Source organism: Lipophrys pholis, assembly GCF_963383615.2.
Source record: "Lipophrys pholis genome assembly, chromosome: 22".
Classification (NCBI taxonomy): Eukaryota; Metazoa; Chordata; class Actinopteri; order Blenniiformes; family Blenniidae; genus Lipophrys; species Lipophrys pholis.
In genome coordinates, this window is record NC_137644.1 from 9,626,280 (window position 1) to 10,189,014 (window position 562,735).

At 44.3% G+C, this 562,735-nt stretch overlaps 41 protein-coding genes across 68 annotated transcripts in view; 16 read left to right on the forward strand and 25 right to left on the reverse strand.

The window, feature by feature from the left end:
- Positions 1–5,917, forward strand: part of grip1 (glutamate receptor interacting protein 1) — a gene marked incomplete at its 5' end in the record, with an annotated part of 16,746 nt that extends 10,829 nt beyond the window's left edge. The window contains 11 exons of the mRNA XM_080491518.1: positions 224–369; positions 1,150–1,294; positions 2,110–2,249; positions 2,330–2,533; positions 2,630–2,783; positions 2,975–3,013; positions 3,358–3,469; positions 4,950–5,060; positions 5,174–5,290; positions 5,374–5,520; positions 5,609–5,917. Of these exons, the coding sequence (XP_080347644.1) occupies positions 224–369; positions 1,150–1,294; positions 2,110–2,249; positions 2,330–2,533; positions 2,630–2,783; positions 2,975–3,013; positions 3,358–3,469; positions 4,950–5,060; positions 5,174–5,290; positions 5,374–5,520; positions 5,609–5,914 (1,621 nt within the window). The 3' untranslated portion in view covers positions 5,915–5,917. The remainder of the gene's footprint in view (positions 1–223; positions 370–1,149; positions 1,295–2,109; positions 2,250–2,329; positions 2,534–2,629; positions 2,784–2,974; positions 3,014–3,357; positions 3,470–4,949; positions 5,061–5,173; positions 5,291–5,373; positions 5,521–5,608) is intronic.
- Positions 5,918–11,597: 5,680 nt separating this feature from the next.
- lsm8 (LSM8 homolog, U6 small nuclear RNA associated) lies at positions 11,598–13,904 on the forward strand. The gene is made up of 4 exons (XM_080492394.1): positions 11,598–11,808; positions 12,703–12,743; positions 12,833–12,960; positions 13,591–13,904. The coding sequence occupies exons 1-4, from the start codon at positions 11,778–11,780 to the stop codon at positions 13,679–13,681; spliced, it is 291 nt and encodes a 96-aa protein (XP_080348520.1). The 5' UTR covers positions 11,598–11,777; the 3' UTR covers positions 13,682–13,904.
- Positions 13,861–20,773, reverse strand: LOC308127372 (thymidine phosphorylase-like). Of its 3 annotated transcripts, none has more exons than XM_080492389.1 (10): positions 19,046–19,199; positions 17,590–17,713; positions 17,042–17,244; positions 16,759–16,857; positions 16,539–16,668; positions 16,284–16,402; positions 15,313–15,475; positions 14,990–15,217; positions 14,772–14,912; positions 13,861–14,218 (listed from the first exon to the last, which is right to left on the reverse strand). In XM_080492389.1, the coding sequence occupies exons 1-10, from the start codon at positions 19,130–19,132 to the stop codon at positions 14,064–14,066; spliced, it is 1,449 nt and encodes a 482-aa protein (XP_080348515.1). In that variant the 5' UTR covers positions 19,133–19,199; the 3' UTR covers positions 13,861–14,063. The 3 variants fall into 3 exon arrangements, with proteins under 3 accessions (XP_080348515.1, XP_080348516.1, XP_080348517.1); XM_080492390.1 differs by lacking the exon at positions 19,046–19,199 and adding an exon at positions 18,863–18,949 and having other exon boundaries at positions 13,862–14,218; XM_080492391.1 differs by lacking the exon at positions 19,046–19,199 and adding an exon at positions 20,630–20,773 and having other exon boundaries at positions 13,942–14,218.
- Positions 20,774–24,741: 3,968 nt separating this feature from the next.
- On the reverse strand, positions 24,742–31,425 carry LOC308127373 (thymidine phosphorylase-like). Of its 2 annotated transcripts, none has more exons than XM_080492392.1 (10): positions 30,646–30,710; positions 28,521–28,644; positions 27,973–28,175; positions 27,690–27,788; positions 27,470–27,599; positions 27,223–27,341; positions 26,252–26,414; positions 25,929–26,156; positions 25,711–25,851; positions 24,742–25,155 (listed from the first exon to the last, which is right to left on the reverse strand). In XM_080492392.1, the coding sequence occupies exons 1-10, from the start codon at positions 30,649–30,651 to the stop codon at positions 25,001–25,003; spliced, it is 1,368 nt and encodes a 455-aa protein (XP_080348518.1). In that variant the 5' UTR covers positions 30,652–30,710; the 3' UTR covers positions 24,742–25,000. The 2 variants fall into 2 exon arrangements, with proteins under 2 accessions (XP_080348518.1, XP_080348519.1); XM_080492393.1 differs by lacking the exon at positions 30,646–30,710 and adding an exon at positions 31,170–31,425 and having other exon boundaries at positions 24,879–25,155.
- Positions 31,426–39,172: 7,747 nt separating this feature from the next.
- shank3b (SH3 and multiple ankyrin repeat domains 3b) lies at positions 39,173–67,502 on the reverse strand (the record flags this gene model as incomplete). Its single annotated transcript, XM_080491798.1, has 27 exons — positions 67,367–67,502; positions 57,051–57,222; positions 56,658–56,861; positions 54,685–54,756; positions 54,315–54,423; positions 53,592–53,743; positions 53,221–53,350; positions 52,689–52,726; positions 52,257–52,373; positions 52,093–52,170; positions 51,344–51,410; positions 50,974–51,193; positions 49,965–50,140; positions 49,758–49,871; positions 49,605–49,680; positions 48,652–48,734; positions 47,623–47,747; positions 46,916–47,048; positions 46,594–46,674; positions 46,471–46,488; positions 45,369–45,499; positions 44,588–44,681; positions 43,202–43,813; positions 42,824–43,117; positions 40,633–41,917; positions 40,440–40,466; positions 39,173–39,767 (listed from the first exon to the last, which is right to left on the reverse strand). Exons 2-27 carry the CDS (start codon positions 57,216–57,218, stop codon positions 39,173–39,175), a joined length of 5,199 nt encoding a protein of 1,732 aa, XP_080347924.1. The 5' UTR covers positions 57,219–57,222; positions 67,367–67,502.
- An 11,455-nt stretch (positions 67,503–78,957) lies between these two features.
- Positions 78,958–81,142, reverse strand: LOC308126958 (uncharacterized protein). The gene is made up of 6 exons (XM_080491673.1): positions 81,037–81,142; positions 79,917–80,108; positions 79,718–79,819; positions 79,469–79,594; positions 79,322–79,363; positions 78,958–79,215 (listed from the first exon to the last, which is right to left on the reverse strand). Exons 2-6 carry the CDS (start codon positions 80,070–80,072, stop codon positions 79,117–79,119), a joined length of 525 nt encoding a protein of 174 aa, XP_080347799.1. The 5' UTR covers positions 80,073–80,108; positions 81,037–81,142; the 3' UTR covers positions 78,958–79,116.
- Positions 81,143–83,520: 2,378 nt separating this feature from the next.
- LOC308127368 (bestrophin-3-like) lies at positions 83,521–91,515 on the forward strand. Of its 2 annotated transcripts, none has more exons than XM_080492383.1 (13): positions 83,521–84,222; positions 85,026–85,120; positions 85,692–85,779; positions 85,961–86,106; positions 86,264–86,418; positions 87,539–87,616; positions 87,787–87,939; positions 88,455–88,535; positions 88,626–88,777; positions 89,035–89,125; positions 89,886–90,010; positions 90,095–90,370; positions 90,627–91,515. In XM_080492383.1, exons 2-13 carry the CDS (start codon positions 85,072–85,074, stop codon positions 91,006–91,008), a joined length of 1,776 nt encoding a protein of 591 aa, XP_080348509.1. In that variant the 5' UTR covers positions 83,521–84,222; positions 85,026–85,071; the 3' UTR covers positions 91,009–91,515. The 2 variants fall into 2 exon arrangements, with proteins under 2 accessions (XP_080348509.1, XP_080348510.1); XM_080492384.1 differs by lacking the exon at positions 83,521–84,222 and adding an exon at positions 84,316–84,518 and having other exon boundaries at positions 90,627–91,513.
- Positions 91,516–91,764: 249 nt separating this feature from the next.
- nots (nothepsin) lies at positions 91,765–95,869 on the reverse strand (the record flags this gene model as incomplete). The annotated part of the gene is made up of 9 exons (XM_080491577.1): positions 91,765–91,941; positions 92,054–92,152; positions 92,248–92,392; positions 92,622–92,747; positions 92,889–93,088; positions 94,094–94,212; positions 94,501–94,618; positions 95,441–95,621; positions 95,811–95,869. 9 exons carry the CDS (start codon positions 95,867–95,869, stop codon positions 91,765–91,767), a joined length of 1,224 nt encoding a protein of 407 aa, XP_080347703.1.
- A 2,112-nt stretch (positions 95,870–97,981) lies between these two features.
- Positions 97,982–104,418, reverse strand: cct2 (chaperonin containing TCP1, subunit 2 (beta)). The gene is made up of 16 exons (XM_080491800.1): positions 104,357–104,418; positions 102,983–103,057; positions 102,799–102,864; positions 102,607–102,718; positions 101,919–101,995; positions 101,733–101,845; positions 101,439–101,641; positions 101,246–101,346; positions 100,557–100,684; positions 100,195–100,298; positions 99,931–100,050; positions 99,717–99,845; positions 99,535–99,638; positions 99,349–99,448; positions 98,383–98,524; positions 97,982–98,299 (listed from the first exon to the last, which is right to left on the reverse strand). The coding sequence occupies exons 1-16, from the start codon at positions 104,357–104,359 to the stop codon at positions 98,269–98,271; spliced, it is 1,608 nt and encodes a 535-aa protein (XP_080347926.1). The 5' UTR covers positions 104,360–104,418; the 3' UTR covers positions 97,982–98,268.
- A 1,189-nt stretch (positions 104,419–105,607) lies between these two features.
- calua (calumenin a) lies at positions 105,608–112,354 on the forward strand. Its single transcript, XM_080492047.1, has 7 exons — positions 105,608–105,688; positions 108,401–108,625; positions 108,793–108,974; positions 109,648–109,805; positions 109,884–109,944; positions 110,805–111,001; positions 111,098–112,354. The coding sequence occupies exons 2-7, from the start codon at positions 108,411–108,413 to the stop codon at positions 111,197–111,199; spliced, it is 915 nt and encodes a 304-aa protein (XP_080348173.1). The 5' UTR covers positions 105,608–105,688; positions 108,401–108,410; the 3' UTR covers positions 111,200–112,354.
- opn1sw1 (opsin 1 (cone pigments), short-wave-sensitive 1) lies at positions 112,308–113,722 on the reverse strand (the record flags this gene model as incomplete). Its single annotated transcript, XM_080492046.1, has 5 exons — positions 112,308–112,409; positions 112,546–112,785; positions 112,871–113,036; positions 113,114–113,282; positions 113,383–113,722. The coding sequence occupies 5 exons, from the start codon at positions 113,720–113,722 to the stop codon at positions 112,308–112,310; spliced, it is 1,017 nt and encodes a 338-aa protein (XP_080348172.1).
- Positions 113,723–118,539: 4,817 nt separating this feature from the next.
- Positions 118,540–135,738, forward strand: tnpo3 (transportin 3). Of its 2 annotated transcripts, none has more exons than XM_080492132.1 (23): positions 118,540–118,792; positions 120,771–120,971; positions 121,179–121,252; positions 121,353–121,509; positions 121,664–121,807; positions 121,902–122,077; positions 122,159–122,297; positions 122,967–123,113; positions 124,650–124,757; positions 124,840–124,931; positions 125,011–125,150; positions 125,240–125,431; positions 125,943–126,034; positions 126,117–126,193; positions 126,277–126,337; positions 126,422–126,562; positions 126,671–126,787; positions 128,832–128,926; positions 129,835–129,991; positions 130,089–130,256; positions 131,214–131,326; positions 131,696–131,779; positions 134,394–135,738. In XM_080492132.1, exons 1-22 carry the CDS (start codon positions 118,676–118,678, stop codon positions 131,754–131,756), a joined length of 2,769 nt encoding a protein of 922 aa, XP_080348258.1. In that variant the 5' UTR covers positions 118,540–118,675; the 3' UTR covers positions 131,757–131,779; positions 134,394–135,738. The 2 variants fall into 2 exon arrangements, with proteins under 2 accessions (XP_080348258.1, XP_080348259.1); XM_080492133.1 differs by lacking the exon at positions 134,394–135,738 and adding an exon at positions 131,961–131,988.
- Positions 135,739–136,473: 735 nt separating this feature from the next.
- irf5 (interferon regulatory factor 5) lies at positions 136,474–145,079 on the reverse strand. Its single transcript, XM_080492134.1, has 9 exons — positions 144,876–145,079; positions 144,521–144,765; positions 141,993–142,179; positions 141,885–141,910; positions 141,774–141,801; positions 141,298–141,693; positions 139,716–140,105; positions 139,516–139,634; positions 136,474–138,248 (listed from the first exon to the last, which is right to left on the reverse strand). Exons 2-9 carry the CDS (start codon positions 144,692–144,694, stop codon positions 138,060–138,062), a joined length of 1,509 nt encoding a protein of 502 aa, XP_080348260.1. The 5' UTR covers positions 144,695–144,765; positions 144,876–145,079; the 3' UTR covers positions 136,474–138,059.
- Positions 145,080–146,023: 944 nt separating this feature from the next.
- Positions 146,024–156,611, reverse strand: cdhr5-rs (cadherin-related family member 5, related sequence). Of its 6 annotated transcripts, none has more exons than XM_080492570.1 (16): positions 155,871–156,335; positions 155,279–155,326; positions 153,099–153,175; positions 152,767–152,975; positions 152,482–152,538; positions 152,311–152,403; positions 152,149–152,235; positions 151,931–152,041; positions 151,653–151,817; positions 151,299–151,389; positions 151,018–151,124; positions 150,713–150,913; positions 150,512–150,634; positions 149,393–149,471; positions 148,705–148,892; positions 146,024–147,196 (listed from the first exon to the last, which is right to left on the reverse strand). In XM_080492570.1, the coding sequence occupies exons 3-16, from the start codon at positions 153,163–153,165 to the stop codon at positions 146,585–146,587; spliced, it is 2,190 nt and encodes a 729-aa protein (XP_080348696.1). In that variant the 5' UTR covers positions 153,166–153,175; positions 155,279–155,326; positions 155,871–156,335; the 3' UTR covers positions 146,024–146,584. The 6 variants fall into 6 exon arrangements, with proteins under 6 accessions (XP_080348696.1, XP_080348698.1, XP_080348697.1 ...); XM_080492572.1 differs by lacking the exon at positions 155,871–156,335 and adding an exon at positions 156,468–156,611 and having other exon boundaries at positions 146,029–147,216; XM_080492571.1 differs by lacking the exon at positions 155,871–156,335 and adding an exon at positions 156,361–156,595 and having other exon boundaries at positions 146,029–147,216.
- Positions 156,612–161,182: 4,571 nt separating this feature from the next.
- Positions 161,183–171,650, reverse strand: drd4-rs (dopamine receptor D4 related sequence). The gene is made up of 6 exons (XM_080491954.1): positions 171,448–171,650; positions 166,826–166,952; positions 166,464–166,744; positions 165,944–166,056; positions 164,012–164,688; positions 161,183–161,888 (listed from the first exon to the last, which is right to left on the reverse strand). The coding sequence occupies exons 3-6, from the start codon at positions 166,701–166,703 to the stop codon at positions 161,686–161,688; spliced, it is 1,233 nt and encodes a 410-aa protein (XP_080348080.1). The 5' UTR covers positions 166,704–166,744; positions 166,826–166,952; positions 171,448–171,650; the 3' UTR covers positions 161,183–161,685.
- Positions 171,651–181,397: 9,747 nt separating this feature from the next.
- Positions 181,398–183,611, reverse strand: LOC308127093 (uncharacterized protein). Its single transcript, XM_080491871.1, has 4 exons — positions 183,487–183,611; positions 183,346–183,411; positions 182,844–183,212; positions 181,398–182,123 (listed from the first exon to the last, which is right to left on the reverse strand). Exons 1-4 carry the CDS (start codon positions 183,582–183,584, stop codon positions 181,994–181,996), a joined length of 663 nt encoding a protein of 220 aa, XP_080347997.1. The 5' UTR covers positions 183,585–183,611; the 3' UTR covers positions 181,398–181,993.
- A 1,197-nt stretch (positions 183,612–184,808) lies between these two features.
- atp6v1f (ATPase H+ transporting V1 subunit F) lies at positions 184,809–186,427 on the reverse strand. Its single transcript, XM_080492213.1, has 2 exons — positions 186,172–186,427; positions 184,809–185,215 (listed from the first exon to the last, which is right to left on the reverse strand). The coding sequence occupies exons 1-2, from the start codon at positions 186,327–186,329 to the stop codon at positions 185,014–185,016; spliced, it is 360 nt and encodes a 119-aa protein (XP_080348339.1). The 5' UTR covers positions 186,330–186,427; the 3' UTR covers positions 184,809–185,013.
- A 1,326-nt stretch (positions 186,428–187,753) lies between these two features.
- lamtor4 (late endosomal/lysosomal adaptor, MAPK and MTOR activator 4) lies at positions 187,754–189,242 on the forward strand. The gene is made up of 4 exons (XM_080492563.1): positions 187,754–187,848; positions 187,954–188,037; positions 188,366–188,483; positions 189,057–189,242. The coding sequence occupies exons 1-4, from the start codon at positions 187,846–187,848 to the stop codon at positions 189,152–189,154; spliced, it is 303 nt and encodes a 100-aa protein (XP_080348689.1). The 5' UTR covers positions 187,754–187,845; the 3' UTR covers positions 189,155–189,242.
- LOC308127484 (ADP-ribosylation factor 4) lies at positions 189,239–192,888 on the reverse strand. Its single transcript, XM_080492562.1, has 6 exons — positions 192,312–192,888; positions 191,045–191,125; positions 190,846–190,955; positions 190,691–190,762; positions 190,473–190,598; positions 189,239–189,911 (listed from the first exon to the last, which is right to left on the reverse strand). The coding sequence occupies exons 1-6, from the start codon at positions 192,625–192,627 to the stop codon at positions 189,825–189,827; spliced, it is 792 nt and encodes a 263-aa protein (XP_080348688.1). The 5' UTR covers positions 192,628–192,888; the 3' UTR covers positions 189,239–189,824.
- A 5-nt stretch (positions 192,889–192,893) lies between these two features.
- gcc1 (GRIP and coiled-coil domain containing 1) lies at positions 192,894–197,684 on the forward strand. Of its 3 annotated transcripts, XM_080492561.1 has the most exons (6): positions 192,894–193,016; positions 193,339–193,815; positions 194,559–195,215; positions 196,064–196,666; positions 196,736–197,304; positions 197,561–197,676. In XM_080492561.1, the coding sequence occupies exons 2-6, from the start codon at positions 193,453–193,455 to the stop codon at positions 197,604–197,606; spliced, it is 2,238 nt and encodes a 745-aa protein (XP_080348687.1). In that variant the 5' UTR covers positions 192,894–193,016; positions 193,339–193,452; the 3' UTR covers positions 197,607–197,676. The 3 variants fall into 3 exon arrangements, with proteins under 3 accessions (XP_080348687.1, XP_080348686.1, XP_080348685.1); XM_080492560.1 differs by having other exon boundaries at positions 193,312–193,815; positions 196,064–197,304; positions 197,561–197,684; XM_080492559.1 differs by having other exon boundaries at positions 196,064–197,304; positions 197,561–197,684.
- A 61-nt stretch (positions 197,685–197,745) lies between these two features.
- Positions 197,746–205,061, reverse strand: dennd6b (DENN/MADD domain containing 6B). 2 transcript variants are annotated; one of them, XM_080491805.1, is made up of 20 exons: positions 204,842–205,061; positions 203,566–203,604; positions 203,435–203,477; positions 203,252–203,361; positions 203,082–203,162; positions 202,860–202,965; positions 202,693–202,772; positions 202,552–202,614; positions 202,418–202,473; positions 202,170–202,292; positions 201,990–202,085; positions 201,716–201,810; positions 201,562–201,627; positions 201,411–201,475; positions 200,329–200,409; positions 199,946–199,999; positions 199,749–199,858; positions 199,570–199,672; positions 198,441–198,515; positions 197,746–198,310 (listed from the first exon to the last, which is right to left on the reverse strand). In XM_080491805.1, the coding sequence occupies exons 1-20, from the start codon at positions 205,037–205,039 to the stop codon at positions 198,188–198,190; spliced, it is 1,767 nt and encodes a 588-aa protein (XP_080347931.1). In that variant the 5' UTR covers positions 205,040–205,061; the 3' UTR covers positions 197,746–198,187. The 2 variants fall into 2 exon arrangements, with proteins under 2 accessions (XP_080347931.1, XP_080347930.1); XM_080491804.1 differs by having other exon boundaries at positions 200,329–200,418.
- A 925-nt stretch (positions 205,062–205,986) lies between these two features.
- On the forward strand, positions 205,987–211,309 carry lta4h (leukotriene A4 hydrolase). Its single transcript, XM_080491652.1, has 18 exons — positions 205,987–206,231; positions 207,101–207,231; positions 207,317–207,437; positions 207,731–207,799; positions 207,881–207,985; positions 208,081–208,133; positions 208,214–208,286; positions 208,382–208,522; positions 208,608–208,631; positions 209,117–209,187; positions 209,278–209,389; positions 209,465–209,609; positions 209,852–209,955; positions 210,069–210,139; positions 210,223–210,277; positions 210,358–210,453; positions 210,654–210,841; positions 210,926–211,309. Exons 1-18 carry the CDS (start codon positions 206,085–206,087, stop codon positions 211,062–211,064), a joined length of 1,845 nt encoding a protein of 614 aa, XP_080347778.1. The 5' UTR covers positions 205,987–206,084; the 3' UTR covers positions 211,065–211,309.
- A 6,669-nt stretch (positions 211,310–217,978) lies between these two features.
- On the reverse strand, positions 217,979–235,150 carry LOC308127336 (protein-methionine sulfoxide oxidase mical3a-like). Its single transcript, XM_080492321.1, has 24 exons — positions 235,105–235,150; positions 232,549–232,957; positions 231,630–231,837; positions 231,446–231,562; positions 230,295–230,396; positions 230,038–230,193; positions 229,757–229,857; positions 229,373–229,630; positions 229,180–229,295; positions 228,979–229,105; positions 228,818–228,911; positions 227,941–228,088; positions 227,481–227,677; positions 227,301–227,401; positions 227,135–227,212; positions 226,881–227,042; positions 226,610–226,684; positions 225,481–225,555; positions 224,497–224,656; positions 220,788–220,891; positions 219,770–219,830; positions 219,479–219,623; positions 218,539–218,708; positions 217,979–218,460 (listed from the first exon to the last, which is right to left on the reverse strand). Exons 2-24 carry the CDS (start codon positions 232,810–232,812, stop codon positions 218,336–218,338), a joined length of 3,144 nt encoding a protein of 1,047 aa, XP_080348447.1. The 5' UTR covers positions 232,813–232,957; positions 235,105–235,150; the 3' UTR covers positions 217,979–218,335.
- Positions 235,151–237,326: 2,176 nt separating this feature from the next.
- On the reverse strand, positions 237,327–244,997 carry svopl (SVOP-like). 6 transcript variants are annotated; one of them, XM_080492291.1, is made up of 17 exons: positions 244,907–244,983; positions 242,530–242,803; positions 242,299–242,427; positions 241,806–241,897; positions 241,597–241,695; positions 241,369–241,440; positions 240,935–241,059; positions 240,750–240,813; positions 239,962–240,087; positions 239,403–239,531; positions 239,246–239,319; positions 238,956–239,152; positions 238,703–238,814; positions 238,543–238,624; positions 238,376–238,465; positions 238,185–238,298; positions 237,404–238,087 (listed from the first exon to the last, which is right to left on the reverse strand). In XM_080492291.1, exons 3-17 carry the CDS (start codon positions 242,405–242,407, stop codon positions 238,073–238,075), a joined length of 1,500 nt encoding a protein of 499 aa, XP_080348417.1. In that variant the 5' UTR covers positions 242,408–242,427; positions 242,530–242,803; positions 244,907–244,983; the 3' UTR covers positions 237,404–238,072. The 6 variants fall into 6 exon arrangements, with proteins under 6 accessions (XP_080348415.1, XP_080348417.1, XP_080348414.1 ...); XM_080492288.1 differs by having other exon boundaries at positions 241,806–241,924; XM_080492290.1 differs by having other exon boundaries at positions 242,530–242,814.
- A 3,544-nt stretch (positions 244,998–248,541) lies between these two features.
- Positions 248,542–260,678, reverse strand: LOC308126887 (UPF0606 protein KIAA1549; the record flags this gene model as incomplete). Its single annotated transcript, XM_080491578.1, has 19 exons — positions 248,542–250,183; positions 250,561–250,715; positions 250,873–251,000; positions 251,082–251,134; positions 251,222–251,515; positions 251,802–251,937; positions 252,259–252,494; positions 252,574–252,776; positions 253,579–253,742; positions 254,341–254,546; positions 254,626–254,810; positions 255,033–255,210; positions 255,900–256,051; positions 256,207–256,266; positions 256,426–256,612; positions 256,692–256,991; positions 257,631–257,713; positions 257,796–259,121; positions 260,591–260,678. 19 exons carry the CDS (start codon positions 260,676–260,678, stop codon positions 249,959–249,961), a joined length of 4,359 nt encoding a protein of 1,452 aa, XP_080347704.1. The 3' UTR covers positions 248,542–249,958.
- Positions 260,679–263,659: 2,981 nt separating this feature from the next.
- parp12b (poly (ADP-ribose) polymerase family, member 12b) lies at positions 263,660–268,073 on the reverse strand. Its single transcript, XM_080492421.1, has 8 exons — positions 267,698–268,073; positions 266,946–267,081; positions 266,621–266,867; positions 266,424–266,516; positions 266,183–266,309; positions 265,937–266,105; positions 264,733–264,853; positions 263,660–264,640 (listed from the first exon to the last, which is right to left on the reverse strand). Exons 1-8 carry the CDS (start codon positions 268,042–268,044, stop codon positions 264,522–264,524), a joined length of 1,359 nt encoding a protein of 452 aa, XP_080348547.1. The 5' UTR covers positions 268,045–268,073; the 3' UTR covers positions 263,660–264,521.
- An 855-nt stretch (positions 268,074–268,928) lies between these two features.
- On the forward strand, positions 268,929–273,069 carry ovch1 (ovochymase 1; the record flags this gene model as incomplete). The annotated part of the gene is made up of 13 exons (XM_080491579.1): positions 268,929–269,094; positions 269,647–269,730; positions 269,825–270,008; positions 270,080–270,155; positions 270,670–270,859; positions 270,940–271,079; positions 271,269–271,419; positions 271,494–271,535; positions 271,636–271,858; positions 272,021–272,178; positions 272,256–272,354; positions 272,427–272,560; positions 272,856–273,069. 13 exons carry the CDS (start codon positions 268,929–268,931, stop codon positions 273,015–273,017), a joined length of 1,809 nt encoding a protein of 602 aa, XP_080347705.1. The 3' UTR covers positions 273,018–273,069.
- A 91-nt stretch (positions 273,070–273,160) lies between these two features.
- stab2 (stabilin 2) lies at positions 273,161–304,038 on the reverse strand (the record flags this gene model as incomplete). The annotated part of the gene is made up of 68 exons (XM_080491580.1): positions 273,161–273,617; positions 273,768–273,890; positions 274,321–274,452; positions 274,571–274,681; positions 275,471–275,617; positions 275,696–275,815; positions 276,154–276,260; positions 276,347–276,512; positions 276,594–276,727; positions 277,328–277,469; positions 277,558–277,751; positions 277,826–277,933; positions 278,223–278,324; positions 278,408–278,557; positions 278,662–278,785; positions 278,968–279,027; positions 279,237–279,383; positions 279,524–279,613; positions 280,135–280,311; positions 280,532–280,603; positions 280,713–280,841; positions 281,736–281,882; positions 282,202–282,282; positions 282,366–282,410; positions 282,592–282,711; positions 282,794–282,865; positions 282,948–283,021; positions 284,307–284,432; positions 284,518–284,591; positions 284,674–284,731; positions 284,933–285,028; positions 285,350–285,545; positions 285,621–285,719; positions 286,415–286,543; positions 286,631–286,762; positions 287,595–287,702; positions 287,791–287,880; positions 287,956–288,033; positions 288,152–288,254; positions 288,341–288,474; positions 288,853–288,900; positions 288,987–289,079; positions 289,344–289,439; positions 289,737–289,895; positions 290,038–290,131; positions 290,636–290,816; positions 291,204–291,315; positions 291,752–291,838; positions 291,941–292,042; positions 292,543–292,602; positions 292,921–293,073; positions 293,573–293,653; positions 293,750–293,803; positions 293,881–293,997; positions 294,214–294,276; positions 294,348–294,485; positions 294,634–294,783; positions 294,988–295,067; positions 296,025–296,158; positions 296,244–296,371; positions 296,471–296,667; positions 296,845–296,967; positions 297,691–297,786; positions 297,865–297,931; positions 298,417–298,502; positions 299,519–299,643; positions 300,707–300,831; positions 303,979–304,038. 68 exons carry the CDS (start codon positions 304,036–304,038, stop codon positions 273,558–273,560), a joined length of 7,566 nt encoding a protein of 2,521 aa, XP_080347706.1. The 3' UTR covers positions 273,161–273,557.
- wnt16 (wingless-type MMTV integration site family, member 16) lies at positions 303,617–307,536 on the reverse strand. Its single transcript, XM_080491684.1, has 3 exons — positions 307,254–307,536; positions 305,775–306,064; positions 303,617–305,230 (listed from the first exon to the last, which is right to left on the reverse strand). The coding sequence occupies exons 1-3, from the start codon at positions 307,399–307,401 to the stop codon at positions 304,766–304,768; spliced, it is 903 nt and encodes a 300-aa protein (XP_080347810.1). The 5' UTR covers positions 307,402–307,536; the 3' UTR covers positions 303,617–304,765.
- Positions 307,537–311,456: 3,920 nt separating this feature from the next.
- cped1 (cadherin-like and PC-esterase domain containing 1) lies at positions 311,457–329,571 on the reverse strand. Its single transcript, XM_080491581.1, has 22 exons — positions 329,355–329,571; positions 328,360–328,861; positions 325,582–325,738; positions 324,267–324,361; positions 324,015–324,099; positions 323,796–323,865; positions 323,218–323,377; positions 323,024–323,136; positions 322,835–322,907; positions 321,780–321,938; positions 321,188–321,292; positions 320,992–321,101; positions 320,854–320,921; positions 320,203–320,389; positions 319,956–320,127; positions 315,941–316,040; positions 315,706–315,842; positions 315,409–315,629; positions 315,223–315,324; positions 314,815–314,902; positions 314,581–314,727; positions 311,457–314,491 (listed from the first exon to the last, which is right to left on the reverse strand). Exons 2-22 carry the CDS (start codon positions 328,624–328,626, stop codon positions 314,279–314,281), a joined length of 2,829 nt encoding a protein of 942 aa, XP_080347707.1. The 5' UTR covers positions 328,627–328,861; positions 329,355–329,571; the 3' UTR covers positions 311,457–314,278.
- A 1,429-nt stretch (positions 329,572–331,000) lies between these two features.
- ing3 (inhibitor of growth family, member 3) lies at positions 331,001–336,071 on the reverse strand. Of its 2 annotated transcripts, none has more exons than XM_080491549.1 (12): positions 335,939–336,071; positions 335,723–335,794; positions 334,141–334,241; positions 333,842–333,907; positions 332,953–333,049; positions 332,799–332,870; positions 332,585–332,701; positions 332,348–332,511; positions 332,077–332,267; positions 331,785–331,980; positions 331,602–331,640; positions 331,001–331,393 (listed from the first exon to the last, which is right to left on the reverse strand). In XM_080491549.1, exons 1-12 carry the CDS (start codon positions 335,964–335,966, stop codon positions 331,277–331,279), a joined length of 1,260 nt encoding a protein of 419 aa, XP_080347675.1. In that variant the 5' UTR covers positions 335,967–336,071; the 3' UTR covers positions 331,001–331,276. The 2 variants fall into 2 exon arrangements, 1 of the variants encoding a protein (XP_080347675.1); XR_013936470.1 differs by having other exon boundaries at positions 331,011–331,393; positions 332,077–332,258; positions 332,451–332,511; positions 335,939–336,061.
- Positions 336,072–337,623: 1,552 nt separating this feature from the next.
- tspan12 (tetraspanin 12) lies at positions 337,624–343,863 on the forward strand. The gene is made up of 7 exons (XM_080492437.1): positions 337,624–338,580; positions 338,879–338,961; positions 339,148–339,283; positions 340,391–340,456; positions 341,914–342,021; positions 342,121–342,264; positions 342,479–343,863. The coding sequence occupies exons 1-7, from the start codon at positions 338,515–338,517 to the stop codon at positions 342,725–342,727; spliced, it is 852 nt and encodes a 283-aa protein (XP_080348563.1). The 5' UTR covers positions 337,624–338,514; the 3' UTR covers positions 342,728–343,863.
- Positions 343,864–345,563: 1,700 nt separating this feature from the next.
- On the reverse strand, positions 345,564–396,183 carry kcnd2 (potassium voltage-gated channel, Shal-related subfamily, member 2; the record flags this gene model as incomplete). Its single annotated transcript, XM_080491683.1, is given in 6 exon segments — positions 345,564–346,578; positions 348,215–348,402; positions 348,405–348,458; positions 348,582–348,677; positions 349,933–350,095; positions 395,072–396,183. Coding segments are annotated over 6 exon segments (1,791 nt in total). The 3' UTR covers positions 345,564–346,400.
- Positions 396,184–432,470: 36,287 nt separating this feature from the next.
- ncaph2 (non-SMC condensin II complex, subunit H2) lies at positions 432,471–438,651 on the forward strand. Its single transcript, XM_080492405.1, has 20 exons — positions 432,471–432,569; positions 433,617–433,744; positions 434,047–434,148; positions 434,224–434,285; positions 434,378–434,456; positions 434,567–434,623; positions 434,703–434,782; positions 434,858–435,027; positions 435,388–435,503; positions 435,583–435,666; positions 435,797–435,857; positions 435,927–436,025; positions 436,143–436,187; positions 436,817–436,887; positions 437,005–437,116; positions 437,208–437,300; positions 437,372–437,421; positions 437,540–437,641; positions 437,733–437,882; positions 438,195–438,651. The coding sequence occupies exons 2-20, from the start codon at positions 433,634–433,636 to the stop codon at positions 438,318–438,320; spliced, it is 1,770 nt and encodes a 589-aa protein (XP_080348531.1). The 5' UTR covers positions 432,471–432,569; positions 433,617–433,633; the 3' UTR covers positions 438,321–438,651.
- Positions 438,610–440,555, reverse strand: sco2 (synthesis of cytochrome C oxidase 2). Its single transcript, XM_080492406.1, has 2 exons — positions 440,484–440,555; positions 438,610–439,841 (listed from the first exon to the last, which is right to left on the reverse strand). Exon 2 carries the CDS (start codon positions 439,819–439,821, stop codon positions 439,015–439,017), a length of 807 nt encoding a protein of 268 aa, XP_080348532.1. The 5' UTR covers positions 439,822–439,841; positions 440,484–440,555; the 3' UTR covers positions 438,610–439,014.
- Positions 440,556–442,376: 1,821 nt separating this feature from the next.
- ccdc136b (coiled-coil domain containing 136b) lies at positions 442,377–454,518 on the forward strand. Its single transcript, XM_080492165.1, has 9 exons — positions 442,377–442,457; positions 443,791–444,023; positions 446,247–446,519; positions 446,617–446,691; positions 446,850–447,143; positions 447,328–447,445; positions 447,522–447,720; positions 448,028–448,162; positions 452,002–454,518. Exons 2-9 carry the CDS (start codon positions 443,972–443,974, stop codon positions 452,092–452,094), a joined length of 1,239 nt encoding a protein of 412 aa, XP_080348291.1. The 5' UTR covers positions 442,377–442,457; positions 443,791–443,971; the 3' UTR covers positions 452,095–454,518.
- A 5,159-nt stretch (positions 454,519–459,677) lies between these two features.
- On the forward strand, positions 459,678–500,122 carry flncb (filamin C, gamma b (actin binding protein 280); the record flags this gene model as incomplete). Of its 3 annotated transcripts, XM_080492214.1 has the most annotated exons (49): positions 459,678–460,062; positions 470,318–470,566; positions 470,760–470,857; positions 470,953–471,103; positions 471,444–471,562; positions 471,781–471,858; positions 472,613–472,775; positions 473,338–473,538; positions 474,599–474,727; positions 476,876–477,013; positions 477,287–477,413; positions 477,595–477,731; positions 478,601–478,794; positions 479,500–479,613; positions 479,691–479,834; positions 480,170–480,293; positions 480,452–480,612; positions 480,700–480,790; positions 481,003–481,172; positions 481,455–481,572; positions 482,426–482,688; positions 483,211–483,808; positions 484,172–484,345; positions 486,143–486,305; positions 486,470–486,630; positions 486,712–486,879; positions 487,253–487,376; positions 487,448–487,604; positions 489,026–489,215; positions 489,298–489,321; positions 489,484–489,731; positions 490,641–490,724; positions 491,490–491,589; positions 491,711–491,851; positions 491,954–492,082; positions 492,192–492,365; positions 492,444–492,605; positions 492,733–492,936; positions 493,023–493,175; positions 493,613–493,735; positions 493,891–494,145; positions 494,879–495,148; positions 495,373–495,510; positions 495,830–495,945; positions 496,431–496,563; positions 497,223–497,399; positions 497,488–497,706; positions 497,944–498,165; positions 498,251–500,116. In XM_080492214.1, 49 exons carry the CDS (start codon positions 459,678–459,680, stop codon positions 498,436–498,438), a joined length of 8,349 nt encoding a protein of 2,782 aa, XP_080348340.1. In that variant the 3' UTR covers positions 498,439–500,116. The 3 variants fall into 3 exon arrangements, with proteins under 3 accessions (XP_080348340.1, XP_080348342.1, XP_080348341.1); XM_080492216.1 differs by lacking the exon at positions 493,891–494,145 and having other exon boundaries at positions 498,251–500,122; XM_080492215.1 differs by lacking the exon at positions 490,641–490,724.
- Positions 500,123–501,639: 1,517 nt separating this feature from the next.
- On the forward strand, positions 501,640–506,897 carry socs2 (suppressor of cytokine signaling 2). The gene is made up of 3 exons (XM_080491559.1): positions 501,640–501,988; positions 505,370–505,603; positions 505,681–506,897. The coding sequence occupies exons 2-3, from the start codon at positions 505,477–505,479 to the stop codon at positions 506,157–506,159; spliced, it is 606 nt and encodes a 201-aa protein (XP_080347685.1). The 5' UTR covers positions 501,640–501,988; positions 505,370–505,476; the 3' UTR covers positions 506,160–506,897.
- A 3,082-nt stretch (positions 506,898–509,979) lies between these two features.
- cradd (CARD and death domain containing adaptor protein) lies at positions 509,980–512,402 on the forward strand. The gene is made up of 2 exons (XM_080491681.1): positions 509,980–510,356; positions 511,633–512,402. The coding sequence occupies exons 1-2, from the start codon at positions 510,056–510,058 to the stop codon at positions 511,947–511,949; spliced, it is 618 nt and encodes a 205-aa protein (XP_080347807.1). The 5' UTR covers positions 509,980–510,055; the 3' UTR covers positions 511,950–512,402.
- A 15,947-nt stretch (positions 512,403–528,349) lies between these two features.
- ptpro (protein tyrosine phosphatase receptor type O) lies at positions 528,350–541,423 on the forward strand. The gene is made up of 15 exons (XM_080492259.1): positions 528,350–528,644; positions 529,085–529,223; positions 529,449–529,569; positions 530,093–530,161; positions 533,121–533,204; positions 535,971–536,006; positions 536,931–537,012; positions 537,385–537,475; positions 537,925–538,001; positions 538,115–538,249; positions 538,375–538,497; positions 538,583–538,737; positions 538,870–539,005; positions 539,129–539,262; positions 539,417–541,423. Exons 2-14 carry the CDS (start codon positions 529,136–529,138, stop codon positions 539,231–539,233), a joined length of 1,302 nt encoding a protein of 433 aa, XP_080348385.1. The 5' UTR covers positions 528,350–528,644; positions 529,085–529,135; the 3' UTR covers positions 539,234–539,262; positions 539,417–541,423.
- A 3,869-nt stretch (positions 541,424–545,292) lies between these two features.
- On the reverse strand, positions 545,293–557,364 carry eps8a (EGFR pathway substrate 8a, signaling adaptor). 7 transcript variants are annotated; one of them, XM_080492253.1, is made up of 22 exons: positions 557,314–557,364; positions 557,079–557,146; positions 556,768–556,929; positions 555,743–555,892; positions 555,499–555,581; positions 555,283–555,419; positions 554,440–554,513; positions 554,057–554,183; positions 553,791–553,879; positions 553,451–553,525; positions 553,205–553,353; positions 552,848–553,028; positions 552,626–552,759; positions 551,053–551,149; positions 550,801–550,941; positions 550,682–550,717; positions 549,771–549,794; positions 549,380–549,671; positions 549,104–549,287; positions 548,895–549,027; positions 547,699–547,744; positions 545,380–545,455 (listed from the first exon to the last, which is right to left on the reverse strand). In XM_080492253.1, exons 1-21 carry the CDS (start codon positions 557,357–557,359, stop codon positions 547,733–547,735), a joined length of 2,394 nt encoding a protein of 797 aa, XP_080348379.1. In that variant the 5' UTR covers positions 557,360–557,364; the 3' UTR covers positions 545,380–545,455; positions 547,699–547,732. The 7 variants fall into 7 exon arrangements, with proteins under 7 accessions (XP_080348378.1, XP_080348382.1, XP_080348383.1 ...); XM_080492252.1 differs by lacking the exon at positions 547,699–547,744 and having other exon boundaries at positions 545,293–545,455; XM_080492256.1 differs by lacking the exons at positions 547,699–547,744; positions 557,314–557,364 and having other exon boundaries at positions 545,293–545,455; positions 552,725–552,759; positions 557,079–557,140.
- Positions 557,365–562,735: the final 5,371 nt, after the last annotated feature.

A 562,735-nucleotide genomic window follows, 5' to 3' on the forward strand; every position in this document is an offset into this window, starting at 1 on the left:
GCAGCCTCGACAGAGTCTGGACCGAATCCAAGAGTTGAAACGGCAGGATGAGCTCATTCAGAAGTAGCCCGAGAGGCATCAGTAACTTCAACGTGTCTTCAGGTTTCCCCCAAACTCACACTCATGGTTTAAAGACAGAGTTACAGGCGGAACGTACCAACAGTCCGGTGGTTCGCCCCCGGACGCCAAGTTTTAATGGGCCGACCCTGTGTCTCACGTCCAGGACCGGAACGTTGGAGTTGGGAGACAAGCTGCTGGCCATCGATAACATCCGCGTGGAGAACTGCTCCATGGAGGAGGCCGTTCAGATCCTCCAGCAGTGCGAGGAGCTCGTCAAGCTCAAGATCCGCAAAGACGAAGACAACTCGGGTAAATTCTCCAGATCTGTTCACCGCAACTTACCTGAGAAAGTAGACTCCGCTGAAGACGGGTGGGTGTGTAAATCTGCCCCGAACCTTTGAATATCTTCAAGGATGTACAGTCCACCCGTATTTGATTGTTTTGAAGTTGTCGCCACAAAAAGGACTTTGAAGGACCTTCAGGAGCGTCTTGATAATCGAAACCCTTCTCAGTATAATCTAAGATCCTTCAGTATCCACGAAATAATTCAACCGAGTCATTCCCTCTTTAAGTTCCTCGCTCTGTTTCCACTCTGGAAGTCTTTAAAAACCTTGACGACCTTCTCGACAATCGTATCTGAGAAACTCCTTAAACATTCGAAGTGTTTATTGGCGAAGGTCCTGAATTACTTAAATCTTCTGCTTCCAACTTATCGACTTTGTTAATGACCCATTTGGGAGCTTTTGATTTTGGTCCAGTTTTACTTTGTGGAGAGACGAGACGAGACGAGAACTTTCGATTGACGCTGAACTCTTTAAAAGTCCACACGTCAAAGCCGAAGCAGCGTTTTTTTTTTTTTTTTTTTCCTACAGTGGAATCTGTTTTAAAACAAACAAAACAGTCGTTCTGGTGTAAACAGGTCAGAAACCCTCTAGAAGTTCAAGGTCCGTCACTGCTGGAAGTTTTCAAGGGAATCCCTTCTGTCTGAGGTCTTGTCAGGGGTCATAAAGGACTTGTTGGCCTTCAGGAACCTTCGTATGGAGAGTCTAAACACCTCCGATCTTCCTGATTTGATCTTTTGGGTTTTAGACGAACAGGAAGTGTCCGGCAGCATCATCTACACGGTGGAGCTGCAGAGGTACGGAGGCCCGCTGGGAATCACCATCTCAGGCACCGAGGAGCCCTTCGACCCCATCATCATCTCCTCGCTGAGCAAAGGAGGGCTGGCCGAGAGGTACGAGGGCCAAAACCCACACTCATTAGCGAGGGATGAATTTATATTCAACCATTAAAGGAGACTTGAGGCTTTCTGTGTCCGAATGACGCCAACACTGTTGAGATGGAATCAATGAACTATGACGGGAAATTCATTATCCATATCAGGATTCAGATCCGGTGGAGAGTGGCGCCCTCTGCTGTCCATAACTAATGTTACATCTTAATCCAATTTCATATTTACAGAGCGAAATACAACACTGTCATTTCAAGGCACTTTTACAGAGAAAAACAATTAGACATGAGCAAGCAGAGGAGACAGCGGGAAGAAAAAAACTCCCTTTTAACAGGAAGAAATAGATATTTATCCTGAGAGGAGAAGTTATCAGGTGGCAGAGCCCCGAGTCCGGAATGTCTGTCATAACTATACTCTGCATAATTTTATAAACTTCCTGCCAAAAAGGCATCAATACTGTACAGGACCAGAATATGTGGAAATGATTTGCCTCTCGGCGTCTGCACTGTCTCCAACATGCAGATGAGCTGATGTAATGTTGTTTATTTCTTTGCTCCGATGTTATAAAGAATGTTATGAGGCTTTTCCAGAAAAACTCTCTCCATAGTGTTGGATTTGAAGTTCTCCATTGAATTCTACATTCTCCATGTTTTCAGTATCACTTTGAGTCAACACGTTCTTGGTTTTAGAGACATCACAAGGGGGAGAACGCAGTCCTGGAGACTGGTTCAATGTGGGAGTGGAAGGATCAGTCCTGGTTTTAGTGATTCTGGTTAATTTGACAGCTGTTTCTTTGGTTTTGTGGCGTGCGACTGCAGGACGGGCGCCATCCACGTGGGCGACCGCATCCTGGCCATCAACAGCAGCAGCCTGAAGGGGAAACCACTGAGTGAAGCCATCAGTCTGCTGCAGCAGGCCGGAGAGACGGTGACGCTCAAGATCAAGAAGCAGGGAGAGCGTACGTATGCTCGTCCAGAGTAACACACTCGGGTTCATATTTTGGTCACAGATAAAGTTCTGATAAACGTCCGTCCTCAGTGTCCAGCCCAAAGTCCTGTGTGATTGGTCCGGGCATTGGTTTGGGGGCGGAGTTTAACCCGGACAGCCAGGACGGAGAGGAGGAGCCAGTCATCATGGTGGCTCCGCCCACGAGTCAGCGAGCGTTCAGCACGCTGCCGTCTGTAGACAGTGCGGTGGAGTCGTGGGACGGCTCCAACATAGACAGCAGCTTCACCAGCCCCGGTACTGACCTCTGACCTCTAATGACCTCAGATGACCTCTAAGGACCTCCATGTCTGCTGCTAACGCCATCTTTCTTTGTTCTGTTGGTTTGCAAAGCTCCGCCTTTTCAATCATCACCGTACAGTTTCCATGAGTGGCGCAACGCCAAGACGGTCAACAGCCAATCATCTTCCTCCGCTCGCCAGAGAGCCAATCCACTGTCAGATCTGGGTCTCAGTGACGACGACTGGGACCGCCCGCCGCTCGGAGGGTAAGACGAAGCATGAATTACACCGAGAGGGAAAATCCTCCACATTTAACCACTTTTACGCTCAATAACAACGTGACCTAACGGGGCTTCCTCACTCAGCTCGCGGCTAACAGCTAGCATTCCTTATGCAAAGTAATGGGAGTGAGTAGCATCGAGCTACAGCGGTAACAGCAGTGTATCTCTGTCTGCAGAGGCTGCAATCTGCCCAGCGGTCTAATTTCTGACAGCAGGTACCGCAATGTGTGAACTTTGTCCTTTAACCTCCTCCCCCCACACAGCCCCTCACCTGGTGACCTTTGATCCCCTCACTTCCGTCCTCACTGACACATACGGCTGGCGGGCGCGTATGTGGTCGCTGCATATGTGACGTCCTGTGGAGCAAACTCACCAGCATGAACAGCCACCCCCACGTCTGTGTGTGTGTGTGTGTGTGTGTGTGTGTGTGTGTGTGTGTGTGTGTGTGTGTGTGTGTGTGTGTGTGTGTGTCTGTCTGTGTCTGTATGTGTCTGTATGTGTGAGCGCGCGTGTGTGTCTTCCTCTCTGATTGGCCGGCCTCTGACCTTCCCTCCTCCAGGTTCACGGTGGGACACGACGGGACCGAACCAGACCAGGAGGAGAACTTCTGGTCTCAGGCTCTGGAGGACCTGGAGACGTGTGGACAGAGCGGCATCCTGCGAGAACTGGAGGTGAGAGACGGCCTGTGCTGCAGCGCCCCCTGCTGGCGGTCCGATTACATAGAAGAGACAACATCGTCTCACCAGCAGGGGGCAGCATGCCAGTGCAGTTCATGGGTCTGCAACATTTTGAAACTTTACCTGGAGCTACAAAACACATTTTACTAATGTTATATTCAACTAATGAATATATTTAACATATTTAACATAGCGTAAAACCTTTGATATCATTTTGCTTAATTCACCAAAACTTTAAATGATGTTGTTTTGATGTAACTACTACAATGAAAGTACGACATGTTTTTGTGGTTAAAAAACAAAAAAGGGAAACGACTACTTTTCTTTCAGGAGTCTGGAAATGAGACGCAGCTCCTCGCTCTGGTATCCCCCCCCCCCACACCCCACTAACCATCAAAACTCCAGGAGTGTCAGACGTGTTCTCTGGTTTTCAGTGTGACTCTAACTGCACCTGTTGTGACATCACACGGCCTCTTGCCCAATCACGCGGCAGAGTCGCGTTGCACCACGCGCATGGCAGCGGAGAACGTTTGAGCTCGGGCATGTGCTGGGAGAGTTAATAGTTGGTGGTCATGAAGCAGATGTGTCCGTCATGCATGCGTCTGATGAGTCCTTGATTCTGATTGGCTGAAGCGAGCGGCTATGGAGTGACAACAGAAAGATTGCGCACTCAAACAACAAGTGTTGTCAGAAGTGGAATCAGAAATAGAAATGAGTAGAATCTAAGTGGAATGTGAACTCTTGGTAAAAACATTCAGCAGATTCTATGATGTAGTATAATGAAGTATAGTGTGGTACAGTGGCATGTAGTATAGTGTGGTATAGTATAGTGTGGTGTGGTGTAGTATAGTATAGTGTGGTCTAGTGTAATGTAGTATAATATAGTATGGTGTGGTACAGTTTCGTGTTGTATGGTATGTTGTGGTATAGTGTAGTATAGTATAGTATAGTGCAGGTCAAGGTCAAGTAACAATACACAGTCACATCCATCTGAATGTAAAAAACAGTAGTTTCCGGCAGCTTTTCCATTCCGTACACAGAACCCTAATGGCAGTAGAGAAAAGCAGATCCTCACAGTAAATTCATCATCAGAAGCAATAGATCCCGACCTGCCACTGCATCATGCCACGAGAAACAATAGATTCCATCCATAGTCACAAGTACACCCCTAAATAGACCCTGTATTTTAACTTGTTGCCAGCTGTGAAGAACCTGTGAGTACTCTGCCAGACAGAAGTCATCAGTTAATCCAGCTCATGGAAGAAAAAGTAGGTCTGGTTGCTAAACAACAATGGATTCTGCCGGAAGAGACAATAGAGATGTTAGTGAAGCCCATCAAGTAGAGACAATTGATCCTGTTAATAAAAGCAGCTTCCGTCCTGAATGGGTAGAAGAACGTGACCTTTTATATGCATGTTTCCTGAGTCATCTCAGGTCAGATCCTTACTGCTGTTCTCTGATTGGCTGTCTCCAGGCAACTATCATGTCGGGCTCCACCCTCAGTCTGAACCACGACCCAACCCCTCTGCGCAGCACGCTGGGACGCCAGGCCAGTTTCCAGGAACGCAGCAACTCCAGACCACAGGTACCCTGACCCTGAACAGAGCCAAATCGAAGCACTTCCTGTTTGAGTGGAATATGTTTCATTTTAACATTTTGAGTCTGAAAATATTATTTTTCAAATTTAAACTCCCGCAGGTAACGGCTCGATCAAACACATTGCCCTCAGACCCTCAGCGCCGAGCCTTTGCCATGAGGAAGATGAGGCAGGAAGTTAACGAAATCCTGAACCAGAACCCTGTGGAGCTCCACAAGGTGACCTTTGACCTCCGTGGCAGTGTGCTCCTCAGTTGCCTGACACAGCTGCAGTGGTTTTAACAGTGTCTTTGTGTTTGTAGCTCACTCTGGATAAGGCCTCAGACATGGAGGACTTTGGATTCAGTGTTTCTGACGGGATGTTGGACCGCGGCGTCTATGTCAACAACATCCGGCCAGGCGGTCCGGCAGAGCACGGCGGTCTCAAAGCCTTCGACCGAATACTACAGGTGCAAAGAAGTATCAAACGTTAACAGCCAAAACAACAAAAATACCTTCGGCTGAATGTTTAATCCTTGACTATTTCCAAACTTCTAGATCAACCATGTTCGGACCAGAGACTTTGACTGCTGCCTCGTCGTTCCTCTGATCGCGGAGTCTCCAAACCGCCTCGACCTCGTCATCAGTCGAAACCCCTCCTCTTCCTCGCCCCCCTCTTCCCTGCTGGCCAATCACACTGACGGCACTACCAACAACAGCCACTCCCCTCAGCCAATCAGCTGCGAGCTGGAGCCCTCGGAACTCTCCATCGGCCACGAAGACGACGGCGGCCCCATCAAGTGGAGTCAGCCCGGAGACGGCTTGAGGCTCGGAGTGGGGAAGGTCACTAATAGTTCCTTATAGCAGACGAGGACTGGATCAAACTGGGCTCAATCCGGTTCTGACCAGACTGAACTGAAGAGGTCAGTGAGGAGGGCAGAACTACAAAGTGGAATCAAAACCCGTTCAGACTGGTTCAGAGTTGTCCGTCGATGGTGCTACACACCTTCTGGATGATCGCTGACCTTTGACCTCTACAAGTTTGACCCCCGAACTGCTGAAGCAGCCTGAAAGCACACTGTTGGACTGGTGTAACTCCTCACCTGAACTAAGTCTGCACACTGGTACTTCTGGTAGCACTGGAACCAGATTCATTACCACTGATCCAGATCCAGATTCACAACTACTGTCTGATCATTACTGGTCCTACAGAACCAGAGCCATGGATTCGGGTTCTACTGAAGCAACAACCAATAGTCTTACTGGTCTATAAGCCTAGAACTGAGTCTTACTGGTCCTGCTGAATCTAGAGCCAATGGTCTCACTGCTCAAGGACCAATGGTTACTGGTTCTCAAAGTCTAGAACTGAGCCTCTGGTCCCACTGGAACTGTACCCACAACCTGTGGTCCTACCTGGTTCAGGGTACATGGGGTCAGGTCTTGGTCTTAACAGAATCACTGCTTCTGGTTCCACAAAAGCCAGAAACAGTGGTCTTACCTGACTCAAGACACTGTTCTGGTTCATGGTTTCAGGTTTACACAGCCATGGGTCCCGATCCTACAGAGGCCACAGTCACTCTGGTCTCACTGGTCAATAGTGGCAGTAGAACCATGGCTGCTGTTTGTCCTGAAGCCAGAGCCACAACTAATGGTGTTAGTGGTCCAAGGTGTGGTTCTTGTTTATGGTCTTAGTGGTCAGGGAACTATAGCTACAGATCCAGAGCCATGGAACGCTGTTCCTGGGATTCTGAAGCCTTGGTTCTAGGTCCTTAGTAGAATTATAACTGTGTTTTCTGGTCTGACAAGTCAAGAACCACAGCAGCACAAGACTGATGGGACTCGAGTCCAGAATCCAGAACCTGCTGATGGACAGAAAGCTTTGCCAAGGGCACTAGGGATGCTCCGATCGGGATTACCAGAACTTATATCGTTACTGATTACTGAAGTCTTCCTCTGGGTGTAGCTGGAGTCATTAGTTCAAAATGTTTGTCAGATCTGCTGCTATCAGCTTCAAAAGCTTGAAAAGTCCTCAACCAGCGAGGCGGTTTGAGCATTCAAAGGTGGAAACCAGGAAGAACCGAACCTCTGGAGGGTACAACTACTGAAGAGCACAAAAATAGAAAAGTAGTGATGGAGGACTGACGGTGTGAAGAGTCTGACCATTGCAAAACTACTGACGGTACCAAGAGTCCCAACAAACAAAACTAGTGGCGATCAAACTATTTCAAAATGTCTCCTTTAACGTCACAGAGCAGATTTTAGGTTTTGCCACAACAAACATGTTTTTTAGCTGCTTGGTTTCTGCTTCACACTAAAAGAGTTCTAGGAAAAAGGTTCCCAGCAGTGAAGTGAAGGACCTTTTGGATGTGGATGTTGGGTCCAGATATGAGATATCAGGTGGCTCTTAGAGGAAAATGAAAGTGTAGAGATGATAAGGTACAAGTATATTAAGATTTCACTTTACCCAATGAAATGTTGGTGGGGAAGATTTGAGGTGCGGTCGGGGTTGATGAATGAAGGTCATGAGCCAAAAGACAACATCAATAAATTTATTTTACAGGATAATGAAACTCTCACAGATCTACTTGATAATCGTTCAAGCATTCAGGAGGTAGAGACAATTCTAGATTGTAGAAACCCAAAGATGCTGATGTAAGAGTCAACTGGGGATCATATCAGAAGACGCTGAGTGAGAGTTAAATACGGAAACACCTCCAAGAAACATCATGAATTATCAAATACCTTATAAAGTCCAAGGAATTCAAAGCTTTGGACATTTAAAAAATAAAACTGTCCTCTAAGTATCTGATTTCTAACCTTTTCCCTGCAAACCGCTGTCCTATCTGTGACTCATTAAAGCCAAATATTGGTAGCAAGAATCTTCAATCACTGGCCCCAAGGGGGTCCTGGAACCTGTGTTGGAGGCCATCGATGTAAATAAGAGAAGTGGTGATACAGACAAAGAAGAAGAGTTAAATTATGAAATTTTAGCAAATGCATATATGTACAAAAAGGAAGATGAAGTTAAGAAAATATATTATTATTTCCATTATACAAGTTTTATGACTAAGCACTAAAAGTCTTTTCGGAACGTTTTCCCCCCCAGATGGTCTATACAACCCCCCAAAGTCAGCAACATGCAAACTGAAAGCACAAGCCAGTTTCCAGGAGATTACTCTATTGTCAACAGCATCCGAGTAGGAAATGCCTTGGAACCACTTGTGATCTCTGGCGCCCCCTATCAGGTTTATGTGACCCATTACATGGGTCACACCAAAACTAGTACATTGTAGGAGATAAATATAAACTGTGAAACAAATAGGTACGCTCTTTACGTCATCCAAACTAAGTATAGGTACAGTTTTTTTTTCACCAGCTACGTTATTACCAAATATTTTGAACACAAACTGGTACTTTCCTGTGATTTTGAGTCGCGAGCGATCGGAGCATCCCTACTGACTCGGACGGTTCGCTGTTCAGACTTTAGTTTTTTTTTGTGCCATGAATGAGCTGCAGACAGAGTAATAATAACCTGATGATGTTGATGATGATGATAATGATGATGATGACGACACTGAGCAGTTCAATAAGAATCTTTTTCTACTGTTTACACCTGTCCGACTGGCCACACTGTGTACGTATGTGTGCGTGTCTGTTGTGTGTGTATGTGCGCGTGTGTGTATTAACGTGAGTGTGCATTAAAACACGAGGCCAGTTAAGCTCCTCCCACCTCAGATCTTGAGTCTTGGCTTTGCCCCACCCGCCTCCTGTCCCCTCGACCAATCGGCAGCCAGGACACAATGAGGCACTCGGGCCCTGAGAGATTCAGCTGATTGGCTGGAACCAATCAGAGAGCCAACGTTTCCCCTACCGCCTGTCTGTGATTGGTTCTCCTCAACACACCCACACACAAAAGAACCAATCAACTCCCAGGAAGAAGCCAAGCATGACCCCTCCCCCTAACCGCCCCTGACCCCTCCCCCAATCCCCTCCAGTAACAGTGATCTATTATGCTAATCGATCGGTGTGTTTTTTGATTGACTGTTGTCAGTTTTGTTTGTTTGTTTGTATGTTTGTTTCCATGATGACTGAACCTGATTATCTGTAAAATAGGTTTAAAAAAATAATAATAATTACGTGGTTCAGTCCATCGCTGTTCACATCGAGAACCATCAGATCCCGAAAACATTCACGTCATAAACACGCAAACAAACGATGTTACACAAGAAAAAAAAAAAAAGAGTCCTGTCAGAACGGGTAACCTGTGACGCGCGTGTGTGTGTGTGCGTGCGTGTGTGTGTGTGCGTGCGTGTGTGTGTGTGTGTGTGTGTGTGCGTGTGTGTGTTTATTTTGGAGTGATGTCAACATCTTCCCGCTCTCACCTCAATCTGAACTCACTATTGAAAACTGGCCAATCAGGACCCTCCCTCAGCACCAACAACCATTAAAAACCCTAAACAGCTCAATAGGATGAGGTCTTTGGATTCAGAGAGCTCTGATTGGCTGTGACCGTACGGCAGCTGTGATTGGCTTCTCCAATTGGTGGCAATCTTCGATAACTGTGAAGTTTTGGGTTTTAAGCACAAGTTTGGAAGAGCTTGGCTATGGCGCTAACACGTAGCCATCTTATTGTTGTTAGCACACAGTTGACCTAAGCACATAGCCAGGTTAGCACAGACCTTGCACAAGGCTAACACGGGGATAACCCATTGATAATGGAGTTTGTCGGTCGGCATGTGGCGAGCACAACTCTTCAACTTTCCACATTCTGTTTGCATAAGGTTGATACCTAGGTAAACAACACTCAAGTTAGAAAATAAGTCACTCTGGGCTTTCCTCGGAAAGCTACAAGCTAATGCTCGTATGTCAGAGTGCTAATAATTTAGCACTTGGTTGGAGTTCACCATTAGGAAGATATTAGCATCGCTAGTATTTTATGCCAAGGCAAACAGTTTATAAATGAGCCACAAAGTTGAAGGGGGAGGGGCTTCGGGAGGTGTGACAGTGAGATCTTAAGCCATACACACTGTGTTTGTGCGTGTGTCATAAATGTGGGTGTGCGTGTGTGTGTGTGTGTGTGTGTGTGTGTGTGTGTGTGTGCGTGCGTGTGTGTGTAACATTGCAGGGATTTGCACTCTAGTGATTCACCTCAACAAACAAAACAAAATCCACCCACACATACACACCTACACGCACACACACACACACACACACACACACACACACACACACACACACACACCTACACACACACACACACATTGCACTGCCATTTGAAATAGTGGGTCAGATTAGTTTCCATGTAGCTTCACCAACCAACCAAACTGTATTTTTCTTTAAAGGAACAGGGATGTTGTAAAGTATTTTTGTACAAATTTAATACTTTGGTAGCATGACGTTCCTGCTGTATGTCCTGTCGGGCTCCACTGCTCTCCTCCCACACCCTCCTTTGTATGGACGACTACTGAGCAACAATAAAGATGAAGACCTGCTGGGAGGCTTCGGCTCAGCGTGTTGTCTTCACACAAACACTCACACACCTTTGCCTTTCGAAAGCACCTGCACCCTTCGTCGCCATGGCAACAGTAAAGTTAGTTATTGCTGTCATACTGTTTGGTCAAGTTTAGGAACACATCAATTTTGCATGTTATAATGAGGTAAATCTACAATTATTCAGTTTAATTTCATTCCATGAGCTTCAATAACAACAAAGATGACACAAGTTATCTATTTGTGGGAGCTTGGTTGGTAGATCAGTTGTTTCTCAATCAAAGGATTGCTCCACCTGTCCATGTGTCAAAGTGTCCTTGACCAAGACACTGAACCCCAACTTGCTCCCAATTGATGGATTAGATACCTTGCGTGGCAGCGGCCTCCATTGCAGTGAACGCGTGTGAATCGATTAATGTTATTAACAGCGTAAAGCATTAAAGAAAGAATTAGTTTCCAATCATATTTCTTTGTATATACACTACAACTACACTTAAATGTATATATTAAAATAAGATTGGAAAAAATAGGTCACCTCTGTTCAAAATAAAGACAAGGAACAAAATTTGGAACAAAAACGTTACACAATTAAAATAATTTAATCAATTACCTTCATTGGCTTTAAATAATTACATAGTTTAGAAATTTAGATAATAGTATGGGACTTATAACTAATGAAGTATCAAATGAAATTAACCATCTCACTCAAAAACCGCAAAGATTGTTCAGATTGTTTTGAAAAGATGATTATTTGAATTCTTGCTAGGTTTTTATTAAATAAAACAACAGTGAAGAGGAAGAGATACATTGAGTCATTTATAAACTCAGCTATAAATGTGATTTATTTTGATCATGCCTACGTCTTTCGACCGCCATCTTTATTTTGGTCACAATGTTTGGAATTTATGGAAAACGATTAAAATACTTTTAATTGGTCTATTATTTGTTTAAACGTATTCTTTAGAAATCACATTGAAGCTCCTACAAGAAGCCAAAATCTTAAGTAAATGTTCATGAAATATTCCCATAATAAATCGATTGACTCTGACCTCTCCGTGAGGTCACATCCGCCCTCAGTTTCGCTCTTCCGGTTACTCGGTACCTCTGCGTGTGGATTAGCTTAACCGGACTCTTGGTGGCATCTCTTACCGATTCCCTCCACTGAATCACCCGACCGGTGTGGACTTTTGCTGACTCCCTCCGTCGAATCGAGGAGCAACGAGCCCCGGGACGAAGCATGTCCACCGCGCTGGAGAGCTACATCAACCGTATCCTGCCGCCGCTATCCGGCTAACGTGCTAACGGACTCGTGTGAATGAATGGGGATGTGCTAGGTAGCTTAGCCTAGCTTAGCGACCAGTGATGTTTCGCTGTTTTAATAATTTACACGGTTTTAGTTATGAAATTGAAGTGATTTTGAGTCTTGAAAGTGTAAAAAAAAAAAAAACCTGAAAGACTTTTAATCTTAAGCGACGTCATAAATTTGCAGAATCTATATAACCTTTTAAACATATTGGACTGAATCACTTCAAAACTCAATAATCTTAATCACATTCATTCAAATTCTCTACACGTAGTTCAATTAATCATTTTATTAAGTTAAAGTAACTTCAGAAGAAATAATAAAAGCACATCACAGACAACAGGTAGATTTGGATGACGTTTAAGATCCACATTAATGTTGTGAAGCCGCTATTCGTTCAATGAAGGCTAAAAAGGGATTTTCTTTCAATGTGATTGTCTGAAGCTCCATTTGCACACAAACGTTTCAAAGTGAAAATGGAAAATTTTCGTTTCATTTTGGGTTTCTGTTTACACAACAATGACGCCTCATGTCACTAAAACCTCAACAAAGAGAAATGTCCACGAGTAAATGGACAATAACAACAATGGCGGCTTATGAGTGTCGTGACTCCCAGTCCATAGTCTCGTGGGACTTGGTAGTTGTATGATTGACTGTCACCGCTTTAACAATTCAACTTGGTCGTCTGCTCATACGGATATCCGTGTACACGCCATTGTTAATGATTGTTCTGTATTGTGTGCGTGCGTATGTGTGGTTTCATTACAAACAAAAACAACCAACAGCGGCGACCCGCGGACGGGCACGCCCACTCGCTCTGTCTCAGTGTTTGTGTGTTTCTTTAACGGTGTCGGTGCAGGTACGGTGGCCATCGTCACCTCGGACGGGAGGATGATCGTGGTGCGTTCAAAGTCTTCACCCACAGTGGAACGTGGATGTGTTTCGTCACTCGATTGTTTACGTTTTTGTTTGTTTGTTTGTGTGTTCAGGGCACTCTGAAGGGCTTTGATCAGACCATCAACCTGATCCTGGACGAGAGTCACGAGCGAGTGTTCAGCTCCAGCCAGGGGGTGGAGCAGGTGGTGCTCGGCCTCTATATCGTCCGAGGAGACAACGTGTAAGACTGTTTATCTGCTTGATTTTTAGAAGAAAAAACACCTCTACTGTTTATTTGTTTTCTTATTGACATATCTCTTTATGTGACTCTCCTTCACTGGTTCTCTATCACTTCCACTGTTGTTTGTTTTGTCGACCATCTTTGATATGTGTTTCAGGGTTCCATATTTGTTTTGTTTTTTTACAGTTTTGTCTATAATTTTTTCTTCTGTTGGTCTTTGTTGACATTTCTTTTATTCCATTGTTTTTTTCCCCCTGTTGTTCTGTTGACTCATTTGCTGTCTATTGTGTTTGTCAGACTCTGTTGTTGTCTACTCTTATTTTGTTTGTTGTTTACCCTCTATTTTGTTCCGTTGACTGTTGCTGGTTGACTCTGTTGTCTCTGTTAATTGTGTTTGTTGTTTACACTATTTGCTCTGTTGTTTACTCAGGTTGTATACTGGTGTTTGTTTTCCCTAACGGTTTCCTGTTGATTGTTTAATGATTATTTTGTTGTTTGTTCAGTTGTTTACTCTGTTTACCTAGTTTGTTGCTTTTATTTTATTTGTTGTTGACTGTTGGTGGTTGTTTTTATCTGATGTCTGTTGCTTGTGTACCATTTTGTTTATTTTTGCTCTTGTTGTTTACTCAGCGCTGTGATCGGGGAGATCGACGAGGAAACAGACTCCACTCTGGATTTAGGAAACATTCGAGCTGAACCGCTCAACTCCGTCGTCCACTGACCTCCGATCTCTGGGAACCCCCCCCCCCCCGTCTCCATGGCAACAGCAGAGTGACTGAGCGATGTTTTACTGAAGGTGTGAGTCATTGTTGAGCAGTGAAGCTCCGACAGTCCTGCTGTGTTTCTGTTCTTTGTATTTTTATAAATAAAGTTATACAAGTTTGAACGATTTGTCTTTTTGTCAACCGAACTGTTTAATAAAGTTAGTTCTTTTGTTGTACTCAGATCTTGTGTGTGTGTTTAAAAAAAAAATAAAAAATTGTGTGTATTAATACATTTTATTTTTTATTTTAGGAGTCTGATTAAAACAAACAATTTTTCAGAGTTAAAACTCTTGAGTCGGTCTCGGAGGTTAACGAGAGTGAAACTGTTCCATGAGCAGTTCAGGTGAAGCTGACTTTTCCCAGCAGCTCTCGGACCAGCGGGAGTCTCCCCTTCGTCTGAGCGGCAGGCCCTTGTCTCAGAGCGCTCTGCAGGCGACTCATCTGGTCTGGAGTCGGAGCCAGAGAATCGTAGTGCAGCCGCAACCAAGGGACGCCTGAAAGTCCAGGAGGAGACGTCAGGAGGAGGTCCCTGAACTCACCAGCTACACTTCTGTGTTTGATTGATTGATACTTCGTTAACCCCAAGGGCCCCATCATAATGACGCATCATCGTTATCTTCATCATCATCACCTTTATCATCATCGTTAAAAAATGAAGTGTCAGGCCCTAAAGAGTTACTATTTTAATGTTCTTTTCAGTTAATATATATATATACACACCACCTTCATCATCGCCTTTGTCATCATCTTCATTATCATGACAGCTACCACCATCTTCATCCTCACCTTTGTCATTACTGCCTTCATCATCACCATCATAACCTTTATCATTATCTTCGTCATGCTCATCTTTATCATTCTCATCTTTATCATTCTCATCTCCATCATTATCGTTGCTATTATCTCCTTCATCCTCATCATAATCATCACCATCTTCATTATTATCATCTTCATCATGACCGTCATCATTATCATCACTACCTTTGTCATCATCCCCATTACGACCATTGTCATAACCATCATCGTCATCCCCATCAAGACCGTCACCTTTTTTGACTCTCTGGCCAACCTCCACCAGAAGCTCCGCCCCCACAGAGTGATTGACAGGCTGTCCGGCCTGTGATCGTCCTGCTCCCAGTTGATGAAGAACTTCAGCTAAAGTCAACCCGTCGACGTCCTCGATGAATCCTGCAGAACGTGAGGAAATAAACGGTTTTAAGTCTTCAGTTTGTCCTTGAATGTATCTCAGTATTCGATCTTCTTACCGTCTTCAGGGGCCTCCAGTTCCAGCTGATGCTCAGATCTTCTCAGGACAGTGAAGTAATCCGTGTGGGCGGAGCAAAGGTGCCGAGCCGTCTCACTGGCCACGCCCTGAGCCTCCATCATGGCCTGGAACTTAGATAGGGCAGCTCCACCAATCACAGCGTCACGAATCTTCTTCTCTCCCTCTGATACGTCGGCGGCCAAACCAGTCATCATCAGCAGCATACCTCCTACACAGAGAACAGGAACAAGTTTGAATCGTTCCTTTTATTTCACTCGGATCTATTTTTGGAGGTTCGACTTTTGAAGAGTGTGATGTCATCACCCAGGGTGTTGACCAGCTCCATCAGGTCGGAGGGTCCCTTCCCTTTCAGGGTCTCCAGAGACTCGATCACCTCCAAACTGTTTCCCACACATCGACCAATCACAGAATCCATACAGCTGAGGACGGCTCCCGTACGGATCCCCAGCCCGTTACCGGTTTCCACCTGGAAGGAACGGAGCAATGAAAACTTTGTCAGGGCCTCACTCCGGGGTGGATATTGGTCATTCTTTCCTCTTCCCAGAAACACCGAAGACGATGTAGTTAGTGTCAAAGAAAAGTTCCACCTTGGGGGCCGCTTTGACAAAGTCACAGTTGCAGTGGCTACGAGCACCGTTGTCATAGAAACGGACACCCAAAACGCCACGGTTTCACTCATCACATGCGTGTCTTCAAGAAAATGTACTTCTTGAACTTTTTGCTATAGATTTTCTGCACGTGCGAATAAATCAACAATGGAGGAGTCATAGAGTTTGTGCTGCTCACTCTTTGGAATTTGCCAAGTTTACATTTACTAACGTTTACAGACATTTACTCATGTTTACTAACGTTTACAGACATTTACCAACATTTACCAACGTTTACTAACATCTACTAACGTTTACTAACATCTACTAACGTTTACTAACATTTACTAACGTTTACAGACATTTACCAACGTTTACTAACATCTACTAACGTTTACTAACATTTACGAACATTTACCAACGTTTACTAACATTTACTAACGTTTACTAAAGTTTACGAACATTTACCAACGTTTACTAACATTTACGAACATTTACCAACGTTTACGAACATTTACTAACGTTTAATATACCATCATCTGCATACAGGGAAAACATTTGACTGGATCTATACGATGAAGACGAGCAAATATTCGACAGCACCAACTAGTGGCCTGACATACAGTCTTCACTGTTTCTATGTGTTGTTATCAAAAGTTTCTGCAGTAAACGGAGTTTTGCGCTTACTAGCATCTCTGCTAACTCTTTAGCGCTCTCCAGGTCTTTGTAGAGAGCCGCTCGTCCAAACTTCACGTCCAGAACCAGAGCACACAACGACTCAGCTCCTTTCTTTGAGATGATGGAACCTGGAAAACAACACGCCGTAAACCCTGTGTGTGTGTGTGTGTGTGTGTGTGTGTGTGTGTGTGTGTGTGTGTGTGTGTGTGTGTGTGTGTGTGTGTGTGTGTGTGTGTGTGTGTGTGTGTGTGTGTGTGTTGGTACCAGTGATGAGTGGTAAGCTATCCACAGTGCTGGTGGCGTCCCGCACGGCGTACAGGACCCGGTCAGCAGGGACCAGCCGCTGCGTCTGACCCACAATGCAACAGCCCACCGAGGTCAGGATGTTCTTGATCTGCAGCCGAGAAATTTCCACATCAGACTCCGCCCACGTGTCACAATTTCAAATCTTTACGACACGGAGCTGTAAGAAGAGGCAAAGTACCTGGGCAGCTGATTGGTCGATGCTGAAGCCTCGGATCGATTCCAGTTTGTCCAGAGTTCCTCCGGTGTGAGCTAAGCCTCGCCCACTGATCATCGGTACCTGGCAGACACAACTCAGGTCACGACAACGTGCACTAGGAAATCGCAAGAATTAAAGCTTTCCGTTATCTCATTTTGATTTACACTAGAGGATTCCAGCAAGCGTCTATGATCCAGAGATCACAGGACGGGCAACATTTACAGGTTAAAAAAAAGTGTGATGTCACAGGTGGGCGTGTGTCTACCTTACAGCCGCAGGCGGCGAGCGCCGGCGCCAGCACCAGACTGACTTTATCTCCCACGCCCCCCGTGGAGTGTTTGTCCACCATCAGACCGTTCCACTCCTCTGGCCATGACAGCACATCGCCCGAAGCCATCATCTCTCTGGTCAGGGTCTGGGTCTCCGTGGCAACCATCCCCTTCAGCCAAATGGCCATCAGCATGGCGCCTGAACACAGAGATGGAGACGGAGTGGGGGTCCGTGTGACTTTGTGCTGCGCTCAGGGCGAAAAAGTTCCCACCTTCATTTGGTTTGGTTTGATTTCACGCTGCACTCTAGAGAGCGGACCAAAGCTCCTGGGCAACGTCACGCAATGACAACAGGTGCTGGTTTGGGGGCGCTATCGCCCCGAAACGAACACTGACCAGAGAAACCTGGATCACCGATTGGTCCAAAAAGTGGAAATCCCACCCCTTTAGCCGCCTAGTGCCTAGAATAATCCAGGCTTAAGACTCTATTTTACAAAGTTTAGAGAATCCAAGAGGTTGTGAAGGCGACTCGAGTGGTTTGTACCGATCTGGGAGTCCTGGATGGTTCCGGTAGAGACGGCCTTAACGAACTCCACAATCTCCTCATGGCTCAGAACTTTGCCGTCTCTCTTCTTTCTGATCAGATCCGGGATGGAAAACATGTCGACCTGAACGGGAGAAATACAAGAAACGTCACAGTTAATAATGAAGATCCACAATTTTCTCAATATTCTGTCATTGTATGGAGTTGGATCCGGGCCAACAGGTTTGTTCATTTAAAAAAAAAAAAAAAAAATGTGATTGAAAAATTTTTTTTGAAACTGAATGTTCAAGGTTTGATCCTGAATTTTGAAAAATTAAAAGCACTGTATTCAAAATAAAAAATTAAATTTTAAAAATTTTTTACTCTTAAAAAATTTATATTTTCTAATTTTAGGTGTTATTTTTTTTCAGTTGCAGGTTTAATGTTTTCAGATTCTGACCTCGTTTTTTTTTTTTCACATTCTCCCTGTCCTCTCCCTGTCACACTCTCTCCCTGTCCTATCCCATGTACTTCTCCCCCCAACCGGTCAAGGCGGATGGCCGTCCTTCCAGAGTCTAGGGTCCGCCCCACGGTTTCTTCCTGAAGAGGGAGTTCTTATGAACTTCTCTCCATGCGAGGGAGTTTTTCCTGGCCACTGTTGCTTGTTACACCTGCTTGCTTTGGAAGGGTTTAGTTGGGTCCTGTTGTACTCTATCATTGTAAGAGCGCTTTGAGATGTTTGTTGATGTGATTTAGCGCTTTACAAATAAAATTGAATTGAATTGAATTGAATTCAAATCCTGTTCTCAGATTTTACATTTTATTTTTTTTACCTTCAAAACTTTTCATTTTCAGATTGTTGTTTTTTTTTCAGGTTCAAACTTTTGGCCTGTTCTGGCTTCCTGAAGGCAATATTATTATATACGACCAAAAGTTTGAACTTAAAATAATACGATCTGAAGTGAAAACAAGTTTCGAAGGTGAACAAAAAAATAAATCTAAAGCCTGAAAAACAGGATTTGAATGTAAAAAATATAAGAACATTAAACCTACAACAGAAAAAATAAGACTTAAAATTGAGTCAAAAATATAAATAAATGATTTTATCAAAACAATTCCAGAGCTGAAATAAAATATATTATCTTTAAATTGAAAAACAACTATTCATACAATTCTTTTTTCTTTTGAATGCAGGGTTTTTAATTGATCAAAATTCAAGGTCAAACCTTGAAACCTTTTTCAGAATGAATAAAGAAACAGTGAAAACGGATCTTTCAGTCAAAACCCGGCAAACCTGCAGAAAAGAAGGACGACGAAACTCCTTAAAGGACGAACGCTGATTTGTAGTGCTGCCCAGCCCAAATAGAAAGGTGAAGTCCTTTCTGTCCTTACAGGATCAACCAGAATAGTTCTTAATAATCTGGGTGAGTCACAACCAAACCAGATTGACAACACTGTAAGAAGACCTGTCTCTCACCTCCATGGACTTTGCCGTAGACCCTGTGACCGACTGTATCGCGGTGGGGTTCTCAGGCTTACGCAAGCCAAACGTAACGATGGTCATTACGGCCAAACTTTAGCTTCATCAGACCACGGGACATTTCTCCAGAGGTGTAGGTTTTTTGTTCTCGTGTGTAGTTGGAAACTGGAATGCGGCTGTTTTATGTTTCATTTGGAGGAGCGGCTTCCTGCTCGCTGGGGAGCCTTTTCAGGAGACGTTTCACTCTTGATAGTGACCCGCCGTGTCAAACACAGACAAGGCCTTTAAAAAAACAACATAATAATAACATAAATAATAAATGTAATAGTATATGTTTTAATACATTTATTAATGATATGACAAAATGTGAATTGTTCGCACTTTACTGTTCGGTGTTTCGGTTTCACTGGTGCCCCTGTTATCTGGAGACTTCTGCCTGCAGCAGCTGATACGGAAATAATCGGTTGGTGAGCGTTCTGGTTGTGATCGCGGCGTGAATGAGCCGCCCTCTGACTCAGCGGCCTGCCGTCTGCCGACGTCACATTTTCTGCTCGCCTCAGCACACTTGGAACCATGAAAGTACCTGGTGGTGGGAACTATTCTATTCTATTCTATTCTATTCTATTCTATTCTATTCTCAAAGAAAGAAGTAAAACAAGCATGCAGGCTTTACAGTGTTGGGGCCTGAGGATTCCATGAACTCCTCCAGAGCTTCAGTGAGCTGTTTCTCCAACTTGCTCCCCCGAAGGAAAACACCACAACAATGGATAGGCCATAAAACAGCAGGGGAGCGAGCCAGACCCCGGAAGTGGCCAATGAGGACACTTGAATCACCACAGGGGTCCAGGCCCAAGTTGGTGACAGTCACGTTCTATCAAAGCTCTCAGCGATTCTCAACTAGCCATGGAGGGAGAGACATCTTTCTCCCTCATCAGAAGGGTAAAGAGAGCACCAAGCAGGAACAAAGAGACAGAACCAACGCCAGCCCGCTGGACGAGCAGGACCCAGTTTGGACTACATCTTCTGTTTTCCGCTATTTTTCCTGTTTTTGGGAGATTCTGGAGACCAGAGCCAGTGTCGTCTCCTCCCAAGATCATCCTCTCAGTTGCACTCCTGCAGCTGGAGCCAGGCCTCTGAATTTCAGGACGCTGAAATTAAGACCCGGTAACAACCAGTTACCCCGCCTCCCAGAACCAACAGCACCACGGACGGTGCTGCAAAGAACTATCAGGGTGAGAGCGTTTGTCTGGGCAGAGAATAGTTAGAATGATGTTCTGTTGAAAATGCAATGTGTTTCCATGTGCCGCTCAGAAGGCAGCAGCCTTTCATGTTGTTTGTGTATGCGCATTCACGCGCACTAAGTCCAGAACGCTGGTTTTCCACCTCAGAACCAGAGGTCCGAGTGAGCTCCAGGCCCACTGGGAACTCTGTGTGGAGGAACCAGGGTTCAGAACCGAGCCGCGCAGAATTCTCTGTCTTTCTCTTGTCTTCATCCTCTCTCATCTCTCCCTCTCCACTAACCCGGATCTCCTCGCAGCAATGCGCCCCCCTTACCTGATCAAGATAAGGTCTCACACATACCACTGCATGTAACACCTATCTGTTAGCTGCTGCAAGAGCAGATCTGCCGTGATCACAAGAGCCCTGACTGCCGGTCCCGACCTCCACTTAGGTGCTCAGAACCTGGCCAACGGAACCGCCCGTTCGTTACGCCCTCGGTAGACTAACTCGCTCCGAGACCGCCCTCGCGCACGCGCGCTCGACGGACGTCTTGTTTATCTGGCCGCTAAGCAACCGCCGCGTCCCCAGAAAGAGCGAGTCATCACACCCCCTAGTCACGCACGCACGCACGCGCACACACACACACACACACACACACACACACACACACACACACACACACACACACACACACACACACACACACACACACACACAACACACTCTTTGTACATAGTGTTTGCTGTTTAATAGATTAGATCTCCCTGTTAGATGTCGTTTGCTATTTGAATGTGTTGATTTATGAGATGATTTCCGAATTATTTATGAATTAATACATTTTTATTAATAAACGCCTGTTAGCTGAATTGTACGCTTCTTGGTGATTATTGTGTATTTATTGTTGACAATTCACTGGTTTGTAACAGTCTGTGCTCGGATCTCACACCTTCCCTTTTATTTAAGATTGTTATATTTTATGCAGAAATATTAACAAAATTAAATAAACTTTTTTCAAACGAGACTGATATTTTGGTATTAGCTATTTCCAGTTTATCTGGTGGTGCCCCGATTTATTATTAATACATAAATAAGAAATTTATGCAAATTAATAATTTTTTTATATTAAAAATTATTTTTGATAATTTTTCTTTTCTTTTTTTTTTTTAAAGTAATTATTCAATTACTTCAGGGGTTGTTAATGAGTAAATGACCGTTTACTTCCATTAATGATTTCAATTTTTCATAAATTACTTCCAGTGATTTATTACTTTTAGTAATCTATTACTTACAGTAATTATATGCTAATAACCAACCATAAACCCCAACATAATGGTGCCCCGTGTGAGGCGGACTCCCAGCCCCTGACCGCATGACTAGGCCGGATGCCCCTCCCCTCCGCACACAAAGTCCACTTTGTAAGGAGGAGGGGGAGGAGATCCAGGAAGTCAAAGAGGCCCCCAGAACCAACAGAGAGGCCCGCTTTGACATTCTTGGGAAATCTTTTGAGCGATGGCTATGCCAACCGCTTATACACCTCAGTAGTGGTAGGGGGCGTCGACACCCTCGCCCTGCTTGATTCTGGGTCAGAAATCACCGTCATGTGTTCAGCCACCTTCACACAGGTTGCTAGAACCATGCGTGACTTCGGAAAGCCACTTCAGGTGGAAGAGTGTAGCATGAACATCAGAAGCTTCACTCAGGACAAGTCATCCATCACTAAACGTGCCTGGGTTGACGTCGCTTTCCAGGACATGACAGTGACACATCCCATCTACATCACTGATCTGAACACAGAGGAACTGCTTATTGGTCAGGACCTCCTGAACCGACTGGCTGTGCTGATTGCCACCAACGGCGCCTTTGGTCTCAAGTCACCAGCCCGACTCCCTTTGGCCCAGAACCGGGCCACTCAGCTTCCAACAGCAGAGTCGCTGCCATCCAGTCCAGAGGTTCCCGACCAATACTTGGGTCTCTTCCAAAGTCCGACCCGCATCGATCCTCTTCAGGGCTCCCTGACAGCCAGCAACCGCTGCAGGTGATGAGCCAAGACCCGTTTCAAGCACACCACTCTTTACTCGTTTCACTGAAGGACGTGAGTTCTTCTTTGTACATGAGTAATTCTCTGCACGCCCACCACATCGTGGGGGGTGCACACACGAATGGAACCTCGGTTCCTGAGGCACCTCTGGAGCCCGGGTCAGAGAAATCTGTCACCAACGCCGACCTGCTCAAAGTTCCGAGCCACCGCTCACTTTCAGCAGAGTCACTGCAGACCTTAACCAAGGTCCCTGGTTCACGTGCCTCCTCGCCTCATAGTCCAGATCTCGACCAGATGATCTGTGACACATCTCTTCTTGAGCTGAACAATCGTTCAGCCAACCCGCGGGTCCGCTTAACATTTATGTCGACGACTTCCAGCTCCACCTTGACACAGCCACCACGGCTGCTGTCCTCCTTCTGAACCCAGCGTTCAGCCACTGGAGCCTCCCACCTTCCGTCGACTCAGACAGAAGCACACATGTCAACCCCAGTGTCATGGCTGCTCTGCACAACATTTTGGTAATGGAGACCAACCTCCATGTACCAAACCACTCCCAGTCATCTTCCCAGGTTGACCAAGTCAACCACAGCACCACCCACATACTCAGGTATGGCAACAGCAGTGGTACAGATGAAGAGGTGAACCTCCAACGGGTGCTGGTGACCATTCAGTCCACCGTGCACCACCCCACAGGTTTCACTCCCATCAAAAGAATGACTGGTAGAGAAATGACCTTTCACTGCACCTTCTGGACCAACCAGAAGAGGGCAGTGTTGTCACGGCCTGCACAGCAGAGCCACTCAATCCATTTACTCCCTCGGAGTAAGGTTAACTCCTCCCGTAGCGAGGGGGGAGAACCTCCACCCCAGGAGCAGAGGAGATTTTTTATCAGTAGGGTTTAGTGACAGCATGCTCAGATCCCATCAGGTGCATATACTAACCCTGCCACTATCAGAAATCTAACTCCGCCTCCTTAGACAACCTGAGCAGTTACAAAGCTTGAGTTGAACCGTTCAGGGAAATATAGTCACTGTAAACTCATATTCAGCTCTATTAACACCACTTAGCATGCTTTAGACTCTGTCGAGTATTGTTTAGGAGAAATAACCCCTGTGTGTAGTCAGAGATCTCGCAGGAGATCGTAGGGAAATGAGCTCCTCCGTTAGCAGCTTCAGTACAGGTAGAACCACCTTACTTAGCTCCACTAACCCGGGTTGAGCAATTTCTTAAGACAAACACCACCACGGTTATAAACCTTCACAGATACATCTGACGTTGTCTCTGCAGTGCTATTTTAACCTCTGTGAACCCACAGAGCCAAGAGTTGTGATTTCTTCAGAACTTAGCCATTATTGAAGTAATGTGTACAGTTGAAGTCTCTGTAGTGAAGGTTGGGTTTTTGAAGGGAACACACACGTACACCTCCACACACCACACTTCACTCTCTCACTCCTAGCCGGCGCAGGTGCACCAAGACCCCCCAGACGGCTGGTGGCTCTTGGACGCTTGCTCACTGGTGAACCATCGCCGATGTCGTTGCACACGCCAAGTGCAACCACCTCCACATTTTACAGATCAGACTCGATTCCCTGCATCCGGTACCTCCGCTTTTGTAAACTGGTCCACAAACATGTCGCGAGCTAATCCCTATCCTCCGGGAGGTGTGGGAGGAGCCTACTAACTATTTTCTAACCACCTGTCCCCCTTTCCCTTTCCTTTCTTCAACTCTGGTACTTCATTTTCATTCATGTTTGGCAAACTGTACGAAATGAGTATTGTGGTAGTAGGTAGTTAGAAAAGAAGTTAAAAGTCTGCCCAGACTAGTCTCTCTGTCTGCCCAGACATTAGCCTCGCACATGAACTGTATGAACTGTTGGACTGTTGTGGACATGATGTTTTCCAGGACATTCAGACGTTCACATGGACTCCACGATCATATGGACGATATGGCCCATGTTTGCTCCAAAGACTGCAATTAGCATCCCACTCTTTGGAACAAAGGGGGGATGTTGGGGCCTGAGGATTGTTCAGTTGTTTACTCTGTTTACCTAGTTAGTTGCTTTTATTTTATTTGTTGTTGACTGTTGGTGGTTGTTTTTATCTGATGTCTGTTGCTTGTGTACCATTTTGTTTATTTTTGCTCTTGTTGTTTACTCAGCGCTGTGATCGGGGAGATCGACGAGGAAACAGACTCCACTCTGGATTTAGGAAACATTCGAGCTGAACCGCTCAACTCCGTCGTCCACTGACCTCCGATCTCTGGGAACCCCCCCCCCCCCCCCGTCTCCATGGCAACAGCAGAGTGACTGAGCGATGTTTTACTGAAGGTGTGAGTCATTGTTGAGCAGTGAAGCTCCGACAGTCCTGCTGTGTTTCTGTTCTTTGTATTTTTATGAATAATGTTATACAAGTTTGAACGATTTGTCTTTTTGTCAACCGAACTGTTTAATAAAGTTAGTTCTTTTGTTGTACTCAGATCTTGTGTGTGTGTGTGTGTGTGTGTGTGTGTGTGTGTGTGTGTGTGTGTGTGTGTGTGTGTGTGTGTGTGTGTTTAAAAAAAACAAAATTGTGTGTATTAATACATTTTATTTTTTATTTTAGGAGTCTGATTAAAACAAACAATTTTTCAGAGTTAAAACTCTTGAGTCGGTCTCGGAGGTTAACGAGAGTGAAACTGTTCCATGAGCAGTTCAGGTGAAGCTGACTTTTCCCAGCAGCTCTCGGACCAGCGGGAGTCTCCCCTTCGTCTGAGCGGCAGGCCCTTGTCTCAGAGCTCTCTGCAGGCGACTCATCTGGTCTGGAGTCGGAGCCAGAGAATCGTAGTGCAGCCGCAACCAAGGGACGCCTGAAAGTCCAGGAGGAGACGTCAGGAGGAGGTCCCTGAACTCACCAGCTACACTTCTGTGTTTGATTGATTGATACTTCGTTAACCCCAAGGGCCCCATCATAATGACGCATCATCGTTATCTTCATCATCATCACCTTTATCATCATCGTTAAAAAATGAAGTGTCAGGCCCTAAAGAGTTACTATTTTAATGTTCTTTTCAGTTAATATATATATATACACACACCACCTTCATCATCGCCTTTGTCATCATCTTCATTATCATGACAGCTACCACCATCTTCATCCTCACCTTTGTCATTACTGCCTTCATCATCACCATCATAACCTTTATCATTATCTTCGTCATGCTCATCTTTATCATTCTCATCTTTATCATTCTCATCTCCATCATTATCGTTGCTATTATCTCCTTCATCCTCATCATAATCATCACCATCTTCATTATTATCATCTTCATCATGACCGTCATCATTATCATCACTACCTTTGTCATCATCCCCATTACGACCATTGTCATAACCATCATCGTCATCCCCATCAAGACCGTCACCTTTTTTGACTCTCTGGCCAACCTCCACCAGAAGCTCCGCCCCCACAGAGTGATTGACAGGCTGTCCGGCCTGTGATCGTCCTGCTCCCAGTTGATGAAGAACTTCAGCTAAAGTCAACCCGTCGACGTCCTCGATGAATCCTGCAGAACGTGAGGAAATAAACGGTTTTAAGTCTTCAGTTTGTCCTTGAATGTATCTCAGTATTCGATCTTCTTACCGTCTTCAGGGGCCTCCAGTTCCAGCTGATGCTCAGATCTTCTCAGGACAGTGAAGTAATCCGTGTGGGCGGAGCAAAGGCGCCGAGCCGTCTCACTGGCCACGCCCTGAGCCTCCATCATGGCCTGGAACTTAGATAGGGCAGCTCCACCAATCACAGCGTCACGAATCTTCTTCTCTCCCTCTGATACGTCGGCGGCCAAACCAGTCATCATCAGCAGCATACCTCCTACACAGAGAACAGGAACAAGTTTGAATCGTTCCTTTTATTTCACTCGGATCTATTTTTGGAGGTTCGACTTTTGAAGAGTGTGATGTCATCACCCAGGGTGTTGACCAGCTCCATCAGGTCGGAGGGTCCCTTCCCTTTCAGGGTCTCCAGAGACTCGATCACCTCCAAACTGTTTCCCACACATCGACCAATCACAGAATCCATACAGCTGAGGACGGCTCCCGTACGGATCCCCAGCCCGTTACCGGTTTCCACCTGGAAGGAACGGAGCAATGAAAACTTTGTCAGGGCCTCACTCCGGGGTGGATATTGGTCATTCTTTCCTCTTCCCAGAAACACCGAAGACGATGTAGTTAGTGTCAAAGAAAAGTTCCACCTTGGGGGCCGCTTTGACAAAGTCACAGTTGCAGTGGCTACGAGCACCGTTGTCATAGAAACGGACACCCAAAACGCCACGGTTTCACTCATCACATGCGTGTCTTCAAGAAAATGTACTTCTTGAACTTTTTGCTATAGATTTTCTGCACGTGCGAATAAATCAACAATGGAGGAGTCATAGAGTTTGTGCTGCTCACTCTTTGGAATTTGCCAAGTTTACATTTACTAACGTTTACAGACATTTACTCATGTTTACTAACGTTTACAGACATTTACCAACATTTACCAACGTTTACTAACATCTACTAACGTTTACTAACATCTACTAACGTTTACTAACATTTACTAACGTTTACAGACATTTACCAACGTTTACTAACATCTACTAACGTTTACTAACATTTACGAACATTTACCAACGTTTACTAACATTTACTAACGTTTACTAAAGTTTACGAACATTTACCAACGTTTACTAACATTTACGAACATTTACCAACGTTTACGAACATTTACTAACGTTTAATATACCATCATCTGCATACAGGGAAAACATTTGACTGGATCTATACGATGAAGACGAGCAAATATTCGACAGCACCAACTAGTGGCCTGACATACAGTCTTCACTGTTTCTATGTGTTGTTATCAAAAGTTTCTGCAGTAAACGGAGTTTTGCGCTTACTAGCATCTCTGCTAACTCTTTAGCGCTCTCCAGGTCTTTGTAGAGAGCCGCTCGTCCAAACTTCACGTCCAGAACCAGAGCACACAACGACTCAGCTCCTTTCTTTGAGATGATGGAACCTGGAAAACAACACGCCGTAAACCCTGTGTGTGTGTGTGTGTGTGTGTGTGTGTGTGTGTGTGTGTGTGTGTGTGTGTGTGTGTGTGTGTGTGTGTGTGTGTGTGTGTGTGTGTGTGTGTGTTGGTACCAGTGATGAGTGGTAAGCTATCCACAGTGCTGGTGGCGTCCCGCACGGCGTACAGGACCCGGTCAGCAGGGACCAGCCGCTGCGTCTGACCCACAATGCAACAGCCCACCGAGGTCAGGATGTTCTTGATCTGCAGCCGAGAAATTTCCACATCAGACTCCGCCCACGTGTCACAATTTCAAATCTTTACGACACGGAGCTGTAAGAAGAGGCAAAGTACCTGGGCAGCTGATTGGTCGATGCTGAAGCCTCGGATCGATTCCAGTTTGTCCAGAGTTCCTCCGGTGTGAGCTAAGCCTCGCCCACTGATCATCGGTACCTGGCAGACACAACTCAGGTCACGACAACGTGCACTAGGAAATCGCAAGAATTAAAGCTTTCCGTTATCTCATTTTGATTTACACTAGAGGATTCCAGCAAGCGTCTATGATCCAGAGATCACAGGACGGGCAACATTTACAGGTTAAAAAAAAGTGTGATGTCACAGGTGGGCGTGTGTCTACCTTACAGCCGCAGGCGGCGAGCGCCGGCGCCAGCACCAGACTGACTTTATCTCCCACGCCCCCCGTGGAGTGTTTGTCCACCATCAGACCGTTCCACTCCTCTGGCCATGACAGCACATCGCCCGAAGCCATCATCTCTCTGGTCAGGGTCTGGGTCTCCGTGGCAACCATCCCCTTCAGCCAAATGGCCATCAGCATGGCGCCTGAACACAGAGATGGAGACGGAGTGGGGGTCCGTGTGACTTTGTGCTGCGCTCAGGGCGAAAAAGTTCCCACCTTCATTTGGTTTGGTTTGATTTCACGCTGCACTCTAGAGAGCGGACCAAAGCTCCTGGGCAACGTCACGCAATGACAACAGGTGCTGGTTTGGGGGCGCTATCGCCCCGAAACGAACACTGACCAGAGAAACCTGGATCACCGATTGGTCCAAAAAGTGGAAATCCCACCCCTTTAGCCGCCTAGTGCCTAGAATAATCCAGGCTTAAGACTCTATTTTACAAAGTTTAGAGAATCCAAGAGGTTGTGAAGGCGACTCGAGTGGTTTGTACCGATCTGGGAGTCCTGGATGGTTCCGGTAGAGACGGCCTTAACGAACTCCACAATCTCCTCATGGCTCAGAACTTTGCCGTCTCTCTTCTTTCTGATCAGATCCGGGATGGAAAACATGTCGACCTGAACGGGAGAAATACAAGAAACGTCACAGTTAATAATGAAGATCCACAATTTTCTCAATATTCTGTCATTGTATGGAGTTGGATCCGGGCCAACAGGTTTGTTCATTTAAAAAAAAAAAAAAAAAAAAAAAATGTGATTGAAAAAATTTATTTGAAACTGAATGTTCAAGGTTTGATCCTGAATTTTGAAAAATTAAAAGCACTGTATTCAAAATAAAAAATTTAATTTTTAAAAATTTTTACTCTTAAAAAATTTATATTTTCTAATTTTAGGTGTTATTTTTTTTCAGTTGCAGGTTTAATGTTTTCAGATTCTGACCTCGTTTTTTTTTTTTCACATTCTCCCTGTCCTCTCCCTGTCACACTCTCTCCCTGTCCTATCCCATGTACTTCTCCCCCCAACCGGTCAAGGCGGATGGCCGTCCTTCCAGAGTCTAGGGTCCGCCCCACGGTTTCTTCCTGAAGAGGGAGTTCTTATGAACTTCTCTCCATGCGAGGGAGTTTTTCCTGGCCACTGTTGCTTGTTACACCTGCTTGCTTTGGAAGGGTTTAGTTGGGTCCTGTTGTACTCTATCATTGTAAGAGCGCTTTGAGATGTTTGTTGATGTGATTTAGCGCTTTACAAATAAAATTGAATTGAATTGAATTGAATTCAAATCCTGTTCTCAGATTTTACATTTTATTTTTTTTACCTTCAAAACGTTTCATTTTCAGATTGTTGTTTTTTTTTCAGGTTCAAACTTTTGGCCTGTTCTGGCTTCCTGAAGGCAATATTATTATATACGACCAAAAGTTTGAACTTAAAATAATACGATCTGAAGTGAAAACAAGTTTCGAAGGTGAACAAAAAAATAAATCTAAAGCCTGAAAAACAGGATTTGAATGTGAAAAATATAAGAACATTAAACCTACAACAGAAAAAATAAGACTTAAAATTGAGTCAAAAATATAAATAAATGATTTTATCAAAACAATTCCAGAGCTGAAATAAAATATATTATCTTTAAATTGAAAAACAACTATTCATACAATTCTTTTTTCTTTTGAATGCAGGGTTTTTAATTGATCAAAATTCAAGGTCAAACCTTGAACATTCAGTTTCAAATAAAAAATTTTTTTTCAGAATGAATAAAGCCAAACGTAACGATGGTCATTACGGCCAAACTTTAGCTTCATCAGACCACGGGACATTTCTCCAGAGGTGTAGGTTTTTTGTTCTCGTGTGTAGTTGGAAACTGGAATGCGGCTGTTTTATGTTTCATTTGGAGGAGCGGCTTCCTGCTCGCTGGGGAGCCTTTTCAGGAGACGTTTCACTCTTGATAGTGACCCGCCGTGTCAAACACAGACAAGGCCTTTAAAAAAACAACATAATAATAACATAAATAATAAATGTAATAGTATATGTTTTAATACATTTATTAATGATATGACAAAATGTGAATTGTTCGCGCTTTACTGTTCGGTGTTTCGGTTTCACTGGTGCCCCTGTTATCTGGAGACTTCTGCCTGCAGCAGCTGATACGGAAATAATCGGTTGGTGAGCGTTCTGGTTGTGATCGCGGCGTGAATGAGCCGCCCTCTGACTCAGCGGCCTGCCGTCTGCCGACGTCACATTTTCTGCTCGCCTCAGCACACTTGGAACCATGAAAGTACCTGGTGGTGGGAACTATTCTATTCTATTCTATTCTATTCTATTCTATTCTATTCTATTCTATTCTATTCTATTCTATTCTATTCTCGTGTCCACTTCTCAAAGAAAGAAGTAAAACAAGCATGCAGGCTTTACAGGGAGCGGACCGACTTTCACTTCCCTTCTGCGCCAACTTTTCCTTCACTACAACCGGCACCACCGACACCGTCATGTCACTAACCCACACCGTCATGTCACTAACCGCCGTGGTCATGTCACTAACCGCCATGGTCATGTCACTAACCGCCATGGTCATGTATGGACAGAGGGAATAATGTCAAAATCAAGACGTCATTCAAACCCACTTACCTTCATCCTGACCCTCTACTTCTTTCTCCCTTCTCCAGTTTCTCTTTTGGTTTCTTTATGACATTGGTCACATGGTGTCCCCCCACGTCACTCCACCCCTCTCACCGTCACATCAAACTCCACTGACCTCTCCAGTAAACATTAACTCCTATCCACACTCACTTTGTGGCTCCTCTCTCCGTCACTTCGCCATCGGAACGATCAGTCACGTCACAGAGTTGCGGGCCGTCATGTTTCATACAAGATTTGTTTTAGTCTTAAGTCTCCATTTAACAACAGAAACGTTTCCCATTTCGCCGTTGATCAACAATATTAAAGATCCGTCCTTCTTCCATTTTACTTTCTGACTCAACAAACATTCTGATGGCTGGATACTCCAACATCTGTCATGGACCCCCACAATGCACTGCTCCAGCTGGACTCATCAGAAATAATGTTTTGGTCCCAATATTGAACTGAGGTTTATTCAAAGAAACACACTCTCACACTTTCACACTCTTAATTTGGATTCCTCTCGTACTCACTCAGGGCAGCTCGTCCGGCGTCGGCGGCGCTTTGACCACAGCGACCTCACGTCCCCGCCGGGCCTCAGGTCAGCCGCGGCCGTCGACCAATGGGAGCGGAAAGGAGCGACGCGTCGGGCCAATCGGGCGTCGGCGCCGGCTCACTCGTCCACAAAAGAGAAGCTGTGTGTTCACCAGCTCAGAGGAGGTGAAGTTCATGTGCGCTCAGCGGAGTGTTTGTCTTTATCTGGCTGCAGGTCCACACTCCACATAGGTCGCGCCGAGCGCCGCTAACTCGCGACGCGCCTCGTTCAAACTGATCCAAAGTGTCTGAACGAGGAAAATCTGCCGTCAGGCATCATGGGAATTAAATAAATGAGTCTTTTTTTATTCAATTAGTCTGTATTTACCACCATTTACTTAAATTTTAATTTCTGCATTTTTCACTGAATTTGTTTCTTCGCCGTTTTTATCATCTGATCGTTATTCAAACTTTAAATTCACTCTTTTAATTCAGATAATTTACCAGCAAAGTAAACAAATCTGCTGGTGAGCAAAGCCCAAAGGTTCAGTTTGAATGAAACTTGTCACTCATTAACTCCACTTTAATCCGCACAGGTCGGAGGTCTGGCGACACATGCACCCGAAGCTCTTATTGTGAAAGAAGCAGACGGGAGAAAGCTGGAGTCTTACTTTGTAATAAATGAGCGTTTATTATAAAGGTTACAATCTGTAGTTACAGAGCTCATCAGTTGTCATCGTGTGCTCTTCAGTTCCTAGAAAAGGGAAGAAAAAAAATTACAAGAACACGCACGCCACTCTGTCCAGAAACTACACACATACTGTAAAAAGAGGAAGCTAGAGAGGAGGAGGAGGAGGAGGAGGAGGAGGAGGAGGAGGAGGAGGAGGAGGAGGAGGAGGAAGGGTTACCATCAAACCATCAAACTAGAACCAGGTGAGTATCGGGAGGTTTGACACAGGTGAGGAGTCAGGACTTTTTCAGCCAATCAGCAGGAAGCTGAGGATTCATCAGAGATCCGGCGGCGGCCATTTTGGCTCAACATTCAGTCAGTTTCCAAATTGGAACTCATTCCTTCATTACATTAAAGAAATGAAGCAGTTTTGTCTCCGGCTGTCGGTCGTTCACAACGAGGCGAAACTTTTCTCGGGAGTATTTTAAATTTTTTTTTAATGTAGCTGAAGTTAATTAGCTACATCATCATACGGAGAAGAAACTTCCATTTTATCTGAATTCAAACATGCGTCTCTGTGTATATTGAGCTAAATAGCTAGCCACAGTCAAATGAACTTGCAACACCAATTTGTTCCTCTAGGGGGCACAGTGAGTCACTCTAGAATCAAACAAGTGCCGAAGTGTTAATCAAAAGTGACTCAACTCTTTCTCCTAGAGCACAAAAATGGCAAGTACAGCTTGTCACATACTTTTATCTGAAGAAAAAAATTTTTATTCTAAAATGACTGAAAAATCAGAAGCTACCCAGGTAGCGTCAGCCTGGTTAGCCTTGTAATTCCACGTTTTACCAGCAGATGGTGCAGTGAGTCTCTCTCAAACCGAGGAGCTGGAGACTAAAAGGCGACACTTTGATTAAATCTATTTACAAAAAAAACCTAAATATTAAAAATCTGAGTCAATAATTCAGAAACAGACACAAACAGACAATCGTTCGGATCGTCTCAACGTCACTGGTCTCTGATGAAGGTTTTGTTTTTCTGTTTTCTGATTGGCTGAGCAGTCCGATGGTGGGCGTATCGGAGGGATCCCAGCAGGTGACCTGAGGTCCGAAGTTTTCCAACTACATCCAGCCTGATTTGTGCGCCTCGCCCTGCGGAGACTCTGTACAGCAGACTACACTCCGTCCTAATATATACTATACAGATATACACGATATAGAAATATAGATCTGAGGGCCGTGACGTTCACAGACGGTAAACGGACACACTGCAGGAATGTTTCTCCAACATGTTGGTCAGAAAAAGTCACTATAAAAGTTTACAAAACTTTTTTTCCTGAGTGGCTGCTTTCTGAGACTCTTAAGTTTCTCCTTCAAAATCAAAGCTGAATTAATAATTTCAAGAACCATCAAGGTAAAGACTCAGAAAGTTAGCTCACTTGAACATTCCAGTTTTAGTTCGTACATAATTTGTACAATTAAAAAAAAAATCATCAAAGAGGGAATCAAATAGTTTGTATATTTTAACAAAAACTTTCTCAATAAGGGCAACTTTGTCTTTATATTTTATTAAAACCGAGAAAAGTTTAATTCGCATTTTTTAAGGATAAAAACAAAGTAAATACGTAGCAACATAAAAAAATAAATAAATAATGGTTCAGGTTTTTCATGATCTAAAACATCGTATACGTTAATTTTGGTTTATTTACGTTGAAAAAAATCTAAATGGTGGAAATAATTATTTTCTTTGAACTTCACGGCAGAAAAGTGAAATGTTTTTGTAAATATAAATCTGATTTTTGAAATTAAGTTAAATTCTTTGAGACGATAGACAAAGTTTTATTTATTCGTCCAAATCAATTAAAAACGCAAAAAATTTCAAGAGCAAATTGGTTGGAATAACCAAATATTTTTACAGTTTTAAGAAAACAAATATCTGTTGTGGAAAACTTATTAAGAATAATAATTTTATGTGAAATATTGTGAAAAAGTGTTAAGAAAAGTTGTGAGCTTGTGATTCAATTTAGAAATACATATGTGAAATTTCAAAAACAATAACAAAAAAAGACGCTTAGAGAACTTAATCAAAAATGTTTTAGAAGTCACGTTCAACTATTTTATTATCCTTTTAAAAACTTCAAATATTTATAATTTAAATACGTTTGAAAAAAACATTTCTGGAGCAAAGTTTGAATTGTTGTGAATGAATAAAACTTTTCAGGCCACATTCTCGTAAAAATTTAATTTCAATAACCATTATTAAAATCTATGTATCTCAATCTCAAAAAAGAAAAGCAAATATAAATTAGCTATAAAAACAGTTTTATAGGATACTTCCAGTTATAAAGTTTTAATATGCAGAGAACAACATATTCCAGATGATTACGTGTTATTCTATGAAAGTTTCTACGAAAAAGAAACTCGTAAAATAATTAATCAAGTAAATTTGAATGAGACCTGAACTTTCAGTGCAGCTGTTTGCCGTCTATGAACATCACACGTGAATAAAGACTTCATATCAAAATATGACGGTATAAATGTTTGCGTCTACTTTACTATAAATATGTTACACTATAGCTACATAATTCTAACATAATATATATTAAACAGAGCCAATAGTCTACCGCAGTGTGCTGTACACAGACTTTACATCTGGTCATCAGATTATCAACTTTTTATTTAAAACTTTGGAAATCACGTTAGCGGCTCTGCAAAAGTCGCATAAAAACCGTTGTCATGGAAACAGGCACTGAAGCGTTGATTGTGCTTTGGAGGGAAGGGGTGGGGGAAAAGGGGAGCTTTCAAACAGGACGCTGAGAAAAGTTGCGGGAGAAAACTTTGTAAACGTCGTCAGTGTGGAATTCGTATCCCGATTTTTTTTTATCTCCCGTAAAAATCTGTTTAACTAAAATCTGATTGAACTGTCTCCAAGTGTGTCATACTGAACTGTACATTAGATATTTTTTTTTTAGATTGTTTTTTTTCTTCCAGCAATTAAATAAAACCTTAAAAGAAAAAAGAACGAACACATTTTTTGCCACCAAAGATTTCAGGATAATAGTTGACATTTTTAGAAGACAGAATTTTTTTTTTAATATCACTTAATATGTTACAATTAAAGTAAAAATTTGGGGAATGCAACTTTAATATGAGATTTATTTATTTATTTCTAATTTCAAGAATGAACTCAAAAAGAAATTCAATTCCGGGCCAATAATGAAAAAAATTTGTTCCTGTTTTCTTAATGTTAAAATCTTTGAAGCGTTTTTGCTAAATTCTTATTCACGTGTTTTTATATAAACAAGAATAATAATAAAAAAATTGAGCAGTGTTCTAGCAGTGAGCCTCAACACAAATTGGAGATTTTTCATGCTTTAACAAATATTTTTTGACGCTGAAAACTTCTCAAACTTTAGCTTTTTATATACTTTAGTGAATTATAAAATCTTATTTTAGGAGTCATTATCAATAATACAAGTTCCAGTTATTAAAGTGCATCAAAAACACTAAAAACTATTGAATTACAAAGCATTTTGCAGGGCTTAACTATATTTTTCGCTTCTGTACATTGAGTAAATAAAAAAAACTGAGTCATATCCGTAAAAACCTGCGTTTGCATTAGCATCATATCATTTGACAAATGCTAATAAATAACAAGCTTGTAATTTTCGCTTCAAATTTCTTACAACTAATAAGTATTCATAACCCTACACTATACCCTGTGAGAATTCATATTCATGTGTATATTTTTGGCATCCAAACGGTAAGTTGTCTTGTAAACGTGCACTACTCATTCACCCATGCACAGATTTTCCCGCTCGTTTTCCTAAGCTTTGATTTGACTCAACTGTGAATCTGGTTTAAAGTGAAAAAGTGCTATTGAAAAATGGCCGAAAACTTGTTTCTGGACCAAGAAGTTCATACTTTGTGTGAGATTTAATGACTTGGACGCAAGCCTCAGTTTAAAGGTACATTATGTAAGATTTTAGCAAATTCCACCTCTGTCCACTGGGAGCCAGTGTTGAGTCTGCCTGAAGAGATTTGGCAGATTGTTTTTAGTTAATATCAGCTGAAAGCTGAATTTTGTTGTTATGTTTTCTCTTTCATTCATAAGTTTTAGTGTTGGCGTCTCATCTACTTTGTCCTCATTTCAACAGGAAACAAAAACATTTTGTGAAAAAAAAAAAAATTACATCTTGTACCTTCAACTTCTGAAGAGTCGTTTGATTCCTGCTTTAAAGCTGGACGATGTGAACACACTTCAGACAAAAACCAGCGTTTACACTTGTTAATGACTGAAATGCATGCTGGGAAATGTCTGCATGCACCGATATTAATTGAACTTAAAGGAAACACATAAACGTGTCGGCAAAATTACAGTGAGAAGTTCGGTAAAGTGCAATGAAACATCTTTAAAAGGTTCTAATGTGTCCAATAATTAATAAAATTCAAATAGATCTGTCAGTTATATATATATAAATGGAGGAGTTAGCATTTTTGCACGTCTGGTTCATCTCCTGACAAATGCTTTTGTTTAATATTTCAGATTTTTAAAGATTTAAAGATTTAAATTTATTTTTCAATGAGGCCAACATGGAAACCACATCATCAGAATTCCAGACTGAGTAGAATTTTGTTTTTGGACTCGTTCTAATCCAGTATAGAAGCATTTTCTGGTTCTGGATTATTCTTTTTTTCTACAGTTTTGGCACAAATAATTACTTCAGTTTGGACTGTTTAACTTCAAAATTGTTTTTTGATGGTTTTGGACAAGGCATGAACATGTTCTGAATCTGATTTTAGAGCGTTTTAGTTTTAAAGGTTAACTTTTAGAGATTAGTTGTTTTTGACTGGTCTGAAGATTGTTTTTGGTCGAGATTTGGACGTTCTGGGTGTGAAGCTGGGTTTAGACTGGTAGTTGGACTGGTTCTGCACTAGTTTCAAACTGATCCTTCAAATCCTAATCTCTTCTTCAAACTTTGAAAATGGATCAGATTCTGGACCAGATCTGATTCTGGTTTGGTTCCTGGAGGAGATTTAAAAAAGAAAAAAAAAAGAAATAGTTGGAGCAACAAGTTGAAGCACTTCATTCGGTAACGTTGAAATGGATCTAGTTCTTTGAACTTAATATAATTCATTAACTTAAGTTCAATGAACTTGATTTATTGTTACCAAGTGAAGCAAATCCACTTAGTTGGTCCAACTATGATATTTATTCAGTGCAGATCAGTTTCTGGATCAATCTGGATCAGACCTAGAACCAGAATCTGGTTCCAAAAACAGCCTCTGGATCAGACTTGGATCGGATTCTGGATTAGAGCATGGATCTTAATCTGGATCAGTCTGAGGTTCAGATTGTGGGTCAGAACCTGAATCAGATCTTGGAACACACCTGGATCAGTTACTTTTAACCACTTCTGTCAGCGAGCCAATGAAGTCACGTGTGTTAGCTTAGCATTAGCTTCTTGCTGCTAATATTTACTTTCAGGCTCCAGAAATAGTGATCAGAACTCCGATTGTTTGTTTCTTCTTTTTTTTGTTTTGTTTTTTTAGGATCTGGAGGAAACTCCACGTATGGCGAGGAATAAAATCCCCATTATGGCAGAGAGGAAGCTCCACATATGGCCTGTTCCTGGTGCTGCAAACGCGTTTGGTCGGGTTGAACCGGGCTCATCACCCGGTTCCAGGTACGACGGGGAGGAAGATATATGTATATTTATATAGAAGCATATGTATATATGTATATATATGTGTGTGTATGATAGGAGGGGTGGGGGGTGGGGGGTGGGGGGTACATTGTCTGTACAGATGGCTTTAAACAGATAGCACCATGTACAGTAAGCCCTCGAGAAGCAGGTTAGAAACCAGAGAGGTTTACAGTTGGAGCTCTGCAGCAGCTCTCCCTGAAACACAGCACGACGTCACTGACAAATCATCATGAATTTCACCTCCAAACACACCGGAAATTCAACTCATTGTCAAATCATTTTCCAAAAAGAAACAACTTTTTTTTTTTTTTCCAGACATTTACGAACTCTGTAAGTCATCACCACCACGTTATTATTATCGTTATTATTATTACTCGTTATTATATAAACTCTAAATGATCGGCAGGTTAAGATTCGAAACTCAAAAGAGTTAACACAAATGGTGATATTTGGAGGAAAAGAAAAAGTCACCGGGAAAGGAGAGAAATTCCTCGGCGAGAATGTTCTGCGTGTCGTTGAGGCTCGCCGGAGCTCGGCGTCCCGGAGTCCGGCTGACACTCGAACCGAACCGCTTTACGGGTTATCGCGTAGAGGCCACGGCGAGGAAAACATGAGGAGGAATCTCCTCTTATTCTGCTCATTTAAAGTCTAAAATCAATTGAGATTAAATACAAAATGACGGAGGAAACGCTAAATGGATAAAAACATGCAAAAACTTTGTAAAAGTGGAAAAAGGTTAAAAAATAAAAAAAAGAAATCATGAAGGTGAAATGTCAACAAAAAAATTTCAACCTCTACAGTAAAGATGAACAAAAAAACCTTGTGCTGTTGAAGAAGTTAACGTTTTCTTGAATAAAAGAGAAATATTGGTGGAAATGAAAGTGAAATATAAACAAGATGCGACGTCTTCAACATGGCTGAACCATCACAAAAAGAACCTTTTTTTTTTTCTCCCCCAAAAGTTCAAATCTTAATATGAAACGTTAAAAAAAGTCGCATCACAATTTAATGTTAGGAGGAGTGAAGGATTGATGGAAATACAGGAGGAATGTCGTGGATGTGAAATCATAAAGAAACATGACATGACAAAAATAATGATTAAAAAAGTCTCCAGCACAACTAAAAACAGTGTTGGAAAAAAGATGAAACGTTGCTAAAAAGAGATTACAAATAATTATTTAGCAGAAATTAAAACTGCTTTAAAAAAAAAAAAAATTATTTTGAAAAACACAAATAATTTGTCAAAACTTTTAAGCTAAGGTCAAACAATCACATGTGATGATTCAAATTAAAATGTGAAAAATGAAAATAAAATGTTGTTAATTTTTCTCAGAATGTAACATAAATTCCTCCTCATGTTCGGCCATAAAAACGTCCAATCAGCTCTTCGATCATTTTGGCTTCTTTTTCTTTTTTTTTTTTCAAATCAATGTGGGATGTTAGATTGAGTTTTGGATCAAAGAGCTGCTGAGCGGCTCTGAAGAGATTTGGCCGACGGCGGCGAAGGTTTCGGTCGCCACGAAGGTTCTTGTGCTCAGAGTGACGGCCTGGAGTCGGAGGCGAGCCGGGAGGTCTGCAGGTCACAGTTCAGGGTATCTAGAGGTGAGAGGTCGGAGGTGGAGGGTCAAGTGGAGCCCTCCAGCAGCTGTCGGAGCGCCCTCTCGATGTTGATGCGGTGCCCCAGTCTGGTGACGCCCAGCTCCACGTAGTCCTCCTTGGTGAGGGCGGGCAGGTGCGAGCCTTCGATCTCGTGCTCCTGGAAACGCTGGCGGTGCTCGGCCAAGCCCACGCTCTCCAACCAGTCCCCCACGTCGTACTTGTTCCACAGGTTGAGGGGCCGTTGCCTCCACGGCCTCAGGGCCAGCAGGGGCCCGCTGAGGACGGGGGACGGGCAGGGGGAGGCGTGCGGGGACGGGGACGGGGAGCGCGAGCGGGTTCGGGCGCTGGCGCTGCGCATCACGAAGCGAACTTCCTTCGGCTCGGAGGGCAGGCTGAGGCTGGACGACTTCAGGATGGTGAGGCCGCGGCCCGAGCTCAGGTCGGGCCTCTCGGCGCAGGGCGAGGTGGAGGAGGTCATTCCCATGGAGCGCTCCGAGGGGGAAGGTGAGGGGGAGGGGCTCCGGCGGGTGACGGGGTAGCGGCTGCCATGTCGGACGGTGTAGCTGGAGCCGTACCCTCGCTGGGAGATGGTGTGGAGCTCGCCGAGACTGGAAAACAACCTGAAGGACAACGACAGCAGATTAATGAAAAAGGCAAACGTCTCAGATTGTCGTTAGCGGGGTTAGCGAGTTAGCACGTAACGGCGTTAGCTCTGAAGAACAGTGTTGTTAAAATGAAACAAACAGAAAAAGAACCCAACAAACCACCGCCTTTAGTTGTAAAATAAAGTACTTAAATTATTAGATTAGTAAAAAATGATGTAGTGATTTTATTTGAACCAAGAAGGTGTGATTTTTAAAAATTTATTTTAATTTGTAATAATCTTAGATTGAGGATAAATTTGTTATTTCGTTTAATTTGGTTTCGAATGAAGTCATGAAGTATTTAACTGAAACGTGAACTTTTATTTTGAAATTGTTGCTTGTATTGTGCAATCATTACAGGAAGTCAGACCTTATTTCTGTTTATTTTTCCCTCAATGTGTTTGATAAGTAACTTTATATATGAAATATTAATCGTCTCCATCAAAATTGTTGAATTCGATTTTTGATTTGCTGCTAAGTTTTGATGGATCAAATTCAGACGAGACGTTTCCACACAGTCTTTGAGTTTCAGAAGTCACACGAGGTTCAGGGTTTAGTCGTTAGCTTTTCATGAGGCGGATGCTCGTTAGTGGTCTGTTAGCTGATCTTAGCAATGACAAGAAGTGTTTACCAGAGAAAAAAAACTACGATTTACTGTCAGCACTGTCCACACATCTGCAACAACACAAACAGAGCCAGTTATCGCCCGCAAGGTGGGACGACGCACCGAAAGGGAGGGACGGCCCACAAAGAGGGACGGCCCACTGAGAGGGACGACCCACCGAGAGGGACGGCCCCACCAGCAGCAACATTCTTTACAGTGACTAGAAGTTCTAAGTACCTGGCGCCTCCTACAGGTGACCTCCGGCCAGGGTCCAGGGGGCTCGGCTCCTCCCCCAGAGAGTGACTGTCTTTGTTGAGCAGCTGCAGCCGATTGGCCAAGTCGATCCCAGACCCCGCCCTCCCGCTCAGCTCCAGTGCCGACGCCGACCGGCTGGTCAGATCCACGGCGGAACCGGACCCCTGACCTCCCAGCGCCGCCGGACGTCCCTCATCCGGGCTGAGACCCCGCCGGTCATCGTCCCCGCCGCCCCACAGCTTGGACCTCCTCTGGAACAGATACCGCGGCTGCCGCCCGCCGCCGCCTGTTGGGGAGGAGCAGAGTGGGGAGGAGGGGGAGGATGAAGACGCTGCGGAGGGGAGCAGCTCGCTGTCTGAAGACTGTTTCAGTAGCGGATCCCGGAGAGTCGAACGGCCGCGACCGATCGGTGAACGAAGGCGGGGCTTCAGGCCAGAGGGGGAGGTGGCAGCAGAGGTGGGAGATGGGTGGGTAGCAGTTGGAGAGGAGGGGGAGGTTGGAGCAGTAGGGGAGGCCAGGGTTATGGAGGGGGGGAGTGAGCTTGGGGAGGAGTTGTCGTGGAGTCGATCTTCACCTCCCTCTTCTTCGTCTCGTCTCCCCACTGAGTCGGGGCCACTCTCCCCACCCCCTCCCTCCCCTGTTCGGCGTGGCAGCAGACTGAGGGAGGTAGGTGGGAGAGGGGCGGTAGGACTGGCAAAGGCAGGGGGAGGAGTCACGAGACCAATCCTGCGTAACTCCTCCCTCGTTTCCTCGTCACTCGACGACAACAAAGCAGGTGGGAGTGTCACTGTATAAGCCCCGCCCTCTTCCTCTGAGCTGCCCACCGTGAGGCTCCTGCGCCTGTCAAGCAGGGCAGCATGGCTCTCGTTTGCTAGTGGTGGTAAAGGGGAAGGTCTCCACCTCTCAGGGGAGGGGACTGCGGGTGAAGTCACCCCTCCCTCTGTTTCTGGACGCTCCACCTGTCCGTCTGGGAAAAGGGGCGGGGTGATACGTTTATGCCTCAGCTCGGGGCTGGTCTGCGGAGTGGTGCGCTTGGTTCGCTGCTCGGGGCTGGTCTGGGGAGTGGTGCGCTTGGATCGTGGCTCCGGACTGCTCTGCGGGGTGGCGATGGGAGTACGCTTGTGTCGGCCTTCGGGGCTGGCGGCCGGAGTGGGGATGGGCGTGGTGGAAGCAGATGCGTGTTTGGTTCGAGGTTCGGGGCTCGGGGTGCGGGCAGTGAGCGCTCGTTCTCGTGCAGCAAGAGCCAGGGCGAGAGGAGACGATGGGTCTGGACACAGAAAAGAAAGCGGACATTTTTGTTGCAAGGAAAAAAATTGTTCCTTGCCCCTCTTTCAAGCTGGTGGACCTCAGTACTTCAGGGTTCTGTCCTAGGCCCTTGGTGGATTTTGAAAACTTTTGGAAAGAAACTAACATTAGACATTCTTCCTTTGGGAATTCCGTAAAGATTTTACTGAGTTTCCCACCATTATTGTGGACGACCTTATGTGTCCTTGCCTCATTGGTACGTCTGATTTTTGTGTTCAGTCCTTGTTTCCATTGAAGAAAGATTCAGGGATCAAGTTCACTCCTGTCTCAGTCAGGACCCTACCTTTTAGGGTGTTTTAGCCTTTTCCTCATTTCCTCTTAATACTTCAGAATACTCAATCTATCCTCATCTCTTTTTATGAGTACTTCAGAATTTTGTCCATGTCCTCTTTGAATAATTCTTTTGCCAGGCCTTCTGTCTTTTGAGGTTTCACCTCTATGTTCTCTGCTCTGGCCTTATTTTTGTCACAGAGTTACTTGAAATTAAAATCTTTAGTGGTTTCTGAGAAAGACTTAAAGCTACCTAATCTATTCCTTTCTCTTTTGCAGACTTTGTCACAGTTTTATTCCCAGGTACTCTTCTAGCTTGAGGAATCCTTTAAATGTTCTTTTCTGAACACCTGCCTTTGGTAGAAAACCCTAAGAAAACCCTTCTAGGATTTACCTTGTTTGTTCAAGAGTCTTGTTACTTTGCTCTCTTGTTCTTTCTGAGGTCTTTGGTGTCTGACCGAGGCTAAAGAAAATGTCCTAGACCATTTTTTTTGTAGTGAGTCAGAACTAGTCCAACAGGATCATGAAATGATCTGTCTTGATTCACTGCTGTGGTGAGTATACTGTCAACAAACCATGTCTCTGTGGTGATACTGACCTAAAGGTTTCCCAGTCAGCGGATGGAGGAAGGTGTGAGGCGTCGGTGACGGCGACAGGACCGGGGCTGGGGGAGGAAGCTCGCCGAGATCGTCCATCGAGTGGCTCTGAGTCAGCAGAGGCGTGGTCTGGTGGTCTGACCCCGCCCCTTCCACAGACAGGAAGAGAGAAGAGCGACGGCCCTGAACTCGAGCGCGCTCAGATAGAACCTGCTGCTGGTAAAGCTCCGCCCTGCTCGGGCTGCTGGGCCCGCTGCCGTCCATCTTGGACAAATCGTGATCTTTGATTCCCAAGCCTGGAGGAGAAACAAACGACTGCTGGGTGAGAAGGTGCGGAATCAAATCTGCTGAGGAAATAAGACGTGTAGATCAGTTCTCACCCTGCTCCTCAACCGGAAGCTGCTTCAGCAAAGGTGACTTCCTCCTCTGAGGTTTGGTGGGCGCAGCCTGATGCCCCACGTTTGCGTACGGGTTTTCAATCGGTCGTCCCCGGCGCCGTGACACCGGCGAGTGTCCGAGAGCGGGGCTGGTACTGTGGAGCGACAGTGTGGAGGTGTGCGTGGCGGTATGGAGCGTGTGCGTTGCTGTGTGCGTCGCCGTGTGCAGTGTGTGCGTGGTGGCGGCGACGTGTGTGTCGGCCTGCATTGTCGGCGGCGTGTCCTGCAGGATGATCATGGACCTGGCCTTCCGTTGCCGCTCGGCGTGTGCGTGGCTCCGCGTCGGCGAGTCGCAGAGCTCCTGCAGCCGAGGCTCCGCCCCCGGCTTGAAGCTGGAGCGCGTCAGCCCCTCCCCCCGTGCGGGGGGAGGAGGGGGGAGGAAGGAGGGAGGCGGGCCGGAGTCCAGGAGGATGAACGAGGAAGTGGAGGAGGCGGAGGGGGGAGGCGGCGGGGCCGTTTGAGGAGGAGGCGGGATGAAGCTGTCTGTCAGCGAGGAGCTCCGTGGAAACCGACTCTCATTGATCAGAGACGAGATCCTGTCGTCCTCTGGGGTACCTGCAGCGGTTCCCAGCAGATATTACAACAACAACAAAGTACACACAGAAAAATTTGCATTCAAAGGAGTCATCAGTCGGAAATCCTATTTTATCTTGTTAAAACATGTATATTGCTGGTGGATCTCAGTTGAAACTTCAAATCAGGAGTTTGAAAGTGGCTGAGTTTTTTTTTGTTCTGGCTCATTGTTCAAACCAGAATTGCCCACAAGGTGGCGCACTTCAAAACGGGAGATTTTGATTGTGGTCCTGTCTTGTTGTCAACCAGAAGAGGCTAATATCATAACCTCACCTCTGTTAGATTTAGAGGTTAGCCACTACCCGCTAGCCACTAGGCACTAACAGCTAGCCACTAACCGCGAACAGGACTAGAAGAACGTTGAACCCCATGTTATTTACAAATGACCCTGTATTTCATTTTAAATCTCCCGGTACGTTGCTCTGCGGTGTGGATGTTCGTAGACGACTCCATTATTGTTTTTTATTTTGCATTTTTCGTGTGAGCAAAGAACCACTATGCTATCGCTATGCTATCGCCATGATTGGCAGTTCCGGCGGCCAATCAACGTGCATCTAACATCCAGTCAAAATCTCGCATGTACTCTCTGATAAGTTTTAAGATTTGAGTTAAAGACAATTTAAAGGAGACTGGATACATGAGAATACCAGGTGATGGCTCCTTTAACAGTAAAAGTGGTACTCTCTCTAGTTATTAGCCAACATTTGACCCAAACACATTGAAGTTAAATGACTTTACGAGCTGCGAGTGTCTCACCAAAGCTTTTGGTTCTGGACATCCCTCTGGGTAACGCCATGGTGCTTTTCTCTGGAGCGGTTGGAGGCACCAGACCCTGACGCTCAAACAACGACTGCACACACAACCAACAGAAACAATTAGATGGACGATTTTTGTCTGTGTAAATATTTGCACATGATTCTCCGAGCTTTTGTCTTCACTTTCATTCTGATGCCTGTTCTTTGATTTCCTTGTTTTCACCTGCAGGTGGCGCCTTTACAGCAGATCATGAGTAGTTGATGTGAGGAGATAATGCTTCAGGTTCATGGCAGGTGAAGAACGGACATTTATAATCAGACATGAAGCTTCAATTTGCCTTTCAAGAACCAGTTTGGAGACTGAGTGACTTTCAAATATCACGATCCTGTACATCAGGGGTCTGCCACATGTGGCTCTTCAGCCCCCGTGTAGCAGCTCCCTGATATTTTCCGAACTGTTTTTGTAAATGAAGCTTTTTCTTACTTTTTTATTGTATTTGCATACCACGCCGATTTTCAATAATGGTCTTAACTCCGGTCTAAAAACAGCGAAATAAAGTAAAACAGCCAGAATAGCTGGAGTTGCCAAAAAAGTGGATAAAATCACTAAAACTACTCAAATACTACAGCGAGGCAGAGGTACTGACTGGCTTCCTGCTTTTTCAATGGGTTTTATGTCGAATCAGTGAGATTAAACTAACTAAATTAGACTGTTTGAATGGAGAACAAGGAAGCAGAATTTGCTTATAATAAAGTGTGGTGCGATCGGTCGGTGGTCTTACGTTGATCTCGGCCTGCGTGATGCGTCGGCTGATTGGCCGCTGTTTGACCGTCGCCGCCCTGAAGTCGTCGGTCGGGCGACCCCGCAGGACGACCTCCTGCTGACCTCCAGCCAGCATCTCGTCCAGCTTCTCTGGAGAGCGGGAGACAGGAGGGGGGGCAGCGTGAGCCGACTGCGTGACAAAAGTTCACCACCACGAGCACAGACGTCCCACCGTGTGACATCACCATAGCAACCATCAGGGCCACAGCGGGACTGTGAAACACCAAAACTAAACCCTCTGCAAAGGTTTCACACCAAAATACACGTTTCACTTTATTTCCTTTTCCCAAATGTTCAGTAGTAACCCTCCAAAAAATGAAGAGGTGTTTGTTGTCGCCAGCTGCAGCCCTCAAGCAATCACTAATATGAGGAGCCTTTCCACACAAACTTTAAGAAAACATCCCAAAAAACTACAATTAAACTAATATTGTGAGGTTTTTGTAGTTTTAATTCTTTCGGACCCACTTTTCATTTTGATTCACTTCAGCCTATGAATAAATAAACGAATGAACCAACAAACTAACGAATAAGTATATTATATGATTAAATAAAATAAAACGAATAAAATAGAAAAACCAACTAACTAACTAACTAACTAACTAACTAACTAACTAACTAACTAACTAACTATAAATAAATAAATAAATAAATAAATAAATAAATAAATAAGTTTATGATAAAATAAAAACACAAAACTAATTTAAAAAAAGTAAATACAGTTTAAATAAAATCATTATTCAGAATATATTCTACTGCTGGATCACTGTCCCCAAACTTTAAGAAATGACACCTAAAGAAGTGACGTAAATATGAATAATAATTTACGGATTAATAAATAAAATTAAAAAGATTGAATTGTAAGCCAATAAAAAAAAGTTTTATACAGTTATAAAAGTAAATTATTTGAAAATGAGTGGAATGTTTTTTTCTGCCATCACAGCGATCAATGATTTTAGCGTAAGTGGTGGAAATGCCCCTCATGACTCATCACCGTGACATCACTGTGACATCATGCCCACAGACTGAAAACCACATGGACACACACAGAGGGTCCGACTCACCAAAGCGCCTCCTCCTGGCTGCAGAGAGAACAACCGTCAGAGGCAAGCCAGCTCATAACACCGTGTGTGTGAGTGTGTGAGTGTGTGAGTGCGTGCGTGTGTGCATGTGTGTGTGTGTTTTACCTATCTCCTCCAGGTCGGCCGTCATGGACTTGGACCGGAGAGTCAAGGAGGTGCTGGGGGCTCGTTTTGGAGGAGGCGGGGCTAAAAGGAGAGCGGATCACTTTATTTACAAAAATACACAGTTTATTTACACAAACAAGTAACACACATACACACAGCTCAAACAGGTAGACAGTTAAAAAACTCCTCTGTGTCTCTGTGACTGTGTGCGTGTGTGTGTGTGTGTGTGCATGTGTGCGTGTGTGTGTGTGTGTGTGTGTGTGTGTGTGTGTGTGTGTGTGTGTGTGTGTCTGTGTGAGTGTGCGTGTGTGTGTGTGTATACCTTTCTTCCTGATCAGGTTCGATTCAGATTTCCGAGAAACGGACACGACTTTCATCAGCAAACGACTTCCTCCCTGTCGGATCAGAGAGACGACCTGCCGGTGACCCACCTTCACCACGTCGCTCCCGTTCACCTGCACAGCAACAATCACAGGACAGTCAGTCTGTATCACTGCAGGAAACGCAGCAACAATCACTGGACAGTGGTCTATATCACTGCAGGAAACACAGCAACAATCACTGGACAGTCAGTCTGTATCACTGCAGAAAACACAGCAACAATCACTGGACAGTCAGTCTGTATCACTGCAGGAAACGCAGCAACAATCACAGGACAGTCAGTCTGTATCACTGCAGGAAACGCAGCAACAATCACTGGACAGTCAGCCTGTATCACTGCAGGAAACACAGCAACAATCACAGGACAGTCAGTCTGTATCACTGCAGGAAACACAGCAACAATCACTGGACAGTCAGCCTGTATCACTGCAGGAAACACAGCAACAATCACAAGACAGTCAGCCTGTATCACTGCAGGAAACACAGCAACAATCACAGGACAGTCAGTCTGTATCACTGCAGGAAACACAGCAACAATCACTGGACAGTCAGTCTGTATCACTGCAGGAAACACAGCAACAATCAGTGGACAGTAGTCTATATCACTGCAGGAAACGCAGCAACAATCACTGGAACGACAGCCTTTACCTCTATGAGGAAGTCTCCTGTCCGTAGCCCCGCCCTCCAGGCCACGCCCCCCTGATCCACTGACTCCAGGTACTGGAGGGCAGGAAACGCCGGCGTCGGGGCAAATTCCTCGATGGGGGTTTCAGCTACAGACAGAAAGAGACGACGACAAATAAAGAGTGGCGATTAAAGGTTTGATGTTTGAACGTAGCTGCAGACAGACACAGAGAGACATTCGCTGTTTCTCAAGTCCAACTACACAAGAACGTACTTGCAAGTACCTTCTCGGAAATACGGACTATCTGAATTTCTAGCCAAATGCATATTGGGATAATGGCTTCCCAAGTTCACACAAATACGGTCTTGGTGCTTCTTCAATAGTGTGGGCAGAGTGAGAACACATCTGAGTATTTTATGTGTACTCGGCGAGATACTTTCTCTGAATCGGATCAGTACTTGGTCTCCTGCTGATGACATTTCACAAGTATGGTGGAAGTACGGACAAAGTATGCATATCAAGAAACGGCCATTGTTAATGTTTATATGTTGTTGTTCTCTACGAGCATCGGTGTGTGAAAACAAAGAACAGCACCCATTAGTGGCCCTGCATGAGAACTACATCATTTTCAAAACGTTGCTGTGTAAACACAAAACGTTTCATACAGGAAAATACAAATTGTGACGTTATTGTGGAAATGGGAACTTAGATTTGTATGTAAAAATAAAATCACTTTCTAGACTGTCTGCTTTTATTTTGAAGGCTCCTGATTTTGTATTTTGGTGGGAATTTGAAAGGTTTGAGAAGCACCGCTTTGGCATCCCATTTTTGAAATGTTTAGCCCCGCCCACTTTGTTTCGGCCCCAGTGGGGGCGTGGCCTGTCGCTCCCCTTCAGCTGTTATGAAACCAGCTTTTTTTTCGTCCTCTGAACTGCAAATCTCTCCCCCCCCCCCTCTCTCTCTCTCTCTCTCTCTCTCTCTCTCTCTCCCCCTCTCTCCTTTCTTCCTCCCACCACTCCTCCGCTCATCTTCTCCACTTCTTTTGCTTCTACCTTTAGCTCCTCTGAGGACGAAGCCGAATCCTTCGCTCTCTCTCTTCTGCAGCACCGCCGTCTTCTCCTCGATCACGTAGTCACTGAAAACCAAACAAATTAGCGACGTTAGGACCTCAAGAGCTAAAACACATTTCGGGAGGAAAAATGGCATTTTACAATTTTACTTCATTACTTCTTCATGATTCAATATTTTACGACACCTATGACCTTAAGACAACATTTAATTTGACTTTTTAAAAATTCTAACATAAAATTAAAATGCAACTTTTTGTCAAAAATGCAAGTGAATACTATCATTGTTTACAGCTATTTTGTATAAATATTGAAAAAATAATGTGCTGTGTAAATAGCAATAAAAACTGAATATGCACATACACTATATTACTTAGTGGGGAAAATATTATGTTATTGTGAATGTTTGCAATTTTGTAATTAAAACTATTTACGATATGAAATTGATTTTCAAAATTTTTATTTTATTTGTAATTTTCAACATAAATGAGATTTTTCAAAAAAATATATATATATGTTATGTATGATAAAAACAATATTGTGAATACATATTTTGCATTACGCGATTTGTTATATAATTTTGCATAAATATTTCAAATAAATATAAGAAGAGATATTCTTCATGGTCAATTTTAAAAATGATAAAATATGATACTGAGTAAACAGATATAATGAATAGTGATTTTTAAAAATTGACACTGATATTTTCATTAACATTTTGAAAATTGAAAGTGCATATGAATGTGTAAATGTAAATTGTATCTACATCTATCTATCTATCTATCTATCTATCTATCTATCCATCTATCTATCTATCTATCTATCTATCTATCTATCTATCTATCTATCTATCTATCTATCTATGTATGAATATATAAAACTATAGTTTGATGATAGTGTGCATGAGGAAGAGGAACGTTGCAGTGTGGCGGTCCGACCTGTAGGAGGTGTAGTTGTCGTACGATCCCACGGTGTAGTGTCTGAACAGCCTCTTGGTGCGGTCCTCCCTCGTCTCTGAAACATACGTGTCACGGGTCACATGTTTCACGTGTAGCCGAAGCGAGCGCGGCTCACGTGGGCGCGGTGTTTACCGAGTCTCGGGTCGTACTGTCTCATCTGCACCTCCTCCACGCAGTCAGCGGGAAACCAGCCGGTCCGGCCTTTCACGGTGCCTTCCCAGAATCCTCCCTCGCCGATCGACAGCACTGGAAACAACAACAACAACAACAACAACAACAACATCACATATGTGTGACTCACATGTTCATCAATGCTGCTGCCTCTTCTCCCTGCCTGACCTTTGACCCGCTCTCCTCGGTGCAGCTGGATCTCTCCAGGCCCTTGGGGGACATGTGACCGTGTGGCGATGAAGGTACGGCCCGGCACGGCGCTGTACAGCCTCCTCTTCCTCATCTGAGGGGTCATTGGTGGCGAGGACGGAGGGCTGGTTTCTACGTGAGCTCCACCGCTCGGACTGTGGTGGTCACACAGTCATCACAGGATTAATTACGATGTTCTCACTGTAACTAAATACAACTGTAATGTCACTCACTACACCTGCACTGTTACTAACTACACTTATAATGTCACTAACTACACCTGTGATGTCACTAACTACACCTGTAATGCCACTCACTACACCTGTGATGTTACTAACTCCACCTGTGATATTATTGACTACACCTGTAATGTCACTAACTACACCTGAACTATTGCTAACTACACCTGTAATGTTACTAACTACACATAACTACACCTGCACTATTACTAACTACACCGATAAGTCACTAACTTCACCTGCACTGTTACTAACTACACCTGTAATGTCACTAACTACACCTGAATTATTACTAACTACACCTGTGATGTTACTAACTACACATAACTTCACCTGCACTGTTACTAACTACACCGGTAATGTCACTAACTACACCTGTAATGTCACTAACTACACCTGAACTATTACTAACTACACCAGTAATGTCACTAACTACAAATAACTACACCTGCACTGTTACCAGCAACACCTGTAATGTTACTAACAACAGCTGAATTGTTAATAACTACACTTGTTATGTAACTAACTACACCTGTCATGTCAGTAATAACACCTGTAATGTTACTAACTACACATGACTACTCCTGTACTATTACTAACTACACCTGTAATGTTACCAACTACACCAATAGCATTATTAACTCCACTCATACCGGATAAACTCCACAGATACTGTATCCTAATAATTACTGTAAATAACTGTTGTAGTGTTTTTAGGTGTGTGTATTTCAGGGTGTAACTGTGGGTACCTGAGACGACGTGTGTGGCGTCGTAGTGAGTGTGTGTGTGTATCGTGGTGTGTCTCCAGACTCTGGAGGGAGGGGCCAGGTGAAGAGGCGGGGCTTTCCAGGGCGTTGTCGCTGGCCGAGCGAATCAGGGAGCGAGGAGACGACAGGCCGTTCCCCGCAGTCGAGCGCGTCAAGCCGGCTCGGCGCCGCTTCGTGTAGGAGGGAGTTTCTCTGAAGGGAACTACTTGGACACACATACGCATATATTTACAGACACACACACACACACACACGCACGCACGCACGCACACACACACACACAGAGTTAACATCAAGCTCCTGGACTGACAACACACACACACACGCAGAAGTTAAAAGTGTTAAAACTCACCAACGTCAGACATTTTATGGATCTTGATGATTTCGGCCAGATCAAAGTTTCCAGCGATGATCGCCACCTACACACACACACACACACACACACACACACACACACACACACACACACACAAACTAAATTTAATGTCCCAGATATTTGAGGTCTGCGCATAATTTTTTTTTTTTAATTTTACATAATTTTTTCTAAATGACCATTACTAGATTACACAGAGACGGAGTCAGAGTGTTTTCAAAATACCCGCGTTTTCCACCGTTTCCGCAGAGTCGGGGCATTTTGGAAAAGTTGCGTTTTCCCGCGTTTCCACGGGTGCAGAGTCGGAGCGTTTTTAAAAGCGACTACGCTGTTTCATGTAACCGCACTGTGTTTGCCCGATCATTTGTACAGCGTGGCGTTTTATGAGCCTGAAAACGGGTTTTTATCGAAAAACAGGTTCCAGAATGGAGGAATTTAGGAATGAACGGGCAAGACACGCATTTTCTGAAAATGATAATGTCATCATTGTGTCTTCTTCTATGTTTCTAGTGTTTTTCTGTGAAAGCGTTACAACGCCACGGACGGAAAGAAAAAAAGAGCACTGTTATCGTGTAAACGGACGCCCAAAACACAACTAAAGTTTTCCATTTTAGTTTGAAAATGTTGTGTAAGCGGGGCTTTTATTTAAATGTCATGAAAAAAGTATTTATCTATGTATTTATTTGTTTGTTAGTTCTGTGTGTACAGCAGGTTGCTTGTAGGTTCACCTGGAAGGCAGTCTGGTTGTTGTAGTTCTTGATGTCCTTGTTGGCTCCTCTGAACAGCAGCACGCGAGCACAACTGTCCTGCAAACAGTGGCAACAACACCGTCACCTCCACAGCAGTTGTTGTTGTTGTTGTTGTTGTTGTGTCCTTGACGTGTTGTCGTTACCTGATTGTACAGGGCACAGAGGTGCAGTGCAGTGTTCCCCGATGCATTCTGGGAACTCATGTCGGCGCCGTAGAACAGCAGGTGTTCCAAGTGCTGCACGTTGCCATAGCGACACGCCTGAAAAACACACACACACACACACACACACACACACACACACACACACACACACACACACACACACACACACACACACACACACACACACACACACACACAAACGCACAAACGCGCCCACACACAAAATCATAATTGTTCAGGGCTTGAACTCCTCATCAGTGCCGCTGATTTAACTGTGTGTGTGTGTGTGTGTGTGTGTGTGTGTGTGTGTGTGTGTGTGTGTGTGTGTGTGTGTGTGTGTGTGTGTGTGTGTGTGTGTGCGTGTGTGTGTGTGTGTGTGTGTGTGTGTGTGTGTGTGTGCGCATTTGTCACCTGGTGGATTTCCTGCCACCCGTTCTCATCAGTCATCCCTGTAACCATGACAACAAGAACTCGCTCAGAGCTGAAGTGGGTTTTCTTTTCCACAAACAAAAACAAAAATATTAATAAATTAAAACATCTGGAGGATTTTCTATTTTTTTTTTGTATCTTCAAGCAGCTGCCGGCTCGGACTGGTCTCCTCTTACTAACATATAAATTTTTTTTTTCTATCATGTTGCATTCATGAAGCTGGGAACTTAGAAATATATAGAACCATTTGGAAAATTCAAAATTCCCACCTGAAAATGTGCCAATAAATGAAAAATGTAGTCATTACCTTTACAAACCAATTTACGGGTGAAATGTTGCGTTTAAAGTCAAGACTATCGGAAACTATGACGATAAAGCTTCTTCTTGTAGTTACGTTTCCTATACAGGTTTTGACAGTGAAATTTGTCGTCTTACGGACCTGAGCTCTAAACGTTCTGGCATTTCTAAGGATTTGTTTTGACTGTAGGGTGAACTGTTATCTGAGGCGTGGTACCGATGGTGGCGTGGTCCTGCAGCAGCAGCTCGCAGCAGTAGGGGGCGCCGCCCACCATGGCGGAGTGATAGAGGGGCGTCAGGCCTCGGCTGTCTTTGTAGTCCGGGGACGCTCCGAGGTCCAGCAGCGTCTGAGGAGGAGGAAGAGTTACAGTATGTCATGAGTTAAAGCTCCTCTTTTCTTCAAATATTACAAAGGGCGTGCCGCAAGGCAGCATTCTGGGCCCAGCTTTGTTTACACTGCATGTTCATACTGAGGAAAGCTGAAATACATAAACTGTCACTGTCAATTCCTTGTGAAGACCAAACTAACAATGTGAATAAAAGCTGAGAATGAAAGCCGTGAAAGTGGGTGCAGTAGCGTGGTCTCACCGTGAGGGCGGCGCTGTTCCTGCAGAGCACAGCTCGGTGCAGAGCTGTGATGCCATCTCTGGTCCGGAAGTCCAGGTGAGCACCGCCGCTACGGAGCACCTTGATGAGCTCCTCGCTCTCCTCCAGCTGCACGGCCAGGGTCAGGGGACACTCTGTCACAAGCACACAAACAAACAAACAAACAAACAAACACACCAACAGGTTCGTCAGTCTGCAGAAGAAACTAGAAACACAACTCAAATACACTCACCAAGGAATAACTCCCATAACACAGAGGGAATTCTTTTTCAAATTTCAAATTTTCGAATATAATTACAGCTGCGAACACAAATCAATAATAAAACAAGTTAAAGATTAAACAATTACAACTTTATTTTATGTGTGAATATTTAGAATGTTTGATGTTTTTTTTTTGGGGGGGGGGGGTCTACTTGAAACCTTTTGTTATCTAATAATAATAATAATAAACACTGTCTTTATATGCATTATTTAACATTTATTGAAAGCACCTGTCTGATTTTGTTTTCTTAATATGATATTCAACAACAATATAATCAAAATACAACTTGTTTCCATAGATACATTTCCTGTTTTTGTCATTTTATTGGTTTCTTTTTGAAAGTTTTTAAGTGGGTTTTTTAACTAAAACTAAATTAGAAATCAGTGTTTCCTAGCAGATTCTGAGGGCTTTTCTTGCAGTTATTTTTTCTTTTTCTGTCTTACCTCCGCTGTCCGAGTCGTGGAAGTTCGGGTCGAGGCCTTTTTCCAGCCATTTGGAAACTTTTTCCACGTTCTTTTGGTGAACGTGTTCCATAAAACGCTTCAGGTTTGCCTGAAACAGAAACAGAAAATTCCTTTAAAAAAACGGTTCATATTTTCTTCTATATTCAGCTTCAGTACAATTCTCTACTATTACTAATATTGAATACCTCCATAATTAAATACTTCTAATCATATCTCGGTAACTTTTTGCATAATTGATTTATCATTTTTTTCTGAAGTTCATGATAAATTCTATATCATTTCCCATCATGCCTTGCAACAGCGGCAAACACAAATAAACCAGTGAAAGTGTGAAAATGTGGAGTTTCACCTTAGTGTGCAGCTTGGCCAGCTGCTTATCGTCTACGTAGCTTTGAGTGTAAACTCTTCGTTTATAACGAAACTGCAGAGAAGAAAAAACAAACAAAAACAGGGACAAGGTCAGTTTGACGGTAAACTGAAGCTTCGTGTGCTTCACGCTTTTATCATTTCGACGCGTTTTCACTCACTTCTTTGCAACATACTTTGCAGTATTCCCAAAACTTTATCAAGGTAACTAAATAAAAATAGTGACACAGGAATCAAATACTTTTGTGTTTTCACAATAATATTTGAAACAAATAATCTTCCATTCACAAAAAGTTTCCATTCAAATCATTCCACGAAGGGAATATTTTAAGATTATATCCTAATCGCATAGTAAATTTTCTGTGACTTTCATGACTATGAATTCACGGTCATCTCTCTCTGCAGCACCCCCTAGTGGATGTACATAGGATTTACACTCTGTGATTTATTTCGATTCAGACCAAAAATGTATACAACTTTTACCTTTTTGACAAAATATCCTGAACATTAACCTTCATTATCAACTAACACTTAAATAGATGTTTTTTTGTCCTGGTACATAGATACAGTTATTTGAGTTCAATTAATACATATTATTGATTGAATCATTGATCTTTTAAAGAATTGACATAGATAACTATTGCGATCACTTCCACAATTTTCATCTCAGAAAACTACCATTCGTTGAAATTTTAAATATTAAGTTGGAAAATATAACTTAGAAAATTTTGGGTGAAAAGAAAAAAAATAAAAGAAGAAAGAAAGAAAATAAGACTTGTTTGTGATGCTAACAAGCTAACCACAGCCTGATCAATGCTGTGATCTCACTTTGTACCAGCAGGTGGTGCAGTGGGTCACGACTGATACACGTTACCATTAATAATTCGAACCAGCAGCAACAGAGAGAGATTTCGAAAAGTTTTCCACACAAAAAAAAAAATGTTTGACAAACATAAAAAAATGGAAACACAAAAAAAACAAACAAATAAACAAAACAGTCACTGGCTGCTTATTCTCGGAAACGTGTTCACAAGCCTATTTCCCTTCCAGTGGCTACGTTTCCCCGACAGTTTTTGTCCCAATGCAAAACCAATAAAATATTATACTTTTTATAGTGTACATAGTCAAGTTTTGGCAGTTTTGGTGATGATTAGTTATATTCTGGTTTCACTCCTTGGTTACTTGTAATCTGTTAGATTGGCAATTTATTTTTTGTTTTGTTTCAGTGTTTCAGTATCTTTGTGGCATTTTATTTCAAAAAAATATTTAAGCATCTCTGTATAATTCTTACATATGATTTATGTTCTTTTTCAGATAATTCTTTAATGTTGTTTTGGTCCTTTTTGTCTTTTTTGGGTCCTGGTTCTGTGTCTATTTTTATAGAAGCCCATTTCTACCACTTAAAAAAAATAAAATAAAAGTTACACTTGAATAAAAAAGAAAACAATCCCGTGGAAAGTCATGATTTTGAGAAAGTAAGTCAAAAATAATTACATCGTAAATCGAAATTATGGGACAGTAAGTCATAATTATGAGACAGTATTTCAAAATAATGAGATAGTAAGTCATACCACCAAAGACCTGCTACTTTTGATTTGTGCAAAAAAAAGTCACAACATTTATTTAATTTACCATATTTATGTTATTATCTGACAATCATGACTTACTATCTCATAATTATGACTTACTATCTTGTAATTCTGACTTTCAGTAGGATTTTTTTTAATTGTTTTAGTGTAAGTTTTCTTTCCCTATTTTCAAGTGGTGATAATACTTTGGATTTCTACCTGTGTGGAAATGTTATCATTATCACTGTACAGTGCTGTTGGGGCGAGTGTTTGGCTTCACTGAAATGTTTTTTGGTGAATTAGCGAGGAGGCGGGGCTTGGGGGGGTGTGATTGGTCCGCTGGAGGGGCTCCAGGACAGAAAAGGTCCGGCTCTGGATGAAAATTTACCTCCAGGTAGGGGATAGGGGTGATGGGGGGCAGAGGGTATTCCTTCAGAAGGCGCTCCTCATCCAGAAACTTTCCGGCTCGGCCGTTGAACGCCGGCTGGAAGAGACCATAGTTCAAAACATCCGACAGAGACTGAGTCAACGTCACCAGAACCCTCTGCTTACTGGTCCAAACGGGTAACTCTGGGTCCAACCGCAAACACTTCTGAGAGCCAGAGACAGGAGCAGACAGAGGGACGGACAGAGACAGAGACACACGCGCACACACACACACACACACACACACACACGCACACACACACACACACACACGCACACAGGTTGGTGTTGCGCCTCAGTTTTATGCAGATGTTTATCAGCGTGGATACGAGCTGTGACCTCTAGCTGGTGTTACCGTCTGCTGCAGGTCCGGGATGCCGATCCGGACCACGATGCTGTTTCCAGGGGGCGTGTCGTCCACGTCGTCGTCCCTGGCAACAGCAGAGCCTGTCGGGTTGCCGTTAGTAACCGCCTGTTGCCTTGGGCGATCATGTTTGGTGTCAGCAGCCGGACTCAGAGGCATGTGTCTGGGGAGAGGGCCGGGTGAGAGAGTGAGTGGACCAATCGCAAAGCAGATAGAGAGTCAGGTGATCATCAGCATTAAATGCGACAAATGTGAGAATAAATGAGACCAAACGTGTGATGGTTTCAGTCAAACTACTTTTGTCTCCGTCTTGTTCTTTTTAAGTTATTAAAACTTGTTGGAGCGCCTCCTTCCTGCTCTGATCTGCTTTATAGGGGGATGTTAGCCCCGCCCCTTTATCCGTGTCTCGATGGCAACAAAACAGCACACCCGGAACGTCACCTAAAGGTCTCCGAAAATTCAGAACTACACATTGAAGTGACGTAAACCACAAGGGCTGTGATTGGTCCACTCTACTTTATCGTTTCCGGTACTCCCCCGTCCTTTGCCTTGACTCGTTCAAAAAACGTACAGACCGCCTCTTTCACACAACTTCTCTCTTGTCTATGACCATTTGTACGAAATGCGTTTGTTGTTCCGTATCGATCAAATTCCAACTCCAACAACATCTGACATTGTTCGCTGTGTGTGTTTCACGACAGATCCTTCAGAAACCCAACGCCATCCTCGAAGCAGAACTTCTAAATATCCACGATGTGTCGAGGCAACGGACAAGCATGAGACAGCATTAACAGTGACTCGGCACTTTTTCTGTCGAGTCACTGGATCTGACCGCAGTTGACTTGAATCGTTTTTTGTGTGAGAACAGTTTTGCATTCAGACGGAAACACAACTAGAAAAGCCAGAAACACTAAAGACTGTCAGGCCACTGATGGTGCTGTTGGTTATCAGTCCTTTATTGTGTATGTCCACTCAGTGTTTGTATGTAAGAAATGTTCCCCCTGTATGCAGATGAAGGTGTTGTAAACACCTATATTAGTGTTTTAGGTGATCAGTTGACTTTCTTTTATTTATTTATTCAGCTTTTTGTTATTTGTGTTGTTGAGTTTTCTGTCTCAAGTCGGGTTATACTTTACTACTTTACCAGTTTCATTTACAGAATTTGTCGCTACTGTAAGTCAGAGTGTAGCAGCAAACAGTGGGACTCCGGTTTGTTTTTTGTGTTATTTAGGCTATAAAGTGTCTAAACTGACTGGTCCCTGTGATAATGTGATATAATGAGCAGGGATGATTGTGAACGTGGCGCGTCTGTGGAGACTGAAGCGATGGTGCATCCTTCAGCCTCCCACAGCTTCTCCTTTAGAGAATATTTAGCATTTTCAGACTGAAGCAGCAAAGCGAGCGTGTTCGGGCGTCTGCTGGCTCGAATTAAAGGACGACCACGTCTCTCTCTATCTCTTTCTCAGGTCGGACCTCCACCTCCTCCCGCACTAATAACGTCCACAGGATGTGACGTCACGTCCTGTTTTTCACTCCTCCAATTGTTCTGCTCCTTTTTCTTTAAACGGTCCGTGAACGGAAAGAAATGGTGGAAGAGACGAGAAGGTCTCACCTCCTTCCTCCCACGGCCAAATAACTCGGGCCTCCAAAAACACCACGGTCTCAGGACACTAACACTTTAAACAGGGAGGAAACTGTTACTTCAGCATTAACTCTGAGCTGATGTATGAGAAAAAACTATCAAGTTATAACAGTCACAAAACACCACAAAGCAAAACTAAAGAAAAAGAAACGTCCAATATGTGACAAGTATGTGTAAAATATTCACAAAGAAACCAGACACACAATGAAAAACTACAGAAAAAGCCAAAATGTTGAAAAAGAAACAGAAATCTTGTGAAACAGCCCCAAAATAACCACAAAGATTAAAAAAGACCACAAAAATCTTTAAATAGAAAAAAATTCAATTTTTCTAAAATTTTCTCTTAAAAATTCACAAAAATTACAGAAAAAATGAATCACAAAAGAGAGAAATAAGATTAAAAAAAGTAGAATAGAAGAATAAAGAATAACGATGAAGAAAATATACAAAAATGATTCACCAAATGGTTTAAAGGGGCAAAAATTAAGAAAAAGAAAAAGAAAGTATGTAAAAAGCACAGATGCTGTAACACAAGACAGAATCTTAAATAGACACAACAAATGTGAAAAGGAGAAACAAAATCTAAAAATAAGAAATACAAATATATTAAAACGAATGCTGTCAACCAATTAAAATTTATAATTAGATTAATCACAGGATTGATGTGGATTAATTTCGATTAATCACAATTAACTATTAATTTGTAATCTATATTAATCGTGTTTCATTTGTCATGAGCAAACAAACTGAAGAAAGAAGGGAATATATATCTGCACTTAATATGTTTGCCGAACACCATGTTAACAAAAAACAAACATTTATCCACATTAATCTTCCCGATCCTCCTTTTTCAGCCTCCCAGAGACAAACTAACTTGTTGACATTGTTTGAGAGGAGAGCTGACCGCTACTTGCAGTGTCGCTGAAGCTGAGAACATTCAGCAGATTTCAAATGTTAATTTGGTATTTTAAGCTGAAAGTGCTTTGATTAAAAGAAAACTGCTTCCTGCAGAGTGTATATGACACTTTATGTCTTTCAACTGTTCCATCTTGGGGGTTTTCCATCCATCCATCCATCCATTTTCTCCCGCTTATCCGTTACTGGGTCGCGGGGGTGGCAGTCTGAGCACCGTCACCCAGATCACATTGCACGGATTAAGAACCTTTCCTGCGGGTGGTGAGCCCACGGGAAGGTGGTGCCCGGCGTGGGACATGAACCCACTACCTTTGAGATTGTGAGTCTGATGCTCATACCAGCTGAGCTTGCTGGGGACTCTTGGGGGTTTTTTGTACTCAAATTTCCCATTGAGGGGGTCAAATGCCCATGGCGGCATGCGCTGCGACGTGTGGCGGCATGCGTGGCGGCAGGAACTCTACTGGGACAAACTGTCCGAAATGTGTTTCCAGAGACGTTTCATTAATTTTCGGGTCATTCTGTACTGCAGGTGAGATAATTGCTTACATTTTTTTTAACAGATTAATCATGATGGATTGATCTGCACTGGCCTCTCAAATTTGACAGCCCAACTAAAAACTAAATAAAAGATGAATAATGTAAAAGACACAATTTTCATATATGAGACAAAAATGTGAAATGTGAAGACACACACAAATAAAACCCTCATCGAGGTCAAAATGTAAAATATTTGGAATAGAGATACAAACTGATGGCTGACACACACAATTGCACACACACACACACACACACACACACACACACACACACACACACACACACAGAGGTCACAAAGTTTAGTCCAGCTTAAACTGGTTTAAGCTGGACTAAACTTTGTGACATCTTCACCTCCTCTAACCACAGGGTGTATTTATTGTTGTCATGGTGACGAATGGCCACTGTCGTAGCTTTGATAGCAATTTCACTCACATCCGAAGACCTGGGGGGTGGGGGTGGGGGTGGGGGATTGCAGGTTGTCATGGAAACTGGAATAGTAGGGAATCCTGGGCTAATCTCACTGTGTCACTCTGTGTGTGTGTGTGTGCGTGCGTGCGTGCGTGCGTGCGTGCGTGCGTGCGTGCGTGCGTGCGTGCGTGCGTGCGTGCGTTAAAAAAATGTTAAAAAAAGACTGCCGATCTACATGGTCGCTGTTGCCATGGCAACGTGGCTCAGCAATTTTAACAGTGAGACTCTGCTGTCCTGCAGCCCCCACCAGCTCTGGCGGGGCCAGTAGGGGGCGTCAGTGGGTTTGTGTCAGTGGCCAGATGATCAGATGATGGACAGCTGGAGTTCAGAGACAGTTCACACACACTGAGACGTTTAAAGGAGCAGGACAGTTCTCTTTAACATTCATAAACAACCACTGCTGTGAATCATAGTTCATGAAGTGACACGCTACTAACGTGGTACTGACACACTTCCGACGCACTCGTAACCCGCTACTGACATGCTACTGACGTGTTATTGGCATCTTAGCGATACGCTACTGACATGCTACTGGCATCTTAGATGTTGAAATGCTACTGATATGTGCATGACATGTTATTGACATATTAGTGACATGCTACTAATGTGTTGCTCACATGATAGTGACATGCTACTGACATGTCACTAACACGCTACTGACATGCTACTGGCAAATTAGTGACATGTAACTGACATGCTAGTGACGTGTTAGTGACGTGTTAATGACATCTTAGTGACGTGCTACTGACATGCTACTGGCATCTTAATGATACGATACTGAAATGCTAATGACATGTCACTAACACGCTTTTGGGATGCTACTGAAATGCTACTGACATGCAATTGACATGTTATAGACATATTAGTGACATGCTACTGATGTCTCACTCACATGAAAGCGCCACGCTACTGACATTCTCCCGATGTGCTACTGTCATAATGTTGATACGCTACTGAAAAGTTACTACTAGCTATTGACGTCCATTAAAGTGCTACTGACATGTTACAGACATGTTACGGACATGCTACTGTTGCTATGTTTCCACACACAACCACTTAAACCATTAAAAAAGTCTGACTCGTTTACACTGTGAATCACTGGAAAGTAGCACCGAGGTGCAAGACTACAAAGATGGCCGACTTTTAGCATGACGTTGACAAGACTACAAAGATGGCCGACTTTTAGTATGACGTTGACGAAACTACAAAGATGGCAGTTTTATCGGACAACTCTCTACCAGAAGAAGGATATGTGCAACTCTGTTAGAACTAACAGTAGCAGCATACATATTTTTTTTGTTCGAAAGGTTCGTGATAATATCAGTTTTAGCTGCTTTCTGATGTGACGTGTTTGAGTGTTTGAGTGTGAGTGAATCAGTTGGAGCCCAGAAATCTTGAGTGGCAACAGCATCAGTCTCACTTCCTGAGAAACAAACAGTCAGTGAACGTCTCATTCATCTAAAATGCATCGTATTTCTGAGGACCAATCAAGAGTCTTTTTGATCTGATCGACTGCGTATTGAGGATTTCTCCACAGGGTGAGGCATTCCAGGAAAATATCCCCACAATTACCGGCTTTCATCTCCATAAACGAGAGGAAGCTGTTTGATTTCCCCCCACAGCATGCTGGGAAAATCCAACTTTTGATGGCAAACTTGTGCCTAAAACACCCAGGAGTGATTTAAGATCACCTGCGACCTCTGTGGTGCCTTCAAGGACACTTGGATGTTTGATATTACAAGGTTTGGAAGCAGGAAGCGATGCACAAAAAGCTCAAAGCTCTCGAGAAAACAGGATCTTCACCCACCGGAAACACTTCAGAGTGATGAGGCGTTCAGGTACTGCTGCATCGGAGGAGAGGAGGGAGAGTTCAAACTTCAGGTCTTAATATATATGTTTTCTGACTGATTTTGGACTTGGACTTTTCAGCAGACTTTTAAGCTTCATTGTGACTGGGTGTTCCAGTTTTTGGGGGGGAGGGAGGGGTGCTACACTAATTTTGGTTGTTTTTTTAATTGTTTAAAAAAAAATGAAGAAATGATATATATACGTATATAGACTGATTTTTCTAACTGCTCAGTGGACTACTTCCATGCTGGCGTCATGCTGAGTTGCTTTCTTGTAGGTTTCTGTGACTAGTTTTAAACTAGTTTTTCACTATTTTACACTTTTTTTTTCTCCAAAATGTTTGACTGCAATTCATCTCGACTCCGTCGGACCCGCGATGCTGGAATAAAACACCCGTCCAGACGCAGTGGGACAGCACTCTGTCACCGCACGACCAAATATCACGGGACAACAAAACCGAAGTGTTGGATTTTCACACAGAAACCAGACGTGCTGTTATGAAACTGCACTGTTCCTCTTACGACTCGACAAGTTCGCTCGGAAACAAGTGAAAGTGAAGTCAAAACTCGGGGAATAGTTCTCCTGACTCAGAGTTTAGTACGGATGCTGCTTTGCCCTAAATTTAGCTCTGAGTGTCGAAAACCTGAGTCACAACCTGAAGTATGTTTATAGCCAACAGATATTATTTTCCTCTGTCATTGTGCCCGGGGCTGTGGGTGTCCTACGCTCTGCTATGAACCTGAACGCCTCGTGTGCAGACACAGTCTGCAAAATGGCACACGCACACACACCGTGTGTGTGTGTGTGTGTGTGTGTGTGTTTGTGTGTGAGAGACACCTGTAGACCACACTGAGGACGGCGTAGAGACTGATTTGATCTTCCAGTCTTTGTCCTTGTAATATTCTATTTTGATACGGTTCAGTGACCTTTGACCTTTGACCTCTGACTGGAGGCTTTCAGAACACACTTTAAACAGAGTCCGCTTCCATGACAGAGACGAGCAGTTGCATCAGTGTTTCATCACCTGAAGTTTCTACTTTTTCGAGTTCCCTCCGTCTCCCCTCCTGTTGGGAATCACCATGGCAACCGGTGTCAGCAGGCGATTAGCTGATTTCATCCGCGGAGACATTCAAAGTGAACTCTGAACTGTTTCCTCCTCTGGGTTTATTCGGTTTCCCTCTTTTGTCTCAGTTTCTTTGGTGGGCAGATTCTCTCCGTTTTCATCCGTTCCAGTCGGATTGTTCTCGAAGTGCCGCTGACGTGTCTGCTTTGACAGATTCTCGCTGTAAACACGCCTCCAGCCTGAAAACACTCGCCATCACACGCACGTAGCGTCGATTAGCGGCTGGATTCATACTCTGATACAAGTTCCAACCAGCCGACAGGAAATGGCAGGAGGACACCGCAGAAATAAAACCGTGTGTGCCGGATTAACAGCTTCAGCAGCTCACTGACAGATGTTCAAACATGGAGCAGCTCCGATCTCATGTCTGATGTCAGCGGATTCTCTCCTACTGGGAAACACCCCAAAACTCCCAAACAAGATTACAGCCGCAAGTAATCCATTACAGTTACTACTTTTATGCTAATTTACAAAATCCCAGCAGATGCAAAGTCACACATGGCTGTAGAATTGAACTAGTACACTGCAATAAAGCCCAAATATAAGATGTAAACACTGAATATGGGAGGAGAATGACTTAAAAATAGTGAAATTATCTTTCAGTGGAGCAATTTTACTTGATATGTAATCTTAAAATAAGATCTTTTTAGATCTAGATTTGAGATTATACAGTAATATCAAGGATTAAAAATCAATAAGTGAATCAATCAATAAGCCAAATTATCTATCATGTCTAAAAATGAGATTTTAACATGTTAGTTAGACATGTTAGTTTAACTGTATCATCATCATCATCATCATCATCATCATCATCATCATCATCATCATCATCATCATCATTATTATTATCATTATCATTGTTATGACACGTATAGTGTTGTTAAAGCTAATTTAATCTCATATAAGCTTTACTTAATTTTGCAAACAAAATTTCAGCCCGACAAAAATCATCCGTCTGCAGGTTTGCTTCACATTCCTCTATTTTTTTTTCTTCTTGCTCTCGTCTTCTTCGTTCCCTCAGAGATTTAAATGTCTTCCCGTTGCAGAAGTGACAATGGTTTTGTGTTTTCTCAGGATATATCCCGGCCGCTCCTCCTTCTCCTGCTGCCTCCAGGTAGCTCTCAGTGGGTGTTCTCCTCCTTCTCTTCCTCCTCCTCCTCCTCTTCCTCTTCCTCTTCGCTGGATTCCGTAACGCCTCCTCCGTTTCCTGTCTGATCCGGAACGTTTCCGGAGAGAAAAGGTGGAGATCTGGTCTGAGCAGCCAGAGTCCCGAAATAACTCGGTGGTTCCATGTTTCCTCGTCTGTCTTCCCACACAAAAACATCTCGTCACACAAAATTTGTCAGCATTTTCAGACCCGAAACTCAAAAGTATGATCTCAAAAACCTAAAACAAATCAGCTCATTTCAGTCCAGTATCGCCCTCCAGTGGTCGCAATCATTATGACAGCAGCATCGTAGAAAGGCAGAATCCTCAGCCTTTCCACTGGAGGGCGATACTGGATTCCCGACACTAAGCAAAAATCAAACAATCATCACGAGAGTGATAAAAACATCACATGTTCATACATGTGCATGTTTAATTTCAACTTGTAGCGAAAACTCAACATCCCGTGACGCTCACATTTCTTTTTGTAATGATCTTGATAAGAAACAAACAGAAATAATAAACCAACCAACTTTTTTTTTTTTTTTTAATTGTGTTTGTGTTTGATGTTCATATCTGGTGGGAAACACACTTTTCTGAATGTGGGTGTAAAGAAAGGCAAAAATGACAAAAACACTGCAAAAAGAACCAAACACAGCTCAATAAAATAAATACACAACATGACAGCTGGTCAGAAAAAGACACAAAAGATTCCAAAGAAAATAAAGATAACAAAAAACAAAAAAAAACAACCACAAAAACATAAAGCGACACAAAAGAGACCAAAACAACCACAAAATAAAACAAAACAAATAGGTGAAGGTTGAAAACGGATCCAAAATGGAGGGAAAAAAAAACAAAATGATGATGAAGAATAAACTTTGTGAGTGTTAAAGAACAAAAAGCAGAGTTTAGAGTTTCCTGCTGAGGGTTTCTGAGTGATAAGAGTGAAGCAGGAAGTGGAGGCTGGACTTCCTCCTCCAGTGCTGACAGGAAGTGATGTCACAGGAAACAAATCAGAGTCAAAATCATCACCGTTTCATTAAGTGTTTTAAAGCGTAAAAATGAAAAGGAGTTGTCAGTGAGGGCTCACACACACACACACGCGCGCACACACACACACACACACACACACACACAATACACATGATAAAGTCGACGAGACGGAATAAGACGCAAAAACTGCTGAAAAAGAAGGAAAAACTACTCGGAAAAAGAGACCAAATTGCTATGAAACTGACCATAAAGCAATCCCAAAGGGACACAACCCTCAAAAAGCAACCACAAAAGGCTGAGAATATCCAAAACAACCAGACAATGATCATAAAATGTCCTCGGTGGATGAGTCACCGGTCATAATCAGAAATCTGGCACAAAGATTCGACAGTGATGCTACAAACTCTAGCTTCAGGTGCAAACCGGCAGGCTGATGGCCAACTACAATCAATCAGTCAACTTAATCAATCAATCAATTAACATGCCCCAATCGAGTGGATCAATCACAGCCCTCATGGTCTGCGTACTTCCCCATGTATAAATTAGCCTTACGTTAGACCAATATTTTTCTGCTAATTTGCTAATAATAATTAAAACTGTAAATAGATAGAAACACTGAGCTAAAAGCACCTGGAAGCTATCGCTATCTGTTCCTTATGTCTGTTAGCATGTTAGCATTTTAGCAGCCGATCTTGAGGTTTGTGGTTTATTAAAAAAACCTGCTGAGGACCTTCAGAGGCTGCTAATAACGCCACAATTTAGTCTAAAGAAGATAAAAACTGATTTCTTTGGAGTTTTTGTTGAACAAAACAAGATATTTCTTAAGTTAGCTAGGCTAATATTTTTTTAAATTTAATAGTTGTCATACTGAAGTCATACAAATGTAACAAATGGTCGACTCAGGCCCCGTCCACATGAATACACCATTACCTGTAACCACATGGTTTTTGGCCAATCATCCACACGGCGTGGCGGTCTAGGAGCCCCGAAAACGGGTTTATTGAAAACGGGTTCCGGAGAGGGAAAATTTGAAAACGCCGGCTGGGCTTTGACATGTGGACAGACAAGAGGCACATTTGCTGAAAACGAGGATGTCTTCGCCCCACCTCTTGACCTATAACCCCGCGACCCTCTCTGCACCGTCACTTAACAACAACAACAATGGCGGACTACACGCTCCACATCGTGCTACAGAAGCTACTGATGCTAGTTGGTTTAATACGGCGACATGTTTGATTTCTCAAAAAACAGGATTTTTCTTTTTTTTTCTCTTCTTCTTCTTCTCTGTTTTTTGGTATAATTCTGTTGTGGAGTTACACCGCCACCTAAAGGCCTGGCATATGTACTACATCGTTTTGAGCTGTTCACGGTGACGTGTGGACGGACATTTTTTTAAGAACAACGAGAAGAAAAAAGATGGTTTTGGCTCGTGTGGACGGGCCCTAAAAGTGACTGGATAAAACAGGAAACAGGCTTTTCTTGTAGTGGCAGCGCCACCTACTGTTTCTTCTCTCGCTAGTATCACACCAGAGAAGTAAAAAAGTACTTAAGTGAAATTTATTTTGTGAAAAGTTCCATTTTCCAGATGAAGCCGACACAGAGATACAGAGTCTAGAATGAGCGTCCACTCACCTGTCAGCTGCAGTCCCATCAAACTGATCTTTGGGCCTTCACTCGGCTCTCTGGTCCCGGTACCGGTCCTGGTTCTGGTTTGGGTTCAGGTTCTTTGTCTGGTTCTGGTTCAGGTTCTTTGTCTAGTTCTGGTTCTAGTCCAGAGGCGATTCAGATGAGATGCTGTAATCCCGTAGCGAGGAGGCGTGTGTGTGGTGGACGAGGAGGTCAGGGAGCCCAACTCCTGCTGCAGGTCGTGCAACTTCACAGGGAATGGCCCTGCCCATCCTGTTGGGGTAGGAGGAGGGGGGGGGGGGGGGGGGGGGGGGAGGCCAGGATGTGGAGCAGGAACAGGAAAAAAAAACTATGTGAGGGGATGAAGGAGCAGCTTCAATCAGACCAGAGTGAAAAGATACAGGATCTGATCACAGGCTGAAAATACAATAATCATTAAATCAACAAATACAAAACCAAAACAAGGCAGCCCCGTTAAATAACCACAAAGAGACATGAAACCTAAAAGGTTTGAGAGTTGGGAAAAAACCTGAAAAAGACAAAAAAAAAGACTACAGACTAAAAAAACACAAAAACAACACTGAGGAAGACAATGAAACTACAAAGAAATGTGAACAGACACTAAAACTACGATTAAAAGCAAAGGTGCAAATAATGAGCATCAACTGCTGAAAATAATCCAAAGAAAAGCCACAGAAAAATGGGAAAAACTACAAATCGCACGAAAAAATAGAGAAACACTCGTAAAAACTTTTACGTGGTTTCATGATGATATTTTTATAGCTGTATTTGTTGTTTTATAATGTTTTGTGTTGTTTTTATATGTTTGAATGTTAATTTATGTAGTGTTTTTAATATATTTTTATATTGTTTCATGTTAGTTTTGTGTTGTTTGTATAGTTTGTATAGTTTCATTGTTGTTTTAATGTTGTTTTATTTTGTTTTTATATGTTTGAATGTTGTTTTCTGTTGTTTTTATATTGGTTTGTATTGTTTCATGTTGCTTTTTATGCTGTTTTGTGTTCTTTTGAGTTGTTTTGTGCATCTCAGCTTACTGTAAGCCATCACATTTGTGATATTGTATATTTTTGGTGTTTTATTTCTGGCTTCACTCTTCTCTTTATGGTTTTGCTTCAGTTTACGTCCCATAGTTTCTCCCTGTCGGATTTGTTTCATGTTTCCAGGCCTCTCCACTTTACCACCATGCCGCCTGCAGTCCGTCACTGACCTGATCTTGACCCCTGCTGACGTCTCAGCTAAACAGAGCTTAACCTACTAACAGCTATTTAAAAGCCCCATTAATGTGTACGCACACACACAAAAATATGTTTCTATGGCAACACAGCCAGCAGGAAAACATATTGGAAACAATAAAACAACTTTTCGTAAAAGGATGAGGATTAGAAACACTTCCTCTGTTCAAACTTCCTGTTTCCTGTCTCAGTTTCCAAGGATGTTAGCAGGGAAACACAGGGAAGCTGGACAGCACTGATAACACACACACAGACACACACACACACGCACACACACACACACACACACACATTAAAAAATAAACTAAATCTTTTTTTCCCCTCCCCTCAGAGTCTTTTGTTCTTCTGCATTCTCACCACCAGTGGGCGCTCTGACTACATAAAATATACTGGGTGTACAGGCGCTGATCCCGTGGGTGCTCGGGTGCTCGAGCACCCATTGAATAGGTTGAGCACCCACTGGGGAAGGACAAAAAAAACAATAAAAAAACAAAGCTACACCTTAAAAATTTAACTAAACTCATTTGAGAGGGATTGTCCTGTGAAAATGACTCTGGGCGTGAACGTTGTCATGTTAGCCAATTACATCGCTACTGACTATCGCGTCATCATGTACACATCACAAAAATAGCTCAGTTTCTTATCAACAGTTAAAAATGTACACATTTTTTAACTACAAAACCAAAACAATCCGCATCTACCACCAATGTTCTCGCCATCAGCGGCGGCAGCGACTCGTACAGTAGATCAGTAGAGAATAAAGTATCAGGCGAGTTCCTATAAATCGCTTATGACGAGTCAAGAAACGAAGTGCTCTGTGAAGTATATTCAGCTGCTGACAAAATGCGGGCCCATTACCACGTACCATGGGTTCTTACAAGGCAGAGATACAAGATAGAGACAGCAGCTGCTTGTAGAGTCAAAGCTATAGCTAGCAGCCAGCTCTGGAGGAAGTAGCACTTTATGATGCTTTGGTGAATGTAAATGTCAGGTATGAAGTAGTACAGTGACAACTGCAGTATCTGCTAATTGGTAAAAAAAGAATGAACTGAGGTGCCGTTCACATGACAACTTTTTAACTGTCGTTTTTGCGTTTTTGTGTCAGAAAAGTTACGCGTTTCCACACAATGTTTTCATAATGGTACTAGTACGGTTACTCTCAACTAAATATGGACTGAGAGTCATGAAACTCTGGAGGAAACTTTCTTATCATTATCTATCTACTTGCGTATGCGCAAAATTGACTTTTTACTACGACCACGAATTACATGCAAAGCAACAGCATTTTAAAAAAGCTGCATTTTCCTCCATCCACTGGGAAAAGGAGACGGAGCATTTTTGAAAAGTTGCGTTTTCCCCCATTAACACAGAGCATTTTGAAAAACTTTCACCTTTGGAAGCCATTTTGAATAAGCTGTCACCTAAAATGCAACAAAAGTTTTCCTCTTTCTCTTGGAAATGTGGTCGTTTTCGAGACGGACAGCAATCTTTGCTAACGCTAAAGCGAAGCATGGGAATGGCGAGAGACATCAGCTTTAGCAACTGCGAAGCCTACTGACACATGAGTAACTGTTTCTAACACACTTTTATATTTACATTTAACACTCACTGCTAAAGTAGTGACATCAGAGTACTTGTAACTCCAACTATTTTGTCAAAGCTAACTAAGCGGGATGCTCTATCTTTAGAGACGCCATTGTTTCTTGCATGTGGTCGTTTCTGCTAAAAGACGTTTCGACCAATCGGCTGAGAGTTTGGAGAGTGTGACAACGTCTCTGAATTACACACCGACAGCAGGACTTTCAGAATAATCTGATGATAATTTCCGCTCTCTTCCGCCTGTCGCAGCGAGCGCCCGACTACATTAGCATGAATTATTAGTCTGTGTCGTCTGTAGTGCACACAAACGTCCAGCTTCCCTACTGCTGCGGTCACGTCGCAAACGTGCTCTTCATCGTGAGGTGTGAAAAAGGACCTCTGTGTGTGTGTGTGTGTGTGTGTGTGTGTGTGTGTGTGTGTGTGTGTGTGTGTGTGTGTGTGTGTGTGTGTGTGTGTGTGTGTGCGGGTGTGCGTGCGCGTGCACGGCTCCCCTGGCCATTGCCATGGTAACCAATGGCAGGAGCTGATAATACACACTGTCTTCTCTCCTTCTGACGTTCACTTTATCTCGTCAAGTTTCGCACCTCACTGAAATCTTGGAGGATCTGCAGCTCGCCTGCTCGCACGCAGAAAAGACTTAAGGGGGAAGAAAAACCCGGGAGTCACGGCCGCTCCTCATTCATGAGAACCTTTAATTCACGGTTTCCCTTGAGAGAAAATACCACTATGTGTGGTGAAACTTAATGACAGTTACTGGAAATAAGATCATATGGTTCAATCAGACTGAGTCACTGCTTTCCGTCAGGTGGTTATTTAGCTCCAGCCTCTGGTACTGGATGCCGTCTCCCTCTGATTCTAATTGACTCTGACCCTGAATGCTCTCGTGTCACCTCATGTAATAGAGTCAACTTCATATCTGCAACCAAAGAACATCTTTGGTATGGAAAGGGACTCCGCTGCCTCTGGTACTGGATGGTAGTGTTTGTGCTACAGGTTTATTAGCTGTCTCTGGTATCGGGGGGTTGCTCTAGGGCATTGCCAGGTAGGATAGGATGAATGGATGTTTGGCTGTGCTACTAAAGGTTGCGTCTAGTATAGAAATAATATTTCACTTCTTTTATACTTGAATATATGAGCTGCTTTATCGGGTTGTAGATTCTAATCTGTTCCTAAGGTAATTGACAGTATTTGCAGGTTAATTAGCTGCATTCTCTTATCACATGCTAATATACTGCTTCTGGTATTGTGATTACAATTAATCTTCATGTTCATCTGTGTTTAATTTATTTTGTGTAATGTTTTTGTGTGTATTTCCATCAGGAGGCCACTAGATGTCACTGTATGACAACAGAATCCTGCTACAGAATCACAGAGAAACCTCTATTACTACTGCATTTGCCTGACAGAGCAAGTAAAATCTCTCGAAATCCAAAAAAACTACACAGCAGAGAAAGTGGTACCGTGATGAAGAAAACAACGAAAGAATCGTAGGCTTAAAATGACAGGAACAAATTAACAGAAGGTTCTGGAACAAAAGCTGCTGGGCCAAGATTCTTAATGCTGCAGTTACATCGGGACACGGACATATAAATGTTCTTATACACCTGTGTGACTTCGATATGTTTATTTACTCTTTTTGACGCTTTTTCTTGACAGCTGTAACTTGTAGTCCATACCTCACGGTAACTCTCGTGCATTAACTACAGAATAATACCGTGTTGGGTGTTGCTTCTGGTACTGTGAGCTTTTACTGGAGACTCCATCTACTTCTGCACCCAAAGGCCTCCAATAGTACTGAAGCCAAATTCTGTCTCTGGTTCTGGTATCTGGTACCTCAGGTATTGGGGGCTGATTTGCTGATAATGAAGGATATTGTACTATCTCTGGTACTGAATACTTTCAAACCGGATCTGTTACTGGACGTTGTCTCTCATACTGAAAGCCTCTGCAATGCCTCAGGAATAAGAGAATAAGAGCCTTTACCTCTCTTGCCTGAAACTCTTATGTACTGAAGGCAAATATATTGGCTCTGTTGTCTTTGGTGCTCGTAACAGTTAGACCCGAGTCCCTTTGGTATTTTCTTACTTTTTGAGTACGGTACTGGACACTGATTTGCGTATTTAGTACTGGAGGCTACTTGACGTATTGGAAAATGTCTCTGGTAATGGAGCACACCGCTTTGATAGAAAAGGCTAATTTGCGTTCTTTAGTAATAGAGGCTAATATGTTGCCTTCTAAAAGAGATAATTGTCTTGTCTCTGGTACAAGAGGCTCATGTTCTGTTTTCATTCATGGAGGCTCTTGTGCTGCTTCTGGTATTAGAGGCTAACATGCTTAATCAGGGTAATTTGCTGTCTTGTATAGTGGACGCGAGTGTTGCAGTACTCAAAACCACTATTTTGGGTCTTAACTTGGTATTGGACACCTAAAAAATTGGTATTGTCTTGGTCTTGAGATACTCTGGTCTTTGTCTTGACTTGGTCTCGGCCTCTTAAAGTCTTGGTCTTGTCTTAGTCTTGGTATGGTCTGGTTTTGGCCTTAACTCTGTCTGGACCCTTTAAAGACTTGTGCCGTTTCTCAACATGCGTATTTGTCCGTATGTGTGTTCTGGCATACTTGTGAAAAGTCATCAGTCGGAGACCAAATACTGAGCCAATTAAAAGTACGCATCTCACAGAGTACACATGAAATACCCAGATGTGTTCTCGCTCTGCCCACATTATCGAGGACGCATCAAGACCAGACTTGTGTGGACTTGGGAAGCCAAATAATCCATAATGCTTTTGGCAAGAAATGGTCGAAGTGCGTTCTTGTATCTTGGAAGTCCATACCCCTGAGAACGTACTTGCAAGTATGTACTCGCCAAGTGTCCAAGTATGTACTTTGAATCGAGAAACGGGCCAAAGTCTTGGTCTTGTCTTGGTCTTAAGATGCTCTGGTCTTGGACTTGACTCCGTCTCGGGTTTGGTAGTCTTGACCACAACACCGGTGGATGCTTATTTGCTGCCTTTGGCACTGGAAGCTTATTTGTTCCAGTGGCGCAGTGGACGATGATGTTCCTTCCCTTGTACTGGGGGTTGGGAACGTCACGTTATAGAATAAGAACAGGAAACCCAAGTGTTATCGAGGTGTTTACATTGACACTCATGTTATTGATGCTGTTTAATAATCACATTTGACAGAACGTACAAATATCAAACCTTATTCTCGAATCAAACCTGAAGCTGTGAATCATCGCTTTTCTCGCAGATGTAAAATGGCAGCTGATGATCAGGGTTTTTTTTGTTGTTTTTTTATTTCCGTCCGAGTTAACACACCGAGCTGTCGCTAACACGCAGCAGTTTAACCTCCAACCATCGGCGGCCGGGGCAACTCCGATTCAGCCGCCAGGCTCAGTGTGTTGCCATGGCAACCACATGATGTTCAAATGTGTCAGAGAAGAAGAAGAAGAAAAAGAAGATTCGCTTCCTCATTCCGGTGTGATTTTTTTTTTTTTAAGACAGATCATCTTTAGAAAGTCGGTCTGAGACGACAGCCTACACACTCTGTGATTACATAACACACACACACACACACACACACACACACACACACACACACACACACACACACTGAGGGCCGCCAGAGGAAACTGAAACCGGAAACATAAAAATGAAAGAAGTGAAGAGATGAAAAGGAGAGGGGGAATTGAGGTGAAGATGGGGAGAAGGAAGAAAAAGAGGAGGAGAGAGGGGAATATGGGAAGGACAAGAAGGGCAAAGGAATGAGGAGAGAAGGAAAGGAAAGGGGGATGAGGAAAGGGAATAAAATAAGGCGTAAAAGGGAAAGAAAAGATGAGAGGAGACGTTAAAAAGGAATGTTTGATTATTAAGGAAAAAACAAGAGAATGGAAATGAGATGAAAAGAGAAAGTGAAGGGAAGATAAAGGGATAAGAGAAGGAAATGAAGGAGTAATGACAAACAAAATGGGGGGATGATGGAAAAAGTTGGACAAGAAAAAGATGGAGGGAGGGATGTAAGGTGGATGTGAAGGAGGACAACATAGATGAGAGGTAGAATGGAAGGATGGGAGGAGAAGGTCAAGGAGGGATGAAAGAAGGAAGAGCTGGAAGGATGAGAGGAAGAAAAGGGGGATGAGAAATGGAAGAGATGGAGGGATGAGAAGAGGACGTAAAGGAGGGATGAAGGGAAGCTAAGGAGGAGGGATGGGAGGAGGAAGTGGAGGAGGGATCGAAGAGGAAGTGAGTGAAGGCCGACAGAAGGAAGAGAAGGAAGTGATGGGATGTGAATGAGAAGGAAGGCTGAATGGAAGATAAGAAGGAAGGATGGGATGAGGAAATGAAGGAGGGATGACAGGAGGAAGTGATGGAGGAATGAGAAGAGGAAGTGAATTGAGGGATGAGAGAAAGAAAATAAGGGGGATGACAAGAGGATGTGAACGAGGAGATAAGAGGAGGAAGTGAAGGGTGAACAACAGAATGAAAGGTCGGGATGACAGGAGGAAGTGAAGGAATAAGGAGGAAGAAAATGAGGGATACGAGAGGGAAAAGAAGAAAGGATAAGAGGAGAAAAGGAGGGGTAAGAACAGGAAGAGAAGGACGGATCTGAAAAGGTGAAGGAGGGATAAAAGGGAGGAATGAGAGGAAGAAGTGAAGGAGGGATAAAAAGGTGGGATGAGAGGAGGAAGTGAAGGGATGAGGATGAATTGAAGGAGGGATAAAAATGAGGGATGAGAGCAGGACGTAAAGGGATGAGGATGAATTGAAGGAGGGATAAAAGGAGGGATGAGAGGAGGACGTGAAGGAGGGTTAAAGGAAGGATAAGGGGAGGAAGTGAAGGGGGTTAGAAAGGAAGGGATGAGAGGAAGAAGTTAAGGAGAGATAAATTGAAGGATTGAGAGGAGGAAGTGAAGGAAGGATAAAAAGGTGGGATGAAAGGAGGAAGTGAATGGATGAGGATGAATTGAAGGAGGGATAAAAAGGAGGGATGAGAGGAGGAAGTGAATGGATGAGGATGAATTGAAGGAGGGATAAAAAGGAGGGATGAGAGGAGGAAATGAATGGATGAGGATGAATTGAAGGAGGGATAAAAAGGAGGGATGAGAGGAGGAAGTGAAGGAGGGTTAAAGGAAGGATAAAGGGAGGAAGTGAAGGAGGGATAGAAAGGAAGGGATGAGAAGAAGCAGTTAAGGAGGGATAAATAGAAGGGTTGAGAGGAGGAAGTGAAGGAGGGATAAAGGGAGGATGAGAGGAAGCAGTTAAGGAGGGATAAATAGAAAGGTTGAGAGGAGGAAGTGAAGGAGGGATAAAGGAAGGATAAGAGGAGGGAGTGAAGGAGGGATCAAAAAGGGATGAAAGGTGGAATGAAGGGGAAAAGAGAGATGACAGGTGGAAATGAAGGAATGAGGAGGAAGTGAAGGAGGGATTAAAAAGGAGGGATGAGAGGAGTGAGGGAGAGGAGCGGCACCAGAGGACGACAGAAAAATTGCAGAAAAGGTAAAAGTGTGAAGAAAAATCTCGTCACGACTTTTAAAGTTACGGAGCCACACACACACACACACACACACACACACACACACACACACACACACACACACACACACACACACACACACACACACCCACACACACACACACACACACACACACACACACACACACACACACACACACACAGATGATCGCCCTGCAGAGAGACTCACCCAGAAGCTCAGCGACTCGTTTTCCATGATGATCAACTGAAGAGAAGAAGGATGGAGAGACCCGAAGGAGGAGGAGGAGGAGGAGGAAGAGGAAGAAGAAGAAGGGGCAAGAGAAGAAGAAGAAGAGGAAGAGGAGGAGGAAGGAGGAGAGGAGTGTATGGAGATGGGAAGAGAAGAAGAAGAGAGGGAGGGAGAGAAGGAGGGAGAGGCAGCAGGATGAGTGGAAGGCAGCTCGGCTCAGCCCACACACTGCTGAGCATCACACACACACACACACACACACACACACACACATACACACACAGCTCGACAGTGTGTGAGTGAGCGTGCACGTCTGCAGTGTGTGTGTGTGTGTGTATGTGTGTGTGTGTGTGTGTGTGTGTTTTAGCGGGCGTGCATGTGTGAGTGTGCGCGTTATCTCCCACTCTATTGCGTGGGTTAGAAAACACACCTCTCTCTCTCTCTCTCTCTCTGTCTCTCTCTCTCTCTATGAGTGAGTGAGTGAGGGGGGCAGGGGGGGTGAGCGGCGTGGGCGTGGAGGAGCGGCCGCGTCACCATGGAAACGACGCAATCGCATTGCATGGAGAAAAAAAAGAGGAAGAAGAGTGAAGAGGAATTCATCATCTGGGCATCATCATCATCATCATCATCATCAAAATATCAATCTTCATCACTCTTATAATTAATGTAATCTTCATCATCGTCCTCATCTTCATCGCTCTTATAATCATCTTCATCATCATCATCCTCATCAAAATACCCCTCTTGATCACTCTTATAATTACCATCGTCGTCTTCTTCTTCTTCATCTTCATCATCATTCTCATTTCATCACTCTTATAATTACCATCTTCATCCTCATCACTCCTATAGTTATCATTATCCTCATCAGAATACTCATCTTCATCACTCTGATAATTAACGTATTCATCATCACCACCATAATTTTCATCACTATAATAATGACCATCATCATCATCACCACTCTCATTATCATTATCCTCATCAGAATACTCATCGTCATGACTTTGATATTTAACGTATTCTTTATAATCATTATCAAAACCGGAGGAAGATGACCATGATGATGATGAATATGATAGTGATGATGATCATGTGTTTTATTTAATGATCATAGTGATGATGATGATGATGATGATGATAGTAGGTAGAGGTTCCTGTTAGTTCCTATGTGGGTTCCTGTCAATGGATCCTGACAGTGGTTTTTGTCTGTAGTTCCTGTCAGTAGTTCATGGTAGAGGTTCAGTGGCTCCTCAGTAATTCCTGTCAGTTGGAGCAGCTGGGTTTCCCTGGATGCAGAGACTCAGTGGCGCCGTCTGGTGGTTGCAAACAGAATGACAGCAGCTTTGTAGAAACGACGTGCTGCGACGATGTTTTTAGAACAGTTCTAAATACATTTGGTGTTTTAAAGAACCACCTTCATGTCCCATAAACACAGACCCTCCTCTTCCTCCTGCAGCCGGGCGGCCGGTGGTTGGAGTTGATCTAGGACAGGGGTGGGGAACCCTGGTCCTGCACGTTTTCAATGTGTCCTCGCATCAACACAGCTGACAGCAATTATTGGCTCGTTATCAAGCTTTCTGCAGGGTTCATCATGATAACTCAGGTGTGTTTGAGCAGGGAGACATGGAAAACAGGCAGGACTGCGGCTCTTGAGGACCAGGGTTCCCTACCCCTGATCTAGGAGAATCAATGAAACACACGGCCGTTGTAATCAGTGGCGGTTAGCTGAGGCCGATTCTTCTGTGCCGGAGGAAGCGAGTGAGTGTGTTCTGAATGAGCACCAGGAGAACAGATGGAGGCTGAATGTTCACAGATCCTCGGACATATGCTGGCAGAGAGTCGAGAAGCTTCTGCTGCTCTCAGTGAAGAATCAGAGCCCGAAACAGGCGAAGAAACAAAAATAACAACAAAGATGTCTTTTTTTTTAAAAATGAGGTTAGAAGAGGATGAAGTGGCCAGAAAGATCCAGGAAATCACTCCAGAGGTTCTAACACAACCACAGAGGCGCACAGGAGATGTGAAAACAAACTCGGGCAGAAAGAAAATTCACAAATACAAGAGAAAAAAAAGACCCCAGAGTAACGTTGAAGGGCTGTGGCGCCCTCTGCTGGACACAACCCAAATCAACACTCAGTCACTTCAGTGAAAATTACACTATTCTTCATCCAAATGTCTTTTACTGCAAATACAGAGTAATCATACAACGAGAGATTAAAATCTTCCAGTAAACTCATGAATACACGAGAACAGACACGAGAAAGCACATTTTCTTCAGATCAAACCAAATTACAAAGTATTAAATTCTGTTCTTAAGTCACTAATACTCTTATTTTGCAATCAAAATTCTGTAAGTGGTAAGTAGTATGTAGCTGTAGCTTTAAGAAATGTAAGTGCATTATGAGATGATGGCCTTTTATTTTGTTGATTATGAAGAAAATATAAATATTGTCACATGTTTGATCAGAATAAAGTTTCTTGAAAGTAAAAAAAAGAGCTGCACTGATTGTGTTCTTCTATTAAACTATATTTGCAATAAAACACATTTTGAGGTTATAATCGTGTATTTTACTGTTTGGACAATGAAGTCGCTGCAAAAGCTTTTAAAGCGTTTCGTTACGGCTAGAACACCAAAAGAATGAGAAGAAACATGGAATTAAGTTACGTGAAAGAGTGGAAAATGACAAAAAAAAGACTGGAAAAAAATTTCAAAAAAGTATCAAAAAGCAAAGAAATAAAGAAATAATATGGAAATTAAAAAAAAAATCCAACATTAGAGAGAAAAACCCAAAAACAAAACAAAAGTTTAAAGGAAATAAATGTAACAGAAAAAGAAAAAGCACAAAATTATATATTAAAACAACTAAAGACAGAAAAATGGAAATAAAATGATCAATAATAAGGAAGAAAAGACAATAAAACAAGTGAAAGCACAGAAAACATGAACACGAGGTTCAAACTAATGTTTCCGTCCCACAGAGGCGTTACCATGGCAACCAGCTCACAGCAAGCTTAAACTTAACTCCAGGGAAAACAAAACAGAATTTATTCCAGTTGCAGCCAGAAAACTTTTTTTTTTTTTTTTTTTTTTTTTAAAAAAGCATTTTTACATTGAAAACATTTCTCAGAAAGTACAGATGTTGGTGTAAAAGTAATCAGATTACAGTGTAACCGCCTTGGTATTACGGCTCTTTGTGTCCCTTCAGCAGCAGGTCCATGTACGCCCCTGTCACCAAACTCTGCTGAGAGACGCCGAGCTGCTGCATCAGGTCCTCCGCCACCTACACACACACGTAAATATTAACAGACAGACAGACAGACAGACAGACAGACAGACAGACAGACAGGATGTTCCTGTTGAAGTCCTGATAAACAGGTAAAACTCACCTGCTGCCCCTCCTCCACGCTCTGCTCCGGACGCATCACAACCTGAACACACACACCTGGTTTGACCTTTGTGTGCTCATAGCAGAACACAAACTTTGTGTGTGTGCGTGTGTGTGTGAGCGTGTGAGTGTGTGTGTGTGTGTTCACCTCCAGCTCCATGTAGTGTCCCAGCCCCTCCACCAAGTCCAGGTGAACTCTGGTCTGACCAATCAGGAAGAGCCGTCGTTCCTTCTTCACCTCACCTTTGATCCCGAGAGCATCTGCCAGCACAGCCTACACACACACACACACACACACACGCACGCACGCACGCACGCACGCACATGCACGCACATGCACACACTATTAGTGAGTTATTGGCACTTCGTGTCCTCAAGCGTGTGGTCAGAGCGCCACCTGGAGGCTCTGCGGGTCGTTGGTCGGACTGATGGAGTATCGCGACAGCTTTGGCCCGTCGGTGTCCGGACGCTCGTAGAAGATGAGCTGCCCCGACCCGTCCTGACAAACAAACAAAACCACAAAAATAACTTGAGTCTTCATCATCAACTTCATCATCATCAAAGTAACTAGAAGGAAGTAAAAATCCCGACGGTACCGTGAAGTCTCGCAGCTTCAGCCGCCCGCTGCTGCAGTGGAAGAAGGTGTCGTGCTGCCGGATGATGCAGCCATCCGATTGGCTGAGCTGGGCCGCCTTGCGGGCGAACTCCGCCACGTCGCTCACTCTGGCTTTGATCTCCACGTTGGACGGCATGGCGTTACTGGGCGCAAGCGTGCGGGTTTCAGCCTCCTGTTTAACAGCGTAGATCAGAGGTGTCAAACATGAGGTCCGTGGGCCAAAACCGGCCTGCAGGAGGCTCCGATCCGGCTCGATGAAACCACGAGTGAACTAGTGTCAATGTCGTGCTGTCAGGGGGAGTTTGAAAAAAGATGTTTAATGCAACAGTAATAGGAGAAATCTTCAGAAACATTTCACTGTATTTTGCACAAGAGGTTTTCATAAAAATTTACTTTCCGTTGTGATTGTAGTCAGTTTTCTGTTATTTTGTGAAAATAAAGACATTTTCATCATGTATACTCGAGTTCAGAGATTTAAGTGATCACAGCTTTACTACACGTATTATGAGCAGAAAAGCATCTTCGGGGTATGTTTGGGAAGAGTAGGAAAAATCACAGGTTACTGCTGTTATGCTCGTATGAAGGCGGATTATTTCTAGTGTTTATTACCAGAGATACATGGAGGCAAAAAGGGCATGTTGTTGTTTCATTCGGCTGCTTTTCATCCTGTCTGATGAAAGGATAAGAAGTGATATTTTTCTGTGGGTGCTTTATTCTCTCATCAATACTCTTAATGATCCAGATCTTATCAAACACTGAATACAAATTCTAAAACTGCCTGCAGCTTCTGTCCCAAAACAAAGATGGCGTACCCCGTTACTGGCAAGCACACTTCACCTAAAGCTCCTTTCTCTCACTCACTGGACTGAAGAATTGCAATTCGGATATTTAACAGAGTATTTCAGCAATCCGTGAAAACCCCAGGGCCACCGTATATGTTGTAAACATAACCTGTTCCACGACTAACCTCATAAAGTCCGTTTAAATATAGAAGTTGAAACTGAGGCTAAGCTGACCACAGCCGATGAGGCTTAGCACTCAGCTGGTAAGTGAAGGACTGAAAATGGAGGTATAAATAGGCAAGAAGATGCATTTCCAACCTGATTTCGTGTTGAAGCTGCTGTTTGAGGCTTAATTTTACCGCGAAAGCTTGTTTCCGGGGCGGAGCGGCGACGGGAAGAAGACTTCCGGAAAACTGGGCGTACTTCCGGTTCCTCTTTCGGCTCTTTTCGTGCATCTCCGGCTCCTCAACTTGTTATCTTCGTGTGTTTCCGCCTTTTGTCGAACCAACCGGATATAAACGAAGGCAGCCGAGTGAAAAGCAGAAGATTGACAAGCGATTATAAGTATCTTAAATCTTAAACTTTTGTTGTAATTCAAACAACATGTAAGACACTATTCAAAGCACGATCATATCTAAAACTAGTGCAGTAAAAAAGTTTGACAACAAACAGTGCACTTTTTATTGATATTGGTACTGGAATAGATGGCACAACAGCACACTGACAGGATAGAAGTAAATGGAAAAAACCTTTAGTTTGAGTTAATTTCCTACTTTGTTCTGATGAATGTGTCACTATTTTCTTTGAACCTTCTTGGGCATGATTTCAGTTCGACTGTTTTCATTGGTCAACGCCGGTCGCCATCGTGACATCATAGTGTTGCTGACAACGTTTCTCTTTATACACTTTACCTCCTCTGTTATACACACACACACACACACACACACACACACACACACACACACACACACACACACACACACACACACACACACACACACACACACACACACACACACACACACACACACAGTTGAAACATGACTACATTTGGATCAGCAGCTCATTACTCTGAACAGTGTGTCCCAATGTGTGTGTGTTTCTATTCTGCTGACTTTGTGAGTTCTGACACTTGAGATCACGCTGCACTTGGGGGTCCAACATACTTTGTGGGGACCCGACTACGTTTGACCTATTTTTCAGCCGTAGTTTTAGAACTGAGGTTTCAATGGAGTAAGAGGCAGGCAATGCATTACATCCTATTCTTGTTCTTCTGTACTAGTGGGGAGTCTTGTCTCTTCAAATTAAGTCCCTAGTTTTAAGTGACAACATGCCTTCAGGTTAAGTTCAGGGTCAGATAGCTTGTTAGTTTTGAGAAAGTCTTATCAATGTCTTTCTCCCCAAAAGGAACAAAAACAGAAGTGTGTGCATGTTGTTTTCCTCACATCCTCACAAGACATTGGACAATTATACGTGTAATCATTATGATGTTGTAGGAATAAAGATAGAGTGGAATGCTAAATAGCATTGTAATGGCTAGCAACTTTTCCTCAGCGCAAGAATATCTCATATCAAAACCATGTCAGGCTTTTATTTGTGGAGTTTGCATGTTCTCCCATGGGTTTTCTCCTGGTACCATATTTTATCCTGGCCACGTTTCTTTATCAGTGGTTTAGCTGGCCATGTGACCTTTATTAGGAATATACTTCTTTATACAGTATATTCGTGTTGGAACTTACATTTGGTTATTCGCAATAAATTATTGTAGGTAGTAGATGACTGAAAGTGATGAATCACTGGAAGTAATTTATGAAGAATTGAATTTATGAATTATAACTTACTCATTAATAATTACAGGAAGTAATAGATGAAATATTTGAGGTGAATAAATCATTGAAAATATGTTATTAATTACATTTATGAATTTAAATCTTTAATTGAAATACATTTGTCATTCATTAATTAATAATTGTGGGGCACCACCTGGACAAGGACTAATTACTAAATTCGAAGTCTCAGTTGAAAGAATTTAATTAATTTTATAAATATGTATTTACAAAATATAAGCTTAAACATAAATACCATAGAAGGTGTGAGATCCGTGCACTGTTACATAGACTACATCAAAACATATGGTACATACCATCTGGGACCACTAGATGTCAATGTACAACACAGCAGAATGCTGCAACAGTACCATAAAGAAACATCAACAAGCTCAAATGTGTGCTTTGTGGTATTGTATTTCCATCTTTGCAGGGACCAAACACTGGGAACCCAAAATACTCATGGGATCCACTATTTACATGCATTTGGCTATTAAGATGTGGCTTCAGGTCTCCAGTTGGGTTCAAGTTGGAGTTGGAGTCAAGATTTGTCAACTCAGATTTCATGGTTAGGATGGGAACAATAATATCTGATGTCAACATGTGGACGACAATGAATGTCCTTATTGGGGGAGTCTATGTGTTTTAAGGCCCAGACAGGTTTTAGGCTCAGACTATGGGTCAGGGTTGAATGTCAGGGTCAGGCAGGTGGTAATTAAGGCTGAATTTATAGGGTTATGGATCAGGGTTGTGAGGTTTACCCTGGTGTTCGCCCTTCACCCCTGAGGTAGGGATCAGGGGCTGGGAATGTATTACGTCAATGGAAAGGTCCCACAAATATAGTCCAACAGGTCTGTGTGTGAGTGTGTGTGCTGCCTGGCATTACTGGGCAACTGGCAGCATCATGCAACAGAGAGAGAGAGAGAGAGAGAGAGAGAGAGAGAAAGAGAGAGAGAGAGAGAGAGAGAGAGAGAGAGAGAGAGAGAGAGAGAGAGAGAGAGAGAGAGAGAGAGAGAGAGAGAGAGAGAGAGGGGTAATGAGGAAAGAAGAAGCCTGATCAAAGCAGAACAGCCGAGTCATGATCAACAGATTGGACCGTGTCTGGATCTGGGTTTATCCCTGATCCTGGTTAACTCAGTGGAACCAGGTTTCTTTGGGACAAGGGCTGATTCTGCGTGCATCCAGACGGCCTCCCTCTCTCATTCAGTTCAGACTCTGTGGACCAAAGCTGCTCTGTCACCCAAGCAGGACTCAGAAGATCCCGTTTGACTTCAGGCTTCTCTGGACACAGGAGGGATTTTGTGGATCCAGGTGTGACTAATTGGATCCAGGTTTCACTTTGATTCAGGTGGACTCTATTGTACGGAGGGGACTTGTGGATCAAAGAAGGATTTTCTGGAACCATGTTCTTTCTGATCCAGGTTAGAGTTGTGAATCCCTGTGTGGTAATGAATCCACATGAGAGTCTGTGGAATCACGTTTCTCTGTGATTCAGGTGGAATTCTACGTGGATCCAGTTTATTGTTCAGGAGGATCCTGGTTGACTCTGTGGCTCTGATTGACACATGATCCAAGGGGATTTTTAAGTCCAGGGGAGACAATCCAGTCTCTGTGGACACTTTTGGATTACGTGGCTCTAGATGAACTTTGTAAATGCAGTTAAACTCTACGGATCGTGGTGAGCGCTTTGGACCGGGTTGACTCTGTGTATCCAGGTGAACTTTGTAGATGTAGTTGGGCTCTATGGTCCAGGAAGACCGTATAGATTCAGGTAAACTCTGTGAAACCAGATGGACTCTTTGGATCCAGGTGGACCCTCATCATGACCGTGACGTACTCCAGCAAAGTAGCGAACGCCTCCTTCTTCAGTTTCCACCGGCTGCTGCTGCGCTGGAAAGGAAGCATCTACAAGCTTCTGTACCGAGAGTTCATCCTGTTTGTGCTGCTCTACACCGTCCTCAGTGTGGTCTACAGGCGTGTCTCACACTTACACAAACAATATATTCTGATTTTTTGTGGTTTATCATCCATGTGTAGTTAGTTTATTGTTCTTTCTGTATTTTTTACAGTTCTTTAAGGTAAGATAGGATCAGACTTTATTAATCCCACATGGGGAAATTTGGTTATTACATTTTTTGCATGTATTTGAGGCTATTTTTGTTAATCAGGTAAAAACTATTTTTTCAACATTAAAACTTACCAGCACTTAAAGAAATAGTCTGTAAAAATTACTTTGGCTTACCTGGTGCACCCTCTAGTGGCCATGAGAGTGGTAACAGCTTTAATTTGGCCATACAGGTCATGTAAACAAAGACAATTTATGCAGATTTCTTTGTGGTTGTCTGGAGGTTTTTCTTTCAGCTTCAATAATATTTACTCCGTGCGCCATGTAGTTGCTGCAGAACGAACTGCAGCCGCGAGCACCAATGGACCAGAAAGCTAAGAGATTGCCTTTATTTCTTTGAATTGTTTGTCTTTCAGATTCGTCCTCACAGAATACCAGAAGAGGTTGTTCGAGAAACTCTCCATGTACTGCGACAAATACGCTGAGCAGATCCCCGTCACCTTTGTACTCGGTACCTTTGCCTTGTCCTGTATTCACGGTTACAGCTAACACAGTGGTTTCATTCTAAAAAACTTGATGTGTTCTGGACTCTCACAAAAACATCTGGATTTTGACATAAACTTCTAGAAGCAGATATTCTTATTTTTTACTTTTTTTTTAATTTTTAATTTCCCTCTCAATACTTCCCTCTAAATACTTTGCAGGTCAGAGGATCGAATGACTCGGCCGAGTTGTGTTGTTATTAATAATCGCAGGTGGTGTGCAGCTAATATTAGTCCTGTGAGAACAGGGATAAGCTCCGTGTTGTGTTCGGATCCAGTAGGAGAGAAAACGCTTCTGCCTGAGCAGAGTGACGGACAGATGTGTGGAGGCGGGGTTGAGGTCCGCTTCCCTCATTAACTTGCTGCTAATGGAAACAGATCATTAAAGAGCGCAGGAAGCTAAAAGCTGGATGAGTGTTTGTGTGGTCAATGTGTAGCTGTGACCGGATTGCATCAATGTGTTCCTTGGAGAGTTTAATCAACCCTTAAAAGCAGTTTTCCTGTTTAAAAATGACAAATGAGCCTGTGTTTGTGTTCAAGGTTTCTACGTGACTCTTGTGGTGAATCGATGGTGGAACCAGTTTGTGAACTTGCCCTGGCCGGACCGACTCATGTTCCAGATCTCCAGGTACTTCCACGCTCCAGTCAGCCCTCTACAGGCAGAAATAAGAACTGTAGATTTACAGGAATATTTTTCGCACCTTTATAAAAGTCTATAGAAATAGAGCCAAGAAAGCGAGACTCACCGCCCTCTGAAGGCAGTGACAGGAAGTTCACGCCTTTATGTTTTCCTCTGCTGTCTCCTCCAGCTACGTTCAGGGTAAAGACGAACATGGCCGGCTGCTGCGTCGGACGTTGGTGCGTTACGTTAATCTGACCTCGCTCCTCATCTTCCGCTCGGTCAGCACGGCCGTCTGCAAACGCTTCCCCACCATGGACCACGTGGTGGAGGCAGGTGAGAGCCCGTGTGGTGGCTTGTTTTCATGAACATTCGGAGCCGGTCAGAGTTCACCTTATTAGCCAAGCAGAGTAGGACTGGAGGCTGTTGGACGCTACTTGAATGCAGCGCTGTACTGTAGTAAGATTTCGGTGATTTGCGGTTCCACTGGCAGGATTCATGACCCCCGAGGAGAGGAAGGTCTTCGAGAACATCCGATCTCCCCACCTGAAGTACTGGATCCCCGTCGTCTGGTTTTCCAACCTGGCGTCCAAAGCTCGACAGGAGGGACGGATCAAGGACAGCATCGACCTGCAGAGTATCCTCAATGTAAAGTGTTCAGTTCATGAGTGTGTGAGGACGAATAGTCTGGTTCAAGGCCACAAAACTGAAACTATCAGGAAAATGAAGTTTATCGTGTTTATCTAGTTTATCTATTTTTTTTTTATTTTTTATAGAAGTCTCTGTTTAGAGCACTCCTTTATATGTAAGAGGACGAAAGACCCAAATAGCATCTGGAGCCAGAAACTGAACCAGTATTACAGTGTTAATGAGAGATTTGGAGTTCCACAGGGCTCTATTCTAGATCCGTTTTACTTTTTATACCAACTGATCGTTTGCACCAATTAATCATAACTGTACCTGACTGGATAAACTGGATAAAATTCTATCACTGTAATTTAAGACTAAAAACCTGATTAGAATGTTATTAAATGGTCACTATTCATGTTATTGACAACAATATACTGAGAAAGCTGGGCAGACTCGGTTTATTACATTTTTCAGAGCAGATTCTATTTCTCAGTAGCTGATAATGAACATTTGGTGACACTTTCAATCTTCTCCAACTCACACTAGTACTTCACAGATCCATGGATACCCTCTATACTACTTCACACACTGTGTACGAGAGTATTCATGATAAACACTGATGTTTACTGTCTTGCTGTTGGCTCAGTATAGAATCTCTTCCTCCCTTTGAGAGCACTCCATCAATGACAATATTTGAAAATTGGGGAAAAGATTATTCTGAAAACTGAGCTGTTGCATAGAGCGCATAGAACTGCTACAAGTGACTGTATGACTATTTTCCAATATATAAGCCCAATTATAAATAGTCATATTACTAATATTTTTGCATTTATTACATTGTATGGCACAACAAAGATCCTGATGAGTTTGTAGACTATTTGAATAGTCATAGAGACATATTTCCTGTAGCTCACTTTTCCGAGAAATAAATAAATATTATTGAATTTTCAAGTGCTCCCACTGTAAGACTTGTTGGCTGGAGTTTAAAAAAAAAAGAACGTTTTATGCTCTCATAACAGCAGCTCAGATCCACTTTAATGTCCGTAATGTGACACCACTTTACCCACTGAGAGGTTTGGATGTTTGTTTTCCTGTGAATCATAGTTTTGATGAGTAACTGTTTGCTGTCTGTGTGCAGGAGATGAACCTGTTCAGGACCTGGTGTGCGACTCTTTTCGGTTACGACTGGGTGGGCATCCCGCTGGTCTACACTCAGGTCAGCCCCCCCCCCTTGGGGCACATCTGTCTCTGTTAGCATGTTTTCGGTCGGATGCAGCTGGTGATAATCACATCAGTGACCATCACAGTAACTGAATCAGAACTCCCACACAGGCAGGGACACTTAGGAACGCCCCCTCACATCCCCTCCCCTCCCTTTCTGTCTAGGTTGTAACTCTGGCCGTCTACACCTTTTTCTTCGCCTGTCTGATTGGCCGGCAGTTCCTAGACCCCGCCCAGGGTTACCAGGGTCATGACCTTGACCTGTACGTCCCCATCTTCACCCTGCTGCAGTTCTTCTTCTATGCTGGCTGGCTGAAGGTCCGATCACGTCTTCTTCTAGAGAAATCTGTATTCAAACAACTACATCAAATGACGGGCGATGTCCCGATGAGGCTGAGAGAGAACCAACTAAATCAGCCAATCAGCTGCTGACTCTGGTTGGTACAGTGATTCCAGAGAGGATTCACTGGATTTAGATTGTGCCTCGACTGGGTCCTGTGCTGTTTGAGTTCAGTTATAAAATTCTTTTTCGATTTGATTTGAGACATGTTTCAAACTGTGGTTTCTACTGCGTTTCAGACGGCTGACAATTAGTTACGAGCTCGGTTTTAGATGTGGGTTCAGACTTAGGCTATGTTCACACTGTAGGCAAATGCGATTTTAATTCTGGTTCACAAGTGACTCATTATCCAACACTTTATTATTTCCAAACCAGTAATCAGATTAAAGGTACTTGTCCAAGTCCCTGTGCGTTACTGTTGCAACGTCCAACAGGACAAGTTCATTCACATTTTAATTGTGCTTTTTGGCATGTCATCGTCTTGCGTTGTCAGGTTGCAGAACAACTCATCAACCCATTCGGAGAAGACGACGATGACTTTGAGGCTAACTGGATCATCGACAGAAACCTGCAGGTCTGCAGCCAGGGAGCTGAAAAAACTTTGAATTCATGTCTGATATTTCCAGCAGTACAAACCCGTTTTACAGGATGTTCCTGTCTGCAGGTGTCTCTGCTGGCGGTGGACGAGATGCACATGAACCTGCCTCACATGACCAAAGACATGTACTGGAACGACTGCGACGCTCGGCCCCCGTACACGCTAGCTGCTGCCGATTACTGCATCCCGTCTTTCCTGGGCTCCACCACTGACATGGGGTCAGTTTCCCTTTTTTAATCACACAACCAAGATCGTTTAGGGGTGAAATGGTCATTTTTCTGCTCAAACTCACTACAATGACATTGCTTTCACCTAAATTTGACATAATGTCCCTTTGAAGAGGAGAATAGGAGCTGACGGCTGCTATAATGCAGTAATGTTCCTTTAGATGGCTCTCCCGGTTCATTATCTTTTACACTGTTTTCTCAGTAAATTGTCCTAAAAGAAGTTTATAAATGAAAAGCGTCTCTTTCAGACTCTCAGATATCCTGCAGTTTGATGAGAGCGACGTCAATGACAGTCGACCACAACAACTCGACGCAGTCTTGACACGACGGCAAGAGTCGGTACGTGTTTTTAACTAAATTATTCTTATTTTGTTGTCTTGATCTGAGCCTGGCTGCTTGATAAAGACTGACACGTCATCACACATCAGATGATGCTCTGAAGAACAATCAGTCGAAACATGTCAGCAAGGTAAAACCATCCTTCACTACTTTGTCGGTGAAAAAGAAACTACAAGATTTTATCTTTTTAAATCAATAGTAATAATTAAGATGAAAAACTTACATATAAACCTGACATATTTCGATTTATTGGAGAAATCGACCAGAAAAATGTCCAGAAAATATCAGAGATTGATTGAAGTAGTACCCTGACTGTCCATTGGTAAAGAAACTAATTATGTATGGATGGAGGAATTTTTTGTTTTAATATCTGAACACATACATCTGATTTACAATCAATTCACACATGGGATTATAGATTCTGGTTGGTAGCATTTTGTGAAATATTAACACTCCAGTGCTAAAGCTATCCCGATGTTAGCTTTAGCACTAGCTACTTTCTTTCCCTGTTGTATTTACTGAGCTCACTATTAGCATTAGCATAAGTTTCTGCTCATCAAGCTCACGGTTAGCACTAATGCTAACCAAAACAGTTTTTTTTAACAGTTCCTATCACACTAAATAAATTTTAACTCAGGAGGAGTGTTTCATTTATCTAAGTAGCAAGTTACTTTTTAATTTACACTAGCTATTGGTCTAACATGATTTTTTTTTTTCTAACATGGTGCTAATGTCATTTGGTTGATGTACACGTCTCCAGGTTTTGGGTCGAGTCCGCCGGCTGCTCAGCGTCCAGGAGCCTCCTGAACTCCAGCCGCCTCGACCCGTCTTGAAGCGTCACAGCAGCGACGCCACCGGCAGCTTCTTCCCAGACTTCAAGTTTCGGTGTGATTTAAGAGAACGAGTGAAAGAAGAACGGTTTGAATGACGACAGCAAAAAGTGAGCCGCTGTGTTTGAAATCTGTCCAGGGTTAACCCAGGTCTGGATGACGAGGCTCCGCCCTCCTCCCTGGCTCTGCCGCCGCCGCCCCCCATGGACACCCTATCCACCCTGAAGGAGGTTAGCAGTAACCCGTCCTCACCTATCGGTCCGCCCTCCCCGGTGTTCCCGTGGTTCGTGGTCAGCCCGCCGCTGACTGGAGACGCCTGCCACAACATGGACTCTTCCGGGAAACAACTCAACGGTCTGGATCCGGCGTGCGCCCCCACGCCAACCGAGGAGGCTCCAGACCAAGAAACACCAAGGTGACCCTCACCTAACAGGAGCCCCCAAGTTACACCTCATATCACTCCGACTGTGTCCACCATTAAACCATTTCAGTTAAACAGAGGAAACAAAAATATCTGGGCTGTTTAACAGCGCTTTTGTCTTTCTGATTAGCAATTAGTAATAGCATTAGCATAATCTGAAACACCTTGCTCAAGTAAAGAACAACTCTGCTACTATCTGCATTAAAGCTTCTGATTTTAAAATCCATCCCGTTCGTCTTCATATTTCCAGGGCCAGATCTTCGGTTTGTTGCTCTCCAACTCAGCTGGGGCCCAAAGAGTTTCGGTGGACGACCCTCACCAACCAGTGTCGCCTGCCGCCTCGACCACGAGGACGTCAGTTCTCCCTGCAGTTCTCCAGGCAGACGTCCAAGTCATCCGTCCGCAGCCTGCCCAGTCCGAAGGGCCTTGGGCGGAGGAGGCGGGGCCTGGCTCGCTTCCAGTCCCGCCGGTCACCTGGACCCCCCGCCGACACCCTGCAGCTCCCCGAACCGGACTACGACCACGACTTCCAGGCAACCAGCCACGATGACGACGAGGAGAAGGCGGAAACCGACGGCGGCGGGGAAATCCAAAACAATAATGTTCAGTCGCAGAGTTCAGAAAAAAAGTGAGACGGTGGTGAACTCATCTGGCAAACGTGGAGAAACCATCAATACCACCCAATAGGAGGCAGCAGTTTCTTCATAACGTCAACTCAAAGTGACTTTGAACAAAAAAAGATTTGAAAAGCTGCACATGCAAAAATCTGAACGCATATTTCGAAAAACAGTCTGTGTTTAATTGGATTGTTTATTTATATATTATTTTTTTTTACTGGAAACAGGAAACAACTCGCAACCTTCATTTCAAGATAATCATACAACATTTTTTGATAAAAGAATGAAATCAACTCTTTTAGAGGAGATTTGGGGCATGACTGATGATATTGATAGCGTCTTCCTGAAAGCCATCTAGTGGTCATTTGTAGAAGTGCAACACTCAGCCTCAGGTTTTAAAATTGAGTTTCAAAACAAAATCTTTGTTATTTTTGTGATTACTGATTGTTTTTAAATATTTAATGTAAATGTTGGCAAAAATCCCCCAAAACTTCTCATTTTAATAAAAATGTTGACTGGTTTACTGGTTAGTTTAACCTTGATGTGAGGAGAAATGTCAAAAAGTATCATTTAGAGACAGATGAAGATTTCAAATTGATTGATAGTTGCAATGATGGGAGGATGTCTTGCTGGCCAATGTCATCAAACAGAAAAGTTTTTCCAGCGAGACTGAGGTAATCAAAGACAGACTGGACTCTACTATAGGGATTTGGTCAAAGTGACAGGATTCCTCTGAACTCAATTAACATCCAGTCGGTGCTGATGGACAGGTCACAGCTCGACCAGCTGCCTCACGTGAGCCAGCCCGACTCTATCCTGCCCCCTGTCGAACACGCTGTAGTACTGCCTCAGAAATACATCTCCAAGAATCCAGAGCGGACCCTCGGGTGTCACGATGTCGTTGGCCTGAAAGCCGCTGAAGCAGAATTCTTGGCCGTTGAAAAGCTCCTGGAGACGACAAGAAAACCAGATGTTTGTGCTGAATTAAGTTGTGATAGGTCGAAACATTTGATTCTACCTAATATCTATGAACACAAAGGAACAAATGAATGTTATCGACCTTTCTGACGTATTGCTGAGCGCTCAGTGTGTACTCCTTTCCGCCCAGAACGAAGGTCACGTGAGGCAAACTGGACAGCCGCGCACAGTCGATGAGAAACTGAAACACACCAAGCAGATCAAAGAGCCTTCAAAAATAACGGCGTGTAATTGTCCACATATTTCATTAGTGTACTGTGGCGAGAACTTTCGAACCTCTCCGATCTTGGTGGGCGTGGCTCCGATCAGCTGGTGGAGGGCGATCGTCTCATTGGTCGGTGCGGCGATGAGGGAGGTTCCGGTATCGACGATGGCCTGACAGCCGTGACGGCAGAACGAGTTCAAACCCTGAACCGACACGCTGAAAAGCCAACGCACACCTTCAGTTCCTCGGCTTCTCCGCCTCGTCTACGCCACAACAATTTCACGTGAAAACAGCAAACCTTTGTCGTGTCGACATTTTCGCTAACAATAGAGGCAGTCAGAGTATTTTTGCGGTTGCAGATCTACTCTTTTGTTTCTATAGTTTCACCGGTACGATGTATAATTGTAGCGGAGGATTGTAGTTTTTTTGGAAAGTGGCGGTAAACCTGTCCATCTTGATCTGCCAGTATCCTTTAGCAGTGAGAGGCAGCCAGTTGATCGGTTTGACGTACAGCAACTCGTCTGAACCACCAAGCAGCAGTTCTCCTGCTCGACTGGAGCTGTCTGCCGAACTGCAAGAAGAAGAAAAGTCCCATTTCAGTCAAACTCAAGAACCCTCACACACCTCTGACACTTTATCTTCGAGACTCCAACTGAATACTGACAAACTCTCCATCCATCCAAACTTCATGCAGTTCTCTACGTGGATTCACCTGCTGATGTAGAAAGAAAACACGGGTTCATCTAAGATCTTCTGCGCCATTAGGTTGTCAAAAACAGGGTTTCCAAGGATCTCTGCGAGTTTCGGGTAACCGAGGCCCAGAACGCCGTCAAACTTTGCCGTCACGAATGACGCACCGGGTTCGTACACCGACTCTCCAAACTCCTGGTTCAAGATGGTCAGACCCCCAATCTGGAGCAGATTTCAAACAAAAAAACCTTTTTTAAAGCAATTTTGACACTTTGATCATTCTTTACCACAATCAGTTTGGTCAGTATATCGAGAAAGTACATGAAAAACAAAAATTTACACCGAATTTGAATTTTTGTTTGGAACTATAACAAGTGAAAACTACTTTTAGTTTGAGTTCCGTGAGATAAGAACAAATTCAATGTTTTGTTACCTTCAAAAGCAAACCTGGATTGGTTTGATTGGTTCACTACACCAGTTCCTGCAGCTAAAAAGTAACTTGCTTTGTTGGTTCGATCATCAGTTCACTAGTTTATTGGTTTGTTGGCTCATTTGTTGGTTCGTTTGGTGGTTCGCTCGATGGTTTGGTGGTTCATTGTATCGTTCAGTTGTTCATTCGACGATTCATTTGATGGTTCTTGGTTTGTTCAGTGGTTAATTTGCTGGAACAGTAATTTACTTTACGTTGTTTGGTGGTTAGTTTGATAGTTCATCGGGTGGTTCATTTGATTGATAATTTGTTCGATGGTTCAGTGGTTCGTTTTGTGGTTCGTTCGGTGGTTTGGTGGTTCAGTTGATAGTTCGGTTGTTGGTTCGACGGTTCGGTGGTTTGTTGGTTGGTTTGGTGGTTCAGTCGATGGTTCATTGGTTTGTTTGTTGGTTCGTTCTATAATTCGTTTATTGCTTCATTGGGTCGTTTGTTCGTTCGGTGGCTCATTGGTTTGCTCGCTGGTCTGTGGTTTGTTGGTTAGTTTTTTGGTTGGCTTGTTGGTTTTTAAGCATAATAATGCTAAACACTGGATACAGGCTCATGTTCAGGCTCATAAGTATGTTCACTTATGGGAAACATCAAGTAACTGACATGTCAGTGACAAAAGTACCAGAGTTACAGTAATTATTTTAAACTCTTGTTTGTTAAAGTTTTGAGGTACATTTTGAAAGTGGTTGTTTGTGATCTGTGCACGCAGCTCAGTCAGCGTGTGTTCAGCTCTGACGGTGATTGTGGACCTTTAGCGTGTCTCTGGCCATGACTCCCAGAAGGTGTCCCGATCCATAGTGAATCCCGAACCTTCGCCCATCGTGATGAAATGTAGTCGACTCAAACGCTCTGAAGCGCTGATGCACCTCTGCAAAACACACAAAAACACCACATTGTTCTCTGAGTGAATATCAATTTCAACCTAAATTTCATTTTACTGCAGGAAAAGATTTGATCAGTTTGTGGATGTTTGTCCCCAAAAAGTGAGAAAAGTCACTTTGAATCTGAACTCAGTGGCCTTGAAGTTCTGATAGCAATGTGGAGCAACGCAACCGAGTCACGATGACCTGATGACCCCCACAAACACACTCAGATACATACAGTGTGTGTGTGTATGTGCGTGCGTGCCTGCACGCATGCATGTGTGCGTGCGTACCGCAGGCCTCGCTGACGCAGTACGTTGATGGAACCCACAGGTCGGCTGATCCGGTGTCCAGAATCACAGAGAAGTTCTGACCTGGAGTTCCCAGACTGATCTCCCCAAAGTACTGGGCCTGAAACACAGCCAGGCTCCAGTCAATGGGAAAAAGTGGCAAAAAATGAATGCAGTCAAATGTTAACCAAACTGCTAGGAAATCACACATTCATGCATTCACCATTGTTAGATAAACAACAAGTTTATGCTAATTATCACAAAAAAGTCCAATAAAGTAACATAACTCAGACTTTTAACATAAAAACCTTTGTGTAAATAAACTATATTCATTGTAAAATCTCTAAATGGCATCATTAGAAATACCTTCCTATGGCACCATCTGATGGTGAGATCAAAAATAACAACAAGTTGATTTTGCATTAAGATGCTGAGACACTCTGTGATTGATTAAATAATCTTTGACTTCATTCGACTGCTGCAAACACAATTAAACATGCTAAAACAACCAAGAAAGTTTTTCTTATAGCGTTAACATTCCACACAAAAGATTTTGACTATCATATCGATAAATTCTAAATGCTTGAATTGTCAAGATCAAAACGTTTGTACAGCTGCTCCATCTTGTTATTAGATTTGATGTAGTGATACATCATTTTTTTCATCAATAATCATCAATTTTCACCTAAATTTGGAGAAAACCTGCAAATTCAGATTCATTTTCTACTAACACGTAGCCCCGATTTCAGCAAAATTTGGACAAAATGTTCATTTTTGTTGTTGTTTTGGTTGGAATTTGTCACCATCTAGTGGTAAAATGAAGAATTGACGAACGTCTGCAATGAAATAAACCTCTGAATCTGCTTGGGTTTCCCCCCCCCCCACATGATTAGCGCAGATAACCAGTGCCCCCTGGTGGAAACAATAAATAAATAGATCTTACGTCCATATAGTTGTAGAGTCTCTCGCTGGAGCGTCCGAGCCGGAGCGACGTGGTGCCTTGAGGGAAACACTGAGCGTAGCGCCGGTTAAACATGTCGGGGCGATGATCCTTCAGGAAGTCCTCCAGCACGCCGGCGGCGCGCAGCTGTGTACGAATCGAACGCACCCGCTTGAGGGGAACCCTGAAGGGCAGCAGATATAAGATATAAAACAGAAAAGTACTTTTTTGGAACTAGACAAAAATATATTTGAACTGCAGTTTGAGGTTAGAGTACGCAGTTGCTGGTTGGTCGCAGCGCCTCCTGCTGGCTGGAGGTCAAACAGTGATCAGAGTTTTTACCTCAATAAAAGCAGTGTTTGTTTTTTCTCACCTGACGAGAGCGAAGCTGCTCCAAGTCCACAAGAGCAACAGCAACAGCAACTTCAGCATAGTGACACTCTGAGTGTTCGCCTGTTCTTCCTTCTGACTGTTCTTCAATCTGAAGGTTTTTCAGACTGTCCTTCTCTCCAACTGTTCCCCTGTTTATCTGTACCTGTGTTCAACTGTTCATCCGTTCCACCGTTCGTCTAGTCGCCTGTTCTCCACTCGTCGGATCAACAGCCGGCAGAGAGACTTTATCAGAGGAAACTTGCAGCTCTGATTGGATCAGAGAGAAGGAAAAAAAAAAAACCTGAACTCTACTCAGTATGAAAAACCTCATGAGAAAAAAAAAACCCTCCTGAACTCAGAGACACAAAATGATGCAGCAGAAAATCTTAAATATTTCATCAATGGAGGACTTTCAGGACTTTTGAAGATTTCACCGGATCTGAACGAAAGAAAATCAGAAGAAAATCTTTCATTTGAGCGGTTACCAAAATGAACTGGTTGCATTTTTTGTATACAACTAAATAATTCTCAACTTTTCAGTCAAACTTTATTACTTTGAATGATATGCTGTAAACTGAGATATTGAAGTAATTTTTTTAAGTTATTAGCATCTAAAAATGTTTTCTATAAATAAAAGAAAATTTTTAAAAGTATCACTTTTTATTGATGGGAAGGACTATTTTGTTTTGTTTGTTCAGTTTGTTTGTGTAACTTCTCTAATGTTGACTCTTTCAGGTCTCAGTGACTCTGACCAGATGGAGAGGGCAACCACGGCGGCTAGCATGTTAGCACACATAGCATGGACGTTAGCACCGTCTTATTGTCACTAAAACACATCACAAGATTATCTGTAATGTTTGTGATGTTGGTGAAATCAGCAAATGTTCGAAGGCGTTTGCAAACATTTACTCCACTGTCATCTGCATACAGGGAGAACATTACATCCAGCAGAGTGGACCTGTATAGAAACGAACATACTTTTCAGAAGCCTCACATTTATGTTGAAAAGATCCTTTTCTTTCTTCAATTGATCTTGTATAATATTCAAATTTTCTGAGGCAGTGAATTTCGGTTTTTCATTACCTGTGAGCCACAATAATCCGCATTTAAAGAAAATGGGTCGAAATATTCATTCTATTTGTAAATTTGTTTTCTTCGATCTTTTCAGTTCAGCCATCAGTTTAAAAGTGTCATTTTCAAAGTTGTTTGAAAATTTAGTCTCATCAGGACTGGGTTATTTTGTTTAAACAGAGCAATCTATCATTCGTGTTCATAATGGTTATGGTCATGTTATGCACAGAAGCTGCTTGAGAAAGAAAGAAAACATTTTTGAAAAGGGAGATTTAGTGTATTTAAGTAGAAACTGCACTACTCAGTGTAACCAGTAGGTGACATTGTGACTTAGTTATATAACCGACTTGTAGCCCAAAGAAGAAAATAAAAGTTGGTGGTTGACAGACTTCCAAGAATCCAGTTTATTACAGAATTTATATAATATTTGGGCTTCATTTTCTGGAATGGGTGACAAAAAACATTTCACTTTATAAATAAAAGTTTTTTTTAGATGTATCGGTAAAGGAGGTTTTGTTAGCATTGGTTTGACATCAATGAAATTGAAACGCACCATGTTATGACAAAACAGTTTGGGCCTTTTCATGACCTTTGACCCAAACGATGCCAAAATTTAATCCAAGTGGTCGTTAGATGACGACAAATCATACTTGAAAAGTTCATGCAAATCGGGTCTATAGTTTTTGCGAAAGGTTGGTGAAACATAAGCATACAAACCAATAAAGTCGGTAGAGCGCAGACCGTCGTCAACGTCACACATGGACGCCGACTGGCCTGTCAGGAAGCAACCTCACAGTGTGAAACACTGAGCGGGGGAACACAGATAAACCACTACCCGAGTCAATGCGCTCACACTTGTGTTTACTGGATACCTGCCGAACCCAGATCTTAGTTGTGAGCTCCGGAGCGTTTCCATGGCAACAGACTCCTCCCATCTGCTCTGTATGGGACATTTTTCACAGGTTTTCGGGATCTATTCGGATTATTTGGTTAGCCGTTCACGTCCTAAAATCTAATTAATGAATACATGCGGCAGGTTGTTATTGGTTTTTTATACTTATAAAAAAAAAAGAAAACAAAAAACCGAAACTGATGAGCTGATGAAGATTCATTTTTTATTTCAGTAAACAAAACAATCAACGTTGAAATGACCTTTTACGGGCGTCGTTGGACTGGCGTTAGCCTCCCGAGCTACCATCATCATCATCATCGTCTACCATCATCGCTGTATGCTAACAGCAGCTGCTAGTTTAGCGCCTGAACTGCTAGCATCAGCACAGAGAAAAAACAAAGCAAAACAGAGTGGAGCGTTTTTGTTTTACTACATAGAGGTGATAAATAACAAAACTGATCCCTCCCCACATCTTCATCATCAGCCTCCTCTTCCTCTAGCAGGGGTGGTGGTCAGGCACTCGCTTCCTGAACGGGAGAAGAAAGGAAACGGTTGTTAAAGCGAGACGAGCGTGCCGAGGCTAACCGCGGAATGTGTCGGTTCAACTGACCTCGGCGCGGCTTTGATGATGTTGTCGACTCTCAGGATCATCTCGGCGGCCTCGGAGGCGCTCAGCAGCATCTGACGCTTCACTTGGAAGGACTCGGTGACGCCGAGGTCCACCATGTTTCCCACGACGCCTTCGGACATGTCTGCAGGGCGGAGAGGCAACTCCGGGGTTAGCAACGTGAGCTGTGAGGTGATGGTTAGTTGCCGTTCAACGGGAAAAGTCGCGTAGCATTTTTGGGGGCCCGTTTACACAACAGTGCTCGGAGACACTGAAAATGCAACTTTTTGAAAGGCCTCAACTGCGCACCACGGACGTAGTAAACAGTTCTGCACATGCTCAGGAGAGGGACGATAACAGTAACAGCTGCCTCCACTTCATTGTCTGCCCGTGTACTCCCATTGTTAGTGTTTATAGCATGTTGTTATCTGCATGCATGTGTGGGTGATTTCAATACTAAAACAACCAACAGCACCAACTAGTGGCCTGGCATGCAAACTACATCATTTGTCGCTGATTCAGTGTGACCAGACATCGTTTTCAAAGCGTTGCCGTGTAAATACTAAACCTTTCTTAAGCGTAAGGTTCCAAGAGTAAACATTGTTGTGGTTTGCAACATTCGCAACTTTACAAACAAACAGCCGGGGTAGTCGTTGGTTAAATCAGCACATTAGCAGAATCACCTAAAATAAAAAGTTTCCTATTTTAATTCTGCAGGCAGCAAAGTTTCGGATGAGACGATTCAGATGAGACGGACGCGACAATTGCCGTAACATTAGCAGAGTGCGCTGAGAGAGGAGCAATTTCAAGCATTTCATTGTAAAATCAAGAGAATTGTACATTAGTAGCTTAACGTTTGGGTTGTGATATGTTGGTAAATAGGTAACGGTTTGGGTTTTGCGGTGGGCAGCGTCCAGGGTGTCCGTTCAGCCGCGAGGCGTTCAGGTGTCGTCAGGAGTTTTGACTCACTCAGTCCGAACGTGATCTTGTTGTCCTGATGTGCAGCCCTCAGCTGAGCCACCAGGTCGGCGCTGTCGTAGCCGGCGTTGTCTGCGATGATGGTTGGCAGCTGGACGGAGGGGGGGCGGTGTAAAACAAACGTCAGCGCTCTTCTTTTCACATACGAGCTTGGTAGAGAATAAAAACTTCGCTCACCATCCTCAGAGCTTTGGCGAACGACTCCATGGCGACCGCCTCCTTCCCTGGCGTCCTATTGGCCAGATCCGTCACCACTTTGGCCATCAGCATCTCGGAGCAGCCTGAGTATGAAGGCCGATTAGTGCCACGCACCAACAACCAGATGTGTGTTTATCAGAGGGTGGGTTTGTTTTCTTTACCTCCTCCGTAGATGGTGCGCGGCTCCTTCACCGTCTGAGACAACACGCAGAGCGCGTCGTGCAGCGAGCGCTCCGCCTCGTCCAGGATCTGCTGAGTCGCTCCGCGCAGCACCACGGTGCACGCCTCACCTGAGGGGGGCGGAGCCACAGGTGTGAATCCAGGCGTGTGTATGTGTGTGTGTGTGTTACAGGGAGTGTGTGTTAGTGTGCGTACCCATAGCGACTCCGGAGAAGTGGATGAGAGTGTCCTCGCCGATCATCACCTCCTCGATCAGTTTGCAGTGACCCAGTTTCACCAGCTCTGGATGGTCGAAGGTGGATGTGATCTCACCACCTGAGACACACACAGACACACTTTAGTGTGTGTTAAGTCCACACAGCAGAGGAGCCACGTTTCTCCGGCGAGCTGCGAATCTCCTCCTTAGATTTCTAGAAAAGCTGTGAACTCCTGAATCGGTGCGACTGAATGAATCCGTACCGGTGACAAGGGCGAGGCGCTCCACTCCGGCGAAGTCTGCGTGTTCGATGGCCATGACGCCGGCCCGAGCGAACAGCTGCTCCGGGTAATTATAGATCAACTGTCTGTGAGAGAAACACACGTTTTCATTTTTTGTTATTGTGCTCGACAAATATTTACCCTTTGATCTCAGCAGCCAGCCTCCCACACACACACGAATGAGTCTATACTTCTGATTGGACGCTGGTCAATAAGCCCCGCCCACTGAACCACAGCAGTTTGAAACAAATGTTTGTAACTGAAGCAGATCATCTGGTGGGATTGAAGCAATGTGTGTGTGTGTGACGTGGAGGACTCAGACGGGAAGTGTCTGTTGTTCAGACCTGTTGATGAAGCAGTTGATGCCGTGCTTCATGATGTGATCCACCTTCTCCTTCATCTTCTCTTTCTCTGCCATCTCGATCTCGGCTACCTTCGCCATGGAGTCCACCCGAACCCTGGAGCCGAACACCTGAAGGGCACACAGGGCATGAGGCCGCAGCAGGAAACCGTCTGACTTTGCTAAATACTGGTGAGCGGAAGAGGAGGCCACAACGTTCCACTGAGCTGTTCTACTGAAGTGAGGAGAGGAACAGAGTGTAAAGGTCTGAAGTCCTGTACTACGACTCTGGATTTATTCTTATAAAGAACTTCAAGGACTAACCCTGGGTTTTCTGTACTACGACGCTGGTTCAATTGTCACCGGGATAAATTGAATTTCAGAAACATGAATTTATGGAACGCAGAGCTACTCGTGCCAGCCAATCACAGGGGAGGAAACTCAGCCTCAAAACAATTGGATCATAGTTCAGGCCCCAGAACAGAAATCTGTTCATGTTGATGCTGCTTTGATTGTGTATAGGTGTGTTAGTGCGTGTAACCCCGACCCCGAACAGGATAAGCAGTGTAGAAGATGCATGGATGGATTAGTGTGTGTATTAGTGTATTTTGGTTAGTATATTAATGTGAGTGTATTACTGAATTAATACGTGCATTGGTGAGTGTAAGTGTATTTGTGTGTGTGTGTGTGTACCTTGATCTTGTCAGTGTCCATGCCCGTGTTGGCGATCAGGATGTTTGCGTTCTCGAGTCTCTTCGGTTGGTTCACTCCGATTCTTTTATCCAGCAGGAATCCTGAACGCAACACACACATATATATACAAGTGAGGGATCCGGCTTGGTGAAAGATCACAACTGGTGTGTGTGTGTTTGTGTGCGTGTCCCACCTTCGTCCAGGTAGGAGTCGGTGAGACTTCCTCCGAGCTTCTTGATGACGTGGATGGCCTCCAGGTTGCCGGAGCCTTTGAGCCGCATCACGGCCTGCACGGCCAGCTGGGAGAAATGGTCCTTGTGGTGCGTCAGCAGCTTGGAGGACAGCGTGGTGCGTGCGATGTTCAGCAGGTCCTCCTGGAAACGGGCTGGGTCGTCGCTACGGCAACCACGCGGGACCATGTCACACTTTCACCAACTTTTCATTCACCGTCTCGTCCAATTTTATAGTTTTTTTCTTTTCTTTCTACCTGTGGTCGACTGCCGCTTCCCTCAGAGCGTCCCTGGCCGTCTGCGTGGCCTTCCTCCAGCCGGAGATGATAGTCTGCGGGTGGATCTTCTTGGCGATCAGAAGCTCCGCCTCCTGAAACCCGGGATGGTGGTTAGCATCAGAAAGTACTTTAATCGCACGAGGTAGTCTGAGCAGTGGCGTTTACCCGCAGAAGCTCCGCGGCGAGCACGGTGACCGACGTGGTGCCGTCTCCGACCTCGTCGTCCTGGACCTTGGACATGTCTGGAACAGAGTTTGTACGTTAGCGGCTACAAGTCACGTTTGTAGATTCACGTTTTCCCTCCGTTTCCATGGAGACGAAGGGTTTACAAACAGTTGCAGGTTCAGTGACTCTGGGTCGTGGAAACAGGAACAAAAGACAAAACTTCGTCATTCCGTGAACATCAAGTATCTGAAGTGTGAGAATAAAATAAGAATGGATGAAGTTCAACTTCTTTGTGCAAACGGTGAGGAAAATGCAAATTTTTCAAACAAGGGGAAAACAGAGACGGAGAGTTTTCTAAAAAGCTGCGTTTCCCTTGTTTCCACGGTGACAATGTTCGCAAAAAGCTGCGTTTCCCTTGTTTCTACGGAGACAAAAGTTGCGTTTCCATGGACACAGTGTTCTCAAAGTTACCTTTTCCCTTCGTTACCACGAAAGACAGAGTGTTTTCAAACAGTTGTTTTTCCCCCGTTTCCACAGTGACGGAGTGTTTTCACAAAGTTAAGTATTTTATGAGCAAGAATAAAATAAAAATGAAGTTAAACTTCTTTGTTTTGATATATTCAATTTGGCGCCGATGAATTTCCCCCCAATATTTAAAAGCAACTTGACGTTATGCGTGTCCACTCACCGACGAGGACTTTTGCGGCCGGGTTGTCGACTCCGATGGATTTGAGGATCGTCGCTCCGTCGTTGGTGACGGTCACCGAGCCGCCCTTCGCGCCGCTCAGCAGAATCTTATCCTGAAACGTAGACACATGTTGAGAGAGAACCTCCACGTTTCACGCTCGTCTCACACACTCCGCTCACACACTCCGCTCACCATGCCCTTGGGTCCCAGAGTGCTTTTCACCAGGTCTCCGATGGCAATGGCGCCGATGAAAGACGACTGTGAATTTAAAAAAAACAACAACAACCAAACAACATAGTTTTAAACGGGAAACTTTTGAACAAATGTAAAAACAATAAAAAAATAAATAAAATTAAATGGAGTTCGCTGAACGCACCAGCCGGGCCGTCTCGGCTTTCTCTTCATCTGCTCCATGTTTGAAGATGTTGACCGGGGCCATCGATAAGGACGCCTACAGAGACAAAACAACCAGGAACAGTGTTTACACAAACAGCAATCAGAACGCAAATTAAAAACAAAGTGGGAAAGTTGAGAAGAAACTGGGAAAATCCAGAAATTATGTTGGAAACATTGATAATTTGGTGGGAAAAAGAACAAAGGAGGATATACGAGAACAAAGTAAGTAATGTTGATAATGGTAACAGGCCGGGAAAAAAGAGAACGAGATGGAAGAAAGTAGGAGCATCAAGACTAAAGTAGGAAAGTTGAGGCAAGTTGGAATCATTGATAACCACGTGAAAAAGATAAGAAAGTGGGAAAATCTTACAACCAAGTGGGAATGTTAAGAACAGATTGGGGGAAAAAAGTGGCACAAAGTAGGAAAGTTGAGAAGAGAGTGGGAAAATCCAGTACTACGCTGGACGCTGCGTAAAAGTGTCGGAAACATTGACAATTAGGTGAGAAAAAGTAGAATTAAATGGGAAATATGGGAACAATGTAAGTAAAGTTAACAATAAGGACAGATTGGGGGGAATGATATGTTACAAATATATCATGCCAAAAGACATCAACATTATTTATTGGGTTCTGATTGTAATATAAATCCTACTTCTTATATTTTACTGTTAAAATCTAATATTTTTTTCCTTTGCCGATTGAGAGACTGGGCGTGGATAGATGCCTTTATTCCAAGCACACTTGAACGCAGCAGCGGGTGGCCCCGCCCCTTTCATCCAAGAACCCACTAGAAGCTTTAAGACGATATATAACGGATAAGACAATAAAAACCCGTCAAAATTAGACCGGGTCCGCCACCAAGATGCAAAACTATTATGAAAAAAATCTGCTTTTAATCACACATTCAGGCAATTGCTGTATTTTTGGCTGAAAAAACCCCGCAGATTTGTTCCTGACAGCCACAAAGCCCCGGTGGTGACAGGCTAGTCTGGGTTAGCATGCTAACCGGCTAAATCAGGGAAGCGAGAGTGAACTTTATAAAACAAAATGACGCACAAACACGCATAATGCGTGAACGCTCCTGAGCTGCAGCTGCTGCGTCGGTTTCCACACAGCAAACGAAAGTTAAACGATGGAAGACTCTTGTTAGCTCAACTGCTAGCGAGTCCGCAACGCCCATGTGGTCATTCACCGGTTAGCACAGCGAGCTAACGAGGCAATATACGCCCATCGAAGAAACACAAAGAACAAACGAGCAGCGACATGGAGTCCTCGTATGTTTGGCTGTAGACAGCAAGAAGATATTTTCGTTTTAAACAAGTGAAAAAGGTAATAAATCTGAGTGAAACCTCACCATGATGACTGTTGTTTCAGAGCTGGAGCACGGCACGCACGCAGAAGGAGGAAGGACGACGTGATGACGTAGGACGTACAAGCAAACTGTTGCGTTCAGGGCCGATGATCGAAAATGGATAGATTTCGGGTTTTTTCAAACTCATTTTCTGTATTTCAGTGTTTTTGTTTAAGGCCAACATGATTTAAATTCAACATACACATCGGTAGCTTTTTTCCTTTCATCAAAACAAAACAACATGTGTTGTATGTTGTTTTAAATTGTGTCGATCGAAAAAGAAAATCTCAGAATACAAAGGGAAATTCATTTCTTTCACAATTTGATTTAGGCAGTGAATCCTCCGTATGTTTTATCTCATATAAACTTAATAAAAAAAAATCATTTTAGCTTATAAGCACTTTATTCAAGAAGATCAAGTGTTTCTTTTTAAACAACACCATCAACACTACGGGGAGGAGGTCCAGCATCTGTTCAGAGAACAACACGCTTCTTAATACCAGCAAAACCAAGGAGGTCATTGTGGACTTCAGGAGGTCCAGGAGGACCATTCCCCCCCCCCACCACTTCATGTAAATGAAGAGATGGTGAAAGTTGTGGAGAACATCAAATTCATGGGACTCCACATCACCAAGGACCTCTCTTGGTCAGTCAACACCTCCCACCTGGTGAAGAAGGCACATCACAGGCTCTTCTTCCTCAGGAAACTGAAGTGAGCTGGTGTCTCTACCCCCCCCCCCCCCCCCCCCCCCCCCCAGCTCATGGTGAACTTTTACAGGGGGGCTGTGGAGAGCATCCTCTGTCAGGGCATCACTGTCTGGTGTGCCAGCTGCACAGCACAGAACAGGAAATACTTGTCCCGGGTTGTGAAGATGGTTCAGATCATTGGAACTGAGCTTCTTTCTCTCTCTGCTCACAGTTTGATTTGGAATAACAAACATTGTGTGTTTGTTCAGGCTCGAAGGAATCCGCTTCAAGTGTTTATTTTTCACTAATTGATGCATTAATACTGTTTATGTCCGAGTGAAGAGACGTGGCAGCGCGAGGCGGGCCCCGCCTCGTCCCTCATTGGACCACGTCCGAGCGTCGACCAATCACGACGCGGTGCGACTCCCCGGGTGCGGTAACCCCGGCGGGGGAGCGCTCGCTGAAGTGGACCAATCGCGACGCGGTGCGACTCCCGGTGACGTCAGCCTCACCGAACTGGACCAATGAGAGCTGATTGGCTGCTGTATGGTACGAGGAAGTGAGCGCCTCTATTTCTACACGCAGACACGCAAATAAAAAGCACACAGGAACATACACACACACGTTGAACGAGCAGCGCGCGCCCAGGTAAGGATATACAAAGTTTTGTTTTTTTTTTTTTTGGTTATAATTTAACTTGTGTTTATGCTGATATTCTATTTTGTCAAATATGGTCAAGATGAGATGACGACATCATGTTTCACAGAATTGTTAAAACTACTGAGATGACAAGATAACTAACAAATGATGGAGAAACTATAAGGCAAAGTGAATTTATTCAAATATCAACATTCAGACACAATCAAGTCACATTTCAAGATCTTACTTTGTCATATGTACAGATAAATAGACGCTTACTTAGTGCAATGGGAAGCTGACTTTGCTGGTTCACAACTTATAATGAATGAAAAGATAAATGATAAACAAAACTATAAAACTAAAATATAAAAAAAGAAGAAGGAACGGAGTATGTAGGCTACAGAAGAAACAGAGTATGTACAGGTTAATGGTTTCGGATAAGTTTACAAAGAATAAAATAAATATGGATAAGGCACGTTATAAGGTGAGATAGTGGCAGCAGCAGCAACGAGTAGTTTGAAACTGGTTAAGAACCACGTGGTTAAGAAAAGGCATAATATAGGGAAGAAATCCAGTCACAAAAAACTCTTTTAAGATAAAGCTAATAAAATAAGTTGGGTTTTTTTTCTTGAAAGCCTGAGTGTTCTAATTCCTGATTCAAAAGAAGTGAACAGGTAGTTTGTTCCACAAATGAGCAGCGTATTAGGGACTAAAAGCTGCTTCAGACTCGGGGAACACCTAGTAAACCTCTTCCTGCAGACCTCAGAGGTCTGGATGTTTAAGATTGGATTGTAAATTTATGTCAAAGACTATTCAGAGTTTTATAAACAAGAGGTAAGATTTAGTAGTGGATCCTTTGACGCAAAAACCAGAATAATAGAAAACAGTAGCTTTATTTTTTATTTTGTTCAAAATTGATGGATTTTGTTTCTTCAGAAGTGGAAACAATTGTGATATTGGGCACTGAAGTAAAACTACTGTCACTCCGTTTCATGTGAAAATACAAAAAAGTATCATTGAGTTACTCATGATTTTGAAAGTAATGAAATAGATTAAATTATGTAAATTGTACTTATGTATGTGTAAAACTTACATACATATACTCGTGATGGTACGCATACCTACAATTTTATTTCATGTCTTTAACTCCTTAACAGTAACTTCGTGTTGTGAGTTGTAATTAAGTATTGCATATTGAGAAAAAGTACTTAAACATACAAGTGGGCAATTTTACTGTATAATTATAGTAATGTTTTTGTAATCATTTGTTCAACCCTGAATAACCCCAAAAGTAAAATAAAACATTACTTGAATGAATGAATGAATGAATGAATGAATGAATGAATGAATGAATCTGTAGTTCAAACATGTAAAAAAAAGAAACCAGTACTTTTACTGGTCTCCTAAAGTTGCATGTTTAAAAAACATCCTCAAGTATCTCAAAAAACTATGTAAATACGTTGACCACTGAAAGTCGATGACATGATGATATGAATTGTATCAGTAGAGTAGCAGGAAAAACCCCTCCGCCGAGTAGAAGTACTCAAAAAAACTACTTAATTATAGAAAAACATGGACAACTCCAACATGGACTCATTCATACAAACCTGTTTGATTCACCTGTTGTGTGTGTTTCAGTAATTGCAGCGATAATTAAATGAACCGTGTCATTAGAAAACAGACTTGTTGAACTCGTTTTTGGAAAACTCAGCTGAACTGACTTCACTGTTGCCTCATTTATAATTTGCTATTAAAGCCATACATTCTGATTGGAAACAGTGAGAGGTGCGGTCTGTAAATTTGAAGTAATATTGTTTTGGGCATGAGAGAGTCATTTGAATGCGTCAGGAAGGATCACCTTGTTGAGGAACAGTTGGTCTTACACTGAGTCACTTGATTCTTTTGGCCTCCCTGAAGATAAAAGCAACAACTCAGGACATGTTTACACGTCCCCGGGTATTTACAAAACAGTGATATTTCTCTGCGTTTGGACTTTACATTTCCATATAAACTAAAAGTCTACAGGCTTCGCTTGTTCATTGTAGCTCTGAACCAGGTGTATATGCGGGTGTGTGTAAATTTTAATTTTATTTTGTGAACATAGAGGGAGAAATCTTAGTTTTTGTAAAAACCCGGGTACGTGTAAACGTGGCCTCAGAGGAGGATAGCTCCATGGTATAATGAACAACTGCGAACATTAAAGAAATCAGCACAAAAACTGGAGAGGAAATTACATCTTACTTGATTAGAAGTATTTCGAAGCTCATGGAGGGATAGTTTGTTAATCTTTAAAAAAAATCCATCCACAAAACTGGAACAGTAGAAGAAAACGAAAACAACCCTAAATTTCTCTTCAGCGCTTTAGCCAGGCTGACAAAAAGCGACTGGTCTGTCGAACCTCATATCTCTTTAACTTCAAACATTAATAACTTTGTACAACTCTTCAATGGCAAAATTCTAATTCTGTCGTAGTCCGATCAGCCACATCTTCAGCTTCATCAGTAGAACCTGAATTACGGTTCACTGAAATGTCACAGTTATACATTAAAGACATTAGTGATTCACACTTTAATGGACAGACAAAGCCTTCAGCGTTTGCCGATGTTTACGTTGTTTAGTCGGTGAGAGATTTCAGCTCCTCAACACACCTGACACGTCACCTGTTTGATATAGTCCATTTTCTCAGCAAGTCCGTTTCACAATGTTCTCGCCTTGTTTCAGGCTTGTCACCATGATCCGTCCGCTGCTCATGTGTGTCGCCCTCTGCGCCGTCTCGGCGACCAGCAAACCCACCAAAAAGGACCGAGTTCATCACGAGGAGGCGCTCAGCAAGTTGGACCACAACGACCTGGAAAACTTCGACTTCGACCACGAGGCCTTCCTGGGAACCGAGCAGGCCGGGGCCTTCACCGAACTCCTGCCAGAGGAGAGCAAACGGAGGCTCGGGTGAGTTTGGAAAGAAAGAAGAAGAAACAGAGTTCAACTCAAACTCAATATCCAGAGCTTGTTGAACAAGTCCTCTTGTATGTTTGCACAGAGTTTATTTAAATACTGTTTGTGATGTAGTGACACAAACGAGCAGTGGAAAATCTTCTCTGACCGCCTCTTTGCAGCGTCATCGTGGATAAAATCGACTCGGATAAAAATGGTTTTGTCACCGAGGAGGAGCTGGAAGTTTGGATCACACATGTTCACAAGAAGCAGCTTTATAAAGACGAGGACCACGAGTGGGGTGACATCGACAAGAATAAAGACGGTTTCATCAGCTGGGCCGAGTACAAGGACTTCACTAACGGTAAAAACTCCACTTCAACTCTCTGGGATTTGTGCCAATGCTGGATTATTTCCCCATTTATTGCCAGATTATTTAAAAATTCTTTACCACATTATCAGATATTTCTAAATTTTTTTCTTCATTATTTACCCATTTAATACCAGATTATATCTTGAGTTTTACCTGATTAATTCCCCAATCTATCAGCAGATTCTTTTTTAATTTATTACCTGAATTTATTTTAGGGGGGCTAAATTATTTCTTGATTCAGTTCCAGGTTATTTCCTGATTAATTACCTGATTATTTCTTGATTTATTGCCTAATTAATTTCATTTTTTTTAAATCAGATTATTTACCAATTTTCTTGATGCATTACTTGTTTATTTGATTATATTTCGAACTGATTTATTTCCTGATTATTTCCTGATTTATTAGCAGAATATTTCCTCATGAATTATTAGTTTACTATGAGATTCTTTTTACAGATTATTTTCTTAATTATGGCAAGATTATTTCCTGATTTCTTAGATTAATTTCTTTTTACACCAAATTATTTTGTGATCAAGTATTCAAATATTTCCCTGACAACTTTTTGAGTTAGTACCTGTTTTCATCGTCATTAAAAACTTTCTCTTCTTGATTATGACTTTGCACTTCATTGTTTCCTGATCGGATCCTGATTGGTTCCCTCAGACGCCAATGCCGGCGACGACAACGACACTACGATTGCCAGAGACGAGAGACGCTTCAAATTCGCGGACAAAAACGGCGATATGCTCGCTGACAAAGAAGAGTATGCCGCTTTTTTACATCCTGAAGAGTTCGGACACATGAAGGACATCGTGGTGCAGGTGAGTCTGATGATGTCACCGTGATGTCACTGACGTCATGTGACAGTCAGACTCAACTTTTGACCTTTGTGCTCGCAGGAAGCCATGGATGACATGGACAAGGACAAAGACGGCTTCCTCAGCATGGAAGAGTACATTGGTAAAAATACTGCGACGGAAAAAATGAGTACTGCTGAGTAACTGAGTATCACACAGTAACTAAACACGTTTAGGTAACTGAGCACAGCAAGCCAAGTCCTGTATTGTAACTCATACAGTAACTTTGTGGAAGAGAGGAAATGAAGGCTGCACAGTAAATGGATACACTAAAGTAACTCAGTGCTGTACAGTAACTAAAATACTCACAGTAAATGAGTCCCGCACAGTAAGTAACTAAATAGTACAGCACTACATACTGCATAGTAGAAGAGTAAAAGACTTCTTTGAAAACTGCTCCCGAGGTGGAAGAGACTCCCTCTCTGCGTAGATGGAGGAAAACACAACTTTTTGAAAACATTTCCTCGAATCCAACTTCATATAAACATTGGAAAATGCAACTTTTCTGAAACGCTGCTGCTCCACATGCGCACCACAGCCGCAGTAAATACTTTCTCTGCACATGCTCAGTAGATGAAGCATAACAAACATGGCGGCCTCCTCCCAGTCCATATTCTCCTGGGACTTAGTTCTATAGTTGACAGTCTGTCTGTCCATATGAATATCTGTGTACTCCCACTGTTAATGTTAATCGCGTGTTGTTCTCTCCGCTCATATGTGTGTAGTTTCAGTACATAAATGGCCAACAGCGCCACCTTCAAAATGTTGCCATGTCAGTAGGGAGCTCTACTGAACACAAGGCGTAAAAATGCATTTTCACTTAAATTGTTGTTGCACAAACGGGGCTTTAATAGACGACAGTTGTTTACAGCATAGTAACTAAATCCTTCACAGTAACTACATCATATCAGAGAGTATCTGAGTACTGTATAGTTACTAAATTGTACAGCGGGCTGTGTGCAGCTGATATGTACACCCCGGAGGCCGGGGAGGAGGAGCCGGATTGGCTGGACGAGGAGCGGAAACACTTCACCGAGATCAGAGACCAAAACAAAGACGGGAAGCTGGACAGGAAGGAAGTTCTGGACTGGATGGTTCCCGATGAAGACCACTCCAAGATCGAGGCTCAACACCTGCTGCACGAGGCCGACGCCAACCACGTGAGGCCCGCCTTCACTCACCTGCGTGAGGCTACTCTCCAGCCCTTTGGTCTTTGACCCGTCTCATTCGCCGCTACTTTTCTTTTTTGCTTTCAGGACGGAAAACTCACCAAAGAAGAAATCCTGGCGAGTTACAGTGTGTTCGTCGGGAGCCAGGTGACAAATTACGGCGAGGCGCTTCATCACGACGAGTTCTGAACCGGGGATTTATTGGAAGATTAATTTATTTTCTGTTTGGGGCTTTAACTGTCTTTTCATTTTGAGCTTTTTATATTTTTCTACTTTGGTCCTGTGCGAAGTGTGTTTGGGTCTCTTGTTTTTGTTTGCTACATTAGTGTGTCACACTAGTTTACCTTTTTTTGTGTGTGTGGGAAGAAAACACGAAGGTGAGGAATGTGAAATATCCTCATGTTGTTTTATGGATTTGTGGGCAACTATGTACTACGTCAGCATTTCCCCCAATTCTTAGTTACTAATATAGAAGATGTTAATTCTTTATCAGTTCTTTATTTGAGTACATTTCCACCTCTCCATAGCAACGCTACTGCACATTGCGAGCCAATAACATGAGTTGTATAGTTGAGTCACCTGTACTAACGATCCATACGAATGTCCGCGTACTCCCGATGTCAACGTTGATATCATATTGCTCTCTGTGCGCGTGTGTGCTGTATTATTACAAACGCAACCAAGAGTGCCACTAGTGGCCTGGCATGGTAACGTCATCTTTTCCAGCATTTCTGCCGATTCCATGTGAATGGACCTGGTTTTCAAAGCGTTGCTGTGTAAGTGGGAAACCTCTCCCAAACGAAAATGTAACCCACTAATGTGATGGGAGTTGGTGAAATGAATGAACACACACACACACACACACACACAGACACACACGGTGAGTCCAGTTGGAGAGTTGCAGCCTTATACCACATCGACGTGTTCATAATAATGCACGTTAAAGGGATTCGAAAGCAGATGAAGGATGTGTTGCTGTCCGGGTTATTGTCCTCCACATGCACACAAACTGAAAAATAGGTTTTTTTTATTTTGGACCTTTAGCGGTTTGTTAATAAAAAAAACCCATTCAAACGGTTCCTTTTCCAGTTGTTATTCAGTGTAAAAGGTGACGGGAGAGTAAAAAAACCAGGACAAACCAGCAGCTTCTTTTACATTTTTATTTCTTTTTTTTATAGTTTTGTTGCGGTTTCCTCTAAACAAATGTGTTTCCTACTATAAAAGAAATCTTCTCAGCTCATGTTGGGCTGTTTTATACAAACTGTATTTACATGTTCGCCAGCAGTCAGTGACGACTTTAAGAAGCTGTAGAGACTGAAGACACCTCAGTCTTGGAGGAAACTGAAGATGATTCATCCATTGTCTTCCCAAACACCATTTCCATGATGCAGCCGTTAAACTGGGGAGAGAGAAAACAGCAAGGGGGGGAATGTGTGAGGCGCACACACACGTATATACACACACACACACACACACACACACACACACACACACACACACACACACACACACACACACACACACAGCCTCCTCACCTGTTTGTTGAGGAAGACGTAGATGAGTGGGTTGTAGACACAGGAGCTCTTGGAGAAGAAGGCGGGGATGGTGACTAGTCGGTAGTCTTTGTTCTCATCGCTGGAGTGGCCAAAGTAGAGAGCCGCCAGGGCGTAGGGGCCGTAGCAGACGATGAAGGATCCCACCATCACGATGATCATCCTGGACACCTCCTTCTCTGCCTTCTGGGTGGAGGCTGACTCCGCCTGCTGGGCGGCAACCTGCAGGACACAAACCGAAGCTGTGAAGCGGCACACGCTGCAGGCGACCGCTCTCACGCCTGCGAGGTAAAAACACCAGACTCACCGCTCTCAGGGCGCCCAGGAGCTGTGAGTAGGAGAAGATGATGATGCTGAGTGGGGCGACGAAGCAGGTCACCATCAGGAAGTAGGTGTAGCTGCTGCAGTTGTACTCCTCGCTGTTAGTGTACCAGTCGGGTCCGCAGGAGCAGCCCAGACCTTCGGGGATGTACCTGCAAAAAGAGAGAGACGCCGTCAAGACCTCGGCTCGCCGGCGTGCGACAGGCGCACCCTGACTGCTGTTCCCCACCTGCTCCAGCCAAAGAAAGGAGGGATGGCGCAGCCGATGCCCATGAACCAGGTGAAGGCGACGGCAGCCATGGCGTGAGAGTTTTCGAACTTGAAGGCTCCAAACGGTTTACAGATGACCAGGTACCTCTCGAAGGAAAGGACCGCCAGAGACCAGGCCGTCACCAGCCCTGAGGAGACAAAGAGGGACGGTCGTCAGCTGCAGCCACCGAACAGACCCAGAACACGCCGACCTGGTTCTACCTGCATCGACTTGCCGAGGAGTCTTACCTGCTATTGAGCCCATGGCAGACTCCATCGCGCACATCGTGAGACCCAGGAAGTAGTAGCCCCTCAAGGATGCCACGAACACCTGGCTGACGGAGAAGGTGACGAAGATGAACCCGGCGAAGGAGATGTTGACGAGGATGTAGTTCAGCGGGACCCGGAGCTTCTTGTATTTGGCCGTCGCGACAAGAACGACAAAGTTTAAGGGTGTGCCGGCGAACAGCACGAAGCCCATGAAGGCCGCCTGCAGGTAGAAGGCCCAGATGGGGGCCAGGTAATACTGCGGCCCCTCGAAGGGGCTCACCTTCGAGATGTTCTCGTACAAATGGAAGTACTTCCCCATGGTGACGACTCGGAGCTGTCTGCCACACTGGAGGACTTAAGCCCCTTTATATACACTCGTAAACCACTTACACTGAAGACTGAGCCGCCCAGCTTTTTCTAAACTTTTGGGGATTAAGGACGTTTACCTGCTGTCTGACGACAATTTGTGCTCAGCACTTTAATCGGCTCAGCAGCCGGGATTTACATTAAACTCACAGCTCATCTCTGAATCAGGAAACCAGGAAGAGGAGATCAGAGTTTGGAGGTGAAAATCACTATAATCACCTTCAGTTTCTCCCAATGTGTCTATAAAACATACAATCCTTCTTTTCAACAAGTGAAAAAAAAAAACGCCGAGCAGTATTTAGTATTTTGAGTATTTGTTGGTTTAGACCAGGGTTCTGCAACCTTTTGGCCGATTTCCACCAAAATAAAATGTGTCTGGAGCCGCAAAACACGCTAATGAGCTGCAAGGACAAAAAAACCCTTAAAAAAATAAATCAGGCTCCATTCCTGAAGTGTCACAGGTAAATATCGTTTATTGTATTTTCAGTCGGCGTTGACATTTTAAAAGAAATCATTTGATGGATTTTCCAGCTTTCGCCAGTTTAGACATCCTGGCTGTTTTAGCCTCTTTAGCTCTTTCTTGTTCTCCTTTTTCTTTTCTTTTTCCTTGTTTCCTTTCTTTTCCCTTCTCTTTTTTCGCTTTCTTTCTTTCTTTTAATTTTTCTTCTTTTACCTTTTTTTCTTTCTTATTCTCTTTTTTTACTCTTCCTTCCTTCACTTCCTTCACTTTTCTGTTTTCGTTTTGAATCTTTTCTTTTTTGATCTCTTTTTTTTTTCTTTCCTGTCATTTCTTTTCCGTCTTTTCTTCCTCTTTTTCATTTTCCTTAAAGCTGTTCCGGCTGTTTCCCCTGCTATAGCCATTTAATGAAAACCAGCGTGGAATTAAAATAAATGTTTATTGAGATTCCATCTTCTGAAAGCTTCTGGATGCTGCTGCAGAGGCGCTGCGGCATCACAGATCGCAGACGGCCGGCTTAGAGGTCAAACTGATTGATATTTATATTGATCGGTCTTTGTTGGTTGAGAGGGAATGAGCATGTGATTTCTGAGCCCGACATGACCCTAAGCCGTTGATCAATAATCAAAAGTTTCAGGATTAATCAGTTCAAACTGGATTAATCCGGAGTTTAAACAATTAAACTATTGGAACGCTGCCGCTCACCCACTTAAAAGCTTTAATTAAAGAAATGAAAGCTTCAGTTGACTGTGAAGTAAACACATGTGAGTCTGCGAGGATCGTCTCGGTTCGGGTTCCTCTTCTCACGTTTGATTTCTCCCTGAAGATATTTCACTCTAAATGAACTTTATTTTCTTATTTCATGAGACAATAAAGTGAACGTTGTTGTGCAGCGTCCAAAGAATCTTGCAGTGGGTTTCACGACTGTTCACGGACAATGGTTTTGGGGGAAATTCACAGTCGGTGGTTTAAGTGCTCACAGATGATGGGTTTCAGAAGTGACTCCCTGCACGGAATCAAGATTCTCTTAAATCATTTTTTTCACCGTCGGATTTCACAGCTCCACCCTGCGATGGAGGTCACTGGGACACTTTGCCCGTCTTACAGCTCGTAAGGAGACGGAAACCATCAGCTCATCCCTCGCAAATATCTCCCCTGAGATCAACCTCCTCCTCCTCCTCCTCCTCCTCCTCCTCCTCCTCCTCCTCCAGAGTTACAGCGATGAAGAGCAGCAGCAGCATGTGGTCTCAGGACCAAAATCCGCTAAGATCCTTTAGCATTTCATGTCTGTAAGTTCAACTGTAATCCGGATGTTTCAGATTTACCTGAGCAGGTTTCTCCAATCCCCCCCCCCCCCCCCCCCCCCCCCCCCCAAAATCCCTGCAACATCGTCACACAAACAGATTACACACATAAAGACTCCTCAAGCTGCACATAACTGGCCAGCCTGGTTCGGACTGGTCTGCTATGATGAAGAAGACCACCTTCCCTCACCTTCATCCCCTCTTTCACTCCTGCACGGAGCTGAAGGACGAGCCGACGCTGCCGGATGAAGACGGTTCGTATAAAGTCACAACTCTGTTGCTAGTTTCTCATTGATTTCAACTACATTTTTAAATTAATGTTTACTTTTTGTTTTCTTGTTTCTCAGCTGTTTAACATTTTTCGTCTCTTTAACATGTTCTTGTAAAATTCCTTCAATTTTTTGATTCATTTATTTCGTTTATTGAATTTTTATTTATGCTGTTTATTGATTTTTCTATGTTTTATTGATTGTGTTTGATAATATTTTTAACTCTTTTTGTATTTTTCTTTTGATTCAACAATTTTTTTTAAGGATTTAAGTTAAAACTGAGTTGCATGATGAAGAATAATGAACAGAGAGCATCATCATCTCTATTCTGAATCGCCATGACAACCGAATATATATATTTTTTTGCCAGCACAGTAATTAGAAACTAAAAAGTGGGCAAATGTTGTTGATATTGATTATTTGATTTAAACCCTCAATGCCACTAAAAAAAGTACATATAACAGATCAAACTCTCAAGTCTTTTGTTGGTTAATTTCAGGATAAAAAGAAACTTTTCTGGTTGTATATTTGTAAAAATAAAAGATACTGAGTAAAATCCAGACGCAACTCAACATAATGTTTCTCATGCTTCAAGTCTTTCTAAATATTTGATTTTCTTTGTTTACATCTATTCTTTCTGAAATTCTCATGTTTGCTTCTTGTTCATTAGATAATTCCATTTGTCACCTTGCTTATTTTTGAGGTTGATTTGTTGATTTATTCAGAATAAAGATAAAGAACTTGTTTTTTGGTGCATTTTTTTCTGGAAATTTATCGATTTTGCTTATCTTTGTGATTTTGTTATTTATACTTTTTAAAACGGGTTGATCATTTTTAATTATTGGTTGATTTCAGTAGTTTATCTGTTATTTTTATGGCTATTTGTTGATTCTTTTGGTTCATTTCTAATATTTTTAGCTTCATTTATTGATATAACCTGTTTATCACATATTCCTCATGCATAGTTTATTTATCTGGTTAGTTTTTAGACTTCTGTTATTTGTTGATTTGTCTTGTTTATTTATTTGTTGATGATTATTTGTAGATTTCTCTTGTTTACTTATTGATCCCTCCAGTTTTTTGATAGATTTCTCTGGGTTGTTTGTTATTTGTTGATTTCCTTCGTTTAATTGTCCTGTTTCTTTAAATATTGTCGAAAACTCTTGCTTATTTGTAGATTCTTCCTGTTTTTCTTCATTTCTGTGGTGTATTTGTGAGCCTCTATGTGCTGACATTAAATGAAACTCATGGGGGGTGTCACTCGTTTCACTTCTGTACATCTGTCTGCCTGAAAGTATTTCTGTCTGTCAGTCAGTTTTCAGTGTTGCGGCCACAGCAGGTGGACGGTGGCTCCTCTTTGCCCTTCAGATTGGGGCTGTATCATAACCAGGCTGTTGCTGTGTGAAGCATGGGTATGATACGACCTCAATCTGGAGGTGAATCTCCACAAACAACCTGAACTCAGGTTCATAACCTTCATTCATCCCTAAAGCTTGAAAATATTTCAATAAAAATAATTGTTTTCAACAGATCTATGTCACTGGTCTCTTTCTTTTGGACTCTGCGTTATCAATAAATATGTTTAGAGGATGTTTATATGCCATTATAACACAAAGGAAGTTCATATTTTAGTGTATTTTAACTTACTACTGGCACAACTCTTTCATATAGATTAGTGACTCACAACCTTTTCTATCATTTCTGATTGGTAAAACCATTTCAGTCAAGACAAACACTTCTGGACACGCCCACTTTCACCAACATAAAAAAACAAGTGTTTTATTGTGGCTTTCTTTGACTTGTGTAAATGCAATTTTAATTGAATCGGAGCAGACAAAACTTCAGACTTCGCCGTGATCTCTGCTGCCCCCTACAGGGGACCAGGACCATAGGTTGGGAAACTCTGATCGAGAAGATAGGACTGAAAAGCAGAGCTGATGGTTTGAAAGAAGACAAGATGAGCCGAGACACGACACAAAACAGCAAGACAAGTCATAATAAAATTTGTAGCTGTTTATTTAAAAAATACAATGTGTTATTTTTTTTTTTTGCGTGTGTGTGTGTGTGTGTGTGGGTGGGGGGGGGGGGGGGGGGGGGGGATTAATGTGGGATTATTTACTTTTGTAATGTCGTTTTGATTAAACTTTCAAGTTCCCAAAAGAAATTCGGGATTACTTTGATTATTTTACATCTGTTATTTAACTGATTTAACTCGTATTAAAGGTTGGATTCCTTTGATGATTGTTGTATATGTGATTACATGTAATAACTCAGATTAAATGTTGGATTATTTCAATTGTTTTTTGTTTTTGTTTCATGTGATTATTTGTATCAATGATGAATAAATCAGATTATTTTAACAGTTTTTTTGCTTATGCGATTATTTGTAATAACTCAGAATAAATGGGATTATTTAAGGAAAGCTTTTCTATGTGTTACTTTTGTAATGCAATCTTGATAAAGTGTCGTAGTTCTCAGATGAAATGTAGGAATACTTTGATTATTTGTGCGTGTGTTACTTGTAATAATGCATTAAATTCAGAAATATATTATCATATACATATTTTCATTTTATAACAACAACTGCAACAACAACAACGATAATAATAATAATAATAATAATAATAATAATAATAATAATAATAATAATAATAATAATAATGTATTTATTTATTTTATGTTGGGACTTGGTGTCGTCCACCTCTGTGACAGGGCGGAACCAATATTCCCGCCTGTGTTTCCCTTCGGGACAGACTCGGTGCTGCAGCGCAGAGCCTGTGAGATGGCGGTCGGCTCTCAGACCGAGTGAGACTCTTCTCGATCCACCTTGTTGGTCCACTTTCTGCCTTAGCGCGTCCCCCGCCTCCGAGCCCGACATGGAGTGCAAACCGAGCCTGGCGCTGGTCTACCAGGCGGTCCAGGCCCTGTACCACGACCCGGACCCGGCCGGGAAGGAGCGAGCCTCGCTGTGGCTCGGGGAGCTGCAGAGATCGGTAAGAAAATGGAAGAGGGGCCGTGGGGACCGGACGGAGTGCCGCGGCAGTCCGGGAGCGGGTTGCCGGGTTGTCTGTGGAGCCGCTTCACCGTCCCACCTGGACGGACCGGGACAGGTGATCCCGACTGCGCAGTCTCAGAGGAGCGGCTGCCGCTAGCAGCCGGGCTAAGCTAACCGAATGAATGGGCGGTTACGGAACCCGTTAGCAGTTAGCTTAGCTTCCGAGCTGCCCCGCACAAATTCTGACGGTGTGCGTGTCATGTTGGGACGTTTCAATCCGCATCTGACGTTTTTTCCGGGTTTTAATCTGCGACGCTGCCACACGGGCCGCCACGCTGATAGCGCTGTTAGCATGTTAGCATGTCCAGAGGGACCTCACGTGACTGACAGGTTTAACTAAACCCCATGAGTTTCCGGTAACTGACCGGCTCCGAAGTCCGTGCCGGTCGCCCTCACCGTGTGGGCACGTCGGGTTTACGGTCCCGGAAGTCCCGAGATGGCAGGGTAACGGTGATGTTTCAGACCTCAGATCAGGCGAGAGCTGCAGCTCAGATCAGGACCCAGAGTTTTAACTTAGACCAGGACCCAGAGATCGGATCAGGACCAAAAGCTGCAGCTCAGATCAAAACCAAGATATCATCAGATCAGGACGAAACGCTCCAGATCAAACCCTAACTCAGAACTCCAGCTCAGATCAGGACCAAGAGCAGCCAAACTAGAGCCGATTTAACCAATAATAAACATCACAACCAAATTGTAATCACTATTAAATAATGGAACCTGATTCAGTCACACTAAAGCTTCTGTCAACACATAGATTTGGCCCAGGTCAGGAAATCGAGGTGCTGCCAGAGGCAACGGAGTGTATCTCAGTACAAACATCAGTGTGGACAGGTATGACGGTATGACGGCATTCAGCAGGTATGACTGTGCGGAAACAAGGCCAGTGGTAGTTAACTCAGGTGTTACCAGATGCAGCCGATTAAATCTGAGCTGGTACGACATGTGTAAATGTGCACGTTCAAAGTGTTTAAAAGTGGTATAATCAGGTGTGGTAAGATTTAAATGGACTTGAGTGCATAGGAGCGTGAACAAAAGTCTATCAGTAGGTGTGTGTGTGACTTTGTGTGAGCATATTTTTATACAGAGGCCCATTTGCATGTGGACTGGTGTGTGTGTGTATACGTGGAGGCACAATAAACAAGCATGTTGTGGTGTAAATAGGCGCTTCTAAACAGGTATGTTCAGGTGTAAACATGCATATAAACTGGAGTATTTGGGTGTAAACAGACACATTTAAACAGGTTTGTTCAGGTGTAAACAGGTATGTTCAGTAAACAGACGTGTTTAAACAGGTCTGTCCAGGTGCAAGCCGGCATGTTAAAACGGGTGCCTTGAGTTGTAAATAAGCGCTTTTAAATAGGTGTGTTCAGTTGTAAACAAAAGGGATTAAACAGACATGTTCAGGTGTAAATTACCATGTATAAATAAGCCTGTTAGGGGGATTATAAAAAGTTGTTTTTAAGTTTGTTCAGGTGTAAACGTGTGCAATCAAGTATGTTCAGGTGCAAGCAGGCATGTTTAAACGGGTGTCTTGAGGTGTAAATAGGTGCTTAAAAACAGTTGTGTTCGGGTGTAAACAAATGCCTTTAAACGGGTGTGTTCAGGTGTAAACATGTGTATAAACAGGCATGTTCAGGAGTAAACAAGTGTATAAACAGGCATGTTCAGGTGTAAACACACGCGTATAAACAGGCATGTTCAGGTGTAAACACGTGTATAAACCGGCATGTTCAATTGTAAACACACGTGTATAAACAGGCATGTTCAGGCGTAAACACACGCGTAAAAACAGGCACGTTCAGGAGTAAACAAACGCGTTCAGGTGTGAACAGATGTGTACAAACAGGCGTGTTCAGGTGTAAACAGATACCTATGACACCTATAAATGGGCGCACTGCCGCTCCTGTCTGCAGATGTACGCATGGGAGATCTCGGACCAGCTGCTGCAGCTCAAACAGGACGTGGAGTCGTGCTACTTCGCCGCTCAGACCATGAAGATGAAGATCCAGACGTCGTTCTACGAGCTTCCTCCAGAGACCCACAATGCACTGCGCGACTCTCTGCTCACGCACATCCAGAACCTCAAAGACCTGTCCCCAATCATCGTCACACAGGTAGGCCTTGCATCTGCTCCACCTTAAAATCGAGGGTAAACTTCCTCTTCCTTTGAAATCTGATGTTTCTTTTCTGATCCGCCAAAATGGAGGAAATCGTACGGTTAAAAAAAAAAAAAAAGAAAAAGAAGAAGTCATCTTGTCAGGTACTTGTGAAAGTTTGTTTCTGAGGAAATGTTTATGTTTGAATCTCTCCGTGTGTCTCAGCTCGCTTTAGCAATCGCAGATCTGGCTCTTCAGATGGCCTCCTGGAAAGGATGCGTTCACACACTCATAGAAAAGTGAGAATTCCCCCCCGTCCCATGTCGATTTTAACACTGGACACGTGAAGACGAACTGGTTCAGGAGGCTCACCCGTTGTTTGACTCCACCCCCTCTCAGGTACAACAGTGACATCAGCTCGATGCCGTTCCTCATAGAGATCCTCACGGTGCTGCCGGAGGAGGTCCACAGTCGATCTCTACGAATAGGATCCAATCGGAGGACGGATATCATCGAAGACTTAGCGTTTTACTCCACCACTGTGGTCACGCTGCTGGTAAGGACACACAGTCTCCATCCATGTCGCCGTACGTCTTGAGTCCATCTTTTGTTTGTATTTGTTGATCATCAGGCTCTTTTGGCTCTGTTGTCCTGTATTTCCCTCCACGAGTCAATCTGAGTCGACTAACTGTGCTGTCGTTGCCCCTCAGACATCATGTGTGGAGAAGACTGGAAATGATGAGAAGATGCTGATCAAGGTGTTTCGGTGTCTGGGCAGCTGGTTCAACCTGGGAGTCCTGGACAGTAACTTCATGGCCAGCAACCAGCTGCTTATGGTTCTCTTCCAAGTCCTGGTGAGATCTCCATCAGAGGACGTAATGCTTAAAAACAGAGTCATTAAAATGTAACTGCAGGAAGTGACGCTCCGTTGATATCGTGTCTCCACAGCAGAGGGACGAAACCTCTACCAATCTACACGAAGCGGCGTCAGACTGCGTCTGCTCTTCGCTCTACGCCATAGAGAACGTGGAGACGAACATGGGGTTAGCGCTGCAGCTCTTCCAGGGCGTCCTGACGCTGGAGACGGCCTATCACATGGCCGTGGCTAGAGAAGACCTGGACAAGTGAGGACTCGAGAGCCTGGTTCCTGAAGGTTTCATCAGTCGGAGCGAAGTTCACATTGTCGTTTGGTTTCTGCCCTTAAGAGTCCTGAACTACTGCCGGATCTTCACCGAGCTCTGTGAGACGTTTCTAGAGACGACCGTCAGGAGTCCAGGTCAGGGGATGGGAGACCTGAGGACCCTGGAGCTGCTGCTGATCTGTGCGGGGCACCCACAGTATGAGGTACGAAAACAACCACAACACCCACAGGCCATGGTACCAAAAAAAAAAAAAACATGAGACCCACAATACAAGTTATGAAAATGGCTGTAACATCCATAGAACAATGTACTAAAACAATACCCGCAGAACCAGGTTCAGAAATAACCATAACACCCACAGAACGAGCTCAGGCATAACCACACCTCCCACAGTATACTGCACAAAACAGTGCTGTCAGCAAGATTAAGTAGAAAATGGACTAGAACACCTACTATTTAAGTCACAAAAACCACCACAACATTCACTGTACTTTGTACCAAAACCCAGTAGGACTTCTATAAAGCAGTCACACGTCCAACAATGTGAAATACAAAAACCGCCATAACACCTACAGTAGCAGCACAAAGTGACATTTCAACCCTCGATATGTTGTGTCGTCGAGCTTCAGGTTTTGTGATGTCTGGTTCTGTTTTGTTGACATTATAACGTGTGTGTGTGTGTGTGTGTGTGTGTGTGTGTGTGTGTGTGTGTGTGTGTGTGTGTGTGTGTGTGTGTGTGTGTGTGTGTGTGTGTGTGTGTGTGTGTGTGTGTGTGTGTGTGTGTGTGTGTGTGTGTGTGTGTGTGTGTGTGTGTGTGTGTGTGTGTGTGTGTGTGTGTGTGTGTGTGTGTGTGTGTGTGTGTGTGATCCAGGTTGTGGAGATTTCCTTTAACTTCTGGTACCGTCTGGGAGAACATCTGTATAAAATCAACGACGCGGCCCTTCATAACATCTTCAGACCGTACATCCAGAGACTTCTGCACTGTTTGGCACGACACTGTCAACTGGATCCAGACCACGTAAGGAACCGGACCAGGACTGAACAGTCCTGACTTTCCACCATCAATACTTTCGGTCTCCACCGGTCTCTGGGCGGAGGCCGATAGGACGGCTCTGGATAAACATACTCAGGATATCTCTCTCTTACCTGGGTTGGCTTGCTCAGACATGCCTTGATTCTGATAAGCGTTAACACGAAGCAGGCGAACAACTCGGTGGTTCAACCCGGAGTTTCTCTTCAGGATCAGTGCGCGCTCATGTGAAAGGGGCGGAGATTGCAGCATCTGACCAATCACACACACGGAGAAACCCTGCAGTGCAGCTGACTTTGCCATAGAGGAGCAGTTAGTCTGGTTTACGTGTTTGAATTCTTCATATTTTCAGAGAATAAGAGCAACACGTTGCCCTGTCCACGGCCAGAAAATTGCTGACTTGTTATTGGGTGACTCGGTTTCACTTCATTACAGCAGAATCTTTTTAGGCAGAACTTCCTCACTCCTCTTCTTTCATTTTATATTTTCCGTCCAGTTGTTTTGAGGCTGAGTTTCCTCCACGTGAGTTTTTTTTGTGTTGGAATATTAATTCATCACCGTGACGGCAGGAGTAGATGTGCGCTCCATAATTTCATGTTTCGGGTGTTCTGTCAGTGGGACCATTATTATTAACCTCATTATTCCAGATCAACCCTCGTGGAGCTAAACAGACCTGGAACAGGTCAAGAACAAAAACATTAAAAGCCTTGGTGACAAGCATTTATTTTATTTTGGCAAAAAGATTGCTCTAAAAACTCTTTCTCCGGAGGCGGAGCCGTTACTCACTGCGATCTTATGGAGAAGGTAACCTGCCCGGGAGCAGGTGAGACATTCAGACCAAGTTACCAGGGTGATTTATCCCGGTAAGAAGTGAACGAGTGTCGAAGTACGGAAAACTCGGGATTGATCTTGAAGCTACCTCGATAAGAGGAAATCCAGAGTCACATAGGCCCCCGGTTGGTCACATTCTGTGGATCATTTTAGGTTATTGACCTTCTCCAGGAGCTTCAGGTTCCCAGTGTTGTTGGTTAACAGGAGAACTGAAGAACTTGATGGATGGAGTTTGGTCAAAATTGTCACGCTACCAAATAAAGAACGGGTTTAGTTGCCGTTTATGCCACAATGTTGCACGTGGAAATGCAAATCTTGTGTTTTGGAGGACCGTTCACATGACAACAAAAAAGCGTCCCAAGGTGAAACTTTTCAAAAATGCTCCGTCTTTGTGGAAATGGGATGAACACAACTTTTCTGAAATGCTGCTACTGCAAATGCACACCACGGCCATAGTAAATACTTCTTATGCAGATGCGAGAGTCGATGGACAAAAACGTTTGTCCTCACGACTTAAAGTCCATATTCTCCTTCTACGCTTAAGAAAATTGTTTACAAAAATCAATGTTTTCTTGGAAATGTTTACTCCTCTGCTTGGTGGTTTGGCCAGATTGGGGATTCTTGCAGGCCCGTTTTGGCCCCCGGACCTCATATTTGACCCCCCTGTCGTAATGACTTCGGTTTTCTGTGTAGGAGGGGATCCCAGAAGACACAGACGACTTTGGGGAGTTCAGGATGAGAGTGTCCGACCTTGTTAAAGACGTCATTTTCCTGGTTGGGTCCATGGAGTGTTTCTCTCAGGTAAACTCCTCACGATCTCTGCCTTCTGTTGCAACGCGAAAGTCTCATCCCGTGTAGAAACCAGCCGTCTTTCTGTCCTCAGCTTTATTCGACATTAAAAGACGGGAACCCACCTTGGGAGGTGACAGAAGCCGTCCTCTTCATCATGGCCGCCATCGCTAAGAGCGTCGATCCGTAAGTGTCCTTGTTGAGGAAGACGAACCGACGTTCTGCGAGCCAGCGTGAATTAAAGCGGATTGTTTCTCGTCCACAGGGAGAACAACCCCACGCTGACCGAGGTGCTGCAGCAGGTGGTCTTACTGCCGGAGAGCGTCCACATGGCGGTACGGTACACCAGCATCGAGCTGGTGGGCGAGATGAGCGAGGTGGTGGACAGAAACCCTCGGTTCCTCGGTGAAGACTGACACCACACTGCAACTTCCACTTCAGTCTTTTCTTTTTGCGTTAGTCGGTTGGTTTGTAAGTTGGTCCGCTGTATGCAGACCCCGTTCTCAACTACCTGATGAAGGGACTGCGGGAGAAACCACTGGCGTCGGCGGCGGCGAAGGCAATCCACAACATCTGCTCGGTGTGCAGGGACCACATGGCGCAGCACTTCCAGGGCCTGCTGGACATCGCGCGCGCCCTCGACTCCTTCGCCCTGTCCACCGAGGCGGCGGTCGGTCTGCTCAAAGGTACGCTGGACGTTATAGGACTGCAAACAAGGATTATCTGGCTCATTGACAAATCTGTAGATTCGTTTTTAGAATTATTTGATTAAACAAGCGTTTAGTCTTTATTTACCCAGGTAAGTTATTTAGATCATATTTTCATGAAGAAAAACATAAACATGAGAGTTGTGCATTTTACTAAGAGAATAATTTCTGTGAAAAGGCTCAAGGCGAACACAACAAGCTTAATTAATGAGCAATAAATATAAGCTGCGGTCTCAACCTCGTCTCAGTTTGCAGCTCACGTGTCCTTTTTTGTGGATTTAGAGTGAAGTTCTCCCTCACTTTGGAAGACTTTTTCTGTTTTCTTTCCCGATTTATCTCTTTTCTCCCGTTTGTTAACGGGACCTTTCGCCAGCGGCCTCTGCCACCGATTACTAAATTAGTCGACAACTTAAATTAACAACTAATCTTTGTGCGACCCATCAACATAACATGGCTGAGGTGTGTGTCACTGTTTGCTTCACCTGCTCAGGTACGGCTCTGGTCCTGGCTCGTCTCCCTCTGGAGAAGATTGCAGAATGTCTCAGTGACCTGTGTGCGGTTCAGGTGATAGCTCTTAAAAAGGTCAGTCCACTTCCTCCTGTGTTCAGCGTGAGAGGTTACAGTGAGACACACAAACCGGTGAACTTGATGTGTGACGTTTCAGCTCCTGACCGAACAATCTTCAAACGGTAAAACAGCCGATCCCACCGTGTGGCTCGACAGGCTGGCTGTGATCTTCAGGTGAGTTCGCCTGTCCGCTCGCGCTCGCTCGCACTTTTCCTCAGCAGGCGGCGCTCATCAGGTGTGTTTTGTCTTTTCCCCAGACACACAAACCCCATTGTAGAGAATGGACAGACGCATCCCTGCCAGAAGGTCATCCAGGAGGTAAAACACGCCTCCACTTGCCTGCGCCCGATTCACTCGCCTGAAGGCTACTCATAGCGTTTTTTTGGCACGTGCTCTGTGCAGATCTGGCCCGTGCTGTCGGAGACGTTGAACACCCACCAGGCTGACAACCGGATTGTCGAGCGGTGCTGCCGCTGCCTCCGGTTCGCCGTGCGCTGCGTGGGCAAAGGCTCCGCCTCCCTGCTGCAGCCCCTCGTCACTCAGGTGAGAAAGGGTGACGGCTCTGCTCTGCGTGCGCCGCCGTGTCACACTGGCTCTGGTTGGCTGTCCGCTGCCGTGGAAACACTGATGTCAGTTGTGTTTGGTCCTCAGATGGTGAGCGTGTACCAGGTGTATCCACACTCCTGCTTCCTGTACCTGGGCAGCATCCTGGTGGACGAGTATGGCATGGAGGAGGGCTGCAGGCAGGGGCTGCTCGACATGCTGCAGGTAAACACTCTAAAACATTCTAAAATCCAAGGGCTCTGAGGGCAGACGTCCTCTCTTCAAAGTTATATTGACTGAACTAAAGACCACATATGTGTTGGAAGAGACGTCCTTTCATTTAAATGAACATAGTTGAGCTAATATAAAATATGTATGGACATAATAAAGGTTAGAAAAAGAAAAACTTAATACTAAATGTTTAAACAATGATATACACACATTTACACCTGAAAACAAGACAAAATTATACAACAGTTAAATCTGAAAAGGAAAAGAGACATTCAACAATTGTCTCAGTAATAATTAGTTATTAGTAAGTAATAAAGTCTTTTATTTGTCACAGACAGTTCTACTCAGTATAATGTGTCGTGTAAAGTTTTTAGTACTTGTTCTGGATCAAAATGACAATTTTAATAAGATTTATTATTATTAACATTAACTTATTTATTAATAATAAATATATCAGGCAGACAAGAGATAAATATCAAACTGTCAAATGTTATTGTACAAATGTCAGCCTGCGAATGAACAGTGTATGTGTTTGGTAATCTTCGTTTTTGCGCACAAAATTTTTTAAGAAATCTGAAATCCAAGATGGCGGCCACCGGGAAGACAGACACTGAAACTTTCGGCCGTTTTAGTGTCTACTCAGCTAGAAATTTGTCTGGAAAACTTGTCCGTCGTCTGTGTTTGTCCACCCAATTAGGCGTTTTAAACCTGTCCGCTCTTATGGGGGTCCCCTCGCCAGAGCTTCTGCTGTACATACATTGCCTTCCAAACGTTCTACACACCTTCTCCTACTGTGTCCTTAAACGGAAGAGAAATAGATGGATGCCGGTCAGATTTCCAATGTAAGCAACGTCTTGCCATCAGCGATGTGAAAGCGATCGTATCCTTTTTACAGAGAGGTTGGAGGAACAGCCATGTCAGGAATTCCAAAAATAGAGATCTGGTGGACAAGGTTTCAAGTTTTAAAAAGGGAGACGACACGGTGTGCTAGAGTACTCCTGGGTCCTCTGCCCCCGGATACATTTCAGACAGTCTCGTCTTGGGAATGTGTCACTTTTTAATATATTGATAGAAATGTATGGAATCACGAACTAAAATCAGCCCTAACTTCCTTAATTTTTCTTAAGTGTTCACAGATATTGTAGAGATATGAAGAGCAGAATGTCTTTTCACAGCACCTTTTGGTTAAACATGTACAAAACCTACTTTATCTTTTAAAATCAGGAAATATGTGCAGTTTCTCGAGCTTTTAGTTTATCGTGGATTACAGTGATTCGCCACCAGAGGGTGCCAAAGATTCATGGAGCCGTTGCGACGCCCTTTTCATAAGATGGGATATGCTTTTATTTATCTCACGGTGGTGAACTTCAGTGTTGTCAGTAGCTGAAGCAGCCCCAGTTCACCGAACACCCGGAGACGGAGTGTGAACCCAAAGAGTTTCTCCTCAAGATGAACTCCCCATTACAGAATATAAGAAAGAAACTGGATTTCACTTAGTTTCTGTCATTTCTGCTTGAATCTTCTCGGAATCTCACACATTTGTTGTGTCTCTTTGCGCAAGTTTCTCTTCCTTGCTTAAAGATACTGAAAAATCAAAAATATTTGATCGCATGCACTTTTTTTTATGATTTCTGAATTGACTGATTTCTGCAACAATTTAAAACTGATTTTATTCCGTTTGTGTTGCGCAGTCTATCAAAAATGTGTCACTATCAAGTTATCAGCATGTATGTAGAATATCGCAAAAGACTGAACTGTGTTGAATTAGGTTGCAGTTCTTTAATGCTCCATAAATTCCAAATCGTTTTTTTTTTTTTTTTGATATGAAGGTGTGATTTAATGAGATGAATTCACAAATTGTGAAAACAGTCTGAAATACAAAAGATCCAGCCTTCATTTTATAATTTATTTGCAATCTACATCAGAATTTTTTTTTATCACTTTTTGTCAAAAAGTTGTTGATCTGAGGATCACCACTGGTGTGTACAGTGATGATGATGATGATGATGATGATGAGGGCCCCCTCTTTCTCCTGCAGGCTCTGTGCATGCCCACCTTCCAGCTGTTGGAGCAGCCCAACGGTCTGAGGAATCACCCCGACACAGTGGACGACCTGTTCAGACTGGCCACCAGGTGAGACTGCGGCGCCGCCGAGCGTCATGGTGGAAGTGAAGGGAACCGAGAGGAGGGCTGCTGCTTTTCACCAGCACAGTCTGGTCATCTCAGTGTGGACAGAAGCTCTTAATGCACTAAATCATCAGAACTCCATGCAGGAGCCTGCTTATACTATTCACAGTCTACTTCTTAGGTCTACTTATATATGTCTAATGTGGCCATTCCACCGGCACCAACTCGGCTTACCTCAGTTTTTAAGCTTTTCCATTACGTGTCGGTACCTGATACCAGGTACTTTTCTAGTACCTACTTGACTGCAGTACAAGGCAGGCTGAGTTGAGCCATATGAGTCCATCTAGAGTCGACTTTATATGTCTATAATTGAACTTATACAAGTCTAGGATTTTACTTGTATATTTATGAGAGTCTGTTTGTATATTTTTATGATTCTACTTATTTATTTCTTTGATTCTACTTGAGTATCTCTATCTCGCAACTTTTATGTTATGGGATTCTAGACATATATAAGTAGAAATGTACGTGTGTGCATGTCTGTCTACTTATATATTGCTATAATTCTACCTGCATACGGTTGATTCTACTAAGATTTCCACAATTGTAATTATATTTACCTCTGATTTTACTAGTATATTTCTATGATTCTATTCAACTCTATGATTCTATAAGATTGCACACATAGAGCTCTACTTATGTTTGTCTATTCTACTTGTGATTTATAATTCTACTTATATGTGTTTATGATTGAACTTGTGTATTTCTATGATTCTCCTTCAAGCGTCCACTTATGCATACTTAAAGTTTACTGATAAATACACACAAGTAGACACATTGGTATACGTCCGTGTCTGTTTCTGTGTTTCTATGTGTTTGATGTCTATGTTAACAACTCGGTGTGGTGCGTTCAGGTTCGTGCAGCGGAGTCCGGTCACGCTACTGGGCAGCAGCATCATCGTCCACATCATCCAGTGCGCCATCGCCGCCACGTCGCTGGACCACCGGGACGCCAACTGCAGCGTGATGAAGTTCGTCCGGGACCTCATCCACACGGGGGTGTCCAACGACGTGAGTGACGCCCCGACCCCGCCCCGACCCCGCAGAGGACAGTGGGCGCAGGCTAATCTGTGTGTGTGTGTGTGTGTGTGTGTGTGTGTGTGTGCAGCACGAGGAGGACTTTGAGCTGCGGAAGCGTCTGATTGGCCAGGCCATGGAGCAGCACGGCCAGCAGCTGGTGACTCAGCTGATGCACTCGTGCTGCTTCTGTCTGCCGCCGTACACGCTGCCCGACGTGGCCGAGGTGCTGTGGGAGGTCATGGTGTTCGACCGGCCCGTGAGTACTCCCATTACTCTACACACTACCTAAAGTTACTCTTTAGTAAATGATCGCAGTAACTTTCTGCAAGATTTGAGATATTTCACTGGTTACTGATAGTAAGTAGTAATTGATTAATGACTGGTTACTGGGTCAAATTAATCTTGTGATGTTCAGTAATTGATTGCTAATTATGTTACAAAGTAAAGTTATCTCACTAGTTACTGTAGATAGAATAACAAGTTCCTAGGTAAAGTTAGTCTTGTGGCGTTTAGTTCAAAGTAATGGGGTTATTTCACTAGTTACTCCAGCTAATAAATAAGTAGCTATGAGTCAAAATTACTATTTACTTGATTAGTTACCAATTACTTTTCAAAAACACGTCACTAGGCAAAGTTACACTTGTGTTCTTTGTTAATTAATTACAGTTACTGGTTTCAAATTAAAAAAATTAGTATGTTTACGTTTACCTAGTTACTGTATGTCAACTGTAACTAGAAATCTTGTGTCGTTTAAAAATTGATTAATAGTAACTACTTTAAAATGTACTATAAGAATAGAGTAACTAGTTTCTAAATGAAGTTTGTCCTGTGGTCTTTAGTAACTTGTTACTTGCTCTAAATAAAGTAAAAAAGATATTTTACCTAGTTACTCTCTGCCTTGAGTAACTAATACAGTTACTATTTCATTAGTTACTTATCCCTCGCTGTAATGTATAGTTACTTTACTAGTTACTGCAGATTAAAAGTTTTTTTTTACTAGGTAAAATTACTGTTATGTTGATTATTACTTCTTTAGTTACTATTTACTTTTGTAGCTGGAGTTATGTTGGAGTAGGAGAGTAATTAGTACGAATCTCAAAATGAACTGAAGTAAAGAGTCTCCTTGAGACGTCAGTAACTGTAACCGAGTTAGTATTTTCTGGAATGTGGTGGGTAACCCCCCCGACGCTAACCACGGGCTCTGTGCTTGCAGACGTTCTGCCGCTGGCTGGAGAACGCCCTCAAAGGTTTACCGAAGGAGACGTCGGGCGGCGCCGTCACCGTCACACACAAACAACTCACAGACTTCCACAAACAGGTCACCAGGTGAGGTCGCACGCACAAGTAACGCTGAGGGACGGAAAGCTGCTATTGCTAATGTCATGAACGTTTGGTCGGCTCATCAACAACCTCAGCCTAGCAGAGTGTGAATGTGATGGCCGATGCCCGTCGGGGCGGCGTTCGCCGATTGGATGATTTCACTGGTTAGTTCGGCTGCAGAACTCTGGCGGCTCCGTGTCGGGACTCGTCCGCCTGACGGCGGAACGCGGGAGAACTGGAGTCCACAGCCAGCGAGTCAGGACGCGTCCCGGAAACCCCCGAGGAGCCTCACCTGAGCTCACCTGACTTAGCCGGAGCAGCTAACCAGACCGTAACCATGGTAACGGGGCTCCTTTTCCGTCTCCTTGTTTTCAGTGCCGAGGAGTGTAAACAGGTGTGCTGGGCCATCAGAGAGTTCACCAGACTGTTTCGATAGCTGCGACCTTCACACAACCACAGGTAACTAGTTACACTGCACAGTGACGCAGGTCACCAAATACACTGGGAACTAATACTGCACATAACTAATCTGACAAGTAACCACTTACTGGTAACTAATACTCCTCATAACCAACCACTGATAACCCCTCACCAAGTAACTAAGCGCAGTGGTGAGAGATGTTTATTGTTTGTCCATCAGGTGGTTCGTTTGTTTGTTTGTCCTTCAGGTGAGATGTTTGTTTGTTTGTTGTTGTTTTGTTTGTTGAATGTTTGTTTGTTTGTCCTTTAGATGAAGTGTTTGTTTGTTTGTTTGTCTCTCTGGTGAGGTGTTTGTTTGTCCCTCAGGTAAGATGTCTGTTTATTTATTTGTTTGTTGAATGTTGTTCTTTAGTTGAATGTTTGTCCTTCTTTTTTGTTTGTTGCTGTTCTTTTATTTGTTGAATGTTTATTTGTCCTTTAAGTGAGATGTTTGTTTGTTTGTTTGTTTGTTTGTTTGTTGAATGGTTGTCCCATCAGAGGCTTGGGGGATATTCCAGAAAGTGGGTTTTGTGAAAACACAGAGCATGTTAACCCTGAAATGAGGGAAACTCCAGTTTTCCATTGTAGAAAGAGAGCTGAATGAAGCTTGGGCTCAGTCACCATGGTGTGTGTGTGTGTGTGTGTGTGTGTGTGTGTGTGTGTGTGTGTGTGTGTGTGTGTGTGTGTGTGTGTGTGTGTGTGTGTGTGTGTGTGTGTGTGTGTGTGTGTGTGTGTGTGTGTGTGTGTGTGTGTGTGTGTGTGTGTGTGTGTGTGTGTGTGTGTGTGTGTGTGTGTGTGTGTGTGTGTGTGTGTGTGTGTGTGTGTGTGTGTGTGTGTGTGTGTGTGTGTGTGTGTGTGTGTGTACGTTGTCACATTTGAAATTTCTCCACTTTAATAAAAATGTCTAAACACGTTAATCTACTCAGGATATTAACAGACGACAAGTTCAAACAACATTTTGTTCCTGGTTTAAATTAATACTTGAAGTAGCAACTGAATAATTTTTTTAAAATCAATTTAAATAATAACATTTTAATCAAAATGAGGTACAATCAGACCACAGATACATATCAGCGTTTTCACTGTGAAAGATATATATATATATATATATATATATATCTTTATATTTCATCTTAAGCTGCTTCCAAGTTGCTTCGTCCTGTTGGATTGCACCAAAATGAAATTCAGATTTTACACTTATCATTTCTACCTGCCTGCTGCGATCTTAAGTTAAATGTTAAGTCAGTGGCGTAATGCGTTCAAACTTATGCGTTGACTCTGGCAGCAGTTTTGTCCCAGTCGCCTCTCTCCTCCGCTGCTGCAGCGCCGGGACTTTGGGTTGTCGGTCTTTTTGCCATAGTGACTCCTGGTATCGGGGCTCCATTGATGATGGCTTTTTATTGCGGTTGTGCACACGCGTGACTCAAGGATCACGTACTGAGAGTAGATTGGACTAATTCAGATCAGCTGTTCTAGAACCGGAAACTCTGAATTTCCCATCCCAGAGTCAGTCGACTCAGACTTCAGGGAGAAACTCCGAGACTGTTGAACCTCCTTCCTGGAATACCCCCCTGTACTACGACGCTGGATTTCCTCTTATCTCGATAACTTCAAGGATTAACCCTGGGTTTTCCGTACTACGACGGTCGCTCGCTTCTCACCGGGATTAATCAGCCCGGCAACTTGCGCTTGAATGTCTGGCCTGCTCCCGAGCAGGTTAAGTTCTCGATAAACGGTCAGAGCTCCGCCTCCTGACCAATCCGATCTCTTGGAAAATGTTCTGCCCATTCTTAAATGATCCTGATTGGTGGGCGGGTTCAGCGCTGAGCTGCAGCGGAGGGGAGAAAGTCATTCAGAGCGATCTTTTTGACATGATAAAATAACTCCTGGTCACTGAGGCTTTGAAGGGTGTTTTTGTTCTTGACTAGTTCCAAGTCCGTTTATCTCCACGAGGGTTGATCTGGAATAATGATGTCAATGATCAAACCTGACAGAACTACAGAAGCATGAATTTATGGAGCGAACATCTACTCCTCCCGTCCCGGTGATGAGTTAATATTCCAACACAAAAACACTCACATGGAGGAAACTGGATGGAAAATATAAAGTGAAAGAAGAGGAGTGAGGAAGTTCTGCCCGACACGTATCTGCTGTGAATGAAGTGAAACCGAGTGATCACACTGCCGTCCGTTTATATCGCCGATGACTTAATGATTAATTAATAATTAATCTTAAGAAGTCACACATTATCTAGTCAGGAATGTTCTGGCTTTGGCTGCAGCAGCAGCGTTGCTTTCAGCCTGGAGGATGTTTCAATTCTTCATAATCTCAGAGAATAATTTCTCTTTCAATAATCTGTAAACTGCGCTGCAGAGTGTGTGATTGGTCAGACGCTGCAAACTCCGCCCCTTTCACGTGAACGTGCACACGTAGGTCCGGGTTGAACTGGCGAGTTGATAAACTGATCAGGATCACGCGTGTCTGGATAAGTTAACCCAGGAAACAGATCCTGGATATGTTGATCACGGTTCGTAGTTCAGGCCTCAGGTGAGTTGATTGTTGAATGTTTGTTTTTGTCCCTCAGGTGAGATGTTTGTTTTTGTTTGTCCCCCAGGTGAGATGTTTGTGGGTCGCTATCGGCGACAGAACGCCTGCAGACGAGGATTGGAGGGACGAAGGTGACTTTGAATGTGAATCAGGACGAACGGACTCCCCCAAACCCGCCCCCCCCCTCGCCTCGGCCCACCCGGCCACCGGGGGGCCGGGGGCGGGCCCGGCAGGTGGGCGGGGTCAGGACTGGCTTGAGTGGCGGCGAATCGGAGGACTCGGAGGACGTGCCTGGTCAACAGTTTTTAAAAGAATCTTTATTTTTTTGATGTTTTTGTCCGTGCCATAAAAAGAGCCAAAAGAGTTCCAATGATGCTTTTGGCGGAGCGGCGGCCTGGACGATGCTGGAGGATTCGGCGTCACCTTTGACCTTTTTAACTTTGGCTGAATTTTAGTTGTTTATCCACAAAGTGAGACAGAGTGAACTCTGGGTAAAGAAGCAAAGACTGACACCGTGACATCATCAGTGATGTAGCCTTGTTGTAAACAATAAACGGCTGAAACAACAACGTGCCACTTCGGTGTTTACGTGGAGCTTACCGCTGCCACCAGGGGGGGGCAGCCAGGAGTCCGCACGCGTGTCGAGGGCTCAGAGGAGCTGCTCACACATGCAGCAGGTCAACGGTTCGATTCCCGTCTGAAAGTCTGTGATGTCTGTCGCGCCGCAAAAATCTACACCTAGCTTAATGTAAACATGATGTCAGTTAGCAGCTAATGCTAACATGTGAAGATAATCGGCAGCTCCGATGCAAAAATATTGGAGTGAGTTAGCTGTTGTAAAGCTAACGTGTAAATGGATGACTGCGTTAGCATTAATACTGATGTGAATGGATGACATTGCGTTAGCAGCTGTAATGCTAACTGCTAAAGTGTAAATGGGTGACAGTGAGTTAGCCGCATTAATGCTAACGTGTGTAAATAGATGAGTGAGTTAGCAGCTGTAATGCTAACGTGTAAATGGGTGACAGTGAGTTAGCTGCATTAATGCTAATGTGTGTGGATGACGGTGAGCCAGCATCATTTGAGAAAATGTAAAGACCGCCAGCATCTCAGACCTCACGAGGACTTGCCCACATAACTTAGGACACTCCAGCCTGGAAAAACTGTTTTAATGACTCAGAGATCATTTTGTTCAGACGGGAGACAAAATGTCAATTCTGAATGTTTGGTGTGTTTTCAGCAGAATCCAACTCAAGCTACTGGAACCATCAGTACGTTTTCTGAATGTTTGTTCAGACATCCACGATGTTTCCAGCCCAAATACGTCTTAAAACCTGTCTGAGATGATCTGCTGCTGAGATCACAGCTGCACCTTCCAGAAATAAAGAATATAAACCATCTGATCCAGAGATAAACACATTTTTCTAACTTGTTGAATTCAGATCTTCACGGACGTTGACGAGTCCGCAACTGTTTTAGTGTTTGTTTCTTGTTACGACAGCTGAAGGACTGAAATGTGTGAGGCTGCCCAAGTCCTTGTCGAGATGATTGGAAATGTGTGACTCCTCTGAACCAGCTGAGTGGCTTTCAGGTGTTTCCGCAATGCTGCCCTCTGGGTAACGGCGGGGGCGTTACGAGTGCAGCTCCCTTTTGTGTTGATGTTTACGTGCCGAGACCCCGTCAGCTGCCACAGTTCTGGTCCGACCGGTTCCCGATCGCTCCGAGCCGCTTAAAGACTCACCGGCACAAGCTGGAGGAACAGTCGAGGTTCATTCAGTGAAGGTAACTTTCATTTCTTACTCGTCCACTAGGGGGGGGGACAAAAAAACAAAACAAAAAAAAGTCTGGGACAGAAAGATCTGTCGTTAGCATTTTCATGAGCAGGAAATCCGTGCGAGGGCGAGTTCACCAAAACATGCAGCCAAAGAAATGAAATGTGCAGAATTTGTCCTGATGGTGGCGCTACAGGGAAGCAGTAAGTTTTAGACATTATAAAGTTTAGTTCTATAGATGCAAACCTGTTCGGAATGAACTTTTCACTCAAACTCACAGCGATCGGTCCCGTTTGAGACTCTGGACGGATGTATTTGTGGCCTGTTTTATGCCCCAGACGGCCCGTTTCAGGTTCCTGGGCTGAAGCGAGGCGTGTGTCAAGAAAACGCAGCAGCAGGTGAATACTGCAGCGGTCTTTATTGAAATCCTGAACAAACAGCTTCATCAGACGGTTTCTGTTAACAGGAGTTTATAAAGAAGGAAACTAATGACAACATGCTGGTCTTAATCTGCGATCCGCTTCAAGAAAAAGTGTCTAAACACAGGATTACCGTACTTTCCAGAGTATAATTTGTTTTAAATCATGTTTTGGTAACTCAGCTGTGCATGCAACGTATATATGAGGGTATATCTATACCATCTGGGACCACTAGATGTCACTGTATGACAACGGTTATTGTCCACAAAAAGACCATTCTTTTTGGCATTTCTTTTGACAGATGCAAATTATAGTCTGAAAATTACAGTAATTTATAAATCCTGTATGTCTGATACATTTTCAGAAGACGACAGACTCCAAGATGTCAGTTTTTGCAGCTGTCCTGCAGGACAGGAAGAACTTGGCTCCCTTACTCTGTGACTTTTTTTCCTGGTGCAAAAGTGTTTTGATCACAATCATAAAACAAATGATTTCAACCCTTGACTGTAGTTACTTGTTCACAGCTGTTCTTGAGGTAACTGTGGAGGGATTATCGAGGCTGCAATGTTACACTAAGCTGGATAAATCAGACCTTTTTAAAGAAGTTATCTTCTTCTCGGGAACTAAAGCCATTTGGCCTGCTGACACATTCAGGAAGTAAAACTCAGGATCCTGTAGTTTTTCATTTCTCAGTAAACTGAACATTTCCTGACTCCTTCCATCTCTTCCGTCACACTTTAGTCTGCACCGATCCCCGGTTATTCTACACGACAGCACGGGAGCCATGTTCCTGTAGTGACTCTGTGCTGCTCCTGCTGTCTGCAGAACAATTGGAGCCTCTTGATATTTCCTCCACCATTACTTAAAGAGAGTAAGACGTTTTCACTCTAAGTTAAACTGGAGCGCAGCACCCTCCCATCAGCCGCTCACTCTGTGCCGACCACACATTGGACTCAACAGAGTGCTACCACTCATGACCTGTGGGGGCAGTGTTGTGTGGTATAGCTAATATGTGATCAGAGGAAGGAACAAAGGAGACGACATAAATGTCAAATCCTTTCGAGGAAAGCCTGCATGAATACCTATATCTATCTGTATAACATGACCTCGTCTGGGCACCAGGACAAAGAATTATCTTCTATGTTACAAGACAATAAACTGCACTGCCCTCTACTGGATGTGTTTATCTGCCACACCAACGCAAGAGTCGCATCACAACGTTTAAAATACGCGACAGTTTTTAGACACTTAACCTCCGCCAGGACTGAACAACCAACATATGATCCAGTGTAGCCGCTGATCAACAATCGCCAGTGTAAAAAAAAAAACAAAGGCTGTGTATTTACAGGGTTCTTTAAATGTTACGGACAAGCAGGTTTGAAGCAGCGTCAACTTCAACTCATCAAGCTCTGCGAAGATTTCATTGAAAGGAGCATAGATTCCTGGTTCTGGAACCGTTGGAAAAAGAAAAAAAAAAAAAAAAAACCCAGTTAGAGTCCTGGTGTTCACGGGGCAAAGTCCAGAGCCCCTGTTTGTGTTTTTCTAGGAGACATGGGGGGTCCAGGGCCCCTGAATGTGTTGGCTCTGCAGGAGCCTCTGGAGCTCCTTGAACTGCTCCACCGTCTGGTCCTTCACGTCAGGATTTGAGATCTGCAGGCGGATGCTGTCTGTGGACCAGCTGAGTTCTCCGGAGAACATCTCCGTCAGGATCCGAGCCACGACAGGAACCACCTGGGAACATGAGGATAAGTTGTGTGAAACAGGAACCAGAGACAAAAGAGCTTGTTCTCCAGATCTCTTGAGACTGTCCACTGCTCCAACAAGTCCAAAGATGTGTCGTCATGTGGAAATTGTTGTGTGAATGATGGTATATGTAATTGTCATGTGATCGACTAATGCCGTTCCCTTGGTCTACCCAAACTTTAACCAAATTGAATCGCAAATTCAATAAAGTCCAGCATTTTCTCCAGAACTCTCCAGCAGACCGTTTCTACACACATTGTCCTGCCAGAGTTCAAGTCTCTGTGGCGTCAGAAAGAATCATTCCAAGTCATTTGGAGCTGAAATTGCAGCGCGAGTGACGCCCAATGTCCAACAAGTTGTTGTGTCCTCCTCCTGCTGTTGTTGAGTCTGATTTAATACTGCGCTGGAAGGGTACATCCGAATAGTTCCTCCTGTCTCCTCTCCTATCTACTTTTCCTTAACGCCATGGATGACGACACGGGGTTAAGGAAAGGTGTTAGGAGGCTTCCTGAAGGAGTGAGTGAAAGGCGATCATCATGTTGTGACCGTCGGAACGCACTTTCACTCGGTGACATCATAATAGTGACGTCTGCCGTGGTGAAAAAACTGCAAATTTCCTAAAATGGACTAGAAAAAGCTCATTTCTAACACTTTCCACTTCTAATCACTGATATAATCTCAAATATCACAAAGTTTGAATTGAAATCAAAGGTAAAGAGGAACTAAAGTGAAATGGCTGCCCGGTTAATAAACAACCAATCAAAGTGAGGCTGCACATAAACTTTACTGTGTTTGTTTTACAACATCCGCATAACATTCATAGTTGGGATCTGAGGGGTCAGTCCCGCAAGGAATTGTGGGGCAGTATGATCTCGTCTCCTTTGGTAAAGGATGAATCGGCGTTTCCTCCACTAAAGGACGTTCTAAAGGAAACATTGAGCCTCCCTTCCTTCGCTTATTGAGAATTCAAACGTTCCTTATCATGGCCGCCACTGAAACACTTCCGGGGGTTAAGGAAAAGTGGATAGGAAAGGAAACAGGAGGGACTATTTGGATGTACCCAAAGTGTGTTTGCGATGCACTGCCCCCTGCAGTTTGGTAGCGGAAGCCGCGTGTAGTATATAATCATGCTGATTCTGCAGGTCACGCCCGCGCCTCAAGCACAAAACAGCCTTAAGTCCCAATATGAGGTCAAATCAAACCAGAAGAATCAGTAAAGCCCTGAACGAGTGTAATGGGTGAACCGCCTGCTGACCTGGACAACGATGAGTTTCTTCTCTTTGGGCTTCTTGTCGGGCCAGTCTTCTCCGAAACAGAAGTAGATCTCAAAGGGTGGCGGCTTGGGAGCTTCGCCCCTCTGGAACAGAATCAACTCTGAGGACACGAGAGCTTTTGTTAGAGTTTCAAGCAGCTGGACGCGAAGGAAGCAAATCAACTCGTGCAGCAATAAAAGACCTTGTAGGAAGGCGTTCAGGCTAAACACTCTGATCTTCTTCTCCCTCTCCATGGGGTTCGGGGGTCCCTGTTCTGGCATGCCCGGACCGGACCAGAACACCTTACACTGGCAGAGGCGGACGGCGTAGATGTCCTGCTCCCAGATTTCCAGGATCAGACCTCGGTCCATCACGTCCAGCAGGGCCTCGGTGTAGAAGCGCTGCTTCTGGTTCTGGATGTTGGACGTCCCCGGGAACAGGACCTGCTGCAGGGTGACCGGACCGAACAGGTCCACCTGCTCCGGGGTCGGCTCCAGGTGTCCGAAGTACAGACGGCAGCCCTGCGGGTTACTGACGGTCAAGGAACCGACGGTCCGGCCGCGGTACTGGAACTTCAGGTCGAGATCTGTCACTACGGCAACAAGACGGAGAAGACAACAATGTTTTCTCAACTTCCTGCAACGCGACGTGAGTGACGGTAAAAAAAAAACACGCGGGTGAAAAAACACGCGGCTGAGACGCCACGCGTTCGGCGAGCAAATCGCTTCGCTCCGACCGGTTCCTGAACGGCGCCGCAAAGAATCGCGTTTAACCACAGAACCTGTTCCACGCTCCACCACACCCCACACCTCAGCCCGCAGCCCGGGGCGTGACGTCCGGAGAGACAACTGACGCTGAGTAATCAGAGTACACAGGATACTTAAGAGTATCACATAGTTCTCACAGTATCACAACGTATCAGCAAGAGTACAACAGAGTATCGAGAGTATCTGAGTCTAGTCAGAAGACCACAGTACATATTCTAGAGAATCACGCAGCCAGTGTACTTTGAGTACTCTGTGGTAGTCTGATTCAAGCATCGCTTAATACTCAGAACGTCGATATCACAGAGTGCAAAAGTATTCAAAGACTTGCATAGTATTGTGAATATCAATCAGTCTAATTAGAATAGCACAGTACTCAGATGGTCACAAAGTAATTAAAATATCCCTGCATTACTCACTAACACAGTAATAGGATTATTTGAATGTACTCAGTGTAATCAGAATAACACACAGTACTCACATTATCAAACAATAATTAGAATATCACAAAGAACTCAGTGTCACTACCTGAGAGTATCACACAGTACTGACCGTATCAGAGAATAATCTCAGTATTGGACAGTACTGAGTGTCCTATGGTACCACAAAGTACTCAGACTAAACAGAGTACCCACAGTATGACGCAGTACTCAAGTATTGAACGATGGTTAGAGTATGATAGATTACTCCGAGTACTGCAGCAAACTCAAGAGTATCAGTGGGTACTTGTCTGGTTCTGGACTTCAGACTAAAGAGTAGAAACCGGATCTGAGGAGGTGTTGACGTCCCACAGACCAGGACTGAAGGGTTCAGGACCAGAACCAAACCTGAACACAGCCTGACGCCTTCAGAACCACAAACCACATGTTGGTTAAGCTCCAGTCAGAATGTAGTTCCAGGACCAGAACCAGTACCTTAGGGATCTGGACCATCAAAGCATCCAGGTTCCTATTGGATCTCTCAAGTTTAGATTGGAACCGTGTTCAAGTCTACCTGGATCTACCCTCGGGTCAAACTTACGTGGGATGCTGCTCAGCAGGTCGTACTTCTGATGGTTCTGGGCGTCACCCTGGTCCTGGATCCCCCCCATGCTGCTGGCCTCCATGGAGTCCGACCCCAGGTGGGTGGAGGCAGCGGCGGGGGGCAAAGAGTTCAGGTCCTGGAGTCTGTCGGGGAGACCTGCAGGACGGCCGTAGCTTCCATGATCCACCATCTGACCCGGAGCGTGGTCAGAGGTCATGGGGATGTCGGAGGTCATCGGGAGGTCGGAGGTCATCGGAACGACTTTGTCCGGCAGCAGCGGCGATGAAATGACCTGTTGAGGTCCAAACGCTCCGTTCGAGGACAAAGCAAAGTGAGCGACGTCTGAACGAGGCTGGAAGGAGCCGAAGGAGGTCAAGTCACTGATCCTGGGGTCTGAGGAGACGATACATCACCAGGTGACGTCAACGGCTGCAGCGTTTCCATAGCGACATCGAAATAAGCGTCTGACTTACTGATGTTGAGGTCCACCAGGTTGGGCAACTGGAGGGAAGAAGATCGAATAGATCAATAAAAAGACAGAAGGAAGAGTCAACAAAACTGGTTCAGACCGAGTTCTTACTCACCTCCTCGTCATCGTCGTCGAATCCGTCTGAAACACAAATGAAAAGTCTTTCCGTGACTCCGTCCAAATGTTGGGATGCTGTGTGCCTCTAGGAAAGTTGTCACCTCACCTGCGTTCGCGGGCTGATCGCACACTTCGTAGATCTTGTACGGTTGGACCGGCGTCTCCTTGGTGCCGTCGTACTTCAGCTGGAACTCCCGGCTCTTGTTCAGAGCACAGCGGAGGTTCGCTTTCCACTTGGCCGGGTCGGGCTCGTCCACGCCCTCCTGATACTTGCCCGTCTCCAGAGCCCAGGCCTACGACACAGACGGACGTCAAGGTCACTTTATACCCGCTCGGCTCGCGCGGATAAGAACGAGTGTACCGGAGCGTTCCGGTTCGTCACAACGCTGTGAGTCCGGAAAGCAACATGGCCGCTCCCACTAAAGATGCTCTCGAGTTTCCTTGTTTCCCCGAGTGCAGATGTTTCATTGACCCTGTTTCAGAACTTAGTGTACAAATCATTGACGACGCCCAGGACTCGTGAAGTCGGGAGTCTAAAATGAGCTGACGTCGTCTCAGTGGAGGGTCACTTCAGTATGCCGAGCCGTTTAATCCTCTAAATGTCTTCTTTTATTTCAAATATTGTTCTTTCTGTGGCCAGTTAAACATCTCAATCAACAAAAACAAAACCTTCAAATAAATGCATGAGTTTGTCCATATTTTAGACATGAACCTGCATTAGTTTCTATCCCTGACATCAAGCTGCAGGCTGGTTAAGGAGTTCCAGTACTTTAAGTGTTTATACTGTGTTCAGACCGCCTGCGGTCAATTTGCTCAAATTCAAAAACCGTTAAAAAGACGTGGTCTGGAGAGTGGACTGTCTTATTGGTATTCCAGCAGCATGGCGAGAAGCCATACCTACTTATTAAGTCAGAAGCACTTTTTTTTTTTTTTTCAGTGGCATTAATCTTTTTTTTCCATAGAAGAACCAACAACAAACTGGACTGGCGTTTTGGTCAGGATGCAAACGCCATAAAAAAAACGACCAGGATACCTAATTAGAGGAAATTAAATACCAACTAATTACCATTGTTCAGGTACTAAACTGAACTGTCTTTAAAGACCAAGTCAGGGTGCTGAACTGATGAAACTGGACTGTGAAAAGGTCCGATTACCGAACTGGACTGCTTCCATAATGAAAATGTCTGGGTAATAAACTGGATCGGTTCCATTCTGGAGGAAACGGTAAATAGAACTAATATAGCAGTTTTGTGCTGCTTGAGCAAAGTGCTTTACGCTGTTAATCACACTCACACACACACCAATGGAGGCGGCTGCCATGTAATGGTCAATCCATCCATTGGGAGTAACTTGGGATTGAGCGTCTTGCTCAAGGACGCTTCAACCGTCAAGGTATGCTCTGCCGTCTCTGTCGCCTCTTGTCTAAACTGACTAAATACTACAGTTAAAGTGTCCAGGTACCAAAGGGAAATGTCTCCCCAGTAGAATCGTCTGGTTACTGAATTAGTCTTAATGTGTAATGAAATATTCTGAATAACTGAATTGGCTTTAATCCAAATGTGAGACCGGACTGATTTTATAATAGGCGGCCTGTATGAGTGCTGGTCCTACTCCAGTGTCAAACTGGCCGAGCATCGTGATGAAACACCAGAAAAAGTATCAAACAACCAGTGTTTAAACTCCATGATCAGAAGAAAAAAATCCCCCATGCCGTGTTTTCTGTTTCAACCTTCGACTTTACTCTCCGTCAGAAGCGAAAGAGGAAGTGCCGAAAGAGGAACAGGGCCATTCTGTCCAGAACGCTTCTCAAACTGTGAAATGAAACTTCACTGCAGGAGGAAGTCCAACTTCTTCTGTGACTGACTGGATTGCTTCACCTCCGTTCAGTCACAACCGAAGGACTCAATGAATTTTTCCTTTGCTCGCGACTCGCAACAGACGAGATTCTGTCGGGGAATCCACCGCATCGCCTCAGGAAGTCCTCCCAGTACCGTTTTCAGCCCTCCTGACAGCCACAATCTCTTAATGACACTTTGTAAAACCATTTTCTGTGAACAATTGAGAAAACAACTGTTGGCACGCTTGAAAACTGCACGTGTACATCTCTATAAAGCACTATTAGTATTATTTATAATCATCGTAAACATTCCTGAAAACCATCTGTGGACAAGTCTAAAAAAATCCCTGTTTGCGCGACAAAACACGGCTAATCTCTTTATCGCGATGAAAGAAAGTGTTTATGTCCGTTTTAGTTTCAACGCTTCAAGTGAAAATGCGTAAGTTTTGCATTTTCGTCCCACAGAAGTTTTGTGTTTACAGGGCGACGTTTTATAAACGATGTCTGTTTCCGCAGAAATAGCAGAAACGATGAAAGCGATGTAGTTGGCATGCCAGGCCACGAGTTGGCGCCGTTGGTTGTTTTTGCAATGAAACCGCGCAGAGAAGAATACGCTGTAAAAATAAACACCGGGAGTACACGGACATTCGTATTGACGGACGACGACGCTGGATTGTTATTAAAATAACTGTCAACTATAAAAACCGTCTACGGAAACACACTTCGTCCGCCCGCAGACGTCATTCTCCCACATCCTCCGCGACCTTGAACAGAGCCCCACCCAGCAGGGGTCAGACCTTGAAGATGGTGTTCTCCTCGTCGGAGGACGGCGTGTGGCGCGTGGCGTGTTTCCAGGGGATCTGGAAGAGGCGGTGGTCGGGGCTGAGCCACTGCAGGCCGGGATACCTGCTGCTGTTCACCTGAGCCAGCAGCCAGGGCTTCAGCCGGATCCTCCTGGGCTGGATGCTCATGGCCGAGGGAGGGGGGGCGGAGGGAAGGGCTGGAGGAACCCCGGGAGGAGAAGACTCACAGCCCTGGAGACCTGAGAGGAAGAAACATTCCACATGTCAAAAACATGGATTTATATACTCAGTAATATCAATGTTTTTATTCGTTTATTTATTCATGATGCAACGTCAATGACGGACTCACCTGATCCTGATCCAGATCCCGGTTCTGATCCAGAACGTGTCTCTTACCCCGTCCTACCTGACCCGGTAAACGGCCGCGTCTTCAAACCCGCGAAATGACGTCACCGACAAGCGAATAAAACCACATAAAACCCGTAAACAAAGCCGGAGCCGGGCGGACGCGGTGTCGGTGAGTCCGAGAAGTTCCCTCAAAGTTTCTCTGTATGAAGCGAAACAGAACGGAAACTACTTCCTGTCAAGGTTTTACCTGCTGACAAAATAAAAGCCGAACACGGCTTTTAGTTTTGTTCAAACTCAATTTTGAAACCAGAAAAAATAGGCTTTGTATAAATTCACAAATTAATGAATTAAATACGACAAAAAATTATTGAATATTTTCAAAAAATAATCTTATATTAATAATTTAGAAATTTCTTCAGGTGACTTCCGTTACGTTCTGGTATTTTACAGATGTTTGCGAGAACCTCCCTTCCTACTTCCGCCACACACACACGAACACACGCACACACGCACGCACACACGCACACACACACACACACTATTACTACTACTAATTATTATTATTATTGTTATTATTACTATTATTACTATTGTTATTATTATTTTCAATCCGTTTCAATTAACAGTTTTTTGTCTTTTCATTGTTTATATTGGATTTGATTTGACATATTCATTGTCCAGAAATTAAACAAAACTATTACATTTATTAACATAAACAATCTGTTATTGAAATTAAAGGATCAATGATAAAAACAAGTGGCTGGTCACACTTATAAAGTTCAATGTTTTTATCACAGTCACATAAATTTAATCTCATCAACAGGGACTGAGGTTATTCTATCAGGAAGACAAGTAATCATAATTGAAAAAAAAAAATCATGATTAATACATGTTACAATATCTATAAACATGTTGCATGTGTGAGAATAAACAAATGTCTTTGACTTCCAGGTTACACAATATGAAGACATCTAGTGGTTCGTTTCTGTCATTTCCTACATGTGTTTTTCTTTTTTCTTTCTTCTATGTCTGCGTGCAGGAATCTGTGTTTTAAAGCTTCTAAAAGGCTGAATGTTATTCATTGTCATTGTTTAATGTCAGGATGTCTTTTATCAGTTGGAACTCTGTTGAAAAAAACAACAACACTCTGAAATCCTGAAATATACACTTTAATTTATGGGTCTTTATCAGCATTTATTACACTCTTTTAGCTCCTTCAAACCACACAACAAAGAAACGGGTTGAATTTACATCAGAAAAATGGCTCAGTGAAACAGGCTGGTGTCAAATAACATCTCAGGCTTCTCTGGAAGGTGAGATTCTACTTTCTGATTGGCTGGTCCATCAGATTTGTGTCCTACTTTCTGATTGGCAGATTAATTGGACTTGAATCATGCTCTCTGATTTGCAGGTGTGTTACAGATGGGTCATACTCTCTGATTGGCTGTCAGCTATGGGTGTGTTGATTGGCTAATGGGTCACTTTGTCCTGTCTGACTGGCCGGTGTGTCAGCTATGGGACTTTCTCTTTGATTGGCTGGTCAGCTATGGGTCCTTTGTCTTAATTGGCTATTGGGTCAGTCTTTGTCTTTCTCTTTGATTGGCTGGCGGGTCAGCTATGGGACTTTCTCTCTGATTGGCTGGTTTGTCAAGCTCTCATCTTGCTCTCTGGCTGTCAGCTATGGGTCCTTTGTCTTAATTGGCTATTGGGTCAGTCTTTGTCCTTCTTTCTGACTGACTGGGGACTCAGATATGGGTCCTCTTCTTTGATTGGCTGGTGTGTCAGATATGAGTCCTGTTCTTCGATTGGCTGGTGTGTCAGATATGGTGCCTGTTCTTCGATTGGCTGGTGTGTCAGATATGGGTCCTGTTCTTTGATTGGCTGGTGTGTCACCCTCTCTCTAATTGGCTGAACATTAGGCAAACTCATAGTCCTGTTCGATCCTCTCGACTTGTGCAGCGTCTCCAGTGATTGGCTGGTTTTCATGGCTGTCTGAGATTTCCCGGTGGTCACTTCCATTAACTCACCAGGGGGTAAACCTGCAGACTCGCCTGTGGGTGTCAGATCATCCGACATCATGATCTCCCAGGCGTGGAGTCCACCTGGAGGTTTCTCTACGACGGCGAACAGGTCTGAGTGAAACCTGCAGCGGGCCCCCGGGTCGGCGAGGTCCAAGGACGAAGGCGGAAGACGATGGGACGGCCTCCGGGTGTAGAGTCCTTGGGCTCCTTGAAAGCAGTCGGCCTGCGACGTCTCGTACTGGCGGCTGAACGCTCGGCTGTACGCCGGCTCGTCCAGGAACATCTGAGGACTGGAGCTCACCTGAGAAACACAGAGGACGGCTCAAGATTTAGTCTGAATCGAAAGCAGAAGAAAACTGCTGGACGGAAACACAAAACATCAAATAAACACTAACAGCTGAGGAGTGGGGATGTTGTTTAAAATGAAAATAAATCCAGAATGTACTGGTGTTCAAATCTCTCAAAACCACTGTCTGTGGACAGTGTTGACAGCCTGGATTGGATGATGGTGATCATCTGGTCCCCAGGCCGCACTACAACAAATACATGATTGATCTGGAAACCACCGCATGGACATAGAACACATCTGAAACAATTCTGCAATCAATTGTAAAAACCATTGTCTGTGAACACCTCTGAAAACCATCATCCGCCATCAATTCTGTAAGACATCGTCTGTGATCACTTCTGAAAGCCATTGTCTGCGAACACTTCAGAAAGCGATCGCTTATAAATGTTTCGTCAAACCATCGCCTGCCAACACTTCTTATAACCTTTGAGATCCCTTCTGAAAACCATTGTCTCCTGACACTTTTCAAAACCAGCGACCGGTATTTTTGATCAAAACCACTGTCTGTGAACACTTCAGAAATCCAGCATCTGTGATCTATTCGGAAAGCCTTCATCTGCCATCAATTCTGAAAGCCATTGTCTGTGATCAACTCTAAAAAACCATTGTCTGTGCATACTTTTTAAAACCTTTGTGATCAATTGTGAAAACCATTGTATGTAAACGCTTCTGAAAACCACTCTCTGTGAACACTTCAGAAATCTAGCTTCTGGGAACACTTATGAAAACCAATGTCTGTGATTGGTCAAAAATCCATTGTCTGCAATCAATTCACACAACTATCGTCTGTGAAAACGTTTGAAAACTACTGTCTGTGAAAACTTCACCATCGACAAACACTTCGGAAAACCACTGTCTGCAATCAATTGTGAAAACCATTGTCAGTGAACACTTCAGAAAAACATAATCTGCCATCAACTCTAAAAACCACCATCTACGAATACTTCTTAAAATCTTTGTGATCCGTTGCGAAAACCATTGTCAATGTACAGTTCAGAAATTCAGAATCTGCGAACACTTCCGTATACCATTGTCTGAAATCATTTTGGAAAACCATCGTCTGCGAACACGTCTGCGAAAAATCATTGTATAAGAAAGCTCCATCAAATCATTGTCTGAGAGCAACATCGAGGATTGTCTGTTGAAGTAGATTTTTAGTTTTTCGTTTCACATTTTACACAACATCCCAACTTTAATGCGAACAAAGTTCTGTTCATTCGCCACGGTGAAGACAACACACAACGGCGACACACAACACAACACTGGTGCCACAACAGGGAACCCAAAATGACAGAGCGTCTTTGAACTCACCACCTGAGACCACAGTGACCTCTGCAGAAACAGAGACCGTCACTGTTCACTGCTCCGCTCAGGAAAAGAAAAGAGGTTTTCCTCGCTTAAAACAAGCCATTGTGAAATTCTGAAGTGAGAAGTGTCGTTGAAACTTTAGGTTTTCGTACCACACTCGACTGTTTTCCTCCTCCAGTGTCGACTTCAGGCTCCGGCAGTCGTCCCCTCCGGATGGTCCGGAGCAGCACAAACAGAACCGCCGACAGAAACATCAACAGTATCATCAGAGCGATTCCTCCGGCCAGTTGGCTGTCCACATGGCCGAACAGCTGCTGCTCAGTGAACGCACCACGAGGAACTAGAAACAGAAAGAACCTGTGTCAGTGAACACTTCACGAAGAGGTGGACACAAAAAGATGTCAGTGAACACACCACGAGGAATATAAAACACAATGAGTCTGTGTCAGTGAACGCACCACGAAGAGGTGGACACAAAAGGATGTCAGTGAACACACCACGAGGAATATAAAACACAATGAGTCTGTGTCAGTGAACGCACCACGAAGAGGTGGACACGAAAGGATGTCAGTGAACACACCACGAGGAATATAAAACACAATGAGTCTGTGTCAGTGAACGCACCACGAAGAGGTGGAAACAAAAGGATGTCAGTGAACGCACCACGAAGAATATAAAACACAATGAGTCTGTCAGTGAACGCACCACGAAGAGGTGGAAACAAAAGGATGTCAGTGAACACACCACGAGGAATATAAAACACAAAGAACCTGTGAGATTATGCGAGTTCATGTTCACACGTGTGAGATGAATTTGTCCTGATGGAGTCGTCCCTCTCACCTGCCTGTCCTCTCTGCAGGACTTCAATGTCCACTGAGGCGGAAGCTTCTTCTCCTGATTCTTTATCTCTGGCCACAACCTGCAAAAGGAAACAGCCAGAAAAAATAAAAATAAAAAGATTAAATGTTAAGCGTGTCTGACCTGAAGATCGATTAATTTTTTCAGGGGGATGTTTTCTCTTTATCTGTATATATGTTGATTAGTTGGTATAGTTGTTATTTTTGTTTGTACACTTTTTATTTTTATCAGACGGCTTGTTTGTTGTTTAGTTTTTTTCTTGAGATATTTGTTGATTGTTGATTTGTTTGTTCTCCTAGTTCATTTTTTCATTGGATTTCTTTATGTGCTTTTTTTGATAGTTGAATTTTTAAAATTACTACGTTGGATTTGAAACTGTTATTTTTTTTTAAATCAGTTTTTACTTTGTCCCTCTTCTATGTTTACATTTGATCTCTTCTTTTTCAAAGGGTGTTTTACTTTTACTTTATTTAGTTATTTCTTGCTGTCTTGTTTTTTATAATCCGTTTTTATTTTTAGTTTGTTTTTGTTGTTTGGAGTTGGGTGATTGTAATAGTCTTTAATTACGAGGTAAATGTTTGGGGTCTTTTTGTTCATGTTATTTTAGAATCTTTGTTTTGTGATTTGGTTTTGAGTGTTTAAGATGACATGTTTTTTTGTTTTGTTATGTTGCTTTTGTCATTTTAATGGTTTCTTTTGTTTATTGTATGGTTTGTCAGAGTTTTGCACATTTGTGTTATTTGTTGATTTGTAAATTATTTTGCATTGTTTCTTTAGTTTTTCGTTGTTAATGGGATTGTTTTTCTGGCTTGTTTATTCATTCCCTCGTAGTTCTCTCTCTTTCATTGTTTTGTCTGTTTGTTTGTCTTCTCGCGGTTTATCAACCCCTCAGCTCTCTGGTTGCTGAAGTGGTTTCACACTGTGAAGCTTTTAGTTTTCATCTGTTTTCTCTTCCTCCTGCTGTTTTGATGTCATTTCCACTTGAGTGACGGTGAGCAGAACGAATACACCTGAACGCATCATAGCTCATCCACGAGTAACCCCCCCATCCTCCCTCCCATGTTGTTGTTGTTGTTGTTTCAAGGTGGCGGTGAATCTCACCTGGAGAATGTGTCTGTCGAAGGCACGCAGTTGGTCCGTCCTGGCGATGAGAACCCCGTCTTGGGTGACTTGGTACAGTCCAGACAGGGGGTAGAGGGAGTAGTGAATGTTTGGATTGTGGCCCTGTGATTGGACAGCAGTGATGACTCAACAGGTGTGATGGAGGTGACACGTGCAGGTGTTGCAGGCGGCTGCGCTTACGTCGGAGAAATCGCGGTCTGACGCTTGGACCTGGAGCACCTGGTTCCCGTAGGTCGAGACGATGGAGGCGGGGCTTGAGCTCTGGATGATGAACCCTTTGAAGGTGGTCTGGTTGAAGGTTGGGGGGAACAGGTTCTCGTGCAGAACTCGAACAAGAACCGAGGCCACGCTGTACTTCAGCCGGTCGTCCACCTGGTACACCTGGACAGACAGACAGACAGACAGACAGACAGACAGACAGACAGACATGTCTGAAGGTTCAGAATCAGCGGAGGGTGGAGAAAGAAACAGGAAGTCATGGTTACCATGACGCTGAGGGTGAAGTTCCGAGTCTGTCGGAGGTCGTCGACGGCGCGGGTCAACCTGATGTCACCTGTCCTGTTGTTGATCACAAACCTCCCCCGGTCATCACCTGTTGACGCAAACACACACTGACTGTACGCACCTAGACACACCTATAAAAAACAATATATGCCTGTGCCCACCTGTATACTCCTGTGCTCACCTTTAGTCATATTTTGTTTATTAATTATTAATAATACACATATTCCACAGGTTTTTTTTACACTGAATTCAAAGTTTTGACCTGAAAGGATCGAGTAGATCAGAGGAGAATCGATCCCTCGGTCTCCGTCCTCTGCTCTGATTGACCCGGGAGAAAACTCCAAAACAATGTCCTGAAATAGAAAACAAAAATATATACACATCTGTAACTCTCAGGTGTTGTAACAGGTGTTTATTTACCTATTGTGTCCCATGTTCACCTGTTTTGACTGTTGTTTACCTGTAGTCTCCTGCTGCCCAAGATGTTTTGTCCCCTTGTGTCTTGTGTTTCTACCCGCTGTCATACAAGTTCCTGTTGTGTCTCACTTGTTTACCTGTTGTGTCTCATTTGTTTACCTGTTATCTCTGGTGTTTACCTGTTGTCTCGCTTGTGTACCTGGTGCTTCTGTGTGATGTTGGTGCTGTAGGTGGGGTTCATGCAGACGGGAACACCTGGTGACACGGGCGTGCAGGGCAGGAAGTGAGGGTAGTGATCGTCTCCGTCGTCCACGATGACGTCGAGAACCGCCGACGTTTTGAACTTCTCCACCGTGTTCGACTCCTGCCAGATTCACATGCTAATCCGTGTTAATCCACCACATCCCCGAAAGCTTCGTCTGAAATATTCGCCTGGTTTTCTGCTGCCTGATATGTGATCACCTGAGCGAGGCTTACCTGGGCCCACAAGACGAGCTGCAGGTGAGCTTTGGTCTCGTAGTCCAGCGGTTTGTTCAGAATCACGTTTCCTGTGTTGGGCAGGTCGATCCTGAAGTATTCTGCATCTGGCTGCAGGTGATAAATGGTTTAGTGGAAAGGTGACAGGTAGAAGGTGTCGAGCTGAATTCTTACAGATGTAAAGAGGAACGACGTAAGTCTGGACGGATTTGTCTTACCAATGACTTGTCAATAATGTAGCTGATCATGTCTCCGTCGGCATCGACAGCCTTCACAGTGAAAACCACAGAATTCACCGCCGTCACCTGCAAAACACAAACATCTGGAGTCGTCCTCGCCGCTTTCCAGCTGTGACACACCGAGCCTCCATGTTTTTTTACCTCGCTGATGGTGAACGGCAGAATGGTCTCCTGCAAGAACGCCGGCATGTTGTCGTTCACGTTCAGGATCTCCACCAGGACCCGGTAGCGACTCTGCAACAGGTGCACAGTCTGCTCAGCTCGCTCTGCAAGGGAACCGGGCGTGCCGACGGCCCGCATCAGGTGACCTACCTGGACCACGTCATCCTCAGAACAGGTCAGCTCCGCAACCAGGACTGAAGCCACCACCTGAAACAAAGATGTGTATCGTTCGTGTTTTGGTCATGTTACTGGTGTCTTTCTGTCATGTTTCACGTGTGTTTCAGTTGTATTTGAGTCATCCTTCTCAAGTGTATTTGGGTTATTACCCAGATGTGTTTTATTCATGTTTCAAGTATGTTTTGGTCTTTTGTTACATGCATGTCAGGTGTGTGATGATCTTGTCTCCAGTGTCTTTTGCCCATCTTTCAGCTCTACCTCTCGGTCAAGGACTCTGGACGCAGACGCGTTGAGTCTTATGGTCCGACCCTCCAAGTAGAACCAATCTGCGTTCTTCCCGGTCAGACACAGACGCACGGTGTTGGCTCCGGGATCTGCTCTGATGTGGATGTCAGAGATGAACTGGCCCATTAAGCTGTTTTCCGGGACCGAAGCAAAGATGTCCGACCCTCCGAGACACAGGCTGGCTGAGGAGGAAAACAACGAGGTCAGGAGCACATCAGGTTCTGTTCAATCGGGTTCAATCTGATCAACAAAAACACAAACTGTGAACATCTGATTCACAGCAGGAATTTCTGACTTTGTTTCACCTGTAACGATATGATAGGAAAGTCTGAGAGTCGCCTGCCAGAAGAGCAGCCTGCAGGGCCGTAACATCCTCCTCCACCTGTCCAGGACAGGCCGATGGGCCGAAGCCCAATGGTAAAACGAAACACACACAAAAACAAAAAAGAATATGACAAAGATCAATTACTTACAAGACTAACTCGAGACACTGGAAAGGCGGAAAAAAACATGTATAGAAACACAGAAGAATTGATAGATTATTAAAGAAAAACACAAGGACAACAAATAACTATGAATCCAACAAAATAAATACTAATAAAAACAAGAGGATTTCAATTAAAACAACTACAATGGTAACAAAACCACTATGAAAGCAAAGACATGACTATGAACATAACAAAAGAAGTACAAATAACAATATACGCAACAAAGTAGCTACAAATAAAAACAAAGGCGTGAATGAAACTACAAAAAATAAAAAACACAACTATGAATAACCATAAATGCGACAAAGTAACTGCGAATAATAACAAACACAAAAAAGTAACTACAAATGGCACAAAACAACCACAAACACGACAAAGTAACAACAAATAACAAAGACAACAAAGTCACAACAAACAAACACAACAAAGTTAGTATAAATAACAACAGACACAACAAAGTAACTACAAATGGCACAAAAGAACTCCAAATAACAACACTATGCCTGTAACTACGAACAAAGAAGCGACAAACATGACAAAGTAACGACGTACAAATAACAACAAACGCAACACATTAACTACAAATGGCACAAAAGATCGATGAAAGCAAACAAATCACTACAAATGTAAGTAAGGTGCGACAGACAGCAACAAACAAAGCTCCCAAAAACAAATCAATGCTACCAAAGAAACTGAAAAAAACTCAAAGAATTACAAATTCAAATTGCAAACCACAAACACATTTTGATAAACTGTGAACCTAACAATCAGAAACACACCAGAGTAAACTAAAAGGACAAACATCCTGCAATGCGTGTGGATTTTTCAATTTTTTTATTCTATTGTTTTCTCTGCTGTTGAACTCTGACCCGATCAGCTGTTGTCCTCAGTTCTACAGATTTTTGCAGCTAAATACTGAAATAACTCTTGAGGTCACTGGTGGTCATTGTTGTCCTGAAGGTGGGAAACAGGCCGAGGTCGGAGAGAGGTGACTTTAAAGCAACAAACAAACAAACAACCTGAGTCACAACCCTCTCAAAGTCCAAATGAGACCAAATGGAGCCTAAAGTCATCTGATGAGCTCCAGTCTGTTACCATGGCAACAGTTCATATCCAATTCAAAAAAGAAGAAATAAAAGGGGATTGTTTGTCATTAGAGTCCAGTAGATGGTACTAAAGTTCAGTCGCGCCACAAGACACAGACGTCTTGGTTCATAATTGTGACGGACGATCGGAGGAGAACAGGCAGAAATAATGGACTTCAGCTTTGCGCTCTCGTATTTCTTTATAAATTAATCCACTTAAAAAGTCACATACGTTCAGTAAATCCAACAAAGCCACCCACACGCAGAGAGAGTGTGCGTGGTAGTCATATGGAGAATATCCAGGGCTCAGTGCAGACTGAAGTGTGCTTCAAGAGATGGACAGAGTCTGGAGCTGCAGCGACTGGGAAATAAAAGCTGCAGAGCATCAGGTCACTACCAAGCTTCCGTTTGTTGCTTCTCAACATTAAGTAATCCAGAGGGAGTTAGCGTCAACGTTATGGTCCGTTAACTCAGAGGCCTAACGTGGATGTCATGTTGTAAGAGTCTGCAGCCGTGAAAGTAACAAGTAGAGAAAAGTACATGAATAAAACCTGTTGAAGTTACACGTAACCTGTAGCTCTGATGCTGACGCCATCTTGAAGGCTACGTCTTTTTTAGCTTCCTGATGAAGCAGTTCGTAATAAAAGGTCAAGTCACAAAGTTGTGACTTCTCTCTGAGGGACGTGCTTTACAAAAAAAACACAATGTTGAAGTGATTTTATGTTTTTGCTTCAGAAAAGTTCCAACCTGGGAGCCGTTTTCAAATAGCCGCAAAATTTGTCCGCGAGCGCCGTTGTCGCGTAAACGAACACCCGAAACACAACAAAGGTTTTCCGTTTGCCCTCCAGTTAGCTGCAGAACAGCCGTGAGCACCAAAATTCAGTCCAACGCAAAAGCAAAAACACATCTTACCTTGTGTTCCTCTCACAGCAGATTCACCTCTTCATATCTGGAGAAAATCTGTGAACCACATTCATTTGCAGATTATCAAATTGGGCTTTTCAAGGCTGCCAGTGAGCTGTGAAAACACTCAGTTACTGCTAAAAACATTTTAGCCTCTTGTTATTTTCCACCCTGTTAAATAAGATGTGAAGCAACAAACAACCACTTTTCATGTGCTGGAATTTCACCGCTTGGAGGAATAAAAACGTGACAGACACACAGGAATCATTGGTAAATCATAATACTGAATGTGTAAATACTGACAGAGGTAAATCTCGTGTGTCAAGACTGAAACTATGTTTACACATTTACAAAAGCTGATGTTTGCAGCTGTGCCTTTTAACAATAGGCAAAACACACATGTGACGCTCCTGTCACACACTGTGTCTTCAAACTCCATCTCCACCCGAGTGTCTTTACGCAAACGGAAAGATGGAAAGTTTTCCCACAATTTCCACTTTGGCCGGAGTTTTCAGATTAAAATAGTTTTCAACGATTTGCAGCTTTGTTTACATGTAAAAGTTAAAAGTTTTAAATGTTATTGGCAAGCAGAGTATTTCACCTTCACAATCTGCAACACTGATTTTGTGTCAAAAGGACCAAATGGAGCATATTCGCATTTAAAATGGTTCAGTTGTCTGTTTGGAATTATTCACAACGAGCCAAAAGGAGCCCCTAATCGCCCCGTTAAAGCGACGGCGCCCGGTAGCTTCTGGAGCGTGTAGTCCGCCATTGTTTTTGTTATAAGTGATGTCGCGGAGGGGGTGGTGGGGGGGCGATGACATCATTGTTTTTAGAAAATATCTTGTACGTCCACTCGACAAATCCGAGGCGGTGTTTTCAAATTTCTCCACCGAAGAACCCTTTTTCAAACCCCCCCCCCAGTTTTCAGGCTCCTGAAGCGCCGCCCCACGCCGTGCCGCCACACACCCGCCGCGCCGTGTGGATGATCGGTCAAAAACGATGCAGTCGCATTAAACGGTGTTGTCGTGTGGACAGAGCCTCTGATCTACTCTTCTGTCCTTTTACTAACAAATAATCTCCACACTCACCTGCTGAAGGAAACCTCACCCCCCTGACCCCTCCCTCCCTCCCTCCCCCCCTCTCTCTCTCTCTCTCTCTCTCTCCAGCTGGCCTATAGTTGGCCGGTGTCTCTCGCCTTCGAGTCGTCACACATTCACTTCATGTGTTCATTTTCCGCCGAGCTTCAGTTCATTGTTGCGTGGCCTCCTCCTCGGCGAACAGAGACCGCCCGCCGCCGCTCGCTGTGCGTTCGTGTGTTTGTGTGTGTGTGTTAACGGAGTGTGAGAGGGAGCATTAGAGGGCTTAGGCCCTTAATGAGCGGGATAAGTAGGCCAGCATGCTGCAGGACTTTAAACCAACAGGAGCTTGTTAGTTCCACCTGCTGCTGCTCGCTGTGCTCATTATCAGCCGCTGGAGGCTCCTTCCGAAGGAAAACAGCTCGGAGACAAAGTGAAAGCACGGCGAAACACGCCCACGTCTTCACCCGGAACAAACGCAGTAAATAGGAAACACGGGCACCACTCGCACACCATCCTCCCGTTTGTCATTTGGAGGAAGAAAGAAGGAGAATCTTCTCTCATCTGTCTCTTTAAATCATCTTGTCTGCTGATATTTCCTTTGCCGATGAAGGTTTCTTGGTTCAATGTCTTTGTTTTGCTCTCGGAGCAAAGAAGATTTATTTGTAAGCGCCTTTGATTTGGTTTGGGCCACAGTAAGGCTCTCAAAATGCGGGTCTCCGCTGAAATTAAAGGCCACATTTCTTAATCTACTGGAGGCCAAGACCAGTTTATTCAGAAAGAAGTCTATCTCTCGGGGAAAGGTCTGATGTTTGACCAGATGTCTGTAGTTTTGACTGAATTATAGCAATGAAAACTAATTCAAGTTTAAAACAAGCATTAGTGCACTTGTGACAGTCTACAAACATCCACGCGGCAGAGCAAAACGCACCCGAGATTTTAAATGAAACACAGGCTCATTTGTCAATAACATGAGATTCAATGTTTATACTAGTCCTGTTAGTGGCTAACAGCTAACCGCTAAATTTAACAGAGGTGGGTTCATGATAGACTCCTGTGTTGACGACAATCAAAACCTCCCGTTTTGGGGTGCGCCCCCTTGTGGCCGATTCTGGTTTGAACAAAGAGTCCAAAAAAAAACAAAAAACTCAGCCACTTTCAAAGTCCAGGTTTTCAGACAAGTTTCAACTGAGGTCCAACATCAGTATACATGTTTAAACAAGGAAACGTGAGTTCCAGGCTTGCATTTTGTTTCAGTAACTTCAGTATTTTCAGTCAGCTCTTTGGAATCACTAGACCCAGAGCACTTGAGGCTCTGGCACATGGGATGTTGTTTTTTGTGGCCAAAGATGTCTGATGGAGAGTTCTGTCTTCCAAAAAAAGAAATGTCCTTCTGGTGGAGACTTGTCCACTAGAGTGTCTATTGTCCTGGAGGGGGTCTGTCTAAATAAAAGGAGAAGTGCAGCAGTCTGTCCCACAGCAGAGCGACGTCCTGGTTCCTAGTCTGTAAGTCATGCAGAGGTTTGTCGTACAGATTAAATCTTAAAGTCCCCTGGGGAAGAGTCATGTAAAAGTCTGTGTTCAGCGTAGAAGTCTTTCTTTTGGAAGGCAGAACGGAGACATTCAAGGTCTTTCCTTGAGACGCTATCTTGTATTTCTCCCAAGTCCAGGTATGTTACTGCCTCTAACTAAGCTTTGCCTTTGACATAAAAATCTGTCCAGTGGGTGAAGGAGGACAAAGTTTGGGTCGAGGCCTTGTCTTCAGGCAAAACCCCGTCCTGTGGTTAGGGATCTATCATCCAAATATTTTGCACCCGTGTCTCACCGTCGAGCAGTTTGCCTTTGTCTTGGTGCTTTGTGGGTTTGCAGTATTATGGATGTCCTACTGTTTGATCCGGGGCTCACATTAATCTGATCACAGCAGCTTCAGGAATCACTAATGAGGATAAATCTGATCTCGATGCTTCTATTCTTCTACCCTGAACCAGCGTCAGTCTCCATTTCCTCCGCTTAGTATCAGGCAACATTTGGTCAGAATCACCTCATCAGCCCCTCGGCTACTTTTCTCGCTATTTAAATGGCCTTGAAATTCTTTTAGAATCATTTTCCTGTTAAACAGTTACTTGACTGTGAAATACCTCCAGCGCCATTTTAATCTCAATCCCTGCTGCTGTAAAATATTTTGCACAAAATTATATTTTCCACACTTACTTCTCCATTCATACTTCAGTCATTGGTTTAGTGTATGCAGTATTGGGTATAGGGTATAATGTATATTTTGATTATTTATTTTGCATTTTTGCTGCCGTAATAAGTAAATTTCCCCATTGTGGGATGAATAAACTAGAATCTAATAAAGTCCAATGTAATTATTCGTGGAGGATGTGGAACAGCTGCTTTCACTATTGTCTAAATCAGCTTCAAGGTGTTTATTATATTAAATGAATCGTTTAAGCTTCCCAGTTCCTGAGTGGAATGGACTGGTTCAGATCTTAATCAGCTCAGATTCATGTGTGTATCCGAGGTGAATCAAGGCTGGCTCTTTCTAGATCTGGAGCAGATCAGGTCCGGTTTCTGGTCTGGAAGGTCTGACAGGATCTGGTCTGGTCTAGATCAGGTCCAGAGGCAGGCCTGGTCTGTTTGTGGAGGACTTCGAGGGGGGCTGATGAGATGTAAATATGAGAATGTCTCTGTGGGGCTCCGACTGAGAAACAATCAGCTGTAATTAGCTGTTCCACCTGCACCACGTCTCTCATCTCACAGATGATATCACACACACACACACACGCACACACACACACACACACACACACACACACACACACACACACACACACACACACACACACACACACACACACGTGTGAGACGCTCGCAGTGAAGACAAAACGTTTGTTTCTCCCCGTCACCGAAAGCACAAATGTACCAAACACACCTCTGTTCTGCAGACGCGGTGGATCGTCATCAGAGTGGAAACGACCCGCTGAACACACTCAGGTGTGAATCCTGTCATCAAACCACCTTGTCCATCTGTCCACATCTAAACCCTCTGATAACCCCCCCCCCCCCCCCCCCCCCCCTGTGCTGTTGAAAGGTCCACCTGGTGTGTTCTCTGACCTTTCTGTGTCTCAGACTCGACTGCAGACTCGTGTCAGCAGGTTTTATAGTCACATCAGGACACCAGGGTCAGATATGATCGATCCTGGATTAGGTTGGGATTATAGATTAGGTCATGATCATAGTTTACCTGCACCTGAATCAGGGCTGGTTATCATTTAACTGTTGGCCACTTGGTGAACCTGGACTCATCCATCCATCGTCATTACCTTTGTCTGCATTTTGTCCGTTTGAAGAACAAAAAAGTGACTTTGTCTAGACCTAATTCTAGTTCTATCTCTGCCAAATCCAAGATAGAATCTCTGCAGCAGGTTCTTCAGAGTCTCCTTCCAGTGGGACGTGATTGGTAAACCTCCTTTGGATGACCACCAGGGGGCGTCCTGATCAGATGACGCTCCTCAGCTGACTCTTGTCTCACACTCTGAGCTATTCCAGTGAAGCTGGAGGTCCTCGTGTGACCCGGTTCTTTTCTTGTCTGTGTCGGTCCTGGAACAAGTCTGTTCATCTCTTGTGGATAAGATCTAGTTCAGGTCTTGATCGCACCTGATTATATCAATACACACTATTGACTGTGAATCCATATTATCTTATCTACACGGCAACGGTGATCAGAGCCACTGCAAAGGTCACTTTTTCTAATGCGGCTCCCAAGGTGGAACTTTTCTATTTATCACGGCGGTGGTGCGCCGTTCTTCTGCTCATGCGTGAGTAACAGACATGGCAGCCTTTAGAATGGGATGAGTCCCAGTCCATGTTCTAGTTTTATCGTCCATTTTATTAGTTTTATAGTTGGGATTCTCCCTTAATAGCACTGAATTCCCCCCTCTGTCCATAGGAATGTCGGGCACTCTCCATCGTGCTGACATTGATAGCGTATTGTTCCCTGCACGCATGTGTGTGGTTTCATTACGAAAACAACCAACAGCGCCACCTCGTGACCTGGAATGCTAATTACATCATTTTCAGTGTTTCTGCCGTTGCTGTTTAAATAGAGATATGCCAGAAACAAATTGTTACCGTGGTCCATTTAAAGTGAAGGGGTTATAATCTGAGAAGAAATCTGTTATAATTTATAATAATCTTACTTTACAGGGTTCACACAACAATGGAGAAGTGGTGGAACTTAAAAAAAACAACCTCTGTTCTTCCTTTTCTGTGATATTTATGAGATATTGGGGCCGTGAACTATGTAAAGTTCACTCACACACTCAATTACGTCATCCTCACTTGATGTTTGATTGTATCCGATGCTAAACTCAAACACAGACGAGGCGTTTCCATGACGATTACCCAAGAAACATGTGATCAGCCGACTCTCAGCAAGAAGCCCCCCCCCCAACCCAGATTTATAAAGATCTCACACTACTGTGCGAGAGTGTAACTATTTGTGGACTGATAATGACTGCGAGGAGGCGAGGTGGAGCAGCGTTGAGTTGGTGTCAGCAGGCGCGTGAAGATGTGAGAAGACGATGGTCTGAGAAACGAGTGGAGACACGCTTGGTTCATTGCGGGGAGGAAAGCAGAAGATACTGCTTCTGTGTACCGTGACAACCGCCGATTCCACCACATCCATTCTAAAAATATACATTTATACTGAAGACTCGGTGAACGCTGTCAGACAAAGTGACTTTCACACATGCTCAGTCGATGCACATTGTATCCTGAACACATTAATTAGAAGCTAAAAACTCGACATCCGCTAATGATTCGATTTTTTACGGAAACAGTCACTTTAACGTCTTTATTTTTGTAATTCTTGACACATATTGTTGATTCAGCTACAGTTCATCACCTTCACTTCACAGATAGAAACACTTCAAAAAAGAAAGTTCCGGAAACAGTCTTCATGCTGTCACAATAAAAGTCATCACCGTTTCATTAACGTGAAAACTCCACACGGATCTAAAAAGAAAAAAAAAAAGAAAAGAAAAGAAAAAAAAAACGTCACCACGGAAACACTTGGATACCGAAGAACATTTAGGATTCACTGATTTTATGCCTCTGGGCAGCGATATGGGCAGTAATCTGATTACTGCTCTGCTTAACAACCACCAGCACTTTCAAAGTAAGAGTCCACATATTTATAACTTTCAAAATAGGAGTCCACAGGTTGCAAACTTTTCAAAAAAAGACTGTTAGGTCCAGTTTGAGTCCAAAAATGTTTAGTTAGAGGTGAACAGTCTGCAGTGTCTGAATGAAGGTCTGACCGACCGACCGGCTTCACATCCGGCAGCAGAGCAGCTTGTGAAAGACGTTCCTGAACTCGGCGTTGAAGGCAGTGTAGATGATGGGGTTGACCGCGCTGTTGACGTAGCCGAGCCACGTCACGACGGAGATGAGGGTTGGGCCGATGTTGCAGGACTGACACGACACCTTGGTGACGTGCACGACGAAGAACGGCGTCCAACAGGCCAGAAACACACCTGAGACACAAAGAGAGCGTCTTTTACTGACAATCCATTAAACATAATCAGTTTGATGCTAAACTGAAGCATGCGAAAGTCACTTTAAATTCTGCCCACAGTCTTTTTATTGTGATATCATTTTCTCAGACTTCAGTAACTTTTTTTTTTTTCCACATTCTGCACAGGTTCGTGTTCATATTGAATCCTGATCAGTTCTGGTTTGAAATTCATATGAATCTAGTTTACAGATCAGATCAGGATCAGGTCTTACATTTGAATGCGCTCTGGAAAGAACAGCCTCTCCTCTGGATAAAACCTTATGAGGTCTGGTATTAGGACTGAACTGTGTCTAGATTGGGTTCATATCAGATCTGGATTGTCTCTGGATTATGTCTGAGGTCGGATGAGAGAGACTAGATCTAAATCACGACATGTTTTGAGCAAGTCCAGAGTAGAACTGGAACAAATCTGGATGAGGATTGGAAACGGCCCGAGACAGAAACAGAAGCAACGTTGGTTCAAGCTTCCAGGTAGAATAGAATCTAATACTATTTAAATAATGATTTAAAGCGCCGTGGTGCATTCAAGGACATGGCCTGTCCATTCTTAAATTATCGTCTAACATCTTAATATACTTTATTGTATTTTCTTTCTCCGGGCTTTGAACATAATGTGAAGGATTTGTAAAGAGTCATTATGAAATTTCCGGCACAACATTTCTTCAGACTGTTTCAGTTGGTTGAACGTGCCTGGTGTGAAGTAAAGTGGTTTCCACGGAGATGGATAGGAGCAGTTTCTATTTTTACAGAGATCCTCACAGCTTCACTCGACGGTACGGTAAAACAAGGAGAACCGTTGGTGGAGAGGAGAGACGACCAGCTGAGAGAAAAACTCCCAGAAACCTCCAGTTTAAAAGTAAAGAGTGGAGAGTTTTCTCCGAGGAAGAGGACAAAGAGAGGATCTCTTCCAGGATTTACCCCGGGAGTTCTTAACGCCTCTTTTGCTTCACCTTTAGTGTCTGGTTATAATCTTGATTGGATTGTTGGCTGACCTTAAAATCATCTTATCCTGCTTTGACTGACCGCATTCGTGTCTCTGCAGTTTTTCATTCATACTTTAAGCACACATGCAGACAGGATGGCAATAAGATGAGTGGAAAGGTCTGTGCTGTACTTCTTCTCCCTGGTCCATCCTTTGAGCCGTATCCCAGCTCGCTGTTTCTAGTAAACCTCCAAACCCGAAGGCAACCAAGACGCATCTCAATAACCCATAAACCCGTCATGCATGTGAAGGAATACGATGCGACACTTCCAACTGATGATGACGTGGAAGCACCCGGCTCCTCGCAATACAGAGTGACGGCTTTTAGCCGAAGTTCCAAACTCCTCAAACACGTTGTGAACTGAACAGTCTGGAATGCTGCCATGGGACCGTGGCAGGTGGAGGGTTTGACTGGGGCGGTACAAGATGTCAAGCGGTAAAAGCAGGTGTCCTAAGGCGAGCTCAGGGTGGACAGAAACCTTCCGTAGAGCAGAAAGGTAAAAGCTCGCTTGATCTTGATTTTCAGTGTGAGTACAGACCGTGAAGATTTGGCCTCGTGATGCTTCTGACTTTTTGGGTTTTAAGCAGGACGTGTCAGAAAAGTTAACACTGGGATAACTGTCTTTTGGTGGCTGTTTCTTCATAGCGACCTCGCTTTACCAACCTTCATTGTGGGTTCCTCCTATCATTGTGAAGCAGAATTCCCCGAGCGTTGGATTGTTCACCCACTAATATGAAACGTGAGCTGGAATTAGACCGGTTAGTTTTTAGTTGAACTCTTCAGTCTGTCATGGACTGTGAGGACTGCTACTCTGTGAAGAAAGATCTTGAATGCCTTGAACGCCCACCAGAAACTTCTCTAACCAAACTGATGGATTTCTGTTATTTAAACTGTTATTTCGTCCTTTGTGCTCCGTGTGTCTAAGTCAGGGTCATCTGGATGAGGAGTTTGATACAGTTTATATCCTGGATGGTCTGAATTCCCTCCAAATACTGACAGAATCACACGAATGCACCAGGAAATGCCACAGTGGCCGGAGTAGAACAGATTCAACAGACATTAAACCAAGTCCTACAATATTCCTGGTTCAGATACTCACCAACTACAACGGGCAAGACCTTCATGGCTTTTCTCTCGCGGCCACTGACCCGGCTGCTCTTGCTGTTCCGTCGTCCTCTTTTGGTAGCATTGCTCTTCAGGCCGTTCTGGTTTTGGCCCTCCCTCCTGTCTGTGACCTCACCGTCTGAGACGCTGTCCATTTGTGTCGTCATCGGGTCGCTCTCCGCCGCCACTGCCGTATCCAGGTGGTTCTCTGTCTCCGGTGTCGCTGTGGGCGTTGCCATTGAGAGGGTGGATGGCGACGTAGGGCTCAGTGCAACCGGTGTCGTGTACACGACTTTCTCTCGACTTCCGCCAGTCGTGGTTTTGGCACGCCGCAGAGCCGAGCTGAGACGTAAGGACAGAGCCCGGCGGCCGGTCCGGGCCGGCTGAGACCGGCTGCGGCCGCTCCACCGCCGCAGGCCCCGAAACATCCAGTAATACAGGAAGAGCATAACGGGACAAGGCACGAAGAAGGAGCACACTGAGGAATACACCACAAAGCGATCGTCCTCCAGTTTGCACACGGTGGGGTCTCGATCCGGGACCTGGTTGAGACCAAAGATCACCGGGCTCGCCACGCCCAGCGAGAGCACCCAGGTGGCGGTGATGAGAGCCAGCTGACGAATGCTGAACTGGTTCCGGTTGTACTTCAGCGGAACGACAACGGCAATGTACCTGGAAGACACAGGAAGTAAGGAGGCGTTCACATTCTCACTTTGCTCTGGTTTAATTTGTTCATCAAAAATACAAAAAGCCAAAGTATTGGGGAAAAAAGGGCATTGGGCAATTTCTCAAGTCTTCTCTTGATTCTACAAAGTGTCCTATTCTGATTTTATTTCACGTTTGGAGTTGTAATTTTAACAAACTCAGAGTAGACAAAAATTCTGACCATCCCTAAGATCTTCATTGCCTCTCCAAGTGATCCCAGACCCGAGTTTAGAAACAATTCTCAGACAAAAGGCCCGAAAGTCATCCGGAAAGCACCTGGAAGATTCCCAAAAGTTCCAACAATACCTAAATGACTCTCAAAAAGATGCCTTACAAGATGTCTGAAATGTAAAAAAAAAAAGACCTAGCGAGCAACCAAAACAACTAAATAACCGCCAAACTTATTATGATCGACAACTGATGGCTGAAAACCGTCAAACTGACATCGAGAAGATTTCCTGAAAAAACCCCAAAAGAACCCAAAAGATGCTGATTTCCAAAAATACAACAAATAGACTCATAAATGGATGGTAAAAAAAAAGATGCCTGGAAGACGGGCAAACTGATGCTCAAAAGATTTGTACTGGATAATGTGAAAAACTTCAGACAAGACACTCAAAGAGATGGCCAGAAGACATCCCGGAAATATCTGGGGAGAACTCATGTCGTCTGTGTCTTTTCTATGTTAACTGTGTTTGTGGACACACGTGGCAGCAATTAAAGGAAAAACCAGCAGACAGGCTCGGATCAATAACTCATTCGGATCCTGTTGATCTGCAGCTTCCTGCTGACATCTGATTATCTCTGGGGTTTGTTGGCGGCTCAGGAGTTTTATCAGCGATGCTCCGATGGCAGCAGTGTGTGGTCGTGAATGGAGGGATGATAAAAATACTTCCACCGCCTGCCGTCTCCGTCCTGTTTGACTCACTCAGCTGTTTCATCACATTCCCGCCACACTCTGAAAGCTGTCGCTCGGCTCCATTAGCAGCCGCCATCGACTGGCGCGTTATCTCTCGGCAGCAAGGTGCTAACGGAGCGGCGGCGTATCAAACACGCAGCAGATGAGCTTTTCTCAGCTTGGTGACCTCAGACAGAGATCACGATGTAAACGTGTTTAATGGGAGGAAGTTCCGCCCACAGAAGCATCGATATGCACTCTTTCTTTACGGGTAGTTAACAGTGATTATCACCCCCCACCTGCAGATTGAGGGTGAATGCTCACCTGTCCACACTGATGGCGCACAGGTTCAGGATGGAGGCGGTGCACAGCATCACGTCCATCGTCATCAACGCGTCGCACACGTATGTGCTCAACGTCCAGATCCCCCCGAGGAACTGAGCAGAGACAGAGCCCACAGGTAACAGGTCATACCAGGTAACTCGTTTCCGAAGATAACAGGTTCTGACAGGTAACAGGTCCCAACAGGTGGCGTGTTCCGACAGGTGCTAAGTCATGACAAGTGTCAGGTCATAACAGTTAACCAGTCCTGTCTAGTTGTGATAGTTAAAATCTCCAGTCAGGTAATGTGTCCTAAAAGATCTGGACACATTTTGTAAGATCGTGAAAGAAAGTTTAATACTTTGTCCTCTAGGGTTACTTATGCTGACAAGTAATATGCAGCAGCAGGTCCTGAAATGTGATGATTTCTAATCACTTGTCCCAACAAGTAATAGATCCAGAAAATGTCCTGCCGGGCAAAAGGTCACGTGTCCTGACCCGTTCTCATGGTTGTGTTTCTCACCTCAGAGTAAACAAACAGTGGCAGCACGAGCACGGCGAGCAGCAGGTCGGCCACCGCCAGGCTGATGATGAAGTAGTTGGTGGCGGTCTTCAGGGAGCGCTCGGTGAGCACGCTCAGACACACCAGGATGTTTCCCAGGATGATGACGAGGATCAGCGGGACGCCGAGGACCAGGGCCAGGTAGTTGTAGTCCCTCGGCTCCGGCTCACCTGGAGGGCCACCAGGTGTCACGTTGTCCATGATGGAGGCCCCGAACACAGCCGCCGGGCTCCGCTCAACATCTGGAACAGGCGCAGACGCGGCGATCAAAGTACTGGCAGAGTTTAGAAGTACTTGAGTATTTGAACGATCTAACGACCCACCTTGCTGTTACCTGTCCCAGGTGCTCTGTCGGGTGTGTGTCTCTACAGATGCAGTGTGTCGGCTTCAAGTTATTCTCCTCACACGTCATCTTCAGGTGAGCTGCTGGTTCTTAATGGTTTCTTCTCACTGTAAACAAACATGAATATCTTAGGTAAACACATTGGCTTCTGTGTTTTTGTTGGATCCGTTATATTTTTTATTCTTTCTTTCCTTAACTTTAAAACTCGCTATAAGCGCAGTTCTTATGTTAACCCACTAGGTGGAGCTTGGGTCAATGTAAGGAGGAAATAAAGCTCCAGGTGAAAGAGGCCAGGTGTGTGTGGTGGGAGAACGGAAAGTTTTTGACCATGTCAGTGTGGCAGAGGGTCCGATGAGACCTTTATTTTGTTATATTGGAGTATCGAAAGGGATTATTGTTTTGAAGACTGCGATAAAAGCATCAATGTGGAAAACGGAAACACAAAAAATGGATCGTCATATCCATGGACAAACAACGCTTTGGACATCGGTTTTATTTGTTTGCCTGAAACACACATTTGAAATAAGTTACCTGTCCGCTCCTGAGCCGCCTTTAATTTAATTTAATTAAATGCAGCGGCACGTTTTGTTTCAGAAATGTTTCCTATTTACACCGCAATGTTTTTGAAATGGCAAAAACGCTGATAATGATGTAGTCAGTATGCCAGGCCATGAGATGGCGCTGTTGGTTGTCATATAGACAGAAGTTGGGTTGCTACCACAAGTGTCTCTCAACTATAAAACCTACCAAGTCCCAGGAGAGGACTGGGAGTCATGACACTCTGGAAGCCGCTATTGTTGGTATTGTCCATCTACCTGCGCATGTGCAGAAGAACTATTTACTATGGTCACGGAGCGCATGGGCAGCAGCAGCATTCACAGTGGTGCCGAGCACCGTTGTCGTGTAAATGAACCCCCAAAACGGAATGAAAGTTTTCCTCTTTGGGTCCAGTCTTGTTGGCCAAGGTTCTGTCCCACCCCATGTTCAGTCTGCACAGCTGCAGATGCCCCGCCGACGAACGAGCCAATCAGCAGGATTGTGCGGCGGCTGAATGGCAGCCTGATGTCGTGCAGCCCGCCACTTAATAAACATTGCCCGTTATTGTTTGGTGAAGTGTTTCCTCCAGGACCGAATCACATCACGGAGCGGCTCTCATCCTACCACGCTTCGACGTTACCATGACGCCCGGGTCACATGTAAACACACAGAAAATCACACACCAACGCTCGGGTTTGAAGACAAAAGCAGCTCATTAACGGAGAGAAAGTGCTCGGGCCTGCGCACAAACTTATTGTTTCACCAGATCAACAGATCGATAAACTGCCATGAAACTGTTTCCGTTTTTGTTTTTTTTTGTATTGAGAAACATAAGCTGCAGAGTCATGGTCGAGATATTTTACTGGATCCTCTAAATGTGACTGTCAGTTATACTCTATTATTATAATGTGTGACTGTTTATGGTATGCTGCACAATTAATGCACTTTTTTCCCCTTTTGTTTCAGCAGACACTCACACTGTAAATGTGTGTGTGTGTGTGTGTGTGTGTGTGTGTGTGTGTGTGTGTGTGTGTGTGTGTGTGTGTGTGTGTGTGTGTGTGTGTGTGTGTGTGTGTGTGTGTGTGTGTGTGTGTGTGTGTTCACAACGAGCTGTGTTGCGATCAGCACTCACGAACACATCCACGGGAGCTGAATCTTGTTGCAGCTCATCCATCATCAGGCGGCAGCGTCCAGACAGCAGAGACGAAGCCGTCTGGACTCGTAAACGAAGAGAGATTTCACGTGACAAACCCGAGAGAGAGAGAGACAGAGAGAGAGAGACAGAGAGAGAGAGAGAGAGAGAGAGAGAGAGAGAGAGAGAGAGAGAGAGAGAGAGAGAGAGAGAGAGACGGCTTCACGTCCTGGAGCCTCATTCTGATGGCCAGTGTGTGACAGTTTGCTCGCTGCAAAGTAACTTTACTCAGTAACTAAACTTTTAAAAGCAAGCTATAATGAAATTAGTAACAGTTACTGACGTTTTTAGAGGGCTTATAACTTTTGTTGAAAACGGCGGCCAAGGTGGAACTTTGTGAAAACGCTCCCACTCTTCTGAAACGCTGCTACTGCACATGTGCACCACGCCTGTAGTAAGTAGGTCTTCTGCACATGCTCAGTAGATTTACAATAACAACAATGGCAGCCTGCAGGGTGTCATGACTCCCAGATATTATCCTGGGATTTGGTAGTTTTATAGTTGATAGTCGCAGTAAAAACAATCAAACTTGGTCGTCCGTCCATACGAATGTCCGTGTGCTCCCAATGTTGACGTTCACAGCTTATTGTTCTCTGCACGCATGTGTGTGTGTGTGTGGTTTCGTGACAAAAGCAAACAGTGTCAGCTCCTGGCCTGGCCTGCTAACTACATTACTGTCAGTGTTTTTAACATTTGTAGTGTAAACACGGCCTAAGCGGTTAGCTTTAGCATTAGCATGATTAAAAATCTGTTCTATCCAGTGAAGAGCAGCTATGTAGCTATGCAGCTAACTATTGGATTGAATTGTAGTTTACAGGAATAGAGCATCTTCCTCTACTCACTGATGTAAATTCAGTTAATATCCAGATTATACAGTAGAGCATCTGTCTGCAATACCAAGCAAAGTAACTCCAGTACTCCTTAAAGAAATACTTAATTTTCAGTGAGACCGTTAATCACCTTTCTCACTGTCTTTCTGCGGTGGCTCGCAGCACGTTGGCGATAATTCGGATTTGTTGACGTGAACTGGGACTCGTCACGAATCAGGTCTGAGCGGCAGCTTCCCGGTTCTTTGTCTCTAAAATAACAACCAAGAGGAGGCGGACAAGTTTCCCCGGCTGACGCCATGGAAACGGACCTGCAGACGACCACCTTCTCGAGGTCTGTACGAGTTAATCAGAGCGTGTCACTTTGGAGGACGACTTAAGCAGGTGAGGGGGTGGAGCCTCGCCCTAGCGGCGCCAGAGACCTGTCCGTCATGCTCGTGTGTGCAGCTGCAGGTTCCTGCTGTCGACAAGCAGGTGGCTTTCTTTCAATTCTCGGCCATAACATTAGGACCACCTCCCTCCCTGCACGCCACTACACCGGTGAGGTGTTTCTGTGGGATCATGTTGAGTCCTGCGAGTTTTGAAGTGGGAGTCTTTACGGAAGAGACTGCTTGGTCCTGCACACCGATGGCCCACATCTCAAACTGGATACGTTGTTCCACAAACTATTCCTGGAGCAGTTTAACTTTGTAACAAGACAAAACACGAGCCAGAAGCCAGTTTCCATTAATGTCCAAATCTAGTCTCAAATATGGACAAACCTGAGAAGTCAGTCCAAAATCCAGCAGAAATTAGTTAAAAGAGGTTGAAATCAACTTGAACCACCTTGTAGCCGATCTCAAAATCACAATCCCAGCCTCAGATCAAACTGAAGCCAAGTGGAACTCCATCTTAGACCAATTCAAAAGTCTGAAATCATCATGGAATCAAGCTGAAATCCACGCGAAAGCTCCATGAAATCACTTTAAAAGCACTCGTTCATCAACCTGAAATCATTACAGAATCAGGCTGAAATCCTCATGGAAGCATCCTTATGACAACATGGAACCAACCTTAAAATCATTGTGAAATCAGGTTGAAATAATTTGTGGAATCAACCTGACCTCAACATGGAATCAACTTGAAATCATCTGAACTCAACCTGAGATCAACATTTATTCAAGCCGAAGTAGTCGTGGAATCAACCTCGGGTGAACTCAGATTAAACATGAAACAACATGAAATTTCACTGAGATTAAGATTAAATCAATGTGAAGGCTTCCTGTAAATATCACATCAAAATCACTCTTTCATAAATCTAAAACACCATTAAATCGGGTTGAAATCATCATGGAATCAGCCTGAAATCATTATGGAATCAGGCTGAATGATTGTGGAACTAACCTGGGATCAACATGAAATCGCATTTTCATCAACCTCCAATCATCATGGACTCAACCTGAAAACCACTTGAAAGCTTTCTAATATGAAAATGACATCTATTCCAAAACACTGTGGCAATTGCTTGAAATCAAGAAAGAATCAACCTCAGTTCAACAAAAAACTAACATGGAATCAACAATAAAACACCCTAAATTCAGTAGCAGCCTGGAATCTCCCAGGAATCAGCCTGAAGTCAAGGTGAAAGACAATTTAAAAAAAAAAATTTAAACATCAACATAACTAAGTTTAGAACTCCGTTCCAAATGAAAATCGTAAGTCTTTTTAATTGGTATATATATTTGCATAAATTTACTGGCAGCACAAAAGAATGTTTTTGTTTTTTTTAAATCTTGATTATTATTGTGAATGAATCTGATGTGAATGCTGTTAATTAGATTTCAGAGGATTTTCAAGAAATGTTTAAATGTGTTAACAAAAAGGAAAATGAACATGCACAATGATTTACATAATGATTACATCTGTTTGGAGTAAAATGTTATTTTTAGGGGTTTTTGTTTTGCTTGGAAATGTTTTTTCCAAGTCGTCTTCATGGGAAACTGAACAAAACTGCAACATTTAAGTGAATAAATGGGAGAAAAAAATGAGTAAAAGGATGAAACTTACCATTCAGACAGGAAGAGTTGGTTTCTAGGGATTTTTCGCTCCTGTGGGTTTGGTTTCTTCTCAGTAAATCTCACAGGTTTCTGAGCGCCCTCCTTCCTCACAGCCTTTCCTCTCCCTCCTCCTCCTCTTTCCACCAGTTTCTCCTCCTCCTATTGTCCCTCCTTCTGTTGTTCCTCCTCCCGTGTCCTCGCTCTCCTCTGCTCGCAAACTTTTTTCTTCACCTCTATAAAAAGGTTCAACATCTAAATGCTGTCTTCTCCTCCTCCTCCTCCTCCTCCTCTTCCTCCCCCTCCTCCTCCTCCTCCTCCTCCTCCTCCTCAGTGCTGATTCCTGTTCTGTGATTGGCTGACAGCCTGCAGGGATGCAGAGCCTCGCCTCTCCTCTCTCTGTGATTGTGAACCTTTTCGAACACCTGCTGATTCCACCGTGCATCGCCCTCTGCTGGTCATGGTGATAGAATCAGCATTAGCAGAGTCGATGCCTCTCTCTGCTCTGCCTACTGATCTTACTGTTTACATTCTCCAACGGTATAGTCTCTTTCATTCTAATCATTTAAGCCACTGTTAGGCTTCTCCCAGGGTTCTGTCCTTCTCTGTTGTTCAACTCACTCATTATGGAGCATCTTCCTCCCGCTAACATTCAGATTGTAGAGCATCTTCCTCCACTAACCTCCAGATTGTCGAGCATCTTCCTCCCGCTAACATCCAGATTGTAGATCATCTTCCTCCCGCTAACGTCCAGATTGTAGAGCATCTTTCTCCCGCTAACATCCAGATTATAGAGCATCTTCCTCCCACTAACATCCAGATTGTAGAGCATCTTTCGCCCGCTAACATCCAGATTGTAGAGCATCTTCCTCCCGCTAACGTCCAGATTGTAGAGCATCTTCCTCCCGCTAACATCCAGATTATAGAGCATCTTCCTCCCACTAACATCCAGATTGTAGAGCATCTTCCTCCCACTAACATCCAGATTGTAGAGCATCTTCCTCCCGCTAACATCCAGATTGTAGAGCATCTTTCTCCCACTAACATCCAGATTGTAGAGCATCTTCCTCCCACAGACTGATGAAACTTTATTCAGTGAATCAGTCAGATTGGCCAATATAGTACTGATAGCTGAGGCAATGCTAATGCTAACACTACATTAAAACAGTTTTAGGAATGTAACGTTACCCTGTAACTCGTTCCACTACTTTATAACTGCGGTACCAGTAGAGATGACTGTGATGAAGCCGGGGTGTTCAGGAACGTGCTCCAGTTAGCCGGTGGCGTGGTGCAGGAGGTCGCGGTGGTCGGACGAGTCCACGGGGCAGTTCTGTGGTCTCTTGCGAGCGCTCAGGTTAACTCGTTGACTCATGTTCGTTTTTTAAAAAAAATATTTATTTCAGTGCACCTGTGACTCAGCACTCGAATCACTTCCCTCCTCATCACGCTGCTCATCCCTGCGGGACTCCCTGAGCGTGCGGAGGTTTAACGTCTCTGCTGGAAGTCAAGGTTCCCTCTCTCACTGATCCCGCCACATCAGAGTCTCGTCGGCGTCACAAAGTCGTCCTCCTGAATCTCAGGGGAGGTGAGGCTGCTCATTATTTCTGACGTGAAGAAAGCGCAGCGGTTGGCATGCCATGCACGCCGAAGCGAGTTATTGTGCGATCCTTCCAAATCCCCCACAAGCAGGTCAACCCACAGTTTGTATTTTAACGATTGACAAATGAAGAAAATCAACACACTTTGGTTCATTACATTCGCGTCATATTTGGGAACGTGTGCGGATGGAAAGGGGCTGAGCGTAAACCGGGTAGAGTGAGATTGAGCTTTTACCAAGCAGGGGCCAAAGTCTCCTTGTCCTCGCCACGATGCGCCTGCTGGCCTCGGCGCTCCCCAGAAACCGACCAGCCAAAACAAATTGTTTTCAGCCGTGGAAAGTTTTCATTTGTTGCTGCTTGGTATCGAAACTGAGACGGGCTTGAACCCAGTATCAAAGCCAATGCAGCGTTTTCTTTTGTGTTGCTGGTGGTTTTTGCCGCCGCCGCACATCTCAGACACCCGAGGCTTCGCTGAACGTGCGTTTCCATAACTGGGTAAAAGGCGAAAGAGTTGGAAACCTTCAAAGGAACATTACTCTTGCTACACTTTGGAGACGGAGTGTGGCAGGAGCAGTGGATGGACCGAGCACCTTGAATGGCGGCCGCCTCATTGGCGTGTGAATGTGTGTGTGTGTGAATGTTATTAGCAATGAAAAGCACTCTGGGAACTGCTCAAGCAGATACAAAGCGCTTAATAGGCAAAATCCATTTACCTTTTACTTCACAGACCAACTTCAAAAGAACAGGTATTCCATTGTTTCGCTTCACGTTGTTGTTCGATTTCTGACAGAAAACCAGCTGCTTTCATGAGGGGAAATAGCTTCTTTTGAAACATGTCGCTGTGTCGTCTTACTGGACGACACAGTTAAAAAGGATCCAGATTTGGCAGCTGTTGTGAAAACACACAATGGTGGGTGGACCCCTACTACACTCTGAGGGCAGAGGGAACCCGTGACCTCACAGGACATATCGATTGTCATCGGATTTGTAAATGAGTCATATGAGGTCACACGACGTCCGCTAACCATAGCAACCGCGGATAAGAGTGACGCACAGACATTCACGGAGGACGGGTTCAGCGGAATTCAATAGCGCCGGGCTTGCCATATCGAACATCCTTGGTGGAGTATTTGATGGAGCTGCTCTGACGTCTGGGAAACATGGTGGCATTGAGAAGCTGCGGTATGAAATGCTTGATTGTGACATACCGTTGGTGTGTACTCCGAATACATCAGAGGAAAATCGCACGCCGGCTGATAGTCGATGGCTAATAAGAAATTATTTTTTCCAGTAATTCTTGATACTTTTTAATGAAAGAGAGTTATTGTAACTTTGATATCAAAATGTTAAACGATGTCAGAAAAACAAAAAGCGGAATACTGTGAAACGTAAAATAAAGTATGCGAACGACGACTTAAAGTTTATTACATTCTGAACAGGATGTGAATAAAGGTGAAAAGGATTATATAAATCGAGAGCTCTTTCCTCAATCACCACATATTTCTAATCTACTGTGTCCATGTAACAGGACAAGGAAAACAAAGGGGCCATTGTTGAAAGCAGTCCTTCCAGAATATCCATTGTCTGAGGCAGCCCACCTTCAGAGGCAGTTTACTTTTCAAGACCACCCACTGCCTGGGGCAGTTATTTTCTCAAATAGTCTTCTCTCTCAAGTTGCCTGTGACAATCCACCGTCTGAAGCAGTCCACTTTGAGAGACATGTTACTTTGTCAGTGAGCCGACATAAAAAGAACTCTGAGGCAATTGACTGTATGATGCAGTCCATTGTCTGAGTCGCTATATTCTCCAAACTATTTGTCTAAATTATCTCGTTGCTCCTACTCTCTGGTAAGACCACTGTCTGAGGCAGCACATTGTCCGTATAACAGTCGGGTAGTTTATTGTCTGATGACGCTTAAAGGACCATTTCTGACCAGGTCCATTGTTCCATTGCTTAGGACATCCCACTGTTTGAGGCCACTCACTGTTATTGACTGTTAATTGATCTAATACAGCCCACTGTCTGAGTCAGTTGAATGTCTGGGACAGCTCTGAGGTCTGACATAACTCATTTTCTCGGATATTCCACTGTCTGAGACAATTTATTGTCCATTACATCCCACTGTTTGAAGCAACTAGTGTCCGAGGCAGTCAATTTTTTTTTAGGGGGGAAGCTTATTACCAGAGGGAGTCCATTGCTTAAGGCACAACCATTACCTTAGTACACTTTATGTCTGAGACAGTCCGTTGTCTTGGGCATCCCACTGTCTGAGGCAGTTCATTTTCTCGGGTAACCTAATGTCTGAGGGAGTTTATCGTTTTTAATAAAGTCTACCGCATGAATCCATTGTCTGAAGCAGTTTCTGGAGGCGGATCGTTGGGTTTGTAGCTGCGTGTTCCCGCCGGTGGAAGTGGCGGTGGTGAAAAGATGGTGTGCCCTCTGTTTGGCGTGACGCTGTCCAACATGTGGCTGCTGCGTGCGCGGAGCTTCATAATGACCCTGAGAGCAGTGCGAACGCCGGACATGTTAATGAGCCGCCCGCCATTAGCATTTGTGAGAGGGAGCAGCAGAAATGCTCTTTTATCTTCATTCATGCTGCTGCTGCCGCGCAACATATGTCGGCTGCATTATTCATGTCACATCTGCATGTGGGGAATTTAAATTAAACCCTCGCTACGCCGACTAATAGTTTAGTCAAAGTCCGACTGCTAAAGAAGAACGCGATGGGTCCGTTTTATTAATGGAATCTATAATTACACCGCAGACATGAACACATGTTAATGAGACGCACACAGACACACTCACACATTTCATTTGTTTTCTAATCGACCGCGAACTCAGCGATCAGCAGCTCATCTGCATGAATCACTTGAAATAAACCAGCACGCACAGCAGGGCCCACCAGAGCCAGACCACCGAGTCCACAGAGACCAACAGAGACCACAAAGACCACAGACCACTCTGGCCAGGCAGAGATCAGACTGAAGTGAGACCATCATCCAAGACCACTGAGTCCACCAAGACCACTCAAACCGACCAGGCCAAAACGATTAAAACCACAGAGAGTAAAAAGACCACCCAGACCACCAGCACCAAACAGACCACTCAGGCCATGGACACTAGAATCCACCAGGACCAAGTAGAGCAGAGCCCAATGAGAAACCATTGAGCCCAATGAGACAACCGAGTACACCAGGACCACGCAGTCCACAGAGGCCACCAAGATCACCAAAACACTCAATGAGATGATTTGTCATCATCCAAGGACCAATTGATTCGATTCTGAGACATTAATAGTTAATCGTTTCCAAATTAAAAAAAAAACAAAACTGCTATAAAATTTCCCATACAAAGCAGATGAGAGAGGCACCTCGTGGAGGAGATCAAATGAGATCAGAATCTGTTGCCATGGAGACGCTGCCGGCTCAGTGTTTCACACAGTGATGTTGCCACCTGACCTACCCAGTTAGCTTCGATACGAGCTAACGGCTGCTATGCTAGTGACGGTAACTCAGTTCTACAAACAGATGTGGTGTTGGCGAGTGTCACTGATTCATGTTACACTAGTGCACATGGTGAAACACATGACAATATACAGGAAACAATATAGGATAGCATGTAATACATGATATACGCTACACAAATCAGGGGTGTTCAACCTGTGGCTCTTTGGACCTTTTGTAGCAACTCCCTGACGCTTTCAATAAATTATACTGAAATAAACATTTGATCTTATTTTTTATTTTATTTACACGTCAGAGTCATTTTCACAAAAAAAAAAAAAAAAAAAAGACTTTAAAGAAAAGGCAAAATAACCAAAATGAGGGGAAAATTCTAAAATGACTAGAATTTATTAAATGGAAAACAGCTTTAAAATAAACAAGCAAAACTGGGTAGAAAAGAGATAAAATGGTCAAAATGGCTACGACGTCGTTCCTGTGGCCATAAGACTCTATAGCTCCTCCCTGTAAATAGTGTTTTTTGGTTAATTTCATCCAGTCTGTGCTTATATTTGTCACTGTTAAACCTTGTTCATATTAATATTTATTACTACTTATGTCTCATTTCTTATTTGATATTCAACTTTCTTTCTATTTATTCTGTGTGGAGCAATGCTTATAGGAATTTACCTCTAAGATTAATAAAGTATTCTATTCTATTCTATTCTATTCTATTCTATTCTGTCAATATTATCTGGATAATGCAGAAAAAGAAAGATGAAACTGCTAAAATCAGGTACAGAAACTGCTGAAAATGTAATGAAATGTTTGCCACCCTAAATTGTAATTGAAACTTCCTAAAAACGATTTGTACGTGCTTTAAAACTAAACTTGAGAAGCTGTGTCAGCCTCATTTTAAAGGTTAGATGTGTTTTGCGGCTCCAGGTAAATTTGATTTGGTGAAGAAGAAAATAAATCATAAAAACAATGTCTCTTTTGCTCATAAAGGAGTCCTGCAGTGGAATAATGCGAGATGTGTTAATGTACACAATACATTATAATATGTTCTATGATGACGATGTGATAGAATTAATCATATAGCAGGTGATAGAACATACAATAATATATAGTGAACAAAATTATGTTACAGACTGTGATACACATGAAATACATGATACTAAAATACATCTTGTGCTACAATGTGATCCAATACGATACGTTATTAAACACGTACACAGGATGATACCGTGTAAGACATTATGAAGGAACTATTTGATAGTATAAGAAGCAGGAAACGGTTTCAAGGTTTAAAGGTTCAGCTTGTGTCGGCTGTTCAAACTCTGACTATCCTCGTTTCTTTGTCTCTTTGAAGGATTCTGTGAGAGGCGGACGGACAGCGGAGACGAGGAAGCTGCTGTTTAAGCTCCCGCTTGTCTGATTTATGTATTAATTCGGCCGCGTGTTGGAGGAGGTGTGAGGACATTCGCGGATCACATGACTTTCCATTTATACTAAGACAGTGCGAGAACAAAGAGCAGCTTCAGCGAGAGGGAAAAGACGTCAGAGGAGACCGAACGAGACACCCAAACTCGTCTTCGTTATCATCTCTGCCGCTCTTCATCGCTCGAGCACGCCAGCCGCCTTCCTCCAGCTCCCGAAACCCATCGACTGACGGACGTTTCAGATTGAACAGTTTAAAGGGGCCTGCTGTTTGTGTGTCGATCTTCAGTCTCGTTTCAGCGTCGATTCGCTCTGAATGTCTCACTCTTCCCTCTCATTGCCTGAAAGTGGAGGAACCGGGAACTCAGAATGTTTCAGGAAACTTTAGTTTACAGGTAACAGCTGTACATCGGCTAGAAAAACGACTTTATTCTCATCAATATCAGCCGACACACGGCTGCCGGTACAGCTGCTGCCTTCAGGCAGAACCATCAACCGTCACCTAATGGAATGATCTTTGAATCCACTCCAGAAATACCATGAAACAAGTCAAACATCCAATCCAAGATGAGCCCAGGTAGTCAGGAATCTAGTGTGACTCTAATCTGAGGGAAATAAATAAATGAATAAAAACAAATGAATGTGAAGACTGAAGGTGTCTTTGATCCAGTTCACACTGGGATTAGGAAAGTCCAAAGACAAACTACAAATAGTCTAAAAGGACATCAATTCTGTGTCCTAAAAACCAGTTCTGATTCTGGTCCGAGCAGTCTGATATCAACTCCAAACTTTAGTACTATTCTGAAAAAAAAAAGACCAAGATTTGTATAAACTAGAATGAAGCTTCTTCTAAAATAAACGCCACATAAATAAAGTCCATATTTAACTGAAGCAGGAAATGTATTTCTTCACTTACATTTAGAGCTTCGTTCTGATCTCAAAACTCTTAACAACCCCAATTTATTTCTAAAATGCTTGAAAAAGTTGCAAGTCAGCGATGTTCAAAGTTACTAACACTCCTCAGACAGACGACTCGTCTCTGTTCTTGTCCCGACGATCTCGGTGCTGCGTTCGATGCTTTTGATCAGAACATCCTGCGACAGGGACGGGAACATTTCCTCAGGATTGAAGGTCCAGCACTCACCTGGTTTCGATCATATTGATCAGACACATCCCATTTTGCTCATGTTAATGACTCTGCAGATCAGAGTAAAAGTAAACATGGGGTTCCACAGGGTTCTGTTATAGGACCGCTGCCCTTCATATTATACATGCTTCCTGGAGGGAATATTATCAGGAAAGACTCCATTAGCTTCTGTTGCTATGCAGATGATTCACAAATCAATTTATCTACGAAACCAGTTGATTCTGATAAAACTTGTTAAAATAGAGACTTAATAAAAGCTTGGATGAGCCGTAATTTTCTACTTCTGAGCTCTGATAAAACAGAAGTTATTATATTTTGTTCAAAACAACTGAGAGAGAAATTATCTAAAGTTATAGTAACACTGAATGGCTTTTGTTTAGTTTTAACCAGGGGGTCTGGATAAAAGGGCCTCAGAAGCCTTCTACTCTGTCCTATTCTCTTTATTCTATCCTTTATTATTTCTATTTTTCCTATTCTACCATCTGTACGATGGAACTCCCCCCCCCACCCCCCCTACCATCAGCTTTTTCTATGACTATTTCAAGATACACATCAGGAATGCGCGGCTCCACCTTCACCCTTGATCTCATCCCATCTGGCCTCATTAAGGCCCGTCGGCCTTCCGTCTCTCCACTCATCACCACAATCATATATTCATCCCTCGGCTCTGGGTCAGTACCACAACCCCTCAAGCCTGCTGCCGTTTACAATTTTGTCGCTGCCCCAATCAAATCCCATCTCGCCTCCAATGCCCTGGTCGAACCATTTCAATCTGAGCTTCCTCTCACAACATAGTACTGTCACCAACAACGTCCTCATCATGCTTGCCCTCGCTGCAGCCTTCGACACAATCAACCACTCCACCCTCCTCTCCCGCCTGGAATCATCGCTCAATATCACCGGTGGCGCTCTCTCCTGGCTCAGGTCGAATCTCTCAGAAAGACGTCAATTCATCAACATCATTAACTTTACCTCCTGTCACTCCTCTGCTGCACCGAACCTCTGGCAGCAGAGGAGTGACGGAGGAGGTACATTTATTCATCAACATCAATAACTGTACCTCCTCCGTCACTCCTCTGCTGCTGGACATCCCCCAGGGTTCGCTGCTCGGCCCCCTCCTGTTCATCCTCTACATCCTCCCTTCTTGGCAATATCATACGTGAACACGGTCTCCACTTCCCCTGCCTCACTGACGAGGTACAGCTCTACATCTCAACCAAATCCCCCACCTCAACAACCTGCTCCACCCTGACCAACTGCCTCACTGAAATAGAAACAACTTTCTACAACTGAACTATGACAAATTAGATATAATAACCATCGGCCCCAAATCCCTCACAGAAAACACTGACAACTCCACCCGCTCGCCATCACCTCACATCCGTAGCCTCGTTGTCGACAGCAACCACCTTTGGAAAAACACATCAACCAGATCTTTCCCTCCTGCTCAGAAGCAAACACTGAACCTGGGGCGACAGAGCCTTCTCCATATATCTGCACCACCCATGGAACAGGAAGTACAATGTAAATAGACTGAACGTGATCAGATCGACTTCAAACTTCATACGCTGCATCACAGCCTGGCCCTCATCACAGCCATACAACCACGACCATCAGCCTTTCATTAGCACATGCACTCAATAGCGTACGTGTTGGCCTCGTGCTAATCAGCGTACAAGCAAACATTTGAATACACGCAAATAGCATACACGCTAATTGACATATATGTAGCATGAGAGTCCACATCTGATCGACACATTCCGACGAGCCTGGGTGTGCGAGGACCTATTTAACGCTGCTTTAATTTTCAATGTGTTTGCATGCCTGGCTCTTCTGGCTAAAATGGTTAAAGACAGCTAAAACTGCAAAAATCGCTATTAAAGTAGAAAAAGTAGTGTTAGGAGGAGGATTGGCTAAAATGTTTGAACCTATCAAACAAAAAGAGGTCAAAGGGATAAGATGGCTAAAATTTATTAACACGACTGAAACAAAATGGTCAAACGTCAAAATGGCTAAAACAACCAACCGATCAGGTAAAGTTGGCTAAAAATGCTAAAACCACTTGAAATGGCCCCAAAATGGCTTCAAAGGCTAAAGCAGCGAACTTAATTCTAAATGTCGTCTTAGAATGTCATGAATGTATGAAACACAGCAAACCTACAAAAATAAATTATATTTGGTGGAAAGAGACAAAAATTACACTTTTGATGGGAGAATGTGAATTAAGTGTTGTATCTGGTGCTACATGTATTAAATTGAAGTTTAGTGAAACAACGGGATTTGGAAAAATCAAGAACGGAAGTCAAGATCCGTATAAAAAGGAAATAAACCTCATAAACAGTAAAAAAAAAGAATCCAGTTTATTCATGACAAGTTCACTGTTTGCTTTCAGTCACTTTGCTGACCTCTGCTGGTCTATCAGTGTTATTACAGTTTTCATAATCACCTCCAAATTTAGTGTAAAAAAAGAAAGAAAGAAAGACAGAACGAAACTTCAAATGTGAACATAAAGTGTTCAGTTTGATCTCGAGAAGAAATGTATTCAACTTAATGTGGAAATTATAATTTTTTTTAAACAGCAGCCAAGGATTGTGGGTAATGCAGTTCACCTGTTACACCCATTGTGTCATTTGAAAAACAGTGAAATCACACCTTTACACCCATTACACGGCGGGACAGCGCCACCTGCTGTCAGACATCAGCATCAACAAGTGAAAACAATGTTAACGTTATTCTCAAAATACAAAATGTTTATTTTCTTTTTTGGCTTCTACACACAGCCACCGTGATGATGAGGATGGTGAGGATGGTGAGGATGGTGAGGATGATGAGGATGATGAGGATGATGGGGATGAGGATGACGAGGATGATGAGGATGACGAGGATGACGAGGATGACGAGGATGACGAGGATGACGAGGACCACTATCTATCTCACTTCTTTCCGACCCCAAACGGGTCTGTCGTGGCGCTGCCGGCCTTCTCGTCTCCTTTCTGCAGAGACGAGCCCAGATTGGCCGTCAGGCAGGTGGGCAGGACGCAGTGGACAATGACTCTGTAATTACTGAGAGGGAGACAGGTGAGACAGGAGAGACAGGTGAGACAGGTACAGGTCAAACAGGTGAGATGGGAATAGTTCCATTAGGCGAGGTGGGTGAGGGACAAATGTAGGTAGAATAGAGATTGATGGAGATGAGGTAAGCCGTTTTCTATCTTGTGATGAGATTATAAAGTTTTATTTTACTCTGCATTTATTTTGAACTGCCAGATAAAAACTTTTGTCTCAAATAATAACAAAATGTATTTATTCTTTTCTATTTTATGTAGCCCTGCGCAAAAAAAATACACTGATAAACTGAATAACTTCTGATCTGAATGGTGAGTGAATTCTTTGCTCCGCCCACTGCCTCCCTCAGTGACACCTACTCTTCAAAGGATTTCCTGAGAGAGTGAGAGAGAGAGAGAGAGAGAGAGAGAGAGAGAGAGAGAGAGAGAGAGAGAGAGAGAGAGAGAGAGGTGGTGTCAGATGAGTGTGAACTGGTAAACATCTGCTCAATATTGGCATGTAACAAATAAAAGTCTTACGTTGTTTCCACTGGCAAAACAAACCTGAAACACACACACACACACACACACACACACACACACACACACACACACACACACACACACACACACACACACACACACACACACACACACACACACACACACACACCAGTGTAAAGCTCATGACCACAGAGACTTCGACACCACAGAACACGCCACCACCTACTTTACTCACATGAAAGGAGTTCTGGCCGTCATGTTGCGGTCAGCCGTGGTGTCGTTCGACAGCTCCTTCCTTCTGTCGTACAGCGTGCCGTTTGCGGTGTCGAACATGGAGCCCTTTACTGTGTCGTTTCTCGTGTCGTTCGTGGCGTCGAACATCGTGTCGTCCGTGGCGTCGTACGTCTTTTTGTTAATGGTGACGTTTATCGTGTCCTTTGTGGCGTCCAAGGTCACGTTGTTTATCGGGACGTTTGTCGCTTCTTCCACGGTGTTGTTCGTCTTGTTCAGCGTGTCGTCCGTCTTGCTGTGCGTCGCCTTGGTTACCGTGTTGTTCGTGGCGTTGCTCTCCAACACGGCGTCACTGAGGATCACTGGTTCTGTTCTGGTAAAAAATTCGACAGAGAGTAAAACGTTAATATATCCCATCGTCTGGGGAACATCTGTTAAAACCACTACCTGTGGACAGTCTGTGTTCACAGCGGAACATAATGCGTTGAGCAGGACTCAGGACTCACCTCCTGGACGGGTTTTTGTCTTTGTCCGTCGGACGGTGGAACGTGGCCGCGCTCGTCTCGTTCCGTCTGCAGGAACAAACCAAAAACTTCAGAATGGGAACGAGGCACACCGACGAGTTCTGACTGAGGTCGTCGTCTCACCTGGAGCGAGGAAGAGGAGCAGCGGACACACAAACCACCACAATCATCGTCGTCGTCATCATCATCATCATCACGGCGACAGACAGTGCAGACTTCATCCTCTCCTCACTCGGGAGCGTCTCCGTGTGCCCGCTCCTCCACTGCCCTCCTGCTTTTTGTGCATCGGCGCATCCTCAGCCGAAGGTCGGCTGAAGGTCGCCGGAGGACTGATGAGCCTCCTCAGTGTCGAGTCAATATTTACTCACGGCGCCGACCTTGTCCCACGCTCGGCTGCCAGCCCCGAGCATCATGGGAAACAAGAGCAAGGTTCCAGCCAAACAAAACATCCAAAGTTCTCCTGATGGAAAACCCCGCGGGAATAGAATGGAGTGGAAATGCGCCGTTACCGTGACAACGCTCTGTTGTGACTCCATGTTGGACTCCTCATGAGGTGTTGTTTTTCACAGAGTCGGACTTCAGGAGTTCAATTCCACATCTAATTATCATGAAAATCCTTATTTCAGGACTTGTTTGGGAGCGTCTGAACGGACTCAGCGGTTCCCTGTTGCATATCGGATAACAGGATAACGTCGGATAACAGGACCTTGACTGGTGGCTGCTATGGCGTGTTGTCCACGGAGCTGGGCCGCGGGTTCAAAGGGTCGCGTGTCGGGCAAGGGAGTGACGGTATGGGACAGTGGCAAGCAGGGGTTCGGGATTCGGTTGGGGTCTAAGTTTGACAGGACTGGAGGTTTTTGTGGCGAACACGAATACATATAAGCATTGAAACAAACTTCATAGGGTTCCAGAGATCGAACAGGTTTCTGAATTTATTTACAAGCTGGTTCTACATTTGGATTTTTGACAGTTTCAGACTTTTCTGGGTGGTTCCTGTCTTCAGGTGTTTTATTCCTGACTGTCTGCGAGATAATTTTTTGATGTTTTCAGCTTCATTTTAAAGGAGTTTTCTTTTTGTTTTGGACCCCTTTTGTCTTGCGATTATATTTCCAACTGGTGTACCAATGGTTTTGGACGATTTTTCCAAGTTATGTATTTTTTTCCATTTCAGTCTAGTTTTGTTAGATTTGGTTGTTTTCAATTGGTTGTTTAGTCCGGTCTTTAGCGTCTCCAACTTTCTTTTGAGCGCTTATTTTTTCTCTGATTGGGTTCATGCTCCCTCGCTCACAGTACGCCGTGATCGGCTCCAGCACCCCGCGACCCTGAACAGGATAAGCGAGATAGAAGATGGATGGATGGTTTCATGTGATTGATTCCCGTGACTAAAGTTTGACTCAGGAACTGACCACAGTGACCTGGACCGAGACTCAAACGACAACAAATTTCACAACAACGTCAAGCCTTTTATTTAAGATAACATCTGATAAATTACAACATCTGAAACAAACACAACACAAAGGAATTGACAGCGTGTGGCATGTTGGAGCTGCGAGGAATGAAACCGCTTGTCTGCAGGTTTACGAAACAAACGCTCCATCTCGGGCCGGAGCGGGTAAACATGGAGGATCCCGACACTTGTTAAGCGGCGGTTTATCGGAAGTCTTCGGCGGAGAACATGCCCTTGGCGCGGCGCAGGATGGAGTCCTTGGAGGCGTCGTACGGATGTTCTTTGGACGGGATCTCCAACACCGCTGGGATGGACTCCATGTGGGCGTCGATGGCGTGGCGAATCATCTCCGCGATAAACTGGTTGATCAGGATGATGCCGATGTCGTTACGCGCCAGGAAGCTCCTGCAGAGATTGGAGAACGACTTTTTAAAATTGGTTTCCTGACACTCACCATCTCTTGCAGCACACTTTAGTCTGCACTGATCCCCGGATGCACTCCACACTACTACTGCACACACAGAAAACAGCTGTGTACATTCACATCCGAGTTTATTGTGTATTCTTGTATAAATTTCCTTTCCTTGGTTTTAACTGACTGGAAATGTTCTGTAAATAAACCGTGAAGACATTCAGATGCAGTCGGTGAGTCACGGAACATGTGAAGAACCGCAAATGTCACTTTGTTGTGAATTTTTTTTGCCACTGAACAGAAATAATTTGACATTTTATTCACATATTCACAGAACAAAGCTTCACAATATTTAAAATGTAGATTTAGTTTACTGATTTTGATTTACTTTTCCTGTAACATGAGCAATAATGTCTTGTCCCCGTTTAGTTGATCTTTAATAGTTTTCTCACCTGATTATTTGTTGTTTATTGTTCATTTACTTTATTTCCATGCATGTTTTTAAGCTGCTTGACATTTTGTACACTTAATGTGATTCAGAGCACTGAAAATCTTTACTAGTTTCTGTTAAATTGCTATTTTTCTATCAACAGCGACTCTTTCTTTTGATAAATAAAACATTTAAAAGGTGTCAAAACGTCCAAAAAACACGAAATAACCGAAAACACGATGTGACAGGGCCCAAACCCTCCTGACAAGACTCCATACACATTTGATGTAAAATAACACCCGGATGAATTGATACATATCACTGACTGCGTTGCTTACTGAATGATTATTTCATGTTGTTTTGTCGCTTTCTGTTCTTTTCGGCGCCGTTAATATTTTTATTCGGCGGTTCATATGAGAGTATTTGGGTGTTTTTCTAGTCGCAGGGTCGCAGAATGAAACGACGCCGGACTCGTTAAAGGGGCCGTTTTCTGAACAGACTCTGGCGGGCTGCTCTCACTTGAACGTCTCCTCGATCTCCGTGATGCTCGTGTCCTTCTCCACCACCAGGAAGTTCGGCTTCCGGTTCTTGTTCAGCTCGCCGATGCCGCCGAGCAAGAATCCGGTGCACGTGTCCTCGTCTCCGATCACGGCGATCAGTTTCCCGCGGCCCGCCATCACGCGTTCAGGTGTTGTTTACCGGAGAAATAAACGGGAGGCTTCTATCAGCTGACGATGACGGCTGCTGCAGAGACGGAGGGTCACGTGACGACGTCAGGTGACTGGCACTTCCGTTTCGATTTTGACGTGCGGCGTGTGCTCCGTTCAAGTGCTCGCTATGAATGGGAAAGTCAACTATCTATCTATCTATCTATCTATCTATCTATCTATCTATCTATCTATCTTAATACTAAAACTTTGTAAATAATCGTGATACAATCAACAAGTTAAATAAAAATCCCTGTAAGTTTTTTTTTTCATATAAAGCGATTCTGTAAGTCATTTGTTGCTGGATTGTAGTTTCAAATTTATGAAATAAATGCGGCCTTTTATGTAATACAGAATGATATAATGTAATTTATGAGGTTAGAAGGATTAGACTTATACAAAGAAACGTATATTATTTGTTTGGTTAAAAGCCAGCAACTCAACAGCAAAGTCAATAAAACCAAAATCTTGAACATTTTTTTTATTTATTTTTTTAATCAAATTTGAAGAACAGCCTGAACAGGTTCAAATTCTAGCTGTGCAGGTTCGATACCTGGGATGTATCACTCTGCATTGTGACGTGTGTATTATTGCATGACTCCAGGTGGTCGGCTATAATAAGACCTCCAAATTATGAAAATTAAAAAAAACTATGGATTTCGAATATAGATGATGGTAAACCCTCTGAATGGTAAAAATTGAAAACATTATTGCTCTTGATTAAAAATGATGGTAAGGCTATATGACCTCCAAATGATGAAAATGGTGAAAATTAATTTAAAAAAAATAAAATAAATGGTGGGTTTGATGAATAATGATGGTAAGACCTCCAAATGGTGAAAATGGTAACGTTTGAAAACAAATTTTGGATTTCAATTATAAACAATGCTAAGGGTATAGTAAAACCTTCAAATGGTAAAAAGAAATAAAAACAATTTTTTAATGGTGGTCTGACTTTTATTATAAGACCCCCAAATGATGAAAAATGTGAAAATGGTACATTTTGATAAAAAAAAAAAAATGGAGGTAAGGCTATAGTAAGGCTTCCAATTGTTGACGCACTCACTTCTTTTCCATCAGCACTTATAATACTTTCAGATTTTACCAACTGTTTCCCTTGTTTTCATGTATTTCCTTTATGTCCCTGTGAAACACTGAATTCTCTTGTGTGTGAATGGTGCTACAGAAAGAAACTTGCTTTACATTGTCTTCAATTGTTATGGTTTCTCGTGAACACTTTTCATTTTCCGCTGAAGCTGTTTTTATCATTTCAGCTTATTTGCATTTCACTCCAAACAAATTAAGTAAGTAAAATGTGTTTTTTCTTCCCCGGGAGTTTTCACTGGCCACTTAAGGTTTTGATATAATTTCCAAGGATCCTTAAAAGCATCATCAGTCACATGACAATGTAAAGCGGAAGTTGCTGCAGCTGGTGTTGAAAACTTCGGGAGATTAAAAACAGATTAGAAGAAGCGGGGGAGTCAGGATGGTGAGTGAGACTTTTACATTTTTTCTTTTTATGATTTCAGAGTTTAAATGCGCCGTGAGACATTCAGGTGACCCTCCTGTGACTGTGAGCTTGCTGTTGTTTCAGACCACCGCCGCGCTGACTGCGGGTCTGGACCGGATCCCGGACCAGCTCGGGTACCTGGTTATCAGTGAGGACGGAGTCTTGGCCGTGAGTGTCGCTCCACATTCCCGTCTCTTATATCATGTTTAAATATCTCGGATTTCTTAGTACATTTCTTCTGGGATTAAAACGCCTAATTTCTGAATGGAGTCTGGTGCTGTGATGTGTTTGTTATGAGACTCAGCCAAAGGCAGACAAACGCATGCACCAGACTCCATTCAAATTTCAGTTAATTTAACACTCATACACATATCACTTCACCTGTCTCCTCTCAAAATGAACTCTGAACGTATCCAAAAGCCGTGGCTCCTTTCTGCAACGTCCTCATGAACATTGGATGCCGTGGGGTTAACTGTGACCTTTGTCCTTTGTGCAGTCTGCAGGTGAGCTGGAGAACGATGAACACACAGCGAGCGTGATGATGCAGATGGTTCGAACAGCGAGTCGCTTCAGGTTGTCGGGATCGGCTGAGCCGCCGTTCAAACGCATGTCAGGTAAAAACACACACATACCTCAGGTCTAATTCTGGTTTGACAATTTATAACTTCTGGTTGTTTTGGATCAAACTTAACCTTAATGAAAATTCAGACTTGGATCTCTGCTTTAGGTTTAAGTTCAGATTTAAGGTTTAACTGGAGCTTAACAAAAAGTTTACCTTTTAAATTACATAGGGTTTAAATATAAAAATATATCCGGTTTAAGTCTGTTAACTTGACAATTGAATCAGATGCAAGTCTGGATTTAGGTTCAGGTTAACCATCAGGATTACTTTCTTTTTTCCCAGATTTTATTGCAAATTTTACAGAATTTCTTTTCAGATCTTTGTTTCAATCATTTAATTCATGAAAATCTGTTTAAAACATCAAATACATTAGATTGAATAAATGGATGTTTACAGATAACATTGCCATTATATATACACAAAATGCCTATTATAAAGTATTTTGCCATTATATCAGATTTAACTTTGGGATTTTTAATCCGTGAACCTGGTGGTGGGTTCAGGTAAACGTGTACAGGTTTTTAAATACTTCTGTATTGACCTGTGGTGCGTTCACTGCCCCCAGTGATCTTGGAGGACTTCGTGTACACAGTGACAGTATCCGGTCAGAAAGTATTTGTGGTCAAACGTCATCACAACCAACAGGAGCCGGTCAGTGTCTGAGGACACGACGATGAAGATGAAGAGCTGCAGTTCATCAGTTTGTGTTGCATTTGTTTTTAGAGTTGTGTAAAATAAATCAATTTAAAAACTGGTTGTTTCATCCTGGAAGGATCTGGTTTTTTCCGACTGCACTCAAATGTCTCATCTGAAGTGTGACCCGTTTTACCTGAATTACTCAAATCTGACCTCAAAAGCAACTCATACATTTGTAATGCTTTTCTAGTTGAACCAAGAAAGTGTAGAATAAATCTTACGGACATTGAGAAGAAAAAAAACCTTTATTGCATCATCAGTCGCCCCGATTCTTCTTCACATTACGAAGGAATGACGAAGCCTTCAATCTCGGTTGGAATGAGTCATCTCACAAACAGGAAACCCCTGCCTGTCATAAGCCCCGCCCCCTTCCCCAGGTGATGACTGTCGCTATAATCCCCGCCCTTCCTTAACTTGGTTAAAACATGCTGTTTAAAAAAAGGAAGAAAAAAAAGACAAAAGAGGATGATGAGAAATGAAGTTGAGCTCAGAGTCCATGACATCACTTCCTCCTAAACGACAAGTTTATAATTTAAAAAAAAAACAAAAAAAAAAACTGAAACAGTCCGTGTACTCCTCGTCTTCCTCGCCGACGTCTCTGCTGCTTCCTGGTTCTGCTCCGGGGGGGAGGGGGGGTCTATTGCTTGGACAACTCGTTGGACAGCCAGTCGAGACCCTCGTACAGACCCGTACCCTGAGTGGCACAGGTGGCCTGGACGTGCCACTGAAACACAAACGGTGAAGGGAGACGGTCAGATCAGACCAAAACCTGTCGCGGTGTTAAGGCCCTGTTGTTTCTATGTAAACAAATAAAGTTTCCAAAACATTGCTGTGTGAAGCAAAACTTGACTGAAACAAAAACGATGCGTTTTCACTTGAAATGTTGACGTAAACGGAGCCTCAGATTCTGCTCGAAGGAAAAGAGCTTCGACGTGTCGACGTGTCAGTATCGGAACACTTCAGACACCGTTTCATGTCGTCTGATCAAAGTCATTGCGAGTTTGAAAGAATCAGTAAAGTTACTAAATAAGGTCATTTGTCTGTTTAAGTGAAAAAGGTAACAGTTACAGGGACCAAACTTTCTTTTAAATACAGAAATCCGCAACTAAATGAAGCAAGTTTTCATTTGAGACGTTGTTGTGTAAACGGCCTAAAATTTCACTGACAGATCCGGGAGTTCATTTATTTATTCTTTCATTCAAAAGTGCAGTCAGACCACTGGAATTACTTTTCCCATCCTATTGGTGGTGGTGATGGAGGTCAAAGGTCACGATTAGGGACTCACAGTTCTGTTGCGCAGGTTGTGGAGACCCAGTTTGTCGGTGAGTTCGCTGACGTTCATGGCGTTCGGAAGATCCTGTTTGTTAGCAAACACCAGGAGAACCGCCTCCTTTAATTCGTCCTCTTGGATCTGCGGAGAGAGGACCGCCGACATCAGTTTCTACAAACCCGCGCCAACAAAGTCCAAGAACGACGGCAGTGACGATAAGGACGGCGACTCACCATCTTGAAAAGCTCTTCTGCCGACTCGGCGATTCTCTCTTTGTCGTTACTGTCCACCACGAAGATCAGACCCTGGGAAACACAGAACGTTACTGACCCGCCCTCAGCTCTGCACCTGAACGCCTCATCGCGCATTTCAGGTTGTGGGTCTGTACCTGAGTGTTCTGGAAGTAGTGTCTCCACAGAGGTCGGATCTTGTCCTGACCGCCCACGTCCCAAACTGTGAAGCAGATGTTCTTGTACTCGACCGTCTCGACGTTAAAACCTGTAACACATTTTTTTAGTTTTTCACATTTTTTTTTTTTTTTTATAAAAGTTGGAGGTCAAACCAGGAGTGACGCTCAGAGCACAGACCGATGGTGGGGATGGTGGTGACCACTTCTCCCAGCTTCAGCTTGTACAGAATTGTTGTTTTTCCAGCCGCGTCCAGACCAACTGGAACCAGAGTAGACCCGAGTTAGAAAAATACAATGACATGATAAACACCCCACAGTCGTACAAAAAAATATTTTATTTCAAGAGATAAATAAATGTCACAGAAAACAAAACATTAAGTTACTCTACCAGAATCCACACAGAAAAAATGAAAAATTAGGAACCAGTTTTAGTTGTTGACGTACATCTCTTAATACATTGTCAATACCTTTCTGAAGGAAATTCGCCATTACACCCACACAAACAGATTTCCAGTATTTATATTTTGAGATCGATCCCCGGGTCTGTTAACGTCTCAGCGTCACGGAAAAGCCCAAAAGATTCCCGAAGCAAGTACACACAATCTCGCGTCGCAATGGAAAACACGATCAACAATCATTTTCACAACATTTAAGACTATTCCCGTGGCCTGAACACTTTTTTCTTTGAGAAAGTCTGGCTTGTTTTGATATTTTTCGCTGGAGCCTCCGCAGGACCATCTTTCATATCCCAGAAACCCATCATCATCCAAACATGATGTCAGGTAGCAAAACCAAAACACAGTTTGTTTGTAAACATATTAACTTTGGTGTGATCGATTTGGGCAAGTTCAGCTTGGAATTTAGTGGAAATGAGGAGTAATGATCTTGCTTTCGTGTAATGGTTTATTCCCTGTGAAGAAATTATACATTTTATGGGAAATATATTTTAAAGATTTTTTAAATTTCTGGGAGAGTAACTTTAATATAAGTGAATTATTCAAACAGTTGACTGACGGACCGCTGACATATAAACACTTAACTGATTAAAATTCAAATAAAAAGTAAAGGTAATCTTTAAAAAAGAAACTGTTGACTGACAAACAGTTAACCGATTAAAATTCAAATCAAAATATAATAACTCATGATAATAAAATAAAAGTTAACAGACAAATATATAATAAATCATAGACGTATAAACAATCAACCAGCACAGAACCGTTATGTCGATCGTTAGCTTATGGGCTAACTCCGCTAGCTTTAGGTTTTCACACTCTCTCTTCCTACCGAGGATAAAACTGAACATTTTGATCACAGAACAGAGTTAAACTCGTCGGACCGGATCAGATATAATCGCCGCTGGGTGACCGGGGCAGTCTGCGGAGCCTGCCTCCGGGTCTCTCCCGGTCCGTTTCCCGTGAGCTCGGGGCTAGTTTAGCTTAGCTCACCCATCAGGATCCTCATCTGCTTCTTCCCGAACAGCTTAGAGAACAGAGACGAGATGGTCAGACCCATCTTCACTGACGGCGGAGGGTCAACACCAGGCGGAACGAAGAGGCGGTCAGCCCGGGAGCAATTGCGGGGTGGGAGCCGGTGGGAGAGGTGGAGTTTGGATGCCGGAGTGAAGCCGGGTGAAGAGGCGCAGCGAGCGGACTGAGGGCGCAGCTCCTCTCGGTGCCACGTCCAGGCCAACGCGGAATAAATGACGTCACGGCTTTGTAAAAACTTTATCAACAGAAATGTTGTGATGCCTTCCCGTTCCATGGGAATAGATTATTTCCTTTAATGTTTTTGTTTTCTTTTTTGTTAGAGGAGAGACAAGAGCATCATAGAGACCAGATCTACTGTGAATCCTAATAATATGTCTGATATAAACTACAGACAAAAAAGCAGATCATTGTCGCGAACAAGAACAGACCTATTGTAAGCATTTTGCTGTAGAGTTAGTTAGTGGAGTTAATAGAGTTTTCCTAAAGTCCCTGAACGCATCCTTCAACTCCCGCCTCCTATGTCCTGTTCATTTCCGCTTCGATCAAACATGGCCGCTGTTGATAAACTCCAAGGAGGATTTTAACCTCGGAGTTTATTTATCGACACGTCTTCACATTCCACACTTTAACTCCCTCGCTTTGGGCGGTTGTGAGGTTTATCAGGTAAGAACCGAATTAACTCCCCAGATTAGCGACACTTAATGGTGATGTCGAGTCCAGCTGTTACAATTAACAAGTGACGCTGCCTTACTTGAGACTGAGGCAGGCACAAGAATAAAATCACAATGAATGAAAGTTATTTTTTTTACATTTTTAATACACGATTTGTCTTATAAGTATTATATTTTGTATTTCAAGTCATGTCATTTTGATGTTATTAAAATAAAACTCATGTTTACCATTCTAAAACAGTTTTGTCCAAAACATTTCTGATTCAAAATGTTTTTATTTTTTTTAGTGAACATGAATAACTGTCTCCTTTCAGGACTGAACAGACCCTGCAGTCCTGCAGAGTCCAGTCCGGCTCACCTGGAGGTCCACGGGCACCAGTTCTAATCCTGTGGATGATGGATTTGTTTTGATCTTATCTCTTGAAATCATGGAGAAGTTTGGGATGAGTTTCGGAGGCGGTCCCAGCAGGAAGGAGCTGCTGGAGACCGTCGAGTCCCAGAAGAAGCAGATGATCCACTACCAGACCCGCTTCAAGGATGTGGTCCGGGCCTACAAGAGTCTCCTGAAGGAGAAGGAGGCCCTGGAGGCCAGCCTGAAAGTTCTGAGTGTGACTCAGGATCTGGACCTGCACCATCCTCGGGTTGGAGCCGCCTCTTTTGGCCCAGACCTGCCGGACGACCGCTGCTCACTGCACAGCGAGGACAGCGTGGACACGGCAGCATCCATGGACATACCTAGTGAGGCTGCTAGGGGGGACCAAAGCGAGGAGGACCAGGGCGAATCTGGAGGGGTACGTTCTCAAAGGCTACGGAACAAAGCGCCAAGAGTTCAGGAACTGTAATAATCAACGTGCTCCCACCATGGGGGGAGCACGTGAGACAGAGTACTGAAGAAGGTACGATGGTTTCTGGAGAATGGAATCCCAGGTGTGCCGTAGGGCAGGGGTGTCAAACTCAGATCCTCGTGGGCCACAGCCCTGCACGTTTTCAATGTCTCCCTCCCCTGAATGTCCTGATGGTTCATCACCACATTCAGCACAAAGCCAGATAACGAGCTGCTCATTGCAATCAGCTGTGTTGAAGCTGGGAGACATGCAAAACGTGCAGGGCTGCGGCCCTCGAGGCCTGGAGTTCGACACGTGTGCCGTAGGGTGTCCTCCAGAAACCATCGACAACAGAGGGCGTAGCCGACCGCCAAACAGGAAGTTATCGGTATCAGTGGGGCAAAAAGTTTTGTGCATTTCTGGTTAAAAAAAAAAGATCTTCTCGCATATAAAGTAGCGCTATTCTAAAGTAAGAAACAACAAAATTAACACGATTCATCAGATTTGATAACCCCTTATAACACCTCTTGAACTATACTGAGTAACATTACACCTGATACGTTTACATTTTCAGGAAGTGGTTCTGGCGCTCGACTGCCGCAGGTTATTTGCGTGCGAAATGATGTAAATGTAGCTAAAGGAGCAATTTTCAAGAAAAGAACAGATGTTAACTTCTCATGTTTATACCTTGTGATGTATATTTTTTTCAGTCAGTGAAGTCTGAGCCCGAAGCCTCAGACAGCAGTGGCGTGGGGGCGGAGCCATTTCAGGCCACACCCCCTCCCAATGCAGAGATGGACCGCCGCGTCGCTCAGCTGAAGAGCCAACTGAGCACGCTCACCGGCGCGCTGGCCACGGTGACGCAGGAGAAGTCCCGCATGGAGGCCAACTTCCAGGCCGACAAGCGGCAGCTCAAACAGGAAGTGGAGGAGCTCCAGGAGTGCCTGGCCGCCGCGGGGGCGCAGCAGGATGCGGAGCTGGCCGCCATGCAGCAGCAGCTGGCTGAGAGCCGCGCTCGCATCATCACGCAGCAGCACGAGCGCGAGCAGGAGCAGGGCGACCACGTGCAGCAGCTGCGGGAGCTGCAGCGTCTCCTGCAGCAGGAGCGGGACGTGCGGCAGGACGCAGAGCTGCGCCTGCAGGACACCGCCGCCGCCCTGCATGCCACCTCGCAGGCCGTGGACCGGGGGGCGGAGTCCGAGGCCCACCTGAGCCAGGTGAGGGAGGAGAGGGACGAGCTGAGGAGGAGGCTGCAGGCCGCCGAGGAGGACCAGAAGAGACCGGATCCACGACTGGACGAGCTGCAGCGCCAACTGAAGGAGCTGAAGAACGACTTCCAGCTGCAGATCCAGACCGAGACCCGCAAGGTGAGACCAGACCAGGACCGGGAAGTCCATAGAACCAGAACCACAAGCACACAGAAGCGGGTCTGGAACCAGGTTTAACAAAGATACGGTACCACGTCTAAATCGATCAACATTTTGCCAAAACTACAACTAAGATGACAAAAACCACTTCGAGCAGCAGATTTACACTACGGACCAGAAAGCAGAACCAGGAGTTAGTAAAAACAGAACCAGCATACAGCAGCGTTAGACTGGAACCTGAAATCTAAACCTTGATGAAATGTAGAACCAATCAAGAGAACTCAAAACTCACCCGATTCAAAACCATCAAACCAAACCCAGAGTCCACTAACCTCAAAAAACACTTTCAGTTCTCTAACAGAACCAACTGTAACCAAAGTAAGATGGACTTTGAAAAGCAGGTCTAGACTAGACCAGAACCTGGATTAACTAAAACTAGAATGAATTTATCCAAGGACGAGATCCAGGTCCAACCCCAGCTGGAATCCAGAACCCAGTCTTTTAAAAACCAGAACAAACTTGAACTAGATGCAGATTTAGACTGAGGTCAAGAACAGAACCAGGTAGAACCTGAATGCAGCATCATCTGAAACAAGAACCATTTCTAGATCCAGATTCAGATACCAGGAATGTGTGCCGATAACAGAACCGGGTCGAATTTAATCCAGAATCAAACAAAAACCAGGACCAGTGTGAACAGAACCGTCTTGAACTGAAACCAGATCTACGTCAATACAGGATTAATTGTAGAACCAGAACCTCTTCCAGCAGCAGATTTAGACATTGGCTCTGGATCAGGTGATCTCCTGAACTCGTCCTCCAGTCTCACGGCTCCGTTCCTTCCACAGGTGTCCGAGGCGGAGGAGCGCGCCCGTGAGCGCGCCCAGAGCGCGGAAGCCCGGGTGGCGGGTCTGGAGCAGCGAGTGTCGGAGCTGTCGGAGCTGCTGGGGACCAGCGAGAAGGCCAAGCAGCGGGACCAGCAGACGGCCCAGAGGCTCCGGGACCGCCTCCTGCAGCTGGATGCCGAGAACAAGACGCTGGCCCTCGCCGCCTCCAGCCGCGCCGCCGGCGACCTCGGCCTGGACGAGACGCAGCTGGACGTGGGCGTGCTGAAGGAGAAGCTGCAGAAGGTGAAGAAGCTGCTGCAGCTGGCGGCGCAGAGCAACCCGGACCTCAACATCCAGGAGGCGGAGGCCGGCGAGGACCAGGCCAAGGCGCTGGCGTGCCAGCAGGAGCTGCGGCAGCTCAAAGACGAGTTCGAGCGCTACAAGCTGCGGGCGCAGGTCGTGCTCAAGAACAAGAACACGAAGGACGGCTGCCAGGCGCGGGAGCTGGAGGAGGTGCGCGACCAGCTGTCGGAGCTGCGCGAGAAGTACATCAACCTGCGCATCCAGAGCGACGAGGCCGAGGAGCGCCACCGCCGGCAGCTGGAGGAGCGGCAGCAGCAGCAGGCGGCGCTGCAGCTCGCTCACCGCCAGGAGGCGGAGCGTGCCGAGGCCACGCACCGCGACGAGCTGCAGCGCCTGGAGGCGGAGCTTCACAAGCACCGTGAGAGGACCATGGCGCTGCTGGACGACAAGGACAAGGAGCTGGAGAGGCTTCGGGCCGCCGTGCTCAGCTGCACCGGCGTCGGCGCCATCGTTTCTACCACCGACACGACTGCCGACGCCGTTTCCGACAGCGATGACGACACCATCGGCCAGGCCCTGCGGCGGGCCAAGCCCACCGAATCCACGCTGCTGCTGTACGCCGAGCAGCTCGCGCGCAAGGAGGTGGAGACCGGCGGCCTGCGGCGGCAGAAGAATCGCCTGGAGGAAGACCTCCACCAGCTGCAGGCGCGCCTCATCGCCAACGGGGAGCGCTACGACGAGGAGGTGGCGCAGCTCCGCGAGCAGATCGACAAGCTGATCCGAGACCAGCGCCGCGAGGGCGCCAACGTGGAGTACCTGAAGAACGTCATCTACAGGTTCCTGACGTTGCAGGACGCCAGCGGGCGGCAGCAGACGCTCACCGCCATCCTCACCATCCTGCACTTCAGCCCGCAGGAGAAACACGACGTCCTCAAGCAGCAGGCGCCGGTATGGTGGAGGTGAGACGCCTCGACAACAAAAGCATTCCAAGTGATGGACTGTGAGACGTTCAGGGACTGTGGGAGTTCTCAGTTGGAAAACATTTGTAGCAGTTTCTATGGAAACGCCGCAGCGCATATCAAAGCATATCACAAATAAAAAAGATCAGTGTCGGAACGTGGCGTTATAAGAAAGATTTTATGTTAAAATATTAAGCCACGCTGTGTCTCGTCAAAATTATTTATCGCACAAAACTGATACACGTTTTTTTTCCAGGTTTCAGTTGGCGGACTCAGGACAACAAGCCAACATAAAAATATAGATGAATTGTGGGTAACGGTGTATATTTTTATTCCCTTCTTGAAATTAAACTATTTTGTGCGTCTTTACTCACGTTTCTAGTTTGTTTGGTTTTTTTTGACGCTTTGACGATCTGAAAGAAAAAGATCGGCACAACAACGCTGCGTTGAGGCGTATTTTATTTCCAAAACCAAAAATAAATCTTTACAGTTTGGGAGAAAGAAATAAAACGAGGTAAACTACGTCATTATTGATTATTCCGGTTACATTCACTCCGATTTCAGCTGCTGTAGGATAGAAAAATACTTATTTTCTGCTGCCGTCAAGTACGAATTCAGTTTGAAGAAAAACAAAAATAATTAATAAATCCAAATCTAATCAATTGGATACCTCAAATAGTTGAATATTAAAACAAAGTAAAATTAAACATCAAATAAAGCAGCAACATTCATTATTCACATTGGTAACAAATGCAGAGAAAACGAGTTGCCGTGTGTTTCACACCTAAATAATAATAAAAATGTAAATAAAGAAGGATTAGGTTGTTGGCACGTGTAAACAAAGAGGGTGTTTGTGTCGGCGATAACGCTGTGAATCACGAGTTCAGGGTGCGTTCAGGACGGCCTGCAGGTCTTCGGGTAGCGAGCTGATGACGGACTTTATAAAAGCATCCAGTTTGTCCAAAACGCCATCTTTTACCTGCAGCTGCTGCCTGCGAGCTCTCACCTGGAAGACACAACCCGGGGTGAATTGAGCTCACGGATCATAAACAGCAGCTGTTTACTTAAAAAAAAAATTATTTTTAAAATTATTACTTTTAAAAAGTAAAGCCACCCAGAGGTGAAAATGAACACACCAGCTTCTCTCTGAGCTTCAGAATCAGATCCACGATCTCCACCTCCGACTTGTCTCTGGTCCAGCCCAGCAGGTCCTGCAGAGGACACCACATCCAGTCTGACAGCGGCTGGAAACCACTTGGTCTAAACTGCACCGCTGCGGTTTCTCGGTGAGCCCGAAGCTCTTTCAGTTCCTGACACACCGATCGTACTGCAGCAGCGATGAAATGTTCAATGTGTGCCGGCTTGTTTACTGGTGGGACTTGACTCAACATGTACACAATTGGTTTGTACTGAATGAACCGCATGTGAAACAGTTTATAGCATCTCGCAAAATAAGGAACCTTTTTTTCAAATTTTTAATTGAATTTTATTTTATTTTTTTACATTTGTTGGATTGGTTTTAAACTAGTTTGAACATTAATTTAGACTACTTAAAAAAATAAAATAAAATTTCACTAGTTTGAATTAACTTTTTTAAACTAGTTTGAACTGTTTTTTTTACTAGTGCTGTCAAAGTTAACGTGTCAATTTTAACAAATTTACTCGTTTAAAAATATTCTGTAGTTTTGTTTACTTTGTTTTAGGGTTGTTTTTTTTAGTCCCTGAAATTAGCATCATACCGTGGAATGATGGGGGACGGAATATAAAGGCAGAAAGTTTCCTCTTCTTCTTTCTGCTAAACTTGGGGGAGAAGAAACCGTGTTCACCCAAAGCTGACAGAAAGTTATTTAAATGGTCTTTGAATTTAAATATACGTTCTGTGTGTTGAGTCGACATTAGTGCCACGGTTTTCCATAAATCTGCATTACGCACTTCAGTCTTTACTAGAAAAAAATGCGATTAAGTACAGAAAATAGTGCGATTAATTAGGTTTTAATTGATTGACAGCACTAGTTTTTTTCCACTAGTTTGAACTGGATTGAAACTAGTTTTTACATAGTTTATAAACCAATCTGGTTCAACACTGATTTAGACATCTTCTATATATTTCCATTGGTTTTAACGCAAATTCAAAGTGGTTTTACCATTAATATGAAATGGGTTGACACTAGTTTGCGCTCTACTTCTGATGTGGCGGAGCAGAGCGGACAGGGTGGAGGTCGTTCTCGCGTTTCTCCCCCGTCAGGTTTCATCTGTGTGACTCACGGCGTCACAGATGACCTCCAGGTGGAGACTCTCCAGCTTCTGCGTCATCTCTTTGTGTCGGTGTCGGTACCAGCCGTCAAAGTTTGGAGACCTGAAGAACTTCCTGCGGCGCAAAGGAGAAAAAAGGTTTAAGCCAATGAGACGCGCTCCTGCTGACGACGCCCACCTGTCAGACTCACCTGTACAGGCCCATCCAATCGCCTTTGAGCAACGAGGTCAGCTGAGGACCGGTGTGGTCCAGAGTCGACATGAACTCCTCCTGACTGAAGGGCCGAATCTGAGGAGGAGTCTGAAACGAACAGAAGGCACGTGAACGCATCGTTTCGGACAGGAAGTCACAGTGACCTCATCACCAGGCGGTAACATCATGGTTTACCTTCCAGGGAGTCACAGACCTCTGCAGCGGCATCAGGCCCGCCATATAACGCTCCTGTAAGACCAGACGGAGGGATTACTGAGGCCACTGCTCTGTGACTGGTCACATACTCAACCTCCGACAGGAGGAGTTGTTACTGCTGGTTATTGATCGTTCATACTGGTTACTACTAGTCATTAACTGTTACTGTTGTGAGACACAGACAGACATCGGATAGTTAAAGACTTTAAATACTGGCTACGTTGGTTAGTACTAATTACTGAGTGTTACTGCTGATTACCGACTAAATACGACAGGTCAACCTCATTGAGTTGTGTTGGTGAGACTTTATCAGTACTAAGATCAGTGACTGCCCCCCTGCGAGCTGATTGGCTGATCCTCACCAGTGGGATGATGAAGCTCTGCGTGAGCTCTAACAAATGTCTCCTGAGGATGGCGCTCTGAGCCTCCGATGGTCTCTTCCTCTGGATGCCCTGCGCGCGCACACACACACACACACACACACACACACACACACACACACACACACACACACACACACACACACACACACACACACACACACACACACACACACACACACACACACACACACTTTATGGCTCACTTTCATTCATGTGTATTTAGTCATAAAACATTTCTAAATTCTCACGTTTGTCAAAAATCAAACCTAATTTTCCTTCAAAAAAAGGAAAGACAGTTTGTCTGTGTGTTTATTTATTTATTGGTTTCTTTGCATATCATTTAGCAACTTTTCGCAAAAACTATTGACCCGAATCGCATGAAATCTTCAGGGACGATGCGTCTTCCTTTAAACTTTGAGAGCGGTTGGGTCAAAGGTCAAGGTCACGGAAGTATTCTCATCATAACACAGTCAGTTCTAATCCGATTAATGTCAAACCAACGACAAAATGTTCTATTTTCAATTCCCTATCCTGTCTATGGTGACAAATGTGGCAAAGGTATGCACTCTACTGTGTGACTGGTAGTTCATTAAGAATTTAAATGATACAAAATGTACTTTATACTACTTGATTTGGCAGCTTTTCATAGACGTTTTTAGCACAACAAATGTAAAGCTACAGTGTAAACTATTATGTGAACGATTTATTGTTGTTCTTTGTGTTTCTCACGACAATATTAACCTACTTTTGATTGAAGATGTCATCTTTATTGAAAAATGTTAATAAAGAGATTTGAAGAAAAAAAGAAGAAGAATTAAAAAGATATCTCTCTATAGCGTATTGTTTACTAAAGTAAATAGTTTAAGTTTAGCCAGTCTACTTTAGGTCCAATGGCTCCGACTGAATAATTCATATCTAATAAGTTGGGACTGGACTTCCCAGGAGGCAGTAAGTCAGGTAGAGATCAGCCGACATAAATAACCAACAGCATCTTTTTCCTCTCGGGGTTTCTGCTCATACATACAGAAGGTAAGACGCACGAAGGCGTTTGATTTGTTCACCTTCAACAGCCGCTTGATGAGGATCTTGTCTTTGTGTAGAAACGTCTTGTAGGCCGTGTACATCCCTGCACACACAATCAGTGTTCAAACACACACACACACACACACACATGCTGTGTGAGATTTTGTCTGTGACAAAACGCGATGTTACCTGGTTTGGTGTCGAGAGTCTTCAGCTTGGACAGTTTCTTCACCTTCACCTGTTTGGGTAAATCACCTGGAAGAAGCGGCGGCGACGAGGAGGAATCAGACGAAGCGTCGGAGAACAAAGTCAAAACATTTCAGAAGGAGAAGCAAGGAAGCACCTGCCATCCTGACCTCCCCCAGCCGGAGGATGTGAGGCCAGCTCTGAAAGGTCTTGATGAAGAACGGGTTGGTGACGCCCAGAACGACGTTGGGTCTGAAGAACACGCACACACACACACACACACACACACACCTGATGACACTTTTGGTCCACAAGCGCGTCTCCTAGGACAAACCTCACCGTGTACGGGTGTTTGCAGGTGCGTTACGATTGTTTCAGGGTATATCACTGGTGTGTCATGGTGGTGTGTGTTACAGGTGCGAGTCTCTCACGGTGCCTGTGTCCTGGTGGTGTACTCCCTGAACTCGCTGTCATGGATGGTGAAATAAGGACGGAAGTCGCAGCAGAACTTCAACGGGCTGATGGAGCTGAGGAGGACGCAGACGGCGTTACCATGGCAACCATCACTCTCCGATCGGCTCCAGAAAAAACCAAAAACACCTGAACGTTACCCGACGAGAGCCAGCACGGTCTCGGAGGAGACGGCGGGAGACGGGGCCATGATGACCAGCGGCTCCCCGAGCAGCGTGAGCTCCCAGAGCATCTGCAGGTGGATCAGGACGGACTGGAAACACCTGAGACAGCGAGGACGGGCGCGACGAAAACACAGCGTAAAACTGAGGGTACGCCTGAGGGTGAATGTAACGCTCACCTGAGAGACAGGCGAGACTAAAAGCGGACAGATTTCAAGTAAACGTACCTGAAGAGGTCCAGCTCGTGGATGGTCGGCAGCAGAGTCGGAGCGGGCAGCAGGTTCTAACAATTCAAAATTCAAACTTTAACGTCAGAAGGTTGAGGTAAATGACGAAGACAGAGACAGAGGACGACTCTGACCTCTTTAGCCGTCTGCCTCACTGGACTTCCTCCGGGTTTGTCCGATTTCGAAGGAATTCTCACCTGAAACATCACAAATAGACATAAGCTCATCCTCGCATCACGTGTGAACCATCTGTGAAACCCCGCCCACCGTCCCACCTGCAACACCACGCCCATCACGGGCAGGTTGACGGTCAGTCCGGGCTCCGGCGAAGGCCACTGGTCGATCTCATTGCACACTGCGAGGAAGAGCATAAAGCAACACGGTGAACACCCGCATTGTCACTGGCCATCGGCTGGTTATGATGCAGGCGTGACATCATCACCTGCTTCCAGACATGGCTCCAGTTTCTCAAAGAACTCCGGAGCGACGATCTGAAGCAGCGAGTGGAAGAGGTTAGTGTACGGCAACCTGGACACCAGCACCAGGGACTGAAACAGAGAAGCCCACGTCGTCGTCATCAACACGCCGATCTCCACGTGTCACAAGCTCTGTTTTGTACGAGCAAGCGTGTACCGCCGGAAACCAGTGTGTATCAGAGTCTGACCTTCTGGAAGTACCCTCTCTTCACGGAGACATCCTTCACTTGTCTGAAATAGACGTAACCGAAGAAATGAGACGTTTCACTCTGCAAAAAGAAATAAAAAAATGTTTGCATGTGAACTCCTGAGCTCAGGCGTATCAGCGTGAGGTCACATGACCAGCAGTAGGCCTCACCTGCAGGGTCACCGGAGCGTCTCGGTTGTAAACGTCGTCTCTGGACCTCGACGCTCTGCGGCCGACCGACTGACGCAGCCTGAAGCTGAACTGCGTGTCACCAAGGCATCCTGTGGAGTCAAACATCACGTGACCTTCTGACCCCTCCCCACAGCATCGTCACACTGTGTCACCGCGGTTTACCTGAGTATGAATCTGGGAACGACAGGTAGCAGATGCTGGTTTTCTGTGAACAAACGACAAGAAACAATAATGAATCAGGAGTAAATAAGAGGAATCTTAATTTGAAAATATCACGCTTTATAAAAATGTACCTCTTTTTCAGTCAGTTTCACATCCTGGGGATAAACCAGCTGCAAACACACACAGCAGGCAGTGAAAATTCCGCACCAAACTTCATATCTTTTTTTTTTTTTTTTTTTGTCACTTCACCTCAAGCAAACTTAAAGTTTTTCTTCTGCAAACTGCATTCACATTAAAAAAAATGAATTTGACAGTTTTTCCCGAACTAACCAGATAATTATCTCATAATTATGAGAAAAAGTTAATTATAAAACAAGTTTGACAGTTTTTCTGAATTCTTAATGGTTTTCTGAATTTTTTTCAAATCAACTGTTTTTCTAAATTAATGAGATTATGTTTTTTTTCTGAACCGCAGATTTACCCCCCCAGAAAATCATTATCTCACTAATTCAGAAAAAATAATGTAAATTATTTTTAATTATTAATTTTTTCTCATAACTGGGATAATTATCTCAAAAAAAGGGTCGATTGTTATTTTTTCATGTGAATGCGATACACATAGAACTGTACTTAAAGTTGTCTGGTATCAAACACCTGGCTAATAAAATGCTTACTTCAGTTCACAGATCACCTCAACACAACCTAGAATCAAAATAAATTATATTAAATCATGATCTGTTCAAATAACATGCCGCATTCTATAGCTCTGCATTTATCCAAGAAACACGTATAACATGTGAAGTTTTAAAACTAACCCACAGTGTTAGTGTAAATCTACCAATACCGCATTAGAAAGGAGACTGTTGTTGTGTTTTGTGTTTCTTAGGTTTTCATTTACAAGCTTCCACGTGTCTCCAGGAGTAAATAAATACCGAATTCAATGTTTCGTAAACGGAGTCTGGCGCACACTGACCAATGTTTCGGATGAACTGGACTCCCTGTTAATTGGTGACCTACTCTCCCTTTAGGGTCTTATCGTTGACACTAGTAACAGCTGTGCTGAAAATAAATTCACAAAAGGTACCAAACTTTGAGATAAAGCAGTTAAACTGTTTGTTTAGTTTTTTTTCAACAAGTGCTGTTACCAGCAGCGAAAAGGAGACGTCAGACTCCAGTTAACAGGGAGACCAGTAAATCCGAAACACCTGCAGATGTTTAAGGCTTTATAAAGTCTGATTTGGTTTGACACAGCCTGCACCTCATCCTCTCTCCCCTCCCTGCTCCTCCTCCGCCTGTTGTTCCTCTTCCACCTCCTCTCTCTCCTCCTGACTCCTTTTTTAAAAATACTCCGCATCCATCTGCTCCCGGTGCTGATGCTGCTGTGCTAACGATGCTAAGCTAACGCACCTCGATGGCTTGTCCGAGCTCCAGGTCGAACGTAACCACGCACACGCACTCCAGCCAGGCAGAGAAGCGCGTCCATGGCCCGCGGCTGTCCGCACCGTCCTCCGCTCGGGGAGAACCGGGACCGTCAAACGGGTTCATCGCGACCGGATCAGAGCGCCGACGCCTCCGCAGAACATCGCCCGGTTCTCCATCACACATTAAAGTCCCGTTGCGGGCCGAGACGGTCAGACGGAGGTCTCAGAGAGCCCCCTGCTGGACGTCCAGGGAACTGCAACACTTAATACAAATCTATAGAAGATATCTAAATATAATCACTCCAGTAAATATTCATGTTATATTGTATTTTATTCCCGTTATCAATTATCCACAATATTTATTATTTTGTTATTTTCATATCTATGTGCAATATGTATCCCCCCATATGAGATGAATAAAGTCATATCTCTTATCTATTGTCAGAATATTTCTGTTCTGCACATCACAACAGTTTTCATTTCTTTTTATGTAAAACGCATTCATTGGAAAACATATCAATTAATAACTTATGGTCAGGCATTACAGTTTTCCATTTTCTTTTTCAATTGTTTCTTTATATTTTACAGTGATGTTATCCTTCTGGCTCCGTCAGGACGTGAGGACCTCCAGCTTCACTGGAACAGTTCAGAGTGTGAAGCTCCGAGAACGAAGATCAGAGTCCATGGTTCTCTCGGGGAAAAGATGTCATGAACTCCTCAGGTGGAATTCAGTTTTCAGGGTCTTAGAAGTGATAGAGGAGAAGAAGGTTGATGCTGTTGTTGTTTGTCGCTGCCGTTTTTGTCTGTTGCTGTTGCTGCTGTTTCGTTGTTGTCGTTGCTGTTGTGGGTGTAGTTATTGCTGCTTATGTTGTGATCGATGTTGTTGATGATGTTGTTATTGTTGTGGATGTTTGCTGTTGGTGTTCATACTGTTGTTGATTGTTGCTGTTGTTATTGTTATAGTTTTTGTACATAATTCAGCTGTTGTTATTGTTGGAATGTTTGTGCTGTTGATATTGTTCTTGCTGTAGTTGTTGTGGTCGTGGTAATTTTAATAATATTTCACTGTAATTGTAGAATCTCTCGCTGTGACTTTTCGTCTTGTTGTGAAAGGGCCGGCCCGGAAGCTGCGGCAGCGTGCTTCCTGTTCCCTGGTGTGTGTTCCCGGGTGCTCTGCCTCTCTCCTCCTCAGTCTGTCGGCGACGTCTCTCCGGTCTGTCTGTGCCATCATGTCGGACCCGTGCTCCTCCTCCTCGCTCTCCAGGTGCGTCACGCGCCACCTCAACCTGCAGCTGCGCGTGGACTTCGAGCGGCACGTGCTCCGCGGGAAGGTCGCGCTCACGGTGGAGGCTCTGCAGGACCGACTCACCGAGCTGGTAACGTTTCCCACCGGAGCCCAGACATAACGGCGCGGAGACCCGCCGGAGGGTCCGAGTCCCGTCAGGGTGCCCAGCGGGACGATACAGCAGATAAGACGTTGTTATTGAACGTTCGAGAAATGAAGAGGAGTAATGTGACCCAGATAGTCTGGATCGGGTCTAAATCTTCCAGGGATCCTTCCGGTTTTGGGGTTCAAAGAATTCTAGTCAAGTGCAAAGATCTGTTTTAAAACATTAAAAACATTTTTGATAAAGGAATCCAGTTGTCTTACAGGTCTAAAGAACAACAGGTCTACTTTCAAGAGTCCAGACTGAGATTGATGAACGTTAATGAAACAGTCTGGATGTTTTTAAAGAATAAAGTAAATCCGAGTGGAGTGCAGATTACTAATCTTCTGTTTTAAAGAGTCCTGGTGAGGTTTGGAAGGTCCAGGTCCAGATCGCTATTATTAATGAGGATTTGTGATCCTGACACTTTGTCTTCCTTGTTTATCAGAATAAACCCGCTAATAAAACCCGTAACCTGGATAATAAACGGTGAGATAACCTTTATAACTGAGTGGACTCAGATTACAGGTGAATGTTGAAGGTAGAATATGAGCTCAGGTACGTGCACCTGCAGCAGGTGTTTCACTTTCTTATTTTAAAATAACCTTTGTGGAATGTTATTGTATCGGTTTCAGAGCGAACCTCCTCCCAGCTGAATAAACATCCGTATCTAAATGAGTCTGGTCACTATGCTCCGGAGATACCTAACTAGTACCATCAAATAAAACCTGGTACTAGTTAGGCCTCCGTTGTGGAGTGCAGGCAAGACGCCGCAGTCGGAATCGGAGTGATAACGTCGTGGCGTTTATCTGCCGCAGACTTTGGACACCAGAGACCTGACCATCGTCTCGGTGTCGGCCAACGGGCAGCCGGCCCGCTTCAGCCTCGGCCCCAAACACAGCTTCAAGGGGGCGCCGCTGGACATCACGCTGCCCTTCGACCTGTCCAGGTGACCGCCGTCTCTCCCCCCCCCCCCACTCTCGCCTCGCGGCTCTCACAATACAACCTACTGAGCTGTGTTTTCCACCAATCAGAGGGCAGCATGTGATCGTGGAGGTGACCTACGAGACGTCGCCGTCGGCGACGGCGCTGCAGTGGCTCACGCCCGAGCAGACCGCCGGGAAGAAGCAGCCGTATCTGTTCAGCCAATGTCAGGTGAGGTTTCCCCATCAGTTCCCCTGTCAGTCTGCACTCGGGGGCTCAGGACGATGTGTCCACTTCCTGTTTTCAAAATCAACCGTTGAGCCATAAAACTGTAAAGTCTTGGTCAGATTTTAGTTTCAACACAAAAAAGAAGAATCTTTCTGCAACTTCTTGTTTCTTTCTAAACTCTCAAACGACCTTTTTTTAATGTTTGGTCGGTTTAATTCGTACTCAGTCAGACTCAAGCAGATAGAACGTTGATAAACATTCCAGTGACAGATGTTTCCCTGTGTTTTGTCTGTCAGGCTCATCACTGCAGGAGTATGGTTCCCCTTCAGGACAGCCCGTCCATCAAACACACCTACTACGCTCAGGTAACACACAGCTGATGGTTGGTCTGTCTCTCTGTCTGTGTCTCTCTCTCTCTCTGAGGTGTGTGTCTGTCTCTCTCTCAGGTGTCTGTCCCAAAGGACCTGGTGGCGGTGATGAGCGCGATGAGGGACGGACAGGAGGCGGACCCTCAGGACAGCGGTCGTATCGTCTACAGGTTCAGGCAGCCGGTGGGCGGAGTCTCCTCATTATTCTTGTTTTTGTGATATTTTTATCATTTGTGACATCACCACCTGAGCTCCTCCGCTTTGACCTTTGACCCCAGGTGCCTATGCCATCCTACCTGATCGCCATCGTCGTGGGAGCTCTGGAAAGCAGGTATTGAGTCTCACCTGGCCTCTTGAGGACATCACGTGTCCCGCAGCAGGTGACTGTGTGTCTGTGGTCTGATTGGACAGGGAGATCGGTCCCCGGTCCAGAGTCTGGTCCGAGAAGGAGTACGTGGATAAAGCTGCGTTCGAGTTCTCCGAGGTGAGCCGGCGCAGAAACTTTCTGTTGGTTCATTCATTCATGTTCCTGGGCGGGCTTCCCCTCTTCGTGCCGTAAACGCCTTTTCGCGTTTCCAGACGGAGAACATGCTGAAGACGGCCGAAGACCTGGCCGGACCGTACGTCTGGGGTCAGTACGACATCCTGGTCCTGCCGCCGTCTTTCCCTTACGGAGGGATGGAGAACCCGTGTCTGACCTTCGCCACGCCCACGCTGCTGGTGAAACACACAACACAACGTCGGTGATGTCATGGATGAGGTCATCACTGCGTCGTGTTAATGTTTACTGTCGGTCTCTTTTCAGGCGGGAGACAAATCGCTGTCCAACGTGAGTAACGCATTATAGATGTACAGGATGTACTCGTTGATATGTTTTTTATATACATATATTACAAATGTATCAAACATACGACCTGCAACAAAGTTACTCTTTTGTTACACGGATGTTACACGGATGTTACACGGATGTTACACGTTACACGGTCGCTACTTAGAAGTTATTTAATTGTCGCTTGTCGGGGACGTGTCAGGCTTTAAGTTCATTTTGGCCATGTTAGGAATATTTGTAATAACATAGGTTTTTATCAGACACGTTACACAAATGTCACATGTGCATACATGAGTATTTCATGAGCGACATGTTACAAAAACTTTATCCAAACAGGTTTAATTCTACAAGGTTTGTGCGAGTCGGTTACAGCTCAGTAGCCGTCGCTGGTTTTATACACGCTACGTCTCACGTAACCAAGTTCCACACGTGGTCCTGCATGTGTGTTACACACATGTTGATAAGATCTTACACGTGTTGTTCAGGTGATCGCTCACGAGATCTCGCACAGCTGGACTGGGAACCTGGTGACCAACAAGACCTGGGAGCACTTCTGGTAAACGCTACAATCCGAGGACAAACTAAAGTTCACACACACACACACACACACACACACATACACACTGAGCTTTGTGTACCTGTTCAGGCTGAACGAGGGCCACACCGTGTACCTGGAGAGGATGATCGGCCGGCGTTTGGAGAGCGAGCAGTTCAGACAGTTCAAGGCCATGGGCGGCTGGAAGGACCTGCAGGACTCGGTGAGAACCTGAACCCGAGTAGACCTGGTCCATTCCTTCCGGGAGGATCTCACCTGGACGCGTGTCTTTGTCCAGGTGAACACGTTTGGAGCCAACAACCCTCTGACCAACCTGGTGCCCAGCCTGCAGGACGTCGACCCCGACGACGCCTTCTCCTCCGTGCCGTATGAGAAGGGATTTGCTTTGCTGTACCACTTGGAGGAGCTGCTGGGGGGACCCGGTAACACCTGTAGACACACCTGTCTATACACGCTTTTAGATATCTATTCATATCATCAGTACTTACTTGTATACACTAGTGTTGTAGTACTCTAGACCAGTCTTGGTCTCAAGACCAAATATACAAGGTTTCGATCTTGACAGTCTCAGATTAGGTGACAACAACACAGGTACACACCACACAGACACCTGTCCACATCTGGCTCTTGTCCTCCTGCTGACTCACCTGTCCGTCTTCGCCAGAGGTCTTCATGGGTTTCGTGAAGTCGTACATCCAGATGTTCGCCTACGGCAGCGCCACCACCGAGGAGTGGAAGAACTACCTGTTCACCTACTTCAAAGACAAGGTGAGGACACCTGGACGCTCGCGGGGGGGGGGGGGGGGGGGGGGGCGGAGTCCCGGCGTGTTGAAGTGTTCAGTCCGAGTCACTAGTCCAAACCGCGGCTCTCTCTCCCTCAGGTGGAAGTCCTGAACAAGGTGGACTGGAACGCCTGGATGTTCACGCCCGGAATGCCTCCCGTCAAGCCGCAGTAAGTCCACACACCTGGTCTCGGAGTCCTCGTGAGTCCAGACCCACCGGGTCTCGGAGACTAGACTGCTCTTTGGTTTGCAGGTACGACACCACGCTGGCAGATGCTTGCATCGCTCTGAGCCAGAGGTGGATCAAGGTGAGACCCGAACCCGGTCTAGAGCTGCTACAGTTGGTGTTGTGTTAAGATTCAAGCCCCCGTCTTCTTTCCCCCTATAGGCCAAGGACCAGGACCTGAAGGACTTTAAAAAGTCTGACGTGAAGACGCTGTCCTCCCACCAGCTCATCGAGTTCTTGTCCCTGCTGCTTCAGGAGGTACAGATCCAGTCCGCCTGATTAGTCCATTATGACTCGCCACAGTCCGCATCGGTTCAAATGGTCACCGATTGGTCGGATCTAGTCCAAGCTGACCCTCTACAGTCCACTATGAGCTCTGTGGGCACATTCTTCTCAAAGTCTGTCCATCCCAGTCCACTTCCTGCTGCCTGCCCACTGACTCCCTGCTCCTCCTCCAGGATCAGCTCCCTCTGACCCACGTGCAGAAGATGCAGGAGGTTTACGATCTGAACTCCTACATGAACTCGGAGGTTCGCTTCAGGTGGCTCCGTCTGTGTGTGCGGTCCAAGTGGGAGGTGGCGGTTCCCATGGCGATGAAGATGGCGACGGAGCAGGGCAGGATGAAGTTCACCCGCCCGCTCTTCAGGTTACTGCAGGACCGACCGAGTTTGTTTCGACCCTCATTCAGACGAACGCTTTTAACTTTGTCTCTGTTGCTTTATGTCCTCAGGGAAGTTTTTAACTTTGACAAATATCGAGACGAAGCCGTCCGAGTGTTTGTGGCGAATCGGGGCGCGATGCATCCGGTCACCTCCGGACTGGTGTCCAAAGACCTGAAGGTGGACGCCAGCAACACCAGCAGTCAGTAAAACCAGGATCCGCTGAAACCGTCTTCAAACTTATTCTGAAAAGCCAGTTTCCTTAACCAGTCAAGTTCCAGTCTGTCAAACCAGGAAGATGGTAGACTGTAAAACACAACGAGTTCCAGATCCAAAACATGAGAAGTTTTCTTTAAAACCAGTCTGTAAACCGACTCTGTACCTTCAGTATTACTATTCTCTTTTTGTCTGGTTTCTGTTTATTTCTTCTGATTAAAAGTCTGAGTGAACATTTGTTTACAAACTGAGTTTTTCCTCAAAGTGCTGTCCTTCTGTCCAGATCAGAGAGCACACGATTAGCTTCAGCATCATCCAGTGTTGTTGTCGCCAGGGTTACAATTTCACCAAAGTCCTGTTTACTGGAGGAGGAGCCCCAGTAAGGAATGCAAGTACTTTACCAAGTTTTTTTTAAACTTCAAACACTCTACATAGTAACTTGACTGCTGAGGTTTGAGCACAACACCAATGCTTCCAGTTATTTACTTCTAATGTGCAGTAAGTGGACCAAAATTAATGTGCTCAAGTTGTTATTTTCAGTAACTTGCACAACAGAGCCGTGTTACGTAATCTCGGGAGTGAAGACATGAACCAACCTCCAGATGTTTGCCGTTCCCCGTTTCTCGACCCGACTTGTGTTGACATACCGGATTACACTTACCCAAAAAATGTCCTGTTGAAAGAAGTTTGGAAACGAGATGAGATGACAAATCCAAATAAACCAATCAATTCTGCACATCTGAACATCAGGACGCTTTAGTGAACACAAGTTTTAAAAAAAAAGCTTTTGAAGCCTGTTTTCCTGTCATACAAACTCCATTTTTTCCCCCATGAAGTGGCAAAATGTTTCAAAGTATGATAAAACTGTTCGATTTTAAATGAAACATTAACAACATGCCGACTTTTTGGGAGCTGGAGTTGGATTATTAAACCTGGATGGAGAGACCTGCTGTCATTCATCCCCACTTTAATTGTTCATGAAATCTTAATACCTCGTGTGACCTGCAGGTGGCGCCTTCACACATTGTAGTAGGCGAGAACAACGAAAGCGTAAGAAACTGAGTGAAGCTGCTTTTATTGATTCAGAACACATTTATACAAACTTAATGACACTTTGAGCTGCACAAGAAACACAAACCCAGATGTGATGTGACATGAAGAGTTCCATTAAAACACACACACACACACACACACACACACACACACACACACACACACACACACACACACACACACACACACACACACACACACACACACACACACACACACACACACACACACACACACACACACACACACACACACACGAGAAGGCAGACAGGTGATCATTGGCACATCATTAGGTACACCTCCTCAGCTGGCCATTAACATAACTGCAAAACTACATCAGCCAATCAGAGGAAGCCTCAGGATGAAGAGAAGCGACAGGAAATCAAAAACTGAGGAGGTAAAAGCGATGTTTGTTTCCATGGAGACAACAGTAAAGCACTGTTCAGACTATAAATCACACTTGTGTTGTTTGGCTGCTGATGTGACTTAAATTAAGCGACTTATATATCAATACAATCTAGATGGCCACTAGATGTCACTGTATGACAACTGAATCCTGCTACAGTACCACAGAGCAACCTCCATTACTATTGTATTCAAGTAGTTCCCCATTTACACAACATTTCAAGAGAAAATGCATAGATTTTTTTGCGTTATCATTTCAGAAAGATTTTACGATCTCAGTAATGCTGAAAACGATGTATTTAGCAAAGTTAGCATGTTTGGCCATGAGTTGGCGCTGTTAGTTGTTTTTGTAATAAAACCACACACATGCACACAGAGAACAATAACTTTTAAACATTAACGATGGCGAGTACACGGACATTTGTACTGACAGACGACAAAGTTGGATTGCTGTCACGGTGACGGTCAACTGTAAAACTTCGAAGTACCAGGAGAATGTGGACGAGAGTCCACCATTGTTGTTGTTGTTGTCCATTTACTCTATGCACGTGGAAAAGAACGTTACTATGGACATGGTGCACACGCACAGCGTTTTCAAAGACCTGCGTTTCCACGGAGACAGAATCGTGTTTTCAAAAAGTTCCACCTTGGGAGCCACTTTTAGAACGTTGCGTTTTCAGTAGCTGCAAGCAGCGTTGCCATGGAAACAGACACCCGAAGTGCAATATAAGTTTTATATTTTTACTTGAAAACGTGTAAATGGGGCTTTAGACAGAGCTGACCTGGAATTCAGTGAAAGTGGGCGTGTCCTCTGGTGTTTGTCTTCACTGTAATGTTTGGACAGATTAAACTCCAAGGGAATACTAGTTTGGGAACCACGGGTGTACCTAACACTGTGGTGAGTTAGTTAAACTGGTTAAAGTTAGTTGCGTAGGACTAGTTCAACTAGAGACTCTCTTTTACTCTGGAGGCGAGTGAGTTTCATGTTTCCTGTTTACAACAAACACATCACCCTGGAAACCAGGTCTCTGCTTCAGACAGGCTCCTCCCCTCACAGCTTCACGCTCCGTTCTGATTGGACGAGTCTGTCCTGGTCTCTCTCTCTCTCTCCGATCTGGTTCAGGTTTCAGGAGTCCACCTCGCAGCCGGTCCTCCTGGCGTGATAATGACCACGTCGGATCGGCTCAGACCGCTTCCAGGGTTCGGACTCAAGTTCTAGTTTCAGGTCCAGCTGAGTCCTAGTCCTCCCTCCATCAGGACCTGGCCCAGGTCCTGGTCCTCCTGCTTGTGCTGCAGCCGCTGCTCCTCCAGCAGGGACACCAGAGCGTCCCGCTGCTCCACCACGTCCAGCATCTCCTCCAGGATCAGATGCTCCTCCTCCAGCTGCTGCGCCCCCTTCAGGTGGTCTGAGACACAGCGAGGACGCTACCGTCAAGATCCTTTAGTTGGTATTCACCGATGTTTATTGTTATTTATGTATATATACTCATGTTTACTGCTGTTATATGTTTATTTATGTTACTGATGTTTACCGTCCACAGCCATCCTCTCTCGCAGCTCCTGCTGCAGTCGACTCTGCCGGTCCTCCAGCTCCAGTTCACGGGCACTGAAACACAAGATTTAGATCCTCATCGTGACCCAGATCCTGACGTGACTCTCGATCCAGATCCAGATCAGATCCAGCAGGTCCTTGAAGAAAAACACTCACAATATGACAAGTTCGGCTTCGTATCGGACCAAAGAGTTCTTCTGCTGGACCAGCTGGAACCACTGCTGCATCAGAGCCGGGTTCTCCACTTTACCCAGACCTGCACACACAGACAGACACACAGACAGACACACAGACAGACACACACACACACACACACACACACACACACACACACACACACACACACACACACACACACACACACACACACACACACACACACACACACACACACACACACACACACACACACACACACACACACACACACACACACACACACACACACACACACACAGACACTCTCACATGAAACACAGAGTAATAATAAAGGACATACCACAGTACCGACTATAGCCTCCAGGTGGACGTACCTCCCAGGTGAAGCTCCACATCTGGACTTTGGTTCGAGTCCTCCCAATAATCTGTTAGAAACACAAACAGCAGAGAAGAAGGAGAGTGAGGGCCTGTCCAAACAACAACACCCTTACATGGAACCACATCGTTTTCTGGCCGATCATCCACACGTCGTGGCTTTTTGGTTGCGTGAAAACGTTTTTTCTTTTAAAACTGCTTTGAGGTGTGGACAGGCAAGAGGCACATCTGAGTAAAACCTCTCAACCTAAAAAACCCCCGTGCTCAAAGTGACGTGATGGAAATTTATTTAAGAACAACGGGGAGATAAGAGATCATTTTGTCTGGTGGGGATAGGGCCTGAGAAAAAAGAGAGCACAGCTCTTAACGAAGGCGTTTTATGGAGCGGCGGCCGAGGGAGGAGTGGATGCAGAGTCAGGAGTGGTTTGATTGTGACGCAAGGAGATTCACTGCCAGGGGAAGAAGTTTTTTCTGGTGGAAGTCGTATACATGCGACTTGGCCGTTCAGACGGCAGTCGCAATTGAGAGACATCAGATACATATCCCAGTTGGTGCCACATAGGATGGAGGCCTGGGTCTTGCAACGTTCACACGGTCACAAAACTGATACGGGTCACTTGTGAGCAGAAAATCCAAATCAGATGGCATCGGCCTGCCGTGTGAACGCAGCCTCATTGAGTCCAGGAAGGTAAGTTTTGGTGAGTTCACACGAGTCCAGGTCGTTCCTCACCCGCTTCTCCTCTGAGAGCTTTCTCCACGATCACTCCTCTCTCCTCCAGCTGTCTCTGTTTCTCCTCCACCTGCTGAAGCTGCCGCTGGATCATCTGAAACACGGCAGACATTAGTGGGGGAAACCTGGGTGCACCCGGTCCTGTGTCTCCCCTGGTTCCTGGACTCACCTGGGCCTTGTGCAGTCTCTTCAGCTGCTCCTGCTTGGCCTGACGTCGCGCAGCTCTCTGAACCCGCCGGGTGATTTTGGCATCCAGGTCTTCGTCTTCGTTCTCCGGCGTCCTCTGGAAGAGGCTCTCCTTCATGCTCATGCTGGATGCCTCCTTCGGTTGGACCAGGACTCCCACGATCTCCGTGGGACACGAGGACCGTCCCTCGGAGTCCTGCAGCGGCACTTTGTCCTTCAGGAGGCGTCTCTGAAACCGCAGCAGGACACGTTTAGTACCCAGGAGAAGTTTGCCTGTCAGACTTTAGGACCTTCATTTGGTGTGTCATACCTGAACCCCATAGGATCGCTTAAACGCCAGAGCGTGGGGGACGTACGCCGGCTGAAAGATGAAAAGACACATTGAAGAGTGCAGAAGGAGTTAGAGGTTTTTGGGAAAATGAAAGCTGGTCCATCTGGTACCTGGTTCTTCTGCTCCTTGACGGAAACTCTGTGAAGTTCATCAGTGAGGTCAACAAGCGCCAGCTGCAGCTGGAGACGTCCAGAGGACAGAGAGACGTTAGTCTAAGCTGAGGATCTGCAACCTGCAGCTCGTCTGTGACGGCGACATGAAGCTTTCAGAAAATGTCACGTACGAAAACATTTGTTTTCATTTCAATTTTAGTTGCACTGGACATTGATTTTCTATAATGGATCTCCAGATGAAAAATAACTAAATAGGGTCATAACAGTGAAGTCAGCCAGAGCTTCGAGGAAAATAGAAAAGGAATAATAGAAAAAAAGAGGAAAAAAGAAAGGCAAGACAGAAGAGGGAATAAAAAGGGAAAATTTAAAATAAAGAAGAAAGGAAAAAAGAAGCAACAATGGAAAAATTGGAGAAAAATTTTAAAAAAGAAAAAAGAAAAAATGGAAGAAAAAATGGAAGAAAAATAAAAGAAAATTCTAGTAATAACTAAAACTGCACTCACCATTGGGAAAAGTACAGACATTTTCTTTTTTAAATGACCACAACAGCTAAAAATGTAATAGAATATGCGCAACATTATTTTTTAAGCTTTCTTTATTTCCGATAATTTAACATGTGTTGCGGCTCCAGACAAATTTTATTTGGCGAGAAATTGGCTCTTTTGGTCACAAAGGTTGCAGACCCCTGGTCTAAGCTGATTGGCTGCTTTAGTTCAGTTCTGTAATTCGCTGTTGATTTTTTGGTTTCACACTCTCTTGGCTGCCACATTCAGTATATCTGCGCTCTGATTGGCTACGTTAGTTCTGTCCTCTGATTGGCTTTGATGCTTCTTACGTTGTTTCGGGGTTTCAGCGAGCACCTCTGCAGCAGAGTCGTCGACTCCAGATCAGACTCCGCCCCTCTCATTTCTGAACACAGGAAGTACAGTTCTAACTTCGTCAAAGTGACATCACTGGGTACAAACGTCTGTCATGACATCCTCACCTGTGCCTCTCCTCTGATTGGCCGTTTCCTTCATCACAGTCTCAGGAGGTACGGTCCTGCCTCTTTTCTTCTTCTTTTGTTCCTGTCCGGAGAAGACTGTCTTCCACAAAGCTCTGGCTCCGCCCACTCCAACATCCACCTGTCCTGGAGGCGGAGCCTCTCGAAGCCCCTTCAGCTGGTTAATGAGTAGACGAGGGGGGAGGCTGTGAGCTCCTCTGTGTTTCCTCCTCCTCTTTATACCCTCTGACCCCTCCCCCTCTGAGTCTGACTCCTCCCCCTTCTGCTCTGCCCACGTCGCCTGGAAGGGGAGGAGCTTCTTTTGTGGCAGCTCAGGGGTGATGTCGTCAAACAAACCCTGCCCTCCAGCCGTCTCCATGACAACAGGAGGTGTGAGCGGAGCTCTGGTGCCCTCGTGGTCAGGGGTGGAGTCCGGCGAGGTGACGAAGGAGGCGGTGGACGGCGTGGTGCCCAGGGCCGGAGTCCCCGAGGAAGGCGTGGGCAAAAGGTCGGCGCAGTGCGGCGAGCTGGAGGCGGAGTGAGGCTGCTCAGGTGTGTCGGCGGTGTGAGGAAGCTCCTCTGAGGGGAGGAAGGGGCGGGGCCAAAAGCTGAATCTTAAAACTGCTGAAACTGATGGAAATATTTTGGCTCCTTCAGGCCCCGCTTACACAAAACGGATTTCAAGTGAAAACGAAAAAAGTTGTGCAGCATTTTGGGTGTCCGTTGACACAAGCGAAAGTAGTGTTACGAGCAACGTTACGTCAATCTCGGATACACAAACAGAAACCCAAGAACAACTGATGCCGAAAAGGAAGAAAAATAGTAAATAACTAGGTTTATCGTTATTGGGATATAACAGTTTGTCCATGTCTTTAAGCACTAGTTCTCACTTGAAACGTTGTGTGAACGGGGCCTCAGTCCGATGGCCGGACATGAAGAACTTCATGTGCGTCTCCACTATTAGAAACCAATAATGTGCAAAATAATCACGTCTTTCAAAAAACACTGCTAAAAACTATAATCAGATGCAGAACGTTTTAATAAATAATTAAACATCTCAGTTGTAACATACAATTTGTTGCATTTGTAGTCATTTCTGTTGAATATTGATCATGTTAAATGATTTGCACATCATTGTGTTCCAACTTTTTCACACATTTAAAATGTCACAACTTTTTGGGAATCTGGATTGAAGAGGCAGCAGGTAGATATTTTTTTGTAAACAAACAATTCCCACTCAAAAAATCTAAATGGATAAATGTGACATAAAGTGAAATAGCATGTGAAGTGTTACATGACCTTTCTTTTAACCTTCCATTAATGCTTTCGGGGACTCCTGTAACACTCAGACCTCTCGGCTTGTTACTTGAAACACGCGGTTAGAACAGATGATGAAGGTTAAATGGAAAGTTGGCTCTGGCTGGTTTGATTCTACCTTCGTCCTCCTCTAACAGGAGCCAGAGGCCCGAGCGACGCTCCGTCTCCCAGGGGCAGTACTCCCCCTCTACCAGCAGGGGGAGACACACAGCACAGGGTCACACAGTGCAACAGAACACTGACACACAAACACACAGCGACTCACCCTCACTGGACTCCTTCTCTTCCTCCTCCTCCTCCTCATCTTCATTAGGCTCCTCCTCTCTCAGTTGAAGAGCTTCTGTCCAGGAAGCCCCACTTTCCTCTGATGACCCACTTCCGACACGCCCCTCCTCCTCCTCCTCGTCCTCTTTCTTCTCCTCTTCCTCCAGTGAACTGAACACGGATATGAAGAGGAGGTCAGAAAACGACACATTTAAATCAAAATATATCAACACAAAGACATGTAAATACTCTTTAAAGTCTTGTTTCTATTTACATTCAGTTTTCTAATGTGTTCCGGTTAAGTCAAATGTTCTGTAGAAGTGAACACACAGGGCACCTCCTTTCTCCTCCAGATATCTCTAGAGCAACTGTGAACACGAAAATCTCTCAGCTCTGCCTGAAGAGTACAGCTAAAATTGATATTTTCCACACTATTAACAGTAAAACAACACCGTGGGAAAGTTAACACTGTTAACATCGGTTGGGAAGCAAAACTCATGAGTTTTTATTTTCCACTAACTGCACCATAAACTGAACATTTTCTGAAAAAAAGTCCCTCTTTTCCTCTCAATACACCTCTAAAACAGCAGAGTACTTCTAAATCTCTGACTTTATTTATGTCTGACTGGAATATATATAGCACAATAACTAAATACAGCCAAAGGCACGTCAGTGTGACAATGACCTGCTTTATATTATCTGTATTATTACTAACACACTTGAACGCACACATTTGATACCAGGTAATATATACTCTGATATTATTTATTTGTCTTCATTTCAGACTGTATAGTTGTAGTAAGGCTACATATATTCACATTATATATGACACATTAAATATTCCTCTCATTTGCCTCTACATTTCCTGTTCTCCCTGAGCCCGTGTTGGTTTAACTTCTCCAGCTCAGGCTACAGTTTGTTTCTGTATTTCTGTTTCATACCTGAGGTGGTGGAGTTTGTCGTCCTCGCTCAGGTTGAAGCGGTTCAGGACCTCCTCGGACACCTCCTCCTCCTCCTCCCGCAGCTCCGCCTGAGAGCTCCGCCGCCGGTTCTCCAGCTCGATCCTCTCCGCCATCACAGACGCAGCTGCAGAAACACCAAGGCAGCCGCGCACGCACACAGACACACACAGAAACACACACACACTAAAGCCCACATTGATTCCTGGTTCAGGAGCGCGCTCAGTGCCAATGCAGGTGAAAATTGAAAGGAGGCGCCGGTGAGCAGCTCACCTGAGGAGCAACGGGTCGCCGTCTGAGAGTCCGACAGGGACGGAGCCGAGCTCAGAGACACCTGCAGGACAGACACACACGTTTACAGCTGCTGGAACACCACAAAGTACACAACAGATGTACAACGGTATATGTAAACGTCTTAAATAATAAATAACATGTTAACCTTTGTAAACATGCCAGTAACAAACATATAATCGTGTTCAAACATAATAATTAAAAACAGAAATCTTTATAAATGTGTCATTATGGATGAGTAAACATGTGTAAACATGTCAATAACAAACATGTAGGAAGAGTAAACATGGGTAAACATATTAACAATCATGTAAACAGGTCTCTGTGGATGAGTAAACAAGTGTAAACATGTAATTAACGAACACACGGACATGTCATTATTGATGAGTACACATTGTAAACATGTTATAACAACCATGGAAATGTGTAAAACATGTCGTTATTTATAAGTAAACATGTGAAAACAAACATGTCGGCATGTCATTTTTAACAGCTCAATGTGTAAACGTATTATCATTTATGAGTAAACATGGAATAGAAATCATATCATTTTGGACAATTAAACATGTAAACTAGTCATTATGGCTGAGTAAACATGTAAACATGTGTATACATGTCATTAACAAACATGTAAACATGTCATTTTTGTAAAGAAAAAATATATGTAAACATGTCATAATATTTGGATGAATGTGTAAACAGTCATTATTGAAGCGTAAACATGAGTAATTATTGAAGCGTAAACATGAGTAACTCTCTCATTAATCATATTAATCAGCTGTCAGGATGATTTCCTGAGCGTGTGTGAAGCTTGTTATTGTTGTTGTTTTTCCAGCTAAACGTCAGAGCTCTATTCAGAGCCAACAATGACTCAATAGAAGCCTGAAAACCGTCATCATGATGAAGACCTGGACATCTGTCAGCTCGTCCGGCAGTCTATCGGTAACCTGACACACTAAAACGGGTTCTAGTCATTTATTGAGAGAGAACGTTTTCTTACGATGGAGGTTCGATGTGAAGCCGCTCTGTCAGACGGCGTCGGTCTCTTCCTCGGCGCCGCAGCGATCAGTCCACAGTCGGAGTGCTGCAGGCAGTGAAACCTCCCTGAGACACAGACACACATGGTGAGGACACATTTCACAGACCCAAGTTACAGTTTAACATCTGTTTGTAGTCGATGTCTAAACACTTCAGGACGTAGAGTCCGATAGTTTCAAAATTCGTCTGTATTTCGATCTAACAGCTGGTTGTAATCTGTCACTAACATCTGACTGAGAATCTAAGAATATACAGATGTTAGACAGGCAGATGTTGAGGGTGTCTCACTGAGTCTGAGTGCTGTCTCTCTCTCTCTCTCTCTCTCTCTTTCTCTCTCTCTCTGACTGAACTGATGTGTTTTAAATCGCCCTTCTCTCCGACTCCCGCCACAGCTTTGAACCAGGTCATGTGAGCGCCGCGCTCTGATTGGATGCCGAGCACAATCGGGACTCTGTGGTTAAATATATATCGGCGCTGAGAGACGGGCGGAGGCGAGGCTGCGGGCTGCGACCTGCTGGTCGCATGCTGGTCGCAGCATGTGACTGCCTTCAGATTACTGTGGTGAGCTGACTGACAGTGTAATCAGATTACTATGGCGAGCAGACTGACGGACCATCAACTGTCAGGGGAAGTCCTCTGACCACAGCGCCGCTCAGGAGCCACACTCCCGCCGCCGGTCAACCACTGTTTAACAAATAAACTCTATTTCTGCACTGAACGAGTCGTTTTTCAGGTTTTTGGTTTAAATGTTGATTAATTTAATGTTGTTTATCTTGATTTGTGTTGTTCTCATAAAACATTCGGACATTAGTTATTTCAACATTCTTTTATCTGACGATTATTAACTTGATGGTTATTCCAATCTTGTTCATTCAGAAAGCTCAGACGACCCATCGTTGGTTTTGACATTGATCTTTTTCTCAACATAACTTTTTGTTGACTTTGGTTGTCCTGGTACTGGTTGAAAGAGGTAGAGAGAGAGAGAGATGAAAAGAGAAAGAGCGAGAGAGAGAAAAATAACACTTAAGGCACAAACACCTAAGACATTAAAATAAATCTGTCTAAAACTGAAACAGTGAAAAGTATGAAACACACATAGAAAACAGTAATGGAGTAATAAAACGATAATGTGCCACAATAAGAGCAGTGATAAATTATTCCTTAGGCAGTCCCAACATTGTTTTTCCTCACATTGGTCAATAAAAACACTGATTATTCAGAAATTTGTTTCCACGACGTTTATAAAATCGGACATTTATTCTGCTGTGGAAAGTCAGACATTGTTTAATCACAACATTCTTTATTCTGATGTGTTGTTATTACAACAGCAGACACAGGGATGGATGTCAGCCTGGGAGACGTACAAGCGATGGAAACCCAAGAGACGAGAACAGGAAACACGAAGCGAGATGATCTGGCACCGACAAGACGACCAAACATTTGTACACTGAAGAGAGGAGAAGGCAAACTAACAACTCAATCAATCAAGGCTCATGGAGGATTACGACACAAGAGGAACTGGAGTTACATATGAACCAGTGTGACATCCTGGTTCTTTCAACATTTGATTTTTATTCTGACACGGGTAGTTAAGACATTGACTATAACGATTTTTGTAACGTATTTATTCCAACTATTCATTCTGACGCAGGTCCTTCTGATGTTTATTGGCTGATCATTGGTTAATGATGTTGGATTGTTGTTCCAGTGTTTGTTACTGTGACAGTGACGATATTTTTGTTGGTTACTGCTTGATCTTTTTCTGACATTGATTTTTGACAAGGTTTTTTTTCAGGGTTCAACGTGACACCGTCAAAAAGGAACCCTTCAGTTCTGGTTCTATCCTCTGGTATTGGTGTCAGGAGGCCACAGTTTGCCCCGGGACCCGTATTCCAACGAGATAACGGCTTTCAGTTCACCGTAAAGCTGCTGACTGCAGAACAACTCCGCACTGTTCTTTGCGTCAGACCCCAGGCTCAACTGTTCCCGCAGACGCTTTATATTCTACACCTCTCCGAGTTAACCCGTTTCACTGCTGGATGTGGAAGCATTAATAATCACGTTGCAACTCGGGGTTAATCTAAATGACACAGCAGCAGTTATCAGCGTTCTCAAAGGGAGCCTGATATCTGATGATGCTTTATGGATTATTTAGGTCGAGTTTCCACAACACCGCCCTTGTTCTGGACTCCGTAAATCGTCTCAATGAATCTGACATGTGCTGCGCTCTCGAGAAAATGAGCAGATTCTGTCCGGCGGTTTGGGCAGCCGATCGCAGTCATGAGTGTGAAAACAAAAAGCTGAATGTTTGTGCGCCACGTCGCCTCCGGCGGCTTTGAAACGCCAACACATACAAACGCACAATAAAAGAGATTCACATCATCTTATTGCTTTCAACCTCAGATGTTCAGATCACTCATTCCACTAAAACATTTATCGTTGTGATGCCACACTCTCTAATTCTAATAAAATCAATCGTTCCGATAAAAATAATATGAACTTGGTTTTTTTCTCTCGATAGTTTAAATCTCCACCACGACTGAAAACTCGCTCTTGTTTTGCACCAACAGGATGATTAAAACCCACAGAAGAACCTGTTTGCAGTCGACCGGGATAAAGACAAAGCTCTCGATAATGACTCCTTAAGTCAGACGGACTCTCTGAAGATTTCTCTGTTCGACGTCTCCGAGAGGTGTTTGGTCTTTCTGGAAGGTTGAACTGAAGCTGATTGAGGATTTGCTTCCTGAAGGGCTGTGTGAAGGGTATTTTTTTCCAATACAGATGTATTTGTTGGAGGTCTGTCTGATGAAGGGTTTGACACCTTAAGAACATTCTGTTTGAAGGACGTCTGAACAGTCTGATAAACAACCTTCCTAATAGTACTTTTTTTTTCTCAGTATCTGCTGTAGGTCTATATAGTCTTGTTTCCGCTGAGCAGTATGTCCCGATACAGACTGGGACGTGTTTTTGTGTGTTTCCACTGTGAAAAGTTGTGGATGGTACCGGTTATCATTTTCCGTAACCCCTCCATTGAGGTACCTCGCACATCGGTACGGGTTCCATTAGGAGGAGCTGCAACACAACAGTCTGCTGCTTGGTAGTGACGATCGTCAATGACGTCAACAACGGCTGAGCAGCGCCGCAACAAATGTGTTGGTTCCACGTTTACCGTTTCGTGGTGACGTCACATACCTACATTTTAACCGCGGTCCCTGCGGTGGAACCATGTAACAGAGTTGGGTCTGGGTGCGCTTTGCCTTACCGTACCATTCCAGGACATACTGCACAGTGGAAATGAGGCGGATGTTTGAGGTAATCGGGGTCTGACGGAGGGAGATTGTGTCGCGGTGTTCAGTCTACTGAAAGTCTCTGTAGTGGAGCTTCGTCTACTGGACATGTCTTTGATGAACGTTTGTTTCCTGGTCTGGTGGAGGCCTGTTGGTTATATATCCGTCTCATGATGTTTACCAGACGAAGGTCTATCAATGAAGGCTTGACGTGGGACGGCCTGTCTACTGGTGCTCTATTAGGTGGAGATATGTTGGACGGATTCTATTGAGAGGAGGTGTATCGGTTGGAGGACAGTTCTGTCTGATGGAGGCCCAATTCATGCAGAGGTAGTTGATGGAGTTTACTAAAGATCGGAGTGTTGTAGGTCTGTGTGGACTCACTGCTGCGGTGGTCGAAGGTGTACGAGGCGAGTCTGAGGGAGCTGCCACAGGAGTCGCACTGGAAACAGCTGCGATGGAAGAACAGACCCTCGGCGCTCAGCCGCTCCATTACATAAACCCTCTGACTGCAAAAGAAGCAGACGTCACTGCTGCCGGACACCTGGACGTGGACAAAGAGAAGAAACGAAGAAATACTGAAACAGACGTGCTTTCACAATGATCACACACACGATCACACACACGATCACACACACGATCACACACACGATCACACACACACGAAGACGCCAGAAAGTTGCTGTATTTTTTTTAAAAATAGAACCACCAACATATTCCCTCCGAGAAAAAGATTAAAAGCCTTAAGTTTTCCGTATGTTGTGTGTATGTGCACTAGATTCAGTAATATTGTGGAAAATACTCCGTCCTAACAGGCTCATTTATCACTTTGAAACATCGAAACCACCCAGTCAGAAGAAGATAGATCCTGAAAGTCCATATTCATCACATATACAAGGTTTTTTTTATACATCCAGTTCTTGCAGCACGTGGTGATACGCTCCTTATGAATTGTCGTCAGAAAGGCAGAAAATTGCCGTATAGAAAATTATATGGGGGCCCTGTGTAGGAGGAAGAGGAGGAGGATTAGGAGGAAGAGGAGGTGGTGGATATACAAAGTGCTCAGTGAGCAGAGCGCAAACCTCCAGCAGAGTCTGCGAGGACCTTCAGGCTGATCTGATCAATAGAAACTATTCATGCTCCTCAGCTGCTTATTGATCACATGAAGCAGACTGAGGCGCTGCAGGGAGACAGCGATCACACGCCGTTCAGAGGACGAGTGACGCCGGGGGACACGCAGTTGCTGTGACACCCTGGGACCTGGACTAAATAAAAACCCTTCAGTTTCTTCAGGCTTTTCAAACAAACGCAAACGGGGCGGGACCTAAAAATGGAATCTGACAGAGTCAACAATCCACAGACGGGTACCTGATCTTCAGCCTGATTCCTGATCTTCTCCCTGAAGCGGAAACTCATTTGCTGCTGCTGTAGAGTCCGTTTGCTCTGACAGGAGAAAGAAACCATCACGCTTCAAAGGTTGGACTCTGCAGTGCAGCAGACTAAACGTTCTAGACCAGGGGTCTGCAACCTGCCGTTTTAAAACTGGTCTCATTTCCAGACTCAAAATAGCAGAATAAGGTAAAACAGTCAGAATATATGGATTTGCTAAAAATGGAAAAACAAATAGATAAAACTCAAAGAAAATAATTTGGATACAAGAAGATGTCGGGAAAGTAAGGAGTTTTTTTTCAGACAAAAAAGAAAGAAAACAAAATGGAAAAAAGAAAATAGAAAATAGAAAAATGTTTAAAAAAATTAAGAAAAGAAAAAACAATTGCTCCTATAGTTCAAACTGCTTTAACAATTGGACACAAACAGCAACTGTAAACAGCGAAATGGTTAAAGTCAGAAAATCTATGGAAAAAAAAGAAGGAAAAATAAAGAAAAAAAATAGCCACAAAAGCAAAAAATAAATAAATAAATAAATAATAATAATATATATATATATATATATATATACACATAAATTGTATTTATGACACTTCATGAATACATTCTTGTTTCTTGTTTTGTGGCGCCAGATAACTTTCATTTGGTAGAAAATCTTAAAAACCGCTCTTTTGGTCATAAAACCTGTAATCATGTCGAAGTGTCATTGAGCAACACACTGAAACCCAAAGTGCTCCCACTGGAGCGATAGCACCATACAAGTCAAGTCCATTTACTATTTACCATTTTTAAGTTGCAGACTCCTGGTCTAGATTCTACAGGACACCAGAATACAGAGACGAGAGTCTACAAATCATTAGACTTGGTAGACGAGACTCAAACCCCTATTATATTACACAGTTAAAACATTACAGACAGTTGGAGCAGTCAGGAGTCTGCAGGCGAACCACGCTGGAGTCGAGTCGACAGTCTCTACTCTATAGACCATCAGACTCTCCTGATCGTCCCACTCCAGAGGACCGTTTGGAGAGTTTCTCCGATTTCCATCCCGCTCCACTACATTCTACTGATTCTTACTGGTCTCTACTGGGGTTTTGGGAGATTTTACCGGTGTCCATGGTAACGGTGCAGCTGGCTGGTCTTCAGGCTGCGAGGAAGTTGGATGGCTGGACTGTAGCTCGCCCTGCTGGTTCATACGGGTAGTTACAGGATGATACATGACTTACCAGTGGACTGTGTGTGAGTGTGTGTGTGTGTGTGTGTGTGTGTGTGTGTGTGTGTGTGTGTGTGTGTGTGTGTGTGTGTGCGTGTGTGTGTAAAGGTTCCCGGTGATAACCATTGAGTATTAATGAAGCCAAAAGAAGTGGTTCCTCTCTCACCTGTTGACGCAGCACTGCAGGAGAAGAAGAAGAAGCCCTGCAGGCCTCGTCCAGCTTCGCCTGCAGTTGATTGGCCATCTGACGAACCCTGGACTGACTCGTCCCGCCACTCGATGCCTCGTCTGTCAGTTGACCGCTGACGTCACCGTTCAGGTCACATGACTGCAAACAAGACAGGACACAGTTTCACCTGCGAACTTTTGTCTGTTTATTGTCACCGTGGAGAATAGTGAAACCTTCGATGGACCACTGACCTCATGCAGGTCTGGACCGGCCTGGTTGGTCTTCCTACGTTTGTTCAGAGCATCGCTGTGCTCTTGCAGGGACGGCAGCTGGTTATCAGGTTCAGATTGCAGGTTAACAGCCAATTTCGTGACGGACAGAAGGACACAGGTTTGAGTGGACGGGAGCTACTGATACCTTTGGGTTCCTCTTCCTGGACGGACTGGTTCCCAGTCTGCTGAGGATGGAGGCCGGAGAGATGAGAGCTGATCGGAGGTCAGTGCTCTGGCTCAAACACCCTGAAACAAACAACACTTTTAGGTTATCCTGTGTGTGTGTGTGTGTGTTTGAGTTGGTGGCTGCAGTGTGGCGACTGACCAGAAGAAGGGTGTGAGTCTTTGAACAGCTGGTAGAACTGACTCAGGTACATGACCATAGACAGAGAGTCTGGTTCCTCCACAGACAACATTTCTTCCACCGTCATCAGAGGAGCAATCCCAAACTCTTGTTCGGCCAGGTCGAAGCCGAATCGGGTATTTTCTTCAACTGACGCCTCGTCCAGAGACTCAAACTCTCTGAGAAAAAAAAAAAAAAAAAAGTTTCTCAAAGGTTTTTGCTTTCTTTAGGACTAAGATGTGCATTTTCTTTATGATCTGTTGATTTATGAACACAGAACTATTTTGACCGGGGTTGACTTGATTTGCCATTTTAGTCAGTTGTCAGATAAAATCACAGCAGGTGTTTCTTGTTTGACGGTTTTATGTCCCTTTAAATTAAAACCACAAGCCAAAAGAGGAATCAAATCACAAGGAGTGTGTGTCGTGTTCGTCACGTTTACATCAGATCTGGTCGGTGTCGGTGGATCAGCGCGCATAGGGCCCGACCGCTCTTCCAGGAGGTCGTCAGGTCGCTGACGACAACGCCACGGTAGCCACGAGTCTGCTCCTGGCACCACGCCAGCAGCTGATTGGACTGAGTGAAAGATTCTGTGACACAGAGGTGAGACAGTGGACCAATCAGATCGGAGCTAAAGCTGAAAGCATCCACCGTGATGACGTGTCACCAGCGTGTTTCTCTGAGAGGTTCTCAACTTTCTAGACCTCCGTTATGTGTATAGTCGAAGAGTAACAGGGAAGAGTTGTTAGATCTAGAATACAGTTTGGAGTCCCTCAGGGATCAACACTTGGTCCTCTTTATTTTTTCCCTTTCTTTTTTTTCTACTTTACTTTTTCCTTTTGACCCTCTTTACTTTTTTAGGTTGAACAAATGTTTCAGTACCAAGTCATTTCCTTGGACTTCATAACAATAAGTCTGAAACAAAAATCAGAGAATCATAGTCTTATAAACTGAGTTACGAGGACTTCAAACAGAACCTTGTGGTATTCTAGTAATGATATGACAGCACATAATGATTCAGACCTCACAGTAAATATCTCAATGTAATATTCATGGTGTCACAATTGCTACAGTTTATAAAAGCTATGAAGTCATCTTATTCATCATCATCATCATCATCACCTGATTGATTTTCATTGTCTATCAAATGAGAAATGGAATGTGAAAACAACATGCCTGCAGCCAAAGCTTCATAAAGTTACTGAGAGAAACACTGCCGCCATCAGGTCAGACTGTTTAGTGCATTCCAGACGTCCAGGAATATAACAAAACTACTTTTAGGAAGTATTTATTTAATGTAAAAATAAAAATAGACTTACCTCCTCTGAGGAGTCTGGGGGATGTAAGTCTGATGATGTCACTAGAGTCTGGGTTTGACCCCACCTTCTCTCCAGTGTCCACCAGGTGTCTCACCTGAAGACAAAAAACAGAGTTTTTAGGTCTGATGGTCAGTGTTTTCCTGTACAAGTGGGATGTTTACCTGTGCAGGTGTGACGGTCAGAGGGCTGATGTTCAGGTATCTGGTTGATGGATCCACAGAGAACAGAGTGATGTTCTTCTGCATGTTCTCCGGAGTTGTCTGAGGGAGCAGGCGGTACAAACTCTCTCTACAGGACAAATGGAGAGATTTTAGACAGGTGCGAGGCTGTGACAGGTGTGTACGGTCCAGGTGTGACCTCACCTCTCTGCCAGGACGTCCAGAGGAGCTCCACCCTGAGCCCAGTTGCGTATCATCCAGGCTGAATCCAGAGCTGCCAGGAACCCTCGAGCCACTCCGGTCCCCATTGGCCAGAAAGGCTGCTGACAGACACGCAGGTTACCTGTCTGAGTCTGTCTCACCTGGTGAAGCCTGTCTCACCTGTCCACCGTCTCACCTCCAGCAGACTGTCTCCCACCAGAGTGACCAGCAGCTGGTGTCCGTGACGTTGGCGAACCATGGCGGCGTTCTCCGACGCGTACATGCAGGTGAAGTCAAACATGGCGACGTCCGGCTGGCCGTAGTGATTCATGGCAAAGTCCAGGGACGGCAGCTGGTGATTGGTCGAGAAGTCGGCGGCCTTGTGGGCGTACGCCTGCAATGCATTCTGGTCCACATTCTCCTGAGAGAGGAGCTGCTCAGTGTCTGCGAAGTCCTGAGGGAGGAAGGAAAGAAATGTATTGATAAGCTGTGTGTGTGTGTGTGTGTGTGTGTGTGTGTGTGTGTGTGTGTGTGTGTGTGTGTGTGTGTGTGTGTGTGTGTGTGTGTGTGTGTGTCTAACCTGTAGAATGACTCCTTTCTCCAACAGGCTCTGTTTCTTTGCCGTCATTACAAAGTAGTGCGTGTCGTCTTTGTAGTACACAATGTTCTCCAAGTTGATACCTAAAATGATCCAAACAGAAATGTAACGCATCAATGTGATAGACTCCTGAAATCAGCTGTGTCACGGTGTCTTTAGGAAATGGGATGTTCTTGAATTAGAAACCTGTTCATGTAATGAAGTCCACAGGCTCATTCACACAAACAGAGAGGAAATGAACAGAGAAAAGCGTGTGGACCCACCGGTCTCCTGCCGCAGCTCCTGGAAGAACCTCTGGTTGAAGATGAAGGCCACGCCACTGATCTCCTCCACTTTGGCCTCAGCGGTGGTGTTTCTGTTCTTAAAGTTCGCCGTGATGGCGATGGCCAGCTTCCCTCGGAACTCTTTCCGTCTAAAACCTTACTCAACACAGACACAAAGAAGGGTATCTTTTTCACAGACAGGCACACCCAGACTCTCAGAATCAAACCTCTTTGTTCAGGACTCTATGTTCTCGTACCTGGCAGCGTGTTTCTGCGTCCGTCGGCGCCGATGATGACGTCAAACTCCAGCTGACTGACGGGATGAGACTTTGGACTCACCTCTATCCTCCAGCCCACCTCTGCACAGGAGCACACAGAGGTTCTAATTCAAACATGAGACCTCCTCACAGTCACACCTCAGCTGCTTTCACTCTGCTGTCATCACATCTGACGTCAAGTCTTTCAATTAAGTGGACTGGTTCTTTAGTTTTTTTTTATCCTGAACATTAATCACAGTCCAGATATTCACCAATCCTGTCATCATCAGCTTCCCACCGAGCCATCACTCATTAATATCTAAACCTCAGAATTCCTCTTGAATTGATCCAGAAGATTCATTAAAGCTTTGAACTGAAATCCAACCCTCTCTTCAGATGTTTGACCCTTATATGGCAGAATTTATTTGGTTCTATGTTCATAGAATTGTCAAAACAAATGTGTAGAGTGAGAGCTGCTGTTCATTTTTACCAAGATTTAATAACATTGTAATACCTGCCAGTTCATCAATAAGAGTTCATGACAATACTGAGAATCTCATGTCGAAAGTGTAACTCGCTGCTGAATCTTGTTTCGGATTAGACGGTCAGACAATGACTCTAAAAGCTCCTTTTTAAAGCCTGCATATGTCAGAAACTGACCAAGATGCAAGCTTAAAAAATATTATACATCAATTTAATTCATTGATATAAAAAAATAAGATAATCAAAGATTTTTAGTTGAGAAAATTCAAGTGAAATTTGAGGTTAAATTGGATTATATAGTGATGTGTCATCTGCATAGAATTGTATTTTTATTTTATACATATTGGGTGGTCAATCTGAAGGAGTCCTTGGGGTCACCATAATGACTTGAATAAGGAACAAATCTCTATTCCTCCACTTTCTCATAGAATTGATCATAAATGGTCTGTAAGTTGTGGTGAAACAAACACATATGCTAAATTCATGGTAAACATTCAATGGTTGATCCGTCCTGATTTCCTCTTAAACATCCATAAGAATCTGTTGTGGTTTGAACTGAACTCTAATTCCCTCACTGACACTTAGGGTTAGGGTCAAGATGTTCGGACCCCAACCCTAACCCTTCCTCCGAGAAGAAGCGGATTTTGTGTTCGTATTAAAGCCCTCACTGTGTTTTTGCTGGTCCTTCGGTGGCTCCAGCAGCTTCTTGAACTCCACATTGACATGAACTTCGACCCCGAGCAGCAAGGCAACCTTCAGCAGGACAAGCTGCAGCTGGCGGATGCCTGCAGACGGAGACAGTATGAGCCATGTCGAAGCGTTCCAACAGAACGGAACAGAGCTCACACTCACTGATGTGGTCGATGGAGCCAGCGCAGAACTTTCCGTAGAACTTTTTGGCCCCGAGGCCCCGAAGATCATGGATGGTGAAAGGCCACAGGTGAAGCACGTTGTTCCTGGAGAAAGAGTCCCGCTTCTCTAGAAGCACCACCCGGGCTCCCATGAAGCTCAGCTCCACCGCCGTCCTCAGACCACAGGGCCCCGCTCCGATGACCACGCACTGACCAATCAGATAGGAGAATACAGACAGTTGAACAATCGAATTGATAAAACAATTAGATATGGGTAACAGCCAATTAGAGTGAGAACACAACCGGACATGAAAAAGCATTGAAATACCAAGAATCAACTAATCAGAGAGAAGAGGACAAAGTGAATACAAGAGCTGATTATTCAGAAAAGAGTTTGCTGGCCAATCAGGAAGTGGTAACAGCATCAACCAACCGTCAACCAATCAAAAACTGGAGACGACTCTTTAGAGAAGTTCAACAACCGACAGGGAAGAATCTGAGAAAAGCTAACCAATTCCTGGGAGGAAGACACCAATGACAATCAATTCATGAGACACTAAGTGACCAATGGTGACATGGCAAAAACTGATGAATCAGACAAAGGTAAGGACTGATAAGAAGAAGCAGATCAATCAGGGAGAGAAAATAAACATTGAGAGAACAAATAACCAGAGAGAGGTATAGACCAATCAAAGGCAAGTCAATAAGAAGCTGATAATCAGAGAGGAGTAGAATACCATCGAGACTGAGAAAATGAGCCATCAGTCTGAGAGGTAGTGACCAATAGTAGAGTACTGAGGAGTGTTGACCAATCAGAGAGGTCACAGAGACACAACAAGAACATACAGGATAATGGTAACAACCAATAAGAGACAGACAAGCCGGCTAGTAAGAGAGAGAAACTAACTATTCTTTCTCACCGTGGTGTTGCTGCACACTCGGGCCCCCAGAGCTCCATGCTGTGCGGCCCTTCGGTCCAGTTTGGCCCACAGGGCATTGGCCTTCCAGTAGTTGAGGCGCTGTTTGATTGGTCGGTACAGCGGCCTGTCGGCTGTGGCGCGGTCCAGCTGCAGATATTCGCACAGCTGTCCAAAGGACTGAAGCGCGGCCCTGCAGGTCGACGCCGACACAAACTCGTCGAACAGCTCCTGAGCACTGCATTCTGGGTAAGACTTGTCTCCCATGGCGACCCCCAAGGCTGCAGGGCACCATGGGAATGGTGTCACCTGCAGATGATGTCACCGGCGCGCTCCAGCTCGCCGAAGGAGGAGATGCAAAGTGTCAGCTTGATTGTGGAGTTCCTCAGGGCTCCTCACTGGGTACACCGACCTGATATATATTTACAACAACAACCAAAAAATTATCTTTGACATTTCTGTAATTTATTATTAGTGTTGGAACGCGTGGCCGCTTTTGAAGATGACGACTTCACCCTGAGTACACATATTACGAAATCATAAATATCAAATTGGTTAAAAAAAAAAGCCCAGAGTAATAGGATACTAAGATATTGGCAGATACTTACTGGTATTATCTAACATAATACCAGTAAGAATTAAGAGTTCTCTGTTCCAAACGAAAGGTACTTTAATCTATCCAAGCCGAGGAGTGGACAGTGAAGGTGAACAGCAGGTTCAGAGTGCAGAGAGACGAGCTGGATGAAATCCAGACGTCATGCAGATAAACCTGAACCCCTGCTGAGCCTCTCGCAGACGGACCTACTCAATCTGACCGACAGACGATTTCATCTAACTGAGAACGGCTCTGAGACCCGGTTCACTCGACAGCTCCACAGGAAGGACCAAACCTGCTGCACCTCCACATCCGAAACTACTCTACAGGAACACTGCTGATAAAAAATAGTTTAGTTTCAAGGATTTTGCTGTGGCAGTGGGGCATTCTGGGAGCTGAGGGGGTTCAGGGAGTTCCTATGGGGGCCACAGTAGAGACCTGTCAGCTGTGGGATTCAAACCTGTGAAACCTGCAAAACTCCATGTCCGTTTTTCTAAACTCCAGGCTACGCCAAGCCACGTCCTTTAGCACGTCCAATCGCATGAGTTTTCACCAGGTTGGTGTAAATAAGCCAGATTTAGCACACACACAAAAAAACATACTAATAATGATAAAGTAATCCTTCCTAAAATCCTACTATAAAGTGCTATCATTTAGGTAAAGTGCTCACTTGACAGTCTGACAGAGCTAAAGTGCCTGTTTCTTTAGAAAATCTGGCATTTTAACTTAACGTTCACAAGTTTGGTTGTTAATCAGCTTTGTCTCATACTGTCTCTTTAAACCAACAAAGGTGAAGCTTTCTTGGATATCTGGAGGTAGAGTATTCCAGTTTGTGAAACCCTCAACAGATAAGGCATTCTGAGCAAAATAGGACATTTTCTAAACTCCTAAAGCTACACTGCTAACTCATTTAGCTTCAATGCTAACTCATTTCACTCCCTGCTTCAGTGATTTCGTCATGGTTTCTTTTCTTAATCAAGTGAAACTAAACATTTAATGACTCGTCTCACTTCTTCCAGCAGTCTTTACTCTGCATAGATCTCTCGATACTCTCTACTACTGCACACAAATTGACTCTATTTCTATTGTTCATAAACCGTGACAAGAATGAAGTATTTGTATTAGAACTCTGAAACGACTATTTATTAAAGGTGAATTTAACATTTTAAACAACCTGTAACCGTTGAAACTAAACGGATACTTTCACAAGGAAGTTTTAGAACTTTAAAAACAATTATTTTTTCATTCTAAGCTTTCTACTTCTATCAAATCAGAATGATGTCACGGTGTACCAGTCACGTGACAGGATCCTGTGCGTATGTGTGTCTCGGTACGTGGTACAGACGGCTCTGATTTATGTGAGATGCTTTGTTTACACACACACATACACACACACAGCTGTCAGAGGAAACAACACAAACAAGGCTCTGAGCTCTAATAGGGGGAAAAAGGGGTCCAAAGTCCAACAACACACTCAGCCTCACACAGACACACAAAAATGTGAGAATTAAGTGAGAATTCATTTTCACCCTCACTTTATTTGATTTCCATGCCTGGATTTGCTATTTATATTTATTTGTTTCAAAGCTAACACATCTACACAGCCCCAGTAAAACAGTTTCTTATAGTGTTTAATTAGTAATTAGTTTAAGGCTTATTTTAACCCCTAATTATAACAAATCACGAGTTATTATCTTCTTAGGAAGGACGTTTAATCAGTTGAGTAACAATGATTTTTTTTGCATGATTTCAATTCTTAAATAAGATTTAAACTTTTAAATTATGATGTCAGTGAAAACAGCACTTGGATGAATGTTTTAAAAAGGAAACATTGCAGTCTGATTCACACATGGAGTTAGTATCAGGATGAAGAGATGTGACAGAAGCAATTCAGACTGAGACATTAATGCAGATTTACTCACATCAACTTTAGCTTGTACACAGAATCAGTGAATCGTACTCACATGGAGCTGCTGCTGCTGCTGCTGCTCCGTCTGCTGCTCAAATCCCAATGACACTGCTCCCAGAGCCACACTAATCCACTGTAATCACCCACACACACACACACACGTTCCTCCACTATGACCAACCTGATCATACATACAGCACCACCAGCATTACAACAAACACTCCTGAACCTTCTTATTTCTCAAAAATACAGCGAGAATATGAGTAATACCTTCTGATTTTCATCTCATGAAGTAAATGTATTTATTTCAAATATGGCGCCATTTTAACATTTTCTGTTTTTATTCTAACTTTGAAGTTACGCAAAGACAATGACTTTTCTCCACTAACGAAGACTGTGCGTTCAAGTACCACAAGTTTGAGAATCAACATGAATGTACATGAAGTCTCCATTGAGGGGCGCCAGAGGGAAGGGGTCAGGAACAGCATTTGTTGTTTTTTTTAAGGTTAAAATCAGAAGCAAAACCTAATTTGACAAGGCAGACTGCTTCAGTTCATCCTGGACCATTTTCTAGTAAAGAGGCTGTAGGTTTAGGCCTTGTTTACATGACAACATTTCAAGTGAAAATGCATTGTTTTCGTTTTATAAAAGTTTCACATTTGCTTACATTTACGCTATGCTATAAACATGAACCATTGCGAGTACACGAGCATTTGTAAGGATATTTGGGGTGACTGTCAACTATAAAACAACCAAATTCCAGGAGAACATGGATTTGGTGTTATGACACTCTGGAGGCCGCCGTTGTTGTTATTGTCAATCTACAGTCAACTCTTTACTATGGTGTGCGTGTGCAATAGAAAAAGTTGCGTTTTCCCCCCATTTACATCCAGACAGAGTGTTTTCAGATAGGTCCATCTCGGGAACTTTTTTCAAAAAGTTTCATTTTCAGTGGCGCCATTGTCGTCTGAATGGATACCCAAAATGCAATGAAATTTTTTTGAAAATTTGTTTGAACGGGGCCTTAGACTGCTGGGAGACCTTTACCGACTCGTCATAGTCACATATCACAATTACATATCATTGATATATGATACTGAAAGATTAAATGAGCTTTTAAAAAAGTCTCCCTTAGAACAGTTAAATCATTGAAGGAACTTCGCAGGTATTTGAAATTAAAAGTAATATATTTAGCAGAATTTTGGCTTTTCATTTTTTATTGATCCAAAGAGCGTGTGAAGACTATCAGGAAATGGAACATGAAATCGCTACCTGGTGTTAAGAGTATGATTACTCTCGGGTTGAGCACTGACTTTGTTTTCCCACACGTGCACTCGCACCCAACAGGTATAGTACGATCAGATTCTGTGGAGGCCACAAGGTTTGCAAAACAAGAAGTCTCTCACACACACAAAGAGAAATGTCCTCATGAGGTCCTCACGATGGCGGGGCTGTGGCACAGGTGGCAGAGTGGGTCGTCTTTCAACTGGAGTGTTGAAGGTTCGATCGCCGATCCGTCCATAAGTCACAACTCTAAACAACAACCTGGCAGCCGGTGTGTCCAAGTGGAATCCATTTACCATTCACCCTGACAGATAAACTGGTACAGTGAGTGTGTGACTGAGGTCAGAGGGCATGGCCTGAGGGGACTAAGCCCCACCCACAAAGTGTCAGACAGAGAGGTGAGAGCTGATCCTCATCCTGATCCCGTCTGTAATCTGAGAACTAACAAGATTAGCCGGATACTAGCTTCATCAGGGAGGAGGAAGAGTGCAGCAGCACCATCGTGAGGCCGACAGTGCCATTACACAACAGACTCAACGTTTCACTTTTAGGATTTTAGGCTCTGTGCAGTGGCGGATTTTGCGCAATGTGGGCAAGTGCCCAGAGATCCAATGTGTGAGGGGGGGCGCCTGGCACGAATTTGCTATTCTGCCCCCCCCCACCACCATGTCAGATATAGCATTTTGGCACCCCCTTGTGGGTGCAGGGAAGAACTGTAATTTGACCCAGACATTCAACAGGTCAACCGGCCCGATTCTATTTTTCTAGCCCAACATGTTCACAAGAAGCTGAATTGGGTGAAAACGAGTCCAACCTGGCAACACCGCTTGCCGTCAGCTGCCACCTGCACTGACTGCGTGACAGCGGGTTGGTCGCCAATATTTGAGATGCGTGCAGCGTGCTGAATGAAAGGTGGAAAATGAAAGGTGGAAAGAGAGAATAAGAGAATAGAACTTTTGTAAAGAGCTTAAGAACAGCCATCAGGGCGGGTTTGGATTGTTTTAAAACTTTTAACACTGATTCATTTTCAACCCGTATAAAAATACAGTCAATGGTAAAGATGACAGGGTGGATGGAGAAGTCTGACTTTAATGTTTTAAAGGGAAAAAAGCTAGTAAATGTCAGAATTATGCAATTATACAAATACTCATCTCTTTGTGACAGAGACACCTTTACGCGATGTAAACATGCTCTTCAGGGATCTTATTTATACACTACTCTCACAAAAAGATTGTGAACAGAGCCCCGCCTTGTTTTGCTGTGATGTATGGTGGTGGTGTGACGTGGTGTGACATGGTGAAACACTTCAAACACTCCCGAGTCGAACTTTCCAACCTCCTCTTTAATGGTCACTCTTCACTTCTCTTTGTTCTACAGTTTGAACGACGTAAACAGGCACACAGCTACGAGGTCTGCATTATTTTAGAGTCAAACTAAAACATAAAAAACGACGTGTTCAGGGGCATCGGGGGGAGGGTCGTGAGAGACGTGAGATCAGCTGAAGTCTGTTTCATGAGCAGCATCAGACCAGAGTTCATTCATAAAATCATAAGTTAATCCAGATGGGTGTGAATTAATGCGCAGCCACATCCGACTTCAGTAACAGTCTTGAAAGACCAACAGACTTTGTTCAGGGAGCTACATCAAGAGCTTTGTCATGAGATCGATCAAGAGCTTCTTAAGGTGCAAAATCAGGAAGTACACAAGGTGTTTTTTCACAGGCGTCATCCGGAGTTACGTTATGAAGTGTTTTGCTGCGAAGACACAAACAGGAAGTGAATTAAAATAAAGTGATGAAAGGATGAGTGAAGTCATAACAGTGAATGAACATAAAGTGCGATGGTTCCTCACCAGAAGACTTCGTCCTTTGGTTTCGATCGGTAACAGAAAGTTCCCCGCAGAGCAGATCGCCGTGGCAAAAGCAAACGGGATCAGAGCCCAGATGACCGACCGAGACATCAGCACCTGAAGGACACGCAGACCCATGATGCACTGCAACAACAGCCCGAGAGCTCCGATTGCAGAGCAGGCAGTGAACGCACCTGAGCGATGAAAGGAGCGATCATTCCTCCAATCCGACTGAACGACGTGCAGAAACCCATCCCCAGAGATCGAGCCACTGTAGGGTAGACCTGAGGAGGGAACGCCCGAGACCTGAAGACCTGATCTGGTTTTCGAATGCTTAATACCTAATCCTCAGTGGACATACCTCTGCCGTATAGATGTAGACCACGTTAAAGTTCATCGAGACCAGAGAGCGCAGCAGGAACAGCAAGACTGTGAATCCAAGCCTGAAACAGAACGACATGATCCAGAACGGACCGGAGAACTTTCTGGACCTGACGGCACTCGGGATCGAGGTTACTTACATGGTGGTACAGACGTTGAGTAACAGGAAGAAAATGCCAGATATTGCCTGCAGGACCATCAGACTCATCCGACGTCCAAGGATGTTCAGCAGACCGATGTTTAAAGGAATCACTGGAAGACGAGAGAAGACCAGAGTGGACACAGGGCCGTATGTAACAAAGTTTTAGTAATTGTTTAATATTTATTTTCTGTCTAAATTGAAGCTTTGCCGTTTCCCATATTTCTGGACATGCTCTACGTAAGGGGACTCACATGCGACTTCCCCCAAGCAGCTGATGAGCAACGTCTGGTAGTCGCTCATCGCTAAGGGGATGCAGTAACACAGTCCGTCCTCTTGGCGGTGCTTGATCTGGTGGTCTTTGTCAGGATTTGTGATGCACAGCAAGTTCTTCTCCAGCAGCTCCGAACTGCTCAGCACTGAACCGTAGTACGAGAAGGACGCCACGAACCTGCCAAATGACCGCCACATAGAGATGTTCACCCTATATGCTGATGATACACTGTTGTACATCAGCTCCGGCAGCTTGTTAAAACATCCTCACCACGTGTACCACAGCAGTAAGGATGTCCTCCTCAAAGACGGACTGAGAAGAATCCTCCAGTTGCCTCTTTCACTCTGAAACGCACAGAAATGTCATCTGAAGTTGACGGACTTCTTTAAACCATGTTGCGCTCAGCAGAGAAACAAGTCAAACGCACCACGATGGGCTCCGCCAGCCGCCCCGGAGGAAGAGAAGCATGGTTCATATTGGCGATCCACTGCAGCGTCTTCATAGCAGCATCGACATTTCCTGCCGACACGTTGTACCGAGCCGATTCGGGAATATACTGAAAAGTCGAGTTGGATGTATTGTTGTAAATAATGAAAGGTTGAAACCAATGAACTGCGCTGAGGAGACCCCTACAACCTGTTGCGCAAGTTTTTGAAATTGTAGGAACATTTTCTTGGTTGAAATACAAGCAGGAAGAGAAGCGCACGGGTCGCTTTTTTGCATGATGTAGCACAGATGATGTTAGGTGAACCAACGTCACAGACTCACACGCAAAGCTCCGACTGTAGGGAGTAACCCCATGTGTGGGTTTTTTTTGTTTGTTTTTTTTAAACACTGCTTTCCAAGATCCCATCATAATTCCAGTCGCATGGTGCAAATATAATCACAGGCCAATCAGAGTCAAGGTATCTGTTCATTTAAATCGGGCAAAGGTAAAGGCCAACAACAGTCAACAACGGCATCTGTCAAGTCTTAAAGTGTCTCACCTTGAAGAGGAAGATGAGGATGATGCTGGGTGTGATGGAGAACCGGATCATCCACCTCCAGCCCAGCGTGGGAACCACCAACATCCCCAGAATGATGATCAGCATGGAGCCGATCATCCAGAAGACCTGAAACACACAAAATAAATTCTAGGACCATTTATACTGTGTCTTCCGTCTTCACCGTCCAGTATTTCTATATCAAAGATGTAGTACCAGTACTGTGTTATTTGCATGTACTTCCTGTTTGTAGTATTTGACCTTTGAAAGTGTAGGATTAGTGTCCGAGTGTCTTGCATTCTGTGTGAGAATCTAATAAAAGTGTAGTATTTTCTCACTGTGTGGTATTGGAACATTTAAGAAGTAGTGCCTAGACTGTCACTGCAGTATTTGGGTGAAACCTTCATTCCATGTGCAGTACTTCTCTTAGGTTAGTACGAGAACTGAAATATCCGTTTTCTGAATTCAGTGTGCATTACTTTAGCAATAACTAGATACAGGATCAGCACTGAAAGTACTAAAAAACATGTTGTTTTATCTATTCAGAGTTTAGAGTACGTCTCTATGCAGACGATACTGCTTTCTGTTCATCTCTCCATCTGCAATTTCTCCAGACATCCACACTTAGTATCTGTTTCATTCAATTCAATTCAACTTTATCTATATCGCACCACTTACAACAGTCATTTCTAGGTACTCTGAACAGAGAGAAACCCCCCAAAAATCTGTTAAATAATTAAATGAATGTATATACAAAAGTAGAACGACTATAGTCAGAGAGTTGAACTGACGCTGGCCAGAGGCAGCAGGACGGCTCGATGTTTGGCCGGGATGAATTCCGTCTTCAACACGAAGCTGAACAGAAAAAAAAAAAAAACATTCAATCTTAACTCAAAGCTGCAAACATCTGAACTACAGGCGTTACAGTATCCAACAACTTCCAGCCAATCAGAGCGCTCCCTCTGCGGCGACTGACCCCTGCGACACTCCCGCCACGCCGCAGCCCACCATGCTGCGCAGGAAGATGAACCAGCCGTAGGACGGCGCGAACGAGGTGAGCAGAGAGAAGTACGCGCTCCACACGAAGCCTCCGACGACCACCTGGTTACACAGAAATACACAAAGTACACAGTCAACACGACAAATAAAAGTGGAAAATTTTAAATCATTATTGAACAAAATGGAGAAGTATTCATACTTCTCTGGAATTTTTACTTATATAGTCATTAATATCATATAATTCAACAAATGTGATGATTATCGTTGGATAAAAATGTGAAAACTGAAAAGAAATAAGGCAAAACGTGACTGAAATTAAATCAAACAAAAAACAATACACCTTAGTAACGATGGGCCAATCAGAGAGCAGCTTTCATGTGAAGTGTAATAATAAAAGAAGAAGTTTCTGACCATCCAGCGTCCGTATTTGTCGGCTATGTATCCTGCCAAAACTCCACAGACCATGAAGCCCAGAAACACCACCTGAAAACACACAATACTACTCTGAAACTACAGTATTGGCAAGTAGCTATAGGTTAGTACTCGCACTTTAAAAAAGTGGCAGCGATGCATCCCTAATTGAGATGCGACAACACAACTCAGCTAATATAGTGATTCTTTAAGACTAAATGTACTCACAGTGGAAACCAGAGCGACCTGCCAGTCCTGAAGATGCCACTCACACCGAATCTCCGGGGAAACCACCGCCAGGAGCATGATCTCCATCGCCTCCACAATCTGCAACACAAAAATACACACGCCGTCATTTCCTGTGAAGCACTTGAAGTACATTCTGGTTGCGTAGTATCACTACTGCGTGTGGTGTCGGCGTGTAGTATTTTCCGTACGTTGGAGCTTCCCATGATGAAAAACAGCAGCATGTGGAAACGTCCGAATCCGATCGTCTCCACGGCTTCTTCCACCGTGAAGGTCTGTTCTTCTGCACCAACAACAACGGAAACACACACTGAAACTTCATCATCATGACCGTGTAAGAAAAGAAACTCATTTTATTGCAGAGACTGACAACTAAACAAACGGAAAATGGGTGTGCTGCCATCACTGGTGTGACTTCAGCTCACATCCAGGTTAACAAGCAGTTGATCCACTACTTTTTTCTCAAAAAGTTACAAGTAGTAATAATCTCACTACATAATAATTAATATAATATGCACAAGACTGTAAATCAATCTGTTACCATGACAATACGCTGAGTATGAAGTTGTTACCATGACAACACACTCTTAAACTGCAGCTTTCTTCTAGGACGCCGCTGCCCTCTGCTGGTCGCAGATGGTAAAACACGCAGACGCCTCGATAAAGACTTGATCGATTCCTCACCTTTGCTGTTCTTTCTGCCATCCTGCTGGTTGTGTGCCGGTTCGTCCTGCAGTTCAAAATCCTGAAGCTGGATGGCGCTCACCAGCTGAGTCTTCATGCTGTCGCCCATCGTCAGAACTGCTTCAAGTCCTGTTAGAAGGAAAACAGACAATTCAAACCTTAATGAAACGCTTCATGAACTCTCAGAGCTCTTTGGCGCTCAAGACGAAAACATCCTGAAATCGTCCCCACATCATGATGCTGCCTCCACCATGCTTCATCATAGTGACGGGAATTCTCCAAAGTGATGGTTTCCTCCTGACGGGAAACTTTGGTATTCAGATGCAAAACCTCGATCTCGTCCAACTCAAACCAGAACATCCCGTTTCTGGCGGTGTGAAAGTCCTCTCAGGTCTGTGGTGATCGCTTCTGGCAGCCCCCTCCACCACCAGACAAACTTCCATCTCCACAGAGGGACTCCAGCCAGGACCCGTCTTTCCTGTTCGCTCAGTTTGGTGGGTCAGGTCTGAGAAAATCCTTCCGTGGTTTCAAATTAAAGGTTTATTTACATAAGGATAATCAGCTTCGAGGTTTAACATCTTGTATCCAAACATTAAACAATCAGGAAAGTAAGACAAACACAATAGAAACACACAGTCCAATAACAACCAAAGTCAATACTGCGTATTTGCAATTCCAGTTATTTGAGATCAGCTAATGCCAAGGATGGGAATGGAAAACCAGTTGTTGTTAAGAACTAGTTCCCAGTGTTTCAGTTCCTTGGAATCATGGGGGATCTTTACTTTCAGTTCCCTTTTGGAATCTTCAGGTTCAACATTTAATCAAAACACACCTCCACAAGTTTTAAAATGCTGATCCAGATAAGTTAGATCTCGGCTTTACTAAGAGTATATTAGATAAGCATGTCATTTAAAATTTTTTATGGTATATTACAAGATCATCAAGGTACACAGGGATTGTGTTTTTCCAAAGATCCTGAAAGTACAAGTGACACCAGACCCTGTTATAATCTTCTCTGGCATCTCAGAAACTTCAAAAATACAAAATTCAATATCGCAAACTGTCTCATGGTCTTCTTTGTGCTAAGAAATCGGTTCTGTCTATTGTTGCTCAATGTATAGTTCTTCTACGTCTTATTTGATTGTCCTGTATTTATAGCATTTCTGACTGGTATTTAGTCATATGGAAATACTTGAGGAAGCCTTGTTTTGCACACAGTTTGTGATATCTGCACTGGACCTGTTTTTTTTTTTTTTTTAAACAAAGTTTGGTTACATTTCACCAGACAAAATGACAACAGAGCAATTTGCAATGCTTGCAAAGTCGATACTTCATCAGAGGGAGGAAACATCACCAATATGCAGAAACATTTGCACACAGCAGCCAGAAGGTTGAATTGAGGTCGCGTTTCCGCTCCGGAGTGAAGCTCGCCCCAGGAGCAGCGGCAACGTCGGCACATCCTCTGCTGTTAATACTGCAGGTTTTGTTTCCACATGAGGATCGATAAAGAATCGCTGAGCAGAATCGATCCCCCATGATGCCCTTTGTGCCTTTAAATCTTTTTAAATAGTAGCGGGAAATGTTTCTGTCCAAGAAAATGAGGGTTTGAATTGGGCGCAGGATTTTGCTGAAGGTTTGGACAGCTGCTACATGTTGGAGCAACTAACCCTGCTGACGTATAGTTCCACAGGGCTCAGTGTCGGGGCCCCTGCTTTTTTTCCTCCATTTGGTTTTATTTTCACACAACATAGTAACTCATTTTATTGATATACTGATAACAGTCAGTATACAGCACCACTGTAAAAGAAAAAACAAGAAGGTTTTCTCTATCAGATTGCTTCTGTTATTTTTCTCCAACTTGAAGTATGCAGAACTCTCTCACTCGATGAAAATATAAACATAATTGGGTCCTTCAACAAATCCCAAGTGAAAAATGTTTGTGTTTCAAAATACAAAAAGCTAAAACATATTTTTTGTCATTATTTAAGAGTGAAACTTATATTTTGCAGTTGTTACGCAAAAGAAAATGAACCTTTTTTAAAATCAGATTTTGGATTTTGTTGAACATGTTTTGTTAAGCTTTAGATAACTCTTCATTTTTCAGCTTTAATTTTCGCAATTTTTCAACATCAGATTTTTTTATTTTACATTTCTAACATTTAATGTTTCAATCCAGACTGCAGGTGTTGCCCTCATGTTTTAATCGGATTAAACACCCAAACTCAACAGCAGAAGTGCGTCCACGAAGATCTTCAATCCGCTTTTGCTCCTCTTGAGAAATTGAAATACTTTAGAATTTCAGAGCCGAATTCACGTGTGAACGTGCAAAACTTGTTTGCTGTGAAGTTTTGAATGTTTTACAACAAACGCGGAAGATAAAACTTTAAAAAAGACTAAAATATGAACGGAGTCTGGTGGAACCAATGCGGAGGAAACCCAATTCTTCTGGGTCATACGAGCGAGATTTATATCCTGGTGACATCAACTGGTTTAAACTCGGATTAAAAAAAACTTCATTAATCCCCACAGAAACAAGCAACCTCAACCAGACTCCAGTTTAATTTCAAGGTTTTCTCAGAAACAACGTGGAAAAGTAAAAAGTACTCACACTGCAGTTTGAAGCTGTCGGGTCGGTCTGTTGTCATCACACACACACACACACACTAACACACCCACACACACACTGGACAGGTAAATGCGGAAGTAGCGAGTTTCCACCTGAGGTTGAAGGGGAGGAGGGAGGGAAGGAGGCGAGCTCCGCCTTGAACGGATCATCAGGAGGAGATGTGCACCTGAACGCACCACAGCTCCTACAGAGACACACCTGAACGCACCACAGCTCCTAAAGAGGGACACCTGTCTTCCTGTATTTTTGCAAACCTCCCCATGAGTGATATCAGAAGTGTCCTCCATCGAGAGAAGTACTCTTCTATAGTTGTAAAAGGTGAGTGTATTTTAAACAGGTCTGACAGTCTGGCAGATATTTTCACGTCAAGGTATTTGACAACCTAGGAAGGGCCTTTGGTTTTGGTTAACTCGGCATTCCTGACAGTGACATCACACACGTCGGCACGGCTTCTTCTCGCTCACCACGTCATAGCACAAAGAAAATGACAAACAAACCAGCACAAGCTTTCATTTGGGACAATGAAGACACAAAAAAAAAAAGATCCATTTGATTCTGAACACATCTCTTTTAATGTTTGTTAACACAATCTTTGTAACACCACACGGTGCCAGCTCACCTGGTTTGGTTGGAACAGGTGTGGTCATGTGACCCGCTCGCCCGGCAGCTGTTTGACAGGTGTGACTGCTGGCAGTGCTCCCAGCTCGCTGAGTCCACCACAAATATTCCTTCAGGCTCTGAGTCGGCCAGCCGGCTTCCAGGTGTGACCTCATCGGTCCAAATGTGATGCCACGTGTCCAGATGTGACCTCACTGTGACATCACCTGGCCAGATGTGACCCCAGAGCCCGAGGAGGAATGACAGGAATGTATTTGGACTCCGAGCAGCGGCTGCACGAAGTTCAGTCACAACAAAACTACTGACATCTGAAGCCAGAAGGTCCAGATCCGCTTTTCATCCAAATTAGCTGTTTTCAACTTGATTGTTCATTTGATGAAATATTTCAATCTGAACTGTCAGGAAATAACCACGTACACGTGGTACACCCAAATACTTATAGCACATACTTATATAGGAGAAAGAGGCCTGATTGGTGTATTTCGCGCCACTATAACTTGTTCCCACAAGTTAGCATCTTGTGCATTAAAGTTAGACTTATTAAAGGTGACGGCGTCGTCAGTGTGTCGCGTTTAAAGCTGGTATCAATAATCTTCAGTAACTGGTGGGAACAGGTTGCTGTGGTTGCAGCGGGTTTCGGTCAGTAGTTGTGTCGGACGTGGACGTCCACAGCGCGGCTGGTCGTCTGCTGGATCCTCGCAGATCTAGAAAACACGGAAACCCTAGAAAACATTGAAGGAAACATTGAGGAGGAGGTCGTGACGCTGCAGAGCGGCAGCTGGTATCCAGAGATCCTCCCTGTGATCGCCCGCAGAATTCGCTTTTCCACGTTTTGTGTGCGACTGGGGGGCGTTTGAGACACGCTCAGCGTCGCGAATTAGCACCACGTGACCACGGCCGAGTCCGACAGCTCGACTGACAGGTGCGAGGTCCAATCAGGGAAACCCTCCAGCCGGTAAAGAGTTCTGGTTGGTTTCTGGTCCATGAAGGATGCGGCAGTTCTTTGAGTCCGTTCAGCAATCACAGATCAAATATTTCATATATTATATATATTTATATATATTATATTTTACTATTCAACACCATATCCACTTTCTTTTCTACACTGTTGGCTGGAACCACCATCATTCAGTTCAAAAATATCTCCTGGAAATGCAAAACAAAAGAGCGAATGCCTCGGGTGGCGTCTTCTCTCCACTGGGCTCGGATGGACGGCGGTTTGATGGCTCGGTGACATGAATCAGTCCGTCGCTCACTCTGGTGTGGAACAGCTCTTCACGTTTTAAACTGGAACATCTCTTAGCGGCATGCTAAACACGAACCGGAACATCACAAATAGCAAAAGCATCAAACTGAGTCGGACATGCTGAGGGAGAGCAGAGACGGGCGGCGAGGGGCGACCGGTCGTTCCGACGCGCAACTTCAACACCAAGCTGATGGCGGGAACGCCGTGAGCGCACAGCACAGGAGGTAACATCCAGAGACGTGTTCTAATCTACCGGTCAGGGAACCCACACTTTCTCATTCAATAAGACTCTTAGTTCTGCTGCTCTACGTTGACGGTACGCCTACAGCTTAACACTGCTGCGGTAGTTTAACTCTACCGCTATAGGTTTATTTAATGCACTTATCTCCTCTGTTCTCCCTCATTACATTCATATATGCTGCCCTCATATCGGAGAGCAACATCAATTCATTTACTTTTTTACTCCAAACTCCAATGGTAAGGCTAATATATCTGCGTGTTTGTTTCCACTTACTTCTCAAATTATTTAAATCACTTTTTTAAACACTTCTCACAAGTTCCGCTACAAAGGGTGTGGACTGAATTATTTCGGTTAAGACCGCTGCCGTTGGTTTATTTAATGCACTTAACTTCTCTCCTTTCCTCGTTTTCTATACATTCATAAATGCTACCCTTGCAGATCAGAGAATTTCAAAAATGTAGTACTTTGTTTTTTAAATAAAAAAAAAAAAACCAACAACCTAAAATCAAAGCCTATTAGTAGATACCTCTTTCCACATGAAAGTTGTTTACTCTGCTGATTGCCCTAAAAACACAAGTCAGGATGAGTTTGGGGTTGTTGTTTTGTTTTTGTTTTGTTTTTACATCAAAACGAGAATGGAAATGATTTGGCATACTGCTTATGTCTGCGAAAGGTTCAGGCTGCTGCTGCCGCTGCTATATCTTTATTTAATGCACTTAACTTCTCTCCTCCCTTCATCTTACATTCATAAGATTAATCCTTGCAAATCAAAACATTGCATCAGTACTGTTAAAATTCAAACTTGAAGCGATGGTCCAATGGAAACATTTGGTCGCATTTCTAGGTTCTGCTGCTCTAGGTTTAGACTGCATTACCTGATCAAACCATTCAAATTCAAACTGTAATGCTAATGCTAATGTGATACTTTGGTCAGAGAGGTATCTGCAGGTTCACCTACAGGTTCCTGTCTGTGTGAACTGCTGCGTTAGATTTAGACTACTGCTATAGGTTTATTTAATGCACTCAGCTTCTCTTCTCTCCTTACATTCATACGCTTCCCTTAGAGGTCAGAACACACCTTCAGTTTAAAGCCGTTTATTAATCGGAACGCTAATGCTGAGCTGCTCATGAGGCAGCATCCACAGAAGTGATCAAATCTACAAGAAAGAGGAAACGTAGCGTTTGACCTCGGGTCTTTTCTCAGTTTGCAGCTCTTGAGCGTCTTCCCAATTCCACCACTGCCTGACTCTGTATTAAGAATTCCCCCGCGAGCCTCCAGGAGGCGCCCCTGCACATTTAGCTTGGTGGACGGTTGCGATGGAACGACGATCGATTCCCTCGCCTCCCTCCCGCAGAGACACTTCCCGCTCAAACTCCTCGTCAGCGTCCCACCCACAGACTGATGGATGCAACAAATCAGCGACGTAAAAAGCTCGATATCAAAGCGATGCATTTAGCGTTAAGTTTAGCTTTTTTTTGGTTTGCTTTTTTTTTTTCTTTTTTTCTTTTCTTAAACTGCCACCGATACATGAACAACGCGAGCGAGCAGGCACGCTAAGCAACGTCTGCACGGAGAAACAAACGCCGGCTCAAAAATCTACAGCGAGCTCAAACACAAGAGGAGTACAACCATATAACAGTAGTTTGGTCTTTTTTTTGATCAAAATAAAGCATTTAAAGTAGACTTTCATATATAAGCGATAAAAAATAAGTAACATCTCAATACTCCGATAATAACTCTTACATTAATATTGTGCTCATTGGGATTCTATCTCTTTACATATATTTTGTTTTATCATTCTTATAGTTATTTATATATATTATTTCCTGTTTTGCGTCCCCGTGCTGTAGGAACTGTGCGGCACCACCAGGTGTCGACAGTGCAAAGACCTCATTGAAATGATTTATGAGAGGACACCTGATCGTCGTGGCTGATGGGAGTGTGGAAGGCAATAAGTGGTCGATGATTCGATGGCATGAGGCTGACGGTTAGCACCACGGAAGGTCCAGTGGGACGATCCACTTCTGAACTTTAGGAGGGACAATTAGCTCCACGGCGTCCCGGCGGACGACCTGCCCACAGGGAGGGACAGCCCCATCCAGGGAATCTGGAGCATCCACTTTCAGAGATCAGCGGCTTCTATCTTGTTTTGGTGGGATCCGACAGGCGGGACAATCAACTTCAGGCCAGGAAGGAGAATCAAACGAAACTGAAACTTCAGAACAAACATCTGCTATGTAAGCCCTGAAAGAATGAATTGTCCAAAGGCCAAGAATGATGATTGTCTCCAGAAAAAAAAAGTTCCATTCAATCTAGAAATCCACTCCAGAAAGCCATCAAAGGTGGATACTCTCTTAATCTTGATGGGCAGTCCGCTTCAGGATTTCAGGAGATCCAGAAGGTTTGTGGGGACAGTTCATCGGGAGGTCTGAAGAGATACTATCTTCTGTCCAAAGCTGGTTTCGTCCATCCACTCTAGAAAGCCAAGATGGTTGAAATTTCTCCAGAAGCTTCAGAACAAAGCAGCAGAAAAGGGATGAAAAATCCACCGCAGACTGTCAGGAGCCGATCAGGAACCAAATGCTTCTCCAAAAGTTCAAAAGGAACAACCCTGCAGAGACGTTCAGGAAGGATGATCATCAAATGATCCACTCCAGGAAGCACTTCAGTGGAAATGTGAGTGAAACTCATGTTTGATGAAGAACCAAACCGAAAGGTGATGGACGGACAGAAAGACTGGACCCTGTAAAGTACCGGAGGTCTTCAGGAGACATTGTTCCTTGTTTTCAGATACGGATCGTGGTTCAGGGTTATTTTGGGTTAAGACGTACGTTAGCTCCAGAGAGTCCAGAGTGTTGGAATAGTTAGTTTATCCTCAAAGGCTCAGAGAGCTTCAAAGGTCCCGGTTTCAAACAGGTCCAGACCAGTCTACTGATAGCTGGTCACCGCAGCTTGTTTCTGGGCCAGACGTCGTAGCTCCTCCCTGATGGCCTTTATGAGCGAGGCAGAGGTGTGAGCGGAGGGGGAGGCGTCCTCTGGAGGGTACTCGGGTGTTGGAGAGGTCAGCAGGAGGGGCGGAGCTGACGGGTCCCGCAAAGAGGAGCTGGGCATCTGGAAAACTGAGGAGGAGGAGAACTCTGGAAAGGACAGTACCTGAGGGGAGGGTAGAGGAGAGAGAGGTTTTATGTTCCAATAAATTCATCCATCCATCCGTCCATCCATCCATCCATCCATCCATCCATCCATCCATCCATCCATCCCTCCATCCCTCCATCCATCTTCTTCACCGTGGTGTTTTGCTTGAGCCAATCCCAATAATACATTCATGGGCAATTTAAGGTCACCAACTGACCTCACATGTATATTTTTGGCCTGAGGGGGGTAACCGGAGCAAACTAACGCTCTGATCTGGGCGAAACTCATGTCTGAACTGGATCAATCAAGACTGAACTACATTGATCCTCCTTCGGTACCCCTCCACTGAAGCACAGTAGTCGTTAGGTTCGGTTACGTCGGATATCTGAACTCACGCTCTCTCTGCTGGCTCCCGGTCTGGACAGGTCCTGGTCCGAATGCTGCTGGTTCCAGCTGGAGCCAGTGGGCCCAGACATGCTGCGTCCCACCCCGGGGTAGACCCCGATCTGACTGGACAGACCCACCTGGGTAAGGTGATGCAGCTGTGCACCTGCAGGAGGGAGGAATAGATCGATCTTTAAATACGGTAACGTGCCAACATTCAACGTGAACCAGACCTTCAAATAACCAAGGGAACGAGACGAATGAAGTTGTTCACATGAAGAAACATCAATCACTTCAGTCAGTACAAGATCTGATGGCGATACCTGTGCTGCCTCCTACAGGTCGAGGTCTGGAGGAGGATGGTAGGTCCTCATACGGTCCCCTGTTGGGGTAAACAGACTCCTGCAGCTGGTCTCCAGTAGAAATGTACCCCCCGGAGTTCAGACCCTGCCTGGGGGACACACAGAGAGGGGGTCAGTGCTGGTTGAGGTGTACTTCAGGTGCACCATGGAAGTGGCCTGCGGGTTCTGACCTCTGAAGAAGACCCTGCACTGAGGTGGGGGACATGCCCAGCTCCGCGTACCTCTGCCGGGAGACAAAGAGAAGAGGGGTGAGATCTGCACGTGGACTCCTGCCTCATTTCACTCCTCATCTGCAGGACAACACACTCACTGCAGAGAAGGGGCTGTGAGAGGGGGCTGCTGGGTAAGAGCCCCACTGCCGGCCCGGGGGCCGGCCCTGAGGGGGGGGGCTTGGCAGGGCAGGGCTTACCCCGCTGACCCCGGCGCTGCCCTGTGAGGACGGCGACACCAGGGCGAAGGCGTCGTCCAGGAGCGAGTGCATCTGCTGCCGGGCCTCCTCGATGGAGGGCTGGGGGGGCATGTACGGGGGCGGGGGCGGTGCCGGGTCAAACACCTCATCTGTGGGGGAGGGGCTGCCGTGATCAGGGGGCAGGTCTGGGTCCGACTGCAAAGAAAGAGACCAAATTTAAAAAAAATAATTAAAAAAAAGGAGCAGACTTAATGAAGAGAAGATGAAATTCTGCTGGTTGACTTTTCAAAAATTAGAGGCGTTCCACAGGGATCAATATCAGGACCTCAGATATTCACATTTAAACCAGATTTACCATCAGTGCCACTGCTAATGGGTCCTGTACTGCAGTGGTTAATAACCTCCAGCTAAAATATGCATCATCAGCTTCAGAACTTTACAGTCTCACTGGCGCCCCCCTCAGGCAGTTCAGCTCCCTCACCATGTAGGCCACGTTGTTGAGTCCTGGGTATTTCCTGTAGGTGGCGTTCTGATCAATTAGCAGCCGATCTCGATCAGTATCAGGAAGACTTCCAGGTCCCGGCTGAGTCCGCCGGCCCCGAGGAGAGCGCCTCCCTCTGGTGGAATAAACAAAGTCAAACAGGAGGTCAAAGTCGGTGAGGAGGAATTCGGATAAATGAAGATTGAAAACATCTCTGACCTCTGGTATGTGCCGTGATCGAATTTACCTCTTACTGTCTCACTGTGTGAGACTAAATATCATAATTTATTTTCTCCCCGTTTCCATGGAGACAGAGCATTACCAAAAGGTTCGACTTTGGAAATCATTTTCAAAAAGTTGCATTTTCAGTGGCTCTGCGCATCGTTACTGTGTCAACGGACACCCAAAATGCAAAGTTTTCGTTTTCACTTGAAAAGTTCAGCTCAGGTGCGTTTACCTTTTCCTGGAGTCGGTGGGCGTCGGCGGCGAGGCGGCGTCGGCCTGCAGGATGCAGTCCATGTGGTCGTGGGCGGAGCTGTAGAGCCTCTGTGCCACCTCGCTCTGCACCGGTCCGTCGCCGAAGGCGTCCATGATGTCATCCATAGAGGGGAACTCGCACTGGCCCCGCCTCTTTGCACGCTGTCGTAGTTTGTTCCTGTGATGCTCAATCTCGGACTTGTGCCTCAGCGCCACCTGCAGGTGAGCAGTCATACTGTTAGTGATGACAGCTGGTGGTTGAGACAGTGTGGGAGGTCGTTCTCCGTGGTCTCACCTCCGTGTTGACCTTCTCGGTGAGCGACAGGCCGGCCTCCGGGGGGGCGTGCGGCGGGCTGGGCCGCGGCTGCATGGCGATGAGCTGCACTTTGTTGGCCTGGCGGCGGGTGCCGTCGGACGAGCCACGGGACAGGCGGTCCACGTGGTCGAAGATGGAGGACGAGGACAGGAGCTCGTCTGGACCGCTGCCCGCCGGCGCCGCTGCACGGGTCAGAGGGGGCAACACATGGTCGTCAACTACAAATGGTGCATTTCTCAGTCGCATTAGAACAACCTGCAGCTCACATTCAGAGTCTGGGGTCTTGGTAACCATGGCAACGTGTTCAGGAAAGAAGTAACCCTTCACACTCCGAGTACAGAAACTGAGGACTATATGAAATTTTAAGGATACAGATATAATTCTATAGAGATACATCCATGCAAAACAAAACAAAAACCAAAATGTTAGAAAAATAGGGGGCACGTTTAAATTTGTACCACTTTTCTTCTAATAATTTAAATATTTTTTACACATTTTTCACACATATACACATACATACATATACACATACACACACACTCACACACACATATATATATATCACGGTTATAAATGGAAGAAAATTGCATATAAGATACATATGCTGCTGTTATGACCTTTTTCTATAAACTCCAAATATGTGCGCAAATTCTCTAAAATTCCTCTTGTTGCTTAAGATTCTGCATAATTTGTTTTCATATACTTATTGGTATACATTTTTACAAATATTTACAGTTCATTTCAATTGTGTTGCTTCCAGACAAGGTCTTATTGCGTATGTGTGTATGTCATTATTATTCTAAACATGAAGGTAATCAAACATGGAACATCGTTAATTCTGAGCCAATAGGAGTCGTCGGATGTGTGGCGCATGCAGACTGAGGTGTGCGGTGAACGTACCCATCTTGTTCCTCCCTTCAGTCGGACAGCGTGAAACAGATCGAACGAAACGTGTTGAATCGGCTCTTTTTCATTTCTCCACACTTGTACGACAAATCAGGACGTCGCCGCGGCTCTTACCATTTTTGGGCGTCTTCCTGTGCTGCTTGCCCTCGTTGGGCGTGGCCACAGGGCGGGTGCTTTCCTCCGCCGACTCCCTGCCACTCGATTGGTCGCTTCCTAATGAGTCTCCGTCTGATGGGCTGAGTCTGAGGAGAGACAAGGACCTGCTTTAGGTCTTTGTTTTTATAGTTGAGACCTGCTGCCTTTGAGCTGTCTTTCCACGATTGAAACATTATTACTATATTTAGTATATTCTGACCTACAGGTGGCGCCATTACATCACATAGTGAGTGGATAAGAGAGGCAGACGAGTGTTCACGGCTTTTCAAAAGATATGTGAAGGAGAAAAAAGGTTTTTTTCCTCGAATTTAGTTGGTGGTTTCCTCTAAAATTAAAATTAAAATCCCAGAACACAGTAAAAGCAACAATTTAAGTGATTAAAAAAGGTGCAATAAGGTGCAAAAATAAATGCTAAAAACACCAAAAAATTGTAAAAGCTGGTAAAACAGCTTAGAAAAAAAAAATAAAAAATCAATTAAGATTAATAAAAGTGTAGAAATGAAAAATAAACATGAATAATTGATGAATGGAGCTAAAATGGTTAAAACAGGTAAAATGTAAAAATAATTATCTCAGAAAAGCTGCATATGCAGAAATGCAACATAAGACCACTGTTCTAGAAGTATAAAAAGGAGAAAAAAAGGTGAAGAGAAGAAGAACACATGTTGGAGAAAGATGCCTGACCTTCCTCGGCGGCGGCTGGATCGTGCGACCTTGGTGGACGACCCTTTGGATTTGGGGGTGTTGAGGTCTCCGCCATCAGAGGGCGTGGCCTCTTTGACAGGCGGGGGCAGCGGGCCGGGCTCCTGGATCACCATGATGTCGTCTTTGCTGTGCTGGCCGAGGTGCAGCTTGGCGAAGTCGAAGCCTTTGACGCTGGGAGCTTGAAGCTAAAGACGGAGGACACAGCGATGAGCCATCAGGAACACCAGGCGATCGAAACAAACCCGTTCCCTGTCCGACTCCCACCTTCTGCCTCTGCTGGATGGTGTTGATGGCGTCCGGCTGGAACTCCAGCTTCTCCGAGCCACACAACTTCCAGTAGAGGATGATGATGATGAAGACAGCCAGCAGGACGGGCACGACCACGCCCACGATCAGCCAGATACTGCTGCTCTGAGTCTCCGCCGGGGGGATGGACAGAGTCTCCACGGCTGGAGACAGACGAGAGCAGAGTGGCAGACGGGAAGAGAGACGGTGGGAAATAGAGAGGAGACATAAGAGGCAGGACAGAGACAGTCGGAAACTTGAGACACTGGTAAGAAACAGATGACAGGAAGGTGAGAGATTTGAGTGGCAGGAAGAGGACAAGTGCGAGATGAGGCACGGTTCTTGTTCAGATGTAAGACGGATGTGAGGGAGGTGAGCCGACTCACGTTGTGCCAGCGGTCTCTGGACCCGGTGTCCCAGGACGATGGCTGCTCTCTGGAGGTCCAGGCGGTTCAGCGTGGCGGCGGTCACCTCTGCTGGGATCCTCTCGCCTCCTGAGCCTTCCACAAAGTAAAAGACCTCCAGGGGGCGCTGCGGTCCAGACAGCCTGGACACTCGGACCACCTGAGACACACCAGGTGAGCTTCGTAAGGAGGATCACTGACCGTCCTGCAGGTACACCTGTGTCTTTACTGTGTGTATACCAGTGACTTCTATATACTGTATTTGTCTTGCTGGTATGTCTGTATGGTGTTTATAACTACAACTATACATGTATTGTGTGTATACCTAAGGTGAGTGTTTACCTGTGCTATGTGTAGGTTCCTTTGTTGTAGATATAAATCTGCTGGTTGTATACCAGCGCGTTCGTTAAACATGTCATGTACCTTTGGTGTGTTGGTATATTGTGCTGTTTGTATACTTTTATTGCATATGCAATCACTTGTGTATACTTCTATGCTCGTAGCTGCTTTGTGTGTATACCTGTTTTGTGTGCGTGCACACACCCACACACACGTGATCGTGTGTATACTCTTTTTGTGCATCTACGAGTTTTAGCATTATATTTGGGTTATGTGTATCTTTTTAGGGTGTACTGTATATTAATATTGGGTGTACACCTGTAATGTAAATATAAATTTTTGTTTTGCGTGTATTCCTCTAAGCTGTGGCATATGCAAGTACCTGAGTAATATGTGTTATCGCAGTGTTCATAGCTGCTTTGTGCGTGTACTTGTTTTAGTATTTTTTGCATACCCATGTTGTGTAAAGATGCTTTTTTTGATGTGTATACTCGTATTGTGCGTGTATACCTGCAGACTGTTGTTGCCCACAGAGGTGGCTCTCCTCCAGCGCCTCCTGCTGGTCTCCTGCAGTCCCTCCTCCAGCAGCAGAGCCAGACGCCTCTCCAGTCGAGCTTTGAAGCTCCTCTCGGCCACCTGCTGCTCCTGAACTCCGAGCAGCACTGAAACACAAGGAGAGACGTCGGCTCAAGCCCCGCATGAGCTGTGTGTTTGTTTGTGTGTGTGTGTGTGTGTGTGTGTGTGTGTGTGTGTGTGTGTGTGTGTGTGTGTGTGTGTGTGTGTGTGTGTGTGTGTGTGTGTGTGTGTGTGTGTGTACCTGTTCGAACCCAGGTGGATCGCAGGTGGTGGGATGTGTTGAGCTCCGGGTAGTGGAAGGCTGGGAACACAAGCGCACAAATAAAACATCTTTATTACACATTTCATGCAAATGTGGCACCTGTTGCTTTGTGTCTATTAAAGTTTCTTATCATTAGTAGTAAGTATCTCCACTACCATTTGAAGAACAGTACAACATGCTAGGAAATACGAGACGTACGTTCTGCGATCTGCAGGGCAGGAAATCCGACGTAGAAGCTGAACTCCACCAGGGTGAGCCTCCTCAGGTGTTCGCTGACCGCTGACCCTGTCAGGTAGCCCCGCCCATCACGCACCGTAAAGGTGATGTCGACGGGAACTTTTTGCCCGATTATTGCCCGGGTCACGCTCATGGTGATGTTCAGCAGCTGGGAGGACAGAGAAAGGCAAAGCAGAGAGTTCACGACTGAACTGAGAGTCTACAAGTGGTCTGCAGGTGACGCTCACCTGCACGGTGACGTTTCCCGCCTCCTGTGACCGTCGGCGTGTCTCAGCGTACGCCATCGTCAGTCCTCTCTCCACCCGCTCAGTGAAGTTACAGACTCTGATGTCGGTGTAGGTGGGGACAAACTGCAGCACGGAGTGGATCTGGTACCTGAGGTCGGGGACGATATAGAGCGGCGACACGGTGGGGATGGGACCGGAGCCGCGCGGCGCCTGCCGCAAGACGTTGACGACGGACACGGCGGTGAAAATCAGCGGTCCCGAAACCACGCGGAACGCAAAACTCGACGGAGTCCTGAGGAACTGAAGAAGAGACAGACAGCTGTTAATCATATGGCTGATTCCAGTACTACTAGTACTACTGTCTGCATTGATTGTGTATTTGATTGATGATAAGAAACTCCAAACTGCTGATGGATGACATGTCGTACTCGCCGGGTTGTATCGGCGCTCTTATGAGTACACTGCACAGCATCCGAACAGATACTGGTATTGGCATCACTGCATCCCTAATTGTTAGCAATACCACTGTTATTCCTGTTTGTACAATGATTACTACTATTGTTCTTACTTTGGCAACTAACAATACCATTGCTCCCATCACTACAACTACTACTAGTACCACTACCATCACCCATATAACTTCTAATACTTTTAACTCAACTAGTATTACTACGACTATTATTCCCAGTATTATTAGTGATGTTACTACTGCTATTTCTGCTATCAGTAGTGTTATTACTTCTGCCAATACTACTACTTGAGTTTCTTGTCTGAAGAATAAAATCTAAATAGCTTCTAAAATTTGTTGATGTCAGCAGAAAGGCTGTGGACTCGACTCTGATCTCTGATTGACCAATACATTAAAGTGGAAGAACAGCAGACATGTTGGTGACAGGGGAGACCAGCAGGAGGCAGCACACTCTGGCACGTGATTCTGACCTGCAGCTCCACCGAGCGGTTGAACTCCTTCTTCAGAAGCTCTCGGACTTGACTGAAACCCGCCGACGAGCCTTTGGAGCTGACTGAGGACGCAGAGACACAAAACATCAGCTCGGCGACCAAATCTCTTATTACACCTGACCGGCCGTCACGGAGTCTCCTTACCGACTCGGACCAGGTACATCTCTGGTTTGGTGACGTTGCACAGGTACTGTCTGGCGGGCGGGGTTTGGGCCACTCTGGGCGTGGTGACGGGTGGTGCTCTGGTCAGACTGATGGCTGTGATCTGGGTGGTTGTGCTGACGGCAGTGGTGGTCGTAGTAGCCTTGGTGGTGGTGGATCTGGTGGGCAGAGCTTTCCCTGGTTTGTCTGTGGTCCCTGAAGGCCTCTCTGGTCTCTCAGGGCGGGTTGGTGGCCCTAGTGGGGGAGGGGGAGGGACCCGTCCGGTGGTGTTAGATGGAGGACGAGGGTGGTATCTTCCTGGTACTGGAGCAGAGTCCTTTGGTTTGGGAGCAGGAGGAGAAGGGGTGTAATGGGTTTTGGGGGTGGTGGGGGGAGCAGCTGTCCTTGTCTCACCTGTGAGAGTGGGTGAGAGAGTGAGGGGTGGGGTGGGTCCGGGCGCCGGAGCCTTGGGCTCCAATACTGGGGGAGGACCAATGGTCAGGGTGGGGGACAGAGGAGTATGGTGCGTTTGCGTTGTGGTAGGAGTAATGGAGGGCTTGGTCTTGGTGACTTGCTCCTGGTCCTGTTTTTCCCGCCCTCGCCCCCTCTCTCTCTCCTGCCCCCTCTCTCTCTCCTGCCCCCTCTCTCTCTCCTGCTCCCTCTCCCGCTCTCGGGCCAGCAGGTTGGTGTAGTACTCCAGGCTGTTCATGTCCGGCAGCAACAGCTCCGTTGGCTCCAGGGGCATCATCTCCTCCAGGTCGTAGTCCTCGTCCCAGGTGGGGAAGACGTCTGGGTGAGTCGGGCGAGTGTGCAGGTGGAAGCTGGGGGTGGAGGAGGAGGGTGAGAGGGTGAGGCGCGAGGAGAGGGGCAGCGTGGGACGGGTGGGAAAGGCAGTGTCGTAGGAGACCCAGTCCCCACCAGGATCCTGGTCATCGTAGGGTTGATTGGGCAGCGGCGTGGCCAGGGCCAACTCCTCTCCATCAGGAACCATGAACGACAGGGTCTCCAGGTAGTCCCCGGACCCCCATGCCTCTTCCAAGGAGGGGCCTTGTTCCCAGGGGGGAGGAGGGGTGAGTGTGGACTGGCTGTGAGGGGGGAGCGGTGGCGGAAGGCTGGGGGACAGGAGGTCGGGTGGCCTCAGCAATAGGTGGATCCCCTGAGCGCCAGAGTCCGAGTCCTCTGCTGAGACGGCACCGCCCCCACCACTGTTACTATGGTAACCAGAGTCTAGGGGCCATCTGGGGGCCACAGGTCTGGGAAGGGAGGGGGCAGAGAGGGGGGATGGAGAATGGGAAGAAGGCTCGGTCGTCCTGTTGACATCCAGCACACCTGGGGGGGGGTGGGGGGAAACAAGACACCGCAATATTTAAAAAACCCTGAACAAAGGTCTCCGATCAAATCAAAGGAATCTGCTTAAACCCCAAAACACCTCATTTATCCTGAGGATCCTGATTCGTGGCAGTGAGTCTTCATAAATCCTCTAACTGCTCCTTGGCAAATGCTGGGGTCCCCGAGAAACACCCAGGCCAAATCTAAGGCGTTCTGAGGGTCCCAATAAAACTTAAAGGCACCGGAAGTGCCTCTTATGAGCTCATTGATGAAACTGGGTCCTGATTCAACTGAGGGTCCATAACTGAACCTGAAAGTTCCTGATCCAACCTGAAAACATTTGAACCTCATGACCTTGTCTCTTAGCAAGTCCTTTTAGAGAGAAGTTTAATCTGCCAGCGAATGAAAAGTTCCAGGAAATGACTCAACTCTCAATCAGTTCCTGACAATTCTTCAGATGACATAAGCACAAATAATGTGTTCACCCTCAGACGGAGACATGCAAACGTTTTTTTTTTGTTTGTTTCCCGTCGTTACGTGAACCTGCGCTGAGCCTCTCCTGGCTGAAGGACACGTTTACTGTCAGCTGGGAATTCTTGCTGTTTTCTGTGGAGACTTTATGTTATGTGTTTATTTCAGCTGCAGCCGCTCGCTCATCGTTTGCTTTTTCCTCCTCTGCAGTCTGTTTAAACCTATTTGTCTTTGTATCGTGTACACACACACACACACACACACACACACACACACACACACACACACACACACACACACACACACACACACACACACACACACACACACACACACACACACACACACACACACACACACACACACACACACACACACACACACACACACACACACATCCAGCCTTGACTGGGTCTCTTTCATCTGGTCTCAGCTTCGTTGCCGTGGCGACGCTGTGCTTTGCGGCAGCATCACGTGCTGAACGGAGACGAGTGTCATTGGTATTCAGAGGACGACGCCCTCCAACACTCAGAGAGAGAGAGAGAGAGAGAGAGAGAGAGAGAGAGAGAGAGAGAGAGAGAGAGAGAGAGAGAGAGAGAGAGAGAGAGAGAGAGAGAGAGAGAGAAGAGAGAGAGAGAGAGAGAGAGAGATAGATAGATAGATAGATAGATAGATAGATAGATGAAAAATTTAAACACTCAAAATATTATAAAAATATAAAACATAATATAAAAAAATAAATCTCACCAGTCTGAATCTGATTGGTGGATGAAGTCAATGATGAAGTTGTCATCATCAACAGTGACATCAGCAGGTCATGTGAATCTGAGGGTGTGTGTGTGTGTGTGTGTGTGTGTGTGTGTGTGTGTGTGTGTGTGTGTGTGTGTGTGTGTGTGTGTGTGTGTGTGTGTGTGTGTGTGTGTGCGTGTGTGTGTCTTTGCATCTCCTTAAAGGAAATCCCTCCCGCGCAACAGGAAGTCAGGGGTCCACATGATTACCTGCAGCAGGTGGGCTTGAAGTCGCCATGGAAACCACTGCGACGGCCGCCAGCAGGACCAGTGCGAGCGCCGTGTGTCTGGGATACATCCTAGTCCTGGTCCCGGTCCCGGAGCCGGGGCCCGGCCCAATCACAGGGTCCATCGTCCTCAAAGGGCCGCAGCTTCGGTCCCACTGTGGGGCCCTTCAGGAGGACCTGGACACCACAGAAGAAGAGTTAAAAACACATTCTGACACCCGAATAGACGCTATGTGGCCACAGTGACAAAACGCGTCAAAAGGCACATAAATATCACAGAGGGAAGGACTTTGTTCATGTTTTGCTGTTTTCGTTTTCCTCGTGACTGGATGGCGCACGCTGATGACATTTTAGTCTTGCGCCATCACGCCGACTCATCCTAGGCTGCGATTCAGCTTTGCGCTTCGCAAACTTCATGCGGTGGCCCAAAGTTTATGAAATTCATGTCGCACAGTGTGGCGAGCAGTGGACTTTGAAGAACTCTGAAGATCGTTAAAGCCCCGTCCACACGCGCCAAAACAAACGTTTTTTTCTCCCCGTCGTTCTTAAAAAAAAGTTCCGTCAACCAGTCCCTATGAACAAGGCTCACAATGATGCCTTTAGGTGGCGCTGTCACTCAAAACCACTAAAAAGTCAGACGACAACACGAAAAAACTCCTCATCCTCTTATTCGAGACATGTGACGTAGAGGGTCGCTGGATTACAGGTCAAGAGATGACATAATAGTTTTCAGGAAATGTGCGTCTCGTCCATCCACAACTCAAAGCCGAGGCGGCGTTTTAAAATGTCCCCACTCTGGAACCTGTTTTCAGGCTCTTAAAACGCTGAGCAGTGTGGATGATCGGCCAAAGCGGCTACATGCAACAGCATCCTCGTGTAGACAGGGCCCGATTCCAACAAGCTCAGGGCAGGCGGAGCCTGTGATGGTGCCGCCGCCCTACAGCAGGGTCCTGGAGCCAGCAGGTGGGCTGGTTCTAGGTGTTTCCTACAGACTTACAGGGTTAATGAAGAAGGTTTGGCTGTAGAGAAGTGAGTCACCAGCTTCACCAGTGACTTCCTCAGCTTCAGGTGTGACTACATATTTTTTTAATGTCATTCGGTTGTGGTCGGTTCGGTTCGGCTCGGGCCCTGTTCGGGCTCCGGCTTCGTTTCCAGGCTGCCCACAGCTTTGACGGTTCGGCTCGGCTCGGCACTAGTCGGCTCGACTCGGCCCAGTCCGGCACTCCTCGGCCCGGCCCCCTCTCACACTGACCCCATTATCTGAGATACCCCCTCTGATCCCTCCCCTCCACCTCCGCGGCTTCTAATTACCCGGCACGGTCCGGTGTATGGTGGCCGTGACAGCGGTTCTGTACCGCGGGGCCAGGAAGCCTCCTCCAACCGTTGCGAGAGCCGTGGTGCGGCGCGGAGCGAGCCGACAGCTGGAGCCTCCACGCCGCTGCAAGACGCCGAGCCCCCCAGGGGCTGGGCATCCTCCGCCCCGGTACCTGCATACACCGTGACAGGGAGCCGAACCGGAACCGAACCGGACCCTGGTCAGTGAAGCCCGCAGTCAGGGACCTACCTGCCATCCTGGAGATGCGGTTCCGGCGCGTCACGCCTCTCCACAGCCGCGCGGCGCGCTCCCTGCGCGGGGTAGGAGGAGGCGGAGAGTCCCCTGCAGAATCAGACCTTCCTCTTCCTCCTCTTCCTCCTCCTCCTCCCCTCTGTCCGCAGTCTTCCTCTCCACCACCACCAGAACCGTGCCAGGCCCGGATGGGTCCGGTTTCAGGGTGTCGGTACTGGTCCAACCTGGCTCCGCTGCATCGGATCCAAATCTCCAATTATAACGACGTGTCGTTTTTTTTTCTCTAAACACAGACGCGTTTATCCGCCCTGAGACCGAACCGGAATCTTCCTCCGAACCGGACCAGAACCGGTGGAGGGTCCAGAGATCTTCATCCAGAGACCCGAACTGTGCGTCCGGACATCATCCAGCATGAAGCCCCCGAAGAGGAGGAGGAGGAGGAAGAGGAGGAGGAGGAGGAGAGGCTACACACACAAATACTACAATGCTGATTTAAAAAAAAAAATATATATATATATATATATATATATATACTCCATGATTTTACATTACAGTCTAAACTGTACTTAAAATGTAAGATTACAATCTCAAACAAAGAAGTATCCAAAAATACAACATGAGTAGATTTGCACTGCAAATTATTTGGTACTTGCCATTAAAATCTTATTTCTAAACATGATTGTTTTAAGTTATTTACTTATTTTCAGTCCCTGAGTTTACTGTATAATGTCATTTAAAAAAAAAAAAATTCAAATAAAATTTACTTGCTGCATGTAAAGAAAATTTAACTAGTTTTAAGTACTTGTCTTTTCAAATTAGGCGTTTTTGTCTTATATATGTTCTACTCTGTTTTTTTGCATTGTAATGAGTAACTTCCACCACATTTGCCGGTTTCTGTTTTTTCCATATTGTATGAAACGCTCTGTAAGTATGTGACAGTCTGTAAGTTGTACCTGCACTGTAAAGATGTCCACTGTTAACTCACTGTAAAGTACCGGCTAATAATTGTGTTATACTTTCACAGTAACATTTACAGTGATTTACTGTGGCAGTAAATTACACAGACACAAGTATACACGAACTTCACAGCTATTTTGTTTTTACAGGAAATTGAATAAAGTGAAAAATGTATCTACCTCACTGCCAATTTTGCACATGTATATATTTTACAATTTTATAGTTTTACACAGGTTATTCATCATTAATTCACTGTTGCACTTTTGAGGACAAATAAACAAATTTCTGAAATATGTCAATATTTGTTGTAATTTGTTACTCTAATGCCAAAAATCATATTACATGGTGTAAATTATCACCAACTAGTGCAGATAATACTATTTAATTACAAGAATGGGTATGTAATCTGCTACTTCCATATTACTCGTGGGTAAAACTACACTTCTAAAGTACTTTAATGTACAAATCTGAAAACAGTACTGAATAATAATTTAATTTCAGTTCATGACTTTTAACCCTTTTGATTTTAGTTTGATTTCATGTATTTTTATTGTGAAGGATGCAATATATCAATGTAAATACATTCTTCTCTACATACATTGACTCATTTCAATTATTAAAAAAAAGATTGCAAAGCACAGTATTGGTTGTACAAAACCTTTTGATTTTAGATATAAAAGTACATTAAGTACGAGTAAAATCACAGTTGAAAATTTCAATTACAGCAATTTATTTTACTTCCACAGAATTGATTTTATATCACAAGTAAGTAAATTACATGTTCGAAGTAATACTACTAGAAGCCAGTAATGCATTTTCCTCCCTTCATTATTTTAAAAGCACAATTTATGATGTATTTGTAAATCATACTCAAGTGAAATGACATAATCCAAAGTACAAGTGCCCAATAATACTACTCAGTTCCAGTAATGTGAGTATTTGTGTTGTAATGAGCAGGGGCTGTTTATGTATCAAAACCCAAATAGCCCCATAAGTAATATACAAAAATATAGTTTGGCTACAAACACAAGGCATAATAATGCTCAGAGATTAAAATCTGAAATATTTGGCCTCACACAGAAAACGTCAGAAAACTTCATACAAAACTGCAGAAAAGACTTGAATCTCAGACAAAGGGATTTTTTGGATGTGCAAAAACTAATACGATACATTCATGTTTCAAGAAAATAAACCATATATTAATGTTGTGAGTTTTTCGTGCATTTTGTTTTTTTTACATTTTGACCTTTCAGAGTTCACAGGTTGTCCCTGCGGGACTGTGAAGCTTCAGTAACTGATCCGTCCGAAGCACCGGAGCAGTAGAGACGGAGCGTCCATTAAAAACCGTGGATTCCAGGTGTGAAGACACATCAACCCTCACTGGTTCAGGTCAGAATATATGGATTCTCTCCTGAGCCAGCCGCTGCTCCACCTCGGCCCTGGAAACGAAGCGGGGACGCCTCCGGATCTTCCTCTTGGTGTTGTGCTTCAGGTTCCTCTGGTACATGTCTGCGGATGGACATCAGAGGCAGAACCAAAAACAATGAAGACAAGAATAGAAACTGGAGTCCACCTGTGAAGTAGGTGAGACCAGGTTGTACCTTCGAAGCTGATGACGTACGTCCTCTCTCCCTTCATCACGCTCACTCTGGTTGTTTTGTCCGACAGGAAGACTTTCTCCAGAGACTCTGACGTCACAGAGGTTGAACGCTGCTTCTCATCCTGAAAGGAGAGCAACACAAGAGTCACGACGTTCGTGGTTCTGGGGTCATCTCTTGGGTTCTAAAGGCCTTCTTGACATTCTGATGTGTCAGGATGCAAACTGAACCTCCTGAGCAGGTCCACTGTGGAGTTCGGAGCAGACCTCCCCAACGGGCGGGAGGAACTTCATGATTGCAACCAGATTACATGAACAATAACCCAGATATGTGACATTCCTCACTAAACTGTGTGGAGGTTTGTCGGGATACGTAGAGGGATTAACTATTATAAATGTTGAACGGGTACCCAGAAAGCCCATAGACACCCTCCATCTTTATGATTTCCTATATGGAAGTACTAACCAGACCATCTGAACGACTCTCCAGATATGGACAGTCAAGCCAGACGTCTTACAGGCCGGATGCCTCTGGAGGCGATGACTAGTACCTCAGACATGTGAGAACCTGTTACATAAGATTTGAAGAGACCTAATGGAGACTGAAGACCTAACATGATACTAACCAGACAGTCCAAACCTGACTGGAGTACCAACTAAACCTATAATACCAACCAGTCCCACCCGTCCTCGTATCCATCCTCTAGACCTTTTAATTGGTCTCAGGATCCCAGCAGATTTTTGGTGGCAGGTCATCAGTCCACCACTCTGAGGGGGAATACTAAACTTACTGGAACCAGTTTCCAGTACCAGTGGAGATGCCAACCAGCTCTTTTGAACGAGTCCCCAGATTTCCGAGGTAATTTCGAGACAACCTGAACCAGTCTCAAGACCTATGGAAGTACAAACCAGTCCTTCAGACCGAGTCTCAGGATGTCTGATTTCCTAACTATAATTTCTAAACAAGTCCCCAGAGCTTTTTCCAGCACTGCTTCACTGTCCGGTGGTATCCATAGGTGACCATGAGATCGAGGAAAATTAGAAAAATGGCCTCTGGCTTTTTGGACCTCTACAACCAGTCCCAACATGTCTGCATGTAGTTAGCAAACATCTGAAAGAGTCCTGACTCTAAGGGTCTCAGGGGCTCAATCCAGCCTGCTTCTGGTCCCGACATGTCTAGAACTAGTTCCCACAGCAGTAAGACTCACCATTTGTCCATATTCCACCCAGGTTCCGTGGTCCCCCTTGTAGAACCAGCGCCACTCGGTGGTCAGAGTGTAGTGGGGCGGCTTCATCACCGAGGACACGGTGGAGAGACGGCGGACGTCCCATGAGTCCTGAGTCATGGTCTGGAAGTCGACGGGCCAGTCGCCACCGCTGAAATGACAGAGAGGGAACCTTAAGAAAACCCTGTTCAACGACCGGAAGAGCCCAGGGGCACCGTGACCTCTGACCTCTGGCTCTGAGACGGGTCGCAGAAGTCTCGCTCGATGTCCTCCATGTCCGGCAGATCCGTCCAGCCGTCACCGTCAAACCTCTGCCACCTGTAGGGCAGCAGGAAGTGCACCTGTCGGCAATCACCTACAGAACAAGTTCAAAATAAAACGGTTGAAGATTAAAACAAAATGCTTTCACGGTCAGGAACGTATTCATTTGGATTAAAAACAAGTTAAGCGTGTGAAAGTGTGAACTGACTGTGGAAGCGGCAGCTGTTTCTGAGGAAGTGCAGACAGATGGTGCTGCTGTTCTCAGTTTGAGGCGACTCACACCGAGATTCCAGGAAGTTCTCTGAAACACAGCAAGAGTCACGCCGGTAAACACCAGGAACCAAAACAATCAAACGGTTTTCCTCGTGCGCCACGTTTGACTCAGTGTGTGGTTTTTCTCCTCACTGCTGGCGTCGGCGGCGTCAGCCCTCAGGTGCTGGATGTTCCGGTAGATGGCGGGCAGCTGGCGGACGATGTCCCCGCTCAGTCCCCTGTCCTCCTGCAGGCGGCGCCGGGCGAACTCGTCGATGTCGTGCAGCTTGTTGCACTTGCGTCCGAACATGCAGCGGCCCTGGAGGAAGTGCATGCACAGGTGCACTTTGGTGCAGCTGCTGCTGAAGGTGCAGGAGCCTTTGTTGTAGTGGAGACACAGCTGGGGGGTTGGTGGAGAAGTCATGGTCATCATCAGGGACATCGGCGTCGGAGTAAAACGCGTTAGGCGAGTGCTCACCTTGGGCAGCAGCTGCGGGTCGCTCTGCAGCAGCAGCAGCACCAGGTGTTGCTCCGGCAGCAGGTGGAGGTTGTGCTCCCTCAGCAGCAGCAGGTTGTGTTCTGAACCGAGGTCGTGGGAGAACTTGCAGAGTTTTCTGGGAAAACACAGAAGTGGCCGGTGAACGCAGCGTCCCCAGGACGAGCTCACAACCTTCTGAAATCAACAGATATTCCAACACTTCCTTTGTGAAGGTTTGTTTACTTACGTTTGTGTGGAAGTCGACGCGTCACTGTGACGTGTAGAAACAGGCAACAGAAACTGACAACACCTCCATCTTCCAATCTGTTTTATTTTTTGTTATTCTGTTGATTTACAATTTTTTATCACTCTGGCACGCGTCTGCTTCAGTTTTCTCTTGTTTTTTTGTTTTTTTTTCTTGTCTTGATTTCTTATTATTTACATTTTAATCTGCTTCAGTTTTTTTTTTTTTTGTTTTTTTTTATTACTTCTTGTATTTCTTACATCCTGCTGCTCCTGCTCAAAGGTTTCGATTTTCCGTAAGTTTCGTTTTGCCTCTTCACAGCTGTTGCCAGTATCACTCCGCAACCGAAAGTTAAAGTAGTCCCGAATACAGCTTCACCGAGCCACTGTCACTTTTCCTTTTTTCTTTCTTTCTTTCTTTTTTAAAATAGTCTCTTTCTGAGATTAAAGGGAGCCACAGCGCACGCTTATGACGCACGACGCGTGGACGTTCTGCGCGCGCGGCTCACCTGCCCTTCCCGAACCTGCACGTCCCGTAGACAAAGTGCTTGCAGAGGTGCAGCTTCCCGCAGCTCACGCACGGCTCCCCGCTCATGTGGCTCCCGCACAGCCGAAGGGACGTCCGGCCCACCACCGTACAGTTCTCCGCCCGCAGTGCGCCGCCGCGGCCGTCCTCGTGCGGGCCGCGGACCAGCAGGAAGCAGGGACTCCGGAGGATCATGGAGCAGAAGTCGTCCTCCGACATGAAGCAGCGTTCGCGCTGAAGCTGCTCGTAGAGCTCCGGGAGCGGCGCGAGGCCGCCGCGGCTGCAGAGCTCGCGCAGGGCGGAGTGGACCTCGCTGCAACGGCCGGACATTGTGACTGCTCCGCGGCTTCACGCGCACTGACTGGCCGGGAAGGAGGAGAAAACCCAGGGAGGAGGAGGAGGAGGAAGAACCGCATGACGTATCAGCGCGACAAATCATCCACATAAACAAACGTTTCAAAAAGAAGGAAATAGAATTCATGGTTAATTTAGTAATTCTAATTGGCAAATTTCACATTCAGAAATGCAGATTGGAACCCAAAGAACACATTAAATAACAAAAACTGAACAAAGCATTAAAACTCCCTTTGTCCTTTGTGTATTCCTGTCACATCGTTCATTCTCAGGATATTTACCTAATCCTCATGCTTTTTTTATATTTAAAAACTTTACTTTTAACCAACATAGAGGTTAAAATGATCGAATTTTATTCATTATTGTGAGCACTTTGTCTTGTTGGATTGCCCTGTTTGTTAAAATAAATAAATAAATAAATGCTCCCATAGAAGGCAGTTTGAGCATTTATTGAAAAACATGATGGCGAAATGATGAAAAACATCCAAATCTGCTTAAAAAAATAGCCAAAACGGTCACAACAGCTAAAATGAAAAAATTGTGTAACAGCTAAAATCAGATAGAAAAACAGCTGAAGACGTCATGAAATGGTCACCAGTCAACATTTTAAGAGAATTTTCATAAATAAGACACGGTTTATGTTCCTATAGCAAAGCTTTAAGAGCTGTGGTCGCCTCGTTTAAAAAGTTGAATGTGTTTTGCGGCTCCAGTAAAATTAGATTTAGTGGAAAGCGACAAAAAGCTTTATTGTTGGTCATGAAGGCTGCAGACCGCCTACCTACAAACTGATGACTCCAGTCTTGATGCTCAAAGACACATAAAGCACAAGTGCAAAAAAAATTTAAAATCCAAACGAAATCATGACGTCACGTTGTTGGCAGGGGGGAAGTGGGCGGGGCCAGCGTGCAGGTGTTTCTCATCACACAGGTGCGCGGGATGAAGAGGTCAGAGGTCAGTGTGCTCCAGCAGAGCAGAGAGACATGCTGCTGCTTGTGGTGTCACTGTGTCTGCTGGCGGGGGAGACAGGTGAGACAGGTGAGACATTTGAGACATAGACAGGTGTGATACAGATGTTTAGGAGGCGGATGAGTCAGACATGAGACTTAAATAGATACTGGACTTTTGATTCTATTAAATGTGTAAATTTGTGCTTATTTCTTCCAGCCGAATTTAGTCAAAAACCATCAAACTGGACCGATCAGAACAACTTGACCACAGCTGGTATGAAATCTTCAGATTCGTGTTAAAATCAACAAATATAGATTTTCACCCGGCATCTTAACTTCTTTACTCTCGAGGAAATGATTTCAGTCTGATTTCATCTGAAACTCTCAGCATTCTGGTTCAAACCTTTAGATTCCTGAACAAAAGAGGTACATTTCTGTTGAAATGATGAAAAACATTAAAAGGAAACTTCACATTCTTACATGATATTCTGAATTTTCAGAGGAAAGATTCTAATGATGAAATCAGATAATACATTTTTTTTAAGATTTCTGGTAAAAATGATCAAAACTTTTGTCTGAAATTTCTTGAACGAAAACATCAGATGACATATTTATTTATTTTCTTCTTCAGGTGAAGCTTTGAATCAGGAGAACGTCACTCTGAATGGAACCCTGCTGGAGCCCAGATCTTTCTCCGGCCACTTTGGGTTCAGCTGTGAGTCTGTGAACCTGAATATAAATGTGGAGTTATTGTGAACCTCTAAGTAAACCCCCCCCAGCAGAAACCTCTTCACCCGTCCGCCCCTCAGCTCTGGCCGGACTTCGCTCCTTCATCCCGGAACAGGAACTGGAGAACCGGATCATCGGGGGTCAGGAGGCCTGGGCTCACTCGTGGCCCTGGCAGGTTTTGCTGAGGTTTGCATCAATGCCGGCCTGCGGCGGCGCCATCATCTCACCGCTGTGGGTGGTGTCGGCCGCCCACTGCTTCAGAAGGTCCGTTCACACCAGGTTGTTTCCCGGACGGGGGAACCGGTTCTTCTCTGAGCCTCTTGTGGTTTGTTCAGGTACAGCAAAGCTTCTTCATGGACAGCTCTGGCTGGAAAACACGACCTGGATAATCTTCAGGAGTCCGGACAGCAGGTCAGAAGGTCGTCGGTTTGAAACCACGAAATCACAGAGGACACGTTTCATATAGGGACAGTTAAACTTTGATTTGCCTGCACCTGGTTGTCCTTCAGTTTTTGAAGGTTTCCAGAGACAAATGTTTGACCTTTCCAAAAACTTTTGATCGTCAAGCATTTCAATATTTTCCCTCACACATCAGAAGCTGGAGCCAAACCTGACGGAGAACCTCATAAAATTCACGTTCTACAGGAGCCTTTGGTGACTTCTCTTCCCTCTGACTTCGCTCTAATCTGCTTTTCCAGTTTTTACATCTGTCCCATAGAGATGTAGTGAAGTGTAGTTGGTCAAAACCAATTTAAAACTACTCATTTGATGATCGTTCCATAAAACCTGTCGAATACCAACAGAAAAACCTGACATCGTTCTGTTCAATGTGTCCAAAATAAGAGGGCATACGTAACTGAAACCACCAGAGAAAGTCGATTGCAAAGATGTACCGGAAACTGGGCGGTGTGTTTTGTCTTCTCAGCTGGTCAGAGTCTCCGCCATCATCTCCCATCACGACTACAACCTCCAGACTAAAGATGGCGACGTAGCTCTGCTGAAGCTGCTGCAGCCGCTGGTCTTCAACGAGTATGTCCGTCCCATCGACCTGTGGATGAGGCCGATCCCTCTGTCAAAGCGCTGCACCGTCACCGGCTGGGGCTCCACCCAAGAGAGTGAGGACCCACTGGGTAGTTCAGGATGGGCCCAGTCCCCTCGAGGCTGGATCTTGAGATTTGCTGTGCTTCTCCTTAAGACGGTCCTCGAGTGCACCGGCTGCAGGAGGTGAACGTCACCGTGCTGCCCTCCGAGGCCTGCAACGAGTACTACAGTGGCAGGATCCGACCCAGCATGCTCTGCGCTGGAAAAGACCAGGGAGGGGTGGACGCCTGCCAGGTGAGACCAGGACAGAACCAAGACACTGAAAATCCATGCTGAACACAATGAGCCTAAAATCTGGACCGACACAGAACCAGAGCCTGAGCACTTGGACAGACTGTGGCTCATGCTGATGACAAACCAATCACGTCTTGAAAAGAAGCCCAATGCAGCACCGACGCACCCAATCTGTCTCTACGCACTCAGGGGGATTCTGGAGGTCCTCTGTCCTGCTACACTGGGACCAGACATGAGTTGGTCGGTTTGGTGAGTTGGGGCATTGGTTGTGGTCGAGCCAGAAGACCGGGGGTGTACACCAAAGTGCAGGAGTACGCTGACTGGATGTCTGACATCATGAGTGAGTTCGTTACTATGTTTACTTGTGGAGGAGGCGTTTCCTGCTCTGACCACTTCCCGTTCCCCCATCAACAGGGGTTCACGGCTCGGAGTCTGAGGACAACCTCACAGCTGAAGGCAGGTTTTTACTTCCTGAACTCCTCTTTGGTTCTGGATCAACACACACATGGACGTCCTGTTCAGGTCTCTCTCTTGTCTGTGTCTACCTGGACGATAGAGGATCACTGTGGTAAGCAGCAGAGCTTCGGATGTGATCGGGCTCCGGGTTTGGCCGAAGTCTTGCTGTCCGAGGATGGTAAGGTGTCTGTGGGGAACGTGTCGGAAAGCTGCCCCTTCTTCTGGCCCTGGCAGGTCAGCCTGCAGTCCAACGGACGCCATTACTGCAGCGGTGCGCTGATCCACCGCCGCTGGGTACTCACCGCCAAGCACTGCAGCGTGAGGTACTATTACTACTAATACTACTTCTACAATCCAGTTTGTTACCCTCCTTGCCTGTATTGCCCTGCTGCCATTACCTTTCCTGTCTTTGTTACCCCACCTTTGAAAGAATACTTGATTCTCATGGGAAAATGTAACCCCCCCCCCCCCCCCCCCACCCGCAGAGCGAAGGAGGATGTGGTGGTTCTGGGAGTCCATGACGTGCATTTCCTGTCCAGTCAGACCGTACTGGTAGATGAAGTCTTCAACCCGCCACTGGATGCTGGTTTCCCTCCAAGATCGGACCTGTCGCTGCTCCGCCTGAGCGTCGCCGCTAGAATAGGTCTGCACCTCCTGAATCTCCTCCTGGACTCTCCTGACTCTGAAGTACTCAGTCTGTCACTCTGGTCCTCCCTTCAGGCCCGGACGCGTCTCCTGTTTGTGTCCCGGAGGAGGACGAGGAGCCGGACGAGAGCTGGTCCTGTGTGACCGCCGGTTGGGGAGCCGTTAAAGCGGCAGGTGAGGCGACCTCCACGTTTGCAGACGTTAATAGACTCGGACTGAGTGATGGTTGAGCTCCTCCTCCTGCAGGGGACATCAACCCGGACAGGCTGCACCACACAAGACTGACCCTGGTCAACGAGACCAGCTGCAGGAAGGAGTGGGGGGACTTCGTCAGTGATTCCCATATCTGCTCTGACCCTGCAGGATCCAGTTCCTGTCTGGTAACCAAACCCTGAAAACACTAGTTAGACCCACTCTGGTGGGTTCTTAGCCGTCCCACTAATATGGAATAATATCAGCCACCAGCACCTACTAGAGCAGATAACCATATATTTTGACTTTCATCGATGAAAATTATCATCTTGATTCTTGAATCACATTTTTCACACTTTATCTGACTTGCCCCCTAGTGGTGCAATTATTGATGGCAGCAGCCACGTAGGACAGCAGGAGTATAAAGTATAAGAAGGCTTTCTTACAGAGACCCCATCATAAGTGGACTGTGTGTTTGTTCAGGGTGACGCCGGGGCGCCGCTCTTCTGCCAGAAACGAGGAACCTTCTTCCTGTTCGGCATGTCGTCGTGGGGCAGCTGGCGCTGTGATGCCCAGAAACCGGCCGTCTTCACCAAAGTGTCTGACTTTACCCCGTGGATCGAACAGGTCACCCACAACTACTGAACACCCACCTCAGACCCCCCCACCCAAACACAGATTAAAGTCTGATCCCACCATCCCATGCTTGTCAGTTTGTTTTGTCAGTCCAGCCTGTGACGCTGGAGACTCAACGTTGCAGAGGTCAGGACTGAAATAAGATTATTGATGGACTTGACAGGGTTTTGATCCCATTTATTTCTATCTAAATTAAAAACACAAACTTTTAGAATGAATTCCTCACAATTTTACAAATATGCTTCATTTTCTTTGATTTGACGATTGTAAAACTAAAAAGTTCCCTGTGAAGCAGCAGATCCAGACGGCACCTCGTTAACAGAGTTCTCAGAGGGTTGGACAGTCTTATAGAAGTGGCTCAGTCTCATAAGTGAAGCATGTGGAGAAGAAGAAATCCTAGTTTGGATCCAGGTGGAGGTTCAGGTGGTCTACCGGCTCTGAGAAGACTTCAGTTCTCGGGTTTGGAAGGAGGGATGAGAAGTTCTGGCTCTTGGAAGTGAGGAAGTACTCTTGGCTCTCGTAGGGGGAAGTCTCCCGGCAGACTGACGCTCAGCTGTCCTGCAGCAGGTCGAACGCTCCTCCGACCACCACCTGGTGTTTGTCCTCCACCTGCAGGCACAGAGCGAGTAAAACGACTGCAGCTGGAAGATTTGTCTTTGCATCAATGAAACTACCAGAGGACAGGCTGAATGTTTGATAAAAGGACAAAGGAGACGAATAAGACGCTACTTCGGAGCCCATCAGGATCTGATAACCCACCTGCTGACTGACGGTGGAGCCCAAACACTCGGCTTGTTCTGGTCCAGGTTCATAAACCGGGTTGGAGATGTTGCGGCTGCGGATTTCTGGTGGAGTGTCATCCTCTTCTTCCTCCTCGTCTTCCTGTTGGATCCCAGAACACAATGAAAATGCTGCCACCTGCTGGAGACAGCAGCTGGTCCTTCAAGTCATCTGATTGCAGAGACTTGGATGCTTCAGACTAAAGTCCACCGGGACACAACTCAGGCAGACGGAATGCTAGGATTGCAGACATGTTAGATGCTACAGAGTGATTGGATACTACAGATTGGACACAGAAAAGACGTTAGAGATGTTTAAAACTAGCCGGTACAGGATGCGGACTGAGGGATCAACAGGACACGAGACTGGACTGGACAGTTTGTAATACAGTGATTCACCATCAGTGCACACAGTCTACAGACTTTAGCCTATGAGAACCACGTAATCAAAAAAACCTGAATAAAAGTGACAGTGAACGCAACACGACTGAATTAAACTGTAGCTGAACGAAGGAGAGAACGGTTGCTCTGACCTTGAAGTAGTGGAATCTGAAGGGTTTGGCGCTGTGGGAGTAAAAGTGATATCCCACAAACAGGACTCCGGCCACCACCACCACCAGCAGCACCACGCCCACGCCCATCCCGGCTTTGTGCGCCACTGGCATCTGCAGGGCCAATCAGAGACCAGTTCAGAGGACGACGTCATGATGTCATACTGGAAGCATTTCAATAAGCCGCTGCAGCAAGATGCATTCAGGATCAGACATGGAAATGTGACGTCACCTGGTGGTGAGGGGGCGGGGCTTTCAGTGGTCCTTGGAGAACATGGACGATCCCGTTGGAAGCCAGGATATCTGAGTCGGTGACGAAGCGGTCGTTAATGTAACGAGACGACTGAAGGGGAAAACAAGGGGTTCATTTTAAAAATCTGTATTTTTTCACGGTTTCCCGAAAATGTCTTTACATTGTCACATTAAAACGTTCAGTAAAATATTTTGTCCTCATATCTCGAGAACAGCTGCAAACCAGAAAAGACACTTGATAAAGGATGTGGGGATGAACCCTGCTGTGAACTGACTGAAAGTTCAACTAAAAGGAACATTCTAGCCTCTTGATATTTTTTTTTCTTTTTTCTTTTTTTACAAGACAACTTTTTTCAGAAAAACAGATTTATTTTAATAAAAAAAATCTTTCAAAAATGTTTATATTTTCCATTGAAATACAAGTGAACAACAAGTTCAAATACATTTCTGGGCAAAATATTGACTGTCACATTTCTAATGATTTGTGTTTAAAATTTCAGAAAAATTTAAAACATCTCATTTATTTTAAGTAAATGAAGTATATCTAGTCTGCGACCTATAAACAGCTTTGAAGGAAGAAGACGAAACACTTTCATTCAGAATTGTCTGAAAACAACTTGAAAATAAAGATTCAGCTAGCTGCAGTTCCACTCAATCCTGTAATACCAGTGTGTACCACCAGATGGTGCATTGAGTCAAGCCTGCATTCATACCAGAACAGAAAAAGACAATAGAGACATTGGAGACCAGCATGACGGGGACCAATACTGCCACCAAATGCTCAAGAATTTAATTAATTCAAGTCTCCATTGAGTTTGCTTAAATGTGATATTTCGATATGTGTGACGTATTTCAAATGTGAGCTGAGATGATGTCTGACCAGAGCGGTCGGGTCGAGCAGGTCGGCGATCCCGAGCACGTTCAGACTGCCGACTCGGGTCCGGATGCGGCTGCCGTTCTTCAGCTGGCTGAGCGGGAAGGCCTGACCCTCGGACAGGTGGAACTCGATGTCCCGCTGGGAGAGCGTCTGCAGGGACAGGGAGCTCGGGTCACGTGACGCATACAGGTGTGGCCATCACAACACGTCTGGGCGTGTGCGACTCACCTGGTTGGCCGGCAGGCCGCTGTTGTCCGGTACGAAGAGCGTGGAGTGAACGGTGAGGTTGCTGAGACGCTTCACAAACTGTTTCCCCGACTCAGACGTCAGAGAGAAGTTCAGGATTTGCTGCAAAGGAAGTAAATGTTTCTTTTTAAGCCCCTCCCACTTTCTTGGTTAAATAAAATCTGACAGTAAAATTTAAAGTTGAAGGATGTTTTTTTTTTTTCTCCGAAAGTCAGAAGAAAACGTAGTCAGATGTGTGTGCTTGTGATGTTTACGTGTGTGTGCTGATGTATACACTAAGTTTGACGAGATCTGTGTGAAATGGAACTTGTGTGTCTATATCAACTGATCTGTGTTAGTTTATCTGTACTTAGATGAGATAAGACATGACATACAAACAAAAATCACCAATCACTGACATTTGTGATCACAGACAGTGGTTTGCTGGCGGTGAGACTCACAGTGAGGAAGTTGGAGAAGGTGGGAGTGGATCTGAGGACCTGCAGCAGGTTTCCAGTGCAGCTGAAACCGTCTCCAACGTAACCTGGCTTACATTCACACTGCACCTCTGAAACAAAGGGCGCATCACTGACAACCTGCACACAACACAGACAGACTCAAACCAACACAGACTAACAGTCCTTCCTGCCTCACCCTTCATCCTGTAGCAGAACGTGTCCCAGGTCTCGCTCAGGTTCTTGCGAGTGCCGTAGTCTACGATTCCCACGTGTCCGAAGCCACAGTTTGGGTTGGAGTAGGTGGTGGGGTACGCTACCCGGGCCTGGTCCAACCAGCCGGCCGCACACATGTTCATCCCAGCCTGCGGAGACGTCACACCGGACAGGGTGAGTGACAGACACCTGCACAGCCGGACACACCTGTCTGCGATGCGTTCACTGACCTGCTGAGCGTAGGACAGCTGAGTGTACGTGGCCAGGCTGCCTCCCTCCGCAGTGCAGGCCTGCTGAGCTGCGATGTAGTTCAGTTTGTACTGACCTCTTTCAGAGCGATAGTGAAACACACCCAGTGTCGTATCTGCACGCAAATACACACACAACTGTTAGCCTTAACTTTAAAAGCATCTTCTGCTGAGGTTAGTGTTAGCATTGCTACCAGTTTTAGCATTATCATAAGAAATGACTGCGTTCACACGACAACGTTTTCAAGTGAAACCGGAAAGCTTTGGTTCCATTTTGGGGGTCTGTTTACTCGAAAGCGGTGCTTGGAGCTACTGAAAACGCAACTTTTTGAAAACGGCTCCCAAGGTGAAACTTGGAAATGCAACTTTTTGAAAATGCTCCGACTGGCATGCTAGCTACATAATTGTTTAGCTTTTCTGGCGTTTCTGTGTAAACGGACATCGTTTTCAAAATGTTACCGTGTGAATGAGAAACCTTTATGAAACAAAAATGGATGCATTTTCACTCAACTGGGCCTCAGTTCTTCTCACTTATGTGACTACTAGATTAAATATCGGTGATAATATATGCAGCAATTACTTTTTGATGCACTGTTAGTATCAGCATTTAACAGACATCTCGTTCATTTTAATATGAACATACTTTAGTTTTTACAACTACTTTTTTAGTAAAAGTAACTAGTAACTGTATTCAAGTGCAAATTTAATCACTTCACCTTCAAAATGGAGGTCGGTACATTTGGCGTCTTGGTGACATTCCCCATTGTCTTGGAGACAGCGGCTGATCGGCAGCTGTTTGACTTCACAAGTCAGTCCGTCGCCGATGTAGCCGTCCTTACAGCTGCACTTCTTCTTCCCCTGTTTCAGACACATGGGTTGACCAACAATCACCAGTAACTTAAAGCTACGTCTCAACGTGTCGAAAAACTATTGGCGTGTGCTTCACCGGCGCCGTCATGGTGCAGGTGGCGTGTTCGTGGCAGCCGCCGTTCTCTCCGGAGGCGCACGGGTCGATGGGCTGGCAGCTGAAGCCGTCTCCGGTGTGACCTTTAGGACACGTGCAGGTCACCACCTCGCCATTCTGAGAACACTTAGCTCCTTTAGCGCAACCGCCATTCCACACGTCACACACATCCACCGCTGTAGAAACAGAGAGAGAGAATGAGCCAAAAATACAACAAAAATTGTGTATATGTGTGTGTATGTGCGTTTACGTGTGCAGGTGTATCCGTCTCCCTGGTAAAATGGCCGACAGACGCAGACGTTGCCGTCCTTGCAGACGGCTTTGGGGGCACAGGAAGGAGAACAGTGGAAAACCTCAGCTGAGGACACAGAGACGAAAACACCAACTCACTCTTTTTTCTCTGGGTTCCGTGTCAGTAAACAGGAGTTAAATGAAGCAGTCAGTTACAACAGCACCGCAGGCTAATGCTAAAAGTTAGCTCGGTTAGTATGACCGAAACTCTTCTCTTCTCATGGCAAATGTCAAGAGAAACATCTCAACAACTAAAACTGTGGTAGTTGTTTCACAAAGAGTTCGTTCAGATTAGTTGAACTGTGACTATTAGCATGTTAGCATTAGCGAGTATTAAAAACATCAAGTGAACCGACTCTGGACGTCACATCGGTCTCCGGTCCATCCGGGCTCACAGAAGCACAGACCCGTCCCCCGCCGTCCATCCTCGCACGAGCCGTGTTCGGAGCAGTTACAGGCTGAAACGCAGCACCAAACCGAACCATGAAGCGTCTCTCACGTCGCATCGTCATCGACAAACCCCGCTCGCCCAACCACTCACCTTTACACGTCGGCCCGTAGAAACCGGTACTGCACAGCTCGCAGGCCACGCCCCCAAATCCGGCCTCACAGGTGCAGGTCCCGTTACCAAGGTGACCGTCATCACATTGACCACGGTTGTTACATGGAGCGAGGGCCCCCCCCGGACACGCTGGACAGACATCACAAGACCACTTAATAACTGATGGTTAGTCCTTATTTTCAGCGCCAGGGACAGTTGGTGGAGTAACTGTGTTTTATGTTCCACGTTCTCACCCAGACAGTCCCGTCCGTAATAACCCTGGCAGCACTTTGACTTCCAGATGTTGACGCTGCAGATTCTGCGACACCCGGAGTTTTTTTTAATGTGCAAGCTGGGAACGTCACACCTCTCGAGCCTCTGAAACAACACACACACACACACACACACACACACACACACACACACACACACACACACACACACACACACACACACACACACACACACACACACACACACACACACACACACACACACACACACACGTCATCACAATGTTTTCCCTCGTCTGACTTTCTTTGACAGGTCAGACATCAAACCTTTAGTTTGCTTCCATCAGGACAGCGATTGGCTGATGTGAAGCATGCTCGACAGTTCATCTACCAGGAAGGAGTGAAACAGAGACGTAAAATGTTACTTCCAGTGTGACATGTTTCATGTTGCTGTCCGGAGTGAGTTTGTTCAGAATGAGGCTCCCCCGCCAGTAAACAGGAGTTTAATTAAATAGTGGCAGAGCAATAAATGGTAACGCTAACAGCAAGCAGGATTGCCTCTAACACCTTGGCGTGTCCTCAGGTGTCAGACTCACGGTCAGGTCCACGGTGATGTGCTCGTCGCAGCGTCCACCCAGGCTGGGCGGAGTCAGCAGGCAGTCGATCCCGTAGGCAATCCCGCCTTTAAAACCAAGATGCCTCTGAATGATGCGACACTTCCCGTCATTAATAAAAATGTCTCCCTGTTCGAAGAAGAGCGATCACACAAAAATCCACCACGTCACAGGTATTAATCCCATATTCATGGCGTCACTGGGATGTTTCCATGTGCACACTGTCTAATAATAACGTCGTCATCTTCTTGTTCTCAGCTGGTACTCACAATGTTGTCGGTGTCTCCACAGATGAAGGAGAGCGAGGAGCCCTGCAGGGTCCGAGCCGAGTCCAGATACACCAGAGCTTCAGCATAAACCTGACCCCGACAACACAGCTCCAATTACAACACAGCAATGTCCAGTTTCATTCACTTATTTTAAATCAAACTGAAACCCAATGAAACAATTAAATCAGTTGATTTACGTCTGTGGGTACGGCTACAGACGTTAGCACTCGCATATGCAGCGGCTAAAGCGATTGGGAATTCTTAACTCTGAAATCTGAAAGAGCCAAACTGAAGACGGATTGCAAACTACAGCGACTCATTACTGCAATGCAGTGCACAAATGTGACATTACATACGCCTTCAAGTCAGAGCACCAGGAGTCCTGATTGAGAATACCCTCTGCTTAGCATTTAGCATTAGCGACTATCTCTCCATGTCTCACTCCCTGACAGGAGTGTAATGCTAAAGCATTAGCGAAAGCTACTATCCCAATTGGTCCTGCAAACTTTCTACGACTTTAACAGGAAGAGGAAGTATCAGGTATTTCCTGCATTTTGAGCGCCCCCTGCTTGGAAAAAACAGCACAGCGGCTCGTTTCTGTGCGTTCGTACCTTCTGGCTCTGGATGATGTGGTACTTCAGGTACTCCAGCAGCTGTGGGCGGTTGTGTAGGTGGAACAGGAAGTCCTTCTGTTCCTGTGGCAGGGACGCCATGACGCCATCCGATGGGAGGAAGAGCGTCACCGGCTGGTGGACAGCATCGTTCACCAGGTCCATCACACCCGTGTCCTGAGACATGGACAAGAACAGCAGATTACAATAGAAGGACTTATTGTCGTTCCAAAGTAAAAGCTGTCGGCATATTTTTTCCTCAAAACTTCAGGACCCTTCATGTGCGCCGTATAGATGTTGGGGTCCTGTTCATGTTTATCTTTGCTCACGAGTGTTGTAGTGTAATTTGGCCCCTGGCTCGCATGTGAAAGCAGCTGAAAAACAATTGTTTTGGTACCTCCAGCAGTTTGTAGAAGGTTTTATAACCGTGAAGCGTGGCCACTTCCGTCAGACTCCTGTATCTTGAGTCCTGCTGGGAGACAATAGATGTAATAATCACCCCAAACATTTTCCAACCGGGGGGGGGGGGGGGTTCTGAAGGTGTGGCGGGCAGGTAAAAGTCTGAAGCTGGTACTGACTCTGCCCCTCTGGGTGCTGTTAGTATCCACGTTTGGAGGATTGAGGATCCTGTCGACTTCATGGATGATCCCATTAGCGCTCACGTCGTCACTGTACGTCACATTCGCCTGATCGACGAAGATCGTCCCCTGAAAACAAACACCAAGAAACTGGACCACATCACACCAGTCCTCAAAACACTACGCTGGCTTCCTATGAGTGTCCAAGGATAGATCTGAAATCTTACTGCTGAACTCCAAAGTGCTGAATCTTGGACCAAAACATATGCAAGAGTTATTGGTTCCCTATAAGACGTCTCAAATCCCCGGGTGGTCTGGAACAGGTCTACTGTGTTCTCCCAGAACCAAACAAAGTGAAGCCGCATTTACTTGACACACTCCAAACTTTTTATGTTCACCGTAAATAGTGTTTGCATTTTTTTGGTTAATTTAATCCTTTCTGTCCTTCTATTTACCGTATTCTGTGTGGAGGAATCCTTAAAGGAATTTCCCTCTGGCATTAAAAAAGCATTTCTATCCTATTCTAAAATGTCAAAATTGCGTCAAAAATGCTAGAAAAGAAGGATGAAACGGCTAAAATGAAGTACAATTGAGCTGAAAACGTAATGAAATGTTCACCATCCTAAATTGAAACTTACCTAACCTACCTTACCTAACTCATAATTCCATCATAACCTTTTTTTTTCCCCAAACTAAACTTTAGAAGCTGTGTTTGCCTCATTTTAAAGGTTAAACGTATTTTGCGGCTCTCGGTTAATTTAATTTGGTGGAAAATCATAAAAATGTCTCTTTCGGTCATGAAGGTTGCCGACCCCTGCTGCTCTAGCCCATGATCGGTGCCACTGATGCTGCTGTTATTACTTCAAGCACTCTATCCCAGAGACAATGTGCTAATCTTCCATTGTTATGTTCTGTCGTCACCGTCTTTATTTCTTCTGTTTGCTATTTTATGGACATATTGGATGGAAGGATGGATGGATGAGTTGATTGACATGTGGCTGACTCCACGCTCTGATTGGTCACCTTCTTGGCGCCGGTCTTCAGCACGTATCCGGACAGGGACGTCAAGTTTCGTGGCCGGCTCAGGTCGGCAGGCAGCAGAGTGTGACACATGACGACGTGGCTCCGTATGTGGTTCTCAAAGTCTTCCCTCGAGGACAACAACTTCTCCTAGAAAATACAAAATAAAAACATTTTAAAAGTTCTACTTAAGTGAAACGGTGTGTTTCTATGAGCAACAGAAGGTGAAGAGGATGGTCACTAAAGTGAAGAACAGCGGGCTAAAGTGGATGGATGACATCTTTGATCCTTTTGAATGACTGGAGATTTCTTTTATGATTTCCACATTTGATGGAAGAGAAACAAACATTTAGATGTATTGAGATTTTTAGCACATGTTTAAAACCATGTAATGTAGAATGAAAATATGAGCACAGACATGCATGTTGATTTCAGAAACATCATTTTAGTTTGTATGAAAAGGTCTGACCCTTTGCTTCCCGTTGAAGACCTTGATGTTTGGCGCGAAGACGGTGAAGGGCCCGCGGCCCTGCAGCGAGATCGCTGAGATCTGAAAGCACAGCCCAGTTCAGGTACACACACACACACACACCACCAGCAGGGGGCGTCGGAGGGACGTGCCTCCTCACTCACCAGCAGGCCAAACCGAAAGTTTCTCAGACCCCTCCTCATCAGCTCCTGTCAACAGATGCACTCACATTACACACCTGCAGTACTCAGTCAATGCATGTCAAAGGATTTCACAGGTTTTAATCACTAGTTCAGTCTGGATGCCTCTGTTGTAATGGTGCCACCTGCAGGTCAAACTTGACAGACACAAACAGGATATTTGTGTGTGTTTTTTTTCAGCGCAGCTCACCTGCACCACAGTGCCTCTGCAGGTGATCCCGTCACCGATGTACTCTTTACTGCAGGTGCAGGTACGTGTGGCCGGACCGGTCATGTTGCAGCGCGCCGAGCGATGACAGCCGCCATTTTCCTGCCAACATAAACGGTTACTCAACACCCGAGAGTGGTAGGCAGGTACTTCTAACAGACTTCAGCCCCTCCCAACGTCTCACCTTCCGACACAGGTTGACCATGTTGCAGCTGAGTCCATCTCCCGAGTAACCATCACGGCAGGAGCAGGAAGTCTGCCAACGTACAGAAAGAAGCACGTTAGAGGCGCCAGTGAACGCATCGCCGCCACCAGCGGATCATCACACTGGCGTTTACTTTGTTCGGTCCCACGTGAATGCACTCCGCGTCGGCATGGCAGCCACCGCTTCCCTCCAAACATGGATTTATCTCTGTGGAGAAAAGGGGAGAACAATTCCTGAAACATGAACGCATCACAAACACAGAAACAGACTGCTGTTAGATTTTTAGTGCTAATGCTACTTTAGAGGGATATCTTTCATGTTTCTTTGTCAGGAGGACTGAGTGAGTTTAGGATTAATGATGCTCCTCCTCCAGTAAACAGGAGTTCAGTTGAGTAGTGAACGTGAGTACAACAGATCGGGCTCAGGCCATTGCTGAAATTGAAGCATAGTGAGCTCGCACCCTCTGATCAAACAAAGCCCCAGTTTACATGACAACGTTTCAAGCAAAACGGACAATTTTTCCATTTTAGTTTCAGAAAAATTTCGCAATATGTCAGTGTCTTCTAAATGATTTCCGTTTACACGGAAGTCACAGAAGCCCTGAAAACAACGTCGTTAGCATGCCAGGCCAAGAGTTGGCGCTGTTGTTTTTTTTAATGTAAAACATAAAAGAGAACACACTATAGACATTAACAATGGGAATACACAGACATTCACATGGACGGATGATAAAGTTTGACAGGACAATATGGACTAGGAGTCCTGACTCTCCGAAAGCAAACATTGTTGTTATTGTCCATCTGCAGAAGAACTATTTACTATGGCTGTGGTGGGCATGTGCAGTAGCAGCGTTTCAGAAAAGTTGTGCTTTCCCCCATTTCCACCGTGACAAAGTCAGAGTGTTTTCAAAAAAAGGAATTTTCCCCTCTGTCCACAGAGAAGGAAGGTTTTTCAAAAACCTTGCAATTTCCCCTGATTCCACGGAGATGGAGTGTTTTTGAAAAGTTGCATTTTCTTGTTTCCACAGAAATGGAGCATTTTCCAAAAGTTGCATTTTCACTTTTCCATGGAGATGGAGCTTTTTCGAAAAGTTGAGTTTTCCCGTTTCCACAGTCTGAGTCAAAGTGTTTAAAAAAAGTTGCATTGCCTCTGATTTCCATCGAGACTGAGCCTTTTTCATAAAGTTCCACCTTGGACGCTATATTCAAAAGTTGTACTTGACAACTAACCACTTAACAACTGTGAGCACTGTTGTCATGTAAACTGACCCCCAGGCTTGATGAAGTGACTCAGAGACAATCGCTCTGCCATTGCTAATGTTGAATCCAGCAGGGAGTCAAGAGGACAACCAAGGACACCTACTCTACTAAAGCTAATGCTAAAAGTAGAATACCATTATCAAAATAGTGTGTGAAATCCAGTATATTTGTTTCCTGTTAGTTAAATACGTTTTCCTCTCAGTAATACTGGATGAATACAAATACGAACGTACCAACACACACCAGTCCATCACCGGTGTAACCACGGTTACAGACACAGTCTCTGCGTCCAGGTCGAGTCCTCTTACAGAGCCCGAACCGACTGCAGCCGCCATTCTCCACCAGGCAGGGGTCCACAGCTGTACACAACATCATCATCACCATAAGCGGGTTCATGTGGCGAGGCACTCAGGTGCGCCCCCTGCAGATGTGCAGGCGTATTACCTGCACAGTGGGTGCCGTTCCCGGTGAAGCCGGCAGCACAGAGGCAGGTGGGGCCGCTCGCTGGGATCACGCAGCTGTAGAGACACAGAGACCCGCGGTAAGACTGATCTGCTCCATGAGCTGAAGCGGCGACACGCTGTGTCCAGGTCGACTTACTTTGCACTGCTGTGACATTTCACCGAGCCGCACAGTTCGTCCGCTTTGGATTCGATCTCTGCGACGACACGCAGGCGCTCACGTTACACACTGTGTAATGATGCTTGGTGGCTAAATTGATAGCATCAGGCGAAGCTTTTCACTGTCTTTTGAGACCAACAGCTCTAAACAATATCTTATAATTAAGACATTTAAGATTTAAAAAGCTTGAAGGAAATTTGACATTTAACCAGAAATTGAGTCCTTGTTGTTGCCGTACTTTGGTCGCAGTGGACTCCTCTCCAGCCAACGTCACACTCACACGTCCCGTCACCTCGCGGCCCCTCGCTGCAGCGCCCGTTCTTACAGTCACAGTCTGCATGGGGACGAGGAGGATGAAGGATGTGTATGTGTGTGTGTGCGTGCGTGCGTGCGTGCGTGCGTGCGTGCGTGCGTGCGTGCGTGCGTGCGTACTGCACACACATGCACGCGTACCAGGATTTTACACATAACATTTTGAGGCGCACACACAAATCGAGATAAAGTGCACAGACGTCATTACGCAGTACACATTCCACTATACACAGATCCATAGAGACACATAAATATTATAAACACAAATATCTGTATCTGAAAGTCTAAATATACACACACAAATCTCATTACAGACATACACTCCTTTAAGGACTGTCCTCACCCTGATCGCAGTGGACGCCATACTTGCCGCCCTGGCACGTCTCGCAGGCGGTCCCGTTGAAGCCGCCGTTGCACCGACAGACCCCGGAGCCACCCATCCCATCTGAGCATGCTCCGTTTGAGTTGCAGGGTTGAGCGGTGGGACCGGGACACGGCTCGCAGTGCCCCCCGAAGAAACCGGCGCAGCAGCGGGGCTCCTGCAGACAGAGCAGAGGGTGAACTACCGGCCGCAGCCTGATGGTGGCGCTCACTCTGGCGCGCTGATGACCTACAATGTTTTTCTGCAGGCAGGTGGCCCTGCAGCCGTTCGACACCACCCGGTCGCCCTCAAACACCCGGACCAGCTTGCAGTTCTTTGGCTTGACCGAAACCTGTAGAGTCCGAGCACAGTGTCATCGCCTGCTTCCTTCAGGGAAGTTAGTCGTCGTACTTGTAGAAGAGCTGCGAACACGTCAGACGCTTCTCTACAGATACACTCTGAAACTTTTCAGGTGGATGCATGTTTTTGTCCACGGGTTTGTGTAGTTTTGTGTCTCAGGTGTATACGTCTGTGTGTCTTAGGGTTTGTTTTTGTGTATTTTGTGTATGTTTCCGGTGTGTGATCGTGTGTACGCAACTGCAGGTTGTTGTAGGAATATTCAAAATTTTGTAAAAAACCACATCATCTGCAAACAAACAGATTTCAGGCATTATCCGAAGCACACGTTGCTTTACATCGCTCTGTGCAGCCTCACACGTTAGCAGTATTTCATGCTGTCGAATAACATCTAATCTTTAAGGAATGTGAATGTAACAATAGGAATCTTACGTCTGGGATGGTTTCATTGGGGCAGAATTTGTTTTGGTGGAACATGCAGTCAACACACTGTCCCTTTGAAGAGGATGAAAGAAACAGTTAGTCAGAGTTGCTGCCAACCTGCAGACATCAGGGTTGTCGGAGTTACAGAAAATTCTCACTTGATTAGAGCCAACTATGTTTTCAGAAAGTGTTGATACAAAGTGAAATGTGAAACGAACGTTCAGGTAGTTTTCCTCACATGAACGTCAGAACCTTCAAAAAATGTACCAGAATTTTCTCAAACGTGACTTGATCGCAGCGGTTCCTGATGATCTGGAGAACCGCCGTGAGGCCGTGGATCACTCCTTTACCACTCAGGATGTTGGAGGTGTTGACCTGGGCTTCATTCACAAACAGCTGGAGACAAACACAGGGATTACATATCACTCAGAACCGTCTCGCGTGCGGCGTGACGACAGAGCCATCGGCGTCGGCGAGTCAGACCTTCCCGTCTCGGGGGTAAACGCCGAGCTGGAAGGAAAAGCCGAGCAGCGTCTGTTTGTATCCCCCCAGCTGAAGGTCGGTCCTGAGCAGACGCTGCCCCGGCACCACGTGGTAACGAGTCGTGTTCACATCCTGTCGGCAGAACAACAATCAACCGTGAAATGAAAAGAGGCTTTTAGTTTGAGTGATGCTTAAAAATAATACGATGTGAAAAGAGGCATTGCAAAGCATTTAAAATACATTTAAAAACGTTTTAGACCTCTTGGCAATTTAAAATGTTTTCGTGGCCTTCAGGTACTGTGGTGTTCTTCAATAACGAGGTCAAACTTAAGGCACATATAATACATTATTAATACACCACAGGTACCTTTACACAATAAGCAACCAAAAACCAAGAGCTAATTGAAGGACATTTTAATGACATAATGGGTCTGAGAGTTCAGGAGGAAGGAAAATCGGGGTTCCCTGTTTGATATTTGTGAGGTGGTCCTAGATGTGGTCTCTTAAGCCCCGTTTCTACAGTGCCCCTTGGTACCGGTGCCGGTCAGGTGGGGGTTGACTATCCGTAACCAGACCCGTACCAGTGCCGCATTTCCATTACACGGGGAACGGTTCGAAATGTAGGCGGGGTTATGAATGGTTGCGTAATCATGCAGGATGTGACGCCATAACGGGAGGACATTTTCAAAAAAGTTTCCTGATTGCTGCAGAAGAACTGATTGGAAATGGCTGCTTGCTGGGAGAACAGCGGTTGTCACGGACCAATGAGCAGACGGCAGTGTTGAAGCTCCTCCCCCTCATATCCGGCACATTGTGCCTGGTACCCCAAGTGGAGGGGTAGCGAGAAATGGTTACCAATGGTACCGGCTGGTAACGGTTCTGAGTCAGTGGAAACGCACAACAACCGGTTCCGACCTGACCCGTACCGGCACCAAGGGGCACTGTGGTAACGGGGCTATAGTACCAGGGAGGTGGAGGACATTGTGCGGAGGTATTCGGTGATGGCGGTATCCGTGGGGGCGAAGACGGTGAACTCGTGGTTCTGCTGGATCTCGTCGATCAGGTTGTGATCCTGAAACATGAAAGGAGCAGATGAACCAGTGTGAGCCTGAAGCCAAGTGACAGAACGGAGGAGCGAAGCTGCGTCGCAGAGCCCCCACCAGCAGAGCCGATCTGAAGAGCGAGAAGTCGGGCCGGAGGGCGAGCGTGGCCAGCAGACCTTCACTCTGCTTCCTGTCGGGAACCAGGACCTGGAGACAGGACACGGAGCTCAGAGGCTGATCACCATGACAACAGCAGCAGTTCATCAGCTGATCCCTCTTTACCTGATCGATGATGTGGAGCAGCCCGTTTGAAGCAGCCAGGTCTGAAGTGGTGACGGTCGCCCCGGCAACAGTCAAACTCTGACCCAACAAACACACATAAAATCACCCCCACGATCACATTTATACATTCTTTAATGTTTTAAAAAGAAAAGAAAAAAAAAAGCACTTTTTGAAAGAACGCTGGCTGCTAGCTTACCCCGCCGCTGTTTGAAACCGAGAGAGTTGTTGAGAGAAGAGATGTGACGGAGGAGACGCCGCTGAGCTCAGATGAGCTGTAGACCCCAGAGATGATGTGGTTTCTATCACACAGAACTTAACGGTTACACAAACTCACCATGAGTCCAGGTTTTGTTTTGTCGTTTGATTTGTGCTGTTGAGTCGGAACCTGATGAGACTTGGCAGGTTTCCCTTCATTGTCCAGAAAGTTTTGTCCTCTGGGGACATTTTGGAGACGGCGTCCGTGGACGGGACCAGCAGGGTGATGTTCGGATCCGACAGCGAGGAGGACAGACCAGATGCCTGGGGGGGACGACATGATAAAAACAGCAAATTGTGAGACTGAAAGAACAAGGCTCATGACGCAGGCCAAAGTCTGAAAGCAGCAACGAAACCAGTCTGACAGTCGTCAAACAGTCCATCATCATAGCAAATTAAAGCATAGCCTAAACTTAGACCAAAACCAGGACAGAACTCAGTTCAAAACCAGGACTAAACCTGACCGGAAACCAGGACTAAACTCAGTCTGAAACCACAAAAAGACAAGAATGAAAAAAATCTATACCGTCTAGAACTGTGGAAAAAAACAAAACAAGGAGGGGACAAAGGGCAAACATGACAGAGCTAATTATATATTTTTGTGTTTATTTATTGGTATTGTGGTGAGTGTCTGATACTCACAGTCGTCCATGTGAAGAAGTCCGAGGAGTCCAGCAAAGTCATGAGCTCCTGAAAGGATCATGAGACCAACGTGAAGGGGGGGAGGGGAGTAAACACAGGATATAAACACAATGAGCAAACATGGCCGCCCTCACCTGCTCCACGCTGCCGTAACACACACGTCCGTTTCCCAAGTACCCGTCATTGCACACGCACGTCCACACGAATGACAGCAGGTGGCAGCTGGCCTGGAGACGCACAGGAACCACAGGTTGAACCACGTGACAACATCAAAATGTCCCTCCAGGCTTTTCTTAAGATTATTGAGGTATTTTTCCAGTAAACTAGAGAAACTGTCAAGATAACCATCACGACTCAGTGTAATATATTACAAATAATTTAGTTTTATCTTATATATTTCATTTGATTTGATTCTATATTTACTGGCTATGGACGTAATACAACTGTATTAGTGTAGTAAAATAATTGGTTTGAATGCGTGATTGACTCACCAGGTAGTGACAGCCTCCGTCCACCGTCACACACTGATTAACAGCCTCACAGGTCTGCCCGTTTCCTTGGTAACCAGCTTTACACACGCAGTCACTCTGTGAGGAGACAACACACATCACACACACACTGATTCCAGCACAGTTAAAGGTCTCATATAAAACTGGTCCAAATACACATGAGACTGTTTTGCCCCCCAGACCTCGGCCCCAAACACCACCATGAAAACATTGTAGGCCCAATTAAGCATGGCGGTGGTATTATCATGGCATCACCTTGTTCCAGGTTGATTTTAGATAGCATCGCAAGCTTTAGCGCCACCCTCTCGTTTGGATTCTGTTCTCTGACTCCAATCTAAAGCAAACTCTCCACAAACCGGTTTAAGGCTTCACTACCTGTCCAGGTCCAACATAGATGCAGGTGCCGTTGTCGTGGCAGCCGCCCCTGTCCGGACCGTTGCAGTTGTTGATTGGCTGACACTCGTCTCCATCCTCCTTCCACCCGGTCAGACACTGACAGATTCGAGTTCCCGGGCCTGTCTTTATACATTTAGCCTGCAGGAGACACAAAACAACCAGGAGGTGTGAAAATATAAACTCCACCGTCCACCGGACACGTCCCCTCCACTTTGAAGCAGTTTCACAAGGAACATGTCAGCAGGGTGGAATCAGACCTCCGGTTTTACTTTTGGCTTACATTAATGCTGCAGCCTCCTCTGAGCGGCAGGGCACAAGGATCCGACTCCACGCACATGATCCCGTTGCCTTGGAAACCAGATTTGCAAACACACCTGTAAGGAAAATAGCATACAACGTAGAAATTAGAGTGTTAGGCTGGTCCTTCTTCTTGGTATTTGACTAGTACCATATTTTCTGGACTATAAGTCATACATTTTTCAGTTGTTTTGCTGCACATGGGATTTATATTATCAAAATATATGGTATGTGCCATATGTGACCTCTAGGTGTTGTTGTATGACAACATAAAGCTGCTGCAGTATCACAGAAAAACCTCCATTACTACTGTATTTAACGGACAGAGGCGTAATGTAACCAAATAAAAATCTACAAAGCAGAATCTTAAGGAAAAACTGATCAAATGCGAGACAGAAAGCGAGAGAAAGAGAGCAGCAGAAAGCGTTCAGAGTTTACAGGAAACTTGAGCAGTTTTACACGGTCTTTAAGTGCCTGAAATTCTCACTGACTCACTGCTGCCACCTAGTGCACAAACGTGATATTACTTACATGTTACACACTATCTTTAAGCTTAAGAGCATACGTTGTCGTAAACTCACCTAGTTGTTCCCTGACTGAAGTCGCAGTCGGCGTGCGCGTGACAGAACTGAGCCTCCACGCCGCAGACCGACGTCTGGCGGTCGCAGAAGCGACCGGTGAACCCAGACTGACAGGAGTCCACCTTACAACCCCCGTCTGAGTCCGGACGGTTGTCACACTGTCCGTGGATGCATGGACAGGCTGAGGACACACAGGTGAGGGGACATCACTGTGACATCATACCTACCCGTCGGCAGTGTCGAGCGAGCGACTAGAAAAATCCTACTTGGATACATTCACGAGTTTTCTCTTTAAAACGTTGTGAACTTAATTCATAAAGTTGCTCTTATGTTGTAGAGTGATTGATTACAGTTATTCCTATGAAAATGGAATGAAAGAATCATACTTTGTGCTAATTCTGAAGCGAACAGTGTAATACAGGATTAAGAGGGACAGCCGTCCCTGCTAATGCTAATGCTATAGCCAGTTAAAGCTAACAGTCTAATCAGTAAGCAGGACAGAGAGGCAGCCAACAGATTTCACAGACTCTTCAAACTTCAATAACCCGAATAAGAAAATGTGACTCACTTTTGTCACAGTTGGGTCCGTATTTGTTGGAGGTGGAGCAGTACTGACAGCGAGAGCCTCGGAAGTTGTTTTCACAGATACACAACCCATTGCCTTCGATCCCCTCAACGCACTGAGCGGGGGGGGAAAAAAACCCCACCTGAGTTACCTCAAAACTTTGACCACACAGCAGATGTACTGCAACATTCACAGCACATTTATGTCCTTTGGCCATCAGTTCATTGCTCATTCATCCGTCTGTCCAGATATCTGTCAAGAGTAACATCCTCCAGGTAAGGTCACAAAAGATGGACCAGTCTCAAGTGAAGATCTAGGCTAAATAATCAGGCACCCTGATCTGATGAGGGTCATCCGTAGAGAACCGTCAGAGAACAAGCTATGTACTAACTAGACCCTCCAGTATGGAGCCACCACAGGAAGTTGTCCTTCTGTTTTTGACTTTTGAACACGTAGATCCGACAGTTCTCTTTAAGCTACCCTGGAGCTAAATGCCAATTCTGCAAGCCGTCTTCCATCAGCAGCCTGCTTTCATTCAAGCTGGTTCTGACCTGTCCGTGTCCGGAGCACGGCGTCTGGTATCCACCTGGACAGGGTCTGCACTCTGGACCGTAGAAACCTTTACAACACGCTGCAGTCTAAACACACAAGAGACACACAGCACACCGCCTCAGTCAGTCATGTTGGTTACGGAAGGTGAAGTAGATGCCAAGAGTAGGAGCAATGCTCCGTTCAGGTACCGTCACAGTGGAGTTACACAGCGGAGAACAACCTCTCGCTGAAAATGGCCTCATAGGCACAAGTTCAAGAGAGAAACTGTAACTGCATCCGAAGGTGGAGCCCTGAAACAAACACACATACAAGACCGTTTTAATGTTGGGATAAGGCTTTAAAATTCACTTCAACATAAAAGGAGCGGTCACAATGGAAACACCAAAAACAACAAGGTCATAAAACATGGTGAAACTGAGATAAAACAAACCAAATCTAGTGTAAAAAAAGACCTAAAAACAGTTTAACATCAGAGTCAGGGAGATCCTAAAACCATTTAAAAATTTGTCTAAATCCAACCTAAATTAAGTCCTGAAACCAGTTGAAAATAAGTCTAAAACCAGTCTGAACTAAGTCAAGAAACCAGTTTGAACTAAGTCCTAAAATCAGTTTAAAAAAAGTCTAAAACCAGACTAAACTAAGTCCTAAAACTAGTTTTAAAATGACTCTAAAACCAAATTTAAACTAAGTCTTCACACAAGTTTAAAATGAATCTAAAACAAGTGTAGACTAAGTCCTAAATGCAGTTTAAAATGAGCCCTCAAATCAGTCTAAAATGATTTCATCTCACCTGGTAGATTCCAGACGAACACCCACTCAGACTGACCTTGGAGCAGCTCACACATTCACCCTGAACGACAAACAAGAATTATGAACGTGTGACCGCAACAACGTGTCCCAACAGCAATGTAATCGGTACAACTCAGTTACTAGTTACTGACTTCTCAGCGGAATCAATACTCGTTACTTTAACTAAACAACAGTCGAAGAGCCGCTGTCTCTGCTGTGCTCAAGCAGCTAGCATTAGCATTAGCAAAATCAGATACAGCAGATGGAGTGTTCAGTCTTTCTGTTTCCTGCTCATGGACCGTTTTAAAGAAGTAACTGTAATCTAGTACTAAGTACTAGTACACCAGAAGCTAACACCTGGCTGTTCCTCGTCCCTTACCTCGATGATTTTGGTCTCATTGATGTCACACCTGTGTGGCAGCATGGGCTCGATGGAGGCCGGCGTCAGAACGCCATCCAACACGTACAGGCGGCCATTTTTAGCCTCCACTGCAGCCTCTTGCACGGCCGCGCCGTTCACCAAAATCTGACCCTGAAAACGCGACAGTGTGAAGACCAGTCAGCACGGAGGTCCGATCCATGCCTTCACAGCGACGTTTCTATACAATCCGGTAAAATCATTTAGATATAATAGAGGGGATATAGAGCAGACAGCTATGGACTGGGTAGACCAGGGGTCTGCAACCTTTCTGACCAAAAGAGCCATTTCCACGATATCCCTCAAAATGCAGCTGATTTCAGACCAGAGATTTGACCATTTTCGAAAATCAAGGTGGAATTTAAATAAGATAAAATTGAAAACACAATATTTATCTAGATTACATATTCTGAAAGCTTTATTGAGCCGCTATAGAGAAGCTGAAGAGCAAAAGTTTTCAGACCCCTGGAGCAGACAGACAAGATCAAGATATCTACAGGGATATTAGATGCGGACAGATATAAATATGATAGATTTAACGATGTGCATGAGACTAAATTAAACCAGCAGAAAACATTAACAATGTGGTACGGATGAGGAGGAGTTTTCTTACATTATCAGTGAGGTTAAAGGTCAGAATCTGATTGGCGACGCTCATGATTCGGGGGTTGGACACGGCGTTGTAAACCTCCAGCTGCAGGATAAGAGAACATGGCAGTCAGAGCATTACAGTGAGGGCAGACCTGACAGAACAAGGCACCAGACTGACAGAACAAGGCACCAGACTGACCGAGGTGGACGGCACCAGGTGGTTCCTCACAAACTCCAGCAGCTTGTTGCGACCCTGAGAGGTTCAAAGCAGAAATGTTAACAGACGGAGGGATTTCACCGAGGAGTCTCTGTGTATGGACCGGGGCTCACCTCGGGGCTGTTGAGGTACTGCAGGTGTCCCTCCGTCATGGCATCGAATGCCATCGAGGTGGGAGCGAAGACGGTGACCGGACCAGGACCGTCCAGGACTGAGGACAGGCCACTTTTCTACAAGGTCACAAACCAGACAACAGGAAATCAGAATACTGGGCCGGTTCGGTGCAGGCAGGAGTCTCAAAACCACCAAACCAACAGTCATCAAATATAAAACCAGAGTAGAATTCTCTGTAACTCCAACTCATAACTCCCTAAAGTAAAAAAAAAAAAATTACCCAAACTAACACTATGTGAGAGATGTGACATTAACCAATCTGAGGACTTTACCTCCAACAAGGTCCTGAAGGTCTGAAACTTTCCGTAGTCTGTGATGATCTTCATCAGGTTCTCCTGAGGATGAGGATGAAGTGATGAGTTGACAGAACAGTGACTTCAGTGAGTTAAAGTGCAGAGCAGCAGACCTCAGGGTCGCTCTCCACGGTGGGAGAAACACTGTCCATCAGCTTGTTGATGATGTGGATCATCCCGTTAGAGGCCAACACGTCCCGCTGGACGATTGAACCCCTCTTCCTGCTGCCGTGGATCCGGATCTTAGTCTCCTGACCAGAAACAGAAACATCAGGTCTTTAGTCTTGTGGTGCCTCTATAGCTGCAGGTTGCAGATCCTTGTTCTCCAAATAAATTTCATTTGATGGAAAGTGTTGCAGGTTATTATTGCTCATATGAAATCCTCTGTTGCCCTCTGACCCCGTCAGACGGGTCGATCTCGGCCGATTTTCCCGTCAGAGTGTAGAAAATGTCCGTTTTCTTCAGCGTGTCAAATGGCATCACTCCGGCCACCAGGTGCATCTTACACAGGTATTTCGCTTTGGACACGTCCGCCATCAGGGTCTTCACCTGGACACACATTTTATTGGATCAGTATGGGAACATATCCTAGTAGACGTGATTTTTATTTTTATTACAGATTTATTGCCTTCTGTTCTCATGTTGTGTTTTAAAAAAAAAAAAAATATATATATATATTTATCACCTCACTTTCACTGTTTGAGCAGATAATATAGAAAATAAAGGAGTTGAATTATCTGATTTGATTCTCACAGAAGTTCCTCTGAAGCCTCTATTGGTGGGGACGAAAACTGTGAAAGGACCCAAATTCTGCAGCAGCCACGTCAGAGAGCCTGAAGACACACAGACACTCACTGTTAGCAGTACTATTAGAGGTGGTAGTAGTTGTAGTAGTTTATTGTATTGCAGTTCAAAACATTTGACATCAATTAGATCCAACATCTTTCAAATCAAAGTGTTCAATTATCAGTCAAACCAGTGATATGAGTCATAAACAATAACAATTCTAGAGTGGCCCAGAAAAGTCCTGAAACCAGACCAACAATAAGTATGAACACATAGCTTTACAAACCGTATATTTGATGTACACTGTCCCAGAATTGTACACAATGTAACCATGAAGCCACAATCACTACTAGTTCTAGACCAGCCTAACGCTGGTCCTGTTACCAGTCAACGAGTCCCAAAACAAAACCAGTCATTAACGTGTTTCTACAATATGTGAAAACGAGTTTCAAGACCTTATAACACCAAACCAGCCCAGCAGTCCTCATACCACTTCCAAAGACGGTTTTTAAAATCCATCACACATTCACCAAGATCAATTAGAAAACCAGTTCAACACCCGTCCGGGAATATTCTTCGACAAGCCCTAAAATCAGTCCTAAAACCAGCCCCAAAGCAATCAGTGATTTTCCCTTCATGGCATCGCTTGAGGAAAAATCCTTCCCTCTAGTAGTGATACTCCCTTTGACCCTTCCACAAGTAGATGAGCGCTGCCCTTTAAATTTTGAGCCTCAGCCATTTTTTCTCCTTGCAATCGCTACCAGAAAACAGACATAGGTCATTAGCATTTAAAGGTGCAGACAGAAACTGCCTGTTTTCAGCAGAGCTCAGTGGAGGGACTTTAAGACTGGCTGCAATACAATGTTGTTGGACCTCTGACAACCTATGAAAACTGTTAAAAATCTGTATAATATGGGACCTTTAATAACTTTACTTTGGTCTCTCTCCTGTGTGTGTTTTCGAATGAATGAATGAATGAATGAATGAATGAATGAATGTGGTACCGAACAGAGTGATGGCATTGCTGAGCTGACTGCTCCACGGTCCTCCAGGTTCAGTGTTCAGCTCGTTCAGACGATGCATGATGCTCCCGTAACAAACTTTCCCGGTCCCCACGTAGCCTGGGAGACAGGTACACCTGGGGGGAGGGGGGCACACCTCAGTGACACGCGTGCACATGGCCTCAGTGATTGGTCGAATGAGAGCTGAGAACTGAGACTGACTCGACTTGTCCTGGTCCCACCGTGCTGCAGTTGGCGTTCTTGTTGCAGGAATATGGTGTGCAGGCTTCCTTCAGGCTGCAGCTGCCCTCCGACAGATGTTCGAACCCGGGGAGACACTCGCAGTGAGACTGAAACACAGCAGCAACACAGAGGAGTGTACAAACAGAGCCACTGCTACTCCCTGCAGGCTGTAACCCCCCCGTTTTTCTGATTTGATTGTATCGCACCTTCCCTGGCTCATCGTAAATGCAGCGGGCGGAGTCAGCAGAGCAACCTCCCCGGTTGGTCTGACACGGATCCACGGCCATGCAGACCCGTCCATCACCTCTGTAACCCTCATTGCAGGCGCACAAGTGCTTGTTGGGACCCGTGTGGACGCAGGAAGCGTGAACGTGGCAGATCTTCTGGAGGCAGGGGTTTATGGCTGAACAGGACAAACAATGAAAACAATTTAGGCGATAGTGAGTGAGTACTCAGCCTGTCCAGGGTGGAAAATGGCCTCGCCCATCGTTGGCTGGGATTGGTTCCAGTGCCCCGTTACTATAAACTGAATACAAGCAGTACAGACGATGGATGTTTGGATGTTTCTGCAAAAACTCACACAAACACTCAGTTCCAGATTTCTGGTATCCGGCCTGGCACTGACACACCAGCCGTCCAGTTAAAACTTCCTCCATGCAGCGGGAGTTCTCCTGACAGCGGAGAGCCACACACTCCGGCAAGGCTGAAACACAAGACAGGTATCAGCTCTGGTGTGAGACAGGTACTGGTTACCTGGGAACAAATTTCAACACAGAAGTTCCATAAACTCCTTACTTGTTAATTCCATTGTTCATGGAAACCATTTGTCTCTCTGTCTGTCTTGCTCATGACGGCGCCTGCTAGCTTTAGCATGTCCCACTGGCGCTCCATTGTTAGAAACATTAGCGTTAGCCTGTATCCACTGTGATCACTATTACCAGCCCGAAATAGAGCTTAGCTTTATAAGACGTGTAACAGTGACATTCAGCTGTAGCGCCACTAACTTGGTCAGTGAAACTGATATATACTGAAGCAGCTGGTCATTATGATGAGGTTAGTAATTTAATTGTAGTTCATTTTTCCAGATTTATTGTTCATAAAAACATTGGGAGAGCTGCTGCTTCTCTCTGACTCGCTTGTCTGACCAAAGCTGTTCACTACATGGCCACTAATTCCCTAAACATTACTTCCGATTTTGGTTGGTCAGTTTGTCGATTAGTTTGTTGGTTGGACAATTGGTTAGGTCATTAGTTGGTTGGTTGTAAAGTTATCAATATGAGATATAGATGGAATGTGTCTGGCAAATAAACGAGTAACTGAAAGTTACTAGCTGGTAGGTTGCTGACAGAGTAAAAGTTTAACCAGTACTAGTCGAGGTGATACTGAGCTATCGGTCAATGGCTGTGGTAACCGCAGGCAGACTCACCTTGGTCACAGTTCGGACCTTTGTACCCGGAGAAGCAGGTGCATTGACCGTAACCAGTCAGTCCGGAGTCACACAGACCATGGACACATGAGCAGACTGAAAGAAAACAGATGAGGACGGATCAGAGCTGAACTGAAGGTTGACGTAAACTGTGTCTGTTAGATCTGAAGTTACCTGAGCTGCAGGTAGAACCGTAGTGACCAGGTGCGCAGTCCTCGCAGGCGGTTCCTCCAAAGCCCTCCTGAGCCATACAAGACACATTGGTTTCAAAGACTTTGTACATGAGCGCGCTCAGCTTTTGGTGGTAGCATTTGGATTATTTGGATTTGTATCTCTAGATGTTTTTCTGCATTGTACATATGGCATATATTTGATGTCTTTATTCTATATAAATATACACTAACACAAATACCCGATATGTAAACTTTCCTCTGCCATACTTGAAACATTGGAATCCTGGAGAAGGATCGAACTTCTTGTTTGAGAACATCCTAAAAGGTTCCACTGGCACATTCAGTTAAAGAATTCCCAATGGATTATCCAGCACTTGTAGGGTTCTAGATTCTGAGGGTTCTATCATCCAGTTGACATTTTAAAGGCTTCTGGAGGATCACAACTGTGGACATGTTATCGTAAACTGGTCAGGTTGTCAGATTCGTCATTGATAATAATGGATGGAACGCTGTGGTTTTAGGCAGATGTTTCACACTCTGTGGGTGAAGTTACCTGGCAGTGGCAGGTCCCGTTTCCTCCCAGCCCGTCTGAGCAGACCCCTCTGTCCCTGCAGGGTTTGACCGCCTGGTCCGGACACTCTGAAACAGAGTTTCTGGTTTAAGAGATGAAAGTTGCGACACGTGTTGTTTTCATCTTTTCTAGGAAGAACCCCCCCCCCGAATCCCTGAATGCCTTCCCTTCCTGCCCTCCTCTGGTTCCTCTGTTCAGACACTATCTGTCCCCTGTCCCACTCTTATCTCCTGCTGTCATCATCTTGTCTCTGTTTCCTTCTTCTTTTCCCTTCAGAACAGAGTGAACCATCAACGAGCAGTTTACATCCAGCTCACATGAATCTTACTGTGAAAGTCTACTGCTTTGAATCCAGAACGTCCAACTGATTCCCCCATTGCAGCTCAGTAAACCTCTGACAGCAGGAAGATTGTTTTCAGGATGAGTTTGTCTCTTTAAAATGGACTCTTCTGTGTTTTAACCATATTTTGCATCGGCCAGCTGGTGTTCTGGGTGTTTTTACATTTGTACCTTTGAACTGTGAGGACAACAAACTGGGACATTAAGATGTTTCGTGTGGTCATGATGTTGTAGTTTGACCCTCGGGCTGTTGGTGCGTGACTGCAGGTCATGTTTTTTCTTTTTTTCTTTTTTTTTTTTTTGCGGCTTCACGTGGGACCGTCAGCATTTTTCTGCATGCTGACTGAGTCGGCAGAGAGGAAGGAAGCCCTGAATCCTGCAGGACCATCTGCATCCTGCAGGATTCCACATGTGACCAAAAGTCACCTGGTAGCGTCCTGGTGAACCGGAGGAACACCATCGAGCCCAACTGAACTGTAGAGTCATCGAACTGCTCAACCGCTGAGTCATCGAATGTCTAAATGTGCAACTACTGAAGCAACAAACCGCAGCACAAATGAATGAATGAAAGATCAAGCCAATGACCTGAACTACTAAACCACCAAACCACAGGAGATCAATGAAAAAGAATAAATCAGCAATAATGAAAAGAATATAGAAACTTGACCCAAATATACAAAATATCCAGAAACTCTGTGGTGCGACATTCAAGTGCAGTACAGATTGGGAGTGTTTGTGTACTGACCATTGCAGTCTGGACCCCAGAAACCAGGACAGCACCTCTTCATCTCCACCTCCTTGTAGCACTCAAAGGAGCAACCTTTGATACTCCGCTTCAGACCAGCAATCTCAAGTAGCCCAGTGCTGAACCTGCAGTACGGGAAAAGAGTGCGTACACAATGTTTGACTTCGAAACAGAGTTTTTTTGATATTTTCAAAATTCATTTTATCTATCGCTCGTGTTTCATATTAAGTTCCTACAATTCATGGTTATGAAAACATGTACAATACTTGTTCCACTTATATTCTAAACTATTCCCGTCAGTTTCTGTCTATGGACACAAAAACTTTGAAAACCAAATCCTACAAAAGTGAATAATTAACTAATAACTGCATGTTTCTGTCTGATGGAGTTCCCCAGGCTTTAAATCTGGGTTCTCAGATTTTTTTTTCTCCAAAGAAAATCATCTTTTTGGAAAATTACACCTATGACAATTTTTACATTTCAATGTGTATTTGATTATTGTTATCATGGAATATGAGCGGTTAGCACGTAGTTTGGATGTAGTTTGTGTGTAGTTAGCATATAGTGTGTACTTTTTGTGTCATATATTTTTCTGTGTAGTTATCGCGTGGTTAGCATCCGGTTAGTGTGTAGTTAATGTGTAGTTTCTGCGTGGTTAGTGTGTAGTTACTTTGCTTATGATGTAGTTTTTGTGAAGTTAGTGTCTTCTTAGTGTGCTTTAAGTGTGACGTTAGTGTCTCATTAGCATGTAGTTAGTGTGTAGTTAGTGTGTATTTTTGTTCTGACCAGCCTGTAGTTGGTGGTGTTAAGCGTGTAGTTTGTGTGTAGTTATTGTGTGTTTTCTGTGTGGTTAATGTGTAGCTAGTGGATAGTTAGCCTTTAGTTAGACTGTGGTATGTAGTTAGTGTCTAGTTAATTTGTAGTTGTGCAGTTAACGTGCAGTGAGTGTGAAGATTGTGTGTGATTTGTACGCAGTTAGTGCGTAGTTATCAAGTAGTTAGTGTGTAGTTGTCAGGCAGTTAGTCGTAGCTGCCAGTGTAGGTAGTGCGTAGTTATCAAGTAGTTAGTGTGTAGTTTTTGCGTAGTCAGTGTGTAGCGACAGGTAAGTAGTTATCGTGTAGCTCTCAGTGTGATTAGTGTGTAGTTAGCATGTAGTTAGCGTGTAGCCTGTCGTGTGGCGTTGCTCACTTGCAGTCGGAGGCCAGCGACCTGGGCGTTCTCATGTATTGGGGAGGACAGGGTATGAGCTGGCTGATGGTGCAGGAGTGACAGAGCGTACGAGTTCTCACCACCCTCACGTCTGAGCAGAAGTTCTGACAAAGACAAACACCACAACTCGTTCACCAGAGAGTGAAAGGTCACCGACACTTTCACCACAGCGGCTGAGCGAATGCTAATAATGAAATTCCCCCTTCATTAAAAGGCTTGATTGATTTCATACCCTTCCTGTACCACTAAGAAGCAGCAGTGAGTCTTTGTGGTTGAATTTTGGTTACTATTGTAAGAATCATTTTGTGGCTCACTGTACCATCTGCTGGTACAAGGTGGAATTACAGGACTGATCAGGCCATGGCTAGCTGGTGAAGTTCAGTAGATTTCAGTATAGCGTGATGATCGAGGCTGCTTTTACTGAACCTGTGAGGTAAAAGAGAGACGTTAGGAACATTCTGTTTTGCAGTTAAACATTAATATCTATCAAGCTTTTTTCTGTTATGTTTCCAATATTTCCCAAGAGCTGAAGGGTACGTCTTTACCAGCTTTGCACATCTAGCGACTGACATTTTTGCCCATTCTTCTTTGGGTAGGTATCAGAATGAAGGGACACTTTTGCATCCCACACACTATCTTTCCTTCCACTTTTATCAGTCTGTCACATAAAATACTAATAAATTATGTTTGTCGTTGTAATGTGACAAAATATGGAAAAGTTCAAGGGGTTTGAATACTTTTGTAAGCCACTATCTGTTTTCTCTACTAAACCTAAAAAAAACAACCAAATTATTGATGACACATTAGGTATAAAATGGAAATAAAAGTTGACAGTAAAGTGTATATGGTAAAGCACATTGAGTTGATAGTGATGACAAACGTGTATGAAAGCACAGCTGATGATTAGCTATTAATCAAGTAGTTTGGGTGAATTGGAAATTAAATTCACCCAAATTCCACCCTTTGATTATTTTTGATTTATGTAAAAGAAATTAATAGATGTATTTCTCCTCACTCCTTTTCAACATGTAGCTATGTGTAGAAATATATATGTTTGGTCACTAATGTGACACATTCTGTGAATCTTTTAGACGCTAATCGTTGACTTTTGACTGTGACATATGAAGCTAGAAAAGTTTCCTCTGAGAGAATTTGTCATGTTAAAGAGGGTTTTCTTTCCGTTCAATGTTTTCCTCACAGAGTGAAGCTCAAGATCTCGGCGCGGCTTTGAATGTGGCGAAGCGTGAAGAGGAAGTCAGTGTAATCAGTGGCTATCAGCAGCATCAGATCCACCCAGGAAGCCCCCCCACCCCCTCACCCCAGAACACCTCAGAACCCCCCCCCCCGAAACCCTCCCAGAATCACCTCAGACCCTCTCAGATTCTCCCAGAACCCCTCAGAACCCCGTGAACCCCTTAGATATTTAAGATTTGAGCTCATGTACCACTAGAGGGAGCCCGCGTCCCGTCGTTTGAGAATCATGGATATATGAGTACTGAAGTTCTAAACGTCAACATTTCTGAAAGCTTAAGGTTCTTGTGAAAACTTTAAAAGGTGTCATATTCAGAAACTTAAAGTGTTGAAGCAAAAGTTCTACAAAATTTCTTTTATTTATTTTTTTTAATTTAAGATCTTAAAGTTTTTAAATTCCAAACCTCGACAAGTTGTGATGTTGAATTATTTAATGTTCTATTCTAAAGATAGACTTCAAAATGTGCTCAAGTTGAGTTTTTGGTTCAAAACATTTTAAATGTGTAAAGTAAAACAGTTTGAAGTTCCTTGAAGTCCTCAAGTAGTAATTTCTGAAATTCCAGTTTTATTTCGACACTTTAAGGTCTAAAAGACTGACATTTTCCACTTTGAACAATCTATGAAGTGTAATTTCTTTTTCTCTATTGAAAAAGAAGAAGTTCTAAGTTCTCAGCTGAACAGTTTTAAAGTTACAAAAGTAAAAATCTGTAAATTTGTATAATCAGTTATTTAAGATTGGCAGTTTAAGGTCTATTATTCTGATGTTAATCAACTTGTAGATATTCAATTTGTACCAGAAAGAAACAGCTGATGAAAAGTTTCTTTTGAGCCATAAAAAGTAATCCTGAATACAACATGAATGAATGAATGAATGAATATCTACCGTTTGCGAAGCTGCAGTCTTCGTCATCATCATCATCATCAGTAGCAGCAGCTGTGATCTCTGACTGAGCTCCATCGCTCCTGAATCGTCTCTGATCTCACACAGCTACAATCATCTCATTTACACCTCCTGCTCCTCCTCCTCTTCATCCCCCTCCTCCTCCTCCTCCTCCTCCTCCTCGCTTCGTGTGTTTCCTGCAGACTAGAGTCAATGAAAACTGCCGCGTCGCAGCTTTTAACAGATTGCCGTTACACGCAGACACACACACACATTCACACACGTTCACGTCTAGCATCGTTTCGTGGCATTGTGTCAAGCATCTTCCAGATGAACTGATGTTCCGGAGCGTCAGTGGTGTTTCTGAACGTTTCGGTGGAGGAGGACTCGGTTGGATCCCCGCTGTGGGTTCAGTCTGGGCCTTGGTCCGGACCCCCGCTGACTCCTCTCGGGCCTCGGTCCTGCTCCTGGAGGACTCCGTTCGGGCGGTGTGAGAATGACAGGAAATCCTGTTTTCCCCCAGTTTTTTTTTTTTTTTCCTGCCCAGTCATCACTGATAAGAAGCAACAAGTTACAAGCGCTCTGAGGATGGAACGCTGACTCAGCATGGACCCACACCAGGATCTGAACCCTGTGTACTAAGACCTGAAACCAGGATTTGACTGTAGTGACACGTTAGCTGAGCCGTCAGCATTGTGTGGGTCGCTCTAGCGACTGATTCACTTTCAGAATAAAAACAGTTCCACACATGAGGATTTCATAAATAAACATTTATTGTTTTTCTAGATCCATGATCACGTTTTCAGTCTCTGCGTCTTTTAAGACCTGGGCTCAACATGCGTTCCGGGTGATCCAATCACATGTGGCGAGCGCTGACGCAGCCTGTGTACACTTGTGTCTGTATCGTGCACCTCGAGTAAACCAGTACAGTAAGGATTGTGTTACTACCTTTACGTTACTTCTACGAAACGCCCCGGCGGCGTCTCCTCTGTCCAGGCCACCATCAGACCGTGTCTCTGCAGACCTCCACGCACGGACGTCCATGTTCTTTTCCATAAAAGGTCTCAAGACTGTATAACTCAGACCGGCGCAGTCTCTTAAACCAAAACACGACGTGCACAGATGACATGTACGGATTTCCCTGTGACGCCATCGCCCCCGGGACGCAGCCGCAGCGCATGTTGTTCACACTACAAAGCCTACGTGATCAGATCCCCGGACCTCTACAGGAAGTGGCTTGAGTGGAAGCGCTTTGGTGCCTGTTCACACTTCAGGGCGATCGGATCACCCGAAACACGTTACCGCAGGTCTGAACGGGCCCTCTAGTCTGACCCCTGCTGGTTGTCGTTGGGATACCTTTTTTGTTGTTTTCAGTTGTTGATAAGATCAGTTATTTGTTTGTTTTTATGGGTCACTGTTTTTGTTGTGTGTGTTGTTTACTTATGCATCATTATCGACATTATTTTTTAGATATAGTTGTTTATGATTGTGCATTTGTTCATTGTTTTGCTGTGTACTTTTCTTACAGGTGTTTGTAGTTGTTTGTTTAGTCTGCAGTTGTTTACAGTCTGTAGTTGTTTACCGGTATGCAGTAGTTCTAGTTGTTTAAAGTCAGGAGTTGTTGTTTAGTCTGTGGTTTAGTTGCATGCTTGTCCAGTCTGTGGATGTTGTAATTGTTTGCAGCATTTGTTTAGCCCGTTTATTTATAGCTTGTAGGTGTTTACAATCGTATTTGTTGTTATTTGTTTACATCTGCATTTGTGATATTTGTTTACAGTCTATTCTTGTTTACAGTCTGTGTTTCTTTAGTTTGTATTTGTTGACAGTCTGTACTTGTTATATTTGTTTAATCAGTATTTGTTGTTATTTGTTGACAGTCTGTACTTGTTGACAGTTTGTATCTGTTGTTATTTACAGGTGTGCATGTCGTTCATGCTCTCGCAGCGCCGGCAGCGGACGTAGCAGCACCAGACGAACTTGCACTCGCAGCGCTGCACGTGTCGCACCACGTGAGTGTTGTATCCGCGGCCGCAGCACAGCAGGTTGCAGCCGTCGGGGCCGGCGGAGGCGCGGTTGCAGCGGCGCCCCCTGGTGCCGGCCACGCCGCGCCGCCGGTCCTCCAGGCAGTAGTTTGGGGACTTGTTGAAGAAGATGAGCTGGTGCTTGTCGGCGGCGACGGCGAGGCGGCGCGGCTCCTTCCTGCGGCTCTTCCTCCGCGAGCGCTCCGTCACCTGCACGCTGTGCTCGTAGCGCTCCTTCAGGTACGCGCCCACGCGCTCGAATGCCGCCATGGTCCTCCAGCAGGTCTTCACGGCGCAGGAGCCGGAGACGCCGTGGCAGCGGCAGTCGGTGGTCATGGTGCGCTCGACGGCCTGCGGATCACAAACACACGGTTAGGACTCCTGCAGACTGCGACAGAAACAATCGTGTGAGGCCCTGGGCACATGACAACGCCGTTTCATGTCGCTGCATCATTGTTGGCCGATCCTCCACACAGGAGACTGAAAATATCGGTTTTTTTCCAAATGGGTTCCAGAATGGAGGAATTTGAAAACGCTGCCTCGGCTTTGATGTGTGGACGGACGAGACGCACATTAGCCGAAAACAATGACGTCATCGCCCCACCTCTCCAACCAATAATCCCGCGACCCTCTCCACAACGTCGCTTAACAACAACAATGGCGGATTGCATGCTCCAGATCGAGCTGCAGAAGCTACTGATGCGAGTCAGTCCTTTTTGGTGTATTTCTGTGGCAGGTATGGCGCCACCTAAAGGCTTGGCATATGTACTACATAGTTTTGAGCCGTGTTCATAGTGACATGAACGAAGGGGAGAACATAATAGACTTTATATAGCGTTTATGTGTTTCGAGAAAAATCCCAGTAAAGCTGGTGGAGGAGAATAAGAACAGTCACCTGTCGCCCCGCCTCGCCGTTGTGCTGGTTCATGGAGCTCAGCGTGTAGCCGCCGTGGCCGGCGGACGCGTTCCTGGCGGCGCCGTCCATGAACCTGCGGCTGAACCAGGTGCCGTACTGGATGTGGTCCGAGCAGCCGCCCCAGTGCCAGCCCTCCACCGGCGAGCCGCCGCCCTGCAGCCGCGCGTCGCAGCCACACTCCGTCATGTTGCCCTGGCTGCAGGAGCGCGTGACGGCGTGCACGAGGCCCGCCGCCATCACGGCATATATGAAGGCCGTCTCTTTGGTCCCTGATTAAGGAGGAAGAGGAGGGGGAGACATTACAAATATACTTAAAGTCAAAATGAAACATTAATAAAAACTAATTCCAATTATATCATAAATTACATAAAACCGAGTCAAATGTATTTAATATTAAGATGAAAAACAAAAAAAAACAAGTAAAGTCTAAAAACACTTCCTAAATTAGAAAATATATATAAAAAAAATATTTGAAAATTTCAATATGTAATATAATGAAATACATATTTTATTCAAATAATGACAATATCAAAAAGTATTGTATTCATATCACTGTTAAATTATGGATTAAATTAAAATATTTGAAGATTCACGACAGAATCAATGAAAACTAACTAAACTGTAATGTCAAAAAAGTTTACAAATATTTACCAATATAGATTAATAAATAAGTAAAATAACATATCATCTCAAATGCATACCATTAAAATAGTATGATTTAGATATAAAAGGAAATATATAATTATGTATGTAATAAAAATACAATTTTGTTTAAAATAACAACAATAATAATGATAGTTATATTAATGGTAATTTAATAATACAAAAATAAACTAAAATAACCATTAAAAGTTAGGTTTTGTGATGAAAACTGAATGTTTTTTTTACATATAAAGATAAAATTATTAGTATTAGTTTTCTTGTCTCATGAAGAAGAACAGAAAAACTCCAGTTGAGCTCTGACCGTGGTTTAAAATGCGTGTTTATCTCTTTCATCATGTTTGCAGTTGTTGACTTTATGATCAGAATCAATAATATTTCAGTGGACTTGATGAAGATGGGGTGTAGTGACCGAGTGCGGCCTGTAGAGGGCAGAGTGTGTCCACTGAGTTCCAATACAAGCAGGTGGAGTAATGAAAGTTCTGCATGGCAGACAAATACAAGACAACGCACACAAAACTAATTAAATAGACTTACAAAAAACTTAAAACTTTATAGGCCACACACTAAAATACACCAAGGTATTTCAATAGGAATCTGGAAAAACTGACCAAGTAGCGACTAAAATACACAATATTTAGCTTTAAATGTTTATTTCTAACAGAATTTTCAGTGATAAAATTCTTTGAAAACTGTTCAAAACGTCTGTGGAATGAATTGGTCGTTGTGTGTGTGTGTGTGTGTGTGTGTGTGTGTGTGTGTGTGTGTGTGTGTGTGTGTGTGTGTGTGTGTGTGTACCTGCGGTGAGCTCGGGTCCGAACCCCGGGGGTTCCAGTGTGGTGGAGCAGTTCCACCTCTCGTGCCTGAACTGGCTCTGACACTCGTTCACCGCCAGTCTCGCGCCGTCCCACACGCTCCGCAGCAGGAGCGGCTTCCGGCGGCACATCGCGCTCTGCCTGGGGCTGAGCGGGAGCTCCGCGCAGCCCACGGCCGTGTCGGGGCCGCCCGCCTCGGTACCGAGTCCCGTACCGAGTCCGGCCCCCGGACTCACTCCCAGCCACCTGCGGACACAGCGGCTGACGTCAGCACGCACGCTGCGTCAACTCAGGCCTAAACAAAATGCACTCATGTCTTTCTCTATTTGTACTTGTTTACGTTTTTAGGACTATTTTTTACATTTTAAAAAAGTTACCTGACACATGGTAATATTTAGTAACTTCCACACAAACAAGAAGCTAAGCTAATATTGTTAACATGGCTAAATGCACAAATTATTATTATTATTATTATTATCATCATTATTATTATTTTCAATAATAATAATATATATTTTGATTATTTCCCATTAAATAATATATTTTCTAGTTTAAATATTTTATCTAGTAAGGTGATTATTGAAACTATATTGTTTTGTTTTTTGTTATTATTTTCATTGGAGCAAAGAACATCAAATATTTTGCATCTAAATCCATTGTACTATCATTATTATTAATATTATCAATATTATTACTATTATATAATAGTAATGTGTGTGAACCTTCACATAGACATTTGAATTGAATTGAATTTTTTTTGTCAGTTAAACATCTATTATACAGATTTTATTTAAAGTTTTTCAGATTTAACAACTTATTTCACAATTCGGAGCGTAAATATCTCATGGCAGGGCCACATTCCTCTCTGAGTTTCAGTGAAACGTCCTATAAATCGAATGTACAGCATTGAAACGTGTCCTGGTCAGAAGCTTCACTCATGAACTGAGTGAGAAAAGCAAAGGAGACACAAGACGACAGTTTGAAGGTTTAATGGGAGCGTTGGAGACCTTCATAGAAATTCAACCCAAACCGTTCAGAGTTCAGTGTTTTTCACAAATCTGGCCGGCGATGGCCTCAAGAAAAGAGGCGGTCTTGTTAAAGGTAGTTAGTAGGTTCAATTCCACGGACAGGTCACGACCAGGGGTCCCTGAGCAAAACCTCTGACCCCCATGAAGCTTTAATTTGGCTTAATGTGGCTGCACATCTGAGAAAAAGGAAAGGTTGATTAGTTAGTTAGTTAGTTAGTTAGTTAGTTTTAACTTCACATGTACACGAATTTACAACAAAATAATCATTGTTAATATACATGCACAGATACAAGAATCCTTGATGAATCAGAAACAGTGAAAATGTAATTCATTACAAATTCATCAAATATAAACAGATTTTTTCCCCAATCACTTTAGTTTATGAGTATTCACTGTGTCACACTGTGTGTAGCTTCATATCTTTTCGATCATTTTGTACTTGTTATTTAATCTCTGTGACATATTTTCCTCTTGGTTCACTGAAACATAACTGCCATATATTATTGTATTATAATGTGTTCTTTAAGAATTCCTATTGAACTCTATGAATTATATATTCCTCATTAAAATTACAAGATTTTTGTTGTGTTTACCAAAACATTAATACTAATTTCTTAAGAAATATTTATTTTTGGTGCGGGTGAATTTTGTAATAGTTTAGATTGTACATTGAACATTTGTATTTAATTGTATAAAAAAAAAATCAGAAGAAAAGATTTCTTATATTATTAAAATATTATAGTATTAATTTACAACTGCAGATGCATTCAAGAATACAATTTTAAATATTTTAAAATCCTAGATAGATAGATTCAAACTAAATATTAATGAATACTGACGTTTCTAAAAAAATCTATTCTCAGTACAATCTATTTCTTTCATATATAATGTAGATTTGTATTCGCTTTTAATTGCAATTTCACAAAACTAGATATCAAGTGAATTATTTCTTTCGCAGGTTTTAAAAACCCACAAAAAGAGTACCAACAACTAACAATTAAAACCAGTTAATCCACAATTAGTTTGTCTAAATTAGCGAGTAGGAGTATGAAGTTACTATGAATAGAGTAGTGGGTTGGTGGACAACATAAACAGAACAAACTACACAAACTCGTTTGAGTCCAATCAAGAAGTCACAGTTCTAGGAAAAGTAACCAGTACATGTTAACAGTTAACTACAGTAAAGTAAATTAATAACACACACCAACAACAGTCAAGACAGACACTAGTTAATGTCAAACTAAAAAGTTTCAACTATTTACTTTCTATCAGACAAAGTGACTAACTAGCAACTGTTACTTTATCCTCCAAGTTAATGTAAATCAAACTAGTTAATGGAGGTTAAAAATAGTAATATGCTTCAGAAACTTAACTGCGACCTAACTATTGTACTTTATAAACTAGTAGAGCTGATCCGTGGTGAATTAGAGGAAGTTAACACGTAGTTTCTACAAAAGAAAAGGTAATAAGTTTATATTTGAGATTAGTTATCTTGTTAATACAGTTCTGAAAGGTGGAAACTAGAAAACGGTTAACTGGTGAGTGAAAGTTAGTTATTTTGAAATACAATTAGTTAATACGGGTTACAGACTGATAATATACATCAGAAACCTTTTTTTTAATCAAAATTAATGTAAATCAAACTTGTTAATAGAAGTTACAAATAGGAATATGCTTCAGAATCTTAGTTTACATCAGAAATTTGCTGAGTAAAACTATTAAAGTAGTTGATGGTAAATTACAGCGGGTTAAGATGAAATACAGTTACTCTATCCTCCAAGTGAATGTAAATCAAACTAGTTAATAAAGATTAAAAATAGTAATATGCTTCAGAATCTTAGTTTGCACCAGAAACTCACTGAATAAAACCAATTATTCTACTTTATAAACTAGTTGATGGTAAATTACAGCAAGTTAAGACGTAGTATTGAAAGAAAGGATACTAACTAATATAAATTAGTTACCATACATTTTGTATATACATAATGATAAAGTAAAACCACGTGGTTAACAAAGTTGGAATGTAGAAAAATGCTGACTAGTAGTTAGTTATGGGTCAATAAAACGAGTTGGTAACAACATGGTGATATGTATCAAAACTAGTTAAGTCTGTATGTTAGAAGCTTCTTTTTTTTAATAGCTCAGAATAAAACGCAGGTTGTGCGCGTGCCCTGCAGGTGTGCGCGTGTGCTGGGGGCCCCTGTGCGCGCCGCCGGGCTCGTACTCACATCCAGCTGGCCCTGCAGCACAGTGGACAGACGGAGGCCAGCAGCAGGCTCAGGGCGCACATGTGTCGGACTCCACGGCTCCGGCTCTCCATCCCTCTTCATGGACCTGCTCCTGCTCCCGCTCCGTCCATCAGACCCGGTCCCGGAGCGCCCGCATCAGTCCCGGTTCCGGCGCGCGTGTGTTTCCCCCTTCAGGTGCGTGCGGAGCCACGTCCCGCGTAAAGTCCAGCTTCAGTCTGACGGAGAAGCAGCGGCACGAGGAGACCTGTTCCGAGTCCTTGACCGTCCTGATTGGAGGGGCTTCGGTCAGAGCTGGACCCTTATTGGCCGAGTGGACCTCCCACGTCATAACTAATAATTCATCGTGTTGACGTTTTGATCCGCGAGGCGGTGAAGATCAAGGAGACGAGGAAAAATTTAAATTGCCGAAATTTTGAATGAAGTCTGGCATAAAAATTAAACACGCCGAGAAATATCTGTGCAATTAGATCAAATATTCAGAGATGGAACATATTTAATATTATTCATATTAAAACAACTGGCTTTACGTCTTTTATAAACGTTCTGTTACTTAACCAAGTCAAAAACCACAAACCAAAGTCCACTCAAAAATCGCTCATTTTAAAAATTTCTAAATTTACAGCTCAACAATAATTTGCTTCAATATTCCATAACACAGACAGTAAAGGAAAGATTTAAACGGCTCATTCTGGTTCAAGAAACAAATAAATTAATCTGGAAAAACTGTTTTCTTTTTGTTTTCTTTTAATTAATGTGGCCAGTAAACCCAAAAGTTAAAATTATGAATGAAGCTTTCCAGAGACACCATAAACCGCCATGTTATCATCCAAGTGTTGTTCCATTGTTTATTAATCTGGTTAACATAGAAATTCTCCAACCAGCTCAAGAGAGGAAATCTGAGGCCAACTTCATCATAGCATGTTTAATTTCAGCTGATAATAAAAAATACACAATCTGCACGTCACAAGTGACGTCACGTCCACATAAATAGAAATAAAAATAAATTTTCCAGCATGTAAACAAGTTCAGAGGAAAGAAAGGGCCAAACAAACATTTGTAGAAAAATATAGAAAACACAAAGAGTGCAATCTTTGGTTCATGTGTAAAAAACAAAGTTATCAATTCTTTGGTGCAGAGTATGACTTTATAATCTGATAATAATCTGATATACACATTAAGCAGCCGGTGAGCTCCACACATATATAAATATAGATTGTTCTTATGTACAGTGAGGATAGGAGAGCTGTTTCATGACACTATGAGACTACCAATCAATTACTAGTTACATTCATTCAAAACTACTTGACTAATAAAATGCTAGGTTGTATGAATAAGTAGTAACTAGCTACTAAGTAATTCCTATGACTCAGACTAGTTTGTACAGAAACAACTAGTACTCATCAGGAAGTGGAAACCGACAACTAAAACAACTACTTAGCACAAATACACAGATGTAACTAGTTGGTGTGCTTTATAAAGAGGTTACTATCAACATAGTATGCATTCAAAATTAGTTCGAACTAATTCGAGAGAAGGAAAAAAAAATGAGTTAGTAACTAGTTACTGACCAGTTACTGTGACTCAATGATTAACTAAGAATTAAACCGCAAAATTATAACGGATGCTTATCAGAATGTAATCCAGATGAACTGTTAATTTAGTATGGTACAAAGTAATTAAACTAGTTATTACTCATAAAAAGCAGTTGATGTATATTAGAAGGTGGGTTAGTAGGAATAAAAATTAGCTGAATTAATCTAACTGGTTTATATTAGAAACAAGATAGTTCCATTCAGTTACTGAGTCACGCCCTTCCAAAACTAGTTGGTAAACAAAAGTTAGCAGTGTTGCTATATAAAATGATTTCTCATTGCTGAAACTACACACATTAAAACTTGTTTAGCATTAGAATGTGGTTACTAGTAAACAAATTTGTAAGAATTATTTGAAATGCATTTGAAAAATAATTCATGAGTAGATATTAGAAAACTAATTAGTTTATGTAACTAAGTATTCTAAAAAGTTAATTATTGTGACTCAAGCGACATGAAAAAGCAGCTATTACACATTAAAAACTAGTTACTGAGACTATTAAACATAATAGTTTCATTCAAGCATTAGTTTGTGGCTAACTAAAACAAGCTGTTAAATCTCAAAAACTAGTTTCTTTAGTGAATATATCAATCATAGGTACATTTTTGTCACTATTCATTGGAAACTAGTTACTACAAAAGAAAAGCAATTTAATCGATACTAGAAAGATTAAAATCGAATTAAAGCAGCTTATTATGGTACAATGCATCATATCCAACTAGTTAGTCTGCATGTTAGAAACTATCATACAAACAGCTAGTGTATAATAGGGTAGTCACTTAAAATAAGAAATTTGACTGGTGAAGAAACTAGTATGTTTGGGAACATAACCAGTGCACTTTTCAAATTAATTAGTTCAGGATCATTAATAAAAGGTTAGAGCAGCTAGTTAGCACACACAGGAAAGTAGACAATATGCATCAGAGTAGTTAGTACACTATGTAAACTCATGTTTTCGCTGGTAGCAATTAGTATTTGTCAGAAACCTTACAAGCGAGCCACTGAAGCATGTCGCGTAAACTAGTTAGTTTATGTGCATCAAAGGCCAAATGATAATAGAAAACATCTTAATCAGGAAAGAATAATTAGTTAAGAGAAGTAACTAGTTGCCTGTTGAAAACTGGTAAACATAAGTGGAAAAAACTAGTTTCTGGTAATTACTATTTATATTAATGAATGAATACTAGTTATTAGAATTACCAGTTGAGAGGAGTGACTAACTGATGAGAACTAGTAGTTCATCAGGAACTATAGAAACTAGCTGGTGTGCTTCGCACACCAGTTTGTGCACATTTGAAGTACAATGATTGGTGAGGAAACAGGTGAGACCCCGCCTCCTTCTCCTCACAGACTCAGCCTCCTCCTCCTCACAGACTCCGCCTTTGATATCTGAGTGCCTGCCTCCTCTTTTTGAGACTCCTCCTTCTCTTTGACTCCACCTCCTCAACCTGAGGTCCCGCCTCCAATTAAGTCCAAGCCTCTCTAATCAGACTCAAAGTTTCCCATATAGAGATCACGCTTCGTTAGAGTCCCCGCCTCCTCATTAGAGTTATTTTCCACTTCCTCTTTTTAAGACTTGGCCACGTCACATGAGTCCCAGCCTCCTCTGGAGAGACTCCGCCCCTTCTTTCTGAGCATCTTGCCTCTGTTTGGGCCCCGTTTACATGTCAACGTTTCAAGTGAAAACGCATCGTCTTTGTTTCATAAAGGTTTCGCGTTTACACGGCAACATTCTGAAAACGACGTCCATTTACGCGACAGCGGCAGAAACACTGACAAGGACATTGTTAGCATGCCAAGCCAGGAGTTGGCGCTGTTGGTTGTTTTCGGACTGGAACCACACACACAGATAATGATACACTATAGACATTAACAATGGTGAGTACACGGACGGAATATGGACTGGGAGTCATGACTGTCTGGAGTGTTCTCAGAAATGTCCTCCCTGAAAGGCCTTTTCAAAAAGTTGCGTTTTCAGTGGCTCTGAGCACCATTGTCATGTAAACAGAACCCCAAAACGCAATGAAAGTTTTGGCGTTTTCACTTAAAAAATGCTGTCGTGTAACTGTTGCACTACAGACTGTTTTGAGAGCCTTCTTCTGCCTCTGAAGTCCAGGTCCTGGGGGGGTCTCTGGACTTCAGGCCCTGGTTCTGGGACAGAGGCGGCTCAGCAGGATCTCAGAGTACACCTGGTTCACCAGTCCTCTCACGTGGTAGCGCGGTGGTCTGGATCCCACCTCCTGCTCAATGTCTGGTGCAACAGGTTGACTGCTGAGCCCAGGTCCAGGTCTGGTCCCATTCGTGGCAAAGGTTGACTGGATCAGAGCTTTCGGAGACCAGAACTTCTCCACCTGAAAAGAAAGGAGAAGCACCTCGTTTGTTTTGGTGACTTTTCTTGAGCATCAGGAGGAGCTGGCTGAGGTCTAGAAGCAGGGCGGACCTCGTGGAAGTGACAGGCGCAGCGGCCCTGCAGGAACTCTTTGTACCGACCCATCGTTATGCTGAAGGTGTCGATGGCTTCATACCCATGATGCTCTGCAGTGTTGATGATGTTGCTGTTATCATGGTACAGAGCCTGAATTTCCGTCTGATACAAAACAAACACACTGATGAATGCTTAGAGGGGGCGGGGCTTAATAGAGAGAACAGGGGTGGAAAGAGGACCAGAATATACCAGAGTCAGAGACCGGATCCCGTCGACAGGAAGGTGGAACCCCATCCCCAAAGATTTCACCACCACAGTGATGTTACTGAGAGACTGTCTGAGGAGGAGGAGGAGGATGAAGAGGAGAACAAGTATTAGCCATAAGCTAACTGCTGTTTCGAAGAACCCAGAATAGCACATGTGAGGAATTATTAGAATAATTTTTAAATGATCCTGGAATCAAATGGATGGCTGGTTAGTGTAGTCTAATCCAATCCATTCTGTGCAGTGTCATGTATTGTGGAACAATCTAATGACTTGGAGTACCACAGGGTTCAATGTTTGGTCCCCTGTGATTCTGTTGCTGTGTGTTAATCTGTATGTTGACGACACTGCAGTTTATACTTGTGCTACTGGACCTCTCTTCTGTGTGTTTACCTGTCCAGAACCTCCCTGACTGTCCTCAGGTGATCTACTTTCAGCCACTGGACCCCGCCCACCACCAGAACCGTCAGGTTGGAGTTCATCAGAGGCCGTGACCTTTACAGAGGAAATCAGCAAACATTTAAAGCTACGACAACAAAGGTTCTTCACAAACCTGGATCAGTGAGCAGGTGGTCTCACCTGTGCAGCAGCTGCAGCAGCGCCTGTCTAAAGGTCGGCCTCTTCTTCTTTTCCAACCAGAACTGAGGATAGTAGGAGTAGCCGACCAGGGTCCGGCCCCCGTTCAGGTTCTTGTAGATCAGTGTGTCATGGGCTTTTCCCCAGTCCTCCAAAGTGGAGTTGACCCGCTCCATCAGGAAATACATCATCCCCCGATTGGTCGAGTCCCCGATAAACAGCACCTGTAAAGGAGGCGGGGCCACAGGTGAGTAACGAAGAAGAGCCAGACCAATTAAAAACAGTTACGCCTGGATTCACCTTTCTGTCCATCATACAGTCTTGCAGCAGGGGGCGGTCCACCATCGGGTGGGAACAGCCGTCTGGTTGCCAGGCAACCTCCCTCCAATCACACGTCCTGTTGTCAGAGCAGCTGAGACACGGCACCACCCACCGACCTGCAAGACAGGTGAGAGACAGATACAGTAGAATAAAGTCATGTGACTTCAGCGGGTTGAGTTTCTTAAAGAGACAGTGCAACAGTGAGAGTTGAGACCTGAGACGTGTCCTGAGCTGCAGGTATGAACTGGACCCTGAGGCTGGACGTGAGGCTGTAGACCACAGGGGACACCAGGCTGGACCAGCAGACCACAGTCCTGAAACAGGGACAGGTATGAAGACGGGTTAGAAGCTGAGATGGGGGGGGGGGGGGGGGGGGTTGTTGATCTTTGTTGCATCCTGCCTCATATAACACAAAGTTGACACACGAAAGGAAATCAGGACATCCCACACTCTCTACAATCCCCCTGGTGACCAGAATCAGCAGCTGATTGGTTGATTGCAAAGCGTTTCTGTCAGTCTGGAATCAGTTTGAGGGGACGTTTCTGATTGGCCGAAATGTTCCGGAGGACGGCAGCCGCTTCATTCAGACGTCCTGGTCTTGTTTCCTCTTCACTCGTCTCTTTCGTTCTTTCTTCCTCTGCTGTGGTGTGTCATCAGTTGTCGTCCTCAGCTCGGAGGTCAGAGGTCAAATAAATCCAGCAGTCGGGTTCAGGGGCCCCGTGGGAGCCGCCACGTCTGGCCCCGGCCTCAAAGCGCCCGCCGTCACAGACGCTCCCTCTTCTACCGCCGCTGCAGGTTTCATCGTGGCGACGTTACATTCTGCACGCCGGCGTCGCAGCTCGCAACAAAGTGCCACAAGAAAACTTAACAGGGATTTTCTTGTTCGTACCTGAGCTCAGAGTCGGGCACGGCAAAGGCAGCCGCCGCCACCGCCGCCGTGCCGCAACAAACGCACCGCCGGCACGCCGCCGCACCTTTCATCACGCCACAAGAGGCCCGTTTAAGGCCCCGGAGCGCCGCCACGTCAGCTCGCAACTCGTCCGTACCACAAACAGGAAGCTGACGCACAAACACACAACAGCACGCCCGCTCCATAAAACAACATGCAGAATACACACAAAACCTAGACACAACACACAATACCAGCATCTTGATATAAACACACAACTACACAAAATACACACAATACCAGCATATTTATATAACCACACAAATATACATAAATACACCAAAAATGTCACTGTTTCTAACTGCACGCACAAATACACACGCAAAACACAAATACACACAACTACATACACAAACAATATCTATTTTTTATCTGCACACACAAATGCCTAGACAAAACAAATACACACCCAGAAAACATCAGTGTTTCTATCTGGACACACAAATACACACAACTACATACACAAAAAAAAAATCTGTGTTTTGATCTACACACAGAAATACAAAGAACTACATATGATTAGACAAAATACGCAAAAGAAATCTTCTCTTTTTTTTTTGTGCACACACAAACACACGATAACAGTAACCAATACACACAAATTCACCAGACTATACACTAAAGCACACACACAATTACCCACAATAAGAAATCCAGACCAATACAAACCGAAAACACAGCAAAGCAAACCAAGAAACACACACTCGTACACACGAGCTGAACACGGTGCCACATCGACTCCAGAGTGACTACGTCAACACACTCTGAGAAAAGCTCCAAACATACAGGAAAAATCTTATTTCTTAAAATTCCTTCAATATTAAGCGTTGGCTTTTTTTTTAAAAAGAAATGAAAGTGGTCGTGTAGACAGACGAAACATAACCAGAGAAACATGTGAGACGAAGAGAAAAATTTTGAAGAAATCAGCAGCAACATGTCAGATCTCATCAGTCAGAAGAGGAAAAAAAAACAGTCGGCCTTGACGTGAGGAGAGCCGAAATCTGAGAACTGAGGAAGAAAACAGTAGAAATAACAAGAAAACAGGAAGAAAAAAAATGGAAGAAAACATAAAAGATGGGAAGAGAAACTTTAAGCAACTTTATTCATATAGCACTTTAAACCAAAGTACTTTACAATGAAATAAATTGAGTGACACAAAATGCACCGTGCACAATTCACACATTATGGTGTGGATGAAAAAGAACAACAAAAACAGGAAGAAACACATGAAGAGATACAGAAAATATAGGAGGAAAACATAGAGAGACATAAGAAGGATTGAGTGAAACAGGAGGAACAACAAAAACAGGAAGAGAAACAGAAAGAAACAGAAAGATAATCAGGAAGAACGGGAACTGAAACAGGAAGCAAAGCAGGAACAGGAAAAATAGGGAAAAACCGATAGGAAAGGGGAAAATGGAAGGAAGAAGAGAAACAGAAAAAAAACAAAAGAAAAAAACATTTTTTTTCAAAATGTAATTAAGTGCAGCTTCTCCATGGCGTTCATATGTTCTGGAGCTTCAACAGCTTTTGTCCAGATGTGGACTTTGTTCAGGACCGTCGCTATGAAGCAGAAGCTCCTTCAACCTCCTAATAGGCTCATAGACTTATTATCACCCACTTTAATGTGGGTTGATGTCACCTGATGATAGGAACGGTGGACTTCAACAGTCTGAGCCTGAAGGTTGCCGTGGCGACAGTAATAAACACATGAGGCGACATGACAGAGAGACTCTGAGTAATGAAGTCCTGCAGCTTCATCAGATAAAGAGTTCAATAAGACAGCGAGGAAATGAGGAGACGACACACACACACACACACACGTCAAGCATGACCACTACACTACACCACACACACACACACACACACACACACACACCTCAAGCACTGGTTCCAGGGCAGAGGAACCAGAACACACACACAGATGTGGGGTATGAGGAGGTGCTGCCCCCTGCTGGTCCCACCTCCACATCGTGCTGAGGACTCACTCCAAGAAGACAGAAAACTCCCGGGACCCGAACCTGTGACCTGCCCTCCACTGTCACTGTTTACAAACATCTGTTTAGTTTACATGTAAACAAAAAGAGGGGAGAGGACGAGTTAGAGCTCCTCTTCCTCCTCCTCCTCCTCCTCCTCCTCTTTCATTTCATCCTCTCAGGACTTCAAAGAAAGGGCTGCATCAATGAGCCCTCTGTTCTCGGGGGCCCGTCCGGGGCCCCCCACCCCGACCCCACCGAGATGATGAACGCCCGCTCTCTTCTGCTGCTCCTCATGACGGAGGTGTACAGATGGATCACAGGTGGATCACAGACAACATGAGCCCGGAGGGGTGGTGGGAGGCCAGGGGCCCCCCACAGCTTCTCACTGACAGATCATTCAACCTGCTCAACCTGAAAACGGCTGAAATTAAAGTAAACACACACACACACAAGACCACCAATCTGTGGTCAAAATTCCAAAATAAGCATAAAGAGACAAAAATTTATCCAAAAAGGACGTACAGCAAAACTGAGACACAACATCAGCAAAATGAGTGAAACAACTGAACCCCCATGAGGAATACACGACCCCAAAAAGATGTTAAAATACTAAATACGTGAGTAAAAACTCACATATCCTGAGGTAGGAAGAACAGACGCTGAAGGAACGTGTGTGTTTATATGTTTTTCTAACTTTCACATTTCATGTACATCTTGTGAAATACTAATTATAAACACAAAGCATGACTTCCTCCTGGAAAGTGCCTTGAAAGATGCATTTAACTTAAGTGGACAAAAGAAAGCAAAATACATAAAAAAAGACAAGGAATGTTTCTCAAAAGTCATATTAAGAGTAATTTTCCTCAAGTAGAACATCATAACACAGGACAGAGGTACACAGTTGTGTGGAACAAATATTTTGAAGGAATCTGGAGAGACATCTCAGCCAGCCATTTGCCCGTAAAGGGTTAATTGTGTGTGACTGTGACCTTGTTTCACGTTTCAAGTGAAAAAGCATAATTTTTGTATTTTCGTTTCGCATTTACACTGCAAAATTTTGAAAATACGTGTATAAATGTGTGAAATTTCCAACTGTCATGGAGCAGACACAAAGAATAATAGTCACCTGAGACAACTGAATCTCACCAAGTACGCACATCACACAGAATCGCACACCTCAGACAAAATAAAAGCACAAGAGGCCGTTTTCTTTCTGCCCTTCATACGTCCAGAACATCAGTGAGTTTATAATGTCACAGCGGGCCAGAGCCCAGCAGCCAATAGGAAAGCAGCGTTCCTACCTGCAGGAAGCTGCAGGTCACATGATCTCCGAACATGGGCAGAGACGGCCGGCTCTCCCGGGACACGAGGACGGTGTAGATCGTCATGACGACGGGCTTGTCGGGGTCGCTGTCGTCCGTCACCAGGATGTTGATCCTGCTGTCGCCGAGGCCTATCGGGAAGTTGGCCATCCTGAGGGGACGGAGACGAATCAGGGCCCAGACTGAGGGAACGAAGGGGGGGGGGGGGGGTTGGACCACGTCTCACCTTGGTCCTCGGTGCTCGTCCAGGTGCACCCTGCAGGCGGCGCCGATTGGCTCTGGTCGGATCCGGACGGTCACCGTGTCGAAGGAGACCTCGGTCCGGTATGCCTTCACCTCCGGACTGAAGGGCGGAGTCAGCGTGAGGGCGGGGTCAGTGTAGATCTGTCGCAGGTGGGGGTCCATGCACACACCTGAGAAACACACACACACACACACACACACACACACGTGCGCGTGACCAACACTTCTTTCTGTTCTGCTCGTTTTAGTTTTACAACTGGCTCTTATTATTTGACTAAACTCCTGTTTACTGGAGGAGGAGCCTCAATAATCATGAACTAACACAGTCTCCTGGAACTTCAGCTAACATCTGGATTATAGAGCAATTTCCTCCACTAACATCCAGATTATAGAGCAACTTCCTCCACTAACATCCAGATTATAGAGTAACTTCCTCCACTAACATCCAGATTATAGAGCATCTTCCTCCCGACTCATTAGCTCAGCCTCAGTCAATCCTTATGCAAACACGATGATAATACAGACAACAGGTCAGACTCCACCATGATGTGGGACCTCCAGCTGTAACTGTGAGGTCTGGCCTACAGGGGGAGCTGTCTTAATTTCCATCACGCTGATAGAAGCAGTTTCTCACCTTCATCCTGAGGACGAGGAGGCACCGCTGGCTGTTGGTCAGTCGGCTCCTCTGTCTTCTCTTTGGTTCTGAAGTAGAGAAGAACTTCCAGTCAGGAGTTCAGGCCACACATGTGGACTGAGACTTTAAGGTTCTCACCTGCAGCTGCTGTTGGTGTGTGGGTCGTAGTGACGAGCGAGGAGCAGGCGGAGGTCCGAGAGGCTGCGAGGAGGCCATGAGGATGAGGTGGAGGGGATGCTGGGATAGAGCTGCAGACAAGACATGTTGAAGAAGAGCGTCTCCTCTCAGATCTACACACAAAGTCAAACACAAACACACAAACACACAAACAGACCAACGTGAAGGCCGATGGCGTCCTCAGCTGCTGCTGCAACCGCAGAAGAAGAAGGAAGTGATCCTCTGACAGGCACACACCAAGAGTCCTCCTACAGAGACCAAACTGTGCACACACACACACACACACTTTTATTTAATCAATACATTTTTTTTATTGTTGAAATTTTTTTTATTGATTGATTTAATGTTTATTATTTTAATGCTTCATTTATTTACTTAAATGAACTGAACTAGTAGCAATTATATATAAAGAAATGAATAAAAATAAATTATATATTTTTTAACTTTCTCTTTTCTTTATTAAATGTTTTGTGTTCAGAAATTGGAATATTTTATTTATCAAAATGTTTATTTTTAAGTATTTAAATGTATTCACAGTGCTTCACTTTTTTATTTTAACATTGATAATCAATAGCTAAATACAGTTCTTTTAATAAGTGTATTTATTTATTTGATCCATTTTACTGATTTAATATTATTTAAAAGAGTTAAATAAACAGGAAAAAAGTTTACAAAAAATTTTAACTTTAAAAACATATAATTTCATATTCATGAATGAATCTAATTTAATTTAATTTGGAGTCACTCACCTGTTGCCTCTCAGCCTCAGGGGACATGTGTGTGTCAGAGGACAGGTGTGTGTATGATGTCAGCAGGAAGCGCAGTGTGTCCTCCAGGATGTGGTCTTTGGTGATCTGTCGCTCGAATGTGTCGTCGCTCAGCGAGGAAAATGTCAGTTCAGCATCCACCTGAGGATCAGAGGACAGAAGACCAATCAGAACGCGGCTGAGGACACACCGCCCTCTGCTGGATGCCTGGAGTCACTGTGAGGACACATTTGGCTCGGGCGGGATACTGAGCACAGGCGTCTGAGGTCCAATAAAGTTCAGGTCTTCAGTTCGAACAACAGAACAAAGACTTTCTTCATTCATATCAGTGAAGCTTTAAAACTCTTCAAACTCATCATAGGTGAGTTTCCACAACAGACCTCTGAGATCAAAGAGCTTCCAAATTAAACCATCTGCTTTAATCTCTAGCTCACCAATTACAGGCGTGCGTCACCCGGCGACCACAAATTGTTACACCTCAATGACCACAGGTGTGTGTTTCCTGAACAACGGCACGTGTGCATTACCCGACCCCTGGTGGACACATGTTGAGTCGTTTGGATGAGACCAGTTGTTACCTGGATACAGGTATGCGTTACTGTAATGGCCACAGGTGTGCACTACTGTAACGACCATAGATGTGTGTTACCATAACGATCACAGGTGAATGTTACTGTAATAACCAAATGTTCATGTTACCGTAACAACCACATGTGAGTGCTACTATAAGGACCACAGGTATGCACTCCCGTAAAGACCACAGGTTGCGCATTACCCTAACGACCACAGGTGTGCATTGCTGTAACGACCACAGGTGTGTGTTACCATACTGACCACAGATGATGTGTTACTCTAACGACCACAGGTGTGCAATATCGTAACGACCTCAGGTGTGCAATACTGTAACCATGACAGATGTGCGTTACCATAACAACCACAGGTGCATGTAATCCAAATAATGACAAAGTGGATGCAGGTGTGTGTTGCCTGCACAACAATAGGTGAGCGTTATCAAGATGAGCGCCGATGTGCGTTACCTTGACGACGACAGGTGTGATGGAGCGGCTGAAGAGCAGAATGAAGGTGAGCAGCTGGAAACAGGAAACACACCTGAAACAGCAGAGGAGGAGGAGGAGGAGGATGAGGAGGAGGATGAGGAGGAGTTGTCAGACAGCAGGAAGTGATTACAGCTGCTCTTCTGGCACAGTGGCAGGTCAGATAATCACCTCTCCTCACTGGACGCCGCCGCCTGCAGCACCTCACCTATCACACGCTTCACCTGCCCCAGAGCATCATGGGAGGTCGCTGGTCCAAGCTGCTCCAGCAGGAAGTCTCTGAGCTGAGGAGGAAGTGAGGAGGAGGATTGAAGGAAGTGAGGACGAGGATAGCAGAGGGACAAGATCTCAGACAGCTGGTTCACCTTCACTGGTCGTCCCGCCGGCTGCTGATTGGTCGTCACCACGCTAATGTCATGCAGGAACGAAGTAAGCGGGGTCACTGAGGTCACCAGGATGTACACGTTCACCATGGCAACCAGATCGGGAGGCGGGGCTTGATCAGGTGAGTTACTGTCAAAGAAACTGAAGGAAAAGATGAATATTTACTCAATGACAGCTGAATCAAACTAAATCTGAGCCAGATTACAACTGAAACTGAATTATAGACCAAACAAAACCTAGAGTAGAGAAAAATCTTAGCTAAACTTTAACCAAACCAAACCACACTTTTTGCCAATATATTTGAATTTTCAATAAGTTACTGTTACAGACACATCTCAAAGAAATCATATCTGACATGTCAGTGAATCTGAGCTGAATCACAGTTAAATTAATAAAGTATATTAACAGTTTTAGGCGAACTAGACAGAAATTATTCTTGCCAAAATTTCAGATTTATGGTCACTAAATTCATCACAGCCAAATTATACGCCTTCTAAACCTAATGACAAACAAATTTTAACTGAATATTCCAGAAAACTGTTGAATTTCCCATACACACCTGTCTGGAGGAATGTGGAGCCTCTGATTGGTCGATCCACATGAATGTGGCCTCATTGGTAAAGCTGCACCTAAGATAAATAGAGAACACCAAGTTCAGTTGTTACCATGGTGACAGATTGTTTTAAAACTTAAAAATGTGAAGAAAATCAGCTAAATAAAACTCTTCACTCTTCCTGACTCCGCCCCCTTTTGTAGAGTCACCTGGAAGCACACTCACCTGCCAGCGGAGAGTGAGCGATGAAAGCACACAGACCTCCTCCTGCGTCTGAAAACGCTTTCATCAGGCTGGGAAGAAGGTTCACCTGATTGTTCACACACACACACACACACACACACACACACACACACACACACACACACACACACACACACACACACACACACACACACACACACACACACACACACAGGTGAGCTGTGTTGTTATCACACAGGTGAGTTGAGGTACCAGAGGACAGGTGAGTCTCACCATCTGATGATGCTGCAGGTGAGAAAAGGAGATCCTCCTCAGACAACCCTGCTCAGCACCGCTCAGACACAGGAGGAGGCTCCACCCATCCACACCTGCAACCAGACAGAGACAAGGAGGAGTGTCACACCTGTAACCATGGAAACAAAGGAGGGTCACACTTGTAGCCATAGTGACAGAGTCATTGAGGAGGGTCACACCTGTAACCATGGAGACAGAGACAAAAAGGAAAGTCACATCTGTATCCATGGAGACAAAGGAGAGTCACACCTGTAACCATGGTGACAGAGTCATTGAAGAGGGCCACACCTGTAACCATGGAGACAGAGACAAAAAGGAAAGTCACATCTGTATCCATGGAGACAGAAGAGAGTCACAACTGTAACCATGGAAACAAAGGAGGGTCACAACTGTAACCATAGTGACAGGGTCAAGGAGGGGGGGTCACATCTGTAACCATGGAAACAAAGGAGGGTCACACCTGTAACCATGGAGACAGAGAAAAAGGACAGCCTCAGCAATTACCAGGAATTTTCCAAATAAGTTATATCTTTCTCTAAAATAAGGATATATTTATCAATTCATTCATTACTATTGTTACTCCTCAGTTTATATAGTCGTGTACTTCTTTTATTAAGTACTTACTCAAACATTTTTTTTCTGAAAGGGGCTTGTGATCGGAGGAGTAGCAGTAGCAGTTTCTTTATGAGGAGGAGGAGGAGGAAGAGGAGGAGGAGCTCTGAATAAACATGGAGCAGGAACATGTGGAAGTGATTGAGGACCTGAGAACAAACTGATAAACACACACTGAAGCCAACAGTCGGCTGAGCGAGCAGAACATTTCTGATCCTCTACGGCCTTTTCACTTTTTCACCAAAAACACCATCCTCCTCTTCCTCCCCCCCCCCCCTTCCCAGGAAGTCTCCACCCAGCAGAAACATCCTGACCCCTCACACATCTGAGCGTACAGACTGTGTTTACACCACACTGCAGAGGAAACATGCCTGTGCTCACTGCGCTGTGACTCCCTCGTGTTCCGATCCTCAAACAGCCACAGACGTTGGGACAAAATGTGAGGCTGGACTACAAACAGACCACAGAATTACCCTGTTTAAATTGCAGGTTCAGTCAGAACGTCTCAGAGGAGTTGGGATAAGGAACGACAGGAAAGAAAACCTGAGACAGGTCAAAAGGTCAGTCTCGATGACTGGGTATAAAAAGAGTCTCCCAGAGAGGCGGAGTCTTTCAAACCTCTGAGTGTGGCGGCACAGAAAGTTTGTTTATGCGGTTTATTTGCGGTGGCTGTGTTGTTTACCCTGCGGGCTCCGCAGCAGGCTGCTGGTCTCGGCGTAGCGGGACAGGTGGACCCGGTGGTCCAGCTGCCGCAGGACTCGGTGGTACAGCTGCACCTCGGTGTGCGACGGCGGCAGACGACCCGTCAGGACCACGGCCCTGCGAGGCCCGGCCTGGACCTGAGGAGGAAAGGGAGGACAGTTTAGATGGAGGACAATTCACGAGTGTTTGTTTGTTTAATCGTCTGAAAAAAAAGAAGAGGATAATCAAAACAAAACTACTTTGTTCCTGTTATAGAAAAAAAACGGTGCTGAGTCACTGAAAATGTAACATTTTGAAAACACACGGTCACCATGGAAACGGGAAATCGCAACTTTTCACTTTTCACATTCCGCACAAATCGTAGGACAATAACAACAAGAGCAATCAAAGATTTCTGACGTCCGCCAAAGGTTGACCTGGACACACACACACAAAAAAAAATGTTTCTGGATGACCTCGAAACTTTAATGGCATCTTCCATGGTCTAAGATCTGTTCTGCTCCATGAGAGTTTCTGCAGGTTTGCCACCAGTAAGCGGTGACTGGCGTGAAGCCGTGCCAGGAATCAGAGCCGAACAGCTGAGGACCGACAGCTGAGACGCTCAAGAGACACGAGAACCAGCAGCCACGCCACAGGGGGTCACAGACTGCTGGGGGAAAAAAAACAAAAAACCACCGGATGGAGCCTGAAAAACCACGGAGACCAACAGAGACCCTGAAAAACTCAAAGCAACCAGCGAGACCAAGAAAGACCAAGTTGGTCCTGACAGTTTCCGACAGATCCAGAAAGTCCTTTAAAAAGCTAAAAACTAATATGCTGAATTCTCCAGTCGGATAATGACGAGTCAGCAAGAATCACATTGTTTGAATAAACATTCACTTTAAAAGGTTTTTATTTTTCTCCTCATGTTTCTTTTCACTGTCTCGCTTCCTGGTCGTCTCTGACCCGACGTCCTCATTGAGTCCGACACCCGGACGTGTTACCTTCTTCGTCTGTGGCGTAAAGTCCCGGCGAGTTTACACGCGAGCAGAGGGCAGAGCGGAGGAAGAGGAGGGAGAGGAGGACCTCCCCCCCCCCCCCCCCCCCCCCCCCCCCCACACCTAGAGAGCTGCCAGGGCCCCTCGAGGGGTCTCCAACCTCCAATTGACCCACCTCAACATTATTTGCTGAAGGAAACTGTGTCTTTAAGAGGAACAACTGACAGCAACAACATGAGATTTTAGAGCGGCAATAAAACGACACAAACGCTCTCTGTGTGTGTGTGTGTGTGTGTGTGTGTGTGTGTGTGTGTGTGTGTGTGTGTGTGTGTGTGTGTGTGTGTGACCAGACCCCAGGATGATTGACAGGGTAAAAAATGTTTTATCAGGGACGAGGACGTACTTAAAATACCGAGAGCATGCTGACAGGAATCCCTGCCTCCTGATTGGTCCGCACGGCGGTCAGTCACATCACAGTAAAATAAAACCGGGAGTACACGCTGTTCATTCCCTCACACTCTAAAAATACTGCAACAATGAGCCAGGAACAGCTCGCGGGCAGCAGAGGTCCATTCAGACAAACTCATTAAACTGCGTCAGACTTTTGACTTCTGGTCGTGATTGGATCCAGTTTAAAAAGCAGAAATGATCCGATCGGGTTTAGTGAGTCCAAACACCTCAGTCTGGTGGATTCAACTCTAAATACTCAGAAAATATCTCCACGTTGTTCTTTTAAAGTGTTTTTTTTAAGGCAAAGTTGAAAGTTTTCACTATTTGGAACACATTTGAAACTGAGATGGATTCTATTGGGCCAAATGGCCAAAACCAGTTGAAACTAGTTTCAAAACTTTTTTTTTAAACTAGTTAGGCTCTTTTGGGACTAAATGATGAAACTTATTGGAAGACCATTTCTCGTGAAATCTTTACACAAACTTCACTTTAAATTCTTTCAAGCCAGTTATCAAGGACCAGTTTAAAACCAGTTTGAAGCCGAAATGGATCCAGATTCTGTGGCAGAATTGGGTCCAATGTAAAAGGGAGTTGGAACCAGTTTAATATCAGCTTTTAAATCCATTTAAAATGACGTAGTTTCAAAGCCTAGTTGGTTTTAATGTAAAAATCTATGACAAGCAGTTTAAGGACTATTTGAAATCTGTTTGAATCCAATTTGGAATCTGTTGAACACCAGTGTGAAGCCAAGTTGTTAGTCATTACAATTGTTTTTAAACAATTTGAAAGTCCTTCAGACTCACATTAGAAGGCAATTTGAGTCCAACCTAGAAGTAGGTTGGGAATAGTCTTCAAGTAGCTTGAAACTAGTTGGAAACCACTACAGAACCAGTGTAAAACCATTTCCAACCAGTCTGAAACCTTCTGTCAGGCCTTTTGGCTCCGGGGTAGTCGTGAGTTTCAAAGAGTTTTAAAAGAGTTTGGAACCGGTTCAGTGGAAGAACTTTGGAACCAGTTTAAAACCTCAAACAAGTTTGAATAAATGTACAGTTTAACCTGTTTAAAGCTACAGGCTCTGATAAATTCAGTAAATCACAATTCAGAAGTAATTATCATGATTTAGCAGAGAAGCTACCAAGCTAACCAGCTCGCCACAGCCTGATCAGTCCCAAGTTGTTCCAGCAGGTGGTGCAGTGAGTCTCTCCACCTCTAATCCTGCGATCAGTTCAATAGCAGAAGAAGATTCTGACCCGAGGTCGAAGCAGAAATGTGCGGCGGGACAGTGACACCGGTTAGCGTAGTGGTAGCCTTTCGCTCACAGGTGGACTCACCTGGGTTTCTCTCTGCAGAGCCTCCAGATCACAGATCCACCTCCGGCTCTCCGTCAGGACTTCTCCTTCAGTCGGCCTCCTGCTGTCTTGCTGTTGGGGGCCGGACCGGACCCGGCTCCGGTTCCGGGCCAGGACCAGGGTCTGGTAGAAGAGGCAGACGGCGGCTCCGAGCAGCAGCAGCAGCGGACCGGAGCAGGAGCGGCGGCGGAGCAGCGACCCGGCCGCCCGGATGAGGAGGCCGCCGGGGGAGGCCAGGAGGCGCCGCATCAGAGGAGGAGGACCTGGACTTCACCGCCCAGAGGATGACCTCCTCTTCCTCACCTTCATCATCTGAGTCCCGAGTGCAGGCCGGGTGCCCACATCAAGACGCTTTATCACAGTGTGGTTGGTGGATCAGGACTCGGAGGGACTCGGAGCTCCTGCTGACGGTTTGGTGGAGCCGATACCTGAGCCGATACCTGAGCCGATACCTGAGCCGATACCTGAGCCGATACCGGCGGGTCTGTTAAGAGAAAATATGTTGGATCACCAAAAACCAAAAGAACCCTGATTCCCACGACAGTGAAGAGCCACTCTGAGTCGATTCACTGGAGGAAACCAATAAAGCCTCGACCACAAATATTCAAATCACCAGATTTCTAATGAAAGTTCTGCGATGAAGATCGTTGCTTGTCCGAAAAAAAAGTCGCTTCACTTTGAAAATAAGAAAATCTTAGTTTGTTTTGGGTTTTTTCAACCAGCAGATGTTAGAGCCTCTTTAGATTTAACTTGAAATCAAACACATCTGGAGATATTTGGTTTGATATTGGAATAAATCTGGTCTCAGGCAATTTCCCCATCAGGTCCGGTACAGTTTGAAATCGTTTTAAAAATAAAAATGTAGCAATTTTTGAAGTTTGCTATGAAAAACTGCAGAAGAGTCTTTTATGTTTTAAATAGAACGTCTTGTTACGGTGTAGAAACATGCATATTTACCACAAATGTTCATGAATTACCGTTTTCAGCAGAACGGGCGATGTTCAACTGGAAATTTAAAGAAAAAAAGTCGATTAATCCGAGTTAATATGGTTCGTGAAACTATATCGAGGTGTAATAAGACTTCTGAGTGGTAAATCTGAAAACGTGAATCCAAACAGAAGTCAGGAGTCACACAGAGAGAATTCCCTGTGAAGTCAGATGAGAGAGTCCAGCAGTGGAAAATCTAGTCTGTGGAGGACATCGCTTCTTTTTTCTTTTTTTTCCAAAAAAGAAGAATGTTTTCAAGTTTGAAGACAATGAAGGAAAGTTTTGAAAGACAAAAGAAAATAAAATAAATTTCCCGGCGGTTCGCGCAGACGACGCGGCGAAGTTCGGCTGCGGTTCTGTGCGGGAATCATGTGGCTACATCTGACTCCACACACACAACACACACACACACACACACACACACACACACACACACACACACACACACACACACGCGCACACACACACACACACACACACCCCTCTTCTTCCTCCTCCTCCTCCTCCTCCTCCTCCCTCGTCAGCGCTCCAAACTCCGCCGCTTTGATCCGTTATGTGGCTTCTTCATCAGGTCCTTGAACGCAGCACGGAGCTCATAGTACTGGTCCGGTTAAAAAACACCATCTGGTTCCAGTTAGAAACCCTCAGAAGGAGGAAGAGGAGGAGGAGGAGGGGGGTTCAGGTTTCAGTCCGGCCTCCGCGGGATGAGCTGCTCCTCTTTTTCCTCTGTTTTCTTTAACTTCAAACACACAAATCTGTTTCTTCCCTTCTTCTTCTGTCAGCTGGAGTTTAACAGTCTGCTGCTCGGGAGGAGGTCACACCTCCTCCTCCTCCTCCTCTTCCTCCCCCTCCTCCTGGAGTTATTTCTGGAACACATATGTTTACAGCGTGTGTGTGTGTGTGTGTGTGTGTTTTGGGGGTAAAAGTGGTATAAACCAGGAGCAGCTGAGCTTCCAGGGACGTGAGTCAAACAAAAAGTTTGTTGTTGGTCAAAAGTTGCTTTTCATGTGGTTTTGTTGGATTTTACAAGATAAAATTAACTTTTTTTATTTTTCTTTTAATTTGATTGAATGAAGTGAACCAGACTTTTTGCATCGTTTTCTTTGGCTCCGTCAGTTTAAAGAACCAAGAAGTTCAGACTTCTGTAACTTCCTCTAGAACCTCTGGATTCCATCCTGAGCTGCTCAACTTTCACATCATTTTTTTAGGCTTAAAAAATGCACTTTTCAAACAAATCTAGACTATAATTAAACTCATTTTATATCAAATGACTGCTTTTCACAGCCTTGTTTACACAAGTCCAACTTTTTTCTTTACTCGTTTTGTCACAAAAGATCGGATCATGTGATATTCTCCTGAACTAAAGGAAATGTGTCCCATATATTTAGATTTCAGGCTTCCTTGGTTTTAGTTGCATGACTTTAATGTGATATGAAGGGAAAGGTTTGTGGTAACACAGTGTGTGTGTGTGTCTGTTGTTTTCATGTTTACAGAAATGAGCACATGAACTCCTAAAGGAAATGATGAGAGCGACGGGTTCATGATATCTGAAACGAAAGACAGAAAAAAGGAAAAAGAAAATAGAACCAGAAGGTTTGTGTTCGCTGAGGGAAACACAGGAAGTAGAGGACTGAACCAAGATGTTTACCAAAACATCATTTTATTGACTTTTTGAACATCGGAGGACACAAACAAACAAACAAACAAAGCTCCCTCGGAGGCTCCGGAGCCACATGAAGACAAGCAGACGCTCGGCCTCATGGGAGAAATGAGTTCTGCTCTGAGACGTGAGTCCGATTGAAGACCGTCCGACTGGTGGCGGGTGATGGAGTCGAGACGGCGACGTCACGAAGCGAGAGGGGGTCGAACGCGGTGCGGAGCGTCACACTGTGACCTCTGACCTCCAGGCAGTCTATTTGTGGCGGCTGCCCCGCCTCTTCATGGCCGCCGTGCACTGAGGACAGTACCACTTCCCTTTAGGAGCCTCGGTCAGACCCACACAGCCGTAGTGGAACCACTCGATGGGACACTGAGGACACACACACACACACACACACACACACACACACACACACACACACACACACACACACACACACACACACACACACACACACACACACACACACACACACACACACACACACACACACACACACACACACACACACACACACACACGTCGGTGAATACACACAGAGCTCTGAAACAAACAAACAAACAAACAAGACACTCACGTCTGTGTTGTCACAGCCGACCATCTCTCCGTAAGAAACCTGCACAGAGCCAATCAGAACTCAGATCAGTGACATCGTCACAGAACAGGAAGTCACATCAAAAACTACAACTCCCATGTGTGTTGGAGCTGTGACCAGTGTTGCCATGGTTACAGGCACTGTAATGTGTGTGTGTCCAGTCACCTGGTTACAGATGCAGTATCGGGGCTCGTTGGGGTCGTAGGTCCAGTCCACCTGGCTGTTGGCCTCGGCTTCGGGCAGCGCCGACGCCTGCTGGGAGAGTTCCTGAGCCAGAGCAGAGGAGGAGGAGCAGGAGGAGAGTGAGGAGGAGGAGGAGGACGAGGAGGAGGACTGATGGTTGGAAGACTTGATGCTGCTCCTGGAACAAAAAGGAAGGTGACGATGATGATGATGACGATGATGAGGCTCCGGTTCACCTGCAGATGGTAAACGGCGAGCGAGGACGAGGTCTTACTTGGACTTGCGTCCCCGGGAGTCAGAGGTGGTGCTGGGGGTGAGTGTCTGGGTGAGGGTGGAGGCCAGGGCGGAGGAGGAATACCCGCTGGACTCGCGGCTCAGGGAGAACTCCCGACCCAGCTGGAAGTCGTTGTTCTTGATGGCCTCGTAGCTCGCCTTCAGGCTGGACGTCCTGCGGCCCTCCTTCATCTGCGCACACACACACACACACACACTCAGCATGGCTGGCACAGCAGGCAGCACTGAAGCATGATGGGAAGTTCCCTCACCTGAGCGGTGGCCTGGACGGCCTGAGCAGCTGCCATGGTGATGGCGCCGGCGCCGGCCCCGGGGCCCGCCGGCAGAGAGCTCAGGTTGTAGGAGGGCAGCGGCTGCGAGGAGTTCACGCTGTACACGCTGTTGGTGGACGACGACGTGCTGTTGGCACGGCAACCTGCGGGGCGACGCACAGGTGAGTGTGTGTGACAAGTAACGACCCAGCCCAGAGTGTGCGGGTGTGTGGTTACCTGGCGTGTTCTCCTTGGAGGCGTCTGACGTGAGGGTGGACAGCAGAGCTTCGGACTTGAACTTCTTCTCTGGAACGTGTTCTGTGGTGTGGTGCGTCGGAGCGCTGTACTTCCTCTCTGCGGACACACAAACACACACACTAACCCACTGCACGACTACACACTGCCCCCTGCAGGACCACGAGGTAACAACGTGCCGAGAACACAGACGTACTCTCAGTGGCCGTGTGCGAGTGGACGTGGTGGTTGTTGACGGGCTGTGACGGACTGTCCATCTCCAACGATCCTGAGCGGCAGAAAAAACAAACAAGCATGAAGTTAAACTGAACGAACAAACAAAGGAGCTCTGAAAGTGCTGCAGCGCTCACGTCTCTCCAGGATCTCCGTGATGCCGGCGTTGTCGGCCTCCAGCTCCATCTTGAACTTGGCCAGTTCCTGGTCCAGTTTACGCAGGTGACGGTCCACCTGACAACAAACAAACAAACAGCTCAGAAAACTGTTCACGGCTCCATAGAAACGTCATCCATCATCAGTCAAACTTGTCACTGCCCAAAAAATTAAAAACAAGTTGACCCTAGATTTTTGTACTTAAAATTTGTTTTCTCTAAATATTACAATGTTTACATGTCACACCGTTGTTGTCACGCTGTAAGAGCGTTTACGTGTTAAGTTAAACTTCCTGCTGAGTCATCCTTCTGCTTCTGACTTTGTTGTTGGTCACAAACCAACCAACTGCATGTGGTTATAAATCAGCATCTGATGTTTAATGGGTTCTGTCTGCCCTCTGCTGGCGAACAGGAGGAACAGCAGCAGGTTCAATCACCACATTTGTTTTCATTACAGACAAAAGCAGGAATCTGAAGGAGGCCGCCGCCCACTGTGCGACTGTGACATTCAAACACATCTCTGATTATGGGCTTTAATGATCAGCCTCACTACAACAGCCAACACTAATGGGGCAGGAAGTGATGTCACAATCACAGCAACATTTCTAAGGAGGGAAAATGTCGAACCACATTTAGAATCTCAAGTTGACATAACTGATACAAAACATACAAGTCCCTTTTCCTAACGTTGTTTATTTACTGAAGATGTTGCAAAGTACCTACAGGTACAATAACATACCCGTGATGCACGACAACATGCAGATAAAGTTCTTCTTGTACAAACTTTAGAAATCCAAATCAGTTTGGTAATAAAGTTATGAGATGTTAAACGTGACGCGCTCTGTAGGAGACTTAAAACTATTCAACTCACCAGGTCGTAGATCTGATTGGCCAACTGGACCTTCTCATCAGCATCCTCCAGGGCTTTGTAGTAATCCTGACACACACACACACACACACACACACACACACACACACACACACACACACACACACACACACACACACACACACACACACACACACACACACACACACACACACACACACACACACACACACACACACACACACACACACACACACACACACACACACACACACACACACACAGTGTGAATACCTCCTTTCCTCAACACACGGGCAAACACCAGCAAATCTCCGTCTCACCTTCTTGATGACCTCCATCTGCTCTTCTCTCCACTCGGGTTTGTTCTTCTTGGCGTTGACAAAGAACTCGATGACTTTCTGTTCCAGCTGATCGGTGGCATCTGATCACACACACACACACACACACACACACACACACACACACACACACACACACACACACACACACACACACACACACACACACACACACACACACACACACACACACACACACACACACACACACACACACACACACACACACACACACACACACACACACACACACACACACACACACACACACAGAGGAAGTCAGACGCCATCAGAGCACATGCATCCTTCAAGAGTAATCCCCATTACTGGTCTAGCAGAAGACCTGGTGCTGGTGATTACAATTATTACGCTTTTCTTAACAGGATCACAAAGTGGTGAATACAAAAGAATTCATCTGAAGGGCGGATGAATAAAAAAATTGTATCTTTGTCAATTAAGTCCCACAAAAATAAGTAAAATGATTTGAATGACTGAAACCGACCAGAATCTCATTTCCTCAAGAGACGACTATGTTCTGACTTAAAGCGTGGTCATTAATAACATTGCATATTCCTGTGCTCTACGTTCACCAACCTTCAATTTACTCACTCGTGTGAATTACGATTATTACAGGTAAAGACAATACATAATATGGACCTATGTGTGGAAATATGAGTTTACTTGGGAGCCCAATGTTGGATTTGATAGTTTACACGAGTATTAACTGAATTCATCCAGGATGACTTACAAAGAAATCGATTTGTTTGCACATTTTAACTTATTTTGATTTACTCATAGAATTTGTTATTTATGTGTATTAACGCATGTTTAGATAGGTGGCTGCATATTCAGATATAGTGTATATGTATTTTCATAAAATACAAGTATTTCTTCCATTTCTAAAAAGTGTAATTATATGAATATGAATTACTCAAAATATTAATTTAAAGCTTTTTCTAAAAATACTAACTAATCAGTAGGGACTAACCCAGTGAAACTATGTTAATCCAAGATGACATATGTATAAATGTATATATGTGTGTGTAAAACTTCAAGTTAGTATAAATATTTCTTCTTATTTGTATGCATCTGTACTTTTACTTGTATCGAATTAATTTAACAAGAATAAAATATATATAACCTTGTAGTTAGAAATGCTAAAGACAAGATTAAACCTACGTATATTACGTAAATTGTAATATACGTACATTACGTAAAGGGGGGGGGGCTGTCTACGACCGTGCAAAGTTTTAAAGCATTTTTTTTCACCATACATGAAACATTCAAAGATGAAAAAATGACCTTTTAATGAAATGTGCAAAAAATATATTTTGTTTTTATGTTTTTGTGTAAATAAAGCTTTCCAGTAATTAGAATCGTAATGGACAAATCATGAATGGGATTTTTTTTTTTTAAATAGGTATGTCAAACAAAACGTGTTTTAAACTTAGATCACAACTATTAACACATTTGCAAAATAACCAGTCTGTGCAAGTCTAATGAAAAAGCGTGACAAAAGTTAGTTAACTAAATCGATGCTCAGTTGTTTGGATGCGTTACGCACTCTGAACCTGCAGGTCCATCTCCCTCATTTCCGTAAACCTGTCGCGGAGGTCCATGGGAAGCTGCTCGATCACTGCCGAAGAAGAAGAAAAGGCGGGGACAACGTTAGCATGGCTAGGCTAACGGCCGGGGCCGCCGAGAACGCCAAATAACGCACAATTCACGCGCAGTGCGACGCGAAACCATCGCCATCGCACCGATACATTCCCACACTCACTCTCGAGATAATCCTCCAGGTACAGCATCGTGGCAAATTCGACGTTTTAACCGTTGAACGGTGGAAAAATCCTGGTTCAATATGGCGCCGCCTGCCGCTGTCTCTCTCAGAAAAAAATACTACGAATAATGAGGTCAGAGAACGTGACGCACGCGGCAGCTCTTGTCCCGATTGGTTGAAATTCGTGCGTGCCTTCGAACGTTTATTCGAAACTGGTGCATCATGGGAGTTGAAGTTTAAGTAGTTAGCTTGTTTCTCGTCAGGATACGATTCGATTTATGGTGAAAGGCCTAAAATCAGACAGTTTATTGAACCTTCCCCACTTTTTCTCATTTAACTGCTCAGTTAAATTCATATTCTGACAAGTTATCCAATTGATATATGAAGAAACGTTAATTCCCTTAAAATTACAAAAACCATATTCAGTGCTTGGGTCTTATTGGCAATTGCAATAGATTTTACTTATTTTATTTTCTATATGTTTTATTTTTACTTCATTTATGCTCCTTTTATACCTTCCTAAATCGCATTGTTTTAAAGTATTTCTTTTATCTCCTTGTGAAGCAATGTGAATCACCTTGTGCCTGAATGGTGCTTTATCTATTCTATTCTATTCTATTCTATTCTTTTCTATTCTATTCTATTCTATTCTATTCTATTCTATTCTACTCTAAATGAATTTGCTTTTCCTATTACTGATGTCATGATGGCATTATTATTAGAAATCACTTTTTATCATGGCTCGGTGTGCTTGTTTCCAATGACTTCAGAAATGAACAAACTTGTCTTTATTTCTTTGTAACAGACAAAATAGGTTTTCTCTTTTCAGACACGTGTGCTTTTGTAGCCTCTGTTCAATAACTAACAATGTAGCTGGTTTCATTTAGATGCAACATTTGAATATTTAAAAACTTCATATCGTTGTTCTTTAAATTGTTTTCTCAAAAACAACACACAAAAAAACCCCAAGAGGAACATTCTAGGATTTAGAGGTTTATATTTGTCACATCTACAAATGTATGTTATTTATTGGAGGAAAGAGTTCAATAATGTCAGGACATTGCTCTTCAAATGGAATTCTGTATCAAGAGAAATACAGTACATTTTGAGAAAAGAATGAGCCCTTTCTTCTTATCGTCATCGTGATCATCACTTGTGTAGTAGAAAAAGTAATCAGATTACTTTTGCCGGTACTGCTGTCATTAACATCCGGGCTATGCACGTGAAAACACTAGATGGCGCAAGTAGAACCCAAAAGTATGTGGACACAAACATACAACATGTAGATTAGATTCTGACCACATACATTTGGGCTGATTTTTGGATGGTGTTGTGTTTATAGACAAATATCTTTAATATTCGGAATACTATTACACTATTACCATGACGCAATACAGATATAAGAATATTAATCAAAAGTACAAAAAACAAGTACGATGCAGATCACGTGGTCATAGTTCAATTAACCAATGTCTACTGACCTGCTTAATGCGTTCGGTCAAACATACATGGGCAGAAATGTTGAGTTTCACTTTTGCCCAAATACTTTTGGGTACTTACATGAACATAAATATCAACATGACGGAGTGGACCATATATGGCTAAAAGTATGTGGACAACAAACTCCACAATCCGTCACTTTTGCCCTTTAAATTTTGAGTCTAGTGTGTGTGTGTGTGTGTGTGTGTGTGTGTGTGTGTGTGTGTGTGTGTGTGTGTGTGTGTGTGTGTTTGTGTGCGCGCGCTTCCTCATCCTCTCCGGAGCGCCGCGGCTCTGGTGCCGCTGACCCCGTGGCTGAGTGACTGGAGGCGGACACATTCCTCTGTCCTCCCCTAGGACCCGGAGGGGAGGGAGGGGAGGCAGGGAGGGAGAGTCCCGCTGCTGCTGCTGCTGCTGCTGCTGCGTGCATTTAATTATCAGAGGAAGAAGCAGCAGCAGCAGGACGGTCGGGACCGCGCGCCGCCCCCCTGCGCTCTCCCACCCCGCGCGCCGCGCCGCACCGCACCGCACCGCGCCGTTTCGACGCTCCGGAGCAGAAAGGAAGAAGTTCGGAATATATATTTCTGCTCAATATCTGTTGTTTTTCAACCCCAGAATGTCGGTGTGATGTCTGGGATCTCGTGACAAACAGAAAACTTTTTTCTTTTTCTTTTTTTTAACGCGTGGATCGGTGTGAAGACACGCGTCAAACTCGAGCCGCGCGGCGGCGCTGATGACTTGATGTGGAAGTGTCAGCTCCATCAGTCCGGCGGGGCTGAGGGGAAAGTGGGAAACCACCTGTTGTAGAAGTTTCCTGGAGCTCCTCACGGATAAACTCGAGCCGCTAAAACGAGACGCCGGGCGGAGCCTTTTTTTTTTTTTTTTTTTTTTTTTGCCGGAGACGCGCGCGCCGAGCGCAGCGGGAATGCAGCTTTTACGCACGCAGCCGGCGCAGTTTCCTGTGAAGACGCTCCCGTCTGCGGAGCACTGATCCCCGCTGCTCCTGCCCCGGGTCCCGGGCCGCCCTCCGTATCCCTTGAGAGGGATGTCATGGTGCCCCGGGCTGCGGTGAGCCGCGCCGCGGAGCACCGCACGGGATGGCGCGGCAGGACGCGGTGAGGTGCCTGCGGTGTCTGCTGTACGCTCTCAACCTGCTGTTCTGGGTGAGTACCGCTGGAACAACACAATACTAACACAACAACATTATATTACTATTACTGTTATTGTTGTGACTAGTTGTGATTGCAGTGTACGTAGGACACTTTAGGGGTGTGTGTGTGTGTGTGTGTGTGTGTGTGTGTGTGTGTGTGTGTGTGTGTGTGTGTGTGTGTGTGTGTGTGTGTGTGTGTGTGTGTGTGTGTGTGTGACAGCGTGTTTGACATTCTGCTGTGTTATTTGCAGGCAGCAGAATCTGATCTGTTTGTATTTATTTCTGTGTGTGCGTGCGTGTGGGTCGTCCAGCTGATGTCAGCGTGTGTGCTAGGAGTGGCAGCGTGGATCAGAGACACCCTGAACACCGTCCTCACCCTGACAGCCCACACCAGGTGAGTCCGGCCTCGGGAATCAAACACACACACCTTCAGGCTCCCCAGAGTGTGTTTGAACAGTCCAACACTCTGAACATTTAGTTTGAACTCAGTTCAATTCTATTCTGTTCTACTAAATTTCCATAAAGCAGACCCTCTGGGCGTGTGTGTGTGTGTGTGTGTGTGTGTGTGTGTGTGTTGCAGGTTGGAGGAAGCTGCCGTCCTCACGTACTCTCCCGCCGTCCATCCCGTCATCATCGCCGTGTGCTGCTTCCTCATCATCGTGGCCATGGTGGGATACTGTGGCACGCTGCGCTGTGACCTGCTGCTGCTCTCCTGGGTACAACCACTGCACCGTTCCTCCACACACAGTGTCCACAGACGATGGTGTCTTCTGGATTTGAGAAACGTTCTTGTTGAGTGATGAACCTTCCACATCTTTGAGGCTCCGGATTACAATGTACAGATTATATAGAGCATCTTCCTCCACTGACATCCAGATTATAGAGCATCTTTGCTGAGACTCCTTTTATTCACAATTACCAATTTAACCTGTTTTACCTTCGTAAACATCAGTTGAATTTGAAGTTGTATTCAAACTTTCCATCTCTTTCTTGCCTCCGTCCAAACCTACCGCTGCTTGGAACTTTCACTTCAGTGAATTCACGTCTCTACTTAACGTCCCAGCTTTAGTTTAGCTGTGCGATCATGTTAGAAACATGAAAGAGAGCAGCTGTTAATCAAACCTGCAGCAGGTGTTCCTGCGCCCAGTGTGACCTCCCAGGTTTGTTCAGGGTATCTGAGGTGTGTGTGTGTGTGTGTGATCTGTGAGTCCCAGCGGCTCGTCTTTCAGAGACAGAGAGGGGGGGGGGGTAATGTTATCAGCACCGAGGGGACAATGGATTGGGGACACCTGACACTCGGCCCCGCCCCCTCAGGTGACAGCAGACCGGTGATCCCAGAGCCGAGCTCTGCGGGACGACGCCGATCTCTTCTGTTATCCACACCGGACGCAATGGAAACAAACTCATCTCAAACTATTTAGACATTGAAGCACACTTTAGGAACTGATTACTGACATGAGATCAGTTATTTAGTCGGGAGGTTCTGCTTTGGTTCTGGTTGTCATTAGTTCATAAATATGTTTCTTGCAAGAAGCGCAAACATCGAAATGATAGAGCATCTTCCTCCCAGTAACACCCCGATTGTAGAGCATCTTCCTCCAAGTAACTGACCCAGGAACACTCCAGCGGTACAGCTACGTATATTAAGAGTAATAAAACAAAAAACTTTTCCAACTAAACAGTCTTGTTATACACTCATTTGTCAGTAATAATGTGAAATAATTCTTAATGTTTCAGTTTGGTTTTGGCGTTGATGTAACAAAGCTGATGACGCGAAGCACGGCGGTAGAATGTGGCTGAGCGTTTCTCCGTCTGTGTTTCAGTACTTCGGCAGCCTGCTGGTCATCTTCTGCGTGGAGCTGGCGAGCGCCGTGTGGACGTACGACGAGGTGAAGCCGCGCTTCAGTCACACACTTTGCACTTCTGCGCAACATCGCAAACATTCAAAAGTGGGATTATTGGTTAAACACAAACGTGAAACACAAGGATTCATTGTTGAGATATTTTGGTTGGATGTTTGGAATCTCGTCAGGTTTTGCTTCTTTGGCAATTGTGTTGCACTTGTTACTGTGTTGTTGGTGTTGCAGCACGAGTGTGACATTGTTGACTTGTCGTTGTGATGTTGCATCATTGTTGCGGTAATGATGCAGAGTTGTTGTGACAATGTTGCATAGTTGCTGTGATATTGTTGCAGAGTTGTTGCATAATTGCTGTGACGTTGTTGCAGAGTTGTTGCATAGTTGCTGTGATGTTGTTGCAGAGTTGTTGCATAGTTGCTGTGACGTTGTTGCAATGTTGTTCCAGAGTTGTTGCACAGTTGCTGTGATGTTGTTGCAGAGTTGTTGTGATGTTGTTCCAGAGTTGTTGCATAGTTGCTGTGATGTTGTTGCAGAGTTGTTGCATAGTTGCTGTGACGTTGTTGCAGAGTTGTTGTGATGTTGTTCCAGAGTTGTTGCACAGTTGCTGTGATGTTGTTGCATAGTTGCTGTGATGTTGTTGCAGAGTTGTTGTGATGTTGTTCCAGAGTTGTTGCATAGTTGCTGCGATGTTGTTGCAGAGTTGTTGTGATGTTGTTCCAGAGTTGTTGCATAGTTGCTGTGATGTTGTTGCAGAGTTGTTGCATAGTTGCTGTGATGTTGTTGCAGAGTTGTTGCACAGTTGCTGTGATGTTGTTGCAGAGTTGTTGCATAGTTGCTGTGATGTTGTTGCAGAGTTGTTGCAGAGTTGTTGTGATGTTGTTCCAGAGTTGTTGCATAGTTGCTGTGATGTTGTTGCAGAGTTGTGTGTTGCTGGGCAGCTGCAGCGTTCACACTTTCTGCTACTGAACTAAACTGACGGGACTCTAATAATAACCAGAAATGTGAGACTTGTCCGGCCGGCTGCTGCTCAGATCAGGTCACACACGCATGTACGCACACACACACACACACACACACATTGCAGCGCAAAAACGACACATATAAATAACTGGAGAGTAACAGAGTACAGCGACTGTAGTACTCGAGTACATCTGTGCTACTTAGCATTTCCACTATTATAAGTATGTCACATATCAGCGGAAACAGGAGTGTGCGCGTGTGTGTGTGTGTGTGTGTGTGTGTGTGTCTGTCATTTTTCACTCTGGTGCTGTTCATCGTATCAAAAACAAACTTTAAAAGTTGACACAGTTGAATGTGATGAAGCTGCAGTTTTTTGTGTGTCTGCTCATTGATGTGTGAACATGAAACAAAGAGCAGATCGCTTATCTGTGCAGCTCTGTGTGTGTGTGTGTGTGTGTGTGTGTGTGTGCGTGTGTGTGTGTGTGTGTGTGTGTGTGTGTGTGTGTGTGTGTGTGTACGTCTTCCAGCCGTCAGTGCAGCGCTCTGATATGATCAGCCTAAAGTCTCGAATGCAGAATTACGGCCTGCAGCGTTACCAGTGGCTCACACACACCTGGAACAGCTTCCAGACAGAGGTAAAACACACACACACACACACACACACACACACACACACACACACACACACACACACACACACACACACACACACACTGAGAGTTCTGCATGTCCAGTTTCAGTGCTGCGGCGTGATCTACTTCACTGATTGGTTGGAGATGACAGAGATGGACTTCCCTCCGGACTCCTGCTGCTCCAATCAGTATCCGGGCTGCGCTCGACACGCCCACTACCACGACCTGAGCGACCTGCACCAGGAGGTGAGTTTTACACACCCGAGAGGAGGCTGACAGCTGTTCTCCAGGTGCGAGGAGCAGAACAGAGGAGGAGCCAGGCTCCTGTGATCAGAGAGAGAGAGAGCAGCAGCGTAGAGGGTATCCGGGGATCGGTGTGACTGAAATGTTCAATAAAAGCTGTAAATGATCACGTCACAAACAAATCTTCACTTCTGCTCTCGTTCCTCCTCTGTTTCAGGGCTGTGGCCCAAAGATCTACTCCTTTATTCGTGGGACGAAGCAGCTGCAGGCGTTGCGTTTTCTAGGCGTGTCCATCGGCGTGGCTCAGATTCTCGCCATGGCGCTCACGCTCACGTTGCTCTGGGCACTCTATTATGGCCGAAAGCCTCCTGAGCTGGATTCTGCACCTCCTCCTCCTCCTAGTTCACCGCCGGACGACTGCACAGGACCTCAGTTTGAGATGGAGCGGCTTCACGCTGCGGCCTGACTTCAGACCAGCTCTGGCGGCGAGGGGGCGGGGTCACCACACCGGCCTTGAGGGAAACAGACGCACAAACATCTCCAGACTTCAGAAACGCTCACAGACTGCGATGGCGACTGGACAGAGTTCAGGTGGACATAAAGAGCAGACCTGCAGGCAGGTGTGAACAGGGTCCAAACCTCCACCTGCAACCTGCAGGACCTGCTAATCAACATGTGGTTCCCGAGACGTGGTCCGTGATGGCCTGAAGGGGGCACCAGAGATCACCGGGGGGGGATGCTGAAGCTGTGAATGCTCTGTGATTGTTTAAACTAGCCAAAGAAAACCACAATAAGAGTTTCTAGAATCTGAAGAAGAACTTTGAAGGCTCCAATGTTTGGCTTCACTGTAATGTTTCGGCCAATCAGAGATTAGAGACGGGGTCCACAGGCTTTGGGTGCATTAGCTCGCTAGCTAATACGTTTGTCGTTTCCTGACTGAACACAAACTGAAAAAAAAACTACTGAAACAAGTTTGATGTTTGTAAGATGTTTTTCTAACTTCTGATCGCAACGGTTCAGCGTGTTAAAGTTTCAGTGAAACGCACTTCCCGTCGTCAAAAACTGCTTTGCTAATTGGCGCCACACAGTGTTGAACTGGTGTCAGTGAGTTGAGAAAGAGGTACACCTGTGCTTACATAACCTCATCAACGTTTGTAAAGACGCCTAATACGTGATGATTCAGCTGAACTGTGTGAACATGTACTTGTGATGAACTCTGTCAGTGACATACAAATACCTGCTTTGATGATTATAGTGACACCTGGTGGTGACCACATGTAGGTGTTGTGTGTACGCAGTTCTGTTTCCGATCCTCAAAGTTTCCCGAAACATAATAGTAATAAAATTATGTAAAATCTGAGTGGGTACAATGTACTTCCTGTGTATGAGCTGATCAGAAGGAAACTAAAGAGGATTAATGAGAGAGCCCTGAGGAACTCCTTCAGCTGCTGGATCGAGGATCCATTCAAAGCACTGAAAATTGTGTTTCTGTTGACGCTGTGTTTGTGTTGAATTTGTGTTTGTACTCTATGGCTTTATATACAGGTTCTTAGTAAATCACTTGTAACATGACAAAAAAAGATGCGCAAGACAAAAATACGCAAAACAAGCAGATGGTTTGTGTGTCTCTCACACGGATTGTGTTTGAATGAGAGGCCGGGTGACACACAACAAGAGACACACAACTAGAGATTCACTACCACGTACACACAACAACACACACAACCAGACAGACAGCCAGAGACACACAACCAGAGACACACAACACACACAACCAGACAGACAGCCAGAGACACACAACCATCAGCTGTTCTGAGTGTGCGAAAGTGTAAAACCTCCAAAGATCGGAGAGACGGATCAGTTTCTGTGCAGCTGCTGTCACACACACACACACACACACACACACACACACACACACACACACACACACACACACACACACACACACACACACACACACACACACACACACACACACACACACACACACACACACACACACACACACACGCGCGAATAAAATAAATGCTCAGACTGAAGATTTAACATTTTTAATCTAATTACTCATCAGACACTAAAACCTTGAGCTTTTCTGTTCTCAGTTCTTCATCCACATTAACAGGAAGTCTGCTCCGCGCTCTGCATGCAGGTTGAGAAAGACGAGGTGAAGGAGACGCCACCGACCTTCATGGCAAATAATAACAGATGAGCCACGACACTCAAGAACAAATACAGCACGGTGTGCACGCGTGAGGCCGGGAACAAACTTCCGTCGTTGGAACCTCCACAAGTCGACAACATGGGCCTCGGGAAACGGGTTAGTGTGCGTGTCGCCTTCTCGCTCCAGTCTGTGTGCTCTTCTTCGACTTGGACCAAAACATCCGCGTCTTTAAAATCCACAAAGAGGAAGAATTTAGTACAGGAGAGGGAAAAAAAAAAAGTTGGTATCAAAACGAATCTGAATCTCCACAGATATATATATATATATATATACACACACATATATATATATATATATAAACAACCTCATGCTGGGTTTGGACTGTCCTCACAAAGACTCAAAATGAAACCGGAAGATGATGTCCAAAGTTACTGAAGATATTAGTTTCTGTACTGAGTGGAAATACAATAACGTCAATACTGGAAAATCCTTATTGTTCTACTTCAAATCTACTCAACCACACACACATATATATATACATATATATATATACGTATATATATATATATGTGTGTGTTTTACAGATAGCAGGAGTTTGTGCTCTGTGTTTCTGTGTGTTTCTCTCTGAACACAAACCGAGCCCTGAGTTTTACTCACAACATTTTAAGTGAAGACGCGTTGTTTCTGAGTTTGTGTTTACCATCTCCTCCAACATGCGCAGTAGCAGCGTTTCAGAAAAGTCGCGTTACCCCTCATTTCTATGGAGACGGCGCATTTTCAAAAAGTTTGCATTTGTGCGAAATGAAATGTGCCCACTTTCACTTAAACAATTTTTGAATGTAAAAATGTTCCGCTGAAGAGCTTTCGCTCTTCATATCTGCAGAACTTCTGTGAACATTTGTAATCTGAACCGTCTGTTGTGCTCCTGCTATCTGTAGACGAGCTCGGGGAGAGACTGTAGCCTCTTCATCGTTTCTCCAATAATAACCAGGAAGTAAAACAACAGAGTAACAAATCATTCCCATTGTAGGTTTCACAGGAGTGCAGCAGCCTGAGGCCATGACGGCGCCACCTGCAGGTCAGAAAATCTGTATTCGCCTACAGAAAAATTATAACTGGAGTTGTTGTTTTTTTTTTTTTTAAATATCAGGACACGCCCACATGCACTATCGTTCTTTAGTAACGTTCCATAGTTGCTATAACGGCAGGTTTTCTAATTTCACTCAAAGTGTCAGCAGGTTTGGACCTTTGCTTAATTTTTAAGAATTGGTTGATGTGCCTGGACGTGTGTGCAGTGTCCTTGTTGAGACCGTTTTTTCTGGTCGTCTGAAGCCGCTGATTGGTCAGAAAGTTCGGAACTTGTGCATCACGTGCAACAAAGAAGTCTCCAAAATCTCCAAATCCTACTGAGGCGATGCCCTGACCCGCCCTACTCTGATTGGCTGTGAAGAAAATAAATATGAGCCAATCAGATACAGCGCAGGAGTGTTTTTCCTGATGAACCAAACTCTGGACCCGTGACTAAACCTGTGGGAGGAGACAGGAAGTCCCCTAGAAGACGTCCTTCAGCTCTGACTGAAAGCTCGGGTAGAAAATGGATTTTTACAGAGAGGGGGAATCGAACCTGGAGCCGAGGTTCATGCAGAGTCCGACTCTTGAAAAAAAAAAACAATCACACACACATACTGAGCATGCTCAAAGTTCTCCATCAGGCCCTTTTGTCGAATCCACGAGAGAAACGAGGAACCCTGGTTCAGGACGTCGGCTTTCTGGCGCTCTTCAACTTTCTGTTTCTGTGTATTCGCAGGCCGTTCCTGTTTCTCCGTTCGAGCTCCTCAGGAAGGAGAAACAAAACAAAGAAAATCCAAATCGGAGTCAGTTTGTGACCGGTCTGTTTGTCAGCCATTCGTCAGTGTGCGGCTGAGCGCCGGTCCCCTGCTGTCCTCCAGGGGGGGCGCTGCGGAAGGATTGGCGGGGCCTAGAGCGCGGACACCCGCACGATGTTGGTCTGGGAGTAGTCGGTGGAGTCGTCGCCCTCGGGCGTGGTGCCCGGCGGCGTGGGCATGCTGATGACGGCGGCGGTGAGGTACGGCTGGTCGCAGTTCAGAGGGAGAGTCTCCTCGAATTTAGCGTTCAGGCTGGATCGACTGGAACGACTGGAGAGAGAGAGTGAGAGAAAGAGAGAGAGAGGGAGAGAGAGGGAGAGAGAGGGAGAGAGAGTGAGAGCGATCAATAGAACAAGACAAAATCACTCAGTCAACAGAACAAAGTGACTTCAAAGAGTTTGTTCACAGCTGCACTGAAGCATGCTGGGAATGACATTACTCTTTGGTGTCGTAATCAGATTCAGATGTAATCTGATTTCAGTCAAACATAAAGCAATTACTTTCAAGATGTTGACATATATAGAATACACTCAGACGTCAATATATAATCACTTTACATGTGTAGAAGAAATTTGATTACAATCAGGCATATAAATACTCACTTTACAGGTCTGGAAGTAATCAAAATGCAGTCAAATGTAAATGTAATGTGATTACAACATTGGGTGTAGATGTCGTCAGATGATACTCAGGTGTATTTGTAATCAGATTATTCAGTTGTAGATTTAATAGGATTACAGACAGGAGTAGAAGTAGTCAGATTACAGTCACATGTAGATGGACAGGTACAGGTGAAATTTCAGTGTTTCTGTAAACGTGAGCTTGTGGATCTGGTCCATCTGGACTTTGGAGGGTCTGGATCAGCTCTGATTCTGGTTCAGAGAGACCAGATCTGTTGATTCACTGTGAGTCCTCTTATCAGATCCAGTTCAGTGAAGCCCAGGATGAGATTGAGAACCAGGATCCAGGACTTTTCTGAGCTCAGGACTCTGATCAAACCAGGACCAGATGGGTCGCGTATGCTGACGGCGCCGACTGCCACCGGATCAGAGAGGATCCGGTCCTCTTGCTGTCCCTCTTCCTGAAGGCTCGCAGACCTCCCACAGCTGGACATATTCTGGATTCCTGCAGTCTGACTGTTCATGGGAACCTCGAGTCACATGATCTCTGCCTCCATGTGTTCATACAGCGAGTCTCTGTGGTTCTCTCATTCTCTTTTATCCACATTAACCACCACTCCGTCTGTCTCTGAGAGGATTTAATCAAACCTCAACATCTAAATACGAAGCATGGTGGTACAAACAGGTGAATATGAGAACAGTTTACTTCACAGTTGAGAAAACTTGGTATTCGGTATTGTCAAGGATTTCTGGGGTATTCTAAGCGGATCCTCTGAACGGGTCTGTTGTCACTTCATTTCTAAACATCCCCAACGTCTTCTGTCTTCATAAACAATAAAACCTTAATCAAGAACGGTGTTACATAACTAAAAACGTGACTCAGGGGCCTTTGACATTCAGATAGTCAGGGACTCGGTTCACTTGGGAGGGACGGGAGCCGAGAACTTCTACGCCTTCATTTGGTTCGGGTGGTGTTCACATTCACTTTTGAGACCGGATCAAACCGCCTGGAAAACATCAGGCAATTACAACAGCTGTTTGTTTGGGGGCGCTATTGCCCCGGAACAAACACTGACCAGAGAGGAAGTAAAGAAGAAACGCGGCTCATTGATTGGTTCAAAACAAAACCGGATGTCCCGCCGCTATAGCTCTTGGTGGCTACGGTAATTAGCTTGTGGCGAATGGGTAGCTAATAGCAGATCACTTGTTAGCTCCAGTTCAGTTGGTGAGCCCTGACACCTTCAGAAGAAGCAGCGTGGACACCGTCTGGCTCAGACGTGTCCTACCTGTTGTTGAGCGGTCGCTCCTGGATCTGGATGGTGCTCAGCTCCTGGATGCTGGCCTGCAGGCCCACCGCCATGTTGGAGTTCGGGACGTGGAAGGTCTTCCTCTTCCGGCGGCTGCAGCAGGAGCTGAAGCCATGAGGCGAGGATGAGGAGGAGAGGGACGAAGAGCGAGACACCTGCTTGATCTCAGGGTCACCTCCCTGCAGCTCGCCTCGAACGTCTTCTCGTCCACGAACTCGTGGTTCTGAGAGGAAGGGGGATATGTTGAGGAGCAGGTGTGCGTGTGTGTGTGTGTGTGTGTGTGTGTGTGTGTGTGTGTGTGTGTGTGTGTGTGTGTGTGTGTGTGTGCGTGTGGACATGGACTCACCGTGGTCGTCTCCAGGCAGTGCAGCAGGTGGTGATGATGAACCTCGAAGTTCGGGTTGGTCTTACAGACCAGCGCCTGTCCAGCTTCTTTAGACGCCTTCAAGAGACAAACACAGGAAGAGCAGACTTTTCACCTGAGACACACCGGGACAGGCTCTCTCACACACCTGTTACCCACAATCCACCCTGGTCAGTCAGACTCCGCCCCCTGACAGCAGCTCTGGGTTTCTGATATGTATTTGTTTGTTCATTTGTTTGATGAAGAGCTGCTACGCTCATTAGCTCATTAGCACATTAGCACACCGGGGTCAGTGAGCAAAGAGAAAACAGCTTCAGATGATGCTAATGCTAAACAGCTAATCTGTACTTAGGGACAGACAGCAAACGTCCCGTGTCACACTGACTCCACCCCTCACATGCTGATTGGCTGGCTGATTGACATGCAGCTCAGAACATGAGCATGGTGACGAACGCTGAGGTGCGAGCGAGGACGAGCAGCACAGGCGAATCGTCGGACCGGCGGCAGAACGACGTTTTGATGCCCGATTGTAGTGCAAACAAAACCACAGAAGAAGAAGAAAAAGACGACGATCGAGCAGAGAGGAAGAGGAGGATTTCCGGTGCACAGGTGAGTCTGATGGTTCAGGTTCAGATCGAAGCTGAGACAGTTACAGGATGCAACCTAAGACTGGCATCTCACACACACACACACACACACACACACACACACACACACACACACACACACACACACACACACACACACACACACACACACACACACACACACACACACACACACACACACACACACACACACACACACACACACACGTGAAATGAAGACATCATGGAAAACGTCCCAGAATAAACATGCAGCAGCCTGCAGATCGACCACCAGAAGACAACATGGAAACACGGGCGCTGGACGGCCAGCAGCAATTCAGCAATGGCATCTGCGTCTCCGTGGTTACCTCCTGAGCGGAGCCAATCAGCAGCCGGCTGTGTTTGTACTGCAAATAAGCGTGAGCTCCGCCACTCTTCACCGCGAGAATTCTAGCAAGCCTGGTTCTCTGTTCGAGGACACACAGATCCGGGTTTATCCGCGTGTGTGCGTGTGCGTGTGCGTGCGTGTGTGTGTGTGTGCGCGTGTGTGTATGTGTGTGTGTGTGTGTGTGTAAAACTCAGATTCAGGCTTACATTTTTTTGACCAGAACATGTAAGTTGTAACCTGTAAAGGTTCACCACTATTCTGATGACACTATTCTTTTTACATGTGTGACCTGCAGGTGGCGTCATCACAGCACATTTGTGGCGCCACTGGGTTTTGGAACATGTCACGGGAACGTTACCTTCTGCGCTCGCCTCTTCTCGGCTCTCTGGCTCTGGTGGTAGATCCGGCTGAAGTTGGAGACGATAACGGGCACCGGCAGAGCGATGACCAGCACGCCGCTCAGGGAGCAGACGGAGCCGACGATCTTCCCCATGATGGTCTTTGGCACCATGTCACCGTATCTGAGAGAGGAGGAGAGGTCAGAGGTCAGAGCTAGGCTCGGGTCAACAGGCTGTCCAATGAGGCCTCATCCTTATTTAGAGATAATCTAGGGGCTAAAAAAGTTCAGTAACCAGTGAGCTAAGTCATCTTAGATTATTCCTATGGATCATTTCTGCCACTTTTTGGCCATTTATGTCTCTTTTTGGCCACATTTACTTTTTGTTATGTGTTTTGGTAATTTATCATTTCTTCTTCTTGGCCGACTTTTTATTTGCTCATTTGTGTGTCTTTTTTGGAATTACTTCTGTTTTTTAAGTCGATTTGGCCTGTGTTTGACAAAATAAAGTTTGGTGATTGCAAAATTAGTGTGTATACACACACACCAACACACACCCACACACACACACTTGCTGATGACATGGGCCGCACACATCTTCAGTTATGAGTTCAGATTGTCGAGCGTGTCGACAGAAACTCAATAACTCAACCAAACTCGACTCGTTTTCATCAGTCAGCAGAAAAAAGAAGCCCTGACTCAGCCTTTTCCGTTTCATCTCCAGTTTTATGAATGAAGTTGCAGTTCAGAAGGCGTCCACATGGAGGAGCCAGAGAGCTGCAGGTTTCTCTGCATGGTCATTATCATCATCATCATCATGACTAAAAAACACATTCATCAACACTTGAAAGTCCCCTGAGAGAGAAACGCACTCATCCACTGCCTCTTCTTCTTCTGTCCTACTTTACAAACATTTTCTATCTGATGGTGGTCTCAGCTCCCAGCATGCACTGCTCCTCCCATGTGTGGATGAAGCAGATGTCTGCATCAGATTTAAACTTCACCTGAACACAAACTGCTTGAACTAGTAACTCGTACTGAAAGTAATAATGATAATTCGTGAGTAGGTAGTTGGAGAGTAATTAGATGGATAAGTAGAGGATAAAGATGGGAATGTCGGCAGGGAGCGAAGATAGATAGTTAGGTCATTTAGTCCAGTGTCGGTAGAATCGGAAGGTAAAGGCAGTCGGGTCAGTGTGCTGGAAGGAAGGGAAGTGAAGAAACTATTGGGTATTCAGGTAAAATATGTAGGTAGAGACTGTAATGTAGGGTAGGTAAGTAGGGACAGCAAGGTAAAGTAGGCAGTATGGTGATGAGGTAGTTAGGTTGAGGGTTCAGTAATGTATGGGAATGTAAGCAGTAGGTTAGGTAGGTACAGCAGCTCGAGAAGAAAGACGAGGTATACATATTAAATATTAGTGAGGAAAGTAGAAAGCTCGGCCTTTACCAGAGTAGACTGGTAGGTAGAAAAGGTAGGATTGTAAACTGGTAACCCAGCAAGGTAGAGCTGTAGGAAAAGTATGCGGGAGTATTGGATAGAGTAGGGGTAAGTACTGTAGGTAGGTATGGTAGAAGGCAAGAGAAATAGTGTTGGTAGTGTTGGGAAGGGTCGGTAGATAGTAAGATAGGTGGGTAGGCAGGTAGTAAGGTAGATAGTAAGGTAAGTAGGTAGGTAGATGGGTTGAAAGATAGGTAGGAAGGTAGATGGGTAGGTAGGTAGGAAGGTATTAAGGTCGGAATGTGGGTAGGTGGATAGGAAGGTTGGTAATGGGTAGGTGGGAAGGTAGGTGGGTACGTAGAAAAGTAGGAATGTAGGTGGCTAGGTAGGTCGGTAAGGGGTAGGTGGGAAGGTAGAAAAGTAGGAATGTAGGTGGCTAGGTAGGTCGGTAAGGGGTAGGTAGGAAGGTAGGTCTACAGAAAGTTAGACAGGGTAGGAGAGTAGGGAGGTTGCAGTCATCAATATGAAGTAGGGTGGGTATGTTGAGTAGACGTTAAAGAGAAGACACTAAAGCAGTTGTCTCATACTCAGATCCTGGAGGACCTGCATGTCTCCCTTCTTTAACACACCTGAACGTCCTGATAGTTCATCATTACACTCAGGACAAAGCCAGATAACGAGCCTCTCATTGCGATCAGCCCTGTTGAAGCAGGGAGACGTGGAAAACCTCGAGGACCATCGAGGAGTTTGAGACCGCTGCATTAAAGTAACTCCATATGAACAGAAAATGTATGGAAAATGAAAATCGGTAGATCAGTAGGTATAAATGTTTGGCCGATATGAAACACAAACGACAGCACGGGTTAGCCCCGCCCACAATGATTACTGGGAGGTTCGCTCTCATTGGCCCCGCCCACAGTGAAGAACTTGTTCAGCGTCTCATCTGTCTTTGTGCTGGAGGAGGAATAATCCCGATGAAGGATCCGTCGATGTCACCAGCAGCTCCTCTGAGTGTCCCTGTCATTTTATATTACGCGATATATTTCATTAAGTAGTTTACTTTTGTATTTTTTTTACTTTCCCGTCCATAAATAACTGTCAATGAATATTGTTTCAGAACGTCTTCTTGTCTTTCACTGTCATGTCGCGTTAGCGTCAAGGTGAAGTTTGTGTCAGTGATGAATCGCCTCCTCCTGAAAACCTTCAAGCCTCCCAGCAAGAAACAGCCAATCAGAGACTGCGACCTTCTGTGTGTGTGTGTGTGTGTGTGTGTGTGTGTGGGTGTGTGTGTGGGTGTCTGTGTCATAGTAGAGAGCATACAGAATTAGAAACACACCGAGTACAGGTGTGTGTGTGTTGTCGTGTCATGTGACTGCGTCCTTCATCAAGGATGGAGAATGTTCTCGTTAAGGTGCACACACACACACACACACACACACACACACACACACACACACACACACACACACACACACACACACACACACACACACACACACACACACACACACACACACACACACACACACAAACACACACACACCACTGATTCAATACTTCACCCCATGAGACTGATAGACTTATGAGAACCGACACACTGGTTCCATGTCCTCAACAAACTTGCTTATTGTGACTTTGTGATGCAAAATGATCCAAAAACAGACAAAAACATCCACAAAATCACGTCAATTAACGCTAAATAAGGGAAAATTCTAAAACAACCATAAAGTGACACAAAAATGTCACAAAATGAGAAACTAAAGAGTCGAAGGTCACAAAACACGAGGTTGAAATTCTCTGCTGGTTGTGTGGAACCAGTTTGACCCGGGACGCGTTCTGGTGTCCGTCTCACTTTCACAAAGACTTTTTGTCTTCAGCTCGATGATCTGAGAGTCACAACACGTCCCAGGGGAGAGGTGACTTTCCTCACACACTCTCCTTCGTCATCTCCTTCATCATCATCAGAGATCATTGCAGCACATTTTCAGTGTGTGTACGTGTGTTCTATCAACACAAAGAGGGACTCAGGACTTTCCACTGCTGTCTCCACTCACATATCCAGTTTTCACGTCCTCACACCTCCTCGATAACATGATCTTTCGCAAACAAACAGATCTAACAAACAACCACAAAGGCAAAGAAAAAAGTCAAAACACACATAAAAACAAACAAAAAGACCCATAAAACTGCATAAAAACACATTCATGGTATCAAGAGTTACAAAAGACTCAGCTCATACACAAAGACCAACAAAAAACCCACAACAACAGTAAAGTAAATCGACGTTCCAAAGGTCACATGACCTGCCCTAACCCAAAAAAGGTGAAACAACCACAGAGAGACTGAGAACTGTTTCTCAGACGGTCCACGGGGAGCGTTTTGTCCGGATGACAAGCTGAGAAAAAAAAAGAAACACGAGCAGTAAAAAAAGCTCCACCACCATGTACAGTGTACTGCAGCCCGGAACCCAAACGGGACCCCCCGGGACCCTTCTGAACGTTTTCATTGTACAGCTGAATCAAACCCGGTTTAAGTTTAAAGTAAAGTAAAGGCTGTGGGCTGAATGCAAGTCACTGTGAGTGTGTGTGTGTGTGTGTGTGTGTGTGTGTGTGTGTGTGTGTGTGTGTGTGTGTGTGTGTGTGTTGCATTAACTACACTGCCTGTCTTGTGGCTTGTTTAACGTTTCATAAAGTGAATCCACGTCGCGCTGCGTCTGAATCATTTATGCTCCGACCACGCCATTAACGCAAAGTGCTCAACAAACACACACACACACACACACACACACACACACACACACACACACACACACACACACACACACACACACACACACACACACACACACACACACACACACACACACACACAAAATGCTCATCTATAATGAAGGCAGCCTCTCATTAATGGTTTTTAGTCGCATGTGTAGAACTCTGTGTGTGTGTGTGTGTGTGTGTGTGTGTGTGTGTGTGTGTGTGTGTGTGTGTGTGTGTGTGTGTGTGTGTGTGTGTGTGTGTGTGTGTGTGTGTGTGTTATTAATGTGTCCACAGTGGCATGTTGGAAGTGGCTCTCACACCAACCAGGGTAGCGGGTTTTAGAGAGTTGTATTCATAATTAACTGCGTCTGTTTCTACTTCAGTGTGCTTGGAACTCGACCTGGAGTCTTAAATCTGGACCAGAAGTTTTTGATATGCATCAAATCCTCCTGGGTCTGGACCCAAATGTTTTGTGTGTTTACCCAAATAGACTGTGGGCCTGCAGAACCTCTGCGTCTGGACCAGAACCTCCTGATACTGACAGTAACGGCTGGGTCTGGACGTATATGTTTGGAGATTTGAACCTCTGGAGTTTAACTTCGAGAATCTCAACTACACACACGCACACCCACACACACAGAAACCTGTTCAGGTGGTTCTGATAAGACTCTAACAGCAGATCTGGTTCTTTTCTTATTCAGGATTTTTTTTTCCTCATGAAAATCTTGAAACAAACAAGTCATTTGGTTCTTTGTCATTTGTTTCATAGGGAGGATGGGGGAGGGAGAGGGGGAGGGGGAGGGAGAGGGGGAGGGCTTGATGTCTCATATAGCAGCAGTGACAGAAGAAGAAAGAAGCAAAAGGTCGCGCTTCTGCGTTTGATTCATTTTTCTATTATTAAACTCGTCAAGCTGACAGATCGACGACGGTCTCACTCCACCAACACGAACACACAGAGGGTTCCCGTTTCTCCGAGGACATCCAGACCCGACAGGGACCAGAACCAGGTCTCAGACTCGCGGGTGGGAATCGAAAACCAGTTCATAATTGAGAACAGGTTCCCAGGAATTGTTTGCCAATTTTGCCAACGATTCCATTATCGATTCCAGCGGGTGCCAATGTCGCACGTTGTACACACCGTGTATGGTGACATCATCCACCAGTGCAGCCAGCGAGGAAAACGTGGCTCCCAAGGGGCAGAAAACGCTCGAACGTTTGGTTCCATTTCAGGAGAATGAGCCACAACAGGGCAACTTGCAGTACTTGCAAAGTGGATGTTTCATTCAAGGGAGAATATACGACCAATATCTAGAAACATTTGCTCACACAACGGCGATAACTTTGAATGAATGTCGCGCAACATCGCCCTCTGCTGGCAACACTGCAGGTTTCATCTCCAAATGAGAATCGATGATAGAGTCGACAATGAACTCGGAAACAATAAAACAATGAATCAATACTTTATTTTGGTTAGAAATCCAGAGTGCAAAAAGTTTTACATATTTGCACTAAACATTTTGTCACAAAAAAATGTGAGACTCTGTAACCGAAAAAGGAAGTGGCTGAAGCCAAGGCTTATTTTTACCTCTCCTGTACAATCCACAAAAAAAACCCCAGAATATCAGTAATACAAAGAAGAGAAAAAAAAAAACATAACAAAAATTCTGTCTAAAGTGGTCGGCTTAGTATTCCATCCCATCATACGACTCCCGTAAATAAAACACACCTCACACTTAAAAGAGTGAACTAGAAATCCAGCCGCAAAACAACCAAATCAAGAATCAAAGTCTCACACTAAAGTTAATTTCGCTGCAGAACAGGACCTAAAAGAAGAGCAAGCAATGCCCCCTACAAAGATCTAGAACCCCACGAGCCCGAAAGTCCGAAGAGTCTGAAAAAAAATCGCGTCTCATTGATGTGGCCACAGAATCAGTTAAAAAAAGACTAAACAATTAAACACAGAGTCCAAATCCAGATTGCAAAATGATTGTATTTAACAGCAAAACCAATGAAAGTTTTGTCCAAAATCAGAACTAAAACAAGCCGATCGAATAAGAATCCAAAACCCTTCAAATGCAAAGAACAAACTTGTTAAACCTCAGGCTCATAACCAAAGAAATTAAGAAACAAAAACAGTATGAATGTAGACCGTCCGTCCACAGTTCAAACAAGAAACAGATGAGAGCAGAAGTGATTCATCAGATGAAACAGGAAGTGGGACCTCATCCGTTCTTCTTCGCCTCTTTTATTAACGACGCCGCGATCCAGTTTGTCCTTCAGCCCTCAGTTTGTTATTCCCACTGAAACATCATTACAGACGGATTTCATTTCATCTGCACACAAACACCAATTAGTCCGCAGCCGAGGAGCGAGGGGACGCGAGGAGGCGCGAGGCGGCCGGCCCGCTAACATGCTAATGCGCCGCTCCGCCGTGGAGGATGTGCTGCATTAATAAAGAGTGGAAATAGAGTTTGTTCTGCTCCTCTGCGACGCTCGGGCTCCACTTCAGAACGCTGACACACTTTCAGGAAGACGCCAAGAATTGCTCAGTTTACCCAAAATGAACGGAGAAAAGAAAAACAAACAACAGCGCCAGTTTCCTTGGAAACGGACATCGTCACGTAAACGCTAAGATTTCTCTGAAACGAAAACGCAACAACGATGCGTTTTCTCTTGGAATGTACGATAGAGAGACGATATATCATGACGGATGTGTGTTAATGGCGTCACAGCTGGATGTTGACGTATTTAAAGAGTCTAAAGTCACAAACACATCATATATATGTAACCTACGCTTCAGTGTTTTGGTGAAGTCTGTTTCCCACTGGGTTACAAGGGCGGCACATCATCCAATGGAAAACTAACTTCAAAATATAACTCATACATAATTCTTTGTATCTTCAAATACAAACTTGAATATTGGAAAATTATTTATGAACTTATTGTAATGTAAGGTCCACCAGGGGGCCGCGGCCCACACCTTGAGAACCACTGCATGGGCAGCTTGTGTGTCTTTGATTGACTTTTAACAAACTCACAGATGACAGGCAGGGTGAGGGTTTGTCTGCTCTGACGACCCCTCCAGAGGGTCCCAGACCTCAGGTTGTTAACCACTGAGGTAGAATGAAACTAAAGAATCCATCCCTCTGAGGGCCCAGAGGCGCTGTGAGGCCAAGAGAGACATTGATGAAGCGTCGAATAGATGAAGAACAATGTACTTTGGCCTCCAGGTGAAGAGAGCTTATCTCACTAACGCCAGAACCTTCCTCAATGAAACGCAATGAACCGGTTTCTGGCTCCAACAAGAGAAAAAAAAAAAAACCCACAAAGCGATAAAAAGTGACGATACCAGAGGAATCCAGTTTGTAAAACAACCACAGACACTCTGTGATCCGTCACACTGAGGAGATCAGCGGCGGCGTCAAGAGGCGGAGCTTCTTTCTCCCACAAACGGGATCCGACAACTGTTGGAACCCGAAACCGAGTGAGAAGAAACATTGGAACAGCAGCAAGAAAATTGTGTGTGTGTGCGTGTGTGTGCGCGCGCGTGTGTGTGTGTGTGTGTGTGTGTGTGTGTGCGTGTGTGTGCGTGTTATCGGGTGTAAAGTGGATTATGGTGTATTGTGTTGGCTGCAGGGTGAGAGGCTCCGACATGATGATTAAAGTGCCACTGAAGGCCTCTTGGCTCTTTAATCTGCTGAACAACACACACACACACACACACACACACACACACACACACACACACACACATACACACACACACACACACACACACACACACACACACAATAAATGCCTCTTCATGGCACCATATTTTATGCACTTTTAAGTACATTAAGTTTATTTGGATTTTTTAAAAATTACAATTATTATTATTATTTTGATGAACATTTTTAATAGTAAGGTTCAATATAAATATAAATAAATATATATATATTGTGGGAGGCGGTGCGGAGGAGGAGAGGAGGACACGATTGACAGTTGTTTTTAACGAGGGCAGAAGGGGGCGGGGCTTCCTGTTATTAGTTGTCTGCAGTAAATTAATCAGCACACAAAACATGGCCGCCCTGCCAGTCACTCTGAATTATTTACAGGTCCCTGGGAGCGTTTACCAGCATGCACTGCGGTTCCAGCACCGCAGAGGCGTGATGTAACAGGTTAGGCCTTCTCGTTTTACACTAAAACTCTGCAGAGACGCTGAATCACAGCAACAAGCTGGACACAAAGAAACGTAAACTTATTAAAACGATGAAAACAAAAACAAGCGTTGCAAACACAGCCACTAAAACCAAAGAATTGACGATAAAAGCTGCTGAAGTCGCCAAGACGATCAAAGTCAGACACCAGTCAACCGTAAAGAGACTGAAATGATCATAAATGAGGAAATCTGAGTCACGAATTCACTAAAAAGGGACATCAAACACTAAAATGACGCGAAATGAGAAAAAAACCTTCACAGAAACTATAAAATCAACTTGAAGCGGCTGAATGCAACATATTTTCAGTATTTGGACTTTCCTCTAACGTGTTGCTCTGCTTCACGTCTCCTTCAGTTTTTCTCAATTTTTCACTCTCCTGGTGAATTGCGTTGTTGCTGTGTCGGCACATTTTTTTACTCACTTAAATCGATCGGGCGCGCTTGCACCCTCACACACACACACACACACACACACACACACACACACACACACACACACACACACACACACACACACACACACACACACACACACACACACACACACACACACACACACACACACACACACACACACACACACACAAACACACACCGGTTAAGAGAAAAGTTGACTCACTCTGAAGACGTGTGGAGACAGACTTGGAGACTCAGCATCTCTTTCTTTCAAAGCTGTTTGGGGGGGGGGGGGGGGGATTGGCGTTCAATGTGGAAAACACAACACTCATCCACGAAGTCACGGCAGAGGAGAATATTTGACGGGGAAGAATTTGATGCGCTGCTTCGTTACGCCACCGAATAAAGCAAACTCAAACACGAAAGCAGTGGCGGAGACGGTGGGGGCGATTGAACGCCCATCGTCCCCAAAATTGTTTGGACATGTCCTACAATTCATTTGTTCTGGGGAGAAATACGTGCCACTCTGAAACAGATGTCGGACATGATATTATGATGTCCGACTCCTGTATTGTGTACAGTGATTGGTACTCATGTAAAATCTTCATTATTGCGTGTATAAAGGCGACTACCAAAAACTGGTACAGACCTGAACCCACTAGAATCAAACAGTGGATCGATGTGGACCCCCGACTTAATTCAATTTAATATGAATACATGTGTTTATTTAGATTTTTGTTCCATATAATGTCACGTGCTATATAGACTTATATAGATATATAGTTATTTACATACAAAAAGTATTTGCCACACTACTTGTAACTCCATTCTCATTTCTCATTATCTGTTTTATTCCATTAGTAGGTTTTGCCTGACATGATCAGACAACATCAACACAAACGAAGGAGTATAATCAGTACCAGAACTGGTTCATCTTGGTTTCAGGGAGCTGTTGGTTCCCCAGACACGGTTCCTACTGGACCCAACCGTGGATATTTCTGTTTTCTTCCAGTCGGAGGAAACGGCTGCTGGAATGTGAGTCTGAAGCCCTGAGCCACTTCCCATCGCTGTTGATGTATAAATCTATCACTATTATCATCCCCCCCGCTAATGGACCTTCATCCTCATTCGTCATCATCATCATCAGGCTCCTCATCGGCACTAAACTTTCCAGCTCCAAGCGAGCGTGAAAAACTTTTTTATTTTCCCGAAGAACAAAGAAGGAAATAATATCTGCTCAGCGATTCTTCAACCTGGAGAGTCTGAATCCTGCTGCTGCTTCTGCTGTGTGTGTGTGTGTGTATGTGTTTGTGTGTGTGTGTGTGTGTGTGTGTGTTAGTACTAGTGGTATTAGCAGATGGAGTCCTGAGGGGACAGAAGAAGAAGAAGAAGAAGAAGAAGAGAAGTAGCGTCTCCACCTTGAGGCTGAGACCATAAATCTGCTCCTCAGAGCCGTTCAAACTCTCCTCCAGTCACCGACCGAACTCTCACGTCCACATTGAGGCCTTCGTCCACACGAGACGTACGGCCGATCATCCACACGGTGTTTTAGGAGTCCGAAATTTATTCTTTTTTTTATTATTTAGAACAGGTTTCAAAGAGGAGACATTTGAAAACGCCGCCTCGGATTTGAGGTGTGGCTGTACACATCCACAAAACGATGACGTCATCGCCGCAGTGTCCCTTGACAACAACAACAATGGCGGCCGACATGCTCCAGATCGCGCTGCAGAAGCTACTCGTTGGTTTAATGAGGCCAGATGTTGGAATTGTCGATTTCTCCCGTTCTCTCGTGCTCTGTGTCGTCTTCTCTGTTTTTTCGGTGTGTTTCCAAGGCGGCGTTACAGCGCCACCTATCAGCCTGGCATATGTACTACAACATCTTGAGTCTTTTCCATGGCGACGCGTGGACAGGAAACGTTTTAAGGACGACGCGGAGAAATAAAGATCATTTTGGCTCGCGTGGACGTGTGGAACCTTTCAGACCTTTGAAATACCGAGGCTTGAATGATCAGGCAGCCAGCGGGGCTGACAGCACGTCACCATCAGAGCCGACGCAGGAGAGACGGGACGAGGTGGCGAGCGGAAACGGGCCAACGCGTAAAGACCACCTCACACTCCCCCCTTTACTTTACATCATCAGAGGAAGATAAAAGGAGGCCTCGCCACTCTGAAGACTGGAGCAGCCCAAGGTCGAGACTCAGCGTGAAACCATTAGAGTGAGCTTCATCCAGACCTGCAGCCCCGGAGAGTGAGGAGGAAGAGGAGGAAGAGGAGGAGGAAAGCAGGCCAGTTTATGAGTTTTTTCCCCCGGGAGTCGTTTTTTTTTCACCCTGTTTTAGTGCCCCCCCCCCCCCCCCTTTTTTTCCCCTCCTCAATCAGCTGCACAAGAGATTTACCGTCGGGAGGAGAAAAACTGCAGACGTGAAGGCTCAGAGACAGAGAGGAAGAGGAGGAGGAGGAAGAGATGTAGGAAGAAGAAGAGCAGCTGGCTCCTGATTCTGCTTTAAAACATTCACATTTCTCTCTGCTGCTGTGTGAGGGAATAAATGTGATCTTTACCGACTTTACAGACTGCACTTGAACTACACACCAGTAGAAAACAATAGAGGCCGATTTTTCACTGTTGGCGTGGAGAAAGAGCAGCTTTATTTCCTCGCAAATCCAACTGCGATCCGTCAATCAGCTCTAATATTCTGCTTCAGTCGGAGCAGCTGCAGCAGGTGAAACTACGAGGAATAAAAGTGTCATTAAAAAAAAAAAAAAAAAAAAAACAACTCCTGAATTTAGGAGTGCAGGTGAAATGTGACTAAACTGAAACAGTATTTGCTCCGTAAATCAGATACTATCAGAATCTGACGCCACCAGGTTGGACTGCTTCAGAGCTGGTTTCTATCTGGTTTCTAACTGGTTTCTAACTGGTATGTAGACTGTTTGACGGTGGTTTCTGGACCGATGTAAAGCCGGGTTAAAGCTGGGTTTTAGGCCATTGTTTTAGGTTATTTTGAGCCTCGGTTAAAATGTTAAGACTATTGATATTTTGGACTGTTTTAAGGCTGATTTTCAACTAGATTTGAAGCTGAGTTCACACTGGAAAGAAGCTGTTTTTGATTTTGAGATCTGGTTTTTAACTGGTTTGAAGCCGGAATAGATTTTCAACTATTCTAGGGCTGATTTTCAAACTGGTTTTAACAGTTTTAAAGTCTATTTTTAGACTGTTTGAAGATTTTGTGATTCGGACTGGTGTAAAGCTGGTTTCCAACTGTTTTAAATCTGGTTGATAATTGGTTTTAAGATGATTTTCAACAGATGTGAAGCTGCGTCTTAGACTGGTGTGAGGCTGGTTTCTATTTGGTTTAAAACTTATTGAAAACAGTTTGTGAGACTAGTTTTGTACTGTTTTAAATCTGATTTTAAACCGTTTTAAATCGGATGCGTAACTAGTTTAGAGCTGTTTTTTAACACTAGTTTTTGGACAGTTCTAAAGCTTTTGTTTTTTAAATCTCTTTTAAAGGTTGGTTTGGACAAGAAAAACAGAACACAAAGTAAAAGAGGGGAAATCAAAACCTCTACTAAACCTGCTTGTCTATTATGAAACAATGAGGGGAACGTTTTTCAATTCTTCAATATTCAATTCAACTTTATTTATATAGCGCCAAATACAACACACTCGTGTCAAGACACTTGTACTGAGAAAACCCCACAATTGCACATGAGCAAGCAAAAGTGACTGGAAAAATATGAGGAGGTTTTACTTAGAACTCATTAAACTCCTCCATTTTTCCATGTCGCTGAGACTTTTTTCTAATTACTTCCTTGTAAAAACACGAGTTTCTCTTGTAGATTACTTAAAATGATGAGTGTGCCTTGTTTCTCTCCGCGGGTTCAGAACGGCGGTGCCGATAACGAAGCGTTAAAAAAAACATTTCTCTGTTCTGCAGTCTAATGTTTTTGTTTCTCTTCATTCTCTTCCTCTTCCTCCTCCTCCGTCTCATCAGATTTTAATGATCATTAAAGAGGAGCTGCGTCTCCTGTAGATCTTGTTAATCCTCCCCGAACACTGTGTGTGTGTGTGTGTGTGTGTGTGTGTGTGTGTGTGTGTGTGTGTGTGTGTGTGTGTGTGTGTGTGTGTGTGTGTAATCAGATTTCTGTGCCCATAATGAGATTTGTGTGCTTTTAATGACATTTTCTGTGTACACAGATGTGTATGTGCCCCAAATAAATGTGTGTGTCTTTAGTGTATCTATATGCAACATGTCTGTAGTAAGATTTGTGTGTGTGTGTGTGTGTGTGTGTGTGTGTGTGTTCTTCTGCTTCTGTGTTGTGTTATGTCAGTTAGTGTCTGTAAATGCTCAAGTTTGTGCTAAGATTGATTAACGTGTCTACAGTGGGATTTTTGTGTATTTACGTCTCAAAATGTGATATTTGTGACTGTTCTCAGGTTCGTGTGGATTTTTGTATTTAAACACACAGATAAAAACACGCACACACACACACACACACACACACACACACACACACACACACACACACACACACACACACACACACACACACACACACACACACACACACACACACACACACACACACGAAGATCATTCTGCGCAGGCAATCTCATTACACACAGACAGAAAATAAAACCCCTTACACACACAAATAAAACGTCATTAACACTTATGAAGCCCATTACGCACACACATTTGGTTACATACACATCTGTGTGACCAGGAATCTCATTACAGACACTCAGATTTCAATATTCAAAATGTGGACACACACACCGCGTCACCCTCGAGCATTTCTAACCGTTATTCTGCCGCACACATGCACGCGCACACACACACACACACACACACACACACACACACACACACACACACACACACACACACACACACACACACACACACACACACACACACACACACACACACACAGTCTATGAGCTCTGGAGAATGTGAAACAGTGACATGAGGCTGCGCCAGATAACTGACACTGAGCGTATGCCTATGTGTTACCAAACTGAAGGTTGTTGATGTACAGAGACGAGTGAGACGATGAGCTCTCTGAGGAAAAGAGATGGTGTATGTGTGTGTGTGTGTGTGTGTGTGTGTATGTGTGTACGCCCAGCTGCATTAAACACTGTGTGTTTAATTAACTCTTGTCACCCTCGAGGATTTCTAACCATTATTCTGAGACACACACACACACACACACACACACACACACACACACACACACACACACACACACACACACACACACACACACACACACACACACACACACACGACCAATCTATAGCACGAGCTCAGACTCACATATATTGTGTTAAACAGCGGAGAAAACAACGACTCTGGATGGAAGGAAGTCTTGATAAACAGCCAACTATCTCTTACACACACACACATATATTTACACACACACACACACACACACACACACACACACACACACACACACACACACACACACATATATACACACACACACACACACGCACACACACACACACAGCTCTTGATATCAGCAGCCCCGTTAATCATTCCCTCTGCACTTTAAATCGGCTCATTTATCTGTCCCTCCTGAGGAGTTTTGGGCCGAAACTCTTTTCCTGAACCAGCAGCAGCAGCAGCGATCGGCTGAAAAATGAAGTCATTTCACAGAGAAACCGAGGCCATAATTGTGTTTGCAGTAAGTGGAAAAGATCCTCAAACGAGATGTTCTCCGAGCGCCGCCGCCTGGAGGATTCTCTCATTTTTTTTTAATCCTCCCGAGCCGCATAAACAAAGAACCGTTCAGAACCGTCAGCGAGCGGGTGGAGGTAAAAAGCACGCTGGAGAATCTCCGATTGAAGAAACTCCACGGCATTGTTTCAAGAAGAGTCTTTGTGTCCTCGTCTCTGGCTCTTTGTGTAGCGTCCAAAAGCCTGATGCTCTTTTATGTCATTGATCTGAACACAAACACTTGTGAACTGTTGTTGAACTGGTTCAAAACGGGTTTGAAGTCACGATATCCTGTGATAATGGTTCTGGACTTAGTTTGTTTGAAGCCAAAAGTTGAGCAGTGTTGAGCTTCACAGAAGCTGTTTCTGGATTTGGAACTGGTTTTCAATTAAGAAACACTTTCTGTTTTGTTTTATATAGTTGGTATGACCACAAATGTGAATAAAACCTTGAATTAAAAAGATAAATAAATTAACAGGAAATCACTGATGTCTGCATGTAAAATAAGAGTATGTCATTACTTTGCATTTCTTTAACTTTTTTAATTTCTCCTTTAGGGAGGCTGTGAAAACTAAGATAACTGACCTTGTTGGCTGGAACATTAAATATTTTTCCTCTCAAGACAGTAACTTCTGCAGAAAGATCAACAACCTTCAGAATAAATAATGCCGGCTGCAATAACGGAAAAAGGTATTCTTTTAGGAAATATTTTGGGCATAATTCACAATGAATGATTGTGTTTTTCTACTGAAAATCATCCTATGGATTAAGAGCACAGCTATAACACAGTGTCCTCTGCATATAGACCAACACTTTGCACGTGTACAGATGAGATATATATATATATAGCTATAAAAGTTTTTGTTTTAAGCTTTTCATACAGTTCGAGGGCAAATATATTTCATCGTGTCATCTGCATAGAGTCAAACATTGAACACGTTTTGCAGATTAATTAATGGTGGATAAAAATGCATCCATACTAACAAATAAACATGTTTTAAGACAGTTGTACTGCATTTATCTGCTCAATTTGTATTTTCAGCCTCAACTCATGTTTGACCATATCAAAACATACATACATATTAATAGTTTCCTGAATTAAAAGTTTATATAAAAGGTTTTCTTGTAGCATAAGTTTTCTCTCCTTTGTGCTTCATTTACTTCTGTTCCTCTGATTGTTTCAGTCTTTCTCCTGAAAATCCTCCAGAGATTTTCAGCCTCACGTTGTGAAACGGCATCACTTCAGTGGTTTTCGTGGATTTGAATCATTTTTGAAGCTTAATTTTAATGACTTATTTAAATCTTTAGTATTTTAAAAGTTTTCCCTGTCGGAGTGTTGAAAGTTGAAAGTGCCCAACCGGAGTCACACTGATCTCTGCCTTTACATTAGTTTACATTGTCATGTTTTCTAATGTAGCGAACAGCAAAGTAGCATTTTCAGCTGGACAGAAACGAGATATCTGCTCAAATAGAGGCAACAGCAGTGAAAACAGCAGCGGTTTGTAGAGAAAAGTGTCTCCTGGCTGCTAATTACGAGGCTGAAAATTCACCTGTGATGATTTCTCCTGAGAGAAAACACACGGCGATGTTTAACAGGAGCAGAGCTGATGTGATTGGCTGTAATTGGACTCTTTAGGGGAGTTCCACGGCGAGAATGAAGAGTTTGAGAGGTTTAAAGAAGCTCGGCGTCAGCAGCATCAGATAATATGCTGCCCCCCCCCCCCCCCCAACCGTTCAGAAACCACATCTCCCAGAAGGCCGTGCTGTTATCTGATTAAAGAGAGCTGGGGCAGCTTCGCCGGCATCCTTATTCAAAGTTATGTGATAATTCAAAGCCCAGAGCTGATTCAATTATTCACCACATCAGGTCGCACTGCACAGCAGGTTAAAGGGATTCATGTTGCACTGCAGAGCTTTCCACTGTGTGAGTCGCTCTGCGAGCTGTCGTCAGGAAAAACAGAAAATGTGTTTGAAAGTCAACAACTTCCTATAGAAAGGGGGGGGGTGTACTTTCGGTAAAGGGGATTTTCAAGCCTAACGTTTGAGACACAACCTGGATTCATATTAAACATAAAGTATTTATGCTATTTCAAGGCCAATTAAAAAGAAACTGCTAACATGCAAAATTTACTTAAACAACTACAATGATTGCAAGAACAGTTTAAAAAGAATGAAAATGGCTAAAATGTGTAAAACAGTTAAAATCTTCAAGCTTCAAGGTGATAAAATGGCTAAAACAGGTCAAATGAATAAAGGATAAAATGACTCAAAATAAAAAAAAACGAGGTTAAAACAAGGTGTAAAAAAGCTGAAAATGGCTTAAAGGTCTTAAAATACGACTCAAACAGTTTGCAGCGTCACAGGCGATAAGATGTTGCATTGTGGGAAATGTGGTCCAGCTGGTGAAGCCGCAGCAGATCTGACAGGATCTGTTGGAGCGGGTTCTCCTCTGACCTCGGCCACTAATTAGCCGGCGAGTCGGGAGCGTGGAGGCAGAGATGTGGAGTCGAACGAGGCTTTCAGCGGCCTCAGATTAACGTCTCCTCGCTCCGCGGCCGCTCGCCCATTTATCACAGCTTAAGTCAGCCAATGACAGCGTGCCGCCTCATCATGGAGCCATTAGAGAGCGGAGATTAGCTGCCAAGTGCTGCCGCGTCTCTGTTAATGTGACGGGTCCGTATCCCGACACCCCGGCTCGCAGGAGGTTCGCTCGTACGGACGCTGAACGCAGACAGACCGACATCACCGCCGCTCTCCGAAACAAAATCTGAAGTCATGAATTCAGGATCGTCCCGCCGCGCCGATCAGCTCCTGAAGGCAACGTCACCGCCCCGTGCACGTCCTGGAGACACACGTGTGTCCACAGCAGCTGTGTTAACACACACACACACACACACACACACACACACACACACACACACACACACACACACACACCGACGCACAACTTCTTTTCTGAAACCCAAAAATGATTCGTTTTCACCCGAAACTCTGTCGTACAAACGGGGCCTGCGTGTTTTAATCGTCACATAAATGACCGCCAGTCTCCATAAATTCCAGAGACGCTCAGAATGAATCACCATCATCTGCAAACAGAAAATAACCACGGTAGCCGTGACCAACATGCGGACGCCGTCTGGCTGCTCAGCAGGCAGGAAGTGAGTGTTAGCGCGTGTGACAGGAGGAGAAGAGGAGCAGATTGGTGTGAAGGCACGCTGAGAGGTTAAGCGGTTTGAATCCGAGCGGCTACCGATGAGCCGACAATTTAATTCAATTATATTTGTACAGAGCCAAATTAAACAGTCATTTCAGGGTTCTTTTACTTCGGAAAGTATTCTATGTTAGCGGGTGTAAGCGACGGTGGAAAGAGAAAAACTCCCCTGTAACAGGAAGAAACCTGCAGAACCAGGCCCAGCGTTCGGGTTAGACGGAGAGAAAAAGATGGGACAGGCAGAATGTAAGGAGGGATTCTAACCCTGGTTCAGGAAGGTGCAGCAATTTTCTGAGGACAGGAAGTGACAACAAGCTCATGATCACTCAGTAAACATTTCAGAAATGAAAGAAAACTCTGGTATCGGAAAGACCCACGCCGACGCTCGACACTCGAAGACAACACTGTAAAAAGAGGTTTTGTAAATATTTATATCCATTAAAATACAAAATAATTGCTTATGCCAATGAAAATGCAGCATGACTTCAGTTTATAGATTAAAAACTGCATTTTTAAACAAAACTATTTTCAAAAATCTCCGTAACCCAATAATTACATATAAATCAATCAATAAAATTAGCTGTGTGTATTTTTCAAATGTGAAAATTGTATAAGAGAATACTCAAGAAATATTTAAAATTGTATTTTTATCTTAGATTTATTTTGTTTGCTAATCATTTTGTAATGATTAAAAAAAAAAAAAAAAAAAGTTTTATTTAATTTTGTATAAATTTTTTTGGTATCAATTTGATTTCACTATCAAGGTTTTTTGTTTTTTTTAACTGGAATGATATTTTTAATTTTAATTTCCTGTGTAGTTTCATTCCTGTAATCTGACCGTATTGTCTTATATACCGTATCGGTACAGTGTATATTTATATCCAGTCTCTGTCAGTTCAGACGGATCTTTCTCACCTCAGCTTACAAACACTGTATATGTGCATATTTGTTCAGGACAAACGTTACCATGGTGTTACCTGCCCAATAAAAACGCCCCCGCGGGGCAATAAAGTGAGGAGTGTATTAAACATGGAGGCTTTCTGCTGCTGTGAGACTGAGAAACCACCGGAGCAGAAAACTGAATAAAACCACAGTGAATCTCATTAAAAAAGGAGATGCATGTTTTCTGAATCATAATCATCACTTTATGTTTTATTTATAGCCGCGTGTGAAGGAGCTAACGTACACACACGCCGCTCCGCTCTTCATATACGCGAATTAGCATGTGCTGCCCAATGCGTGTGTCATGACATATGTGGCAGGAGCCGAGTGGGTTTAATCACGCGTGTTAATGAGTTTCGGGCTCGTTATCGACTCGTCATTAACACAAAGCGCGAGTCTATAAAGGGGAGAAGACACGATGACAGCACGCCACACTGCCGCCGAGGGAAAAAGTTTGTGCTGGTAGAAAAAAAGTGACAGATGAGTCATGGATGTTTCACAAACAGTGTCATAAAACAGCAAAGACTGACGCAATTCTGACATAGCAGATTTAGTAGTTGGGAGTATACTGAAAGACTACATAGACTTAGTTTCACAGATTCACAGTCAAAATTGAAAAATCACATAAAAGATCACAGACTGACGTCGTCACTCCATAAAAGATCAAAGAGGACCGAAAAGCTAAGATTAACAGTTATATATTTTAAAGGACGGAAAACTATAGTATAAGTGTAAAAGGCAAGACTTACATGTGATTATGCCAAATATTAAAGATTTATAGTAAGATTACATCAAGAGATCAAATATTCATCATACAGCCTCTCAGATCAAAGATTTAACGTATGACGACAAAAAAGCTAGATATCTACAGTAAGACGATGTAAAAGATGAAAGATTCTTAATAACACCACATATAAGATTAATCATTTACAGTATGACTGTAAAAGATCTAAGATTTAGAGTAAGACTGGGCAAAATAGCTTTATTGACCATGTGATATGATGGAAAAGGTTGATGTACATGTGATTATGTTCTATTGACAGATTTAAGGTTACGTCGCAATGAGATAAAAGATAAAGGTATGTATGCACCCAGCAAAAGTCTCAGGATACAATGATTGCCTTCACTTTTGGTGGCCCTTTGGGGCATAAACGTGCTTCAAAAATGGCCCGGCGTCCACATTTCATCCGTAGAAATCCTCGACAGAACGTGAATAACGTGCCAGACATTCCTCAGAATTCCCCAAAATCCCACGGCGCACTACGTTTCAGGCAAACGGGGCTGCTGGGAACACAGTGTAAACCTACCCTTAGATATTTAGCTCTACCAAATTCTGCCAGACCCGGTGTAGTTCATCACCGGTTTCCCTTTTACCCCAGCGTGTGCCGCGCTGTTCCATTTCGATCATTGTGTTTGTTTTCTCCTTTTGCAACGATGGGTGTTCTGCATGTCCCTTCCAATCCACCGGAGTATCGGGTTGACCATCATCGCCTTCAGCAGAAGGAGCGTGAATACTCCTTCTTGTGTAGCACAACTGAAACGGACGGATGCGTAAGTTTTGAACTTCAATCGCTCCAGCCCGCGACAGCTTTCAGTTAAAAGCACCTAGAAATAACTGTGTTGTATTTGGTGCTATATAAATAAAGTTGAATTGAATTACCAAGACTTACTTCAAGCGCCCGTTGTCCTCTCTCTTTGAGTCACGAGTGCGTCTATATATTATGCTTCTCTTTTTGGGGGATTTCTTTCCAAACACATCAATGTAACAAGACTGACGCTCCATTCATGTGTATGTTTACATGAATGTGGCGACGGCGCAAGATCAAAGATTTGCTCTCAAATTATGTAAAAGATGAGAGTTGTGCTGTTTGTTTATGTGAAAGATGAAGTACAGAAAAATGGACTAATAAGTAGACCTCAGTATCAAACCGTTTATGAAGACGTTTAAGAATCACAGTTTGACTGTCAAAGATTGAAGATTTATCGACTTATGTGAAAGATGCCAGTTGAAATCCATGTAAAAGATGAAGTAATTAGTACGACCACAACATAAGCTCAGTGACCTCAGAGGGAAGCTGTGAAGACGATGGAGACAAAACCCATTCATCTCCAGATCTAAACGCCGACATGCTGAGAGTGGTCCGGGAAGAACGAGCCGGCAGGATGAACTGCAGCTCAGACCCAAGAGAGCGTCTCGGGGAGGGAAGACGAGCCCCCCGGAAATCCTCACGGACCGGCAGACTTGAGGTCAGCACAGGAAATTAACCCCAAGACACAAACCTCAGCAGTCAGCAGGAAAAAGATTTTTCTCGTCGGCTGCGGTGGCGGGGTCGTGGCTTGCACTCTCTTTTCACGGGAAAAAATACCCAGGTTATACTCCAGACTCGGGTTCCTCTCTGGTGTTTGCGTGGTCTCCAAGTAGTATCAAGTAGTATTTCATATACTTTGATGGTATTTCTTTAATTTGTTTGTCACTTTAACACATGAAGAGGGTAAGATGGGGATTGGATGATAAGCTAAGGTACCAGCTGGGCTTCAGAGTGAAGTCGTCTTCTGAGGTTAACCAGTTACTCCAAACTCAATCAGATCAGTGAATTCACACCCTCGACCGTCATGTGAGAACTTCATGTGAGAAAGACCGGACCGTGTTTACAAGTCCCCAACCTTCTCAAAGATCCCCAACAGCCCAGATTGTCCTCAAGAACCTCCGCCGCTTCCTGAGATAGACGTCGAGATGGCTCCTCTAATCCAATCAGACAGATTAAAACCTTCAGGATCCCTCAGAGACCGGTGGAGTCTGAGGTCCAGGCTTCAGGAGAGACGCTTTCCCTGTGTATACACAGAGCTGTGCCCTCGGAAAACCTGCAAACCTCCACCCGTCCTCCCTGCAGATGTTTTATTCAACGTGAAGAAGACGGAGATGTTTGGAGGAGGGTTGGAGGAGGGTTGGAGGGAGCCGCAGAGCTCCTCAGCTGCTTTTGTTCTGCAGACTGTGGACAAACAGAGACGGGAGAGGAGGAAGATCTGGTGATGGAGTCCCAACGGGCAGAGACGGACCTCCACTAGGCGGGAGGTGGAGGAGGAGGAAGAAGATGAGGAAGAGTAGCCTCGACTCAGCAGGAGTCATGGAGCAGGTCTGAACATTTCAAGAACCTCTAAACTTCATCAGATACTCCGACGGCTGATTTTTTTTCTTCTTTTCTTCAGATGAACATTGATCGAACTAATCAGCCGCCGCACTTCGTTATTTATTGTCTCTACCTCAGTCAGATAATCACCTTCCGTCATCACTGACGGATGGAACGCAGCAGACGGATCATTTTTCTCAGATTTTGTACGCAAAAGAGCAGCGAGCGAGCGGTTTTAATGTTCAGGTCACGTACGGGTTCAGGTGGTTCTCCTGCAGGGGATTCAACTAATTAAACTCACTTTTGATTAATTCAAACAGGACAAGAGGAATAAAAAGGAACAAATGACAAGCAGTTTAAAATTAATCAGCCGACAATAAAACGGCATGTAAAATCAGAAAGTCATTAGCGGGCTGCAGCAGGAGGCCGACGAGGAGGAGGAGGAGGAGGAGGAAGAGGAGGAGGAGGAAAAGCAGCTGAACACCATCAGACTCAAATCCGTCTGTTCAACACATCCAACTCCTCGCAAACATCCTCAGGGAGCACTAAAACCCCATCAAGACCTCACAAAACCTCCAAAGGCAGTGTCAGTGAACCTCTGTCGCTTCTTCAAGGCCTCCTTAAAAGTTCCACAGAACTTATTAAACTTGTCTTCGTTAGACAGAGGTGGGTTTATGATGCAACACAGGAGCACAGTCAAAACCTCTCGTTTTGTTTGAGGTGCGCCCCCTTGTGGGGGCGATTGTAGTTTGCACAAAGAGCCCGAACAATAAAACTCAGCCACTTTCAAGCTATAGATTTTCAGGCAAGTTTCAACTGAGATCCAACACCAATATACATGTTTTAAGAAGGAGACATGGGATTTCCCGGGGTAATGACTCCTTTAAGACGAGTAACTGCCCCTATGGACCTTTAAGGAACCTACGACTGAAAAGGTTTGACACTTTTTTTTAAACACCTCATAAAAAAACCTCCTCAGTAAGCAGTGAAACCTCTCCGAGAACTTATAAAAACACCTCCAGTCATCCAATGCAAATGAACACAGAACCTCTTAAGCTTCAGTAAATGTCACAAGGTGTTAATAAGCTCCTCAAAGACCCCTGCAATCTTCAAAAGAGCGATGAACCTTCATTCTTAAAGACCCCTACAACCCTAAAGGACAAGGTCTTCTGCCTTCTACTGGAGAACATCACAACAACCCGGGGGCTTTGAAACGGGAGCAGGAACGATTTCAAGAAGTCTACAGTGAAGACGGTCTTGCAATATTTTTCAAAACACCTAAGACCTTGCAAACAACATAAGACCTCTGCAAACACATGACATCCTTCTCATGGAGCTCTGCAGAGAATTAGAGGACCTCTGGAGCTTCTTTAAAGGGCACAAGAACTTTAATAAGCTCCTCCAGGACCCCCGTAAACTTTACATTAAAAAAGGAAGAAGTTTGCACCGCCCAGGATGTATAATATAAAGTCTTTATCATTAATAATCAACCCTGAAGACTTCTTCAAGACCTCCACAATCTTAAGTGGGAATAAAAAAACCTTCTCAAGTTCTATCATTCCTGACGTTGGGTCTTCCAATACTCACAAGACCAGTCCAAAACCTTAAGAACCTTCTAAAGAATCACTAAAATCGGAAGTTTTCAAGTATTCTGGGCTCTGAATACAGCTTTCATATAGCTCATAAAGCGTTCAAGTAATGGCTTAAAAAAACCTCCTGGAGAGCCGTCTTTTCACAGTTTTCACACAATCAAGGAGAAGCAAAGCTCGAAGAGAAAACATCTGACACCACCAGCCCTGAAGACTCCGTTAAGGCCTCAGCAGAGTCCATACCACGATCTGAAACCTTGTCAAACTTTTATCACCTTCTGGAAGCCCAATACGTCATTTATAAGTTCTCACAAAACCTACAGGTAATTCTTTTAAATATTATTTTAATGCTGCAAATCCAACTGAACACCTCTGAAAAACCTCCTGGAAACTTTTAAACTGCTCAAAGGTCCGGAAAGACCTCAGAACGACCTTCTGAAACAATCACTCCACCCCTGATTTCCAAAAAGTCCTCTCCTGCAGTGCTGACACGCCATTTCACGACCTGCATTAGACCCTCTAAAACTGTACAGTTTAGATTCTTCTTCATGAACTTCAGAGGCTTTAAAACTCCTTTGAAAACTCTCCAGTGGCGCCCGAGTCCTGAACCCCCTCAAAGACTTCTGACACCATTATAAGGACATTAAAAAAAAAATCCCTCAGGGGTTCCACAAACTTCCTCAAAACAGCAAAAGACCTTTTGAGGTTCCGTGAAGCTTCTCAATGTGTCCTCGCACCTGTTTAGAAAGCACCTAAACTCCCCGACGATCCACACGGAATCCGTAATCTTTAATAAATGAGTTCTGAATCCCCCTTCAGAGCGTTTACAAGCCTTGAAATCCTTCCAGGACTTGTATAAAGACGTATGAGTGAAGATCCAGAGGAGCATCATAATGTGGTGAAGGATGAGTTTCCTTGGCTGCAGTCATCAGTCTCACAGCGTTTATGTGTGATCGTGCTTCTCCTGCTGCCAGCCAGCAGTTTGTCTCCTCTGTTGGCTCAATACGAGGCGACACAGTGAGAGTCTGTGTGAGATGAACTGCCCTCAGATGTGCCTCTGATGGGGTGGACCTGCTGCAGACCTGCCCCCCCCCCCCCACCCCACCCCCACTCTGTTGTGAGGACAGATTGTGATGTCTGGAGGCTCTTCAGATCGCTCCCTCTCTCGCTTCTCGTTCTCACCACTCCATCGCGCTCGCCTAGTAATTTGGGCAGAGGAAGCAGAGGCTGATTGGCATAGCGGGGTAATCGCCACGGTGAGCCTGAGGGATGCTGCTGTCGCCGTGGAAACCCCCCCCCCCCCCCCCCCCTCCTTTCCTCCTCCCCGATGTTTGACTGCATTTAGTTGGCTCCGCTCATCAGTGGGAGACCCCCTGCGGTCAGGATGTGACAAAAACCAGCGGAATCACAGCGACAGGAAGCACATTTACACGTTTCTACAACCGTGCGAGAGCTCGTACATCACACAACTTCTACACCTCCTTCCTCCGCACGCCGTCGGCATTCACCTCACGGAGCGTCTCTGTCCTCAATAGAGTTGGTCGACCTGGTAAATAATCTGATCGTCTGATCGGCGCCCCGAATGATCAGTAAACACCTGATCTGATCGGGCGATGAGACTTTCATTTCTTGTGTTTCTTGGTCCACCTGCTGCCATCGGACATTAAATCACCCGAGGAGTTCAGAAAGTCTGAATCGGAGCTCTTGAAGATTTGGACTTTGGTCTGAGATTTAAATACGTCAGGACGAGTGGGACGAGGACTAGTGAGCGACAGAGCCACGATCCAAGATCCCAAACCCCCAAGCTCACACGTTGATCATTCACATCTTTCTGGTCCCCGTTTCCTATATTGTAAAATAAAAACGTGAAAATATCAGACTGGACCAGTACGTGGAAAAGAAAAACAGCCACGGGGGTGAAACTTTTCACTTCCACAGTTTTCAGTCAGAAGAGTACAAAAAAATAAATAAATAAAAATCTGTGCAAACTTTTCTGATTATTAATTCATGCTCGGAAGCTCTTTGTGTGTTTCTGTTGCGAGTCCCTGCTGCTGAAAAAACTCTGCACGGAAAGTCTGCGGGAGAATCGGGGGGAACTATAATATAAGATAATCGACCCAATAAATTTCGATATCAACATGAAATCCAACTTACAAATCACGTATTCTGACATTTCTGAAAGTCCAAGGAACTTTTCACTCTGAGAACTTTTCTCAGATTTACAAGAAACGAGAAGCTGAGCCGAATGCGGCTCCATTTCAGGGCACGGTGTTTTAGGCGGCGAGCCTCCAGCCGCCATTTGGATGGAGCTTTTCGTGACATTTCTCTGTATTTTGCACAAGTGTTTCATTAAAATTGACTTAATGTTGAGCTTGTAGTCATTTTTAGTAGCGATTGTTTGATCTTGCAAAATTATAGACCGTTTCATCAAGTACGCTGCAGCGCCACAACAATGCAGTTTTCAAGTGCAGCTTTAAGGGTTATTATTGCAATATTTACACCCCTGAACTAGTTTTTTTTATTTAGTATCCATTTTGTATACCTCTTGTGTATATTCTATACATCTTTATATTGGTTCAGTTTTGTGCTTTTAAATAATAATTTCTTCCATAACATATTTGGTGTTTGATTCCTTCAATATCCACTGGTCCAACAATTCATCACGTGTCACAATGTAGTATGCAGTCCAGAAACCACAAGGTCTATTTTTTCAAAACCAGCAGGGGCTAAACCGATTTTTTTGGCTCAATGTATATATATCTTTTGATATTTACTTGATTTTAATTAAAAAGAATTTTGACCAACCAGAAATCCTCGAGGAAACACTGTACTCCTTGACACAACTACACAATCCACAGATGATGGTGTCACAGGTGTGATTATATGTTGAGTGTCTTTTCGTGTGTCTCGGGTGTCTTTGAGTCTGTCTCAGGTGTGTTTTGGTGTGTCATAGTTGTCCATTCATGCGTCTTGGTGAAGATTTACTATGTTTTTGTGCGTCTCCGAGTAGAGACCAGTGAGGCCTGCGTGGTTATGAATGGAAAAGTGGAGGTTTGTGGGAGGAGGAGGAGGGTCCAGACTCAGACGTCTGTCCCGAGACTCTGAGGAGCCTCAGGTTGAGACTGTGGACCTTCATGATCGTGAGAACAAAGTGTCCCTGAAAGCAGATTTAATGTTCAATAAGACGGCAGGTTTTCCTGCAGGAGTCAGCAGAGTGGGAGCCGAGGAGGACTTAAAGGATTGAGAGAGGAGGAGGAGGAGAAGGAGGAAAGATCAGAGGTTTCACAGTTCAGCTGGAGCTCCGAGATAAAAGCAAAGAAAGAGGATTAAATTAAAAAAAAAGACTTCTTCAACCTTTTATTTCCCGCCTCCATCGTCTTCATCGGATGGATGGAAGAAACCCTGCAGACAGCCACCTCTCAGGCATCGCGCAGGACGAAACATCGCTGACACGTCACACGGCGCCTGCTCTTCTCAGGCTCATTCAGATGCTTTTCCACGAGGCAATCGAGAAACTACAAAACTCTCCAGGAAATGACTCGAGCCGGGCAGAGCCGGACATTCCGCAGTCGTCAACATAGAATGATAAACTACAAAGAAGTGAACTACTGAAGCCAATCCTTGTCGTTCTGCCCGCAAAAGACGAAACACTGCATTACCATCGAGTCTTCATCTTTTTCTTCATCTTGGAAATCATGTGTTTAAGGGTAAACACTCTGAGATGACTTTTGGAAACAAATTCCTCGCTGTTTGCAGATTTTGTAAAAAAAAAAAAAAAAGAAGAAGAAGAAAGAAAATCATATAAAATTGAAAGGGAATATTCATGAAACGTCGAGTTAATTCAATCTTTGTCGTACTTCGCAGTACAGACTCGGAGTTTAAACCTGACACTTCAGAATTCATTTGACTGAATCAGCATTTTGACGTCTCTTACTGTATTTATGTCGTCACAATCTAAGTTGAAGAAAGGAACTGTGAGGGGTACGTGGGAGTTTTTGTCATATTATCACTTTGTGTTTTGGATTTTAATTCATACTGACAGTCTCGTACATAACAAACTTCCAGGACGACATACAAGTGTGGATATAAATATATGCTCATCTCTTCCCAGCAGCAACACAGTTGAAATTTTTTATTTTTTTCCTTCTTTGTTAAATGACAGATTTCCTTGTAAATCAGTTCATTTTCCGTGGAAATGCTCCTGGTTAGTTACGGCTTCTGAGCAGCTCAGGTAATCTCTTTACATCAGAGGTGCTCCCGCCGTGCGAGTGTGCGGCTAAATGAATGTTTCTAATGCAGGAGCAGGGGGAAATAACAGAGTGAATGAGAGTTATTACAGGAGCGGAGATTTATCCTCCGTGAGCCCCACTCAGGCACACAAACGCTGAAGCATCGTAAATCTGATCCGACCTGACGGAGCCACAAACTGATTCGAGGAGCCGCGTTCGCGCCGCGAGACGGAATATTCACAAATTTGTTGGCTTCGTCCGCGCCGTGAAGTGTTTCACTGCTTTTCTAGAGACGTGAGGAGGATGAAATGGAGGACAAGCTGTTCTTTTGTTCTCACTCACCCAGAAAATACAGATTTAAGGCCTCGCTTACGAGACGTTCTCAAGTGAAAACGGAGAAAACTTTGTTGGGTTTAGTGTCTGTTTACATGCCAATGATGCCCGAAGCCACTGAAACTTTTCGAAAATGCGGCCATTGCGCACGCACACCACGACCATAGTTATGGTTCTTCTGCACATCCTCAGTAGATGGACAACAACCACAACGTTTGCCTCCAGGGTGTCATGACTCCCCGTCCAGATTCTCCTGGCGAGTAACATCCAACTTCATCGTCGATACTTCATCGTGTACTCGCCATCGTTATTGTTTATGCGCGCATGTGTGTGTGTGGTTTCATTACAAAAACAACGTTTACAAAAACCCGCGGCCTGGCACGCTAACTACAGTGTTCTCAACGTTTCTGCTGTTTCCGTGTGAACAGACATCGTTTTCAAAACGTTTCCATGTAAACGTGAAACTTTTCAGAAACGATAAACAGAAATGATGCCTTCTCACCTGAAATGTTGTGTAAACGGGGGCCTAAGTGTTTTAATCATCACGCAAATCACCACCAGTCTTCATAAATCAGATCTTTGGTAGAACTTTGCTGCATGTGCAACAAAACGGAAAAGGTTGAGGTTGAATCCAGCTCACTGGCACCAGGGTGACTAACAAAGAAGGGAAATTCCTTCACAACAACTAAAGAATTCATGAAACTAACAATTATTTTATGATAAATAAACTTTAACTTTTTGTTTGCCTTTGTTTCATTGCGCAGTCAGTTTTGCGTGTTTTACTAAAAGAGAAACGACGGCTGATCTGGGCTATCAACTGTTAGCAAGCACCGACACCGCACAACCTAGTGGCCCAACATGCCAATTACATCATTCAGTGTTTCTGCTGTTTCAAACATTCGTGTAAAAGCAAAGCTTTTCTCGAACCAAATGCAAAGACGATGCGTTTTTACTTGAAAGGTCGTATTCTGCAGAGTATCTTTTCAATTTATAATCAGCTTTTTTTCACAGCAATCTTTCTTTTAAACTTAACATTTTTTTCATGATACAAGTAATTCAATCTGAAGATTTTGGTGTAGTTTCCCCTTCTTTACAGATTTTGTCTTGGCGTGTCATAATGTTATGGCTGATGGGGAGAGAGTCACCTCTGAAGTTTTATGACCATCACGTCCTCACGGCGACGTCCTCGGACCGTCCTGCTTAAGCACGGGTCAAAAGTCAGAGGTCACAACGCGCTAATGAGTTTCTCACCGCCGCACAACAACACACGTGTGGGTGTGATGGATGCAGTCACCCCCGGCAACGCTTCGGTCACCTTGACGATCGTCTACATGAAGCGCCATCTGGTCGTCGTGGTGATACATTTACGGTTCATGCTCTGCTGCCCTGAACACACACACACACACACACACACACACACACACACACACACACACACACACACACACACACACACACACACACACACACACACACACACACACGACGCCTGGTATTTACACGCCAAGTGAGACGATTATAAAGTGACATCATCTGCGAGAAGAAAACAACCAGCAGACACCCGAGGTCACACAACTAATACACACAGCTACACAACTTCTACACAGCATTTGACCTTTATTTCAGTGTTTCTCATCTTTTTCTTTAAATGTTTCAGTTTCACGTAGTTTATGATCAAACCCGTCATCCTCTTAAGACAAATAAAGTGATTTTTGTCAGCAGGAGGAAGTGAAATGGTGACTAACTAAAAGACTTGCAGACGACCCGCAAGTTGCTGTGGGAATCAAACGGGCGGTCCTTCTCCTCGCACGACCCGCTTGTTGCCGTAGAAACCGGCGGCAGGGCGGGCAGAGCAGTGGACGCACGGGGTCGATATAAAATCTGAGAAACAATGAAACAAAGAATCGGACTCGTCCATCACCTCGCTTTTTTCAGAAACACCGACAGGACCAACAGCACACAGTTGCTGCCAAAACGACACACCATCAGTTACATCATTTTTGGATTCGTCATCCCGAAGCTCACCCGGCACCGTTTTCGCAATTTGCCACAAAACAAATTTTGTCTTGAGCCACAAAGCATGTGAGTTCTATAGAACGAAAACTTTAGGTTGCATTCATAAAGCGACATCAGTACAGTTTAGATATATTTTATACTTTTGTAGGTTTTGGAGACATTTTTTGAGATTTTCCCTTATCTTTTTTTGCAATTACAGCAGTTATGGCTTTTTTTAGATTTTTACTTGATTTAGCAGTTTTTAACTTCAATTCGGAACATCAGTGTGGTACGCAAATAATATTAAAAATCAAGCAAAACCGTTGTTTACAAATAATTTTCTGGAAACGTCAGGGAGTCACGACAGGGGCAGAAGAGCCACGTGTGTCTCCTGAGTTGCAGCTTGCAGATCCAGAGTTTCCTTTGAGACGGATTGAGGGCACGGCAACACCCATCGATGACCCCGAGAACCTTCTAAAGAACCATGATGCTTAACAAACGAGACCAGAAACCACCTCTGTCAGGATGACCCAACCGATCGCCGCATCCTCCTCACCATCATTTCCAGGTGAACGTGGGTGTGTTTGACAAACTGGGACACTGATGAGGACACGGAGTCGTTTCTGCTGCCGAGGTTGAGGGGAAAAAAGAAACAAACACGGTTCAGCTTGAGTACCGTTCTGTCTTTATCAGAGGAAACAGAAATGAGCTGCCAGCAGAAACCATGTTAACTGTCGGCAGTGTTGTTGCACAGCTGTGTGTGTGTGTGTGTGTGTGTGTGTGTGTGTGTGTGTGTGTGTGTGTGTGTGTGTGTCACTGTATCCTGCTGTTACGTAGAAACAAGGTGAGTCTCTCCTCTCGGTTCCACACCTGCTGCTGTAATTACCCTCCGGGACAAATGGATTATATAACACACACACACACACACACACACACACACACACACACACACACACACACACACACACACACACACACACACACACACACACACACACACACACACACACACACACACACACACAGGCGATATAATGACCTGTTAATAGTGATGGATGAGCAGGTTGAAGGTTTCAGGTTCATCGGGGAGGAGAATCAGCGGCGGAGTTTAACCGACGACTCTCCCAGCTCACCTTCAGCTCGCAGTGCGGAGGGGCAGTTTCTCCCCACGTATAGCTGAACGTAGATATATAGACTCACCGGCAGCCGGCTCATATATCAGGTCATTTTATCAACCTGGCCATAGTTTAATTCTACATTACAGCATCAGCTGACTGCTTCCTTGTATCATCTGCTATATTATTGCGCCACGATGTTACTGTTAAAATATAACAACCCAACGACCTGCCGCGGGATGATCTGCTGACTCGGCACGGACGACTGATCAACCACCTGGTTCAGTGAACAATCCAGCACATTCAGCAACAGTTCAAGTGGAAACGCATCGCTTTTGCGGTTGCGTTTCAGAAAGCTGTGTGTTTTACACGGCAGCGTTTTTGAAAACGCCGTCCGTTCACGTGGGTGACGGTCAAACTCTGAAACTACCCCGAAGTTGCGTTCCACCCCCGTTTCCAGGGAGACGGTGGATTTTCAAAAAGTTGCGTTGTCGTGTGAACGGACAGTTTTCAGTGTTAGAAAAATTACTTATTAAACACGAGGTGTTTTTTTCTCCTGCACTGTCCAGCAAGGTCATTCTCACCACTATCTATAAGCACCCGGATATTTTTTCATTTTTTATTTTTAAATTCATTCATTTCAGGCATATGACATTCAAACATTTTGTGCAATCGCATACATAAACAATATTCCTATATACACACACACACATACGTATCCCAAAATATATACAAAATATATATTGATGAAAATAATGAAATTATAGCTTGTGAAAATATAGTCGCAAAAAAAATATACAATTCTATGTTTAAGTATACCCACATATACTTATCAACATCGCGGCCTCATGTTTGAAGTGACGACTAACTTTCATGTGTTTCCACTTTTATAATCCCCCCGCTGGTCGTCTCTGTGATATCAGCCTCTTCTTTAAACATTTAATCACAGTGGGGAAAAAAAACAACATGAAAAATTAACATCATCTTGTGAAAAATAACAAAAGCCACAGTTTTCCCGCTCAACATTAAACGCCTCCGGGGTGTCGAGACCTTTAGAAATAACAAACTGCGTCGTGAAGCCACGTCTTAAAAATATCACTTTTTTATTTTTTTTTATTTTAGCTCCACAAAAGTGAAGAAACTTGTTTTTTGTTGCTGCGAAATAAAAAACAGGCTATAAAAAGATCACAGAAGTACAAGAGACCCGCTAAAGTGGCCTCAAACCAAAGACACACACACACACACACACACACACACACACACACACACACACACACACACACACACACACACACACAGCCTACTGTATTTACAGTGTGTATGAAAGCCTCTGAGTCTTTTGTGTGCGTGTTTGTAAAGAAAAGAGAAAAGCTTCAGCAGCTGCTGCGTCTGTATTTTTAGCTGCATTCACACTGTACAGATAACACACACACACACACACAGACGCACACACACACACACACACACACACACACACACAGACGCACACACACACGCGCGCTGGCGGAGGTAAACACGTTCGCTCTCGTCATCTGTTGCTCTCGCTGGAAATGAAAACGCGTAAATCACGTTGTTTTTATTGAGATTTCAATTCCAACGTGACGAAGACAAGAAAAAGGAAAAATTAAAAACTAAAAATAGAAGCTGAGATGAAAGAGAACCAAGGGGGGGGGGGGGGGGGGGGGGGGGGGTCGACACAGCGGGAGTGAACAGAATACATGAACACTCTATTCTATCAACATTTTAATCAGGTTTATGTATCAGTTAAAGTTATAAATGAGACCGTTACAGCCCCGGTTAACAAACCTATTTAGAAACTCCAAAACGTTTAACTCTGTCCTCCTGTCTTGTCTCCACTCGTATGTCTTCTCACTGTGACTCCATTTGTGTCGCCAAAAATAAAATAAAAAAAAACCCCGCAGGAAGCAGAAACTATTAAATTGAACACTTCTAACATGTATAGCTGATATTGGCAAGTTAAACATTACAAATACATCAAATTTGTGAAAAGTGTTTCCAGAGAATATCATCAAATGTGTGGCTTCAATGTGCTCAAAGGTGTTGTGGAGGATTCTAGAAATCATCTACCTGCAATGGAATCTGGTTGTTTTAGTCAGGATCATGTTCAAATAGGTTTTCCCCGACTAGATTTCAGTTCTAGATTCAGAGGCAAATTTAGCAGACTTCTGCTTTAATCCCATAAATTTCCATCAGTTTCCATAAATTCCCATTTATTCTCATAGAAAGTTTCCAACTTTGGACATTTTCAGTTTCCAACTTTGGACATTTTCAGTTTCCAACTTTAATCTAGTAAATTCATGATTTATTCCCATAAATTCCTGTTTATTCCCATAGGAAGTTTCCAACTTTGAAAATTACCAGAATTTTGAAACCCTGATTGTGATTAATCAAAATTAGTCAAGAGCAAACCTGTGATTAATCTGTTTAAGAATTGTGATCGTTTAATCGCACTTTTTTTTTTGTACTGACTTGGATACACTTCCTGAAACAATTCGGTCATACTAGTCACATCGAGCTGCATTTACTGTACGAAAGCTGCTCTACGAATAAAGCTCAGAATGATTCATTCTGAAAGTATCTCAGCGTAAACGGCGTCGTCATTTCCTGCTCTGACACTGTGAAGTTTCACAGTTTGACCCTGAGCTGTGAGAGGATTCTGTTAGGGGGTTAAATCAGCATCAGGATGTGGTGTTTTCCACATGCGGCTGCTGACAGGTTGATTATTGTGATTGTGACTGTCTCCTCCCTGCGGGACGAACTCACTCCTTCTATTCTCAGAGCTGGTTAAACCAAAGTCAGCCTCCACCGCCAGCTGCGCTTCTTTCTCTGTAACCGAGCTGAAAATGCTCGGAATTCTGTTTATTTTTAATATCGACCAGATTGGAATCAGCCAATCAGAGCGACCCTACGCGAGTCTGTGATTGGCCGGTTTTGCGCCACATTGGTGTGCCAATAACAAAACCCAGTGACTGCGCATGTATGTGGCTCGTTGCAAACATAAAAATATATTTTTTAGTTTTTTGTTTGCTCAGATTAAGTTTTTCTTCACTCTAGGTTTTTTTTATTTTTTTTATTTCTGTGATCAAACTTTGCCGCTGCGCTCTCAGGACTGTGGCACAAACATATTGTGATTCCATAAAGAGTGACTGAGTGCGGTGTGTTTCACGGCTTCACGTCTGTGAATCACCGACTGGCGTTTTCCTTAGCGGATGTTAGTTTGTGGCTGCAAGCGAAGCGTTTGTTCCCGTTATCGGACGTGAAATCAGATTTTTAATAATTCATGGCTGGAGATGTTTGTGGGTGGGTGGGGGGGGGGGGATTTAGCTCCCTGCTGCTGTTTGAGCTCCGCTGAGCATTAATAAGTCACCGAGAGGCGGAGCTCAGCTTCTTCTGTTCAGTGTTTTGTTCCGATCAGACACAAACTTTGTGCTACTAACGAAACATGGAGCTCCGCTTTAATGGTAGTCTCTAAAAATGACTCATCTGAAAAAAAAAAACCCCTCCTAAAATCAAGTAATTAAACTAAATTTGACCCCTTCAGGCACCACTTCAACTTTAATGTCCACGTCCCCCCCAGAAAATGCTATAAAACTTTACAGATTAACAGTTTTTTCGTAAAACTACCAAACATTCAGTTATTCAACCATTTAAATTCCAAATCAATTACTTAATGTCACTGGTGCGTTTATGATGTCTTGATTTATCAGTCTGTCTGGGACATTTCACAGATTTGCCAGAATGTTGACCTTTACACTGTACAACTTTTTGTGGAGCGTCATTTTTAAAATTCATTCCCATCTTGTGTCCCACTGATGCCCAATTGAGATTAAATTTTTTTTATATTCATGCATTATGTGATTTATCCTTTCTACTGAAATCAGCCATTCACCATGCATGAAATCATTTCTCCATTTGTGTGAAAAGTAGTTTTATGCCCCTTTTAATGGTGTCTCTTATTAAGTCTGTCTGATTTTTGTGCATTTAGTTGAATTATTGTAGTTTAAAATGTTTAAAAGTTTGTATGTGGGTTAGTCAGTCCCTACTGGACCCAGAAGGTCTGATTCGTGACGACATCTAGTGATTACAACAGAAAGAAGCAGGTGTTTTTATGCAGATGACACTCTTTTGATTACTGGTTTCTTCTATCGAACTAAGGTAAAAATGAGTTCTCGTGGCGACAGGAATTACAACAGCAGTAATGTGCAGCTCAATGTTCGTCTGTATGCAGACGACACTGTTTTATATCTTCATTCTTGGACAAATAAACCTGTGGACACAGTGCTGATGTGACAGTTTCTGAAAATTACAACCGACTTGATTATAGTTTTAGACGTCCTTAAACAGTTTCAGAATGACTCTGCTCAGTATTGTTATTTGAAGATGCTAACGCTAATCGACAAACTATGTAAACAAACTGTCGGTGCACACCTGATATAGAAATACAATGAAAAACAAAACTTCCCTTTTTGGCATGTTGGGGTTTTGATGTCGCTTTTAACTTAGGTTTTAACCATATTTCAGCTGAGTTTATGGCCTGAAATTGCATTTTTGGTGGTTGGATTTTCTAAAACAAGAGCACATCATTCAGTTTAATTTCCTCCAGAGTGACGTCCTAACACATATAATTAGTTTTTCCATCTTGTATTGAGAGTATTCATCAAACAATGGTTGTCATTGGGGCTGAAATGAAGCGCAGCTGATCAGTAAAACCCTCCAGCCTTGGTGCTTTATTTTTAATAAGTGTCTGACATACGGTGGGAGAGCTGGTGTGAGGCGTGAGAGGCCGGACAAAGAGGCGAGAGAGGCTCCGGGCCGCGTGCTCGCCATGAAACGAGGAAAAGATGAACTCTGGTGTGTGTGTGTGTGTGTGTGTGTGTGTGTGTGTGTGTGTGTGTGTGTGTGTGTGTGTGTGTGTGTGTGTGTGTGTGTGTTCCCTCGCAGTGAAGAGCCGAGTGGAGAGGCGCCTCTTTGATGTGGAGGATGAAACAGAAAACGCGTTTAATATCGTCTCGATCGGACATAACGAGCTGACGGCCAATCGTCCGACCGGGTCTCTGCCGTCTCCACGGCAACCAGCTCACCTGCAGCCTCGGAAACACAACGGCTCCTTCTGCTTGGACCGTTCCAAAATACATTGTTATAAACACGTTAAATATTTACGCGTTAGTCCGTCTTTCACTTCTCGGTGGACCACACTGTCGAAACACGGGAAACGAAGCATCACCCGTTCGCAGCTTTTCAAGACGTATAAAGAGGATTTTATTTGTGTCTCGCTCGCTTGTTTACTTTGGGCTTCTTTTACTCGACAATGTTTCAAAGCCGTTTCAGAAAAGTTTTCGCGTTGACACGGCAACATTTTGAAAACAATGTCTGTCTAGACGGAAACGGCAGAAACACTGAACACAATGTAGTTAGCATGCTCGGCCCCGAGGTGGCGCTGTTGGATGTTTTTATGTTGAAATCGCTTCAAAATGTCATGTAAGTAGCGCTTTTGTTGCGTCACTTCCTGCAGCAGTTTTTCTACAGACGCCAGAAGCAGGACAGACGCCAGAAGCAGGACAGACGGGGAAGCAGGACAGACAGGGAAGCAGGACAGACGGGGTTACCGGAGGAACGACGCTTCCGTTCGTTCTGGTTTGAGCTTCAGTCCGAAGGAATCAAGCTGAGGGACCTCAGTGTTCGTAACGTTCTTCCAGATTTTTGACTCCTGGGTCCGTTTGTTTAACCGTGACCTCTAATTGACTGTCAGCTCACAGCTTTTCTAGAGGTGTGGACTATAAAGAGGTGTGTGAGTGTCATGCCGAGGCTCCTGTGAGGTGTGTTTGTTTCTAACAGCTTTCATTCTCGGGTCGTGGCGTCGCAGTCTTAAGTGTTTGGAAGTTTTCCAGAGATGCTCAGAGAACAGACGAGTGTGTTATTCATGTAAATGGCTGCGTGTGCTGAATTACAAAGAAATCATTTGTCTCAGAAAGACTTCAGAGTCTCAAAACGAGACACAAGTTGGAAAAAAAAAGTTTTCAGGAATCTGAGCTTTCTGGAGAGATTGTTTGTTTTTGTTTCTTTCGGCGCATGTTGGAGCCGCTCAGTGTGAAGCTGAGAGAAACACAAGCTGTGTGGAACTCGGAAGAACCTGAGAGGAGTACGTACACACACACACACACACACACACACACACACACACACACACACACACACACACACACACACACACACACACACACACACACACACACACACACACACACCCCGCTCATTCCATTTGAACTTTTTTCTGTAGATTTTGCTACTTTTTGTTTTGTTGTATTTTGTGCTGCACACAAAAATTTGTCCACCGACTCGTCCACACCGACCCGTCCACACCGACCCGTCCACACCGACTCGTCCACGCCGACTCGTCCACGCGCCCTCAGAGGAGATCGGTGGTGATTTACTGCGGCGAGCGAGCGCGGCTGCCGAGACGCTGACTGATGATCTTGAAAAGGTTCCAGCAGAAAACGCTGAGGAGACACTCTGACAGAGAAAAGCTTTCAGACGAGGAGGGACGGTGTGTTCACCGCGAGCGGAGAGCGCGGGACAAATGGCCGCTGTGACAGATGGAAACGTCAGGACGAGGAGACGTGTCCTCCCGCCGCCGCCCTGATAGACACTTTAATGCAGAGTCAGTCGTGCTGATTCACCACCTCTTAGTGCTCCGAGCGCCTTCACTTGTTCCTGAGTCCACTTTGTGATTTTTAGTTTCCGGTTTTTTTTGTGTGGTTTGTTCATATTTGATGATCTTTTTTGTCTTTACTCGTCTCACAGCAGCAGGAGAGGCTGCAGCATTCAAAGAGAAGAATATCACCTGGTTTTAGAGTTGATGTTTTTTGGTCTCAAGTTCGAGCAAACCTGGAAAAAATACAAGCGACTAGAAAACTACAGACTTCCTGAAGTCGGTTTCTCAATCGTTCATGTTACCTGGTTGAAACTCTGAAATTTTAGAATACCGTACATTTTAAAGCATTTGGTGAACCGCTGGAAATATGCTGAATTATGGCAGCTGTAATGTGCAGATAGAAGTCATAAATGTTCAAAAGAGACAGGATTCGTCTTTTATAAGAAAAGTTTCATAGCTTTTTTTTTTTTTTTTTTTAAAGACACCACAGCAAGTAGTTATCAGTTGTATTGTTTTCCGATTTTATTTCTATTCAATTAGATTAATTAAGCTTTCATTTGTAAAAAAAAGTTTTTTTTTCTTGCAGATATTTTGAGAAAATGTATATCTTAGTGTTTCTCATTCACATTTTAAACAGCGACTTTACGCTGAAGCCACATGTGTCCGTTTATCTGCCGCTGGCTTGTCGACGTGTGACCATGTCAAGAAACAAAAAAAAAACCAGAAGAAAAAGATTAACTACAAATATTTTGCGTCATTAATATATTTTCACTTTACATACAGCAGATGAATTGACTTCTGCATGAGGAATTAGATGACAGATCATGTCCACATGTGTCGCAGATTAATCAGCGAAGCCGGTTTGTGTTTTATTATCTGAAGCTTTTTCCACATCTGCCCAGTTGATTGATTCCCAGTTTGTGTTGGAGGATTTTGTTCTCGTCGCCCAGATTCACTGATTGTGACGCTCGGCTGCTGCTTGTTGTCGGATCTCCATCAAAGCGTCTGAACGGCACACAGAAAGTCTGCCAGGCGAGACGCTCCGGCTGGATCCGTCTCTCCTGTGGGCCGTCTTTAAATAAAGAAGCTCTGTCTGTCTGTGTGTGTGTGTGTGTGTGTGTGTGTGTGTGTGTGTGTGTGTGTGTGTGTGTGTGTGTGTGTGTGTGTGTGTGTGTGTGTGTGTGTGTGTGTGTGTGTGTGTGGTAGCTGCAGCTGTGCAGCAGTGTATTTATCACTCTGTCATTGATATTCACAGCCAGCTCCGGATCAATGAGCCCCGACACTCGGCCTATTATTTCATTTCTGCTGTCTAAAAGGCGAAGCCGCGACTCGGCTAAATTGTTTTCCACTCGGATTTGGCTGACTCGCCACAAAGCCGGGAGGAGGAAGACGAGGAGGAGGAGGAGGAGGGAGTTAAACCTCCTCAGAGGCTGAGTGATGGGGGATGAATCTGTGCAGCATCACTTCGTTCACAGCCTAATCAAAGACTCCAAATCAACTTCGCTCTGAGAAAAACCCACCGGACAGAAAAGACAAACAGAGAGAAGAAGAAGAAGAAATAACAACAGATGAAAACGATAAACCGTCTGAAAGAGAGCTCAGCTCTGAAAGAACGAGCTCAGTATTAAAGCGAACTGACACGAGTATCCTAATGGAGCTCTTGGCTAAGCCCCGCCCCCAAATGCAGACGAGCCAATAGCATTCACGTGCCAACTTCCCAGACATTTCCACTCTGACGTTCTCTCCATGGAGAACCGTTGAAGCTGGTCACACTCATGTTTTCTGGGCTATCTAAGTCATTTAAGTTGCAAAATTGATTCGAGCGATTACAACAGTGATACACCGTGGTATCCCGAGAGAAAAAGAAAACAGCGCAGAGACAAAAAATGTAATTTTGCACAAACAAAATGTTAATAGGAACATCCTCCAAAAACGCTTTAAATCCATCATCCCCGACTCTAATCCTCAAACCACACATCTGAAAACTGTAGAAAAAAAAATAAACAGCCGCATTATCAAATCATTTCTGACAGCGGTGCGTTCAGGGTCCAGTGCAAACTGGAGGATAGATTTGAATCAGTCACTTGGATTGGTGCCGTCAGTCAGATATCGGAGCTATTAACTTCGTCCATATTGGACCAGACACAGATATTGGATCACTGTTCACATTTGACTTTGTCAAGTTGTCCTGTATTGAAAACCGTTAAAGGTCCCTTGTTATGCAAAGTTCGCTTTCTAATGGTTTTCTAACGGTACTATGTGTCCCCATAGCCTGTGTATGAGAAGTGAAGAAGCTCCGTCATCATTAACACTTGCTGGCTCCACCTTTTAGCGAATGTTGGCCATACGGGCGATTCAAAGATTTTCCCTTCACGACATCACGTGGGGCAATAACCACTCCCCCTGGTAGTGGATACTCACTTTGACTCTCCCACAGGTAGATGAGTGCTCCCCTCTAAAATTACAATAGGCGCCATTTTTTCTCCTCACAAACCCTCCCAGAAAGCAGGCACAAAGTAGGCGTGGACAGCTCATTAGCATTTAAAGGTGCAGGCACAGAATTGGCTTGTTCTCAGTGGTGCCCACTAGAGGGACTTTTAGACTGGATTTGAGGAAATACACTTTGGTGACAACAATGTTGGACCTCTGACACCTTTGTGAAAAACTGTATTATGGGACATTTAAAGGGGAGTTTATATTGGATAAAAGAAGGCGGGTTGATGTGATTCAGCCCAGTGGGGGTCTTCCATCCTCAGGAAACCCGCTTGCAGCTGCCGGGGGAAAAAAAAAAAAAATCTCATCACCCCAAATCTGGAAATACCAGCAGTCTGCCTAATGAACCTCTTCATCAGCTCCTCCTACTCCTCCTCCTCCTCCTCCTGTCAAAAACATGCACACAAAAAACCAGCCGCAGCCTCGCAGCTGTCGAACACATGAAAACTGGAGCTGCAGCGTTTGAGGAGGAGTCGAACTGGGTGCCATCGTTCGTGCTCCGCTGCTCCTGGAAGGTGTCTTCATTACTGAGCCCATTAAAAATAATCACTGTGTGTTCAGAGCGGCTAATGCATTCATTTAATTAGCAGCATTAGCAGCGTTTATCCCGCAGAGGGAAGAAGATGAAGAAGAGGAGGAGTTGGTCATGGGGGGGGGGGGAGTGGCGAGCAGGGCACGCTGAACTCTATGAGCAGAATAAAATGTTAGGAATGGAACCGGCGACTCGGACGTGGAAATCAATGCGAGCAGCTCTGTTTCCGATCTGTGATCGACTTTCTGCTGCGCGAGGAGCAGCTTCCTGCTTCAGCACACACACACACACACACACACACACACACACACACACACACACACACACACACACACACACACACACACACACACACACACACACACACACACACACACACACACACACACACACACACACACGATTTTCTTTCTATAAATCCTGGTTGTTTAGAAGTGAATGAGTGATGGAGAAAAAAAAAGAAATCCTGAGACTTTAACGTCACGCTGAGCTGAAACTTTTGGTAAAAAGACAAAACCTGGATTTAAAGGGGGCATATCATGCTAAAGCCACTTTTTTAGCCCTTAAATGCATTTTGTTGTATATTTAGAGTGTTTAGAAGTACAGAAAAGTTCAAAGTAGTCTCTTCAGGTGCTCCGTTGATATCTTTATATTCTGTTTTGGTCATATTTTGCGATCGGTTTCGATTTTTCTATTCTCTATTACGTTTTTTGAACAATGACGTCACAGTATTCTCAGCGGAACTGCCAAATTAGGACATCGACATTTCGAGCAATCCGCCATTTTTGTTTCTCGCTGCGATTTTGTAGTCCAACCGAAGTTACGAGAGGATAAGTCGAAATGTTCGGTTGTTGGATGTAGTAACCCACAAGCTTCGTTACACCGTCTCCCAGCATCAGAACCTTTTCGAAGTGCCTGGTTGAGTTTTATTTTTCACAGAAATGTACCCACATCTGTGGGTAAGGTCATTTTTGTGTGCGCGAATCACTTTAAGGACGACTGCTTCAACAACCTCCGCCAGTATAAAGAAGGATTTGCCGACAGACTTGGTCTGATTGAGCGGTCAGTTCCTTCTATCTATGGAGACGACGAACAGAGCACTTCGGTAAGCTGTATATAACGCTAAAAAGTGTGATGATAAGACGTCCCTGTCATTGTTTTGTTAGCATTAGCAGTTGCACCGTCTTCATATGTTAGCGCTGTGTGCTCGTTTTAGATTATAATGTAACTTCTGTGTTAAATAGTCGTTGTAATACAGGCAGTATTGTAGTAGTGGGCATGGATGGAGAAGTTAGTGTAAATATAGTAACACACCATTGCGTTACATCCATATGAAGACGTTGTTCTTCAGGTGCATCATCGTCATTTTCATCTCGCTCCGCCGGGTCCGACTCTGGCTCCAACATGTATGGCTGGATGGACCAATCTTCCGTTGTTGACATTTTGTAAATAATGTGTGAATATAAAGTTTCTGCGCCGCTAGATAATTGTATCTGTTCTATCAAACTACAAAGATGGCCGAACAGGGTGACGTTGAACCGAGTGTCACCTCTGCAACCTGGAGAGGAGGCGGGGTATGAAGTGTCTCATTTGCATTTGAAGAGACCGCCCCAAAACGAGTTGCTCTCAGAAGCACATCAGAAAAGGGGTTGAAAAGGGGCCTGTGGAGCTCTAATAATGAGGAATTCAGACCCAAGCATTGCAGTTTCGCTTTATATAGACCACAACTGTATGATTTATATGTAAAAAGGAAGGATTTAAAAGCATGATATGTCTCCTTTAAGAGTCCACGGTTGTTCTGCAGGCGTGAGGAGCAGAACAAGACACCACCAAAGCTTTCCAGCTTCATGTTCTGCCTCACTCAAACCCGCTGGAAAATCCACTCCTCCAGCTTCACCTCCAAAACCGTTCTCAAGCCCGGTTTACATTTCAAGTGAAAACGCATCATACTTACATTTACGCGGCAACATTTGGAAAACGATATTTAAATGGGAGCTTGCAGAAGCGCTGAAATGTGCGGCTGCAGCAGAGATCAATAAGCTTTGAATATTAACAACGGCAGTAAAGTTACACTTTCCCCACAGGGATGGAGTGAAAGCATTTTCAAAAAGTTCCGCTTTGGGAGCAGTTTTCAAAACGTTGCCCAAAAAGCAAAGGAAGTTTTCCATTTCCGTCAAAATCCCAAAACCAAATATCCAAGTTTTAATCCTACAATCTGGAATAACCTACAAAAGAATCAACGTTCAACATCTTCAGTGATATACATGACAGTCAATACCTTCTAACATTTTTATGTTCGTAGTGATGAAGGAACAAAAATGTTTCATGGACGCGTTACAAGGATAATTTGATAAGATTGAAGCGAACAGGTTGAGTTTAATAGTTTTTTCTTTTTAATAGTGTGTCTGAATGAGTGATGGTATCTGCTGCAGGTCCTCCACCCTCACGGTTCACCTGCTTGGAGAACCTGAACACATTGATTAGTGCTGACTCGGTGAACCGAGCCATGTTCCTCTGTAACGAGAACAACTCGCTGCACCTTATCATGTGTTCATTAACGTGAAGCGATACGGAGCTGAAAATAGCCCCCCCATCGGCATCAGAACACGCAGACCGGGTTACAACCTGCCTTCTATCTGAGCCGATAACAATCCCTCAGTCTTGTCTGGCAGGGTTCAGCCTGACTGGCCTGCAGCAGCACCGGGCGCGGCGGATAAACGTGACCTCCGTGCAGCCGAGAGTTAGTCCACGTCTCAGGTTCAGCTGCGGGTCACGTGATTTAATAATACATGTGTGTTTGTGCTGGTCTGCAGGGTCACACGGCTGTAACTGGAGACACCCACACACACAAACACACACACACACACAGAAAGGAAGAAACAACAGATCCATATTGAATTACAATTCTGTCACATAAGTTTCAGAGATTTTCTGTCTGTTTTCCTCCTGCAGAGTTGCTGGTCTGAACTGACTGCACATTTACTGTTTTCAGGCACTAACAAAGAATAATACAGACTGATGAAGCACAAATTACCACAACTTTCATTCTCACGCACACAGAGACAAAACCCTCCAACCAGCCGCAGCAGCAGTGTTCAGCACCACGGACAGCGACACGCTGAAAACTGCCACAGCAATCACGTTCCCACACATGGACTCACTCGGGAATCGAACAAGGATTCATTGCAAGTAGACAAAACACGACACGTGTGCACACGACCTCAGCTGCATTGACTCTTCTGCCTCTTCTGCTCCAGTATTCAAAGCGTCAACTTGGAACGTTACCAGATGGGAGCGGAGCATTGCAATAACAACCAAATAACAGCCCATACGTTCGCCGACACGCTGATTGACAACTTTTTTTTCTTTGGAACCAACAGATTGCCTTGAATAAATATTGCAGACCCCATTTGTGAGCCCTGATTGGCTAAATTGTCACAGTGAAGAACAACAATGGCGGACACACCCACTCCCACCAACATACAAGAGAAGGAGCCTTTGGAATTAAAAAGCAAGGGGCATTTTCTTGATTGTGAAAAATGGAAACTGGCATTTTTTTGAAGTGTGGAAATGGAAGTCACCCCTTAATAAGCTCAAATTAAATAATCTTCTTTACATTTACTGCTGGTTTTGTAGTTATGAAACTACCAATGCTCTGCTAATGACCCCAAGGAAACCCTTTTGTTTAGGCCACAACAGTGTGATGGTGAAAAAAGCACTCGGCGCACAAAAGCGTTTGTGTTGCAGACTTTCCTCAGTTCATAAATCAATTCCAGCTTTTGGGCCACGTTTACACAGACAAAAACTGGATATTTCCCCCTCTGCATTTTGAAAAGTAACATTGTTCACACCAGATCGTTGAAAAGTCTCGAGCATTTGTGAGTGTAAACGCAAACAAGCAAAAAGCGTTTACACAAATGTAAAAACAAGCAGTATTGTCACACAAGCATCGTCATTACAGTGGCCAGACTGTAATCACAGGTCACACACATACGATGCCGACGATGCTTCTGTTGGAAACTGTGACGTTAAACTCCGTCACCCGCTGGGTTTCTACATGCAAGGGTTTGCAACTTTTGCAAGTTTTTCCAAATCTCCACTTTGGAGTTTTCAGATACAATCATTTTCAGTGACTTGTAGCTTCATTCACATATAAACGGCCCGAACATATAAAAAAGTTAACTGGTTTTGCTACGTGTAAAACTGGCCCTTCGAGTGCGAAGCTACAACTTTAACGGCCTTCAGATGAGGGAAATTTTCCAATTTCCTCCCAAACACATCATACAACAGTGAAGCCAACCAAGCCAGAGCGCTAAAGGAAAAACCAACTGACACTCGACTCCGCCCATTTTTGGGAGCGAAGCCCCGCCCGTTTTACGCACTCGCTCGGCATCACCTACCCCAGCGTTGTCATGGTGACGATGGTGTACCAGAAGGCTGCAGGGATGGAGGTGAACTTGCTGGCGCTGGATCCCTTCTCTGCGTAGAACATGACTGTGGCGAAGATGATAATGGCCATGGTGAGCGAGAAGAGGAGGAAGCCGAGCTCCGAGGCACAGCTCTTCAGCGTGTAGCCCAGGATGCGAAGTCCAGCAGAGTGCCGCGAGAACTTGAAGATGCGGAAGACCCTGAAGACGCGCAGCGTGACGAAGGCGCCGCTCACGTCCTCGTTGTCGGTCATGACCAGGCCGATGTAGTAGGGCATGATGGCCACCACGTCGATGACACTCATTACGCTCTTGACGAACTTGTAACGGCTCGGCGCGGCCATTAGGCGCAGCAGGTACTCCACCGTGAAGATCATGACGCACGCCGTGTCCAGGCAGAAGAAGGCCAGCGCGTAACGCTCCCCGCACGACATCTCCTTCGCCCGGCTGTGAGCGGAGGCGCACGGCACTGTCTCCGCCACGTTGGCGAGCACCGACACCGCGATGAAGAAGCCGGTCACGTAGTAGAAGACCAGCGCCATGGTGGAGGTGTGCGGGTTCTCGAAGGCGCGCCACATGGTCTCGCGGAAGCTCATGTCCGGGGGGACCTGCTCACTGGCCGGGTCGGCCTCCTCGTCGTCCTGGATGCGCTCCTGGTTCTCCCGCCGCCGGTCCTTGTACTCCTCATAGCAGCAGTCCCCGATGATCTCCGGGATGATGCCGAAGAAGGCCAGCTCCTCGTCGTACGCGGAGATGCACTCCTGCCGCGGGAAGTGCAGCTTTCCCGTGCGGTAAAAGTTGAGGATGTGCCTGAAGATGTCCGGGTCGCGGTCGAAAAAAAACTCGTTGGTTTCCTCGTGGAAGAAGAAGTCGCGCTCGGTGCTGCCCAGCAGGGTGTCCGGGTACCGCTCCAGCGTGTCCCGCCACGTCTGGAACCTGGTGCCGCTCACGTTGAGCACGATCAGCCCGTCCTGCGTGCGCTTCTTCTCTTTCGGGGGCACCGGCATGGGCGTGCTGGCCACTGGCATCCAGCCGATGGCCGCCGCGCGGGCGAAAGGCAGCCATGCCGCTACTCCCGCTGCCATGCTGCCGCTGCTGGCGGGGTACCTATGCAGAGGTTCGGCTTACAGGGGAGGTGCAGGAGGAGGTTTAAGGAATCCGAGAGGACATCCAGGGAGAGCGCAGAGCGCGCAGCAACAGCTTGATAGAACAGTTTATCCAGAGAATGTTAGATTTTACGCACCACAAGGACGCGTAAAAGCGCAAGGGAACAAATCCAAACGTGCTCAGTTTGTCAAACTCTCCTCCAGCGACGCGAAACTCCGCAGAGCTCCACTCTGTACATTTTAAACCTGCACGAAGAACCACGAATTCTCTTTTCCAGCAGCAACAAGTCTCAAGGGAACTGGCGCTCCGCTCCCGGACCCGGAGCTGCCGCCGCAGGCATGCCCCGCACCGGGTCTTCTGCTGGAGTGTCCCGCAGTGTTCCCCCCCCCCCCACCCCCGGCAAAAAATACTCAAACTGTGATGAAGCGGCGCCGTTCCGATAACAGCTGCGGGGAGGCGAACCGAGCTGAACCGAGCCAGCGGCGCGTAACGCGGTGCTCTGCGGGGGGGAGTCACGGCCACCGCGGCTCGTCCTCCCGTCACACAGGTGCTGCTCAAACAGACGCGGAAACCCTCTCTCCTCCTCCTCCCTCACTCCTCCTCTTCCCCCTCCTCCCTTTTCAGATGGGGGCGTGTCACTGGAGAAGCCCCTCAGTTCCCCCACTGAGTCTCTGCCGTTTTACGCGCCGGGAGGCTCGCGTTCAGAGGCATAAACCCGCCGCACGTCACACGTTAGCGGGCTCTTTTGCTGTTGTGACACAGGGTGCGTTTGGTGATCGTCAGCCCCCTCTCCGGGCGGTGACAGCAGGCGCATTCTGCGCGCGCGCCCGACAGGTGGAGCAGATTGGGATTTTTTTTTTTTTTCGTCTCCGGGAGCGCGCAACGGGGGGCAGCGCTGCAGCAACACGTTTCCACTTGAATTTAACCGGATTCCTTACATTTAACACAAAACACAGAGAAACCAAACACACGCTACATGAATGAATTCCTATCAGCTCATTTTATGTCCGACTTGTGCTAACTAAATACACTTAACATTAAAAAGCAGTTGATAAAAATACGACGAAATAAAATATTTGCAATTGGAGAAAAAAGCTTTGTGCTTTGGTCGCAATTAATACGTTCTTTGCGTTTTTATATCACCAGACATGACTATAAATGGATAAAAACGTTAAAAGAAAATTTAAGAGACAGATATTAGTTCACCAATCACTTAAAAACCCTCAGATTGAGTCGTATAAAGCCCGTGGACCTGCTGAAGACAAAAATTATTCTCACCAACATACAAAAGCAGGAGCCTAAATAAAGACACTGTTTTCCAGGTTTAAAGCCTCTAATTACATTTACCCAAAAGAGTTGCAAAATTTAACTAAAACAGCACAACAAAAATGTAAGGACGTGGAACTGATGGGTGCTAAAACACAAAATTTCGATCAAATGACCCAAAACAATATAAACAAGTTGGAGCCAAAACTTTTTTCACTCCCATCAGAGATCAGAGAACCCCGTGATCTCTGGAGACCCTCAGGCGGATCAGGAATTGTTGATCTATAGCCTACCAAATAAGGCCTATAACAGGAAACCAGTCTTCATTTGAATCCCGCCCAAACAAAGTAATTAAAACGATTCTAAATTTAGACACTAATTCTTCAGAGTCCGCCCTGCTGGTGTCCCTCATAAACATGTTAAAATCATCATTTCATCCACCAACCCTCTCCATGAATGATTTTGGGTTCCATTGGTTTGCTGTCGTTTGTCTTTTGACATATTCTCAGTTTCTCCAGATGCAATAATCCAGATCACAACTGATTATAGGCCTGACTGAACCAGATCTTTTTATTCCAACAAACAATTTTCAATAATTATTTTCAATTTTCAAACAACTTTTCCAGTCTCAGTTTAGCCAGATTCAACTCATCCATTTCATGCAGATCTGACGGGGTTTGCTAAAAGATGGACTGCCTTTAGGAGCTCATTTTAGTGAAGTAACAAAAGAAAAGAAAAAAAAAATGCTAACATGGAGCAGAAGGAATGTGGAGGTGGAGGTGGGTAACAACAATCAGACACCAGGAGGGGAAGTCAAGGAGCCTGAAACAAGAGACAGTGAAGAACTTCAAAATAAGACACACACATATAAAGGTGACTGCAGTTCAAATGCTGTTCCATTATGAATCATTAACTCATCATCAACTTTAATTTTGGAGGGACAAGAAACCCCGAACCTTCCCAGAGCTCCAGTTTACCTTCACAAAGCATCTTAAGAACCAGTTCAAACAAAAGAAAATAAGAATAGGCTGCTTCCTCCTGTTGACCTTGGACCCAGTAAACCCCGTTTTGATCCCTCAGAGAGGTTTATGACACCATGTATAGAGTTAAAAAAACATGATAATGATCCTTTAAGACATCAGCTGTCAAAGTGCCGTACTCAAGCTCTATACCATCGATCTGCAACCTTTATGACCAAATGAGCAGTTTATTTGTGATTTTCCACCAAATAAAATTTGACTGGAGCCCAAACCATGTTAATTATCTGAAATAAAGAAAACACATTGGGGAAATAAAATGCTTTGCATACTAAAAACTAACCTTGGTTTCATAGCTACAGTTTAAATATATTTTATCATGTTTTCTTCTCTGGCTTTTGCAGCCAGTTTGAGCAAATCTTCCTCGTTATTCACGGGTTTTATTCTTTTCACTTTTAGCAATTTCATGTAATTTTTGAGCCGGTCAGGCTGCAGGTGAACTGTGTTTCCCATGAGGCCGCAGGGCGGTCCAGCTGCTCTTCGCATCTTCAGAGGAGCATGCAGGTCGATGTGTTAGGCTCATTCCCATCAGCCCCTGGGGCCGGCGCCACGCTGCAGAGCTGCTGAGGTTTGTCAAGATTTCAAATTTATGATCAGTTTCTTCTGTGTGTGTGCGGATGTGCGTGCGATTCTCTCTCAGAACACCAGGAAATACTTCTTGTTTTGATCTTTTATACAACTTCTCTATAACTGTTGCAACTCTGCAGTTTTTTTTTCCCACTTTTCACCGTCTGTCTTTTTCCCTGCCAATGTTTCCATGACTAAACACTTTCTCTAGCCTTTCCAGTTTTATTATTTTTTTTATTATAAACCCATGAGAATGTCTGGTCTTCGTTGTTTTTCAGGGACTAGTATTGTATTCAAACCGATTTTGCACAGAATTATATAGTCCTCAGTTATGTGTCTTTTTCAGGAATCGTAGTATCTTCAGTCGTATTGTAACATATATGTTATGAGATATACTTAAAAATATATACATTTTATGTGTTACAATGCTTCATTTCTACAAAGATATATAGATTGGGATAAGTATGTTAAATGTGTATTTATAAACAGGTAAGTAATTCATAATTTGTTTCTGGAAAATTTGTTATGTAAGAGGAATTTTTCTGATCATGTTCTTGATTTAAATAAATAAATAAATGGTCCTGTATTATAAAATATTGTTGTTGTTTTTCCATGCCTGTGTGCAGGTCCAACACTCTGATCCACTACAGACTCAGAGCCGCCATAAAAATAGAAGCAGGTTTATTTTTAATTTTTTTCCTCTGGACTCCATTCCTCACATCGTCAGCTCCCATGATGCACTCTGTTTGTTCTCCTAATATTTCCCTTCAGTTGTTTGTTTTCCAGTTTTTTGCTCTGAAAGGAGATAAATTGTTGTTTTTGTTATCTGCAATTGATCTGCAAACCAGAGCCTGCTGAGTCTTTCTCTACAGCAGCCCAGCTGAAGGCACGGGGAGGAAGATGCTTGATAATCTGGATGTTAGAGGAGGAAGATGCTCTATAATCTGGACGTTGGCTCTTTTAAAAAGAAACAGTTTTGTGAACGAAGCAGCAGCAACAAAACGGCGACGATAAACAACCAACATGCGAACAATTGTTAGAAAACTAAGCCAACTGCTAGTTTAGCATGCTGATGCTAATCCCAGCTACCGCGCATACAGGCTAATGCTAATGCTATGTACAGTGGGATTGTATGGGACAGGTTTAATCATTTGCTGTAGATTTGTTTGTGTGTTTTATTGATTTTCTTTCTGTGATAAATTAGTAAAGATTGGGACAGTGACTCACTAGCAGGGTCAAAGTTTGACCCTGAACGTGTTAAATGGTTGATATCAGTGTGTTTGATTCGGCACAGCACACCGAGATATCCTAGGTTTTTTTGTCTTTCCGTCTGTATTTCTGCTTATTGCTGCTCTGCACGTCACGCGAACATCATAAATCAACTGAGAGTGGATTTTTTTTCCTGCATTTTAAAATGTCGGGCCTAACAGAAGCATTTGCGCTGGAAACAAAGTTTGAGTCTCATCAGGAACCCGGCGTGATCTTTGAGCTCTTTAATTCCTCTCATTAATCAGACGGTGCAGAAGCGAGGTCACAGATCTGTGGAGGCCGGCAGATTAAAATCCATCTCTGTGTGGCGTATTCATGAGCTCGGGAGCGACTGGAGAGCCACATATTGGTTTCAGCTGCACGGCCCTCTGGGAGCTCGCCGCTGCACGCCGCCACAAATAAACTCATTTTTAACAGCTGCAGAGTGCGGACGCCACCGCAGGAAACACAAACCGTTCTGCTGCCTCGGCATGGGAAAAAAAGAAACCTGGAATAATAATAAGAGCCGGCGATCAGAGCTTCAACACGGAGCTGCCAAAGCACACACACGGTACATGGACATTGAACACAACACCCCATCTGAAAATAACAAGTACAGAAAGAGGATATGATAAATTAGATAAAATATATGTTTTTATATGGTTTGATAATAACAGAGCTCAGTTAGAGTAAATCAAGTTTAACAGACGTTGTCACGGGTTCTCTTCAATAACACAGTGTCATCTGCATAAAGTGAGAGCCACACGTCAACGACAAACCTCCAGACGTCTATATTTTTGATCATTTTGTGCTGACGTAAACAAACCTTTAGAGACCTTTGTGCACTTTTAGATATTTTTAACCTGTAAATGAGTTTAAAAAAAATAAAAAAAGGATAGACAGGAAGGAGGCGGGAGAGGAGCTTTAAGCTTTTTCATGGATTTTTATTTTAAACAGTATTATAAGTTTTTTTTGTTTGTTTTGTTACTCTGTCAAATATTTTTTGAGGCTTGTAGTTAAGTTGTGCTTTTTTTTCTCTTCCTGTGTTTTAAAATTTTTTGGTGTGTACTTTCCTAAACTTTTACGAGTTTTGTGTCTCTCTCTTTGTACTTTCTATGCTTTTTATGATTTTGTTTTTCAACCCAGTCCCACTCCTAATTGCATAACACCTATGTATATCACAATCTAGCTTAAAATATGGCAATTTCCAAGGGAAAAAGAAGGAATGTCCGCCATGTTTCGTCTTCCTGTCGGGAGGAACTTGGCAGTCACATGAGCTGAAGTAAAGAACAAGCAGATGAAACATACCAATGTTACATTGTCTGAGTTTGTTTTGGTGCAATTTTGTGAAACGAGGTTGGATTTTTTTTTTTTTGGAGTGTTTTGTGTCTCTTTGTAAAATCCTGTGTTATTGTGCGTCTCCCTCACACTCTTGACTCCCATTAGTGGAGCCTTTGTGAGCTGGACTGGAGTTTTTGTATTTCGTGTTTTTGTGCGTTCTGTGGTGAGTTTTGTGTGCAGATGTGTGTTTTTGCGCGCATTATTGTGCCTCAGTTGTTGTTGCCTCGACCTCACACTCTTGACTCCCATTAGTTGAGCCTTTGTGTGTCTTTGGGGGATCGATGGTCGGCTGGTTGTGGATTCAGAGAGCAGCACAGCGGCGTGTTTAACATCACCTGTGACACTGGTGCTCATTACACATTACTAACGCTCAGCTCTAATGGCTCTGAAGAATTAATGCTCTCACACCCACCCCAACACACACACACACATACACCTGTCACCTCAGCTCAGAAGGACCAAACTCAGCGCAACACAAGCTGCAACCAAAACGGGTGGAAGTGCCCCACCACGTGTAACTTGTTTCTGTTTATATTAAATCACTTCAGATGATCACTTGTACCATTATTGTTTATGACCAGCATGTCATTGTGGTGACTATATTTTTGAAAATAAATCATTATTAAGGAGCGAAGAGGACCCAGAGTTGATTTTGATTGATGAAGGTATTATTCTCACTAATTACTTAGTGTATCGGAAGTAGGAAACCTCTTTGCAATTTGTAGCTCTTGAACAAAAGTAAATTTATGTGCAGTTGTGACTTTGTGTTATGTTTAAATGCTGTCGACAACTCTGTATAATATAATTAAAGAGGAACAATTTGTTGAATTGTTAAACGTTAACAGTTAAATGAAAGTTAAAGAGGATCCAGTGTTGATCCCTGTGGGACTCCATATCTCATTTTAGCTTAAAACATCGCATCTTTAGACATTACTTGTTGTTTGACATACTCTCTTATAAAATATTGACTTTTAGTGTCAACAAAAAATATAAAGGGGCCCAGAGTTCATCCTTGTGGAACTCCAAACCAGAAATTTGTTATCCTACAAACCGTGTACAAACCTTTGGCTGCAAGACAACAACAAAAAGAAAACGTTGGCCTGGGAAGCTTTCGGAGGATCTGCAAATTTTTAGTTTGTATTTTATCTTAAAAATGTAAAATCTTAATTGATTATATTCATGATAAATCATCATCGTCATCATCTTAATGACATCAACACACAAAGTGATGGAAACAAAAAGAGCTGAAATTAGCAGGACCTTTAAATGGGAACCAGTCCTGAGGCAGAAGACCAGAAGAGCAACGTTAAGCTCAGTGAACCACAGCATGGCGCAAAAGAGCTGTGGGACGTTGTTGGTTTTTGATTTTTTTTTAAAGCGATCACAGACAGTGGTTTATAAAGTTTTCAAAGAGAGTGGTTTTGAAATGTGTTGATAGACTGTGGTTTATAAAATGTTCACAGCCAGTGGTTGAGTCATGACGGGGTTTTTTTTGCAATCAATGGAAATAACAAACCATAAATTTGTGATCTTGCATCAGCTCAAAATGTCTTAAAGTTGATCCAGTCTTCATGCTTGATGTTTCATGAAGGTTTTATTCTTTCATTCTGATGTGTTTATTAAAATCAAGTTAATTATTTATGGAACCCTTTTAACCTCAAACGATTATGCAGGAATACGCGCGGCATCATTTCTCCGTATTTCATTTAGTTTGCATCAGATATGTAAACGTTGTGTTTGTATTTGTATTGGTTCAAACGTACTTCATGATTAACAGGAATGTTGGGTTTTTGTTGTTTGTTTTTTTACTCAGCTGTGGTGTAAAGTCTGCAAAACCACCAGAGTGGAAAATAATGTGATCGTTCGACTGAATAAATAAATGTGGAGGTTAAATAAAGTTCAAGTTTATTATTCTGCAGATTGATCAGCTGTTCGGATCAGGTTCAAACTCTTCACGCACTTTTATATCTCTACACTTAAACTGGAGGATTTATCTCATGGAAGTATAAAGAATATGATGATAAAAGTGTTTGTTTCGGAGGAGATCTTCATCAGCAGTGATTTTTCCAAAGTCTTTGGTGAAGAGACGCGGCGCGGATCACATTTGTGGGTTTGCTGTCACACGAGCCAAACTCTCAGCTGATGACGGGATCAGAAATAGCTCCGAGTCTCTGCAGTTAATTATTTCAGTCTCACCTCGTCTCTGTTCCACGCCTCTAAAAATAGGAGTTATTCAGCGTGAAGACAAAGTGAGGCTCCGACGGCCCCGCGTGACGATCAGACCGCCGTAATGAGCAAATATGGAGGAGGAATCGAACCGAGTGCCTGACAAATATTCACACTATACTGACAAGAATAGCCGTTTATACTGTATGTCAGCGAGATGTTCCAGGTGCTATTTAGAAATTAATAATAAAAAAAGAAAAAGATATCTTCATTCTCTTCTTATAGATTCCGGGTCCCACAAAACAAGTCTAGAGCTCCGGTTTGAAACCAAGTCGAAAACCAGGTTCACACCTAAACCTGAAGGGTGAAGGGTACATTTAAATTTAATGTTAAACCAAATCCAAAGCAAGTCTCAAACTGGTCTGAAACCAGCTTCAAAGGGAGTTTAACAAAACCAAAACCAGTCTTAACCAGATTAAGGAACAGACTAAAACAAAGTCTGAAATTAGATTCAAAATTTGGACTAAATCTATAAAAAAAACAGTCTAAACCCAGGAGGAAGACGAATCCAACACACAACTAAAACATCCCAAAACAATGCAACACGGGGTTCGAAAAAGAAGAAGAAGAAGAAGAAGAAGAATTATTGACCTATCAATAGGCAGCCACAAAGCACATAACTCTTGCGGGGGGGCTGCTGGGGGCCGAGGGTCTTGCTCAGGGACCCCCGGTACATGTTATTTCTGAACTGTGGAGGAAACGGGACTACCCGGAGGAAACAAACGCACACACAGTGAAAACATGCAAACTCCACCAGGTGAACTCCACCAGGCAGGTGGCAGGCCGCTGATTGGACGTGACGACACAGATGGGTCAGAGGGCGGCCATTTTTTAGACCCGAACGCAACAACAACGCTCACAAACAAAGATAGATGCACAGAAATAAACCCCGAGGAGCAGCGACGAGTTGCAGGCGTTTTTTGCTTTTGTCTGGCGGGGTGACCCGCTTCGACAGGGGTCTTCAAATCCGGGCCTCGAGAGCCGGTGTCCTGCACATTTTCGCTCTCTCCCAGCTTCAGAACACCTCAATCTAATGTGGAGGCGATAATAAAGCTTGTAGAAACGCCCAATAACGAGCCCCTTATTGCATTCAGGTGTGTTGCACCTGTGAGAGACCTAAAACTTGCAGGACACCGGCTTTGAAGACCCCTGCGCTACGAGTGTCAGGAGGTCTCCGAGCTGCAGATACCGCCGGTGTTTCGGATTAGCCGGTTTCCCTGTTAACTGGCTTCATCCAGTGTCCCCTTTTAACATCAGATGTTAAAAGAGTTTAAAGTTTAAAGTGTCTGTTTGTTTGTTCGTCTTATTTTAACATCAGCTGCTAGCAACAGCTAGTGGCAGAAGTCACCAGTTAACAGGGGCACCAGTGAAACCGAAACACCCAACAGTGAAACACGATCATAACAATCCACATTTTGTAATAATATTAATAAATAGATATAAAAAACATACTATTTAATTTATTATTTGAGCTGATCTCCAATGCATGTTCGCCCCACATCATATCCGCGGTGATTACGGGGAAAAGCTCCGATGACTCCGCCCACGCCGTGGTGGTACTATATTGCTGAGTCGGGCTGAATAGGTAATAGAGGAAAAGCGCCAAATCATTCTATCCATGCCAGTGGAGGGAATGTCATGACAATGCCCAGATACTGTTGACACGTTTCAGACTAGTTGTTTGCGAGTTATGTGCTGCTGCTTCACATGTCACTCCATGATTCTAGAAAATAGAATGCAGGAATAGGAATCGGTCGGCTGTGCGAGCGGGTCTGGAAGCAGCTGTGTCCTAACGAGATGAACATCTGCTGAGGATTAAATCCAGTTAGCAGCTGATTAACGAGCTCTGGATTCTATCCAGTGAACTCTGCATCGCTCTGACAGGCGGCAGCTCGCTGAGGCAACAAGCCGCTGACGATGAGGAGGATGAAGGACTGACTCCACATGAACACAGCAAGACCAGCAACGCAACCAAAGTGGTTTTAAAGTCACTTTGGAACCGTTTCAAACCTGGTGTCTCCAATTTCACTGTTGTGAAACTAGTTTCAGCTTAGTTATGACTTTCTCTTTTCAATCTCATTTTCACCAGATTTTGAACCATAATCCTGTTTAAATGTGGCTAAATCTGCTTTTGGTTTCAAACTGGTTTGTATCAAGTCTGGAGCTGGTTTTAAACTGGTTTCAATCGTGTTGGACGGCGGTTTCAAACTCTATTCACATTGGTATAAACCTCTTTCCCATCAAGTTCAAAACTGGTTTAAATCAATTTCGATTGAAGAGGTATCAAATTTAATTTTCATTGGATTTTGAAACGGTATTTAATGTGTTTCAGTTGGATCCTAAATGAATCTAAAGTTGTTTTCATGTGCCTTTGATTAACTTTTAAAGTCTGAAATCTCATTTTTGGTTTAACTCGATGTCGATTTCAGTTGACATGAAATTGCCTAAGATTTCCACCAGTTAAAAGCGGATATTGAACTGGTTCCACTGTGGGTGTAAACGCGTCGAGGACCTAATATTCATCATGTTTTAATTTGTTGAAACTTCTTGTTCTTGGGGACATTGTATGTAGCTGACCGCACATGCCTGTGGGTGCGATGTCGTGTGTGTGTGTGTGTGTGTGTGTGTGTGTGTGTGTGTGTGTGTGTGTGTGTGCGATGATGCGTGTCGTCATGTCGCTGTACAAACAGGACGTCCTCTCGCCTCTTGAGGACGATCCTGATCTTCTCCATCTGCCAGATACGACAAAGGATTATGGGAACACTGCTCCCTCTGTGTGTGTGTGTGTGTGTGTGTGTGTGTGTGTGTGTGTGTGTGTTCTAAATTTAGTGCTCAGGATAAAAAAGCTGCTGAATGTTAATGAAGTAATGAAGACGAGTCACTGTTACTCTGACATGTTTTTGTTACAGTTCGTATTCCTTACGTACAGGTACGTCTCAAAAAAATGAGAATATCATGAAAATGTTCAATATTTTTTTGTCACTCATTTCAGAAAGTCAAACCCATATATGATATAGGCTCATGAGACAGAGTAAAATATTTCAAGCCTTTATTTCTTGAAATTTTGATGTTAATGGCTTACAGAGAGTGAAAACCCAAAATTCTGTGTCTCAGAAAATCTGAATATCACATAAGTTCAAGAAAACAAAAAGGATATTTTAAACAAAAATGTAAGGCTTCTGAAAAGTATGTTCATTTCTATGCACTCAATACTTGGTTGGGCTCCTGTTGCATGAATTACTGCGTCTTAGCGGCGTGGCATGGAGGCCATCAACCTGTGGCACTTGCTCAGGGGTAATGGAAGCCCAGGTTGCTTTGATAGCAGCATTCGGGACATCTGGTGTCTCTCACCGTCCTCTTGACAATAGGACATAGATTCTCTATGGGGCTCAGGTCCGGCCGGTTTCCATACAGCTGGTCAGCAGACGGAAGCATGAATTGCTCTAAAGTGTCCTGGTAAATGGCTGCGTTGACTGTGGACACAGTGGACCGCCACCAGCCTCGGTCCACTCCTTGTGAAGCTCCTTGGACATCTGTCAAGTCAGCAGTCTTCGCCGTGTTTGTGTCGCCTACTGACCCAGACTGAGACCATTTAAAGGCTCAGGAAACTTTTGCAGGTGTTTTGAGTAAATGAGCTGATTCGGGTGTGACACCATGACTTTCCAAAACTGAACTTTTCCACAATATTCAAATTTTCTGAGACACTGAATTTCGGCTTTTCACTCTCTGTAAGCCAGAATCAGCAACATTTCAAGAAATAAAGGCTTGAAATGTTTCACTCTATGTGTTATGAGCTTATATCATATGTGGGTTTGACTCTCTGAAATGAGTGACCAAAAATATTGATCATTTTTATGATGTGTGGACTTTATGATTTGGACTTTTTTCAAAATGGTTGAACTGGTTTCAGACTGCTTCTGAACCGTTTCAGGCTCTTCTACTACCAGTTCCAGACTGATTTAGAAATAGTTTCAAAATGCTTTTTTAAGCAGTTTCACAGTGTTTTTGTTCACTCCAGCCCGAGCAGCTGGAGACGTATTTGTCTCTTAGATGTTTGTTGGACGTTTCTCTTTCCTTCTCTACCTGCTGACTTTACTGGAGGAAACAAACACCTTCTATCACATCTGAACTGTGGATGAAACCGGAGATTCTAAAGTTTTGTGGCCGTCACGTTCAGTCTCCTGAACATCTCGTCCTCGCTGCTTGTGTCCTTCTACCGGATTGTCTTCCCTGTGATGCAGCGAGCAGCCCCGAGCTGAAACCTCACTGTACGGACATTAAAATACTCCCCTCCATCGTCCTCCCCCTCCATCATCTCTCCCAGGAGCCTCACAATCATTTCAGCTTTATTCCCTCCTTTCTATTTATAGAGCTGCACCTCCCCTCCTCCACAGAACAAAGATTGTTTTCTAATGCGCTCATAAAGGAGGAGGAGGAGGAGGAGGAGGAGGAGGAGGCCCCAGGCATCAAACTCAAGGCACTGGGAGCACTGGGAGGAAGGGAAGAAGGAGAATAAGGAGATAAAATAAAGTCTCCTTTAAAGAGAACAAAGCTTCATGACGTCCTCTGAAAAGGCGGCCGGTCAATGTTTGGCCCATAAACTAAACATTGAGCCTCATTTTGATCACCACTCCGCTCTCGCACCGAAAACGGCTCCCCAGGTGGAACTTTCTGAACGCCCACTGATTACGGGCTTGTTTACGCAAAAGCGTTCCGAGTGACAGCCCCTCGTTCGTTTTGGGAAAGCTTCGCGCTGAGACGGCATAAGCAGAGACAGTGAAGACAATGTAGTTAGTATGCCAGGCCACGAGGTGGCGGTGTTGCTTGTTTTTGTAATAAAAGAGTGCAATTCACTATAAACAGTAACACAATGGAGAGTAGCCGATATTCTTATGGACAGACGAGAAATTGGACGCTAATAGGGGAGGACCTCAACTATCAAACTACCAATATGGACGGCACTCCGGGCGCATGTGCAGTAACAGCGCTCCGTGGCCTCCGGCGGTCTCTACAGGCAGAGTCGGGAACAGCAAAGAAAAGTTCCACCTTGGGAGCTGCTTTTGAAAAAGTGGCTCAGAGTGTCACGTAAACAGACACCCAAAACAACGTGTAATCACTGCTGTAGTAAATAATTTCTTCTGCACATGCTCAGTAGATGGACAAAAACAACAATGGCGGCCTCCAGAGTGTCATGACTCCCGAGTCCATATTCTCCCGGGACTTGGGAGTTTTATAGTTGACAGTCACTGTAATAACAATCCAACTTGGTCGTCTGTCCATACGAATGTCCGTGTCCTTCCGTTGTTATTGTTCACAGTGTATTGTTCTCCACACCCATGTGTGTGGTTTCATTACAAGAACAAACAACAGCACCAACTTGTGGCCTGGCATGCCATCTACGTCATTTTCAGCGTTTCTGAATCCTTACATAATGCAGAGAAAAGCCCCTTTTAGTGGTCACACACGTGTGTGACTTTTTTTCTTCTTCTTTTTTTTTAAGTGACCACTCATGTTTACGGTGAAGCTTCCTCATTGGATTACAGTGAAAACAAAAACAGCCCCCAGACGTGCGTTTGGATCATTAGAGCTGATTTCTTTGTTAACGCTCTGTGACGGATCTGAAAGCGTGAACGAGTGATTTATTAGCTGTGATGGAGCCTCAGGATGTTTCCTCAGGCTTTCTAAATGAAATACCGTGACGGCTTGGAAAAGTGGCCAAGACACTTCTTTGTGATTTAATTCAGACGGATTGTGAGTGTTTACACGATTCAACTCCATGACGTTTTGTTGTGAAAATACGACAGTTTGATTTGTTGTATCACTGTGGTGCTTCACTGTAGTGTGTCACTGTAGTCACATTGCTTGTTTCAGTGGTTCATTCAGATCAAAAATCGCAGAGGTGAAACTCAAATACCGAAGTCACAGAGTCCTGCAGGCGTCTCCAACGACAACGAGAACAGGAAGTGACATCACAGCTAAGCGTTAACCGTCAGAAACCCGGGCAAACTGTGAAACCTGACGGCTGGCGGCAGCCAGTTTATCCGGCTGCTCTCAGAGCTGCTGCGTGCCAAAGGAATAAGATTTTATTGAATACAACATTCCCGGCTTCACTTCCCAGAATGCACCAGTGACGGCCCTCTCTGCGCTTTAGTTGTGTGAATTATTAAATCCATGAACATCATTTATTTTTTATTACATTACCACAACAACATAATTGTAGATGTTTTCATGAATTATAGATGAGATCCGCACACACACACACACACACACACACACACACACACACACACACACACACACACACACACACACACACACACACACACACACACACACAAAGTTATTGACCGCGTACAGCATGTTTAAACAAAATGATGACATATGTGTGTTCACATACTGATGCTCACCTATATTTACACTTCAGTAAACGAACAACCTACAAGTATACACAAAGTAATACAAATATATACAAACCAACTCCAAATATAAACAAACTAACTACAAATGTACACAAACCAAATTCAAATAAACTAGGGATGTCAATCGATTAAAAAAATATTAAATTATTCGCACAATATTATTGTAATTAATTGCGATTAATCGCATTTTTTCAACTTAAGAATGAAGCTTGTAGTGGATACTCATTTATGGAGAATCATGAAGTTAATGTCGCCTCAGCACACGGAGAATATACAGTATTTATATTCAAAGACCATTTAAATAACTGTCCGCTATGAGGGAACACCTTTTCTCTACAAGTTTAGCAATAAAAAAACAACAACTAAAAAACATCTTTAAATTATATCTACCGACAGAGATAATATTACAAAACCCAGACCACTGCTTTAAGTAGTTAAATATTTATAGAAAAAAAGTTGTGAACTTATTACATGAACAAAGTTGCAATAATATACTGTAATATCTGCTAAGGCAAGAAACGGTGCTCACGCGCGCACGCGCACACACGCACACGGACACACACACAGGAGAAAGTGAGGGAAAGAGAGAGCGAGAAGGAGGAGAAATAAAAAAAATGTACCTGCAAGGTTCAATTATATCCTCCAGCATTTGCAGTTGAGCTCCTGGTCAGTCAACATGGCAACCCGCTGTTTTACTGCGCATAATTATTTCTGTGGTCGTTAGATTTGGCTTTGCGAAGTGTGCAAATTACTTTCACTTTCGCCGACAACTTTTTAAAGTGAAGTTTCCCACCTAATATTGCAACAGCCATCATATCAGCCTCTCTGTGTCTTTAGCCTGGGTGGCTGGGTTTGGCTGCGCGGGCTGCTCACGTGACTAAAGGATACGGAGTTAAGAAAAAACCACAACAACAACCCGGAAGTAAATAAAACTGCTGTAATTTAATTATTTTTTTTTTAACTAGTTGAACGTTTTAAATTAATTGCCAAATTTAATGCGTTCATTTTGACAGCACTAAAATTAAATGAACAAAGCACAAACCAACTACAAATATCCACAAACAAACTATAAATATACACAAACCAACTACAAATATCCAAAAAAAATATATAAATATACACAAACCAACTACAATGAGACCGGGGAACTTCAGCTGAGTGTCTGACAGCAGGCCCATTAGGAGGAAGGACACAGTTGGATTTACTGTTGCCTACTTTCTGTGTGTGTGTGTGTGTGTGTGTGTGTGTGTGTGTGTGTGTGTGTGTGTGTGTGTGTGTGTGTGTGTGTGTGTGTGTGTGTGTGTGTGTGTGTGTGTGTGTGTGTGTGTGTGTGTGTGTGTGTGTGTGCGATATCGATCTTCAATAATCAGAATAAACAGAGTTGCTGTCGTCACTTTAATCCTGCGAGCGTGTCTCACCAAACCCAGGCATGAATAATGCATAATGCAACAGGACGACACCCTCAACCCCACTGTGGCCAATTACACTGTAGGACAGTGACCGCACGCAAACACACACACACACACACACACACACACACACACACACACACACACACACACACACACACACACACACACACACACACACACACACACACACACACACACACACACACACACACACACACACACACACACACACACATATAGGAAACAGGTAGGATCTGTGTGAATGAAAGTGTTGATAAAGATGAAGGTCAAGATCGTCCCGTCCACTCCGAGCTGCTGCCTCCAGCGAAAACAGTCTCATAATGAGCGCGTGCGTGTCTGTGTGTGTTTGTGTGTGTGAGGTTTTAAAGTGAATTATTTTGAAAAACGACCTCCTCCTCTCCGAGAGGAAATGTTGATGGATGAATCGCTGCGAGACAAAATGATGCTCCAACCGGAATGTGTCTAAATCGCATAAATTCACACGTTAATCGATAATAATGTAACACAGCATCATGTTGACGCCTGAGAAGGTTTTTATTGTGCCGTCATCAGTTTTATTCCACACTGCCTAAAAATAAATGCTGAAAAAGTAAGAAAAAAAGCATATAAAATACTAAAACAATACAAACGACCCAACAAAAGGCTGAGTTGAATGTTATGTACGTGATTTAACTACAAACAAATTATTTTTTATGGGATTTAAGAAAAGAATCACGTACAATATTGAACAACATATATATCATTCGCAAAAAAAATTGGCATTTGAAAAACGAAACAAAAGAAGAGGACCCAAGAGCGAGCCCTGAGGCACTACCATGATATTTGTTCCTCTTTTTAAATACTCCTGCCTCCCTGCATTGTCGCTGTGGTTATTCCTCCCACCACCAGGGTGCGACACACACCTGAACTGAAAGTTTAACTTCTCCAACACAGAGCGTGTATCTCCGAGGACGTCCTGACATTCAGTTCTCCTTCTCGTTTAATACAGACATATTTCTCTGGTATGTGATCTGTTTCAGATATCCTTTAGGACGCCAGTGAGCCGTGACGCGTTCAGGGTCATCATGTAAAGGACACGCACACAGAAACTGACCTACCTGATGAAGTCGGCATGTGTGTCTGCAGATAAATACGTGTGATAGATAGATAGATAGATAGATAGATAGATAGATAGATAGATAGATAGATAGATAGATAGATAGATAGATAGATAGATAGATAGATAGATAGATAGATAGATAGATAGATAGATAGATAGATAGATAGATAGATAGATAGATAGATGAAAACAGAAAATATTTATGTGTTGGGTGTCTGTTTACATCACAACAGAACCATTGAAAATTAGACTTTTTCAAAACAACTCCCAAGGGGGAATTTTTTAAAAATGCTCTGCTCCATGTAATTGGGAAAAAATGCAACATTTTGAAAATTGCTCTGACTCGGATGCTACTGCACACATGTAGACAATAGCCGTAGTAAACGGGTATTTTCCACATGTGCAAGTAGATGGACAATATCAATGTGTTCCCCACCATTGACCGTCACACAGATGAACAATCCAACTTCGTCGTCTGTCTGTATGAATGTCAGTGTACTCGCCATCGTTGACGTTTAAAAGTAATATTTCCTCTGGCCGCGTCCGTGTGTGGTTTCATTATAAATATGACTAACGGCGCCAACTAGTGCCTGGCCATGCTAACTACATGGTTTCCAGCATTTCTGCCATTTCCATGTAAACAGACATTGTTTTTAAAATGTTGCTTTGTAAACACAAAACTTTTTTGAAACAAAAATGCAAAAACAATTAGTTTTCACCTGAAACGTCGTGGAAACAGAGACTCCTTCACCAAATTCCTATTTTCCATCAGTTTTTGTCTGATGGTGAAATAAAAGACGTCCCAATGCGAGTAGCATTAGCTTTCGCTTTCGCCAACATAACTGAAACTGAGCTTCTGTCTGCTCTGCTCCCTGGATGAGCTCTATACTTCTCCCACTACTACTCCCTCTATTTCACACCCCACATCTGTAGAACAGCTGTGAACAGCTCAGTGGAGCGTTGTGGCCTCTTGATATTTTGTTCACTAATAACTAGTGACACAACAAAGAAAGAAGCTTCTGTCGTGCTTCCAGTAGTGTTGTTAGAAGATCCTCGAGGAGATGTTTGGTTCTCCGGCTCTTCGGCTGCAGTTTGTTCCTGATCGGCGCGCAGTAGCAGGACGAGCGGCTGATCTCTAACAGAGTTAATGAGGCGTCTGCGGGCGGCCGCGTCCTCCCGGTAATCTGCTGCAGCCGGAGGCGTCCAATCAGCCGCCAGCCGGAGCACGACTGGATCGATGCAGTCGATTCTGCAGCAGTCCCGCGAGCGTGCATGAGAACGTGCAAGCGTTCATCAGAACGTGAGAGCATGCACAGCAGTGTGTTCAAAAACGTGTGAGCGTGTATAACTGGGTGAGAGTGCACAAGGACGTGAGCGTGCATGTCCACGAGGGTTTGGGGAGTTCATGAGAATATATGACCGTGCACAAGAAAGCAGAGGTGCATGTGGGAGTGTGTTTGCGTGCACGAGAGTGAGAGAGAGTGCATGAGAGCTGCAACCGTGGACACATGTGAAACTGCATGAGAGAGCTTATGAATGAGTGTTTGAGAGAGCTCATGAACCAACCATAGTAATAGAGTGCTGAAGTGTGTGTGAGACAGTGTGTGAGCGTGTACAATGTGGTGCGAGCGTGCACAGGAGTGAGGAGTGTGCCCTCATGGGACGTGCGAATTTACACAAAGATGAATGAGTGCGAACATGCAAAAGAAAGTGGAAGCGCACGTGTGAATGTGTGAGCGTGCACCAGATCGTGTGGCCACGGAAGAGAGCAGTCGGTGTGAGCGTGCACAAAAGAGTGCGCACGAGTGTGTGACAACATGGACAAGCACGGTTAGGCGCAAACTAACCGTGCTAGTTAGTGTGAGCGTGCACGACACGGGGTGAGGGTTGATGAGTGAGTGTGTGCACGGAGGGTAGGTATGAGTGTGCATGACTCCCTCTTCATCCTCCCACAGGAGAAACAGTTCAGTTCATCCTCATTTCTGACTCCCCCATGATTCAACAGGAGGAGGAGGAGGAGGAGACGGAGGAGGAAGATGGGGGGGGGGGGGGGGTTACCACAGGTTTCATCACTCTCCTGCCATCACTGCTTCATTTTTGACCCGCGTTGACGACTGTCTGAAGGTTAAAGGTGAAACATCAGACGGCTGCAGATCTTTGAGAAATGACTTTTATAACACTTTTATACACACACACACACACACACACACACACACACACACACACACACACACACACACACACACACACACACACACACACACACACACACACTTGAGTGACGGCAAAAAACAGCAGCCAACACCACTGGTCTTGGGGGAAGCCATCGGTGCAGGTTTGGAGGTTTGGATCTCTGTTCTAGTGTCTCCGGTGCAGAAGTTCCCTCAGGATCCACCAAAGCTCCGTGTGTAAAAGAATATTCAACCTTCAGAGCAGCTCTCAGGGTACTTCAGGTTCAACCAACCGAACACATGTTGACAAACTCACCTCTTTCTCAGCAGCTCCTCTTATTTTATTTCTGTTATTTCGCTGCCTGAAACGCTTTGTGGTTGAAGGGTTTGGTTTTTTATTTCCCTCTGCCGCAGTTTGAAGTTCCCTGAGAAAATGTGTCTGAATGTTTCGGCTCCTTCGGCCTTGAAAATGTTCCCTCCGTCGGTGTTAAACTGCTGAACTCAGACCCTGAACCGCCGTCCTTCAGCCCAGCTGCCTCGTTCCACCGCTCCTCTTTTTCCTTTTTATTCCCTCCTCTTTATCGCTCCATCCATCACCTAAATCAACGCTTTACTGCGGCTCCTGCTCCTCCCCCTCCTCCTCCTCCTCCTCCTCCTCTTCCTCGGTGTCGGTGGAGGAGGCTCAGAGGAGAAACAAAGCACTGCATCAAACAGTCATTAGGAGGCTGCCGCTCCTTCATCACGTCTCGTTGGTTCGATGAGGATTCATCCTGAGCGAGTGTCAACAGTTTGGATGAAGAAATCAATGTGTGTGTGTGTGTGTGTGTGTGTGTGTGTGTGTGTGTGTGTGTGTGTGTGTGTGTGTGTGTGTGTGTGTGCGTGCGTGCGTGCGTGCGTGCGTGCGTGCGTGCGTGTGCGTGCGTGTGCGTGCGTGCGCGCACAAGAACGAGGTGAATGCTAACATGAGTGTGTGTTTGTGTTGCATGTCAAGCAGGAGTAATGTCAGCGAGTGAACAGGACGTGTTAATGCTCCTCGGCCGGTGGTCAGTGAATGCATCATTCCAACAGAGGGTCATTTGTAACCGTGGTGTCAGTGAACGTCTCGCAGCTTTAACGCTACATGGACGTATTGAAATGAGCTGAAAAGCTACGTTCCACTTGGTTACATGTGACTTTTACAAGACATTTTAATCTGATTTGATACAAAATGTGACGTTCATGATTTAATACGACACAATGTGACACAATACAACTAAATACAATATGGTTCCGTACAGTACGTTCATTTCTGTTACATGACAATATGATTTGTTGTAATGCAAATCTTATTGTGGTTTGTGATGATACAGTATGATAAAATGCTACGAAACAATATTTGATATGACATGATAAAACCCGATATAAAGCCATGCAATTTGTTCTGATACGATATGTAACACTTCGATATGAAACTTATTTTGCCGTACGATTTGATAAGTTACTTTACGTTTCATCACCATTGCGCTTCGTCTCGCCACTATGCGACGGCTTTGGATAATTTCATCATGTTACATTTTGATATGTTTCATAAAAATGTGTACAATCTGTTCTAAAATGTTCTTTTTTATTACGTTACATTAAGATGTGATACAATTCGACTCGTGTCTCGTTATGTCACAAAGTCGGTCTTAATAAACATTCTTTGGAGTTTGATTCTATTTGGAATGACAGATTTGAAAATATTCAATAGTTTCAAAATTTTTCAAACATTCCAAAAACCTGGCCTAGTTGAAACAGTTAAATTGTATAAAACTTTTGTGTTGGATAAAATAAAATTAAATAAAAATGTGCCAGGTTCATGATATAGTATATTGCACTGGGGAAAAAACGAAAAGAGTTGGACCAACTTAATTGAATTGCTTCAACTGGTAACATGTGGTAACAAATGAATAAAATTCTTCAAAACTTACGTTAATGAATTAGATTAAGTTCGAAAAATGTGATCAATTTAGATTTTACCATTTGAAGTCATTCAATTAGGTTGTTTCCAACTATTTTCTTTTTTTCATTGTGGTTGATTATCGTTTCTCAGCTGCTTCCCTCCGATGTTTCGATCTCCAAATGTTCAACACGACTTTTATTATCAGCCGGATTCAAACTGCTGAACTTCCTTCAACGACTTTGTTGAACAAACTTCTGTCCGTGTTTATAACTTTAGATCGAATCACATCAGCTCAAATACGCATTACTTTGCTAATCTGATCCAAAACAGTATAAAAAGGTGGTGTGAATCAACTGAAACTCCTTGTATGTCTATTTAATATATATAAATAGTCATTTCCAGGCAATACATGTGTTTATTTTGAATATCTATTGTATCCATTATTCCTAATAATGTAATATTTCACTTTTTTCTTTCCTTGTTGAAGTTTCTTTTCACCCAGATGAAACGAACCAAAGTCGTGAATTGAGTCACTTCCATGAAAAGAAGAACACTTTTCATCACTTTAGTGAAATCCAGTTAACTCTGAGTTTTATCTCCATCTTTTCAAGTCGGTTTTGCTCTCAGACTTTAATCCAGAACTTGACAGTAAATCGAGCCGCAGCCCGAGAGGCCAAACGGAGGGCGGCGGAGGAAGGAGAGGAAACGTGGATCTGAAAAAAGCTTTATGGGTGTTTCGCTTCTAACTGGATGAATGAAAGCTTTTCAGGACAAAATAGAAGAAGAAAAAAGTCCGGTTGTCGAGTTCTTTTTTTTAAATCCAGCTGCTGTGAATAAGAAGCGTTAAAGAAGATGAGTCAGATGAGCTGATTTCACTCACAAGCTGTTTTTTTCTTATCGTGTTCACAGACGCAGAAACACAGATAAGAACAAGTGCAGGGGGGGTGCATAAATCATGGAAGGGGTGGGGGTGTGGGGGGGTGTTAATGCTGCTGCATTTCATCACTGTCAGCGCCGCTCGGCATGCTGGGATACGGCAAGTCTGAAGGAGGAGAGGCGGGAGGTCGTTCTAGCTCACTAAACTCAACTCGTTTGTCTCTAATCCGCCTTTTTCTCTCCTCTGATGTCATCAAGAAGAGAAAATACTGAAAGAAGGGGCACCACAATACACACACACACACACACACACACACACACACACACACACACACACACACACACACACACACACACACACACACACACACACACACACACACATAGAGACGCATGCACAAAGTTACATTCAAAGTGCTACAAACTCAATAAGAAGAAGAAGAACAAGAAGAAGAACAAGAACAAGAAGAACAAGAACAAGAACAAGAACAAGAACAAGAACAAGAACAAGAACAAGAAGATTTTTAAGGACTGAGAGTCATGACTGAGCATGTGCAGAAGAACTATTGATTATGGCCATGGTGCACATTTGCAGTAGCAGCATTTCAAAAAGTTGTGTTTTTCACCGTTTCCATGGAGATGGAGTTGGAGCATTTTCAAAAAGTTCCACCTTTGTCACAGTTTTTAAAAATGTGTGTTCCTCACACTGTGTTATAAACAAACCCACAATCCACAACAAAAGTTTTTCGTTTTCACTTGAAAATATTAAAAGTTAAAAGTTGCTGTTACATTAATAAAACAAGCCCTTGAGGAAAATTTAAAAAAAACATTATATCCATCATTTGAAGAAAATATCATAGTTTTTTTTATCAGTGTTTTCCAAATGTTGGAAATCCTCGAGGAAAAGTACACGTGAGCTCTTATATCTTTATTTGTTTCATCGTTTGCATTCCCCTGTATTAAGGAAATAAGGAGTTAAAAAAAACTGGGAGGGGTGGAAAAGTGAAAACAGATCAACTAAAGTAGAAATAGTATCAGCCAGTGTAAAATAACTTCATTCTTTTATTTAGAAGTGATTTTAAAAAGTGTGTTTCTCAGCAGAAACATAAAGCTGAATATCATCAGTATAAAGTGTGACTTTTAACACTATTTTGATGTAAATCTGATTCAGTTTGAAGGTTAAAAAGAGTTTGAGGAGGAAGAAAACATCCAGAGCACATCTCGGAAGTTAAGCAGAGAACAAAGTAATCATTAAAGTGTTTATTAGAGGAAGCTTTTTATGTAAATTTGTAGGAGCAGTAAGTGATTTCAGTACACCGAGGGATATTTCGCAGGGTTTATGCAGCTCTTAATGAGATTTAAATGTACAGTGTTCGGATGGCAGGTGAAAACAGGAGCTTTTATTGCTTTGTGTGCGGCGGGGAGACGCGTCATTAGTCAAAGTTTGCGGTGAAGCGAACGGGAACGTGGCAGAGAGGCTGTAAACTCATTGTTTGTGGACACTGAGGAAGACGAGATGAGTGACGAAGAGGAGGCTGCTTCAGTCTACTGGAGTGTGTCAGTGAGGAGGAGAAGGCCTGACACTCTGATAGAGGAGGGAATGGGGGATTTGCTAATCTGCCGATGACGATTCTAACCGGACGATGGAGATGATGATTGTGATGATGGTGATGATGATGATGACGTTGGTCATTTCAGGAGCTCGTTAAAGAATCAAGCTGATCAGATATAATGAGTGAGAGTTCAAACTCTCGTTCAACTTCCACACTGTCGTTCATTTCGTCGTTTTCAGTTCATGGTTAGTTCTCTGTCAGTCCAAAGTCAGATAACTGTGATGACTGCTAATCACTACTGAAACACCTGAAATCTACATCATTTCTTCCACTGTACTCTCTTTCTGTATTAACTAGTATTAAGTAGTAGTAAATTCAAACATTTACAGAAGTGAGTATGAAACCATTAATCAATAAATTAGACATTAATTTATACACCACATAGGATAGTCTATAGGTTCTAGTTGGAGACTCCATAAAAGTCTCTCTCAGGTGTTTTTCTTTAAAAAGTTTAGATTTTTATGTTGATTATTTGTTAGAATAAACTTGATGTATACGTTTTCTGTGACTAGAATTTAAAAGTATGCAGCTGATAACAACGTGAAATCAATGTGTACTGAACAAAAACATAAAGCCTGATATCATCTGCATAACATCTGACCTTCAACACGATTTAGGAAAAACATTGTTTGAGATAAAGAGCAGAGGACCGAAACTAGAACCCTGAGGAACACCATCAGATAGAAATACACTGATACTCAGTGACATATGTGAAATGTGATATACATGACATGTTTGGTAGAATAATAATGTAAAAGCAGGAGCTCTAGGGGTTATGCACCTGTGTGTGTCAATCATTCCCTCATAAACATGTAAAGTATTAGTTCAGTGAAAGCAAACATCATCAAAATCAGCCTTCATTGTTTACTTTTCTTTAGTAAGTGTGAATTTTAAGATCATGTTTACTCCTTAAAAACCTTTAAATTTGAGATGACGTTTAAAAAAAATGCACAACTAGTAGTAGTAAGTCATGGAAAATAGTAGAAGAAAAACATAAACCATTCATTGAAATATTTCTTTATTTCAAAATATATGATATTAATATTAAACAGAAAGGGAAAGCTGAACTTTATCTGCACAGAGTTACTTTTAAAGTGTTTCACTGCTAAAGGAGTCAAACGTTGGAGGACCCAGACTCAAACCCTGAGGAACACCAACAGATCAGAACACACCAGCTGGAAAATGTGAGGTGTGATAGAAAACTGATGTTTATTGACACACAAGGTCAATGAGACGCAGCTGACAACAACAAGTAATCTCAGGACGACACACGGAAACAGTGACTTTTTCCAGAATTTTCTTCTCTCCCTCTCAGAGAAGTGTTGATATAAAGAGGGTGACGGCGGTCGTCGGTACGAAGCCCAGCACAGCTCCGAGTGGATTAGTCGGTGAAGCTCGACTGAACCTGAATCCCTCCACATAATTAAGATTAGTTTCACAGAGACGCCACGAGCGGATGCAATTAAAAAGCGGTGGTGTTCGGTGCTGGAGGCCGGAGCAGAGGAACGAAGTGACAGAGGAGGACGTATCTGTCCGTGTGAATCTCTGCTGAGTCGGCACTTTGACCTCTTTAAAGGCTAAACCGAGAGCGTTTCTCTGCCTCCATCAGCCGGACGCCTCCTCCCGCCGCCATGGAGGGTTTTAATCCCAGAGAGAGAAAAGACCGATAATAATGATGAAGATGCTCTCAATGGACTGAGAGTCGCAATCGTCCGTGCAGCTTCCGGAAAATATTCCACTCTGCTTTATATTCAACAAAAAGTGTGAGGAATGTCGCTCCTGTAATCTTTTCTCAGATGTGGAGGCTTTGAATTCAAAGTGATGTTCAAAAGGGTTAAACTTCCCAAAGAGAGCCTACAATGTTGCTGTGAGCTGATTCCAGCTGGAACGTTCATTTCAGAAGAGATAAGGGAAAAAAGATGAAAGAAAGAGATAAAAGAAGTAAAAGTTAAAAAAATCTAATAAAGAGAAAAAGGGAAAAGAAAGAAAAAACTTTCATTGCAGAACAAACCAAACTCAGAGATTTGGGTGTTCACAACTGTTCTACAGGTATAAGCACCAAAAAAAGCTGGAATTATTTATATTATTTGGATAAAAATGCCTATCATTGTGGGTGTTTTAACTTTTAATTATTTTTATAACTTTTAAATTTTATATTCAGGTCTGGAATTGAGGGTAAATCTGACACAAGCTTGAGTTTGCTCTAACTCTATCCCTCATCATATATGATATACCAAATCAAACTCTAATTCACTCTAAATAGAAAATTAAAAAAATAAATACTTGAAAGGAATCATTCTCAGTTGAAAGGCACACCGATGCATCATGGGAAATGTAGTTTATCCATAAAGTATTTAATTCATTAAAACAAACACAAAACCATATTATTGTTAAAAGTGTAAATAAATAGTAAACTGGATCCAAACTTTCCACTCAATACACAAACAATGACTGAATAAACACAAATACGGGATGTAAACGAATGCTTGTGGCATGAATTCGCCACATTTAGCTTTCACATTGAGCTTCTTTCAGCAGATTCAGCTCCTCCACTCTCATCCTTCATGTTTACCTCCGGCTGACAGTCGCTGCTTCTCCGTGTCGGTGACCTGCAGTCGGAGCCATAAACCTGAGCCGGAGGTTCATTTATCCTCCACCTCCATCATCTTCATCGCCCTGCTCCAACTGGAAACAGGTGCAGCCCTCAGCCCGGCTTCAGGTTTCATCCCAGAACACGTCGTTGCTCCAACCATCACCATCCTTCCCCCCCCCCTGACGCCGGAGCGGAGCGGCGCCTCCATCACTAACCTGGGAGGATTCATCCTCATCGTCCTCCATCACCGGGAAGACTTCGTCTTTACTGTCCGTGGGTCGTCTGAGCTGAAGCTCTTCACCCTCGCAGCATTCATCAAGTTTTCTGACATTAATTCAGAAATGTCTCTGAGACGTGAAATTCCTGGTTGTTCATCGTTGTTTTCTGTTTTCTGTTGGTATCTCTTTGTGCGTGTGTTGGGTTGTTGTTGTTTTTTGTTAGTGTGTATCGTTTTGTTGATATCTTTTTAGTTTCTGTTCTTTATTTGGTGTAATTTTCCACCATTTTTGCTTCTGGCGTTGAATTTTGATGCATCTTGTGTATTCTCTTAGTTTCTCTGGTTTTCTTTTCTTTTCTGTTTTTTGTGAGATTCTTCGACGTTTAGTTGATGTGAATTTGTTTCTTGTTTTTTTTTTTTGTTAACATTTTTTTTCTTTTGGTTTAAGTTTGCGTTGTTTTTTGTTGTTATATTTTTTTATTTGTTTCATTTGTGGGTTTCTGTTGTTTTACAGTGTTTGATTTTCTTTGGGGTTTTTGTCAGACTTTTCCATTTTTGGGGAGGGCTTTTAAATTACTTTATGTAAATATTTGTGGATTTCTCATTTTTGTTGAAAGACGTTGTTTTTCCGTTTATGTCTGTTGATTTTTATGGAGTTTGTTTGTTTTCTTTTGGTTACAGTTGTTTGTTTATTTTAGTTCATTTGTGTTGGTTTTACGTTGGTTTATATTTGGTATTTTTAGTTAGTTTCAAGGTTTTTGTTAGTTGCCGTTGAATTCCTGCTGGTTTCTGTAGTTCTTTGGAGGGTTTTCCGTTAGTTTCTAGTGGTTTTAGTTAGATTCTTTTGTCTTTTTGTTGTTTTTTTTGTTTGTTTTCCTTTGGTTTGTTTTTTTGTGGAGTTTTGAGATGTCGCATTACGGTTGCAGACGTGACTCTGAAGTTGGTGTGGGTGCGTAAAGAAGAAAGAAAGAGCCTGTGAGGTCCGGCCTGTCGTCAGACTTTTGACTCCGAAGCCTTTAAAGTGGCACTAAAAGTGTAATGGAGCCATTAAATGTGGGTCGATAGTCAGATGGAGTCGGACCAGCGAGGACGGACGGACGGATAGAGGGATGGAGGGACGGAGGAGGTTTAATTAGCTCTGCGGGCCGGGCGGTAATTAAAAGAGACTGACCTGATTAAAGAACCCGAGCTGGGACCAGTTGGCTGCGTCACACTGTGAGCGGCTCTCGGAGACCCTCCATCACCGTTAAATCACTTCACTTCATCTATTCATCAGTACTGAACGCAGCTCAGTGTGTGTTAGTGTGTGTGTGTGTGTGTGTGTGTGTGTGTGTGTGTGTGTGTGTGCGTGTGTGTGTGTGTGTGTGTGTGTGTGTGTGTGTGTGTCTGTGTGTGGACTCGTTTCAGAGCCCACACAAGATTTACTATGAGACACATCGTATCAGACAGCAACAAGAAGACCCAACACAACCAGGAATCTGTGGACTTTATAGGGAAACTGCAGAAAACATCAAGAAAAGCTACAAATACAAGCACAGAGTGACAGAGTGTCTCATGTAGGACTACTGCAGAATCACATAACGTCAACAGAGTGACTCGGAATCACTGCAAAATCACAATCGACACAAAACAAACAGAAATATGAAAAAGTTGTGAAAAGGCTCGATCAGTTCAACCAAACAGAAAAATTATGATAATATGTGAACCATCTTAAAAACATTTGAAAGTGATACACAGAGGAGACTCAAAATGTGGGAAATATGATACAAAATCAAAGCAATTCAACCGGAAATATCACAAACACTCACTGATTCTGCTCCTACTATCTGTAGAGCAGCTGTGAACAGCTCAGTGGAGCTGGAAGGCAACTTTTTTGAAACGCTGCTCCTGCTACTAAATTGTTTTTCTGCACAAGTCGACTGATAATAACAACAATGGCGTCCTCCAGAGTGTCACGACTCCCAGTCTATATTATCCTGGGACTTGGTAGTTTTAGAGTTGAGAGTCATCCGTAGTAACATACTAACTTGGTCATTTGTTTTGTCTTAAAAACATGGTGACGGTACTGGACAGTGGAGGTTGGTTTTTTCGGGGGGCCTTTCAGGGAAAGTCACAGCGTGTCACTTTGTGACTGTCGACCATTTTGAGCCATAGATTTACAGTTTCACTGCCGTTGCGATTTAATTTGTGAAGTTGTTCCTTTCATTAACAACAACTCGATTTAGATCCTATTGTCTTTCTTGTCTTCCTGAGGAGAGACCGTTCTCCCACTGTCAAAAAAGTACTTTTAATCTCATTTTCTATGAGCTACTTTTTACTTTTACTTGAGTAAATGTTTAGACCGGTAATTTTGAATATTTGAATTTGAATAAAGTAATTGTGCTTTTACTTCAGTCGAATATTTTAGTACTCAGTCTACCTCTGATATGAGTATTTCTGTGTGTGAGCCACTGCAGAATGAAGCTGATAATTCAGTATAATCACCTTTCAAATGTAAAGTCTCTATAGTTCCTGTATATGTTTTTTTCCAGGATTATTCAGTGATATTTGAATCTTGAATCCTCTGGCTGTCAGTCCACGTTTGCCCGACGAAGATCTCCGAGATGAGCTGTGATGTCATCAGGCTGTTGCCTCCGATCTGAGAAAACTGCTGTCAGGACGCTGTGGCTTCGTCCTGCAGCCGATGCCTCGGGCTCCGGGTATATGTGGATAATGTATGTGTGTATGCGGATAATGTGTGTGTGTGTGTGTGTGTATATATATATATACTGTATATAGAAGCGTCCCGTTGTTGTGCTCCGTCTTTATGGCTGCGTGTAAACAAGGTCACCCCGTGGGGCGTTAATATAAGCGTTCATCCGTTTGTTCCTCTGACAGAAGCTCTTACATAACGTCTCCGACAGGGCCCAGTATGTCCATGTTAAACACACGCACACACACACACACACACACACACACACACACACACACACACACACACACACACACACACACACACACACACACACACACACACACACACACACACACACACACACCCTATGGTACAAAATCGCCCACTAAACCATAGTCTTTTCCGCGGGCTGAAATCACCGTACGGGATAACACACAGTGTTCACAGTGGAGGCTGCTCATCATGTAGACCCCTCCCCTCCATAGTGCCAAGTCCTCCATGATGCAGACCCTCCACAGTGTTGACGTCCTCTACAGAGTCGTACCTAATAGAGGCCGAAAACTTCTGATCCCCCACAGTTGTAGTTTGATCCAAAGCGCACAGTCCCACCTCAGTTCTGATTGTCATGCAGTTCACTCTCCCCTCACACACAAATTGCAAACCCCCTACCTTGTATTGGTCAAGAGGCCACCCATCCCCCACCCACATATTGTATGTAGCTTCTCGAAAGATCTGGTAGACCTGGTTCTTTAGAGTCCAGAGGAGACTCGACTGTCCCTCTATAGTTCCATAAACTCTGAGCTTTGGTAACTCTGTCCCCCTTCCCTGCGGTTTCACTGGTTACTGTTCGATTTGCTGTGTGAAGTTTGTGGAACGCTTCGAGAAGCAGTCGGACATTAAGCTGCTTATCTCTGCCTTCTCCTCAACGGTGTGAGTCAAAAAGCTCCTTAATCCTGCCAGTGGGAACAATCGAACCGGAGGATGGAAGTGAAGACAACACATGATGGAAGCAGACTTCACCAAGCATTGGATTGTTCACCCACTAATAGGGAACGTGAGCTGGGATTAGACCGTCGTGAGGCAGATTGGTTTTTATCCTGCTGATCGTGTGTTGTTGCAGTAGTAATTCTCACCAGTTTATTCATTGATTCTTGGATGTGGTTTTCCTCTCTTTTATCTTCGTGTTTTGCGTGCTGCAGTCCCTTCAATTTGACATACAGTACATTCGGTTTATTACTTCCTAGTTAATAGTGGAGAAAATATCAGGAGGCCACAACATTACACCGCACAAGAGGGTTGCTTAAGTTCACACTTCTGTTGGTGCTTATGCACCAAACATCAGATTATAATATTGGGCCTTTTTTGGAGCAAGTGGGTAAGGTTCTGGAAAGGGGACCCTGAATGGATTCCATAGTCTCACTGGGCACGTTGGGTGGATAATTGATTTTCTCTGCCAGTCACGGACTGCAGATGACAAACAATTCATTTGAAGAGAAGGATGCTCCACAGTTTGGAGAGGCCATGGAGAGGGACTCTTCAGCCTCAAAGAGGTGGTGGAGTTTCATCTCGCAGCTCAGGAAAGGACAGACGGGTCGTTGTCAAGCTGTACTCAGCAAGAGAGGACAACTTCTCGTCCTCAAGCCCGCAGGAACTTTTTTCCTTTTTTGAAAAAAGGGAATTATAGGTGTTATAATAGAGGAGGGTAAAGAGTGTTGAGCTGTAGGGAATAACTTACCAAGAATAAAAGTCTAAAAAGATTTGTGTTGTGGAAACAAAAAAAAAGGTTTCTGAGGTCATGTTTTGAAGTGGTGTTGTTTTTAATGTTTGTTTTTTACAGCGAATGTGTTAGCAGCCCTTTATTTTTAGTGGGACAGCGACACAAACAAGCACAGAGAAAATCACAGCAGCTGTTTCTTGTGTAAGAGGCTTTTAATACAGCTGCAGGTTAAAGAGGGCAGTTTGCAGTCGTGTCGTGTCCGGACACGCTGACGCTTCTCCTGCAGACACAGTTCAGGATTAAAACTCCCACGGGGACTCATCACCCAGTTGTTTGTTTCGACTGATGGGGTTCCTCAGGGTTCCGGTCCCATGTTTGGTCGGGCTTTGTGTCACATTAGTGTTGTTGTAGTTTGGGGTCTGAGGCAACTGTGCATCAGTGGAATGCCCTGCACACAGGCTAGATTCCAGCGCGAAGAGGAGGAGGAGGAGGAGGAGGAGGAGGAGTGTGCTGTCTGGCTCTGACAGCTGTTTGTTTTGCATAAAGCTGTTGATGCTCCAGGTGTGTGTGTGTGTGTGTGTGTGTGTGTGTGTGTGTGTGTGTGTGTGTGTGTGTGTGTGTGTGTGTGTGTGTGTGTGTGTGTGTGTGTGTGTGTGTGTGTGTGTGTGTCGGCGCGACTCCAGATGTGCGGTGGCGTCATGTCACAGCTGAGCTCCAGACTCAGATGGTTACCTCCTCCTCAGAGACTCCTGCCCCACCCCGCCCCGCACCCCCACCCCCCACCTCCTCCTCCTCCTCTTCATCGTCCTGCTCCTCCTCTATCGCAGGTCATCGTCACGCTGGACGCTCCTCATCACCCCCGATGGGAGGAACGGCACCGCTGTAATGGAAACAGATGAAGGTGCTGTCAGAGAGCTGAAGACAGAGTTGGGGTGGGGTGGGGGTGGGGGTGGGGGGGGGGGGGGCTGCTTGTGTCTGACTCACCTTCCCACCGACTCGTTCTGCTCCACCAGGAGAAAAGAGAACACTCAGTGAGAGCAGGAAGGGCAGCCAGCAGGAGGCTTCTCGTCAGCAGCGATGAAAACTTTCACTGACTTGTTGATTTGTTTGTTAAATTTCACAGAGTCCGCTGTTAGCATTAGCACAAGCTACCAGCAGACTATCCTGTCCACTGAGGCCCCGTTTACCCGACGTTTTCAAGTGAGAACGGAAGTCTTTTCTAGAGTTTGTCTTGTCAACGGCGACCAGAGTCACTGTAAATGCCACTTTTTGAAAATGGCTCCCAAGGTGAAACTCAGTCACCGTGTCGACTGCGTAAAACTCTGCTACTGCCCATGTGCGCCGCGGCCGTAGTAAATAGTTGTTCTGTGCATGTGCGAGCAACAAGACCAACAATGATGGCTTCCAGAGGGTCATCAGTCCCTGTCCACCTTCTCCTGGGGGTTCACAGGTCAATAGATGAGAGTCACTTCGTCGTTGGTCCATACGAATGTCCGCGAAATGCGAAACTTTTATGAAACGAGAATGTAAATGTATACAGGGCCTAATAGCTGTCGGCATGTTGGTAGTTTATCTCAGCTGTTTTGTTGCTGCCTCTTCTCGTCATTATTTCATAAATCAGTTTCTTTCGAGAAGAGCGAACATCCCGATTACAGAGCGACTTCCTCCCACCAACTGATGTAAATTCCACTAACATCCAGATTATAGAGCTTCTTTCTAACACTAATGGATGTAAGTTCAGCTCACATTCAGATTTTAAAGCATCTTCCTCCCACTAACTGATGTAACTTCAGTTGAACCTAATGAGCTAATCAATCTGGGTGCATTTCTTCCTCAGTGGACGATGAGGAAGAGCGGTGAAGGTTTGGGTGGCGATGGAGGGCGGAGGGAGCAGTCAGACTCCTCCCGGTGAGCAGTGGAGGAGGATGAGGGATGAAGAGTTGGAGGGAGAGGGATGTAGCGGCGCCGTAGCGATCATTCCCTCTCCAACGAGGCACAGCGGGGCAGGAAAAATGAGCACCGTCTGAGGGAACTCCTCGTCTGCCCGCCCGACTGCTTCATCAACAAACCCCTGCGTTCAGCCGCGACAGTTGTGAGACACCAGCGGGAGAGGCCGTTCATCAAACTGAGAGAGAACGTTTAAAAACGGGGGTGAGAGGAACCGCTCAGAGACTGAGCTTCCCCGTTCCACCCTCTGATCTCGGGGTGACTTCACATTCCGAGACAAAAAGACTGTTCGATGCCAACATGGCTACTTTAGCATTAGCTAAAGCTAAAGCTAATTAACGCTGAAGACTTTAGTCACGTAGGAACGGAGAAGCATTATCGGACACAATGATTTGGGATAATGGCAAAGCTAAAGCTAACTCATAGCCCGTTTCAAGCGAAGACGCATCGTTATTGTGTTGGCCCTTCAGAAAAGTTTCACGTTTACACGGCAACGTTTTGAAAACAATGTCTGTTCACATGGAAACAGCAGAACCGCTGAAAACACTAGTAGCTGCTCTTTTTATGTAATTAAAAACACCCACAAATCCGGGAACAGTACGCTGTAAACATTGAAGCTCCTTTAAACTGCCTTTCTTCCTCATTTTGGTCCACTCAGAATTGATATTTTTGAAAGGAAAACAATGTTTCTACACATGTGATCTCTACTATTGTGTAGTAAATGTATATTTTATTGGTGAATCCATCCATCTTCTATACTGTTTTACCCTGCGCAGGGTTGCAGGGCGCTGAAGTCAATCCCAGCTGACACTGGGCGATGGATGGGTACATGGTACAGGTCACCAGTCCGCCGCTTTATTGAATAAACGTTCTTAAATTCAGGAGTGAATCACACAAACCGTACCAAGGTTCATTCATTGTTATGAATGAATCCCTCTCACTCATACGCAAAACCGTTTACATACTACTCGTGTAGCATCAGCGTTTTGGAAAAGTTCCAGTTTGTGGTTGTGGCTGAGTCTTATATCAATAGAAAGGTTGTAGGCTTGATTCCCCATCTGTCCCCATGTCAGAATATACCTGAGCAACACAATGAGCCCCAAACTGCTCCCAATGGCATGGCAGCCGCCTCTATTGGGGTGTGAATAGGTGAGCATGATTAACAAATTGGGGATCACTCAAGTGGTGGAAAAGCGCTATGTAGGTGAAACCCATTTACCGTTTGCATGAAGACGGAGCGTTCGCAAAAGCACCGTGGTCTTGTAAACAGACATCCAGAACACAAGAAAGTTGGCTGCTTTCACTTGAAAACATTGTCGCGTAAACGAGGCCCAAGGGAGAGAAGCTAAATGCTACTTAGCTGTAGCGGTGATTAGCATTAGCCTTTATCGAAAGGAGCTATGATTCTTAACGGGACAAATTCCCCGGCAAACGAAACCTTGAGAGTTTCCACACGTCAGAGTAGTCCGGTCGGGTTTCTGGCAGCAGGTAAATGATCACAGGTTTTTTCCCAGCATGCCTTTCTCCATCACACACAAACAAACAAACACACACACACACACACACACACACACACACACACACACACACACACACACACACACACACACACAGTGTTCTGTGTGTTTAATGTGTGGGTTGTGTCGCAGTCTGAGCTGCGTGTTTCCTCACAGAGCTGATGGTGGTTTCATGATCCATTAACGCCGCCCCCGGTGGATTGTGGGAACTCAGTGAGCCATGCTGCCGTCCAATCACACGGCCGCCGGCTGAGAGCCGGAAAATTGGGGTGAAAGTCGGAGCAGCCGAGAGTTTTCTGAGCGTGGCAGATTTTCTGGCTTCCTCTGTGATCGGCAGGAGGTTTTCCAGCCAATCACAGTGTCCGACAGCGGGCCGTGACCTCACCGCACGCGCTCAGCACGAGCCGCTTTCATACAGCTGACAGGTAGATATCAGAAAACCATCCAGACACACACACACACACACACACACACACACACACACACACACACACACACACACGCAGAAAAATCATTGAAAAAAACTTGGCTATTTATGATTTCTGTTGCTAACTTAGCTTGCACTCACCCATATTACTATGAATTATTAACAAAATAATAAAAACTTGCCAGAGAAAGATACAAACTTTAATTTTTAAAAATGCTGATGCAAGAAAACTATTAAGGGGTCAATTAAAGTCAATTAACGTGAATCAAAGATGAAATAACCTATATATATATATATATATATATATATTCCTGAGGCCGCCATGTTCTTCATTGTCTATGTCGCACATGAGCAGATCAGAACGTTCCACTTTGGGAGCCATTTTCAACAGGTTGCGTTTCCAGGACGCCAAGAGCAAAATGGAAGTTCACCGTTTTCAATCATTTTTGTTCTTGTGCAAACAGGGCCTGATTCCATATTGATGACTTGGGGTTTTGGAGGCACCGTGCAGCTACAATCACCTCTGTCTTTCACCCAAGACTCCATATCTGATGTGTGCATGTATTTTTTGGAATGAGATGTATTATATATGTATGTCCGTTCATCTTCTAGCAAACTTTCACATTTAAGAATTTTGATCATAAATGTGGAATTCATCCAATTTGATTGGTTTTACTTGATGACCAATGTACCTGAGGAAGCTTTAACCTGTTTGCAACGCAGTAACACCTCAAAATCTGTTAAAGTATAACTAATCACTTCATTCTTTCTTTTTAGAACCCCCCCCCACCCAAAGAAAAAAAAGAGATCTTTTACAGTACTGAGGAGGAGGAGGAGGAGGAGGAGGAGGAGGAGGAGGAGGAGGAGGAGGAGGAGTGTATCTCCTGGATTAGAGATCCGGCTGAGTTAAATTAGGAGGAATATTTTTAGCTCCAGCTGCCCCATCATGTTCTCCCTCCTCCCCTACCTCCCCCTCCTCAGAGACATTAATTACAGCCTTCCTCTCGCACTGATGAAAAGGAGGAGAGGGAGGTGTTGGAATTTCATTGATCCGGGTTATTGACTTGAAATATATCTATAAGTGTTGAGTAAATTAGAAACATGGTGCAGGTGGATTTTAGAAACATCTTTATTTTGCTGACGTCACATTTCACACAAACAGCTTTTATTTAGAGATAATCGTGGCCTAGGTGGATCATTCATCATGTTCATGTGAACACAAACAACACCACAATTCCCAGTTTCATGATCTTCGTATTGCATGAAGAGAAATGATTTCAATATGAGCTCCGAGGAAATCTCATCAGTTTCCATCTGCATGAAATTTAATTTCACATCAACAAACAGCTGTGCCCCCCCCCCCCCCCCCCCCACACACACAAAACAATTAGCGAAAACTCCCAAATATCTCCTTTTGTTTGATTTGAAGATTCTTCAAAAAATGTATATTTATGTCCACTTAAATTAAAGTTTTAAATAACAATAAAAGTATACAATCAAAAATTCAGCATGTTTTCATTAGTTAATTAATACTCATTTTATCACTTCCATTTTCGCTTTTTTATTGAATTTTATTTCAACTTCTTGGTAATTGAATATTGTATTTTATTTATTTCCATTTCGTTTTCGTCTTCGTATTCGTATTCGTATTCGTATTCGTATTCGTATTCGTATTCGTATTCGTATTCGTATTCGTATTGTTTTCTTTTTCTTTTCTTTTCTTTTCTTTTCTTTTCTTTTCTTTTCTTTAATTAAATTTTGTTTTATTTTATTTTATTTTATTTTATTTTATTTTATTTTATTTTATTTTATTTTATTTTATTTTATTTTATTTTATTTTATTTTATTTTATTTTATTTTATTTTATTTTATTACTACAATGCAACGCTGCCACCTAGCGGCCAAGCGGGATGCGTTCCACCCGAACACCGACAGGGGACAGCTGCGGCGGAAGGAGGAATAAGGAAGCAGGATGAGGTGCAGCGAAGAAGAAATTAGCGCGGGAGGTTTAACTGTTGTGCTAACAGCTACAAACAACTAGCATCCGGTCTCCCGGTGAGTTTATGACTTTCAGGCTTTATTTCATTATCGAACCAGCAACTCCTCCGGTTAACGTGTGTATTTGTTGTGAACGTTGTGAAACATCACTTTTATCACATAAACTTTATCAAAGTGTTATAATAATTCTGTTTTTAAACCTCCGCCGCCTTCTTCCAAAACCTCGGTGTTCAGGAAGGTTGAACCAGGGTGCGTTCAGAGATCTCACACTTCCAGCTCAAACCTTTCATTTCAGGTTGTTTTCATTCAGTTGGGTTTTAGTTAAAGGTTTTAACTAGTTGACATGATGTTGTGTTGTCATTCGGCCTTATAGTTACAACAACGATGTGGTAAAAGATCTCCATAATTTCGCGTCATTATTGTTTAAATTCAGAGAAACAACCCGATTGAACTACAAAGTTCAAAGTGGCACAAAACCTTAAACATGTAATTCTTGTAAAACTTATTTAGACCTTTCTACGTAATACAGGGATACATTTTATCAAATGATGATCGTTTATGGGACGTAACAGCTGATAATCGACAATCGACGCTGATAAATGAATCTGAGTTTTGATAGATATGCAAATTTTACTCAAATGAACAAAACAGCTGCGAGCCGTCCAATGTGTAACACTACGTTGTTTTAGTTCAAACCGAAAGTGGTCTATTTGTGTGTTTTACTAGTCTTCAGTGTAACTGCCATTTATTTTGACACATCTGCTTCCGGTTAACATGATCCAACATTGCTTGACTATCTGCTGCTATAGAGGCTTATAGGGCACCATCTGTATTAATCCATCCATCTTTCACTGCTTTATCCACCTCCACCTCCTGACCTGACCTGAACCAGGCATTGAATTAAGAGTCGCTGGCAACAATAACATCAAAATATCTTTTTTTTTCTGCGTGAAGCCTGCGATGACGTCCCCCAAACATTCCACTTTCCCAAGTGGGAAGTTTCTATCTGGATCGAGCTCTAGCACAATGTCCCCAATGGGAAGTGGGAACTTTCTTGGGAGAACCTGTGTGTGATGTTGATAAATGTTTCTGACCGATGGTCAGTCAGGTCAGCGGTGGTGATGATGGAGTCCACAGAGGGCAGGTTTGCTCACCTGCTGCAGCCAATCAGAGATCTCACCAAGAACTGGGAGATCGACTTGGCGTCCGAGCTCAATGACTACTTAGAGGAGGTAAGAAAACAAACAGTTTACTCAAACCCAGTGATTCTCAAAGTGTGGGGTGGGATGGAGTATAGAAACACTTCTTTTAAATGTGGATTTCTTTTAAATTTACTATTCCATCATCTCGATTTGTAGATTATGAATACACAACGACTGGAACCACAATTTGTGTTTAATCTGTGAGCCAATCATGATGGCCTGGACGAGATCTTTTCAGATCAGCCGCAGCACTCATTCTACTTGTAAGGAGATGAATGATTTCGCCTTCTCCTTATCCGTCTCGCTTTTCTTCCCGGGTTGTGCGTCGGCAGCTGGATGAGATGTGCATCACCTTCGACGGAGGTCAAATCCGACTGAACTTTGCAGAAGCCGCTCTGCTCATTCAGGGCTCCACCTGCATCTACAGCAAGAAGGTGAGTTTGGTTCGGTATTCGGGTGTTTCACACACTGAGCTCCTCCCGTGGCTGACGGTGTCGGTGTGTTTTCAGGTGGAGCTGCTGCACAGTCTGGTCTATCAGACTCTGGAGTACATCAACGACAGAAGCAAAAAGTAGGGAGTCGTACCCTCGCAGCAGAGCGAGCAGGTGTGACTTTGTTCTGAGCTTCTTCTTCTCCTTCTCCTTCTTCTTCTTCTGCTCACAGACGGAACAAACCGGCCGCGGCCGAAGGCGATGACGACGCAGACGGAAGGGAGAGCCACAACACAGACGACATGGCTGAGGTGCTGCTGTCTTTCACTCTCCTGCCTCTCTGACCGTCAACTTTCTTCCTCAGTTCCTCCGTTCGCGCTGTGCTTCTCCCGCTGAGATTTCATCTCTTTGTCTCCTTCAGTTCACTCCGTTGGATCTGGAAGACTCAGAAAACAGCCAGACGTCCGATTCCAGCACAGTGAGTTTGTTTCTCCGTCGGAGTCTGAATCCAGTTCACTCTGATCTACAGTATGTCGTGTGTGTGTGTGTGTGTTCAGACCATCAGTGTGACTCCTCTTCCTCCTGAGAGTCTGATTCCTCCTGAAACTCACGAGAAACACAAGCTGCCTCTCATCAGGTGAGTCTTCCTCCCTGGCTCTGCTCCCACTGGGTCTGTCCAGCCGGCGTGATGAAGACTCTCCCTGTGTCTCAGTGTGAAAGGAGAGATCATCTGCAGTCAGAAGGACTTCAGGATCAACCTGTTCGTCCCACGTGGAGATCTGATCCTGCTCACGCTCCAGTCGGCTGCCTCCACTCAGCAGCTTCATCATCCTCACCATCTTCATCTTCCTGGAAACGACGAGTTTCTGCAGCAGCTTCAAGGTTCTTCTGCTCGTTTCTGTTCTGTCACTTTACTGTCTCTACTGTCTCTACTGTGACTTTATTGCCTCTACTTGCACTTAACTTGTCATTTCATTGTCACTTTACCACCCTAATGCCACTTTACTCTCACCTTTACGCCACTCTTTTGTCACTCTACTTTCTTTACTGTCACCGCCATTTAACTGCCACTGCAGCCGCTTCTCTTTTACTTTCTCCCTGTAATTTCATGTTACCGCCGCTTCACTGTCACTGCGGCCATTCGTCTGTCACCGGATTCATATTTCATTGATCCACTCTGAATGCCACCTCGCCGTCCCCGGCTCACTGCCACTTCAGGGTTAACTGGTCGTTTTTCAGTAGAAGTTGATGCCGAGGTTGAAGGAGGAGCTGAAGATGGAGGCGACGATGCTGCAGACGGCTTCGCCCCTCTAGAGGAGAACCACATGGAGGTGGAGGAGCACATCGACCGGCAGCAGGTTTGAGTGGTTCATACGGATCCAACAAACCCGGCCTCTTCCCGTGAGTTTGGATCAAATCCGAGCCTTTGTGTTTCAGGCTCAGAGTGACGGCCGGATGCTTCGAGAGCGGCGGCAGGTGGAAGCAGACAAACAGAGACCAGAGGCTGAAGCTCCACCTGCTGTACGTCCAAACGTCTTCATCAGCTTTTCTTTCTTCTCTAACATGAATTCCCTCAACAAATCTGCTTTATTATCACAGAAACAAAGATATCGTATTTGTGAAATATCTCTATGTTGTGTTCATGTTCCAGGTGAACGTCTGGGCGTTCCACGACCCGTATGCCGTCACGGAGGAACGCCCCTTCAAATCGGGTAATCCGATTACTCTGGGGACTGGGAGCGGAGGCGTCTCGCTCAATACTGACCTTTGTTTCTCTTCAGAAAAATGCTACAAGGTTCCTGACGGGCTGGACGACGGTGGAAAGAGGAAGCGGAGACGAGCTGCCTTGCAGGATTTCAGGAGCTGGTTCACTGGGAACTGTAAGGGGCCGCCGGCCGCTGTTTGACCCCCACCACCACCCCCACCACCACCCCCATCACCACCACCACCACCCCTCAGAGCTTCTTTTAACTGTTGACATGTTTTGTTTGTTTCAGTCAATCCATATGAGCACAAGTTAAAAAATGGACCCACGTTCACAGGTAACAAACTCATGCACTAAAATCAATAAGTCACTAATTTGTTTTCAAAATAAAACTTCACTTGGTACGCGTTCATCTCATTTTGGTCAAACAAATGTAAAAAAATTTTTTTTAATTTATCTGCAAATTATCCTTTCATCCAGGAAATAGTTTGTTTAGAAAATGTTTCTCCAAAAAAGTATTGATTTAAATTATTATAAAGAATAATTAATTCTCATAGTTAATAATGTTTAATGGCAGAAAGTAATCCCTACTTTTCAAAAAATAAAGTCTACAATTAGTCATCCAGAATAGAAATACAATCATTTGTGACAAATATTCCGTTTTTCTCCTGAACTACTGTGGGACAGATAAACAAGTGATGAGGTGGCGTTCCTCAGGGCTCCATTCTGGGTTTCTTGTTTTTCTTCCTGTGTGTCTTTAGGAGCTGTCGATGAGATGATAATCTCTGTTAGATTAGTAGATAAATGATTCTATATCTACTGGATATTTTTTATTCAGTGAGAATAATATGAAGATGTTTTGCTTTGGGACCTCTGGGGAAATCAAACCAGACGTGTCGGATCGTCTCAGGCTTTGTTTAAAGTCACTTTTTTGAGATGCTCATTGATTCATTCGTGCCGTTTCAGACCTGAACTACATGTATGTGAGCACGCTGAAAGACAGGATGAGGATTCACAGGAGGATCTACAGGAAGACCGTAAGACTCATTACACTGTTTTTGAAAGAGTCACTAAAAAAAAACTTCCTGGATGGTTGTTCTCCACTTTTCAGCCTTTTTTTTTTTAGAAAAACAAAGTGTTTCTCTGTTTGTCAGGGTGTAGTAATCTCCGAGGAGGAGCTGAGGAGGACCTTCCTGCAGCCTGAGGGGGCGGGGCCACATCAGGAGGGGGAGGAGCCTGTGGAGGGAGAACACTACCACCTGCTGGGTAAAAAATACATTTCTGTACGGTCCAAGAAAATAAGTTACCATTGAAAATGCAACTTTTGGGTCCCTCGTTAACGCTGTAACCTTCGAAGGCGGAGACGACGGCGGCTCCGACGCCGAGGACGGGGGTTCCCCAGACGACTTTGCCGCAGAGTTCCCGGGAGGAAACGACTTCGGCTCCGCAGGTAGGAATCCCCTCAGAGCGCGTGAGGAGAAACGAACACGGAGGACACGTCTGACTCTCGTGTCTCTGCAGAGCCTCACAGAGACGAGCTGACGTACGAAGACCTGGTGAAGCTGAGAGTCGTGAGTCAACGCCACAAAACGTGTTCTCCACAGACCCTGCTTGTTCGACAAGTTTTGAAAAGAAACCTAATCTCAACCCGACAGTTCTGATTGGTCCTCTCCTCTGTGCTGCGTTCAGGAGCAGCTGGTAGTAAACAGTCGCGGTTACACTCAGGAGACGTCTCTGTCCCGACGGGTCAAGGAATGGGAGGAAAAGCTCCGCCCAAAGCTGGACCTGCAGGTGAGGACCCCTTCAGACCGGAGCACACCTGAGGGGGCGGGGCTTACCCTCACCATAACCGGCGTGTGTGTGTGTGTTTTTTTTTCCCCAGGAGCAGCGACCAGTGTTCGACATCCACGAGTACGGCCGACGGATCGTCGACTCCCTGAGCAGCATCGGCCACCGCAGGATGTTCACCTCTGTCGTTCACGGCCTGGACAACGTCGAGGCCTGCAAGTACCTGCTGGCTTCACTGCAACTGGTGGGGAAAACACACACACACACACACACACACACACACACACACACACACACACACACACACACACACACACACACACGTACAGTAAAACAGGCTATCGCATATAAAACCTGCAGAGTTCTTCAGGGCTCCGCCCCCGGTCCAATTTCGATTTAACCTTACACTATTTGTTCTGATTTGTTAAATCAGCACTCTGTGCTGGGACAGCGCCCCCTGTGGCTTGGAGGATTATTTTCAGTTTCTTTCTTCGGATGTTGAACCGAGCTCTTTGTGTGTGTGTGTGTGTGTGTGTGTGTGTGTGTGTGTGTGTAGGCCAACGATTACACAGTGGAGATCGACAGCGCCGCCGGTCTGGAGGACAGTTTGGACTCGATGGGTCTGACTCTACTGAGCACGTGCAGAGCGACGGACCGATTCAAAGCTCTGTCTGCTTCCTGATCAGAACCTCCTTAAAATCGTGTTTATATCCACTGCTGAGGGAGAACTTCAAATCCTGTACATTTGGGCTGACTCCTGTTTTCCCTGATGGGTTTTCTCAGAATTGAAAAAAAAAATAAATAAAAAATTTAGATTCTGAGGTTTGTTTTGTTGTGAAACTTGTAACCAAAATAATCAGGAGGGAAAACAAGTTATTTGAATAAAAAAAAAACGCTGACGTGTCACCTTCGCAGCTCTGTGTCGCCCTCTAACTTCCACAGAGCTCCATGTCACCAATCCACTGTTATCTGGCAATTGTAAACACACGTGACACTTTAATAAAAAAAAGTTGAAACATACAGTGTTCCATGTTGCTATGGCCTAGCATTAATAACTTTAATGAGAACATGAAGCCATTTAAAAGAACTGAAGGTTTTTCCACTGCTGCAACTTCAACACACGAACCTTTGATTTCATTTCAGTTAGAAATCAGTGTTTTTTTAAGTGAATACAGAAAACACAACTTTTTGGAAAAGTCAGAAACTAAACATCGGTCGGTGAAAAGCAGCAAACTGATAAAGTCAAAAAGAAAAGACTGAACAGTTTCAGGTATTTGAATGAACAGTTCATTTCACAGAAGAAGGAAAAAAAACTAACTTCCAATCAGTTTAAGGCGTCTTTCAGTCTTTGAACAAGTTCCTGACGTGGTTCTGGTTCAGAGTGTGACATGGTTCTTGATGTGGTTCTGGATGCTCTCGACGATCTGCTCCTGGCTCTTCATGCGGTTGTAGTAATCCAGGAAGAGTCCGTCGGGACTGACCAGGTAGATCAGGATGGTGTGATCCACGATGTAGTCGCCGTCCTCGTCCTTGGGTCCGGGGCTGGCGTACACCCGGTAGTCCCGCCCCGCGTGTTTCACCTCCTCGGGCGTTCCCGTCAGCCCGATGAGGCGGGGGTGGAAGTCCTTGACGTAGCGGGCGAGTGCCGGCACGTCGTCCCTCTCCGGGTCCACGGTGATGAAGAGCGGCTGCACCTGCGGCAGCGAGGCGTTGTTGTCCAGCGCCGACACCACGGCGCTCATCTTGTCCAGCTCGTCGGGGCAGATGTCCGGGCAGTGCGTGAAACCGAAGTACAGCAGCACCCAGCGGCCCACGAAGTCCTGCTTGGTGCGCCGCTGCCCCCGGTGGTCCAGCAGGCTGAAAGTGCCCTGACCCAGCGCCACCTGCCGCAGCTGCTCCAGACGCTGCTGCTGCAGCTTCTGCTGCTTCTCCATGTGGACGAACCACCAGGCGCTGAGGAGCCCGCCGCCGAACAGCAACGTGATCAGCACCCGCACCCTTAGCTTCAGTCCGGCACTTGATGGGCCCGGACCGCCAGACATGAGCCGGGCGTGCGTCCTCTGAGAGCGGGGTCCGCTCAGCTGGACCTGCCTCCCCTCCGAGAACACAGGCATCCTGTGGAGGCTCCTCAGGAGGCGTCCTCCTCCTCGGAGATCACCCATGATGCACCGCAGCACCAACATCTCCACCTACCGACTTCCTGCTGCGAGACACCAAGCAAAGACGGGTTGAATTTCACAAGAAAAAAAACTACATGATCACTGGAGTTTGTATCAATTTCAATTTGAAAAGTTTAAGTAAATAACAGTTTTAATAAGCTTCAGTTGAAGACCAAAGTACGTCAAACGGTTGCATTTCCATGTTATATATGTCATTCATTTCATTAACAGAATCAAAAAACTGCTTTACCGATTCAAAACTATCATTTCGTCTGCATTTTTACTAACTTGGTCGCTTTGGGCTCCTGTACCTCAAAGTGTCGTAACAGACGCCATTTTGGCTCTAGAATGTTATCAAACAGTGGCGCTCAGGGAGAATAAAACGTTTTTATGCGGATTTAAACTCGCCTCACATGGATGTAAACTCAACAAAACTGTGGCCAAGACTTTCCTGTGTCTTCGTATGGATCTACAATCCCATCAATTTATTTAAAAATGTACTACTATGTAGAATGAAACAATGAAGCGTCTGCTTCCACTGACACTACCCGGAACGGCACCAGAGAGGAAGCCGTCAACGTTTTAACGTTATCATTAGGAGCCTGGCGTTCTAACAGCGAACACGGTTCCTCCGGTTAAGAGATTAAAGCGCGGAGGTTGTAGTGGAAGAAAGCGGGCAGACTCACCTGCTCACGCCGGGAAACAGGCGACCTCTGCGGTCGCACTCGAAGCGCAGCGTCGCTGACACACTGACACGTTCCGGAGCCGCAGATTCACCACAGACCAACACGAAATAAATAAACAAGCAACAAAAGAAAACAAATAATAGCTTCCAGCCTGTATATAAAAATAATAACAATATTTAAAGCTCGACCGAAAATATTAGACCATCGGTTTTATTACTCTTTTGTTCTCATCAGCAGATTCGCGAATTCTCCTCTCGAACAACTGCAAATAAATAGCTCTATTCTCTTTTCATCTACTTGGTAATTGTTGGGGAAAAAAAAACGTTATTTGTGCTATAGCAAATCATTCGTGATTTAAGAGATTTGACTAAATCCATACATTTCAAGGTTGTTATTACTAGAGTTGTAGTTACACCATTGGTTTTGTTATTAAGGTTGTTTTTATAGAAGCGTTTGTTGTGCTTGTTTAATGTGGGTATTATAGGTTTTGTCTGTGGTAGATCTCTGGAACATTTGATATGAATAATTTTCTCCCTTTAAACTTAAACAATATTTATTATTCTTCCTGCCGCAGTTTTATGCTGTCCCTAATTTGTACCTCTAGATGGCGCCATTGTATTAGTTGATTTTCTTTACAAAACTCTGTATCTCATTAAAGTGAAAATACTTTCACGCAGGGGTGTCAAACGTATTTTAGTTCAAAGGCCACATACAGCCCAGTTTCATCTTGGTGAAATGGAACCATAATAACCTTTACACTTTTTCTTTGTTGTGGCACAGAGTATACATGAAGAAAATTTCTATTTTTGCACAACAATCCTTCTCGAAAATTCCTATTATCTTAACAAAAATCCAATTATAATGAAACTTTCTGGTGCAAAATACAACATACAGTGAAATGTTCGGAAAACATGGCAGCATCATTGATATCTCTACTCGGGTCTCAGTGTTGTGTTAATTGCCTGCTGCTCTTTGGAAAACTTTTTTTGAATCAATGTTTTCTTTGGAATTTTTACAATTTGTTTGGTGGCTTTGCTGCATTGGAACCTCTCGACAGCAGGTTCTGGTCCCACGGCTGTTTCGTGTGACACGCCTGCTCCGACGTTCTTAAATCACAATTTTTGGGTCAAAAATGTTTCAAATGAAGAAAATGAAAATCACCAAGTCGTCTTTCTGGGGATTTCTTTAATAGAAAAAAAAAAAAAAACTGAATCTTGTCTCCACAGATCAATTCACGATGACAAAACAAAAGTCTTTTTGTGTGTTTTGCGGTTATTTTGGGTGTTTATTCTTGTTGGAGTTTTCTTTTTTGTCTCCTCACTTGTCCCTTCCGTCCTGGGTTGTGTTGCCATAGCAACCACTGAGCTCCTTGGAGTTCGCAGCATTCCGTGTTTGTTTAATTCATCTCTTGCCATTTTGTGTGGGGTTTAAACAATCCCGTCACTGTTAGTTTTGTGGATATTTTGCACCTGCAGTTGTTTTTTTTGTTGCATTTTTTTTTTATAACTTTGTTTTTGTTTTGCAGTTTTTTTTCTTTTGACTTCGTGTCTTTTAATCTTTGCGAAAAACGTATACTCATCTGCAGCTTATTTTATGTAGCTTGTTTGAATCTTTTATTGGGAGAGTGTTGTCATCTTTGGCCACGTTTTTAGACTTTGTAAAAAATATAAAATTATATATATATATATATATACCTATATATAGGTGTAATTTTCTTTATTTCTTGTATTTTTCCTGAATATTGTTTTTCTGATTTTGTGTCTATGGTTGCTTTGCTGCTGACGTCACGCGTGCCGATCATATATATGTGCGTGCGTGAGTGCGTGCGTGCATGTCTGCAGCGTGCAGTGACGTCACTCTGCATCACGAGAGGAGCAGAGGAGGAGCAGAGGAGGAGATCTGGGACAGCAGCGGCAGCAGCAGCAGGAGGACGAGGAGGCTCCGCAGAGAGGAAAGGAACTGCAGCCGCATCAGGTAGGTGTCTGGCCTGCTTGTGTGTCTCCTGCTGCTGCAGGAGGAGGAGGAGGAGGAGGAGGAGGAGGAAGGTCACTGAGAGGAGACACACGGAGGTGCTGCAGAGCTGAGCCCAGCTTAAAGGAACAGTTTCTTTTTTGTTTTGTTTTTTTTACAAAGCTCCAGTCTGTCTGGTGTTTTTGGAAAAATCCACATCGAGATTGAAAAAGACAAACCAGATCACTTCCAATCAGATCCTCCGTCAGATCATCTTCAGTCAGATCATCACGGCTGTGTGAGGTCATAAACAACAGTCACACGTCTCACTGCTGCAGACTGAGCTCACGTCATCGTAAACAACCTGTTTCCTCATCACAACATCAACACTGGACTGACCTGACTGTCGAAGCTGGTTTGTCTCCTCGTCCAGTCGCCTCGTGTCTCTGCAGCAGTTTTCCATCTTGTGGTTGAGTCGGTTTTGTGGAATCAAGAGACTCATTGTGGTTCGTTTGTGTCTATTCTAGTTTAGATTTCTGTCTGGTGGTTTATCTCTGCATCGGAGTAGTTTGTGTCTTCATGTGCGTATGATGTGCTTCGTATGTGTGTGTGTGTGTGTGGGGGGGGGGGGGGGGGGGGGGGGGGGGGGGGTTCTATAAGGGTTCATATTATCCAGCTTTTCGACTCTTTCACATGGTCTTTCCCAAATCCAGCTTTTCTTTGATTTTCCTCCATTTGAATATTGGATCTTAGGAGCTGCATTCAGAATCTGCTGTGTCTGTGTGAGCTGGACTGGCTCCGCCCACACAGGCCCATCTTGGGAAGAGGAGGAAGTACTTCCTCTCGTGGTGCCATGTGCCAGATCAGAGCTGCCAAATTGTGGGAGGGTCAATCGCAGGGCCTACCTTAATTGGGATTGGCTAAACTCACGATGACACTATATAGGGTTTGAGTTCTGATTGGCTGGTTGGAGCACAAACTTTATAAAAAATGAAACAAGCCAGGGAGAGAGAGGACAGACTGTCTTCACTTCTGGGGCGTCAGTCCAGGTACGGGAGCACAAATTACTGTTGAAAAACCATTAGAAAGGACATTTTGCACAATATGACCCCTTTAAGGATTTCTTGCCTTTGTGAGGCGTTTTATGTGTGTGAGGAGGTTCTTCCAGTCTGTAACAACTTGTGTGTGACCAGCGTTGTGTGTACGTCATTTGAGCGTGAGGCGCTTCAGGTGTGTGAGGTTCTTTATGTGTCTGTGGTTCTTCGCGCGTGTGTGTGTGTGTGTGAGGTTCTTCACTGTAGTGTGTGAACTTCAGGAATCAGTAACTCACCCTGTCTCGCCATGTGTTTCCCTCCAGTCTTGTTTCCCTCTGAGCTCCTGGAGGATGAGGCGACTGCAGCGGCGGTCTCTCCCCGGAGCGTGAGGAGGCTTCCTGGTCTCCGTCTGCCTCGTCTTCCCCTCCTCACCCCCCCCTCACCCCTCTGCCAGGTGCCCCCCGCCCCCCCAGACAGCTGTAGCTCTTCCCCCATCAGTGAGACATGGACGGATTCCGGCTGCCCCCCGTCATCGAGGAAGTCCTCGACTCGTCAGGTCAGAGTCAATATCAGTTCAAAGCACTCAGCAAATGTTGTATTCACACTGCCCTCTGCTGGTCACACTGGCTATGACAGCTGCATTGTTGAGAGGGGGCAGGATACAGAAAAATAGTAAAACCAACAATCAGACAAAAACTAGTTTATTTAAAGTCCACCATTGAACCTTCCTGGTTGCATTGCCATGGCAACCAGGAAGTAAATGATGGAAACACCAGCGGTTTATTGTCAGCATGTTGCTGATGGTTCACGACAAAAGTTTATTACTGTCAAGTAACAGGAAATATCAAATCTGTGTTTACTAAAAACAAGAAATTCAACAAATATCTCTTTATTTATTCTTTTTTAAGGATCACAAGCATTTTTACATTTTAAGATTTAAGTTTTTTTCCATTAGTTTTTTTGGGGGGGGCTTATTGTGTGTGTGTGTGTGTGTGTGTGTGTGTGTGTGTGTGTGTGTGTGTGTGTGTGTGTGTGTGTGTGTGTGTGTGTGTGTGTGTGTGTGTGTGTGTGTGTGTGTGTGTTACTGTGGTTCGTGTGCATTCCCGAGCTTGTTTCATATTTTTGGTGTTTTTTTCTGTTTTGTGTTTTTGTATGCATTTGTTTTGTGTATCTTTTGTGTTTCTGTACTTGTTTTGTGTGTTTTGTTACTTCCATACTCTGATTTGATGTGTTCAGTTCAGTTCAGACTCTTGAGGAGACGCTGCCAGAATGAAAACATAAACACCAGCCGGTTTTCACATTTAAAAGAATAAAAAAAACACATTTTGGATGAGGGGTTGCGCTGGAGACGTGTTTTTTTTGGAATAACTCTGCTTCCTGTGTGATGTGAAGTCGCACGGGAGCAGAAGTGCTGCAGATGAAGTGCTGCTGGGTCGCAGAGCCTCCATCACAGCTCCTCCTGTCGTCGGCACGCAGGATAAAAATAGCCGAGCTGGATCCAGTCTGGAGGCTGTTACACACCTGCCGATTGGCCGACTGTTCCGGCAGGCGGCCAATCACAGGACGGTTCACTGTGTCAACACCGTCATCGTCCTTCTGTCAGCAGCTCGTCCTAAATCAAATAAACAGAACCAGAAACAAACGTGACAGCAGGAGTAAACATAAACTCCGAGGAGGCTCCGGGAGGCTGTGGCCTCTGTCGTCTCATCGCTGATCCAACAGATCAACAAACGCAAAATTATTGTTTCATGTATTGTTTAATGATCCAAGAGTGTAAACAGTAGCTCCAGGTCGTTTTATTCATTCATAAATATGTAATTGACTCATTAAACAATCTGCTATCCTCTTCTGAACAGACATGGTTTTGTGTGCCTGCCACTCGCCGCTGATTAGTTTCCCCGTCATTTTGTGTTTTTCACCAAAATCCTTCCAACTTTGACTGGAAAATTCTTCTGGGTTTTTTTTTGGGGGGGGGGGCGTTAAACCGTTTACTGAATCATTAACAAAAGTCAGAACACACTATTCCCGAATATTTGTGTACGTGCTCCCAACGGTGTGGGACTGGTTCTGCGCCGGAAAAAAAATAGGGCTCTTTGATCGTAATCTTTGCGCCTTATCTCTTAAAGAGGCAGGCACACAGAATTTTTAATTATTTATTTATTTTTTGTATTACAAGTGACTGTCGTGCTTCAGGAGCCCGAGTTTGACCTTTTACACTCGAATCAGCCGCGTCACCAGGAGGAGGAACCACAGGAAGAACCTGTTTATTGCCCGCTGCCGACCACTATCCCCTTCATTGTTTGTTTTCGACCCAAATCCAATCCGTCTGGACTGGCCATTGTTTTGCAGTTTTTTTTGTAATTTGTTTCGCTGAAACGGTTTGCCAAATCATCAACAAAAGTCATGGCACACTAACCACAAATTCTCCGAACGTTTTGATGTGCTTTTTGGGTATGTTCTTCCACTACCATCAAAATTGTGTCCCCACTTTGACTGGCCAATTATTTTGGCAGTTTTTGGTGGTTTTTTAACGTTTTGCCAAATTGTAAACAGAAGTCATAGAACACTATTCCCGAATGTTCAGCATGTTCTGATGTTATTCTTGTGTACGGGATACCAACTGTGCAGGTCTAGTTAGGCAAAAACCGGCGTAAAAAAAAAGATTTTATTTTAAATGGTCACAGAGGAGAGTAATCTTTACGCCTTGCTTCTTAAAGAGACAGGCACACAGAAAAATCTTCCTCCTCCTGCTAGTAGCGGTTTCCCTCTTTCCCTTTAGAGGAGCTGAGCGAGCTGAAGGAGGAGAAGAAGCCCATCATGCTGGGAGACACGCTGACGGCTAAAGAGCGGCTGTCGCTGGAGGAGAAGGAGGAGCCGGTGGGCGAGGCAGAGAAAGGCCAGCAGCAAGAGGAGGAGAAGGAGGTGATGGAGGAGAGGTCTGAGGAAGAGGAGCTGGAGGAGCTGAGGACTCAGGTGGTGCAGCTGCTGGAGGAGCTGGAGGAGACCAGGGAGGTTTCCCAGAGACACGAGGAGAGCTTCATGGAGATGCAGGGTGAGGAGGAGCAGTGGGAGGAGCCGTGGGGGGAGCAGTGGGCAGAGCAGCTTTAGCAGGAGGAGGTGCGTTAACACAGACTCCTCTTGGTCCTCAGGCCAACTGGAGGAGGAACGTCTGGCCTCTGCACACCAAGCTGAGAGCTTCACCCGGCAGATCCAGAGACTGCAAGGTTCAGACGCGCATTTAAAACAATCATGCATTCACCCCTTCCTCACACATTTATCACATGTTCACTCTTCCATCACGTCATCATGTATTTATCACATATTCACTCATTCATCACACTACCATCAGACGTTCATGCGTTCACGGCTGTGCGTCCTCCAGCCCAGCTGCGCTCGGTGCAGGAGGAGCTGGACAGCCTGGAGGAGGAGAAGGAGAGCGAGCTCGAGGAGGCGCAGCAGGAGCTGCGCGCAGCACAGGAGGAGGTGCTGGTGCTGCAGCAGGCGGCGGAGGAGGCGGCGGCCGAGCGGGAGAACGACATCGCCTCGCTGCAGGAGGAGCTGTGTCGAATGAGGGCAGAGCTTCAGCGTCTGCACGCCACCACGGCCGAGTACGAGCTGGAGGTGACCACACTGCGGGCCGAGATCCACATGAAGAGTCACAGTACTGTGATACCAGGTAACTAACTAAATATGAGCAACTGTAACTAAACAGAGTAATTAGTAACTCAAAACGAGTTGCATGTAACTAAGCCAAGTAACTAACTAAGGGTTGTATTTACAAATCTACACACCTGTTAAGTACATTTATAAACCGTTTAATTACTGAGCTACTGGTGATGCTGCTGTTGCCATGGGAACAGATGAGATGACTCACCTGAAGGAGGAGGTCACCTCTCTGACAGAGGAGCGTCTCTCTCTGACTGCTGACAACAAGCAACTCGGCAACAAAGTGGAGCAACTACAGCAGCAACAAGACACGTGAGTGGTTGGTTCAGCTGCCAATCAAACCGGGGACCCGCCTCCAGGACTCACCTGACGGGTCTCCTGTGTGCAGGTGTGGTGATGTGTACCTGGCAGTCAGCGCACAGGGCGACACTCAGCAGGACCGTCAGGTGAAGGCAGACGCTTACATCAGTCTGTCCCGGTCCGGACCTGAGATACCGGAACTGCAGGATGAATCCAGCAAGGAGATCCACGTCCTGAAGGTCCAGCTGATACAAGCTGAGGAGACGGCCCACAGAGTCCAGTTCCAGGTGAGACCATCTCCAGAGTCCAGGTCCATGTGAGACAGAGTCCATGTCCAGATGAGGCTGTCCACAAGATACTCAACGTTTCAGGTTCTTTGGGTATAATGTGTGTGTGTGTGTGTGTGTGTGTGTGTGTGTGTGTGTGTGTGTGTGTGTGTGTGTGTGTGTGTGTGTGTGTGTGTGTGTGTGTGTGTGTGTGTGTGTGTGTGTGTGTGTGTGTGTGTGTGTGTGTGTGTGTGTGTGTGTGTGTGTGTGTGTGTGTGTGTGTGTGTGTGTGTGTGTGTGTGTGTGTGTGTGCGCGCGCGCGCGTCAGTGTGACGGTCTTAAAGGTGAACTGGTCGCGCTGCAGCAGCTGTACGACGGCAGTCAGCAGGAGAGGGTGGCGCTGGAGGACGAGCTGCAGCGCTGCAAGGCGGAGCTGCAGAAACTGGCCGGACAGAAGGCACAGGTGAGGGGTCAAAGGTCAAATTCTCAGGCGCTGCAGGGGGGGCGGGGTCAGTGGAAACTCGAGGTAGAATCCAGACTGAAGCAGCTGATTTACTGGGAACGCTTTAATGGTCTCTCTGGGGCAGTGGTGATGAAGAGGTTAACGGGGCAACCTTGTGATCTGAGGCTCACAGGTTTGAATCCCACTTCAGACAGTCACCACCAGGGGTCCCTGAGTGAGACCCTGGCCATGGTCGTCCTACCATCTTACTAGTATTTATGATTAGGTAGGTTTAACAGAGAAATATCCCCAAGACGGATTAATAAAGTTTACTCCTTTCTGATCGACATTGGTACATTAGCACCTCCAGCTGGTAGAAAAGCATCAAACAACTCAGATTTCGAGGGAATGACGAGTTGCTAAAAATGAGCTCAACTGGAATGTGATGATTCTTCTTCCTTGAGTGTTTCTACCATCTGTGAAGCAGAATACAAGTCGAGAGTCGATTCTGTCCAACCAGCAGTTGGGCCTCGTTTCCACTCTGCTGCTGCACGGGACGGTGAGACAAGGCGCACCCAGACCCAACTCTTTTGCGCGGTCTCGCCATAGAAAGTACAGTTAAAATCTGGCGGGGTTATGAATGCTGCAGGCTTGTGACCTCATTACGCAATAGTGACCGGGCAACCAATGAGCTATTTAAATATTACGGGCTTGTTGAGAGTGATGATCGTCTCTACCAATCAGCAGACGGCTGAGTTGCAGCTCCTCCTTAAATGGAACACGTACCATTTTGCTGGGTACCTCAACCGAGGGTTACGAAAAATGGCAACGGTTGGGTATGATACTTTCGGCACCATCCACAACTTTTGTTTAGGGTTCCCGTACCGTCCCATAGCTGCGTCCCATATCTATTGGTCCTCAGTTTTATTTATAACTGAGGACCAATCAACAGTGTCATTAAGGGACTGGTCCAGAATGGCATTGGCACCTATCTAGGCCATCAGATGAGCTGTCAGTCAAAGTTAAAGTATTGTGAGTCTTGGATTAGATGTAGATTACGTAGAACTCTTGTCCAGGTAAGTGTGGAGCACATGGAAGTCTCCCCTCTAACACCGGATGATCTTCATGCTGTCCGTCTGTGTGCATGTCAGCTGACGGCCGCTCAGGACGCCTCATCGGTCATTGTGCTGTCTGGTTCCCGTCCCTGCGGCTCTGCTCGTGCAGTCAGTCTCTACAGCGTGTGGATGTGGGCTTCTTTTCCATGTGTCGCTTCGGGGCAGTTTGTCCTCGTCAGAGTCATCTGTCTGTTATCGCCGCTCTCGTATTCTCCGCACAAATCACCTTTCTTCAGCTGTCAAGCAAAAGTGCGTAGGCTCCAGGACGATTGAGGATTCATCCCACCTGAGAGGGTGACCATGCTCACAACAAAAGTACTCCTTCCTCCACTTTTACTGGAAAAACTAGACTACAGACTTCGACTTTATGATTACCAAAAAGAGAACGTTGGTTACCATCGTCTATGACCTCAGAGACAGCTCTAAGCACAAGACGTTAGGCCTGCCCCTGTCATGACTCCATATTAAACTTTGAGTTGAACTTAAAGTTGCACTTTGTCAGAACTTGATTGTGGTATTAACTGGCATGACAAAAAACCAAACTGAAATGTACGTTGACCCGTCGTGTCATTTGACTGGAGGTAACCTGTCTCAATACAGGCTTGTCTGTTTTGACTTGATTTAGGAATTTGATGTCTTGGGATTTTCCTGTAATGATGGACGTCCTACCTTTGTTAATATGATAGTTAACTTGAGACTTAGGACTTGTCTGTCTTGAGTTGGACGTTTACCTCTTTTGATATTCGAGTTGACTTGGCAGTAATCTTTCTGAGCTTGTGACCTGATTTGGGACTTAGTTTGTCTCCTCAGACTTACCTGTCTTAATTAAGACTTGACTTATGAGTTACATGTCTTGACTTGGAAGTGCAACTGTATGTGTTGGGGTCGACTCTTTGCTTGGAACTGAATATGAATATTTTCCTATCTCCACTTGGAACTAGTATCTCTTATCTTATTCCACAGCAGTCTTGGATTGAGACGTCTTTAGGAATCGACCTGTGACGACTTGTGACTTATGTGTCTTGACTGGAAACTTCAGTGTCTTTGCTTGGGAGCTGACTCCACATTTATCTGGCTTGATCTGGGAGCTCGTCTTCATAACCTGAGGTAGCTACCAGGTTTTTAGACTTGAGTTGGGACTTATCTGTCTTCAGTCGTGACCACACTTTGGATTTACGCACCTTGAAATGGGACTTACCGGCCCTTTTTGTTTGGATCATTCCTGTTTTTTGAGGGTGGAGGTGGGTGTATCCATTTGAGTCTTTACCATTTATCTATAGCTTGTCTTGTCCCTGATTTTTGTCTGCTAAACAGATGACCTGGACTCACCTGAAGTTGCTTGTCTTGATTTGAAACACTCCTTATATTGTCTTGAAAATTGAAGTGGTGTCCTGACTTGGGACATGCTCGTCTTTACTGAGGACCGTATTGATTTGAAACTCAATGTTTTGAACGAGGATTGACTTTAGACTGATCTATCTTAAACTCCAGGTGAACTGCCGTGACTTGTCCAGTGACTTGAAACCTTGACTTTGAGAGTTACCGTCTCTCATTAGTACTGTCTTCATTTGGATCTTGACTCAGGTCTTGGGTCTTGATGTGACTTGTTGACATGAGATTTAGCTTTAGACTTGAACACCTTGAACACCTCCATTGCCGTTCTCCATATTTGTACTTTAGCTGCTTGTCCCTGTTGCACAGCTGATGCAAGTTTTCGTTAAGTTTTCAAAGATGCTTAAATGACAAGATGGTGTGCGACTTTAAAATCCATCTTGCGTTTAACCACTTTGAGCCTTTTTTTGTTCTCACCCTTCATGTTTTCATCTTTTTGTCTTCTCATCGTGGCTTCGGTTTCACAAGCTATCAAATTCTCTCAGACAGGTTCTGCTGCCTGACCCGCTCGTCTCTTCTTCTTCTACCCTTTGCCCGTCACTTGTTTCTGTTTGCTCCTTGCTTGCCATTCGCCCTCACGCCTCCTGACTTTATTCTTATGATTATTTTATGGTTTTAGTTTCTCCTCTCTCCATCCCTCCGACACTCCTACCTTTTGTCTTTTCCCCAGAACTGCACTCGTCCGTCTGAGCCCCCTGTTCTCTCCATCCCCTTCATAGGAATGATTGTAATAGTGGCCTTGATTTGGTGCTGGTGGGAGGAGCTGGCGTCCTAGAGGGGACCAGGTATGGCCACGCCCTTCTTTCTCTACCAGACAGTTGCTTTGCTCCTGAGCATCAACGGCCCTTGTGAGATGACCTCCTTCCCCTCCACTAAACGTTCACAGAACGACTGAGGTCCTTTAACAAAAGTTTAAAAAAAAGGGAAAATGAGCTCCCCTGCCCACATTCCTCCCCCCGATCACTGTCCAACAATCATTTCTAAAACTTCATTACAACCCCGACACTCTTCATTTTTGGACCTAAAAGGGATCTGACATGGAAAAGAGGTTCTGATATCAGGTAGCACGCTGTAGATTTATTAGATTGACCCTGACTGTGACTGTTTCATAAATATGTGCTTGTAATTCCCAATACGTACCTACAAGGACCCGGAACTGAAACCAATGGTGACATTTAGTCTTTTTATTTGAGAATGACTGTTTGTGGCGAATCTCCCAAAAAAAGAGCCGTAAGCTGGAAAAACTGTCAGATGGACCAGTTAGAAGTGCAGTTACTCAGCAATCGTTTTCAAATATTAGAATTAATATTTAATTTGGTTCAGACTGAAAACTTTTCCCTGCTCGTCTCTCAGCAGAGTGACGCCGAAGGCTGGAACCTGGCGGTGGCGGCGGTCGCCGTGGCAGCCATCGCAGTTCTGGTCGTCCCCAGCTTCACGCGGGCCTGAGGACGACGCGGTGACCTCACGGTGAGCTGCCGGGATCGCCCGAACCACGCGGCCCGCCATCCACGATGTCTGCTCGTCGCACCGCCGCGATGCTTCGAACCGAACGCCCGATGGCGCCAGCGAGCGGAAGGGAAACGCAATAAGACAGAATCCTCAACATCCATTCGGACTCTTTGTTCTTCCTGCAGGTCAAACTTCCACCGTCACGAATCCAAAGCTCAGTCGAAACGGGAAGGTTGAAAAATAACCGGAGGACGAGGGAAGGTTTGTTCTGACCTCCGCCTGGATTTTACCTCAACAAAACATGGCGACGTGTCTCCTGACCGGAGGTACTGAAGTAGCTGAAACATATTTACTGTGTCGATTTCTATGTTTCACATCAATGTAGCATCTTGTCATTGTAGCAAGTTAAAGTGCAACAGATTCCTCTGTTGCACTTCTTCTTTTTTTGGAATGAGATTTTTCTTTGATATTTCCTCTGAAATATCAGAAAAAATAGATCAAAGATAAATGTGAATTTAACAAAACCAGAGGATTCGTTCTGCAGACTTTGTTGCAGATTCCAACTTTTCTGTCATTCTAAACACAAAACACAGAAATGTTCAATCAATTCAGAATCCTACAATCAACATTTTGCATTAAACGTTATTGACGTTGATTCATTTTGATTTCCACAAAAGACAAGTAAAGCTGATATTTCTTTATTTTAAACTCAATTTTTTTAGTCTCCACCAGCACCTGAGGAGGGAATTATGGTATTTAGCAGCTCAACCCTGCACTTTATTTCACTTTTGATTCAATCACGTTCATCTAAAGAAGAGAACTGGATAAAATAATTGAGTCTCAGAGGAATATATATAGAAATAATTATCATCTTTAATCTTGAGACTTTAAAGTCACGGTATGTAATATTTCTTCAATTTACAACTTTGAAGATGACAGAAAACATTATCCATGGTGTGATTCTGATGACGTCTATGTGTTTGTCTTGAAATTTCCGCGTCTCGTCTGTCCTGCAGATTGAATATTGAACAAAAAAGCGACTCTCTACTGCCACCTGATGCACAACAGTTACATTACCCATCTTTAGTAAAAAATAATACTTGTCTTTTGCGGTTTTCTGTCAAATTTGATGACTAGATTTCACTTTTAGCTCCAGTTTTCATCTCCACCGGCTCCCGAGGGAAATACCTGATGCATTAGCTGTTTGATGAGAAACTTTTCTCCAGCAAACTTTTCTTCCATAGAGCAGAAACTGTTTTATTTGTTGTATTTATCAAATATTTAATCAACTGTTTGGTGGGTGAATTCTAAATATCAGGAGGTCAAGTTTAATTTTCAAACGTCCTATTTAATCCACACACTGAAAGTGAGTCTTTGCCTTATATGTTTTAGTGCTGGAAAAAAAAAAAAAACGGAATCTTTTGCACTCTTAGTTGAAAACGGTAGCAGATCAAAGTTTGTGGGCGTGGTGTTATTGAAGCTTTGATCCTAATGAACTCCGTATTTAACCTCCTGCTCGTTCCACCAGCTGATTTGGTTTGTAGCATGATAACAAAACAGCTTTTATTTTATCTTCCGACTTTATCTTCTATCTTAAAGACGTCTTTTATTGTGTCTAAATGTTTGTTGAACCAAATGACTCCTGTGAATATCTGTAGCTTTCTCTGAATGAACTTTGCTGCAGATGAATCGTTTACTGATGTGAGGGATTATTTATGAACAGAGTTCACTGTGTTGAAAACAGGTGTTTTCGCGCTGCTGCTTTATTTTTACTTGATGAGGTTTTTTTTTTTTAATGAATTCAGAGACACGAGTGTTTTCAAGAAAATGAGAAAACTGCGGGAAATATTTTGTTAATGTTCTCCAAATTGCACATTTTACTGATTTTATATTTATTTCTTCACACTGTACAACTGTTAAACATAAACAGCCCCATTCAGACTTGATGTCAAAATATATTCTGTATTACAATCATATAATATATGATTATCATCATTCGTATATTCTATATGGCTTTGAATTAAATTAATACAAATAGATAATGGCATTATCTTTAGTGAAATTAATATTTCTTTGGGGGAAAAAAAAATTCTCTAAATACTCAATTTCACCATTTAACCAAAAAGTACTTATGTTCATAGGATTAACACATTCGGTTTATCTTACTTTTTCACCTCTGTCACTTTAAAAACTAAGGATGAAATGTATAACTTGGCTGAGAAATAAAGATCTTATTGAGCTATTGTATAAGAAATATAAGAGGACCAGGAATAGAGCCCTGTGGAACACCGTAATTAGTTTTAACATTAAACAGTGAAATCAATCTGAACAGAACTGAAGTCTTTTCAAAAGAAAAGCTGTAAAACAGAATCAATCTTGTGTGAATGGCGCTGCGAAGTTTCAGTTTCAATCAAACCTGACAAAAAAAAAAAAATCTTAATTCACTTGTTTTGTAGCTTTAAAATCTTGGATTTCTGAAATAATATCCATATTTTTTGTACATAAATGAGTATCAATCTTTAAATGTATATTTCTTTTTCTTGTTTACATTCAAGTGGAGACCAAATATTTGGTGTAGAATCAGGTTGTAAGTTCAGAGAACTGTGATAAAAACAGACATTAGTTTGTTTGTGACACACGACATTTTGTTCGAAAATCATGTGAAAAAAGTTAACTGTGACTGAAAATGTGGCATTAATATGACAAAGAAAGCCTAAAACAAACTGTAGGAACTCTTTATTAGACATACTTATGTGATCTTTCATGACTAATGTGATTAATAGCGGGATGTGGCTAATCTCAGTGATAATTATCATGTGTCATTAGTACCTTTTGTGGAATTGTAGCAAGACGAGTAGCGAGAATATGCTTTAAGACCAACAGACCAGCTGTAATGATCGCGCTTTTATATTGTATTTGTAAGTATGGAGGCCAGTTTCCGTCAAAACAACATTAATAACAAATCATTTTGTGCTCGGAACGGCATGAATGAAAATACCTGAGGCATTTTGGAATTATAAATCAAATTTGATTAAATTATGGAATGATTTTTAACTAGTTTACTACACTTACATGCATGGAATCTCTAATTCGGCAGAAAAATGGAAAACTAACAAAATGTTCATATTTTTACTCGTAAAATTTCTTATCGTCGTCTTTGCTTAATGTGCCGTAATATAAAAGTGTGAATGTCGACAAATATCATAAATATCCGTGTAAATAGTGTGATTGTAGTAGGACCCAGCATAGAGCCCTGTGGGACTCCTTTATTACCTAATGTGAGTCCACCGTGGCCACAAAGAAATACCCGATTTTACGGCATTGCTGAGTCTGTCATTTTAAAAACACTTTATTTGCACAGCTGATAAATAGATTAAAGAGAAGAGGACCTTAAATAGAGCCCAGGGGAACACCTTTATCAACGTTAACAAGAGTCTATTGTTGACACAACTAATTGAAAATAGATAATCTCCTTAGATTTGTGAGTCAGTTATTTTCAAAACAGAAATTTATCGACACAGTAACAGAAATGTGATGAAAAAAACAGAAGATGTCCCTGAACAGAGCCCCGAGGAACTGTGAGTCCGGACCTCCATTTTTGTTCCCGATTTACTGTTCAGTGAACCTGGACTCAGTCTCGTGTCTTTAAATGTGAAAACGTTGTTAATGTGACCGTTTCCTGTCGGCTGTACATGTTTATGTGACTCTGACTGATTCGCTGCTTTATTCGTTTATTTATTTATTTATGAATAATCTTTCCGGAAGCGGCATGCTAATATTTTCCCGTGCGAACCGTGAACTGCTTTCTTTTGCGTTGATGTTGAAAACGAGCTGAAATGTTTCAAATAATCGTCATGAAAGCAGATGTAGCGTAGAAATGTGAAGAGCTGAGATTGAACTTCATTCATATATTATTAGAATTGTTAGGATTTATTAACCACGGTCTACAGTAGTGATGCAGCAAAAATATGTTTATGTTCTCATATTTAAGTGAATTCCTTCAAATAACACTGAACTTTTCTTGAATTTTCGCGTACAACTATCTCACGAAAATACGCGTTAGCTTGTGAACATGATTTTCTTTCAGAAAAAGAATAAATGTTTGTATAAAGAATTGAAATCTACTTGTTTAAAATCAGTTTTTAATTTGAAAGTTATGGCAGCAAAATTGATCAATTTTAAAACCATTATTTGTCATATAAACATTGGTCATTCGTCGGACCCTATTGAAACCGTAGGGATTATTTTTGTCGACTTTTCAGTTTGAAAAAGAAATAAAACGTGATTTAAATAAGGACTAAAACACTATTTCAGCTTAATTCTGCAATTTGTATCCTGATATTATAGAGAACGTAGGGTTTAATTAGACTACGTATACCTTTCTGCAAACTGCACAGTTTACATTTCACTTCTCTTCATTTAAAAAAATAAAATAAAATTATAAATGACATGTAAACGTGACATTATTTTATTAAACTAAAGTCAATGTTGCATGTCACATTTAGGGACGTAGTAACTTTGCATGAAGCCTGTAGATTCAGATTTGGATTTGACGGCGACCGCATGAACGTCGTGATTTAATTCAGCTATTTTATCCAACTTTTTATTGTTTTAATTATTATGTTAAATGATCTTCATGTCTGTTGTTTCTGGTGGAGTTTCACTTCTGTGTGTCCAGGACAGAGTTCACCTGAGCTTATCTTACTTGTAACTTAGTGCTTTTCTCCTCTACTGTAACTGTTCTTACCGAGCATTTAATTCTAGTTTAGATTACCGTGACTAAAATGTAATTTTCTATTTCTGCCTGGATAGTTTTTATTTATCTCATTATAAAGTGTGTGGGCAGAAGCTAACTAGCATAGTGGCGAAGATAAATAGAATTTAGTTGTAAAGTTGAGACGTATCCCAGTATGTCGTCGGCATCGAAATGTAAAAGGTTTGTAATGTTTTGTAGCTTCAGTTTGCAAAAGTTCCACTTTTGTCATTTGTTAGCAAAATATTAGCAACACAGCCAGTTAGCGCCACAACGTTTCAAGCGATAATGAATCGTTTTTTGCGTTCTTGCGTTTTACACTGCACCGTTATGAAAACTTTGTATTTAGCATGTATTGCCACTAGAGGGTGCTGATGGGTGTTTTTGTTGTGAAACCACAGACACAATTCTTTAGTTAAGTTACCTTTTCAGCGGCTCCGAACACCAAAAAAAACACGACGAAAAGTTTTCCGCTTTCACTTGAAAACGTTGTGTAATCGAGGCCTCGCCAACTTTGCAGGGACATTTTAAGGGACGGCTGAGGTTTGGCTGGTAGAGCAGTTGCAGGTTTGAGTCCTATATCTGTGTCAAAAGTGTCCTTGAGCAAAACACTGAACGCCAATGGATGGACGAGGCGCCATGCATGGCAGCCGCCTCCATTGGTGTGTGAATGCGCGTGTGAATGGGTGAATGTGAGTTGAAAGATTCGAAGCAGGAACAAGCAGGCCAATTAAAAGTTCAAAAATAATGTTTGTATGTTTGGAAAGTATTTGTTGATAAGCGGTAATATTTAGCATAGCTTTAAAAAGATTATAGCAAGAGCTAAAATAGTAATTGTTTCGTTAGCTGTTTTTAAGAATTGTCACGTGACGGTTTTTGCATAGTTTTGGTCGCAGCTGCATGGACTAGTGATTAGCATAGATTACTTAGCATATACCTTGACGTCACTGTCCTGGACACGCAGGTCAGCCTGAAATCCTTCCGAGACTCCGGCGGGAAGACTTAACAAGTCTGACGCTTTAAACCCGTCAGGTCGCTGCTGCTTCGTGTCCGTTAGCTTCCGTCCTTTGCGTTTCTGTGCGAGCTTTCACTTCCTGACGACGCTCGGCGTCGTTGACGTTTCTCCTCTTTGCCTCTGAACTTTGTTCCTGATGTTAACGTCTGTTTCAGATTGTATTTTTATTTTTTCTGTTGAATTTGAGCTGCTACATTTTGTAAACGAATCGACTAATAAAGAGTACTTTATCCTGACGTTCGCCGAGTGTTCGTTCTGTCAACGCTTTGACGCTGAAACTTTTCAATGTTTCCGTACTTTTTGCACAAATTGCTGTTCTCGGGAGCTTAACGAAAAAGATTCAGAACGGCTGTTTGATCCATCAATGGACCAATAAGTGTCCCGGTTCAACTACTCCTCATTGTGCCGTCTTCATTTTGACATCATGAGACCAAGACGACACCGTTGATCCACAGAACCTCATGGTTGAAGGCTTCAAACAGGAAGTTCTCTGAGGCGAGAGACGGCGCTGTAAGACGCCTTTAAAACATGTCAGCGAGGTAATAAACATCTTTCCTCACTCATTTTTCGCTTAAAGAAGTCGTCACCTGGTATTCTCACGTATCCAGTCTCCTTCAAATTGTCTTTAAATAAATTCTTAAAATTTCTGAGGGGAAAAAAAAACATCAACCGTAGAGCTCGTTCTGACGCTTTTTCAGAGATTTAAAATGAAATACATCCGCATTTCGAAACCACATGGGGTTCAGAGTTTGTACCAGTCCCACCAGCGGCTAAGTACTAAATTTAACAGGTGGGTTTATGAAATTAGCCTCCTGTGTTGACAATTAAAACCTCCCTTGTGGGCAGTTCTGGTTAGAACAAGAGTCCAAACAAAAAAATCTGCCACTTTCAAACTCCAGATTTTGAGAGATCGAACACCATTAATCATGTTTTAACAGGAAAAATGTGATTTTCGGGTGATAACTCCTTTAAATAATAGGTATAATTCAACTTGATTGATTTTATTGGTTGTTTGCACGTGATCTGATTGGCCGCCCTGAGATGACGACACTCTCGGTTTATGTGCTGCTTTTCTACACCTCCACCTCCCGGAGTCTCTCCCGGGTTTAGAGTCTCTATAAATACTCCGAGGTGTCACCGCGGCCTGGAGCCCGGGGCCCTCGGTGTGTGTGCGTGTGTGTGTGTGTGTGTGTGTGTGTGTGTTTCAGGATGGGGGGGGGGGGGGGGGGGGGTCCCGGTGTGACCCCGCCCCCCTGCCCCGCTGTGGTCCAATGCGCTGCGGCCGCTGTATCTGTGCGGGGCCCGGAGGATGGCGGCCCGCAGTAGTATATGGTCATGGCAGCGGCATTCCTGAGAGTCCTGCGGAGTGACGCCGAGCTTTTTAAACCTCCCGCAGCCCCGCAGAGCTCCACAGTCCCGCTGCTCCGCTCTCCAGGCCGCCGCCCGCGCGCCACAACCCGGACCGAAGGGGGACCCGGAGCGTCGCTTTCTGCGCGTAAAGACGCAGGAGATATCGAGAGGAGCGGAGTTATTGGATCATCAAAACTTCACCGAGGAGTCACTCCCTCTGGATCCTCCGACTTCCGAGGAGTCACCCCCTCTGGATCTGGATCCTCCGACTTCTTCTGGATCGTCCGAGTTCAGTGAGGAGTCACTCCCCCTGGATCATCCAAACTTCAGCGGAGCCATCCCCTGCAGGCGCGGCTCCTGTCTCCGCCTGTCCTCCCTTCCGTCCCTCTCCCGTCTTTGTTTCTTGCCCTCTCTCTTTCTCTCTCCCTCCTCTCCCTCCTGCCTCTCCGGACTCCGGGCAGCATGATGAGCAGCGGCGGCTTCTTGGAGCCGCAGCTCTTCTTCCAGAGCGGCGCGGAGCTGTGCGCCGCGGAGGACGAGCTGGAAGAGGAGGAGATGCCCGCCACGGAGAAGGACCTGGCCGAGGACGCGCCCTGGAAGAAGATCCAGCAGAACACGTTCACGCGCTGGTGCAACGAGCACCTGAAGGTGCTCAACAAGCGCATCGCGGACCTGCAGAAGGACCTGAGCGACGGGCTGAAGCTGATCGGGCTGCTGGAGGTGCTGAGCCAGAAGAAGATGTACAGGAAGTATCACTCCAGGCCCAACTTCAGGCAGATGAAGCTGGAGAACGTGTCGGTGGCGCTGGAGTTCCTGGAGCGCGAGCACATCAAGCTGGTGTCCATCGGTGAGTCGCGCGCGGCTGCTGCGCTTTGGAGAGCTTTTTACGCACCGTCTTTACGCACAGCGGGGGGGCTTTCTTTCCTTGCATGAAATGAAATCATCACAGAAGCAATTAAATGAAGGGTAAAACTGTCTCTAAGAATCCTAATGATAGAATTAACTTTACTGCAGAATGTTCAGTGTGACAACAGTTGGAGTGTGTTTATAAAGACACTTTTTAAATTAAAAGCATGTCAGCTTTTTATTCTGACAGAAACAAGCATTCATAAATGTGTTGGTAAACAAGGTTGAAAGTATGGAGCTTCATTCTCTCTCTCTCTCTCTCTCTCTCTCTCTCTCTCTCTCTCTGTGGTCAGATTAATGACTTCCAACATGTTTCATTTCCTGTAAATGGAAACACATGGTAATCACTCATGTTTCATCATTCCCAGCTTTAAAAGAAAGTCTCTTTTTGTGCCTGATTATACGTCCAGAAACCTCCCATAGCTTCCGGCAGGACTGTCGGACCATCTAATGCAGGTTTTTAAAGGTTGTGCAGAAGATTTCAGGGATGTAGTGGCGGTCTGGAAGTCTTGATGCAGCTCCAGAGGCTTTGAGGCGTTTCTGAGTTTTGAAAGGCTTCCGGTGTGTTTTGGTGGATTTTGGACATTTTTAAGGACAAAGGTGCTTGGAAACGTCCCCTGGACACCACCAGTTGGTTTCAGGAGCCTTTCGGATGCTTCTCAGGTCTTCTGGAACATCTGGGTCACTTTCCAGAGCTCCTTAAAGATCTGAAAGTCTTATTGCAGAGGTGTTGAACCGAGTTTTAAAGGTTTGGGGTAGATTCTGAAGAACTTTATTGAGGCTGGCATCACTTCAGTTTGTTTGAAGTTTGAAGTGTCGCTCAACGTCCAAACATCCAACTTGCAAACCTCCTGTCAGGTTCTTCTTCTTGTTTAAAGATCTGGAGGTCTCGGTGAACCCATCTGGGACTTTTTCAGAGTTCTAGATGAGGTCGTTTCATGAGCGATGCCGACATCAGTGACGAGAACAGAGGGCCTGAAAACTGTCAGAACTCTTGCAGTCGATCTTGAAAAGGCTCGGTGGGGGATGGTGAAGGGTTCAGGTCTTTTGTGAGGTCTTCAGGGTTCTCCGCGTCTCCAGGGTCCCGAATGAGGATTGATGAGTTCTTGGACCATCTTTGAGTGATAGTGTGAATAGTGTTTTGTCCGTTTGTGTAGGTCCAATACGAGTCCAATGTCGGGATCGTTCAGGTCTCTTCAAAGGCCTTTAAGGACATTTAGAAGCTCTACAAAGGCTCATTAGAGAACTTTAGACAGACGTTGACCTGGTAAACATGTTTTTCCTCCTGGGGTTTTTATAACTCCGTCGTTAGATGTAGACCTACTAGTTGTGAGCTTTAAGATTCATATTAAGTAGACGTGGTAAAGAAAAAAATTAAAAATAAATCTGAATTATGTCCGAAAGGGAAGAAGAAGAAAAAAAGAGTGTGGGGGGCGTGGTCTTGGCTTGGGGCGTGGCCTCCGTGTATAGGGGGCGTGGCCGGTGCGGAGGAGACTCAGTTTGATTGATGGCAGCACAGCTGAGCTCTGCTGTTTCTCCACCGGCAGTTGCTGGAAATAGAAAATAGAGCGGAAACAGAGTCAGACCGGGACCCCGTCTACCTGCCCCGGGGGGGGCCGAGGGGCAAATACTGACCCCACTCATCATGACACACACAACACAACTCAAACTTCGGTCCTCAGCCGAAAGTCTTCATCACTTCCAGACTTGTTTCACATTAATGGTCGTTTTCTAGAAGTTTCTAGATTCTATTTGTTCATTCCTGTGCCTTCGACCTCTGGATGTCATGTTTTAGGATTTTATTATAACAGTGAATGTAACTAGAGACCATTTGGAAGTTTTCTCGACCTTTGCCTTGTTTTGTGGGATTATTCTGTCCTTTTTTATTTTCTTCATAATTTAGTCCATATTTTGATGATTCTTAACTATTTTATTATTTCCGCTACTTTTTTTTTGTGGATTTGCTGTTTTTGTGGTGTTAAATTTATTCCCGCTCAGTTTTCTTCTGGATGTTTCTACAGTTTCAGTATTCAGACCATCTGTTTGCTCGTCTTCTGTTCTGGAACTTCTTCTTGTTGATTCATGATTTCTATCCGGTTTAACTTTTCATTTCCTCAGTGTCTCTGACTCAGTTCAGTGACGCTATTTCAGGTTTTCTCTGAGGTTTTCTGGAATATTATATGTGTGATTGAAGATTTTCTGAATTTGTTTATCTTTGTTTTTTGAATATTTGATGTTGGTGCTTAATTTTGGATTGTTTTCTCCATCGAGCTTGTTTTCGTAACCAAACCACACACACACGTGTGCAGAGAACGATACCAGACACAGAAACAGAAAAGCTGTCAACATGCAGAAGCACCGTTTCAGAAATTTTCCATTTTCCCCCGTTTCCACGGAGACACAGTTTTCAAAAAGTTGCGTTTTCATTGACTCAGAGAACCGCAGTCATTTAAAAGGACCCCCAAAAACGCAATGAAAGTTTTACGTTTTCACTTGAAGTTGTTGTCTAAACTGGGCTCTGACAGTTTTTCTTCTCGTCATTTATTATTCCTTGTCATTTTTTGGTTTGTTTTGTTACGTGTCCACTTTATTTTGGTGTGGCCACGATTAGATTGTCGACTTTGATCTCTTTGTGGGTTTTCCTGTGATGTGGATGTTCGGATGTTGACCCGCTCAATCGGTTCTGTCGTTCTCCTCGCTCACTCGGGAATCTCTCAGCTTTTCCAGGTTCAGTCTGACCGGTGGTCCCTCCTCTCCGTAATGGTTCCCATGTGTTGCAGCAGTCAGCACGCAGGAATGTTTCACTGAGGCCAGCCAGCCCCCCCCCCCCCCCCCCCCTTCCCCAACACACACACACACACACACACACACACACACACACACACACACACACACACACACTCTCTCTACGCTCTGAACTTCAGTTACTGCGCTGCGTAGTTTCACTTTGACTCGAGGTGAGACGTTTCTCCCGTCTCAGTTTGACTCGTGCAGCTTCGGGTTGTTGGTCAGTTCGAGGTTAGTTCACGCTGAGGCCTCGTTTACGCCACGACGTTTTCAAGCGAAAACTGAAAAACTTTTGTTGTGTTCTTGGTGTCCGTTTACACGACATCGGTGCTCGGAGTCACTGGAAACGCAGCTTTTAGAAAACTGTGCATGTACATGTACCACGGCGTAGTAAATAGTTCCCCTGCGCATGCACGAGTCGATGGACAACAACAACAATGGCGGCCTCCAGAGTGTCATGACTCTCTGTTCTCCTGGAACTTTGCAGTTTTACAGTTGACAGTCACAGTATTCACAATAAAACTTGGTCTTTAGTGTATTGTTTTCTGCCGCCATGTGTGTCTTTATTACCAAAACGAGCCAAAGCGTCAACCCGTGGCGCGGCATACCCGCTACGTTGTTTTCGGGGTTTCTCCCGTTTCCGTGGAAACCGACATCGTGGAAACCGACATCGTGTAAACGCGAAGCCTTTCTGAAAGGAAAACGCAGAAGTGATGCGTCTTCGCGTCGTCGTCGTGTAAACGTGTTTGAGTCGCAGTGTGTGAGGGCGGGCTCCAGGTGAGGAGCTGTGCGGCAGCAGGTCAGAGGTCAGAGGGGAACGTGGAGTCGGTGGTCTGAAAGAGCTCAGCTGTCCCAGTCGCTGTTTTTGTTTTTTTCTCTCTCTCTTCAGTTCTTCGTCAAACTTTCAGTCCGATGAAATGCCTGAAAATGTTTCACAGTCTCAAAAACCAGTATGAAACATTTTATAGACCCACAAAGGACAAAAATAATCCCTGTAAACCTTTTAAGGGGAGAGTGAAAATATCTGCTTCTTGTTCCCCCTCAAACCCACGCTGAGGATTTACCGACGGATTACTGAACGAACCAGGTTAAACTCTCGGTTAAACGTCATGACGTGGAGATACTTGACATGTTGGAGACGGACCGAGTTCAGCCGGTCGTCGTTTGCCGGCAGGAAAAAAAAAAAAAGAAGAACGCTGATCTGAAGGAGCAGCTGCAGATAACGAGGCGAGCTAAGCTAACGGCGCTAACTGAGGTCTGACTTCGGGGTGAGAGCGTCGTCTGTCACGGCGTCAGCTGCTCGGCAGGGACGAGTCCCTTCAAAACATTCAGGGCTGATTTTTATCTCGTCTGGTTTTAAAGTCTCCACCTTCTTCATTCTTTTGAACTTTCTTTGAATTTACAGTTAATGAAATGTTGATTCTGGAAGCGACAGAAAGGACACCCTTCGCTTGACAGGCATTCTGTAATCGGCACTAGTTTGACATATATCTCATCAAATATGGTGAAACACAAGTTTCAGTAGAAGCAGACGTCCATTTGCATAATCTGTCTTAGTACGGAAGAGTATTAGGGCCACTCAAAATAAATAAATCATAACGCACTTCGTGAAAAGAGTCGAAATTCAATGTCAAGATTTTATTTTTTATTTATTTTCAATACAAACTAGAAATGTCCGTTTCCTCTGGTCCATCCCTTATTTGCCTGAATATAATGTTATTAAATCATATCATTCTGACGCTACAGGGTTGCTCACTGCTTCTGAACACCTGATTTTACACAGGTTTTCTTTGTTCAGTATGAATACATTTTATAAATAGCCTGTGAGCCCCCAGCAGGGCTCAGTGCCCGTGTCCCTCGTACTCATTCATGGAAGTCAGTGAGGAGCGGCGGAGAGCTGCAGACTGCGATGTTTCGTCAAAGTCTTAATACTGATAATAACTGCTCTGTGTTTCTGAGCTAAAGTCTGTTCTGAAGCAGGTTCACCAGTTCATCAAACTGCCTGCCATGCATTTTGTAGAAGCAGTCATGGTGCATGATTTATTTTAAATGTTTTTACCTCCTGAAGAATATTACACTTATAACATTAATGACCATAATCTTATACTAATAATTATGCTACTGTGCCATTTGAGGCCTAAATGCTCATACTTTGTTTTCAATGTTTAAGAAGAAAATTAAGAAGTTACTAAATATTGTCCTTATAAAAGATAAAGTGCTCAATGATCGAGGAGGTAGTTTCCCAGTTTTGTGCATTTAATCTTCCAAAAAAAGAGTGAAGACAATTAATTATATAGAGTATTTACGTCAGATGGTGTTCCACAGGGTTCTTGTCCGGGTCCTCTGATGTTTGTCTTGTAGAAACGTCGTAGTTTTCAAAGGTTCACTCTACACAGATGATAATCAGCATTATATCTCTACGTTAAACAGACTGTGAAAATATTCACACCAACATACAAACGTACTTAATTTTTGTCGCAATTCTATGTAAACATGGAGCCTGAAGAGGTGAAAATATTCTCCGACTGAAACAAAACAGCCACAGGAAGTAAGTCAAATCAGAAAAACAGGAGGATTTTTTTCAAAAGGATTATGTAAACATACAGAAAATGAAATGCAAATGACGGAAAAAGAGGTAAAAATACTAACATAAATAGTAAAAAATACAAAATTGCAACATATTCCAGTTGCAGTAGTTGTGTGTTTTGTATCCGATAAGTTCTTCAGGGTTTAAGTTCAGGTAATCTGATGTTTTTCTGAAGAGAAGAAGGTGGCTTCATGCTACACAGGTGAGTCCTACTTTTACGTCTCCACAGTGGAAACACACTCTGAACATCTTTTCACTAAAGTCATCAAACTTTTGTTTTCGCAGACCAGCAGTAGAGTGGAATCAAGTTGTTTTGGTTCGTCGGGTGCTTTTGTCGGATTTCAGTGTTTTGGAATTTCTTTGGCCTGAGTCTGGCTGTTTTGGATTTTACTCATGGTTTCAGGTCAGGGTTCAGATCTTTTTGCAACAAATTTTACGTTTTGTGGTGATTTTGTGTCACTTTTTGTGGTTTCCTTGAGTATAAACTACAAAATAAAAACGTTTCCGCATACATAGATCTTTTTCTTTTTTTTTTTCTTAGCCGGCTCTTTTTTAAAGTGTTTTTCAGACTTTTTCCGATAATTTTTCCTGACGTGGACAGTTGTTTTTTTTGACAGTTTCCATGACCAAGATCCTGAGAGGTTTTCATGCTGGTTTCTCAGAATTTGTGGTTTCTGGCTGCCGTGGAGCTGCTTTTTGGTCTGTTCAGGTCTCTGCAGTCAATCGAGCCCGTCAGTCAGACGGAGAAAAAGAGAGACGAGGCGAGTTTATGGCCGCCGGGAATCTGCTCATCGACGTCAGTTCAGTGGAAACCGTCTGAGATCAGATTTCTGTCCTTCAGAAACAAGAAAGTAACAAATGTGTTTCAAGAAAAATGATGATAATTGTGAAACGTTTTATATTAACTGTGTGTGTGTGTGTGTGTGTGTGTGTGTGTGTGTGTGTGTGTGTGTGTGTGTGTGTGTGTGTGTGTGTGTGTGTGTGTGTGTTTGTCAGAGAGAGAAATATCTGCTGACTGTCACACTGCAGCCTCTTCAGTACAGTTCAAAACAAAGAATCACTTCACTTCCACTCAGCCTGAGACCACATGACTGTGTGTGTGTGTGTGTGTGTGTGTGTGTGTGTGTGTGTGTGTGTGTGTGTGTGTGTGTGTGTGTGTGTGTGTGTGTGTGTGTGTGTGTGTGTGTGTCAGCTGTCGTCACAGTTGTGAGGCTGCAGCTGTTACAAACTCGCAGCTCAAATTGACGTCTTCCTGATCAGAGGTCGCCACATTTTCACTTTTTTTTTTCACTTTGTGAACATTTGTGGGACAAATACTGTGTTACCATGGTAACGTGTGTGTGTGTGTGTGTGTCCTGTGGTTCAGTTTTCATGGCTTTCGCTCTCACAGGCTGATTGCTTTGTACTTTGAGGTGTTTTTTTTTACAGTTTCGGGTTTGTTTGTGTTTGGTGTATTTATTTGTGCCAAATGTATTATTTGTGTCGTGTGTGTTTCTATTGTCAGGTATGTTTTTTGTGTCGAGTGTGTTTTTTTTTTTTTGTTTTGTTTTTGTTGGGCATGTTTGGTTTAGTTATTTTCTGCAGGGTGTGATTTTTGAATGTCGGATATGTTTGTCTGTTTGTCTGTTTCAGGTGTGTTTTTGTTGTCGGATGTGTATTTGGTAATGGAGGTGGGTGGGGAGAGGTGGGGGGGGTGCTGAAGCAAACATACCAAACTTCGAGGGTGAAATTTCAGGTCATCAGTAGCCAGACCCGAAGGTCCAAAGCCCTCGCGGCCGGGGATGTGGGGGCGCTCAAGGGCTCCAAAAGCCAACCGATCTCTGATTCCAGAGAGGAATTCTGAGCATTGTGGGGGGTTATTTTACATTAATTAGAGCAACTCATATTAGGTCGAATTTCACCTTTTACATGACACTTTTGGTGGAGTTTGAGATCTTTGCAGTTCTTAATATAATCACTTCTACTTTAACATAACTCTCACTGCTCTGGGACGACGTTAACAAGTAAAAATACTTGTAGAAAAGTGAGTCAGATTCAGAAATACTACCGGCGCTAACATTAGAATTTTTGCTTTTTCTCGTCGGGGGTTTGTTTCTCCGGGTGTTTGTGTCGGGCGCGTCCTCTGCGGGACGGTTCGTAGCACCTCCACCTACACAGACGGTCACACACAGACTTTCATGTGATTCAGCTATAATGTGACATCCACATGTTACCCGACTTCAACGTGAGCTTTGTTCGGATAAAGTTAGATTTGCTTTGGTTAGCCTCGAGCTAATTTGAACTGTTTGAATTCTAATTAATAATTCAAGTTTAAAGCGATATTTTCTCGTTAGACGGCACATTCGGTTAATGCTCAAAGTTCTTTCAGATTGAGTTTGATTTTGGTTTGATTAAAATTCAGTTTATATCTGTTTTTTGGGGTATTTTTTAATTTTAGCTCACTGCTAGTTTGAAGTTTATTATCGGTTTAAAGTTATTTAGCATCGTGTGAAACGACGGAGACGCGACTGAGAGCCCGAGAACAACTGCAGACTGCTTATAGCTCACAGGTGTGTGTGTGTGTGTGTGTGTGTGTGTGTGTGTGTGTGTGTGTGTGTGTGTGTGTGTGTGTGTGTGTGTGTGTGTGTGTGTGTGTGTGTGTGTGTGTGTGTGTGTGTGTGTGTGTGTGTGTGTGTGTTTTCGCTCCCTCCCACAGCTGCCGTCCACCTGCTGAGTCAGCAGGAAACGTGCAGTCTGATTCTCACCTCTGCTGAATGAATGAATGAATGAATGAATGAATGAATGAATGAATGAATGAATAGATGTTGGACTCTGAGAGGCTGAATGTATCACAGTTTAATTTCTTTCCTCTAAAGCAAATGTGTTCATAGTTTGACCTCACAGGATTTCAACTTCATTAAAAACTGTAAAAATGTTTAATTTGTCTCAGTTTTTCCTTCTTTTCATCTCCTGAGAGGCTGAAAACATTCTGACGTGTTGGATGAGACTTTTCAGATCACTTTGCGGTGATATTCAATAATTATGTAGCTTTATGAAATATTATTAATTGTCAATCGATTGTATAATACACTAATACTACCACTATCAATGATTATAACAAGTAGCTCATATGTTTTCCCTTAAGTCTTAATGGGCTCAATGAATTTATTATTTTCTAGAAATGTATTTGTACGTTGATCATGGGCAAACTTCCGATAATCCAGATTATAGAGCTGACCCGCACAGAGCTGACGGCTCAGCTAATGATGATGTCAACACTACAATAACAAAGACACATAACTGTTATTTACTCAGGCACTTTACCAAGTCGCTGCCTCCTCTACTGTAAATGTCACATTGCTGGCTCCTTCCTCGCCGGAGGTGTTTCCTTCTCCTCGGCCGTCCGATCAGGACTCCATTGTTCCCCGGCAGCGTGTTTGTGTCTGGTAACCGTGGGAGACGGTGGCGAGCGTGGCGTGAGCCGCGTGCGGACAGGCGGCTTGTTGTTGAGCTGCAGAGATCAGATAGGAAAACATCTCCACTGTTTTCTGTCAGACTGAAGCGGAACGGTCAAAGGTTCTGGAGTTCGTGGAAATCGGAATGTCGCTTACAGTTACTCTTTTTAGCAAGAACTAGGATTAGCACTTTCAGATTAAAAGTAAATAGTTACATGGTAATGGCGTATTTCTATTATTGTAGTGTCGGGATCATCTTTGGCTGAGCTGTCAGCTCTGTGTGGGTCATGATTGATTGACTCATTCAGTTTCGATGAAGTTACATTAGTTAGTAGGAGAAAGATGCTCTATAATCTAGATGTTAGTGGAGGAAGATGCTCTATAATCTGGATGTTAGTGGAGGAAGATGCTCTATAATCTGGATGTTAGTGGGAGGAAGATGATTTATAATCTAGATGTTATTGGAGGAAGATGCTCTATAATCTAGATGTTAGTGAAGGAAGATGATTTATAATCTGGATGTTAATAGAAGGAAGATGCTCTATAATCTGGATGTTAGTGGAGGGAGATGATTTATAATCTAGATGTTAGTGGAGGAAGATGCTCTATAATCTGGATGTTAGTGGAGGAAGATGATTTATAATCTAGATGTTAGAGGAGGAAGATGCTCTATAAACTGGATGTTAGTGGAGGAAGATGCTCTATAATCTGGATGCCAGTAGAAGGAAGATGCTCTATAATCTGGATGTTGATAGAAGGAAGATGCTCTATAATCTGGGTGTTAGTAGGAGGAAGATGCTCTACAATCTGGATGTTAGCTCAGTGGTAGTTATCGTGGCAGCAAGTTTAAGCCTCAGTCTTCCTGAAGTGGTTCTGTTGCTGTTTTAACGTTTAATATGAAGGATAAACTCATCAAATCTTTAAAAATTTCAGTCAAGCCGAGAAAAAGCAGATTAAATCTGTCCTGAAGACATGTTGCTTTAACCTGGGAGGGGCAGATGGAGGGAAGAGGCTCCTGTTTCTAGGGGAAAGATTAGAGCGTCGCTCCGAGCGGCAGGCTTCCTGTTCGGAGGAGCAGCTCCGTCTAATCTCTGGACTCACAGCTGCTTCCTGAGCGGGCTAACGTCTGGTTCCACGATGGAAACTCTGAGTCCAGATTTGACCTCCACCTTTAGAGGAGCTTCACATGACACCAGAAACTGCCTCCCAATCTGCCCCCCAATCTGCCCCCCAACTGCCCCCCAACTTTCCCTCAATCTGCCCCCCAATCTGCCCATGGATGCCAACAACCCTCCATCAATGTAAAATTGTATAATTCGCTGTTGAATGAATTAAATTTGAACTTGAACATGGAATCCTTGAATCTGACTGTGCTCTGGCTCCCGCAGACTCCAAAGCCATCGTGGACGGGAACCTGAAGCTGATCCTGGGTCTGATCTGGACCTTGATCCTCCATTACTCCATCTCCATGCCCATGTGGGAGGACGAAGACGACGAAGACGCCAAGAAGCTGACGCCCAAGCAGCGCCTGCTGGGCTGGATCCAGAACAAGGTGCCCCAGCTCCCCATCACCAACTTCCACCGCGACTGGAGGGACGGCAAGGCACTCGGCGCACTGGTGGACAACTGCGCCCCCGGTACGTCCCGGACCTCCTGGATCCCTCAGGAACCCACAGACTGATAGAAATATATGTCCTCTATTTATTTACAAACCTGTTCAAACATACTGGGAGTTGAAAAAAAAAAGTCTGAGCAACGCTATAATGTAAACAGTCCTCCAGAATGTGAGGTTGACATAAGCTCCGCCTCCTGTCCCTGCGCTGCCTTCAGGTCTGTGCCCAGACTGGGAGACCTGGGACCCGAGTCAGCCGGTGGAGAACGCCCGGGAAGCCATGCAGCAGGCCGACGACTGGCTGGGAGTGCCGCAGGTCAGTGGAGGCTCGGCCGTTTCTCCCGCCCGCGCAGACACAATAACACACGGTAGTTCAATCCTCCCCACGGTGTTTCCTCGTGCTGCCTCCAGGTGATCGCCCCGGAGGAGATCGTCGACCCCAACGTGGACGAGCACTCGGTCATGACGTACCTGTCTCAGTTCCCCAAATCAAAGCTGAAGCCCGGCGCCCCGCTGAGGGCCAAGACGCTGCACCCGAAGAGGGCCAAAGCCTACGGACCAGGTGAGGGGACCCCAACAGGACCGGAGTCTGCAGCATTCCATTCTTTGCAGATGACACAGTTTTTAATAAAACCTCCAAATTTCAGAAACGACAGAAGAAACAAGCTCAATATTTCAGACATTGGTTGTTGTTACACTGAAAAATATGGTTCTGAAATTATAAAGGGAATGTTTAATCATTATATTCCTTTGAATGACCAGTAAATATAAAGGAGATGAATCAGGTTCACTCACAAAACATTGAGTGTTTCTTTGTGAGGCAACATTTCCTCTAGACATGTAAATAGCGGTACTCCGATGGTCCCGAACACGGAAGGCTTTTAAAAGCGTGTGTCCGTCAGGAATCGAGCCCCGAGGTAACGTGGTCCTGAAGCCGGCGGAGTTCCTGGTGGAGACGGTGGAGGCCGGACTCGGGGAGGTCCTGGTCTACGTGGAGGACCCAGAGGGACACATGGAGGAGGTACCGTTTCCTTTTCATTTAGACGACGGGTAGACCCTGAACGCATCACGGAAAGAACCTACAGTTTGCGTTGTTCCGTGAACGTCTCAGATGTACCAAACAATTGGCAGATGTTTCACTGAAGTTTACTGAATACTTCGAACTTTGTTTCACTCACTTCATTTATGGTCTTGATCGTCTACGGTCATTATTAGTTTTACATTTATTTCTCTTTTCAGGCTCGAGTGATTCCAAACAACGACAAGAACCGAACCTACTCGGTGGTCTACCTGCCCAAAGTGGAGGGTCTTCATAAGGTGACAACTTCATTATTTACTTCATTTATTCAGGATTTTCAAACATCTCTTTTAAAACGTGTTTTAGAATCACATGTTTTTGTTAATTTTATATGTAAATCTAATTATACTTTGGTTTTTAATTAATTTAATTAGGTTTTTTTTTAAACAAAATTTTAATTATCCCTAATCAAACTCTATTTTTTTTAGAATTATTTGATTTTGACTAAATTCATATTTTGGATAATTAAAAAAAAAACATTTCGTTTAATTAATTTTTCTATTCTTCAATGTTTTAGTTCCCTTGTTGTAATCCTGCTTTTGTTAGGTTTTTTTTTTTTTTTAATACTATTTATGATGTAATATGATTACAGCTGAAAAAATCCAACATTTGGTATTTATTTATTTGTTTGTTTATTTGTTGAGTTACTTTCAAATAGATTTTTTACGAGGCTCTTTTTATGATTTACGCAGTAAACTTTTCATCCATCAATTTCTTTTTTTTTTTTTTTCAAAACTGATTCGTATATGTTTGTCATGTTTGGATCTTTAAAAATGTTGTGTGTTTAAATGTGTTTGACCTGCTTAAAAGGTTCAAATAGCTTTGGTTTGTCAGGCTTATTTCTTGAATCTTTTTCCTTCGCTCGAAGGTGTCGAGTTCATTCTGTCATTTAAGGAATAGAAAATCAACTTTTAAAGGCTTATTTTATCTTATTTGTCTTTAGAGGATTATCATTTTGAATGTCATTTGAATGTCTAATGTTTCCTCCACCAGGTGAAGGTGCTGTTTGCCGGCCAGGACATCGACAGAAGCCCCTTCATGGTCAACGTTTCCAAAGCCATGGGAGACTCCAGCCGGGTTCAGGCCCGCGGGCCGGGACTGCAGCCCACTGGCAATGTGGCCAACAAGCCAACATACTTCGATATTTATATCGCAGGTAACTTCAAAATAAAACTCTGAAAGTAATTAAAGTTGGGGGGAAAAAAAACAAACCAAAAAACGACAATGGAAAAGTCTGCATACTGTTTGGAAGCAGCGATTCTCTGAGGAGGAATTTGTGGTCAAAGTCTTCTTTTATTGTTGGACTGAATGCAGGAAAAGAGGCAGAATTACTCACCACACCACCTGCTGGACCGAGCTCTGTCCTCTAGGGAGTTCACACCCTGGATTTCTTTTTTAAAACAATTATTTTTCATTTCCTTCATTCATGCTTTACCCTTCTTTGAATATGACGTTTCTTTTTTGATAAAATTACCATTTTTTTCATGCATTTTTACTTTTATCTTCCTATTTTATGCATATATTCATAAATATGAATGTAGTTTGTCTGCGGACTGAAAATGTTCTTTGGGATTTTTGTTGTTTCTTGTCTAACTTTGATCTTTCACTATCTTTCATCTTCACGTATGAGGAAAGAAAAGAGTGACCTGTTTATTTGAGATCATATTTAAAGTTGTGAAATCTCTTTAAGTTCCTGCTCTTCTCTGTCTGACCACCAGGGGCTGGAGCCGGGGACGTGGGCGTCGTCATTGTGGACTCGAATGGACGCCGCGACACGGTGGAGATCGTCCTGGAGAACAAAGGTGACAGCGTGTTTCGGTGCACTTACGTTCCCGTCCTGGAGGGGGCGCACGTGGTCTACGTGACCTTTGCCGGGCAGCAGATTCCCAGAAGCCCTTTCACCGTCCACATCTCTGAGGGTGAGTCCAACTCGCCACAGTGTTTCTGCTGAACTTGAATGTCTCTGTCTTGTCTCCATCAACACTGACTCCTCATCAGAGTCTGGTTAACCTTTGACCTCCACTGACCCATTAAAGAACTAAAACTGTGTGAACCCTGAACTCCGGGTCCAGGTCTGGTCCAGCCTCAGAGGGGTCAGCAGGTCTTGAGGCTGGTTGAGAGGTGGTCTACATGTGGAGTCCGGTCTGGACCAGCAGGACTGGATCTGGTTTGAGGACGTCAAATCATAACTCACTTAGAAATAATTTTGATTTGAGTCTCAGATATCTAGGACTCGTGTCTGGTACCTCCGATCCGACCTCGACCTGAACTCATAAACCCACCAGCTTGTTTTTGACTTTCCACCTGAACCTCATCTGGCCGGATTATTCTGTAGAATTTAGATTAATCTTCTTTATTGACCAATTTGATCCTGGAGCTGGGGCTCCTCTATCTGGACTTGGAAATTTACATATTTTATAGGCTTCAGGCAAAATGGCTCTACAGCGCCACCTACAGTCTTGGAAAAAAGAAAGTAAAATTATTGGCTTTGCACTCTGGCGTACACCAAACCTCACCATGCACCACGTTCCAATGTACATGGATGTTCGAGGGCTCGTTCGTCACTGAACTTGTTTCTTTTAGCTTGGATTTAGATCTGGGGCTCTTCAATTTGAACTTGTTTCTTTTCAATCTGAGGGTTTTTCTTTTTTGAACTTGAGGTCGACTTGACTCAGAACTCGTGATCCTTTGACTGGAGACGAGAGTTTGAAATAGTCTTGGTACAGAATGGATACTTTGTGCGAATGATTTTGACAAAAGTTTTCAACAGCTTATTGTTGAACCTCCTCATCAGATTTTGCTTGACCTGTTTCCATCTACGACTTTGACTCCAACACTTTTCCACTCAGTTGTGTTTCTCTAAGATGGGACGTGACCGTCTTCTCCCATCACTGCCGGCTGGTTTCACAGCTCTGCCCCCTGCTGGTCTGGAGGCGTTTGTGGACAGAAACATATGACCACTGTTGTTCCCTCCTTCAGCTTTGCAGGGCGCCCCTCCAGCCGGGTCTCCGGTGCAGACTGTACCTCAGTCCGTTCACACTCCGCCCTCAGACAGGACCCGAAGAGCCGCCCCTCCTCCTCCGACTCCTCCCAAACCCAGACGACCAAGTTAGTACAGGCCGGGTCGGGGTGGCTGGAGCCTGCCTGTCTGTGCTCGCCTGGTCCTTCTTCCCTCCTCAAAACATCCCCTCTTGCCTCAGTCCACCTGGACGGGGTCCCCCAGCTTCACAGCATGTGCCGGCTTCCTCCCGAGCAGCTTCATCTCTCTCTAAACTTCTGAGGCAGCGTGGACGAGGCGTACGGCCCTCTCTGGACGGATTCTAAAGTAGAAAATCAAAGATCCAGTGTCAGGGTTACCCGCAAAAAATAGGAACTTTTCAATTCATTGAATTAAACCATGGTGCAGTTTGAATATGACATTGTTTACTAGAATTTCACAGTAATTTCTGCCGTTCTGGTTAGAGAAATGAGAAAAGGTGGAGAGAGAGAGAGAGAGAGAGAGAGAGAGAGAGAGAGAGAGAGAGAGAGAGAGAGAGAGAGAGAGAGAGCTCAGACTGGAAGGGAGAGACTGTTAGTGACATGTGTTGGTGAATTCTGAAAAATAAATGAACAGAACTAAAAATAAAGTAGCTCACTACATGCCTCCCAGTAGATTAAATCTATAGCAGTTTAACTTGAAAATGGTCCAGATTATCTCGGAGATCAAAGATAAACAACAAAATGATCCGTTGCTTTTCAGTTCAGTGACTTCAGCTTTTTTAACAGATTTTTATCAAGACTAAATACATTGAATTTGCTCCCATTGGTTGTAAATCATTGCTTTAAAAGACAGTTATTTTAAATTCTCCAGACTTGAACCTGTCCTCCCGGTTCAGTGATCAGACGCTCACATGTTCCATGTGAGTGTTGTAACACCATTACTCCTGTTTTCAGAAACTCCTCAGTGAGTTTGGAAAAAACAAGAAGTAATGTGGGAGTTACCTTATCAGCTTACTGACCTGACAAACAGTTTAGACCAAAATCATCAAAAAAAACATTTTATATATTTTTTTCAAATACACTAAAGAACCCGAATTGATAAATATTAATTAAAAACATAATAAAATATGCTTGAATTGTGTTTAGTTTTTTTTGTAATGTGTTGGTAAAACTAATGATAAAATATGACACTTTCTTATTACCCAGAGGGGGCCTCCTGAGTCTGTTAAGTTCAACTTTATTTAGTAAATCAAATCCAAGCATGTCTGCAAACACAAAAAAACTCATTTTTTAAAAAAAAAGTGGTGTCAAAACAAATAATTTTTTTTTTCAACATATACTATTTTGCACTGAATATAACTTTAAACCCAAATAACCGAGCATAACAAGACCTTTAAAAACAACTGAAACTTTCAGAGTGATAACACAGAAATCCTCCTCTGCCTGGCCATCTTCAGTAACTCCTCTTCCTCCACCTCACCTTTCATTTTCATGCTGGAATTTATGTGACATTTCAAACTCTCCTGCTCTCAGTCGTCATTTCACCCGTAAGCTGCCGAGTTTCCTCCGAAGGTCTGAAGACGCTCGAACTCTAAATTCTAAATCTCTGCTGCTTTTCTCTTTTCAGCCTCAACCAACTGCTTCTGATCAGCTGACTAACACACACTCTGTGTGTGTGTGTGTGTGTGTGTGTGTGTGTGTGTGTGTGTGTGTGTGTGTGTGTGTGTGTGTGTGTGTGTGTGTGCGATAATTGTGTTTTTTAGTTTGTTACATAATCGACAAAATTAGAAGGTGCAGAGTAAAAATGTTTGTTTTGTTGTGTTTAATTGGATTGTGTTTGTCCGCACAAAGGAATAATATGGTGATTATGTGAACTTGTTTAAGATGTTTCGTTGGCCCGCAATGGGCATCGTCATCTATATTTATATATTTAAAAATGATTAGTTAGGCCGTGACTCCTAAGAGCTTTTAACTTAAGATCAACCATATAAAATTGGGTCGTCTGCATATCGACAAACATTACAATTGTCATTTATAAGTTAAAGTCAGCCATTTACATAGTAAACTATATCTTTTTCCAACATCTTTCAAGCAGATATCTCACTCATTCTGTATTTATATGCATTTTGCTCAATGTGCTGATGTAGGACAGATTCCAGCCGTTCACTGTAACATACAGAGATCAGCCAGTAACAACCAGACGATTTGATTTAGTTCCAAAAGACCTTCAGTGTTTATTTCATCCTGAGGCCCTTTGTTTTTCTGATTTGTTTTCAGCAAGCAACCCGAACGCCTGCCGGGCGTCGGGCCGCGGTCTGCAGCCCAAAGGCCTGAGAGTGAAGGAGGTGGCAGATTTTAAAGTTTACACCAAAGGAGCCGGCAGTGGAGAGCTTAAAGTCTCTGTGAAGGGACCGAGTAAGACGCCCAACACTCTCCACACACCATCAGGCAGCAGGAAACTGAAGCACTCTGTCTTATTGTAACCTGGAAAGAGAAGAGATTTTCCATGATGAGGTTCCATTCTTAAATTAACCAGTTAATTTGTTAACTTCAGTAATGTCAGTAGTTTTGAATGGGAAAAAAGTATTTCTCAAAATATTTTCCAGTTGTCAAAGTTTAACTTCGTACAAAACCTTCCATTTGCTGGTTTTAGTTGCTAATGTAAATTCAATTCTTTTGTCATTGCAGAGGGCCTGGAGGAGCCAGTGAAGGTGCTTGAGATGGATAACGGCCTGTATGAGTGTAATTATTACCCCATCGTGACGGGAAAATACATCGTAAACATCACATGGGGAGGTCACACCATTCCTCGCAGGTCAGAACCATACAAATTTAATATTTATATTAGTCATTTCAGTGTGATATGACAGATTTTGCCACAAACAGAATTTTAGAGGACCCAGAATTGAACCCTGAGGAACTCCAAATACTTATATTTCCAATCATTTCAAGTTTTTTTATGGGGGAATAAATGCCAAACCCTCTGCTGTTTTTAGTCCCTTTGAGGTCCAGGTGAGTGAGGAGGCGGGGCCTCAGAAGGTGAGGGCCTGGGGTCCGGGTCTGGAGACCGGCATGGTGGGCAAGAGCGCCGACTTTGTGGTGGAAGCCATCGGCACCGAAGTGGGAACTCTGGGTATGTGGTGAAAACCGGACAAGATCGCAATCAGAAACAGATGAAGGAGAATGAAACAGTCAATAACTCGACATTTAGGAGTAAGATGGACTTACATTAATAATCAATAGTGAAAGTCTTGCAGCATAATATGAAGTAATTTACAAGCAAAAACACAATAATCTAAGTAATCTACATTTACCTGTTTTCAGTTGAATTGATGCAGAATACTTGGCAACTTTTCTTTCAGCTGCCGAAATGAAGAGTTAAAACAGAAATACCACAAAATATTTTTTTGTTTAATCTCTTTCACATATTGTTAGAATCACATTGTCAGCATAGAATTGTACATGGAAACATTTTATTGTTTAAACTTTCGAGACCCAATACTGAGCCTTGAGGATTAGTTTGATATATATTTAAAAAAAAGTACATTAGCCTGTAGATATGAAGTCATAAATGTCATGAATCAATGTTTTTTTTTTTAAGTTGTCACTGACTTAAACTCCCTGAAAAAGAAACAAAAAGTTCCTCCGTTATTAGATTTCATTCAGAAGTCCTGAAGATATTTCAGTGAAGACATGTGAGCCTGAAATTGAATCTCTGATCAAATGTGGTACAAAAAAAAAAAATATCATAACAGGATAATATTGTGAAAATAAAATAATTTAATTGTTGGGTGTTAGTTTTTAATATGTATGTAAAAAACTCAATAACATTTTGATTATAAACCCTGAAAAAAGTGTGATTTTCTTGAGTTTGACACATTAAAATTGATTTTATTGAATACCAATCCCCTAAAGTCACAATTCGATTTACCTGAAAAAGTCACAAAAGCTTTCTTCACCTTCCATAAAAACTCTCGGGTTATTTTTTTTCTTGTGCTACAGGTTTCTCCATCGAGGGTCCGTCTCAGGCCAAGATTGAGTGTGACGACAAAGGTGACGGCTCGTGCGACGTTCGGTACTGGCCGACCGAACCCGGCGACTACGCTGTGCATGTCATCTGTGATGACGAGGACATCAAGGACAGTCCCTTCATGGCTCACATCCTCCCCGCCGCTAATGACGTCTTCCCAGAGCAGGTCAGGACCAGAAACTCCTATAAAACATGAACTCGCATACTGAGAGTTAGACCAGACAAAAATGTTGAAAAACACACAAAAATGTCGAAAAACACAGATTTTTAAAGTCAAAACGCAACCGATTAGAAGGTGTTCAGCTAAATCTATAATATGGAACAAAATTTTCTGATTTCCAATAAATCTGTACTAGTTTTTTGTTGTTTTTCTGACGTATTCTGTCACTTATCACCATGATATCAGCTTCACTGACAGCTGAAGCCTTGTTCCTTTCGGTTACATTTTCACTAAACTTCCCCTGACTCAAGGAGAGTATAATAATCCTGAACTCAGTCCCACTGTAAGTAGCATTAGCATTTAGCTATCGCCATAGTAGTAAACATTAGCATTAGCAACCTCAACAGCAGTGGACCTCAGTCCGGTTCACTGTTAGCTTTAGCATTAGCCTTTTCCCAGGCTTCACTACAGTTTATCTAAACTCCTGTTTACCAAAGGAGGAGCAGCAATAATCCTGAAAATGTCGCACTGCGAGTAGCATTAGTAGGTGTGATTAGCATTCGCATGCTTAGCATTAGCAGTTACCTTCCCTTTCTAAAAGCTGTCTCCATGTTTGTAGTTAATCTCAGTTGTCTTATTTTGATTAGTTCAGAAATGTGTTTCTTTGAAGACGAGATGAGATTATAGAGCATCTTCCTGAACCCGTTGCAGGTGAAGTGTTTCGGTCCCGGTTTGGAGCCTCTCGGCTGCATCGTCAACAAACCGGCAGATTTCACCATCGACACTCACGGAGCCGGCCGAGGAGAGCTGAAACTCTACGCTCAGGTGAGACGTCTGCCACATTCAAACGTACCTCTATTTTATTCATCCTGGGTGACGTTTCTTTATTTTCTTGCTCTCAGGACGCAGAAGGTTTCCCCATCGACATCCAGATCACAGATAATGGAGACAGCACCTTCTTCTGTGTTTACATTCCCACCAAACCCATCAAACACACCATCATCATCACCTGGGGCGAAGTCAACGTGCCCCACAGCCCCTTCAGGGTAAAAACATTCCACACATGTTCAGCTACACATTTAAGTCATCAAGGTCATTTTTATGTCAGAGATATGACAAAGAATAAAAAGCACCTTTGTGCAGGTTTTTTTTTTTTTTGAACAATGTCTTTTTATTTTCAAATACAACCAATAAACAATATAATCACAGAACTTTTACATCAATTTCTCAATAACCCCACCCCACCCACCCACCCACCCACCCACAGTTACTGGACCATCTGCAAGCTTACTAAGCACATTTGTAAACATATTGTTTTGTGCAGGTTTGAATACATTTGTAGTGGTAATTTTGTGGGTGTGGAATCTGTGTGCTGGGTCAGGTGACCATCGGCGAGGGAAGCCACCCGGAGAATGTGAAGGTTTACGGTCCAGGTGTGGAGAAGACGGGGCTGAAGGCCAATGAGCCCACGTACTTCACGGTGGACTGCAGCGAGGCTGGACAGGGTGAGAGACAGTGGTTTATAGTTGTCCAATCTAGGCACATGACAATAATGTTTCTGTTAATCGTTGATAGATGTCAGCCTGCAAATATCAATTTTATCTTATCTAGATTATTATCTTGTTTTGTTGATTGTCTGTGTGGGCGGGCCTTCGCCTGTCAGGTGATGTCAGCATCGGCATAAAGTGCGCCCCCGGCGTGGTCGGACCGGCCGAGGCCGACATCGACTTTGACATCATCAAGAACGACAACGACACGTTCACGGTGAAGTACACGCCTCCAGGTCCGGGTCAGTACACCATCATGGTGCTGTTCGCCGACCAGGTGAGACGGCCCGCCGGTGAGCAGCCAATCAGAGCCAGATCTGCTCAACGAGATGCCTAACCAGCTCTTATTGTGAAAAACATACAGGAGATCCCCATCAGCCCCTTCAGAATAAAGGTGGACCCTTCACACGATGCAGCGAAGGTCCGAGCAGAGGGACCTGGACTGAGCAGGACCGGTGAGATGAGACACAGAAAAGAACACAACACAATTCAAATAACCATACAACAATACACAAAAAGACAAAACAATGCAAAACAACACATCTGAGTCTGGTTCTGCAGGTTTCTCCCTCTTTACAGGGAGTTTTTCATTTTGTGCAATAGTTTCAAATGACTGTTGTTATTGGTGTTTTATGAATAAAATTGCATTGTGTTGTTTACTGTGCAGGTGTGGAGGTGGGCAAACCCACTCACTTCACCATCTTCACCAAAGGAGCCGGTAAAGCCAAACCGGAGGTGCAGTTCACCGCAGCCACCAAAGGGGACGCCGTCAGAGACTTTGAGATCATCGACAACCACAACTACTCCTACACCGTGCGCTACACCACCGTGCAGCAGGTAACATGATGACAAAATCCACTGTGACACTACAGTAGAGCAGGTAACTCAATGACTAATTTTACCAATACACCGCTGTGCAGCTTTTAACATGACAACCACATTTACTGATACACCACCGTGCAGGAGGAAACACAACGATTACATTTACTGATTCATGACATGACAGCTAAATCCACTGATAGACCTGAGTTTGTGTGTGTGTGTGTGTGTGTGTGTGTGTGTGTGTGTGTGTGTGTGTGTGTGTGTGTGTGTGTGTGTGTGTGTGTGTGTGTGTCTCAGGGCAGCTTGTCCATCATGGTGAGTCACGGAGGAGACCCCATCCCCAGGAGCCCCTTCAACATCATCGTGGCCCCCCCACTGGACCTGAACCAGGTCAAAGTTCAGGGCCTGAACAGCAGTGAGTCCACACCAAGATGTTTCAGCTGTTTATCTGTGAGGAAACACAAGAAAAAATGTAAACAAGTTCAAACGTAATTTGACAACAGCCTCTGATTGATTCTAGTAAAAAATAGAAACTTTTTATTTAACAAAATCCTGTTTCAGTTAACACACGTGTTTAATTTGTTTGAAAGAAAATTGCAACAGATTTAACATGTTTAATCAGTCCGATATCAATGAGGTAGAAGTGCACCATGTTCAGCCAGAAGGTGGCGCTGACTTCAGCCTCCAGAGGCTCTAATAACATTCAGTGTGTGGCTCAAAATAAGTGTTCATAAGATTTAAACTAAACAGAAACTAACTCTGGATATATATATATATATATATATATATATATATATATATATATATATATATATATATATATATATATTTATCTGAATATAAAGCAACAGAAACACCAAAAAAAAAAAAAAAATTTTTAAAGTTAGATTTAAGGAAATTGTGTTTCGATTGCAATCAGAAAGTAAATAAAAATAGCAGTGTTCATGTGGTTGACAACACTTCACTGAGTGTGTGGAAATGAGATTACTAATGAGCACAGAGAGTCTTATCGAAGCAGCTGATGAATCTGCTGGATTTTAATCAAACAAAATTAGCTTTGTTTCAAAATGTGAAAGGCTTCACTTACGCCGATGACAAATTTCTATTTGTAAAAATTGTTTTATCAAATCTATCAAAAGAGGACACATTGTAGGAAACATGACAAATGTTAAGAGTGATTCAACTTCCTGTTAAACCAAAACATTTGAAAAATTAAAACAGACATTTAAAGTCATTTCTGAGCTTTTCTATCTGTGCTCGATTCCCAGCCGTGGAGGTCGGGAAGGATCAGGAGTTCACGATCAGCACGCTCGGCGCCGGCGGTCAGGGAAACCTGGACGTGAAGATCACTTCGCCTTCCCGACGGCCGATCCCCTGCAAGCGGGAGTCCGGAGCAGCCAACGAGGTTCACACGGTGAAGTACATCCCCCCGGAGGAGGGGTCGTACCGCGTGGACGTCGCCTACGATGGAAACCCCGTCCCTGGAAGTCCGTTCACCGTGGAGGCCGTGATGCCCCCCGACCCCTCAAAGGTGAAGACTTTTATTTTACTCCTGTTCAGTCAGATAATAAAAGCTTTTATCAATTCCACAAAACTGTTTCAGTCTGATAAAAATGTTTCATTCATTTCCAGAAAAAGTTGTCGTACTCCCAAGGAAACCATTTCTTTTAGCTGTTCTCATGTAAATGGGGCCTTTGTCCAGTTTGAAGCCATTTTCGAATATTTTTGAAGCTTTTTCTATCAATAGCAAATTTTTCTAGTTCCGAAGGTTTGAGTTTGAAAAAAAATCTACACGGAGACGTCAACGAGAACGACATCTTTCTTGACAATTTACCAAAAACAATCGACGTTTCGGCAATCAAACCAAAGTCCAAACTGATCAGAAAGAGAAAACAAGCAGGGAAACGGATGGCGAAGCCTACAAAACTGTAACTCGAACCATCGTGTCAGTTGAGGCTTCAATGCTTCTGTTATCATGCAGAAAAACCAAGACCGTAAAGATATTCCTCACCACTTCATCCTCATGTGCTTCCTACATCTCCCGTCCCTCCAGGTGCGAGCCTACGGTCCAGGTCTTCAGGGCGGTGTGGTGGGTAAGCCGGCCCCCTTCGCCATCGACACGAAGGGAGCCGGTACCGGCGGTCTGGGTCTGACGGTGGAGGGTCCCTGCGAGGCCAAGATCGAGTGCCAGGACAACGGAGACGGCTCCTGCTCCGTGTCCTACCTGCCCACTGAACCCGGAGAGTACGCCATCAACATCCTGTTCGCCGACCAGCACATCCCCGGGTCGCCGTTCAAAGCCCAGGTCCAGTCCGTGTTCGATCCCAGCAAGGTGACGGCCAGCGGGCCGGGCCTGGAGCGGGGGAAGGTCCACGAGGCCGGCGCCTTCACCGTGGACTGCTCCAAAGCCGGCGAGGCCGAGCTCACCATCGAGATCGTCTCCGACTCCGGCGCCAAAGCCGAAGTCCACGTCCAGAACAACGAGGACGGGACGTACTCCATCACCTACATCCCGCAGAGCCACGGCATGTACACCATCACCATCAAGTACGGCGGCCACGCCGTGCCCAAGTTCCCCGCGCGCCTGCATGTCGACCCGGCCGTGGACACCAGCGGGGTGAAGGTCTACGGCCCCGGAGTGGAGCCCCGAGGTGAGCGCCCTCCCGGGGACACTGCTGACGCTTCAGCGACATTTACAGACACCGAACATGTGAACCTGCTCATGACGAAAACACAAAACCAACCAAAACCACAGACATGGACACTGACCAGGAACAGACAAGACAACCCAAAGAGATACAAAATGACCACAAAAGTATGTAACAAACCAGAACACAGTTTTGAGTTTTTTTAATAATATTTTCATTATCGTCACATAACTGTCTTTTTTCAGATATTTGCATTTTTTTTTTTAGGTTTTATCTCTTTCTGGTCGTTTGGCGTCGTTCTGTGGTTGTGTCATGTATCATTTTTTTTCATTTTGGTTAACTGATGTTTCCCTGTTCCTCCTTCAGGCATCCTGAGAGAAGTCACTACTCACTTCATGGTTGACGCTCGCGCTCACTTTAAGAGCGGCGGCAGCCACGTCAGCGCGAGCATCTCCAACCCATCGGGCGCCAACACCGACGCCTACATCACCGACCTGGAGGACGGCACCTACAGAGTCGGCTACACGCCGTACGAAGACGGTGAGCGGGACGCCGAGAGACACAAAATATCCAAAAAGCACTGAAGACAGACTTAAAAACATCAGAAGAGACAAAACGTCTCTCGAATCAACCAATCAGCTGCTGTTGCTGGTTGCTATGGTGATACAGGGGGGAAAGGGCTTAATATATCATGAATCCAGCCAATCGAATCCCACGTTATTGTGGTTTATCCAAAAATAAATCACTTCTGCGTCGTGCTGATGGAAAAAAACCTGAGTTTGGATGTACAGTTTGTGCCCGTGAAGCTAAAGTTTGAAGAAAAAACACAAACAGTGTAAAAAGAAAAGGTAGAGACAGGTCCTGAGACACACTGAGACACAGGCTGGTTCAGATTGACTTTTTGGTTTCGCACGTGGTTTTAGGAGGCTCAACTTGGCTCTGAACTGCTGCTTCCATGCTGGTTTTACAATTTCTCCCGGCAGTTTTTTGTGTGTCAGATGTAGTTTCAAACCTAATTTTCAAAACTGGGTTTTGACTGGTTTTAGATCAGATTTTAAACTGGTTTCAGATCTGGTTTTAATCTGGTTTTAGATTGGTTTTACACCTGATTTTAAAATGGTTTCAGACTTGAGTTTGGACCTGATTTTAATCGGCTTTTATATCTGGTTTTAAACTGGTTTTAGACTTGGCTTTAACCTGGTTTTTGAATTGATTTCAGTCCTGGGTTTAGACTGGTGTCAGACATGGGTTTAGACTGATTTCTGGCCTGGTTTTAAACTGGTTTTATACCTGGATTTAACATGTTTGACACCAGTCTAAACCCAGGACTGAAATCAATTCAAAAACCAGGTTAAAGCCAGGTTTTAGACCTGATGTTGAACTGCTGAGACCTCATTTTAACCTGGTTTTAGACATGTTTCTGAATTTGTTTCAGACTGGTTTCAGACCTGGTTTGAAACTGGTTTTAGGTTGGTTTTGGGCCTGACTTTAACCTGGTTTTAGGCATGTTTTTGAATTGGTTTCAGTCCTGGATTCAGTTGATTTTACAATAGACTCAAATGTGTCCTTACAATTTTTTGGGGGGTATTGGACTTTTAAACTTGGTTTTGGAATTTAAAATTTTATACCTTGTTTCGAACTGGTTTTAAACCAGTTTCAGACTGGTTGCCAGGAGTGACCTCTGCTCTTCCTTCTGATTGCTGAGTAGTTTCTGTTTGTGGGTTGAAATCATAAAAATAACCTGGAAGCTGTAGTGTGACTTACTGTGTGTGTGTGTGTGTGTGTGTGTGTGTGTGTGTGTGTGTGTGTGTGTGTGTGTGTGTGTGTGTGTGTGTGTGTGTGTGTGTGTGTGTGTGTTGTATAAATAGCTGCAGTCTGCACACAGCAGATCAGATGGTTTTCCACTGATACTGATGTGTGACAGGCTGCAGTGCATCATGGGACAGAAATACTCACTTGGACTTTGAACTGAATGCAATTACATGCGCACACACACACACACACACACACACACACAAATAAGTATTAGCAACTGGATTTTAGATTGTTGTCATCTTATCATTTCACACATTTTTGTTCGTAAATTTACAATAAACTGAAAATGAAATGAAAAGTTTGATATCTGACTACTTTGTGTGGTAGTTTGTCACCCAATGGGCCAAAATTCTGAATCACTGACTGAGCCCCCTGTTAGCTTCAGTGTTAACGTTTATTCCTCAAAGTATCTTGTTACTTTTATTTGAAGTAACTAGTAATGTAGCTGCGACTCATATCTGTTATCGCGTCCTAATGTGCAGCAGCTGCTCTCACACTGACACTGAGTCTGTGTCTCTGCAGGTCTCCACGTCATCGAGGTTCTCCTGGACGAAGTGTCGGTACCAAAGAGTCCGTTCAGGGTGTCGGTGACCGAAGGCTGCGACCCGACTCGAGTCCGAGCCTTCGGTCCGGGTCTGGAGGAAGGACTGGTGAACAAGTCCAATCGCTTCACTGTGGAGACCAAGTAAGGCCAAAGTCCGAGTCCTGCTCTTTTATATTCGCCACCTCATTTTCTTCATTGTTCCTGTAGTTCTTATAACAGCCACCAGAGGGCCTGAACATGGCGTTCAGTGTGTCGGTGTTAGCTTCAGTCGTACCTGACGTCTGACCCTCTTCTCTGGTTCCCAGGGGTGCCGGCACCGGCGGTCTGGGCCTTGCCATCGAGGGTCCGTCGGAGGCCAAGATGTCATGCAAGGACAACAAAGATGGCAGCTGCAGCGTGGAGTACATCCCCTTCACTCCTGGAGAGTACGACGTCAACATCACGTTTGGGGGACGGCCCATCCCGAGTGAGACAGAAAACAATCGCCCCCCCCCCCGAAAACCCCTCGGTGCACTCCGACTTACTCCACCCTCTTTCCTCGTTACAGGGAGCCCGTTCCGTGTCCCGGTGCGAGAGCTGGTGGACCCCAGTCAGGTCCGGTGTTCGGGTCCCGGTCTGGGCAGCGGGGTTCGTGCTCACGTCCCTCAGACCTTCACAGTGGACTGCAGCAAGGCCGGCGTGGCCTCGCTGGAGGTCCAGATCTACGGACCCTCAGGTAGGACCACCAGAACCCCCAGGTGTGTCTGCAGGTGCATCCATATCAGCTTTCTACCACTAATAGCACCTTTTTACCCTCAAACTAAAACTAACCTTCAAACATATATTTTTATCCTGAAATGCTGCTTCTAACCCTCCAGACTTTTTCTACCCTCAAGCTTATGTTGCGTTTTGAGAGACTGCTCAGAGCCACTGAAAATATCAGAAGCATCCAGTACTTGGTCACTTTTAAATCATCTTAAAAACAACTTTTTTGAACAAGCATTTCTATATGAATCTTTGTCGGTATAGAAAATAGTGATGGGTTTTTTTTCACAGTCTGTTTAATCTCACTGGTTTTATCAGGTTGTTGATGTACGGTTTGTGTTCAGGCGTCCTGGAGCCGGTCAGCGTGCTCGATAACGGAGACGCCACTCACACGGTGAACTACACACCCGCCAGCGACGGCCCATACACCATCTGCGTCAAGTACGCCGACCAGGAGGTTCCTCACAGGTCAGTGCTGCCGACGACCTCTGACCCTCTGCCTACCCCCTGCCTGACCCCTGACCTCTGCCCCATCTCAGCCCCTTTAAGATCCGGACCTTACCGGCTCACGATGCCTCCAAAGTGCGGGCCAGCGGTCCTGGTCTGAATGCGTCCGGGGTTCCTGCCAGTCTTCCGGTGGAGTTCACCATCGACGCCCGAGACGCTGGAGAAGGACTCCTGACCGTCCAGATCCTGGTGAGTCCATCAGACCCGCTGCTGTCCGGCTCAGGCTGTCAAACATAAGGCCCATGGGCAGAAACCGGTCCGCCAGGGGTTTCACTCCTCCTCTCTGCTCCTCTGCACCTCCTCTGCTCCTCCCCGCAGGGTCCTGACGGCTGCAGGAGGGAGGCCTCCCTCTTTGTGGAGGACTGGGGTAGGAGGGTGTGGGAGACTCACATAGTAAAGAAAACCATCCCCTTCAGTATTCTGAGGAGAGGCTGTGTAAGGCCGCCGGCCCCCCCATACCCTCCCCTCGACCCCCCCACACCATTTCATCTCGTGTTCATCACATCTGCTTTTACCCCGCTGTAGTTCAGCCTTGTTACCCTCGATCTGAGTCCAGTTATTTTATGCTCTTTCTGCCCAGTACCTCCATTACTCCAACTTTCAATCCTGGAACATCTCAGCCCCAATACGTACCCCTTATGCCCCATTACCACCCCTCTTAACAGCCCCATTATCTCCACTATTGATTGAAACAACTTCTGGATATTTCCTCCTCTGTTAACTCAATGGTTACGAAGAATCTTGCAGAAAATACATAGACACATCAACCAAAATCAGAAGTTCTCTAAATATATTTACTTGCTGTACTTGAATCCATCAGTACATTTAGGAATTTGCTGCCCCTTCCCTTTTGGTCCCCATGTGGACTCACTCCATTTGGTGTTGTCGTATTGACCTAACAGACTCATGTTTCAGTCCTGAACTAAACCTCATCCGTCCGCCCTCGGCTGCAGTGAGTAGAAGTAGATCCCTTGTGAAGTGACGACTCCACTGCTCTTTACACCATCAGCCGCCATCCATCCAGAGATTTAAGATTTTAAGTCTCTAATTTACCTCGTCCAGCTGTTGTACTGGTGACATTATTCTATATGACATTGGGTACAATGGGAATCTTTATGCATTTACTCTGTTTTATACTTTTCTTCTTATTTCATTCAAACAATTCCTTCCAAAATCGGAAGGAAGGAAGGAAGGAAGGAAGGAAGGAAGGAAGGAAGGAAGGAAGGAAGGAAGGAAGGAAGGAAGGAAGGAAGGAAGGAAGGAAGGAAATTATTCACACAAGTTCGGAGCGTTGAGCTGCCACAGTCCAATGCCACAAATTACATTCATTATGTTAAATTGTTAGATTTATTTCAGATGATTAGTAACATAAGGTCCTAATTCAACATTATATTGGATTCTGTTTGAAATTAATAATTTTTTTTCTCTTTCCGACAATGAAATCAAATATTCAAACATAAAAAGGCATGAAAGTTGATGTGTCCTTAGAAAAAAATGTGATCTTGTGAGTTCAGGTTTGATTTATCCGTCTGTTCGGGTTGACGGCGGATGGTCAGGGGTGGCTCGTCGTCCATTTAAAGAAAATTAAAGTGTGGTCCGTGTGTCTCCAGGATCCGGAGGGAAAACCAAAGAAGGCGAACATCCGGGACAACAGAGACGGGACATACACCGTGTCGTACGTCCCCGACATGACCGGACGCTACACCATCACCATCAAGTACGGTGGAGACGAGATCCCGTACTCGCCATATCGCATTCACGCGCTGCCCACTGGGGACGCCAGCAAGTGTCTGGTCACAGGTCAGGCTCCGCCCACTCATCTGTAAGTCCACTAATTGTTGCGAGAGGACGTGTCTCACTAAATTCTATTTTTTTCCCACAGTGTCTATCGGAGGTCACGGACTGGGTGAGTCACAGAACGGATACTTGGATCTGTATCATGTGAACAAGCAACTTTTATAATCTAAGGTCATAAACATGTGACCAGGAAACAACCAATCAGCCTCTCCGAGCCTCGTCTCTCTTACAGTATGTCTCACATACAACATCACAACATCTGTCCTGTCAGGTTCAGGCATCGGCCCAACCATCCAGATCGGAGAGGAGACCGTCATCACTGTGGATGCCAAGGCCGCCGGTAAAGGTAAAGTGACGTGTAAGGTGTCGACGCCGGACGGTGCGGAGCTTGACGTGGACGTGGTGGAGAACGCCGACGGCACATTCGATATTTACTACACGGCTCCAGAACCCGGCAAGTACGTCATCACCATCCGGTTCGGAGGAGAAAATATCCCCAACAGCCCCTTCCACGTGGTGGTGAGTCACCGGCGCTTTTATTGGGTTGATTTAAGTGGTGGTTTGCTTTTCTTGGATGAATCAGATTTTTCTGGTTTGCTTGAATTAATTGGTCTGCTGGTTAGTTTGGATTAGCTTCGGTTAGTTTGATGTGGGTTTTTTAGGTTGAATCTGATTGGTTGGACTTAATTTTGGTAATTGGATGTGGTTGGTTCTGACCTGGATATATCGGCTTTGGCCTTGGGTAGGAGAACTGATATTTATTGGATGTGTTTAGGTTCATTGGTTTGGGCTGATCCCTGGATTTGTTGGGTGGTTTAAGTTGGGTTAGACTTAAATGGGCTGGTTGAATTGTTGGGTTTGATTTGGTTTTGTTTGATCTTGTTAGTCCGGGTTCATTTTTTCAATGAGGTTGGTTGGTTGGTTGGTTGGTTGGTTGGTTGGTTGGTTGGTTGGTTGGTTGGTTGGTTGGTTTGTGTTCATCAGGATGAGTTGATGTCGCCTGGAAAGCTGGTTTGGGTTTGTTGGAAATAGTTTACGTTACCACTTAGACATCTATTTAGGTTTAGTTGGGCTGGTTTGGACTGGTCTGGTTAGCTGTATTGACTTGACATGGTATATTTGGACTGTTTGCTTGGATTTGTGTTGACTAGGGTTTGGTTAATTTGGATGTGGTTGAATGGATGCATGGCCTGGTTGGGATGCGTTGGTTTCTCTTTGTTCTGTTACCTTGTGTTTGTTTTTGATCTGATTTAATTTTGTTTGTCTTTTTGGTTTAACTTGTGTTTTGTTTGTCAATTAATATGTGTGTGTGTGTGTGTGTGTGTGTGTGTGTGTGTGTGTGTGTGTGTGTGTGTGTGTGTGTGTGTGTGTGTGTGTGTGTGTGTGTGTGTGTGTGTGTGTTCCTAACGTTGCACCTTGTCCCGTCAGGCGAGTGAGAGCGTCGCACTAATCGAGGAGTCGTGTGAGAAGCGTCGGTCGTTATCACCATTTGTGGGTTTCTCCCCCCCCTGGGTACCAGAGTCACCTCCTCTACCCCCCCACCCCCACCCCCACCACCCACCCCCACCCCCCCACCCCTACCCTGCCTCTGTGTGACTGGTGCTGTTGCTCGGTCGATGATAACCCAGATTAGATGACTATGGATTGCTCTTCTCAGCATGTTGGTGCATGTTTGTTCTGCTGCAGGCGACTCATCAACCTCCAATCAAACATCTCACTGGGTTTTCTGTCTTTAACTCTTTCATGTTTATCCCTTTTTAATTGAATTTATATTTGATTCACTTTCATTCATGTATTAATTACTTACTTATTCACTGTCTGCCTAGTGCCTAAATATTTTTATGATGTAATATTTCACCGTAACTTTTCACATTTGGTTCATTGACTTTTTGCATTTTAAAGATGTTGTTTCTTTTTTTTGTGTATTTTGATTATTTATGATATTTATTCATATGACTCAATATTTGTATTCATTCATTTTAATTTTAATTTTATTCAATTCAATATTTGTTATGGTTTATTCCATCAATTGATTTTTAATTTTTATGTTTTTATTTATGCTTTATTAATTCCATTTATTAAATAAAAATAAAACCTTTTGAAATTGACCTGGTTTGTGTCCTGACCACTTTAATGATTGCCCCTTTTCCTCCTCCTACTGTTCCTCTTCCTCCGCCTCCTCCTCCTCTTGTTCATCCTCCTCCTCCTCATCCTCCTCCTCCACCTCCACCTCCTCCTCCTCCTCTGATGTCACTAACGCTCCTCCCTCTGGTTCAGGCCACAGAGGAGTCGGGAGGTTCTGTGGACGGTTTAGAGCCGCTGCTGCGTCCGTTCAGTCTGGTGATTCCCTTCATGGTGCAGAAAGGAGAGATCACAGGTCAGCACACACACACACACACACACACACACACACACACACACACACACACACACACACACACACACACACACACACACACACACTCGTGGTTGTGTCATGTCATGTCATGTTGTTGCAGGTGAGGTTCGGATGCCGTCGGGTCGCTCTGCTCATCCTCACATCACCGATAACAAAGACGGGACGGTGACGGTGAAATACTCTCCGACTGAACGCGGCCTGCACGAGATGGACATCAGATATGACGGCAGCCACATTCCCGGTAAACGTCACGGCCCGATGGTTCCGGGCGGGAATCGGACACCCGGGTGTCGTCTGAGACTTTGTGTTGAAGCAGTTTCTCCACGTGTTTCCTCCCTCACAGGAAGTCCTCTTCAGTTCTATGTGGACGCCATCAACAGCGGCCACGTGACGGCGTTTGGCCCCGGGCTGACTCACGGCACGGTGAACCGAGCGGCCACGTTCACCATCGTTACCAAAGACGCCGGAGAAGGTACCAACCACCTGTTTACATTGGGAAGCTTGTATATATTATGGCACACGCTGGTACACGAAGTGAGAGTCATCAGTCTGAGAGTTTTCTGTGTTTCTGCCGGCTGCAGGAGGTTTGTCGCTGGCGGTCGAAGGTCCGTCCAAAGCAGAAATCAGCTGTAAAGACAACAAAGACGGGACGTGCAGCGTCTCCTATCTGCCCACCGCCGCTGGAGACTACAACATCATCGTCAAGTTCGACGACAAGCACATCGCCGGCAGCCCGTTCAGCGCCAGAATCACCGGTGAGCCGCCGCTGCCTCACTGACTGTTCATCGCACATTCATTGTTTTAAAGCTTGTTTCCCGGCGTTGGACCTCCAGGTGACGAGTCCACCACGACGTCGCAGCTGAATGTCGGCACGGCGACGGACGTTTCTCTGAAGATCACAGAGACGGACCTGAGCAGCCTGATGGCGACCATCAGAGCGCCGTCAGGGAACGAGGAGCCGTGTCTGCTGAAGAAGCTTCCCAACCGACACATCGGTACGCCCCTGAGCCGAAACACACACGACCAGGACCAGAACACACCATCGGGTTCCAATGTTTGAGGTGTTTAATAGTCTCTTTAAGTGGATGACCTCTGGTTCTCCTGATGGTTTTCTCCCTGCAGGAATTTCCTTCACACCCAAAGAGGTGGGTGAACACGTGGTCAGTGTGAAGAAGAGCGGGAAGCATGTGACCAACAGTCCCTTTAAAATCATGGTGGGTCAGTCGGAGATCGGCGACGCCAGCAAGGTGAAGGTTTACGGTCAGGGCCTGGTGGAGGGCCACACCTTCGAGGTGGCCGAGTTCATCGTGGACACCAGGAATGCAGGTCAGGGTTCAAACCAGGGGACCAAAGTGCACGACCCACCGCTCAGGCTCAGGTTCAAACCACCGCTGTGTGTGTGTGTCCGACAGGTTATGGAGGTCTGGGTCTGTCCATCGAGGGGCCCAGTAAGGTGGACATCAACTGTGAAGACGTGGAGGACGGAACGTGTAAAGTGACCTACTGTCCGACTGAACCCGGGAACTACATCATCAACATCAAGTTCGCCGACCAACACGTCCCCGGTACCCAAACCATAGTGTTCACAGACAATGGATTCATAATGTTAGAAAGCGATGGTTTCTATGAAGTGTTGATCGACAATTTTTCATAACTTGTCCTCAGACGATGGTTTTATAAAGTGTTCACAGACAGTGGTTATATAAAGTGACGATAGTTTTATAAAGTGTTTACAGACAGCGGTTATATAAAGTGTTTACAGACAGTGGTTATATAAAGTGTTTACGGACAGCGGTTATATAAAGTGTTGATAGTTTTACAAATTGTTCACAGACCGTGGTTTTATAAAATGTTCACAGGCGATGGTTTTATAAAGTGTTGATAGATTTTCTGAATCATTGACAGACAATGGATTTACAAAGTGTTCATGGACAATGGTATCATTGAAAGCTTCTCATGGTGAGCTTGCTGGTTAACTCTCCTGGTGTTTCTGTGACTGCAGGAAGTCCGTTCACGGTGAAGATTTACGGCGAGGGTCGGATGAAGGAGAGCATCACCAGGAGGCGTCAGGCTCCGTCCATCGCCACCGTGGGCAGCACCTGTGACCTCAACCTCAAAATACCAGGTGAGCAGTGACATCTTCCCGGCTCCTCCCCCTCCTGCCTCTGTCCTTCCTGCCTCCTCCTCTTTACCTCCTCTTCTTTGTTCTTAATTCCCTTTTCCTCCTCCTGCTCCTCCTCTTCCTCCTGCTGCACCTCCTCCTCCTCCTCCTGGTCACAGGGAACTGGTTTCAGATGGTTTCAGCTCAGGAGCGTCTGACCCGGACGTTCACCCGCAGCAGCCACACGTACACCCGCACCGAGCGAACGGAGATCAGTAAAACCCGAGCAGGCGAGACCAAGAGGGAGGTCCGGGTGGAGGAGAGCACGCAAGTCGGCGACCCCTTCAGGGACGTTTTCGGTGACTTTCTGGGGCGAGAGAGTCTGGGGGGCTTCAGCGGGATGCCTGCCGGCAGTCGCCCGCCACTGCAGGACGGTGTGTGTGTGTGTCTGTGTGCAGTGGTAACAGAATGAATTGACCCCCAAAAGGACACCTGCTTTCTAACACCATTCTTCTGCTACCCGTTTGCCTTTGATGTTACAGCAGTGTTGTAATTCCACGTGTGACCTGATGGTGGCCACATCAATGTTTTGACGTGTGAAACAGTGACTTGATCATGTCAACAGCAAAGTCAGAGTGTGAATGATAACTAATGCTACAATCATTCCTTTTATAGCCACTGTGAGAAAGACTGACTGGGCACAGGATGTATTTCACTGCAAACTTAAAAAAATCTTTTCGTGTGCTTCACAAATGGCCTGATGGGGGGAAAGAAATCCTGCTAATTTCAAAGGCTCCTTGAGGAACTCCAAACCTGAAGTTGCAGGATAAAACCCCCAATTTTTTTATATAATATCTGAGGCTAGCAATAATTGATATATTTTTGAAGACGGAATCAAATTAAAGAAAATATTAAACAGAAAAAATAAATCCAAAAGTCAAATTGGGACTCACTTTTTCAAAAAGGTTCCTTCACAGTTGTGGTGAAACACCTCTTTGAGTGTTTTAGTCAAATACAAGGTAAGGAACGTAAACAACGTGTGATTTGTTTGGCTGCTTGATGTGGAGGCCAACCACCACGTCAACAAATCATCTGAGCTGTGTCCTTCTATTCCTCTTCCTCTTCCTCTTCCTCTACCTCCTCTTCCTCCTTGTCCCGCTCCTCCAGGTGAGGCAGGAAACCAGGAAATGACGGCTCAGGTGACGAGTCCCGGAGGAAAGACGGAGGACGCGGAGATCATCCGAGGTGAAGACAGCACCTACAGCGTCCGCTTCATCCCGCAGGAGATGGGCCCCCACACCGTCAATGTGAAATATCGGGGCCAGCACGTCCCCGGGAGCCCCTTCCAGTTCACCGTGGGGCCGCTGGGAGAAGGAGGGGCACACAAGGTCAGAGCAGGAGGAACCGGACTGGACCGTGGTGTGGCGGGAATCCCAGGTGGGCTCAAATTTTAAATGATTGTGTGTAAAATCCTTAGATCTTCTTTATTGGAATATTCTGTAACTGGAGTTGTCTTAAACACAGAACACGTGACCTCCTCTGTTCTGCTCATGGCATCTGTAGAACAGATCTGCAGAACAACCTTAGAATCAGCTGAACTGAGCTGAACTTAACAGAAAGCCGACCTCAGCTCAATTTAAGTGCTTTCTGCTTTCTGTCAGCTGAGTTCAGCATCTGGACCCGAGAAGCCGGAGCTGGAGGTCTCTCCATCGCAGTGGAAGGACCCAGCAAGGCCGAAATCACCTTCGAGGACCGGAAGGACGGATCATGTGGAGTGTCCTATGTGGTTCAAGAACCTGGTGAGACGCCATCACTTGAAACGTGTCAACGGGACCCAAGAATCTATATTGATGTGCTAATTTAACTTTTTTTTTTTTTGTATAAATGCACATAGTAGAATGTGAATTATTATTACCTATTATCCTCCACAGATGATGTTGGAAGAAATTAAAATGTTCATAATGCAGAACTCATTCCATAATGATCCACTGACATCTTAGTCTGATCAACAGTGGTCCCAGGATGGATCCCTCAGGAACGCCACCGTAACATTAATAGTGACGCCGGGGCCCCCTGCTGGAGAAGTCTGACGATTCCGTCTTTCTTTTCTTCACCCAGGTGATTATGAAGTTTCCATTAAATTCAACGACGAGCACATCCCCGACTCGCCATTCATCGTCCCGGTCGCCACGCTGTCAGACGACGCTCGCCGCCTCACCATCACCAGCCTGCAGGTGAGAGAACTGCACCCACATCAGCATCCAATGAGGAGAAACCGTTTGTAAGGAGTCAGCCGAGGTCTCGTCACCACATTCTATATTAAAGCTTGTGACGTGTCGTCTCCCCTATTAAAAGTAGCAGTTTAATATTCTACGAATAGGCTTGTTATAAATATCTGAAGGACGGCTTCAGACTGAGGATTGTGTTTCTGTGACTCTGACACTTTTTCTGGTACAACTGCAGCTTGCTGTATTTAGCCCTCCAGTCTATTTTTCAACGCAGAGCAAAAAGTGACCTTTATCGACCTTTAAAAGTCAGCCGGGGCGCCGACGCCCCCATGTGGGAGCATCGATATTTAGTTTAATATCTGTAAAATGTGAATACGTTTTGTTTTTATGTGTGAAAAAAGGCAAATTTGATTTGTTACCCTATAAAGCCACGTGGTGATAAATACATGTACCTTGAATATCCCCTGTGGTCCTTCCCTGCTGGTCCTCAGGAGATGGGTCTGAAGGTGGGTCAGGAGGCCTCGTTTGCCGTTCAGCTGAATGGAGCTCGAGGGCTGGTCGACGCCAAGATCCACACACCGTCAGGAGCCATCGAAGAGTGTTTCATCACCGAGCTTGACGGCGGTAAGAGAGGGTAGAGTCTCTGGAGGACCACGATAACCGCACATACATCCTCGACATTTCATGGGATCTCATCACATCACATCATCTATAAACACACGACCATCATTCACCACCGTACAGATAGAACCTTCTGCTTCTTATGGTCAAACTGATTTTGTTGCTAATGATGAATGTAGTTAAGGTCTCCAAAGATTAAAGGGACCCAGAATGTGCTTATTAATCACAAAGTGCCACAGGGTTCAAACATAATACCACTGTTTTTCAGTTTCACTTGCAATACGTCTCATCCTGCTGGATATTGTTCTTCTTCTTGATCATCTTAACCCACTTTAGTGACCTGGAAAGTGAAACTGACTCCTGCAGGCGACCCAACATTTCTTAAATATCGATTCAGAAAAGATTTGATGAGTAACAATAGAGCAGACGACAACACTAGAAATTTCTGTGATTATATGAATTTTTCACGCGTCCATTTATATGTGTTGGATCAACAGGATCTAAGAAAATATCAATAAAGGTTACTTCTGTTAAAAAATAAAAAATACAAAAAAAGCACTGCGTTAGGTTTATATAGATATATGGCTATAGATAATATACGTACAATAATGATTCTTAATCCTGATAAAACTGATCAGTTTTCTTTCTTTTCGTTTCTACAGATCAACATGCCATCAGGTTCGTCCCCAGAGAAAATGGAGTCCACTCGATTGATGTTCGCTTTAATGGGAGCCACGTACCCGGTAGCCCCTTCAAGATTCGAGTGGGAGAACCGGGACAGGTGGGAGACCCGGGAATGGTGTCTGCCTTCGGGCCGGGCCTGGAGGGAGGAACCACAGGTAGGCAGCCAGCGATCAGTGATCGGTGAGGATGTCCTGAGTGAGACGTGAGCTGGACGTTAATGGAGAGTTCTGACTCCTCCTTCAGGGGTGGCGTCGGACTTCATCGTCAACACGTGTAATGCTGGCGCCGGCGCTCTCTCCGTGACCATCGACGGACCGTCCAAAGTGAAAATGGACTGTCAGGAGTGCGCAGAGGGCTACAAGGTCTCCTACACCCCGATGGCTCCTGGAAACTACCTGATCTCCATCAAATACGGAGGACCCCAACACATTGTAGGAAGTCCCTTCAAGGCCAAAGTCTCCGGTGGGTGGAAACGTCTTCATTCAGAGCTAAAATCAGGAAATGACTGGTTGTTATTCTAGAGACTTGTAAGATTATTATCCATAAGAGGTTTTTGTATAAACTCCCACTTCATAGTCGCTCTTGGGAAATTCAAAAGCTGAATAACTGAATAAGCATTTTTTTTAATCGTACTACTAATACTGTGTATTAAAAATCCTAGAAGAAGAGACGTTCACGTGTCTTTGACGACTCTCGCAGGTCCACGCCTGTCCGGCGGTCACAGCCTGCACGAGACGTCCTCCGTCCTCGTGGAAACGGTCACCAAATCCTCGGCGGCGGCGGCGGCGGCGATGAGCGGCGCCTTCGCCTCTTTGCCCAAATTCTCCTCAGACGGCACTAAGGTCATCTCGCGCGGCGCCGGCCTCTCGAAAGCTTTCATCGGCCAGAAGAACACGTTCACAGTCGACTGCAGTAAAGCAGGTGAGGATGGGACCTGGCAGGGGTTTGGGTTTTTCTTTGGTTTTTCTTGTCGGATTGTGAGGACTTCTTCCTGATTCCCCTGCAGGCACCAACATGCTGATGGTCGGCGTCCACGGGCCAAAGACACCCTGCGAGGAGGTGTACGTCAAACACATGGGGAACCGGATGTACAACGTGACGTACACCGTCAAAGAGCAAGGCAGCTACATCCTCATTGTGAAGTGGGGCGACGAGAACATCCCGGGGAGTCCTTTCCACGTCACCGTCCCTTAAAACTGGACCGTGGGCGCTCTGCAGCCTCGTCCTCCTCCGTCATGCACTGAAGACTCTTCAACTCTCCGGACGATCAGCCCGAACCTGCTTCAGCTCTTCTGTTCACCACTTTGTGCTGAGATAACTGTGAAAAAAGGGGCGAAAACCAAAATGTCATGTGCTGATATAACTGGAGTGCAGCCGACACTGAACTCTACGCTAACTTGATTTCTTACACCCGACTTTGATCCTGTTGTGTACAACCAAATATCGTTCTCCTCCAAAGTCTTTTTTTTTTCTGCTTTGAGGCGAGCGCCTTGTTAAGAGGACGATAGCCTCTTAGAGCAAAGTCATTGAACAGCTTGTCCGGTTTTGGCATCAAGGCGGCGTTTACTGGAAATCAGCTTACGTGAGTCAAACTTGAACCTTCAAGTTGAATCTTGTTTGCACAATTGAGTTTCCTGTGTGGGTTGGTGTTTTCTCGACAATCAGTACATCGTTGACGGAACGTAACAGTTTGTTAGCGTAAGACAATCCCGTGTTTGAAAATCAGTGTTTTGTTCCTTTTCGACTTGTAACAGTAAAAAAATTGTAACTGGTTTGTTCAAATCAGCATCAAGTTAACCAAAGTGTCTTCTTAAAGCGAAACGGTAGCAACAGTTTCCAAGCGAGCTCCTTGTTTCCACAACTTAGAAACTTGTAGGGGAAGTTGTTCTTTTCCCATGCAAATCAGTCATTTCTTTGACCAAGCCGACATCCTGATGCACGGTTCAGTATCTAGTTTGTTCAGATAGTGGGCACACGTTAAAAACAATCGACGACCTTGAGAAAAAGTTCTCAAACTCTCATGTAAGCTTCGCCTCCTGTTTGGATAGTTGTAATAAATCACCTTCATAAGGCCGGATCTGCTGAAACCAGGCGTCGAAACGGCAGTTACTGATTCAGGTTCAGCTGAAGACAATCTTTCCGTCACACCGAGTTCAGATCCCGCGGCAGATATTTGTAATGCGATTTTGACTGGATGTTTGTGAAACACTGTGGATCTAAAAAAATTTAACCTCTTTAGCATTTTTTATTTTTTTTTTGTATGAAATCAAACAGAAGTCGGTTAAACCTGCGAGTGAAGTCTGAGGACAAACCGAGCTGTGACTTTAAGAAACTCTTAGACTTCCTTCTTATTTATTCTCTATATTCTTTTCTTTGACAGAAAAAGGTCTTATCCATGGAAGGAGTCAGTGAGGAGGGGGAGGAACTCTCTGTATTCTGGATTATGTCTTCAGAAACAAACCAATGTTACACTTTAGTTTTTTTTTTATTACCACAGGAGGGCGCTGTAGAGAAGCTGCAGGTATAAGTAGTGAATGTTTTGGGGTGGGGGGGACAAAACTGATATATTACAGAGTGACATTTTATAGTGACGATTTTTGTATGCGAGTGGAATAAAGTGGAACTGTTTGATATGTTGACGCTCGGTATGAGATTGTGCAGGCATAATAAACGTTTATTCTCAAACACACCTTCACATCTTCTGGGAGTTTGAGTGAAATAGTTTGTGCTATTTTAAACATGATATAAACATTGAGCTCATTTAAGTTCATCACCTGCTTTGAAAAGGTATCAGTCACACTGGTATTCTCATCAGTCTCATAGATGATGGAGGAAGCAGTGCCCACCTCCATCATCTTGTATTGACTTCTCTTATTGCAAAATATTAATTAAAAAAAAAAAAAAAAAAAAGATTTTTTGTGGGGCTTCAGAACCAACATTTTAGCACCCTCTAGTGGCCCAAAACATCCTTCCAAGTATAGTGAGTTCGCTTTTAACTTTTGGTTGTCATAATCTCACCAAATATAAACATTTCTGTTAAAAGTTTTTTTGAACTTCTTACTTAAATAAAGTCTAATTTACTTTTTTTTTCTTTGTTTGAGAAAAAAAATCTCCATCTTATAATTTCAGTTTTATATAGTTCATGTAGTCCCTGTTTACATGACGTTTTCGTGACGATGTGTTTTCACTTCAAACATCTGCATGAACAGGGCCTCAGTGAGTGTACTCCGCCCTCACCCATCCTGAGCTGGGAACGGCTAAACAGGATACAAGCGCGACAGAAGATTAACGGAAAGAAAAATATTATTTAAAAGGTCAACTCAACACATTTGTCAACATGCAACCACAGCTGGAGACCAGCAGGGGGCAGAAGAGACCCACCAAACCAGTGACCACTTAATCAGGAAGGAAAGGTGAAGGTCCTCAGAGAGGCTCCATCAGACTCGGGTCCCCACAAGACAGCGGGACAAACGTCTGTTTTGGTTTTGTGTTTGTCTGGGTATCGTTGTGAGGACATGTAAAGGGCTTTGGAGGACATGTTGGGCTTTTTTTGTTTTTACTTTAAAGTGAAAACAGCAGTCAGATTAAACGTAGAAATAACGAAAAATCATTAAAAATCGGACTTATGTGAATCCAAACTGTGATTAAGTTAGATGTCAAAGTTAGTGCCGGAGCTAAAAAACTTGTTTAAATGAGTTTAAGTTTCAAAGAAAGCCGGGGCACGGCTGGCTCAAGGTAATATTTTTGGAGTGCAGGATTTAAACAAAGTAGCTTGATACTGTAACTCTAAGTTAGTAACAGATTACAATAATGTGATTAAGTTACTCAATTTACTCTGACCCCTTGTGTTATTGTTTTTGTTGTTGTTTTCTTGTGTGGGGGGGTGTGGGGATTGGGGGAGGGTTCTTTTTTGTTTTTAACTGATTCAGATTGTTTTACTTTGTGTGTGTTTCAATTTTATTTTTCAGTGTTTGCATATTTTTTGTATACGTGTGTGTGTGTGTGTGTGTGTGTGTGTGTGTGTGTGTGTGTGTGTGTGTGTGTGTGTGTGTGTGTGTGTGTGTGTGTGTGTGTGTGTCTCAGTGAGTGTTTCTTTCTCCGGTTTAGAACACGGTGTTCAGTCCTCCTTGGGACGGGTCTTCTGAGGTCCCGGTTTCGTGTGTGTGTGTGTGTGTGTGTGTGTGTGTGTGTGTGTGTGTGTGTGTGTGTGTGTGTGTGTGTGTGTGTGTGTGTGTGTGTGTGTGTGTGTGTGTGTGTGTGTGTGTGTGTGTGTGAGAGAGAGAGAGAGAGAGAGACTCGTTGGTCCTCATAGAGGCGGTGGGACCGGCGCTCGTGCGTGTCGGTCCACCTTAAATGTGCCGCGCGCGCCCCACGTGACCTTATTCCTGGAAAGTTCCTGGAAATGCTTCTTTTGTGCTCGCGCTGGTCCCTGCGCTCAGAGTCCGCAGACCCAGCCGGGATTCGCTCCGTGTTTCCGGTGAACGCTCCGCTCCGTGTCCGCTTCCTCGCTTACGGTCTGCGGCTTGAAGCTCCGGCATATCTCCGCTGCGACGTCCAGTCCCCGGCGGAGGAGGAGGAGGAGGAGGAGGAGCAGCGCGGGGAGAAGGAGCCCCGGAGAGGAGGCTTCACTGCGGGGTTCGTCCGGACCGGTGGGCCGCTCCCGCCGACATGCGGGGCTTCTGGTGGAGGAGAAGCCGGCGTCGCTGCCTGTGAAGTCCGCGCTGTGCTCCGGAGCGCCCCGGTGGTGAGTCCGCGGGGCTTCGTTCTGTTTCCCGCATCAAAGCTATTATTATCATCCAAATTGGTCCTTTTTTTTTCTTTTAAATTGTCTTCATCAACTTGAACCATAAACACAAATACAGAAATATAATTTCCAACCCACGAAATGCCACGTTTTAATGTAAACAAACAGCATTATTTTACATACAAACAATGTTTTCTAATAAACTACATACAATCTGGAGAACATTTGTTATTACAAGTATTATATATAGTTGATTAATTAAAAATAAGATCAGGTCAAATACAATAATGTGTCCATAAACCACACATAGAAATTCGAATATTTCATATTGATTTATTTTCCTTCTCAAGTTGAGCTGAATCAGAATAGTTTTAGTGTCTTTATATAATTTATAATGAAATTGCCCATGGCTTCTCCGCCATATAAATATACAAATGTAAGCAGAAAAATGAATACAGTAAAATATATTTTTTGAAAATAAACAACACATAAATATCTAATGCAGGGGTGTCAAACATGAGGCCCACAAGAGGCTCCAATCTGGCCAGACCACCGAGCAGGTTGGAAAAATGTCAAGGAAAATAGTAGTAGTGGACACAACACAACACAACTCTGAGACCCGGCTGAGATTGTCGGCGATAGTACCATGAAAGTTTGCTTTCAAACCAGCTGCAAAGCCACGATGTCAGGGTGACTTCATAAAGAAAAAGCATGATGCAACAGCTATAGGAGTTGGGGTTTTTTTTTGGGGGGGGGGCATTTCACTGTATTTTCTACCGGAGAGCTTCACTAAAATTGGTTTAATGTTGAGATTGGAGTCATTTTACTTTTGTTTTTCGTGGAAAGTTTCATCATGTATACTATGTATACAACAAAGAAAAGCTTTTAAATTTAAAAGTTATTATGGTACTATTTTAACAACCCGGGCTGGATGTGGCTCCTAAACTGTTTTGCGTTTGACACCCCGGATCACATTTATTCATAAAACAACAATTCAATAATCTTGACGTCACTGTATTTTGCAAAGAAAAATAAGAATATTTGTTTCAACATACTGAATGATAAACACCCACATTGGCTTAGTGGTTTATCATAACATAGATTTTGGTGCCAAGTGAAATATTTCTGCATTAAAGCGTTTATTCTTCTAACAAATATGTAAGTAGGGGAAGTTTAAAGTCACAGTAGCAAAGTGGAAACCCTGGATTTTTTTTCACTTAAAGGATGTAAAATGGTGGTTTAAACGGGAGACAAGGAGTATTTTATTGTGCTGGTTTATTAACAATGTGGCAACGTTTTCAAGAAAAATGAATGAGCAGGTCTTCACCATTGTTAATGTTTAGAATGTATTGTTCTCTGCGCGCATGCATGTGTGGTTTCATTACAAAAACAACCAAGACCTCCAACTCGTAGCTCAACACGTCGTTTACAAAATGTTGCTGTGTGAGCGTGAACATTTTCTGAAACATTGTCACGTCAACGTTTACAATCAGTGTGTCGGAATATTTAAGAGGATGCAAAAACAAGCAATTTTTTAAAAGCTGTCATTATATATTTTGTGAAAACCCGTAAAACTTGAAGTGCAAAGTGTGTAGATTGTACTCATATGGTGGATTTTGTATGTTTCGGTTGTTATCAGGCTGTTAGAAAAATCTGTTCACACCGTTTTGATCCTCTGCTGCGAACATTTGTTAAAAACCAAATCCCACTTCTTCTGACTCGGCACAGTAAATTCCCAAAGTCAGCATGAAAAGATCAGTTGTACATGAGGCTTTTTTTTTTTGTGTACTGATGTTTATTGTTTAAACATCAGTACACAAATCTTTTGAATAGATTATAACTGTAACTCTACTTTTTATCCAGAAAGGTGAAAAAATCTTATGTATGTCTTCATTCATTTTGTAGTTTTAGATTTTTTTTAAGTAATTTCTGCGGCAAATGAAGTTCCTCACTCACCATGATTCTCATGTAATTTGTCATATAAATTTTATTTCTTCAATTAACTGATGTTGCAATGTTTAAACAAATTTCAATCTGGCGTTCATTTGTAGCTTTAATCTGAATTTCTATTGAGAAAATCAAAGAATGTGGCACATTTTACCACCAGGATTTGAAAAATGTTCAAATTTATTTATTTATTTATTTATTTATTTATTTATTTATTTATTTATTTATTTATGATGCCACACTTACACTTTCAGTCAGTTTCCTTTTAATTTTATATGAACAGACTTGATGTTTTACACCAAGTTTTGCTCTTTCTTTGTCACGTTTGGTGTGAAAATTGTTGCTCGTGTTCTGAGGGTTTGAGTTCAGCTGGAAACCCATCAGGACCTGGCAGGTCACAATTGAATCAACAGAGAACAGATGGTGTTCGTGTGTGTTTTCACTTTCTGAAGGGTGTTAGGTAAACGCAGTGAGCTGAGGAAACACCGAGGAATCACTTCTGAGGAATCACTTGGGGAACCCTGAGGAAATACAGAGGAACCGCACTGAAGAACCTTTGATGAAATAGAGAGGAAACACTCAGAGTAAAAATTGAGGAAATACTGAGGAAACTCTCTAAAGCCCCGTTTACACAACGTTTCATGTGACGCCTAATCCGTCTTTTTAAAACGTGTTGTGTTTACACTGCAGCAGCGGACACACTGACAACGATGCAGTTAGTATGCCGGGCCACGGGAGGGCGCTGTTGCTCATTTTTGTAATGAATCCACACAGACGTGTGCAGAGAACAACACGGTGTAAACATGAACAAAATGGAGAGAACCTGACATTCGTGTGGACTGATGACGACTCTGACGCGATCAAGGGTGAGTCGGCTATTAAACTCCCGATATGGATGATCGAACTGGAATACGGACCGCCAGTCATACCACTATGGGGGCCACCATGTTTGTTTACAACTATTTACAACTGGAGGAGTTGCGCATGCGCAGTAACAGCACTTGAAAGAAACGTTCTACCTTGGGAGCCGGTATAGAAACGTCACGGATGCAGTGGATCCACACACCGGTGTCGAGTAAACGGACCCCCCCCCCCCCCCCCCCAAAGTAAAGGAAGTTTTGCAGATACACTCGTTTTCATGTAAACGGCGCCCGAGGAAACAATCAGAGGAAACACTGATGGCGCCTCTTTAAATGAATTCTGGTGTGAAACCACAGACGCTTTCATTTTGGAAAGAAAAAAAAAAGAATTTGCCTTTATTTTCTTCTTCTTTTGATCTTTTTTTTATTTCTAAGTTTCTCTTTAGTGCCTCGTCTGTTTGCAGACTTTAACACATAACTTTGCTGATCAGTGAGAGTTATTCAAATAAAAACTTCAGAAACGGTTTATTTTGTGTAAAACTGTTGCTTGTTCTATGTTTCGGACGATCTGAAGGCTCCTCCGCTCGACTCAGCAGGAGGAAACAGGAAACGGGAGCAGGTTTCAGAGGTTGGCAGTCCTGCAGCTCCGGGGGTCGGAACCCTGAAAGTAGGAGCCGTCCGATGACCTGCCAGTCCTCCGAGTCCTCCGAAACCATCGAGGGAGACCGGCGTGCCGACAGCAGCCACAGGACGGTGGAATCGGACGAGAGCCGCATCGCCTCGGCCATGAAGGACCTGAGGAACACCGGTGGGTTTCCTTCTTTACACGTCACGTTGCATGTTTTTATGGAAAATTGTTAAATGACCGGTGGCCCGTCGCTTCAGGTTGGTACTGGGGCGGTCTGACCGCTAACGAAGCCAAAGAGCTCCTGCAGGACGCCTCTGAGGGGACCTTCCTGGTGCGGGACAGCTCGCAGAGGGACTTCCTGTTCACCATCTCGGCCATGACGGCGGCCGGTCCCACCAACCTGCGCATCGAGTACAAGCACGGGAAGTTCAAGCTGGACTCGGTGGTGCTGGTGAAGCCCAAACTGAGGCAGTTTGACAGCGTGGTGCACCTGGTGGAGCACTACGTCCAGCTGTCCCGCGCCTCCGACCGGGCTGCCGCCGCCCCGCACCCGCCGGCGGCGGCGGCGCCCAACGGCACGGTGCAGCTGCTGCTCACTAAACCGATTTACACCGCCACGCCGTCGCTGCAGCACTTGTGCCGCATCACCATCAACCAGCGGACGCGGCGGGTGGAAGACCTGCCGATCCCCAACAGACTGAAGGACTACCTGACGGACTACGCCTACAACGTGTAGCCTCTCCCAAGTGGGCGTGTCTTCGTCTCCTCCGACAGGAAGTGACGTTAAACGAGGCCTGAGGTCGACCTTTGACCACGAAGACCATCGAACAGGTTCCTCCTTCAAGGACCCAGAAAGTTTATATTTCCTTCAAACTGCATTTTCATAAAGAACTCTGGTCTGAAACGTAACCACAGTGGTCTGGCTTCAGGATTATCTAGGTCCCGTTTAAACAACGTTCTCACGCTGCGTTTTAGATGTCTGTTTATACGACAGCGGTGCTCGGAACCACTGACAACCCAACTTTTGGAACGTGGCTCCCAAAGTGGAACTTTTACAAAACGCGGCCTCTCCGTTGAAACGTGAAAATCCAACTTTTCTGAAACGATGGTACTGCGTACGCGCACTACGACCGTAGTGAATAGTTCTTCTGCACATGCTCAGTAGATGAACAAAAACAACATTTGCCTCCATATTCGCCATCGTTGTCAGCGTTTCCGTGTAAACAGACATTGTTTTCAAACCATTGTCGTGCAAACGCAAAACTTTTCGAACTTAAAATTGTAAAATGCTTTTTCACATGCAACGTGTAGACGGAGCCTCAATCGTTCTTAAATCCGTTTTTCTCCTGTACACTGGGGGGCAGCAGAGAGTTGGATTTCTTCTGTTGTCGGACTGAATGCATGAAGACAGTTGGAGTGCCTCGCGGCACCTCCTACTGGTACACAGCGGTATTACAGGTCTCATCAGGCTGTGGTTAGCTGTTTGCGTCAGTTGATTTCTCTTTCACATTCTTATTTCATCTTTCATAGATTCTTCTTCATGAAAATCTCCTCTACAGCCAAACACACATGAACAAACTTAGATTAATACATAAATATGCAGATTTAATTGGCCTTAGGTTTAAATTTTCAGAACAATAATGTCTTAAACTATCTTTAACTTTGACTTTTATTCACATTTTGTAAGTTTTTGTCAAACTTTACAAAATTGTTGATTTTTATTTAACTTTTATTTATTTCTGTTACACATTTATTGACACATTTCACGTCGTCTTTGTTTTGACTTCATTTCCTTAGAAAACCTGATTCTGGAGTGGACGGTGAATTTGAAAAACAAGTTTTGCTTATAATTTTTGAATTATGAGTACATTTTTAAGTTTTTTAACTACTTGCTGCAACTTTTAAAATTACGATTCAGTTGAATGTAATAGACTCCAGTTTTAGTTTTTTGGGTGGGGGGTTGTTAAATGTCTCAAATATAAATGTTCTGTCATTTTAAGCCTTATTAATCTTCAAAAACATGTTTTTTCTTCCCAATTATTTTCCAAGAGATTTTTCCGATCCAATGTTTTTAATCGTCTGTCGTCAACCTGAATGTCGACCGTGTGATGTCAAGCCTCTCGAACCTGCAGCCAAAACCAACACGTTCCCCCCGGCCGGGTCTCTTTGTTCCCGCCTGTAAACACGCTCAGCGAGCCCTCTGATTGGCCGATCGATGGCCGGTGACCATGAACGGTCGGTGTGTGGCGTTAAAAACAAGTGGGCGTCCTGCGAGCGTCCCGTGTTTTTTTCACCAGAGCCGCTCTTTGACCTCTGCGGGCTCCCGTCGACTTTGAACCCGCAGCGTGAAGCACCTGCAGCGCTCGGCCAATCACAGCGCAGCAAAACAAGTCCAAACGAGGTGACATCTGAAATATTAACAATTTAGAACTTGAAATCTTAAGAAAATAATAATGATTTTTATTTTTTTTTTACTTCCTTGTGTCTGTGCTGGGATAAACAACCAGATTCCATTCAAACAAGGTTTTTTTTTAATGTTTTGGATTTTCCAATAAATTTAACAACATAAATGTCTAAATTTAGTTTAAGAATTTATCAATGAAGTTTTTTGAAAAATTTAGTTTGATCATTTTTTTTTTTACTGAACCAGACTTCTTTTAAAAGCTTCACTTTTTTCAAATACACCATGAAAACATCAGTAAAAATCTGCTGGGAAATTCTAAGTATTAACTTTATTCATCAATAGAATGTAAGCTGTCTGTAAAAACTTTACTGAAATATGACTTAATTATGTTTTTGATTCGATTCCCAAAATATTTAGACCTGTCGGCACATAAAATATTATTTTTGCAGAAAAGTTATGGTTTTGGTCGTTAATTCAGCTCAAAGCTGACCAACATAACTATAAAAGGAATCTTAGAAACTTCAAGCTCCAACTGTGTATTTTTCAATTTAGCTGAGCTCTCATCATATTAAGTCTGATAAAATGGATTAAATCAGCATAAATCAGATCTAAATATTCATATTTTAATGTTCCTCATTCCCCAAACAATAACTCTGAGAAAACTGACATAATTTATTGTAATACAGACTAAATGTCTGTTACGAATAGTGATAAAAACAATTTAACTCATGAGTGCACAGATTTAGTTCTGAATTAAATTTTTTTTAATTAAGGTATGTTTACTCAAGGAAATAGTTTCTTTAACAATTGTTCGCTGCTGTAAACAAACACTTTAACAATAGGGCACAACTGGAAAAAAAATAAAACTGCCATGAAGACTCCAAAAATGTAAGATCTTTAAGAAAGAAACAATAAAGTCAAAAATAGAACAAAGCACAAAAAAAACAACTTTAATAACTAAGGTCCCCATTTCAAGTGAAAACAGATCTTAAAGAGAAAATGTCACTTTTTGAAAACGCTCTGACTGTCTCCATGGAAACGGGTGAAAAAAACAGGTAATTACATACAACCATACGAACGACCACGTATTCGCTATTGTTAGTGTTTATAGTCTTCTCTGTGTGCATGTGTGCGTGGTTTTATTACAAAAACAACAAACAGCACCAACTTGTGGCCCATCATGCTAACGGCATTGTTTTCAGCGTTTCTGTCATTTCTGTGTAAATCGTTTTCAAAACGTTGCAGTGTAAACACACAACCTTTCTGTAACGAAAACCCCAAAACCATGCGTTTTCAATTGAAACGTTGTCGTGTAAACGGGGCCTGAATCCTTGACCCTGGATTGACTTTTATTTTTTCCCATTCAAGCCTTTTTTAGGATTCCTTGCTGGTTAAAAGTTTGGGGTTTTTTGCCCTGCAGGTTGTAAGTTATGAACTGTGCTGCTAATTATAGTCACTGATAAAGAAAAACATTATTTATATTGACGTTAGCTGCTAGCATGCTAATTGTTAAATTGAATATATATATATATTTTTTTTTTAATTTCTTGACCTGGAACAACCCTCAATTTTGATTGCACTCATAAAATGTGTGTTTTTCGGAATCATCTGGTCGTCGTCCAATCAGAGTTGAGGTCGGACCTGTGACCCCTCCCCCTCCTCCTCCTCCCACGGGAAGTTCATTCACATGATGCTACGGTTTTGTTTTTTAAAGGGGGTGTGTCCTGATGCTGCTGACGTGTTGTACCTTGTGGCCAATCAGGTGAAGGGAGGGTTCCCTGTTCATACCTGCTGTGGTGACCTTTTTTTAAAGTATTTATTCACACTGTGTTTTCTTTTCTGGTACTTTTCGTGAAGACGCAGCACCGGCTCGTTCTCGTTCCTTCTGTCTGATCAATAAAGTTTTTATATGGTGCTTCTTCATTGCTTGTTCTTTTTTTCTTTTCTTTTTTTTTGAATGGAGAAATATTCCAGAAATGCAGCTGATTAGATCAATCTTATGTTTTATGTACAGGGTGAGGTCTGCAGACATAAACCATAAAACTATTAAACTGTCATACAAGTATGTAGCGTTTGAACGCTTGTTTCTGTTGTTAAAACATTGTTTCCGCCCGCGTCTTTGTTTCCAGTCGAGCACAATAACACTGCTGCACACGGTCGTGGCGGCGGTGAGCTCGGTGGTCCCCGGTTCTCTGTACCCGGGTCTGTGTCCCCGGGCAGCGGCTGTCATGGACCGGGCTCACCGCGCCGTGCTGCGCCGCTTCCGGCTGGAGTTGTCCGGGCAGCTGCTGGTCAGCGACTCCATCGTTCCGCTGCTCTTCCAGGAGGAGGTGCTGACGGAGGCGCAGGTGGAGGACATCGAGTCCCGGAGCACCGAGCGGCAGAAGGCGCTCCGCCTGCTGGACCTGCTGCCAGGCCGCGGGCCCCGGGCCTTCCCCGTCTTCCTGCGGGCTCTGGACGACTTCAGCTGGGTCCGAGACCGGCTGCTGGAGGAGCTCCGGGAGGCCGGACCGGGACCGGAGGTCACAGGTGAGAAACGATGACGTCACGAGCCGGACGTTTAATGAGTTCAAAAATAAGGAACTAGAATTAATTGTTAATGTAATAATTCTAATTAGCAAATTTCACTTTCACAACTGCAAATGGACAAATGTGAAGTAAAATGTTGTTAAGTTCTCGATTGAATTTAAAGAACACAAAAGATTAAATAAAAAAGCACAGAAAAGCATTAAAACTGTCAAAATATGGAAAGAACTCTTCTAGAAACAACAATGACTCCCTTTGCTCCCCTTGTCCCTTTTGTATTTCTATTATACTGTTTAGTTTTAAAATATTCGTCATTACCTTCACCAACGAAAGTTGGGCGAGAACGTTTGTGTATTTATTTATTTATTGCTATGAATATATGTATGATTTTTTACCAACTTTTTGCAAAAGTCACTTTAATGAATTGCATAAAATTTTCAGGGATGATTTGTTATCATCCAAGGACCAATCGATTAGATTTTGGGATGTTAATAGTTAAACGTTTCCAAATAAATCCCATAAAAATTGCCAACAATTTTCCCATACAAAGCGGATGAGAGAGGCACCTCATGGAGGAGATCAGAGGAGATGGGCGTCTGTTGCCATGGAGACGCTCCCTGCTCAGGGTTTCACAGTGATGTAGCTTCCTGATCTACCTAGTTAGCATCGATATACGCTAACGGCTACCATGCTAGTAATGCTAACCTGGTTTCGCAATTAAATGTGGCATCGGTGAAGGTCCGCGCTCTACCGAGTGTAGCTCTAGTTCTAATTTGTTGCTTATATTTATAAACTTCACAGCAATGGCCCGTCATAGACGTTATTATTGTCTATTTGATCGTTTTGTTCCTTCTTTGTTCAATAAAGTTCTCCGAAATCAAGTTTCCACTCGCTCGAAAAAAGAGATGAGTTCAAAACCAGACTGTACATCAAGTAGAAATACAAAAAGAAACATGATCATGTTGAAAAGAATCCGTAAGAACGTCACAAAAAGAGCACAAGACGACAAAAAAAGACACAAAGTGACCAAAGTTCCATTTAACTAACATGAAACGACCAACAGTGAACCAAAAATTCAAAATGTGACATAGAAACAATCAAAACCATTTGGAAAAATATAAATATGGGATCATAATAAAAACACAAGTTGTCTTGCCTGCAGAAGAGCTGCAAACTATTAAAAAAAACTGGTAAAACCAGCTCAGCGTGACATTCAAGCTTTTCCCAACTCACTGATCCAAAGCTTCAGCCTCACAGCAACATTTTGTTTCCCTCGCAGAGCCGCAGCGCCTCCCGGAGGCCGTCCTGCGCCGCGCGCCGTCGGACCGGGAGCTGTCGCGGCTGGCGGCGCGGCTCGGCGCCCGCTGGGAGGAGCTGCTGCTGGAGCTCGGCCTGTCGACCGCAGACGTCTTCCGCTGCCGGGCGGATCACGCCCTCAGCTCGCAGGCCGCCGCGCTCGCCGGCCTCATCCGCTGGCGGCGCTCCGGAGGACGGAACGCCACGGTGCAGCGGCTGCAGGAGAGTCTGCAGGCGGTGGACCTGCACCCGTCGGTCCTGGAGGACATCCTGACCTCTGACCTCCTGCTGCCGGCCTGAAGAGTTAAAGACAAAAACACTTTGAGGGTGAATCATCAAAATTCTATCGTAAAGTGTGTATTTATTGTTTGTAATATCAGGAAGTTGTTCAACTGCAGTTAGAAGATTTTAATCATAAATAATATTAATAAATTAATTCTGACAGAAAAAATTCAAACATTCCAACATTTTTTTTAAATTATGCTTTTTTAAAAAACGTTTCTCTCCAGAAATCTGAGGCCTCGTTTTGCATCATTTTTGTGCGTTTCAGTAATGAGACAACAGAAACAATAACAACAACGTTGTTAGCATGATCGTCCAACAGTTGGCGCTGTTGGTTGTTTTTGTAATGAAACCACACACTGACTTTTTTTATATTTTATTTTCAAAAATCTTTTATAAAAGTGAAGCTTGTGATGTGAAAGAAACTGAATTGGTGCAATATGTCCTAATAAAAGTTTTTAATATTTTCAGATTTCTATTTTCAAGATATATGTTTTGGGGGAATATTTGAAATGTCGGGTGTAAATTTGCTTTTAGTGTAAAAGTTCAAAAAACGTGATGAAACCAGAAAAGAATAATAAACATAGTAATAAATAAACATGGAGCGGCCTTCGCTCAGCTCTGAGACTCTGGATCCAGAGGGTCACAGTGGAGCGGGAGGGAATCTGTGAGGTGGAACTTTGTGTTACACTAAAATAGGAAAAGTACATTTTAAATACTGCAGCACACACACACACACACACACACACACACACACACACACACACACACACACAATCCAGTGTTTTCCCAGAAGTCGACCCAAATCTTTCTTTCAAGGAATCTCGTGTAGTTTATGAAACACACGCAGAAACCAACACACACACACACACACACACACACACACACACACACACACACACACACACGAAGGAACACACAGTAAACTGCAGTACGCACACACGTTAACTAACACACGATAACAAACACTCAGTAACACACACTAACACATGGGAACAAACACACAATAACACTAACAAACACACACAGAGTATTCTTGAGTTCCTGAAGAGCAGAAGGAGGAAACTTTTTTTTTTTTTTTTTTTTAAGGTGGACTGATGAGGTTGCTTTATTTTGTCTCAAACTTCAACATTTTCACTTTCCCTGTTTTGATGGTGAAAACCGAGCAAAAACAAAACACCAAACAAGTTTTAAAAACTAATTTGATTATTTTAAACTCATTTCACCAAAATGTCACAAATCTGTAATTATAACGGGGGGGGGGGGGGGGGGGGTAGGAGGAGAAACTGTTCAAAAAAACACTTATAGAAATGTAAATATACACGGGTCACGTATCGAAACAGTCCTCATCATCATGCTGGTCACAGTTTGACATTATGAGATCAAGACGGCGTCGAACAATTGCTAAACAGAACCTCGACTTCGAACAGGAAGTTCTCAGACAGAAGAGGTCCACTGAGCTCAGTGTCATCAGTCGCTTGGACACAGATCCAGAGAGACCTGAAGAGTCACAGAAAGACCTAGAAATGGTCGACGTTTGGCCACATCCCACACTGATGACCGCTTCATGGTGAACAGCGTGGGACTGGATGATAAATGTCACATAACTGATGTCAGGTGAGACGCAGTGTAACGTCAGACCATTGGAAAGTCTTTACATCAGCGTGGTTTGTGTCAGGACGACATGAAGGGTACCTGAACGCACCACCTGGCGCTGGCCTTATTGTCTTGATGGACCAGGGAACATTTACACGGGACCAGGGACCAGTAGACCTCAACGCTGTTCTCTGGTCAACGTCTGGTCAACATAGAACTGCCCTGCAGTTGTATAATGACAAGGCCACGATATCTGTAGAACATCATTAATCCCGTCATCGTGTCCCTGCATGAGCAACACAAGCCTCATTTCTTCTTCTTGGACGACAAAACTCCCGCTCATCGAGGTGGCATCATTAGGGAACAACAGCTGGAGACGGAGGTATCTCAATTGGAGTGACCTGCACTTTCTCCATAGAAAACCTCTGGGATCAGCCACTGTTGGTTCGATTCCACCTGTCCACATGTTGAAGTGTCCTTGAGCAAGACACTGAACCCCAAATTGCTCCCAATGGATGGACTGCATGGCAGCAGGTGAATGTGTGTGTGAATGTGTGTGTGAATGAGTGAATCTAAGGCGCTTTGGGCACTGCTCGAGCAGTTGAAAAGTGCTATACACGTTTGAATGCCGTGCGTCTTTTCCACCAGCAGGGGGCAGAGTGACGTCACGAACCAGCCCTGACCTCAGACACAAACAAACACGTTTTTATTGGCTGATAGATGAAATACCAGTGAAACAGGGAATAAAAAAATTTACTTCAGAACTGGAAAAAATTGTGAAAAAGAACATTTTAGATAAGAAACTTATATTTCTGTCACTACAGCAAGAAAATATTTTTTTTAAATGCAGCTGAAGAAAGAAAAACAATAAAAACTCAAAATAATAGTTCACTTGTGTGTTTCAAACATGTCAACGTTTTGAGTGGTTCTGTTTTTTAGTGAATGTTAAAACACGGCGAAGTGATGGAGGTCATGAGGAAGAGGAGGAGAAATAAAGGGTAAGAAATGTGAAGCCGAAAGTCAAAACGCCACTAATATATCGAGAAAAATTAAAAAAATAAATGCATTACGTTAGGAAAGTAAGAAAAAAAGTATTGCATACAGGCACTTATGAAGCATAACAATTACTTTTATAATAAATGCTTTACTAATCCCAGGGGGAAATTCTTGCAACATAGCTCCAAATGAACACAGAATGAATATATGTATATATATATATATAAATTATTATATTAATATGTTTGTTTTTAAAATAACAGAACCTGACTCTAAAAGAGAGTAATGGAGGATACATAAGATATTTGTAATTTTTATAGTACATAAATATACAAAAATGAATTTGAACCAAAAAGAGTAAAATATGTCCTAATACTTTAAGTATAAGTTGAAAAAATACAATAAAAACATTGATCAAAGTAATAAAAAGTAAAAAAAAAACTGTGATTCTATATGAGGGATCTAATAGAATGAACCAGTTAATAGTAACTATTATTTGAGGGTTAAATGTGATTCAATAAGAATAACTAGAGATTAAATATTAAAACAAAAAAATGCGCCACGTGTTAATCCAGTGACTCTGAGGCAGATTCAAATATCATAATCTGCTTTGATTTGTTTTTAAACGAAGGAAACCGCTTCTTCAGAAGATGATGGAGGTGATGGAGGAGGAGGAGGAGGAAGAGGAGGAGGAGGAGGAGGAGGAGGAGGAGGAAGGAGGAAGGACCTCCGTGTCTCCATGCAGCCTCCGGAGCTTCAGGGCGGGGCGACGCCGCGCAGCAGCAGCTTCATCCCGCTGAACGACACCGACCTCCTGCTCGTCTCCAGGCCGCGGCATGGCCCCCGCAGCCCGGCCTGCCTCCTGCCACAGCCCGCGGGTCCGCTTCCAGCCGCAGCCGGTGCAGAAGGTGATGAAGAGGTTGACGAAGAGGAGCCGTTAGAGCGGCGGACGCAGAGCGCAAAGCGGGGGGCGGCGCGTCGCTCCGGTGCGGCAGAGCAGCCTCTTTGTTTGGATGTTTGGATGCGCGGCGGACTGACGCCGCTCAGGCCGCAGCTCTCCGCCGCCATGCTGGCCCTGCTGCTGCTGGCCGCACACCTGCTCGTCCTCATCCAGGTAAGGCCGCTGCATCTGGCAGGGAACGAGGGAAACCTCCAGCCGCTCTGCCGCGCCGCTGGCGCTGCCGCTCCGCCGCCTTCCCGACAGGCGGCAGAGCGGCGGGAGGCTTTGTTCGGTCATACCGGCATCGGTTCTGTGTGTGTGTGTGTGTGTGTGTGTGTGTGTGTGTGTGTGTGTGTGTGTGTGTGTGTGTGTGTGTGTGTGTGTGTGTGTGTGTGTGTGTGTGTGTGTGTGTGTGTTGCGCGTCTCCGTGCTGCTGCGGCATGTGAGCCGCGGCCGCGAGGCAGAAAGCAGCTCCGAGCGTCCTGCAGAAAGTGGGTCAGTCGGCTGCAGCATCTCACACACACACACACACACACACAGAAAAAAATGCATCACATACCACAACACACATCCTCAGACACAATACACACACACACACACACACACACACACACACACACACACACACACACACACACACACACACACACACACACACACACACACACACACACGGTACAAACTGATCATTGTGAATCAATCACACCATACATATATAGTGAGAATCTCCACAATACATCTGAGAAAATAAATCTGAATAAAGTTTAAAAAGAAAAAAGAATAAGCTAAAAAAAAAAAGGAATTAAACTGATTTAAATGAACATTGTTGAGGAATGGTATAAAACAGAGATAACATTTTTAAAATGTTATTCTTGAAAGAAAGTCTAAAAAGATTTTAAAAAACAAATCAGCGTTTTAAAGTAAAATGTGAGAATATAATTACTGCTTCATGTTCATTGTTTTCTTAATCCTTTCTAGATGAAAAAGACTAAATAGTAAAATGATCCATGGGCTGTTTTATACAATTATTCATTTTAAGGTAAGTAAAATTTAAGGTTAGCTGAAAATGATAATGATAAATTATGGGAAGATTTTACATTTTGAACCAAAAAGAATGAATCAAAAAAAATAAATTAAAAAAAAAGACATATGAGACATTTCTTTTCCCTGAAAGTTTCAGTTTCTGTAAATAAAAGTAGAAAAAAGAAGCGTTTCCATCATTTTTAAAGTTTAGTTTGTTTGAGTCAGTGATGAACTTGGAGGTCTGAAGTGAAACAATAATAACAGAAATCTTCTCCCAGACTCTGAATCAGCAGCACAAACTGTGAACGTGACCTCGGATAACCGAGAAAGTTTCACCTCAGAGAGAAAAATGTTTGTTTGCCGACACAGAAACATTTCAGCGGTGCTGTGGGTCAGTGTGCCGCTCGTATCATGCAGGGTCCTTTGTCCGATTCCCAAACCAACAAAATCAGACCGACTGAGAGAAAGCGGATCCAGAACAGTGACTGGTGGATTTGTTTTGTGGTTTCTGGTTCTGGACCCGGTCCCGGGCTCCGTGAGGAGGAGCAATGGGGGACGTTGGATTTGTCGTTGGGGGCGGCAGCGTCGGGGTTAATCTGCTGGTGTGAAAGTGCTGCGATAATCTGAGCAGTAATCAGCGAGTCAGCAGACGGACAAATTCTGCGACTTTAATCAGTTTGAACACTGAAACTGGTTCTGCTGCCAGAACCTGGAACCGGCGCCCAGAAACTCACCTTGGACCCCCCGATGGGTCCAGTAAGACGTGTCGCACCGTGCAGGAAACTCAACGTACCCCAGAATTCACCAAAACAACCATGACCTCTGAACCGACGCCAAGCTCATGAGAACGTTTGGCTGCAAACTGAAATCTGAGACTGTAAACAGGCTGAAGTTCACGTATATTCACGATTACGGAGAAAAGCTGGAAAACTCTTTTTCGTTGACCAATCTGAAAGCAGTCCCCCCCCCCCCCCCCCCCCCCTCCGATCTGAACCTTCCCGAGGTACAGTCCATCACTGCGGGGACAGCTGAAGCTGTTTTTTCCTTCTTCCCGTGAAATGAAAAGTGATTTATATGTGAACTGAAGTGAAAACAGAAAACGGTCAGCGCAGTTTCTGGGCGCCTGTTTGCGACGGACACGACCATGCTCAGAACCACCGGAGAGTCAATAGTCCGATTCCGTCTCCGTGGGAAAATGTAACTTGCCTGAATCACTGCTGCTGTGCATGTGCACCACGGCTGCAGTGGTACTTTTTCTGTATGAGTACATGAACAATAACAATGACTTGGTAGCGTTAAGGCCGATTTGTTTCTGTGTCAGCGTTATTGTCGAATATTGTCGTCCACCCCTAAAGGACCGAGTGGATCGCCCCGCGGTCGACCGTGAGCAGCCCGATGTTTGTCGCCGTGCCGACTGAACGTATCAACCGCACATGCGCCAGAGCAACAAGAAACAACAACGGCGGTCGACTGTTTGTTGAAGGAGATTGTATCCCCGTCTGTTCAATCCCAATTTAAAAGAATATGAAGGCAGCCAGACGGCTCAGAACTCCTGGCGTGAAATAAAAAATAAGTTTAGGGAAGGAGGACGCCTGCCATCAGAAGTGGAAATATTCTCGGGATCGTTACGTTACGGAATGTCGACTGACGAGTATCCTGAAAAGCCTTTATAGTTAAGAGTCATCCGTAATACCAACCCAACGTGGTCGTCGGTCCATACGAGTGTCCGTGTACTCGTCATTGGTAAAGTTCATAGCGTATTGTTCTCTGTGTGCATGTGTGTGTGGCAACAGCACCCACTCGTGGCCTGGCATGTCAACGACACTGTTTTTTAGCGTTTCTGATGTTTCGGTGTAAATGGACATGGCTGCCAAAAACTTGCCGTTTGAACACTGGGCAAAACCTTTCTGAAACAAAAACGCAAAAAACGATGCATTTTCACTTGTGAAGTTGTGTGAATGTTGTGGGTTGAATGACGATCTGGCAGAATAACTTGGGGTGAAAATAAAGCGTGGACTCCGCAGACAGAAGGTGAGCTCGGTTGGTTCTTGAAATGTGGTTTTGTTGAGTGGGATCTTTGCTTTTTGTCTCTTTGTGTCAGTGTTTTCTTTAGAAAAGCTGCTTTCAGTGGGAGGTCACGTCGCTGTCACTCACCTTTTGTTCCCCCGCTGGAGCCCTCTGCAGGACTCCTTTCAGAAAAGTGCAGATTTAACTCAAGACAGGAACAGAAACAGCTGCAGTTTGGAACTTCTATATGCAAAAGTGCTGAATCGTGATTCTGCTATCAAAAATGAAAAAGGAGTTTACCCCGAAGCTAAAGGAGTTAGCCCTGAAGCTAAAGGAGTTAGCCATGAAGCTAAAGGAGTTTACCCTGAAGCTAAAGGAGTTAGCCCTGAAGCTAAAGGAGTTAGCCATGAAGCTAAAGGAGTTTACCCTGAAGCTAAAGGAGTTAGCCACGAAGCCAAAGGAGTTAGCCCTGAAGCTAAAGGAGTTAGCCATGAAGCTAAAGATGTTCGCCCCGAATCTAAAGGCCCAGATGCACTGTGGGAGTTTCGACCATTCCAGATGAAAGATAACAATCGTAGGAAATATTGTGGTGAAATCTTTGGTCTTTTCAATCGGTGGTCCTGTGTTGCACCGTGAGACCAGTTCAAGGACGCCCGTTGTCAAGGCCTTGCGACCAAAAACAACCTGCGACAAAATTCAGACTAGTCAGATTATTTGGGGTGATGGTGACCGCTGCTACGACCCGTTTGTTACGTCTACGTGGGGTGTGTTTTGTTGTCATCCCAAGTTAGCCTCTCTTACCACATCCATATTCTCCTCATCCACCTTTTTTTGGGGGGGGGGGGGGGGGGATTTCTCTCCAAACACATAAATGCTACAATGATGAGGGCTTCATTCATCTTTATGTTCAGGATGTTTTATTCTTGCGTAATTGCGTCATCTCACGTCGTTGTAGACGGACATTCAGCTTTCGATTTCATCACTCAGCCTGCACAGAGCAAACTTCATGTCGTGGCCGATGTTTATATAGATTCGTGTCCTAAAGTGTGGCAGGATGTCAAATTGTTAAAAGTCATATTATGCAGAGTTCACTTTCTAATGGTTTTTCAACAGTAATATGCATCCCCGTACCTTTGGTATGACGTGAAGTGAAAAAAGTCTGTCCTCTCTCTCCCTGGCTTGTTTCAATTTTTAAAAAGTGTGTTGCTCCAACGAGCCAATCAGAACTCAAACCCTATACAGTGTCATCGGGGGTTTAGCCAATCCCAATCTCAGTCAATCCCGTTGAGCCTCCCACAAATAGGCAGCTCTGCTCTGGCACATGGCACCACGAGAGGAAGTACTGCCTCCTCTTCCCAAGATGGGCGCGTGTGGGCGGAGCTAGTCCAGCTCACACAGACACAGCAGATTCTGAATGCAGCTCCTATGATCCAATATTCAAATGGGGGAAAATCAAGGAAAAGTTGGATTTGGGGCACGGAACTTTAAATACAACGTTTTGGGACCAATGAGACCATGTGAAAGCTGCATAATATGACCTTTTTAAAGGAGTTAGCATTAAAGCAAAAAAGAAAAAGAAGATAGCTCTTTAGCTGAAGGAGTTTTTCCACCCTCCTCCTCATCCTCCTTCATCACCTCCACCCTCAGAGGCAACGTCTGAGGAGATCTTCAATGATAAACCTGTCAGCTGCCGATGGAGCCGCTCATGAGCAGAGTCGCATCTGATGATCTTCATCCGTGTTTGTCATCAGTTCATTCTGTCGCCTCCACCGTCGCTCTGTGACTTCAGGGTGGAAACATCAGAGCAGCTGCTTTGATTTCCATCAGTATCATGACGTCCTGAACCTCCTGCAGCCTCCAGGTGGAGCGGCTGACGGCAGACTTTCACACAGGAGAGAGACACCACAAGTAAACACATTTTGAAGGTAAAATTAAAAACAGTTGGACTGTTTGAACAGTGGAGGAACAAATAAAACCTAAACTAGTTCACAGCTTTTAATCAAGGTTGAGTTGAGATTCTGTCGCAATAAACACAACCTGGGAAGTGTCTTTAAACCCTCTGAGCTAAACCTGGTCTCTGATGGGTTTATCAATTCGCCTTGCTTTTTTTTACAAGGGTCTGACCTTAGTTCCATATTCAGTCTCTGAACCCTGACCTGGTCCAGGTCTCCAATGGAGTCTCTGATGTAGACCTGGTCTCGGTTTCTCGCCCCCGCGGAAGGTTCAGGGGGGGAAACATTAGCATTCATGGCGGCCTTGGCACCGTTTCTATGGTAACCCCTCCCCCAAAGCGTGGCTCTGCCTTTCATCTCAGTTGCCATGGCGACGGAGGATCAGCAGCCCGCTGGTGACGAGTGACGACTGTTTCTGACCGCAGCTCCTCTCTGTGTTCATGCGCCTGTGAAAGTAGTCCCTCGGGATTTTTGCTGAAAATCGCGGCATCGCTCTCTTTTTTTTCTCAATACTACTAGTTTACTGTTCCCATGGTAACAGTGACCACGGTGTGACACGCCCACCCTTAGTTTTATTCATATTGAGAGTGAAATTTTGACGTCAGTTTACGCAAAGTTTTTTTTTAAATTTGTTAGTTTCTTTTCGTCGTCAGTTTATGTGACAATAAAACTGACTTTTAGGAAAACGTTTTGTAAATTTTGTAGTTTTTTTTGGTCTGTCAATTTTGAATTTTCATCACGTTTTTGGTCGTTTTGCTGTCGAGTTGGAAAAAACCACAATGAATTTGGATTGATTTATACTTATAAAACATCATCATCAACGCAAGCTAATATTTTCATTCATCAATTTGACTCCCGTGTTGTTGTTTTTTTTACATAGATATTTGTCTGTGTTTTGTGTTTTGTGGTGGTGAATTACATTGTGTCACAGTTTTATAAATGTGGGTCAGGTCCGAGGACGAATAATCCCACATGGGAAAAAAAAACAACACATGTTTGTTTGCTCTCACTGATCCGAGTACAGATGTAATCCCATTAATGACAGTTACACCAGAAACACGCAGCAGGAGGAGCTCAGCTCTGCGGAACAGATCCGGCATCAGCTCTATTATCAGTACCGGGATCAGGTCCTCAGACTGCAGCAGGACCATTCTGTGGACACTTTTAATAACATTTTATCTGCTCAATCTTATCTTAGAATGAACGGGGGGGGGGGGGGCAGCAGACAATATTAACAAAACAATAACGTCAACAGAAATATCAACATCGGCCACAATATGTCACAAATGGTTGATTTACTGATAACAACAGAAACACATGGCGCCACTTTATTGGGATCTTAATGCAACGCACTGCATTTGTGACTTTCACTCATTTCATAGTTTGCATCAGTAACTTTGAACAGCAAACACAAAAATAACAGTTATCTCCTTTGACCTACAAAAGTAAGTAATATTTGCCTCAAGCCTGGAAAAGAAGCGATGCAATTCGTCTGTCAGTGAGGCGTTCCTGTTTGGCTGTGGTGAAACTCCGTGAAGTGATTTTCTGCTTTACGCTCATAAAGAGCAATTCTGGCACTTTGTGCCTCTTCAGATCCTCCCTGGCAGGCCTGTGCCAGTTGGACCAGAAGACGTGGACTTCTTTTGTCACCCAGGGCTATTGATTGGGCAAAACTCTGATTCATCTGCAGTTAATGATGCCAAAAGAAAACCATCTGTGTAATCTGTAAGAGCTGTCCCCCATTTCTGTAACGTCCAAGACAAAGTGCAGTGAAAAGGCCATGACTCCCAGTCTATATTCTCCTGATACTTCCAGTTAACCGTCATCTGTAAGAGCAACTTCGCTGTCTGTCCATGCGAATGTTTGTTTACTGATTGTCATTGTTATTGTTTACTGCATATTGTTCTCTGTGCGACCGTGTGCATGGTTTCGTCATAAAAAAACAACCAACAGCACCAACTGGTACCCTAACCCTGCTCACGCCATTGTTTTCAAAGCGTTGCTGTGTAAAGACAAAAGTTTCCACTTTCACAAAATATGTTGTGTAGTCGGGGGGCCTCAATCAACATCTGACCGGTTGTTTTGATGCTTAAACTCGCTGTCAACAATGTGCGAAATGGTTAATTTCACTGAAAACATCCAGAAATCCAGCATGTTTCTGCAGACGGGAGTTCCTTGACCAATACGGAGAGAATTCATTCATATTCCCATATTGTCTTTGGACTACAGCCTTTCTATCCATCCTGTGAGTTGTTGTTTGCAGTTAAATCCATGTGAATGTTTGTTTACTCGCCAGTGTTACTGATTATACCGTAGCGTTCTCTGGGGCTTGGGGTTTACAGTCACTCTGGCCGTTCTCTCCCACAGAGCTCGTGGGCCTTCCAGGCGTCGCTGAACCAGGACGGTCAGATCGTGGCGACGCTGGAGCGAGCGGACCTGGAGGAGAACGTGACCTCGTACGCGGCGCAGATCTCCGGCGAGGCGCGGCCGCTCGTGCTTCAGTTCGCCAACGCCAGCGAGCCGCTGCTGTTCAACACGTCGCTGCACGGGCTGAGCTACAGCGTGAGTCTGCTGCTGCACCGAGGAGGAGCCGGGTGGTCCCGACCCACCAGGACCGCCACCGTCATCACCAGTAAGCACGCATCATCATCATCATCATCATCATCATCATCATCATCATCATCAGCTCCTTCTGTTTGCAGTAAATAAACACAACATATTAAAACGCTGAGAGGAGGCAGTTTGCGGCAGTGACCTCTCAGTCCTGCTCCTCACATCTGTAGAACTGTGACCAACGCTGCTTGTGCTCCGTCCCTCAGAGCCGCTTCCCGTACGAAACCCACAGATATCGGATTATAAAGAAGCTCCAGAGACCGGCGTCGTGTTCGAGATCGACCCGCCGGCCGGAAACGTTTTCAGCAGAGTTAACATCAGCTACAGCGAGGGGGCGGAGCCACGGTACATGCTCTACAAAGGTACGACTCCACAGTCGCCTTCTCACTAGTCAGAAAATAACCACCGGGAAAACAGATAAGTTAAAGAAAGCTCATCTTAAATAAATATCTAATCATGAATACAAAACAATCTAGACAGTTTTAAGATGAAACAGTATAGTTATAGTCATAAAAAAAATATGTTTTGATTATTCTACTATTATCAATCACAAATACCAATATATTGTTGTGTTTCATTTTTGTGAATAAATTGTTTGAAAAAAAAAAACAGGACTCAGATTTGAACCCTGAGGAACTCCAAACCTGGAAAAAAGTTCATTATTTATTCTGACAACTGAAGAGAACTGATCCAATTATAATTTTAGTTTTCTTCAGTAGGATAATTGTCATAGTGACAAATCACATTTGAATTTTCAGAATTTTTGGATTTTATTTTCAAAACTTTTCAGACTAAATCCGTTTTTCAAATTCAGAAAAATTTTCCTGCAAAAATTTTTTAAAATTCATGATCACAAAAAAATATGACTTGTGTAGATTTTGAAGCCGTGTCTCCCTGAAGCAAACTAATATTTGAACCACGGGGACTTTGTTGTTTCACATTTTTGCTGTCAGGAGGAAACGTTTGTTTTCGCTGCTCTTATGTGCAGATTTCTACAAAGGGAAAACCGTGTTCAAGCACTGGTTACCGGGGACGTGTTACCAGAACATCACCTTCCAGCTCATCTCAGAGGTCACCGCGCTTCAGACCCCACTGGTCGCCCGAAGCGACATCACGCACACACCTTTACACCACCGCACAGGTGAGTCTTCTGATGTTACTACAGTTAGTAAAGAGTATTTGAGTAATTTATTAGTTACTGGAAATACATTTTAACTTGAGTGATTCCTGCTCTTCCTGTTGGGAGCGGCAGCTTCCTGGCTCTTGGTCGCCCAGGTGGCATGTCGCCGTGGTAACGCCATCCGATTAATGAGCGGTGACACTCCCTGTGAATTATTGATGTTGCACAAATGGCATCAGCGTCTTCATGAGTGTTTCCAGTCTGCAGACCACACACACACACACACACACACACACACAATAGGTTTGTTAAAATAGAAAATGATAATATAATGAATGAAGTCACGAAGATTTTGTAGTAAAGTTTGGATTTGTAGATTTGTTTCTTTATTTCTTTGCTTCCCTCCCCGACAGTGCCCTACCCTCCCCTCAACGTCTCCCATAAAATCATCCACTTGACTCGGAGGGCCCCAGGGGAGGGGCTCCTCCCCCCCGAGGGCCCCCACAGATCCTCCCGACAGGCTCGGGATGCCCCCCTGATGGAGCGGCAGGAGGAGGAGCAGCAGCAGGAAGTGAAGGAAGAGGAGGCGCAGCTCGCTGAGGAGGAGGAAGGAGTCACTCAGTCCTCCTTTAACTCCACCCACAACATCACGGAGAGCGCCGCCGCTGTCAACCAGAGCCAGGCGGATGGGGCGGAGCCTCAGAGTTACTGGCCGGATCCCAGCGAGGTGTCTCCCACCGACGAGGACTTCGTCAACGGCGTCCTGCCGGAGTACGAGGACTCCAACGAGCCGGGGTCGGCCATGAGTCTCCCCCCCGAACCCTCCGTCCTCCCCACCAAACTGCCCCCCATCCTGCTGGAACTGCGATGGCTGCCACCGCGTCCGCCCACTGCGTACGACGGGTTCAACATCTACGTCTACAGAGACGGTAACCATGGAGACCACACACTGCCATCACACTGATTCACTACCGTGACTCACTACACTGACACTTTAGTGACACACTACACCGACACACTACAATGACACTAAAGTGACAATCGTTTCTTTCTTGCAGGAAACTCGACAGAAACGGCGACGGTTGATTCAAACACTCACGAGTTCTTCACTGAGCTGGTGGAGTCGGGGACGTACCGCGTCCAGGTGACCACGCTGAGTTTGTCTGGAGACTGCGAGGCGCGAGAGAGTAGCAGCAACACCGGCTTCACCTTCTACCTCAGTACGCCCCCAGCTGGCCGCTCGCCTCCTTCTTTCTGTGAGCACCGTGTTCGTGTTGTGATGGCCGTGTGCGTCTTTGTGTGGCAGGTCCCAGCGGCGAGCTGCTGGAGGAGCTCCGTGAGCGTCCTCAGGCCGTCAGCGTCCGCCTGCTGGACTCCAGCACCGCCGCCGTCTCCTGGGCACCGCCCATCCAGAGCCACAACGGCAGCGTGGTGTCGGTCATCTCCACCACCTGCCTGAAGCCGAGCCTGAGCCAGAGGATGGAGAGCACCTACTGCACTGAGGTAACACGAATACACAACTACACAACATCTACACGACTATACAACACCTACTGCACTGAGGTAACACAAATACACAACTACTATACAACTATACAACACCTACTGCAGTCTGGTAACTGCAGTGAGGTACCACAAGTAGACAACTACTACACAACACCTACTGGAGCAAGTTAACACAACTACACATCTACACAACTACTGCTGTAGTTGGGTAACAACTACACAACTTCAACAGAACTACAACAGCAGCGAGGTAACATCTTCATAATATCTATACAACTACGGCGGGGTAACACAAAATCTACACAACTACAGCTACGTAACACAATTACACAACATCTACACCACTACTACTGCAGGGAGGTAACACATCTACACATCATCTATACAACCATAACTGCAGCTACATATCACAACGTCTACACAAGTACTAAACATGTACTACATCAACTACACAATAACTACACAACTCTACACAACGTCTATTGCGTCAAGGTAACAACTACACAACATCGACACAACAACAAGTTCGATTTTTTTGCTCATTTGTGTTTGTTTGTTTGTTTGTTTGTATGTTTGTTTGGCAGGAGAACTCGACCAGTGACATCATCACCAACCTGACCCCGGGCGCTCAGTACCGTGTGATCGTCTACCACACTAACGGGCCGCTCATCAGCCCGCCGTCGGAGCCCGTCATCATCGACATCGGTGAGCATCACACCTGCTGTCATTATACAGCTGTTAGGCTCCGCCCCCCCGACCTGACCAGGTGTGTGTGTGTGTGTGTGTGTGTGTGTGTGTGTGTGTGTGTGTGTGTGTGTGTGTGTGTGTGTGTGTGTGTCAGAGCCCACCGGGGTGCGTGAGCTGGCGGTGTACCCCCTGAGTCCCACAGCGGTCATCCTGAGCTGGCAGCGTCCGTACCACGTGTCCTTCAGGAAGTACGTCCTGCAGACCTTCTTCTTCAACCCCGTCACGCTGGCGTCCGAGTGGACCACCTACTACGAGATCGCCGCCACCGCCTCTGTCATCGCCTCCGTGGTGAGGCGCCCGTGGTTGTTGTGGGTGGAGCCTGGTGGGGACGTTTTATAGTTTCTGATTGGTCGTTCTGGGTTTCAGAGGGTCACCGACCTGCTGCCCGCCTGGTATTATAACTTCCGCGTTTCTATGGTAACGTGGGGTGACCCGCCACTCAGCTGCTGTGACAGCGCCACCGTGAGCTTCATTACAGGTACTGAGAGAAATTCTCTACATGTATCTTGGTCATTTTTGTAGTATTTTTAAATATTTTTGCTGAAAAGAAGATTGTTCTCTGCTAACCATATTTTATCCGCTCCTCCTCCTCTTCCTCCTCTTCCTCCCCCCTTCCTGTAGCTCCTGAAGCTCCTCACATCTCCTCGGTGGACTACTCCCAGGGCGTGCTGTACGTGCGCTGGACGTACGGCGAGCTCTTCATCGACCTGTCTCACTCCCGGATGCTGCACTGGCAGGTGTCGGCTGTGGGGAGGAGAGGAGCTGAGAGGAGCTTCTCCGTGGACGTGAGTTTCCTCCTCATCAGGACATTCTGCTGCTCGTCCACAGAGACAGAAGCTCCGTGACAGTTTTCATTCAGGACCAGAGCGACGACTTCACTGAAACTTTCGTTACTCAGTTTCCAGCACATTACTGCGAAATGTGGAGTTTGTAACTGAGTAGTAGTATCTGAGTTCCAGATACTCTGAGGCTCAGTGGTTGTGATCATGTTATATGTATAAATGTTGTGTATTCCAGGCGTCGAGTGATGTTGCGTGTTGCGTGACTGGCTGTGTGACCTGTTTTGATGTGCAATGACCGGATGTGTGACACGTTGTAGCGAGGTGACGTGTGTTGTGTGTTCCAGGTGACTCGTAACGTGATGCGTGCCAGTCTCCCTCTGCCTCCAGGAGACATCTACAACCTGACGGTGACGGCGTGCACCGAACGCAGCAGGAACACCTCCACACCCAACATCATCAAACTGGGTACACACACACACACACACACACACACACACACACACACACACACACACACACACACACACACACACACAGTAAATATAGTCACAACATGCATTTTGTTCCCTTGTACAGTTAAAAGGTTCCATTCTAAAAATTAATACAGGCTTGAAAAGGTAGATAAAAGGAACACATTGTAATTAAAAATAAAACATAAATAAATAAAGAGACTTGTTAACAACATTATTATAAATGTAATATGTTTGGAGAAAAAAAAAGGGCGTGGGGCCCAGAGTCGATCCCTGAGGAACTCCAAACATTATTTTAGCTGCTAAAGACGTGGAATCCTCTGATCAGTGTGCGTGTGTGTGTGTGTGTGTGTGGGTGGGTGTTGGTGTGTGTGGGTGTTGGTGTGTGTGTGTGTGGGTGTGGGTGTTGGTGTGTGTGGGTGGGGAGGTGTGGGGGTGGGTGTGGGTGTGGGTGTTGGTGTGGGTGTGGGTGTTGGTGTGTGTGTGTGTGGGTGTGGGTGTTGGTGTGTGTGGGTGGGGAGGTGTGGGGGTGGGTGTGGGTGTGGGTGTTGGTGTGTGTGTGTGTGTGTGTGGGGGGGGGGGGGGGGGGGGGACAGCTGGTGCCACTGAGCGGAGTGAATGTGAAACTTTGACTTCTGACTTCCCCCTTTTTCTGCACGTTGTTGCAGAGTCTCCGTTTTATTCGGCGTGACCGCTGCTTTCTTTATCCTGCCAGAGTTTCTCCTCGCGTTAAACATGTGTGCAGAGCGTCTCTTCTCGTCTCGCTGTTGCTCCTCTCTCTCAGACCAGAGCTGAGGACTTATCACCACCTCCTGTTTCTCCCGCAGAGCCTGCGCCTCCTCGCTCGCTATACGCCATCAACGCCACGCACTCCTCCGTCACTCTGCTGTGGAACGAGGAGGGAGTGGTCGACTTCTACCAGGTGGTCTGCAGGGCCTGTAGGGGCAGCAAGGACCTGAAGGTAATGCCACCACCTCCTGTTGCGAGGGTTGCTGTTCACTCAGAGCAGTCAGGATCTACTTTCTGTTGTTTCTGTTGAAGATTCTGTTGAAAATGAAGCCTAAACTGATTCAAAATGTAAAAAAAAATGAAAAGAATTAACATGAAGAAAAGCTCAACCAAAAACTAGATTGTTAAAAAAAAATCAAACAAATAGTAAATGGATTTAACTGATTTATCCCTTTTCCAGTGTTTGAGCTGGTGGCGCTTTACACTGTTGATCACATTCAGCCTTTCACACACAAACCAAGAGAGGCAGCTGGGAGGTGCTCAATCCATCTATTGGAAGCCATTTGGGGTTCACAATAAAGAAATTGGGTAGAAATATGATGATGATGATGATGATGATGATGATGATGATGATGATGATGATGATGATGATGATGATGCGTTCTCCCTCAGGCCCGAGACCCTCTGACCTCCTCCTCTCACGTGGTGACCGTCTCTGGTCTGATGCCGTCGTCCAGCTACAACTGCAGTGTGACGAGTTTCAGCTACAGTACAGCCAGCAGGCCAGGCTACATCAGCATCAGCACCACAGGCAGGGGGCGCTCTCTCTCTCTCTCTCTCTCACACACACACACACGCACACGCACACACACACACACACACACCCACACACACACACACACACACACACACACACACACACACACACACACACACACACACACACACACACACACACACACACACACACACACACACACACAGATACACATACACACCTGATAAGCTCTCATTGGGTGTGTGTGTGTGTGAGCAGCTAAAGAGATGAATCCGAGCGTCGCGGCGATCTCCGCTCTGGCTGTCCTCAGCATCCTGCTCATCAGCCTCCTCGTCCTGTTTCTGCTCGTCCTCCGTAAGAAGCACCTGCAGCTCAGCCGGTAACACAACTGCACAGCAAACACACAACTACTCAACACATTTTGTTTGTTGCTTTTTTTTTCTGTTTTTTGTTTTATTTAATAAAACATTTGTTAAAGTATATATATTCTTGTTTTTTCCCCAAAATGTGTTATTTACTTATTTTTAACATTGAAGTATTTTTGTTTAATCTTATTTTGACCATTTTTCTTAAAGTTTTCCATTAATTAAGTTTACACTTTTTAATTATTTGCTCTTTTGCTACTATTTAACTTTTTATTATTATTATTATTATTATTATTATTATTATTATTATTATATTATGTTTTAAAATTTTTGAAACTTGTCATATGTTTGGTAAATCGTTGATCTCCCGCAGCTATTTTCCACTTCAGATCATAAAACCTCAGTTGAAGTTTTCAGTTATTTTCACCCTCAAACTTCTTCTTTATCTTCATGAGTCATGAACTATGTGGGACTTCCTCAAACTGCTCAGATGTTTTCTCACCACGTCTGCTTTTTTTTTTTTTTCTTCTTTTTTAGAGAGTGCGGAGCAGAGACCTTCGTAAACTTTGCCTCGTTCGAGCGTGACGGGAAACTTCCTTATAACTGGTACGTCCCTCGAACGCCTCTCTTTCCTCCCGTGTTGAGCTGGAATGTGCTGAAGGTCCTCAGACCGTCGACCCGAGGAGACGTTTGAGTGTTTCGAAGGTTCCCTTCAGTTTTCAGCTCAGTTTGGATGTAGATTATAGATCCAGGGGGGTTCATTTGTGTCCAAGGGCGTGTGAGCTTCCACTGGGGGCACCAGAGAGCTGGGGGAGGGGTCACAACAGTCCAAAATGTCACAATCATCTTACATGAAGAAGTTCCTTGAAGCTAATAGTCACAATCTGAGAACAATTTTAACTGCAAAAGCTTTAAAGTGTGCAAGAATTGCATAATACCACATCTGTACACTGGGGGGCGGCAAAGAGTCTCTGAGGTTGACTTTCCTGTCCTTCCTGGTGTTCGAGTGACTCACTGCGCCACCTGTTAGTACAAAGTGGTATTACAGGATGGATCAGGCTGTGGCTAGCTGGTTATCTTGTTAGCTTTGGTAGTTTTCTCCACTATATTTTCCATCATCATCTTTCGGTGGGTTTTTAACTAAAAATGTTACAGACTGAGAATAAATTCTTGCAGTCGAGGAAAATTCCACAGAAAGAAAAAACAATGTCACTACGTGTACTGAAGTCACCATGCTAACAGCTAGCCACAGTCTTTCTGAAGACTGAATTGTAAACACAACAGAGGCCGCAGCTCCGGGTAAATATTCAAACAAACCGACTCATTACTGCCACCTGATGCACAAAAGGGGCATTACTTGAATTTGCCATTGTTGCTCTTTAAACACAAACAAGCCTGTGTTTGACGTGTGAGATTAATGCGAGGACAAACACTGAGATTGGGAGGTTTGTGATTAATATAAGAGCTGAAAGACGGTCAGTGAAGGCAGAACCTTGGTTTCCATCTGCTGTCGTATCCGACCCTCCATCACTAAACACACATTTCCATCAGAGTGTCTTCCTCGTGATGTGGCGGTGGAGTCGTGTTTATGCTTTGACTGTGCATGTCGGCAGATGTTCAGTGTGGTGAGGTAAAAACGTTCCACGTCCCCACTGATGCAGGGAAAAAAAACAACAAAAAAACACCTTTATTTTCATCTGAAAAATGTTAAAGACAAATAATGTGTTTATATTTCCGGCCAACAATGTGTGCAGTCTTCTTCGAACAATTTTTATTAAGATTAATGTAACATCATGTGTCTTTTTTTTTTCTCCTTAAACAAGATGATACTTCTGATGAAAGCATTTGTCTTTAATCGTAGGTCAAATCTCATATTGTAAACTTCCTGTTTCTCCTTCCACACATGTAATGAATAAAGAAGCTGTATAAGAAAAAAAACTGAAGTCAAAATACATATAAATGTTATTGTTGCTTCCATTAAATCTCGTAAAAAAACACAAAATTACCTTGATATCTAATGTGGCGTTCCTCAGACCTCTGTTCTGAGTTCTCTTATTTTCACTATACTGCAAACATAAAAGTCAAATTATTGTAATATCCTCTCCTCTAAACAGACCGAACCTTTCATCAAAACTCTAAAAAAGAAACAACAAATTTGGTGTTTCTATTTGTCGTCAGATGATATACAGCTGTGCAAATATAAAAAGTGCGGTTCATTAACCAGCAACAATGAAGCCCCTGTTAACACTAAAGTTGTGTGTACACTGTGCCTTTGGAAAGTAGAGAAAGTCATGTTGTGTATGATCGTCGATATCGGGCAGCTTAGGATATTTATAGATTTGTGGGAAGTGAATGTGACCTTCTAATTTAAATTCACTCCCCTAAATAGCGAGACTGCACATTTCCTGACAGAATATCTGCTTCCAGCAAATCTTATAAAAAAATTCCAAAGTGAGTGCAATAACCTGGGTGGTGTACCTCAAGGCTCCATGTTGGGTTCCCTTCTTTTCCCTAATTTACCTGCATTCAATGTCTTTTTTTACTTCAAGTGACCTAAAGTACATTACTTAGCGCTTTAGATATTCATAAATTGGTGGATCTTTATCTTGTTTTCCCTCTTTACTGAACAGAATAATGCTTAAATATATTGTGACATAATACTTTTACTTCTTTCAACAAATCTTAAAACAAACCAAGAGCTTTGATTTAATACCTATTGTGGTGTACCTCAGGGCTTGATACTCGGTCCTCTTTTCTTTACAAACACGCATTCATCTAGTTTTTATGTGAGAATTTAATCCGGTAGGACCTCAAATTATGTTTTCCTTTTTATTAAGGTATGCTTTTTAAGCAAGGGACTTTTTCAAAACAATAAATCAACTTAACAAAATTTTTCTGACCATACGCTCGGAAGAAAAGGGCTTGAGGTTTTAATGAGTATCTTGTTATAGAAAATAATAATTTAGAAATGAATAGTGTCGTTTTTGTGCCGTACGTGTAAAATCTAAGGTGTTAAAGTGCAGCTCTAGTACAAAAAACACTGAAATAAATACTTGCAAATATTGTGCAGCAGCTACATTAATGTGTCCAATCATTTATAAATGTGAAGAAAATTGCAGTTAATTTAAAAACAGTTTTAAAAACGTCTAAATCATTGGTTTTTGGAGTGTTTGTGCCTCAATGGGGTCGTGATGGTCTGATGACACCACCCACTGACAAACTGACCACTGTTCGTGTTCACACTGAGGGCCCGGGCTCAGTGTTGCATTGTGGGGGTGCGGGGTGGGTGGGGGGGATGTGGTGATGTCACAGTGCTCAGGATGGTTTGGTTTTAAAGAGACAGAGCGTCCATTGATGGCGGTGAGTGAACAGACGCCTGTTGTCCAGTGGAGAGACGGCGGGACTCTCTCCGAGCGGCTGCATGATGCATTAACTCTGTGTTCAGCACTAATGTGAAGCCTCTTTACTAATGGAGCACCATGTTCTGTCGCCCCCTGGTGTCTGTTCTCTTTATTTTGTTCCTGTTTGTGTCTTTATTTTTGATCTTTATTTGAACCCCCTTCAGGCGAAGAAGCCTCTTTGCCTTCCTTACCCTACTGCCATCCTGCCTTTGGACTGACTATCTTTTGGCTTTTTATATTAATCCGTGGTAAGTAAGCACTGCTGGCCAGAAACACTGCACCTCAGGGGCATGTTAGAGCCGAGCCACAGCCCACAGTATTGACCCCACAAGTCATTTCACTCGGTTTCCACCAACGTGAGGAAGTCTGGTGTTGTTCTGTTTTATTCCTCTTCTTTTCCTTCTGGTGCAGGCTTCCACTCGCTTCGTACCCAACGATACACCAATGTGCAACTGCAAAAGTCCAACAAAGAAAAAAACCACAATGACAATTATTTTTCAGTTAAAATAAAAGAAATATGTTTGATTTTTTATTTTTTTTTGGTGTCTCATACAAAACAAAGTGTTATCTCATCAAAAGACAAAATAAAATATAAAAAATAAAAATACCTACTAGTGTGGTGTACCTCAGGGCTCAATTCTGGGGCCTCCTCTTTTATGTATTCCCAAATCAAAACAATTGAAAATAAATATGAAAATAAACTATTTATAATAAAACCAAAAGCTGTTCTGATTTAACAAGATGACACTGGCCATAATGGTTTCTATTTCTATATTATAAATTAAACACACTGACTTAAAATATGGAGGCATGTGCTCATTTTACATGTAGATTGGGCATGATGCGCAAAGTGCAATGTTATTGTACAAGCAATAACATTGGCAACAACAATCATCATATCTCTTCAACATTAATCACCTTAGATTATTGATTACAAAGTAAAATACATGTATCAAATAGTAATACTAATGACCTAACTGTCGTAGTACACAAGGTTTAATAGTTGGTCTGTTTTTTATTAGTTTTTTGTATTTCAATTACATTTAAGTATAACAAAATGTACAGAAAAAAAACCTCTAGTAATGCAAAGAGGATCATCTGTGCTGTTAATACAATATAATATTATAAAATGGAAAGTATGAAGATAGGCTCATACATATTTTGACTGGTTTCAACAAATGTCATAAAAACAAATATAGTTGCATTGACCGATGTGGTATACCTACAGGTGGTATTCCTCAGGGCTTGATACTGGGACCTGTAGTTTTTTGTTACTGCACTGATTATTTCATAGACATAAAATTCAAATCAAACATGAGCAGTTCACATCAAATGAGCTTGGGTTCATTTTATGTCCTTGGTGGATAGTGAGGATTTTTGTAAACCGGTGTTCATTCATTCATTCATTCATTCATTCATTCATTCATTCATTCATTCATTCATTCATTCAGTCAGTCAGTCAGTCAGTCAGTCAGTCATTATACCCAGTTAAACACAATGCAAATGTTCAGGTATCGAACCTTGAGGAACACCAACATTAACATGATATTAGTAAAAGTCGACTTTGTATTTTGGTGTAAATCCAAAACAAAATGTGTTCGTAAACATTCAGCAGGATGATTAGAGAAAAGTAACGGCGGAACATAAACAAGTGTTGCTCTTAGCATCTTTCTCATGTACTCATTACATCTGGTGTCCCGCAGGGATTTGTTTCGGGGCCCTTGTTATTGTTTATTATAACTGTTTCTTCATCCTGAGCAGGGATGGAGTCTGTTTGAGTAAAATTCGGCTTCATCCCCGCCAAGAAGAGAAAAGTACAGAATGACACCAGACTTATTTTTGCATGCTCGCAGCAGATTATTTGGAGGAGTCGCGTTTCGGTGCTGTGTCTGTGGTCGAGCTCTCCGAGTCACACCGGGTCTGTTCCTACTAACCTGTACAGCGTTGCATGATGCTAACACGAGCTTTGCTGTGTGGGTGACGTCCGCATGCTGTCTGTGTAGGCTAGCGCTCACGTTAAGCGTCTGTAGCATGTGGTCACTGATCTAAAAAGAAAAACAATTCTGAGTGTGTTTCCTCCTCCAGATTTTCTCCGAACTCCAAGTTTTGTGGAGGAAATTTAGAGGTTTTTTTCAACATAAAATCCAGCATGAAGAGAGAAATATTAAAAAAACATTTAAATAAAAAAGCTGCATGACTGATGTAGAGGTTTTTTGTTTAGTTTTTTTAATCGGGGATACGTTTCTGAGCATGAATATTTCCTCTGCTGTGATTGGCTGAGCTCTGTTCCCGCGGGGTTTATCCACGTTTGTGGTCAATTTGAAAATCAGTGGCTGCAAAATAAAAAGCTAAATAGAAACTTATATGTATATATATATATATATATATATAAAAATAAGTTCATCCTCAAAAATCTGTCTAAAATACAAAAATTATCCATAAAACAACCAATTTATTATAAATACATAAAATTTACTGAACAAAATTCTAAGTTTTAAACGTTATTGTTATAATAACATCTTTTAAACAGAAAATTCAACAGAATTTTTTTGGAAAAATTTGATTCAGAGATTCCAGTTTTATAATGCAACAAGTCAAGTTTCCTATTTGTAATTTTATTGGTTTTATGCTCGCAAAATCATATAGAATTAAATTTGTACTTCTATTTATTGAAACAAAGAGAATATCACATTTTATTTACTTTGATTGTTAAGAAATCATTATTTTATTTCCTATTTCTTAGTATAATATTTGAACACTTTGACCATGAGAAGCTTTGACATTCTGTCAAAAAGTGATATTTATATGATGTTGTCGGATTTGGAAACAATTTGGTTAAAAACGCACTTATAATGCAATATATTTCTAAACTCCACACATTTGGAAGCGACAGGCTGCAGCTGTTGTACGGAGGATTGATAACAAACTTCACTAATACTCGACGTGAACAGAGCTGAACTTTTCCAGAAGTTAGGAATCATCATCACGAGGATTATTGTTTTTATTTTCTTTAGGAGCAAGACGGCTTTAAAGAAACGGAAGCTAACAAGGTAACAAAACTCATCAGAAGCCGGGTCACTTCAGTCTGTCCACTAACGCCAGCGTAACGCTTCAATCCTGCAGACTCAAAGTCAATTTGAATCGATTTTTTTTCTTACGTTCGCTCCGTGGAATTCAAACCGAGGCGTCTGATTGGTCGCCCGGCCAACCATTTTTCCCCACTGTTTGTTTAGATGACAACTTTGTTCCGAACTCTGAAAACGGAACATTTTGGAGGCTCTGTAAACAGGGGAAACGCTGATCACTCTTTAGAATTTCACAGCTCTTCTCCAACAAAGTGAACATTCACTAACATTTACTACAGCATCGTCTGCATACAGGGAGAAGATTGTTTTATGTACAGATACTGAGTTGACCGATAAGATGAAGAATGGCTTAAAGGAGCTGACATGTGCTTTCTGTGTGCATGTGTGGTTTATGTGACATAAACACAGCACCCACTACTGGCCTGACCTGCAAACTACAGCTTTTTCAGTGTTGCAGCTGTGAACAGAGATCGTTTTCAAAAAGCATTGCCATCTGCACGTGAAACTGTCCTGAAAAGGAAAAAAAATAAAAAAGAGAGCGAGAGATAAATTGATGCTGTTCTCAGGCCTGAGAAAGAACAGCCTCCGACCAGCCAATCAGCTGTGGCGATTCCAGAGCGAGGTCGACAGGCCGTAAAATACAAACGGTTCCAAAATCTCTTTTGACAGCATGAGACACAATCGTCCTCCTTTCAACAATCTGATCTGATGCGTCACTCAAGATGACCTTGTTTCTGTTTTCACTAGACGAAATAACAGACCTCTGATAGAGTGATTGTACTTAGAGGAGAAACATTTCTTTTAAAAATGAAGGACATATGTACCAGTTTGGAATGAATGAATAAATGACTGTCGGTTGATGAGTCTCTGTATCGTTCTGGTTTTCAGTCCGGTGCAGCTCGATGATTTTGACGCGTATTTTAAAGAAATGAGCAAAGACTCAGCCTACAAGTTTTCTCTGCAGTTTGAGGTAAAAACTTCTTCTCATACTTTATGCCTTTATACACATTTCCATACTTCTTATATTGTTATTGCTTTTTGTTTCACTCCGCGCCCTGACACAGAACTACACAGGTGTTGACATTTTGGGGGCTTTTCATTGTAACACCATCACTTTAACATTAAAACCTTTGAAGCAATTTTTCATTGTTTTGAGACTGAAGCCGAAAATAGTATTTTCTACTTCTCTGATTTTAGAATTTCTATCAATTTATACATTGTTTTTCAAATCCTCGCCCCTTTTTTGTTAAACGTCAGATGAACTTTCTTCCTATTGCTGCTAAAACTCTTGTTTTGTCACATTATTTAGTGTGTTTAACTGAACTACTTTATTTCATTTCAGGAGCTGAAGAGTGTCGGTTTGGATCTGTCCCACGGTGCTGCAGACCTGCCCATCAACAGACCGAAGAACAGATACACCAACATCCTCCCCTGTAAGTCACGTCACAGGCAGAGTCGGCCTCACAACCCTGGATTAATAAAAAAATGATTCTGGATTAACTCTGGATTAATTTAAGGTTAAGCCCTGGTCAACATTGGTTCAATATACTTATTACCTCAGAATTAACTTCTCTTTAGTGTAGGATTAAGGCTGGTGAAACAGTGGATTAACTCCGGGTTAGGTCGGGTTTAACTCTGGGTTGAGTCGTTTAGTTCATTGTTAGCTAATTTAACTAAAGATCAACGTCAGTATAACTCTGGATTAGCTCCAGATCAACTCAGTGTCGGTCTTGATCCAAACTCTCTGTTAATACTTTTATTTAAAACTCAGATTTAACTCAGGATTCACTGGTTTAAAACAAGATAAATTAGGTTCTTCTGCTACAAATTTAACATATGGATTTAACTCAGGATTTCATTTTTTTTTTTTTTTACATTTCAGATGATTTCAGTCGTGTCAGACTGATCTCGATGCACAACGACGAGGGTTCAGACTACATCAACGCCAACTACATCCCCGTGAGTCACGTCACCCAGCTGACAAAAATATCACGCCGCCCCCCCGCGACACTCACTTTAATCTTATTAATCCCTCTCCCAGACTATGTGGTGAAAGTTTTGCGTATTTTCAGGGATACAAACACGCGAAGGAGTACATCGCCACGCAGGGGCCGCTGCCCGAAACCAGGAACGACTTCTGGAAGATGGTCCTCCAGCAGAAATCTCCAATTATCGTCATGTTGACGCAGTGCAACGAGCGCCGGAGGGTAAGAGTCAATAAATTATTCTATTTTTTTTTTTTTTGATTCTGTGCATTGTTTGGGATTTTCTGCTGTTTTTCATGTCTGTGTCGCCCCCTGCTGGCCAGTGACATCTGCGCGTTGTGTTTCAGGTGAAGTGTGATCATTACTGGCCGTTCACTGACGAGCCGATGATGTACGGCGAGATCAGTGTGGAGATGCTGAGCGAGAGCGAGTCTCCGGAGTGGATCATCCGCAAGTTCAGGCTCGGATACGTGAGTTTCCTGAATCCAGGAACAAACTAGCGGCAAAAAGATCCCCGGATCTTTATTCACCCCCGGTCTCTGGCGCCCCCTGCAGGCCGACGAGAGTCTGGACGTCCTCCACCTGAACTACACTTCGTGGCCGGATCACGGCGTTCCCACCGTCAACGCCATTGAAAGCATCCTGCAGTTTGTCCACATCGTGAGGCAACAAGCCAACCGCAGCAAAGAGCCCATCGTGGTCCACTGCAGGTCGGCATGGAAACACTGGAATCTTTACACAAACACAAACACATGTGATTTAGTGATTACAATTACTTTCTTTTTAGAATTTATTTTTAGTCATTGTCCTGAATCTTTGTTTAATTTGTGGGTGTGTATCAGTGCTGGCGTTGGGAGGACGGGAACCTTCATGGCTCTGGACCGCCTCATGCAGCACATCAGAGAGCACGAGTTCGCCGACATCCTGGGGATGGTCTCCGAGATGAGGTCCCACCGACTGTCCATGGTCCAGACGGAGGTCCGGCCTTCACCGCACCGCAGGACAACACTGAGCAAAACCGTTCAAAACAAGTTGTAAATAACACAAAACTCTGTGTGTGTGTGTGTGTGTGTGTGTGTGTGTGTGTGTGTGTGTGTGTAGGAGCAGTACGTGTTCATCCATCAGTGCGTCCTGCTCATGTGGCAGAAGAAGAAGCAGCAGTCCATCACGTCAGACGTCATCTATGAGAACGCCAGCAAGACATAAAGACGGGACACCGCCTGACACACTTTATGGTTTAAAATAAATATTTAAAAACAGATTTAAAAAATAACCTCTTTTTTAATCCTCGCTAAAGCTTCGTTCTTTAATTTTGGTGACTTTTTGAACACTTCTTTGTTGTTTGGTTTGTTTCGGGGGTGACTTTGAGCCCTTCTCTTCATCTTGCAGGCTGTGACTGTGCCTGTCCTCCCGTCCGTCAAGCCTCCATCATCTTCATCATCATCATCACATCGACCTGAGAAACAGACGTCCTCCACCTCTTTGTTCCTGTCGATGCTCGAGGACGACGGACGTTTTGCCTTAAGGAGCCTTCACTGACTGACCCGCCGAAGCCCCGCCCACCAAAGCCGCCGAGTCGGACATTTTTTCTTTTTACTTTTATCTTTTTTTTTTAATCTCAGGAGTCGCTGATGAACCAGCAAGCACACAGGCCTCCTCCTCCTCCACCTTCCCCGTCATATTCTTTTTCTCTCCGTTGGTTAGCTCGCTGGCTAACCTCACTGCCATTGAACAAACAGGAAGTCAGCTGACGTTTGGAGACCTGATGGATCCGGATAAAACCAAAACGATCCTCCACATCGAGGAGTCTGATCGGCTTCAAAAAGTTTCCACGATTCAAAAAAAAAAGAGTTTGGTCACAAACTTCCGAAGCATCAAATCGACCGCGTGAATGTTCGCTGGGTCTGCACAACATGAAAACAAGGAGGGCGGAGCCAAGCCGGGCGGGCGGGGCCTGAACTGACTGGGTGGGGCACGCGTTGGAGGTGGGGCTGAAGCTGGGTGGGAGGGGCTGTGTTTTGTGGGCGTGGCACATGCTTGGGAGGAAATAGAACTTGGTGGACTGGGGCCGACTGGTGTGGGCGGGGCCTGTACATGTGGGCGGGGCCTAGCAGGTGCAGGAGGCCTGTTCACACTACGGATGATTCGTGGAGCCGATCACGCTGCTTTTTCTTCTCACCGCGGAGGATTTAACGTTGGATTGCACCGTCCTCCTCGAGGCCATGATCCCCGTCGGACGGAGGTCAGGAAAAGTTTTTGTCCTGAAAACCTTCGTTACCCAGACGTGGCGACGTTTCCCTACAGAGCCACCGCGAGGCTCAAATATCACTTCTTCTGTTACGTTTTCAGGCTGGAAAAAAAAACCCACTCATGTTGCCCCCTGCAGGTCCAACACTGGAAGTGCACACACAGAAAAGTACTAAACATTTCACAAGTTAACATACGAACGCGAATGCTGATTTTAGCTACAACGCCCCAAAATCTGCTGCAGCTCCACAGCTGACGCTTCTCAACGTTTCAGGTCTCAGTTTAGTTTTTTCATTCTTTCATGTCTTTTAATGTCTCATTACAAATGATTAAATCACGACTAAAACACTTGAGAGATGGTTAATACTTCAATTCAAAGAGTACATTCGAGTTTCATTCTAAAACAAAAATTTAAAAAAAAAATTTAATTAACATTTCAATGGAAAAATAATTATGTTAGATTTTTTACTTTTTAGATTTTTGTAAAAGCACTGATTATTTTTGTGACTTTTTTTCTCCAAGTTTTCTTTATGCTTTTTAAATAATCACGTCATTAAAAATCTTCTTCCAGTTGTTTAACTTCATGAACGTTTTCAATTTAATTCTAATTATGTTATATAAGAAAATAAAACATGGTATTTTACTCCCTATGATTAATTCCTTAATCCTGAAAACCTTTACTTACTAATTGTTAGATATTCAAAGATTCTCTTCTGCTGCTCGTATATTATAAAGTCTGTTTTTATTCCGTTTTGGTAAAAAGCTTCAAATGTACATCAAATACATTTAAACTTTAACTTACACATTCATTTCCATTTAAAAAAAATAAAAGAATTTTCAAACAAAAAGTATTGGCCTGAAACACTGAATCATCGATTTGCTGCTAAACCTGCTAAACCTTTAACGTTTCATTTTATAAAAAGTGTTTGAGTCTTTAATCTCATATTATTTGGAAAACTGCTGAAGTTTTTGGGGCGTTGTGATGGAAAGTTTGGCGTTCAAACAATAGTAGACCTGGCCGGGTGTCTTCGGGGCCCCCTGGTGGCCGGTTTTAGACCAGCCTGGACTCGGAGGTTCACGGTTCGATTCTGCAGCTTTCTGCTGAATGTCGGAAACAAAGGATTTGTTCCATCGTTCGCGGCAAATTAGAAAAAAGAAGAAAAAAAAAAGCACGTTTGAGGTGTCGTCAAAATCTACTTTATTAAAAAGGACAAAGTTTTGGTGAATTACTTAAAAAGAAGTTCCCGAAAGTAAAACGTGTATTAAACTGTAGCCAACGCTAAAGATTCTGCGCAAAGTTTTGGGGCTAATGCTAATGCTAACAGTATTTTGACGACACCTCATATCCTCTTAGTAGAAAGTTTCACTGGATGAATGTGTGTAAAAAGCTGTGATCCGATTGGTCGTGGTGGCCTTTAGCTGCTCCAGCGGTTCGCCGCTAGCCGTGTGGGCTCCTCCTGGTTCCCAGGTTCGATATCCGACGTACTGTACATACTTCTACTGCTTAACTGTTCCGTTTCTACTCGTCATGACCAGTAATTCTCGTGCAAAATGTTGCTTTAGAGGTTTGTTTTTTGAAAAGTTGTTGTACATGTGAAGCATCGTTTTTTTTTTTTTTTTCTGAGCCAGACCGCGACACCTAGTGGTCGGTGTGAGAATCGCACTTTGTTCCGCCTGCTGTCAAGAGTTTAAAAATTAAAACATAAAAAGAAAAAAAAAAAAAAACAACAAAAAAAAAAAAACAGGTGACAGACGGCGAACGCTCGGCACTGATCACGTGTACGACTTCCTGCTGGTTAAGTGTGTGTCCGGTCCAACTCGTACGTCATTGGTGCCATTTTTCTCGTGCTTTGTGTCACTTACGATTGAAGCTCGATCCCGAACTCGGGAAGTCGTCACAGAGTTTTAATGTGTGTGTGTGAACAAAATAAAATGTTGCAATTACACTTTTGTTTTTGGGGGTTTTCTTTCCCGAACGGAACAAAGAAAACAAGCAGATTTGAAAAATTCCTTTACTGATCTCCGATTGGTCAAAACAGTTGAGGACACGCCCACTCTCAAAGCTTTTCGCGAATCAGAGCGTCAAAAAAAAAAAAAGAGACGGGTTCCCGTTTGTTTCAGCGTTTTATTGCAGAATGAGCAGATCGAAATGGATAAAGGCACCATGAAAACTAAAGACGTACAAATTTATAGTCACGTTCACTAAAAATCCTCACAATTGGCCTCTAACGAAGACTAAAAATACTCGTTAATCTGTGTAAACTACGCAGTCCGTCCGAAAAGTCTCATCACAGCGTCGCTACAATTCGGACAAAAAAAACAAAAATCACCAAAAAAAAACGGACTCGGCCACAAAACAAAGAATTTAAGTGCAAACGTGGAATTAGAAGAATCGGCTAACGTCCGAACATTTTTAAACATTTACAGTTTTATTCAAATCATTGACAATTTCCACGGCTGGAAAATTTACGAGAAAAAATACATTTCACACAACATTTTGACATCGTTTTTTTTTTTTTCCTATTTCTTTTTGAAATCTCAAATTTCTTAACGGAACTTTAAAAAACAAAAAAAGGGGGTAACTTGCATTGTTTTGTTTTTTTTAATCAACGGCGGCCTAAACTCAGGAAATACTTTCAAAAATTGGCTGCAAGTACAAGTTTTATTTAGTTTATGGTCTCAAATGTTTTGAAATTGTACAAATGTATCATATAAAAGATCAAAAAAATTATTTGGGGAAAAAATAATTCTCATTATTGTAACAACTACTTAATTAGGATTTTAAATTTCAGAATGATTGTTAGAATTTTAAGTCACAAAATAAAATTTTTCGAATACACAAATTTAGATTTTTTTTTTCTCCTAAAATGTCATAGTAAAATGTTGATGTTGAAAAGTATATCAATTTAAAACTGAAATTTAGATATAAAAATGTTTCTCACATGTAACTTAAAAATATTGGGTTTTTTTCTCGTAAATTTCCACCTTTTCATCTTCGTGGTCAAAGTGTTTTGAAAACGAGTCACAAACAGTCCAAGTTTTATTACTTTGTGTGGTTTCTATGCAGTTTTTTTGCCCTAATAAATCATTTTCGAACAGTTTCTGGTCACCAATATTTCGACTGTAATTTCTCAGGTAAAAGAAGAAGGTTGAAAAGTAATTCGTAAACCAGCACGAAACTGAAAGAGCTGCGTGAGCCGCACACGAGAGAGGAGGACAAAGATGCGGGAGGTTCTCATAACTCGGGTTTCACTTAATGCAACGACATGGTAAACATCCTGCCTCCGAGTCGCTGACAAAAGTATTGCAGTATTTGACTGAGCTACAGGGAAAATCAAGAAATCTTTTTAGTTTTAAGTCTCAACACGTCAGATCTCACAGTATTCAGAATATTCTCGTACGACCTGGTGTAACGTCGTAAAATGTTCAAATAAACTCGAGATACAAAATACTTTGTTTTTTTTTCCCCTTTAAAAGTTTAAATGAGCAGATTTTGCTCATTTCATCCTGATGCTACGTTTGTTTATCGTTATTGGAAACTTTTTGAAAATGTTCTTGATACATGCGAAAAGAAGTTAAGTCACGTTTTCACTCTTGAGAAGCGAACAATTCAGATTTTGCTGATTTCGTCACGTTGAATCCGTACGGAGTCGTGGCACGGCATTTCAATTGAATCATACATTTTGGTGTCGCTGTGAGGTAGTGTCTCCAGAAGCTCCAGAAAGAGAAAAGGTGAAAAGGTTCTTTACGACAGACGAAGAGTTTTTGAGCAGCTCTTAGTTACAGAAACTAGAATTTAACTAAACAATTAAAATGTCATTCAATTCTTTTGTAAAATAAACAAAGTGGCACGAGCTCTTTCACTCAAATTGTTGTTTGAACGTAACTATTATTACATTTATAACTACGAGAGGAGTCACGATTTCTGTCGTTTAAAAATATTTGACTAAAAACAGTCATGGAGTCTGAATTTAAGAAAAAAAACCCAAAAAAAACATTGAGAAAATAAGTAAAGATTAAGAGCTTTTATCTGAGAATTTACAGTCTGTACAGCATGGATACAATCACTGTGGGGGGGAGGGGCTTCCTTGAATGGGGCGTGGCGACCCAAGGCAGTAGGCGGGGCTTCCGCCACTGTGGGCGGAGCTACCATCAATGTGGGCAAAACATTCATGGAGTCAGTAGAGGACATTCTTTCATTCATTCAGAGAAAAACTGATTTTCAGAGAACCAGTGAAGCAGCTTCTTAAATCTTTCACATTTTCTTTTTTTCACCTGCTGATTAAAAACATTTACATATTTTGACAAAAAAAAAAAAAAAAAAAAAAAGGTCTAATATATTATATTCATCATCACTCTACAGCGTTTACGGGTCATAAATTACAGGTTTATAATAAAGTGTTTGTGCTTCTTGATCTGATCCAAAGTTTTTTCTTTCTACAGAAACTCAAAAAAAATCAAAACATCAGAAATTAGTTGGCCCAAAAACTCAGATTCACATTTAATCCACAGATTTCGGTTGATGTTTGCACCTCGATGGGATTTTCACCTCGTTCACTCACAATAAATCACAATTTTTTTTTCCTTTTATTGGTACACAAGAGATGGGAAACCAGATTCCTGCACTTAGACTGAATATCGTCAGTTTGGGAAGAAAATCCAAATTTAAAAGGTCAAAATACATTTTGAGGATCTTCCCTGCTGCAGGTTTTTATTCAGTTTTGTGAAAGTTTTACATCCCCTCAGTTTTGTCAGTTTTCACAATTTGAAATGCGATTCTCGGTGATCAAACCGTGAGGCACAAACCCAGCGACTCTGCGGCGGTAATACTGAGCGGCGTCTACGTCTCTCCGGCCGCCGCGCGCCGGTCTCCCTCCCGCCTCGTCTCTACGGCGACGAGCTGAGCAGCTCCTGACGCCGACGCATGATCTCCACGAACTCTGCGCGCTCGGCCGCCGCCTGGAGAGAAGAGGAGGCTGCAGACTGAGGACGAACCAATGAGAGGCGCCGGGGTTTGGGGGTGGGGGGGGGGGGGGGGGGGGGGGGGGGGAGGGGCGGTGCCACAGGAGCTCAGTGGGCTCCGCCTTCATCAAAAGACTCCACCCCCGAGTCACAGGTGGACGCAGCGAGCTTCTCCTGTCGCCTCCTCATGATCTCCTGAAGCTCAGAGCCCGAAGTCCTCTGAGAGAAAGAGAGAGAAAGAGAGAGAGAGAGAGAGAGAGAGAGCGAGAGAGAAAAGAAGTCAGTAAACACTAACATGTGATGTTGGAGACTCTCTGAGGCGTTCGGGTGCAGCTCGTTTTTTAGAGCGTCAAACGGGGAATACAATTTTCACGAAGCTGATTAATTTCTCTTCAATCACTCACAACTTCTACAGCTTAAAAAACAAACAAAAAAAAACTAGATATTTAAAAACTGTGGATGTGAAGGATGTGTACTTTAACATGTAAATGTAATCCAAACACCACAATCTTCAAGAGTTTGAATGAATTCAACACTTCCTACTGTAATCTAAAGGAATCTACAACTCTAATTTTTTGGAATATGATTTCTCAAATGCAGTCAAGTTATCATATTGTGATTTTTGAATAATGTACAATATTAATATTTATGTAAAATTTGTGGTTTTGTACGTAATTATTCAAGAAATTTAAACTCCAATTAAATCAGAATTGAATTTTCCAACAGTTGCGTACATTTTTTTCTCATTAACATAATTGCAGAGTAACAAACGTTAATTTATTCTTTGCGCGTAACTTAATCCTCAAAAAAGTTAGTTTTTAATTCCACTATTTTCTCTTTACGCTCCATTGAACGTCTTGAATTTAACTCTCCACCTGCAGTTTGAGTAACTTTAAGAGTTTTTATACGTACAACTTAGCGTCACTACGACACTAAAGACCAAAACAGGTTTTTTTCCCCTCCAGACGCCTCCGAGAGTCTCCACTCTCAGTATTTCTACGTTTCTCAGCGTTTCTGCCTCTGAAGCTGAAAGTCTGCGTAGCGTCTGCGCGTCAGAGGATTTAATACGGAAGCCTTCTGACTGAACCAACCTCGGGAAGCCGCTGGGACGCCGCTGCAAGCTGCAAAGAGCAAGTTCAAGAAGAAACCTACAGAGTCAGTCAGGAGGCATGCTGGGTGACGGGGGTGGGAGGCCAAAACTGGAACTGGGTGCACAAACATCCTCAAAAACTGCCCCAGATCACATCAATGTCGCCCTCTAGTGTTCAACGTGATTGTGAGGAAGCAGGAGGGAACACTAAAAAAAAAAATCTGATTAAATCCATAAAAAAATATTTAACATTCGCCTTTATGCAGATGATACCATATTGTTTATTCTGATTTCTGAATTGAATCAGATTGTTTACAAAAACAATCAACTCAGATGTTTTTATTTGGATTATGTTTCTACTACAGACCCAGTGGGTCGGAGATATGTTGCCCTCTGGTGGTGGTGGAGATTATAGTTGCCATGGCAACCGGTAAACTCATTAATTTAAACCTTTAATAATTTTTTTTTACCCAAACTTAAATAGGGAATTGGTATTTACCCTCTTCAATTGTCTTTGTGAATTTATTCAACGGTTGATTTGATTTCTGATCTTTGTGCAGCCAGCCATCGTAGGACATGAGACTCAAAGCAAACCTGTATAACAAACTTTCTCTCAGCAGAACCCTGAGGTTCTCTCACACTAAACAAGGTTTGTTTTTTCTGAGCTCATCACAGAGGAACATTTACATCCTGGTCTCTAGAGGTGTGGGGTCAAAGGTCAACAGGCAGCATGGCGTTCTGGAGTCTCATTCAGGGAGTTTGAGGAGGACGTGGTGCACAGCCACAGCGGGGAGACGAACGCCGCCTTAACAAGCTGCTACACAAGAACCGCGAGGGGCTTCGTTCTGAGGGCCACGTTCAGCGTCGGATTACCCACAATGCAACTGAAGACCAAGTCCAGAAAGACATGTGAGAGCAGGTCACAAGTCCTGATGGAAGGCCAAAAAGGGCCAAGTCAGGACCGAGTCCGGGGGTCAAGACCAATGAGTCCCAGTTTGAGTCCAGGGTCAGAGGAAACAAGTCCAGGTTCATAACCAGTGAATCCATCGTCAAAGTCCATCGTCAAAGTCCATCGTCAAAACCAACGAGTCCATGGTCAAGACCAACGAGTGCAACAATGCAACTCAACAAGACCAAGTCAAGAAAGACATGGTAGAGCAGGTCACGATTCCTGAGCGAAGACCAACAAGGGCCAAGTCAGGACTGAGTCCGGGGGTCAAGACCAACGAGTCCAGAGTCGGGGACAACGGGTCGAGAATGAAAAGGTGTCGGTCTACGTCCAGGACAGAATCAGTGGAGTTGTGAGAAGAAAGTCGTTCTAGTGAATCTGGCCGACAGAACGAAGTGAAGGTGATTGAAGATGAGACGATACCTGAGACAGTCAAGAGTCAGAAGATCAGAGGAGGTCAGAAGAAAACCTGCGGGTGGAAATAGACACCAAACACCAGACCTTGGCAGAGCTGGGGGACAGAATGCTTAACGACAGAAAACCTCAAGACACGACGGGCGGCAGGAAACAGACGGTTTCTCTTGTTGCCCCCAGGCAGTGAAAGAAAAAGACTTTTCGCTTTAAAAAAAATGTGTTTATGATGGTTTTAAAAACAGCAAAAAGAAGGTCTAATAAATATATTTCAGTAACAAACGTCTAAATAACACTTTGTGTCAATATAGTTTTAGTGTTTCAAAAGGCTAAAATATAAGAAACGTATAGAAAATGCTTTAAAAAGGGTGAACAGTGATTTGTCAGAATTTAAATCCACTTCACTGTTAGGGTTACGAAGAGTCAAATTCAACATTTTTGGTAATACATTTTAATAAAATGTTATTAAAAATAAATTTTTATAAAATGTTATTAAATAAATTTTTATAAAATGTTATTAAATAAATTTTTATAAAATGTTATTAAATAAATTTTTATAAAATGTTATTAAATAAATTTTTATAAAACATTAAACAATATGTATATAGCAGACACAATTCATAGTATATCAAGTTTAAATTATAAAAAGGCAGATTTTACAAAAACAAATCACATAAAATGTCAAACAAATCTAGAATCGATAGAAAAAATACAAACGAAAAAGGAAAATAGAATAATTAAAAACAGCAAAAAAAAAAAAGAATTCTTTAAAAGTTTTGTGAACTTTTCAATCACCTGAACAAGTTTTACGTTTTTCAGTTTTAGGGTTAGGAGGATTGACAAAATTCACATCTGTTATTTTTATTCTTTTTAATGAATTTTAGCCATTAAAGTTGGTTTGATTCAAAGTTTTAAAGCTGGAGGAAATAGTTCCAAAAATTTGACAAAAAATGTAAATGAAATCTGATTTAATTTGGGAAAATAAATTTATCTATAAAAAAACAACAACTAACTGTTAACTAAAATGTATTTGCGATTCAACACAAATAAAAGATCGGTTTCAGAGTGAGATCGGCTCCATGGCGCCCCCTGCTGGTTAAAACCATTTTCTATCCTCTTGTCTGTTTCCTGCCGCTGACGTTTGTCTGATGAACCAATCAGAGGCCTGAATCTCGCCGACATGCAGACGAACTGAAACAGAAACAAACCTCTAGCGCCGCCTTCTGGACGGTCACCTGGCTGAAGACTCGGGCGCCGTCGTCGGGACAAACTGTCTTCAGCTCCTCTTTGTTCAGAGAAAACAGCTGCGCTCCGGTCAGGACGCCCAGAGAGGTGATGGTGCTGCACACACATCAGGCAGAGTCATTTAACACACACACACACACGCACACGCACACGCACGGACATCTGGACTCACACTGGACTGAAGCCTTTGGCCTCGAGCCACGCCTTCACGTCGTCTGGACTCGAGTCGTACGTGATGCTGGCGGACGGCGAGCCGCCGCCTCGTCCGGGGACCTGAAACTTCTTGTTAGCGCTGCGGCCGAGCGTGAGTCTGTGCATCAGCTCGTCCTGAACCTCCTCCATGTTGGATTTCCTGCCTGCATTTAGAACAACAAAGGTGGCTTTTTTACCGTTTTACTGTATATTTGTTTTTACAAGCATCACACATCAGAAAAACATGGCGACTTACGCCCGGCGGCAGGTTTCGGGGTGCTTTGTTCTCTCAGGGCGACGCCGGCGTTGTCCCCGGACGTAAGGCTGCTCTGTCGGGTCACGGCGGCGGACACGGGGGCCGAGGTGTGTGTGGCGTTGGCGGTGTGTTTGGGTGGCGGTTTGGTGGGCTCGGCGGCCGGGGGAGGCAGTGGCGGCGTGGGCAGCCTGGCGGGGGAGGGGAGCGGGGCGGTGGCGGGTGGCGTTGGGGGCGGAGGCATCGGGGTGGCCGCGGGTTTCCCGGGGAGGAAGTCGGTCCTGGTGGTTTGTTTCTATGGAAACAGTGGCTGAAGGTTGGTTTGTTTTCTTTGAATTGTCGCCATGACAACAGCAAACAGGAAAAGATGACGGCTGTTCGCTGGTTTGTTTACCTCGTTAAGTTCTCCGAGCAGCTGCTGCACTCGGAAGAAACAAAGACTAAGATCAGACACTGAACACACACACTACAGAGTAATCTGATTACTGACCCAAACACACACAGCAGAGGAATCTGATTACTAACCTGACCACACACAGCAGAGGAATCTGATTACTAACCTGACCCCACACACACACCAGAGTAATAGGATTTCTGAACCTACACAAAGACACACTGCAGAGTAATCTGATTACTGACCTACACAGACACTGCAGAGTAATCTGATTACTGACCTACACAGACACTGCAGAGTAATCTTATTACTGACCTACACAGACACTGCAGAGTAATCTGATTACTGACCTACACACACAGCAGAGTAATCTGATTACCAGCCTGACCTACATGCAGACACTGCAGAGTACTCAGTTTTCTCACACACTGCAGGGTAATGTGATTACTGACTTACAAACACACACCAGCCTGAAAACCAGTTAAAAGAAACACACACACACACACACACACGTGCGTCTTCGCCACACAAAAGACACACAAATGTTCGAACACGTTGGCTGCTGAGTAATCAGATTACTCACCTACAAAGTCACTAAAAACTAAATCATGTTCTAATTTATCACTTTGTTGTTCTTCTGCTTCACATTGGAAACAAATGTAAATTGCAATTCTACATTTTTGTTCCACATCTCATTTTAATTTGATGTTTCCAAAATTCCATAAGCTGGGAAAATAACTCCTTAAGTTATACATTTACACCGATCTGTCGCGATGGTGCAACTTTATTTTACGTCAATAGTTTTCCAAACTGGAAATCTGACATTTGTGTAGTTCAGTAGTTTGGAGCTGAAGCAGGAGGGAGTTTAAACGGACAAACTACCACAGGCTGAAGTCACACACTCGTCCTACCTTAAACAACTCAAACTCCTTCTTTGGCATCATGAGCTTCAGAGGATGAAAGGATGGATGGATGAGGTGAGCAGGTCACAAAGAGGATGGTTACCATGGTTGTTGTTGTTGTTGTTTACCTGTATAGTGTGGCTGTAGATGGGCTCTCCTCGGGCCGTCATGTCCACCGCCCGGCTGATCTCCAGGATGTTGTTTGGCACGTAGCCCGACGCGCCGCAGCCGTTACGGACCTTCCACCACTGCTTCCTGTCGTCCAGCACCTGGCAGACGAGAGTCAGGGCTTACACGTCAGGGGAAAAACCTCGCGGAGATTGCCTGAAAGAAGAGAGAGGTGAAAGAAGGAAACAGATATAGAGAATCTCTTCGTTTACCTCGACGATCTCGTCTCGGAGCACCGACAGCTCCGTGTTGTTTCTGGCCACAAAGTCGTACTTTGATTTGGCAAAAAGGGCCTGAACGTCCAAACTCCTGAAACACAATCAGCAGGAGTCAGAGAGAGGGGGAGGAGTCAGATGGCAGGGGGAGGGGGCACAGAAGGCGAGGAGTCAAATATTTCTCTTTATCTATTGAAATTTTGGGGATTTCATTGATGAAAACAAAACAAACTTCAACATATTATAACTGAATTTACAACATTTAGATTCACAATCAGTTCAGAAGTTTTTTTCCTCTTCGACATCCGGCAGTAAAAACAGTCACATTTGTTGAGCTGCATTAGAAAAGTCTATTTTTAAACGTAACGAAAGTGAGTAACCACAGCGACCAGGACGTGTCTGGGATAATCTGGATAAATTAAATGAAAACACGAATATAATCTGCAGCCGTGGAGAAACGACCAGGGAGCTCCAATCACACAAACAAAAAGATTCACCTCGAGAGGAAAAAGTCAGGATTCAGGTGCCGAGACGGTGAGTTAGTTTGGAAATGTTGATTTGAAGAAGAGAAGTAGTAAAAAAGGAGAAGGAAGAAGGGATAGAATTAGAAGAAAAAGATACGATTCACTCAGCAGCTTTTATTTTCTGTTTTTGCCACTAAAACACTGTTTCACTAACTCCCGTGTGGCCTGCAGGGGGCGCCACCGCACACAGGGAGAGCATGACGTGCAGCTGCTGCTGCTCTCCTGCTGAACTTAACTGTGGAAACATGATTTGTTACTTTGTTGTTTAACTTCCTGGCGGAGAAAATAACCAAACGGCTACAACGTTTAACTGATCGGCTCCAGATGGAAACATCCGCTTGGTGAGTTACTTTATTTTTGTGTGTCAAGAACAGAATTCACACTAAACACATTTGTTTTTAATATGATGCAGTTTCTCTTAAACTTCCAGTTTGTTTGAGTCATTATTTCTCAACAACTGAATCTTTCAGATTTTTATGCTGCAGGTCCTTTTTGCTTACGTCGCTGATTCATACTTCAATGTTTGCACGTGGATTTTATTGACCCATTTCAACTTGAAGCACAGACACATGCGTCAGTCCTTTTTATTTAAATCATTTATACCAGAGACACTTGAGTCGGTTATGTTTTTTTAAATTTTAGTTTTTGTCCTGTAATGCATAAACCGGTATTCAATGATTCTTATTAATCATTCTATAGTTGATATATTAAAAAAAAAATTGTTTCTATAAACTTTTTTTTTTTAATTCTTATTGAAACTGATTTAAATCTAAAACAATTTCAGTCTTTGATATTTACATCATTACATTGTGGTTTCTATAAAACAGATTTTTTAATATTATTGCTGCTTTACAGTATTTTACTTTATTTTTAGACATTTATTACACATTTCTGCCGCCATTTCTATATTTTTTGAGTATGGAGGTTTTTGAAAACGATTGATTGATCTTAAATTTTTTCAAGCTGCTGAGCGAGTCGTGTTGGCGTCTCGTTAGCGGACAGGTTCCTGGTCGGTTCTCCATGGCGCCATGTGACCTGCCAGTTACCGGTCGACACGGCTGCTGATGGCGTGTTTGAAAGCCGCCACGGCCGCGTCCTGATCCATCGCCTGCACGCGCCCGAAGGAGGACGAGGGGAGGGCGTACCCGTCAGATGGCGGGAACCTCTGCAGCGCCATCTGCTGCAAGGAGAACAGAACAAACGGCACACGTGAACGACTTTCTCTCATCGGAACACGGTCGAATCGTGTTTTCGTTCGTGGCTCTGACCTCCTGACTCAGACGCAGCCTCAGATCTTCCATCTGATGGATGTCGGCGCCGCTCAGACTCTCCGTCAGCTGACTCACATCCTCCCGACTCCGAATCATCACGGGCAACGCCGGAGGTTCCCAACCATCCCGGAACTGCAACACACAGGGCGGGAAGTAATGGTCCTTAGGCCACTCCAACCTGAGGAGGAGGAGGAGGAGGAGGAGGAGGAGGAGGAGGAGGTCGTGTGAGAACATGAGATCATCAGCGTAACATGATGGTCTGACAAGGAGAACATGATTGGTGAGATTATAAGGGAACCGTGACTAAGCAGAAGGAGAACCAGGCTCCTGTGGTCCTACTCGGGCCTGGCTCACCTGCACTTGGTCCATCCGTCTCCCAGAGCGACCCACAGGTGGCGCTCCTCGGCCGTGCCGGCGGTGTGCAGGAAGTCGATGGCATCTCTGGTGAGCAGAGGAACCACGACGCTGCGGGCCAGATCCACGCTGCCCGACGTCTGGATCACCTGAGGACGAACAACAATGTTGGAAATCTCCCCGGAATGTTCGTCAACGTGATGAACTGAACCTTTGGCTTGATGGAGACGAGAGAAGACGACTCACCATCCTGAGAGGAGAGAACAGGAAGTGAACCAGATCCTCGGCGCTTGGGTTCTGAATGTGGTCCTTCAGTTTACCCTGAAAGACACAAACACACCCTGAAGGATCAGTCTGGGAGACCTGCCCACCTCCTGCCCACTTCTTTCAAGAACCGACGTCTCCACCATCAGAACTTCACTGCTGCAGCACTGATTCAGACTCAAACAAAAAGTTCACTTCAAACCCGAGTCTGAAAACTCAGGAGGAATCACAGATGGTTGACGAGCGTTCGCACGGTTCTTGAGACTAGACTGGTCACTGGGGGGGGCAAACGGGTGGGAAACGGGCGACTAGTGTTCATTACCAGCTGGTTGAAGGCGTGTTTGAACTTTTGCAGACAGTCGACAAACTCGTCCTCAGCTGGAGGTTTGGAGCGCAGCGTCAGGACGCCCTCTGGAGGACGGGAGGAGAAACAGCAGCGTGTGAGGGAGGATTGTGTTTGTGTTGAAGAGTTTTCCCTTCAGTTGGATGAAGTCGTAATTCAGCTATTTTATTTTTGTGACGAGGCTGTTGGTTTTCAGTTGAATTTTATTTCTCCACAGTTTGTTTAGCCTGTCGGGGGTTACTTACCCCCGGGTCCTCTCTTCTTGCCCTTCTTGTTCTTCTTCCTCTTGGAGAGCTCGCCAAAGGCCTCGGCTGCTTTCTGCAGCTTGGTGACAAAGAACTCGATGTCGTCCAGGACGTGGTTCAGGATTTGCTGATGGACCACAAACAAATGTTAGGGTTAGCGCCCCCTGCAGGTCACGAAGCTGGGCCAGTGTGTGTGTGTGTGTGTGTGTTATGTAACCAGATTTTCCTGCTCAGCCTCTGTGGACTCTGATTAAATAAAAGTGATCTTCTCTTGGATTTAATCTCTCATCTTTTGTCCCGTGAACTTCTGTGACCTCTTCCAGCTGCTCGCCGCCCCGAGAGGCTTTGTGGGAAAAAAAAAGAAAAAAAAAGAGGAGGCTCACCACGTCTCGGTCCACTCGAGCCGCCGTCATCTCCAGCGGCTCGTCGTCCTCCAGGAACTGCTGATGACGCTCATCTATAGAGACGGAGAAAAATAAAGATAAGGTCTCATTATTATCATCAGTATTATCATATGAAATACAGACTTAATAAGTTAAACTGAGAACTGCAGACAGATGACATGTCATGCAAAATTTTAAAAGTCTCTGCAAACTAATCAAATAGAAAAAAATTCAAAACTTAAAAAAGTAGCCAACACAGTAATAAATGTAAAGTGTACAAAAATCAATAAAAACAGGCAGGTTTAAAAGTAACAAAATCTGACAAAAAGGGTTCGATATGAGACCATAAAAACAAAATTTACATTATACTATATCAATAAATAAATATAAAGGAACATTTAAAACAATTTGCAAAATCAGAGGATAATCGTGTCCAAAAAGTAATAAAAAAAACTGCAAATAAAAATAATTTGAATACAATAAAAACTCATAATTGTAATTAAAAACAACTTACTTGAAATGTTTTACAAAATTAACAAAAATAATTGCAAAAAGATTACAGATTCCAACTATGACTCAACAGCAAATCAAACTATTACTGAGATTATTACAGTTATTTTTATATTTTTTTGTCACATTCACAAGTGATTTTCAAGCTCAATAACAACAAATCTAAATAATTTTTCATTGTGAAGAGCTGTACCATAATAATAAAATTACTTTCAGTTTGCAAAAGTTCCTGACTCTGTGGTCGTGGAAACGGGGGGGGGGGGGGGGGGGGGGGGACACTTTTCTGAACATATACTGCACATAGACAATAACAACAATGATGACATCACTCACAGTCTTGCTGCTCATTGGTCCACGCCGACCAGGCGGCTGCTCGGCTCTTCACGTCCATCTGATTGGACGGGGCTGGTGGCTCTGGGGCGGGCGCTGAGGGGGGTGGGGGGATGGCGCCGTCGCTCTTCAGGATCATCCTGCAGATACATAAATGGTTCAGCCAATCGGCTGCCAGCATGAGAGGGCGGGGATATACCGGAAGGAAAGACTTCCTACTTGAGGGCTTCCGGCCGCTTCTTTACTTTTCCTCCTTTGGCATCGACGATGGCACTTTCTATGTCTGCGTGGATCAACGTCGCCTGTTCACCAACAACGTATATCAAATGTGGATTCATGTACGATACACATCGTTTTTACAATTATTACCAACTTTACTTTCTGATATTTACTCCTCCAGCATAGATTTAATTGTGGTATATTTTCTGTGTTGGTGAACGCAGAGGAGGAGGTGGAGGCCGACCTTGATGTCATCACACTGGAAGAGGTGGAGGTCCGCTTTGTTCTGACCCGACTCTTTACACACCAGAGCCAGGATGGAGTCGTAGCTGCAGGCGTTCATGACGGCCTGGCAGTGCTGGATGGAGGAGACGGGGAAGTTCTCCAACTCGTTCTGCCACGAAACACAACATCAGAACCAGAAACCATCAAAGAGACGCGACGTGAGCCAGACACCACACAGACGCTCTCATAGAGAGAGAGAGCCGGAAAACATCAACAACCGAGTCTGAACCCGAATTTTAACTATTCTACTTTTATCAGCCCCATACATTTGCAGTTAACTATATCTGCTGGAGAAGGAGAGGAGATTTAAAAGTCCCTCTAGTGGTGGCCATAATAATGACAACAACAATGTAGAAAGTTTAAAAAAAACTGAGAAAGTCTGTGCGGGGTAACATTTTGAGTTAAGATCTTAATTTCTGACATGATAAATAATTTGGCTTGTTTAAAAACTTATTTACTTATCTTTAGTCCTTGATTTTACAGTATAATCTTAAATCAAGACCTTATTTAAGATTTTTTATCAAGTAAAATTAACTTTTTGCTGCATGGATAGATGATTTAAATAATAATAATAATAATAAGAAGAAGAATTTAATTTGTAATTTCAGTAGTGTTGAGTAATTTTCTGTTTGTCTTATATTTGGGCTGCCCTTTTTTGCAGTGTACAAAAAAAAGAAATAATTTCTAGCAAAGCAGAAATCGTGTGATGAACTGAGTTTGGACCAATCAAAACGTTAAATTTGGATCCAAGCATGAGAAAACTTCACATTAACTAATATTTTAGGAAAATAAAAGTGTGGCAGGTAACTGGTCCCTTTAGTTCACACAGTGACCTCCTGACTCCACTTCTCCATGTATGAACATGTGTTTAAGAGACCCTCTAGTGGTGGCAGTGATGATGACAGCAACAATGTAGAGAGGCAACAGTCTGATTGAGGTGAACATCTGACTGGGTGGAGCTGGTTGAGTCTCCGGGGGTCTCACCTTGGTCTCCTGGTCGATGAGGCTAACCGTCTTCTCTTCCACCTGCAGTAACATCTCCTGAGTCCAGACCTTCCCTTTAGCGTCCAGCAGGCGGAGGCGCCGCACGCCGTCCTCCACCGTGATCAGCCCGTCTTTACGGTCCAACACGAAGGTGGTGAGGTGCTGAGCAACACACAGGTGGAGGAGAACTTTCAGGTTGACACCAACCATCATCATTCAGACGGTAAAACATCCCATCACTCGGACAAGGTGCTCAGACGGTCTGGAAACGTTAACGTCCGGCGTTTGGAGTGAGTAGATCGGGTACTGACCTCCACATGGTACTGCGATGTGTCCGTCAGGCTGTTGATGCTGGTTTTGGTGTAATGTCTTCTTTGTTCTGACAAAGACAAACACAGGTGCTCAGCAACTCTCGCTCAGTCAGAAAACCTTTCACTTTGTAAGTCAAGAGCGAAGTCGGACCCTGAATCACTGAACCAGCAAACACACACACACACACACACACGAACAAAACAGCATGCAGAAACACACATGGCCTCGGCTCACTTTGACTTTTCTTTTTGTGTTTGGACGACGAGCGGAGGAAATACATTTCATCTGATCCTGTTAACGAGGATAAAAGACATGAAAGGTGACATCACGGGGAGTATGGAAAACAGGAAGTACAACAAACAGGAAAAGCAACAAACAAGGCAGGCAAACAAATACTAAAACAAACGTGAATTAAATAAACGGGCAGCATGGCTGATAAAATAAACGGCCGCGGGTCGGTTCCAAGCGGACTCACCGTTTGCAGTTTTGGCACCAGACTTGTTCCTGGGAGGTTCAGGAGACCGAGATTCATGACCGCTGAGACACAAACACACAAAGTTCATCAGCCGAGTTTCAGCGACGCGACAAGTCCAGCACAGACCAGAAGCTCCAGACGGAACTCTAGAAACATGAGACTCACCACGGGTCTGAATAAGAAGGAAACAATCCAATACCAGGTCTTGGAACCTGGACTAGAGTCTGAACGCGGGTCCTTGATAACGTGTTGGAACAGCTTTATTGTTTTATTTGAACCCGAGCCCGGACGAGATCCCTGACTAAAATCTGGAACAGGTTCTGGATCAGAGTCTTGAGTTTAAACACGAGGCGGTTCCTGTCCAGAGAAGTGTGATCTAGTTTCAGTACAGCCAGTCTGACGGCGTCGGTCCGAGACGTCGCCTGAAGTGTGTCGAGTTTCCGCCGCCGTTAAAGATTCATGTGAAGTTTCTCTGAAACAAACTGAGCTGCGACAATATTTAACTGCAACAATCAGAGACGCTCCGACCCGGGCGATCTATCTGCAAGAACCGACACGTTTAAGGGCAAAGAGCCAAACCGGAGGAACAACCAGCGGGCCATACAAGATGGATGGAAAGATTCAAAACTGTTCATTACTTTTCTATTTGGTTCGTCTCTATTTGTGATGATTAGATCATTTCACTTCTTTGTAAAGTGACAAACATTCTTATTGAGTTGCTCCAGAGCGATGAACTCTTTATCTTCACTTCGAAAAGACTTTTTTTTTTTTTTAAACACCTAATCATCTCACTGACCTTTGACCCTGTTAGATGTCACATGTTTTACTCGAGCTGCTTCTGTCCCAGCTTTTCTGAAACCTGATGTGAGACGGTTTTCAAAGTAAAAATCTCCTCTTGTTCACGTCTTTGGACGGTTTCAAACTGATGGAACACTACTTTAAGCGGTTGTTGACATTTTGCGTGTCACATTTGTGGACTTGCTGGAGTGTGTGTGCGTGTGCGTGTGTGTGTGTGTGTGCATGTAAAAAAAAAAAACTGATTTGTTTTGGAGGAAAACTCACTTGATTTGGGAGTTATAAGAGCCGAAGACGCCCGAGGCGAGAGCCGGAGATTCATATCCGTTCATGCTGCTTCACCGTGGACAGTCAGCTGGAGGAGAGACACACACATTAATGCTACACACACACACACACACGAGAGCAGCTGGACGAGTGTGTGAGCGGGTGATTGGCTGGTTCCTGTGGAGAAGAAACATTCAGGCTCAGATTAAACCTGAAAACACAAAAGACCCCTCCAATGATTTATGTCCGAGTGAGAACATCATCACTGTGCACGAGTGTGTGTGTGTGTGTTGCAGACGCCTGTGATTACTTTTCCCACGACTCCATGTTTTACTCTGACTCCATGACAACAGGCCTGCAGATGGCGTACAGTAGGAGGAGGAAACCCCAACCCGATACCACAACCCTGGTGTGTGTGTGTGTATATATATATTTATATAAAAAAAACTATGAAATGTGTTTCTAATCCCAATCTGGGCCTCAGCATTGGTACACAAACATATATACACACACGTAAATATGTTTTTAAAAAAAAGTTATGATTTATTCCCCCATCTGAAAGTTAAACTAATCATCAACCCAGCAGAGGTGCTATAAACCTCTGACTGAACAAGAGCTGTGAACCTTCAAGGTTTTAAAAAGTCAACAAAACGCTACATCCTGGTCAATCATTTTTAAAATGCTACAAACTAAGAGGACATCCTGAACGTCCTGAACAGTCATCAATTCGATGCTGACAGGAGGGACAGAACAAAGAAAAGACAATCGGGTGTGAGGAACAGAAGGATGACGGTGAGGAAGACTTCAGTTATCAGTCCTCTTCCTCGTCCTCAGGCGTCACTGGAGACAAAGGGAATGTCCCAACAAGGAGGTCAGAGGTCACGGTGACTCAGCCTCTTATCGGTGCGCGAAGCGACTCCTTGGACAAACAACCAGCTCACAGAGGTGCGAGGAGTAATCTCATTCCTTTGATACTTTCCTACTTCTGGATATAAATCTTTGCTCCTCAGTGATTCACTCAGACTCTGTTCAGGCTCGTCACACGTTTCAGCACAGTTGATTTTTTTTTAATCAGTGTCATAGAAATGGATCAGTAAGGCCCATCTGCACCTACTGCAGCCCCGTATGATTCCTTTCTCCTTCTCGTCGTCGTCATTGTTATAACAGCATTAATGTAGGAAGGCAAAGAACGAAATACAAGGAGGGACAAACGAACACATATCACTGAGGTGTTCCTCAGGGTACGAACACGGGTCTTCTTCATCTCTCTAAGACTCAAAACAGTTTCACCAACAATTGTTTAGTTCCTTAAATGACATCAATCTTTCATGTATCTCATGATTTCAGGTGTTTTTTTCCATAAATTTTAGGTACAAAAAACTGAGCCGAAACCGTGAAACATAGCGACCAAAACCCACAGGAAGTAGTGAAAAGCATAGACTTCGACCAGAGTAAACACCATCTACTGACCAAAAGAAGGTCAAAGATTAACCAAAACTCAACTGAGCTTGAAAACACAACTAAAGCAAACTCCTTCAAAATTCACGGTACCTGTAAAAATCAGGTGATCAAAACCAGATGTTTTAAAGTTGCCACTCTGGATCATCCATATATCATCTAAAGAAATACTATTAGTGTCAATTTCCACCTCACAGAAGTCCATTTTCTGTTGTTTCTGCTCTCAGATCTGTGTTATGACGTTCTTCCTCAGTTACTCATTAAACTGATCAGCTGTGATCTGATTGGATGAAACTGGCCGATCCGCCTGCCAGCTTTTGTTTAAACCGGAACAGTTAATGATTTATGATGCAGGAACACCAACAAGATTTTTTTGATGCTCGTTTTACCAATTCTGATTCTCAGATAGGGGGAGGAAAAAAAACAAACAACTTTAGTTGGAATTTAATGTTCAGGGTGTGTGTGAGTCACAGCTGCTTTATAAAGACGGGGCTTCTAAACTTAAACACGGCTCTTACTTTGAAATTAATTTACAGTAGAGCAGAGAGGACGCTGTGGATTTGTGGTGCGTTGAAAAAGTTCCGCTTGGATCATTTTTAAAGTTAAAATGGGATTTCATTTTATTAACGAGACGATGACAAAACAGGCTCCGAGATCAGACACACCGTCGCCACGGCAACCTCCTGCTGCTCATCACTACAGTACAGACTTTAAACCAATACAACTGAGCCGTTTCTATCATAATATTTTACATTTGAAAAAGATTTAAGTTTAGATTTAATCTCAAACTTTTTTCTTTTTTTTTTTTTTTTTAAACGGGCAACTGCGAGTGATCTTCTGCCATCCCTGACCCCCGTGATGACGTCACAGCGAGGACGCAGGCGGGTCGATTGATGAGCGGCGGAGTGATCGAGCCGCTCTGCTCTCATTAATCTGCAACCTACATTCGCAGAGTCGAACCGTTTACTCCCAGTCTGAACGCAGCGAAGCATCGGATTAATACACAGCCGTCAATACGTAAACCACCGCCCGGACAATCACACAGGCAGAGAAGTGACCAGCTTTAATGACGTCTATAAGCACGTGTTGGAACGGCGTTAAAATAACATTTATACTTTATTACTGGATTGATTGATTTATATGTGTTAATTAAAGCATTTTCTGTATCATACACCCATATCGACGTTTCATTATTTAATCTTACACAGTATTAAAACAGTAAAATGAAAGAAGAAATAATAAAAGATGGAGATTTAGTTTATGTGTAATGAAGATAGAATATGATTTAATTTCTTTTTTAAAGCGTATTCTGAATTTGTGGCTCTACCTAAAGCTGCATTTTCAAGCCTAACTTTGGTGTTTATTTCAGAAACGTATGTCGGTTTACATGCGAGTGGCAGAAATGCTGAAAACACCCAGAACATGACAAACATTTTCAGATTCACTTAATCAGGCCCTGAAGATCAAATGTAGCTTCAATTTATTGCGTTTCATTTTTTTTTTTAAATGTTAATTTGTTATGGTATATTTTAGTTTGACATATTTTACAGGCAGTTATTAATTTCTGTTTGCTTTGTTTTAGACTTTGACTGATTCTCAGAATAATATTTTTCATATCTATTTTTTCTTTAGAAAATATATTTTTACAATGTTTGTTATTCTAATTTTGAATGCTTAGTTTTTTTGGTCATTTTTATAATTTCAGGGACAAAGATTTGTAATTTCAAATAAAAACATTCATCATTAATTTGCAACATTAATATTGTTTTCATGTACACCAAATTTTATCTTTCATTACAAATAACTATTGCAAATCTTGTCATTTATGTACAATACATGGGGATTCATTTAGCTTTGTTTTCACTTCCTGTGACATCACAGCTTCACCTGCAGCTTGTCTTAAAGGGCCGGCGCAACGCAGCAAGCTCAAACCCCTCGGAGTAATCCTCCTAAGGCTGAAGAGTCAGAACGACACAGTCTGTTTGCATAGCACACACACACACACACACACACACACACACACACACACACACACACACACACACACACACACACACACTGTTCTCAGAGGATCCTCAGAGCCTGACAGGAAGCTGAAAGCAGGCCGAGTCTCCGAGGTCCTTCACCTCCTCTGAACCTTGTTCTTCCTCAGAAACCATGAAATGTGAAGCAGGAGTCACTTCAGGCTGTTCTTCATGTTAAAGTTCCCTCAGGTTCAGTGAGAACGTGAACCGTGCAGGAGCATTTTGTCTCACATGTGGAGGAAACATGAAGCTTCACTCACCGGAAAAGACACAGATTCAGTTTAAATCAGTGAGGAACAAAAGTTTCGCCCTTCAAAGACGTTCAACAATCTTCTGAATGTGTCCAAGTCACGTGTAACCTATTTAACACACACACACACACACACACACACACACACACACACACACACACACACACACACACACACACACACACACACACACACACACACACACACACACACACACACACACACACACACACACACACACACACACACACACACACACACACACACACACACACACACACACACACACACACACACACACACACACACACACACACACACACACACACACACACACACACACACACACACACACACACACACACACACACACACACACACACACA

Excerpts from the sequence above, each read along its gene's own strand:
- gcc1 (XM_080492560.1), top strand. The coding sequence starts at position 193,453 with ATGGAGAAGTTTGGGATGAGTTTCGGAGGCGGTCCCAGCAGGAAGGAG. Across the intron at positions 193,816-194,558 it reads ACCAGGGCGAATCTGGAGGG|TCAGTGAAGTCTGAGCCCGA; the intron begins GTACGTTCTCAA and ends TATTTTTTTCAG. Across the intron at positions 197,305-197,560 it reads CAGGCGCCGGTATGGTGGAG|GTTTCAGTTGGCGGACTCAG; the intron begins GTGAGACGCCTC and ends TTTTTTTTCCAG.
- LOC308127093 (XM_080491871.1), bottom strand. The coding sequence starts at position 183,584 with ATGAAGTCTGCACTGTCTGTCGCCGTGATGATGATGATGATGACGACG. Across the intron at positions 183,412-183,486 it reads GCTCCTCTTCCTCGCTCCAG|ACGGAACGAGACGAGCGCGG; the intron begins GTGAGACGACGA and ends TTGTTCCTGCAG. Across the intron at positions 183,213-183,345 it reads GACAAAAACCCGTCCAGGAG|AACAGAACCAGTGATCCTCA; the intron begins GTGAGTCCTGAG and ends ATTTTTTACCAG.
- ccdc136b (XM_080492165.1), top strand. The coding sequence starts at position 443,972 with ATGGACGGATTCCGGCTGCCCCCCGTCATCGAGGAAGTCCTCGACTCG. Across the intron at positions 447,144-447,327 it reads TCACAGTACTGTGATACCAG|ATGAGATGACTCACCTGAAG; the intron begins GTAACTAACTAA and ends CCATGGGAACAG. Across the intron at positions 448,163-452,001 it reads TGGCCGGACAGAAGGCACAG|CAGAGTGACGCCGAAGGCTG; the intron begins GTGAGGGGTCAA and ends CTCGTCTCTCAG.
- tnpo3 (XM_080492132.1), top strand. The coding sequence starts at position 118,676 with ATGGAGTGCAAACCGAGCCTGGCGCTGGTCTACCAGGCGGTCCAGGCC. Across the intron at positions 121,253-121,352 it reads GTTCACACACTCATAGAAAA|GTACAACAGTGACATCAGCT; the intron begins GTGAGAATTCCC and ends ACCCCCTCTCAG. Across the intron at positions 126,338-126,421 it reads GCCAGAAGGTCATCCAGGAG|ATCTGGCCCGTGCTGTCGGA; the intron begins GTAAAACACGCC and ends TGCTCTGTGCAG.
- tspan12 (XM_080492437.1), top strand. The coding sequence starts at position 338,515 with ATGGCGCGGCAGGACGCGGTGAGGTGCCTGCGGTGTCTGCTGTACGCT. Across the intron at positions 339,284-340,390 it reads ACCTGCTGCTGCTCTCCTGG|TACTTCGGCAGCCTGCTGGT; the intron begins GTACAACCACTG and ends TCTGTGTTTCAG. Across the intron at positions 342,022-342,120 it reads GGAACAGCTTCCAGACAGAG|TTTCAGTGCTGCGGCGTGAT; the intron begins GTAAAACACACA and ends CTGCATGTCCAG.
- LOC308127484 (XM_080492562.1), bottom strand. The coding sequence starts at position 192,627 with ATGGAACGGGAAGGCATCACAACATTTCTGTTGATAAAGTTTTTACAA. Across the intron at positions 191,126-192,311 it reads GCAGATGAGGATCCTGATGG|TTGGTCTGGACGCGGCTGGA; the intron begins GTGAGCTAAGCT and ends CTCTGGTTCCAG. Across the intron at positions 189,912-190,472 it reads ACAACCTGCGCAACAGAACT|TGGCACGTCCAGGCCACCTG; the intron begins GTGAGTCCCTAA and ends TTTGTGTTTCAG.
- LOC308127368 (XM_080492384.1), top strand. The coding sequence starts at position 84,367 with ATGACCGTGACGTACTCCAGCAAAGTAGCGAACGCCTCCTTCTTCAGT. Across the intron at positions 85,121-85,691 it reads CCCCGTCACCTTTGTACTCG|GTTTCTACGTGACTCTTGTG; the intron begins GTACCTTTGCCT and ends TTTGTGTTCAAG. Across the intron at positions 90,011-90,094 it reads TTCCCAGACTTCAAGTTTCG|GGTTAACCCAGGTCTGGATG; the intron begins GTGTGATTTAAG and ends AAATCTGTCCAG.
- svopl (XM_080492286.1), bottom strand. The coding sequence starts at position 242,407 with ATGGGCGACAGCATGAAGACTCAGCTGGTGAGCGCCATCCAGCTTCAG. Across the intron at positions 241,696-241,805 it reads TCATCATGGGAAGCTCCAAC|ATTGTGGAGGCGATGGAGAT; the intron begins GTACGGAAAATA and ends TTTGTGTTGCAG. Across the intron at positions 238,815-238,955 it reads CTGCTTGGGGGAAGTCGCAT|TGATTCCTTTAAACATCGGT; the intron begins GTGAGTCCCCTT and ends CTCGTCTTCCAG.
- ptpro (XM_080492259.1), top strand. The coding sequence starts at position 529,136 with ATGCCGTCGTCCAGCTACAACTGCAGTGTGACGAGTTTCAGCTACAGT. Across the intron at positions 536,007-536,930 it reads AAGAAACGGAAGCTAACAAG|TCCGGTGCAGCTCGATGATT; the intron begins GTAACAAAACTC and ends TCTGGTTTTCAG. Across the intron at positions 539,006-539,128 it reads TGTCCATGGTCCAGACGGAG|GAGCAGTACGTGTTCATCCA; the intron begins GTCCGGCCTTCA and ends GTGTGTGTGTAG.
- dennd6b (XM_080491804.1), bottom strand. The coding sequence starts at position 205,039 with ATGTGTGATGGAGAACCGGGCGATGTTCTGCGGAGGCGTCGGCGCTCT. Across the intron at positions 203,478-203,565 it reads TGAAACTGACTGAAAAAGAG|AAAACCAGCATCTGCTACCT; the intron begins GTACATTTTTAT and ends GTTTGTTCACAG. Across the intron at positions 201,628-201,715 it reads GGGGGAGGTCAGGATGGCAG|GTGATTTACCCAAACAGGTG; the intron begins GTGCTTCCTTGC and ends CGCTTCTTCCAG.
- sco2 (XM_080492406.1), bottom strand. The coding sequence starts at position 439,821 with ATGTTGGTGCTGCGGTGCATCATGGGTGATCTCCGAGGAGGAGGACGC.
- LOC308127372 (XM_080492389.1), bottom strand. The coding sequence starts at position 19,132 with ATGACCATCGTTACGTTTGGCTTGCGTAAGCCTGAGAACCCCACCGCG. Across the intron at positions 17,714-19,045 it reads CTACGGCAAAGTCCATGGAG|GTCGACATGTTTTCCATCCC; the intron begins GTGAGAGACAGG and ends TCTCCCGTTCAG. Across the intron at positions 14,913-14,989 it reads ACTGGAGGCCCCTGAAGACG|GATTCATCGAGGACGTCGAC; the intron begins GTAAGAAGATCG and ends CACGTTCTGCAG.
- LOC308127336 (XM_080492321.1), bottom strand. The coding sequence starts at position 232,812 with ATGGGAGACAAGTCTTACCCAGAATGCAGTGCTCAGGAGCTGTTCGAC. Across the intron at positions 231,563-231,629 it reads TGGCTCCATCGACCACATCA|GCATCCGCCAGCTGCAGCTT; the intron begins GTGAGTGTGAGC and ends CTCCGTCTGCAG. Across the intron at positions 220,892-224,496 it reads CACCTTCGACCACCGCAGCA|GGAGGTTTCACTGCCTGCAG; the intron begins GTGAGTCCACAC and ends TCTGTGTCTCAG.
- LOC308127373 (XM_080492392.1), bottom strand. Across the intron at positions 28,176-28,520 it reads CATCCAGGACTCCCAGATCG|GCGCCATGCTGATGGCCATT; the intron begins GTACAAACCACT and ends CTCTGTGTTCAG. Across the intron at positions 26,157-26,251 it reads GGAGCTGGTCAACACCCTGG|GAGGTATGCTGCTGATGATG; the intron begins GTGATGACATCA and ends TTCTCTGTGTAG.
- LOC308126958 (XM_080491673.1), bottom strand. The coding sequence starts at position 80,072 with ATGCCGTCCAACGTGGAGATCAAAGCCAGAGTGAGCGACGTGGCGGAG. Across the intron at positions 79,820-79,916 it reads TGAAGCTGCGAGACTTCACG|GACGGGTCGGGGCAGCTCAT; the intron begins GTACCGTCGGGA and ends TTTGTTTGTCAG. Across the intron at positions 79,216-79,321 it reads GCGTGGAGGAGGGGCAGCAG|GTGGCGGAGGACCTGATGCA; the intron begins GTGAGTTTTACC and ends GTGTGTGTGTAG.
- eps8a (XM_080492252.1), bottom strand. The coding sequence starts at position 557,359 with ATGTATTTCCTCCGCTCGTCGTCCAAACACAAAAAGAAAAGTCAAA. Across the intron at positions 555,420-555,498 it reads AAGCGGCCGGAAGCCCTCAA|GATGATCCTGAAGAGCGACG; the intron begins GTAGGAAGTCTT and ends ATGTATCTGCAG. Across the intron at positions 553,526-553,790 it reads AACACGCCTTCAACCAGCTG|GGTAAACTGAAGGACCACAT; the intron begins GTAATGAACACT and ends TGTGTCTTTCAG.
- cradd (XM_080491681.1), top strand. The coding sequence starts at position 510,056 with ATGGACCGGGCTCACCGCGCCGTGCTGCGCCGCTTCCGGCTGGAGTTG. Across the intron at positions 510,357-511,632 it reads ACCGGGACCGGAGGTCACAG|AGCCGCAGCGCCTCCCGGAG; the intron begins GTGAGAAACGAT and ends TTTCCCTCGCAG.
- parp12b (XM_080492421.1), bottom strand. The coding sequence starts at position 268,044 with ATGTCCGGCCGTTGCAGCGAGGTCCACTCCGCCCTGCGCGAGCTCTGC. Across the intron at positions 266,106-266,182 it reads GACCCGTCTCAGAGCCAGAG|CGGTGGCGACTGGCCCGTCG; the intron begins GTCAGAGGTCAC and ends CTGTCATTTCAG. Across the intron at positions 264,854-265,936 it reads GGGTGGAATATGGACAAATG|GATGAGAAGCAGCGTTCAAC; the intron begins GTGAGTCTTACT and ends CTCTCCTTTCAG.
- lamtor4 (XM_080492563.1), top strand. Across the intron at positions 188,038-188,365 it reads GTGAGGACGGAGTCTTGGCC|TCTGCAGGTGAGCTGGAGAA; the intron begins GTGAGTGTCGCT and ends TCCTTTGTGCAG. Across the intron at positions 188,484-189,056 it reads GCCGTTCAAACGCATGTCAG|TGATCTTGGAGGACTTCGTG; the intron begins GTAAAAACACAC and ends CACTGCCCCCAG.
- cped1 (XM_080491581.1), bottom strand. The coding sequence starts at position 328,626 with ATGCGGCGCCTCCTGGCCTCCCCCGGCGGCCTCCTCATCCGGGCGGCC. Across the intron at positions 320,922-320,991 it reads CACACCAACAGCAGCTGCAG|AACCAAAGAGAAGACAGAGG; the intron begins GTGAGAACCTTA and ends TCTCTACTTCAG. Across the intron at positions 314,728-314,814 it reads GGATCCGGTCTCTGACTCTG|ACGGAAATTCAGGCTCTGTA; the intron begins GTATATTCTGGT and ends GTTTTGTATCAG.
- lta4h (XM_080491652.1), top strand. The coding sequence starts at position 206,085 with ATGTCGGACCCGTGCTCCTCCTCCTCGCTCTCCAGGTGCGTCACGCGC. Across the intron at positions 209,188-209,277 it reads AAGACCTGGGAGCACTTCTG|GCTGAACGAGGGCCACACCG; the intron begins GTAAACGCTACA and ends GTACCTGTTCAG. Across the intron at positions 210,278-210,357 it reads TGAGCCAGAGGTGGATCAAG|GCCAAGGACCAGGACCTGAA; the intron begins GTGAGACCCGAA and ends TTCCCCCTATAG.
- ing3 (XM_080491549.1), bottom strand. The coding sequence starts at position 335,966 with ATGCTGTACCTGGAGGATTATCTCGAGA. Across the intron at positions 332,702-332,798 it reads CTCGCACACGGCCACTGAGA|AGAGGAAGTACAGCGCTCCG; the intron begins GTACGTCTGTGT and ends GTGTGTCCGCAG. Across the intron at positions 331,394-331,601 it reads TCGGCTGTGACAACACAGAC|TGTCCCATCGAGTGGTTCCA; the intron begins GTGAGTGTCTTG and ends GTGTGTCCTCAG.
- calua (XM_080492047.1), top strand. The coding sequence starts at position 108,411 with ATGATCCGTCCGCTGCTCATGTGTGTCGCCCTCTGCGCCGTCTCGGCG. Across the intron at positions 108,975-109,647 it reads GTACAAGGACTTCACTAACG|ACGCCAATGCCGGCGACGAC; the intron begins GTAAAAACTCCA and ends TGGTTCCCTCAG. Across the intron at positions 109,945-110,804 it reads CAGCATGGAAGAGTACATTG|CTGATATGTACACCCCGGAG; the intron begins GTAAAAATACTG and ends GGCTGTGTGCAG.
- atp6v1f (XM_080492213.1), bottom strand. The coding sequence starts at position 186,329 with ATGGCGGGCCGCGGGAAACTGATCGCCGTGATCGGAGACGAGGACACG. Across the intron at positions 185,216-186,171 it reads GAGATCGAGGAGACGTTCAA|GAGCTTCCTGGCGCGTAACG; the intron begins GTGAGAGCAGCC and ends CAATCTCTGCAG.
- irf5 (XM_080492134.1), bottom strand. The coding sequence starts at position 144,694 with ATGAGCATCCAGCCCAGGAGGATCCGGCTGAAGCCCTGGCTGCTGGCT. Across the intron at positions 141,694-141,773 it reads CCTGGTGGACCTCAACATCA|ACCCCAGGATCAGTGACTTG; the intron begins GTAAGTCAGACG and ends TCGTCTCCTCAG. Across the intron at positions 139,635-139,715 it reads CCTGAACGCCTTCCTACAAG|AGTTGATTCTGTTCCAGAGG; the intron begins GTCTTTTATTGC and ends TCGTGTCCTCAG.
- lsm8 (XM_080492394.1), top strand. The coding sequence starts at position 11,778 with ATGTCCACCGCGCTGGAGAGCTACATCAACC. Across the intron at positions 11,809-12,702 it reads GCTGGAGAGCTACATCAACC|GTACGGTGGCCATCGTCACC; the intron begins GTATCCTGCCGC and ends GTGTCGGTGCAG. Across the intron at positions 12,961-13,590 it reads ATCGTCCGAGGAGACAACGT|CGCTGTGATCGGGGAGATCG; the intron begins GTAAGACTGTTT and ends TTGTTTACTCAG.
- wnt16 (XM_080491684.1), bottom strand. The coding sequence starts at position 307,401 with ATGTGCCGCCGGAAGCCGCTCCTGCTGCGGAGCGTGTGGGACGGCGCG. Across the intron at positions 306,065-307,253 it reads CGGACCCGAGCTCACCGCAG|GGACCAAAGAGACGGCCTTC; the intron begins GTACACACACAC and ends CTCCTTAATCAG. Across the intron at positions 305,231-305,774 it reads ACGGCGAGGCGGGGCGACAG|GCCGTCGAGCGCACCATGAC; the intron begins GTGACTGTTCTT and ends TGTGATCCGCAG.
- cct2 (XM_080491800.1), bottom strand. Across the intron at positions 98,525-99,348 it reads CAAGATCACGTTCGGACTGA|ACATGTCCGAAGGCGTCGTG; the intron begins GTGAGTCAAAAC and ends TCCGCCCTGCAG. Across the intron at positions 98,300-98,382 it reads ATCATCAAAGCCGCGCCGAG|GAAGCGAGTGCCTGACCACC; the intron begins GTCAGTTGAACC and ends TCTCCCGTTCAG.
- drd4-rs (XM_080491954.1), bottom strand. The coding sequence starts at position 166,703 with ATGGACAACGTGACACCTGGTGGCCCTCCAGGTGAGCCGGAGCCGAGG. Across the intron at positions 164,689-165,943 it reads TGCGCCATCAGTGTGGACAG|GTACATTGCCGTTGTCGTTC; the intron begins GTGAGCATTCAC and ends TGTGTCTTCCAG. Across the intron at positions 161,889-164,011 it reads GGTCTTGCCCGTTGTAGTTG|GTGTGTTTCTGGCCTGTTGG; the intron begins GTGAGTATCTGA and ends TTTGTGTCTCAG.
- cdhr5-rs (XM_080492570.1), bottom strand. The coding sequence starts at position 153,165 with ATGTTACGGCCCTGCAGGCTGCTCTTCTGGCAGGCGACTCTCAGACTT. Across the intron at positions 152,976-153,098 it reads TTCCTATCATATCGTTACAG|CCAGCCTGTGTCTCGGAGGG; the intron begins GTGAAACAAAGT and ends TTTCCTCCTCAG. Across the intron at positions 148,893-149,392 it reads CCTGCAGAGAGGACAGGCAG|TTCCTCGTGGTGCGTTCACT; the intron begins GTGAGAGGGACG and ends TTCTGTTTCTAG.
- socs2 (XM_080491559.1), top strand. The coding sequence starts at position 505,477 with ATGACCTGCCAGTCCTCCGAGTCCTCCGAAACCATCGAGGGAGACCGG. Across the intron at positions 505,604-505,680 it reads GAAGGACCTGAGGAACACCG|GTTGGTACTGGGGCGGTCTG; the intron begins GTGGGTTTCCTT and ends CCGTCGCTTCAG.
- ncaph2 (XM_080492405.1), top strand. The coding sequence starts at position 433,634 with ATGATGGAGTCCACAGAGGGCAGGTTTGCTCACCTGCTGCAGCCAATC. Across the intron at positions 435,504-435,582 it reads AGCACATCGACCGGCAGCAG|GCTCAGAGTGACGGCCGGAT; the intron begins GTTTGAGTGGTT and ends TTTGTGTTTCAG. Across the intron at positions 436,188-436,816 it reads AAATGGACCCACGTTCACAG|ACCTGAACTACATGTATGTG; the intron begins GTAACAAACTCA and ends GTGCCGTTTCAG.